The sequence below is a fragment of the Castor canadensis genome, chromosome 10, assembly GCF_047511655.1.
Source record: "Castor canadensis chromosome 10, mCasCan1.hap1v2, whole genome shotgun sequence".
NCBI lineage: Eukaryota > Metazoa > Chordata > Mammalia > Rodentia > Castoridae > Castor > Castor canadensis.
Window position 1 is genome coordinate 121,274,541 of NC_133395.1, and position 510,325 is coordinate 121,784,865.

At 38.6% G+C, this 510,325-nt stretch overlaps 2 protein-coding genes, 1 long non-coding RNA gene and 1 pseudogene across 6 annotated transcripts; 3 read left to right on the top strand and 1 right to left on the bottom strand.

Annotated features, from left to right (window-relative positions):
- Positions 1-19,968: 19,968 nt before the first annotated feature.
- On the top strand, positions 19,969-20,450 carry LOC141411343 (HIG1 domain family member 1A, mitochondrial pseudogene; annotated as a pseudogene).
- A 73,078-nt stretch (positions 20,451-93,528) lies between these two features.
- On the bottom strand, positions 93,529-215,984 carry LOC141411518 (uncharacterized). The gene is made up of 3 exons (XR_012436331.1): positions 215,312-215,984; positions 130,046-130,175; positions 93,529-94,081 (listed from the first exon to the last, which is right to left on the bottom strand). It is a non-coding gene; the product is annotated as an uncharacterized lncRNA (long non-coding RNA).
- Synpr (synaptoporin) lies at positions 99,187-399,883 on the top strand. 4 transcript variants are annotated; one of them, XM_074044116.1, is made up of 6 exons: positions 99,187-99,450; positions 99,573-99,638; positions 277,314-277,438; positions 344,455-344,653; positions 391,957-392,148; positions 398,191-399,883. In XM_074044116.1, the coding sequence occupies exons 1-6, from the start codon at positions 99,442-99,444 to the stop codon at positions 398,446-398,448; spliced, it is 849 nt and encodes a 282-aa protein (XP_073900217.1). In that variant the 5' UTR covers positions 99,187-99,441; the 3' UTR covers positions 398,449-399,883. The 4 variants fall into 4 exon arrangements, with proteins under 4 accessions (XP_073900217.1, XP_073900220.1, XP_073900218.1 ...); XM_074044119.1 differs by having other exon boundaries at positions 99,193-99,459; XM_074044117.1 differs by lacking the exons at positions 99,187-99,450; positions 99,573-99,638 and adding an exon at positions 134,848-134,894.
- A 23,687-nt stretch (positions 399,884-423,570) lies between these two features.
- On the top strand, positions 423,571-446,412 carry Sntn (sentan, cilia apical structure protein). Its single transcript, XM_074042837.1, has 4 exons — positions 423,571-423,780; positions 426,050-426,084; positions 440,216-440,355; positions 445,450-446,412. Exons 1-4 carry the CDS (start codon positions 423,671-423,673, stop codon positions 445,606-445,608), a joined length of 444 nt encoding a protein of 147 aa, XP_073898938.1. The 5' UTR covers positions 423,571-423,670; the 3' UTR covers positions 445,609-446,412.
- The last annotated feature ends 63,913 nt before the right edge of the window (positions 446,413-510,325 follow it).

Sequence of the window (510,325 nt, forward strand, 5' to 3'; positions counted from 1 at the left end):
GTGTACTATCCACCTGAGCCAAATTCTCCAGGGCAAACTCTCCTCAAACAGACACTGACTCGTAATCACCTTGCCTTGCATATGGGCACCTCTGCACAGCATGTTCCATGGTAAGACGGGACAATGAGGACAAACATTCACTGAGCATTTTCTGTGCTTCTGACACTGTACTAAGCACTTTACATGCAATATCTCGCTTACTGTTCACCCACAAAGTGATTTCTGCCATTACTATTCATCCTTTGCAGAGAAGGAAGCAGCATCAGGGACTTGGTTCTTTCACCCTTGGGAGAATACGTAGTAAGTTAAATGAGTCCCTTAGCATGGTTTGTTACACACATTACCTGGCACAGTGCTTGGAGACCATTATTGACTAATGCCACATGGGAAATAGAATGGTAACTCTCTGTACAAAGGGACAAATTAGTCTTTTGGTTTTGTGCAGATCCAGAGAAGTTTATTGAGGAAAGGATACCTGATCTGAGCCCTGAAGAAATCATTAGGATTCTTTTATGCAGACAAGAGGGTAGAGGTCTGTGTAATGTATGGGTGTTAGAGAATAGTGGAATGGATATTCTATTTATTAGGAGCAGTTAGGCTGCAAATTAGAGAACAAATAACAAACAGTAGCTTAAACAAAAAATTATCTTTCTCACATAACAAGAAACCTGGTGTTAGTTCAGAGACTCAGGGATGTTAAGGCCAACATCTCGACATTCTTGGGTTAGGGGGTGCATTGCCCTGCCTAGTACATGACTTTTGGCACAAACTAATTGGAGACCAATCTAGAAATTCTACTTTTAGGAATTATGTAAGGAATTAATTAGTGTGTATGTATTAGAATTTATTATACTGATAATTATAAAGCAGAAATTTTAAAGGAGAGCAATATCCATCAAAAAAATGGGTGGTCAAGCAACCAGTTAACTGGTTATCAAGCAATGAATTGATAGGGATGGAGTCAATTTATAACATCAAGTGAGAAACACAGATTGTAGAGTACTTACATACTAAATCTGTGTCCATGCATAGTGTATAAATGCATACATCCAAGGATTGCTATTGGTTATTTTTGAGAGTAGTGCATTTGAGATATGAGAGATTTTCACTAGATTTTGCCACTTTTCAGAAAAATCATGTATTTTCATAGAAAAAAATTAAAACATGTCCTTTTAAGAACAACTTCAGTGTTGTAAGGAATTCCTTTATCACACCTGAATTATTCACTGGTAGATACTTCTACTCCCAGAGGTCTTACTTTCCACTTAAGATCTAAACAATGAGGTCTAAAAGAAAGACAGGGCACACCTTTTGGGAGACATTGTGTGTGTGTGAATTAAAAAATCACATCAAAACCTTTGTTTGTTTGCTACCTGAATTATCTGATTCTTCTGGGATTTTCATATTCTTCCAAACGTGGTTACCATTTATTAACTTAATGCATCTGAGTTCATTCCACTCAGTCTTGCTCTTCTCTCACCTGTAAGACAAAGTGTAAGTCTGAAATCTTAGACAACTTGATGTTTTGAACTCTAGATGTCTACAGATAGATATTTTCACAGCCTCAATAACCACCACCATTCAAAGGCCTGCTGTGTTAGTTGTAATGCACGCTGGCTCTGTATTGGCAAGTGACTTTTTGAAAGAGACATGAAATAAGCAAGTTGCTAAATGTCAAGGAAGACAGATTAGAAATCATCACACAGGGCGAGATAACAGTTAGGCTGATGAAATCTGTCATTTCAGTTCATGTGAACTGTTTTTGTCTCTTTTCCTTAAACCTCTTTGTTGCATGAGTTAGTTTGAATATATTTCTCCTTATGGTAGTATCCCAGTCCTAATTAAGATGATGGGCATTTCCCAAATTTCATTTCTCATTGCTAGTGCTCTCTGTAGTGTTTCTAGGTGTTCTACACAGAGATAACAGTATGAGAAATTTTAATAAAGATCACGAGTTAGTCATGCCACACTGAGAAGCTTAATAGTGCTCAGTGTGACCTCAGATCTTGCCCTGAGACCCCATTGCAGTAAACTTTGGCAAAGAGCATGGCCTAGGCTTAAGTGGTATTCAACCCAGCCTCAGATCTTATGCCAGTGGCCCATGTAGGCTGAGACATGACCTCAATTGTGCATTCCCACCAAGTAACCAACTTGAGTCCTCCATCCCAATCCGCAATTCTATTCAACTTCAGAAATCCTCACGCAAACCTATCCAACTACTGAACTCAAATAACAATACCACCTAGCCAGGGAATCTATTCTTCAAGCTGGTGTGGTCTATCCCAGGTGATTGGAAACCCGTTCTGTGGCTCAGCCTGATGCAACTTTTGGCCAGTGATTTCATTGGGCACCAGAGCCTAGCCAGCTGCTCCACCTAAACTTGAACAAAAGCAGTAGCCCAGCCCTCTAGAGATCTCAAAAGCAAGTTTGTCTATCCTAGATCAATATCAGCTGGTCTATCTGGAATCACAGGCTAGATTAAACAGTGAAAGTCTACCCTGGCCAAAAAACACCTAGAAAAAAAAAAAAAAGGTAGTTGTTTCCTCAACTGAGACATCAGTGCAAGGACATAAGAATTACAGAGCTGAGAAAATCATGACACTTTTACAAGAAACTAACCAAGCTCTAAAAATGGAGCCTAAAGAAGGAGATATATGAACTGGCAAAAAAAAAAAAAAAAAAAAAAAAGCCAGAATAATCCTCCCAAAGAAGTTTCATGAACTCTAAGAATATACATATAGAAAATTACATAAAATTTGAAAAATACAATTAAAAATGACAAGTTTGACAAAGAAATAGAAACAATTAAAAAAAAAAAAAACCCAGACAATCCTAGAGTAAAAAAAAAAAACTGCCCAATATGATGAGAAAGAGGTAAAAATTTTCCCAGAAAAATGAGAGCTAAAAAAATTGTCACTATTAGAACTGCACTCAGAAATTGCTAAAGGATGTTTTCTATGCTGAAAACAAAGCCACAAAATAATAACAAAAGTTGTCATGGTTCAAAACTCAATGGTATAAGTAACACAGAGCAATATTCAGAATACTCTAGGGCAGTCATAGTGGTGCGTAAAGCTATTTTATCCTTAGCACAAGGGTTAAAAGAATTATTAATAATAACTATGGCTAAAATAAATTTTCAAGAGGATACATATTAATTATAAAATAATCTAAATTCTAACATTAAAAACATAAAATGGGAGGGGAATAAAAATGCAGAGTTGTATGCAAAGTTAAGTTGTTATCAGTTTGAAAGAGATTATTATAAGTAAATGAAGTTCTGTGTAAGCCTCATGGTAATAAAGCAACAATCAATAATTGGTACACAAAACAAAAAAAGACAGGATTCAAAGTATACTATACCACTACAGAAAAATCATCAAACCACAAAGCAAGACAGAAACACAGTATCTATAAAACTGCTAGCAAATTATTAACAAATGGAAGTAGTAAGTCCTTACTTGAATGTAAATGGATTAAATTCTCCAACAAAAAGACAGAGTACCTGGGTGCCTATAGCTCACATCTGTAATCCTAGCTACTCAGAAAACAGAGATCAGGAGCATCATAGTTTAAATCCAGCCTGGGCAAAGAGTTTATGAGACCATGTCTGGAGAAAATTCATCACAAAAAAGGTCTGGTGGAGTGGTTCAAGGTGTAGGCCCTGAGTTTAAACCCCAATGCTGAAAAAAAAAAAAAGAAAAGACATAGAGTGACTGAATGAATAGAAAAAAACAAGATCAAGTATGTGTTGCCTCCAGGAGACTCACCTCACTTTCAAGTTCTCACCTCTACTGAATGTGAAGAAATAGAAAATAATATTCCACACAAAAAGAAACCAAAAGACTTAAGTTTAAAACTATAAAAAGAGACCAAGAATGAAATATGGAATGGTAAAAAGGTCAATTCATCAAGAGGATATAATACTTTAAATGTATATATTTATGCACATCCAACATTGAAGCAACTAAATATATAAATTGAAGGGAGATATGGATTGCAATATAATAATAGAAGATTTTAATAACCCATTTTTGATAATAGATAGATTTTTCCAGATAGAAAATTAAAAAGGAAACATTGGACTTGAACATTAGACAAAATGTCCTTAACAGAGATATATAAAACATTCCATCGAATAGCAATAGATTACAAATTCTACCCAAATGCAAACAGAAAACATTCTTCAGGATAGATCATATAAGCCATAAGACAAAGCCTAGAAAATTAAAGAAGATTAAAATAGATCCTGTAGCTTTCATGACCAAAATGGTATGAAACTAGAAATCTGTAACAGGAGCAATTTCCGAAATGTACAAATATGAGGAAATTAAGCAACATGATCCTAAACAATCAATCATCAATGATGAAATCAAAAGAGAAATTTTCTTGAGACAAATGAAAATGGAAACCCAGCATACCAAAACTTATGGGATACAAAAAAAGTAGCTCTAATTGGAAAATTTGTAGCAATAAATGCTTACATCAAAGAATAGGAAAGATCTCAAATAACTTATTATTATGCCTCAAGGAAATAGAAAAAAAGTGCAAACAAATCCTATGTCCACAAAAAAACAATAGTAAAAACCCGCAGAAATAAATAAATAGAAACTGAAAAAATAAAGAAAAAACTAAAATGAAACTAAGAGTTGACTTGTTAAAAAATAAACTAACAAACCTTTAGGTAGGCCAAAAAAATTAAAAATAAAAGACTCAAATTAGAAATAAAAGAGGAGATATTACTACTAACATTACAGAAATACAAAGGATAGTAAGACAATTATGAATGATTATCAGCAACAAATTACACAGTCTAGATGATATGGATGAATTCCTAGACATATACAACTTACTAAGACTGAATCATGAGGAAACAAAAAAATCTGAACAAATCAATAATGAGTAAGGTAATTTATTCAGTAATAAAGAATCTTACATCAAAGAAAAGTACAGGCTCTGATGGCATCACTGAAAATTATACCAAACATTCAAAGAACACCAATCCTTCATAAACTCCTCCAAAATATCAAACAGCACAGAATACTTCCAAACACTTTTTATGAGGCCAGTATTACCCTGACATCAAAATCAGACAAAAACTACAAGCCAACATCCCTGATGAACACTGATGTAAAAACTCACCTCCACAAAATACTAGCGAGCATATTAAAAGGATCATCTATCATAGTGAGATTTATTATCCCTGGGATACAGGGATGGGTCAGCATATGCAAATAACAACATGAAGGACAAAAAAAGTCTATAATCATTTCATTAGATGCAGAAAAACACATTTGAGTGAACTACCCCACGTAACAAAACGCTCAAGACATTAGGTGTAGAAGGAATGTATTAACACAATTAAGACCATCTATGAGACGTCCACAGCTAACATTAATACTAATACTAAATGGTGAAAATCCAAAACCCATCCTCTAAGATCTGGAACAAGACAAGGATGCCCACTCTTGCCACTTTCATTCAACATAGATTTAGAAATCCTTGCCAGAGGAATTAGGAAAGAGAAAGAAATACTAGGCATCAAAATAGGAAAGGAAGAACTGAAACTGTCATTGTTTGCTGACAACTCAATCTTGTATACAGAAAACCCGAAACATTACACAAAAATACTACTAGGACTAATGAGCAAACACAGTAAAGTTGCAGGATACAAAAATCAACATACTAAAATCAGTAGAGTTCCTATACACTAATGATGAGTTGTCTGAAAAAGAAGTTAAGAGAACGCTCCATTTATAATAGCTATAAAAATAAAATACTTAGAAATAAATGTAACCAAAAGAGTGGGACAGGTATAACTGAAGGCTATGAAATATTGATGGAAGAAACTGGATAAGACACAAATAAATGGAAAGATGTCCCATGTTCAGAGACTGGAGGAATGAGCATATCAAAATGTGTACATTACCCACCTATATCTATAATTCAGTGCAATCCCTATTAAAATTCCAATGAAATTTTTCATAGAAATAGAACAAAAAATCCTAAAATTCATTTGAAACTACAAAAGACCCAAATAGTTATCATGAGCAAGAACGAATAAAGCTGGAGGCATCACACTACCTGATTTCAAACTATATTACAAAGCGATAGTAATTTCCAATGTATATACTAACATAAAAACACAGTCATTGACCAATGGAATAAAAGAGAGCCCAGAAATTAAGCCATACATGGACAGTCAAATAATTTTTAACAGAAGTACCAAGAGTACACAATGAAAAGGACAGTCTCTTCAATAAACAGCATAAGAAAAGCTGGCTATCCATAGGTAGAAGAATGACTTTGGACCCTATGTCATAACATATACAAAAATCAACTCAACACAGATTGAAGACTTAAATATAGGGCCTGAAATTGTAAAACTACTAGAAAAACAAAAGTTGGGGATATAATTTTTCTTTTTTAGATTTTTTTAGATTTAACCTCAAAATCTCAGGCAATAAAAGCAAATGAAATTACATTGAAATAAAAAGCTTCCGTACAGCAAAGGAAACAAGTCATACAATGAAGACACAACCTACAGTCTGGGAGTATTGGCAGGCCACATACTTACGAAGAGATTAATATTAAAAATTAATAAGGAACTCAAACAACCCCATAGAAAGAAAATAGTATGATGAAAAACTGGGCAAGATAGCATAAAAATGGCCAACAGATACATGAAAAATGCTCAGTTATTGTAATCATTAGGGAAATGCAAATTAAAACTCAAAGAGACATTACATCACACTTGCAAAGAATGGTTATTATCAAAAAGATTAACAAGTGCTGAAAAGGATGTGGAGAAAAGGGTACTTTTGCACACATTGTGGGTGGTGAGGTAAATTAGTTTAACCATTGTGGAAAACTATATGGAGGTCCTCAAAAAACTAAAAATAGAATAGTCATATGAAATAGCAATCCCACTTCCGGATATTTGCCCAAAGAATTTGAAATCAGTGTGCTATAGAGATGTGTACACTGCCATTTTCATGACGGCACTATTCACAATAGTCAGGTTATGGAATCAAAGTGCTTTGATTTGCAATAACATGGATCTAACTGTGGGATATCATGCTAAATGAAATAAGGCAGGGAGAAGAGACAAATACTGTATGTTTTCACTTAATTATGGAACCTAAACCGTCTAACTCAAAGAAGCAGAACATAGAACTGCAGTTACCAGAGGGTGAAGAGGGTGTAGGGGGAATGGACAGGTGACAGTCACAGGCACAGAGCCTAAATTAGACAGGAAGAATAGGATTATTTCTTTGGCATACATTGCACAGTATGATTAATATAGTAAAATATAATGCATTGTACATTCCAAATTGCTAGGAGAAGAAATTCCAAGTGTTCTCACCACAAAAAAGTATTTGAGGAGATGGATATGTCTATTAGCTTGATTTGATTAGTCTTCATTATATTCATAAATCATAGCATCATTTTGTATCCCATAAACATGCATCTATAATTTATTTACAATTAAAAATAAAAACTAAAAATGATGTCAACATTGTTTTTCTTCAAAGTTTTCTAAATATACATGTCTACACACATATATGCACATGTGTATCATAATAAGCAGATAACTAGTGAAATAGTGTGCTGTTCCAAAGAACAAAAGAAACACAAGAGACTGCAGCTGATTCACCCAGGCACAATGTTAATCTGTGGATTGAGACGTCTTTGCCAGATCCTTTTGGAGTGGTATGGCATCCTATGGATGACATCTGTTATGTGTCTTATGCCTTATACCTCAACCTAGTTGTGCTCTTACTGAATATTTATTGTATGTTAAACCCAATAATAAAATGTTAATAGCTTGCTGCCATAGTTATTTCATCTGTGAGAATATTTTGCTTTAATCCTATTACAAATTCTAATTCATAAGCATTTGATGTGTCATCAATCCAGTTTTAGACAGAGCTCTACAGTCAATTCTTGAATTGTTGATTATAAATAAGAGGTATAAAGTTTAAGAAGAGCAGTGATATGTATGTTTGTGAGAGTCATAAAACATTCTTTTACTAATATATTATAGTTTGGCTGTTGACCACAGACTGGCATTGCCCAGGCAGCCTCTTGTGAAATACAGACTCCACAGACTCTAGATAAAATCCCATAAACAGGAGTCTTCTATGGAAGGAATCCAGAGAGTTATGTAGCTTAGATGAGTCTTCTACAGTAAATTCACAGACTGATATGGTTTATAATCCACAAGCATGTTCTTTTTATTATATTTATAAAGGAAATTAGTTACAGTGAAAATAAATTAAGGCCTTCACTGATTTGAAAGACAGCATAAACTAATAAAATGCAGCTCTCTCTAGAATATATGTTATTTTTGTAACATTTTAATACTTGTTATTGAAAAGTACAGCCTGCAACATTGGCTTATGCCAGACAATTGAAATGCACCCATCAAAACTGGAATGCGTCAGCAACAACAACTAAGAATACTTTGGTACAGAACATCAGACTTGTTAATTTTGCAAATCAATAGGCTTCTTTGATAAATGGTTTCACCATGTACACCAAGGGCCATAGCAATGTTTACCTTTGCACCAATAGTTTTCACTGCTAAGAAGTTTCCCTAAGCAAATAATCAGAGAAGTGGACAAATGTTAATGTTTAAATGCAGCGATTTCATTTACTATTCAACAGTTTCACAAAATGGGAAATTACCAAAATGCCTAACTGCAGTTTTAATAAGTGATCATGTGTACAAATAGTATCTTGTGCAGACATTACAATTACATTTGTGACAAATATTTAGTGACTAGGGAGAAAATGTTGAACAATCTAACTTTGAGATAAAACCTTTAATACTCAGGGGGTACGTGAGGCTACCAGAGAGGAAGTTAGATTTGGTTTATTTATAGAAGCTTAGGGGGACATACACTGGAGAAAAAATGCAAAGGGATTAAAGAAAATACAGTAGAGAACGAGAAAGGAAGGAATTAGGTCATAGGTGCAGCATTCACAGAGACCTCCCTGCCACCTCTTATCCTACCTTTTATACATATTTTAAGGTCTTAGCCTGTAGCTCTCAACCTTGAATCTTAAAAATTCTAATGCCTGGGCTCTGTCAATTCCATTAAATCAGAACCTTTGTGGAGGTAGGATGCAGACATCAGTTTTGTTTGATTTTTTATTAACCTCCCTAGGTGATACCACAGTGCAGCCAAGTTTGAGAGCCTGATTAAAAAGACAGTACCAGGGGCTCACCCTTCCACAGTGTAAGGAAGGGGAGTAATTAAGGCCCAGAGCACATTATTTCTTTTCTTCCTCCTTCCTCAAGTCCTCTAAGCACAGCTTTAACATAGTGCTCTGAGCCCTTTAAGTAAGGACTGCTTAAATTTTCACCAAACTAGTTCTGTAGAGGCAGGAGTACAGATCTCTTGTGTCCCTCCCACTTAAGGGGAGGCTAGATGAGAACCTAGGCTTACCGTCTTTACAGTTCCCTCCCCAAAGGCAGCTAGAGACATGCTCTGGGGGGTGTTCAACCAAGGTTCAAGCTTCAGCTTGCCAGTGGGATTATAGCAGCATTGATCAACAGTCCACAAAATCCCTATTTCATTAGATTTACAAGAACTTGTTTATAGTCCCAAAGCTGGTCCCAAGTGTTCACACAAGATTGCAGCTCAACACTAAAAACTCAAGGATAATGTATCCGTTTTCTTCTTTGCTTTAACAGAAAAAACTAAATCTTTGTTATAAGGAAAAATGGCTCTAATATCATTACAGAGAAATATCAGGAAGATGCCTCAGCAGCAAAATAAATGAACTAAAAATAATTTTAAGGACTCATTATTGTCATAAATTAGGATTCACAAATTGGTATCCCTAGACCCCATTAAGTTCAAAATTGTATTGTGGTAAGTACATTCAGTGTTTATAAAAAGAAGTCAATGTGCATCCCTTTAAAGGATTTATGTGACATACTTTTGACATACTTCATCCTCACTACTACACTGAGACCACTTTAAGCATTTGGGTCACATGCTTAGTTTAAATAGTCATTACATATTTGATTCATGACCACCGAGCCTTCTATTCCTTAGTATTTTTAATTCTGGTTTCTCTACAAAGAGTGAAATGTAATGAACGCTAAGTGTTGCAGAAATTCCAGCAAGAGCCAACTTTTCAACCTTTCCTTGAAAGAGATTGGACACAAGCTAGGGCCAATTTGTAAATTAGTAGCCAATGTAGCTCTGAGAAACAGCCTTCCAATTCTGAAGAAACTAACACAAACAAACTATAGGATGCACCAGGGACAGGGCCTATAGCTCCATATGATCCCACTCCATCAGAATACCAGCTGTCAGATTCCCTTTTTGGCCACATGGATGCTGGGCTGCAGATCTTAAACAACCATGAAGCAAAACAAGAAGGAGGTAAAGACAGCCATGTAGCATGCTGGTCCCCTGCAAAGATGAGCCACCATCCCCTATGTGAAACTTATTCCTATTTAATAGAGATCTACAGTGAAAAATAATAAATCTCTCCTTATTAAGTAGTTTATAACTATTACTTTCACTTTTTGAAGTCTCACAGAAAGAAAATTAAGTATTTTCCTCTTTGCTCAATAAATAGAATTCAATTTAGATATGGTTTACAGAAGCAACACTGTCTTCACATGGATCTCAGAGCCCTGATTCATACACATAAGAACTCAACAAATATTAGCTAAGTGAATGAATGAGAAATATATAGAACCTGCCCTCAGTCTAATCTACCTACTCAAGCATCTCTACTTCAAGGAAGCATCTGAAATGTCCCATGCTTGCTATAAACAAAATCTGCTGAGTGTTTTGAGGAGAAATATTCCTTTTCACTGGAGGAGAATTTTTAGAGGAAATGGTATTTGAAATGCATCTGGACGGATAGGAGAGTCACAACAGGAAGTTGTGCAAATCAGCAGGAATAGAAAAGTACAGAATATTTTGAGATATGGGCAAGGACGAAAGGAAATTGCTGTCTCATTAAAGGGAATCCACTAAAAGTAGCAACAAAAATTTCATAGCAACTAATCTGGGGAAATTTGATTGGAAATTTATCTCAGAAAACTACAAAAATAAGTTTAAAAGATATTTTAGAACTTGTCAATTATAAACATAGTTACATGCTAAATCTTCAAATAAACAGTAAATGAAAGGGTGTATGTGACATACTTTTGACGTAACTGTAGGGTAACATGAGAGGATCACTTTATCCTTGACCTTCACAGATTGACTATGAAGAGGTCATACTTGCAAAAATATTTTGAGAGCTTCATTAATTTCTTTTATATTATCTTATCTTCATAAATGTTGCATCTTTTATGATGTAGAAAATTCTATTTGCAATCAGTTCACATATCAGAGTGTACCTTGTAATGACAGAAGCTGAAGTATCTGACAACCAGAAAGATACGAAGAGATTGACTCAAACAGCAGAGATGTTGGAGTAGGACCTAGGTTGTTAAATATTTTCTTTGTTGATAAATCTTTTTTCCTACAGATACAGCTTTGACTTCCTTTTGAAACATCATAACTTTTACTAGGAGAATTTAGAGAAGACTCATTATCAGAGATACATCATCATTTTCAAAGGAGACTCTGATAATAAATACTCAGGCATGCCTGAGTACATGCCTGTAATGCTAGCACTCAGGAGGCTGAGACAGGAGGATCCTGAGTTTAGGTCCTGCCTGCACTAGGTAGTGAGTTTGAGGCCAAATGAGTTCGTAGAGAGCCTTTGTCTCAAAAAACAGGCCAAAGATAATAAAAATAAATAAATATTTAGGTAATAGAGAGCCCTGTACATGGCTTTGGCTAGAATATAAGACATATGTTCAGTAGCTGTGCCAATAAATAACTAAGGATGGTAAGGTTGATTGGAGCTTTGAACTCCAGAAGAAAAAGGTAGAGCTTTGTCATTACTTAATGGGAAGTCATTGAAGGTATTTGATCATGACATGAGCTATCCTGCAGGAAGATTTGCCTGAAAGGTTGGGGATGACTGCAGTGGAGGCTACAGGTGTGCATTTCAGTCAGGCAGCTATTGTAATCCATCAACTCTTGCGTTTCTGTACACACTGTTTACCTATGGGGAAAGGCAAAGTTTCCTCATTTATCAACACTTCTGACTTCCATTGCAATTGATGATGATATGCACCTTCATTTATCTTGGTAGGATGAAAGACATTTTTCAGAGCCATTTGCATGTTTTAAGCAGCCCACACAGAGACTAATGTGATTGGCAATTTAGAACATATTGTCTTTATTCAGTTCCCACATCACGCCTTAGGGAAGAAGGGTTAAGTAAGAAGGAAAACAGATTCCCTCCCCTCCCCTTTTCCCACCTCTATGAAAACTTGAAATTAATTTTTCCATCTTGTGATGTTTACTTTAGAAGTTAAAATAAATGAAAAAGCTAGACATTTTCTTAGGCTATAGATTCAATGAAGTCCTGAGCTGAGGTTATTTTTTAAAACATCTTTGTAAGGCAATTTATGTAATATAAGTTCTCCTTTCAGAGTCTCAGGTGAAGTGGAATAAATGGTGCACTTTCCCCAGAATGTTACAGGAAAATACTTTTAAACTGTGGTGTGTGGTGTTTTTTAAAAGTGTTAATACATACATATTTCCCTTTGTTCTTCCTTCTATAACTCCTCAAGCCGTGGACACACATACACATACACACACACACACACACACACACATATGCTGGGTCAGTAGAAGAAAATTAATGCCACCCCAATAAGAATTTCAAGAAGTTAGGCTCTCATTTTCTCAGTTGAAGGTTTTGAAAATTTATAATTAGCCACCCACAAGCCAATAATGGGCCTCTCTACTTCCTAGACACATATTAACAGTGTCAGAAGGAACAAGGTAATTTTCCTCTTGGAACATGACTATTCCCAAAAGTGTTGCTAGTAGACAGAAGGGACTCAAGTCCCTTTGGTCCATTTCTTACTTTTTGAAGCTTCTTGGGCCAGAAATTATAACTTTGCATTGCATTGACTTCTATCCAGAGCCCTTTTAACTATAACCAATCCTGAATACCATGAAAACCAGAAAAATCCTAAATTGAATATAAAGATGATTTCTTATTTTTAATCACTTATTTTACCTGAAAGGTTCATTGACTCTTCCTTGGTGAAGATGAAAAAGGCATCCAATGTGCTATATCTGAAAGTTTGTGCCTCCTACCCCCAAATCATCAGTTAAAATCCTATCCTCCTGGGTGATGGTTTTAGGAGGTGAGAGCTTTTGGAGGGTACAGTAAGGTTATGAGGGCAGAGGCCTCACAATTAGTATTAGTCCCCCTATAAAAAAAAGTTTCCAGAGTGTTTTCTCATCCCTTTTGCCTTGTGAGGACACAGCAAGAACAGAGCCATGAGCCAAGAAGTAGGTCCCTTGCCAGCCCCCCAAATCTGGTAGTACCTTGACCTTGGATTTCCTGGACTCTAGAATTGTGAGAAAAAAGGTTGTTGCTTATAAGCTACTAAATATATAGTTTTTTGTAACAGCAACCTAAGAGACAAAGACACTACCCCTTGTCAGGCATGCAATAAATGTATTGAGCTCTAAATGCATCTTGGTGATGTTCTAGCAATGAATAAGGCAGAGTAGTCTCTGCCCTCAAAAATTTTAATTTTCTCAAGAGAAGAAGAAGAAAAACAAATTAATACAATAAATTCCATTACTGATAAGTGCAATGAAAAGAGTAAAACAAGAATGGATGGAGGTGAGTCAAACTGTTTCTACCTAGTTGGGCCTAGGTAGACCAAGAGAGGTCATGTTTGAGTAAGACTTACACATAAATATTAGGACTTGAATTATACTTGAACACAATGTCAGGTGAGCACATTGATTTAGTTTAGTCTTCCCAATGCTAATCCCATTTATAAGCCTGGTATTTAAGTACTTCAACCTCACAAAGGTCTTCCCTTCCACCTTCATGAAGTAAAGCAAAGAGAAAGTTAGGTTCGGCACTCACAAACCACTTCATAGAGTAAGAAGCACTCTTACAAGTTTTACAGCAGAGATGAAATAAATGAACCATATTGTGGAGTGTGGGTCTAATATCCTCATTATGAATGAAGAAATGGAAATCATAAAGGTTAAATGAGCTCATATGCATGATGGGTAGAGGAACCTTGGTGACTCAGTGTGCTGTTTCTCAAAAGTACTCTAAGAAATTGTGTTGATGTGTTAGTATCTACCAGTGTATAACAAATTATTCCAAAATGTAGCAGCTTAAATCAAAAAACATTTATTACCTCATAATTTCTGTGAAGCATGGCCTCTGACTCCCTATCTTTCACAAGGGTGTAGTCATGACATCAGTGGGGCTGCAGTTACCTCAAGTCATGACTGAAGCAGGATTCACTTGTACAATCATGGCTCATTGTTGGCAACCTCCAGTCCTCATGGACTTCTGTCCACATATACTGGTGCCTTGCTGTGTGAACCTCTCCACAGGACTACTAAAGACTTGTTAACTTACTTCTCTCACAGCAAGAGCCCACAGATAATAATGGTGAGGGGGAGTATACAAGGTGGAAACTAGAGTTTTCTGGAAACATAATCAAAGTGAAATCTTAGCCAGGCACCATGGCTCACACCTGTAATCTTAGATACTGGGGAGGGTGAGAACAGGAAGATGTAGACTGAGGCCAGCCTAGGCAAAAAGTTTGCTAGATCCCATCTCAACCAATAGCTGGTCACCACTGTGATATCTGTCATCCCAGCTAGGGTAGGAAGTGGAAATAGGATTGCAATCCAGGCCAGTGTGGGCAAAAAGTGAGACCCTATCTTGAAAATAATCAGAATAAAAAGGGGTGGATGTATGGCTCAAGTGGTAGAGAACTTCCTTAGTAAGTGCAAAGCCCTGAGTTCAAACCTTAGTACTACCAAAAAAAAAAAAAAAGAGGAAGAAGAAGAGGAGGATGAATAAATACGGAAATACAGTCTATACATATATGTAAATGGTATGCAAATAGTTTCTGTTGCAACTACTTCAGGAATGGGGGGATAAAGGTGAATGGTAGAGGGGGAATTCAAGTAAAACATATTGGATATATTGTAAGAGCTTTTGTAAATACCATACTGTACCCCCAACCAGCACAGCAATAAAAAAAATTAAGAAACAAGAAAAGAAAAAGAAAAAATGTGACATCTCATCACTTTTTTCCATTTTCTCTTCATTAGATGTAAGTTACTGTGTCTAACCCACACCCAAGGCAGTTACACAAAGGTATGGACATAATGAAATATAATTAGAAAAAATTTTAGACCCTAGAAAAAAAAAGAATTTTTAAGGAGCATATGTCAAAATAAAATTTTCATTAGATAGTCATTTGAAAATTCAATATTATATTTTGGGGTACATGATTCAAACAATGCCTACATCTCAAAGGGTCCAAAAATATATGATGAAAAGACAGCCTCTTCAACAAATGCTGCTGGGAAAAGTGGTTATCCATCTGCAAGAAACTAAAACTAGATCCATGTCTATCACCCTGTAGTAGTATCAACTCAAAATGGATCAAGGACCTTAATATCAGATCTGAAGTTAGTATAGGAAGGAGCAGGAAACACTCTGGAACTAATAGGTATAGACAAGGACTTCCTCGATAGAAACCCAGCAGCCCAGCAACTAAGAGAAAGAATGGACAAATGGGACTTCATAAAATTGAAAGGCTTCTGCACAACAAAAGAAATGGTAAGCTAAAGAGACCACTCACAGAGTGGGAGAAAATATTTGCTAGCTATACATCAGACAAAGGACTGATAACAAGAATATACAGGGAACTTAAGAAACTAAACTTTCCCAAAATCAATGAACCAATTAAAAAATGGGCAACTGAATTAAATAGAACTTTCTCAAAAGAAGAAATTCAAATGGCCAAAAAACACATGAAAAAATGCTCACCATCACTAGCCATGAAGGAAATGCAAATCAAAACCGCACTAAGATTCCAACTCACCCCTGTTAGAATATCCATTATCAAAAACACCACCACCAACAGGTGTTGGCGAGAATGTGGGGAAAAAGGAACCCTCATACATTGTTGGTAGGAATGCAACCACTCTGGAAAAAAATTTGGAGGCTTCTTAAAAATCTAAACATTGATCTGCAATTAATGATTTTTAATACAATTAAAAATCCAAACATTGATCCAGCAATCCCACTCCTGGGGATATACCCAAAGGGATGCAACACAGGTTACTCCAGAGGAACCTGCACACCCATGTTTATTGCAGTGCTATTCAAAATAGCCAAGTTATGGAAACAACCAAGATGCCCCACTACTGACAAATGGATTAAGAAAATGTGGTATTTATATACAATGGAATTTATTCAGCCATGAGGAAGAATGAAATCTTATCATTCACAAGTAAATGGATGGAACTGGAGAACATCATTCTGAGCGAGGTTAGCCAGGCTCAGAAGACCAAAAATCATATGTTCTCCCTCATATGTGGACTTTAGATCTAGGGCAAATACAGCAATGTTGTAGCACTTGGGTTACATAACAAGGGGAGAAAATATATGGGAGCTATGGGCTTAGATAGAAAACCCAAAACATGAAAGCATTTGATGTCCCCACTCCAGAAGAATTAATACAGAAACCTTAAAGCGACAGAGGTCAATATAAGAAGGGGATCAGGAACCAGTGTAAAGATCAGTTAGAGATTAATCAACTTGGGTTGTAACACATTTGTACATGAAAGCAATGCTACGAATCTCTCTGTATAACTGTTCTTATCTCAACTAGCAAAAATGCTATGTCTTTCTTATTTTTTGCTTATTTCTACTCTTCAACGGAACTGGAGAAAAGCACAGAACATGTTCTGCCTGGAAGGGAGGGGAGGAGAGGAGGAGAGGGTGAGGGCAGGGGCAGGAGGGAGAAATGACCCAAACAATGTATGCGCATGTGAATAAATGAATTTTAAAAAAAACCTATAGGTACATCTCAAGGAATCAGAAAAATAAAAACAAAACAAATCTAAATTAGTAGAAGAAAAAAATAACAAAGACCAAAGCACGAATGAAGTAGAAACAAACAAAAAGATCAGCAAAGCAATGAAAGAGGCGGTTCTAAGGAAAAGAGAAGGAATACTCAAAACCAGAGATGAAAAATAAGACATTACAACTGATTCACATAAATACAAAGGATTTAGAGCTTATTCTGAACAATTATATATAAAAATATTTTGATAACCTACAAGAATTGGACACATCTACCTTACCATTGAATCACCAATAAGTTGAAAATCTGAACAGTTCAATAAGAAGTAACAAGACTGAATCAGTAATAACAACAAAAATTCTCCCATCAAAGAAAAACACAGGACTATACAGCCTTCACTGTTCAGTTCTACCAAACATTTCATGAATAACTAAGGATACTCCTTAAGTTAATTAAGCATTATCCTAACACCAAAACCACACAAGAACACAATAACAATAAAACTACAGGCCACTATCCTTAGTGAACATAGATGCAAAACTCCTCACTAAAATATAATAAATTGAATCCAACAGCACATAAAAATTACTTACCATGATCAAGTGGGATTCATCCCAGGGATGCAAAGATGGTTTAACATATGCAAATCAGTAAGTGTGATAAACCATACCAATATAATGAAGCACAACCACAGGACTATCTTAGAAGACCCAGAAAAGGCATGTGATAAAATTCAACATTCCTTCATGATGAAATCAATAAACAAATTAGGCATAGAAGGAAAGTACCTCAATATAACAACAGTAATAATTTTTAAATGAGCAAACAGTTAGCAGTGTACTAAATAGAGAAAAGCTAAAAGTTTTCTAAGATCTGGAACAAGGCAAGGATGCCAACTTTCACCATTTTTACTCAACATAGTTCTGGAAGTCCTAGCCAGAGCTGTCAACCAAGAGAAAGAAATAAAGGATATCCAAAAGCAATCCTTAGCAAAGGGAGCAATGCTGGAGGCATCACAATTTTGGATTTCAAATTATACTATAGAACCATAGTAACAGAAACAGCCTGCTTCTGGCACAAAAACAGACATGTAGAACAACAGAAGGAACAGAATACAGGCTCCGGAAATAAACTCATGCAACTATACTCACCTGAATTTTGACAAAGGTGGAAAAAAACATGAGTTGTAGAAAAGACAGACTCTTTAACAAATGGTGCTGGAGAAACTGGATATCCACATGTCAAAGACTGAAACTAGATCCCTATCTCTGCCTTTGTTTTAAAAAAAATTCAATTAAAAATGGAGAAAAAAAGACTTTAATGTAAGACTTGAAACTACTAGAGTAAAACATAGGAAATTACTTCAAGATATAGTCTGAAGCAATGCTTTTCTGAAAAACAACTGTAGTGGCTCAGGAAATAATAGCAAAAAATAACAAGTAAGATTGCATCAAATTAAAAAGCTTCTGCAGAGCAAAGAAAACAATTATCCAAGTGAACAGACAACCTAAGAATGGGAGAAAATCTTTGCTAGTTATCCATCTGACAGGGGATTAATATCCAGAATACACAAAGAACTCAAAAAATTGAACACCCAGCCAGGCATGGTAGGACAGTTCTGTAATTCCAGCTACTTGAGAGATGAAAGCAGGAGGATCTCTAGTATGAGGCCATCCCAGGCAAAGTTATCAAGACTCTATCTCAAAAACAAAATACCAAACAAAAGATCAGAGAGCATGGCTCAAGTGGTAAAGCACTTGCCTAACACAAATAAAGCCCTTTCAATCCCCAGTACTTCAAAAAATAAGAAAAAATAAAAAATCAACACCAAAATAATAAATAATCTTATCAATAAATGGGCAAATGAATTACATGGACAGTTCTCAAAAGAAGAAAAATGCCAATAAATACATTTAAAATTGTTCAACATCTTTAGCAATCAGGGAAATGTAAATCAAAACTACACTGTTTCAATCTCACCTGAGACAGAATGGGTATCATCAAGAAACAAACAACAAATGCTGGCAAGGATGTGGGAGGAAAGGAACAGTTAATTGTAAATTAGTTTACCCACTGTAGACATCCACAGAAAATTCCTCAAAAAACTATATAACTACCATGTGATCCTGCTACACTATTCCTAGGTATATACCAAAAGGAATTTAAGTCAGCGTACAATAGAGATACCTGCACATCAATGTTTACTACAGCACTATTCACAATAGCCAAGTTATATACAGGACAATAAAATTCTTTCATTTGCAGGAAAATGGATGGAACTATAGATCATCACATTAAGTGAAATAAGCCAAACACAAAAATACAAATATTGCATGTTTTCTCATATATGCAGAAACTAGAGTAAGAAAGAAAGGACATGAAAGTAGAAGGGGGGCTATTTGGGAAGAGGAAAGGACCAATAAAAAAAGAGAACAGGGGACCAGAGACTGTAACAGGGGTAAATATGATCAAGGTACATTAAACACATGCATGAAAATGTCATGATGAAACCCATTTAAAATGTACAAAAAATAAAATAAAAAGAAATAAAAGCCATCCAAATTGGAAAAGAAGCCAAATTTTCACTGTCTCTAGATGATATTATTAAAAATAAAGTCAGTGGTGGTCCATTTTCAAGACATTTAACCTCAGCTGCTTACTTGCAAGATAAGCTTGTGGATGTTGGGGGAGGGGGAACTGATAAGGGAACTTAAACTGGGTGGGGTAAATCACAATAGAGTAAGGGAATGGATTATGTGCCAGAAAGCACATATCATGGAGACTTTCCTGCCACAAAGGCAGATAACCACCTAAAGCCTACCTCTAAAATTTGAGCAATCTCAAGAGGCATATTTTAAATAACCTAATAGTAATTAGGTGATGTCCCATGAAAAGAATGTAAACCCCATAGTACTCAGCCAATAAGGAACCAGAAGAGAAGCCAGTTGGGTTGTAAGGGGTCCTGTTATCTTTGGAAGATTCTGCAAGCAGTCATAATGTCAATCAATACAGATGTTTCTCTTTCTTCATATGATAAAGATCAAGGATCTAAGTTTATCCAAAAAGCTAAAGAGGTACAATTTGTCCCTATTGGAATGGCAGGTTTTGCAGCAATTGTTGCATATGGATTATACAAATTGAAGACTAGAGGAAATACAAAAATGTCCATTCATCGGATACACATACGTGTGGCAGCCCAAGGCTTCGTTGTGGGAGCAATGACTCTTGGTATGGGCTATTCCATGTATTGGGAATTCTGGCAAAACCTAAACCTTAGAAGAAGAAATGCTGTCCTGGTCTTGTTGGAAGTCCTTACTTTAGTTATACATCTCATATTGAGGTTATGTGTTTGTGTCAGAAATACATAATTTGAGTGGATTCAGACAATAACACCATATTTTGAATAATGACTTCTTTTCTTGTAGGCTTAACTTGCTTGGTGACCAAATTATTAGTGACTAATTTGCTAACCTGGTCACTCAGGGGAATCAAGTTAACACAGAAACATGTCACCTAAATGTACTTAATAGTATGAAAATGTCCTCCTTTGTAAACACTTATAACAAAATTAGTTCCAAAGAAAAGAGCAGGCCAGCCCTGAAGTGCGTCCCATGTGTTGCAGGATGTCATGAGCTTTGTATATTATGTAGGAATCCCATTTGCTTCAATTAATTTAGCTTTTTGCTGCCTACCTTGTGAACTGGTTTGAGAAATTCAGTCTAGAGTTTACTGCCTCCTGAAAAACTTTCATGTAAGTGCATGAACTACAATTTATACATCTTCTCACAACTGAAAGTGTATGCGTGTGTGTATGTGTGTTTAAAACAAATCTGAAAAGCTTATAACAAAGCTGTATAGAGACAGTATTTTAGAATCCCACTTGTAAACATGAGAATAACTTAATTATGGTTCTAATTTAGCTCTTTTATAATTGCAGAAATATATTTTTGCTGCTGTTATATTAGAATAATTTTAAACGTCATATTGATATAATAGAGATATTTTTTGTTTTGTTTTGTGGTACTGGGGATCAAACCCAAAGGCAAAGACAGAACAGTTTTTAAATGTGGGTGGTATGTTTCTTCTAGAAGAATCGTAAATTTTAAATAGACTACCTAAAATGGCAGTGATTAATGAATTATGAATAAGCTGGTTTGGTCAAACATTCTATACAAACTTTGAAATACTACAGAATGCTTTGGTGCACTTGTAAAAATTCTTTTGTCTAACCTGAATTTACATTCCATGATGGTAACGTGGTATGTGTACTGTTATTAAAGTAGGTGAACAAAAAAAAAAAAAAAGGAACCAAGAGAGGAACTTGCACACAATATGATGCTTATTGTAATGGCTTCCAGAGTCTCTACTTGTCAGGCACCCAACCTTGCAAGATTGCCATTAAAGTCTCACTCTCACTGTGCTCCACATGTGTAAGTCTATTCTTTCAGCTTGATCATGTGAATGTATTTTGCATAATATGATTTATAGGACATGAATAATCGTCACCAAAGAAATATTAGAACAAAAAAATTAATTTAGCAAAGCACAGAATTCAAAATCAATGTACAAAAATCATACCAAAATAAGATAATAGCAAATTATCTGAAATAAATATCAAGAACAGCAATTCTATTTACAATAGCTCCAAAAATAACTAGGAATAAATTTAACCAAAGAAGTAAAAGATCTCTATAATTAAAATTATAAAATATTGGTGAAAGAAATTGAAAATAACACAAAAAAGTGGAAAGAACATTCCATGTTCATGGATTGGAAGAATAAATATTGTTACAATGTTCATAATTATCAAAATCAACCTATCTTCAAACTCAAAGTAATCCCTATTAAATAACAATAGTGTTCTACACAGAACTACAAAAAGCAATCCTAAAATTCATATGAAATAAAAAAAAAACTCCCAAATAGTCAAAGACACCATGAGCAAAAAATAATCACTACTACACTATCTGATTTCAAAGCCTCAGTAATCAAAATAGCAGATACTGGCATAAAAACAGACACACAGACCAATGGAACAGAATAGAGAGCTTAGAAGTAAACGCACACACATCCACAGTGGATTGATTCTCAACAAAGGTGATAGAAACACTCATTGGAGAAAAGACCACCTTTTCAATAAATGTTAGGAAAAATGGATATCCACATGCAGAAAAATGAAAGTATAGCCCCTATCTCTCTTTGTTATAAAAATCAACTCAAAAATATTAAAAGACTTAAATATAAGATGTGAAACTACTAAGCAAAGATATTTTTGGAGAAGACCCTGAAAGCACAGGAAACAAAAGTAGACAAATGGGATTACATCAAACTAAAGGGTGAAGGAAACCACAGAATAAAGAAATATCTTGAAGAATGGGGGAAAATATTTGCAATGCATGCATCTGACAAGGTTGATATCAAGAATTTTTAATGAACTCCTAAAACTCAATAGCAAAAAACTGATATGCTTAAAAATGGACAATAGGCACCCAAAGGAAGAAATATAAATGGCCAATAAGCATATGAAAAATGTTCAATATCATTACTTACCTGGGAAATCAAAATCACAATGAGCCAACCCAATAAGGATGGCTAATATCAGAAAGACTGAAAATAACAAGTGCTGGAAAGGATGTGGAGAAAAGGGGTCCCTCACACATTATGTTAGTCAATTTTCTGTCACTGTGAAAAACACCTGAGAAAATCAAGTTAAAGGAGGAAAGATTTATTTTGGCTCATGATGTCAGAGGTTTCAGTCCATGCTCACTTGGCTCCATTGTTTCTGCACCTGTGAAGAGGAAAAGCATCATGGCTGAAGTATGTGGGAGAACAAGCTACTCACCTACCTTTTTGTGACCAGCAAGCAAAGACAGCTTGTTTTTTCACAATAAAGCCCGTTCCCCACTAATCTATTAATCCATAAATGGATTAATTCATTCATAATGTCAGAGCCCCAATCACTTCCCAAAGGCCCCACCTCTCATACTGCTGCTTTGGGGGCCATGCCTTCAATACATAAGCTTTTGGGGGGACATTTAAGATCCAAACCGTAACTGAATGTAAGTGGGAATGGAAATCAGTCCATCAAAAAAAAATTATCAAAAACATTATGGAGGCTCCTCAAAAACTTAAAAACAGTGCTGCCAAGTGATCTAGCAATCCCACTCCTAGGCATCTATTCAAAGGAAATGACATGGGGGGATTCCAAGATGGTGGCTAGAGGGAGGAAGCAGAAAGCAAGCCTCCTATAGTGAAATCTTGGAGAGACACCGGAGACACACTTTGCAGGCATAATCACTGAGAAGAGGCATAACTTTGACCCTCCACACCTCCAGCCAGCACAGAGAATCTCCACTTCACGTTAAATGGAGAAACGAGGAGGGCCCCCGGGCCGCCAGTCGCCGGCGCCCAGTCGGCTTGGGAAGACATGGACAAGGTGAGCTTTGCGGTATGGCAGGACTCCCACAGACAAGCCTGGACCAGAGCAACGTAGCCCCCTGGACAGACTGACTTCCACCCGGGGAAAAAAGAGAAACTGAGCAATAAGCAATAAGAGCAATAAAGACACACCGGAAAGAGGGTGGGACGCACTGAGCGCCAAAGATTGGGGGAAGGGAATCCTTCCCGGGACTGTAAGTAAAGGAGCCAGACGTGCGGAGAGCTTCCGGAGGGAGCGGGGGCAGGGCCTGCACCCAACAACCAGGAGCGGGACAGCTGGTGAGAGTGGCAGAGGGAGGAAAACTCCACAGGAGAGGAGGGAAGACCCACTTCCAACGTAAACTGTAAACAAACATGGCGGCTGGCAGGAGCAGCACTGCCCAGTAATCAGGAGCAGGAAAGCTTGTGAAAGTGGCGGTGGGAGGAAAACTCCACAGGAGAGGGGGGAAGACCCATCTCCCACATAAACTATAAATAAACATGCAGGCCTGACAATGCGGGTGCAGTGTCACCTTTCCCAGTGCTTGGAAAGGGGAAAGCTTGTAGCAGAGGCTCACACACAGGAGAAATCTGAGCAAACAAAGCCTGCAGGGCCAGATGAGTGCTAAGCTCACCCCAGAGCATAAATAACACCTCCAGCAACAGCAGGTTGACAGCAGCAGGCAGGCAAGCCACAGCTGCAGACACCATTCTCAGAACTGTCTCCAGACTCTTTTTTTTTCTTTTACTCCCTACCTTTGATGAGAGAACCGAATTACACCTGCAAGTGGAAAAACTTACTGAAACGGTATTGCATTTGAACTTGGGACACTTAGTGGGGTGTTTTTTGTGTGTGTGTGTGTGTAGTTTTGTTCTACTTTATGCGTCCCCTTTGATGAGACAACTACAGAACAACATCTGAGGCACCATCTCCAGGATTGGAGACTGAGATGGACACCCAAATTATTAAGACTGAAACTTCATTGCATTTGAACTTGGAGGTTTTTTGGTGTTTTTTTTTAATTTTCTATTTTCCATTTTATTTTAATTCATTTTTATATATAGATATTTCCTTCATTTACATATTTTTTATTTTTATTCTAATCTACTTTTTTATTTTTGATTTTCAATCCTCTGTCTAATGTCTGTTCAGCTTACTGTCAATTAGTACATTAATGCTCCCTGTTTATACCTTTGAAACTAACTTGTCTGAAACCTTGTTCTGCTTTCGTCCTCTTGTCTGTGTATTTGTTTTCCCCTTTTCTTTAACTTCTTGCTTTCCATCTCCTCTCACCCTTCCATTCTAAATATTACCATTGTTATTATTACAAGCTAGGAAATACTTAATTGCACACAGTACAGGGACAGTAACAACACCAAAGACAATGACGGGAAGACAGAAAAAACAGGGAAACCAGTTTCCCCACAGCAAAAAATTAGTACAGGAACCAGAGGGGAATGAAGAAAACAGAAACTCAGATCCAGACTCCAACAAAATGAAGATAAACTATGCTAAAGGACCCAATGAAGCCCACAAGAATAATTTAAAAGAAGACATACTACAAGTACTCAATGAGAATTTTATAGAGATGATACTGAATAGGGTCAACCAAAATGTACAGGAGACACTCAAGAAATTCCAAGACAACAAAAATAGAGAATTTGAAAAAGCAAAAGAAGAAATAAAGGAAACCATAGAAGCACTGTATAAACACCAAAGTGAAAGAGAGAACACGATGAATAAATGGATAAATGAACTCAGGACAAAAATAGACAACATTAAAGAGGAAACCAGCCAGGATATGGAAAACCTCAGAAAAAAGAATGAAACAGAACTGCAAAACAAAACGGAAGGCCAATCCAGCAGAATAGAACAAACAGAAGACAGAATCTCAGAACTTGAAGATGAAATGGTAATGAAAGGAAAAACCAAAGAACTATTAATTAAACAACTCAAGACCTGTGAAAAGAAAATGCAAGAACTCACCGACTCCATCAAAAGACCAAACTTGAGAATCATGGGCATCGAAGGAGAAGAGTTGCAAGCGAAGGGAATGCGTAACATATTCAACAAAATAAAAATGGAAAATTTCCCAAATCGAGAGAAAGATATTCCCATACAGATGCAAGAGGCCGCCAGGACACCAAACAGACCAGATCAAAATAGAACTACCCCACGACATATCATCATTAAAACAACAAGTTCAGAAACTAAGGAAAGAATATTGAAGGCTGTAAGAGAGAAAAAACAAGTAACATACAAAGGTAAACCCATCAAAATCACAGCAGACTTCTCAACATAAACATTAAAAGCAAGAAGAGCGTGCGGTGAGATCTTCCGGGCACTGAATGAAAATAACTTCAACCCCAGGATAATCTACCCAGCAAAACTATCATTCAAAATAGATGGAGCAATACAAGTCTTCCATGATAAGCAGAAACTAAAACAATATGTGACCACAGGCCACCACTACAAAAGATTCTGCAAGGGATTCTGCACACAAAAAGTGAAACCCAACTTAATCATGAAAAGACAGGCAGCACCAAACCACAGGAAAAGAAAAAGCAAGACAGTAGAGAGTAACCTCAACTTAGGTACACACAATCAAACCTTCAAACAACTAAATGACAGGAATCACCACATACCTATCATTACTAACACTTAATGTTAACGGACTTAATTCACCCATCAAAAGGAACTGCTTGACGAAATGGATTAAAAAGGAAGATCCAACAATTTGTTGCTTACAGGAGACCCATCTCACTGACAGAAATAGCATAGGCTTAGGATGAAAGGCTGGAAGAAGATTTACCAAGCCAATGGCCCCCGAAAACAGGCAGGAGTAGCAATACTTATCTCTGACAAAGTAGACTTCAAACCTACATTGATCAAACGAGATAAAGAAGGACATTCTATACTAATAAAAGGGAAATCTGAAATCATCAGAGACTACTTTGAGAACCTATATTCAAATAAATTTGAAAATCTTAAAGAAATGGACATATTTCTAGATACATATGATCATCCAAAACTGAACCAAGAGGAAATTAATCACCTATATAGACCTATAACACAAAATGAAATTGAAGCAGCAATCAAGAGTCTCCCCAAAAAGAAAAGTCCAGGACCTGATGGATTCTCTGCTGAACTCTATCAGACCTTTAAAGAAGAACTGATACCAACCCTCCTTAAACTGTTCCACAAAATAGAAAGGGAAGGAAAACTGCCTAATACATTTTATGAAGCCAGTATTACACTTATCCCAAAACCAGGCAAAGATACCTCCAAAAAGGAGAACTATAGGCCAATCTCCTTTATGAACATTGATGCAAAAATCCTCAACAAAATAATGGCAAACTGAATTCAGCAACACATCAAAAACATTATTCACCATGACCAAAGAGGCTTCATCCCAGGGATGCAGGGGTGGTTCAACATAGGAAAATCAATAAACGTACTAAACCACATTAACAGAAGCAAAGACAAAAACCACTTGATCATCTCAATAGATGCAGAAAAAGCCTTTGATAAGATCCAACATCATTTCATGATAAAAGCTCTAAGAAAACTAGGAATAGAAGGAAAGTACCTCAACATTATAAAAGCTATGCATGACAAACCTACAGCCAGCATTATTCTTAACAGAGAAAAACTGAAACCATTCCCTCTAAAATCAGGAACCAGACAAGGATGCCCACTATCTCCACTCTATTCAACATAGTACTGGAATTCCTAGCCAGAGCAATTAGGCAAGAAGAAGGAATAAAAGGAATACAAATAGGTAAAGAAACTGTCAAAATATCCCTGTTTGCAGATGACATGATCCTATACCTTAAAGACACAAAAAACTCTACTCAGAAGCTTCTAGACATCATCAATAGCTATAGCAAGGTAGCAGGATATAAAATCAACATAGAAAAATCATTAGCATTTCTATACACTAACAATGAGCAAAGTGAAAAAGAATGTATGAAAACAATTCCATTTACAATAGCCTCAAAAAAAAAATCAAATACCTAGGTGTAAACCTAACAAAGGATGTGAAAGACCTCTACAAGGAAAACTATACACTTCTGAAGAAAGAGATTGAGGAAGACTATAGAAAGTGGAGAGATCTCCCATGCTCATGGATTGGTAGAATCAACATAGTAAAAATGTCGATACTCCCAAAAGTAATCTACATGTTTAATGCAATTCCCATCAAAATTCCAATGACATTCATTAAAGAGATTGAAAAATCTACTGTTAAATTTATATGGAAGCACAAGAGGCCACGAATAGCCAAGGCAATACTCAGTCAAAAGAACAATGCAGGAGGTATCACAATACCTGACTTCAAACTATATTACAAAGCAGTAGCAATAAAAACAGCATGGTACTGGCACAAAAACAGACATGAAGACCAGTGGAACAGAATAGAGGACCCAGATATGAAGCCACACAACTATAACCAACTTGTCTTTGACAAAGGAGCTAAAAATATATGATGGAGAAATAGCAGCCTCTTCCACAAAAACTGCTGGGAAAACTGGTTAGCAGTCTGCAAAAAACTGAAACTAGATCCATGTATATCACCCTATACCAAGATTAACTCAAAATGGATCAAGGATCTTAATATCAAACCACAAACTCTAAAGTTGATACAGGAAAGAGTAGGAAATACTCTGGAGTTAGTAGGTATAGGTAAGAACTTTCTCAACGAAACCCCAGCAACACAGCAACTAAGAGATAGCATAGATAAATGGGACCTCATAAAGCTAAAAAGCTTCTGTTCATCAAAAGAAATGGTCTCTAAACTGAAGAGAACACCCACAGAGTGGGAGAAAATATTTGCCAACTATACATCGGACAAAGGACTGATAACCAGAATATATAGGAAACTTAAAAAACTAAATTCTCCCAAAACTAATGAACCAATAAAGAAATGGGCAAGTGAACTAAACAGAACTTTCTCAAAAGATGAAATTCAAATGGCCAAAAGACACATGAAAAAATGCTCACCATCTCTAGCAATAAAGGAAATGCAAATTAAAACCACATTAAGATTCCACCTCACCCCTGTTAGAATAGCCATCATCAGCAGCACCACCAACAACAGGTGTTGGCGAGGATGCGGGGGAAAAAGGAACCCTCTTACACTGTTGGTGGGAATGTAGACTAGTACATCCACTCTGGAAAAAAATTTGGAGGCTACTTAAAAAGCTAGACATTGATCTGCCATTTGATCCAGCAATACCACTCTTGGGGATATACCCAAAAGACTGTGACTCAGGTTACTCCAGAGGCACCTGCACAGCCATGTTTATTGCAGCACTATTCACTTTAGCCAAGTTACGGAAACAGCCAAGATGCCCCAGCACTGACGAATGGATTAAGAAAATGTGGTATCTATACACAATGGAATTTTATGCAGCCATGAAGAAGAACAAAATGTTATCATTTGCTGGTAAATGGATGGAATTGGAGAACATTCTGAGTGAGGTTAGCCTGGCCCAAAAGACCAAAAATTGTATGTTCTCCCTCATATGTGGACATTAGATCAAGGGTAAACACAACAATGGGATTGAACTTTGAGCACATGATAAAAGCAAGAGCACACAAGGGTGGTGTGAGGATAGGTAAGACACCTAAAAAACTAGGTAGCATTTGTTGCCCTCAACACAGAGAAACTAAAGCAGATACCTTAAAATCAACTGAGGCCAATAGGAAAAGAGGACCAGGAACTAGAGAAAAGGTTAAATCAAAAAGAATTAACCTAGAAGGTAACACACACGCACAGGAAATTAATGTGAGTCAACTCACTGTATAGCTATCCTTATCTCAACCAGCAAAAACCCTTGTTCCTTCCTATTATTGCTTATACTCTCTCTACAACAAAATTAGAAATAAGGGCAAAATAGTTTCTGCTGGGTATTGAGGGGGTCGGGGGGAGAGGGAGGGGTGGAGTGAGTGGTAAGGGAGGGGTTAGGGGCAGGGGGGAGAAATGACCCAAGCCTTGTATGCACATATGAATAATAAAAGAAAAAAAAAAAGGAAATGACACTATGTTGAGGAGACATCTCTGTCCTGTGTTCATTCCCACACTATTCACCATAGCCAAGAAATGGAAACAATCCAAGTATCCATCAATTCATTATGATAAACACAGAAAGAATGTGTTACATAGACAGAATGACATACTGTTCAGCCTCTTTAAAAATGAAGTGACATTAATGGAACTGGAGATCATTATGTTAAATGAAGTAGGCACAGAAAGATACCACAGGATCTCATACATGAAATCTGAAAATGTCAATCACATGGAAGTTGAGAGTAGAATGGTGGTCCAGAGGCAGGGAGAATGGAAGGACAAGAAAAGTTGATCGATGCATACTAAATTCTAATTAGATACATGTAAGAATTTCTAGTGTGTCATTTGTGCTAGCATAGTAGTGTGGACTATAGGTAACAAGGTATGTTTTTAAAAGCTAAAAGAAAGAACTTTGGAAGTTTCCACCATAAGGAAATGATAAACGTTTGAGGAGATAAGTATGTTTAACATGATTTAAACATTACACAGTGTATACATGTATTGAAATCATGTTATTCCATTAACATGTACAGGTTGTATGTTTCTATATACCATTAAAATAAATTTAAGGTAAAAAACAAATAGTCAATAACATTTTGGAGTAAATGATTCAATTGAACAGTTCATCAAAAATATTGATTAGAATGTAGAAAAACTTTGTTAAAATGGAAAAACATGAGAGAATTGATAATAATGCTAAACTAAAATGGAAATATTCAAACTGACAAGTGAAATTTAAAACACATTATATACTCAACAATTTTATTTATACTCAACAATTTTATTGAGTATTATACTCAACAATTTTAATTACAACAAAGTCATCCATTGAGAATGCCAACTTGGATTTTATTGGTCAATTGTTTTGATTTCCTCTATATGTAAACCTCACAACAACCATTCAGAGCAGGCTCTTAGTTCTCATTCTACAGTGGAGGGAACTAAGGCACAGACAGGTAAAGCAACTTGCCCAAGGACAACAGCAAATAAATGGAAGAGTTGAAACTTTAACATGGAAAATATCAGTCTAGAGAACGTCCTACTAACAATTTTTCTGAGACCTTAAGATCATAAGATAAATAAATATTTTGACTAATGGTGGTCTGCCAGCTCATCTCTAATGGTGTGGCCATTGAGGTGCATTGATTGACCACCAGAAAGACTCACTGTCACTTCCATTTTCCTTCAGACTAACAACACCCACTTTGCAGTAGCAAATAATCAAGCCAACCACATATATTTCATGGCCTCTCCTGATACACTTAACCATCCAATTGTCCAACCATCCATGTAGCTAATCATTCATCCATCCACTTGTGAAACTGAATGGTTATGCCTGAAGATTTCTCTGTGCATACAGTGAACTGCAACTTAACTTGATGTGTAAACAGACTCACCTATTCTTTTAACAAGTCGCTGAGTCTCAGCCAGATACAGCCAACTGTTCAATCCATATTCAACACTGACATGAGCTGCAACCAGTCACACTCTCTTTAGACCTCACTTCTGTATTCTATGCACCTCTCCTTGTCTCTGGCTATAAATATCACCTACCCATGTGGTCTTGGCACTCTGAACCATTTTTGGTTGTGACTGCTACTTGATTCTGGAATCACAAAGCCTGTTGCAATCTATAAAGTGAGATTTTTAAAATTTTAACACACTCACACAATTTTCCAGTACATCCTGTTTTATCCACCACCCACTCAACCAATTGTTAACTTACCATCTTCCCATATTCTTACCAAGAACTGTTTCTAATTTAAACCCTGCTATGCCCTGAATGTTTCTGAAACCTGTGCCATTTCTACACCAGCCTCAACATTTATAGTTATATCTACATACTACTTGTACTATTATAGTATTTTAAAATTATCTACTTTAAAATATAAATGCTTTCTTTGATTTTATTCCACTATGTATGATATGTTGGGTCTTACATGCAAGTTTATTTTTTCATCAAGTATTCTATAAAGTAAATTTATAAGTTAATTAAAAATATTTTACCTACCATAGTTGCCAAAGAAAGCTTGAGTCTCAATTTATCCTTGCCCTAATGGTTTAGAAACACAGAAGGAACAGATGTGTCTCCTTTGTCTTTATTTCAGGACCTGCTCTATCAAGCAGGAAAAAGAGCCCAGATCCACAGATCCACCTTAGCCTGAGGCTCTGGAGAGAGGTGGAGGCAGGCTAAAGGACTGTCTCCCCTCTCCACCCACCTTCCTCCTGGCTCTGTGCTATTGACACAGGTTTGAAATGAGATTGTTTTTAGACCTTTGGGGACACCCTTGAGTCAATATTTCATATTCATTAACTAATGAACAGATGGGGAGGCAAAATCCTTTCACGGGAGGCAGCTTCAGGGCTTGCTCAGTCAATATCCCTCCTTTGATCTGAAAGCTGCACTTGACTTGAACTGAAGGTTCCCTCCTCAATGAGGACATTGAGAATGTCCTGTCATTGTCTTATGCCACAGCATGAGTTTTGGAAATGTGTATATTGGGCTGTGGGTGTGCATGAACTTAAAGGAAAGGTTTATCACCCAAATCCATGACCATTGTTTAGAAGGCTCAGAAGTTCCTTTTCAATCTTCCTTCCTCTTTTTCTCTTTGTTGCTGTGTTGTTTTCTCACTTTTTTCTCCATTCCTCCCTTCTTCCCTCCTTCCCCTGTACCCTCTATCCTTTCACCTACCCCTCCTTCCTCTCCTTATCTTCATCTCTTCTTTCTTCTGCTTAATTCAATAAGTGTTTCATGAATATTCTACCATTCCATTTATTTATTAAAGGTTTGTCTTTTTTTTCTCTTTTTTTGGCAATACTGAGGTTTGAACTCAGTGCTTCAAGCTTGCTAGGCAGGTGCTCTACCACTTGAGCCATGCCCCGGCCCTTTTTGCTTTTAGTTATTTTTCAGACCAGGGTCTTATTTTTTTGCCCAGGGTGTCCTCAGACCAAGATCCTTGTACCTATGGCTGTCATGTGGCTGCGATAAAGGATGCATGTCACCATGCCAGGTGCATTGGTTGAGATGAGATCTCGCTAACTTTTTGCCTGGGATGGTTTTAAGCTGCAATTCTCCAGATCTCTGCCTCTTTGAGCGGCTGAGATGACAGATGTGAGCCACTGTACCCAGCCCTTGATCTATCATTTTTGAGAAGACAATTTGGATCAGTCACAAAAAAGTGCTAGTTAAAAATGACTAGAATAGAAATTAGCTTTGTTACTGGACATTTAGGGAAAAAAACCAGAGTACCTATTTCTTAGGGTTGTTATAGAACATTAAGTAATGTTCGCGAATATATATGTGGCATATAAATATTGCCCCTTAATTTTATTAAAAAGTTAATTTTATTATTTCCTTCTCCTAACCTCTTTCCATAATAATTAAACAAAAATGATTATTGCTGACCACCTGTTTCCCTAAACCATTGACAATCAACTTATTTTTTTCAGGGAAACTATCACAGTGTTTGACAAATATTGTTTTATTTTAGTATTTGCCTCTTTCTTAGAGATTGACTTGGGTACTCTAGATCTTCATTCCCTTGTCATGTGACTCCCTAGAGTAATTTTAATTGTAAAATTATCCATGTGTTTCTTTCCTATGCTGGAGAGAAGGCAGTTATTGTAGTACATAAAGGTGTGTTAGAGTGGCTATTTGGCACTACTGAAAATATTCTTAGGGTGCCCCCCTCTGTTTCCTGATAGTAATGCTGCAGACTATTTTTATTTTAAATTTATTATTAGATTTATTTTAAATCTAATTATTCTTTGTATGAGCTGTATAAAAATAGAGTAGCATTAGCATCAACCCTAGCTGGACAGGGAGACCCAGGAGACCTGAGGTGGCCTGGACTGCGTTCACAAGCTTATCACAACATAGTGATTATCATACTGCTTCTTCAGTTTCTCTAGCAAATATCTTCAACTTGGTCATTTTATAAATTCATAATGCTGGCAGGGACAATAAGTATTATGATCGCCTAATTACAAATAAGAAAGATAAGTCTAATTTTGCCAAAGATTTATAGCCCTTCCCAAGTGAGAAGACTTTCTTGATAGTTTACGGTGTGGGTAGGTAGACATTTTACCTACATTCCTCGGAACCTTTTGATGGTTAAGCAATGAAACCAACTAGACTTGAGCAAAAGGAGGGAAATTATTACAAGGTGCAGGGGTTTTTCACACAACCCAAAAAAACATGGTGACTTGGACGAACACTATAATTTAGCACAGCTGAGCCATAAGGACTAACATTCTCACTGCTCAGCTTCCCTCTGCTCCTGTGACTTTTCCCTGCTTTCAGGTTTTCTCTGGTGCCTCCAAGTTCTCAGTCAGCTTGTCTGACATCACTGCACCAACACATTATTCCTTTCAGTTACAGGCTCCTGGTTGACACATTTAGATTGCTCTCCTTTGAGTTAGGTGTGTGACTCTGAACCAATATTGTGGGAGCAGGGTGACACAGCAAAAACATGAACTTACTGCAGTGGGGATTCCTGGAAAGAGTTTCTGGGCAGATGACAACAATTCACACCTGAACTGCCTGAACAGGCTGTACTGACTGCACCTGGCTGGCACTGACTGCCAGGGCTGGGCTCAAATGCACTTATCTTTCCTTGGGAAGCTGAGGAGCCAGCTATAGACTAGCCTGGAAACGCACTCCTGAATCTCTCAAGGGAATAACAAACAGGCCCTTGTCTATGTCTGGAAAGTCCTTGAAACATTGCTGAAAATTTAGTTTTTTCTATGAGCTTATCCTTTTTTTCCCCTGTGGTAATGTATTATTATTATTAAAGCAATGCATATCTCTCACTGTCCTCAGATGCTATATAAAAAAAAGGATTTGAAAAAGATTGCATGAAAACTACTGTCGTATAACAGTAATTGTTAAACCTAATTTCTACCCCATCATGAGAGACAACAAACAATAACACTTGAAGGTATAACATTCCAGAACATTATCTTTTCCCATGAGTTTATGCAATTACAAACATGAATCCACCATGAATTTATAATACAGGAGCTTGAGGTACAAGAAATACCGTACTGTTTTTTTAACCCAATTCATTCACTTGCCACAACATTCATTCTTGTGCATCTTAATGTCATTTGTGGAGAAGTAGGGGAGACTTTCTTTTCCACCTAGAAGTCCTACAGAAATGTTTGGATATATTTAGTCCAGAAGTGGGGATAGGTCCATAAGGGTGTGAGCTAGACCTCCACCCCTTCCATACCAGTTATGAGGATGAGGACGCCAAGGGCTCTCAGCACCAGGCTTAAGGCTCAGGTTGGCACAAGGACATAGGTTTCAGCAACTTTCTCCTTTTAGAATTCTGTGAACTGTAAGTGGTTCAAAGAACTGCAGGTCCGTACCATTTCTAGACACTCAACACTTCAATTCCCCAAAGCTGTAGAGTACTTTCTTTCTTAGAGCCATCTGATATTTCCATATCATACCACCACAACCAATACTCCCTTTGTTTGGATGGCAGCTCCAACTTAGTCACAAGACCTTCTGAAAGGTAATATACCTTTGAATGAACTAGAAAGCCAGGTAATTTAACTCTATGCTCTGTCTCTCCTCTACCAAAACTTATTTCTCCATATTATAATCATTTAATAATTTGGCATTTTTGAATGCCCTATGCAGTATATAATTACTTAAATCTCTAATTTCACTTTAATTATAACAGCCATGTTTGAAAGCCCCCAACAATCCAGACTCTATGCCAAGTTCTTAAACTTCCTTAACTTTGATCCTTACAACAATGCACAGAAAAGACTAAACTTCATTTATTTGCCAAGGTTATAGAGTTGCACTATCCAATGAAAATATAGTGCAAGTCACATAGGAAATTTAAAATTAAAGAGCATAAAAAGAAACAGGTGACATTTTTAAAAGTTAAACTCAAAATATCCAAAAGATTACCATTTCAACATGAAAATTGTGTAAAAAAATTAGATATTTAATGTTTTTTGTGCCAAGTCCTCAAAATATGGTTTGCATTTTTTTCACTTACAGCACTTGACATGTAGTCAAATATTTCTACCTTATGTGTAGACCAACTGATATTCTTTGTTTTTGCTTCTGTATGAACTAGGAGAAGGACGACAGCTGTGGCATTCTAGAGGGGAAGGGAATGAATAGAAAGCACAGACTAGTACGTTGAGATATCATAGCGCCACACTGCCTCCAGGTGATATGTGACTTAACACCGAGTCCTAATTAATACACTTTCATCCGAGGCCTTGGGGATTGATCTTTCTCATACACTTGATCTCTAGTTCTGGTCTTGTTTTATTCCTCTGATTTATTCTGGAAGAGTTCCAACAAAGAGACTGACCTTTGGCCACAGTTTTTCAGCCAATCAAGCACTGCAGAGCCAAAACCTGGTGGGATCCTAGAAGTGCAGGCATTTGTGAAACACTGGTTTCTTTTGCCAATACTTTTGAGACAAGAACACAAAGAGAAGTCATTAGGAAGAAAATACCCAGAGCAGCATCTGAATTATGTCACTTACCAGAAGAAGCCATACCACGGACACAAGGTGTAATTGGCAGGGCCTAGGACAGGGGCTTAAAAGGGAAGCTGGAGAAAGTTGGCTTCTCAGGTGGGAGGTGTTAGGTTTTGCTGGGCCGTGGCTGTGCATCCAGACAAGTGGAAGTGATTAAGGCCTGATCAGCCAGCAGTTAACTGCAATTCAATGAGGCCCCATTCGGCCAATGAGGGGGCCTCAGCTATTTAAAGCTATGTTTGAGATGCTGCAATCCTTCATAGAATTTTGTTGAACCTGGAGACATTGTTTTCTTTTACTTTTATTGAGATACAATTTGCATAATAAAATTCACCCTTTTTAGTGTTCCATGAGTTTTGGTAACTACCATCACAATCAAGATATACAACCTCTCCTTAAATTTGCATGTCACTTTGTAAACATGTGTGAGGAGTGCAGAGCAGGGACTCCAAGTTACTGTGTATTTCCTGACAGCTAGAAATAGTTCTCCAGATTCATCCCACCCTACTGGTACCCACCATATTGTTTCCTGACTACTTAATGGAAGAGGAGGATTCATCAGCGATGAAGATTTGCTTCATCTTTTATTTGTTTCTGTACCCATGCATGGAGTTCCTGTCATATATCTTGGAACATTTGGAAGGCTGAAACTCTGTGATTAGGAGTGAATCAGACTTGACCTTAGTGTCTAGAATATCCTTTAAAAAGAAGTAAGAGTTAATAGTGTTTATTGAACACTTACTACTTGGCTGATGTTGTGTACAACACTTTGTATGTATTTATTACAGGATTTATTGCTCACAACAGCAACCCCATGAAATAGACACTATTATATTACCCCCTTTATAGAGATGAGAAGATTGAGGTTAAATAGCTTGCTTAAAATGGAACAGTTAGAATGGTAGAGCTGGGAATGGACTATAATTTTATTTGGCTCCAAACTCACACTGTCAACCATCACATTTAATTGCCTCCCAGATTTATTCAATATCCCCATGATTCCTATCTGTGGGCAACTGGAATTGATATGGCCTATGTGGTGGAATGAACATTTTGTTTTTATCTTAAGCTTGTACCCATTGACAGACTCCCCACTATGCTGTCTTTGGGTTCATTTGTTGTCTATTCTGTAAACCCCACCACCACCATTCTTTCCTCTGTAGTGTTTTATTCAACCTTTGATATCACACAGATTCTGGTAGGTTAAACTTTCACAAGAACTTTCTTTTAGACACACAGCTGGCATTTGATTTCTGAAGCTATCTAAGATTGAATGGTGAAATTCAAAGGCAGCCAGAGAAGGGAAGGTAAGTATACAGGCGGAAGCTCTGACATGCCAGTAAGAATGGAAGGTACTTTGCTTTTTCCAGCAACATTTCCAGTACATATTGTCACTGTTGATTTACAGATAAGGAAACTGAAGCTTAGAAAGATATAGAAATAAGTCGTGGGATCATGATGCAGATTTTGTTTCTTTTTTGAATTTTTCAGTATTTTCCCATGTTGAGAGAGAATATTGACTCAATTCTTTGTGGTATTGTTTGTTATCGGGGGAATGGCTGCATTGGGAGGCAGCTCCCTTAGCGTTCTGAGTTATTGGGTTCTCAGCTGAGAAAACACTGGAAACTGAATGTGCTTTGACTTTGGCCACATGGGGTGATTGTTTATCTGTCCCAACAGAGAAAGCAAAGTAGGTTGGTAAGAGCAGAGTGATGGTAAGTAAATCTCGATGTGTTCAGGCAATTTCATTCCTGTTTAATTTTGTTAAAATTATATCTGGAAAAGTATATATTTATAGATTAGGGTCTAAAATTAACTAGTAAGGAGAATATTGTGCAGAACCACAATTATCCTTAAAAAACCCTTAGGAAAAATGGGGACTGCACAGTTGTCTCAAGAGTGACCTTAGCCTGTTTATTCCCCAATATTGTAATTGATTGCTCTTCCTGCAATTGAGTACAAGGTAAGGGAGTTGGCTTGGGTCAAGGGTTCATGCTGCATGCACAACTGCTTTTCTTTCAGTGTCTGTGAAATGTGCACCCAGGAGAAACCTCACACTTAGGTCTTCCAGCTCAAGCTTACTCAGGGAAGTCACCATTGCTATTGCCATCATTCTTCTGCTTTGTCCTTATTACCTTACCTGAAGGGTTGCTTAGATGCAGAATTGTGTCTGCAGAAGCATGTAACTCTGTGGGCAGGGATACTTCCATAGATGTGTGTGTATATATATATGTATATATATATATACAAAGAGAGAGAGAGAGAGTGCAGAGATAGCAAAACACTGCTACTGTTTGGTAGCTATCTTTCCACTTACAACCAGAGATACTCAATGAAAGGAAAACTGAATAACAAAGACAAGAAGGAAGAGCCAAGCAGATATTTTTCAGAAGTTTTTTTCTGGACCTTTCATTATTTAAAAGGTAAGTTCCTCCACAAAGAATGGTAAACTTATAATAAATATATAAAAGTGTCAAAAGAGATTCTTTTTTGGTAGCTTCGAGGACATTGTTTATATGTTACATGGATAACTATAATATAAAACTCAAATTATAGGGTATTATTTTTACTGTTTAAAAATTTTCCTCCCAGTTTTTTTTAAAGTTGTATCAGTCAGTTTCACTCACAGGAAAGTATATGCTGTTGAGATGCTGGAGTTTGATTGCCATTTTAGTGATCTTCTTTATAGTAACTATAAATGTCTGGATTTAAATGTTATAAGAAGTTTACTACATTTTAGAGATGCCCCAGAAGATATATTTCAAAGGAAAGTGGGCCTGGGGGGGGAACACCTCTGTGTGCTCACTGCATAATCTAATTGGCAGTGTGGCTTTGATACAGTCTCTTTGGTTATTTGGGCTTAGTTTATCTATGGTCAAAATGAGTGTTCTGTGCCAAAGGACTCCTGGATTCCCTGGATTGGTGATAATGACCAAAAATTTGAAGTTTGGAGCTATGTCTTTAAATCACATTTGATCACGTTATGGTTTTTAAAATGGTTCATAAATATTTTTTCCATAGCCCGCTTGTAGAATTGCTTGAGGGCATCTCTCAAATGAGAATTGGATGTGAGGAAAAAAAGGGAAGGGATTTTTGAGCTTCAAAATAATGATCACTTCACAGATTGTAAGCAGCTAGTCCCCAGTGGGCCAGGAATGCAGGAAAGAGAAAATTGCACAGCAAGACTTTAAGAATTTTGGGCTGCATTCCCTAGTTCCAAAAGTCGACTAAGGATATGAAAAAAATTATTTTTTAAAACACCACTGCTCTTTATTTCCAAAAGTGAATTCTTTAGAATGTTAACAGATATCCCCACTTATTTGCATTTGACACAAGGATATTTCATAATCAAGCATATTTGAAAATGGGGTTAAATGCTCTCTTTAATGCAGGACTTCCCAGAGACTTTAATGTGTTAGTACACATTAGGATTTCCCAAGGAAGCAGAACATCTCAAGGAACTTAGAACTTCTAAAGCTTATTTTGACCATAGAACATTCCAACATGTTCCTTAGAATACTGTTTTGAAAAGTCATTTCAGCTGTCCAGTATTGATTAAAAAAAAATAGAAAGTATGATTTGTGTAGTGCAGGGTAGTTGGAAAGAAAAATGTGGTCTAACTGGGTGGCTCGATTTTGAAACACTAATGATATGGAATGGTGGCTGTCCATCATTCTTACCTCTTTCCCATGCATTTGCTAACAAGGTCCAGGTGTTTGAAAGCAAATCTGGTCCTCTACCAGCCTCCCCAGCCAAATTGACTCATTGCTGAAAGAAAAAAGTTATTCGTCTTGCCATTGCTCTTAGGAAGAAGGGCTTTAATAAGATCTTCCAAGCCTGTTGGACCTTTGCTCTGTAGTCTGATTTAACACAATCTTTTTGATACCTGTGTTCATTTCTTCATGCTGGTGTAACACTCACAAACTGAGTGGTGTAAAACAACAAAATTTATACTTTCACAATTCTAAAGAATAGCTGTCCAAAATCATGAGGTTACCAGGGTCACACTCTCTCCGAAGGCTCTGGGGAAAGAGTTCATCTTTGCCTCTCCCAGCCTTTCCAGGCATTCCTGGGCTGGTGGAAGCCTAACTCCAATCTCTCCTTTTGTCTTCACATGGCTATCCTCCCTCTCTGTGCATCTCCTCATATAGGATGGAGCACCCTCAGTGTGATGAACCTACATCCAAAGAAGATCATGATCTGAGGTACTGAGGGCTAGACCCTCAACATTTCTTTGGGGAGTGGGCGGTTCAACCCATAACAATACCTACGCTCTCTCCTGTTGGTCAGGGATGGTCATCAATTTTTTGAATAGCATTGATCTTTTCTCCCCTAACCCCAGTCCTGAGTCCTTTGCAAACACTCCATCCTCCCCAAGTTACCTCACTTCTGTTTCACCACCTTTTCTGATTTCTCTGACAGGGCCATCCTCCCACTTTATACATTTTCTAGCATCCCAAAATTTATTCCATAGCATTCGTAATTGTATATTGCATATGCGATTGTAATTTTGCAGCTGTCTTTCTCACACTCAGGGGTTGTCAGTGTTTGCATTCTGTTATATCCCTACCATTTAGCAGCGTTTCTGAGATACACATAATGAAGACAGTTCCTTAATATTTTTTCAGTAATATTTTAAATATACAAACAAATCAATAGATTCAAGAATCTTTCCAGGCAGTTTCAAAAAAATTAAAAAGTCTCTTTTACTTTTTACCTGACATCAGTTCTACCTTTACATGTAATACTTGGCCTTGTGCCTAAATTGATGGAAACAAAAGCTCCCATTGTGTGGTTCAGTCCTCACTCACAGGGAGATATTTGCTCAGAAATTTTGAAAGTTTCTGTTAAACTCCTGTAGCTGTTAAAATTGGTTCCTACTAAACAGAATGAAATCATCATTGCCAAGATCTGTTGCTGAGCACAAACTGATTTATGTACCCTTTTGTGGAATGTCTATATTCTTCCTTTGGCAGGTGCTTAAAAAAGAGAATCTATCATTTAGCTGATCTCTGTAGACAACTGGGCTCTGTCTGGGGAGCTGGCTTTATATTCATAACCTGTATAAGCAATAGCTACCCATATTTGTTACCTGCCTGGCAGGTATGCACTGTGTTACCCAGGTTAGAAAATGCTCTTGTCTGCATGGTGAGGTTGCCTATCCTTTTAGTTATAACTGGGCATTTCTAGCCACAGATGTTAAATACTATAGTAAAAATCCACTAAAGAAGTTTGGTTTGGGAACAAGGGTGTGTTAGTCACTTGTGATTGCTGTGACCAAATACCCAAGACAAACAACTTAAAGGAAGAAGGATTTATTTTCGCTCACTGTTTCAGAGAGTTCAGTTAGTGGTTGTCTGGTTCCATTGCTCTTAGGCCTGCGGCAAGACAGAAACATCGTGGCAGAAAGGCATGACAGAGGAAGGCTGCTTACCTCATAGTGACCAGGAAGCAGAAGGAGACAGGTAGGGACTGGGGACAAGATATACCTTTCAAGGGCATTCCCGAGTCACCCACTTCTCCAAATAGGCCCCACCTTGTAGTTGCTACCACTTCCCAATATTATTATCAAATTATGAATCTATCCATAGGTTAATTCATTGATTAAAGTCCCAACTCTGAGCATTACACTGGGGACCAGGCCTTCAATTCATATGTTTTGAGTGACATTTCATGTCCATATTCATAACAGAGAGTTATGAATATGAAAGTTTCCCCTTATTGTTGAGAAAGTTTATAGCAAGGATGATTCCCAAGAAACAATAAATGACTGAATTTTTTCTGTTCTTTCTTCTACAGAAGACCCTTCTCTCAAATTCTCAGCCCTTGCTTCTTTTTGTCCTTGTATTTAATCTACTCTTGTGTTTCTCAAACTGTGACCTACTTACAACCAAGTTACCTGAAGAGTATGCAAAATATCTCTTTTCCTAATGTTTTCCCCAGACTTACTGAGACTTTCTGAGACAGGGAAGAAGAATTCTCATTTTTATAAGATCTATTATGTGTCTACAATTTAAGAACCACTTATTTAGAATTTCCAATTTACCAAAAAGGGTGGGGTAAGATTTCTCCAATGGACATTTATAAAAATCTCCTGATTTAAAAAAAATCACACAACATCTGGGTTTTATGTGATTTTATGCATTTAAATTCTGCATTGTTGGAGATAACAGTCTTTGAATGTGACATGAAGATGGAATTCATTTAGATGTAAAAAGGCCTGAAAAGGGCAGTGGACATTCAGTCACTTTGCATACCTTATTTCTCCTTGTGTGAACACAGAACAAATGGGGCATTGGTCCTGGCCATAACTATTGGTACTACAAGGAGGCACTTAAATGGGTCCAACCAGATTCTGTGTTCCAGAAGAGGGAAGTTAGGTTGAGAACAGGAATTAAAGGCCTTGCAATTATAGACCTGTGTCTGGAGTTCTGGTCAGGCTATCATCCTGCTCTAACTGCATGGAAAAATAGGGAAAACTCTTCTGCAGAAAAGAACAGGATGAAGTTAATATGCATGCCAGAGAAACACCAGTTCTCAGAGAGAACAGAGCGAGTCTGCCTCCTGATATGTCAGATCTAAGTTCCAGGTCCCACTGGCAACACTCAGTATTTTTTGGTAAAGGAATGAATTTTACTCATCATTCTTGCAACCAAGATGATTAATAAGAGAGCAGAATTTGCTGGGCAATCAGTGAGGTAGGAAGGTTAGAAGATCAACAAATTTCATTGAGGGAACTGAGTATGTACATGCTTAATGAATGTCAGAACCCATATCGGCTTGACATGTATGTAAACGTGCTCACTCTGTATTAGTTGTCCTATTTTGTGTGTTCTGATCTGATTTGTCCTGTTGGTGAAATTGCAATCAGGAACCTGAGTAGGTGGATTTACTCTTTGACTTGACTAGCTCATGAAGGCATTGTCTCCAAAGGGAAAATGACTCATAGGAAACATTCATCACTAACAAGATTAAACAACTTAGTGTGCATTCCAGAGTACCTTTTATGTACCAAGACAGCTTCTTTCTGTGCATTTATCTGAAATAAGACATCTATTGTATCCCTCCAAGTAAAAATCACAACACAATACTTTACCTTAATATAGTGTGAATCATGAGGAATTACATGAAGTAATTTATCAGGAGGGAAAACTCTGAGAAACTAGAGAAAGACAAGTGATCTTCTGGCTCTGCTTATTCCAATGTCACCAAATCTGACTAATTACTGTCTGCAGCATTTTAGAAAAAAAATGAAAGAAAACCTTTCTATTCAAATCCTAGCATCAAGCACCATGAAATTTAATGAAGCTAAAATAATGTGAAACCCAAGAGGTTTTTTCCACTGGTCTGTCCCAGCAAGGTACCCATTGTCCTCAGTTATTTCAGCAATGCTAAGTTCGTATTTATTCTCCTGGATGAGCCCTTCACAGAATTTGATTTAGAGATGGCCAGAGAATAAAAAAAATGCTTTCATTAGTTTTATACAGACAGACAGACACACACACACACACACACACACACACACACACACGAGTCCACAATTTTGAGAATATACATTTGTTTTTAGAGGGAAGAGATGGTTGTCTTAATTAGTCTCACACCTACAGCGACCCCTTCTTTGAATTAAAATTGCATGAAAATAAGCACTACCATAAGACCCAATTATTGCGTAATTGGCCTGAGGTTCAAACTATTTGGGAAAGATTAACTGGACTGTCTCTAGAGTTGCTATAAGGAGAGATGAGATGCTGCTGTCAAACCCAGCACAGAATGAGCTAGCATTGCTCACTCTGGGGGGCATATGGTATTCTAATATTGCTGTTTTTTCATTTGTTTTAAAAGGCTGTCCTACCATATGTCATCTGGCTTGTCCTCTAGGAAACAGGCCTTGGCTGGCGCTTTAAAAAGTATTTTTCTATATAATTCAGCCAAAGTATGTTTGGATACCTAGTATTGATTCTTCTAGACAGGAATGCCAAGTCTTTACCAAATATTCTTCTGTAAGATGCTCTACTGAAGCAAAATTCTGTACTCAAATAAGTTTGGAGAAGACTGCAAAACCTGTTTCCCTCTTAGAAGCATCACACGCAGGTTTTATAAACTATAAGCTCCACTATAAACTTATAGTGTATACGTTTAGGAACTATAAGCTCTCAGGAACCATGACTTCCATAGTCATTCCTTATTCCTGAGCTCAGGATAAGATTGGTGGCATAGTCGGTAGGAAAAATTGACTCAATAGAATAGTAAAGCCACTGAGAAATCTCTCAATAAGAAAACATATTAACCTATACTGACTTTACTATTTTCCCCCAAAAGTCTGGCCATAGTTCTCTTTTTTTTTAAGGTAATTCTGAATTACATTTACAGGGCACAATTCTTAGATTATTGTCACTCCATTCTCCTATGAGATTTACTTTATTAATTTAGTAAAAGAATGAAATCACTTTTAAACTCAGCCATCATTTAAAAATATATGTGTGGTTGGGAAATATAAGCATCATTTTATGTTTAAGAGGTCAGGAAATAGTAAATGATGATTGAAAGAATTTAGAAAGGATCAGACATGATACATATTTAGGACTTAGACAATTTTCATGTATAGTCCAGATCTTGCTAAAGGAAGTTTTTTCTGCAGAGGGATGGTTTGGATGTGGGAACCAGCATGAAGGGGGAGGGTGAAAGAAGAGGGTGGGGAGCACAAGTATGATCAAAGTATTTCACACATATGTATGAAAAGAATGATGAAATCCATTAAGATGGTTTTATAAGTGGGTAGGGAGGAAAGGAAAAATAATGGGTAGTGAATTTTATCAAAGTACACTATATACATGTATTGAAATATCACAATAAAATCCTTTGTACAATTAATATTCACTAATAATTTTTTTAAAGAGGCTTTTTGGATAATTTGGGGGTCTAGTTGAAAACACTAAGTACAGCTCTTCACAGTCCTATGAGCCTCTATCCTCCTCTTGGAAAGTCCTCTGCTGTGTCTCCCCTGCTGTTGGAGTACAGCCACACTGCTTTCCCTTGGTTCTGTAACCATCTTTTGCTCCTTCTCACTTGAAACAAGCTGCCTGAAAACCATCTCCTTCACCCAATTACACAGTTAATTTATCCTTGACCTCCAGATGTAGGTCCAAGCATAATTTCTTTCTCAGGGAAGAATTTCCAGGTCTCTAGTCTGTATACCCTCACAGAATCCCAAACTTCATCACAGTAGCATTTTTTTAGTCCCTTTCTGTTGCTAATCACTGAATGCCACAGTCTAGGTAACTTTTTTTTAAAAAGGAGGCTTGTTTTGATTTGTGGTTCTGGAGGTTCAAGGTTGAAGGGCCCCCATCTGGGGATGGCCTTCTTGTTGGCAGAGTTTAAGACAGTACAGGACACCACATGGCAAGAGATAGGGAGCACAGGAGTGACTGTCACTTCTGGTCTCTCCTCCTCTTACAAACCCACAAATATTCACTCATGGGGACAAGATCCCATTCACCTCCCAATAGCCCCACCTCTAAATATCATACTCTTATTAAGTTTCTTCCTTCTTAATACTTCATGATGGAGATTAAATTTCAATGCATTGAACCCTTGGAGGACACACTCAAACCATATCCAAACCATAGCAAGCATTCATCACACTTTTAATGAAATGATTAATTAGGTGATTAGCTGCTTAACATCTGTCTCCTCTGTAGATTAGAGGTTCTGTGAGACATGGATTGTGCTGCCTAAAAGTGTATGTTTGATGGGGGCTTGGTAAATGTTGGATAAATTTAGACTTTATCTTATAATTAAGTAGGGTTCAGAAAATCTCATATAGCCCATATTAACTTTTTTTCTTAACAGGACACTGTTGCTACTAAGAAAACTGACCGTTCTCTTAACCGTGTAAACCATTTGAATATTTAACTAAATTAAGAATATTGATTTTGTGTAATTAAAATAGAGAGATTCAGTTCACTGTGTGTCTCTTACTTGTTAATAAAAAATTCTTTTTTATATATATCTTGGCCAATATTAGTTATTAACTATATTTAATTCAGATGTAAGGCCTACTATGTGCTAAGTGCTGAAAATCATGGAAAGACTGAGTTTAGTGCTTTATAATCTGGTAGAAAACTGACAGAATCCTCATGAAAATTAGGACAGATCAGGGCCTAGAAGATATTGGATTCTATCTAACTGAAATAAATTGTGGGAAAAAGTGATTTTTAGATAAGGCCTTTCCTTTTAACTCCTTTTTCCTCAGGATCATCTGGCATTTGCTGTAAATCATATTTACTGTGAGCAAAGCTGACTTGGTTGGTGTGTTTTCCTATAAACATACTAATTTCCCATTTTCTTTCCTTTCCCTGCTAGTCATTTTCATAAATCACCACTCCTGCCTTTTGATGTTCCTGTGTACAAAAACTGAGCAGCAAGAGAGTGGCTGAAGGATGGTGTAGAGAGGAAGGCAAAACAACCTATAGTTGTTAATAAGAAAAATTGTGCCAGGCATGTTGGTTTCTGTATGCTGTGTCCCCTCCCTTTCCTCCTGTCCTTTCTCCATCCTTTCTTCCCCCACTTTATTCCTTCTTTCTTTTCCTTCTCATTCTCTCTCTCTCACTTCCTCCCTGCCTTCCTGCCCTCCCATTTTCTTTTTCTTTTTTATCTTGTTTCTCCTTTCTATCTTCCCATAAATCCTTCCTTTTGACATTCTTAGTAGATACTGAATGTGTAATTTAGTTGATACTTTTTTCTAGTTGATACTTTTTTAACAAACAAAATGAATATCATTTTGTAGATTCTCTAGTGCCTATATAACCAGCATAAATTCCTACCAAAAACTGAATGTTAAAAACAAATTATTAGTAAACAACTTACACTTTATATTTTGTCAAGTTGCTTGCAAAATTTTCTCTCTCCGTTAATACCATCTTTTTAGCATTAAAAAAACCCTCTGCCTTTCCAATATTAAAAGCTATAATCAAGTCAATAGGCTATTGTTAAACTAAAAGCAATGAGGAAAATTCCACCTCTCAGAAAAAGAAACCTAGTCCAGATGTTAACGATCTTTGGGGGAACATTAGGCATGAATTATTTTGCTGTGGGACCTCTCCCAGTTTTCACAAATTCCCACTTAAAACTGGAAAGCTCCTCAGAAATCGAGTGCTATGACTTTTAGTCTTTTTTAAGCAGTGGAACTCATTTTTCCAAAGCAATACTGAAATGACAAGTTTTGCTGTTTGGGCTGACTGAAGGGTAAGAATATATGATTTGCTGATTCTCTGCCTCCAACGTCCTCTCAAAAAATTATGAAGATCAACACAACCCATTTTTAAAACCACTGATTTAATTGTATTTGAGTGTCACCTCTGTAATCTACCTTCCTTTCCTATTGGACATCTTTCTGCATGCTTCCCTGGTACCTCAAACTCAATATGAAGTAAGTAAATTCTTCTTGCTACTGTTCTCCAGATTCTGCTAAACTGACTAGATTTGTTTTCAAAATTTAGTCTTGTGGAAAAGGCACCAAAATGCCTTCTTTGACCTCAGGTCTTTCTCCATCATTTAGAATTATGCCACTGTGCTAGAGCAAGGACACTCAAGGTCACCGTGTTGCAGAAATAGTGTTTTGTTGAATCCCTTCAAGCCCTCACTATCTCTCCATGGGTTAATCCTGCTGTTATTTTGTTAGAAGTTTGTTCTCTTCTTTTATTTCCATCTGCCTTGGTAGATGACAAGGATTTTAGAGAGCTCAAGCTGTTTTCAATTTTGGGGAAGAAGAAAAATTAGCCTGCCATTTGAGCTTCCCAGGGTCTGTAATGAAGCACTCTACTGAGAAGTCAGGTTTTTGAAAGAAGCTTAGATCTTTCTTTCGTTGGGATTTATGGGGACAGACTCCTTAAAATGTTCTGTGGCCTTAGAAGGGCAAATTGTTAAATCAGAATTTCATTTAATTTTGGGTGGATTTTTGAAACTCCACCCAAAAGCATTTGTTAAACTGCTCAGTGTTTGAGGCTGCCTGAGTATGTACATGCCTATGCTTCCTGATCTCCTTTATAAAGGAAACCTGCTACTTCACTCCTTAAACTTCCTTTATTAAAAACCCTTACTGCCTATCAATACTGTTTTTCTCTAGTTAGTCCCTTTGGGTTGATTGTTTTTCCACAAATAGAATTGAAGATTCCCATGGGCAGGACCATCTCAAATACTTAATGGAGGCTGAGCAAATTGTAGACATGAAAAATAATAAATGAAGCAGTAATTGATAACTCTGTTCATTAGTAGTTAATAGAATCCGTGCCAGGGTAATGCTGTCTGTTTCTCCTTCTCTGAAGATTGTTAGTAATTTCCTTCTCCAATAAATGGGCAAAAGAGAGTAGAGGAGCTGATGTTTATTAAAAACCTACTCTGCACATTGTACCAGGTGCTCAGCATGTCTTAATTCATTATATCCTCTCAACAATCCTGAAATGTCAGAGTTATAATTTCAGTTTACAGAGAGAGTTAGAATTGGAATCCAATCTCTTAATAAGTCTACCTTTGCCACTGTGCTAGGATGCCTCCTGGGGTCTAATAAACCATATCTTGATATTCATTGTTCTTTGTCTTTTGGAAAAGTACAGCTTGGGTCTATGAACCTTCTGCTTGGAAGGCTTTTTTCCTGGAGTGATACAAGGGACAGAGAAGGTCTCAACTGAAAGTCTGTGTTCTCCAATATATTAGAGAACACGTGTATTAAGAGAACATGAGTTAGGTTGCTAGTTTGTTCGCTTGTTTTTGAGACAGGATCTGACTATGTAGCTGCGATCCTCCTGCCCCAGCCTCCCAAGTACTGGGATTATAAATCTCAGTTCTTTAGAAGAGCTGAGATATGAGGATAAGTGGAGTGATTCTGTGACCAAATAAGTATGAGAACTGCTCAGTTAAGCAATGTTAAACCGACTTCTTGGAGCTTTTAATTGATTCATTTATTCTATAAACATTTATGGAGAATTAGGCACTGTACTATATGTAGGAATACATTCACAATTCTTGCTCTTGCCAAATTTATTTCTAGTGGGGGAAACATCTATTTAATAACCAGCTCAACTAAATAACCAGTTCACCAAAATTATATATTTCTATAAATTCTATGAAGGAACAGAAAGGAAGAAGTGACATAAAACTAATGAGGAAGGGCTTCTTAGACATTATACATTTTTGCAGTTGTCTTCCCCTCTCTATAGTTTTCTCCAGTTTCAGTTATCCATGACCAATTGCAATCTGAAAATATTAAATGGAAAATAATAGAAATAAGCAATTCACAAGTTTTAAATTCTGTGCCATTTTCAGCAGTGTGATAAAATTTTGTGCTGTCCTACTGTTCCATCCAGCAAAGGACAAGAATCATCCTTTGTCCACGATATTCACTCTACATAGACTACCCACCTGTCTCAGGTAGCTGTCTCAGTTGTCAGATTGACTGCTGTAATATGGCAGTGCTTGTGTTCAAGTAACCACTATTTTATCAATAGTGGCCCCAGAGCAGAAGAGTAGTGATGCAGGAAAGGCAGCAGAGTAAAAAACATGGAGGGACAGGTTAACTCTGGTTGTATACATGGCAACACTATAGGCATAAAGGAAAAAAATAAATGGTGACATAGTATTCAGTTATCTGTGGCTGCAGGCATTACTGTAAATAGTAGTCAGAAATAAAAATTGAGGTTTCAGCAGACCTGTAGTGGAATGCAGACCTGCCAAGAGCAAGTTGAACATTTTTCTAGCCAGAAAAAAAATGTAGGAAGGCTCTTAGTAGAAAATGACTATAGTGTGTCCAAGAAAATGAAAGGGTGCCAATGTGTACACATATAGAAGAGTAGAGGCACAGTGGGTGTGGAGAGGCCAGCAGGCTTCAGGTCACATGTCATAGCGAACTTGTCTTTTGTTCTATTTGGAATTGGGAGCTTTGAAGAGTTTAAAGTGTATGCAATTTAAAATACATTATTTTTAAAAAGAGACACCTTGTGGTATTGTGTCAAGCATAGCACTTTGTTGTTACCTGCATGCCTGGATTGGTGCCTGTCACATACCATGTGTTCAATGTATGACGTTCGATATATGTTTAACTTGGAAGAGAAAGAGACTGAAATTACGAAAAGCAGTAAGACAGATATTTTTACAGTTCAGATTAAAATTGACAGGGCTTTGAACTCAAGTTTATGTGGGAAAGAAGAAAAAAAAAATTTTTTTTTTAAAAACTAAGACTTATTTAGAAGAAAGAAAATATTAGGACTTTCTTATGGATTTGATTCAGGAATTAAGAAATAATACTCAGAGATAATTCAGTTATAAGTGGTTAATAACTGATAGGCTGGTTATTGTCTCTGGATTTGAAGTTCACTCTTCTATCTCCATTGTGTGGTGGGATTCTGCAAACACTTCTAGGTTTTGCCAGTAGGCGGTACACCAGGGCCTGAAAGGAGACAGGACTAATTCCCTCTTGTTTACTACCATAAAAAATACCCTAGCCTCTCTCTTATTTATATCAGTTAATCCACACTCACAGAACCTTCCTTATTGCATTCCTCTCAGAGCCGCCAGTGCTGCTGCCTAGCGCTCTATCCTCAGCATTTTCAGCTCTGATGGCCTCATTCCTTTAAGCTTTTAATTTTAACAAATCTCAACCCTTTGATCTTTGCTCTCCAGAAAAGAAGGCTGTTCCTTAAACTGCTACTTCTATAACATTGTTCTTTGATTGTCTCAGTTACCTAGTTAACAAATTGGTACCCAATTGTGTTAACTATGTTCAAATACCTATTATGATTTCTCTGTCCTAACTGGACCCTGATGGTTCTGCTCTGACTGATGGAGTATAGGACACACAGATCAAGTGCAGGGGGAAGAAGTGAAGAATTTGGGTTTGAATATCAAGATTGAGATGTCTATGGTAATTACACATGGACAGGTACTTAGGTAAATAACTTTTGTTCTCTAAGGACAGTGTTAAACTTGAAATGTAATTTAGGAATTCAAGCATTTGGATGGTATCTGAAGTCACAAGCTTAGATGATTTCTTCTATGGGGAGACTGTGAAGAGATTAAAAAGTATTTCATCTAGAGAGAGAAGAAAAAGGGACCTTAGGATTGAGTAGCTACTCACTCATGTTCAGTGTTTGTCAAAATTTATTACAGAGAAGAATCTAATACATGCTAGGAAACCCAGTCTAATCTTTAAGAACAAAGAGCAAAAGGAAGCAACAGAGCTGAATGTAGCTCAGAGGCAGAGTATTTGCCTAGCATGCCCAAGGTCCTGGGTTCTATCTCCAGGACTGAGGGGAAAAGAAGTGGGCCACATAGCCTACTAGTATAGAAAGAGGACTGGGATAGATTCCCTGGCAAACAATAGGAAGCATTTATTTGGCCCAGTTACCTCCTATGTTGTACCTTCTCTGACCCTAAGCAAAATAGTAAGCAGCCAGGAGATAAGCAGTTCTGACTGAGAAAGAATATTTCAGCACTATGTTTGTAACTGTCCTAGTTTCCTTAATTGAAAGTGAGTAGAGTTCTGTGGGTAAATGCATGGACTCTTCAAAGACAGCAAAGCCAGGTTTCAGTCCTGGCCTTAACACTGGATAGCTGTATAATTTTAGGAAAGATTAGTTTTTGGTGCTTCAGTTTCCTTGCTTGTAAATAGGTATAACAATTTGTACTTCAAAGAGATATAGGGATAACTAAATTAAATACCTTTAAAGGGTTTAGCAATAGGGTCCCATAGATGGTTGACAATCAGTAAATGGTAGGTGATGGCAATATAGTTATAAAACAGTATCAGAAGAGTATCATCTTGTTTTTCTAAGAGTATCTTAAATGCTTCCATGAAAGGGATTGTGCCCAATGATTTCTTGCAAAGTGCTGAGCAGAGGGTGGCTCCTTAATATGAAGTTCATGTTTAATGGCAGGTCATATGTCAGGACCCTGCCATTTTAGAGAAGCCTTAAAGCAACTTGTTATTCCTGAAAGAGAATAGCAATGAGCAGCTATGAGCATGGCCTTAGATGAAAGAGGTAAACACATGATACACTGTGCTGCAAAGTGTCCAAATGATTCATGGCTGAGCTAAACCCAGGTAGAAAGGTGATAAATGACAGGACCTAAGAATAGAATAATAGCATGAGAATTTAGAATGACTGATCCGGAGGAAGATTAGAATTACTGTTATGCCTTGAGTTTGGGTAGAATGGTCTATTTTGATTTTTCAGAATGATTTTTATCTTTTAAAAAAATGCCTCCTGCCTTGAGTTTTAACTCAAAGTATAATAGGGAGAATACAAGTGGCTTCAAAGGAATCAGTCACATTGCTTTTGTCTTGATGAGCTGAAGCATTGCAAAGAAGTGCCAGAAAGTCCTTGTTGAAGTAGTACAGTCAGAACTCTGTGAGGGCACGGTAGGCTAGGTCTAGGCTTGGGTACCAACCTCCACACATCAGTGGTTTAACATATAGGCATGTATATTTTGATTACTCAAAGTCTGCTATAGATCAGGCACTTTCCTCTGCTGCTACTCCATGCAGTGACTCAGTAATTCTGTGGCTTGACCATTTTAACACAAGTGCTCTATTCCTCATAGAAGGGAAAGAGAGACTCAAAAATTAAGATTTACTGCATAAACCTGAAAGGGACAAAAGGCCTTCCACTCCATAAGTGAGCCAGAATTGGTCACATTGCTCTACTATGCTCCCTGGTGATCAGAGACTATACTCCACCATACCCCAAAAAGACAAGAGTCTTAAAGACACAAGTAAGTTCTAGTAACATCTGCCAGAGACCCTGAGGTGATTTTGATGAGTTTTCAGTATATAAAGACGAGTCATGACTGATGATTTAGCATTTGTGGTAAAGCTACTCTGTGTTGTGTCCTGATAGTAGTGCCATTTTGTTTGCTTAGCCTCTTGGACTCATTCCTATATTTTGGAGTTTCTATCTGATGAGTGGTGATGGGAGGTAGGTGTGATATTCATGTAACGTGGTGACCACAGCACTGTTCTCTCACCAGACAACTGCCTGCCGTGATGTTGGCTGAGGCTCTGACCTCCATTTGTTTCTGCCTATTTTCTTTTTTTTTAAATTATTGTTTTATTATACATATGTGCATACAAGGCTTGGGTCATTTCTCCCCCCTGCCCCCACCCCCTCCCTTACCACCCCCTCCGCCCCCTCCCTCTCCCCCCCCCTCAATACCCAGCAGAAACTATTTTGCCCTTATTTCTAATTTTGTTGTAGAGAGAGTATAAGCAATAATAGGAAGGAACAAGTGTTTTTGCTGGTTGAGATAAGGATAGCCAAACAGGGAGTTGGCTCACATTAATTTCCTCTGTGTGTGGGTTACCTTCTAGGTTAATTCTTTTTAATCTCATCTTTTCTCTAGTTCCTGGTCCCCTTCTCCTACTGGCCTCTTATTTTTAAGGTATCTGCTTTAGTTTCTCTGTGTTGAGTCTGCCTATTTTCTAATCCTTGTTTTCTAGTCTTCTTGACCATTATGTCACCCAGCCAATATCCCCTCAAAACATTCTGTTATAAAATTTGTATCACTTAGAACTGGTTTCTGATGATGGACAGGCTAGCATAGTCACCTTACAGGGACTATGTAGTCAAGAGGAATAATCTATATTCCTAGAAAATATTATTTTCTCTAACTTTTTTGTTTAGCTTTATCTACTTTCTATTGTGATATTTACATACACAAGTACCCTCCTCTGTTAGACTGTATATTGAGAGCAGAATTCATGTCTGAATTTGTTCAGTTTTGCAAGATTTTGGATACTCATCACAGTGCCTTGCCTATGTGGTAGGTACTCAACATATTGGTTAGGTAAATGAATTTTATTTCCTTTGATAAATAAGTAAGACATAGTCCTTGCCTGAATCAAAGACTTTACAGTCTGTGAGAGAAACCAGACATGGGAATTAATTATAGTTCAAAACTAAAACATATGAGTGTCCTCTATTATAAAAATATGATAGAAGATGTAACTAATTTTTATCAGAAGAAAGAAGTTGGAGAGGGGGTTCAATGTAGTAGAGTTGAATCAAGTCATATTTTCTTAGGCAAAAAATAAGTGGAATAAATGAAGAGCTGTATTTCTAGAGGGAGCCATGGAACCTGGTGGAAAGTTTAAGAGACTTTAGGTGGTCCAGAGTACTCAGAGCACAGAGTCTGAGAACATGGAGGCAGAGCATGTGGCCTGGAAGTAAAATCAGGGACAAGACTGTGGGGTTTCTTGAAGACCAAATTAAGGAGCTTGGACTTCATTGTCTAAGCAGCATAAATCACTGAAGAAATTGAAGAAGGAAGAATACAGTGTGACATGAGCCAGCAGTCTGAGCCCCTGAACCTCATTGCTCTTCTAGGCCATGTCTGCTCCACTTGTCCTTAAGACCAGATTAAGCAGTGAAGTGCCAAGAGGATGCCATACATATCCCTCCTTGTCTCCACTGTGTAACAGCCCTACCTCTTCCTGATGAGCAAAGTAGACGGCCCTGCTGGGATAATGATGTTTGTTCTTGCCATTGGTTCTTTGACATGAGAATTCTGACAATCTCACACAGTAACTTTTGCTTAAGGAGATTCTTGCTATGTCCTTTAGTGGAGAGTTCCAACTTTGGGAGCCAGGACTTCCAAACCTCAAAAACCCATACTTGTGGGAATGTGAAGTATATTTCCCCAAGTGTGTCATGGGCTATGACAGAAGCAGGGGACCCATATGTTCTGTGTGCCATACATAGCATTAATAAGTGTCATTGATTCAGGGTGTACTATGACATCAGGAGGACAGTGCCAATTATTGCACAGATGATCTCTGAGCTGCTGTCTGCGCTGTGCTTCCTGAAGGCCATCCTGCTTGGTATAGGTAACACCTCTGTGCGGCATACCATGGGATATGACCAATGTGCTCTGTCTTCTAGTCACCAACAGAGATAGGATTCTCCCTGCCACATGGTAGCCAGGTGATCCTACTCCAGAATCCCATCTCAGCACTTATTCTTCAAACCACCCTGGCACCAACTCTTGAACTCTGACCCCTCTCAGAAGACCCTGTGATGGAGATGTGCATGCAGGAAGCATTTGAGATTGGTATCTTTGTAAGGAAATGGAATGGAAGGGAAGGAAAGGGCAGGGGAAGAAGCAGGTCTGGGAAGAGAGAGTAGCATTCACTCTTAACAAAGGCCTCACTCATTCATCCTTTCAGGGAACTTTGAAATTGAGTTAGTCCTTTGTGTTATCCCCTTTGGTGAGGAAATAAGGATGAAGACATATTTCCCAGCATCTCTTAGTAATTATGTGTGGGTTGCCCTGGAAATGAGGCATTACTTTAAACAAGATGGCTTTGGTCTCTCTCCATTGAGACAATGCCTCAAGAAATCTAAGAGCTAGGGACTGTCAGTAAGTGACCTTCCCAGAAACTGGAAAAATAGACTTTTCAGTTTTAAAGGAAGGGTCTGGAATACCCAGCACAGCCTGTCTAATACATGGAATGAGTAGGGGGAAAATGTAGATGATAAAATCAGAGAGATGGTATATTATATGAGATCTCCTTTGGGAGCTTGAAACAAAAACCAGTCTGAAGTCACTTAATCAATCAGAGATGTATTTTTTATCACATTAGAAAAAAAACCTAGATCCAGGCAGTCCAAGCTGGCATCACATTCCAAACTATAGGGGTCTCAAGGTGTTTTTATTTTTCTGTTCTCTATATTTAGCATGCAAGCTTTTTCCTCATTGTCATGAAATAACTGCTCTATCTGAAGCTATTGCATTCCTATTCAAAGCAGGGAAAAGAAAAGTGAAAGGTAAAGATCCATGCATGCTGTGTCTGTCCTTTTCTAAAATAATAGGAAGAAGGAAAAAAAAAAGCTTTCTTAGGAGTACCCCCACCAGTCTTCTTCCACTTATATTTTATTGCTAGAAATGGGTCATATGGCTTCTCCCACCTCCAAAAAGTTCTAGATCGTGAGAGTCTGCAGTTGAGCTCATTCAGTCATACACACAATGGAGTTCTGTTTATAAGGAAAAATTTATAGAATTTATATCCTATAGTCAATCAGCAGTGTATGCCACAAGCAGGCAGAGGTCAGATCATGCAGGGCCTTGTAATCCATAGGAATTGGATTTGGATTTTATTCTAAATGTAATGAATGGTTGCTGAAGATTTTAAGGAGAATGACATGATTTAATTTATTCAGGCAGTTGGATGAAAATGAGGTATAGGGAGGAAGGGAGGCCAGCTATCCTGGATAAATAAACCCATTGTGCTTAAGAATCCTCCTGCTTTGTAGGCAGGAGGAGAAGAGTAAAAGAAGGAAGTAAAGAAGGTGAATATGGTTGATGAACTTTCTGTACAAGAATGAATATAGGATATTTAAGCCTGTTGAAATCACCATAAGAAGGGGACTAAGGTAGAAAAGAGAAAAATGGAGGGGATAAAGCAATTTTGGATATAATACATTTGTTCCATAATGACATTTCATTATAGAAATGTCATAATGAAATCCCCTGTAAAATAGCTACCATAAATATACAAAAAATTCCTTTTTCAAAAATGAAGGACAAAATGATAAAATAGATCTTGTCTGGGGGTTCATACTAGTGGAGGGGGAGGACATAAGGAAAGGGTGTAGGAGGTGAATATGGTGGAAATACTATGTATTCATGTATGAAAATGGAACAATGAGACCTGTTGAAGTTATTCTAAGAATGGAGGGGGGGGGGGAATAAAGAAGAATGACTGAGATGAACCTAACTAAGATATATTGAAAATACTTTTGCAAATGTCATGGTGTACCCCAAATACAACGATAATATGCTATTAAAAATAAAATTAAAAAAATATCCATTAGATTAGTCCTTTTCTGGACTCTGAGTCTCAGCGCCTTTGGGGCAGAAAGCTGGCCTAAGTCATCAAGACCTTCTTACCTTCAAGCAGGTAAGGAGTTATCATCTTCACTTTATATATGAAAGAGTCAAAGAGGCAAGCCACTAAACCACCTCTTTAATATATGATTAAAGACAATTAGTTGAATTTGTTTGTGAATCTTATCACAATACAGTTTCCCATTTGTGAAAACATTGCTGGTTATTTTTATTTTCTTCCTCAAACCAGGTAGTCTCTACCTTTCCCTTTAACTTCATTTCTGCTTTCTTGTCTCCTCGGTTTACAGCACTCTCAAGAGTTCTAGACTCCCCCTCCTGATAACTTTTCATGAGTTAAACTCAGGCTGGAAATGCTTATAAATAATAAAGATGAAAGAATTCCATGGCAGCCTGATGTAGGAAACATACTTATTTCTGGAACTTTTTTTTTTCCACATGTAAACAAAAATAGAATTTACCATCTGGCACCATCAAGTGGCTATTCTAGAAATTGCATAGGAAAAGAGTCAAACTTTTAGTTTTGCTTCTTAGCCGCCTGAGACCCTGGCAGAACACCAGGTAATAACTTGATTTCTGCCATCTTGAAGCTATGCGGTTTCATAAACTTCTTTAACTCTGAGATCCTTCATGTAGATATGGTGGGGGGAAAGCAGCGGGAGAGATCATTGTTTGGGACTTTTATTGTGATTTGATATATTCCTGTTCCCATTTTCAATTAGGGACATTGTGTCCCAGATAGTTTCCATGACTTATTCAACATACAACAACTGGTAAGCAGGAAAACTGGGACTTAAATACTCCTTCCATAAAGTCAGTCTTTATGATGGGTAATAGATAATGTCTAGATTGTTATTTGGCACTGCTCTAATCGTGATTATTCAGCCATTAGTAATTTCTACATGATAGGAACTTTTCAAATGCTTTTAGAATGAATAGACAAGTGAGTTTCCTTTTGTTTCCTTGTGTAATAGTGGGACTGAAAAGAAATCATGTCCTAGGTCATTCCTTCTAAAGAGCATCATCTCCCATACTCTTGTCCACTGGTCTTGTTTTATAGGCATTTCTTTGATGTAGGTGAGCAACTATGGAAATAATTTGATGTGATAACTATAATGTTTGAATCAAGCCATCATTCATAGCTTTCTGATACAAATTGTTAGATCAGAGTTGATTAATGCTGCATAAAATATTAAGTATGAACACTTCTACAGTAATCCTGTGATTAACTTAGTAGCTTACCTTTTGAGAAAAGAAACTTTTCAGTTATTGGCAGAAGAGACAGTTATTGGCCTTAGCTGCGGTAATTCAATACCCAGTCACAATCCTAATTCAAACAGTCCCCAACCCTGGGTCTTATATTTATTGCATCACAGTTTCTCTTACCCTCACAGCCATTATCTCTGTAAACTCTGTACAACTGGCAACTACAACTCTTTCTCCTTTGCCTATGTCTCTTTGGAGTTTTCCACTTAATCAGAAAGCCAAAATAACTGGCATTTTAGCACCAAGAAGTTCTGGATTTAAATTCTGATATTACAACTTGTAAATCTGTGGCCTTGGGGGAAAGATGTCAGCCTCCTTGACCTTCAGTTTCATCAACTATAAATTAGTTAAATATACTTAATTTTCAGCATCTGATGTACATGTACAATCAAGTATTAAATGAGTGGGAACAATTAACATAATTATTACCATTGTTATTGTTAATATAATTTCTAGCTAAAACAGTTATCTTCAAATCTACTTTTTTTTTAAATCAGCATGGGGATATGAGACAATTGGGATTAGTGTGGTTCTTCTGTGTACAGATATTCTAGGTCAGAAAAAAGTTCAAAGGAGGGTATCTTCCCCCTCAGCACAATCATGTAACAGGGGAACTAATTACTTTCTATTCATGGTCCCTTAGGATATCTTCTGTGACATTCATGTTGTAGTTTTCCATATTCTAGAACTTTAAACTGTGTTAATAGCGGAAGTCTTCATGAGTATCAATAGTACAACTCCTAATCGCAATTGTACTTTTATTGTCTGTTTTGGGGGACTATATTGACTGTAAGTGCCTCTGCACTTGTAGAGTTTTTCTGTGAATTAGCTCAAATTCTAGCTCATAATTAATCATGACAGCATCTCCATGCCTTTGTAAAATAGTCATATATCTATGGGTAAGACATATTAATTCAAGTGTGTGGATTCTTGGATCCTCTGTAATAACTCCAAAGCCTTCTAGGGGCCCACAGTCCCTGAAAGCTCCCTCCCTCCTTGATTTGGTCTAAACCTTTGAATTTATAGTCAAGGCTAATTGGATTAGAGATGTGAAATGACTTACCCAAGGTTAAATGGCTAGTCCACTTCAGAACTAGAAACAAGACTCAAGAGTCTAGAGTTGTTTTCATATGTTAATTCTTCCATTTGGGAAGAATCAGTAAATGATAAATATATGTGAATAGTACATGACTCATTCATTTGGTATTAAAGAGTCCCAAACACCAATCTGTTGTGCATAACATCTTCAAAATTTTGTCCACATCTGTGTACCACTGTTAATATTAGTCACTTGATGCTTTTATTCAGATCAGATTTAAATTTGCTGGCTTCTTAAAAATCAGCCTTATCCTATGACATAATATGTTATAATGTCTATGAAATCACTGATTTTAAAAGCTACATTTTTTCCTGTAATAATGCTTATTAAGTTAATACACAACTATTAAAGTTTCCTGATAAAAATGTGTTCATGTGCCACTTGGAATCATCTCAGATGTTACCATGAACCACTTGAGCACAATGCAGACCTGTACCTTGCTTCCTCTCTGGAGTAGGAATTCTAGTGTTCCTCTCTTTCCAGTCATCTTGTTTCCACTCTTTGCATTTCAGTGGGTACTCACGATAATCTTGTAAAGATGGCAGTTTCAGCTACTGTGAGTTGAGGCCCATGCCTGGATGTTCAAAAAATGTAATTTAAAATAATATTGTCTCTAATGTGAATAGGCACAGCATATCTACATGTCTAGGTTTTGGATCTTTCAAGACATTTGCTTTTTATTCTTCCTTTTTACAGAAATTCCAGAGGAAGAATTCTGATCTGTTACAGTAAGATAGAGCATGAAAACTTGGTCTGGTTTCAACTTTATCCCAGCCATTAACCCTACATGAGTTTTTTCAGGCTTAGTTTCACTAGCTAACCTCTTTCCCCCTCTCTCAGAACATCTTAAGCTTAAAGAGAAAATAGATACAGACTGTATGAATATTAAGACTAAATGGAGCAATCTGTAAGAATTCACTGGATATATTTCTCTACATATAATTTAATCATGGTACAACAGAATGGTTGAGAGCAGGCACTCGAACTTTGACTGACTGGCTTTGAGCAAAGACTTTTCCACTTCTACTCTCTGGTATTGACTTCTTACTTCACCTGAGTCTCAGTTTCATCATCTGTAAAACAAGGATAATAATAGCAACTACTTCATAGAGTTGTTATAAGAATAATATTTTATGCCTAAACCCCTTGTCCTGATACCTGACACTTATTATAAGCTTGGCAAATTTATTATTACTTTAACAGTAAGACTGTTATAACTTGGAAATGTGGAATTTCATGACGCATGTTAATATATAAGCAGGATGCTCAGGAGATATCATTTTAAAGGTCACGGAATGACTCAGAGGTTCCCATTAAAAAAGAGAAAATGTTAGATTACTGCTTAGTGACTCCTTGTCACAGTCCAATTAAATTCTTAAGTCTTTCTCCTCAGGAAATCACTTCTATCAAGGTAAGTGACACCATTGTTTCTTCTCATAGAGAAGTCTGGACCTGCCAAACTCTAGGATCCATATCACAAGTGGTCAGCATCCTTTTAAGGTGCAGTTCTTGAGGAAAAGAACCATACCTTAAAGCTTAAAGTATATGCCTTAAGCAGATGCAAAGCCTTTGTGGAAACAAATGCTGCTTGTCAGAAAGAGGGAGAGAAGGAAAAAAGAGAAGAGGAAAAGACAGAGTGAGAGAGAGAGGAAGAGAAAGAGAGAGAGAGAGATTCTTTTGCACAGATTTCCTTATTGAAACCAAGACCACTTAAAATGCAAACTGGCTGATTTACAGGAGCATTTACACCAATGTTTCCCTTATTTTGACAAGAAGAACAAACTAATTTTAATCCTGATTTCTTTCGTGTTTACCTGGTATGATGGTTAATCTTGGTTGGCAACTTGACAATATTGAGAGATGCCTAGAAAACTGGTAAAGCCCACTTTCTGGTGTTTCCAGGAAAGATTGGCATGAGAGGGGAGGATCCACCTTGAATATTGTTGGCATGATCCAATCAGCTAAGGGCTCAGATGGAACAAAAAGTGGAGGGGGAGTTATTCCCACACAGGTGAACCTCACTCTTCATAAACTCTAAGGGTTTTTTTTTTTACCGCCATGGCCCCTGGACATCAGAGTGGAGATTGTTCAGCCTGTGAACATTAACTGGCTCCAGCAACTCTACATGGAGCTCAGCCTCCCACTGGGACTGCATCCCTGGTCCCTCTTGTTCTGAGGATTTCAGCTTGTTGGCCTAAGCAATTAACTGCTTTTCCTGGCCCTTCCTTTTTCCTCTCTTTTGCTATGCTGCTGCTATGCAGGTGACCAACTTCAGTCTCATGCTATCTTCCCTGATGCTCTGCCTTGCCACAAACCCAAAGTAACAGGGCAAGGACCTATATAGACTGACACTGTGAGCCAAAGTAAACTTTACCTCCTATAAGTTGATTTTGTTAGGTATTTTGACAGAAAGATGACTAATATACTTAGGAAGCAATATTTCCACCACGAAGATAAAAAATGAAAACAAATGTATACAAGATGAAAAGGCAGAAATCAAAGATTCCTTAGAGCTGGTCTAGTACAATGGAAAAAAGTAGATATGAGGTACGTCATCTGCAGAAGGGTATAGCAGATTTATAAAATCATCAAATACCACCTCACCCCTGTTAGAATAGCCATCATCAGCAACACCACCAACAACAGGTGTTGGCGAGGATGCGGGGAAAAAGGAACCCTCTTACACTGTTGGTGGGAATGTAAACTAGTACAACCACTCTGGAAAAAAATTTGGAGGCTACTTAAAAAGCTGGACATCGATCTACCATTTGATCCAGCAATACCAGTCTTGGGGATATACCCAAAAGACTGTTACTCCAGAGGCACCTGCACATCCATGTTTATTGCGGCACTATTCACAATAGCCAAGTTATGGAAACAGCCAAGATGCCCCAGCACTGACGAATGGATTAAGAAAATGTGGTATCTATACACAATGGAATTCTATGCAGCCATGAAGAACGAAATGTTATCATTCGCCGGTAAATGGATGGAATTGGAGAACATCATTCTGAGTGAGGTTAGCCTGGCTCAAAAAACCGAAAATCGTATGTTCTCCCTCATATGTGGACATTAGATCAAGGGCAAACACAACAAGGGGATTGGACTATGAGCACATGATAAAAGCGAGAGCACACAAGGGAGGGGTGAGGATAGGAAAGACACCTAAAAAACTAGCTAGCATTTGTTGCCCTTAACGCAGAGAAACTAAAGCAGATACCTTAAAGCAACTGAGGCCAATAGGAAAAGGGAACAGGTACTAGAGAAAAGGTTAGATCAAAAAGAATTAACCTAGAAGGTAACACCCACGCCCAGGAAATCAATGTGAGTCAATGCCCTGTATAGCTATCCTTATCTCAACCAGCAAAACCCCTTGTTCCTTCCTATTATTGCTTATACTCTCTCTACAACAAAATTAGAGATAAGGGCAAAATAGTTTCTGCTGGGTATTGGGGCAGGGGAGAGGGAGGGGGCGGAGTGGGTGGTAAGGGAGGGGGTGGGGGCAGGGGGGAGAAATGACCCAAGCATTGTATGCACATATGAATAATAAAAGAAAAATGAAAAAAATAAAATAAAATAATCAAATAGAGTTGCTTCACATAGTTCTCAAGGGCTATTTCAAATGAAAATTTTAGATTCTGGTTTTTATTGGAACCATAGCTAAAAGAACAAAATTGCAATTGTGCAGTATTTTTTGCTCCATCCCAGACACCTCCAAAATTATCTAACCTTTTTCAAATGACAAATAGGATATGATATTGAATTCATAGTCAAACTGGTTGGGACTTGGTCCCAACTATGCTGCTAAATTTAGAGGCCCTGGGTAAGTTACCTTCTGGGGCCTATGTTTCTCATCAATAAAATAGAGAAAGTCAGTTTTGTTGTCTAATAGCATATCATTGCTGTCGTCATCCATAATCACAATGGGTTAGCAACTGAGGAATTATTTCCATTTGGGATACTATTTGATTATACTAGAAAGAAACAGAGGAGAAAAAGTCATTTTTCCAAAGAATATTTTGTTTTAAGATTTTTGATGTTAAAAAAAAAAAAAGAAAAACAAATGCTACTATCCAGGCATGGTGGCAGACAGCTACAATCCCATCACTTGGGAAGCTTATGTAGGAGGATCTCAAATTTGAGCCCAGCCTGGGCTATATAGTGAGACCCTGTCTCAAAACAAACAAAGTCCCAAATAAAAAATGTTAAGCCCTCTATTTTTTTTTCAAATCATGCAAAATAAATTGTGTTCGAAACTCAAAATTTTGATATGCTTCCCTCTAGTGGTGACTAGACCTACTTTTCAATTCCATCTGAAAGCACAGTCGGATTTTTGGTTCAGGGGACAGGGGTAAGAGGGTTTTGCTTTAAATTTCAGTTACCAGCAGTCCATCTCATAAGGTGGTCCACAGAACAGAGGTCTCACAATTCAGTTGTTAAACACACAGCTTCCCAGAGCCTATTCAAGACCAACTAAGTCAGGCTCTTTGAGAGTGAGGCCTAAGAATCTGCATGGTTAAGAGAGAATCCAGCAAAATCTTAGTCCCAATGCATTCTTTTTTTTTTTTTTACTTTTATTTATTTATTTATTATTGTGCTGGGGGTACATTGTGACATTTACAAAAGTTCTTACAATATATCATAGTTAAATACAACCCCTCCATCATTCTCTTTTATTCCCCCTCTTCCCATTTCTGGAATAGTTTCTACAGGTCTCATTTTTCCATTTACATACATATGCATACAATATTTGTATGATATTCACCCTCCTACACCCTCTCCCCACATCTTTCTGCCTCCAACTTGTGCCAATTCCCCAAACAGGACCTGTTTTGCCCTCCTATTCTGTTTTTGTAAAAAAAAAAAAAATGACATTTTTGTTTGTTTAAGACAGCTATATAGGGAGTTTCCTTGTGACATGTATATATGTATATATGTATGTATAACCCAAATTAGTTTATCCCCTCTATTTTTTTCCTTTCTACTTTAGTCCATTTCAACAGGTTTAAAAATTCTGTATTCAAATATTGTTGACATACTTCCTGACCCAATGGAATTTGAAGAACTACTTTCCTTATTTCAGTGGCTGTTTCCTCTGGAAGGTATGGCTTGGATGTAGACATTGTTATAAATCTAGTGTGTAGCTGGGAAGGAAATCTCTAAATATTGGGGAGAGATAAAAATTCAAATTCTCATTTCTTCATGCTAAGGTTTAAAACAGGGGGCCGGTGTTAAACCACTGAGATCTGGAATCTGACCCATTTTATCTATCTATATATTTATGCCTTTGTCAAATCTATAGTGTTCTGATTACTGTAGCTATAATTTTAATGTTGGGAAGCATAATTTCTCTCACTTCATTTTGTTAGTCAAGACTGAGCCATTTTGGGTCCTGTTAGAAAAAGTTTTTGTTTGCAAACCACTAGATGAGATTTTAGCAGGAATTGCTTTAAGCCTATAGAACACTTTGGGGAGAACTTGAATATTTACCATGTCCAATCTTTTAATAAATGAGTATGGCATCTCTCTCCAGGGAATTAGGTTTCCTTGGATTTCTTTCATTAACATTTTATGATCTTCAACATATAGATCCTATACTCATTTTGTTAGGGATACACCCAAGTATTTCATTTTACTTGGAGTGATTTTAGTGATATTGTGCTTTAAATTTTGTTTCCCTATGTTCATTGTTAGGATATAGAAGTGTAATTGACTTTTATGTGCTAATCTTATATCCTGAAAGCTTGTCAAACTCACCAGTCTTAGAAGTATTTTTGTAGGTTATTTGGGAGTTTTTATGTAGGCTGTTCAGTCATCTGCCTATGAGAACATTTTAATTCTTCCTTTTCAATCTGTATACCTTTTATTTCTTTGTCTTGCCTTATTTCAACGGTTAGAATTTCTTGTACTATATAAGAGTGATGAAAGTGGACCTCCTTGCTTTTTTCCCAAATACAAAGTTAAAAACATTCAATCTTTCACCATTAAATATGATTTTATTATAGACTTTTAAAAGAACCTTTGATCAATTGCTCTGTACTCCTAACTTGGTGAGAATATGTACTATAAGTGGGTGTAGGATTTTGTCAAATGCTTCTTCTGTGTCAACTGATGCAATCATGGTTTCTTTAATGTGTTAATGTGGTGATGTCATGTGTACTGGGATTTTTGTTACTGTCTCACAGATCCCTCATGTTCTCTCCATGCTTTTTTTTAGTCTATTTTCTCTCTTATTCAATTTAGTGAATCCTATTCTTGTGTCTTCAAGTTTACTAATTCCATCCTTTGTCCTATCTACTCTACTACTGGGTCCCATATTAGTGTTACTGTATTTTTGAGTATGGTAATTTCCACTTAGTTCTTTACAATAACAAATTTTATTTCTTTGCCTATTTTTTTCATTTGTCATAAGAGAGGTTATAATTGGTTTTTATGATGGCTGTTTAGGAATCCTTGTCAGATAATTCCAACATCTGATTTATGTTGGTGAATGCTGGCATTAGCTGATGTCTTCTCTCAAGTTATGATGCTCTTGGTTCTTATATGATGAATGACTTTCAATTGTATAGTCTATACCAATATGTTAGGAGACTCAGGGTCCTATCTGAATTTTCCATTTAGCAAGCAGTTACCAGTTGATGTTTAGCACACAGCTCTACTTTTCTGAGCTATGATTTCAATGACAGTTTAACTGTGTGGTTATTTTGCTCTGTTTGGTTTTTCTAGTGCCCCTGAACTCCATTGGTTCCTGTTGATGCTGTCTGAGGACCCAGTGGATTTTCCCCAGGCCTGGCCTCAGGAACTGCCAGGCAGTTTGGAAATTTTCAATCCCAGAAAGAAAAGTGCTGTCCCTGGAAGCTATTTTGGTGGTGTTTTAATTGCTCCTCCTTGCCAGTAGTATGGGCTTGCCTAATGTTGCCAGCAGGACCCCTTTTTTATATAGCATAAGAATAAGCCAACTTGGGCTGTTTTCTCTTATAAGATCAGGGGTTGAGGAACTGTGTCTAGGTCACTTTCCTCTATCAGGTGAGAGGACATGGCACCCTGCCACTATGGGATTCCCAAAAGTCTTGAAGTTTGGAAATATATCACTTTCTTCTCATCACTTTTCAGTATCCTCCTTCAGTGATCTCTTCATCATTTCCAGGGCTTATCATTGTACCTAACAGGGATGAGTTTGTCTGTATCATTTTGTCCTGATTAGAAATTAAACTATTTTGTCTTAATAAAAGAAAGAACCTCACTTTAAGCAAATAATTCCATTTTTTTTCTGTGATTCAATTTCCTCTTGTCATAGAGTCTGGGCCTTATTCCACTCTTCTTAGCTTCTTTCCCCCCCACCCCTCCCATCTGCTGAGATATAATTTTGGAGTGTTTTCTGGATTATTAAAAACTAGCAACAGGAAATGCAGAAACACAAAACAGGGCAACCTTCCTGTTAGCTTGAAAAAAAAGGGGAGCTACAAATTTTCAGGGTTTTCTTAGTGCTGTGATATGTTGTATAATATGTGCCATTCATCCATTTAATTTTAATGACTAATAGAACTTATATGTTTCAACACTCTTAAGGGTCATTTTTATTTAATGTGGATCAAAGTGAAACAAAATAGAGCCCTGAAGGCAAAATTTCAGATAGCTAGCAAGTGAGGAGTTATTTCATAGCAGTGGTTTTTGAAGTGAGGTTGTTGGTAGTGATTCAATATATTTGTATTTTAAAAGAGGCTGAGTTATCTCTAAAGGATGGATTCTATAGCTATCACTGTTTTGTTATGCTTCTGATAATAGTATTTCAATATTCTTATCTTTCTAAAATAATAAAGAAGTTAGTAAGATTTTTGGGTTTGATCAAAACCAAGATTGAAGAATATCAGTTTGGAGAATAAAATGATACAAACTCCATATCTTTATGGGGCTGACTTATTAATTAGGCTGTAAGTACAGAGTTTTGTCCATTGAGTTTGTAATATGAAATAGTTTTGAAAGCATGTCACACAAATATATATATATATGTGTACATATATATATATCATACCACTGTATGAGGTATGATATATACTGTGTATGATGTGGACTCAACACATGTCCATAGTAAGATTCTCATCCAACACTCTGACACTGTTTCTTCAAATCCAAACTCACTGGCATTTATCTGTTATAGTGTGACAGGTGTCATACACTTATCCTCCCACATGAAGTGTGTCATGCACACATCCTTCCATTGTCAAACATATCACACAGCCATTATACCACTGTGAAGGAACTATTTCATATTTAAGGGATTTATGAGATGGAAAAAGCTTCTCAAATGGAGCTATGTCTTCAATAATCTTATTTATTCCTTTGTATTTTATTTACTTCATAACTTATTTACTTCTTTTTTTGGTGTCTTTTTTTTATTCATATGTGCATACAATGTTTGGGTCATTTCTCCCCCCTTCCCCCCACTCTCTCTCTTAACCCCCCCATCCCTTCCCTCTCCCCCCTTCCCTCTTGTTCTAGGCAGAAGCTATTTTGCCCTTATCTCTAATTTTGTTGAAGAGAGAGTATAAGCAATAATAGGAAGGACAAAGGGTTTTTGCTAGTTGAGATAAGGATAGCTATATAGGGAGGTGACTCACATTGCTTTCCTGTACATGTGTGTTACATTCTCAATTAATTCTTCTTGATCTAACCTTTTCTCTAGTTCGTGGTCCCCTTCTCCTATTGGCCTCAGTTGCTTTAAAGTACCTGTATTAGTTTCTCTGCGTTGAAGGCAACAAATGCTATCTACTTTTTTAGGTGTCTTACTTATCCTCATACCTCCCTTGTGTGCTCTCGCTTTTATCTTGTGATCAAAGTCCAATCCCATTGTTGTGTTTGCCCTTGATCTAATGTCCAAATATGAGGGAGAACATACGATTTTTGGTCTTTTGGGCCAGGCTAGCCTCACTCAGAATAATGTTTTCCAGTTCCACCCATTTACCTGCAAATGATAACATTTCATTCTTCTTCATGGCTGCATAAAATTCCATTGTGTATAAATACCACATTTTCTTAATCCATTTGTCAGTAGTGGGGCATCTTAGCTGTTTCCATAACTTGGCTATTGTGAATAGTGTCGTAATAAACATGGGTGTGCAGGTGCCTCTGGAGTAACCTGTGTCACATTCTTTTGGGTATATCCCCAAGAGTGATATGGCTGGATCATCTGGTAGATCAATGTTTAGATTTTTTTTCTTTTATTATTCATATGTGCATACAAGGCTTGGGTCATTTCTCCCCCCATGTTTAGATTTTTAAGAAGCCTCCAAATTTTTTCCAGAGTGGTTGTACTAGTTTACATTCCCACCAGCAGTGTAAGAGGGTTCCTTTCTCCCTGCATCCTCACCAACACCTGTTGTTGGTGGTGTTGCTAATGATGGATATTCTAACAGGGGTGAGGTGGAATCTTAATGTGGTTTTAATTTGCATTTCCTTTATTGCTAGGGATGGTTAGCATTTTTTCATGTGTTTTTTGGCCATTTGAATTTCTTCTTTTGAGAAAGTTCTGTTTAGTTCACTTGCCCGTTTCTTTATTGGTTCATTAATTTTGGGAGAATTTAGTTTTTTGAGTTCCCTATATAATTCTGGTTATCAGTCCTTTGTCTGATGTGTAGCTGGCAAATATTTTCTCCCACTCTGTGGATGGTCTCTTCAGTTTAGAGACCATTTCTTTTATTGAGCAGAAGCTTTTTAGTTTTATGAAGTCCCATTTATCGATGCTATCTCTTAGTTGCTGTGCTGCTGGGGTTCCATTGAGAAAGTTCTTGCCTATACCTATTAGTTCCAAAGTATTTCCTACTCTTTCCTGTACCAACTTTAGAGTTTGTGGTCTGATATTAAGATCCTTGATCCATTTTGAGTTAATCTTGGTATAGGGTGATAAACATGGATCTAGTTTCAGTTTTTTGCAGACTGCTGACCCATTTTCCCAGCAGTTTTTGTTGAAGAGGCTGTCTTTTCTCCATCGTATATTTTTAGCGCCTTTGTCAAAGATAAGTTGGTTATAGTTGTGTACTTTCATATCCGGGTCCTTTATTCTGTTCCACTGGTCTTCATGTCTATTTTTGTGCCAGTACCATGCTGTTCTTATTGCTATTGCTTTGTAATACAGTTTGAAGTTGGGAATTGTAATACCTCCAGCATGTTCTTTTGACTGAGTATTGCCTTGGCTATTCGTGGCCTCTTGTGTTTCCATATAAATTTAACGGTAGATTTTTCAATCTCTTTGGTGAATGTCATTGGAATTTTGATGGGAATTGCATTAAACATGTAGATTACTTTAGGGAGGATAGACATTTTTACTATGTTGATTCTACCAATCCATGAGCATGGGAGATCTCTCCACTTTCTATAGTCTTCCTCAATCTCTTTCTTCAAAGGTTTATAGTTTTCCTTGTAGAGGTCGTTCACATCCTTTGTTAAGTTTACACCTAGGTATTTGATTTTTTTTGAGGCTATTGTAAATGGAATTGTTTTCATACATTCTTTTTCAGTTTGCTCATTGTTGGTGTATAGAAATGCTAATGATTTTTCTATGTTGATTTTATATCCTGCTACCTTGCTATAGCTATTGATGATGTCTAGAAGCTTCTGAGTAGAGTTTTTTGGGTCTTTAAGGTATAGGATCATGTCATCTGCAAATAGGGATATTTTGACAGTTTCTTTACCTATTTGTATTCCTTTTATTCCTTCTTCTTGCCTAATTGCTCTGGCTAGGAATTCCAGTACTATGTTGAATAGCAGTAGAGATAGTGTGCATCCTTGTCTCATTCCTGATTTTAGAGGAAATGGTTTCATTTTTTCACTGTTAAGTATGCTGGCTGTAGGTTTGTCATATATAGCTTTCATAATGTTGAGGTAGTTTCCTTCTATTCCTAGTTTTCTTAGAGTTTTTATCATGAAATGGTGTTGGATCATATCCAAGGCTTTTTCTGCATCTATTGAGATGATCAAGTGGTTTTTGTCTTTGCTTCTGTTAATGTGGTTTATTACGTTTATTGATTTTCGTATGTTGAACCACCCCTGCATTCCTGGGATGAAGCCTACTTGGTTGTGAATGATCTTTTTGATGTGTTGTTGAATTCGGTTTGCCGTTATTTTGTTGAGGATTTTTGCATCAATGTTCATTAAGGAGATTGGCCTATAGTTCTCCTTTTTGGAGGTGTCTTTGCCTGGTTTTGGGATACGTGTAATACTAGCTTCATAAAATGTGTTAGGCAGTTTTCCTTCCCTTTCTATTTCATGGAACAGTTTAAGGAGGGTTGGTATCAGTTCTTCTTTAAGGGTCTGATAGAATTCAGCAGAGACCTGAACTTTTCTTTTTAGGGAGACTCTTGATTGCTGCTTCAGTTTCATTTTGTGTTATAGATCTATTCAGGTAATTAATGTCCTCTTGGTTCAGTTTTAGATGATCATAAGTATCTAGAAATCTGTCCATTTCTTTAAGATTCTCGAATTTATTTGAATATAGGTTCTCAAAGTAGTGTCTGATGATTTCCTGGACTTCCATGGTGTTTGTTGTTATCTCCCCTTTTGCATTCCTGATTTTACTAATTTGGGTTTTTTCTCTCCTCCTTTTAGTCAGGTTTTCCAGGGGGTCTATCGATCTTGTTTATTTTTTCAATGAACCAACTTTTTGTTTCATTAATTCTTTGTATGGTTTTTTTGGTTTCTATTTCATTGATTTCAGCTCTTATTTTCATTATTTCTCTCCTTCTATTTCTTTAGGAATTTGCTTGTTCTTGTTTATCTAGGAATTGAGATGTATCATTAGGTCATTGATTTGAGATCTTTCAGTCTTTTTAATATATGCACTCATGGCTATAAACTTTCCTCTCAAGACCAGCTTTGCTGTATCCCATAGGTTCCAGTAGGTTGTGTTTTCATTTTCATTAACTTCCAGGAACTTTTTAATTTCCTCTTTTATTTCATCAATGACCCATTGTTTATTAAGCAATGAGTTATTCAGTTTCCAACTCTTTGCATGTTTTCTGTCTTTATTTTTGTTGTTGAGTTCTAGTTTTTTTGCATTGTGATCAGATAGAATGCATGGTATAATTTCTATTTTCTTATATTTGCTGAGGCTTGCTTTGTGCCCTAAGATATGATCTATTTTGGAGAAGGTTCCTTGGGTTGCTGAGAAGAATGTATATTGTGTAGAAGTTGGATGAAATGTTCTGTAGACATCAACTAGGTCCAGTTGATCTATTGCATATTTTAGATCTTGGATTTCTTTATTGATTTTTTGTTTGGATGACCTATCTATTGATGATAGTGGTGTTTTAAAGTCTCCCATAACAACTGTGTTGGAGTTAATATATGCTTTTAGGTCCTTCAGGGTATGTTTGATGAAATTGGGTGCATTGACATCAGGCGCATATAGGTTGCTAATTGTTATTTCCTTTTGGTCTATTTTCCCTTTTATTAGTATGGAATGTCCTTCTTTATCTTGTTTGATGAATGTAGGTTTGAAGTCTACTTTGTCAGAGATAAGTATTGTTACTCCTGCCTGTTTTCAGGGGCCATTGTTTTGGTAAATCTTCTTCCAGCTTTTCATCCTAAGCCTATTCTTATTTCTGTCAGTGAGATGGGTCTCCTGTAAGCAACAAATTGTTGGATCTTCCTTTTTAATCCATTTCATCAAACGGTGCCTTTTTATGGGGGAATTAAGTCCATTAATATTAAGTGTTAGGACTGATAGGTATGTGGTGATTCCTGTCATTTAGTTTTCTTAGTTGTTTGAAGGTTTGATTGTGTGTACCTAAGTTGAGGTTACTCTCTACTTTCTTGCTTTTTCTTTTCCTGTAGTTTGGTATAGCTTGCCCTTTCATGGTTATGTTGGGTTTCACTTTCTGTGTACAGAATCCCTTGAAGAATCTTTTGTAGTAGTAGCTTTGTGGTCATATATTGTTTAATTTCTGCTTATCATGGAAGACTTTTATTGCTCCATCTATTTTGAATGATAGTTTTGCTGGGTAGAGTATCCTAGGTTTGAAGTTATTTTATTCAATTCATGGAAGACCTCACCCCAAGCTCTTCTTGCTTTTAATGTTTCTGTTGAGAAGTCTGCTGTGATTTTGATGGGTTTACCTTTGTATGTGATTTGTTTTTTCTCTCTTACAGCCAAGATTTTACTTTAGGAAGCACACTTTCTCCTACCTCCCTCTAGTTGCCATCTTGGAATCTCTCCTTATTTACTTCTTAAGTGCATGTTTTCTCTCACCTGTGGGAGATAGGCACAATACAAATACAAGCAATATTATGAAAAAGAGGTCACTAACAGGAGATAGAAGGTAAAAGAAAGAAGTTAAGAAGGTGAATGTGGTTGATATACTTTCTGTACAAGAATGAATACAGAATTTTTAAACCTGTGGAAATCACCATAAAAAGGGAACTAAGATAAAAAGGAGAAAAATAGAGGGTATGAATCAATTCAGATTATAACACATATACATATGGAGATATCACAATGAGGCTCCCCATTTAGCTATCTTAAACAAAAATGCCTTTTTTCAAAAACAGAGAGCAAAGTCCTGTCTGAGAGTTGGCACCAATGGGAGGAAGGAGGAGATAAGGATGGTGAGTGTGGTGCAAATACTATGTACTCATGTATGAAAATGGAAAATGGGACCTGTTGAAACTACTCTGAGAATGGAGGGTGGGCAAAGTAGAAGTAAGAACTTTTGTAAATATCACAATGTAGCCCCAGTACAGCAATAATATGATAATAAAAATAAAATCAAAACAAGGAGAAAAAAAAGACATTCATTTTAATTAGGATGCAGTCATCTAAGGGATGACATGGGGTGTCTGATATTCTGCATCCCTTTCATCCTTCCAAGCCTTATTTCTTCACTCCTAATGAGTTTTTGTAAATGTAAAACACATTAAAGACACAACATTCAATCAATAGTTGCAAAGAATTTAGTTATTTAATAGGATAAAAATGTTCTATTTATTTTTATCTGAGACTTAACTTCTTATAGTACTCATTCTTTTCCTACATTAGGAGCTCTCATCCCATTTTAACAAGGCATTCACCCCAAAACCTGCACTCTATGAAAAAGAGTAAGAGTTTCTTCCTCACCATTTGGAAAACATTAAAGGTATTCATGGAAAGGGAAATAACTTTTCCTGCAGCTTATGCTTGTGCTCTTGATATATGGGCCTCTGAAGTCTAGAAGATAAAAGAAGAGGCAGGTCTTTTGTGAGGAGGGATAACAAAGATGTGGAGATATGTCTAGGGGTAGGCAAATAAGTGCAACAATTTATAAATGACAATGACCTCACCCCAAGGAACTTTTCTAAAAAGATATTATCCTATAACATATGGCATGGTCACTGAGTAAAGCAAGAGAAAGACCATCTGCAAAGACATCATTAAAACCTGTGATCCATGTCTTGGACTCATTGCGAGTTACCCACATAAGTCTTCCTATGGGTTAAAATTGTCCATCATGTATGTAGCTTGTGCCAAAGAGCACTCCAGTCTGTAACCTGTTGCATTCGTTGCCAGCACATAATCAGTAGCTACCTGGCTGTTACAGCATCCCATTACCCCATGAGACTTTGTGCTCTCCCCATTCAATGACATCCATGCACAGACCTCTCAACAATGCCATAGGACTTCTGAAAAACCAAGTTTCCAAAGCAAGACACTGATGAGTATGGTCCATATTTATCTTGTAGCTTTGTACAGTCTAAAGATACTAAAATATCTAGGTTTTATGCAGGTTATAAGGCGATACCAACCATCAGGATCCACCTTCACTCTTATAGAAAAGAGACAGAAACAATGGAGGACTTCAAGATTGCTTGAGTGATTTAGCAGGAGCTGGTGTTAAAAAAAGACAGAAGAAAAAAGAAGAATGGAAAATAAAGGGGGAAATGTGTCCAAAGAATGTATCTCTGTGCTCACCCCAGTGCTGCTTCTAGGTGACCTGAAACATTGTTGTTTCCTTAGCCAATAGGGTAACAGATTCCTGATACTGTTCAGTCATTGGTCAGCATCATACTTTAAGAGTTGCCTGGGCTTTCTACCAACCCCAGTGTAAGTCTAATTTGAACTTTGCTGTTTGAAGTAATTCTATTTCCCTTGTCAGTGATTGATTTGAGAAGAGGCATATAGGATATTTCTAATCAAGGAGATACTCAGGTAAGAGTACCAGAAATTTCAAAAAGTCTTCCTTGCTGTTAAAAAAAACCCAAAGAGGCCTAAGGAAGAAATAAATTATCCTTTCCTACATCTTGATATATACTGGAGCTGTCATGCCTGAACTACAACAGCCATCTCACAACTGGGAGAAGTCAGCTTAGAGGTTCATGATGAATTTCAACTCAAGCAATAATGAGCCACTCTGTTATCAGACTCTGAAATGCCCTATTTTTAGCTTTTGGAAAGAGAAGAAAAATAGATCTTTCTTATTTTTTTCAAGCCAATTTTATCTTGGTTTTCTGTTACTTTCAGCCAAAAGCATATCAAACAAATCACTAATCTGGTAGAAAAATTAAGGAAATATTTTTGCATCATTTTGAGGCAGGTTAAATAGCATAGGAAGTCAATGGCAAGGTGGCCAAAGGTTGAAGCAACAGCAGAGGTGTTATGGCAGGATGTCCTGTGACTGCTCAAACACTGAAAAACAAGACCTTCCCAGAAACAGCTGGAACCAACATGGCTGACCCAGATGACCACTTTCCTTTGTTTCATTGTAATGGCATCTCCATATCATTAGCCTTGCAGAATTGGCTATTCCCATCACATATCTGACACCATGACATATGAGAAAATCATATAAGACAAAGGCAGTAAACTCTATTTCAGGAAAACTCCCCTACTTGCTTATTTTGGGAATTCCTCACTTTTCCCACCTTAGTTCACTAATAAACTTCCCCATCATTAAGATTCATCATAAAATGGGTTGTCCAAAAAGCCAGCTGGGTGTGGCTCTACTTTTGTTTTGTAATAAAACTATCTCCCAATTTATTACTTTGTCCAGTCTCTAATTCTTTCTCTCATGATGACAAGAACCTGGAAACACTGGGTAGAGGATGCTCTATCTGGTCTCTTTATCTCTCCCTAAGACCCCCCACCCCAGCCTTCACCATCAGCAACACTTTCATAGACTTCTTGTGGATTCATGATCAGCTTAGACTAATATTTTCTGTTTGATAATGGATTATGCTTCTTTCTCCTTCCATTTATTTATGAGATTGTAGAGTCTTCACATTATAAAAAAAATCTTTCCATAATTATCAAACATGTTTTTTCTTCCAACACGGTCAATCTAGGGAATAAAACAGAGAAAAGAACCCCCCCATCAGAACCTAAATTCATAAAATATTGTGTAAGAAAATGAGAGATATGGGAATTCACATCCAAAACCAAAACATGGAAATATCCATTTGCAGAAATGGAAAGCAAACTCACAAGCAGTGGGGTAGCCTGGAGCACAGCTGAAGCAAGGAAGCCATGACCATCTAAAGCTGGAGTAAGAAAAGCACAGGGGGTCACATCAGAGCTCAGAAAATGGAGATTGCCTGATGGGCTGTAGGGAGGGAAACTAGACCACAGAGGTAGGTGCTACCCTCCAGGATCTTTAGCCACACAGAATCGCAGCTCCTGCTGAAGATACCACCTGGAAAATTAGGAGTAGGACTGGGGGAGATTTCCTGGCTTTTCCCTTTGCTTGCTCCCCAGGCTTCCTTTAGAGCCTTCCCTTAGCTAAAATCAGAGCAGAAGGCAAGGAAGCCTGGGAAATGTAGTTTCCTGCGATGCATAGTCAGGTAGAAAAGGGCAGAGAACAGAACTGAGAGCAGTCACGTGATAGACATAATTCACACCAGGCTGATAAACTTAAGAGTCACTGCAATGGCTGTTAGAATGAGGACAGCCATTTTCAGCATCTGAGATCTGTTCAGTGTCTGCTCTGTTCTCTTCCAACTGCCCAAGCTCCCCTCTAGCTTGGTAGCAGTTGATATTATATGCGTTTTGTGAGTGAGGCACTAAACTGCTCCTCTTGTCATGCAAAAACATCACCTTTTCCCAGTGAGAGCCCTATTCTGCATGCACTGCAGATGAGAACTTCATTTAAGACCATCCCTGTATTGAGCTTTCTTGAATACAGATGTCCTCTCAAATCTGCTATGCCTAGAAGCTAATAGTGGAATGTAAAAATAGCTTTCACTGTCTGCCTGGCTTCTCTTATTTGTATTCTAAGTAAAATCACTTAGGCAGACACAGAAAGCTCTTATTTGCATTTATTTGCCCACAGAAAATGTACACTTCATATGACTTCTGTGCTTCAAAGAAATAATCAAAATACCAATGGCTTGAACTGTAAAGATAGGAACTCAGAAAACTGAGGATAAGGAAAAGAAATTAGAGCACATTTTAAACATAAAAGAAAGATTTGGCTTTTTTTTTCTACCCCATGTCTATCTTCAACTGATCTCTCCAAAGCCCAAGTAGAAAAGAATTTCAGAAATTATGTAGTTCATAGAAAGTTTATCCTTTCCAACATTTTGGTTTTGGCCATGTGAACCAGAAAAGATGTTCAATGTCAAAGCTCTGTCTTCATTGTGGGTATATAGCCAGAATCTAGAATGTGATTATTCCTGAATTAACATTAAGCAGAATTAAGATGAGTATCTTAATTTACCCTCAAAAGAAAAGCCTTTGAATAAAGCATACTCTCTTAATCAAATGAGAGGAATATTAATTTTCATTTAAAATCTATCATTGGCTATAAATTTTCACCAAAATATTTACCTTTTGTTTATCTTCTCTTAGCTCTACAGAAGCTCATTGTTTAATGAAGTATCATAGTATTAACTCTGATGAGCATTTCTGATATCAGAAAATATGTGATTTTTTGGTGGCAGGATCGTTATTTGTGAACTAGTCTGTCCAGAATGGAGGTAGATTTTATCAGAGAACTTTATCACTATGGCTGGCTTTTTTAGCTCTCACATTTATATTTTCTTCTTATGCTTGTAGCATATAGCTACCCTCCACTGGTCAGCTGCAAAAGCTTTCCTGCTCTTTGTATGTGTGTGTGTGTGTGTGTGTGTGTGTGTGTGTGTGTGTGTGTGTGTGTGTGTGTATTATTCACAAAGAACATTAGCACTCTTTTCTGAATGACTTTTGAGACTATAATGAAAATATTCTGACAATCTTTTCTCATTTCCTAACAATGAGCTGTCTGAATATTCATTAAATTGGCTCCTGATTAAAGCACTACCTTTGAGTTATTTTATTATACTGTATATTTCAGAAACACTGATAAGTGCTGGAGTCAAAAACATTTCACTGCTAAATGTTACCCACTGGGGATACGTGGTAGGTTTATGGAAAGGAAGAAAGATGCTTCTTCCACATTTCTTACAATGACACTTAAACATGCAGAGCTAGGCAAGGAGGAAGGGAACACAGGGGCAGACAAGGAGAGCAGACTTGCCCAATCTTCTCTCAGCTGTTGGTGGTGAAGAAAAAAATGTATCCCCTCATTTGCTTCCACTAAATTAGATTTCTTTGCAAAACCAGAGAGCTTTTAAACCAGACTCCCTGGAGTACCCCACCTACTACTGTGATAGAGAGATTATGAGGCTGATGATGGAGACGTGATTGCAGTTGTTTGTGTGCTAGATTGATTGATTCCTTTATTCTTTCTAAAAATATTTAGTGAGTACCTCTGTGTGCCAAACTCTTTTCTAGGTTCTGAAGGTTCAGGGAACAGATTCAAGTTCCTGACCTCATAGAAATAACACTTCTAGTGAGAGGAGGTAGATACAACACAGAAGTAAATATATGACATGCTAGGTGACAATAAGTTCTATGTAGGGAAAATGAGACAGAGTGAAGGAGATAAGAAGTCAGGATGCAGAGCAGTGGTAGGCATTTTATACGAAGTGGTCAGAAAAATCTATTGATAAAGTGACAGAGAAATGAGTGTTTCAACTTTGTGGCTATTTAGAGAAAGACCCTTCTAGGTGGAAAGAACAGTATGCACAAGCCCTCTGAGGCAGGGCCCTGGATTTGCTGTAAATACTTCCAATAGTGTGAAGGGGCTCAATATGTTACAGCAGTTAAGAGCTTGCTTTTGAATTTACAAATTCAAATACAACTCTATATCCAGTCACAGGCCACAAAACATTTCCCTCAACAACAGACTGCATATATGATGATGGTCCTATGAGATTATACTGGAACTGAAAAATTCCTATGGCCTAGTGATGTCATAGCCATTGCAATATCAGACTGTAACACACTACTCATGTGTTTGTGGTAATGCTGGTGTAAAACAGACCTACAATGCTGCCAGTCAGACAAAAATGCAGCAATATAATTAGGTATAATACGTAATTCTTGATAATGATGATTAACAAGTAGGCTACCTGTCTGTGACTCTACTACACTAATTTTTAAAGTGTATTCCTTCTACTTATTGAAAAGTTTACTGCAAAAACTGTTTATGTAGTACAGCAGCAGTCTTATATTTGTGTAAGTATTCTCTGTTGTTTGCCCAACAAACAACCCCCAACCCCCAACAATGCATTTCTGAGAACTTAGTCCCATCATTAAGTGATACATGAATATATTAGAAATTACTAAATGATTTAAATTCTCTGAGCCTTTATTTGCTCATCTACAAAATAGGGATTTGTACAATTTTTTCCTTCTCAGCATTATTGTAAAGATAAGTGACAGTACAGTCAAAGAGTCTGGTCTTGTGCTAAATTTAAGAAATATTAGCTATTATAAAGGAAAATACACTTGTCAGGAAAACTTAAATTTTCTGCAATATTTATATATGAACTAGATCATAAGTATCAAACTGGAATAGTCTTCTAAATACCACTTGAGAATTATAACGTGAACCCAAGTGTTTCTTTTTTCTGTATGATTCTGGATAAGTGGCTTTCCCTCTATGAACCTTAAGTTTTGCAAAATGAAGAAATTAGGTTAAATTAGAGGTTTTCAACCTAAATTCTCCAGGTAGAATGAGAACTTCTCTGTCTGTCTTAAACTTTTTGGAAGAATTTTTATGGTAAAGATAATGAGAGATTTGACTTCAAGGAAGGTTTGAATTTTGAAGCTCTGGTGTTCAGTGGTTAAAGTCTCTTTCTGAAGACTGTGCCCATCTGGCCACAATGCTACCCTGAATGGTTGCCCAAGTTACATGTACCATAAGAGCATTGTTTTCCCCAAATCCTGTCATCTTAGGACACTGTCAAAGGGCCCCATCACCCATATCTAACTACACACTTCAACTACCACTAGTCCCCTTCCATGGAATTAAAATATCTTCCCAACCCTTCCTCACCAAATCCCATTTCCACTCTTCCTGCTCATGAGGGAAAGGCATTTTCCACACTCTCTCAGTGAGTCACTCAAAGTACGATGAGAGGTCAGAAGACTGTAGAGCAGAAGCTTCTGATTAAGAAGGAGCAGGGAGCAGAGAAAGGGGGTCCATTTAGGGCCATGTCTATCATAGAGAGAATGTAGCTAAAAGATGGACAAGGAATCAGGAATCCAGTCTATGCCTAATATGGTCTCTTTCTTCATGTTGGATTTATACAACATGCTGCCTCATCCAACCTTATAATACTTAAGCAGGCTTAAACAGAACTCTCAGAGTATTGAAGGGACAGCTAACTGCCCAGAGGGAAAATTATATGCAGGGCAACCTTGGCATTGGGAACTATTAAGTGATAATTCCAGCAAAGTCTGTTCTGAGAACTGCCACAGCTTGTATTAAAAATCTCCCTCATTTCCCTTGCAAAATTTATGAGATTCCCAGAACCTGTCCTGAAACTCACCAGATGCTGACTTTGGACAAGTATTTTAATTCTGTGAGTGTTGGACTCCATCTGTAAAAATGGGTGATGATAATTATTCTGCAGGGTTGCCTGGCACCTAGTGGGATTGTAGGACATGGTAGCAATTATAATCAAGATAAAGGTGAAGGGTGGTGGTTGCAAGCAGCCTAGGAGTTACTCAGATTTCACAGTATTTTCTAGCTGTAAGAAAGTATGCAAATTTGGGTGGGATATAGCTAAGTATGAAATAGAAAATATAATATCTGAACACGGAAAGGATTTACAGAGTGAGAAGTATTTTAGATGTTACATATTTAAAGTGATGCAAAAAACTAATCACACAGTTGGTAGTCAGTTCCTCATTGTTAAAGTTGTTTTAGGACTTCTTTAGCTTCTCTTTGTAGAATTCTTACTGGGAACAAATCTACTGTAGTGGAAATTCTTTGAGGCAGTGACAGCATAGGACATATAAAATGGATGCTGTGCAACATTTGAATTGAGACCAAAATCCATTGTGCTAATTAGTTATTGGAATCTTTGCATAATTGCACATGCTCAAGGGACACTCACTGATTGTGTTTGCTGTCTCCCATGGCTGCTATCATGTGAGCATGGGAACAAATGCCATTTTGATGAGAGCTAGGTCTGTGTTTGCAGTCTGGAGATATGGTGACATTGTCAAAGCATAGTTATTAACTCTGTGTTAGCGGCTCAATTTTTTCATCCTCTGTTAATTTTGTTCCTATCCCTGGAGAATAGTTATCTAGGGATAACTGTCAGTTATCCAGGAATGCTATCATTGAAATAGCCTGGAAGGTAAGTTGCCTTAAACACTACATAACCTGTGTCCTCAAACAGAATATGCATAAATCTTTTTTTAAATCCTATTTAGGGTTATTTTACACTATATTTTGCATGTCAGGAAGTAATTTGGGGAAAACAAGGTCTAAAAGGCCAGAGCATCTATGAAAGTGTATTCAAGAATGCTTGTCACTGAAGACATGCAAAACCAGAAAACAAGAGATACTATTTTCAGCTGCCAGACAGAAAAAAATGCAGTGATAAACCATAGGAGGTGGACCTATGGAGAAACAGGCACTCATATACCGTGTAACCGTTTTAGAGGGGAAAGCGATGCTATTCATCAGTCTTTGAAAAACGTCTTTTGTCTAGGGATTTTTATTGTTACTATTCTAACATAAACTCTCAAGTTCCGTGTCCAAGGATATTTATTGTAGGCTGTAACAACAACAGAAACATAAATAAAGGTAACATAAATGAATACCTATAAGGAACCATAAATAGGACATAAACACATGTGATGAGATAGCACTTGTGATGTCAGCTTTTTTTCGAGGTGGGGACTTGAGTTTCATTTTCATCTGGTGTACTGCATGCCTTGCTTCAGGGAACACGTGGTGCATGCAGCGGAACGCAAATACGAACTGAATAGAGAATATTTGGTTTTTGAATTTCAAAGGCCTAGACCTTGAAATAAAACATCTGGAAACTTGTGAAGTGATTAAGAGAAATGCAACTACCTGACCCTGTAGATAAAAATTTCCTGGGTTTGGAGGGCAGGGAAGAGTTAGAGGGAAAGTATGTGTGTGCTCCCTCTGTTTATTTTGCTGAGTCTGAGAGAAAAGAAAATTTCTACTTAGTTCTAGAAAATTACAAGACCCCTAGCTTTGCCAGGATTCTGACATAGTGCTGAAGGGTCTAGTAGGAATAGCTCTGCGGTAACTAAAAGATAGATCTGAGAGTACTTGCAAGATTTTCCCCAATTCCAGCATGGCTCAGAAATTCCGTATGTCTGAGAGTGACATAGACGTATTAAGAACATCCAAAGGGCCTGGAGTGGAAGCCAGGGATGATTGTCAGAGATCTACATCAATGACTGAGGACCAGCTGGGACAACGTACATCTCCTCATCTGCCCACATGGAACTACAACTACCAAGGACAAAAGGCCATCCCCTCGCCCATGCCCTCTCTGTTCTACATAAGCCTCAAGGAACTCAGACAAATGTCAAACAGGAAAACCCTGAATTGACAGAGATTAAGTTTTGGCCAATCAGGAGAATAGAATCCTAGATAAAATGAAGTTGAGTAAAGGCAATTAAATGTCTTTCCTACTTGTTCGTTAATGAGATAATCTCTCACTTCACATAGCATGAAGTAATAGGTACTTATTAGAATAATGGGACAAGCAAAAATGCTTTGACATAAAAGATCTGCAGGATAAATTTTTAATTAAGAAAGGCAAGGCAAGGAGCAATTTGAATACCATGCATTGCCTTTGCACAAAAATGTTATGTGCTCAAAATGTTCCCAGGATATTGATGACACAGTTAACTGTGATCGCCTCTAGAAAATCAGACTTTTCATTTTTTACCACTTTGTTAAGATTTCTTTTTCATCAAAAGCATATACTACTTTTACAATCCATAGTAAAATATCCTTTTGGTCCTTATGCCATGATTTATGATCCATTACATTAAAATAGAATTGTATTTATGTAACATTTATTTTGATAATTTCAGAACAAAGAATGAAAACATGTATTTTAACTATCTTTTGAGTGTAGCATAAAGTACTAAAGAGAGTTCATTTGGTTTCCAGTGTCTAGGAGCATTAGAATATGCCTTCATGGAAAATGTCTCTCCATCATTGCTGTAAAGGTGGACATGTAAATTTTTCTCACCACAAAGCTACACAAACTTTCTTTAAAATGTACTGATGATCAGAAAAAGGAACTATACACAGTCGTGTGTTCCCGTATTCCCTAGCCTACGTTCTTGCATGCACTGAGAAAATCACTAGCACTTACTATGCAGATAGGAATAACTCCCTTCAAATTCCTCTTATAGTTAATTTAACCCCCTGAAAATATTAGACAAGTCCTTTTAGGGAATTGCTTCTCAAGTTTATGGCACATTCTTTTGACTGTACTAACAGGGGTCATACAGTCAGTCACCTTTTGAGGTGAATTTAAGTATCAATAGCAACCAAAGGGCATTCAGAATCAAGCATGATAAATAAGAAAGTCACTCAGTAAAGACAAATTCAGAATAAAAAGGGGCTGGAACAGTGAAAGGCCCTGAGATCAAATTCAACTATTACCAAAATTAATTAAATAAATTAATAAACATCATGATTGTTCTCTAAGTTTGAAGGAAATAATGTGTGATCTCCCCAAAGAAACTCCTGAGTGACTTAGTGAACTATAGCATCATTTGAACAACCTTCATTGCCTTCCTAGCAGACTGCCTTAAAATAATTTTAATGAATAAAATCTAGTCTCTCTGCTAAAAATGCACTTGAACTGACTTGTCATAGCACTCTATATGTCATATTTGTTTTTAAATATGGAACTATGGGATTTTTAAGTACTTATAAATTTTGAGTCAAAATCTATTAGCTGATCATGAAATCAATTTACTGGTTGCAAATAACATTAAAAAAATTGAAGCGAGTCAAGTAAGGTAGCATGGTGCCTGTAATCCCAACTATTTAGGAGGTAAAAATAGAAGGATCACCACCATCCAAGTCCCATTCAGCCAAAAATCATAAGATCCTGTCACAAAAGCAAGTGGAAGTGGTAGCAAGTGCCTGTGGTTGCAGCTACATGGGAAGTGGAGGAAGGAGGCTCATGGTTACAGGCCAGACTGGGCAGGTGGCACGAGACCCAGTCCGAAAAACAAACTAAAAAAAGGCAAAAGGACTGGAGGCCTGCCTCAAGTGCTAGAGCATTTGCCTAGCAAGCAAGAGGCCTTAGGTTCAATCGTTAGTACCACAAGGAATCAATCAATGAGTAAATAAAAATAAGACTATTGAAGAGAAAATTTCAGAATGTATCATGTGTAGTCAGGATAAATATTATTTTTTTGTCAGGCTTTTGTTTCAGTTATGTATTTTAGTCATGCAGTCAATTATTTAGTAAAAAATTATTGAGTATCTCCTGGGTTCTAGACACAAGTCATGCCATTGTTGAAAATTTGGGCCAGATAATCTTTTGTGATGTGTATGTTTGAAGAGTAGGGGGCACCCATCCTATACCCTGTAGAATGTTTAGAAGCATCCTTGCTATTATTGACTGATTAGTGTCACCCAAAATTGTATATATTGAAGTCCTAACTTCCAGTACCTCAGAATTTGGCCATAGAGTACTTAAAGACAAAATTAGGTTAGAATTAGGTTAGAACTAGTGTGGATCCTAATCTAATATGACTGATGTCCTCATAAGAAAAGGAGATTAGGAATGCAGACAGGGACAGAGCCAGGACCATAAGAAGACATAGGGAGAAGATAGTAATTTCCAAATCAAGGAGCGAGGGCTCAGGAAAAACTCACCCTTGTCAACCCCTTGATCTTGGATGTCCAGCCTCCAGAACTGTGAGAAAACAAATTTCTGTGGTTCAAGCCACCTAGTCAATGGCATTATGTTACAATAGCTCTAACTAGTTTTTATCCACAAATAATGGTAACAACCTCTCCCCAGACATGACAACAAAAGTGTCTCTGGACATTGGCAAAAAGTTCTCCTGGGAGCAAAATCACCCTTGGTCGGGAACCTCAGCTTAGAGGCATATGTTTATACTGATGATAAGGAAAATGTGATTATCTTAGGTATTGCTGTAAAAACATTGAAAATCGTTACCTTTGAACGCCACCGTAGCACTCATCATAGCTCAGTGGTGTCTGTGACAGTGTGGGTAGACCAGATACATAATCTTTTTTTTTTTAGGAGATAAGCTAAAATCTGGATTTTCATGTGTGCATATTTATAAAAAGTGCTTGTTCAGTTGTTCTTAAAACACAAAATATACCAAATAAAATAAACCTATTAGCCATTTGAACCATCAAGTGGTCATTTCTCACCCAGATGGTCTCTAAGAGTCTTTACTCCTAATATTCTTTGGAATATGGGGGGGAGTATGAAAGTTTAATATCCTTTTCAATTTTTAACCCACAATAAGATATTTTTTAGGATGTCCTGGATGTCCTTTTCATGTCCCGGAGCTATATGAGCACATTTGAAAATATATTATCTCATTTAATTTTTCTTCTGATTAAAATTGTTACATCATAAACCATTCAAAAAATTAGTAACTTGAAACAACTATAATCACTTATGGATTCCGAACAGTAATTAACAGAGGAGGCTCACATCTATTTCACATGGCGTTGGTTGGGGCAGCCTGACCAGAGCTGGAGGATACTCTTCTGACAGATGTGGCTGGCATGTTGGTGTTGGCTGCCATCTGGGCTCAGCCATGGCCCAGGGCAAGGAGCTCCAGTTCCTTTCCATATGAGTCTCCCTATGAGCTTCTATGACTTCTCGTCATAGTTGTATAGCTGGATCCCAGAACAAGAACTAGAGTAAGGGGGCTGGCTCAAGCCGTAAGAGTACCTGCCTAGCAAGCATGAGGCCCTGAGTTCAAACCCCAGTGCTGCCAAAAAAAAAAAAAAGAACTAGAGCAAGAACCCCAAGAGATAGCAAGTAGCCAGAAACTGGTCCAGTGTATTCTACTGGTCAAACAGTCAGTGACACAGTCTAAATTAACTAGACGGGGACAATCAACCCTGCTCCTTATGGGAGAAGTGTCAGAGTTTGGGGGGCATCTTTTAAAGCTGCCACATCTTCAAACAACCACATGAGGATTACTTGCTATCATTACACCCCAATCTTCTATACTGAAGCAGAGAATAAGTAATTTAGTGAAAGTCACACAGTTCTCCCATGTCATCTAAAACCTGAGATGAGGTCTTTCTGTCTTGAAATCTCAGGCTACCTTGACTTGCTGCTTTATTCTGTCTTTTCTTATGATTAGTGTACATGAAAGTCTATCTAGTTCACAATCTGTAGCATGGATTTACTGCCTGAGCATAATAAACTCAGGATTCCATAAATTGAAAAAATATGGTGGCTAATTTATGTGATATGGGTAGATGAAAAGGTGAAGAACTAAGTAATCTGTAGAAGAAATATAGAGACAAGACAAGTGAGCAATATGGTATTTAAATTTAATCAAATTAATATTACATCACAAAGTCACTCTTGACTTACAAAGCCTTTTTGAAAAAAACTCATTTCAGATAGAGATTCACATATTATTGAGTATGCAATGAAACTCAGAGTTGAAGAGGAAAAATGATCTAAGTGAAGAGTAATTTTATTAAAAGATGGAGCAACCCTTGTCGGCACATATCAGGAATATGTATTTTTATTGTCTCTCCAGAACTAAATGTTAAACAGGGGCTTGCATTATTTTGGCTGTGATGTAAATGGAACTTGCATACTCAACATGAAACCTGGTTCTACCCTGTGAGAGCAGCCCTTGTCCTCTAACAGAAAATATGAAAACATATAAAATTCAGTACAGTACAGGCATATTATGGGCTTGTTGACCCAACAAATTCCCCTACAAGGAAGACAAAGGAGTCACTGAAAACTTAAGCATGGTTTTAAGCACACAGTGTGGAGGTGGCCTGGTTTCCAATGACATTCTTGGGAAATTTTTCCATGATGTTCGGTACACTGATGTGTGATGAGGAGGGCAATGCATTCAATTCCTAAACTTTCATAATCCCTATGTGCTGGCAGCCTTCCTAATGTGACTCCAATACCTAGTGCACTGTTTGTATTAAGTAGACATCAGTAAGTAATTATTGAATATTTCATTTGTTAGAAGAAATAATAGATAGATAGCCCCTGTCTACTTAACAGGTTTAAATTGGATTCATCAATTTTTAACAATGTTTAACTCACTTACCTTAATCATTTTAGAGTGGCAAGAATATTAGAGACCATCTCTCTTAAAATTTTTTTGAGGGGTCAGGATATTGCTAGGAAGCCTAGGCCTCCTGTCTCAGCCTCCCAAGTGCTGGGATTACAGGTGTATACCACCACACCCAGCCCTTCTAAACCTTTTTACAAGTGAAGAAACCGAGTCTAGAAACAGACTAGAAAACCTGATGGAAGTACACAGGTGCTACATAGATCCATCCATACCAGGTAGCTCCTGATCCAAGTAGGCAGCAGTATTCCTTATGAATATGAAGGGTAAATGTTGCCACTGTTACCAAACCAAAGTGTGTCCGTGTTCTCTAAATGGGGTTTGTCCCAGAAAAGACAAAACTTATAACATAATCCATTCCAATCATTTGTGATTTCTTTTCTTTTTTTTAGCACTATATTCCTGTTATTATTTCTATCACCATTCATCACCTATTTGATTTAATATATTCAAATGTTGGAAACCTCAGATGTCTGTTGTGCATAGCATCCAGAAGTAGCTTAATAGATTGTTAATTAGAGGAAAACAATAATAAAGCTGTATTCTTAGAGCACCCCATGAGTCTCACTTGTTCAACATACTAGGCCCACATGGGGTTGACTGCTCCATGACCCAGGAGGTGTCAGGGGTCTTGTGCACGTCTTTGGGAGTTTACTAAGAAATTTTAATTTCTTTTAAAATCAGGAGAAGAAAAATCAATCCAGTTTGATTATATTCATCTTTATTCCCCAAAATCATAAAATATAATTGTCAACATTATTTTGTGGAAATAGGGGCAGAAAAGTTTTATGAGGCCCTGGGCTCTACTGGAGGGCTTTAAGAACGGCTGAGTAAAGCCTTAGAAGTACATTGAACTAATTGAAAACCTATAGATATGAACTGGGGGTCAGTGTGCTCTCCAACAGTTAGAAAAAGTGAACTCTTACCTGTTCTCCTTTTGAGAAGTGTACCAGGCTTGCTAAGTAAGGGTGGACAAGCCAAAGAGAGGTGGAAAATTTGGTGACCTGTTCTCTTACAGTTGTTGGGGAAAAGGAATCAGGAGTCTTTGCTGTGGGTCACATGTAAGGGAGCTGTCATTGTCTCTCTTAGGTTCTACTGTAAAAAGACTTTCCTGGAGTGATAATAGAGCCTCAAGAGAAGAGAGTCTGAGGGACTGCAGTTCCTAGGCAGCCACAGAAGGAGCAAGTTACCAGTTGAGACAGAGGCACATTTGCTGATACCAAGGAGAGGCAGTGAGTGTTCCCTAGCACAGAGGGAGTCGGGAGAGTTTGAAGAAGAGAAAAATCTCGCAGGCTGAAAACAGTTTCTAACAGTGTCAATCAGTTATGAACTTTCCTGCTCATGGGACCCTATTCATTGCTGTGAGAAAGCTGTTAACAAGGGGAAAGGAGGAGCAAGGAAAGAAAGAAGCAGTAAGCCACACCATCTTCCACCATCGTAAACTTCTCGCCTGCATGAGCTCCTGGAGATTTAACTTTTAATCCAGTTTCCAATGTGATTATTGTATGGGACTGGAAGTTACAAATTTCAAGTACCAAGGCAATTTTAAATGATCATACAATTTTTAATTAAGAGAGTAATCTAAAGTTATGACTGAGCTTTCTTTCAAGGACCTTAAAATGTTTTTACCCCACTAAATAAATATAAGAGAAACCATGAGGGCCCCTCCAAAAAAAAAAAAAAAAAAAACCAATTTGACCAGAATTATCACTTTCAGCAAAAAAAGTTCTGAAATAGTTAATAACTTTAGGAATGGATTTGCATACTTAGATTTTCCTTCACTCAAATATTCATTGCCTTACCCTAAGGAATAATTGCTCTTAGTATAAGCAAGCAAATAAAAAGCCCAGAATTTAACTTCTGTTTCTGCATGCCAAGTCAAAATGGAAACAGCCCTCACAACAGTTTTACAAGAGAGACATTGATAACATGACATTCAGACAGCAAATGGAAAGGCCTTGGTGACACTGAGAAAGTCACCATGTCAAGTTGTGGATCAATGATCAATCAGTCCATTTATTTTTAGGAGTCAAAAAAGCTTCATTTTCTTTTAAATTTAGTTATCTGACTCTGTGCTTATGCCTTCAACACTTTCACCACAATTTTCTGCTCCTCCATAAGGAAACAGGCTTGGTCCTGTCATGGTGTGTGCAGCACGGTGGAACCACCATAGGCCCTACTGCTATGTTTTTTGTCTTTTGGTTTTTTTTCATTTTAGACAATCTCATAAGAACTTAAGGTCTCACAACAGGAACTCATCCAAGTCTTCCTGAGCACACACCACATACAGGTTTTGGTGCTTTCTCAATCTTCTCTGTGGGACAGCCTACTTTTGTGAGAGGTTGTATTCTAGAAAAGCCTAAGTTAGCATGTCAAAAGCTGGGCCATCTTGGGTGCCCTTTGTCAACTTAAGGAACTGTTCCTGAGGGCTCCCAGGCCCTCCATCTCTTCAGATGGCAGCTGAGGATAGAGACAAGAAAAAGAAACAAGCTTTCCTACTTCTAGACCAATCAATCATTTTTGATACAAACAAGAAATGTTTGATTATGATATTTATAAATTTATTTATAAAGGCTAAAGTAATGTTTTCAATGTACAAAGAGTATGGGATAAAAGTACCGAGTTCTGATTGACAGAAGGCCACATGAGGTGGAAATGTGGATGACTTCCCAATGTATACGCCATTTGGATTGAGCACTGAGGACTCTGTATTGGGGTACAGTTTAAAATACCTAAAACTACCAAATAATTCCCCAGTTTTTAATGGCATAAGCAAAGCACTACCTTGTAACAGATCATACAACAGAGGACTATATTATCCTGCAATGACTGTCATCTTCAGCTCCAAGGAGCTGCTGATTTTCATGCCGTCATCCATGGATCCCAGCTGGTGGAAGGAGAGAAAGGCAGGAGGAATACAGGCCCATTTCTTTGACAATAACTCAGGGGACACACATCACTGTTTCCCACATCCCATGGGTCATAATTTACCTATTCAAGAACACCTAACTACAATCAGGAAGTGTGGTCTTTATCTATATAGCCACATGTCCAGATAAAACTTAGGAGTTCTACTCTTTAAAATTTTTAATTGACACATAATTGCACATACATACAGAGTTGAAATATGACGTTCCAAATATGTAGGCATTGTATTAAGAACAAATAAGGATAATTAGCACATCCATCAGCTCAAACATCCATCATTTTTTTGTGGTGAAACATTCAAAACCTTCTTTTCTAGTGTTTTTTGACAAGTATGTTATTGTTAACTAAAGTTACTCTACTGATAGAACACCAGAACTTATTCCTCCTAATTGAAACTTTGCACCGATTGAGTTCTATTTTTAAACAAGGAAGAGAGTCACTACGAGTAGACAAGTAATATTTTGATTCAAGATCCTTAAAGAATCATATACCAAAAAAATGGCCTTTCTTCATGAAAAACATGACGTTGAATGGATACCCTTTCTGCACCCAGTAGTTGCTTATGAAAATTTCTGGCAATAAAGGTAGGTAGTAGAGGGAGAGGGCGATCTATCAAATTGTTGTTTTTTATCTGATCAGCTAATTCTATTTCTGGGACACTAACATCAAAACCTCATAAAAACATGAATATATCAATATTTACAAGTTGCTATATTTGCAACATAAAATATAGGTACCATATCAAAGTTCAACAACACAGGATTTGTTAAATAAATTATATTACATCTAAATTTAAAAATGCAATACAATATTTGAAAATAATGAAGCATATCTTCATGTAATGATAAGGAAATTAACTGAGATAAAATGCAATGAAATGAACAGGTTTCAGAATAATTTATATAAATATATATAAATTATGTTTACAATTTAACCTCATTGCTACAAAAAGTATATATATGCTTTTGACATATATAATATATGTACATGTAATAATATGTATATAATATATGAGATAATTATATATCAAATATATGCATGATATACATATATGCATTCACATAAATATCATAAATATATATACAAATTATATATTATATATATGAAATTTTTTACTCCTGGACAATACAAGTAGGAGGTAAGGAAACAGGGACTTTTACTTTATATAGTTCTTTATTACTTAAAAATTTATATGTATTACTCCTGTAAATATTAAGTAAAACAAATAGAGTACAAAAAGTACTCATGTTAATGTGTTTATATTTCCTATTTATAAGCTCTCCATGAATACAAATAAATGTCACACATACATTAAACCAAAAACATTACTTTTGTCTTTTTCTAATGTTTTTATTAATATATGTTACTTGTTCAGGGGCTTTGTTGTGACATTTTCATATATGCTACTATGTACCCCTGTTTGGTTTGTCCCTTTCATTAATCCCTTAAGAGATCTTTATATAGAGATAAAAGCCATTCAGAAGAAAATTATATTTTTCTCTTGGTTAATTTATAGACCACACCAAGGAAAAAGCAATCCAACCTTCATTTCACCAGATGAAGAATTTCATAAAGATGGTTTACCATCTTTGAGCATAATGAACCTATGGCTGTGGAAATAATAGAGCTAAGTAGTGATTAACTTAAAGGTTTTATCTGTCACTTCATTAATACTTAACATCCTACAGAAATAAGGTAAAAGAAGAAATTCTTCAGATATTCTGAAAACAAGATGGGAACATTACGTGTTTTAAGAGTACATGATGTTGCATCATCAGTAACAAGACCGAAAGTAAAGGGCATGTAAGAATTGAGAATGTGTGCAAACCATTTCCCTAACAATGGGGCTGGTGACTAAGGAACAGTCTCAGCAATATCTCAGCTTCCAAACTGGACAGCATCATCTTAAGCAAAGCTAGCAGGCTCAGAAAGCCCAAAGCTGCATGTTTTCTCTCATATGTAGAATATAGATCTAACACAAATACAAGCAATATTATTATTATGAAAAATAGGTCACATACAAGAGACAGAGTTTGGTAAAAGAAGGAAGTTAAGAAGATGAATATGGTTGATGTATTCTAGACACAGACAGAACTTTTAAATCTATTAAAATCACCATTAGAAGGGGGCTAAGGTAGAAAGAAGAAAAATAGAGATGAACCAATTCAGGTTAAAATACAGGTATATATGGAAATGTCACAAGGAAACTCCCTGTATATAGCTGTCTTAAATAAAGAAAACTGTCATTTCTTCTTTTTTCAAAGTCAGAGAACAGGAGGGCAGAATAGGTACTGTCTTGCACCAGTGGGAGCAGGGAGGATGTGGGGAAAGGGTGTAGGAGGGTGAATACATTGCAAATATTGTGTACACATGTATGTAAATGGAAAAATGAGACCTGTTGAAACTATTCCAGGAATGGGGGGAGGAGGAAGGGAGAATGATGAAGGGGATGAATTCAATGTGATATATTTGATACATTGTAAGGACTTTTGTAAATGCCACAGTGCACCCACAGCACAATTTTTAAAAAATACAGAAAGAAAAAAAAAAACAGCAAAAAAGAATCTCCAGATTCCAGCTGTGATCTAAGAGATGTATATTGTTTTAGAAGGTATAAAATTAGTTCAAATTCTTGAGAATTATTGGCTTCAAAAGTAATTTGGTATCCAGTTACTTGAATGAAGTTCGGTGAGTAATTTAACTTACCCATGCTTCAGTTGCATTATTTATAAAATGTGGACAATGATAATTAATTCACAGCATTCTGAGCAACTTACCATGGAACCAGGCACACAGTAAATTTGGAATAAAAGTAATCTATGATGATGTTGATGATATCTGCTGACAGTGATTTGAGGAAAAGCGTCTTTCATGTATTCTCTCTCTTTCTCTCTCTGTGTCTCTCTCACTCTCTCTCCCTCCCTTCCTTTCATCTTTTCTCTCATTTCAAGTGTTTATTATTTTTAACTCGTCTTCTATTTCTGGCAAAGAACCTATGTAATTGTACCTTTCTTCTAGGTATTATTTGCCAAGCAGGTGTAAAAGTGCAGCATGGTATAATTTAGTAAAACCCTAATTTTAGGTATTGGGTTTGTGCTTCTCTCTGTGTGACTGGGTGCGGCAGTGTCCCCACAGGATCCTCAAGCTGTGGGACATGACCACGGAGTGCCACGGGAGTTAAATTCCAATGTCTTGGAGTTGAAATGATTCAAATTTGTTTTTTATTTAATGGTTTAGATTAGGAAAGAATAAGTAAATGGGCTTTATAATTGCTGAGCAATATAAAGCTTTTTTTTTTTCTTGAACTTCATTCAGTGCAGATGCAAAAGGCATTTTGTTCTATTGAAGGACAAAGTCTAAAGACGATCTGGAGAGTTTCTACATGCAGCACAATGTAGATTACACTCTTTTATTAAATGTGGTAGAATCAATCTGATCTTTCCAATCTTTATAATCTGTAAGGTTTTATATATATAAATAATTTCCTAAAATAAGAATAAAATAATTAAGAAACTACAAGTATTGGCAAGTAAAACTATTTTTAAGAGAATCATGAGAATCTCTGCCAAACTTCTACTTATCATCATCAGTGAAAAAAAAACCTATTGTATTATATAATCTTAGGAAGTATATGTGTATCTGGGAGCTTCCCAAAAAGAATGTTTTGAATGAACCAATGTTACTAACCTCCAAAGAAAATTCCCAGATCCACTGACAGGTTAGGGGTTTAAGAAAAGAAAAAAAAAGAGAGAGAGAGAGAGAATTGGTGGGTGGGTGGGGAGAAGTGAAAGAAATGATAATTTTAAAAGGAAGTAGGAGAAAATACATGATTTCTTAAGAGTGTTTATTAAAAGTAGTGCATGGTAATATGATAACCACTCAGAAACTAACATCATAGACTGATCAGCTCTACCATTGCTCTTGGTCATAATTGCTTGGTCTTTTAGTAAAAGCCTATATTGACTTATGTGATGCCAGATATTCTTCTAGGTACTTTACTTATTTTAACTCATTTGTTCATTTTTACAAAGTGATGGGTGTGATAAAACTATTGTGTCCATTTTATGGATAAAGAAACTGAATGACAAGAGTGTGACTTACCCAAGGTCATACAACTAAGAAGTAGTCCAGCCAGGATGTGATGAACTCAGCCAATCAGATTCCATCATCTCTTCTGCCAGTCTCTTTCCCAAGGCAAGATGCCTCCATTCTGCATTTTATTTACCTCATTCAAAAATTGCAGTGGTTGTTATGAGGAAGCCAAAGCTATTATGCACCATGAGTCTGGGAAAACATGGAAATAATCCAAGTAGAATGTGAAAAACAATGAACACTTTGGTAAACACATCTAATAATGAAAGAAAAAATAATTAGAATGATTGAGACTTTGAAAAAGGGGAGGAGTTTTATCTAATTGAGCTAAAGTATGTTCACACATTTTAACAGCCATTCCAGCAGAATATGCAGCCCATCCTCCCTTCATTTCTCCAGAGAAATTTTGCTTATGTTTCAACAAGAAAAAATACTTTTGCCTCAAGCTTCTGACATATTCAAATTTACAATGAGAACTGTACATCATCTTTTTCTTGGTAAGTTATGAGAGTAGGAGTAAAATCCTGACTTTGCTGTTTATTCTCCATAAAACCTTAGCTGAGACTTTTAATTTCCTTGAGTCTATGTGGGTTTTTTTTTTTTTTTACCTACGTGGTGAGAGTAACAGTAGTACATACTTCTATGAGGTATGATGAGGAAATTAAATGAATTATGTGCATAACAGGCTCTTAGCATTCTGTTCAGCATCTAGTTAAACTTAACGCATTGCAAGAGTCATTATTATGATTATAGTTGCTACTATTATTCCTTGGGGCCAATGGTGAATGGTTTGATATTAGTCTTGGTTCTCTAATTTGCATATATTCAAACCTATCCAAATTTACACAGTTACCTTTTGTTTAAAAGACATAAATAGTAAAAGCATTTTATGATGCGAGTTTACATAGGCCATTCATATATGAAATTTATGACATTTCTGATAGTAAACTAAGAATTATCCCATTGCATTGCTAGGAATTCCAATAGGAAGGCTGTGGAATTGTATTTTGTGATGGAATTTTAAATATATCCTGGTATGATTTATTGAATGCACTTAAGATAGAGACATTAGAAAATAAAGGTGTTTTGTTTGATCTTTGGTTTGAGAGATAATGCTATATTTGTTTAAAATTAGACACACATCATCCCTTGTCCTGTGTATCAGTGTCCCCTTTGCAAACCAAACACCCCAAAAATACACAGACCTGAAATTGGCCTTTGCTTTCCATTTGCCCATGGAAAGATTTAGAAAGTTCAGGTTAGCAGCATAAGCAGATATATATAACATTTTCACAAATTTCTACTCATTATTTATTTCCAGTATTTTAGATTTCCTAGCATGTGATTACTGTTTCCTTCTGTATTAAATTGTTAAAGAAAGAAATTTAAATTACTTTTTCCTCTTTCTCACAAGAGATAGGAAAATGAAACCCAGGTTTATACCCCCCCCCCACACACAGAACAAGATTTAATTTGCCTAAATACTGCAGTGTGGTAGTTTGGTTTTTGTAGTTTTGATCCAAGGTAAACCCTCTTTAAGATCAAAAATGGTTGCTTTTGTAAATTGTTTTTTATTTACTTGCTTATTTAGCAAATACTGAGCTTCAAAAAATTTGGGCTTAAATATATAATGCAAGCTTTGTGAAGGTGGGAATCTTGGCAAGTTGTTTCAGAACTTAGAACAGTCTTAGTACCTAACAGGGACTCGGTCCTTGCTAAATGAGCAAGTAAAGGTTTCTCAACCCTGGCGCTCTTGACATTTTCCATATAATCCTTTGCTCTGAAAAGCATAGATGCCAAGAGCCCTCCCCACCATCAGTTGTGACAATTAAAAATATCTTCAAACAGTATCAAACATCTCTTGAGAAAAGGAAAGGCCCAAATCACCCTCTATAGAGAAGAAGATGGCCTGCAGTAAATGGATGAATTACCTTAGAATATCAAAGGAAGTCTTCATACTAAAGAGTCCCTGGTCTAAAACAGAAGAGATTTGGAAATTACTTAATTTACATAGTCAATATAGGTCACCAAAATGGGTCATTGATGGAATCTCCCCTGCCTTTGGTGGTACTAGGGTTTAAATTCAGGGACTCAAGCTTCACCTGTCAGGCAGGCATTCTACCACTTGAGTCATGCTTCAGTTCCTAAAATTTTAGGATCATTTATGTCCCCAACAAAGTTAACATGAATGTGGGACCATTACAATAGATTTGTTATAATGAAAGGGAAATTATCTTTCATCATCTTGGGGCAAAAGAGGAGTCACCCGCAGCCACTTGTATTGTGGCAGTGTTTATATCAGCTCTCTTACCCTTCCCAGCCTCGTTCTTTAGGGAACTCAGGTCTGAATACAGAGGTTCTAACCTCAGAGTCTACATACTATTTAACATTGCCCATGTGATATGGAACTCTGGGTTATTTTGGTGATGCAGCTGTTGGAAGCTTATCCATTTCTGGAATGTGAAAAGCATCCTCTGACAATGTGCAATTGTTGTCTAAGCTGTTACATTGTCCTTCATCACAATTCTGGCATCCTTCTCATGGTGTTTAGAGAACTGGAGAAAAATGCTACCATATTAGCAAAGAGGAATATTGGGTGTGAAAAGAGACTTGGGGGAATAGGCACAGAAGTCACACTTCATCTGTGCCAAATTCTCAACTCAAATGAAGTGCAAGTAGGCAATCCTTTACATAAATCTCTCTCCCTATCTAAAGTGATGCAAATGTATAGACGATCTCATGCAAGTTATTTAGTCTTTCTAAGCCTGGGTATACACTCCACAAAGAGGAGATTTCAATGAGGTATAAGTGAAATATGTAAAGCATTCAGAACAATGCCTAGCATGTGGCAGGAACTCAAGTGACATTAGCTATTACAATAATTATCTTCATTATTAAACATATGCAAGTGTTATTTTACTCTGTAAGCTAGTTGATTGTGATGCATACAAGGACAAATGAGGTCATATAGACCTAGGGTGGAATTTTGGCTCAATCACTTTTCTAGCTATATGAAATCTTGTTATCATCAGCTTAGGTTGTGCAGTAGTAAGAAAAGACTTAAGTGCCTCAGTTGCTTTCATGCCCAAATTTGCATTTCTTGCTCAGCTCAGCATCCATCAAGGTCCACGTGCAGCTCTACTCTTCATCATCCTTGTGCGAGAACCTAGACTGTCAGAGTATCCTCCATGTAGAAATTATAATTCATCAAAGTAGAAGGAAATAAGCAAGATGGCAGATCATGGACTGATTCCCAAAACTTCTCCCCAGAAATGCATACATTACTGAGTCCAAGAGGGCAGGGGTCTGTATAGAGGAGCAGTACTAGCGAGAGTGGCAAGGCAATGCTAGACTCTACCATGCCTCTGATGTGTACCTCTGCATCTCCATCTTTGCTTCTGTAAAAGTGCAAGGATTGAAGTATGTAAGAAGTCCATTTTGATGGATTACAAACTACCAACCTCTGCCATACATACACATGCTATCTACAAAATCTCACTGAGTCCTCACAACAATTAGCTATGGTCATCAGCTAATTTGGTTCCATTTTACAGCCTAAAACCAACAAACTGAGGTCTTGAAGAAGCTAAGTAACTTCACCCATAAGATTTTAGACATAAATCAAGCACTAAGTACTTGATTCTGTTAGCCCCTTCCCCCCAAAACATACACCTTGTTGTTACATATGGCTTCTTTTTGAGACAAGTGTTTTCAATCATTTTTAGTCTCTCTTTCATGTAGGAAGAGCAACAGGAACAAAACTGCTCACTACAGATGGTGCCACTGGCCTGTTGGAGTGCCTACTCACTACATTTCTAGTTTTTCTCTAACATCTATGGGCAGGGGGCACCTACCCTGGAAGCTCTCATTCTTACCCAATTTGGCCTGCTGCATCCCCTCCCAGACTGCAAACTATTCCTCTCCATATTTCCCCCTCCTAAATATTAAATACACACACACACACACCCAGCCTTTTTGGCAAATCTTTGTAGTAAACAGATGGACTATCTGTGTTGCTGGGAGACAACTTCATATGGAATCCAATCCAAAGGAAAGGAGAAGGAAGGGGACATATCAGCTGTTTAGGGTGATGGATAAGAGCACTTATCCTCCTTTCCTCCTCCACCTCCCCCACCTCCTCTTTTCTTTTTCTGACTCCTTTTTGAATTTGATTCTAGCTTCATTACCTGTTGGCTGTACAATCTTGAGCAGGCCTTTTCCTTCAGTAAGCCTCAATTTCTTCATCTCTAGAATGAGAAAAATAGGACTACCAACCCACTGGTATTTTGTGAATATTTAATGAAGTAATGTTTATAAACCTCTTAAGCACAGCTTCTGGTTCATAGAAAGAACTTGCTTGGTTGTTGTTTGTTATATTTGGAAAGGTTAGCTCACTGAGAGAGGAACAAAATATCAACCACTTTCCACTAAGTTCCATGACAATTATTTGAACCACTTTGGAGGGGAGACTCAGAGTCCTATTTATGATTATTTGAGGTGGAGTTTCACTTGGGGATTGGAATTTAGGCAAAGGATGGTAGTAGACACTGTGAGTTTTGAAAGGTCCTTGAATGTCAACACCTGTTTGGCCCTTTGTGAGCTGTTTCACTTTGGCTAACTCAGCCTCATTAATCTGTTTTGTACATTTAAAACAGCCATAATAATTTGCTCCTAACCTCGCACATGACCATGAGGGTTACCTGCCTGGCGCATGGTCCCATATTCAGATTAATTGGTTTCTGCCTCTCCTCTAGCATGGTTTCTCCATGGACAAGGTAGATACACCTGCTGTGCCCATCGCACCTGTACTCAGTGTGCGTCTCTGACCAGGCCAGGTTGCAACTTCCTTTCCACCTGCCCCCCTGCTTCCTTCGCAGGGAAAAAGCAGTGCTCCTCCTGTTTTCTGATGTACCCCAACACCTGGCACTGCCTGACCACTTGGGAGACGTTCCATGAAGGCCTGGGGGGAATGAATGAAGTAACCAAATGAGAAATTTCTACAAAATGAATAATTCCTTTGGTGTTCAGAAGTCACCAGAACCCACACACATTGCTCCACGTAACGTATTTTTGTCTGATCGGGAAGCCCCGTGTTGAAGCTGACGACACCAGCCCTCTCTTCCCCCTCCAACAGCCCCAAAGTTTCCCCGAGCTACAGGGCAGCAGACGCGCGCGGCTGAGCCCGAACCAATGTCTGTGGGTTCTGGGTGCCCACCGCCTCGCCCTCCCCTCCCGAGCGCGCAGCTGGCCAATGACAGCCTCCCTTCGGTGGCTTGGGCTTCCCCCCTCCCCTGTTGCCGCTCCACTCGCCCAGCTCTTCCCTGCCCGCCCCTCGGCTGGCTCCGCTAGCCTCCCGGGCGCACGGGTTCGCGGAGCGCACAGCCAAGCGCAGCCGACCATTAACGAGCTGGAGCCCCGTAGCCTGCGCTCCCGGCTCTGCCCTCCTCGCCTGGCGGCTTCCCAAGCGGCTTCTGACCCTGAGGACTGTGGAGTCAGGTGAACTTCATTATCCAGGCGAAGCGGTGGTCAAGAAGACCCAGCAAGAGCAAGCTATGGACCCTGTAAGTCAGGTAGGACGGCATTGGGCACGGTGGGGGGCGTAGGGGACCCCGCGGCTCCGAAGGAGCGCCTCCAGCTCCCTTGCTCACGCTTTTGCTTTCTCTCTTGTCTCGTCCATCCAAAGCTGGCCTCAGCAGGCACCTTCCGGGCGCTGAAGGAGCCCCTCGCCTTCCTGCGATCCCTGGAATTGGTGAGTAGCTGTGTGTGGCATGGGGAGGGGGACCGAGGCAGAAAGCCATCAGGTGAGGCGAGGTCAAGGTGGGCGCATTCTGCTCGTTCTACTCAAAGCCTGGTATTCAGCCTTCCTCGCTTCAATCCTGCCCATTTCCCAGGTGCCATTCCGGGATCGTGGGGCGGGCTCCAGGGACTGCACTTGGAAGCGGTCAAATGGATGAATTTTCTCAGGAGTGTCATCTCACCTGGTCGCGAACCAGCGCGCAGGGGCTGTCCAAGGAAGCCTCCTGGAGAGATGGGGCGGGAGCCGGAGGAGTGCCGCGGGGCTCAGGCTTCTCACCTGTGCGCGCTGAGCAGGAGGGCAGGGACACGGATTTAGCAGGGTAGTTGGGAGCATTTGGCCAGGCTGGAAAAGTTGGTCAGCACTGGGACAGCTCCCTGACGGCCGGGGACGACGGAAGCGCTGTGGGCAGCTGCTAGAGGGAGAGGCTAGCAGGCTGCTAAAGATGTTGGTGTAGACAAGATAAAGAAGTCTTTTTCATTCCCTAGTATTTCTCTGCCCCTCCAGGGCTCTTCTGATTCTTCCAGAATGCACCAGCTTTCTCCAACGACCGGGCTGTAGGAAGTCGCATTCCTCTTCTATTTTGTTCCCTCCCCCAAAACAAACAAACAAACAAAAAAGCCTGATTGTCCTATGGCAACTTGTCCATGGACAGAAAAGCAAGGCATAGAAACAGCAATGTCAGTGTTGTTGGCTGGGGTGATGGTTATAGGGAGTGAAATCTGCAGGTCACACATTCCCTCTTGTTAGGAGCTCTGAAAGGCTTGCGAACCTATCTGAACTGAAAGTTCAAAGCCCGTCATATAGCATTAATCACAGGCCCGGACCACTGACTAGCTGGGAAATTATGTAAGAGCCTGCTCTGCGCTCCCAGATCTTAGCTCTGAGGGCTTCTGTGTGGCTTAGGCTACAGAAGCATGGTACATGTTTACACGCATGACCTACAAGATAAATACATTTGCCTTGTTTATGGACCTAAATAAAAAAATGCCTAGATACGGTAATTGGACATCCAGTAAGATGACATCAAGCTTTTGGAAGGCTTGAACTACAGGTTCTAAACTGGTGATTCTGGTAGGGTTTTTTGTTTGTTTGTTTGTTTTGTACAGCTAAGCAATGCTCACAGTCCAAGACATCAGAATTCCACTCACATTCATTCATGCAACATTTCCTGTGAAAGAGTGACTTACCTTGGATCAAAATAACTCCACTGATCTCTCAAAACAAAGTTCAAGAAGCTGGCATCTTTTCCCACATAACCTTCTATTGTCTCACAATTGTCACTTACTTGAATCTGTGGCAACATGATTTTTGCACTACTCACCACACAGCCTATACTGGTGTATTACAAAGTGTGGTCACGTGGATAAACTTGTTTAAATCACAGATTTCTGGGGTTTGTTGTTGATGTTGGTTTTTGTTTTGAGACAGGGTCTTGCTGTATAGCCCAGACTGGTCTTGAACTCTCAATCCTCCTGTCTCAGTGTCAAGTGCTGGGATTACAGGAAGGTACCACCACCACATCAGGCTAAATCACAGATTTCTGGATGCCAGACCAAAATATTGGGAAGATGGGTACTCATAGTCTGCACCTTAAGCAAGCTCCCAGGATAATTGTTATGCACATTAATGCTGAAGAAACACCAAGCTGACCTACAACACGTCCCTCAAAACTCAAAAGCACTTTGAACTTTGCTATTTCTCTTCACACTGCTTGGACACAAAGCCTAGGAAAGGTGTTTGCCTTTTATCTTTGCTTAAATGTTAGCTATTCAGTGAAGATTCCTCTTTTATTAACTCTCCCTTCCCTCTATCCCAGAATGAATGATTCTTTGGGATTTGGTTAAATTAAATTTATTTATGTATTTATTCCATTCATTCATGAGAATTTATCACAATGTATTTTACTATTTTACTGCCTTACAGTATTTTTCCTTGCAGGGTGTGTGTGTGTGTGTGTGTGTGTGTGTGTGTGTGTGTGTGTGTGTGTCTGAGACAGAGTGAGAGAGAGAGAGAGAATGAGAGAGAGAGAGAGAGAGAAAGAGAAGGGACTCAGGGCTAAGAAAGTATAAAATGGTGGAGAGAAGGAAAATATTTATGTGTATATGGTGGCATGAAGAGCCCCTGTAAGTTGTTTTTCCCTCAGAAGACACTGACAGTGAGAGGGAGTGTGACTTCATAATGTGATAGAATTTGTCCTCTTTGTCTCAGTGCCCCTCACTGGTTCCTTTCATAGTGTTTGGTAAACATTAAATGATGAGCAAAACTTGTTAATTGGTAATGACAGAGCACTTCAAATACCCTGGTTTCTCTGTTTCCATGGAAGTTTTATAAAGCAATGGGGAGAGGCTGTGAAGTTGATAGTCCCAGGCGTCTGTAAGCTACATTCCCTTTCCCTTCAGCATTGATGCTATACAACTAAAAGTGCATATCTTAGTACACCTGGGTTGCTGTAACAAATAGCCATAGGCCAAGCAGCTGATAAAACATAGAAATTTATTCCCCACAGTTCAAGGCTGGAAATCTGAGATCAAGGTGCTGCCAAATTCAGTGTCTGGTGAGGGCCCACTTCCTGGTTCATAGATGGCACCTTCCCACTGTCCTCACATGGAGGAGGTGCAGGACTCTGGTCTCTTCAGCCTCTTATAAGGATACTGATCCCATTCAGGAGGGCTCTATCCTTATTAGCAAATCATCTCCCAAAGGCTCCACTACCTAATATCATCACTTTGGAGATTAGGTTTCAAACATTCTAACCATAGAAATATATATAGGGACAATTACTGCAACACCATCTATAGTGGAAAGAATTGGAAACAACTAGTAAATCCACTACAGAAAAATAAAAGTATAATTCATATACATTATGAAATATTATACTGTCCTTAAAAAGAATGGATTAGGCTGGGCATGAAGGCATACCCCTGTAATTCCAGATACTCAGGAGGCAGAGATTGGGAGGGTAGTAGTTTGAAGCCAGCCTGAGCAAAAAACTAGGACCCCACCCATCTCAACAAACAAACTAGGTGTGGTGGAACATGCCTGGAATCACTATTTTGAAGGAGGCATAGGTAGGAGGATCACAGTCCAAGGCTGGCCCTGGGCAAAAAACTGCAAGACCCTATCCAAAAAATAAACAGGAAAAAAGGGCTGGATGCATGGTTCACGTGACAGTGCACCTGCCTAGAAAGTGCACCTAAGTTCAAACCTGAGTACCATCAAAAAAAAAAAAAAAAAGAAAGAAAGTAAAGATTAAATTACTATGCATTGACCTGGTGGTTAATCCAGGCAATTGTGTTAGATAAAATCATTAAGTAAGAAAAATGAGTTTTACTTTTTTTATTTGATAAAATTATTAAGTGGAAAAAAGCAATATAAAATCTTTTCATCAACATATGAATGATTTATTCAATCAAATGTCCAAGAATTGCACAGAGTACAAGATGACTTTTTGCAAAAAGAAAAATGCAGTTTTGTGAGTGTATATGTGTCATTTTTACGAGAATAGGAGAAAGCAGAAAAGTATACCACCGAACTAAGACAAGTGATTTTTTTTTTCACAATAGTGTAATTTGGTGCACAGAGGAAGAGACTGAAGGAAGAGCTTGAGGGACAGTTGGAACCACAGGCCTAACTCTTGTCTACATTTGTGCACACGAGTGACTCTTAAAAATAACTCATACTTTAAATTACTTCGTATGGATGGACCATATAAACTGCTATTATCTCCAAAGGAAGCCTCTACTTTTGGATTTATAGCCTTAGGGGGAAAATGTACTTTACTTCTGTGTCCTTTCCTTAGGAGGGACTCATGGACACAGTAGGTTTAAAGTCTTAATAACATATAAAAGTCATACCTTGAGGGGAAGCTTGAGCCGATTTCAAAGACTTTCAAGCAAAACTTCCACATTCTTAATCTCTCCTTAAAGCAGGTCAGGGGACTGTTCACTATCTTTTGGGTCAAAACAGAAATTCAGGACACAATAATAACTCTGGTGGTCTGTTTCATTTATTCCCTGATATTAAAAATAGGTCCTGCAAATTTCTTACACCATCATTTGGAAATGGTACAAAAAATCAGATTTATCCTGTTCTCAGACTTACTCTGAAAAACTATCTAAGTATAGTCCTGTCTTGTACTGATCATTCTTATTTTTGCTACTTCAATGTTTTGCAAGTAGGCCTGGGGGGTCTCAGTCTCTCTCTCTCTCTCTCTCTCTCTCTCTCTCTCTCTCTCTCTCTCTTTCTCACACACACACACACACACACACACTTTAAAAATACATTAGTACTTTCTTTCCTTCCTCTAGTCTGTATAAGGCTCTAGATTTGTACCTGTAAACTTCTGAGACACTGTAGGTGGTGGAGCACTCAATACATAAACACTTTTCAGGGCCACATTGGTGTAGTTGGAAGAGCATGGAAAGGCCTTAACCTCCCCCGGGGATGCTATTTGGTCGGCTTACGTAGTCCTCCAACACAGTGCTGAGCTCCAGACTCTGCCCTCATGTAATCAACTGCTCAGTCAACTTGCCTGATTCCTCCAATCCTTTCCTGGCATCCAAACCTAATTTTTCTATACCATTTCTTCTGTAATCATAGGACCATTCGACCTTTCCTTTCTGCTTCTCTGCTTTCCTAAAGAGGCCAATCCAGAGACGCAGTGTGTCTAATATACAGGAAAGAGAGTGCTTGGGTTAAGTAGAGGCACTAGCATTTATGTAATCCCCATCACTCACCTGATTTGTCACCTGTGTTTTCCAAGCAAACATCCTACTGCTTTCTTGATATTAATAGGTAGCATTTATAATTCATGTTGATGATAAAGTAAAGCATTTCAACATATAATAATATATTAATAGCCACTCTTAACTCCTAAGAGGACTGTGTATATCCACCTTCCTCATGACTGCTTCATATAAGGCACTATATTACCATGTTTTCGTACATTATCATGTTGGATATGACTTTACCATTTCACCACAAGGCTTAGGGATGTTAACCAACTCATCAAGAACAAAACTGTAGGAAACCTCAAAGCCAAGATCTGAGCATTCTCACTCCAAATGCTCTTCCCTTAAATGCCACACCCTTCTGCTTCCTTCCATGAGGCAGGTACTTGCTGTATCTTATCCAATTCCTACTCCTCGAGGGAACTTTAAAAGGGGGATATTACTTTATTTTGTGGTGTTTATCTCATCTATTAAGATATATATATGTACATATATTTATATTTATATACTTGAGACCTTTTCCTGAAAATACCAAGGTGTGTCTGGATTCAAAGACAACTTAAGCAGACATTGTCTTTTATATTTGGCTTCCTTTTTCTATTTATTATTAATTAACCAAGGTAGAGTAAGGTTCAACTAAAAATCTGTATCTTTTCATTTAAAATGTGTATAACTTAAAGACTATTATAAAGCCAATATTTTAATTTCACTTTACAGTCATGATTTCTTTTTCTATTAAAAAATATATGTACATGATATGACTTCTTTTTTTCCCTAAGTATAGACAAGACAGGGAATTCTAACATAAAACATTGAACTCATGAGCAGCAGTCTGCCATTAGGGCTATATTAATGTGTGTTTAATTATAACTTTCTAGCCTCTCGATTACTGACAAGCATCATGTGCAGTTGGAATATGAATCAACACGTGCACAATGAAAAAACAACTTCCCAGCATCCTACTGGAGTCAGTACCTAATGCGTTTCTGAGTTTATTAAGACAACTGGTGTTCAGCCCCACAAGGGAGGCGGGAGGGGGGAGGGGGGAGAAGGGGACAAGGGGTCAGTAACATTTCTTATGGATTTGAAAATAAATTTCATTCTTTATTAGCTTGGTTACCTTGGGAAAGTTATTTAGCTTACTAAGTAAATGACAGCTTACTAGCTTTCCTTGTTCTGTTCTGTAAGATAGAGGTAGTAAATTTGTTCCTACTTTAGAGGGTTATTCTAGTGAATACATGACTTAATGTAAGTACAGTTGCTCGCACAGTTCCTAGGCTATAAGAAGTGATCAATAAATGATTACAAAGATGATGATGATTATGATAATGATTTCAGTGACCCTGATGATGAGAGGAAGGTGAAGGGAGAAATCCATCAGAGTGTAATTTAGAGCATTAAGACTAACTTCTTACAGTTCAGTCTTGGAAAGACTCTCCAGTAGGAACTTTGTATTCATAGTTGTTCATCTCTTTTGAATCTCTCTGTATATTTGCTAGATGAAGGGCTCTTACACCAGACTTATTTTTACCATAGCACTGAATGATTTTCAAGGGACCCGATCCTTGGAATATTTACATTTCAGAGAAAATCCCACAGAGGCCAGTGTTGAACCTAAAAGGGAAAAATCTAATGGAAAAACAGCAGGCACTTGGCCCTTAGGAATGGTTTTGTGAGGTACAGAAAGAGAATTTTCCAGCTTTTTCTCAAGTCCTAGTCCACAGACAATGAACTACACTTGGTAGGATTACAGTGTGTTCAATTAAATTATCCAGGATGTAGATAAAGGTTCTCATAGGGTTGCCTATGGGTGCTTACTAACCAGGTACTCCTGGCCCTTGGGAGTCTCCCAGATAGGAACAAGGGAAGAATGTAGGCTCATACTCAAATAGAAGCATCACCTTCAGTTCTCTGTTCTCAAAAGGATTCACATCTCTCCCTGACATGGAAGACCAGAAGAAAAGTAGTCATGTGTTAGAAAAAATCCTGAAAGAACTTGTCTCCTCCCCTGAAAATTGGAGACAGTACCCCTCTCTACCTCCCTATAGTGTTAGGATTTTTTTAAGTGATTAAGAATGGAAATGCACATAGTAAACTGTTAAATGCCCTCCAAAAATAAAAAGATACTTGTGATAATGATGGTGATAATGAAGAAATATTATTTTTTCTATCCTAAGTGACTGTGGACAGCATAAGGTAAAATTGCTGGACAGAGAAGAGGTGAGGCCTGATGTGTGGACCTGGTATCAGCTCTCTGCAGAGATCATGGCTGACTCTCCCTTCTCTAGTGTCTGATCCAGTCCTTTTTGGACTATTTGGAATCTGTGAGAATGAACAGAATGGGCTACCAGTAAAACTCATCAGTTGGCCAAATGTACAGAATGGAACGAAGTCTATGTCAGCCCTTTAACTCTCCTATCAAAAGCCAATCTCTGGTCTATGCATATTTCACATTTCCTGGATGTTTAGGGGTTCTAGTGATGGTTTCTTTCTGGTCAGACTAGACTTTTTCACATGGCACTTCCTTTGCTTAGAACATTCTCCATCTCCCTTCTTACCCAACCATGTTTAGCTAGTAAATTCCTCTTTTCCCTTCAGGTTCAATGTGGTTGTTACTGGATAGGAAGTTCTTGCTAGGTGAGGTGGGCCTCCTGATGGATCCCAAAGCACACTTAATGATGACATGTTTGCATTCTAGTTCCTCATCCAGACCACATGTTCTGTGAGGGCAGGGATCGCATCTGTCTCATTCATCTGCACATTCTGAGTCTCTAACACAGTGCCTGACACAGAGAAGGGCCAACTCCAGGAGCATCTGCAAATCCTATCAAAACACCCCAGTGGTAGGTGCTCAATAAGTACTAGTTGAAGGAAATAAGAGAAGGGGGGCAGAATTAAGAATGAATAAATGAATTCCAGAGGACCCATCAGATGTGGTATACATTCCCATTCATGGAATCCACCAAGAAGAGAAATTGTGAGGACTCTAGTGGCAATTGTTTAGCTGTTAGTCTTGGTTGCAGGGGCTATTCACTCACACAGCCTCTCAGGAACAGGCTATTGTAGAGGTACCCAGAGCATACTCATAGAGGAGCATTATCACAGAAATAAAAGGCAAGGACTGAAGTAGGCCCAGGCTTCAAAACTCGGAGTTCAAGGTAGGAAGAAGCAAGAGTGCTTTACCAAGGTACTGCCATTACTGTTTTTCATCACTCTTCTCCCCGCCCTCAGTGTTTTTCCCTTCTGCTTCCAGTTTGTTCTTTCTATAATTCTCATCTGATTCCCAAAGAGAAGGAATGTGAGTGCTTCAGCTAATTTTTTTTTCAGTTTAGACATAACTATAGCCCCAGACCATATCATTCAAAAAGTCAGTCGATGGATTGGTTATCCATGGGTCAAGGCCTCACTGTTATCCTGTCACTTGGGGCCTGAATAAAAAGGGTTATGATATTTGAAACATTCCCCTGTAGACTTTCTTTCCGCTGTTACAGTGGAGGAACAATCCTTTGAGTTCTGGACATGGCAGGCCAGTGAGAGGTCTACATATCTAAGGTAAGAATAGATATTTTCCCACTCGTACTTCTTTCATCAAAGTTGCATTGGAAATCTTCTCAAGGAGTTGTTATACCCCTGAGATTTGAGGAAAAGCATTCCTGAAATTGTGTTTGATTAAGGAATCATTTTGTGAATTCACACTGGTAATATTATTTGAATGGATGTATTTTTGGCTCCATTAACTTGCCTCACCTTGTTCATCAGTTGAAAAGCCTCCTCCTAAAGGAATGATGGGTTTGACCTAGTGTTGATACAGGCCATTTGTGAAAAAACATATTCTCTCAAGCCCACATTTACCTTATCTTTACTCATATATTGCTAGGTTAATTCAGCTCTCCCTTTATGTTAGAAGAGTGCACTAATTACAACATTCATTTTTGTGTGTGTGCATTAATATGGTAGAAAGCAGATTACTCATGGAAGAGTCATTGGCTGGCTTCATGTGATAGTCACTGTTTGAGGAAGGGGGAAGGAGGAATTGGTTGATGAACAAAACCCACTTTTCAAAATGTGGAAGGGGTAATGGAGCTTGAAGGAGCATGGGTTTGGGAATCAGTCACATGCTGGAATTCTGCCTCTTCTTTCTAGCCATGGATACTGAGAAGATTGTACAATTATTATAATCCTCAGGGTTCATGAGGACCATAAGAGTTACAGCTCGTGGTTGGTTATGAGATTTAAGTAAGATGATGTCGGTTAGACCACTTGAAGTATCTGGTCCACATGACAGCTCCCTAACTGCAACGGAGGAAGAAATTGTTAGTGATGATGACATATTTACAAATACAATTAATAATCCTCATTTTTAGCTCTGTATAAGCTTTAAGTTTGCTCCATATTGTACTGTTATATCGCTTTTTGTTTCTATCATCTTCCCATTGGGAAGTTGTGCCCTTCCACTCCCCAGATATATAAATATACAAGGTTGCTTTTTTCTAAGGCCTGGCTTTGTATACTGCATTCCCTTTTGGTAATAGAAAAAATATTTGGGTTGATTGTCAGTTCCATTGCTAACAAGTCATATAACCTTGAACACCCTAGTATCTCTGGGCCTTTCATGTTTATAAGAATATAAACAGTGATAATTAGCAGGCAGAATAGCTGTTTGTTAAATGAAATAACATTTTCAAAGAGTGATAGCACATAGGAAATATTCAAAACATGCTAATTTTCCTTCTTTCCCCCAATATGTCTTTTATTGCAAAAATGCTAGAAAATTCCCAAGTCTTTCATTTCTCTAGATGTTCCCTCATGTGTATACATGCACATATGCATACAAGCATTCTTTGTACTAAAGGTCTTCAAGAGAAGGTCTATATAACTGGAATGAATTCTAGTTGGACAATAAAATTTGGCAGGTGTGGCTGGCAAAGAAAAAATTATTAGACTGCAGGTCAGGTCCTAGATCAGTGTTCTAAGCACATGAGAGCCTGTGCTATCTGCAGGCTTTGGCAAGGTGACCATGAATTTGTGAAGTTGTTTTCGGAAAGGAATAACATACTTCTTTATTTTAGAAAAGAACAAAGTCTCACAAATAGTAGGAGCTCACTATAAATTAGTAAGCTCTTAATAAATACCAAGCTATATTATGTCAGTGCTAAGTTACATTATGTACTTTCACTCAGACCTTAAAAACGATCTTATAAGGTACATGTACCTAAAGTTACACAGGTGGTAAGAGACCAAGGCAGGATTACCAGCCAACTCTGTTTGACCTCCTACCTCTCCCATGGCTGCCATGTTGTGAAACATACCAAGAATATTTGTAGTTGTGTTTTGAGAGTAGGTGGTGGTAGTGGTTTTTAACAAAGTATTTAGAATCATTTTTATGTATAAGTGATATGTTCCTTAATTAAAATCACAAAATAAGCAAAACTTAGTAAATAACAATTATCCAGTGTTCTACTGAGAGACAAATGAGCTTAATATTTTGAAATACATACATTCAGACATTTTTGTGCAGTGTGTCTTTTTTTCCTGCAGAAATAAAATACATTATTTGCCAGGAATGTACTACAACAGCCAGTCACGTACCACATCAGAACGTTTGGGTCAATGAACAGCTGCGTGAGAGACGACAGTAATGTTGGTCCCTTAAGACTATGTCACAGTTGAGAAATAGATGTCTTGGTTTGTATAAGTAAACACTATCACGTTCCCACAGTGATGAAACCATTTAACAACACATTCCTCAAAACATGTCCCCATCATTAAGTGATGCATGACTGTATCACAAGCTGAGTAACTCAACAACAGAAATGTATTGTCTCATAGTTTTTGGAGGCTTCACGTCTGAGGGTAAGGGGTGGACAATGTTAATTCTTTCTGAGGGTCATGAGGAAGTATCTGTTTTGTACCTTTCCCTAGTTTCTGAGAGTTTGCTAACAATCTTTAGTGTTTCTTGGCTTATAGATGATGTACCACTCCAATCTCTGCCTTCTTTTTTCACATGGAATTCTTTGTATGTGTGCACACACATGTGTGTATGTGTGTATCTATCCAAATGACATTAGTCATATATTGACCCAACCAACACCAGTATGTCTTCCTCTTAATTAATTACATCTGCACAATCCTGTTTCCAAATAAGGTCACATTCTGAAATACCAGGAGTTAGGACTTCAACATATGAATCTTTGGGGGAGGGAGAGGCACAATTCAGCCCATAATAAATGGGTCCTTAGAATAGGCACTATTTTTTTTTCACATACTTTCTCCTTCTTAATGTATGGTATATTGTATTTCCATGCTCCCAGATAAAATACCTTTGTCCACAATTTTGATGGCTGCATATTATTATTCTGTATACCCATTCTAGAGACTATCTAACACATTCCTAATGTTGTTTTCAAATTTATATGATAATATTTTTTAAACCTACAAGGAACTCCTCCTTAAAGAGTGCCCCTATTTTACAAACTTAGTTTCTAGATGTAGAATTGCTGGCTCATGTTTTAGACATTTTTAAGGTATTTTAAAAAATTTCCAAGTTGTCCTCCAATGTTATGGTACTGGGGTAGACATTACCAGTTAAATGCTTTTCCAATTTGCTAGGTAGAAATGGCTTTGATTGGATTCGTATTTAATTAATTTGGCAATGATATTGCACATTTTTCATAAAGATTATTTGTATTCTTATTTTCACTTGTAAATACATTAATAATGCCTGCCAAACTTATGAAGCTGTACCTTTATACTGCCTTAAACTTTCTAAGTCATTGTACTACTCCAAAAGGAGGATCTCTTTGTTACTGTTGTTTAGAAGATTTTTGTTTGTTTCTTTTCTTGTGGTGCTGATGACGGAACCCAGGGCCTTGCACATGCTAGGCAAGTGCTCTACCACTGAGCTACACCCCTAACCGTATACTACTCTACCATTTGGAAATGATTTAGATACCTCTTCTCTGGGTTAGATCAAGAGACAGGAAATAGAATTTCTATCTTTTATATAGAAATAGATATAATCTATGATCTCTATCACTATATAGGAATAGATGTCATTTTTAGAATATCTAAGGTAATTGCTACTGTTACAAATCTTTTAAAATACAAATTATTTTAATACAAATTTACCATTGCATTTGTATTCTTTCAGTGATACTTTCAAAGGTCCATATTAAGTATCTTTCTGAAACCGCACCTCATGTGCATATGTGGTTGAAACAGATGTACATAAATCTGTGTAGAGATCTGAAGCCCTTGCATTTTAACAATGCCCTTGAGGGAAAGGTAGAATGGATGGAGTATTACTATACCATTAGAGAAATCTAAGGCATCTCTGGCTTTTGATTGTGAACACCCTGTTGATAAATTCAGCAGCTCGCTGATGCTGAGGGTATCACAGTCCTGACCCTACCTGCAATTGAATGAGATAAAACTATGGATGTACCCTGCCTCTAACTCAGAACTGCTATTTTGGGCCACGTTGACCTCTCTGAGTTAAAATAAGAGTTGTTAACATTTTTTGTATACTTATTGTGCTCCTGGTCCTGTGCTAACTATTTTCTACATGTTATGCCATTTAATTTTAACAATTCAATTAAAATATGTCAACCAAAATAACAATCAGAGAGAGACTCTCCAAATTAGTGATGTTTATTTGGGAAGTGCAGAACACTGCAAAGGGAATGCATAGGCCATAGCCAATTGTGACCACTTCAAGGAGGCTGAGGCAAAGGGAAGTTTTTTAAGGCAAAATTAGGAGGATTACATTAGGCCTTCTGAAATAACAACCTTGGTTGCAAGGATTAATAATAAGGGTGGTGGGTAGTGCTAGTCTAAAGTTGAACAGACAGTTACTAGGCAGATGTCTTTGAAGAAGTATTTTTCTGTGTAAGACCGAGGTGGCTTTTGTGCAAACTTGTGGTTCTGGCAGAGGGCTTTGTGTTTTGTTTTTCCATCTTTTTCATTTTTATTAGCATATATTCATTGTGTAGGGGGATTATGATTACCAATAGCCTTACATTGTACATTGGTTGCATTGTCCCCACCATTTCCCCCTCACATCACCCCCCTCACTTCAGTTAAAGCAATTGAAAGAGGTTTCATCACCCTACTTCATGTAAGTATATGAAGCCCATCAACCATATTCCTTCCTCTGGCAGACTGCTTTGTGATAGTAACTATCAGGTGGCAGTCACTCATGAGAACTCTGCCTTTACATCTTCCCTGCTTGATTTATTTATTTATCTTTGTAGGATTGATTCTATGAGACCTTTTACAATGTATGCGACATTATTTTCCTCCTTTCTAGGAAAGGAATTGGAGATTTTAAAAAACAAGCAATGGTTAAGTATATAACAGTTGAAAATAGCAGAGCTAATATTTAATCCCAAGGCTTCTGGGCTTCAGAAAGACCTTATGTGCTTAATCTAGCAGCAGTTTTGATTTTTTTTTTTTTCTCCTGGAGATCCAATCCCTGCTTAAAGGGCCAGTATCTGTCAGGGAAAAATCAACCAATATGATGGTTTGACAGAACATACTTAGTGTTCTTCTCAGGTAGGGATGAATGCCATTGTGGACAGACAATGCAAAATTCTTAATTTCTCTTTGCAGTTCCAAGTACTTTTTTTCACAAGTTTTTTACCTTATGAATATATACTTGATAAAAACAACAAAGAGAGAGTTTTGATTTTATTTGACTTGGTCTTATTCGTATAAAGTAGAACCGCCGTTGCCTAGGCAAATAATGAAAAATATTTAGAAAAAGTTTAGATGCTTCCTGACTTTTCTTTGTGCTAATAATAATTTCTCTGGCATGCTCTACCCCCATCTATCTATAAAAATATAGGATCCTGGAGCCTGAAAATCTTCTGTTTTATTGATTCATTTGGGGAGACATTCAGCTTCCTCCCCATGTTGGTTAGTCTGCCTTTGAAAGGCCAGAGTTGCATTTGCCAAAGGCCATCTGGCCAGTACATGTCGGGGCCAAGCTGCAGACTAAATCTGCTGGAGACCAGGCAGAAGATGCGTAAAGAAGCAGGAAGCAGTCTGTTGTCTGAGGCAGCACTGGTGATAAGAAGTGTGGCCCAATGAACATGGGTTTTTGCCTGTAGGAGCAGTTGCTTCTATTCCAGACAGTTGTTGCTTATTAGTAACATAGATCCACTGTATGGAAATAGTTCCACTCGTCCTTTTTTTTCTTTTCCTCTTTTCTTTTTGGCAGTATCATGAGTTGAACTCAGGGTCTCACGCTTGCTTGGCAGGCATTCTACCACCTGAGTCACTCCACTAGCCCTCCACTTTTCTTGAGAGAACAAAATAAAGATTTTAGTGCTAATATTACAATATATTTTTTGTCATTTTGTTTTTATTTGTTTGTTTGTTTGCAGTGCTGGGGACCAAACCCAGGGCTTTGCACATGATAGGCAAGCACTCTTCCACTGAGCTATATTCTTAGCCCCCACAAGGTTATAACATCAGAAACATTTTCCATTTTTTAAATATCATGAGGTCCATCCTTTGCAGAATAAACAAACCATGCTGGATTCTGGACATGGCCCACAGCCTCCAGCTTATTTCTGTAGCACCACACTGTCTTGGCCCCGGAGGCATTGTCTCTGTCTCCCTGAGGACCTGGCCCAGTTCTTTCACAGAGAGTTCTCAGGAGCCATTTGTCTGATGGAGGACTGTGAAATCTGGTGTTCAGAAATTAACCCTAGCTTGGTTTTTGAGATGATGGAATTAGTGAGTCTAAAGGTCTCCTTTGCCCTCTGTCAAATAAAATACAAGCTTTTCCCATAAAAATATAGAGATTATGTCTTAAGATCAAACCTTCTTGTGAATGGAAGCAGCTTTTCTTATTAGTAATGTAGAGTAGTAAGTACTATAGCTCTTCATACTCTGACTGTAGGGAAGAATTGAATTTCTCAGTCAAGAAATGTAGTCTCAAAGAATAATTCTGTGCCATTCAGTTGTTTGTGGTTTAAAGAGTCAACAAATAAACAGATCCTAATGCTAGATGACTGGATATTTATCTATAGAATATGGCTGTCCAATGGAACATATGCAATAAAGGAAATATTATCTGTCTTCACCGTGCCCTACAGTACATTGTGTGGCAGAAAATGCTCATTGCCAAGTAGTTCTCTTCTTTATAACATTCATTTTTACCTTTATAGTTTAACACTCAGTTAAACTATATAAACTTTATAGTTTATCATGCAGTGTTGGTACCAGTGAGTTTTTGAGTGAACTTCTAGAAATTTATTAGACCCTGAATTTGCCAAACTTTACCAGTTATTTAGTTTATATGCTTTTTGTGCTTTTCCATATATTTATGGATTTTATACATTTATACAGTCATGTATTGCTTAATGCTGGGGATGTGTTCTGAGAAATGCATCATTAGGTGATTTCATCATTGTACTAACAGGTTCCATCCGTACTGAAGATAAGCTTTTTCAAGTAATTTTCCTCCACAATCAGCTTCTGTAGAGTTTCCAAAAATTCTTCAGCTGCCTTCACATCAGCACTCACAGACTCACCACTCACTTTCACATTATATAATGAATAACACGTTTTGAATCACTTAAACCACTCAGAGCTAGCAAAATCCTTTTTTGCTTTTGGCTGTGATCATCATGATGCTAAGAAAGATATACTGCTGTGTCTTCAATCCAAATCATTGAAAGTTCCCCTATGTCTAATATGGGCTCTTCTTCAGCTTTTGTAGTCTTGTTGCTTTCAATGAAGCAGATCTTTTCATGGTTTCCATCACTTCCTTCTTGCTCTTGAAAATCGCAGCTATTGTCAAATGAGGCATTTTTGACTGGCAAGCAATAGCCACTACTAATTTTTCAGCTTTGTGGTCCTCAATCACTTTTAATTTCATTTCCAAGTCAGTCATTCAGTGTGGGCTCTTATTGGTGACATTATTAGTGAATTTTGTGTGTTTAGGGACCATGAGGAACAAAGCAATGTGAAATTAATCAAGCAAATGGAAAGTGATGCAATTGAGAGACACAAAAGGCATATAAGCTATATGAGGCTGCTGCCATTGTAACATGGCATGCTGTCTTACAGTAAGCATTTTTTCTAAATGGAAAGAGTAAATGCAGAATCCAGTAATATAGTCATTTATGATTTTATCAGGTATTATGTACCATAATAACTGTATTGCTATACCTTATATAACTGGGAGGGTGGAAAGTCTGCTTACATCAGCACTTCCACACACACTGAGTAATATGACACACCATGATGCTACTGGGTTATGGGGGGAATTTTCAGCTCTTTTATAGCCTTATGGGAGTCTGTCAGTAACTGAAACACCATTGTGAAGCACCTGACCATACATCTATTTTAAATATTGAAATAAAAACATAAAACAATCTAATAACCTTTCCTACTAGCCCCTAACATGCAGCAAGATAACCATTGGCAAAATCTGCACTCATTTCTTAGCAGAGGAATATTTCATAAAAATAGCTGTTTTTTTTTAAATGATGACAGGCATTTTTTTTTTTTTTTTTTTTGGTGCTGGGGACTGAACTCAGGGCCTTGCACTTGCCAGGCAAATGCTCTTCCACTGAGCTAAATCCCCAACCCCAATGACAGGCATTTTATTTGAGAAGCAGGCTAAAGACTACCAAGAATATGCAATATATGTGATAAATAAATTAAAATTTTCATTCAGATTTACTTATGATTAGCAAGGTAGTTGGATAATATTTGAACAGAGGCCAATATGAGTAGTACCATTGGTGTGTAAATGCATATTTAAAAGGAGTAAGGGAAATACAGTGACACAGGTGCACCATGATTTTGTGTCGTCTGTATGAATAAGACTTGGGATGGTGCGATTCCATGCATATCACCATGGAATTCTAGAGATGGACAAGTGCCCTACTTATAGGTCATTTTACTCTGGGTTCCCCTGAGAGCAAAACCTACATCAAAGAAATCTCTGAGGGTAATGTATTAAGAAGTGATCCCATGGAGCATGAATGATGGATCACAGAAGTGCGAGGGGAAAGGAGACAAAACCAGTATGATGGTACATGATGGAGTCTGTCATCCCCATGGGGAACTGGTGCCCAAACTCTGGGACCTCCTAAGCAGCCTTAGGCAATGTCTCTCAGAACTCTGGCTTGGGGACAAGTGGTAAAAGAGAAATCTTTCCATTCCCATTCCCCATTCACATGTGGCCTTGTTGGAGTTCACTTTTGTTTTAGTTGGGTCCCCAAAAAGCAGACTGAAATAAAATTTAAAACAATCTATTTGGGAGGAAAGCTCAGGAAATACTTGGGAGTGGAGAAGTGGGAAGGACAGGGAATGAAGCCATGGTGAGAATGTTCTCTAAAATGTTTACACTATGAGCAGCTGGAGCTTAATCCCACTGCAAGACTTCAGGACCAGTACAGAGCACATAATGGGTGCAAGCATGTCACCTGGCTGCCCCTGTCTGCAAAAGAAACACAGAAATATAGTTTTTTAGCTTAGCATGGTGACACTTCCAACAAAACTTGAGGGAGATGGAGGGAATGGATGTTGGGGAGAGAGTTATTAATCACTAATACAGACACACAACAGCTATCTTCAAATAGTTGCTGCATCCTCCACTTTGCTTTGTCTGAGCTTATATTTAAAAATAAATGAAATCCCTTCTGATCCTTTAGCATAACAGTGGTCATTTGTTTACAAGGAAAAGCAACCCATTCAAACTGTCCCAGAGGAAAAAAAAAGGGAGGGTGTAGTGGAAAGGCTTCATGAGGGGGAGAAAAAGGAAAAGGAAATCTATGAGCTGGAAAATCAGTTTTCAGCATCATCTTGCTGGGTCCTTATTACAGTATCTCTTTGCTTCTTTGTGTCTTGGTTCCATTTCTCTGATTTTTAGTTTAACTGTCTTGCTCTGTTTCTTTGCGTTCAGGGAAGGCAATACTTGCCCTAATCATGATTCTGACCTCCAGGTCAAGTAGCTAACATTATTTCTGTTGGCTCAGATTCTCAAGAGAGAGGAAAGTAGCAGCCAGATATGGTCCTCCTGTGGGCCCATAGCTGGATTTGGGGAAAGAGGCAGGATGACATAGTACACAGAGACTAGTCAACATTGGGGGGAAGAGAGATACTTTAAGGATGGGCAATGAGTGGGGAGAAAACCATCCTTGCTTATCTCTACCTACTGATACTAACGTTTTTATGTGTGTACAAATGAAAACTTTATACCAGTGGGATCTCAAGTGGTTGGTAATCAGTGCTGAATGGCAAACTCACAGAAGAGTGATGGCAGTGGTTTCACAATCACTGAGAAACTCTAACAGATAAGGTCTTTGTGGGTGATGACAGTCATTTAGGGATTGGGATACTGATCTTCAGACAATCTCCTGTGCAGCAAGATGGATCACTTACATGTTTTGAATGTAGCATTGTTTAATTCATTAATCATTAGAGGTGCTTGGCATTAAAGTTAGCAGCAAATGTTGAGTGTCTTTGATTGAGGAACGGTGTGTTTTTTCTGTTGTGATGCTCAAGATATGTTTTTGATAATGGTTCCATGTTTCCTTGCCAGATGCAGAAAGACTCTTCACAGAAGAGATGGTGGGGGTAGGAAGATGAGGAAGGGGAGAAGGAGGGAATATGACCCACCTCCAAATGATGCCTTGCAAATTACACTTTGGCAATTCAGAATTTATAAATTTGCTATCCAAAGCCCCTTTTTCAAATGTTGCTTGTGTTTTGAGTTATGAGTGTGATTTCTGTGTGTCTATCTATCTGTCTATCATCTTCATTCTAAGGTAGTGCCTGCACGGAAGTACTGGCATTTACTGAGTAAATGCCATGGCACTGGTATTCACCAGCTTCATGCCAGGCTTAAGTGTGCTTTAAGGATAAAGGAACTCTGGTGGACACTGCCTCCCTGCTCATGTCCTCTTACCAGGGTTGTGCATAGCCCTCTCTCCCTCCCCCAGCTGTCTGAATGCTAAATGCCAACAAGTCATAGTTGCCTCTTCCCTAGAGAATTGCCTTTGGCTGAATGAACATCATCTCACCAGAGCTTACCTCTTACCCCAGAGTACCCCAAAACCAGTTCCAGTCTAACCCTGGCATACAAAAGACTAGCTCCCTGGCCTCAGTGTGGAACCAAATCTGGTAAATTCGTACTTCAGAGCACTCATGGGTCACAATGAGTCTGGCCTGTAGCTGAAACCATATCCTTTCCTTTTTTGTTGTTTTGTTTCATTTTTTGGTGGCACTATGGTTTGAACTCAGGGCCTCACACTTGCTAGGCAGTTGGTCTTACCACCTAACCCATTCTACCAGCCCTGAAACCATATCCTTGCTTAGCTCCTTCCCTTGCTCTATCCTGCTTGCCTGTCTGTCATTTCCCAAACACATATCAAGAGCACTAGAATTCCTGTTTTAGGTGCTGCTGCCAGAGAACCCGATCGAGGAGAAGTGTTACTGTATTTTTGAAAAATAGACCCTATTTTCTACATAGCATATAGGCAAAGGAAGATGTGGAGGGCTGAAAGTAATTCAATTAAATGTGTGAAATATGCCTTAGTGAAAAAGAACTAATTTCAAATCAAAAGGTTGTAATCCTTTGACTTTTAAGTCATGTGACCTTAAACAAGTCACTTAACAAATCTCAGTTGTGGAAAATGGGGACACTAATTTTTCATCATTGTTTACTAGTCTGATGTTTAATAGAAATAACCTTTATTTTCAGTAGTATTACTGAGATAAATTGGAAAAATAAGCCCAGATAATTAGAAAAAGTGTTGGATGACTTTGGGGATAAAATGTGCTTCACAACCATACCCTAACATAGGATATGCTCTCAGTAAATGTAAATTTTGAGTAGCTATTTTTTTAACTATTTATGCTTTAAATGATGAAGATTTGTACCTATTGGCCAGCTCAAGAGATGGTTGAAGGCATAGAACAAAATCTAGAAATGGCTCCATTACAAAGATTGAATTATTTTGTAAAGTTGAATTGGTATGGAGGGAGTGGATGGAAGGCATTGTTAATAATCTCTTATTGAGTTTGATGCATATACCACAATTCACTATTTTAAGAAATCTATTTTGTACCAGAGTGTACGAGCAGTTAAAATTTCCTACAGTATTGCTTCACCAAAGTAAAAGATGTTCTATCCTAAGGCTGTGATATGAATCTTCTGAAAATGTCATGTTGTAATTTATACAATTCTTCCAAGTCTTTTGCAGCAAGCTTGTTCTTAAATACATATGATTTAATGAGCAGAATTAAACTGTTTTTAGAAGATTCTCTGTAGAAGCTTGGCAATGACTAGCAGGTGGATGCTTATGCCACTAGTTTGTATCACTTCTCGACACCTGTGTATTTTGTGAAGTTCCTATCTTGTCATCTTCTGCCCAGGAAGATTCAAGGTCCCACCTGTTGTCTAAAGAATTAATTTCACTCTTGCTATTAAATGGTACCCCAAGTCTCCTTGGAACAAGTGCTGCATGATGAAGAGTCTCGTCTATTAACTTCATCTCTGCAACTCTACCACTTAAAACTATGGCTGCTTCATGGTAGCCACCAAATACTTCCTACATGAACAGATGTGTGAATAGATGAGAGTGGTTTTCTCACTTGGGATGCCATTCCTTGTCGATGTCTCTTGTTTCATCATTTTCTACCCATCCTTCTAGGACCATCTTAAATTCCCAAATTTCTCTACTTAGTTGAACTTTCATAAAATAAATTTCTTTCTGTTTTGGAAGTCATGATTTTCCCATTTGCCCTAGTGAGTTGGGCTGGTATTTCCTAACAAATGAGGTTTTGCAGCAGGAATCCATGCCCTTATCACTCAAGCCAGAGAAGTAAGAAGAACACTAAACTTTTAAGAGCATTTCATTCATGCCAAGCAATACATGAAGGGCCTTATTTCTTCTAGTCACCCTGTGAAGATGCTATTATTTTATAGATCAGAAAGTATCATTAAGTCCAAAGCCACATGGCAAATAAGTTATAGAAACAGTATTTAAATCTTATTGGACCTGTCTCTAACTTCAATACGTTTGCTTCTTTACCAGTTTATTTCAATAACTTCCAAATTACCCAGACATGGTGTATTTCATTCTTTAGTAAATTTTAAGAATTTGTATGTATTTATTACCATAATTGAAAATAAGAACCAATAATATTTATTGACCATAAATATATAAAATTTATCATATTTTCCTTAATGTTTGTTTCTTCAAATAACCTTTTAAAATCTAAATACAAATTTAATAGATGATAATTATAATGAATAAATTAATAGTGAGTATAATAAAGAATTCACTTTTGTTTTTTCAGTGCTGAGGATTAAAACCAGGGTCCTGTACATGCTAGACAAGCACTCTACACTGACGTAAGCCTACAGCAATAAGAATTCTCTGTTAGACCCATGTATTTGAAAAGGTGAATTTAATTCACCTCTTAAAATTCACAAAGCATTCATGTAGACATATTAGTTTTGGAAACATTTTACTATGTAATTCTGAACTAAAAAAAAGGTAATAAAATACTCCCATGTTACCTTCTCAATTGTAAGCATCACTGCCATTCTCACAGTGCCCTGTTTATAAATTTCCCTTTTGAGCAGGGTGGAGTGGAGGAAGGAAGGGGGCCTGAGTTGGTTCATCAAAAGTCCTTGATGTGGATTCTGACTATGCCACTTACTAACTGTTGAGATCCTGGGCAACTCACTTCTGCATCTGAACTCAGCATACTCCTCTGAGAAAATAATACATTATATCTGCTCAGCCCCCTGCCCAGGTTTGGCAAATAGTATGTGAGCATTCCTGCAAAACAATAGCTCATTCTATGTACAGATGGTGTTTTATCCTGTCGGGTCATCAGACTCACTTCCACGTTTGAGCTCAACTACGTCCAGGTGTGGACAAGTTATATTAGCATCATCTGTAAAATTGCACAGAAGTGATTCCTCATGGTTTAATTGTGGCTATGATATTTTAATATGCATATTAAATACTTAGGAGAAGGTAGACTGTCAGTAACACTTAGCAAAGGACAGCTATTGTAAAAGTTAGGAAAAGCACTGTATGTGGGCTTCAGTTTCTCCTATTCACCTTTCAAAAAGTATTGTTATCACTTTATAAACAGGATCTTTTGGACTCTGCCAGCAATTTTTGGTGAGATTTAAAAAAATATTTGTTAAACATAAATTAATTGTATGAAGGAGTTCCATTGCATGCATTATTCTTTCTTACCTACTCTCTCTCCTCCCTGCTCCTTGTTACAGGTTCTGGTCGAGTTTCAGATAGATAGATAGATAGATAGATAGATAGATGTAGATATAGATATAGATAGATAGAGTATTTCTATGATATCAGTGAGGTTTTTTTTAAAAAGCTACCTCATTGTTTCGAGTTACCTGATCTTCTCCCATAAAGCAGAATGGTTCCTTCAAGTTTTACCAAGCAAATGTAGTTAAGCAAACCCTACCAAGGGGTAATTCTGGGCAGATGAAGACTAAAACCATACTGTTGCCACAAGATGTAGAAATATCCACTTTAGCCAGACATAGGGGCTCATATCTGAAATCCCAGGTACTTGGGAGGCAGAGATAGTAGTGTTGTAGTTTGAGGCCAGCCCAGGCAAGAAAAGGTAGTGAGAGTCTGTCTCAAAGAACAAGCCAGGCAGGGTGGTCCACAGATGTAACCCCAGCTATGCAAGAGGCAGAAGTAGGAGGACTGAAGTGTGAGGGTAGCCCTAGTACCACCAAAAAGCAACAGCAAAATACAAACAAACAAAAACCTGGTGCATTATAAAACATCTCCAATTTTACCTCAGAGCTATCACATGAATTCTCTAGTGTGTGCTTTTGCCTTTCTATTGCTCCTTTCCTTACTCTGGGACTGTTTTTAAAAACTGTTTATTCCACAGTTAGTGATAACATTTAAAAAGCGAATTTTCTTGGAAAGAATAACAGCTGGGTTGATTTTATATTGTGTTGTAAATGGCTGCTAGCAGGTTCTTCTGGCAAGTGGGGTTCCTTACCATCATCCACAGTTTGATTGGTCTATGTCAGTGTAAGTCCCACCCAACTAGAGGCAAGAGTGCTTGTCCACAAATAGGAGACTTCATTTGGAAAAAGCACTGGAGAAGTGAGGGGAGAGAGAAAGACATCATTGGTTCTAGTACAGCTACCCAAGCAGTGAGAGCTTCAGTCATCCTGAAAATCAGGGAAGGAAAAAAAGAAAGGGAGAGAGAGTGTGTGTGTATGTGTATGAGAGAGATAGGGAGAGAGAGAAAAGGAGGGAGGAAGGAGAGGAGAGAAGAGAGAGAACAGAAAAATTTTAAATTACTGGTCTTTGGTTATAGTTTTCATCTTTTAACAATGTCTGAATTACTATGAGCAAAATAAAAACCAGGCCAGAGAAATCTACCATCAACTGATCCTCTAAATTTCAGGACATACTACAACTTTCATTTCTTGTGAAAGGATTTACTTTCAGAGCCTCTGCATTGGAATCTGTGTTTTACAAATATCACAAGTGAGAATCATTCACACAAAACACTCAAAATTTTCTTACTCATGGTATAGTATCAAGACATTTTGAAAAGGAGAGGATTTGTTATGAAGGTTAGCCTTTCTAGAAGTTAAATTTATGTTATTGAATTTTACTAATTGATTTATTAATGTTAAATTTAATATTGAATACATAATTTTATCATTTAGTTATGAGACAAATCAGTATCTTAGAAAGAAATGTGATTTTAATAATAATTATAATTAAATAATTTTCGTGAAGAAGGCTAGTATAATAGTTAAAAGATTTTGTACAAGTTGAGGATCTGACAGACTTCCTCTTTCAATGGAGAAAATTATTTAACTGTGAGCCTCAGTTTCCAGATCTGCATAGTGGGCATAGTTTGGAAATGACATCATATACTACCTGCTTCCAAAATGATTACAGTGGGTGACCTCTTGCTATTCACATCTTTATGTAGTTTGCTCCCCCCCACCACTGGTTTGCACCAAGTTGGTCTTGCCCAGGGGGGAGGCAGGGGACTGAAGACTCCAAGCAACAGCTATGGAGGAGATGAGGTCTAGAAACAATCACACTAATGGCTTGGACAATGAGCCTGGGGCTGACCACAGCCCTAGCTTGACTGCATCCCACCAGAACCATCCAGCTCCCTATTCCTGAGTTTCTGACCTTCAGAAATCATGTATGATAGTAAATATTTGTTATTTAAAGTGACTAATTTGGTGGCTAATTTGTTATGCTGCATTGATAACCAATAAACATGCGGTGGGGAAAAACATCTTATTCCTTGTACTCTAAATAATTGAAGGCTTGTAAGTGTGAGATTTGTTTTAAATGTGTTTCATAGCGATTAATAGTCATCTGGAGAACTTGTCTAAAACACACTCCCTCATGCCCTGCCATCAGAAACTCTGATGTAGCAGATCAGAGGTAAGGTCCAGGCATCTTAACTTTTACTTAGCACTTGGGTAATACTTGGGCATTTGAGATATAGGTGACCGACACATACACACACCACCTCTACAAACTCTTCCCTTACCAAGCTGAGCTGTTAGATGCTCTCGGAACCTGTTCCAGCCAGTCTTGTATATCCTGGGACCACAGCTCACCTGGCTTGCCATGATCTTTCCCAGCTCTGACACTAGAAGGCTGAGTCCTGGGAAATCCCTCAGTCCTGGGCAACTGGAGTCCCCCATTCACTCTAACTCTGCACTCCTACCTGCTAACACCTGACACAACATTCAAGGCCCAATTTAGATGCCATGTGTCCATCGCCACCCTCAAGAGCCTTTGGATTTTTCAAGCATCTTTTCTTTTACCGCATTTTGTAAGAGTAACATTTGTACCTTCTTTACCCTTTGTAAATCCCTGTAGGCAAGGACTGTTCTCTTATTCATCACATGAATGAATGTCAGGCTCTTTGATTTGAGGTGTTGATTCAAGTTCAGGTGCAATCCTGAAGAGCAAGCCTTTGCAGAAAGGAAAAAAGTCTCTCTTTTGTGAGGTTTCTCAATTTGCTCCCTTTCAATATGTTTGAATTTACAATGATCACTCCGAAGGATTAAAGAGCTAAGATGGCTGTACCCAAGCAGGTGACTCCTTTTCTGACAGCTGACAGTCCTTCACCACAAAAGCTCACTGACAGGTTTCTGGGGACTTTCACTGATACATACCCTACTCTGTCTGTCAGATTTACCAGTAACAACAATATATAATTAGTTTTTAGATGGCCCATTAAAATTTGCTAAGGAGTTCATTATAATGACAAAAGATCAAAGTAGCAGGAAACTCAATGTGCTTAATTATGACTTTACACTACAAAGAAATCAATCAATGCTCTCCCTCATCCCTGAAAAGGATTAAGTTTTCTTTGCCTAATTCTAGATTATCCATTTGAATAAAAGGCTTTGCACTTGGGACGCAAGTGATTTTAATCATGGTTTTGGCATCAACTTGGTTTATACTTAAGGGAGGCAAATTCTTGATCTAGGAAAGGAAGGGAAATTTTTGTTTTTAACTCATGGCCTTATGATTGCTAGGCAGGAGCTCTACCACTTGAGTCATACACCCAGCCCTTTTTGCTTTAGCTGTTTTTCAAATAGGGTCTCACGTTTATGCCTGGGCTGGCCTGCACCAAATACCCTCTTATTTACACCTCCAGCCTAGCTGTGATTACAGGCATACACCACCATGCCCAGCTTTTATTGGTTAAGATGTGGCTTCTCTCGCTTTTTTGTCCTGGCTGTGATCCTCCCCATCTTCACCTCCCAAGTAGCTAGGATTAGAGGTGTGAGCCACCATACCCAACCTCATCTGTCATCGTTTTTATTGTGCTTCTCCTAAATTATAAAATTTATACTCTCCCCCAGTGAAGGAAGAATAACTAGAAGTTCCTGAGACAATAATAATAGTAGTTGTCATACATTGAGTATTTCGCCATGTCAAAGGAATGCATTTCTTCTTAGTTTTCTCAATATGCCCCCTTTCAGTATATTTGAAAATAATCTTATTTTTTATCTGGTGCTAAATATTGCATTGTTCAGATTAGTTTTCACAATAATCCACAGGAGAAGAAATAACTACTGTCTACATTTTACAGGTGAGCAAACAGAGAACCAGGCATTCAGTGATTTATCTGGATTACACACAGATTACATGGGTGGGTCAACACTCAAATCAATCTGATTTCTACACATGGGTGGGTCAACACTCAAATCAATCTGATTTCTAATTCCAGGTTCTTCACTCCTGTCTTAGGGTCTCTTCCACCCTTACCACCTTCAGAAATAAGACGTATCTATTGAAACCCATTTTCTTCTTAGAATATCACTTTAAAACTGGTCACTAATACATTATCAAAGTGCAAGTTTACTGTCATTTCTTTCTTCTTTAATATGTTCCCCAGCATCTGTGTTCTAATGCATCCATATTTTAGCTCTAATATCAGAAGTTCAGAAATATTTCAGCCTCCTCCTCTTTGCCAGCTTCTCTGGCCTCTACCACACAGGTTTATGGTCTCTTCCTTTCTCTTCTTTCCTTCACCTCTGCCTTTCTGTCAAATATTCTTTTTTTTTTCTCTGAAACTGAAGGAAGTCTGCATGAAAACCTTTTTTAATGCAGATAATCAGCCTTCAATTTACAAGTTCTGCAAATTTCGTTCTCATATATTAAGCTTTGCTAAAAAGAGGTCACACATTGAGATGAAGTGAGAAATCCTGCATTGATAAGGTTCCTAGGAGGAAGCTTATTTTGCAAGTTCACCTTAGAGAAAGAAAACATTGACTCTGGTCTAATTACAGTTGGTACTAAGGCTGTAACAGAAATCTGATAGCAGGCTGGAGAAGGTCATAGTTTATGGCTTTTAATCTTGCTCACATTATGGGAAAGTAATGAATGAGAATTTTTACCCAAATAAAGGACTTTGAAGGGCAAAGAGGAAAGGAAGATTATCTTCAATAATATTAAAAATTATGAAAGTCAAAAAGAAAGTATCTGGATATGTATTAAATACAAGAAATACTAAAATCGCTCATTTTGGCATTTCAGTTGAGAACTAAGAGAACCTTGACTATTTTTTTTCATTTGCTTTATAATTATTGGAACTTTTCATTGTGGTTTTAGTCATTGTAGGTGGTCCATAAAACATTCTAGGACAAAAGATATTTCTAATTAATGTTAGTATCCTCAGCATAGAAAATGTCAAACATATAGCAGATATTCAGTGAATGTTTCTTTAAGCAAATTTTATTTACCTACACATATTTTATTTTTAAGCAACTGTATTGAGGTGTCATTGACTTATAATAAATTATGTAATTGCCATTTTCAGTACATTTCATTCTTGTGTTTATATTTACATTGCATCTTGTATAATGAGGCATTCCGAAAATGTTTGTAGTGTCTTTCTTTTTTGATGGTAAGCATTTTCAGCTTTCTTATGTCAGAAAAATGCCATCTTTGCTTTTGGAAGACATTTTTTACTGGGTATGAAATTCTAGGTTGTGAAAGTTTTTTGCTTTCAGTGTTTTAAAGATTTTTGTTCACTATCTTTATACTTGCATTGCTGATGACAAGAAATTTTCTGTAGTTCTTAGGATTGTCCCTCTGTACATAAGGTGGCTTTTTTTCTCTGACTGCATTTAAGACCATTTTTAATAAGATATTTTGAACAATTTAACTATGATGTATTTTGGTGTAGTGCCTTCATGTTTATGTGCTTGGGGACCTCTTGGATCTTTTCATTTATAATGTTACAAGTTTCATCAAACCATACATTTTTAGGAAATTAAATTTTTTATAGTTTTCATCAAATTTTAACCATCAGTCTTCAGTTTTCTTATTTGTCTTCCACTTCCCACCCTGGAGATGCCAATGTCTCAGGACCTCTTGAATTCTTCTCACAGGTCCCTATATGCTATATTGTTCTATATGCTTTTAAATTCTTTATCTGTGTTTCACTTTGGAAAGTATTTGTTGCTTCATCTTCAAGTTCATTAATTTTTTTGTACAATTCTAATCTGACATTAATATTATTAAATATATTGTTGTTTTAGATATTGTAGTTTTCATTCCTACAAGTTCAATTTAGATTTTTTGTTTGTTGGTTTGTTTTCATTTTCAAACACCTCTACTCAGCTTCTTGAATATTGGTAATGTAGTTAGAGCTGTCTTAATGTTCTAGTCATTCAGTCTAACATCTGTGTTGTTTCCAGTTCAGTTTCAATTCATTGTTTTTCTCCTCATTATGGATTGTATTTTCCTGTCTGCTTACACGTGTGTCCATCTTTGATTAGATACCAGATTTTGTGAATTTTACCTTGTTGCAGGCTCAGTTTTGTTTCCATAAATATCATTAGGCTTTATTCTGGGAGTCAGTTTAGTAATTTGAAATAGTTTCATCCTCCAGGTCTTGCCTTTAAGAGCTGCCCTGTTCCATGGTCTCAGCTAAAGATTAATGCTGTCCCTTTGTCTCTGATGGACTCACATGCCCAACATGGAGCCAATCCTGAGGCCACTGTGGGGCACTGGCTGGCTTTCAGCTTTAGAACAGAAATGGCCCCTGACTGAACCACATGGGGTGAAAGTCAAGAGACTGGTTTTTAGAAGGCACAGGCTCTGAGCAGAAGAGCATCTTGCTTTGGATGTTTAGGTGGAAACATTTATTCTAGCATATTAGAAAGGATACAGTTAGCTGCTTCCTACATTCTCATTTCTCCTAGCTACTTATGGCTATCTCAAATGGACATAGATACTGTGTGATACAGGCTCTTCCCACATTCTTCTGAAAATCAGATGTGCAAGTGAATACAAGCCAAGAGAAGGCAATGGATTTTGTTGTTGTTTTGTTTAAAAATCTCTTTACTTTCATTGCACTTTTAAGTAGCTTTCAGATTCCCCTTTGACATTTCAAGATAAAAATAGATGTGATTATATTTTATGAACTTCAAATTGTTGGTTGGGGAAATTTTATTTGTGCCTCTAACAATCACTGGCTGATATTGAGGATAACAGTGAAAAAGAATCAACTGGTCGACTTCTGGTTGGAGATTCTCAGTGTGGTGTGTGTAGAAACTTGTAGTCTACTTTTAGTTATAAAAGTAGGTAATGTAGCTAGTGGAATTGGGATTTAAAGTTGTAAGTGTAGGAACTTGTGAAAAGGGCAGTAAGAGATGAATTAACTTGGGATATAACATATTGGTACATGGAAGCAAAGCTAGGAATCTCTCTATATAGCTATCCTTACCTCAACTAGCAAAAATGATTTGTCTTTCTTATTATTGCTTTTGTTTTCTCTCCAACAGAATTAGAGATAAGGGCAGAACAGATTCTGCTTGGAAATGAGGGGGGTGGGGGGAGAGGGAGGGGGCGGGAGGTAGGGGAAGCAATGACCCAAACAATGTATGCACTTGTGAATAAATGAATATAAAAAAATAAAGTTGTAAGTGTATACCTATGTTTGTACATTAGTATAGATGTATAGATGAATACTTTTGAAGCATTGTCATCAGAGTATGTCATTATCTAAACATAACAGAAGAAAGCATAACACAGAAGAAAGAGCCTTGTGTAGGAATAAAGAGACCTAAAACATACCTATCTTTGTGGTTAATTTCTTAAAAGACTTTCAAAAAAGGAATTGCCTCCTTCTGGGCTCTGTGTTTCTCGTCTTTAAAAGGAAAAGGTAGAAAGGACAAGATGTCCCCTTTCAGAGCTAGAATTGTTTGATTTTCTAAATCCCCCCACCTGACAACATGGTAAGTTCTAATGTGCAAATATGTAATATGGCTAGCCATGAAATGAGTTGTAATAAATAATTCTAACAATATAGAATAAAATCAAAAAAATTCAATTCATCAGTAGTACTGTTTGACACACTGATGAAATTTTTTCTAAACATTTTTCTTGCCCATATGCCAAAGACATATGCATTCAATTTTACATAAATAAGATTGACCATACTTGCAGTTCTGAAACCTGCTGGCCAAAGACTTAATTTACTACTATTAAAACTATAAATTCACAGCCTCCACCAGCTGGGACTTAGGTGCTACCTAGAAATCTCTGCTTCATTAGTCAATTCTCTCTCTCTCTTCTCTCTCTCTCTCTGTCTCTCTCTCTCTCTCTTTCTCTCTCTCAATCCTTCTCTTGCTAATAGATTTATATTATCAATATATTCTCATTTTCTCTCTTTCGTTCTCTCTGTCTCTTCTTCCACACACACCCCTCCCCCACCTTCAGAGGGGCTATTTCAAACTTTGTCACATCTTCTTCTTTTAATCTTTGGCTACATCCATCTCCCTCTTGCTTGTCAATACATTCATTTCCTACTTCCAGAGAAAAGAGAATTCATTTCCTTCAACTTTCTATGGCCAAGCCTATTACATCACCTGTGTTCACAAATGTCCTTTATTTCTTCCTTTCTGATATGATAAGAGATACTCCTTATTCTGCTCCTGACTGATCTGTACACCTGTATTCTTGGATTCCTGCCTCTTCCTCCATAGCCTGGACTCATCCTCTTCTTTTGTACTGAGCTCCCCAAGTGTGTCCCACTCTAGGGCACTGACCTCCACTTGGTTATTCAGTCAGACTAACCTCTTACCTGTATTGGGACTCTTGTTCTTGTCTCTGTTCCTGGAATGTCCTTTCTTCTACTCTTCCTGGGGCTGGCTGCTTCTGTTCTTCTGGATCTCCATTTAGGCAGCCTTCCATGGCAAGCACTCCTTGGCCATCTGAGAGACGCAGTAGTTCCTCTTCAACTTGATGGATATCATCACTAACACTTGTGTTTCTTTCACAGCACTGACCACATAGAAATTATTGGATTCTTAGTTTGTTCCTTTGTTTATTGTCTGCTTCCATCACAAACTTAGAAATATCATACGGTAGAAATTCTGTTTTAATCACTAATAGATACTCAGAGCCTCACAGAGTAGCAATAATTACCATTCATTGAGCGAATGACACTTCACTTGCAGGAAAGTTGATCTAATGTTTTGTCTGGGCCACCTTAGTAAACATGTATAGATTCAACTTTGTGATATGGGCTCAAGGACTTCATAATCCTAATCCATGTCTTCAGTCAACTGAATCACAAAATTAACACATAACTAGAGATGTCAGTAGGTTTCATGAAGTTACTCCTTTCCCTTATTTATGCTAGTAAGAAATGAATATAAAAGGATAAGACCATGTTCTTCCTGTTAGTGTAAGAGTTATTTCTAATTTATTGAGGTGAGAAAAGAAAAATGTACTTGGAAAACACTATTTTTCCCTACAAATATCCACATAAACGCTGGCCCACGATCACTAAATAAGAAGACATTTCCTTGTCATTTACACTGTGCAACTCTCCCACTAGCATGCACTGTAATGCATCTGGAAGTTTCCTGTGGGGTGTTGGCTATCATTTAGTTGCATAAACACAAAAAGTTAAATTATTAGAAACCAGAATTCTTTAGATGAGTGTTATTTTTTATGATCAACAAAATGATACATTTTTGTTAAAATTTAGAAAATATAGAAAAAAGCATAAAACAAACATTACCCATAATTGTAGCGTTCAACAATAATGCTTGTTCTAGAACATAGTTTATATAGACAGAATTAGAATTGTGTTGAACTAGAATAATGTTGTAAATGTTGTGCAATAGCCTTCCTTTTTTTATATAGCCCCCAGTCCTTTTTGTTTAATTATTTTTGAGATATGGTCTCATGTTTTTCATTTTTTACATTTTTTTCCCAGGGCTGACCTCAGATGTTGCTCCTCCTACCTACTCCTCTTGAGTATCTAGGGTTGCAGGTATGACCACCACTGCCAAGATTGCTTGTTGAGATGGGGTCTTACTAGTCTTTCACTGGAACTGGACTTTAATACCATACTTCTAGTCTCTGCTTCTTGAGTAGTTAGGATTACAGGTACCACCACACTTGGCTGGCATTTTTTTTGGAGGGGGGAAGGGGAGGGTCTTGCTAAGGACTTAGACTTCCTGTGTAGCCCAGACTTGAATGCATGATGCTACCACTTACCATCCTATCACCACACCCAGCTAAAATATCACTTTTACTAATTAAACAGTACTCTGTGATATCTGTATCAGTTTATTTAATCAGTTTCTAATTATGAAAAAACTAAGTATTTTTGCTTTTTTCATCTTATAAAGCAATGTTAAACACCTTTAGGTCTTCATCTTTGTACATGTTTCATTATTTTCTGATTGTCAATTCTTAAAATGGAGTTCAGAGGACAAAGGGAAGTCAGCACTGTTAGGCTTGGTTTTTGTCACAATAAAATAGGAGGAAAACAATCAGAATTTCCACCATGTCTCTTGAGAATATTTCTATTCCTTCTAATGGAAATTTGCAGACAATGTGAGGAAAGCTGTATCCACGTTCCCAGTGGAGCATCTACTAAAGTCATACCTTATTAAAGTAAACTCACTCTGGAAAGAGATCTTTGAAATCCAAGAGCTGATTCTGTGGTGTACTCCTGGACCAGGAAGGCAGGACCTGGGTCTAGCTCCCCTCCTCTTGTGTCTACAAAACTTAGAGAATTGCCAGGCACATGGCAACAAGGTAGGGGATATTTTGTGAATTAGAGAATGAAGGAGCCATTATTAATTAATTGGTATAACAGAATGTGTAGACTCTGATAGCCATTATATATTCCAGTAACAATTCCTATTTAATTTTCTGACTTTTGCATGGAACAGGCACCATCTTGATAGGCAGAGAATTTTAATTTTACTTTTATGCTTTACTGCATGACATCCTTGTTCTCAGATGACTCCTCTGTAAAATGAGGCTGCAGTGCTCAGTTCTCTGAAATTTCTGCAATTTCAAAGAAATTATCATCCAATAATGATATTTTTTCCTTTCCTCTTCCTTTGATTAACTCAATCTATTAACATGGAGAGCCAGAAGCATTGACAGTGCTAGGAAATACATATTCCAGAAAAGTCAGGGAGAAAAAGAGTGTTAGCTTGGGGAGTCATGCTAGGTGTGGGTTAGATTCTTAACACAGAATAACCTAGTTATTTAAATTGCTATTTTAAAGTTTATTCCCTCAAGATCTTTCTTTCAAATATAGAAAAGACCATACATGTTTTGGAACTCATTTTTAGAAAATATCAATATTTTATTTTATCATTTTCATTTTGTCAGAATCTAACTTAAAGGGACTTAGTCTATTTCTGCCCTTAAAATACAATAGCACTTTTTATTTGTCATCTTAGTATAAAAGTAAATAATTCTTTGTGTGTGTGTGTGTGTGTGTGTGTGTGTGTGTGTGTGTGTGAGTGGTACTGGGGCTTGAACTCGAGGCCTACACCTTGAGCCACTCCACCAGCCCTTTTTTGCAAAGGGTTTTATCGAGGTAGGGTCTTGTGGAACTATTTGCCCTGGCTGGCTTCAAACCAGGATTCTTCTGCTCTCTGCCTCCAGAGTAGCTAGGATTACAGGCATGAGCCACCAGTGCCGGCATACATAATTCTTTATTGTACAATATAGGGATACTGGAGAAAAGTCCCAGGAGGAAAGTTTTTTATTCTCTCCCTACCCTTACTCTGCTGAGAATTGTTGGGGTCATATATTTCTATGAGGATCCATAGAAATATTTTCCTCAAAGATGTTAATTGATTACTGGTATTTAAATGAAGAAAATTAAGTTGCATGTGGACACAGAGAAAAGATGAGTGGTATGTGTACCAGTATCATCTGCAAGTGTGCTGGTTCTTAAAAAATGAGGACTGTGCCTTATTTTCTTTGTAGTCTTAACACCCAACTCACTGTTTAGCTAACTGCAGGTGCTTATTCTTCAATATCGTACAGAGAAAGAGAAAACTCTAATCCTCCTTGAGGCAGAAGAGAGCCAATTTCTAGCACCATGTGTAGGTACAGAAGTTTTCCATGTGTTTACATATACTCCTACACATGGGTGACCAGAGTAAACACAAAGAAAGTTCCCCTTGAATAAAATCAGCTAAGGCTTCTTTGCTTCCTGAATTAACAAGCTCCCCATAGGCTCTCTGAATAGTCCCTTAAGAGGTCAGCGAAAAGACAGCCCTATCAGGTTAACTGGCAGGGAATTAGCAGTTCTCAGCTCTGAGAAGACTGAAATTTTGACTGTCCTTGGGTGTTTACAGCTGGCCTGTCACCATGGGTGTCCACTGTTGTTACCAGCCCAATTAGGTCTGTTACAACAGCCAATGAAGAGAGACAGCCCCTTGCAATGTCTTTACTTGGCCAGAATGTTAGGGAAGGTTTCCTAATATAGGAAAGGGGATGAGACCTGATCCTATATTGGAGAAGGACGCAGTGATGAACATAGTCAATGTTTAAAAGAATATGGAGTTTCACCTGGAAATGTCTATCAGAGATGTAACACTAGATGGTGGATATTTAAACACACAGAGGAAGTGAACAATCATTTTTGAGTGCCAATTATGGACAGGGTTCTGTGCTAGCATTTCACTTTCTTGAACTCATGAATTTCTCATGGGTTTTCACAGAGCGATGTTATTTCCACTTTCTAGACCAGGAAACTGGCTCAGAGAGGCAAAGTCTTCTCTTGAGTCACAGTTTGAAGTGTATATGACAGGGCTTGAATCCAGGTCTGCTTGGTACCCAAACTCTGTGCATTTGAACACTAATCTATACTGTCTGTACAAATGAAAACTTATATAAAAGTACTAGTGGTTGTATGGAGACTTTTACAAAATGGTTTTTAAGTTTCTAATGCCCACAATGATTCTGTGAGTTAGGCGGTTCTGTCTTTCACAAGTGAAAACATAAAGTGCCAAAACACAAGTCCTTTCCCATATACACATGGCCCTGAAGTGTTAAAGCACTTTTTGTGGTGGATCCTACAGCCAAGACATTTACTTTCAATCCCCATGACTCCCCAGGCTTGAAAAAATGTATCATTGACATGAATGTAAACAGATGCAAAGAAATTTATAGATCAATCTCTAAGACTTGTTCATTAAGAATAAATGTTTATGGAAGAGACCACAAAATCAAAGAAAGCAACCTCTAAGGTTATCAGTGCCATAGGGCATTTCTCTTTCCTAAGAAGCCCTTTAAGGGACAGGGGAGGCTTTGGTGGATTGTCTAGTGAGAGCTCCATCCAGGATGCATACAAAGATAGTAGTATACCTGTCTAGCAAGCTCAATTCCCCGAGTTCAAACTTCAGTACTGCAAAATAAAGAAAGAAGGAAAGATAGGAGTAGAAGGTAAGACTTAACTTGAGCCCCTAAGAGGCCTCTTTTCCAAGGTCCTAGAAAGGCTCATAGCAGAAGGACCAGCTTAAGAGCATGAATAGAAGTCAGAGTATCAGGGTTCTAGCTCTTAAGTGACTGGCATTTGTCACATTGTTGACTCATCAACAATCCTTTCTCTTTAAGGTATAATGCTCAAAACTGGCCCCAGAGGAGATGAGAAAAGTTCAAAGGTAATGCTGTAAACTGATATGTACCTTAATTAGTCTCACATTCCAGTGGACACTCACTTTCCTTCACTTCATAACTTCAATTCCTAAACTTCTGGGTCTTTTGAGGAAAGAACTGGGCACTAGATGAAACTGAATCCAGTCCATTCCATAGCATTTATTGAACTCCTACTCTGGAGATGATATGAAGATTAAATCCTTGAACTTGATCATGTAGTTGATGAGATAAAACAAAAAAAAACCAGAATGTCTTAGTTCTATTGGAAAGGTACTCCTTTATGTTCCCCAAGTGACTTATCTCTGACAGGTGACACACGAAGGCTTCCCCAAGGAGGAAACATCTGAGTATTTGATCTGAGTTTAAAACTGTAGAAGCCGAAGAGTTACAAATAAGACAGTAAGGTATGTAGGGAGGGTCTAGAACAGAAGGGGGAAAGCAAAAGATTCAGATGAAAGAAAATACATTCAAAGAATAATATTGAAATATACCACATTTGTGTAGGAGCATGACACAACCAAATGTACTGAAACTGTTGAACAATACAGGGTAGGGGAAAAGGGTAAGAAAGAGTAATAGATGGGGTTAGCTAATTATAGTACAATATATTTATAGGTAAAATACTAAGGTAAAACCCCACCAAACAGTGAACAGACACTAAAACAATGAAGGGCAGGAACAGAAAACAGGTCAAGGTAAGGGAAGAGTACCAGTAAAAGAGGGATGGTAAATGAGGAGGGTCAAGGAGGGTAAATATGGTTGATGAATTTTCTACACATGTATGAACATGGAACACTGAAACCTATAAAGCCATTTTAAGAAGGGGGGCAAGAGGGAGAATAATGGAAGGGATGAGCCAAACACATATATGGAAATGTCACAATGAAATTCCCTACACAGCTATTATGTACTAATTAAATAAAGTTATACATACAAAAATAGAAAGAATATGCATTCAAAGAGAATACATTAAAGCAAGTTCAAAATAGGACAGGAAGTAATGCTTGCTTTTCCTGAATTCTTTCTTTCAAGAATTGTGTGTTTTTCTCATTTAATACTCACAACATCCCTACAAGTCAGGTAATTCATCACTACTGAGAAAAGTGATGGCCTGAGAGGTTAAGTAACTTCCCAAATCATCCAGAAAGTAGCAGAGTCGGCATTTAAATCCAGCCTCATTGAAAAATCTTAATGTTTAACTGATTACACTATTCTGTCTCAACAGGTAATTGTAGTGGGAATACTGGCCAATAGTGGAAAATAATGCTGAAAAAGTAATTGTAATTATTGCAGCTATCTCCTGCCTCCAATTAGTATTTTCAATGCAAAGGTACTAGACAAAGTGTCTTGATCCAACTTAATTCCTACTGTGGGGTGCTTTATTAGTCTCACTTTAGGATGCGTAAACTTAGAAAATAAGGAAGGAAAATAAGGAAGTAGTGGACTAGTATCAGTGGCCTCCACCTGAATTCTCCTTCCTATGACTAGGACCAAATGATCAAGAGCCTTCATTGCAGCAAGTCCAGGAACTTTGCTTATATCTTGCAGCTGACCCAAAAATATTAAAAGTTTGTGAGCTAGGGGTGGCTTGATTGGGGCTTTTGAAGATTAATTTGGAATCAGCACTGGGGAGATTATGGGACAGAAAATCAGAACAGAAGAATGGAGTATGGGACTACTGCAACAGTCCATGTAAGAAGATGTAGCCAGATGGATGTGACCCAGATGAGTGGTCATGAGAGCCTAATATTAAAAGGAGAGAAAGGAAACACATGTATTGGGCTTATAAATTATATGGGTTCTCTGTGGCAATTGTAAATCTGGATCTTACTAGAAAGTGAGACTGCTTGTGGTGGTATATGCTACAACTGGCAGCAACTTGAGCTAGCTATTTAGTATGGAGAGAACCTGGAGCTGTGATTATCAGACACTGGTTGCAGCTGCAGCCACCCAGAATTAGCCTGACCAGATGGTAATGGGTGACTGGCTGTTCTCCATGGACCTCAGGAGGAAGCACAACAAATATACAAGCAAGAAGCACATGGTTTCCCATGAACACATCAGAAAATTTTGTGATTTTCTGATTCTCTCAGGGCATTTTCCTCTCAAATTACCTGTTAATTTACTCAGGTTGACAATAGTGAAGAATGTCTTATAAAAATTTGATTTTTATATGAGGCCATCTGGTGAGTGTTCTACATGTAATATCCTCATAGTAAAAAAAAATCAGGTTAGAGGCTGAAAAATCTTTGCTAGTACAGTCTTGGTATAGATTATTTATAGCATGGCAGAGCAGCCACTGCCATTACAACTTAATTCTTGGGTAACAAGAGACAGGGTGTTAATTAGATCTTCCAGATAATAGTAATGACCATTTACATGTACCAGGCATTTCCCCACATGTAATAGGTATGAATTCTCAGCATCATTCACTTGGGGTACTCAAGAAACAAAAATTTAATTAGTGCCTTTACTAAAATAATTTGAACCACAGTCTATCTAGTGGTCAAACAATACCTACACCTAGGACAAGTCTGACGAAGAAATGTGTTAGCTGCTCCAGGGATAGAATGCAATCAAGTTCACCCCTTCAATTTATTTTCCTTTCCACCATACAAGATACCAGGTCCAGGTGGTCTTACTCAGGCACCACCTGGTGAAGGTAGAGATTGGCCCCACTTCTTTGTCTGGACTTGGTGAGATCCTACTAGCCTCATACATCAGAGTAAATTCAGTTAGTCAAAACAACTCACTTCCAAGTGGAGGATGTTTAATCTGCTAGTTTAGATTTGTCCCCATTTGATTCTGGTTCAGGTAACCAGGGAAAGTGAAGTCTGTCATGTCAATTATTCCCAGTGGAAACATTCCACACAGCTGTGATCTGACATTGAGTTCTTTGCCCCCACAACAAGACCAGGTAGCCCACACATCTTTCTTTTTCAGCCAACTTCCACTTCTTACTCAAGACCCATTCCTATAGCACTCTGGGACTTGTGGGTTATAAAAGGGGTTTTGTTTTGTTTCCACACTTCTGTATGTCCAAGATAGAACTATAAGCTTAAAAAAAGTGTTATTTTTATCATTAGTTCATTTCCTAGGAATCTGAGTCCAGGACAAAATGTGGCCCCATATATCTACCTGAATAGGGATGGAGTGGGATGAAGAAATGAGAAGAAATTAGACAGACAAACAGACACACACACACACACACACACTCTCATTTGATCTCCACAGCACCTCTTGGTGGTAGGAACATTGACTTTATCAATGAGAAAAATGAGTCTTATAAAAGTTAAGGAACATTTTTAAAGGTCCACTGGGACCAATAGTGTACATGTAAGAGTGTTAGCACATCTGTGTTGACTGCAGAGGGCAAGCTCTTCACCTTACTCTATAGATTACACAGACTAAAGTCAGCTCAGAGGACCTTACTTAGAATTCAGCTCTCAGGGTACATATTTGGAGCTGTGTGTGAATCAAAATATCTTACAATAGGTCTACTTTAGTCTTCTATTACTAGCGATTACTGACAATAGTCAACCCATGTCTGAAGTTTCTGAAGGTCTCCCTCGTAACAAATAGGACTATGCTAGGAGTCCAAGGTTTTTGCCATTACTTATGGATTAAAAGGAACTCCCGTGGGTTTCTGGTTGGAACTATACTTTGTTTGTCCCTGATCACGAGGTGGCTAGTCTTGTCCAGAAGACTGGAGGCCTAGATTCTGGTCCTTTGTCTTCAGCCTTGTCACAGTGATATCCTGAAGCCAGTGTCGTCTCCATCATCTGTTGGTTCCCTCTCTATATTAAATAACACCAGGAAAGGGACTTAAGATTGTTACTAGTTTTGACATCCTCAGAAGGCAGTGAAGTTTGTGGTAAGAATCAGACTCAATAACTCGTGGAGGCAATTGTACTCTTTCTAAATGAGTTTACATTGGGCCAGTTTTACAAGGTGTAATATAGAAACAGCTCAGATTTCAATGGCTACCAGGTTCACTTCCCTGCTTTTCAATTTTTCCAAAACCAATGGTAATATTTTCTCTATCCATTAGAAAACTATAGAAATAAAGAAATAAAGTGAACCACTGACACTTTATCTTTTGATTTGTCTTGCAATAGCTAGATATAAGGTAATTGCTTGCTATGTTAAAGTTGCAACCATTGATACAAATTAGGGAAAAATAACCCCTGACTGAAGAAAGTGTAGTTAAAAATTAGGATTAATATATATACACTATAAAGGAAATGTGTCTCTACCAAAATGACTAAAAAGGAAAAGATAATACCAAATGATGGCAAGAATGTAGAACAACTAAAACTTTCTTACAGTACTTGTGGGAGTATAATTGGTATAATTTGGAGAAACTACTGATGTTAGCATATATGTGTGTTTATATGTAGTAAATATAGGTTTTATCTATATGAGATACATGCAATATGTAACTACTCGTGTATCTATATAAGTACATTTTGTCCAGGCAGTTCTACTCTTAAGTATATGTTTTCCAAAAAAAATACTCTTAAGTATTTGCTTCCCACAAATAAGTATATTCATGATAGACTATTTAAACCATAAATGTCCCATTAGACTGGTGAACCAATACATTGTGGTATGTTTATGTAGTGGACTACTTGCACCAATCAGAATGAACACATGATAAGTTTGTACCACACAGTTATTAAGCAAAATAAACCACATGCAAAAACACATTAAGCAAAATAAACCAGATACAAGAGAGCATATAGTTCTATAATTTAATTAAAAAAAATACATTGCAAAAATAACCCCTGGTCTTAGTAGGGAGCTTTTCGTGGGAAGAAGATGAAAAAAGGCTTCTGGCCCCTGATAATGCTGTGTCCTGATCTAGGGACTGAGCAGATAGCTGTGTTCTCTCTGCGGAATTGCACTGGGCTGTGTGCATGGACTGAATATACCACATCATTCACTTTAAGAGGCAGGAGGGCACAGAAGGGAAAGGCAGGACAAACTAAATATTGTTAGCAAATTAACTGTGCTTAAGTTGTAAAATGTCATTCCAATGAGGAGTACCACGTAGGCTGAATCTGAAATAGATTTCTGTGGCCCCATCACTAGGTTTTAATGATACTTTTAAGATATTCTGCAAATCTCTGTCACAGGACCAGTTATATCATTCAAAATACTTAATACTGAGCTGTTTTTTAAAAATGCTGCACACAGTCAGGAAAATGGGGCTATTCACAGTGTGGGAGTTCTTTCTCAGTTCTTCTTTATCCCTGAGTTCTGGAAGCTCAGAGCCCCATCTCGCTCTTTGGGGCTCTCCAAAATCTTTTATTCAGGCTGCATATTTCACTGCAATTAGGTGACCTGTTCAGTATGACAGGCCTGAGTCACCCATCTCATATCATATGCAACTGGTCTATATTTAAAAGAAAGAAATCATAATGTACCAGCGTGACCTAGGAGTTTAATCACAGGTTTGAGTCTTCCAGGCTCCAATTCTCCTAACATGCCTCTTCTCCCTGGCATTGACTCACAATCATGTGTTTTTAAAATGGACAAGGGAATGAACATTAAAACAAAATTGCTGGTGACTAAGAATAGTAGCCAGCCATGCTGGGAAGAACACAGTGCTTCAGGGCTGAGCAGCAAAGCTGGAGAGACCATGTACTGTGGTCATGCCAGCTAAGCCTTGGTTTGGAGGGCAGCTCTGACTTCCCCAGAGCTGATGCCTGGATCCACTGTTGTTGAACAAACTTGCCACATTTGCTAGTGGCTTCTGTTTCAACATGGGTAGCATATGACTGAACAGTATGGTGGCTTCATTTTTTTCTGTCTTTTATTTATTATCTTATTCATGAGAAGCCAGGACCTGTTTTCTCAAATTTACTACCATACCTCCAGCATGGGGAAAAGAGGCTGTTCTTCAGTAACTGCACAATATATTTGTTATTTGAATGATTTAAATATAATCTTAGGTCAAATCCAACCTGGAGGCTATCCCAGCTATAGCAGCTCTGTAGCTTAGTGTAAAATAATAACTATTATCAACCAGCCTGGTAAAATACAGTCTAGAAGGGCCCTGGGGCTTGAATATAAGCCCATGAAAATATTTTTACTTGGGAAGCTTGAAAACATTTCTTTACACAATCTGAACCTGCTCCAAGTAGTGTTAAGAATATACCCTCCCACTCTCTTGAGGAAATTGAAGTCAGGGAGACTTTTCTAAAGTGACATAGCTAAGAAGTAATAGAATTGGTCAAACCCCAGGCATCTTCCAACAAATCAAAAAATATCTTCTGATCTTTTTATGTTCCAGGATATGTAGCAGAAGCTAGAGGTTTGGAAGAGGCATAAGTCAGTGTACCTATCTTGGTACTTACTTTCTGGTAAATAAAAAACAAAAACAGCAGCTCTGTGAACCTGTAAGTTACCTTCAGCTTGTGGGTAGCTCTTGAAGGCCACGCTTCCATCTTTTCTTGGGTGTATCCCCTTCAAAACATGCCTAGCATATCTAGAAGAGACAGTTCCAAAACAGGATCTAGAGCCTGACAGGAAGCAAGAGTTTTCCCATTGGACTTCATGAAGTTTCTTGCTTCTTTCTGAAGTTTCTTAGACTTACAACTTATGATTCCCTGGCTTAGCTTTCTCTTCTTCACCCCTCTTTCTTCACTATCTGACTCATCCTTCACATTCAGGTCCTCTCCTGCCCCTGCCCTCAGGTTTGGTCCTCTGACGCTTACACAACTTTATATAGCTTACCTGCATTACCCTCCTGGAGTAACAGGGCCACTTAATAAGTGTCTTTCACAATGGAATGTTAGCTCCCCAAAAGCCAGAATATACCTGTCCTTTCTCTTGTTGTATCACAACCTTTCATTTAGGACTTTGCTCAGAGTACCCACTCAATGTTTTTATTGGAAGGAAAAAAGGAAGAGCAATGAGATAGAATGGATTTTATACTTAACAATAATTTTGAAAATAATACTGGTGTTCATTAAACTTTTAGGATGTTCCAGGTTAATTCTCTCATTTAGTCTTAACCACAACCCTGGGATGTAGGTTTCAACATCCCTGTTTTATTTATTTATCTTTATTGGCATATATTAAATTGTACATACTGGGATTTCATCATGACACTCCATGCATGCCTATAATATACTTTCATTATGTTCACCCCCTCTATTAACATTCCTGTTTTATAAATGAGAGACTAAAGCCCAAATCACATAGCTATTAGGCTAGACATCAAGGATCTAAACCAGTCTGATTTCAAGGTCTCCTTGAGTTCATATTATCCAGCAGCAGAGTCTATCTGTATTGGCATGATTGACATTTTGGGTCAACTAATCCTTTGTTGTGAAGCTGCCCTGCACATTGTTGGGTGTTAGCATCATTCCAGACCTTTACTCACAGATGCTCGTAGTACCTCCCCCTGCACCCACGATCCCCTCCAGTTGTAATAACCAAAAATGTCTCCAGATATTGTCAGATGCTCCCTTGGGGACTAACTCATGCCTGGCTGAGAATCACTGCTTTCCAGTAATATGCTACATCCAAAAAAGAAAAATATCATTAAAACTCAAGCTTAAATACTTTCTCAACACCAGGTTCCCCCCACCCCTCCAATCCTTGAGTTTATCTTAGCTTTCCTTGCTGAATTCCAACCAAAGAAAGTTTCAAATCAGGTGAAGTCTCTATTGGTTACCCTCTATCACTGGGTAGATTTTTCAGGGACTTGATAAATAGGGATATCTTTCTGCCCAATGCCTTCTATACCCTTCTCCTACCCACACCTCTCACCCTTCCTTTGTGTCATCTCCAGATGACCCATTCACTCAAACTATGTCTGAAAAGCAGAGAAGAGCTTCCTCAATTTCAAAAGCATGAAAGTAAAGACTCAGATGGAAAGGAAAAATTTCTCATGTGCTTTTCATCAGAGCAGTCACCAGTCTGAAGATAGTTATAGAATGAAATCTGTAGCTGGGCATGGTAGTTCATACCTGTAATCCCAGCACTCAGGAGGCTAAGGCAAAAGGATGGCAAATTTGAGTCCTGTTTGGGCTACAGTGAGAGTGTCTTCAAAAAAAATTAAATTTGGAACTAAATTTTTAACCTTTCTATTGATCTCGGTTTTTTTTTCCATTTGCATTAAGATAGGAAGCAACTTCTATGTTTATTCTCATTCAATGCAAGCAGAATTTATTAAAAGCTGAAATATTTTACTAAGAGATTTTATAAACTGAAGAATGTGGTCTCTAGTAACAGAGAAATTAGTGACACCTGGTGGAGGACCAAGTAATGGTATTTAGATTTAAAACAAGGTTATTATTATTTTAGAATAATCTGTGCTATTTTGGCCAAGTACCATAAACTATTTTTGGCTCACAGCTGTTTTAATGAGCAGGGCAGGAATATGTAATTACAAATGGTTTAGTCCTAGAATTCAGAATAGTGAATACATTTTTTTTCCAGTACATAAAAGTCTCATGTAAGCAGGAACAGGGAACAGAGGCAAATCCATTTGTTTTTAAGATTCCCATCAGAAAGATAACCTGGGGTGGTTATAGAATCTGACACATCTAAAGAGGATGTGGCTCGGGTGTGGGTGTTACGAGGGAGTCCAGTGAGGTGGGAGGTAAGTGTTACTTACCTGGTGTAGAAGGGTTCTATCAAGAGAGATCAGATACACGTAATAATAGCCTTGTCAAAGCTACCTTCTATTAGCCCCTCTGCTGAAATTCAACTTGAGATTTCCAGAAAGTTGTCTTAATGGAGTATGTGTGTCCGTGTGTGTGTGTGTGTGTGTGTGTGTACAGGCAGATGAAAGTGAGAAGAGACCACTTCACTAGACACAGGGCCAGAATGCAAGCTGGCCACCTCGAAGGGAGAAGCTTTTCTTACATTTATAAACCCATCACAATGCATTTTGAATCTTGGGCAGATTGACAATTGATATTTCCCTGCAGTCACTCCTGACCTGGCCTTTTTCTGATGAGCACTTCCTTTGATATCTTGCAGCAGCTGACATTAGTTCCACTAGCAGATGCTTGTAAAACCTGCTACTGAAAGACGGTATCAGTCCAGAGTGGGGAATGAGCTCTGTTCTGCATGCTGCACTGCCTAACCTCTTGGGTACAACGGTGACTCTATACACAATACAAAACCCTGTTCTCTGTAGCACAAAGTCCAGGGGAGAGACAGTGGTTCTGTAATTGTTGGGGCTGGTACTATGGACACAGAGCACAATTTGCAAGGGAGAATGAAGAAGGGGAGGGACAAGAGAACCCACACTGCTTAGAAGGCCAGGAGATTTCCATTTTCCTTGAGCTTGGTGTAAGCAGTGTCCTAAGAATGGCCATCCCTTTGAGAAACTGTTAATCTGAGGGCTTTCTCTGACCTCAATAGCCTGAACCAAGGTGCTCTCTAAATACACAAAACTTCCTTACTGCTTCTGACCCTGTAGCTCTGTCTGAGCCATTGTTCTCTGCCCATAATCTCCCTTTTGCTTGCCTGTTGTCTAGTCTTCTTTAAAGACCACTTTTCTGACCCACACAAGTCCACAGTAGCTTTATCCACTATATCCCATTTAGCAACATATAGAAATATTAGAAACAAGCTAAATGTCTGATCACTTAAATTTAGCTAAATATATCATACTATAATATGTAGAGAGAAAAAAGATGAAATAAAAAATTACTTGGAAAGTGTTTATAATGTTTGGTTGAGCAAAAACAGATTATAAAAAAGTTTGGATAACATTTCCCAGATGCCACAAGTATGAATTTATGCTTTAGGATGAAACCAGAAATTATACCAGGGTAGTACTGAAAGGAGGGTACTCATGCATTATAGGATCACAAATATACAGTAGACAACCCCCACACACACACCACACACACACACACACACACACACACACACACACCCCACATACACATAAGCTATGGCAGATGGTAAATGAGCATATCACAAGATGCTTAACAGCACATCATTAGAGAATCGCCCAATTAAAACAATATGAATTACGTACCCATTAGAATGATTAAAATGCAAAAACACTGACAATGCTGAATGCTGGTGAGAATGTGAGAAACAGGAACTCTCATTCCATCGATGGTGGGAATGCAAAATGGAAGACAAGTCTGTCAATTTCCTACAAAACTAAACCTGGTCTATATAGGATCCAGCAATTATAAGCATACATATTTATCCAAAAGAGTTGTCTACAAACTTTTTACCAATATTTACAGCAGCTTTATTCATTATTGCTCAAAGTATTCCGTATGATAGTATAATGGATTCAGGGCATTATGCATTTTTTAAAAACCAGTACCACTGCGTAACACAAAGAGTGTTAATCCTAATGGAGACAAAGCACTTTAGTCAGTAACTATGTATTGATATCGGTTATAAGTTGTAACAAACATACTACACTAAGGGAAGCTGTTAACAGGGAAAACTGTACATTTGGGGTGGGAACCTGCTTTCTGTTCTGTTCAGGAGGGCAGAGGCCACAGAGTTCTGTGCCTTTGGGTCACTGGAAAGTGCTTGGATATGACTGTAGAGAAGGTGGTACATCCTTTGATGGTGTAAAGCAGGAAAAAAATCATTCTTGGATTTATACTTATGAAACATCACTGTGGAAGAGCCAAGAATCAGGCAGAGAAGCTATGAAGCTTTGTAGTCCTCCCTGCAAGAAGATGGCAGCTTGTATCTCATCGCTGCAACACTGATGGACAGGAGAGAGTAGGGACTTGGATTGGAAGTATCACTCCTATGCCTGTTTGCCCTGCTGGACTAAATGGTTAAGACTAAAAACAACCATCCTTCTCTGTTGAGCTTTCAGCACGGTTCTTTGTTTATGGGCCGCCTTAGTCCAAAAAGTTTAACTGCAGTACAGACTACCAAAATCCATCTCAGCTATACTTTGGCTTTTCTTCCACAGTGTAAATTACCCTAGAAGTTGTTCTATGCAGGCCCATGATTCGTTGCCTAACTTTAGGTTTCTTTAGAAGGCTCTGGCCATTTGTTTTGTCAGAGATTTAGGCCATTGTTCAGGGTGTGGAGAGACAACAACGGTACAGTTTAATGTGCTACAGATGTCTAGGACAGTGACTCAGACTCCTGGCAGCAGTCCAACACAGGAAACCTGCTGTTGCAATTCGTATTCGCTGTATCTACGCCGGAAACAGCTCGAGCTGTAATTGCAGAGTTTATAGTGATGTAAATGCAGCAAGCCCAGTGAAGCCACACAGATGTACATCATTAGGATCCTCTCCGCCTCAGAGGCGATTCATTTGCAATCAATTTCAAGGCCTTTGTAGATGGGAAGAACGTTCTTTCATAGTCTACCTCATTCTAAAATCTGCCCTCCTGACACTTTGATAACAGGTGATAACCAAACCTCTTGTGTTCAACAGAATGTGCCTATAATAACAAGCCTGGCATTAAAAAGAGAGAGAGAGGAGAGAGAGAGAGAGAGAGAGAGAGACAAAAGGTCTAAAGTATCACCAGTCCTCTTTGCGAACAGAATGCACTCTCCATTTGACCCAATTGTCCACAGCACTTCCTCTCTCCTTACCTATCTTGTGATTAATAAGGGGACAAGGACTTAAACTCAGAAAAGTCAGAAGAGCTCTGGATACAGTTTCAGAAGAACTGCTTTCTTTCCTTTGTGAGATCCAAAATATAAATAAGTGAATAAATGGTTTTGGTCTACTGAAATATATAGAGAAAATAGTTAATTGTGTACTTAAAATGCTTAGTTCCTTATTTACTGTGTTAGGATCCCAATTGGAGTAAATGTATGCTAGACAATATGGTTTCTTATACAGGGAGTATTAATAAAAGCCTAGCTTGGGTAAAGGGAAACTTGAAGGGGTAGTGCAGTAACTGGGGTTGGTGTTAACAGAGCTGTTCTTCCCTTTGGGCCCATAGGTATGCCGGGAGGAGTCCTTACGGGAGGGAAGGAGTGAAGGGAAGGGAACTGTCGTGAGAAGAGTGGTGACTTCCATTGAGGGACGTAGCTTGGTTGAAATGACTTTGTAGGGAAAGAACCTGGGGAGTACTGCCCTCACCCGACTCTGTTCTTCATCTGAATCAAAGTCAGAGCCCAAGGGAAACCGTTGGTGTGGTCCATCCAAGTGGCCTCTTATTTCCCCAGGAGATCAGAGGTAGAGGAATGAAAGATGGAAAGTGAATCTGAAGGGACAAATTGAAAGATATATTTAAAGATGCATATCCTAAAATAATATGCTAACTTTGAATGTTGTCTTTGTCTGCCATTAGCATTTTCTGAAACTATTTTATTTAAACTCTTTATACATCAATTTTGTCTTCACCACTACAGCCACTTTTGAGTCATCTCACAGTTTGTGTTTTTCACTTTAACAAAATACATGTACAAAACTTCTACAGCTGTAATGCTGTTGCTGGAGCTTTTTGCCCAAGTCACAAATACTCATATATTATGACATTTTTGCTCTTTTTGTTTTTATGCACACTTAAAACTATTGTTTCACTTTCCAAAAATGATTTTGAAAGGTTATTTATAATTGTCCCTTACTATTGAGAGGTCATGAATGAAATGCAGTCTAAATTTCTTTGGGCCTCTTTTTACCAACTCTCTCAGCTTACCTAAGCATCTAAAATAAGACTAATTGAGATCACTTCAGATATGTTATGTCCTCCCAAATGGTGATGGAGTGCTCTATGATTTGAGAGTTCTAATGATATGAATATAATAATATTCCTTTTTATTTCAGGAATAATTTTGTGAAGGAAAACATTATTTTGGATAGTGAGATGCTATGCTAAAACTATTTAGGCTTCGGTTTCTGTAACCATGGAATATTAATAATACTAGTGCTTGCCTCACAGAACTAAGAAAAATTGAGAGAATATCATGGATGCTAAGGACGTAGCAGTGCTCAACTTCATTTAGTTTGTGGTGGTGTTTTTAAGGCAGGGTCTCACTTGTTTCAAGGCTGTCCTTAAACTCATGGGCTTAAACAGTCCTCCTGCCTCGGTTCCTGAAGAGCTGGGAATACAAATGTGGCCACTGCACACCCATTATGTGTTGATCACTTACAAGGTTTTTATACTTGATCTTAGCCAAAAGGCAGAGAAGCAATTATAAGGTTTCTAAATGGCCATAAATAATCCACTTACTTATCTTCTTAATGATGACCACTCTTTTCTTATTCCAACTCAGAGGTAATACATTAATGGTGCGATTTGGCAGTAATGAAATGCAAGTGTAGTTGAAAAGCCCGTGCATGGATAACTACTTCCTTTGTGAATTTGGTAGGAGGCAGGTACTTCCATATGGTTTTTGAAGTCCTGTTTATCCTTTGCCTAAAGCCTTCTCCCTACCCCCTTTTCCTTTAAGTGCACTATTGCTAAAATCTTTCATCTTTTGGTAGCTGGAGAACTGCAGGAGCTGCTGCCTCATTTTAGCCCAGTAGGTGGCAAAAAGCACAGAATTTTCTCTGTACCTGTCCTGAGCATTAATTAGACTGATGTTCTGATTTATTTTGATTTTTTGACTTTTGGCTTCATTTTGCTTTCTTTTTGTCTTTCTCATAAAGGCCAAATACAAAAAGTTAAGATAATCCATCAAGTTTGTCCAAATTCATTTAAGTTAAAAAGCTTAAAAATAAACTGTTCTTAATACTGTGGCATTATATTTGTAAAACACAGGCCATTTCTGGCCGCTTTATACTGAAACTGCTAAGAACAGTGAACATATCACAATTTTACATTTTAGTGTTCTGTCTACTGCATTTTAGGAAGAAAATCTTAGCTACAGGACAAAAATCTTTGCATTTATAATTTTACTTAGTACTTACAAATATTGAGGGAAATACATAGATCACTCCTTTTCTATACACACACATGCACACACATGTACACACACTTGCACACACCCCCCCCCAATGATTAACATCTGAGTAAAGGGGGAGTCTTTTTATTACATATGCAGCATATGTAGAAAAAGATGACTCACAGAGACCCTAGCAGTACCACAGCCCAGCATGTCACATTCAATTGTCCCCCTACAAGTGCTGTGACAGGGATGGGAGTTAAGGAACAGTAGAACCCTGTCTTGTTCATGTTTTTTGGTAAATAAAGACTTCAGGGCATATCATGATGGAGGGAAAAAGAAAAGCTCCAGTGCTAAAGCTCTGTGTGTGTGTTGAGGAGAAGAGGAGAGAGATGATGCATGATTACATAAAATCATCCAGAAGGGACTAAGCAAGAATCTAAAGTTAATGCCTGCAGGCACCAAGCCAGCAAAATGAAAGCATGGAGCAGGCTGCCTGTTGGAGAATCAGCAGTGTGCTAAATGGAAATGACACTTGTAGTCAGAACTGAGACCACAATGCAAAGAGTGCATGCATGTGTGTGAAAGACAGACAGACAGGCAGGCTGTGGCAAACTGGAGAGCCCTTTCCCTCAGATGAATGTTTAAACAGCAATGTGTGGGTTATCAGCTAGTAACCTTGTGACCTCTGGTTAAGGTACATCTACTTTGCAATCAATTATTCTAAGTCCCTCCCTTGTTTCCCAGTGAAGAACTTGACTCTACTTGGGTTCCATACAGGACATATCCTCTATCTGTTGACTGTGTGCCCCTTACAAGATGTCGCTCTTCCTTCTTGTTCATTATTTCCTCTACTTAATCCTATTCGTTTCTTAGACTATTCTGAAGGACTCCGTTATCCCTGATCAGTGTTGGTCTTCCAAGAAAAAAAAATGCTCAGTTTGTCAAAGGCCAGAATTTGGAGTGATCTGCCCAGTGGATTTTGGTGTATTTAGCCCTCTGCTCATTTATTTGTTGTGTCTCTTGCTCTTTTCATCTTCTTACTTTATGTGCCTAATGGGTTTGACAGTTTGAGTTCAAGTTGCAATACTGCATATTCCCAATAGAGGACAGGAGTGCTTTTCAAATTAAGCATGGCTGTGTGGGAGGAATTCTTTTAGCTTGCTTCTCTTTCTTCTGTTTCCAAGAAACAAGAAAATGTTTGGTTCTTTGTTGAGGAATTTAGGCCAGGTTTTCCTTACAGGCAGAATTTAAAGTTGAAATAGCAGTTCTTTTTACTCTTTCAGACAATATAGATCAACTTTGAGGATAGTGGGGTGATGACGTTGAGGAATATTATCTAAGATGACAAATTCCTAATGGTAAATGTGACATGTGGCTTCATGAATTTCAGACTGTTTTCTGAGTAACAGCATGTGTAGAATAATGTTTAAAGAATATCTGATATTCATGAATTCCACTTATTCAGTAACATTTGCTAAGAACCTGCTATATGGAAGGTAAAGTTCTAGAAGCCGTGAACAGGGAAGGAACAAGACAAAGCCCACCTGTGCAGTCATGCACTTATCTCCTACGTGGTAGGGAAGACATTTAACAAGCAGCCAACCAATGCAGGTGACTCAGGTAGTGTTGCCTGCTAAAATGCTAGTACAGGCAGAATGGGCATTGTGGGGCAGGAATATGAAACATACTCTCTGCTGAAGTCAACCTGAAAGAATGAAGAAGCAGAAAGCCATGTGAAGACCTTGCAGGGAGTCCCAGGATGAGGGGCAGCAAGTCCAAAGGTCCTGGGGCAGAAACAGAAAGCATGCCAGTGAAGCTGGAGTTTGATGAGCACTGCCGGCAGAAGGACAGAAAATGTGTTCAAAGAAACGAACAGAGTCTGATCATCAGGCTCGTATGCTTTGGCGAGGAGCTGGTACTTCTCTTGTCCCATGTGACTCGAGAATTGTAGTGTTGGAACAGATTTTGGAAATCCCTCCTTCAGTTACTCTCAAGAAATGTGAAAGAATCTCCTGAGGAATCTGGTTAGAAGGCCAAGGATGAGGTGTGGATTCACGTCTGTAAGCTTGATGATTCCGACGCCAGTCGTCCTTGGCCACATTTTGCGAAAATGCTGATAAATTTGTTAGGGCTGTGTGGCTGCAAGCCACAGAATTAAGCTCAAGGTAACACCAGCAGGGAATTCATTATTTGGGAGCTAAAGGAGCAAAGCAAACAGTAACAGTAAGACCCAAAGGTGTCCTGGCATCCAGGCTTGCAGACACTGGAGACTCTTCTCTCTTTTAACTTTACCATTAATGATGAATAATTACTGGATATATTTTTGATGGACAGTCTCTTCAAGGCATTGCAGTTTAGTGGTCAAGTCCAGCCCAGGTTCTCTGCTTCTCAGTGCGGGCTAATTACTTGCTCACGACCTTACAGTTATTAAACGTGTCAAATGTCAGGCAGTGTGCTAGGCACTGGTGACCCGATCACGAACCAGAGAGGCCTGTCTCACTGTCTCTGCCTTACCGTGTGGCCTCCTTTCTCTGAATTTGTTTATTGAGCAAAAACTTATTAAGTACCTATACAAAATGATGTGGATGAAACAGAGTCACAAAATAATCTTCACCTTTAGGACACTTATAATCAGTTTAGAAAAGTATAAAAAATTCAGCATAATGAGAATCCAGAAGAGTAAGAGGCTGCTTTCAACCCGTAGGAATTGAAGTGTCTTCTAGGAAGGGGATAGATCATCCTTATTCATCTTGCATAAAGACTGAGACCTAGTGAGGCTGCCTAGAATTAAGGGTGCCATGCACCATTTCCTAAATTGGAGCCCCCAACGTTGGCTTTGCTCCTAAAACACCCACTGTGCTTTAAGCGGCACACTCTGGACTTCTTCAACATTCATGATGGATTACAAACGATTTTCCCATACAGCCCCAAGCAGAAATTTGGGGATTGGCCAGTGGTTGGATAACAATGTTGACAGAGTAACTGGATGATTCAGATCCATGACAGTCACACTCTTGCCTGACTCACTGATGGCTCCCATCCTCCTCATCTGAACTCCACTTTATAAACTTAAGTTTTACTCCACTCTGAGCTGTTAGCATACCTGGCCAGGTGAGTGAGACAGGCTTTTTGATATAAGGGGGTATGAGAGAATTCTATGCACCAGCATTTACTTAGCATGAAGACATCCGTTTTAGACTTTTCATTCCTATGAGAAAACACTTGACAAAACAACTTAAAAGGAGAAAAGATTTATTTTGGCTCACAGTTTCTGAGACTTCAGTCCATCATGGTGGCCAGGAAGCAGAGAGAGAGAGAAAGAGAGAGAGAGAGAGAGAGGGATTGTGTCTGCACTCTGGTGTTCTCTCTTGTCCCTTTATTCCATCCAGGCCCCCAGCCTATAAGATGGTGCCATCCACATTCAGGGTGGATCTTTCTCCTTATAACTCACCTCTGGAAATACCCTCATAGACACACCCAGAGGTGTGCCTTATTAATCTCCTACATGTTTGTAAGTTGACAATCAAGATTAATAATCACAATATCTAATTTTTGTGAATGTTAGTATGCAAAAGTATAGTGTTGTCTGATACTTGTTTTTCATTTATTTGCTGTTCATTTATCTGTGTTACTTTTAGAAAAAACAACTGGTACTTTAAATGGGAAAGATTTGGCTTCTTTAAGGGGCCAAGTGTATGCAAGGTAAGAACACAGATTCTGAAGTCAGTCTGTCTGGATCAAAGCCTGCTGCGGCAAGACCAGGACCAGCATCTCCTGTAGACTCTGGACCCTGCCTCCTAGGTGGTTCGGATTTCCAGTTAGGACAAAGTTGGTAACAATTTCCTCACTGTTTACACCATATCCTCACTGGTCTTATTTTCCACTCCACTCATCAACTAGTGTCATCCTTTAAAAATGCAATTTTGACACACTACTCAGGTACATAAAACCATGAATGATTACCCACTACTTCAGAAATCTTAAGGGTCTGAACCTAAACTTCACACTTTTAATGCACCAGACCTGCTTTCCTTTGATTCCCCATCCTCTCTCACCCTCTCCCTTCTCCAAAGGCTCTGGCCTACCCAGCCATTGCTCATCTCTCTTCTCCACTGGGGCTTTTGCAAGTGCTTTTATTTGAACTTGGGCCTCTCTCCCCCTTTCCCTACTTCTGTGCCTAGTTAACTGACTCAGTGTGCCTAAGTTGGAAACTGCTTCCTCAGAGAAGGCTGTCTGACTCCTGAAGGATACTTCCTCATTGCACATGTTCTCTTAGTGCAGCTCACTTGCCTTAGGAGCATTTGTCATGACTGTGACCCTAACTATGTTGGCTCTGTATGCGTTCGAGTGTCTTGGAAACTAAAGTCTTCTGTTCACTGTCTTAGTAGAGTGTGACATAGCTTCTCTACCTGTCATCTTTTCAACCACTACTCAGCCTCTGGGACTGTATATTCCCTCCTACTCATCCTTGGTCTCGGGTCTATCCCATCTCCTCAGAGAAGAGGACATCATGTTATTAGTCCCATGATGCCATGTCCTTCTCCACTATAGTACTTTAGACACTGTAACACTTGTAATGGTTCTTCACTGCCTGTCTTTTGTGAAAGTATATAAGCTCTGTGGATGCAGCAATGACTCCCAGTACCTAGCACAGTGATTGTTTAGCCAAAAAATACTAGGATCACAAGTATTGATAGTGTGTTAACCAACCTGGTTGAATAACTCCATGATGTTCTCTGGAACTACTGAGGAGGGATAAAACGGATAGACAGATTAAACAGTTTGCTCAAGGGCAGTTGGGAGGCATCTTCCCTGAATCCCAAAGTGAGATCAGTGCCCTCTTCAGGTTCTGTGTTCCCAAAGGACTCATCATAATCTCTACTGTCATTATTGCTCCTTTCCCATGATACTAGGAGAGCCAAATGTTCACTCACCTTTTTGGTTCCTATGTTTGTGTTCCTGGCACATATTAGGTACTCTATTATTTGTTGAATATGAAACATATTTATCCTGACATAGACCCATAATCAGCTTTAGAAATGTCAAAATGGTTTTCCTTATAAATTAAGGTAAAGACAAATAAACAATGAAATCAGAAGATGTGAGCAATGTGAAGTTCAAGTGGTATACTGTAGAAGTGAGGCAATGGTGGTTCTAGAACCAAAATATCTGAGTTTGGATTTTGCCTCTTCCTCCTAAGGAATTGCCAAGATATTAAGCTGCTGTGAGCCTTGGGATCCCCATCTAAAAAATGGGAGTAATAATTTTATACCCTTTTAGAGTTGTGGTGATATTAAAATGAAGTAATGCATGAAAAAATGATTAGAATAGTGCTTTATACATAAGAACTGGGGAATGCTCTTCAAATGGTAACTATCATTGTTACAAGTCTTTGTGACCTGGCCCAAATGTGAAAAACATCAGTGCCCTAGTTTCTCAGATCTCTACAACTGGAGTTGGCTCTCCTGGCTTTGGCGGATCCAGGCCTGTGTCCTAGCTCTGTCCCTTACTGCATCCACTAATGCTCTCACACCATCCCTGCCTAAGATCCACAATCCCTCTCACTTTAGAAGTTCTCTTACCAACCTCACAGGAACCCCATCTTGTGCCCAGAAGTTTGGCCTCTTTCTCTCTGAATCATTTGCTCTTGTGAAGAGTGCCCAGTGTCCTGGCACTGCCTTTGACCATACTGTTTTCTTCCATCTCAGTCAGCCATGATTCTTTATTTTCTCTTTTTGGCTAGAGATATCACCTTTCTATGTAGCTATTTTCCATCCTATCAGATCTTCTAGACAATTAGATAATGCATTTCCCAACTAAGCAACATCCCATTTCAAAAGTCATGATCCCTTTTAATCCATACTGTCTGTCCACTGGCCTCTCATTTGTACAGCATGGGTCTGCAATGGTGGGGTGTGTAGATGTATAAGAGTCAACACTGAGGTGATTTAACTATTGAATGTGTGAATTAATCACCTGGGAATTTTTTAAAATGCGGATTCCTGTGTCTCATTCTTAAGATTCAGATTCACCCTTGGACCCTGGGAATTTGAATTTTAATTAGCATCTAAGGGAATTAAATTAATCAACACATCCCCAAGGTTCAGATATGACTCAATTTATTGGCATCCTAACATCTCCACTCACTTTTTGACCTAACTTGTTCACTTCAATAAATAGCATTCAATTGCACTCTTATAAGAAAAGGTAAAGTTTCACGTAAGGTACAGGAAAATCTTATAGAGTATGCAGAATTAAGGGTTGAGGAGTGATTCATTTACACAAAACCATGCTGTTTCACTTCCACTGGGGTAGAGAGTAGAGCATAGAGATCCTTGAGATTGGGCATTGGTTGTTATTCAGTATACCTCGGAAACAACCAACAAATGATTACTAAATAATGCATTCATTGCCTACTGCTGCTGTAACAAATTACTACACACTCAGTGGCTTAAAACAACATAAATTTACTATTATACAGGGAGAGAGACTAAGTCCTAAAACCAAAGTCATGGCAGGCCTGGCATCCTCTCTCTGGAGGCTTTTCTGAAGAATCCACTATATTGCCTTTTTCAGTTTCTAGAGGCTGCACACATTCCTTGATCCATGGCCTCTTCCTTGCATCGCTGCAATCTCTGCTTTTGAAATCACAGCTCCTTCTCTAGCTCTGACCTCCTGCCTCCCTCTTACAAGGCCTCTTGTGGTAACACATGGCCCATCTGTGTAAGCCAGTATCAACTCCCATCTCAAGATCTTTTACTTAATCACATCTGCAAACTCATTTTGCCAAGTAAGGCAACATGTTCACAGGTTTCAAGGATTAGAAAGTGGGCATGTTTAGGGAGCCACTATTCTGTCTACTTATTATGATAACTGAGAAAGTAACCCTAGGAAGGAAGACATATTTCATGCACATTAATGGATCATGAAGTTAATTAAAACTAAAATTTATTAAGTACTTATTATGTGCTATGCATCATTCTAGACTTTTTATATGATTATCTCATTTAATCCTTTAAACAGAACTCAAGGGTGAATTCTATTAGTATCCTTTTTACAGGTAAGGAAACAGAATTCTGGTTAAGGTAAACTGGCATCGACAGTCTGTGGCTGAGCCAGGACAATAAACTAGGCAGTGTGATATCAGAACCATTGAACACAGCACTTTGCAATCTAGCTCACATTCCCTGTGTCTTCAAAGTAAAATTTCCATAATGCTGTATTCTTCAATTAATTTTTTATACTAAAATTTTTAAACTTTCAATTTTTCTAAGAAATTCAATTAATTTCCATGTATTATATATAACATAATATATATTATTTTTATATGATATGCCTATATATATATTAAAATTCCATTGAGTACCAAGCACTGTGCTAGGCTCTAGCATACAAGTAAGCAAGAGAAGCAGATTGCTCCTTCTAGGTAATGACCTAATGGGAGATTGACCTTAAACACGCAGGGCCATGGTTTTTTGCACCAAGTCAATAGATCTGATCAGATTCTCCAAATTGACAGTTTAACAACCTCTGAGAATTTGGATGTGAATTAAATGTCTATGCCTGGTCACAGAGCAACAGCTTACCTCTCCTTGTCCACCAACCACTCTCCTGTCAGGAGACCCCAATTCAGAGTTGAGTTGTCTGCATGCTGCAACAGAGGCTCTGTGTGAAATCACAGTGTACTACCAAAAAAGAAAAGCAAACTAGCGTTGCTGTGCCTCACCTCCTAAAATTTCAAGTTGGCAACTGCTGGCTCTCCCAGAAAGAGGGACTTTTTAAATTTCAAGTCTGCATCCCTCTCTTACCTTTCTTTGTCACTGTGAGGTCACTTAGCACAGCACCCCGTGGCCACAGGCTTTTGAAGGTATCTGGCTAAGGAGGCAAAGCAAGCAGCAGCTCTTTAATATTCTGACTTTTTGGGAGGGAGTGTATCTTACAAACATATCTGGCTTCAAATCCCAGCTGTGCCCTTTATTATTCTTATGACCTTAGTCATTTCTGAACCTTAATCTCCATACTTGTAGGTTGAGAATAATAATATTCGTTAGTGTCTTTGGTTGCACATCATAGAAACTTACCTTAATAAAGGTAAGGGGGTGCAAGGTGAAGAACCTCTTTGAGGTTTCTGAGTTAATGCATAGATCCCACAAAAATGTAAAGCAGCAGGCTAAAAAACAGTCAGTCGAGCAGCCCTCGGGACTGTGGAGCAGCAAGTAATAACCAGTCTCTAGAATTTTTCAAATGTGCATCACAGCCTCTACTCCTCTGATTTGTAAATCTTAATGCCATGTGCTATCTCCTCCAGAATGTATAGTAGGCATCGCCAAATTAATATCTATAAAATGTAATTCTTAATTATCCCTCTAAACTCCAGCAATCCCTATTTTTGTAAATGTATCTCCTCACCCCAGTTACTCAAGCCAAAAATCTTGGCAGCATCTTTGCTGTCTTTATTTTACTCCTCACATGACATCTGCCAGAAGGTTCTTTCCATTATCCCATCAATCTCTATCTTGGCTCTGACTACTTTTTACCTCTCACATGTGGTCCACAGGCCAAGAAGCCCTCCTAGCTTACCTGGTCCATGGCAATGAATTTGTCTTTCAATTTGAATTCTTACCCTTACTTCAGTACTACTCTACACTTGGCAACTAGGTAAATTATTTGAAAAACACCATCAACACATATATACATCCTCCTTGAGCCCTCTAATGACTTTCTGTTACACTGAAAATAAAATCCAATGTCTTGATCTCAGCTTATAAGACTCAGCATTATCTGTTCACTGGCTACATCTCCAAACTCACTATGCAGCATGACACACTCCTTGCTTGGCACATTGACCTCCTTGATGTTCCTTGCACAAAATTTATCTATCTCTTAGGTTCTTGATACTTGCTTTTTCTCCTTGGCCCAGAACACTGTTCACCTGATATTCATATGGTTGACTCCCTCACTTCAGTCACACCCACCACCACCCTCCCAAGAAGCATTAGTGTTTACCATATTTGACACAGATCCTGCTTCCATTATGTTTTCTATCCCCTTATATTTTTGCTCATAGCACTTACTATTATATAAGATCATACTTGGGGGAGGTGTGTGTATATTTGTCTGTGTGTGTTTATTATCCCTTTATCACTAGAATGTAAACTCCATCAATGGAGGAGGTCCATGTATTTCATATGCTGCTGAAATACCATCAGGCCTCCAGATACATAATGAGCAATCAATAAATATTGGAACAAATTAATGAATCTGTTAGAGGGCCAGTACTAGGTTATACAGATACCCTTTTTTCCATTCCATCTCTTGGATGTTTTCATATCTCCAAGAGACTCAATGGTCTTTTCTGGATCATATGCTTACCCCTTGGTCAGGAAAAAATGAGTATCAATTATAGTCACTTTGCAAGGCTGTGTGCAGTGAGGAATTATGATCTCTGAAGGAAGCTTAGAATGACCTTACCAGGAGGAGAAGGAAAGATACCAGGCCAGACAAGCAGGTATGATGTTCATATTGCTACCTGTAAGATTTAGTGTGACCATGATGTGAGATACTGTATGCAACAATACCACTTAGTACTTATGGATGGCAGCTATGGATTTTAGGGAATGCTAATTCACTTGCAACTTTAGGTATCTCTAATGTGTGCATACACACATATTTTTTGCAAAATAAGAAACTGGTAGTTTTATGGGACAACTCAAGAATTCTAATATGATTAGAATGTTTTTAATAATTGCTTTGGGGTAGGTTAGGCATTATTAGTTCTCACCAAAATGTAACTCTTTCATATTGGATGCTGTCTTCCATTATGTCAGTGAGAGTAACAAGTGCCATTCAGACAGATGCATTTAAGGACTGGTTTGTGATCTCCCTGCCATCCTTCTCCTGCCACCACTAGAGATGTTTCAAGTGGTGGAACCACAATCAGACCATGTCCCTGAGTGAATGTGTGAAGAACCCCATAGCATGTGACAGACATAGGGAGGGTGAGAAATAAACCTTCATCATCTTAAAGCCAATCAGATTTGCCACCTCTTTGCTGCTGTGATATAATCAAACCCATCTTGACTTTAATTTTCTTTTGCTCAATATTGGCAGAGCAACCATTAAAATGGTAAACATCATATTAGGAAGCAAGTTTCCCAGGATACATGATATGTTTTTTTCTTTATTCTAGTTTATGGATGGGTTCATTCAAACAAATTAGGGGACTACCAAGCCTGACACTGTCATTAAGGACCTTACAGTCTGGTGAGACTGGAAAATAAGCAAAAATTACTCCGTAAACACAGTTGTGATACATGTTCTAGAAAGAAATTAGTGGATGTTGAGAGGAGGCAAACCTAGCCTTGTCAAGGGGGAAGGTGTGGAGAATCAGGGAAGGTTTCTGTGAGATGGTGACTTTCATGCTGAGGTCCAACAAATAAGCAGAGATGTCTCAGACTTTAACTAGAGATGCCAATATAATGATACTACTTCTTCAACTCTGTTTCAGTCCCCATATTCTAAAATTGCTTGATAACTTCAGCCTCTTATAGTAGACAAATAATCAGACAAAACTTTGAGGTGAACAAAAGCCATTATCTGAATGATTCCAAGGAAAGAGACTGCCAATACTAATAGAATTCAGTAAGCAATTCTCTAAATATAGAGACTGAATAATAGTGAGTACAACACAAGCGTTTCCATAATAGTCAATGGAAATAATCTGCAAATACAACTTTTTTATATCATTCCAATTAAGTAACACTCTTGGGTACTTAATTATTGGAAGCCAGTATCTTTCCTCATAATTATTACTTGCCTTGTTGTTATCTGGTGCTGCAATTTAAAATGTTTTGCTTTGCACAGCATCTGTGTTTTAATATCAATTATCAGCCCTTTAATGCTTTTAACTATTTTCTGTTGGAGAATAATATTTCCTCATATTTGGCTGCACTGCACATTCTATGTATTTCTCCTGTGAGGGTTAAAGCAAGCTTCCAAGGCACACAAGTCCAACAATATATATTTATTCCTTTTCAATTATAAATTGTGTTTCAGGGAGCTTCTAAGACTTTCTTAAGGTCTACAACCAGTTGGTAGCTGAATACAGAAACAAGCTCAGTTCTCTTGATACCGGGGTTCAGAGATAGATGAAGTACATTCATGATGTAGTCTTTCAGATATGTAGATCTGGGTTGTTACTCTGAGAGTGACTTTTTCTGTAATCTTAGGCAATTTACTCTTATTATCCTCATACTTAAGAAATAATGATACCTAATCATGGGGCTATAGTAGGAATTAAGTGAGGTGGTCTACTCAGAATTCATGTGACTATTTATTTAGTTATCCACTTACTATTATTTGAACCCCACTCAGTGCCAGATACTGTCTGCACTGAGAACACATCACTCCATAAGACAGACATTGCCTTTATGGAAGGTCCGGATTAGCAAAAGTCAGGGAAAGTGTTAAAAAGTCTCATATAATACCATTTCCTTCTATGCAAACCCTTTTTATTACCTTCTACATGGACTCATTGACTTCATCGGTTATAAGAATTCTATTATTAATACTATCCCTGAGGATGCAAGTCTCCTGATTTGGAAAGATGAGAGAATGTTGATAAATAATATTGAATAACAATAATGTTGGAGTTGCCATCTACAGAAGTTTCCCCACCCTAAGCTCATGTTCTCTTCCCCGGTTATCCTGTCAAAGAATGATCATTGATTTACAAATTTAAAACACACCACTGGTAAGGATATGGAAGCTTTACAAAGGTGAGGTGGGAGAAATCGAAAAGAATCATTTTGCCCTATTCTGGATTGTGTTATTGTGTTTAAAGAAAGCTTTAAAATTTTTGAATATTGGTTATGCTTTATAAAGGAAGCAGGGATAAGTAAACAGTATGACTTATCAGGAGCTTCATGTCAATTCAAATTGACATTTAGTGCCAAAATCTAGAATAACAAAATAGATGATCTATGAGCATATAGAGAAGGAAGAAGGCACACTAGAAATACCAGTTTCACAGTCTTTTTTAAAAATTAGGCTTAAATCAGCAAAACATGTCAAACTGATGTATCTGGATATAAGTAAAGTTTCTGGGAAAATCTCTAAGAGAAATTCTTGTTTGCAACATGGATAGAAATTAGAAGAGGATCCAATCCATGAATTCTTTTTATTTTTTATAATTTTGGGGGGGCGCGGTACTGAGGTGGCACACATGCTAGGCAGGCAGCTCTACCACGAACCACTCCTTCAGCCTCCAGTCAAAGAATTCTTAACTGGTTTGTGTATTCAAATCAACATCCAGTCTGGCAGGCTCTGTCCTTGGTCCTGACTCTACCGATGACTTGTGTTAAGACCTACAGTGGTGGTTCTACCTGGGAGAAGGAAAACATCAAAGACTAGAGCTACCTGAGTCTGCCATTGGAAAATGTGGATCAGTGCATGAGATAGGACCTTGGGTGCTCTATTTAAGATCTTACCCTCACTAATCTCCTAAGTGAAATGAGTGTGGAGGATAAACAAATATACTAGATGGTTCAATGATGACCTAAACTGACCTGGATAAACTGAAACAAGTACCATGTTTAATGAAATGACAATTTTAAAATAGGGATAAATGAAAAGATTTATTCTGGAGAATTAAGTGGGAGTGATTGCTTAAAATCAGAAAATATTTAGGGATTAGCTAACTGCAAAGTAAACATCTGCCAGCAGAGGGCTGTGGCTTTCAGCAGAGTTAATATGAGCAAAAGCACAGAATAGCAAAGAGGCAGGAGTTCTACTGTATAAATGATAATTTACCTGACATTGTGGCTTTGAAGGTTTTGTTCAACCATCAGAATGTTATAAAAAAACAGAATTTGAATTTGGAGCAGTCCATAAGGGATTGGAGACTAGAGCTATTTAAACAGGGTTCTGTGACTCCCAGAGTTCCACGGGGGGTCTTCTCGCTGGGGTGAGAGAAGGGCCCTGCTGGGAAGTAGCAGGGAATCCATCTCCCCACCCTACCCATAGGAAGTTTCAACTCCAGCAGCTTGCTATGATATGTTTTATATTTAGGTGTCCATATAGAGGCTCATATGAGAAATGTAATTTTAAATTTGGTTGATTAAATTTTAACATGGGGAAATAAAGCTGAAGAGTTACTGACAAGAATGTCAGTCTTACAATTTGCTGTCAAAAATATCACCAGGATATATTTCCTCAAAAAGATATTGAAAAACAAAAGGAACATATTCAGTGCTATTTTCATGAGTAACACCATTATCCAAGGGCAAAGAGGGCATGTGTTTATTGAAAGGATGTGTGTGTACCTATATGTGTACATATTTACACACATATACATATATAGTCAAAGGATATAAATGCCTGTATGCATGTATGTGTATGTAACTGAATACAAAGAAACATGTTTTATTACATTTTCTATTCAACTGAAAAGCAATGTCAATATTTTGACCTGTGGTACCACATGACCATTAATAGATGATGAGTTTATTAATAGGGACACACCCTCATAATCTGACTATTTCTCACAAACAAGGTGAGCAAATGGTGTGTGGGAAGCTTTCAATGTTCTATTTCTTGATTTCCTTTGTTGCAGCCATAGTTCTTTGTTAACTTAAGTGATCCTGAACATTGTACAATTCACAAATATTTACATGTGGTAATTATATCAATAAAAGACCTGGAAGACTGAATTATGCTAAATCCATTTTATTTTCTGCAAAAGAGGCAGAATCCTAATTAGCTTTACTTCTGGTACTCATTAACCCATATGTAATCTCTGATTATGTATTGAGTTCAAGTAGAATCTAAATCTTTTCAAGACTTTGATACAAAACCAAAGGGTTTTTTTCCTATATAGTTTTTTTCCCCTAAAATGTTAATTTTTCTTCAGAGGAGGGGAGAAAAGGAATATTTATGATCTTACATAAATTTAGAGTTCTTTATCACTATAATTACAGGGCTAGAAATGAATAATAATTCATTATATCATTGAAATGAATAAGGCCACATATGGTATAAACCAAAGAAGAAAGGCCACTCTCAGAACTTTCTGGATCACAATTCCAAGTGAAGACAATCACCTTTGTGCACAATAGTTTACTTGGTAATTCAAATAATGTCATTCATTGAGTAGGAGTTTTCTAAGTGCAGTTTGCTCCTGTGAGGAAAACAAAGCAAATATAAAACAGAATTCCTGCTTCTGGCAGCTCACCATCTAGCTTAGGAAACAGAAGAAGGATCCACTTGTACACACTTGGTTTTATAATCTCTGTGAAAGAATTACAATGCATGAGACGGGTTAAGAGTCACAGCACAATTGTTGAGAAGCTACTCTGTGCTTAGGAGTGATGTATTCTTGTATTACAATATTCACTCCTTATGTCTCTCCATTTGGGCAGTATGGGGTTTTCAACTCAGGGCCACATACTTGCTAGGCAGGTGCTCTACCACTTGAGCCATACCTTCAGCCTATATCATCCCATTTTGGAAAAAACAAAAACAAAACACCCAGGCCATAGAGTGCTTAGGAAACTTGCTCTAGGGACACACAGATAGTACCTAGAGGGAAGATTAAATGATTTACTGAATGGTGAGCAATAATCCCAGAGCGTGGCACATTAAGTTCTTCAAAACACTCTTTGGTAGATTAGACAGGATGGTGGCAACAGTAAAAGTGTATTTAATAACAACTCCATAAGCTAGTTGCCACTTGTGATCTTAATATTTCAATGGAGAAATGTGAGTGAATTTCCTGGGGACATCAAGAATAGGAATTCAAGCCTACACTTTTGTTCCAGTCTCCTCAGCTCTAGAATTTGATATTTAGTTGTGAGAGGCCCAGGACACTCACAGAGATATTTCTGCCAGAGTGACAGTGATAATAACAATAGTTAAAGGCTAATGATATACTGATACTCACCAGTGGTGAAAGTGGAGTAAAGTGGAGATTAGAAGCATAGATCAGCTTGGAGGTTATTATGTTAATCCCAGTATGATAAAATTGATGTAACGAGAAACAAGGTGTTGATTTTGACAGCCAAGAATTTTTAAAAAGAAGAGATGAGCCTGAGCTATGGATTTAAAGAGTTAGTGAAAAGGCATGTGAGGATAGCAAAGAGAGATTCATCTGGACCAAGAACAACTGCAAAGCTAAGAACCATGTCTTTTTCATTCACTAGTATCTGCCTTGCTTAGCTGTACCTGCTTCCCACCAGTGGCTCAACACACACCTGCACAATATATTAATGAGTGACCAGAGGTAATGCCAGGCATTACCTGCACTAAACAACAACAACAAAAAAAAACATAGGAAAAGTTAGCTTGAGGAAAAAGAAATGTGACTTGCAAATGCTGATGGGTTAGTCAGCTTTCCGTGACTGTAACAAAATATCCAAGAAAGCTAACTAAAAGGGGGAAAGGCTTATTTTGGCTCAGTTTCAAATGTTTCAGTCCATGTTTCCTTGACCAAATCACTGTGGATCAAAGACAAGGCCAAACATCATGACAGAGAGGGTGTGGTGGATCAAAGCTGATGACTTTATGGTGGCCAGCAAAGCAGGGGAGGGACAAAAGGGAGGGAGGGGGAGAGAGAGAGAGAAGGAGGAGGAAAAGAAGGATAAAGGTAGGGTCTAGGGACAAGATATACCCTTCAAAGCCACTCCCCCAGTGACCAACTTTGTCTAACCAGGCTCCACCTCCTAATAGTCCATGAGGCTAGAAATTCATCATAGTAGGGTGTCACCCTACTGTGCAAAAGATCTCAAACTTATTCCTCCTGTATCCTTTGAACAACTCCCTAATCCCTTCCTCCCCACTCTTCTGCCAGCCTTAGTAGCCACAAGTCAACTATCTACTATAACTTCAACTTTTTAAAGATTCTACACTCTGAGATTGTACAGTATTTGTTTTTTTTCTTGTTTTTTTCCAGCTTATTTCACTTAGCATAATGTTCTCCAGTCTCATCCCATTTGTCAGAAATGACAAGATTTCCTTCTTTTTAAGGCTAAATAGTATTCCTTGTGCATATATGTTTACATGTATATACACCAAACATTCTTTATTCACTCGTCCCTTTTTGAACACCTAGGTTTCTGCTATTTTTAAGACAAGGAAAAACAAATCATGCATGTTTATGTTCTCTGTTATAAGCTTAATTATTCCTGCTTTCCCCATTCACATGTTGACATCCTAACCCCAGTACCTAACAATGTAAATTCTGAAGAAAGCAAATTCTATAAAGCGGTGGTTAATTTTAAATGAGGTCCTTGGAGTGGGGACCTACCTCAATATGACTGGTGTAGTCCTAAGAAGAGAAAGAGACACCAAGGTGCTTGCATGAAGATGACCAGGTGAGGGGGCAGGTGAGAGAATTCAGGAAGAACTGAATCACTGAACATCCAGCTTCCAGAATGTGAATTTCTGTTGTTGAAGCCGGAAAGAATAGCCAGTGTAGGGAAACAGACCTCAGAAAATATATACACATGCAACACCAGCATAAAGAGATTAAAAATCAAGAGATTAAAACAATTAAATAATTATTGCCAGACAACCTTTGTGATATTTGTGTTATACTTACAAAAACCATTTCAATATTTGTCATTTTTTTCCAGTGAAAAACCAAATCAGTCTTTTGAAATTTGGAACCTGGTGTTCAAACTCCCTAAGATCTCATGTCTTTTCCATCCCACTGCCTTTTGGTTGTTGTTTAATATGTGGTGTGAAGGTGAAGCAGAGCGAGGATATTCTGTCAAAGTTGTCCATGTTGCTTTTTTAAATTTTATCGTAATTGGGATAATCATGAGGCATCTAATTCCATAGGGTACTTATGTTTTCAAAGCATGTTTAGGCTCCTTTCTTGTCTCTTTATTGGTATTATAGAATTCTGAACTTTATTTGAGCCAGCAAAAACTAAAAAGAATTTTTCCCTCATCTATGGAATTCAAAGATTCAGAAACCTAAAGCTTCCACTCCTTTTCTTATTCCATGACTATTTTGCAAAGAGGGACCCATTGAGTTAGCTCATTTGAATCTTACCATCTAAAGCAGAGAATAAAATTTAAAGTTGTGTGAGTGGCTCTGTCCTTGTGGATTATCTATATTCTTTCTGATTTGGGAAAGTCCTAATAATGAGCAAGTGACTGGACAGAGGAGGGAGAAGTGTAAAGAAGTGATAAATTTGTAGATATCTACATGAAGTGGGTGTGTTAATCCTCCTATGTCCCCTAGTAGCTTCCCCAGGGAAGTCAATTCTCTGCCCTGTGGAAGAAGCTTACTCCAAATCTAATCCAAGATGGGAACAATGATATTTTAAAATACTTGGCAAGATTTCATTTAGAAAACCAGGCCCCTGAGAGCATTCTGAAAGGATTGACTCTGCCTCAGTCTGAGATTTCTTTAATCCTTTGATCGTACTTTAGGTGAATTTAAAAAAAAAAACATATTGACAAGCTGTCCAGTGTACCAACAAAGAATCTACTGGATACTTTCTTTTAATAGAACTTCATAATCTACCCTCTGTAGAGTTCTGAAGAATAGGATCTGTGCTTATCCAAAAAATTACTCTGGAATTTAGCTGTGGCAATTGCACACTGTAGCGTTTTAAAAGGACAGATACCATATGCTTCCTCCAATAATTTATGGGCATAGCTGGAAATTTCCTGGCTGGGGAAAAACTTCAGTGTGGACTTCTTAGCACTTTGTTTATTACAAATTTAAGCATAATATCTTCTAATCTCTAGAAATTTTGAGACTGTTTAACTATTATTAGGGACCACTAAGGAAAGTAATTTTATATTTTTTCTGCCCTCAGGTTGAGTTTTGAGTAAGAATCTGCAAAAATTTAGAATATTGAAAGGAAGACTCCTATGTTAATATTGTGAACTCAGAGGCTCAAAAATATTATGTAACTCTCACTGCTGAATTAGAATTTAAGTAATCCCAATTTGATTATATGATAAAAGCACCTTTAGACTCTGAATGTTCAAGTACTTTAGGGTTTCCAGTTACAATGATATATTTTGACTGTAAATGGAAGAACCTAACACCAGTTTTGTTAAGGCCTTGGATTTATAGTTAAATTCTTTTCTACACGATCTCTCTGAAATAATAGTTAACATCAGGACAGGGGTTTAAATCAGTCCTACTTAATAAATACTGTTAGTTGCCAGGGTGTCCAAAATTCTGACCTTCAACCCCGACTTGTCCTTTAAACTCCATGCTTAAGTATGCAGTGATCGACCAGACATTTCCACATGGTGTGTCTCAAGTCATCTGGGAACTATATAGACATGATAACCTCTGCATAGGAGCTCTTAATCTTTATCTTAAAACCTGCTCCTCTGGTATCCTTCTCCTGCCAGCAAATAGCACCACCAACCACTCAACTAAGTCCCAAACCCAGGAGTCAACCTTATTCCTTTTTTGTTCTTCTCTTTCCCTTTCCAATTCATCAGCAATTATTGTCAATGGCACATTTTGGAAACATCTCAAATCCATCTTTTTGTTTCCATCTTGACCCTAGTCTAGGCCATCACCACCTCTGTCAAGATAGCTCTTCCAATGGTTTTTTAATTTGGACCTTCTTTTAAGTTTGCTTCTCTAAAATTTATTCTCCACACAATTACATGAGTAAACTTGACATGATTTTAATGTTACATCACTTTCCTGTCAATTCCTATAATAACTTCCCCTTACACTTGGAGTAAAATACAGTCTTTATTATGGTCTACAAAAGCACTATATGATATGTTCACTCACCCATCTCTCTACATCATATGGACTCTTCTCTCCCTTGCTCGCTATTCTTGCTCCACCTTGAGATTCTAAGGGAGCAAAATTTCCCACCCCATTGTCTTTGCACTTGCCAAGCCCTCAGCCCTGCTCCTGCAGATGATATTATGATGAGGTCTTTCTCCTCATTCAGGCTTTAGCTCATATGCCAACTTATCACTTGGCAACCAACTGCTAGGCAGGCACTCTAACACTTGAGCCATGCCTTTTCCCACAGGCTATTTGGACATAGAGTCTTGCTTTTTGCCCAGGTCATTCTGAACCACCATCCTCCTATTTTATACTTCCCACAATAGCTGAGTTGTCAGGCACATGCCACCTCACCCAGCTTTTTTGTGTTGAGATGGGATCTCGTGAACTTTTTTGCCTAGGTTGGCCTTGAACAGAGATCTTTCTGATCTCAGCCCCCCAAGTAGCTAGGATTACAAAGAAAAGCCTTTATTTATGAGAAATAAATGCTCACCTTACTTAATAGCAGCAGGAAAAATGTTTTCTTCATAAATGTGTCAACAAGATGCATTTTATTAGCAGCTTATCAGCCAGTGGTTCTCTGATCTCCTGAGGCTTAAACAGATGAAGTTTACAATTTTAGGTTTAAAAGGCAATTCACTTCTATGTTAGAAGTCACTTTAAGGTAAGAAAAGAAGCCTTATTTTATGGATATAATTATCAGATTTAAGTGAAACTGACAGCCTGGAAAGGTACAATAAAATAGTTTCAGGACAATAGCAGATTTCAGTAAGGTAGTGGCAAGCCATCATCTTAAATGAAATAATGTACTTTGAGCTAAAGTTTTTGTTTTAGTATACTATAAAACAAAAGGTGAAAAGACTTTTGGAAAGAATCAATCAGCAAGGATAAAGTAAACCAGATGAGACACATTTTAGATGTTAAAAAAAAAAACACTTCACAAACAGACAGTGCGTCAGAAATTTGGAATTTATGTTACTAATCAAAAACATTAATTATGAGTTTTTTATACTTAGCAGGACAATGTAGAGTTATTATACAGAACGTTCTATGTTTCATGATTTTCCCCCTTACTGCCAAGTTGAATCTCTAATAAAACAACTATAATGGAAATTAGAGGACTATACGAATCTTGGAGTATAAGAATAAATGGTCACATTTATTTTTTAAATCACCAGGACATTCAGCATTAAGCAGATCTGCTTCACTAAGAACTTGTATTGAATTATAAAGTAAAGAATAAAAAGTACAATTATTATTTTTTAGAGTTGATCTATGGATCCACAGATCAGTTACTGCAAGAGCACAAAATCAAACATTTTAAAGAAGGAAGATGGTATAAAATAAAATAGTAGGATGTTTCCCATAAAAAATAGCTTCCTGTGCATTTTTGTATATAAATCATAGTGGCTTAGTGTATTAGTGTTTAAAGGGATGGATTCTTAGCATTTTAGTGGAATATTTGATAATGTGGTTTTAAGTGTCCAAGCCATGGCATGAAATAACATAATGCTATATAATCATATTTACTTTCAGATTCCTTCTCTTTGAAAGTCTTAATTATAGGACTTTGCAAGCACACAGTAGGGAATAGCATTATAAATCACCATGTAGCAGTCATCCAATTTAGGTTGAGATCGAAGTTCGTTTGTTTGTTTGTTTGTTTATGGAAGGCCAATTACTCCAGCACCATTTGTCAAAAAAGGGTTATCCTTTCTTTGTTGGATTCTTTTGTAACTTTACTAAAAATCAGTAAACATATTTATTTGAGTCTATTTCTGGTTTCTTTGCTCAATTCCATTTATCTATATGTGTCAACTCCACTGTCAATATTACAGTCTTAGTGACAATAAATAAAAAGTATTAAAATCAGGTAAACTGATTTATCCTCTCTTCTTCTATTCCTCATCCTCTTTGTTCTTCTTTTCAAAATTGTTTGTTTTTCTAGTTCCTTTGCCTCTCCACATAAAATCTTGCTGGGAATTTTTACATGAATTGCATTAAACCTACAGGTCGATTTAGAGATAATGATATCTTTACTATTTTGTATCATCCAATCTACAAGTACATTGTATTTTGCCATTAATTTACATGTTTTTAGATTTCTCTTCTCAGTTTGTTGTAGTTTTCAGTTTACAAGTGCTACACATATGATTTATAAAAATCTAAATCCATCATTTTTCTCAGCAATGGAAAATAGTATTGCATATTTAGTTTTATTTTCATGAATTCATAACCAGTGTAGGAAGATAAAATTGATTTTTGTATACTTATTTTGTATGCTTGACCTTGCTGAACTTACTGTTTCTTGGAGGTTATTTATTTGTGTGTTTTTGTAGATTCCTTGGGATTTCCTACATAGGAAATCATGTCATATATTTGTAGAGATGATTATATTTCTTCCTTTAAAAAAATCTTTCATCTATTTTTCCTTTCTTTTTATGCTAAGGCTGCAACTTCCCATCTATGTTGAATAAAAATGGAGAGTGAATGTCTTTGCTTTGTTCTCAGTATTAGGAGGAAGTCATTCAGTCTTCCATCATTAAGCATAATGCTAGTCGTAGGGGTTTTTTTAAAGTTGATCTTTGTCAAGTTGAGGAAGTAATCCCTCTTCCTGTTTCTCTGACAGTTTTATAATGAGTGAGTGGGTATTAAAATTTGTCACATATTTTAATGCATCAATTTATATTATCATGCGATGATTCTTTTATAACCTGTTAATGTGGCAGATTCTCTTGATGAAATTGAGTGATCTGAAATACTGAATATCTAATTGATAAATAGTATTTCCAAGAAGGCACACACCTTCTTTCCTTTTTTCTCTTGTCAGCCTTTGTATGTTTGTCCATTCTACTTACTTGTTCAAAGTTCTTTTATTTCATAAGGTTTTTTTTTCGTTGATTTCTACTCTTATTTATTTTCTTCCTTTTTGCTTGCTTTAGGCATATTTTGCTCTTTTTCTACGTTGTTGAGGTATAAATGGTTAGCTTACAGATTTTAGATTTTTAAAAAATTTTCTAATTTAAGCATTTTAATGCTCTAAAATTTTGTCTCATCACTACTTTTGCCGTGCATTGCATACTTTGATATGTATTTTCATTTATATTCAATTCAGTGTATTTTCTCTCTTTTTATCAGTGTATGTTAATTGTACAAAGGGGTTTCACTGTGGTATTTCCATACATGCATATAATTTACTTTGACCAAATTCACCCCCTCTAGTACTCTTTCTTATCCCCCTTTACCTTAAACAATTTTAAGGGGTTTCATCATTCTATTTTCATACATGCATACATGTGAAATGCTTTGATCACATTCAGGTCCCCCTTTCACCTCTCTTTTTACCACTTCACAATGATTCTTAGTCCCAGTCTCACCATTTTATACTCATGTCATTCTTTTTTTTTTTTTTTTTTCTTGCTCAGTACTGGGGTTTGAACTCAGGGCCTTCACCTTGAGCCACTCCACCAGCCCTTTTTTGAGAAGGTTTTCTTGAGATAGGGTCTCACAAACTACTTGCTCAGACTGGCATCAATCCATGACCTTCCTGATCTCTGCCTCCTGAGTAGCAAGGATTACAGGCATGAGCCGTCAGTGCCCAGCATTCTTTTTTTAAGCTCTACATGCTATAAATGAGAGAGAACATGTAGGCTTTGTCTTTCTCAGTCTGTTTATTTCGCTTAAAATGGTGATTTACAGGTCCATCCATTTTCCCACAAAGGACATAGTTTCATTCCTTTTTATGGCTTGACATTTCCCTTCTCATCCACATACTGTGTGTGTGTGTGTGGTTTCCTTGTTTTGGAGGAATTTTCCTGTTTTTTATTTCTAGTTTGGTTTCTTTGAGTTCAAAAATATATTCTATATGATTTTTACTTCTTTTAAATATATTTACTTTTGTTTTATGATTCAGAATGTGGCCTGTCTTGGGACATGCTCCACCCGTACTTCAGTGGTACGTGTATTCTGCATTGCTTGATGAAGAGTTCTTCAATGTTGATTAACTCCAGTTTGTTGGTGATGTTTAATTAGTCTATATCCTTGGACATTTTCTTCCTAGTTCTAATCATAATTGTGGATTTGACTTTCTTTTATCAGTCCTACTAGGTTGTGCTTCAAGAAGTTTGTAGCTCTGTTTTTTGGTGCAAATACATTTAGAACAACAATGTCTTCTTTTGGATTGACCCTTTTATCATTTATTCCACTTTTTTCTATGCTCTGAAATCTTTATTTAATATTAATATTTATGCTCCTGCTTTCATGTGATTGATGTCTGTATGATATTATCTTTTTCCATCCTTTTACTTCCTATATGTCTATGATTTATGGCCAAAATGAATTTGTTATAGATAGAACAGTTAGATAATGTTTTTAACTATTCTTCAAACCTCTATGTTTTAATTGTGTCTTTAGATAATTTACATTTAATGTCACTATTGATATGTTAAAGTCTATCATTTTATTTTTTATTTTCTGTTCATTTTGTTTATTGCTTTTCTGTTTTCTTTCTACTACCTACTAATGGATTACTTAAACATCTTTTTCAAATTCCATTTTGGCTTATCTCCAATGTTTTTGAGAGTATATGTCTTTGTAGAGCTTTCTTATAGATTCCTCCTGGTATTATATATTATATATGTGTGTGTGTGTGTGTGTGTGTGTGTGTGTGTGTGTGTGTGTCTGTGTATTTATATATATCTTATATTCATAAAACTCATCAGAGTCTACTAGTATCACTATTTTACCACTTCAAGTAAAGTGTAGAAAACTTATCAACATTTGCCTTTTTCACTTGTCAGTTTATGATATGACAAACTTACATATTTCCTCAAAATATTTTTAGAACTGCATCAGTGTTTTTCTGATATCTCCCTCAATGCAGTGTTAGACTCTATGATTATGAAGAGCTGTGAAACATAATTTAGAAAACTCAAGAGAAAGAAAATGTATCGATTTACCCATAAGTTCATGCTTTCCACCATTTCTTCTTCCTTTCTTTCTGATGTTCCTTTTTATGTTCATTCTCTTAGTTCTCCTAACAATAAATGCTTCTAAGTTTTATAAATTTCCCTTTACATTCCTGAGGTACATGTTCATTAGATGTAAAATTCTGGTCTTCATTTGTCTTCTTTAGCACTTGAGAAATGTTCTTCCACTTCCTTTCAGCTTCCATAGTTTATAGTGAAAAGTCTACAAAAGGTCGAATTATTTTTCAGTAGGTAAAGTATTATTTCCATTTCTCTGCTTTTGGTGTTTCTTCCAACATTTGGGGAAAATCCAGCCATGGTTTTTAAAAATATTTTTCAGCTGTGTCTTTCTCTTCTCTCTCATGGACTACACTAACATCTATATTTTTCTTTTGCTCTGGCCCCACATATTCTTTAGTCTATTTTCTGACTGTGTTCCCATTGAATAATTTCTATTATTGTTTTTATGTTCACTAATGTTTTTCTTTTAGTCCTTCCATTCTGCTATTTTGGAGGTGTCTTTGCCTGGTTTTGGGATAAGTGTATACTGGCTTCATAAAATGTGTTTGGTGGTTTTCCTTCCCTTTCTATTTCGTGGAACAGTTTAAGGAGGGTTGGTATCAGTTCTTCTTTAAAGGTCTGATAAAATTCAGCAGAGAATCCATCAGGTCCTGGACTTTTCTTTTTGGGGAAACTTGATTGTTGCTTCAATTTCATTTTGTGTTATAGATCTATTCAGGTGATTAATTTCCTCTTGGTTCAGTTTGGATGATCATATGTATCTAGAAATCTGTCCATTTCTTTAAGATTTTCAAATTTATTTGAATATAGGTTCTCAAAGTAGTCTCTGATGATTTCCTGGACTTCCATGGTGTTTGTTGTTATCTCCCCTTTTGCATTCCTGATTCTACTAATTTGGGTTTTTTCTATCCTCATTTTAGTCAGGTTTGCCAGGGGTCTATCGATCTTGTTTATTTTTTCAAATAACCAACTTTTTGTTTCATTAATTCTTTGTATGGTTTTTTTGGTTTCTATTTCATTGATTTCAGCTCTTATTTTTATTATTTCTCTCCTTCTATTTATTTTGGGATTTGCTTGTTCTTGTTTTTCTAGGAGTTTGAGATGTATCATTAGGTCATTGATTTGGGATCTTTCAGTCTTTTTAATATTTGCACTCATGGCTATAAACTTTCCTCTCAGGACTGCCTTTGGTGTGTCCTGTAGGTTCCAGTAGGTTGTGTTTTCATTTCATTGACTTCCAGGAACATTTTAATTTCCTCTTTTATTTCATCGATAATCCATTGTTCATTAAGTAATGAGTTATTTAGTTTCCAGCTGTTTGCATGTTTTTTGTCTTTACTTTTGTTGTTGAGTCTAGTTTTACTGCATTGTGATCAGATAGTATGCATGGTATAATTTCTATTTTCTTATATTTGCTGAGGCTTGCTTTGTGCCCTAGGATATGATCTATTTTGGAAAAGGTTCCATGGGCTGCTGAGAAGAATGTATATTGTATAGAAGTTGGATGAAATATTCTTTAGACATCAAGTAGGTCCATTTGATCTACTGTATATTTTAGATCTAGGATTTCTTTATTGATTTTTTGTTTGGATGACCCCTCTATTGATGATAATGGGGTGTTAAAGTCTCCCACAACCACTGTATTGGCATTAATATATGCCTTTAGGTCTTTCACGGTATGTTTGATGAAATTGGGTGCGTTGACATTGGGTGCATACAGGTTGATGATTATTATTTCCTTTTGGTCTATTGCCCTTTTATTAGTATGGAATGTCCTTCTTTATCTCCTTTGATCAATGTAGGTTTGAAGTCTATTTTATCAGAGATAAATATTGTTACTTCTGCCTGTTTTTGGGGGCCATTGGCTTGGTAAATCTTCTTCCAGCCTTTCATCCTAAGCCTATGCTTATTTCTGTTTGTGAGATGGGTCTCCTGTAAGCAACAAATTGTTGGATCTTCCTTTTTAATCCATTTCATCAAGCGGTGCCTTTTGATGGGTGAATTAAGTCCTTTAACATTAAGTGTTAGTACTGATAGGTATGTGGTGATTCTTGTCATTTAGTTGTCTTAGTTGTTTTAAGGTTTCATTGTGTGTACCTAAGTTGAGGTTACTCTCTACTTTCTTGCTTTTTCTTTTCCTGTGATTTGGTGCTGCCTGTCTTTTCATGGTTAAGTTGGGTTTCACTTTCTGTGTGCAGAATCCCTTGAAGAATCTTTTGTAGTGGTGGCTTTGTGGTCACATATTGTTTTAGTTTCTGCTTATCATGGAAGACTTTTATTGCTCCATTTTTTTGAATGATAGTTTTGCTGGGTAGAGTATCCTGGGGTTGAAGTTATTTTTATTCAGTGCCCGGAAGATGTCACCCCACGCTCTTCTTGCTTTTAGCGTTTCTGTTGAGAAGTCTGCTGTGATTTTGATGGGTTTACCTTTGTATGTTTCTTGTTTTTTCTCTCTTACAGCCTTCAATATTCTTTCCCTAGTTTCTGAACTTCTTGTTTTAATGATGATATGTCATGGGGTAGTTCTATTTTGATCTGGTCTGTTTGGTGTCCTGGAGGCCTCTTGCATCTGTATGGGAATATCTTTCTCTCGATTTGGGAAATTTTCCGTTATTATTTTGTTGAATATGTTACACATTCCCTTCGCTTGCAACTCTTCTCCTTCTTCGATGCCCATGATTCTCAAGTTTGGTCTTTTGATGGAGTCGGTGAGTTCTTGCATTTTCTTTTCACAGGTCTTGAGTTGTTTAATTAATAGTTCTTTGGTTTTTCCTTTAATTATCATTTCATCTTCAAGTTCTGAGATTCTGTCTTCTGTTTGTTCTATTCTGCTGGATTGGCCTTCCGTTTTGTTTTGCAGTTCTGTTTCATTCTTTTTTCTGAGGTTTTCCATTTCCTGGATGGTTTCCTCTTTAATATTGTCTATTTTTGTCCTGAGTTCATTTATCTATTTATTTATCGTGTTCTCTGTTTCACTTTGGTTTTTATACAGTGCTTCTATGGTTTCCTTTATTTCTTCTTTTGCTTTTTCAAATTCTCTATTTTTGTTGTCTTGGAATTTCTTGAGTGTCTCCTGTACATTTTGGTTGACCATATCCAGTATCATCTCTATAAAATTCTCATTGAGTACCTGTAGTATGTCTTCTTTTAAATTATTCTTGTGGGCTTCATTGGGTTCTTTGGCATAGTTTATCTTCATTTTGTTGGAGTCTGGATCTGAGTATCTGTTTTCTTCATTCCCCTCTGGTTCCTGTACTAATTTTTTGCTGTGGGGAAACTGGTTTCCCTGTTTTTTCTGTCTTCCCGTCATTGTCTTTGGTGTTGTTACTGTCCCTGTACTGTGTGCAATTAAGTATTTTCTAGCTTGTAATAATAACAATGGTAATATTTAGAATGGAAAGGTAAGAGGATATGGAAAGCAAGAAGTTAAAGAAAAGGGAATAACAAATAAACAGACAAGTAGGAGAAAACAAAACAAGGAATCAAACAAGAAAGTTTCAAAGGTATAAACAGGGAGCGTTAGTGTACTAATCGACAGTAAGCTGAACAGGCATTAGAGAGACAGAGAGAGGATTGAAAATAAAAAATAAAAAGAATACAGACAAGAATAAAAATAAAAAATAAGTAAATGAAGGAAATATATATATATAAATAAAATAAAACAAAATGAAAAATAGAAAAAAGAAACCTCCAAGTTCAAATGCAATGAAGTTTCAGTCTTAATAATTTTGGTGTCTGTCTCAGTCTCTAATCCTGGAGATGGTGCCTCAGATGTTCTTCTGTAGTTGTCTCATCAAAGGGGATGCATAAAGTAGAACAAAACTGCACAAGAAATAAAAACCTACAAAGTGTCCCAAGTTCAAATGCAATACAGTTTCAGTAAGTTTTTCAGCATGCAGGTGTAGTTCAGTTGTTTTCTCATCAAAGGTAGTGAGAGAGAGAAAAAATAAAAGAGTCTGGAGACAGTTCTGTGAATGGTATCTGCGGCTCTGGCTTGCCTGCCCACTGCTGTCAGCCTGCTGTTGCTGGAGGCATTACTTATGCAGATCTCAGGGGTGAGCTTAACACTCACCTGGTCCTGCAGGCTTTGTTTACTCAGAGTTCTCCTGGGCACGAGCCTCTGCTACAAGCTTTCCCCTTTCCAAGCACACTGGGGGAGGTGACACTGCACCTGCTTTCTCAGGCCTTTGTGTTTGTTTACAGCTCATGTGGGAAGTGGGTCTTCCCCCGTCTCCTGTGGAGTTTTCCTCCCACTGCCACATTTACAAGTTTTTCTGCTCCTGATTACTGGGTGGTGCTGCTGCCCCTGCCGGCCACTGTGATTGTTTACAGTTCACGTGGGAGGTTGGTCTTCCCCCCCTCCCCTCTGGAGTTTTCCTCCCTCCGCCACTCTCACAAGCTTTCCCGCTCCTGGTTGCTTGGCACATGTCCCTGCTCCCGCTGGCCTGGCTTGTTTATTTACAGTTCCGGGAAGGATTCCCTTCCCCCAATCTTTGGTGCTCAGTGCCCCCCCCACCCTCTTTCCCACGTGTCTTTATTGTTCTTATTGCTCATTACTCAGTTTCTGTTTTTTCCCTGGGTGAAGGTTGGTCTGTCCAGGGGGCTATGCTGATCTGGCCCAGGGTTGTCTGTGGGAGTACCGCGGTACCACTAAGCTCACCTTGTCTGTGTCTTTCCAAGCTGTTTGGGCGTGGGCAACTGGCCGCCCGGGGGCCCTCCTGGTTTCTCCATTTAACATGACGTGGAGATGCTCTGCGCCATCTGGAGGTGTGGAGGGCTCAAAATTTTGTCTCTTCTCGGTGGTTTTGCCTGCAAGGTGTGTCTCCAGCGTCTCTCCAAGATTTCACTATAGGAGGCTCGCTTTCTGCTTCCTCCCTCTAGCTGCCGTCTTGGAATCTTCATTATGATTCTTATAAAGTACTTGTCAAATAATTCTACCATCTCTCAGTTCACTCTTGAAGTCTAATGATTGTCTTTTCCTAAGTTCAGTTTGAAATTTTCTTCATTCTTGGCATGATGAGTGATTTTCTATTGAAGCTGCACATTTTGGGTATCATGCTAAGAGAACCTGCATGATCTCTAACTGGCTTCCTCTACATTATTGCCATGTGGAAGGAGAAGCACATGTTCCCCACCTACCTCCAGTGACCCCAGAGGAGAGAAAGGTGTATGGCTATAGGAATGAGGGTGGGAAATTCAACTTCTCAGTAGGTCTCTGACGATGCCTCGCTGGTATGGAGGGGTAGGAGCGTCTTGTTATTGCTTTCTTCACTGACGTTATGGGAGTAGGAGATGGACTCATCACTGCTAAACGATGGTCAACATCTTGATTCTCCTCGGCCTCTTCTGCACCACTCTAGAAGGATGGGAGCCTTATTACTGCAGGATGGGGATGGGAATTCAGACTCCATACATGGTTTTCTCTGGCTTTTCCAGGAGCTTTGATACTGTACAGAAGGCACTAAAATCCTGGATCCTAACTCAGACAGTGGCTGGTGACTAGTTAGGGTTCTTCTCTTCATTTGAATTTGGAAAATCTAGGCATTCCAACTGACATTTTCTGGTACAGATGGAAATAGAGCCACAGTTATTCTCAGTGGTGTTTGACTGGTATAGGCTAAACTTTTTCTTTCTTTCAAGGTTGTTCTTTTGTTGTTGTTGTTGGTTTATTTATTCATTTGTTCATATGTGCATACATTGTTTGGGCCATTTCTCCCCACTCCCCCTCACCCCCTTCCTCTCCTTCCACCCTCTCACTTCCAGGCAGCACCTGTTCTGCCATTTTCTCCAATTTTGTTGAAGAGAAGACATAGGCAATAATAAGAAACACATAGCGTTTTTGCTAGTTTGAGATAAGGATAGCTATACAGAGAGATTTCCTAGCACATGCGTATTAAAACCCAAATTGATTCATCTCTCAGACCTCTTCACTACTTCCCAGTCACCTTCCCATAGTGATCTCTGTCATTTTAAAGTTACTATATTTAGCTCCTCTACAGTGGGCACATCAAACACTTTCAAGTTGGGTTTCCTACCTTTCCCTATTCCTCCTGTATGTGCTCGCCCCTTAGTGTGTGACCCATGTCCAATAATATTACTGCATTTGTTTTAGGCTTAAAGTCTGCATATGAGGGAGAACGTATGATTTTTTGCCTTTGAGTCTGACTAACTTTACTTAGGATGATGTTCTCCAGTTCCATCCATTTACTTGCAAATGACAAGATTTCATTCTTCATCATGGCTGAGTAAAATTCCATTGTGTATAAATACCACATTTTTATAATTCAGTCATCAGTTGTGGGGCATCTTGGATGTTTCCATAACTTGGCTATTGTGAATAGTGCAGCAATAAACATGGGTATGTAGATGCCTATGGAGTAACCTGAGTTGCATTCCTTACCAGTAGTATTCCTGGATCATATAGCAGGTCTATGTTTATTTTTTAATTTTTTTAAATTTTTTTATTTTTTATTATTCATATGTGCATACAATGCTTGGGTCATTTCTCCCCCCTGCCCTCACCCCCTCCCTTACCACTCGCCCCATCACCTCCTTCTCCCCCTCACCCCCATGATACCTGGGAGAAACTATTTTGCCCTTATCTCTAATTTCGTTGAAGAGAGAGTATAAACAATAATAGGAAGGAACAAGAGTTTTTGCTGTATCCTTTTGCTAGTTGAGATAAGGATAGCTATACAGGGAGTTGACTCACATTAATTTCCTGTGCGTGTATGTTACTTTCTAGGTTAATTCTTTTTGATCTAACCTGTTCTCTAGTTCCTGGTCCCCTTCTCCTATTGGCCTCAGTTGCTTTTAGGGTATCTGCTTTAGTTTCTCTGCATTAAGGGCAACAAATGCTAGCTAATTTTTTAGGTATCCTACCTATCCTCATATCTCCCTTGTTGCTCTTGCTTTTATCTTGTGATCAAAGTTCAATCCCCTTGTGTTTGCCCTTAATCTAATGTCTGCATATGAGGGAGAACATAGGATTTTTGGTCTTTTGGGCCAGGCTAACCTCAGTCAGTATGATGTTCTTCAATTCCATCCTTTTACCAGTGAATGATAACATTTCGTTCTTCTTCATGGCTGCATAAAATTCCATTGTGTATAGATACCACATTTTCTTAATCCATTCGTTAGTGGTGGGGCATCTTGGCTGTTTCCATAACTTGGCTATTGTGAATAGTGCCGCAATAAACATGGGTGTGCAGGTGCCTCTGGAGTAACCTGTGTCACAGTCTTTTGGGTATGTCCCCAAAAGTGGTATTGCTGGATCAAATGGTAGATCAATGTTTAGCTTTTTAAGTAGCCTCCAAATTTTTTTCCAGAGTGGTTGTACTAGTTTGCATTCCCACCAGCAGTGTAAAAGGGTTCCTTTTTCCCTGCATCTTCGCCAACACCTGTTGTTGTTGGTGTTGCTGATGATGGCTATTCTAACAGGGGTGAGGTGGAATCTTAGTGTGGTTTTAATTTGCATTTCCTTTATTGCTAGAGATGGTGAGCATTTTTTCATGTGTTTTTCAGCCATTTAAATTTCTTCTTTTGAGAAAGTTCTGTTTAGTTCACTTGCCCATTTCTTTATTGGTTCATTAGTTTTGGGAGAATTTAGTTTTTTAAGTTTCCTATATATTCTGGTTATCAGTCCTTTGTCTGACGTGTAGCTGGCAGATATTTTCTCCCACTCTGTGGGTGTTCTCTTCAGTCTAGGGACCATTTCTTTTGATGAGAAGAAGCTTTTTAGTTTTATGAAGTCCCATCTATCACTGCTATCTCTTAGTTGCTGTGCTGCTGGGGTTTCATTGAGAAAGTTCTTACCTATACCTACTAACTCCAGAGTATTTCCTACTCTTTCCTGTATCAACTTTAGAGTTTGTGGTCTGATATTAAGATCCTTGATCCATTTTGAGTTAATCTTGGTATAGGGTGATATACATGGATCTAGTTTCAGTTTTTTGCAGACTGCTAACCAGTTTTCCCAGCAGTTTTTCTTGAAGAGGCTGCTATTTTTCTCCATCGTATATTTTTAGCTCCTTTGTCAAAGATAAGTTGCTTATAGTTGTGTGGCTTCATATCTGGATCCTCTATTCTGTTCCACTGGTCTTCATGTCTGTTTTTGTGCCAGTACCATGCTGTTTTTATCGTTATTGCTTTGTAATATAGTTTGAAGTCAGGTATTGTGATACCTCCAGCATGTTCTTTTGACTGAGTATTGCCTTGGCTATTCGTGGCCTCTTGTGTTTCCATATAAATTTCATGATAGATTTTCAATCTCTTTAATGAATCTCATTGGAATTTTGATAGGAATTGCATTAAACATGTACGTTACTTTTGGGAGTATAGACATTTTTACTATGTTGATTCTACCAATCCTTGCGCATGGGAGATCTCTCCACTTACTATAGTCTTCCCCAATCTCTTTATTCAGAAGTTTATAATTTTCCTTGTAGAGGTCATTCACATCTTTTGTTAGGTTTACACCTAGGTATTTGGGTTTTTTTGAGGCTATTGTAAATGGAATTGTTTTCATACATTCTTTTTCAGTTTGCTCATTGTTAGTGTGTAGAAATGCTAATGATTTTTCTATGTTGATTTTATATCCTGCTACCTTGCTGTAGTTATTGATGGTGTGTAGGAGCTTCTGAATAGTTTTTGGGTCTTTAAGGTATAGGATCATGTCATCTGCAAATAGGGATATTTTGACAGTTTCTTTACCTATTTGTATTCCTTTTATTCCTTCTTCTTGCCTATTTGCTCTGACTAGGAATTCCAGTACTATGTTGAATAGGAGTGGAGATAGTGGGCATCCTTGTCTAGTTCCTGATTTTAGAGGGAATGGTTTCAGTTTTTCTCTGTTAAGTATAATGCTGGCTGTAGGCTTGTCATATATAGCTTTTATAATGTTGAGGTAGTTTCCTTCTATTCCTAGTTTTCTTAGAGCTTTTATCATGAAATTGTGTGGGATCTTATCAAAAGCTTTTTCTGCATGTATTGAGATGATCAAGTGGTTTTTAATGAAAAAACATATATATAAAAAATAAAATTAAATAAAATTAAAAATAAAAAATAAATAAAATAAAAATTAAAAAATCTCCAAGTTCAAATGCAATGAAGTTTCAGTCTTAATAATTTTGGTGTTTGTCCCTCAGCCTCCAATCCTGAGATGGTGCCTCAGATGTTGTTCTGTAGTTGTCTCATCAAAGGGGAAAATAAAATAGACAAAACAAAACAAAACAAAACAAACCCACAAAGTGTCCCAAGTTAAATGCAATACAGTTTCAGTAAGTTTTTCAGCATGCAGGTGTAGTTCAGTTGTTTTCTCATCAAAGGTAGGAAGAGAAAAAAAAGAGTCTGGAGACAGTTCTGCAAATGGCTCTCGGAGTTTGTGGCTCACCTGCCCACTGCTGTCAGCCTACTGTTGCTGGTGGTGTTATTTATGCAGATCTCAGGGGTGAGCTTAGCACTCATCTGGTCCCAGCAGGTTTTGTTTACTCAGAGTTCTCTTGTGCATGAGCCTTTGCTACAAGCTTTCCTCTTTCCAAGCACACTGGGGGAGGTAACACTGCACCTGCTTTCTCAGGCCTGCGTGTTTATTTACAGTTCATGTAGGAAGTGGGTCTTCCCCCGCCTCCTGTGGAGTGTTCCTTCCACCACTGCTTTTATAAGCTTTCCCACTCCTGATTGCTGGGTGTGTTCTGGTGCTCCTGCTGGCTGGCTTGTTTATTTACAGCTAATGTGGGAGGTTGGTCTTCCCCCTCTCCTGTGGAGTTTTCCTCCCTCTGCCACTCTCACAAGCTTTCCCGCTCCTGATTGCTGGGCATGTGCCACCACTCCCACTCTCTCTGGCCAGGCCCGGCTTGTTTATTTATAGTTCCGGGAGGGATTCCCCTCCCCCACCTTCAGTACTTAGGGTTCCCCACCCTCTTTGCCACGTGTCTTTATTGTTCTTATTGCTTATTACTCACTTTCTCTTTTTTCCCTGGGTGGGGGTCAGTCTGTCCAGGGGGCTATGCTGATCTGGCCCAGGGTTGTCTGTGGGAGTACCATGTACCACTTAGTTTACCTTGTGGTCTGTGTTTTCCCAGGCCATCTGGGCATGGGCATCTGGCAGCCTGGGGGCCCTCCTGGTTTCTCCGTTTAACGTGAAGTGGAGATTCTCTGCACAGGTTGGAGGTGTGGAGGGGTCAAAGTTTTGCCTCTTCTCGGTGGCCTTGCCTGCAAGATGTGTCTCCAGCATCTCTCCAAGATTTCACTTTAGAAGACACGCTTTCTGCTTCCTCCCTCTAGCTGCCATCTTGGAATCCCGTTTAGTTTTTAAAGAAGCCTCCATATTGTTTTCCAGAGTGGTTGTACTAGCTTGTATTCCCACCAGCAGTGTATGAGGGTTCCTTTTTTCTCCACATCCTTACCATTTGTAGTTGTTGGTGGTTGGTGTTTTGATGATAGCTGTTCTAACAGGGGTGAGGTGGAATCTTAGTGTGGTTTTGATTTGCATTTCCTTTATGACCAGAGATAGTAAACATTTTTTCATGTGTTTTTGGCCATTTGGATTTCTTTTGAAAAAGTTCTGTTTAGTTCAGTTGCCCATTTCTTTATTGGTTCATTGATTTGGGGGTATTTTTTGAGCTCCCTGTATATTCAGGTTATCAGGACTTTGTCTGATGCATAGCCAGAAAATATTTTCTCCCACTCTGTGGGTGGTCTCTTCAATTTACAGACCATTTCTTTTGTTGTGCAGAAACTTTTTAATTTCATGTAGTCCCATTTGTCCATCCTTTCTCTTAGTTGCTAAGCTGCTGGGGTTCTATTGAGGAAGTCCTTGCCTATACCAATTACTTCCAGAGTATTCCCTGCTCTTTTCTGTACTAGCTTCAGAGTTTTAGGTCTGATATTAAGGCCCTTGATCCGTTTTGAATTGATACTAGTACAGGGTGATAAACATGGATCTAGTTTCAGTTTCTTGCAGGTGGATAATCACTCTTCCCAGCAACATTTGTTGAAGAGGCTGTCTATTTTCCATTGTATGTTTTTGGCACCTTTGTCAAAAATAAGGTGGGCATAGCTGTATAGATTCATATCCGGGTCTTCTACTCTGTTCCACTTGTCTTCATATCTGTTTTTGTGACAGTACCATGCTGTTTTTATTGCTATTGCTTTGTAATACAGTTTGAAGTCAGCTATTGTGATACCTCCAGCATTGCTCTTTTTGCTCAGTATTGCCTAGCTATTTGTGGTCTTTTGTGTTTCCAAATTAATTTTGGGGTAGATTTTTCAATCTGTGATGAAGGTCATTGGGGTTTTGAAAGGAATTGCATTAAACATGTAGATTGCTTTTGATGGTATAGCCATTTTTGCTATGTTTATTCTACCAATCCTTAGCATGGAAGATCTTTCCACCTTCTGTAGTCTTCCTCAAACTCTTTCTTCAGAGTTTTGTAGTTTTCCTTGTAGAGGTCATTCATATCCTTTGTTAAGTTTACTCCTAGATATTTGATTTGGTTTTTTTGAGGGTATTATAAATGGAATCGTTTTCATATATTCTTTACCAATTTGTTCATTTTTGGTGTATAGAAAAGCTAATGATTTTTGTAAGTTGATTTTGTATCCTGCCACATTGTTGAAGCTGTTTATGGTGTCTAGGAGTTTTGGGGTAGAGGTTTTTGGGTCCTTGAGGTATAGGATCATGTCATCTGCATATAGAGATATTTTTAAAGTTTCTTTATCTATTTGTATTCCTTTTATTTCTTCTTCTTGCCTTATTGCTCTGGCTAGGAATTCCAGGACTATGTTGAATAGGAGTGGGGATAGTGGGCACCGTTGTCTCATTCCTGATTTTAGGGGAAATTGTTTCAGTTTTTCACCATTAACTATGATGTTGGCTATAGTTTTGTCACATATAGCGTTTATAATGTTAAGGTACATTCCTTTTCTTCATAGTTTTCTTAGAGCTTTTATCCTGAAGTGGAGTGGAATCTTATCAAAGGCTTTTTCTACATTTATTGAGACGATCAAGTGGTTTTTGTCTTTGCTTCTATTAATGTGCTGTATTACATTTATTGATTTGCATATGTTGAACCACCCCTGCATCCCTGGGATGAACCAACTTGGTTGTGGTGAATGATCTTTCTGATATGTTGTTGGATTCAGTTTGCCATTATATTATTGAGGATTTTTGTGTCAATGTTCATTGAGGAGATTGGTCTATAGTTCTCCTTTTTTGATGTGTCTTTGTGTGGTTTTTGGATGATTGTAATACTGGCTTCATAGAATGAGTTAGGCAGTATTCCTTCCCTTTCTATTTCATGGAAAAGTTTAAGGAAAGTTGGTATTAGTTCTTCTTTAAATGTCTTATATAATTCATCAGAGAATCCATCAGGTCCTGGACTTTTCTTTTTTGGGAGACTCTTTATTGCTGCTTCAATTTCAATTTGTGTTATAGATCTATTTAGGTGTAAATAGACCAAGGTGTATCCTCTTGGTTCAATTTTGGATGGTCATAAGTATCTAGAAATTTGTCCATTTCTTCAAGATGTTCAAATTTATTGGAATATAAGTTTTAAAGTAGTCTCAGGTGATTACCTGGATTTCTGTGGTTTTTGTTGTTATCTGCCCTTTTGTGTTTCTGATTTTACTGATTTGGGTTTTTATCCCTCCTCATTTTAGTCAGATTTTCCAGGGGTCTGTCAATCTTGTTTATTTTTTCAAAGAACCAGCTTTTTATTTCATTGATTCTTTGTATGGTTTTTTTGGTCTCCACTTCATTAATTTCGGCACTTATTTTTATTATTTCTCTCCTTCTGCTTGTTTTGGGATTTCCTTGTCCTTATTTTTCTAGGAGTTTGAGATGTAACATTAGGTCATTTATTTGAGATCTTTCTGTCCTTTTAATATATGCACTCATGGCTACAAACTTTCCTCTTAGAACTGCCTTTGCTGCATCCTATAGGTTCTGGTAGGTCATCTTTTCATTTTCATTAACTTCCAGGAACCTTTTAATTTCCTCTTTCATTTCATCAATGACCTATTGATCAATGTGTTGTTCAGCTTCCAATTGTTTGCATATTTTCTGCTATTATTTTTGTTGTTGAGTTCTAGTTTTAACGCATTGTGATCAGATAGAATGCAGGGGATTATTTCTATTTTCTTATATTTGTTGAGGCTTGTTTTGTGCTCTAAGATATGATCAATTTTGGTGAAAGTGCCATGGGCTTCTGAGAAGAATGTATATTGTGTGTATGTTGGATGAAATATTCTTTAGACATCAGCTAAGTCCATTTGATCTATGGTGTGATTTAGTTCTAGAATTTCTTTATTGATTTTTCTTTTGGATGACCTATCTATTGGTGATAGGGGAGTTATTAAAGTCTCCCACTACCACTATATTGGAGTCTATATGTGCTTTTAAGCCCTTTAAAGTATGTTTGATGAAATTGGGTACATTGAGATTGGGTGTATATCGGTTGATAATTGTTACTTCCTTTTGGTCTATTTCCTCTTTTATTAGTAGTGTCCTTCTTTATCTCATTTAATCAATGTAAGTTTTAAGTCTACTTTGTGTAAGTTTTGCTACTCCTTCCTGTTTTCATGGGCTATTGGCTTGGTAACTCTCCTTCCAGCCTTTCACCCTAAGCCAGTGTTTGTTTCTTTCAATGAGATGGGTCTACTGTAAACAAAAGATTGTTGGAGCTTCCTTTTTAAACAAGTTTGCTAAACAGGGTCTTTTGATGGGGGATTTGAGTCTGTTGACATTCAGTGTTAATATCGATAGGTGTGTGGTGATTCCTGCCATTTAGTTGTTTTTGTTGTTTAAGGGTTTGATTGTGTGAAGCTGAATCAGTGTTATTCTCTCAATTCCTTGTCTTTTCTTCTCCTGTGGTTTCATACTACCTGTCCTCTCATGGTTTTGTTTGCTTTCATTTTCTGTGCACAGAATTCCTTGGAGAATCTTTTGTAGTGGTAGTTGGTGGTCATATATTGTTTTAGTTTCTGCTTATCAAGGAAGATTTTTATTGTTCTATCTATTTTGAATGATAATTTTGCTGGATAGAGTATCCTAAGGTTGAAGTTATTTTCATTCAGTGCCTAAAATTCCTCACTCCATGCCCTTCTTGCTTTTAAAATTTCTGTTGAGAAATCTACTATGATTTTGGTGGGTTTAACTTTATATGTTATTTGTTTTTTCTCTCTTACAGCCTTCAATATTCTTTCTCTAGTCTCTGTACTTGTTGTTTTAATGATAATATGTTGTGGGGTAGTTCTATTTTGGTCATGTCTGTCTGGTGTTTTGGAGGCCTCCTATACCTGTATGGGCATAGTTTTCTTTAGATTTGGGAAATTTTCTGTTATTGTTTTATTGAATATATTATGAATCCTTTTTGCTTGGACCTCTTCTCCTTTTTTAATGCCCATGATTCTCAGGTTTGGTCTTTTAATGGAGTTGATGAGTTCTTGCATATTCCTTTCACAGATCTTGTGTTGTTTAACTAACAGTTCTTCAGTTTTTCCTTTAATTTCTATTTTGTCTTCAAGTTCTGAGATTCTGTCTTCTGTTCTAGTCTGCTGGAGTGGCCTTCCACTGTGTTTTGTGTTTGTTTGTTTCTTTTTTTCTGACATTTTCCATATCATGGGTCACCTCCTCTTTAATATTTTCTATTTTAATCTTTAATTCATTTATCTCTCTATTTATAGTGTTCTCTGTTTCACTTTGGTGTGTATTTAGGGCTCCTATGAGTTCATTTATTTGTTTCTGTCTCTTCTCATATTCATTATTTTTGGTGTCTTGAAATTTCTTGAGTGCATCTTGTACATTTTGGTTAACTGCATCTAGTATCATCTCCATGAAATTCTCAGTGATTAGTTGCAGGATTCTTCTTTGAGGGTGTTTTTGTGGGCATTGCTGGGTTCCTTGGTGTCATTTATTTTTGTTTTGTTGGAGTCCGGAACTGGGTATCCATTTTCTTCATTTCCCTCCAAATCCTGAATTAAATTATTTTGGGTGGGGGGAGAGTGGTTTCCATCACTTTTTTTTCTTCCCATTGCTCCACTTGGTACTGTGCAACTATGTTCTTGACAGGCTAGTTAGTGGTTTTAGTTACCTGTTTTCTTTCCCTTAATTTAATTTTTGTTTTATAGCTGTCTTGGGTTTTTAGCTAGGTTGGTATAATTACACCCTTGTCTGGGTGTAGTTTTGTAATAACTAATTCATGGGTTTAATGCTATATGCTATATAGAAGACCCCTTGGTGGTAATATCTATAAGCAGTGGGAGTTGGGGGGTTAACGTTTGTAAGCCTAGCTATAGAAATATGGGGAGATGGATAGGGTGGCACTAAAGGGGGAGGTAGGAAGTGGGGTGGGTGAGTGGGGGAAGCAGTGTGGGGGCCTCTGGGTTTTGTGGTCTTTGTGTGTGTTTGGGTATATTTCTAATGTAGTAGTAGAGGGTGCTTTTGTTAGCGACCATAGGGGTTTGGGGTTGTGTAAAATTGGTGTGGTAGGTTGCTCAGCAGGTTGTGAGTATGTAGGAAGGAGGGGTAGTCTGCTGACAGGTTGGGGGAGAATGGGAGGGAAAGGTGTAGGCAGGGGAGAGAGTGGATGAGAAGGGGCAAAATGAGTTGTTGGGGAGGGGAGCAATGGATTTTAGCACAGGAGAATGAGGGAGAGTGCAAAGGGTGAGAGTGGGGATGAGAAGATGATGATGGTAAAGTTGACAGTATAGTAAGAAAAAAGATAATAGAAATAAAAATAGGAAACCCACAATAACAAAACAAACAAAAAAACCAAAGGAATCAATGGGAAAAAAATGAAGAAACAAACAGAAATACCAAACAAACAAAAGAAAATTAAAAAAAGAAAAAAAATTTTTTTAAAGAGAAAAATACCAGGTTCAGGAACAATAGAATTTCAGTCTTAGTTTAAGTTCTGGAGATCCTCCTCTGGCATCCAGTTCTGGTATTAGCATATAAGCAGAAGTTCTGACCTGGTCTTGTCAGGTGATTGGCTTGTGAGTAGTATTTTGTTCCTTTGTCTACCAGATAAATTGAAATTGTGAGGTGAGGTAGCTTTGCCAGATCATGCAGGGTGGTCAGAGATATTGATTTCCTCACCTTATTGCTATGTTACTCTTCAGCTGCAGCTGCTTTGTCAGCTCCTCCCCCAGAGAGGTGGGGCAGTTTAAGTTTGAATGCTGTCCTCGGGTTCAGGAGATCAGTCCTGTAGTCCACTAGTTGCCCTGTTTGGGGGGTGGCTTTTTGCTATGCTTGTTTACTGGGATTTCCACACTGGGGGCTTATTTCTTTGCCCAACCCTTTCTCTGGGGCAGGTTCAGTGTTCCATCAGCCCCCTCTTCTGTTAGTGTGTTATGACGGTTTACTGTTTGTTTTTTCAGTTTTGCGGGGCAATTTGACTTTGGGTGCTGCTCACTGGCTCAGGAGATGAGCTCTGTGGTTCACTACCTGCCCTGCTTTGGAGAGTGGCTACTGCCCACCCACTCTTGGCCTTCCTGCCTTTCCAGTATTTGTTCACTGATAGTTCATGCTGAAATTAGCTCCTTGCTCCTCCCCCTTTTTCTGATACGCTTACAGCATTCCCACCCCCTCTGCTGTTGTGCTAGATTACAGTTTGCTGTTTGTTGTTCAGGTTGGTTTTTTTTGGAGGGGAGCAGTCTGCCCAGGGGCTGTGTTGGTTTATCCCAGGGGTGGCTAGGGGAATTCTGCTCGATGGGTGGCACTCATCTGTTTGGTCTGTCAAATGTCTTGCAGGCAGGTTTGGAGCTGGTGGCAGTGTTGGAAGCCCTCAAGTTTTCTCAGTGTAAAGTGTTGTGGGAAAGCTTTCCCCAGTCTAGTGGTTCAGGGTGTCAAAGGTTTGATTCTGGTTGGTGCTTTATTTCTGCTTGATGGAGGAGCAGAAGAGAGGGAAAAGCGAGGTTGTTCTTTTTCTGGCTTTTGTTTAGAGAAAGCAGGGTTTTGTTGGGATGTATTTTGTCTATGTTCAATGATGTTTCCAGCAAATATCAGAAGTGGTAAAGAGTACTCATCTCTACAGTGATATTTAGAAACATGCCTTGGTTTCATATATGTATATCTCCTCCATACTAGTTTAATAGATATCTGGCAATTCTGATTACAATTGATAATACTGTGTTGTTTACTTGAAATTTTCTAAAAGACTAGATCATAAGTATTAGCATCCACACACTAATAAATGTGATGATGGATATGTTGATTAATTTGATTGTGGTAATCACTAAACAATGTCTACCTATATCAAAACTTCTCATTGTATGACCTTGAATACAATTTTTATTTGTCAATTATACTTCAGTAAAGCTGGCCATAGTATTTTACTAAACTTTAATAAAATGTTTCTTATAGATGACTTGTATTATGCAATAAGGGACTAGTTTTTAATTATGTTGGTAATATAGGATTTCTTTGAAAAAATTGAATGTATTGAAATAAAAACACAAATAGTATGGTAAAATATAGATAAAGTAACAATTGTTATATAAGTGCTTGGTATTTGGGAAAGTTTGACCAAACATCTGTTGACATTGTGGACACTCAGAGAAAAATGTCTTCTTTGAAGTGTGAGAACAAGAAGCATTAGATCTCAAATTTGCTACCTAATGCCTACTCATTTGCTCCTTTGTAGCTGTGCTTTTTCCTAAATAAGTAGAGAGAAGACTATATATCTCTGGTTAGAGTTCTAGAACATTTTATTGCAGCACTCTGAAGGCAGAGCTTGGGTCTCTCCTATTTATAGGTCTATACCCAGTGCTTATAGAGAGTATATATAATAGGGTAAGTGCTCAATAAACATTCCCAGAAATTTGTTGTATACTAACACATACACTCTGCATAAATGCCATTTTCTTTTACATCTAAACAGAGCATCCTTTAATGGAATTCAAGAAGACCAATTTCTCAGCTCTTTCCCTTCCACAATATTTAGTTATTTATGACATTATCTTCACTTGACCAAATTTATAATTTCAGGCTTCCTATATCTAAAACAGTCAGCCTCAGGAACAAGCCTTAAAATTCTCTAGCCATGGTTATGGTTTGTCTCAGAAGGGAAATGCACAGTATATCCTCACTAAGATAGACTAGTTCATGGTGACTGAAATGAACTTCACTCATTAAAACACAGGAATGTGTAAGCATTTGACAAAGTTCTTATTTGAAGTCTTTCAATCAATATTTTAAGAAGACATTTATAGAGCCCCTCTATGTTGATTTTGCTTATTGAATCACCATCATGACCCTATGAATATGGTGATATTAACCCTCCTCCCCTTTTTTAAAATTAGAGATGTTAAATAACTCATCTAAAGAAGCATACCTAGGTGTGCTGAAGCTGGGTTCCATTTCAGAGCTTCCTAACTAGAAAGGAGCATGCTTAACCTCTACTCAAACCCATCTCTGAAATTATTTAACAAGTTAGAGGTATTCTTGAGATACAAAGAGGACAAGAGTTGGATTTGAAAGGACCTCTTGGCTTCAATTCTCCTACTTAAAGTTTTATAACCTAACCAAAACTATGAATATAAACTTCAGTTATCTAAAGTCACTTCCTCAATTTTTACATTATATTGATGCCTCTTATACTATTATTACTTGATGTTCTTTTCTTAAATAGATACCATTGAAAGTAAATATGATGAAGAAAGCAATATCCAATGTTATTAAATATTATTTATCATCTAATAACACCTCTCATTCTGTGTGCCCCCCAATTTGAGAATCACTGGCTTGAACTCTGCATGTTTTTGTGAAAATATAATGGAAGAATGTACATGAAGTTATTCAGTAAACTGGAAATTTCTTTTATAACTCTCTCCTTTGGACTAAAGAAACATAAACAAACTCATAAGTTACCTATAACATTAACAGTACCACCAGCTAACCATACCCTGCTACCACTAATTTAAATTTTTCCAAACATCATCTAAAAAATGTTTTCAAGTGATGTAGTAGCCAGGGATTAAGGGTACATGATTAGACTTCATGTGAGAACAAGTAGAGCAAAAGTCCTCTATTACTCCTTTGGGAAAGCAAATGACATGCTGTTTACTCTTTTAGAGATGGAAGCAGTAAACAGCTCTTAATGCAACACATACCACATACTATAGAGAAGAAGAAAATGTGGATCCTATTGTCACGGAGCTAACATCTTGCAAAGCTTCAAAGCCACATGTAAGACCTTATTAGAAGAGTATTGAGTTATATTTTAGAAACTATGTGAACTCGTTTGCTTCTATTTCATCTTGTCCAACATATACTGGGCCTCAGTAATACATCAGGTTCTACCATCAGTACTAATTATTTGATGACACACAGTTAATATACAGGGTTTGTACTACAAATGGAGCTCCATGGTGGGCAGTTTTACACACTACCTGCAATCATGTTCATAATCCTTACTTTATAGGTAGGAAATGAAAGCATAGAGAGTGCATATGCTAAAGAGTCAGGTGGGATTTGAACCAGCTATTCCAGTTGACCTCACATCCTATGCTATAACCACTGAGCCTTATTGTCTTACCCCCAAGATAAAGAAATAAATGTCTCCTGCTCTGTAGGAGTCCATGTGTTCCATTGTTGCCTGCCATCTTAGAAGGCATAGGGCAGTGCCTAGTTCTGGGGTAATGACAAGGTGTCTGCCTTCCTTGTTAACAAGCTTTGTTTAAGTCATTTAGATGGCATCCTTAGTGTTCCTAAAACATGCTTTGTGTTTGTTTAATTATAATATAGTCTGGCACTTTGACATTTAATTTTCTTGTTTGGTTGTAATTATCTTCCATGAGAGTAAAAGCAGAGTTGGATTATATTTACTTCCTTTCTTCTTTTTTTTTCCCCCTTAACATGCAAATCTGACTATGACTCACTGTGTTCTGATCAGACTCAGTTCTGAGTGAATGACCTTGGATCAGCCTTCAGGCTTTAGCTATGCCACCAACTCAGGTCAACCTGGTGGCAGCTGGTGGTAGGACCTCATGGAGGGGACCAAAGCATGGTGCTGATGCTGTAGGTCAGCACATAAGGCTGGTCTGCAAAATGCACTGTTTCCCTCAGTAGACAATGGCATGTCTCAAGTCAGAGGAGAACCTTGACAAGATAGCAGGGTCCCTGCTAAGTGGCTTCTGCTCTTCTTTCTGCATAATTAGAGTTTTTCAAAACAAATGGCAATGGTCCCTCAAGAATCCCATTTCTCTGAGGTCTGATTATGTTTGCCTCAGGAGTCCTCTTATGAAAACTGTCAACTCTTTAAAGCAGGACAATCCTTTAATAAATGAGGCAATCTTTCAAAGAGCAAAGCAAATGTCTTTCACTTACATATGGCAGTTAGGCTTCCAAGATGATCTGACTTGATCCCACAACTCTTACAGAAAGGGTTTCCTATAATTTAGTTATTTCTGTACCACTTTTGCAATTTTCACCATATTCAATGTTGTATTTTTAATCACAGTATCTTGTTTAGATAAATGTAAAGTTTTACTATATAGTTGTAAGAATTCTACTATGTTTAGAAAGGAGGGTAATAATCTGTTTTCTATTGTAAATGGATTTCACATCTCTTAATCTTCAGACTTTTCCACTGGCGTATCCAAATTAATGAACTGTAAACGCTACTAGCTACTGTAGCCCCCACCTCTTGCAATTCCTTCCTTCTATCTAAAGAAAATGTCAGTGTCACTTTGATACAATGTGGTTGGGACAATTTTGAAAGTATCTTCCTAAAGTCTTCTTGTCCTTTTAGCCATCCAAAAAATCCTTTTCCAGAATTTGAAGAATGTGTAGAGCAAGAGTAGGAAAGATGATAGGAACACAGTCATAACCAAAGAGATTGACCTAAACCACTTAATAAAGATCTAGGCCAGAAGGAGGAGTAAGAAAAATGGGACCAAAGTCTGAATGGAGTGGGAGCTACTGAGGTTAAAATATGAGGTTCTGCAACTGTGGGTTGTGGAACTATTGAGAAGGGTGGGTGAAGTTCTTTGGACATACTATTGTGTGCTACAGGTTGGGCTTTCCAGGAAGCATACCCCTAAATCAGAGATTAGATTCAGGAAATTTACCAGAAAGAACCTGGATCATCGGATCAGTAACTGGGGAAAGAAACCAGGTCTGCCAGAAGAAGAGGAGCAGCTACAGTGCAGTCACAACAGAGACTCAACTAGCCCTGTAGGGAGTTCTGCAGACAGGTTGACCTTCAGAACTGCCATCAGTTGGAGCAAGGGACATGGACTTTGGAACCTGAGTCCAGTCATTGAGTATGAGTTGTTCCAAGAAGAGGAACAACTTTACCGTCTTCACCTAGTTGATCCTGGTTGGATTTGACATCTAAGGCCAGCAGTTAGGAGAACATGTCCTTATAGCATGCATCATCTTGTAGGTTATGAAATGAACCTCATTTAATGTTCTTCATAAGCTTAAGTAAAGTTTGGAGTTACTTTTCAAATTATAATTTTAAGTGGTACATTTAAAGTGTGACTGTGCATAGACAAATCACATGTAGTCCCAGGTATTAACAGAGTTAGACTCTCCAAGCCATTAATTGATACCTGCTCACAGAATATCATTTCTCATAAGTAGGAAAAAAGGAGGTAGGAAAATGTGGGTTTTATTATGTTTTAATAAAACAGTCATGCTGACCTCCAAAATTAGATCTTTTTGGTCTTTGCATGAAGAGATTTAGAATTTTGGTTACATCTGGGCTTTTACGTTTATCAACTTGTAATCAGAAAAAGTAAGAGTGGTGGTCTTTTTTTGAATTTCTGTTAAATTAAGAATATAAGAACATGCTTTATGGAGTTCCTGTTGTGCATAATGCATTACGAAATAGTAGATTAAATTGATAGAATGTGAGTTTGGGCTCCATTTACATTAAGTATGAAAAATAGTCTTTATGTGTTAAAAAGAGAGGGAAGAGAGAATTTTTAGGTTCAACATGACAGGGTCATAGTCCAAATGATGTTATACATCAGGCTTCTTTCCAGGCAGGCTTTCCCACAGATAGCACTTGGTAGCTGTGGTCTTTGATCATCCCAGTTGAAATGCTGAGCTGAAAGAATGTCTCTCCTACCAACAGCTATAGCCAACTCTGTGAGAGTGATACTCTTTGGTCCTGATTAGTTTATTTGGGTCATGTGCCCATCCCTGAACCATCACTGTGGTTGACAATAGGTTATCCTCATTGGCTAACTGAGTGTTATGTGCTCATCCTGAAGGAAGATGCCACTTTAGCCCTCCTGGATGCCTGTGGGTTGAGAATCAGTAGGGGTGACTTTCCAAAGGAAAAGCATCATGCTGCAACCTCAAACAGAAAAGTGAATCTCAGACAAAAACTCCTGACATTTATTATCCTTTCAGACCAAAGTAAAAATTCTGCCTCTGTCACTTTAGTTTGGCAAGTTACTTCCATTCCCTCTCCTTCATGGTTCTCATATACATAATGGGCTGGTCAGTCTGCCCTTGTGGGACTGTTATTGAATATAGTTGTTAATGTGTACATAAAAGTTCTTTGGATCACATGGGAGGCTAACTAATTAAGAACTATCCATATAGTTAATATCAATCACATTCCAGGCTCTATGCTGGCTTTTCCACAAGTATTGTCTCGCTCCAATTAGGAACCTATCAAAGCCTTTAAATTAGACCAAGCACTAATGCCTTCCATCTTTTTACAGGATGTTTATAACATTTTCCTAGCACCATGAAGAGAAAACCACATGATAACTCAGCATTTTCAACCCTGTATACAAATGTGGAACAGAAAATCTCTGCCTCTTTAAAGAGCATGACAAACAAATGTGCTTTGCAGTCTAATTGTGAATCTTAAAAGATTGAACAGAAGCACATAGAATTCCAATCGGATCTTTCTCTTGAGGGTACATTTCACAAATCAGAGTGGCAAGAATACAATCTCCAAATGGTACCCAGGTGGCTGTTAAATACATCAAAGGCAGGAAACCAAGGAAAGGATGTATGGCTGTGAAATTCAAGTGTGATGGCTTTTGATGTGAGTAAACTAAAAGGTTAGGGATAAATGAGACCCTGTACCTAAAAGAAAGGAATCAGAGCTGACCTCTGGAAGAGGATATGGTATCATTGTTGATTGCTTCCTGAGGACTCCTGTCTCATTTGCTATTGTGGAAACACAGTGTCAACAGTACCCTGTGAGTGGAAACATGGCCTGTTCTTAGTTTTATGATCAGACAGACTTGAGTCTGTACTCTGTTGTGTGAACTTGGGCAAAATGTGCCAGTGCTCAGACTCCAGGTTCCTTATTCCTTCACCAGTTTCCAGCCAGGCACTGGCTCCATCCTGATTTTTTTTTAAGTCTTAAAAATGTAGCCATCTCCAGGGTCTTCTACCACAGTGCTCCCTGGCACAGATGTTCATCTCTAACTCTTCACAGCTACTCTGCTAAGTCCTTCTCCTCCTTGGAACTGTCTCCACTCTCCTGGGATTCTCTTTATGGTCCTATAGCCCATGGTACTACTCCAGAGACCTCTGCTCTTCTTTTGTGTGCCTCTCCTTAATCTGTAACACCATAAGGCTGAGAATCATACAAGTAGCAAATCCAGTTCCAAAAACAGTGCAAGGACATAGTAAGTCCTCAAAGTTTTTAAAATTATTTCATAAATTATCATTAAAATGAGATATATTGGATTTTTATCACAACCAAACTCTTTCCTAATAATAAGTTTTTGTCCTATTTATAGAGGAAGACACTTTGGAATAGCTCTTTCTAGAATTCTATCTTTATGCAAAGTCTAGCCAGGGTAGAGAATAGTGTAATGGAACTCCTGTCTCTCACCTGTCCTTCCTGTCACTTCCTGGGATCCATTCTCCCTAGGCCACTGCAGCATCTGCTTCACTGTAGCATAGGAAGTCCATTAAACTTGCACCAATGTGTCTTTGTAACACTAAGACTAATTTAGGTATTTATTTTGGCTTCTTGAGGACATTTGAATCAAGTAATGAGCATCCATCAAGAATCAGCTTTGCATCTCTCTGGAGGAAGAATCTGCCTTACTTTTGTCTGAATCTGAAAAAACATCTTTCTGAAAGTCACTTATATTAATTAATACCCACTACTATATACTGTGCATTTGCTATATGCTAAACACCCTGTTAAGGACTTTAATTGCTAACATCTGTTAAGAATTTATGTGCCCTCCACACATTTTATGTATAAATATATAACATCTATTTAAATGTGAATATGCATATTTATACATATAATACATACATATTAACTCATTTATTTCTCACAACAACCCTGTACAGTAGGAACAATGTATGCCTCTCACAGAAAACTGAGGCAAAGAAAAATTAAGTAGCTTGTCCACAATCACATAGGACGTTAGTGGTAAAGCTTAGATGTGAACGCAGATGACTGGAGTCAAATTCTGCTTTCTTAAGTCCTATGCTAATCTCATTTAACAGAAAAAGAAGCTAGAGCTTATGGACGTAATCACATGTAACCAAACTTTCATGACTAGTGAATAGCAGAGGCAAAATAATAACTCAGGTGTGCCTGATGCTCATGCTTTGATTCTTGATGGCTATGTGCATTGCTCTGTCCTAAACTTTGCTGCCTCTTCCTAGAGCCTTCTATAATGAGCTCTTATTATGAATAATCTCCAATTCCATTAAGACCAGAAATTCTACTGCCTAACTTTAATGCATTATCAATCGTTAATAGTTGCATAATGGTAAATTTATTATAGGGAAGAGAAGACATGAGAGTCAGTCTCTGCAATGACCCCACACATCCCTCCTTCTTCAAGGTCTTGCATTAGTATCTTCCAAGTGGAATATTAGATTGCCTGATTTCAGACACTAGGAGTCAGGTTTACCTCTGTGGTTTCAGAGGCAAAAAGCAAATAAATTCTCAGGTTATGCCATTGTTCACAAGTTTCTCCCAACTGTCATTTCCCATCTCACATTAACCCTATTTGAGAAATGATCAAATATAGAAAAGACCCTAAAATAAAGTTGTCCATAACCCATGAAAAAATAGCATCATGTGTATGAGTATGTCTGATTATGGAGTTTTGGAAATCTGTCATCTTTCCTGTCCACTTGAGCAACATCTGGGGAACTGAGCTTTATCTTCAAAGGCTGATGTGAGGATCTAGGAGATAATGTATGGGGAAAAGTACTTTGAAAACTGCACAGTGCTCACAAATAGAAAACTGCATTACCTTTATTATCCCTGGAATTCAGTTTATTCCTGAGCTGTCTATCAGTTCAGCCACCAAATGCAGCCCCAGAGGAAGCAGTAGTCTTTTCTGGAAGGTGGTCATAAACTAGGCCTCTATTTTCTCACTGGGTTATGCTAGAAGTATCATTTTATTTTTTTAACCTTTATTTATACAAGTAATTTATGAATTAATTATTCCTAGAAAAAATGGACTAAAATATCATGGTTACTCTGCAGTTTTTCTTGACTCCTGCCCAATCTCCCACCTGCCTACTTCCCTCAGACACAAGTAGTGGGTTACTATATTGTGATTCTCCTATACACTTTTTATTCTTTTCCATATATGTATGTGATCCTGGAAAAATAATGGGATGGTTGGGAGCCTTGAAAATAAACAATATAATTTCATATGCATTGTTCTGCAACTTGAACTCAACCCTGAATTACTGAAATATATGTACTGAATATTTGTTTACTTGTTACTTGTAGACCTAACCCACTCATTGGAAAAGTCACATGATACCACAAAGGATCAAATACACCAAAATTCATTTCCTCCCTCCCCCAGCTAATATATTATAATTGGTATTCTATTGTTATCTCATGGTTACAGACTTTTCTGTTCATAACCTTTGTTCTTTTGTCTGCTGAATATTTTCTTTTTCTTATTGATTTGTAGGAGTTCTTTACATACTATACCTATCCATTTTTGTCTACTGCATATACAGATTATCAATACTTTCCAAGAAGTTATATTTTATATTTATTTTCCCTATAAGAATAGAATCTCCCCAGGGCCAGAATTGTGTTGATTTTAGCTAATACATTTTCCCCAGATCATAGCACTAAGACATAGTCTATACAAAATAAACATATGCTCAGTGATCAAATGAGTGTTGGAATAAGACAGACCTACATTCAAAGTTTAGCTGTTTAGGTGACCTTGAACAAGTCTTTTAACCTCTCTCAGGCTAAGTCTCCATGCCTTTAAAATATTTTGTAATTTTACTTTCTGCTCACTCTCTTTAAAAAATTTGATATTGGAATCTAGCTTTAGTTTTACTCGTTCTGACCCAGAATTTGATGAAATTAAATTTTGTTTTGATTCTGTCCAATGGCATGTCTTTAGAAAACCAGAAAGTTTCACTCACACGAAAATCTCCTGGTTTGGTCCCTAAGGATAACATTAAATAAAACTCTAAATGTAATTAACTGCTTGCTTTCTCAAAAAGTGAGCAGTTGCATCTGTATTTTTCTTTAAGATGGCAAAATCTCTTACTGTTTCAGCAAATAACTTTTACCCTTTCTGGATCAGGGAAGCATTCAGCTTCCTTCTAAAGAAAACTGTTTCCTGGATTTCCCTAGGCATTTAGTATGCAAAGTTGTTATAGGTCACACTGTCAAGATATAACCAAATAAAGTTGAAACACTGAGTCCCATTCTCTTCCAAATCATCTCTCCAGAATTTTAGCTTGTACAGAATACAAGTATGTTCAAAGAAGCCAGAATGCCTTAAGAATTGTGCTTTAATTTTTTTTACTAATAACAAATACTAACCACTAAAGTAATTCTGAGCATTGGCATCAGATTAAGTTTGCAATTATTTCATATTTATTGAGCACATTTTATCTACTAAAAGAGTTCAGTATATATACATCCAAGGAAGACATGTTTACTAAGCAACTAGTAATCTCTACCAACATATGAAAAGCAATGTATCTTATATACCACACATGGTTTGTATTAGTAGGTTTATGAGCCCTAAAATAGACTTGCTTCAGGATCTGACTGCTGATCACCAGACAACTCTGATATTTGAGAAGACAAAACTTACCAGTTGCTAGTTTCTGGTCCCAGTTGCCATGTTATTCTGAGAGTTATTGGATGTCTATCCTTCTTTACCTAAACATCAAAGATATTGGAGAGAATGCCACTAAATCCCATTTACCCATTGCTTCTTGCCTTCCAAAAATTATTTCCTTATGACAAATGCCAGCAAGTGCAAATAGGTCTCCTTCTAGGCCTCTTTTTGGGATAATGTGAATTTTCCCAGCATTTTTTTTTCAGAAAGTCACATATATTTTCAGTGCTGCTGGCAAAATATATGCAGAAATAACAACAGTAACAAAAATGCTAGCTTCTGTTTATTCAGTGGTTGTTGTGTGCCAGGAGTGCTAAATACTTTATACATATTATTGATTTTCACAACAACCTCATGAGGTAGGTATTGTGAATATGCCTGTTTTCAGATGGAGATGATGAAATTAAGAGAATCAGAGAGACTAGTCAAGTTATATCAGGTTACACAGCTCAGGTGTCCTAGTACTGTCTCCTCATTACCTATAAAGTAATAGTGATAACTAGAAATAATAGCCAACCAGCATTTCATGTTAAATATAGTCCAAGAGTTGTACACATATACATCATATATACTTATTTCTTTCCATGTACATAGCTTTAGCATTATGCCTTTTTCTGCACTGAGTGTTGGACTTTAAATTTTCTATCTTCTTTTTTTGTTATGTAATGAGTACAAACTCATCCATTGGTATTTTAAACTTTTTCTTCTACTTTAAAGCTTCAATTATTAAAATTCTAGAAGTGCAATGGATCTATCTAGAGTTCATCTCTCCATTTTACTTAATCTCCTTTTGCTCAGTTTCCTCCTGTCTGGTGAGGATTGGGTAAGTGAGAACATATTAGGCATCTACAGTGGCTCCTGGCCTCATGGTAAGCTGCCTAATCACATTAGCTGTTACTTCCTAATAACCAGACCCTCCCCACACAAGCCTATGGTTGCACTCTACAGCAGACAGGAGAGCAGAATCACTTGTATTTTTGCCTTCTTGTGGTAATTTTATCTGTATATTGAGTAGTCCTTTGTATGATCAGTTCCATGGTTAATTAATTCTGGAGTTGGTGAGTCTTCTCTCTGAAAAAGACTCAAATTATCATCCATCTCACAAGGCTCCTCTAGATCTTAGTTCTTAGAAAAATGAAACTTCAAGAGCTCCCTTTCTATGAAACAAGTTATAGGGAAGTGAAACCCCAGGAAGAAAATTACAAAATCAACTCATGAGCAAGCCAATACCCTGTATCTAGGGGGAGAAAGGAGGCGAAAAGTTTTCAATCACTCCTTCCCAGGACATCATAAATCAGTATCACTTTCAAAAACATTAGCTCAGTTATTGCCTCCTTTTTAGAACAACATCTTTAGTTCTCAGTTTGACAACATTCTTTTGTTTTGTTTTGTTTTTTTAACATGTCAAAATACTCCTGGGCATGTCTCTGGGCTGCCAGGTCTTTAGTTTGAAAAGATATGTGATGGAGGGTCTAGTTCTCTCTCCAACTCAGGGGCCATCAGTACTCAAAGATCTGACAAAGAGGAAAACAGTGACATTTAAATATTCCATACCTGTGTTGTATCTTGTTTTATTTCCTGTGAGAACCCTCTTCCTATAAGTACAGGCTTCTTGCATATTAGATAGAAAAAGGGGAACAACCTGAAGGATATTGACATTAAAAATATGGTGATGGTGGTGGAGAAATAGTTCTTAGAAGGCTTTAGGGAGGGAGAGATGAGAAAGAACCCACTGGGGACCAAGGTATCTGGTAGTTATCTTGACATTACTATTTACTGAGACCTGGAGTCAACCACCTAACTTTTCTCCTGAGTCATGTATCTAGAAAATGTGAGACTTGATTTAAATCAGTAACTTTTAAAGGAAATGGAACTATTAAAAAATCTTAGAACTCTGCTATAAAGAGTTCTGGTATATAAAACAGATAAAAACTGCTACATAAACTCTGGTAAATAAAACAGAATTTGAGCTACTTTGGTTACACCAAAGCCGAGGCATCCAGAGTTCTGCCTATTATCACTTATTCCTTTGATTCCTTCTCCCTCCCCAATCCCTCTTCCATCTTCCTCTTTCTGGAAGCTTCTGAGGCACCTTTAAGGAAATTTTAGACTCAGAGACTCACAGTTATTAAGCAATTCATAAGATGCTACTATATCTTCAGTCTTGTGGTATCACAAACCAGGTTAATATTAGGACATCTAGCATGGGGTTAGACTTTGGAATTAGGCAGACTTGGGTTTCAATCTATTCTCTGACTAGCGATATAATTTTGAACAAGTCAGTTACCATCTCTGTAAACACTCTCTTTTCATCTGAAAAATGGGGAAAATGATAGCTTCCTCAAAAAAAACCTGTGATAACAGCCCCTAAGAGAACATTCAAGAGATATTACTCTTCTTTTTCTTCTGTGTCCCAAGAACTGTCTTTGATGAAAATAAAAGGTGATGTTGAGACAGGCATTGAAATGGATTCATCAAAGAAATCATTTTGGAGGTATAAAATATATTCATGTCAAAATGGAATCTCCAATTATTCTTGGAAATGGATAGAGGAGGGATAAAATGGTCACTATTCTAAGGTGGGTGTGCAGAAGAGGAAGGGTGAAAGTTTTTTACAGAAAAAGCTGGGATACAGCCTTGCTTTTGGGAACTTGCTTTACCCCAAGTTTGATTGTTTTTATTGGCCTCTGTAAATGAAATCAACTCCCAAATTAAGAAGAACTCTCCAAATCAAAAGATGACAATTGGCTGCATAAGTAGGTCATGAGAGAAGTGTATTAGCAGCAGCAGAGTCTTTTTAAAAGTTCAAGTTTAGAATTATACATTGGTAGTGCAAAGCAAGTGGAACCTTAGGCTCCAATAACAAATGCACCGTATGTAGAAAATAGATGTGTTCTGTTCACTCTCTGCTACTTCAAACACATGGAGAACTATATTTGGATCTGCCACTTTCGAGTTGACTTCTTAGGAATATATTCCGGTGATAGTAACTAAATGATAAGGGAATTAGACCATCTGCCACAAAGAATGCTTGAGGGGACTGCAGATGTTGAACTAGGAAGAGGGCAAGCCTGGCTCATCACTGGCTTCAGATATCTGAAGAGAAGTTACATCGGTTAGGAGTCTCTAAGTGCAAGCTAGAAAACACTCCAACAGATTTAGAAGGACAGCCCACAGCATTGACAGGAAGGATGGTGAAACAGGCTTAGACACTAAGATACTTCTTGGACTAGGAAGCAAGAACACACCACTGCTCTCCTGATAGGAAAAGCTTCATCAGGACTTATGGATACAATAAACATAAAAAGTTGGACTTTGCACCATGTAAGATTCAGATTCCTGGAAAAGACCATCTCTCATTAGAGCAGCGTAAGTCACAGTACTTCCTACATTGAGATGACTTAGTCCATTAGGGCTGATACAATGTATCAGCAATCTATTGCAGTATAACAAATTACCCCACAACTTAAAGATTTAAAACAAATGGCAATCATTTACTATCCTGCACTGTTTCTGCAGGTCAGGAGTCCAAAAGCAGCATGGCAAGGAGGGTCTAACATGAGTTTTTTCATGAAACCACATTCAAGGTGTTAGCTAGGGCTATCACCTGAAGGATGGGCAATCTACTTCCCAGATGGATTCCTCACATGAATCACAAGTTGGGGCTATTAGATGGCAGAATGCTTATTTCCTGACTTCTTGGCCTTCTGTAAAGGGCTACTTATATGGCAGCTGGCATTCCCCATAGCAAGTGATTTTCTGAGAGAAGCCAAGGAAATCTCAATGCCTTCTTTGAGATAATTTGGGGAGTCACATCCATCACTGCAGTGCCATTCTACTCATTGCTGAGTACCAAACCATGGGTCTTGCACAAGTTAAGCAAGCACTCTACCACTGAACTACAGCCCCACCTTAATTAATTAATAATTAATTAAATGGACCTAGGGTTGGTATGTACAAGGGCTATATCAAGACAGAATGGTTTGATATATAGAATGGAAGATACTGTGAGACTGACAAGAAGAAGAAAAATTGTCAGAGGCAAGGCAGGGGGTACAGGAACCAGTCATGATACATAAAAATGATTTAATTATGAGGCTGACAAAGAAGAGGCCTCAGAAGGCAGATGGTTTATAAAACCTACAGTGCTTTGAAGCCTACAGTGTAGGTAGATTAAAGAAGAGCGAGAAACTGATGGAATTTGTGCACTCACAAAGGTATTATAAAGAAATCTGTGAGAAGAGGTACAAGTAAAATGGCAAAGCAAACACTGGAAGAGATAATTGGATTTGCTGATGAGTGGCCTGCAGGTGTGCGTGCACTCAACAGACTGGCCAGGAATCAAATAAATACTTGATGAGAGCCACTCAGTTAAGAGCAGCAATGACCATGGTCAATTAGAAGTAAGAAGAAAAGGATGGGGCTGTTCATCATGTTTACTGCCAACTAGAACAATATCAAGTTGAAGCTAAAAAGTACCTCTCTAATCACAGGCCATCAGTGCTCAGGCTCCATGCTGTGATTGGTGAACCAGCCTAAAGACAAAGAACAAGGAGGTAGAGAACACAATAAAGCATCATTATCTGCACACTGACCTACCCAGGTGGTCTGTGCAGAGTTTTGAATGGTATTAACTGAACTTTTTAGAGATCCATGTATCTAGACCACAGCAGAAAACACTGTGGGACCAGGTTAAAGACAGAATAAAAGACTGAGTTAGCCTGTCTGTCTTAAAGAGGGAATCAGATGCAGAAGTTTGAAAAAGATTACTCTCCAGATAGGGCAATAGTAACATTTGGGCTAGAGAATTCTTTGTGATGGAGGTTGTCCTGTGCACTGTGGGATGTTTAACAGCATGCTACCTGCTAACACCAGGAGCACTCCCTTCCCAAAAGCAAAATCTCCTCCCTTGATGATAAAATCCAGAAGATAGAAATCCAACATGAATTCCACTTCCCATTTAAAAAATGAACAATGAAGGATTCTGGAAACTGTACTCTTGCCATTGTATCTATTGATTCCTCTTTATGCTAAAATCTTAATAAGAAAAAAGTCAGACTATTTGTAACTGAGCATAGCTGGGGAGGTTCCTTCCCATTACAAGGGAGGAGAGAGAGCAGGTGGGACTGTGGATTGTACCACTCACTGAGGGAGAGAGAAGCCTTCTGGAAGAACCACAGGCTTGGGCAGTACCACCTTCAAGCCTTTGCCTTAGCCATTCCCTGTACCTGGAGCTCACTTCCTTCAGATCTAGTTACTTGTAGCCAAACAGGGCTTAGTTTGAAAATCACCCAATCCAAGATAGTGCATCCCCTGAAACACTTCTTATTTGATTATCCTGGTGTATTTTCTTCATGATCTTTAATCTCTGATTGGGTTTCTTCTTTGAATACATACTTATTTTATGTCTCCACACAAAAGGCACTCACTAAAGCATGAATCCAACTACAGCAAGGATCTTATTTTTTTATTCACTGCTATATCCCCAATGCCTGGCATAGAGTGGAAGATCAAGAAATACTTGTACAAATAAAACATGGTGCATTTAACATAGTCATAACAAATGTACCCATAGGCTAAGATAATATGCTCAGGGTCATATTGTTGATGCTATCCAAAGCTGACACATGAAATTGGAGGTTCTAGTATCAGAAGCTATAACCCTAACCATTACAGTAATGGAAGAAGACAGAGAAGTAGCACAGCCAAAGCCCCAGAGGTAAGAGACAATACGATGTTCAAAAGGTTAAAGGAGTGCAAGAGGTATTATGCAGAGAGAACAAATAAGTAAGCCAGCTAGAAAGGATCCTGATCCTTTCAAGGAAGGACCAGTTTAAAGATTATGCACTGGCAAACTCTGGGAGTAATGCCTGATCACACACTGGATATAAATATCAGCACTCCTGTGATCCATAGGATGGATTCATTTTCTTATGACCAGATTCGATTTATCAGTTGATAATATTTAGAAAGGTGTTCATGGTAGCTGTCTTACCTCCAACCACCATTTAGAGAGAACAAAAACAGAGTCCAGGTGTTTAAGATCCTGGTTTGTTTTATTTTTTGAGGAAAAGGCAACAGAGCATTAGTTTTTATCCTGGAATAGATGGTTTGTCCAGCTGTAGATGCTGTAGAAAGGAAACTGAATGTTAATTAGATGTCAACAGTAATTATGGTGATTATGTGTTTTCAATAGCTATTGGGAATAGCTGGATTCACATCTAGCTATGACATTTTAATAGTTTTTAAAAGAAAAAGAGAGCAGCTTGTTACTAAGGAAATTACAGAGAATAGAATTATAGTAAAATAGATTTCTTAACAAAGAACTGTAACAATGATAATATTCTCACATGAAGAATACAGTATATATTGAGGAAAATCATGAAAAAGTCTTTGAGAAAAATACAATCCCTTATTGTAATAAAATCAATTATCTTAAAGCTTCACTTCAAGGTTTCACTAGAATATTTTAGTCTATAAGTATCTTTCTAATTTTTCTTAGGCCTGGATCAGATTGTAGTTTTTACAAATCTATCATTTTATTGATATGCTAATTATGAGATCATTACTATAGTAACCTTTATGATCATTCAAGTCATAAGATATTTTAATTGGTTTCATTTTCAAATAAAAATTCATAGTTTGAAGTATCAACATTTAAGTCAGATATTTATCATATTTTAATATTGAAGGAATGCCTTCTATTAAAAACACTGTCACTTGATTTTTAAGAATAATCTGCTTTTCATGTATTTAACATATTGCACATAAATCTCATTGGTAAAGCAAGATTAACCTGCCTGGTCAAGCTGGAATTGTAAAGTCTATAGGAGGGAGAGGCATTGCACTAATTCTTTGCAGTCAGAAATTACAAGCCAGCAGGGCAGGTGAACTATAATCATTTGTTTCATCATTAATTCAACAGATGTTTGCTGAGTACTATGTGTCGCCATCATGAGAACTGGATGGGTGCAGAATTCCTCCCCATTGTTCAGTGACATTCTTAAGGAACAGCACATATTCCATCAGTATTAGTGGTTCACACCTCAGTCTAGATGATCTCTGCCCCTTATCTTTCCCAGAAGAAAAAAGCAGCCAGCATGCAATGATGAACAAAAGACTGTTTTTCCCTTTAACCATCCATGGAATGAGTCTTCAGCATTCAACAGAAAAATGGTAAACCATGTGAGAAGTGGTATATCCAAAGAAATAAATAAAGCTGTGAAATCACATCTAAAGTATGCAGCACAGGTAATGGGAACATTCTCAGAAAAAATGTTCTACAAACTGCCAGGAGGGTTGTACCAAATGCAGAGAAAGGTAAGGCAAGTTGAGCAGCAGAGGCACAGTCCAGAAGGCAAGCAAGAGCAGCTGCATTGTTTGAAGGAAGTGAAAGTAGATCTGTGTAGTTAGATCACAAAAGAAAGGATGTGATGTTTAGTGGGGAGGCTAGATGCACATATAAGGTCCAGATAGCACAGGCCTGTGGACTGTTGTTAAAGAAGGAATTTTAGGCTGGTGCTGGTGGCTGAGATTGGGAGAATTACAATTCAAGGCTAGCCAAGGCAAATAGTTCATGAGAACACATCTCCAAAAATAAAATGGACTGGAGACATGGCTCAAGTAATAGAGTGACTGCTTTGCAAGCATGAAGCCCTGAGTTCAAACTCCAACAAAAAACAAAGGAATTTTATCTTAAGAGTAATGAAATGTAGATAAAGTATATAGAGGAAGAAGCAAGGGTGGTGGTGCATTTCCTTATCCTGGCTAGTCAGCAGGTTGAGGCAGGAGAATCACAGATTGGAGGTCAGCTGGCAAAAGTTAGTGAGACCTTGTCTCAAAAACGAAATACTAACACAAGGGCTGAGGGATGGCTCAAGTGATAGAGCACTTCTGTGCACAAGGCCCTGATTCAGTCATCCCCTATACACACATGCACACACACACACACACACACACACACACACACAGAGAGAGAGAGACAGAGAGAGAGAGAGAGAGACAGAGAGAGAGAGAGAGAGAGAGAGAGAGAGAGAGAGAGAGGGAGAGAGGGGGAGAGAGAGGAGAGGGAGATGATCAGATTAATCCTTGAGAAAGATCCCCCTCAGGCTGCCATGTGGAGAGTGATTTGGAGAGAACAGGGTGGTAGCAGGGAGAGCAGGTAGGCAACTATGGCAAGATTCAGACTAAGCCACGGGGTGCCCAGTGCTAGGGAACAGAAGAGCACACGTGGATTAGAAAAGCATACTGAGTGATGGAATCCACAAAACTTTGTTTACTGTCTCAGTTTGAAAGCTGTGTTACTGGAGAACATTTTAATTTGTATTGGTTCTATAAACAATAACAAAATAGTAACACCAATCAAAATAGTAGCACTGATTGGGCATTTATTCTCTGATGGACACCTGATCAGCACTTCTCATTTCATCTTCACAACACCTCCCGCCTTACAAAGAAAACTGAAAACAGAGAAGTTGCTTCTTGCCTAGGATCACGTTAGTAGGTGACAGGGCTGGGACATGGGTACTAGCAGTCTGACTCAGAACCCATGTTCTCAATAGAAATGAACGTTAAAGGACATGTTGAGATTACTATAGTATCTGAGTCTGAAGGGAGAAATCAAGTAATTGGCAACATAAGCATGGGCTAGGGACCCAGCACTTTGCCTACACCAGGTGTGTGGTCGATGCAGGTACTGTACTATTTTTAATCTTCCAAGAGCCCTACATAGAAGGTAGTGTGATAACATTTTATGAATTCAGAAGCTGAGATTGAGAGAGGGTTAGCTTTATGTGCAAACACTCAGTTTGGCTCTGATTCTCCTTTCAGAGCATATTGGTGATTGGTGCCTCTCTAAGAGAAAAGGAAGGCAGAGACATGGATGGCAGGTAAACATTTGGGCAGAAAGAAAAAAGGATTTGAAAAGTGGGAAAGAAGAAGCAAACTTTATTGAGTGTAAAATTTGGAACTGGGCAATCCTACAAATAAGACTCATTAGAATGATAGGTGTCTCTTCAAGTCCTTGCTGAGTTCCTTGACAGCAAGAGTGTGTTCTATTAACTTTGGTAGCCCACACTGAACTCCACAACAATTAGAAGTCAGGATCAGAACATAAGTTCCAGTCTAGATATTTTTACTGCTGCTAGAAGTGATTTGGTGCCCTTTGGATTGTCACCAATGGGTCCATGTTGAATACTTGAGACTCGAAGTGATGTTAGCATGCCTCTGAACTTTCTTGGAATATCTGGTACCTTGGCCTCGTGATCCACCTGTGCTATTCCCAGGACCTTATAATTGGAAGACTGAAAATATCTAACATGTCAAAAAGCTCAGGTAGTTTAAATGATTTGTTTACTTCCCAGGGATACATGTGTACCTGTGGTAACACTGGTACAGAGTTGTTTCTACTGCATCTCAACTTTCCATGGAGATATCACACGAACCACTTAGGACTGAGGCAGTAATGAACCATTGCAGCATAGATCAGGAGTGGTTTCACAGGAGTAATGCTGTGTTCAACTGACTTCTTTATCCTAGTGATTAACACAGAGCCTAATGTACAGCAAGCTCTCAAAAAATTACACTTGAATGATGCAAGGAGAGCAAGAGGTATGAGCAACACATGAATGTATAATAGGGGACAAATGTATAGGGGGTCAAACCTAAGAATGCTGAGCTCCAGCTGGGTTCAAATCATCCTAGCTTCATGTTTGATTCTTAGCACTCCTGACTTCAGTTTTCTCCTCCATAGAATGGAGATAATACTGTTGTAAAATATCCCATTCAAAGTGCTTAATAGGGTCTGATATGTGACAAGGATTCAATAAGTCTTAGTTGTTACTTATTTATCAGCATTAATGGCCTACAAGTAAAATGCAGCACTTTTTAATCTTATATAGCTTCCCAAATGATATCTTTGCTCAAGAAAAACTAAAAGGAATATACCATGGAGAAATTGTTCCTTTGAAAGCTGGATCCAGAGGTATAATCCAGACTTGTTGGGTACAAGACAAATGATGGGATTAGTATAAAGGGTACTGAGAAGTCATATTGTAACTCAGAGTGTGTGTCTGTGTTCCTTTCCAACTACAAATGATGGACTTTCTCTTTAACACCACTACCATCTCTTTCTCTCTCTCTCTCTGTTGTGCTTGAAATCAGGTTTTGCACTTTCAAAACAGGTGCTCTACCACTTGGGCCACACCTTCAGTCCACATTTGCTCTGGTTATTTTGGAGATGGGGGTCTCTAAAACTATTTGCCCAGGCTGGCCTCAAACTGGGATCCTCCTGATCTCAGCCTCCCAAGCAGCTAGAATTACAGGCATGAGCTGCCTGCACCTGTTTCACCACGTTGATCTCAATGACCTATCTTTCCAAAGGCCAAAGCATCCATGGAATAAGAATGTCCACTTGAGTTAGGGCTCAGTAAAGACACTAAAGGCATACTAAGGGCATCTCTGTGTTGAATGATTCAGTGGTGGCTTTAGAAAACTAGCTAACACAGCTCCTCAGTATGAAGACACAAAGTGCCACTCAGTGGCAATGGAAATCTGTAAGTTTTGGCTTGGCATTATTCCCCCTATTTTATTGGGGGGGGTGGTGGGCCTGGAAAGGAGGAAGGGAGAGCGGGAGGGAGGAAAGTGATTCATTATGGGAATAAGCTGATACAATCATAGACACTAACATGTCTCATGATAGTCTTTCTGCAATCTGGACAACCAGGGAAGCTAATGGAATAACTCTCATTCCGAGGCCAAAGACCTCAGAACCTGGGGCAGAGGTGTGTCTGGTGCAAGTACTGGAGTCCAAAAACCAGAGAACCTGGAGTTCTGATGTCCAGGGCACAGATTATTGTCTCAGCTCCACAAGAAGCAGAAGGGAGAGAGAGGGAGAAAGAAAGAGGGAATGTATGCAAATTCATCTTTCTTCTGGCTTTTTCTTCTATCTGGGCCCTCACCTGATTGGATGGAGTCCACTAACATTGGGTAATAATGGATTTTCTTTATTCAGTGCAGTAATTCAAATACCAATCTCTTCTGGAAACACTCTCATATACATACCTAGAAATAATGCTTTATCAGTAATCTGCGTACCTCTCAGCCCAGTTCAGTTAATACCTACAATTAATCATCAGTTGCCCACAGAGCATCTCATAGTCTCTATGCTGATTCTTCCCTTCCCACCTCTTTGTGAGATCTCTCCTATTTGATCACACCAACCTCCCTCAGGATCTTGAGCCCCAGCAAGCCAGGTAATCTTTGTCTCACCTCTCTACTTGCTTTCTTCTTGTTTTGATCTAGTCATGACATAAACCATTAGATCCCTCTTTCATTTCTTAAGACTTTCCATTTCCTTCTCAAAACCCTTTCTTCTTTAAAAAAAAAAAAAACTCCTTATATATCAAAAGATATGGTTTTGAAAGCTGCTGCTTCTCATGTGGGTTTCAAGAACATATTTTAGAATTCAGAAAAACTAAACATCAACTTTTTTGTTCTCTTTACATTTCTTCTGTAAGTATACAAGTCCTCCTTGAGGCACGTGGTGCCTTTGTTTGACAGGAAGATGGATCATAATTAAAGATGGGAAAAAAAGGAGAAAGACTGATGCTTCGATTGTGTCCTGCTATATTATGTCCATTCACCCACCTGACTCCCACTTTCAAGTTTCAACAAGTTGGCTCCTATCTCTGACTCATTTCTGACATTGATTCTTGGGCTATCCTGACCTGCCCCCATGGAGATGTAAAGTGAAAACCCTAAAGGTAATGTTCTCCTGAAATTCACAGTCTTCACATCATAATAGTCCCTATTAATTTCCCAAAATTTAAATATGATTCCTTAAATACCTATTAGGTGTTTTTCTTCTCCATAACCCTAAGAGGTAGATGCTACTCATGTCCTTATTTTAAAGATAAGGAAAGTGATTCATAAAGGTTAAAGCCATCATTTCAGCTATTCATTGTGTATTTTAAGCTCTCCTTTTGAGCAATATGCTACTGTCTTTCAGTAGGTGTGCATATATAATTTGCCTTGGTAAATGAAGTGGTATGTGTCACATCTATGTGGACTCTCTGAGACAATGTACAACTTACCATGTTCTCTTTTCCTGTGGCCTATGTTCTAAATACTGAAAACTTCATTTACAAGCATCCCAGAGTGAGGTGATATGGAACAGGACCCCATCCAACCCTTGTGAACATGGGTTGCATACAAGAAAGAAAACTTTATTATTTCAAGCCAGTGATTTTTGCAACCATTTTATTAACACAGCTTAACCTTACTCATTCTGATTAATGCAGAAGCCACTCAATCATGCAATTATTTATCTATTTATTCATTCAACAGGTAATTATTGACTATCTACTGTGTGCCAGATATGGGCTAGGTACTGCAAGAGCAACTCAAGACACTTGTCTGTATAGCCTCTGATAATTTACCCACCAAAGTCACATTCTTAATTAGAGGATAATGTTACATTTCAAGCTCAATTTTTTGGATTCCAGAGTTTGTACTGGAAAAAAAAACTGCTTTGTACCATCTCAAACAGATACCATTAGAATGGTTTACAATCGTTTCTAAAAAGTTTTCAGGCTCTAGGTCTGGTCTATATCAAACAGCATAGCAGTCAAACTTTCTTATGTGCAATCATTTCAAGCATGAGCAAAGCAAATTGGCCAAGCAGCTCATCACCAAAGACAGTCAGAGCAGGATGCTGACATTTTGGCCATGGTTTATGGAGTGATCAATGGTCATGTTTTCTGGACACCTAGTGTCTTTTAAACATCCTACTATGTACACAGGATCTTTACACTTCATGGAGCCTCAAGGTGGCAGCCCATAGGCTCACTTCCAGCTTCCTTTGCAGCTAGGACACATACATGTGAGCATCTCCACCAATGAAATTCATCCCCACTAGGCTTTCATTCAGAAATGGGAAGTTGGAGGAAAGAGACTTAATGTGGAATCCTCCTAGCTGGTGAGGGACTACATAAGCCCCTTGCTTCAGGGAGAATGATGGCAGAGCTGAGTGCCACAGGGGCATGGAGGGCTACAATGAAGTTCACTAGTACCAATGGAGGGGATAACAGCATTTGTATCACTAGACTAACTGTGGAAGATGATTTGGGACATTTTTCCTGGAAATTTGGCACTGATCCCAGTTCTTTGAACCTCTCAGTATCTGTGAGCTACTCGTATCCTGTAATGAACTTCTTTCCTGCTTAATCAGCCAGTCACTTTCTGCTTCTTCAAGTAAGAACCCTAGTTGATGCAGTGAGTCAGAAAAGCTTCAAGTCAGACCCTGGGAAAAGAGAACAGTAAGTAGCCAATGTAAATGCATGTGGGTGGATGGGGTATTCACAGTCTGGGGAAATCTGAGATTGGAGGGGTTAGGCTTGAAAAGGAAGTGAACTTCAGGTCTACCTTGAACAAATTAGTGTGGGCAGCATCCTTTTGCTGGCTTATGTCCTCCTAGAACTGTTCATTCAGTCATTCAACAAATATTTACAGAGCAAATATGGCGTGCCTGGCCCCATACTAGGCAATGGGTGAGACCATGGCAGATAAGTCAGGCATAAGCTCAGATCTTATGCTGCTAATAGTTTTAGGTAATGGGAAGTCTGATCACAATGAAGTGATCACACTATAGACAAATACATAATTACACACTGATAACAGAAAGTTATACTGTAAGTGCATAACACGACCAAATATGGGAAGTCAGGGAAAATTTCCAGAGGAAGCAGTTTTGGAGCTGTGACACGAAGGTTGCAGCAGGGGCTAAAAGAAGCAGAAGAACATTCTAGGAGACGTGAACAGCATATTCAAAGACTTGGGAGACAGGGAATGGGTACATTTGAAGATCCATGAAGCTGAAGAGCCTGAAGTGAGGAGAAAAGGTGAGAATGGAGTGAGGTAAGGCTAGCATGGGGCTATGAAGTCAGGGAAGAGCATGCAGAGTCCCAAAGGCCTATTAAGAATGTTGCTTTTCCTCCTAAAGTCAATAGACAGCTATTGAGGAGTTTTAAGCCATGTGAGGATGCCATTAGATATAAATTCTGAAGTGCCATGCTGACTATTGTGGATGGGGCAGGGGAATGGGAGGAAGCTACTGCAATAGTATAGGCAAGAATAGGTTGCTAGATAAGATGGAGCATTGCAGGAGAGGTAGAGAAGAGTACAGTGATTGGGAAGATATTTAAGAGAAAAGTCAATGCAAGTTCATAATGAGTTAGGGCATGTGGGGGATTCCAACTATTCTGACTTGTACAACTTATGTAATAACCACTGGAAGAACATCAGGCTTGGCAGCAAAAGATTAAGAATAATGTCTTCAGTTTTGCACATGTATCTTTAAGACATTTAAGAGAAGAAAATAAGTAGACAGTTGAATATGAGGGTTTGATGGAGCGTTTATACAGGTGATAGCTCTCCACCGAGAGTAAAAGCAAGATCTACTGAAGCCAGACTCTGACTGATAAACCCAAACTTAGATCATTCTACTGTTTATTCAATGTGTTTTTTTCACATACTGTGCACTGAGCACGGTGGATACAGAGTCAAGAAGGGGACACTGATCTAGAATAGTTTATACTATGGTTGAGATTGTAAACAAAATAGGATGTAAATGATGAAGGTATGCACTGGGTGGATTATTTTTAAAGTCATATTTTTAGGGTAGATTATAGGGTTCAGGTTCAGGAATGAATTGTGTTCTAGGAAAAGGAAATAATAATGAAAAGACTGAGCCTCGTGGGAGAATACGTTGTTCTTAAGGAACCACCAGTATTAAGTGTAGCTGAAGCAAGGAAGTTGGGGGAGGGCAGGGTAGACGACATGGCTAGAGACTTAGTTAGAAGGCTGGTATCTGCAACCCCTGAACATTTTGAACTTCAACCTGAAGACTGTCTGGTGTCCCTGAAGCATATCATACAATGATAAACTGGAATAAGATTTGTATTTTATTAATTTTTATTTTTCTCTGCTAGAGTCATGCTGAATTCCTTTAATAAGAGATCTGAGAAGTGTCACTCAAAATCCAAACTTGCTATCTCCTTGATTTTTGCAGGTTGATTTTATATTTATTAGTTCCTTTAGAGTTCCAAATGTTCATGTGCTTATCTCATTTGAAGAATAACCATTGGAAAAGCTGGCAATTGGCATACTATTGTACTTTATTTTTTCATGGTTAAATTAAACAATAATCACAAAATGATATCTGCTTACTCACTTGTTGGAAGCCGTAAAATAACTTTCCTCATTAAATAATCATTTTTCTATCACAAAGCAAACTTGGACCAAGGCACAGTGTGTTTCACTCTCTCTTCAATTGATACACAGTATCTTCTTTTACCTCCCATGACTCATCATATTTTGACTGTAAGTGATTTGAGCCATAATAGTCTCTTACCTTTTTGTCACAATTTGCCAAAAGTTCAGAGGGCCAATTAAGATGTTGAGGTCAAAGATTGTGTTTGTTTGGAATAAATTTAAATGAGTAAATAATTGAGAAAAAAATTCTACAAAGTCCCTTGTGGCTTATATAATAGCTTACTTGGGCCACATATTAAAAAAAATAGGAAATTAAATTTTGCTGGTTAAACTAAAGCTATTTTATTTTCCTTCATTTAGATGGGCCAAAAAGACAAAAATTATAAAAGGGCCCTTGGACAAATAGAACCAAGGATACCACTTGGAGAACAGTCATGCAATGCCACAGACACTTCGGGTTTACACAATTCAAATCACCGTGAGCTACAGTTCTATTAGCTGTTTTTACCTGTAAGTTGTTGGCAGCAGCTGCTGATGGTGACTGCTGCTTGAGGAAGAGGGAAGAAAGATCAACCACCAGCTGTGTCTTCCATGCTGTCCAGTTGCTAAAGGCTCTGTTGCTCTGCAAAAATAATGGGGGAGTTGAATGTTAGCAAAGGAAATGATATTTTTAACAGCTAGGAGTTGCTCTACCATAAAATAAAGAAGGCTTTCTCCACTTATTTTCTGAGTAACAACTGGAGGTGAGAATACAAAACCCCCCAAAATATATTTATGTTTCATACATATCTAATAAAAAAAAACAAAGACCTTTAGTTGTTTCTTTTTCAGAGAGTGGATTGGGTGTCTTGATTGACAAATTCTATTTTGAAGTCAATATTGCAAATAAAATAATGATTCTTAGGTGGGAAGAAAAGCAAAGAAACCTTACAATGGTTTAATAACAGCTTTCTGCTGGCTAGATATCTGTAAACGTAAAACATAGTTGACAGTACTTAGTTTTGTTTCTTTTTTTCTGAAAAACATAAAACATTATCTTTTATAAAATATCCACACACAATTGAGACTTATCTGATGGATCCCTTACTCTTTGGAGTTTTAACAGCGTATAAATTTGTCTCCTCAGCCTGGGTCTCAAAGTCTACTGAATTTGAAGAAATTAAAAGGGACTTTGCAAAACAAATGATTCAAATGTTTTCTTCACCATGAGAACAAAGGCAGTGAGACTGTCAACAATACTGTGACAAACCTATCCCTGTCTCTTCATTACTGAAATTCAAAAATATTGTGAATATTCAAAAACTTTCAGAATCAACCTTCACTGATGAAAAGATTAGAAAAATTATCTACTAAATATTTTGAATCAATCAAGATCAAATCCACCTCTATTGACTTTATTTTTCTTATAGCTAACAGAAAATTTATTTAGGGGTGGAAAACACCTGAGTCTGATTGCCAACCTTGACTTTTTCAGCTTATATACATCCTAATTACAACCAATATCACTTGCAAATATGTTGAAATTAATTAGCCAATATGTTTATGCTCAAGTCTTCTCCTAAAAGATATATGGACATTTTGAAACTTACTACTTTCTAACTTATAGTATAGCAGTGTGTACTTCCCTCTTCTTTCTAAACAGCGCAAAATGTCCTCAACTAAACGACATGCCGCTGAGCAGACCTGGGCTGGCTCACTAAAGCCAACTATTAAATTTCAAGGATTTCACAAGCCAGTTGTTAATCATGATCACCATTAAAAATTAAACTATGTAAGTTTACAATTGAATAAGTTATATTTGAAGTAAAACTCGCCACTAGTTACTTCACTACTTTTTGTTATCTATGCCTTTTAGGTTAGGTATATGTATTGTATTTGTATAGGGAAAACACTATATAATTACTTGCTATTTAAGTCCCTTCCCAACACTGAGCTCAACAAAGGCATGTTGGTAGCTCCCTATTTGTCATGCTGGGAGCACTTATATCATGGAAACAGGCAAAAGACACAAATCAGGATTTGATTAATTGTTTTGAATGCCTAGAATAAAGATTGGCAAACCTATAGCCCCAAAGTTGAATCCTGTCCCAGGAAACTAAGAATGTTTTTACCATTGTTAAAGGGTTGTTTTAAAAAAAGGGGGAAAAAACCACAAAAATATGTGACAGACCATATGTAGCAGATAATTTTTTCTGTAAATGGCTGGTAATAAATGTGCTTAGGTTTGAAAATGGCTTATCCCCAGTGAAACTCATATTAAAATTTGGTTCCCAAGGTCACAGTGCTAAAAGGTGGTGGGGGCCTTTATGAAGTGAGCAATTTATTTAGAGGAAGTAATTAATGTAGTTCCTGCATGGCTGGATTAGGTACCACAAAAGTGGGTTGTTAGAAAGCCAGGCTGCCCTTGTCTTTGGTCTTTTTCACACTGGTCTTGTTCTTGGATTTTTCTGCTGTTTTGACACAGCATGAGGTCCTTATGAGATTCTGCCACCTGATCTTGGACTTCCAGCCTCCAGAAGTGTGAACCAAATAAGCTCCTTTTCTTTATAAATGATCTAGGGCCAGATGTTCTGTTATAGTAACAGAAAATAAATAAAACAAAAAGTCTTGCATTTTGTGGGCCATAGAGTCACTGTCACAACTCTACAACTCAGCCAGGGTAGTACAAGAGCAGCCACAGAGAACATGTAAGTAAATGGACATAGTTAGGCTCCAATAAGACTTTACCTATACAAACAGCCGGTAGACCTGATTTGTCTCACAAGCCATAGCTTTACAACTAGTAGTATATTTTATAAATAGAAGTAATTAAGTCTATGTTCTTCAAGAGTCTTTCTAATTAATTAAACATCATTGTAATAATAATCTTCATATCTAGGTAATATCCTTAAGGAATTGAAAGTATTGGGAACCTTTCACTGTCACGAACTGCAACACTGCTTATTTGAACTGCTTTGCAGGTCCATTAAGTGGAAAATTCCATCTCTGAAGGCAGTTTGACCAATTGGGTGAAAGTAGTTGTGAAATGAAGCTTTGTCGCTTCAAAGCCCTTTAAAGCTGCCTAACTCATGAAACCACACAGGTAAAACAAAAGAAAGTTACAAACAAGACATATGTACTTATTCAACTGTCTGATCTTTTATGTGACCGAAAACCAAATGGCTGGGTTGGTAGGCACTTAAGTTTCCTGAGAGTCTTTTCTGTGGAATCATTGAACACTGCATTTCAGTTCACGTGGCCATTTGTAAGAAGGCACTGTGTTGTATTTCAGCCTATTTTATGAGTGTGTTTATACATATCCTTATACAGAATGTGTATCAAAAATGCCTAATACACAAATATATCACTGTGCTCAATATTTCTACTTATCTGGAAAGTCAGATGACATCTGCTCATATTCCAGGTCCATAAACCCAAAGAATTAATAAAATACTGAGTTTAATAGAGCCAAACTAGTTTGTGTACATTCTTAGTTTTCTCCTGAAGTGCAACATTATGTACCTATGCATTCTCTCCACTTGGTCTAGAGTTCTTCCACATGTGTCTTTAAGGGAGTTGTAACTCAATAGTGTCTTACTTGTCCAGAACACTTACTTATTTGAAGCATCCTGGGAAGAGCCACAGCTTATTCCTGGAAGACTCGCCAATTTGATCTCACAGTGTAACAAATGGCAAACTGGCTAGATAGGGACCCAGTCCAACCTGAGCTCAAGGCCTGGCCTTGCTTCAGGGTCACTGTGTGAGCTTAGGCTGGTTGCTTGCCTGCCTTAGCCTGAAAAGTGCTATCACCACCAAAACTGAAGGAGGACTAGACAAACAGCACTGCCACTTAGAACTCATACTCTATGATACCAAATTCTTAAAGCTGGAAAATACATCCCTCACCTGGTAGGACTATCCTGTCCACCTTAAAAGGTTGAAGGAATATGGTCTGGGGAAAAAAAAAAAAAGCACAGATGGAAACAGAACTTTACAAAAGGTCAAAAACTGTCTTGCTATCATCTTATATTCCAATCCTATGTAGTTTGGCCCACATAATGTTAAATTTTTAAAAAAGATTTTTGCCAATATCTAAAAGTTATGAAATGTCATATAAAAATGTAGACTGTCAACTTGTCTTGAAAAGTTGGAATATGTAGCAGCCTTGGACCCCCACATTTCCCAGTCAACATGCTGGAAGCTGAGTAGCAGCTGCCCCCAGCTGGTGGATCCGAGAAGGTGTAGACATTCCAGATCTCCACTACAGACTATGGGAGGCAATTTTCCATGAAAGGCATGTGAAGTTCTCTTGTGGAGGGAACTTGATGAGTCTTCTTTCTTAACGCAGAACAGAAAAAATAGCATTTTAGACATCAGCTTCTGAGCAATACTAGAAGTATGTGCATTTTTGGTTGAAAGTAGCCCATTTGATAGGATTTCAGTTTCTTCACATTACAACTTTCAGAGAGAAATAGCTGATGGTTTGCATAAAATTTAAGACCAAATCTATGGAGAAATAAATCTAACGAGGGAAGTGCAAGATCTTTGTGAGGAAAAAATTATAAAAATGTTATTAAAGCATCAAAAAGAAGACAAAATGTTAAGATATAATATGCTCATAGATCAGCAGACTCAATATTATAAAGATGTAAATTTCCCACAATTAACCTATAAATTCAATGTAATTCTTAATGAAAATACACCATTTTCAGGTATTTTGGTAAATTTATTTTTAATTTTATCTAAAGGAGTAAAATCCAGGATAAACTAAGATGATTCTAAAAGAAAAAAGGGAAAATGTCATAAAATGTATGAGGCTTGAGGATATTATGATTAAAACAGCCTGGTATTGGGTCAGCAGTAATCAATATACAAGCTGAGAACACAGAAAGCTGAGAGCTAGGTCTACGTTGGTGTTTTCATGTCTCACAGACCCTGAAAACCCTGGAGAAAGGATGAAGTATTTGATATGTAGAATTAAGAAAACTGGCTTTCTACATAAAATAACGATACTCCTACCTGTCTCCATATAAAAATAAACTCTAAAAGGATTAAAGACTTAAATGTAGAAAGCGAAACTCTGAAACTATGATTTAAAAGCTTAGTAAATTATCTTTATGACTTCAGGTCTAGGTTTCTTGAAATAGGTTAAAAAAAGCAAACATTATTTTTTAATGATTAAAATTAGGCATTCTTAAAATTACAATTTAAAGATACCTTGAGGTAAACAATGATATGAAGGCAGCTGACATAGTCCTCCAGCTGTCCTCTGTCAATAGCAGTCTCAGAGGCACCAGTTTTGCATCCTCACTATATGACAGCACACATCAAGCTTTCTGCAGAAAATATTTTATAATCATTGGGCTTGGGGATCAGCCTGCATAGGTTCAAATTCAGGCTGTATCCCTTATTTCCTGTGTGACCTTGGTCAAATTACTTTACCACTCTGAGCTTCGGTATCCACATCTGAAAATGGGAACAAGAATGATACAGCCATCCATTATGGACTCATTATAAGTATTAAATGAAATCATGGAAATGGACTTCTTGTTTGACAAAAGTCTGCTATAATTATTCCCAATGGATGAAGGTGATAAAGCTTAGGAATGCCTTTCCAAGGTCACATATGAGTGGGGAAGCATCCAAACCCTTGTCTTCTTAAATGTCAATGTTTTAACCATTATTTTCAGGTGTTACTTTTATTGATGATCTGCATGAAGCTTAAGACACTATACATGAATGACTTGGGCTGAAGTTTTGTCTCAATAAATAATTTAAGTTGCTTTGGGCTTGAATTCAACTTCAAATTTAATTTAAAATAATTTCTTAATAACTCTAAAACTATATCAACCCTTCTAGTTCCACCTAAGTAAATATTATTCTCGGCATATCCATCACTACAGCTGCATTTCTTGCTGAAGTCACGTGACAGAACAGTGTCCTCCCAAACTGCAAACATGGAAGACAAAACGTCCATGCTATTTGTTAGAAAGGATGAATTATATAAAGCAGCAAGTGCTTTATCAAAAAGGAAAATGTATTACAAAGCCCCAAGGAGACAATAAAATTTAAAGGAATCTGTTACCTTGACTTTATTTACTGCTGTTTTTTTGAAAGCTAACACTAGTCTGTATATCGATGTACAAGATAAACCATTTCTTGGTGTATTTTAACTTATGTGAAAGTCAGTGACTTTGGTTACAGTCTGGAGGACATGTTCTCTATGAAGAATAAAAGATGTGTTCACATTAATCATTTCCCCAGTGTATAAAGGTTGTATTGACTAGGCTGAGGTGGAGGCTGTCCTTGGGAAGCAGGGAAGTCCTGAGAACAAGGGCCTCAGCAGATTCCTGTCCTTTGATGAACTCAGGATATCTCTCCTGCTTGCAAGTCAAGTTCTTGTCCCAGCTCAGTCACTGATTGATTTCCTCATGGACATTTGAGCTTCTAATTTCACCCTTGTTGGTCTTGGACTCCCACCTGACAAATGATGAGGTGGTGGTTCTTCAAACTAGCTGATCCTTATCCATCTTCTGGGGGAATTCTTAGCATATGTAGACTCAGGCTCAACTCCAGATCTACTGGATCAGAATATGTGACTAGACAATCTTCACATTAAATAAGATCGTTAGTTCATTCTTTGACATCCTTCTGAGTTCTCACCATGCTCTGGTATTTGGTAACCAAGGGTCCTCCACAAAGCAGAACAATGATTCTTTCAGTGCCTCTGCCCTAGAGAAGTGAAAACTGAGGAAATCCGCAATTACCTGGAGGTGCTGGTTCTTTTTCAGATCTATTATTGCCAGCAGCTTATTTAAATTTAACTTCATTCCAAAATTAATTGGTGGCACCTATAGACCACACAGCATACTCTTAGAATGCAAACCAGCAACATTTTTCCTTACCTTTGTGTATGTGGCCTTATTTTCAAAAGAACATATTCATATTTGGGAATTAAGTGAATTGCAGCATTCTTTAAATTATATCTTCTACTTACTAATCAACTATACTGTATTCTGACACTGGGTTATCATATATATTGAGTATTCAAAAAAATCTCAAAGTGCCATTATTCCTGTGTCATAGATGAGGAAATTGAGGTTTACTGAGAGTAAGTTGGCAAAGTCACAGAATTCATCACCAGAAAGTTCAGGATTTGAAAGCATCGTTAGAAGAATGACAATGTGCTCATTGCATTGCACCATTGCTTCTCTTAAGTAACTGTAGATAACTTAAATATATAACAGCTTGGGGAACATGTAAATAAATTATTGTATATTGACTGAATGACACATTAAATAGAGAATAAAAGCATAGTTACAGCGTGATTATGATTAGGTCAACTATATGCATACATATTGTATCAACCATTGTTGCATAGCAAGCTGTGTGAAATGTGGAGCTTAAAACAATAGGCACTTTTTTGGAGCTTATTGGTCATGGATGAGCAAGTGGCTCTGCTGCTCAGCTGGCCTTGCTTCTGTGTGTGTTGTTAGCTGTTGGGTATCCAGATGCTGCCTGGTCTGGGATGGCCTCACTGGCATATCTAGTGGGTGGCTGGATGTTGATTGTTGTGATGAGGGTGACTGAACCAAGTGGCTTTTCAGTGTCCAGGAGGCTAATAGTCACATGGTAGCTTAGAAAAATTCCAGGAAAGAGAGTGGAAACTTCAAGGCAACTTGAGATGCACGTTCAGAATGGGCACAACTTCACTTCTGCCACAATCTAATGGCCAGAGAATGGTATATGGTGACTTCAGATCCAAGGAGTAGGGAAAACAACTGTATTTCTTGCATGAGAAAATCTTCAAAGTCACATTGAATGAGTGTAGAGCAAGGAAAAAGAATCATAGGATCTTTTCCCACTCGGTCTATTACACATATGAACAAGAATGGCAAGGCATAAAAAAAGTGCAGAGAACTGTTGTGCTGGCAAATGAGGGCTACAGGTGGGTTTCCTTTTTTGTTTATATGTTTATTACTTCACGAAGGTAGCTATTTCACTGTTGGTGCAACAAACAACAAATGAGAACAGAAAACAATAAAGAGAGCCATGATGAGAATAAGATCGACGACTTCATTACTCACTCTACTGAAAGGACCATATCAATCATTTGCATGTCATAAACCAATAAAGCCTTCTATTCTGTAGTGATTGCAGGTGGGTAACAAGGGAAAAAAAATCAAATTGCCAAAGGTATGTCGTTCTCTAAGATATATCCAATGGCCTTGAATCTCAAGTGGATTTTAGCTGTGGATAGCCAATTATTCTTAGTTCTGCTGCACACTCTGTACACTGCCAGGGCCAGCATCTTCTGTGAGCTGTAGCACGTTAGCAACCTGGGGGAATGCTAGGGAACAAGTCTTTCTCAATAGCCATGATTTCTGGTAGTCAGTGTTCTGCCTAGTTAAAGACCAAATTTTAGTGGTTATTTTTTAAAGACTATTAACTATTTTGAATAGAAATTATTCTTTATAAGTTGCTCATGACCTTGTGTTTTAAAGGACTTAACAGAAGATATTTTAACAGTTTTCCACACTATTGTTCTTTGCCACAATGCAAGGACATTCTTAGAGCCTGTGGCACAAAGCAGGGCTTCTCTGTTCTTTCATGAATGTTGTGCTCTCTCCTTTCAGTTATACCCTCTTACAGTTTTTATGCTCTCACCTATTCTCATAGGCTCTAAGTGTGCCTGCTTCTGACAGTCTGTTTCATTTTACCTGGCTTCTTGAACATTCTAGCAATTTGGAGAAAACCATCCTCAGGTAGTCTATCTGTAAATAAATCCTTATGAGGATTATTTGTAAAGATTGATGATGCTTGGAGTACAGGCCAGGGCTTCTCAAATCTGTGACCACTAGTGACATGTCCTTTGGCTGATCGTTGCCTAGTCCTCCCTCATAACCAGAGACAGACAAGAGCCAGGTTGATGAGAATCCAAAAAATTTGTCACACTGCTTAGTGTGACAGAGGTATAGATAGGAGAGGCTTGAGATGAATAAGTCAAACACATTCTAGAGGGTAGCTGTGCTCAGGACACTGAATGCTCCCCAACCTTACTTGGTCAAAGGTTAGTTTTTCAAATAAATTGTGGATGTTTTTAAAGCACTGACTTATTTTATATTTTATTTTAGAGCATGGGGTGAATTTGTTCGTTATGTTTTCATTCATTCACCCCTACACTGAAGATGCACACACACACACAATTATAGAAATATTGTCCTTGAGAAAATTGGATTCTTGTTTGAAAGATAGAAACATAAGCACATAAGTGCAAAGTATTAAGACAAATAGTGTAACTGGGAAGACAGAAATGGAGGTAGATAAAGACCTCTTAGACCTCTGTAAAGTGTGGTTCATAATAACCAACTAAAAGATTTTCTGTGAGGATTTAACAAGACATGGGGTGAAGATGTATGTGCTCAAAAAAGTATATTGCTTATGGGGGGGGAGTATGGGCTAATAGAAAGTATGTGTACTTTGCATTGCAACCTGGATCCAAATCTTAATTCCATCACTTATTAGCTAGATTATTGCTTACCCTTAGTTTTCTTTTCTAGAAAATGGGGCTGATTTCTGCCTTGCAGTGTTGCCAGGATAATAAAATAAAATAACATTAGGTGTCATACCAAGGGCCTGGAAAATTAAGTGCTCCACAAACACTAGCTCTTTTCTCCTTTTCCTCTTCACAGAGGTGAGAAGGGTGTGACACATGAACTGAGTTTTAAAGGATCCATAGGAGTTTACAAATCAAATACCAAATTTCCAACAGTTTGGGAAAGCAGCTTTTCAGCAAAGCCAGATCTGGAGATTTAGTTCTGAAAATGGAAGATGATTTGTGAAGCTGCTTCTTCCTGCCTCGTAGAGCCAGCAGCCCTTCTGTATTTCCTTATCTTTCCTTAATAATGTTAGCACACTGGCTTAGTGGACTTGTCAACTGACCTGTGCTATCTCACCAATCAAACCTGTTTGAGAGCTTGCTTCAATCAAATGGGGATGTGGCATTTACCATAATAAGGATGGAGAGGAAGACAGTGGAAATCAATCAGTAGCACTGAGTGAACTAACAGGGTTTAGCAAATGTGCAAGGGGAACACAGTATTCTTTCCACAACTGTGTGCCCAGGGTTTGAAGTTAAATCAGGTAGCACTGATACAAGGCTTAGAACCACTTTGTGTAGAACAGATCTCTACATCCAGTCAAAAGACACTTGATTGAGAGCTTCCCACGTGCAAAATATTGGGTTAAGAGTCGGGAGACAAACATGAGGGTGGCTAACAGAGACACAGAGTGAAATAAGGGCTATACAAGAGAGCAAAGCCAACCTGAAAAGTACACAGTGGCAGGTTACCTGGGGTTCTGAAAAACAAATGCAGTAATGTGTGTGTGAGAAGAGGAGGAGAGGCGTGCTGTGTGGGGAGAACAGGGCAAGCAGAGAGCAGAGGCTTGAAAGCACAGAACTGGGAAGAAAAGCCTGACCTGCTACTTAAGGCACCAGCCCATTAAGAACAGAAACAACAAACACAAAGGAAAAAGTAACTCAGAAGTAGAGCAAAAACCAGCATAATCTGTCCTTGGAGCCCTCATAAAAACAGCCTGTGGTTTCTTTCTCGTTTTCTCCTTCCCTGTTTGTGGCTTAGGACTTTCCAAAGCACCTATAGATGCTATAGCCCTTGCTGTTGACCTTGGCCCTTGCTCTGCAGCTCTTACTGCTACACCAGGCCTTCTGCAGAGAAGGGTCCCTCTACTGAGGGCTTCAGACTCTCAGGCAGACAGGCAGGAAATGCAGGGATTTCATTCTTTTTTTTTTTTTTTTATGTCTTTTATTTTAGTTTTGCACTCCTAAAATTTGTATAGTGTTCTTTTATCCAACAAAGTATTGTTGTATATTATATTGTAACATAAAATATTGTTACAAAAGCTTCTATAAAGTTTGGTCAAAATACAATAGCAGGTCTTCATAAGCAAAATATGCATACATTGTAATATTAGTACTTAAGAACTTATTTATACATTTCCACAAAACAAAGATTAAAAGTTTCATAACTACTTATGTTTTAATAGTAAAGTATAAAGTAGCTAAATGTAAATGAAATGTTATTATAAAATGTCTCACTAAGTCTTCTTTCTCACCTGATCCCTTGCTGCACACATCTTTAGACACTCTACATCAAACTGTATTCTTTTATATACAACTTTTTAGGATTTTTAAAATTGTGCTGGGGGTGCATTTTGACATTTATGGGAGCCAATGAGGGAAAGGAGTTGGAGGACAAATGGTCAGCTTCCTGCTCCTCATGTAGAATCCTTCGAAGTGCTTTACTCCCCCACAGCGTCTCTCAGGGAAATCAAGCCCCAGTTACCTACTGGGGACACCTGCTCATTAATGTCTTCTTTGTTTAGCTTCCTTCATTTTCCTGCCTGAAGTCCCCATTCCCTTTCCTGGAATTGCCTTTTCAACAAATGATTTGCATTTATGTTTGTCTTAGGAGGAAGTTTTGGAAAAGAGCAACTTGGCACAGCTTTGCTTAAGCCTACCATAGTACACAGGGCAGTAGTGCTGGTGAACTAACATGGCAAAAGTGAAGGATGACCAAGGCAAGTCAGCAGAATCCAAGCCGATCCTAGGAAGCGGTTCAAGGAGTATTTACATTGATCTTTAGACTTTGATATTTTATTTAGTTGTATTTTAAGGAGGATTAAATAAGCTGATTCCCATGAAGTGCTTAGAAAAGACCTAGGCACACAGCACATAGGTATAGGAGTACATCCTTATCTGGGGGTGGAGATATATTCAAAGACCCCACTCCCAGTGAATATGTGAAGCTGCAGAATACCAAAAGCTATAGAAACTATGTTTTTTCTTATATGCCCTGCAACATTGCTACACAGTACCAAAGTTAATCTGTCCTGTGTTACACATTTTGGTACTTCCTATGCATCACCACTCTTATGTTTGATGCCAATTATTAAGTAAAATAAGGATTATCTGAACACAAGCACCGTGACATGCTATAGTCAATCTAATACCTGAGATGCCTAACAGGTGTACAATGTGGATAAACTGTGTACATCCCAGTGTAAGATTGCATCACAATACTCAGAAGGGTATACAACTTAAGGGTATACAACTTAAAACTTATAAATTGTTTATTTTTGGAATGTACTATTTGATATTTTCACATTATGGTTGACTATGGTTAACTGAAACAGCAGAAAGGACCCATGGATAAGGAAGACTATTGTATCAGCCATTTACATTAGTTCTACCTCTTGTTTATCCATGTGAAAGCATGCTTCCTGAAAGGAGAAGGCCCCAGTAAGAGATACCAGGAGAAAAAGTGAGTGTGGGGCTCATTGATCATGTTTCTGTCCCATGGCACCAATTCCATCAGCTAGTCTTTCTCTCCATGGATGTGACTCCTCTTCTACTCCTCCTCTCCTATGCTACTTAAAGCCTTTTTTTTGGATATGTAACTCACCTGTGTGACAAGGTATGGCGGTCTTGTGATGATAGTGCTATCACTGTTTTCATCTGTGTGCAGAGGTCCCTGTCAAATTCCCTTTGGGAAGAGGAAATGGGAAAGTTGCTAAATTGCAGATTTCTAGACTCCCCTCCAGACTGGATTGTGGTTTAGGAACTCTAGGCTTGGCACTTGGTAATTCATGTTGTTTTTAGGCCACCTAAGTGATATGCAGCCAGGTTTGAGATTCATACAGATGCCTGGCTTTGGTACTCACAGTCCATATCATAGAGCACTGTGATATCATAACAGGAAGAGTAGATTCTTTTATTTTCTGAACAGAGTCTAAGACTGACTCTACTTATACTGCAGCTAATGTCAGAACAAGTGGTATTACCACCCCTTATAAGGAGTTTTTGTCTTCACACTTTCAAAGAAATGAGAGGAAAAGTGTTGCTCGCAGAGTTGAAATAAGTGACATTCTAGAAATATCTGAATGTCCTGTTCTTTAGACTGACTCTTAATTCGTATCATTTAAAGACTTGGGAATGGTTTCACAAGGAACTAACATTTTAGGGAAGACATTGGTAAAACATTCTATTTTGAAAATAGATGCACAGCTGAAGAAGAAAGCGGGTTTTTCTCTGTGTGAGTACACATGGCTTTTTGAACTGTTCTAAAGAGGCCTGCAGTAATAAATAATCAACAATCAGAGGAGAAACGGCTTTAGCTCATGTTTAGGGAGAGCGGCATGGAGCACAGAAACTAAGAGTAACTAACTACCTTATATTGAAAATTTCTGTTCTCAAAGTGACCTGTGGGTCTCCAGGCATCACAGCTCTGGAAAGGCCAGGGCTGCAGCATTTCTTGTAGTCTGAATCCAAGGGTTTGGGAAAATGTCAATTAGCAATACAGGGAGAATTCTACATACAGGATGGAATTGTTTTGGTTAATAAAATTGTAGAAAAAATCTTTTTTTTGTATGGATTACTCCACACCATAGGAATCCAGAAGCGCCTCTAACATAAGACATACTCAGCAAAAGGGGGAGGTTTTACAGAGGTATCATAATACATCAAGTTAAAATACTGTCCCAGATCCTCTCTGACCAACTCCACTGCCTTGCTGTGCAGCATCGTAACCAGATGCATCCCTAAGAATGGAGGTGGGGGCCAGAGTGGGGAGAATGCTTTCAGATGGCGTCATAATCATGCAGACCAGGACTCCACTCTGGAGCTCCATGAAACACCCAAATGGCATAAAGCCTACACTTCGTAAAACACATGGGGAGAGGCAGGCTGGCGTCCTCTTTCCTACCGACACCCTATTTTATTACAAGCTACAATTTGATCTGGGTTCTGGAGGCATGTTTACTTAACAGAAGGATTATAACAATTTGTTAGCAAGGAAAGGAAAACCAGAAAGCCATTTTGCAGTCTCAAATCTATCTGAAGCATTAGCAGAGAGAGAGACTGCATTTTACTGTGTCATTATAATTGCCTTCAGACTTTTCTGTGTGTGATTTTATAATTCTGCCTCATCAGTCCCATTTCACAGGGGAAGACACTGAAGTTTAGAAAGGCATGGGTGAGCCTGGAAGGTGTTATGTTAAATGAAATAAATAGTCAAGAAAAAGCAAATACTGCATGATCTTGCTTATATGTGGAATCTAAAAATGTTGATCTCACAGTAGAGAGCAGAATGGTGATAGCAGAGGCTGGGAGAATAGAAAGAAGGGAGGGATGAGATGTTGTCAAAGATACATATTTACTGTTATATAAGAGGAATAAGTTTAAATTAAGTTTAGTTTGCCAACATGGTGACTATAGTTAAAGATAATATATTGTACTCTTGAAAAATTCAGGGTGGTGGTTAAGAGTTTTCACCATACAAATGATAACTATATGAAGAAATGCATTTGTTAAGTGAATATACTTCAAAACATCATATATACAATAAATACAATTCTATCTATTAAAAAAGAAAGGCTAAGAGAGTCCCATCAGTATACACAATTGTCTCTGATACTTCCCTTCATGGGGATTTTATCACTGAAAAGTCGCACAGCTCTTGATCTAATTTACTATTCATTTCTCAGTATACTGGCAAGATTATTGAGGATGGTCTCCATGTTTTTCCTCTCATTCTTATTACAGGACTAACAAGATTCTTGTAAAAGCCAGACCTCAGGGATTCTTTCTGATATAAAGTCTTAATCCTTATTCATAACAACAACTATTCATCTTCTGGATCCACATGGGGCTTTAAGAAATATGTGTCAGGAAAAGCCAACTCTAAGCCCTCCATTTGCTGATAGAGCATTCTCTATTATAAAAAGGATAGGAGGAAAACAACGGGATATATTTTTGCTGCTTTCTGATTAGATTTATGAATGTGATCCTAAGAAATGTCATCCATTTTCTCTTCTTTAATAATTTGGCAAGAACTTATTTAGTACCTACTATGTGCACAGTACTATTGCATACTATGCAAGATTGCAGGATGGATGAATCTATTGTTTAGTGGTTTATCATGGGACTTTTATTTCCCTAGACAGAACAATAGATGTAATAATCAGAAGTTATGATGCCAAAGTATGTTGTCACTTTTGATTTCCAGTAAGTATAAATTACAAAAACACAACAAAAGAAATAATGTCCAGTTGACCACCTTGTAAACACCATACTTACACATACTATCAAAGCTCTGTAAATGTAAGCTTTGGAATCAGACAACCCAGGTTAAAACCCTCATTCTACTACTATCTACATAGACTTGAGCAGTTTACCAAACTGCACTAAGCCCTAGCTCATGGTTTATAAAATGACAATAATAATAGATTCTAGTCCGTAGGGTTGAATGATAATCAAATAAAATAGTGTATGAATAGTGCTTTGGCAATGCTCAGAAATGAATATCAGCATCATTATTGGTATCAAAAAGTCCATGCAGCTAATCCCAATTGTCAAATCATTAGCTCAATTGTTTTCCAGTCTTCCCTTTGCAATAGAAAACCTACTGATGAAAACCAATCGTATTTACAAACTCAGGATATAAAATAGACAACAGTGGAGTGGGCCCATTGAACAAGAGAATGGATATGGAGCCCTGGTTTCCTTGCCTGCCCTTGTACCATCTTTCCATCTCCATCCTGTGCCACAAAGCATCTTCATGGAATTCCTGGTATTGAGCTCAAAAGCTATGACACCATTATGCTTATAATAACATGGAAAGTTGATATGATTTGGTCATTTGAATGTGCTGTCTATATCCTCCTACATGCAATAATTTCACTAACTGATTTTTCACATGCTCACCATTGTAGTTAAATACATCATAGTAATTCAACATTACTTATTCAATAATACAGCAAATATGTATTGGACATTATTTACATATCAGTCCTCATTAGGTTCCTGGCTTGTGCAGATAACTCAGAAAGATTCTAAGTTCCTTTTGAAAGGTAACATTTTATCTTGTTCATCCCTGTATACCTAGAATTTAGTATGTGCCTGATGTGTAGCATATATTCTAAAAACAAATAGTTAGAGGAGTGGCTGAAGTGGTAGTGTGAAGCCTTGAGTTCAAACTCCAGTACCACTGAAAAGAAAAAATTGTAGAACTGAAATCTTTAGGCTTTCACTTCTAAGGTTAACAAAGTTCTCAAAGATTTGAAAATTGTTCTTGCCTTTGGGAACATGAATTCCTTATAGGCTTTAGTTGTAATATATAAAATGCATGCCCAATCTCTCCTAGGTCAAAGTCTCTTTAGGTCATTGGAGGAGTTTCTAACAGAACTCAGCCCTCCATTGGCATGAGATTCTTACGGGAATGAAAGCATAAGATTAATCGGCATTTAATAGATCTGGAATAATTATCTGAGGTCTAGACCCCATGAATGGACTTGCAAGAATCCATGAACTGCCTGCCATTAAATGTCTGAAAGAAGCAACTAACCACTATCCTATTACCCAAGCTGAGTAGACTGATCAGTGAACTGTAAATACTCAGAAATGCTAATACTCAAACCATTTTCAACAAATATTTATTTGCCTCAAGCCATATGTCTTCTGCATTCCCATGCTTTTCTACTCCCAAATGTCTCAATGATGCTTCTATACTCCTTGGGAAAATTCTGCTAAATCTTTCTAAATAGGGCATGGGTTTTCCTTTCCTCTCCCAAAACAGGACAGCCTCTTTCCTCTGTAGAAAAAATGAAAGAGCATGTGTGTCATCTTCATGAAACAGGTAGAAGCTAGAAAACAGTATCGCAATGGTCACTATTGTTATGTAGAGAATGCTTGCTGTGCACTTAGCACTTAGTATGGATTAGTTTACAGTAACTGATTTTATAGCTGAGGGCATGTGACAAGACCACATAAGTAAGAGACAGAGCTGGAAATCACATCCACCTGTTTGCATTGCTCTGGTTCCAGGAAGGAAATAGGTGGGATGATGAAACTGAGGGATTAAGAAGAATTTTAAAAAGAGATGATTAAGAAGAGATGGAAAAGGTTTAGGTAAAACAAGAAGGGATGGTGCAATTATAGTACCTATGGGATAGAAACTGAGAGGAGCGGTTACCACCACAGGCTTGAAAGATGAAAGATAGGGGTGAGGAGGAGTTGTATGGAGGATACTTCACAGCCCTTGTATCCTTCATTAGAGGAACACAGCCAACTTACTGACTCCTCAAGAGGGACCAAGGGAATACATGCCCTGATCTCAGTCTCCTCTTACCCTCTACTCTCTCAGCAGCACCTCTCACTGTGATGCCTTCATGAGGTCATGTGGTCCATTCAGGTCATCCTTCTGAGTAAGAGTAGGAAGGAAAGTGGCGAGGGGCAAACAAGAGCTGTCCAACACAATACCACCCAAAGGGGAGTATGGTTCACTGTGATTATTCTGCCTACATGATTCTGTCTGTCCCTAACTCAGCAAATAGTCATTGCTTATCTGATTTCTATTTTTCACTTTGCTCTGGACTGAGAATACAGAGCCAAATAAGATATTACCCTGCCTGTGAAGAACTTAAACTTTTGTTCAGAGAAGGTGTTTTGAACATTTTTGGCTTGCTACTTTAGTATTATTTTGTCTCCTTTGACCTCCCAGGCACAGCTTCATTTTCACAAGTACCCCAATTTTTCTCAGTCATGTTCCATTGTATTTCTTAGCTTCTCTTGCTTGCATGATTTTTTCTCTGTGTTCAGCTTCTGTGTGGTATTCTGTTAGCCTTGAACTCTACCAAGGAAAGCTAATGATCTAAAAAATGTTCAAGTGTTATTGATATTATTTTATTTCATTAGGTATTTCAAAACGAAAAGAGACAAAGATGGAGAGGAACATTCTTCTCTACCAAAGAAATAAGAGATAAGAAGGATATAAAGTTCTGCCTTGACTCTATATACCTAACTCACATCCGAATAAATTGCATTTTATCCATGCTAGTAGCTGTGCTCAGTCAGAGGAAGGAAGGCATCATTAAAGATTTCAAGGTTGTTCCATAAGTGGATCGAATGTAAGTGCTTTCATTGCTCTAGCTTGAAAGAGTTGAAATTGTTCTTAGAGCAAAATGTACGAACCTTAGCTAACCCCCTTGGTCATTTATTAGTATGGCCAGAGCAGTCTTATCTTTGATTCCTTCCCTTCCCCCACTGCAATGGAGAAATCCACATGGCTCTGGAATTTTGCTATTCAGTACGTGCTAAATGCTTAGAAAGCTAGGCCTCCTACTGTCTAACCCTAAACAGACAGGCCTGAAAGGACCCCTTTTGAGAGGCAGATGTTTAGAGTAGAAACTCTAGGGGTAAGGAACTGTTGCATTACCAGGAGGCAGGTCCACCAAAGGGGGGACATTCCATTCAGGGGGAAAAAAATTCTTTTGAAGTTGTCAGAAGGCCTCACTCAGTTGGAAGATAGGAATTGAAGATCTGACCATATTGGAAATTAGCATTGCTAATGAGATTTTCAGAGAATCACAGATTATTTTAATCTACTTAACTTTCTCTATAAATACTCAGAAAACACTGTACATCTATTTTTAATAGTCTAATAATGGACAAATGTTATTTCTAAGCAGTTGCAACAGTGTTAATATCATCTTCAAACAAGAGTCATCAAATAATGGCATTATGCTTTATTTTTGTCAGTTCCAGTTCCATGACAGAGAAGGATAGTCATCTGTCTGAACTGTCTGATCAATTGGAGGTCTAAGCGGCTAGCTGACAAGACTATTTCTTCTCTAATGACTAATGCACAGGCAACTACCTATCCCAATATCAGCCCCTCTATGTGGGCCTAGGAGAACTGAACTCTGGGAACCCAAGTATTTAAGAAATAACCAATTGGAATGATTTACAAAAGGGGCTTCTTTCTTTATTTTTTATTTATTTATTTATTCTTCTTTTATTCATATGTGCATACAATGTTTGGGTCATTTCTCCCCATTCCCCCAACCCCTTCCTTCTCCCCCCTACCCTCTTGCTACCAGGCAGAAACTATTTTGCCCTTATCTCTAATTTTGCTGAAGAGAGAGTATAAACAATAATAGGAAGGACCAAGGGTTTTTGCTGGTTGAGATAAGGATAGCTATACAGGGAGTTGACTCACATTAATTTCCTGTGCATGTGTGTTACCTTCTAAATTAATTCTTCTCAAACTAACCTTTTGTCTAGTTCCTGGTCCCCTTCTCCTATCGGCCTCTGTCATTTTAAAGTATTTGCATTAGTTTCTCTACATTGAGGACAAGAAATGCTATCTAGTTTTTTGGGTGTCTTACCTATCCTCATACCTCCCTTGTGTGCTCTCGCTTTATTATGTGATCAAAGTCCAATCCCCTTGTTGTGTTTACCCTTGAGCTAATGTCCGCATATGAGGGAGAACATACAATTTTTGGTCTTTTGGGTCAGGCTAACCTCACTCAGAATGATGTTTTCCAGTTCCATCCATTTACTTTCGAATGATAAGATTTCATCCTTCTTCATGGCTGCATAAAATTCCATTGTGTATAAATACCACATTTTCTTAATCCATTCATCAGTAATGGGACATCTTGGCTGTTTCCATAACTTGGCTATTGTGAGTAGTGCTGCGATAAACATGGGTGTGCAGGTGCCTCTGGAGTAACCTGTGTCACAGTCTTTTGGGTATATCCCCAAGAGTGGTATTGCTGGATCATATGGTAGATCAATGTTTAGCTTTTTAAGTAGCCTCCAAATTTTTTTCCAGAGTGGTTGTACTAGTTTGCATTCCCACCAGCAGTGTAAAAGGGTTCCTTTTTCCCCGAATCCTTGCCAACACCTGTTGTTAGTGGTGTTGCTAATGATGGCTATTCCTACAGAGGTGAGGTGGAATCTTAGTGTGGTTTTAATTTGCATTTCCTTTATGGCTAGAGATGGTGAGCATTTTTCATGCATTTTTTGGCCATTTGAATTTCTTCTTTTGAGAAAGTTCTGTTTAGTTCACTTGTCCATTTCTTTATTGGTTCATTAATTTTGGGAGAATTTAGTTTTTTGAGTTCCCTATATATTCTGGTTATCAGTCCAAAAGGGGCTTCTATCATCTTTGACATGGCTTTCTCTTAAATAATAGGACACTGAAGTCTGCAGCCATTCCAGAATGTTCCCTGGATGAGAAGGCAAAGATAGTCTATACCACTAATATGAATGAATCAGCTGCATTGTCTATCTGTCCTGCATTTCAAGGCTAAGTCCTTCAATAAACTTAGGTTTCTTTACCACCACCACAAGTGTTACTTGTTCCCATTTGACTCATTGATTAAATCATTCATTTACTTATTATATCTGTTGAATAGCTACTATGTGCCAGGTACTCTCCTATATCCTGAGGAAATGTTCTCCTAAATGCCTCTTGAGTTTGTAGACGTTATCTCTTAGAGAACAGCGATAATAGTTAAATGAGCAAATAAATAAGAGTCTATTAGACAATACAAAGTGCCAGAAAAAAAAAAAAGAAACCATAACCACACCCACCCACATACACACACACACACACACACACACACACACACACACACACACACACAAATATGGGATAATGTAAAAAGCAGAGCTGACTGGAGGTAGGAGAAATTTTTCCAGATTAGGTGGTCAGGGAAAAAGGAGCCTCTCTGTAGCAGAAAATAGAACTAAGACTCGAATGATAAAGAGACAGAAGGAAAAGGTCTGAGGAAAGAATGTTCCAAGCAGAAGCAACAGTAAGTGAAAAGGCATATAATAAGCCAATGTGGTTGAAGGAAAGGGTTGGAACTGGATAAAATCAGATAGGTAAATGGAGACAGATCACAAGGCTTTGAAGGTACAGTAAAGAGTTTAGGGTTTCCTTCATGCCTCCTGGAAAATGATTTCTCTTTTTCCTCAGAGGAGTGAAAGGAGCTGATTCATACCCTAAAATGGTCACTGTGAGTAATATCTGGAGAGTGACTTACAGGAAATAGAGTGGAAGAAGTGAGACCTATTGGGAGTTCATTGTGGTGAGAGGTGATGGGGTGGGGCAGTAGCAGGCAAGACTTTAAGAATGGAATGCTTTAACAGGAACACCCCATAGGGCAGGAGAAGCTAACCCAACCAGATTACCACTCTACCTATCAGCCCTAGAACCTCAGTTAGTGAAGTTGGCCCAGAAAGCCCTTTCAAGATTATTCAGTGATAATCCTTCAATTTAAACATGAGAAAAACTGAAATACAAACCAATTCAGGGACATACCCAAGGCCAGGGAGCACAACCTTAGCAAACTCATGACTGAGCTCACACCTCTTTTCTTCTCACATGATAAAAGCATGCCAAAGTCCACACAAAACAGGGTCTGGGCATGGATCTTGTTGGCCTGGTTAAAGCCTGTGCCTATAACAGGGTTTCCCAATCTCGATGGTTTGAATCCACATGGTGGGAAGAGCTGAGGAGCTATTGGAGTATCCATGTATCATGTATGGATTAGTCACATGCTGTACACTGAATAAATAAAAGCACAAGGGCCACCATGTGTGGTTACAGGATGAAGAGAGCATCAGACTAGGGACTAGGTTTAAATCTTAGCTTTTTGCCAATTATTGACTGTGTGCTTTAAGATAAGCCACTGAACTCTTTGGGTCTTGTTTAACTCACCAGCCAATTTGAATAAAAACAGTAACTTTTTTGTTCTATGAGGTACAAATAAAGTGATTTACCAAGAACAAAATAACTACTTAGCATAGGACCTGGCAGAGTACGTATTCAAGAAGTGCTTATATTATTATGTGGAAGAGTTTCCTTTTTTACTTGAGATGGAACTCTTGCTATTCAAAGCCCACAAGAATTACTCACTGTCCACCCTGAAGAGCTAAAGTATGGTTCTCGTTCTGGGTGCCTTGCTGAGAACAGGAACCTCCTTAATTCTAACACTGTTCCCTGCAGGAGCTGTGGCCTTCAGCACAAAGATGTCATTCCTTCTGTCAATCCTTGATTCAGTTATTCTACAAATGCCTATGGAGTGCTGACTTCAGTGCCTGGTGGTTCTCAGGTTCTCAGTCTTTTTTCTGCCTCACCTCTGTTCACTTGCTTAATTTACTCCCCTGAGTGAGTAGTTTCTCTCATTGAAATGCAGTGACCTTTCCGTAAGCAGGTCAGAGGGGTGATGGGGAGGGGTTCCTCTTAGAATTTTAAAGGAACCACAGAGTACATACAGATGAAGAGTTTTAAGTACCATGAAGGCTTATGCACAAGGAACAAGCAGATCACAGGAGGAAGAGGAAGAAAAGGAGGAGGAGAAAGGAAAGTAAGCTTGAAAGCATTTCCTTGTTTATTTTTCATTTCTTCCCCATATCTCTCCACCAACAGCATTGTCAGGTTAGTGTACCCATTTTACAGAGAGCAAACTAAGGCTTTGAGACCCTAAGGGGCTTTCCAAGTCACATGGCCAGTGAATGGCAGGAATGGAGAACCAGGACTAGACTGGGTTGCCTGACTACTTACCATGGTTTTGTTTGTTTGTTTGGTCCTGCACTCCTCTCCCCATTAACTGAAGAAAGGGAGTAAAGGACAGATGATGGTGATAATTACTGTACGGTGGTGATGTTGGTGGAGGATGGGAGAAAGAGATAGAGATAGGGAGACACAGAGACCCAAACAAGCAACACTCTCCTATAAAAATGGATACATTCTGGACTGATACCTACTTATTAAAAACATGGTAGCCTATGTGAATTTCCACTGAACCATAACCAGCTGCACGAATGAGAAAGCAGAGGGGCCCTGGTCAGCCAGACACTACTCCTATACTGAGTGGGGCCCTCAATTGGGGCAGAGAGGGGATAGCATGCAGGTTTCCCCTCCCTGTGCTGTGGTATAGTCCATGGGGAGAAATCACCCTTAGGACGCCAGTGTGAACAGAGTCTGCCACCTGTGGCAGCTTTTCCACAAATGTGGTGCTTATCCCTCAAACACGTTCCTTGAGGGTGCCATGATTTTAGCTCCTTCAATAAGTGAAACTCAACTCCTTCCTACAGATGAAAAAAGATCTAAGTCAATTTTAAACCTCTGATTTTTGAGATTTTACAGCAGGCTTTAACTAACACTCATGTGATGAATAAGCACCCAAGTTATAATTTGTCCCTTCCTCAGTCACCAGAGCCTGAAAATCCTGTCTTCAGTACCATCACCTTAATGATTATTTATGGACAGAGTATGAATTTCCCAAACGGAGATCATGCATAATACCCATGCATTTCAATAAAAACGAGGGCAATTAAAAAAAAAACATACTAACATTTACCTAATCTATGCAAATCTATTCATAAGGATTTTATGAAACCACTGCTTCCCCCTGTCCCTCCACACTCAAAATCTTGGCTGCCTTTCATCTCCCAGTTTGTTTTTTAGCGCTGTGGTTGAGAGAGGAGGGGGCTCTCGGAGTACAAGGGGATTGGTGCCTCTGCTCACAATGCAGCATGCTGGTGCAAGGCAGTCCTGCACTTCCAGTTGTGAGCACAGCCAAGTGTAGGAGCTTACCATGATGGTAACCACCTCCCCACAAAGCAGGCAGCATTTCACCAGAGGGAAGTATCAGGTTCCTGGACTCGGCTGTGGGTTGTCACTGTCTAGTAATATGACCGTTTTGCCATCTCTCTGCAAATAAGACAGAAGCTGCTACCTGATTGGTATAACATCTCACTTTCCCTCTGCATTGATTTTCTTGTTCTCCTCCTTTGCTTCATAAGAAGAGGGACAACTGGCTGGTGCTGTGGACAGAGAAGCTTTATTTTTAGTATGAGACAATCTCTGTTTTCTTTCAGGAGAGGAAAGTTGGATTATCAATTCTTTTGTAAATGTGTATGGTGATATTTGCTCCGGTAAGTTTCTATCTCTCTTGATTTACAGCTGGCTGTGTGTTTATGTATTTGTGTGTGTATTTGCATAAGTACATATGGGCTCTACACTTTTCTTTCTAAATATGATTTTTGAAATCTTTACTGATAATTTTCTTTTTACTTTGCTTTCTTTTACTCATACGCTTAAGCAAAGGAGACTGGGTTTTGTGAGTATGATGCTTACATTAGCTGTCGAAGTATATGCTGGTTTTTTTTTTTTTTTAAATATAGTAAGGAAACTATTTAAGCAAACTTACATTGGGCTTTATAAAAAGCATAATGTCATTCTACTCCAGCCTTCCTTTGAAGTATTTAATGTCCTAATGTACATTCATTGTGCAACAAACTGCTTGCCATTTTAATTAAAGTTTCTTCTTCAGTATTACAGTGGGACTGTATTGAACTCCATAAATAGCTACCAAATATTGTGTGCTAATTTTATAAGATCTTTTACCAACATAAAATGAATGAGATGAGATTTCCCCTACAAACTGTGACACACACCTTGAAGAGAACTGAATTTCTATATAAAAAGTATTCAGAAATTAAAATAAATGTCTCACATTCCATGAAAAGCTTGACCCAAGTGGCTGTTGCTTCTCTTCTGTCTTTCTTTGCACTGTATTTGTGCCACCATCTGTCAAATGCCCAGCCCTGGCTCTGGTGCTTCCTTCCCTATCTGAACGTAATCAGGAGAAAAGTTGCTGTTATTAAATTCAAACTAATTCAGAATACCTGTCTGGTCACCTCTGCTAATAATGGCTTCTAAATGTATTAACTGGTTAACTGCTTTCTTTCTTTTTTTTTTTTTTAGAGAGTAAAAGATGGTCTGAATTCTTTCTTGTTAATTCAAAAGTCTAGGAGAGAATCTATTAATACAATTATACAAGACAGCTGATAAGGTGATTAACTAATTTTGCTAATGGAAACAAACTGATGCTTTAATCTTCCCTTTTTGTTATACAATCAACAAATCTGCATACCCTTTTTCATGTTTATAGTGAAAGTGAAAGGCACCATTGATTGTGAAGTGAGAAAGGCTGACAATGTTTCAGAGATTTTTAAAGTAAAGTTGGGAATTTTGCACATGTCTACAGTTCTGAGGCATAAATTCTTTTCAGGCATAAATTATGAAAAATAACAATTTGGCAGAGGCTGATACTGTTCTCAGGGCATCGCTATGGATATAGTAAGGTGTGTTTGGGAAAGTCAGTACTGTCCCCTGCTCTCCACTGCCTTAGGACATCCTGCAACTCACACACTCTTTCAACACTGAAATGAAACTACACATTCTGACAAATAGATTTTGATTAATCTAGCTCAGTCTCAAAAGTAGATCAATCTCCCAAACCTACCTAAAATTTTATACTGCCTTGTTATTTGTCCCTGTTGGAACCAAGTATCCCTAGGTAGAACCAAGTGTTCTTTAGAGGTATTATATTAGAAAAAATAAGCATTAACTTTTATCCTTGAGCTATACCAGTTACTGCTAAGTGAACTCACCAGCATTGAACAGCCCTGTCCCCTCACAACACATGCATTGGACTTCCCAACCTCCCTTAATATTTTTGGTTATCATTCTCCTTTCAAGGCTAGTTGCAACGGGGTGTATGTTAAGTCATTAACTGTAAGTGCAATTACCATCAGATAATATAAATTAATGAAGATAATATAAATTAATGAAGTTTGACTGGACGGCATCCTGCATGTATTTGTCATTTCCTCCAGTCTGCTAGCTTAGAGATGAACTAGGGTTTCAGTGCTGTCAGACCCCCTGACATAGAAAGGACAGTATATCTGTCTCTTAAAGAAATCAGGTCCCTTAATTTGAGTTAGGGCAATGTGCACAGTCTTTAAATGTATCACTTCTGAGAAGTCCAGAAAGCCCTTCCAGAAAATAGTGGTAATGTATTCTGAGAAATAAAACTCTCTGCCATTTGAGGGAAAATAATGAAGGGATTTAAATTTATTTTCTCAATGAGATCATCTATTCTTTTTTAGCAAAACAAAAAAGAATGGTTGTTTCCACAATATGCCTGGCACTGTGCTGATTATTCTACGTGGCTTATCTCCTTTAATCTTCACAATCACTCTCAGAGAGAGATAACTGTCTCCCCATTTCACAGATGAGAAAATTAGGATGGGCAAGGATGCTATTTGCTTGAGAAAATGCAGTGATCCAGACAAGATTCAGAACCAGTGGCAGGTTCACCTCAGAGTTAGGCTCTTTGTTGATCCCTGCTGTCAAAGATTCACTTTGTCAGTATAACCTGTAACAGACTTCTAGATGGGAATGATTTGCAGGGACTTCAGAGAACACACCATATTTTCTTTAGTATCTTCCCCTCTTCTAACACCGCAGAAGCTCCTTGTTCTCACACTGTGCCTTTGTAACTCCAAGCTAATTATGTGTTTCAAGCTGAAGAATGTATGCTTTATTGCCACTCAATTTGTGCAGCTATCAAGATGTGGCTATAACAAGTGAGCCAGCCTAAGATGACAGAGTATGCAGAAGTGGCAATATTAAGGTAGCATTTAAATTGATCAAAAGAAATCTCTCTCTGACTTTCAATTTTTTTTAACATAAAGTCAAAATAAAGATTCCACAATAGTTTAAAATTATCAATATCTCAAGGAATCTGGATTTTCATAAATGCAAAATACAAAAAGCAATTCCAGGTGAATTGACATACACATGCAGAACTTTATGGAATTTTCACCTTCCTTTTCTTCACCTCCATGATTTTTTCTTCACCTCCATGATTTTTTCTTCCTATTCATTAGATCGCTGGAAAGAGCTGAGGTGGCACTTCAGGTAGAATATTGCAAAGCATCACTACCACCCAGGTAATTAAAAAATGAACACAGCTGCCGATAAGGAAGCTGAGAAGCATGACAGAGTCAAAATCCCAAGTGCTCAAATGCATTTCTTTGCACCTGAGCACTGAGCTATCCATTTGAAATCCATTTGAACCAATAAAATTCAAATGAATCTTCTAGGGTAAAAATGCAACTAACGTGGAATCAATACGTTAGAAATTTCTCAAGCGGCTGGTTTTGGACAAGAGGTAGGGCTCACCAGTCATGGTAAATTTAGGAAATGCTGCATTTTCTTCTCATGAGAGAGAAATTATGAGAGGATTATGGTGATGAAAATGTGACTGGAAGATTAAACCTAGCTCAGGATATCTTTGTTATATTTTGCCAAAACCCAGAAGGATCTAAGAAAACAAACACACAAAAAATACCCAGCACAAATTGGGAGCAACAAGAGTCAAGCTTTGAAGTAGTTATCACAATACTGACTGTGATTTGCTGTGTCTAATAAGCAATAGTTTTGAGCCACTGCTTATGTAGACACCTAGTTGACTAAAAAGTTCAGAGTGCAGTACACAGTAAAATATGTTTCCAAATTGATAGTCATTTGTGTCAGAGGCAAGCTGGGTAACTTATTGATTCTGCATTACCTCTTTTCCTTTTCTTGAAAAATAAATCATAATTGGATGGTTTAATCAGAAAGTGTGGTATTATAGCCAGTACTGATAAAGAAATTTAAATCAATTTGCTGTTCCCAAGAGTATTTGTGAGGGTTCTAAATACACTGAGAGACACCAAATGAGACCTTTTGCCTTAATGAACTATGTTGTGCTCAGCCACAGTGCTCATCAAATACCAGCTATCTCTTACAACTAATCTTAGAGATCAGTTTTCAGTCTACCTTCTGCAGATAGGTAACCAAATACCAATAAATAACAATAGAAAGTGTATCCCATCTGACCTATGCTTCCTTCTGTCCTTCCTTTGGCTATGGTATATGTACTTAAACATATTGATTATTAAATGCTTAAAACCAATCTATTAAATATGGAGAAAGGAGCTAGTATAAAGATTTAATGATGTTGGATTAGTCTTGAATACATCATCAAACAAGCTTTAGACTAGGTGCAAATAGAGCTGGTGGTCTTGTTACATATTCACATAAGAAAATAGAGTTAGTGACGATTTTGAGCCTGAAAATAGCACAGGAAGTACTAACTCCTCTAGGAGAGGCTCTTAGTTAATAATGTATCTTTGGATGTTTGAAGAAAAGGAATGAGTTCAAAGTGGAAACACCTCATGTCTCCACTCTGCAGACATGAGGATGTCTAATGGATGTGCATAATTAATACAGTGATCATTTTTAACACAGATTCTAGCCAAAAGTACTAACGGAAAATTGTTCAGAGGCAACTCTAAATACATTCCACTATAGTTTCTGGAAAGCTTATTCCCAGCGCAGGGCAATCATTTGCTGGGGAGCTTTAGGTTGGCCAGTGTAAGTGACTCATCATGGCATATGGCTCTTTGGGGGAATAATGTGTTGGATGTAAAAAGTTTCTATTGATAGTCCCCATGTGTCTTACTCAGTCCTGCTTATAGAATCCTTAAATCTTCCCAATTACCACACACTGTTGTAGATTTCTCTCTCTCTCTCTCTCTGGCAAAGATACACAAATATTTTAGGCCTGGTTATATTTCTGGTAAAACATGACCTTCAAAACATTTGTGTCTAGTATCAACTGTTACTGTTAGGAATTTTTAAGTTGTGATATTGATATCCACTTCGCAATGATGACCCACATACCATAGGCTTTGGATCTCCACAGGGGTAAAGTGCACACATTTTTTTTCAAAACTAGTAGCATTTGAACTACCTTTATATCAAACTGAATGGTAAAGGCAAAACAATTTTTTTTAACTGGAGGCAGATTTGAGGGAAGGGTTGGAGTGCTGACTTCACTAGGTTTTTCTTTCATTTAACAAATATTTGAGGATGGCTACCATGTGCCAGGCATTGTGAGAGGTGGGGTGATGGACAAACAGTTGTACTATCTGCACTCACAAAACCAAGTGCCTTCATTTTCCATTTTCTCACCTAAGCTTAATTTCTATTTCATGGCCCAGAATGTGTCTTCTTAAAGGCATAATTGAGCTGTTCTAGTAAGACATTTGCAGGAAATATGTGCTTTTGGTCTCATCTGTTCATGCTCAGTGGAGGAACAAGAGTGATTCCATTTATTTACTGATGTGATTACTGTCTGCTGAAATGGAGTGGTTTGAAGGGGGAGCTGAAAGAGGTTTTGTAAGTGCTTGGGTCTTGTACGCATTGTTTATTGCTCCCAGACATTTTCAGATTGGATGCATGATGCTCATTCTTGCCCAGTGTTGGGAGAAGAAAAAAAGGGGAGAAGCTTAGAAAGGACAGAAAAATAAAGAAGATAGTACAGTCAACTGAGAAGGTGCCTTGACTTTCTCTGGAAATCTGAATTAGATCTAACTTGTATTATCTAGCTTCCTGTTGATGCTCATTCACTCATCCACTTATTCAACAAACACATTTATATACTGGGAGTCATCTTTATACCAAGCACAATGCTAGATGCTAGGGCACAAGAATAAACAAGGTGTACTTGTCTCTACTTTTCGAATGCATGGGACCTGTAATAGACCAAGATTTTTAACATTGCTGTGGGGGGCTGCTTTATGCTCTGTGGGAAGTTTAAAAGCATTCTTGGCCTCTACCCACTAGATGTCAGTAGCAACCTCCACCCCAAGTTGTGACAACCATAATTACTGCCAGACATTGCCAAATTGCCCCCATATGAGCAGAAAACCACTGCAAAAACTTGATAATTACTATCAGCTTTGAGCAAATCTTCCCATCATATTTTTACTCTTCATCTTTTCAGATACTGTACTGCACAGTTTACAGCAGGATTTTTTTCCTCCAAATATGCTGGTACAGCTTGCCTAATAAAGGCAAGTAAGACATCTTTAAGTATTCTTACTATTATTAGCCCTCACCACTGTGTAGTACTTTGCCACTTCAAGTGGCTTACATTATCTTATTTGATTCTAGCAATCAACAAATGAGGCAATACTAAAATATTAACACTTTTAGCAAATGAGAAATGATGAACATTTAGAATGGCTATCAAATTCTTACAGCTAATCATGGATTCATACTCCAGTGTCTGAACTAAAATTCCAGTGTTTTTGTACAAAATAACAACATTTCATGAGGTTGTTGAAAGCACTTTTTTTTCTTTAAGTCTATTTTGGACAATAAAAGCAGTCCAGCAGTGAACAGAGGCAGGGGCAATGGAGTTCTACAGGCATGGCTTTCTTACTCAGCACTTACTAACTGGGTGGTTTGGGATTGTCTGCTTATGCTTTCAGAGTTTCCTCAGTAGCTCAGGAGATGTAAGTGTTGCAGATGAAGCTCAGTGAAAGAGCACTTGTCTAGCATGGGCAAGGCACTAGGTTCAATCCCCAGCAGTGCCAGAAAACAAAGAGTTCAGGGATGTAGAAGTGATATGTTGCAAAACCCACAAGAAGCCCTAGAGATCAGTCCAGCTCAGACCTGCTGTATGAGTCAATAACCCAGCAGAAAACAGATGACACTGTCAAACTATCTGACTTCTTACTGGTGACCCCAAAACACTGAAACTTAATTTTTTTAAGCCAGGAATCAGAAGCCCAAAGAGATGAATTGACTTTTCCCAAGACCCTAAAGTGAGTTTGCTTCAAAAGAAAAGCAAAAGCAGAACTCAATGTTCTTCCAGCCCAATAAACTAAAGAACCATTTCAAATGAAGGAAGGTGAATTTATGGATCTGGCACTACCAGAAATGCACGTTTCAGAGTCTAAGCAGATGTCTAGGTGCCTGAGATAGGTCCCTAGTTTCTTAATTGGGTACACCCACTCATCTTTGGGGGTTTGTTTAGCCAAATCTCAGCTTCATGAATAGCTACTGAGACTCAGTGCTCTCAGCAGCACAGTCTACATGAAAAGCACGGGCAAAGGAAGGTGTGGTTTGCAACAGTGCTCGCCACAGCTGCTCCCAAACGTGGACAGATGTAGGGCTTTTCCAGGGTGAGACCCACCCTGTATGTACATGGGCCCATATTCTTGGTTTTCTGATGGGATCTTAAAGGGTATCAGTAATTGCAGTGAGAGTAAATAGGTCCAAATCCTGGTTCTATGACTTAAGAGTATGCATGGCCATAGATGATGTGTCTACTCTCTCTGGACCTTCTCTTTTCATCTGTAAAATGGAAGTAATGAGTTCCCTCCCACAGTTATGGAGAAGATTGCTGCACAAATGAGATGGGAAAGTCCTTTTGAGACTGTGTGTGCCTTGACAATAGTGTCATTATGTCCTCCTCTGTGTAGTCAAAGTCCATTTTGCTATCAGTTTTCATTGCATGCCCTAAGTGAGTGTGTGAGGTTATGGGAAATTGTTTCCCAAGTCTACCAGGAAAGGGCAATAGTTATGGATAGCTCTAAAGTAGTCTGGAAATGCTTTGATGGGTCATTCTATCTCAATGGAAGATTTATGCTACATTATAAATTGGAAAGACAAAGTATCAACACTCAAGAATAACGAATAAAACCAAGTACAATATGAATAAAGCCATTCCCTAAGATCAGCATAAGGAATGCTCCTGAATTTTCCTTTCTCCTTCCTTAAAACCCTTCTGTCCCATCAGTCCTGGTGTAACCCATTTGTCGTATAATCAGTGGAAGGGAATGGCATGACCTCAGACCTCAGCCCATCACCTGAGGCTTTGTGACTTCAATCCTCCCCTCTCACCACATGATCCCAGAAGCTTCTTGGGGGAATTGACAAATCATGACTCTCTCCTCCCCAAGGACAAAAAGCTCAGGGAAAACCTCACTGCCTGCCCCAGGTTCCTCATTAGCCCCTACTTCAGGAAATTCAAAGGTTGCTCATTTCTCATGTTTTATTTACCAAAGCATCTCCTGACACATTTGATCAGAAAATTCAGTTAGCTCATATTTTTTTTTTCTCAAAGACCATACCTCTTCCAAGCTCCTTCCCCTTAGTTCACCTCTTCCCTCTGACTGGTATTTTTAAACTCTGCATCCTCTGAGCTTAAAAGATGCCCTTATTGACCTCCCCAGACCAGTTCTCTGATATAATTTTTTCTCTTTTTCCCATTGCCTTTACACTCACAGAAAGTGTTTCTGACACTTTCCTTCCTGTGAGTCTTTTCAGGAGGGCAAGAATGTTTTCTTATTTATTTGATCTTTCATTCAATTACACTCATTCATTTGTTCATTCTTCATTCATGTATGGATTCTATTATGTTTGTTGAGAGGCAACTGCATGTCAGGCACCATGTTAGGTTTGAGATATCAAGGTAACTAAAACTCACACAATCCCCAGTCTGACAAGATTTATAGTCTACTGAAGGGAGAGTCCATTTAAAAATCTCTCAAAAGCTGACCAAAGCAAAGTATACTCCCAGTGAAGATGCAGTGGGAAACCCCTTTGAACACTGACTTAGGAATTAATAATGAAAGACAGGACTGTAAAATAGGTACAGTGTGGGAGGGACACTTGTGGGAGGGGAGAGAGTGAATGGAGGAGATGAAAGTGAAGGGTATATGGTTAATGGGCTTCATATACATATATGAAATAGAACAATGAAACCTCTTGCTTTAAGTGAGGTGGTGAGAGGGTGGAGGAGGGGAGATGGTGGGGATGGTCTAACCAATGTACAAAGCCTATTCAGAATTGTCACAATGAATCCCCCCATACAACAAACATAGTCTAATAAAAGTTTTAAAAATCACTCAAAAGTGATTTAATTACCATTGTAGTAAGTGCTAAATGTAAAAGCTAAGCCATCTTGGGTACTAATTACATGACAGACATGGCTCCAAATGGTTTATGCATATTAATTTATTTAATCCTCATAACAGCATTTTGAGGGAGTTAAAAGAGGAAAGGATTAGAGCCCATAAAATCTGAAGGGCATCAACTTCTTTAGAAAGTCCAGAACTACTCAAATGAGGAAAAAATGCTAAGAGCTCCTATAGCTACCAGCCTTACTATTTGTGTGGCACTGGGCTCTATTCCTCACAAGCTTGCACCATCTCAACATCACTGAGAGGAATCACAGTAATTATTTTAAGGATGTAGAGATTCTGAGCCACTTGTCCAAAGTCACACAATTTGTAAGCAGTGACTCTTAGATGTATTTGACCACAGGTCTAGGTTCTTTCCCACTATGCTAGCCTGCAAAAAGCTGATAAGAAACATTGTCCGTAGTGGAGGGGGAGGGGACAAGAGAATGACTGAACATGTATCTGAGTATGAATGATTCCTGGAGGTAATGTGGAATTTTCTAGAGACTAAGAGTACTGAACTCTCAACCTGCAAGCATCTTTAAGCATCAAAGTCAGTGCCTACAGCTTCCCATTTAAAACACTAGCAGAAGACAGGTAGCATTGTTAACAAGCATTGGAAGCTTGTTAGAAATGCAGACCCTCAGGTTCTGCCCCAGACCTGCTGAGTCTCAGACTCTACCTTTCCATAATCCTCAGGTGATTCTCAAACCTAGAAGTGGTTAAAACATTAAATTTCCAGGCCTGAGGGTGATGCTAACTAGTCAGTTGTTTGACCAGCCAGATTAATTTTTGTTTTGCCACTTCAGTGAGGATGACCTCACCGACAGTTCAGGAGCTCCCCACCTCCCACCCCCACAGAAGATCCTGGAAGTATTGGGAGAAAGATTCTGTAGAAGCTCTGAGTCTCTCATGTACCTCTGGAATCAGTTTTTTGTAGTGTGGTCCATGGACCACCTACGGGAATCATCTGGAGAGTTTATTTGAAATGATGTTTAGATTAAAAGCAGACTTCTCAGATTGGCAATAAATGCCAAAATATGGTGCAATAATGTCTTCACACACCAAGAAAAGAGGCTATCAGATAAGAGTTGAATATCTCTCCTGAGGTATTTATCTAAAACAAGGATGCAATAAAGACAATGCCAACCTAAATAACAATCAGAAAGAAGAGTGATATTTTGGAGGGAGTAACAAAACGCTGCAATAGGGTTATGTGAGCCATTAGCAGCCTGTGAACATATTCAAAGGTTGAGGCACAGGGATATTTTCAAAAGCAAAAAGAGGAGGGTTATTTAAGATTGAAACAATGATCCTTGCTACAAAGATTAATAGCAAGGGTGGTGCCAGTCTGAAGCTGAATAGTTACTGGGCAGACATCTTCACAGAAGTGTTTTTGTGTAAGGCTGTGGTGGCCATCATGCAAGATGGTGGTCTTGGGAGAGTATTTTGTGAGCAGGTCTTGTTGTCAAGTGTGCATGCATGAGACCCATGCTTTCAAAGCCTCCTGACATTATTCATTTTTTGGTTAGCACTTGACAGAAGGGACAGTTTTTTTTAAGTGATGCTATTTTGATTCTGAATGATTTTTATTATCATTATCAGACACACTAAATTTAATTTAAACATTGGATTAATTTCTTTTGGGGAGGAACCATCACTGAGGAATGTGTACTTTGGACTCAGCCAAACTTGGGGATCAAATGATTGCTTCCATTGAAAGGAAAGAATTCTCACCATTGAAAGGAGGGAAGAACTTAAGTGGCTTTCAATAGTGTATGAAAGAATGTGGAACACAGTATCTTAAATAAATCATAATCATTATTGTTCATTATTAAGCAGGATGGAATTTCACAAAGTCATGACTCTCAAATTATCTAGATTATCACAACTATAATAAAACTGCATATTAATTGTTATATGTAAACTCCTACTTTGAATACTTTTTTGAAGTAGTATTTAATTTAGCATATAGATCTTGTCACATTTTTCAACAAGTATTTATTAATATTCTACTTAGTGCCAGGAACTTCCCAAGCACTGGGAATGCAATAGGGTTACATGTGATTCAGAGGAGTAGGGAAGAGGGGAAATAAATGCAAAATGTTCAATCGTGGTAGGAGCTATGGAGAAATATAAATCAGGTAGAAGTGATGGGCCATTCTTTCAAGTCTAAATTCTGATAAATTGAATTAAATAATAAATATATCAGGGAAAATGTACAGAAAAATGAAAATATAAATAGCTATTTTCACCTTTGTGAGTTGGATTTGTCTCTCTAGGTTTTCTTCATTCTAAAATGAAGAGGGACCCTACTTGAAAGTTTTGAATTGATTCAAAGCTTGTTGACCAACTGGTCTTTTCTCTGTCATCTTCCCACAGAATTTGTGAGTATTGCCGGATAGTGGCACTTAATATTTGACAAAGCCACATATTATTCTGTGGGATACTAATAAGAACCCCATGAAAAACTTAATTATATATTGAGTTTTTCACTGAGTGAGGGAGACTATAGCTGAGAAAGGCCATTGTCCGTTGACCAGTTTTATCTCTCATAAGCAGAGATGCGGATACTCAGGTCCTCTTTCTCCAAAGTCAACATGGACTCCAGAACTCTACTCATTTGACTATACCTGAAAAACCTCCCATAAAAGAATGGTGAGGCCTCCGAGGTGGTGAAGCTGTCCATGTGATGTACTGCTCTGTATTGTGGGAACTTGTTCATTGTTTTTGGATTTTTCTCTATTACCATTGTCTAGTGATGGTAGTGTTGAGAGTGGACACAGAACAAGTAAATAAAGGCACATAGGATTTATGAAGCATTGAGCACCAGTTTCAGAACAATTTTATACATATAAGCATAAACCTTATTAGATTGTTTTTGTATTTCTGAAAACAACTTTATTAAACTTTAAGAGTGGCCTTTTAAAGCAATTACCCCAAATAAGCTCTTTTAACACTTTTTTTTTAAGATTTAGGAACAATTTTGTTCGTACTGTCTCAGAATGGAAATTGTATCTCAGTGAATTCTACCAGCTAAGTGTTTAGTATATAACTTTAAAATTAACATCACCCTTTATTTTTTCACTAGTCTACTAACAGTACTGTGCTATCATAATTGAAATATTAAAGCCAATATGCTAAAAGAGAAAAAATATTATATCTAATTATGCTAGTACCTCTTCCCGCACAATCACAACACAATTGGGCTCCAATCAAGGCATGTACATCCTGGCCTCATTAATTTTCTAGTCTTATTAGATTGAGTTTTAAATTCACATTACACTGTCCAAAGTCCACTTGGAATCATTTATGTAATGAAATAGTGACACTTCTATACTGTCATAATTGGTCAGGCCTTTGTTCTTTCATACATGGCTATATTCTCCCCCTCACACACACAAATAAATTAGGAATATGAGATTCAAGAAACAAAAGGACCCAACCTAAGAAGTTCAGCCATCCTCCATGGCAGAACAAACAGCTAAAAAGGTAGTACAAATGAATTCTAATGCCAGAAGCCTCAAAGTTCTCACAAGGCGCATTTTCATCCAGTGATGTATCCACTTACATGTACTTTGTAACTGTTAGTTAAAAAGAAATTAGTTCATAAATAGCACAGCATGGTTGAAGGCAGTTTTCTCTGCAATCATAACTTTTAGGATGGCAATGTTCTGCGAACCGAACCTTTCTCTAGCCTCGTTCCTCCAGGTTTTCAAAGCTAAGCTGAGCTATGTTTACTCATGGGCTAGCCCTGATACCTGCCATGTGCAGACAATTAGACCTAGAAAAAAGAACACATAACAGTAGAGAATCTGGAACTACAAAACAATAATATTTTGGACTGGGAGTGAAGGTGTATAGCTATAATAACAGCTACTTAGGAGACAGAGATAGGAGGATCGGGGTCAAAGGCCAGTGGGGTCAAAAGTACAAGACTCTATCTGAGAAAGAAACTAAGAGCAAAAGAGACTGGGGCATGGCTCAAGTGGTAGAGTGCTTGCGTAGCAAGTGTAAGGCCCCGATTCAATTGCCAGCACCACCACCAAAAGAACAAAGAAAGAAAGAAAAGGGAGAAGAAATTAACATTGTGTAATTTATAAGCACAAAAGAAGCTCTGCAAAAAAAATCCTACTTACTGCACTTGTTAATTAATTACTGTTTTTAGTACCTCTCTTTAAACAAAAAAAATTTGCTTATATCCCTAACATGCTGAATACTTGTGGAAAGTAGCCAAACCCTACAGACTCTACCTGTCCAGGTGTGTTTACTCATGCAATAAGTTGTACTAAAAGCAGAAAAAAATATGTCTACATTCTTCTCTTATTTTGCCTTTGTAATGGTTCTGTATGGTATCTGTGTGTGTATGTCGTCTTCAAATGTTGACTGTGTTATCCTGTTCCCATTAAAATGTTTGTTCTGAAATAAACCTCAAATGCCAAGGCCCTTCTGTCACTTCTGTCACTCCTCAGTGTCTAAAACATGGAGTTTGGCTAAATTAGGCTCTCAATAAATGTTTGTTGAATAAATAAATGACAACCATTCAGGATTCACACTTCTAGCAATAGAATTTTGTTGCATCAGTACCTTGAAGCCTCCGCAAGCTGACCTGCCAGGTGAACTGTAAATAGTTTAATGAAATTGGTCAGAAGGATTTAGGAATGGGATGGGAAGGGAAGAATCATAGCTCCTAATTTTTTGAGCCACGTATGAGGCAGAATATGTTAAATAAATTTAATCACTGAGTTCCACAGAAACCGTGAGTTTAGAAACTTGTTCAAGGACAGAACCAGGAAGTGATAGTATAAGCTTTACTCCTGGGAGTAAACTCTGTAGTTTACCCTAACTCCAAAACCCATGCTCTTAATCACAGCACAAACTATCTGTAATGAAGCAGATCTGATTTGTGATTTCTTTCCTTCCCTCCCTCCCTCCCTCCTCCCTCCCTCCCTTCTTTCCTTCCTTCCTCCCTCTCTCCCTTCCTCTTTTCCTCCCTTCCTTCTTCCCTCCCTCCTTCCCTTCTTCTCTCTTTTCCTCCTTTCCTTCCTTCCTTCCTCCCTCCCTCTCTCCTTCCTTCCCTCCTTCCCTCTTTCCTTCCTTCCTTCCTTTCTCCCTCCCTCTTTTCCTCCTTCCTTCCTTTATTCTCCTCACAAACCCACACTGGACCCTGGCCAGTTTGTTTTTGTTTGGTGGTTGGTTTGGTTTGGTTTGGGTTTCCCTGCTTTGAAGTCCTTGTCCTCAAATACATCTTGGAATGGTGAAAGTATTCCATCTCAAATGAGGACCAAATTAAAAAATGCCAACAAAAACTGCCTTATATATATTTTTTGTCAGAGTTGGCAGACTCAGGGAAACACAAGAGTCTTCTGAGAGTCCCTCTTTCATACACCATCCTAAAAGGCAAACTGATGATAGCCATGGCTGTTTTCTTGGTTTTCCCTGATTGGGACCATTATCCTCCTGAAAGTCATGATACATATTCAGAGCTCTCTTGTTTTATCTTTCTCTGAAGAACTCACCATCGCCTGTCCTCTGAGTAGTCTGACTTCCCAAAGACAGTTTGCAATTCCAATCAGTTAAGTTTTTTCCTCTAGTAAGGTCAGCCATTCTACTGAATTCAGATTTTCAAATTTGAGTCAGAGTCTTGCTGTACAACCCAGGCTGGCCCGGATCTAATGATCTTCCTATCCTCAGCCTCCTGAGTACGGGTCAATTATTTTATTCTTTCAATTAAATATATTTTTGTTCTTTCTCTTTTCATTTTTAAGGTCTTAACAGGCCATCACTTTTCCCCCAGAACTTTCTGGGACGTCTGTGTCTCACTGATAGGCACAAGCTCTAAGAAGCACAGAAGGTTTCATTTTAATGAGCTTACTGGTGATGTTTCTTGCAACTGCTAAAATAAATTAGGCCAAAATAATATTGAAGAGATCTTTAAGTGCTTCAGTATCTAAAAAGCTAACTTTTTAATCTAGAAAACAGGAAATAGTACAATAACCTGCAGATAAAGAAAGTAATTAAACGCCTGAGCTCAGGTCAGAAGTCTCAGGTGAACAAATGCTAACTTGAATTACCTCTGAACGAGAGTTAAGACCCCTGAAGAACTACACAGACCATAGAGCTCAAGTCATATATGGACACAGTGAATGTTTCACAAGCTTAGATCCAGAAAAGGAAAGCACATCCTGCCTTTCTGAGATTCCACCTTACCAAGGATAAGGGTACAGAGTCACCTTCCTATTGGATGAAACTTTGGGTATGACTGATAGCATGAGACATATTTGATATGGACTTGCTTCTCTTGCTTTCGTTCACGCAAAATGGTGGAATCATCCAACTTACACTCTAAACTTACATTCTCTCCTTTCAAGATTCTCTGCTTTCTTCTTCCCTTGTTTCCTCCCAATCGTAGTTATGCATGTACCTTTTCTGAAAATGCAGGCATTTGAGGCACTAAGTTCTGCTTGCTTTTGATGTGATAAGGTAATTGGGTTGTTGCATTTAGTACAGTCTCATAAAATCTAAGAGAATTTATTCCTCCTTGAATTTGTGTGGTTTGCTTTGATACCACTGCCCTCAACTTCTCTTTCTTGATAGTCTATCTCAAACATTATCTATCAGTTAGTTTTCTGCTGCATAACAAATCAATGACTTGAAACCATACTGTTCAAGTAACCCATCATTCTGTGGGTTGGCAATCTGACTTGAACTTGGCTGGGTTATAAGTCTGCTGATGTTGAGTAAGCTCACTCATGTATTTATGGCCATTTTCCAATCCATAAAGTAGCTTTATTTCTACAGGTTAGCTATTTGTCCTCTAGATAAGTGGGTAACCAGGCAACTTATCTCTCATCATCAGTGGACTAGCATATTCTCATAGCAATCTCAAGGTTTCATGCTGCAAGACCACTTAATCCTTAGGCTTCAAACTCACAAAATATCACTTTGGTCACATTCTATTGGTCAAAGAAAGTCACAAGGCCATCTGAGACTTAAGGATTTGAATTTTAACACCTCAGAGAAATGAGCCACTTCTCTTGCCCCAAATACTACACAATATTTTCTGTTCTTTTACTCATGGTAAATTTTTCTTTATCCCTTTTGAATTTTAAACTAAACCCATCTCCAGGACTCAGACCTAGTTCTGCTTCCTCACACAATAATCACAATGATTTCTTGCCTTCCTTATTCCATTATGTCTTCAGGCAGCACTCCATAGTTAGTCATGGAATTGATTATCCTAAATTATCTCAATGATCATGTGAATTAGTATTTTTTTTCTCTCGCAAAGTTTGATGTCCATCAGAGTAAAGGAACATGTCACATTTTCCCCTTGAATTCTCCAGAACTCATTGGACTGGATAAAGGAAAAAGAGATATTCAATAAAACTTATTACCTTAAATTAAGTCATAATTTCATCTAATCACCCCCTTTGTAAAGGTAATCATTCCTGTTTTTTTAAGAAACAGGATTTATGTGGTTTATTGAGGTCACTCAGTTAAATACTTACAGGGTCAGGATAGAAATATAGCCCCTTAAACTCTGAACGGATCCACAATTTTTTATAGAGACTACATAGTTCCTAATCCTGCCAAATGATTTCTTTTATGTCAAGTTAAAGGCACGTGCTGCATTTCCTCATCCAACAAAGTCATCCTTGACACCTCTCTCACTCACTATCATCCAACTCAGCATAAAATCTCATTGATTTGCCTCCAAAATATCCTTCAATCTATCCACTTCTCTCCATCTCCACCCTTATTCCTGGCTCCCCTGCAACCTCCCATAAAAATCTTACTATATTTACTCTTTTCCCACCCACATCTTCCTCCAAGCCATTCTTCATGTAGCAACAACAGTGATCATTTCTACATTCAAGTCCACTCATCTAGCTCCCCTGCTTAATATGTTCCAGTAAATTCCCTTTGCTTTTAAGTTAAGGTCAATAAGACCCTGTAGCATCTAGCCCCTACCTGTCTCTCTAGACCAGCTCTCCCTATAATGTCCCTTAAGTCACTGCTTCCTACAAGGCAGTATCTCAGATATACCATGTTCCACCCCCACAGAACCTTTACACATAACATTCTCTGTGCCAAAATATTCTTCTTGCTCTGACCTCCCTTCATCTACTTTGATACATCTTTCAGTCAACTCAAACCATCTTCATGGCCATTTAATCAATCATCTCCACCATTGAATTATAAGCTGTTTGGAGCCAGAAAGCCTCTTTTTGCTCTTCAATACAGTAATGGACATAGCAGTGTCTAGTGCATATTAAGCACTCAATAAATATTTGAATGAGTGAATAAATGAGTACATGTGTGAATGAAAGACTGAATGTGTCACAGTCCTGTGCTCATGCATAAACATGTATGAGACATGGCACATGCCTTCAGGAGCTTATATTATCATTGAGAGAGGCAGATGTGTTAGTTATTTAGTGTACCTCTACTGTCGAAGTTTAAAACCAAAGAAACAAATTTTACCTTATGAAGGGAGAAAAGAACAGAGAATATGTATTGGTTTCATATTGTTGATAAAACAATTTACTGCAAACACAGTGTCTTAAAACAATACAAATTTATCTTATACTTCTGAAGGTTAAAAGTCCTAAAATCAAGGTATCAGCAAAGCTGCATTCCTTCTGGAAGCCCTAGGATAGAATCTTTTTCCTTGCCTTTTCCAGCTTCTACAGGCTGCCTACATTCCTTGGCTCATGGCCTCTTCCTCTATCTTTAAAACACATAACCTGGTCTGGCCATCTTTAAATTTCATTATCTCTCTCTCTCCCCCTAACCTCTGCTTATGTCATCACATCTCCTCCTCTGACTGCCCAATCTCCCTCCCACTTATAAGGACCCACTGAGTAACTTATTGGATCCAACCAGATAAGTCAAGATTATCTACCCATCTCAGGGTCTTTAACTTAATTTCATTTGTAAAGATCCTTTTATCATGTAAGGAAATTATACTGCCGATTAGTACATGGACATATCTGGGGGTTTAGCATTCTGTCTACCATAGAAAGGTAAAGAACTAATATAAGAAGAGCTCTATAAAGAAAACAGCATTTAAACTTAGCCAGGAAACACAAAGATGGGGAAAGATAACTTCAAGCAAAAACAGCATAGGTGAGGGCTTACAGGCAAGGAGCACCTACAATTGTTTAGGGAGAGGAGTTGTAAGTAATTTGCTGTACACTGGAAACAATAAGAGATGAGGCTAGAGATGGAGGCAAGGACCTGTGACAGAAGGTCACAGGAAAGCAATAGAGGGTCTTTGATAAATTGTGAGAAAGGGGGACAAAATGGCTGGGCTTAAACTTTGGAAAGACACCCTTGCATTAATGTGGAGCCAGGATAACTAGGGCAAAGCAGGAGGCAGGTACAGCTCATGGGAAATCACAAGAGAACTCTGGGCAAGTAATGATAGTGGCCCAGGCCAAGGCGCTAGCAAAATGCATTGAGAAGGGCACACAGCTATGATCAATATCAAGAATGCAGAGCCAACAAAGTTAGGTGACTATTTAAATGTGGAAAGAAGAATGCAGACAAATTTTACTTTTGCTTTTTACTTTGGTGATGGGACAGGAGTTATCATGGATAGAAACAAGTGTATAGCTTGAATGAAGCTCTCCTTGTAACTTATGGAAGACATTCTGGAAGGGAATACAGCCTTTAGGTGGTCATTAAACCCAGTGGCCTAATGCCATTGCAGAAATTCTCTGTACTTAGCAGATGGGTTTGTGATTTCATTTTCAGTATTTTCCTAGACTGGCAACATTAAGAAGTGAAACATTATAATAATTATTTAAAAAATCTGCTACTTAGGCAAGCTCCACCCTACCCAGTTCTTTGTACTTCCCTCTGGAATTTCCCAGGGAACATAAACACATCAACTGATAAAAGTCAAATGCAGCAACTTCCTTCTTTCACTTGAGCAAGTCTGACACCTTCTTACATCTTTGTTCTGGCCTTTTTCTGGACTTGTGTCAAAACATCTTTTCTAATCCTTTTCCCACAAACCACTGGTTTTGTTAGGTGTTTGGATCCCTTCCCAGCATCTGTCAAATTCAATGCTGAGACTAAGTGGGATCAAAAGGAGCCCAGGTCCCTGGACGATCTCATCCTAAGGCAAGCTCTGCTAGTGTGTGAATGCTTCAAAGTATGAATGAGCTTCAAGAGAAGGAGAGAGTCTCCAGATATGGTTAAGAACTCAAGTCAGATGGTCCAGGATTCAACTCATACCTTTACCACTTACTCGGTGTGATTTATAGAAATTGGCGTATTATGAACCTCAGTTTCTCCAACTATGGAATAAGGATAGTACCTGTCTTCTAGGTATGCTGGGAAGACCATTTGAGATAATGGATATAAAGCACTGTATGTAGGACCTGGCACATAGGAAATGTTCTCTAAACATCAGGTGTTCTTTTAAGTATTTACTATTGATAATGACTGTAGAGTGATTCCTAAATAAATAACAGATTTTGTGTGATACATCCAGGCTCCTTATGAGGACCCACCTGGTCTTGCCTTGACTCTCATCTCACAGAATCCTTCTCCTTGCCCTCGGAAGCTGCAATAACTTCCTTTTAGTTCCTCACTCATGCTCAGTTCTTGCCCTTCTCCAAATTGTCTGCTTGGGATCCTCCCTTTGTTCATCTCTAACTCTTCCCAGAGCTGACTCCACCTCAGTCTCTTAGGCCTGAATGTTCTCCCCTCAAAGAAATCTCTCATAGTCACCTTCTCTGAGAAGAACCCATTGTTACCAAAATTCTCTGTTAAATGTCTCCTACGAACTATGCATTGCTTGTACCTTCATTTCCTTTCACATTCTTGTTTTTTGTTTATTTATACATTGCTTGTCACTCCCACCAGACTTTAAGCTCATGCAGAGCAGCAGCCAGCTATACACACACACACACTCACCATCGACACATTGTCTGGCACTTAGTATATACAGTCAATAAATATTGACATTTAGAATATAATCATTTTATATCTTAAGAAAAAAGTCCATATACCTCTGAAAAAATTCACTGGAAAAAGACTATTCCAGGAAGAGCCATATATCAAACAAAACCTTGAATTCAGTAGTGTGAGTTTATATTCATTAACCTATAATTTAGGTCACTGAGTTATACTTTGTTTCCAGAACACAGGGCACAAGCTTCCTAATCACTGTTTACAGAGGTCATGGAAAAGCACCCTTCTTAAATTGTACTTTGGTAAAAAACAAATGAGCCAACACTTGTCTTTTTTGACTGACGATATCCTCTTACATCTGTTATGATGAAGGACAGATGAAAATATTAGACTGCGAAATTATTCTCTGCATATTTCAGTGTGAATCCATTAAAATACGCATTCTCAACCAATCTCTGAGAAGAAAGCAAAACACCATAAGGTTTTGGTGCTTTCGATGGGCCTCTTGGGCATCTTGTATGCACTTCCAGATTCAGGACAGGCAAGGAAATCCGTGGAGTTGGGCTCCACTCATCCTGTTGGGCATCTCTGCTGTGCAGACACAATTCGGCTGCCACAGAAAGTCCGGGCCTTGCCCACTGCTAACCACATTCCTTGGTTATTCTGGTAGAGATCGATGTTATCCCACCCATAGTTCTGAATAGGTTTCCCAGAATTCTGCCACTTTCTTCTGCAGTTCAGGGAAAGACATGCAGACAAAGTAATTTCACTGTGGAACATTTTGTAATTTGCCTTTTCAGTGACATGGTTGTCCTTCAGATTTGCTCCCTTCTAAGAAGCAGACTGGCTCAAAAAAAAAAAATCCAAGTTCTGGATTTTGTTAATACATGGACTATGGGTGCAATGGAAAAATTAAAAAAGCAACTAGTTAGTAACATAATTCTAAAACAAATGACTTATTATAAACATTGGAGAAAAATGGAAAGTTGGGAATCAGAACCCTAAGCAGGATGAGATCTCTGAAGTATTCATGGAAATAGTTGTTGCCCAAATTAGCATTCATTCATGTGAATGAATATGAGGGATGAATCTGAAAAGGGGGCATTAATAGGCTGTCCCCAGCTGTGGCAGCTGGCAAGCTATGTTTCTCTGTAAGGGTGGTGGTTCTTAGCAAGAAGACTTTGGACCTGTGGGTTGGTCTGTTAGCCCTGAGGAGGTCTCTGAATTCACCAAGTCTGTATGACAATGTTTTATTGGCATATATTGATTTGTACATAGTAAAGAGTTTCATCATGACACTTGTACACATGTATATAATGTTCTTTGGTCATATTCATCCCTCTATTACTCATTCTTATCCCCATATGATAATTTTTAATATATGTGCAAAGGAAATTTTTTCCATGGATAGGTCCATAGCTTGCAATAGTTTCTCAAAGGGTAAACTGAGGTAAAACATTAGCCTATAGTTATTCTTCATGTCATCTCATTGGGGCTTTTAAGGTAACCATTATCAAATTTCCCTCAAGCAAGTTCACTGTTTTCCAACTTCAGAGATGAACTCACACTGTGAAATGTTGTTGTTGAATTATTATAACTCTTATTTATCTATTTTTCACACTGTTCCTGCCTCCTTTCCATTTTATGTCTTATGTAGATGCCTTTTTTTGTATGTATGTGGTGCTGGGGATCAAACTTCTACCACAGAGCTCTACTTCTACCCAATGAATGCCTTTTTATCTAGCATCCAGCTCCACTTATTTCTTTCTACACTCTTACTTGAACCACATTTGTTGGCCCACTCTATCTACTCTGACCTAAACATATGAGTTTCATTCTGTTTCAAACAAGAGAAGGATGTATTTTCATTAATTTAACCAATTCCTATTAAAGTCTACTGTGAGCTACACATTGTACTTACCCTGACAGCACTTCTTTCACATCCATCTTTATTTACCTTCATCAAAGGACTTTTCCTCTGGCCTTTTTTCCCATTTTTCAGCTTACTTCTGCTACCTGTCTGACCAGAGGTTTGCTCTGGATTTACTTGCCCTTACAGAGGAGACTAATTTACACACATTCAGTTTAGACACTCTCACAGTACGGGGGATGCAGAGACAGGAGATGGCTTCCAAGCAAGAAAGGAAAGTAATGTAATAGCAGTGTGCCTTGTTGTAATTCTTAATTGTTCAATTTTTACTTAATGAAGTACATGTTCCAGCTTTTCCCTTAGTTCCTCACATTCCCAATGTCCTCCTTCACCTGTATTCATTATTTGTCCTCACTTCTTCATTTATTTTGAAGGTTAAGACCTTTCCCTTTAATTCTCTTCCTTTCCAATACAATATAACACCCTGAAGCCCCATTTAATTCTTCCTTCTTGTCTTTTAGAGGAAGAATTCTCCCCCATATTCATTAAACACACATTTTTGAGTAACTACTACTTGCAAGGCACTTTCCGCTTATGTTCCTTTTCTCACGTCTTCAATTTTCTCCAATCTATGCAAATCCGTTCTTTAGAATTATGTCTCTGTTTTTGCATAATTGTCTTTGGTTCCCATGAAGAAAAAGGATGACTCTGATAGCATTTTAACCTTGCTAGATGTGTTAACAAGTGGTGTAAGTTTAGTTTGGAAGCCAGGAGCTGAAATTTTGAGAAAAGGCCATTCTGTCATTATTACAGAATCATTAAATGGCCCCATACTTGCTGTCCTTTCTGGAGTGCTGGAGTTGATGGGATATTATTTATGTCTCTGCTTATTATTATAGTCTGTATGAATTCCATTAATCATAAGTACTCAGAAACTGAAACCTATATATAAAACATCTTAAGTAATTTGATGTATTTTATTGCCTCTTAGATGCAATCAATAGAAAGACATTATTGAAAGATGGTGGGGATTTTCCTCTTATTGCCTAGGAAATAATGTCCTTTTCATGGAATGTATAGCCCCTTAGGCTATGGTGATTTTTCAGCTCATTAAAATATAATGAGAAAAAGCTGCTGTCTCATAATGAGGAAGAACTAAATGAGTCCATTGAACAATCAATAAAAGATTATTAAGAAAGAAAAATTTCATTAAAGAGGCGAATATATTCTCTTCTAAGTTGCTGCAGTATTGTAACAATACGAAGGTTTGGGCATCATTACTTTGAAAAGTGCTCTACTCATGTATTTTGATTTAGATTATCTTTTAATATTCTTTTTAAAATATGAAGTTTCCATTTATGTGAGAAAAAACTATATTGAATTTTGCCTATGTATATAGGCAACTCACATATAGATTGCTTTATAATATCTTGATTTTCAAAAACTTTGAGTGATGGAAAACTTCAAACATATTTTAAAAAACCCAGAATAAAATAAGACCCTGGTTCCACACTACTGAGTGCCAACAATTACCAACTCGCCGCAGATGTTTGATTTACACTCGCATCACGTATGAGATGCACACTCTCATACGTAAAGTGGTGTGCATCTCTCAAAAGTATTTAAGACAAAAATATACCTATCTTGTATGACATAAAAATTCGCAATAATTTAATGTCATCCAATATCTACACATTTCTCATTGCCTCACTTCCCATCTGATTTTTCTTGAGTCTAGATTTTTTTAAAAATCCACTCATTATGACTGGTTGATATGCTTGCCTCTTAAGACTTTTTAATCAATAAGCTCTTTTCTCTCTCTCTCTTCCCTATTTCTGTCTTTCTTTCTTCTTCCCTACTTTTGTTTATTTCTGTACATCTTTGTACTATGATACTTGAATAAACAAGGTGTTTTCCTCTGGAAGGTTTTTCAAGACCTGAGTTTTGCTGATTTCATTTGTGTGCTATTATTTTGCATCTTCTCTCTCCTATGTTTTTGTAAATTGGTACTGTACCTAATGAATTGTTCAAATTCAAGGTTTTATTTTTTTTGCCATGAACATTTCAAAATTGGTGTACTCTACTCTTCTTTCATTAGTGATATATACATCTAGTTCTCTCTTTTAACTCTTAGTTTCTGGGTTTTTTTTAGCTTCTTGACTTATTTCTTTTTTTTAAATTTTATTTTATCATTTTTACATTGACTCACATGTGTATACATTATTTGGGCCACCTCCTCCTTTCCCCATTTTCTGGCAGAACCTGCTCTGCCCTCTTGTTCTCTGATTTTGTTGGAGAGAAAACATAAGAGATAACAAGAATGACATAGCATTTTTGCCAGTTTGAGATAAAGATAGCTATACAGAGAGTTTCCCAGCATTGCTTCCATGCACTTGTGTCTTGCAACCTACATTGGTTCATCTCTACCAGACCTCTTCACTACTTCCTGGTCCCCTTCCCATAATGGCCTCTGCCATTCAAGTTTTAGGTTTCCTTCCATTTCCCTATTCCTCCCATGCATGTTCTCCCCTTAGTGTGTGACCCATGTCCAATAATATTACTGCATTTGTTTTAGGTCTCTAATCTGCTTAGGAGGACATACGATTTTTGGCCTTCTGAGCCTGGCTAACTTTGCTTAAGATGATGTTTTCTAGTTCTATCCATTTATTTACAAATGGCAAAATTTCATTCTTCTTTGTGGCTGAGTAAAATTCCATTGTGTATAAATACCACATTTTCTTAATCCATTCATCGATAGTGGGGCATCTTAGCTGTTTGCATAACTTGGCTATTGTGAATAGTGCCGCAATAAACATGGGTGTACAGGTGCCTTTGTAATAACCCAAGTCTCATTCCTTCAGACATTTCCCTGGGAGTAGTATTTCTGGATCATATGACAGATCTATGTTTAGTTTTTTAAGAAGCCTTCATATTGTTTTCCAGAGTGGTTGCACTAGTTTGCATTCCCACCAGCAGTGTACGAGGGCTCCTTTTTCCCAACATCCTCACCAACATTTGTTGTTGTTGGTGTTTTTGATAATGGCTATTCTAACAGGGGTGAGGTGGAATCTTAGTGTGGTTTTTGATTTGCATTTCCTTTATGGCCAGGGATGGTGAGCATTTTTTCATGTGTTTTTTGGCCATTTGGGTTTCTTCCTTTGAAAAAGTTCTGTTTAGTTCAGTTGCCCACTTCTTTATTGGTTCATTGATTTTTGGGGAGTTTAGTTTTTTGAGCTCCTTGTATATTCTGGTTATAAGGCCCTTGTCTGATGTATAGCTAGCAAATATTTTCTCCCACTCTGTGGGTAGTCTCTTCAATTTAGAGACCATTTCTTTTGTTGTGCAGAAGTTTTTTAATTTCATGTAGTCCCATTTGTCAGTCCTTTCTCTTAGTTGCTGGGCCACTTGAGTTCTGCTGAGGAAGTCCTTGCCTATACCCATTGCTTCCAGTGCATTCCCTGCTCTTTCCTGTACTGACCTCAAGGTTTTGGATCTGATATTTAGGTCCTTAATCCACTTTAAGTTGATACTCGTATAGGGTGACAGGCATGGACTGTTTCAGTTTTTGCAGGCAGATAACCACTTTTCCCAGCAACAGGTGTTGAAAAGGCAGTCTTTTCTCCATCATATGTTTTTGGAGTTTTTGTCAAAAATAAGGTGGGCATAGCTGCTTGGATTCATATCCAGGTCCTCTGTTCCATTTCACTGATCTTCATATCTGTTTTTGTGCCAGTACCATGCTGTCTTTTATCGCTATGGCTCTGTAGTATAGTTTGAAGTCAGGTATTGTGATACCTCCAGCATTGCTCTTTTTGCTCAGTATTGCATTGGCTATTCATGGTCTTTTGTGTTTCCAAATGTAGTTTTCTCTCTTTTTGGATATCAGTCATCACTACTAGTTATTAATTCATGTCTTAGTCAGCTAGGGCTGCAACAACAAAATACCATAGCCTGAATGATTTAAGCAACAGAAATGTATATCTTACAGTTTTGGGCAATAGGAAGTCCAAGTTCAAGGTGTTGGCAGGATAGTTTTCATTCTGAGGACTCCCTCTGCCTTGTGACTGGATGTTCAGTGGAGATCAAGAGTGAGTGAGCTCTCTGGCGTCTCTTCTCATAAGGACACTATTAATCCTGTTAAATCAGGGCTCCACCTGTGTTATCTCATTTAACCTTAATTACCTCATTAGGGGCTCCACCTCCAGATGCAGACACATTGGGGGTTAGGGTTTCAACATGTGAATTTTGGTGAGGAAAGCACAAATATTTAGTCTCTAAGAAGTTGTACAATGTTGATATTCTAATTCTATCATTTTATTTCATTCTTAGTTTAATAGTCTTATAAGGAGAATATCTTCTCTTTGATCACCTACTGGTAGCACTCTTAAAGAAAATAAAAGATAAATGATATGCAGCCAATTGATTGTGGATCAATTTTTTTTTCCAAAATAAGCCTGCCTATGGCAATTCTAAATTGCTTTATGGGTATAAATACAACTCTAGATGGTAAAATATTTAAATATTAAAGAATATGCCAGATACTCTTGGCTCCAACCAGAACTGAATACCAACTGGAATTTTCTTTTCCAAGAATACCACACATAGTAATCAGAACCTACTATAAACAATAAAGGGAGTGGGAAGTTGAAGGTTGTAACTTATCAGTTTAAAAAAAAATCCACATTACCATGAAATCATGGCTTCTGGTAAGAAATTCTTCATGTTAGCACATTCAAATGCACATTTTCGAGGTGCAGAATGGTGGCTGTGTGTCATGAGTTTATCTTGATCATTTCTTATCAAACAGAAGTGTGAACTTAAGATATGTATCATCAATTATTTTCTCACTGTGCTAAGACATAGCTATGGGAAGCATATCAATCTCTTTTCTGTTGCTATAACATAATAACTAAGCCTAGGAACTTTATAAAGAAAAGAGGTTTAGGGCTGGGGGCAGGACTCAACTAGTAGAGCACTTACCTCAGAGGCATGAGGCCCCAAATTCAATTCCCAATACCACCGCAAAAGAGGTTTATTTACCTCACAGCTTGAGGCTAAAAGGGCAAATACACTCCATGGAATGGTATCATGGCAGGGATGTATGCAAGAGGGAGAGATCCCAGGGCAAGACAGAGAGTAGAGAGTCAGGAAGTGTCTCTCTCTCTCTCTCTCTCTCTCTCTCTCTCTCTCTCTCTCTCCCCCTCTCCCCCTCTCTCAGGGTTACTAGCATTTGAACTCAGGGCTTTGCATTTGCTAGGCTTGCTCCACCCCTTTTTTGCTCTGATTATTTTCAAAACAGGTTTCGCTTTTAGCCCAGGGTGGCCTGGACCACATCCTCCCCTATATTAGCCCTCCATATAGCTTCAGATGACAGGTTCACGCCTCTGGACTCAGCTATTGGTTGAGATGGGGTTTGAGGCTGGCCTCAAACCACAATTCTCCTGATCTCAGCCCTCCAAGTAGTTTGGATTGCAGATGTGAGCCACCAGCACCCGTCTAGTCTTTGTACCATCCCCCCGTGAGAACTAACCGGGGTCCCACTACCTTACTCCTTCCATGGGCTGTTCCCCCAATGACCAAATTACCTTCTACTAGGCTCCACCTCTTCAACTTTCCAGCACGGCCCAGCTTGACTACACTGAGGACCAACCTTCCAAACACGGGTCCTGGGGGCCATGCTGAAACCATACCCAACACATAGCAGTGTGTAACAAAAGTCAAGAAGTCTGTGTCACAAATTTACATGGGAAAATTCCAAGTTCCAAAACTCTACTAAAGGCAGGACATTACTTCACAAGACTCTGTCTAAACAGGTGTCAGAGGAATATTGTCAGCTCTAAGGGAAAAACTGTTAATTTTTAATCTTCTTATTCCGTATCTTTTATATATTAAAATATATCCATATTTCATCTTATGATAGATAGAATTGGAGATGATTCCTTTAAAAGTAATCATCCTATTTAATCTGATTAAAGATAAGTCACATTTTTTACTCAACTAATCATTGATGCTATATTTGAGCCCTATGGTCTCATGGTCCATTTTGATTAGGTTACCTTGATTCCAAAGAATCACTTTGCCAAAATATTTTATTATATAAGAAGATTAAAAATGTTCTTCTACTGATAGCATCTATAAATATAAATATTTTGAAAATTATTAAAGGTAATTCCAAGAGTGCATGGGTTTCTTTGACTTTTCAGCTTTTTATGTTAATGAAAGTTAAGCTAGCATAGCCACCTCATGACGTCTGAATTTAATTATTTATTTATTCAAGTGACCTAGAGGTTGTCTAAATTTGCAATCTTAAGAAAATCATTTTTGAGTTATAAAAGGTGCTTACTGGAAGAAATTAAAATAATACAAAAATAATTCAAAAACTGTGATTCTGCTGGGCACCAGTGACTCATGCCTGTAATCCCAGCTTCTCAGGAGGTGGAGAGCAGGAGGATCGCAGTTTGAAGCCAGCCCAGGCAAACAGTTGGCTGGTGGAATGGCTCAAGGTGAAGGCCCTGAGTTCAAGCCCCAGTACCACACATACACACACAAAAAAAAACCTGAGTTGCTGCCTCCAAACTCTATTTCTCAGTGGTACCAACTTCAGTGCGACCACTGGGTCTCTTCAATGCCTATAAAAATGTAAATATGCAGATGTGTAAATATTTTCCTTTACAAAAATGCCATACATTTATGTTAGACTTGGCAATTTCCTTTTATCTTTCATAAGATTACAAACAATTTTTAACTCTCTGTTCTTCTATTCTTTATAACCATTGCATAATATTCCATTGATTGAGTGCCTCATTTGTTTAATTACTCTGTTTTATGGGCATTAAGATTATTTGCAAATTATTTCTACTATTTCAGTCATGTGTCTTAAAGAGTGTATCAGATTTTATGTGGGAAAATAAAATTCAAGCACAAATTTAAATTTCAGTCCACAGGCTGAGTTAAATTTAGTTTATTGCACATAAGGCTTAGGATCCCATTGGTGCTATCTAGAGAAAAGGAAATGACCAGATGATCAATGGCCTTCACCATGCCAATTCGCCTTTGTAAATTGCCTTGGATATCTGTTCTGCTTCTGCTACCTTTCTCCCAGCGGTTCCTATGGCACAGTGGAGAACGACCGACTCAACAATCATTCCCTCACTTAGCCCCTTGTCTACCTCCCTATAAAGCATATTCACTTTACAGGCACCAGCTAAAGTTGTCTACAAACACAACAGCATTTTGTGACCATGAGGCAAAAACTATTCCTGCCAAAGAGATGTGGGGCCTATCAACTCCCACAATGCCCTTGCACCAGACTTCTTGATGTATGTGAAAAACAAGCCCTCGTTTGTTTCAGCCACTGTGGATCAGGCTTTCTGTCACCTACAACAAGATACTTGGTTAACTGATCCAGTCCCCAGACTGCAGGTTTAAGGAAATGAAAATGGAAGCTTCTTTTGTCAAGCAAGTGACTGGGAATTCCCTTCTGGAGGGCCCGATCAGAATGTGCCAGGTGATGGTATTAAGTACCAATTCTGCAAATCTGCTTTGTCTGGGAAGATCACACAAATCCCAAGCTAGCCATCAGGCCACGTTACCCACTTTTGTCAGCTTGAAATGGAATACAGTGTGGAAGATATTGGAGCCATTTAAGAATACATAGTTACAAACAACAGAGAAGAAAAAAACACATAACTCAATGGGGGCAGCTTTTTAACAGTAGTTTTTGGTGTTCTTAAATTGAATACAATTCTACTCTCTACCAGGGACAACTTGCAGTTTTTATTTTCACACAGTTGCCATTTGAGATTTTACAGAGTTATTCACAAAAGCCTTCTGAGTCAAAATAGTTTACACCCAGGCTGTAAATACAAACTGATGGTTGGAAAGGGGCTTGGTCAGTTTCCTTAGACAGATCCAGTGATCAGTAGGAGAACACAGAAAAATTAGGCAAAGTTCAGTAGAAATGGAGTGTTCGGTTTAGAGGTGCTCTTTTGTCTTCTGGGCGCCTGTGTGCAGCAGGTGGGGTGTGGGAGAAGCCATGGTTAGCCAAAAGCTTTTTCTGCATTGGAAACTATCCTGACAGTATGTCTTTCTCACTTTTGCAGGGGTAGTATTGAGGTAATGAGGTTCTATAAGCAGCTGTGTTCCCAGACATGCTCTTCAAATGGCTCATCAGCCCATAACAAATCACAAAAGAAGGAGGGACAAGAGGTTCTCTGCTAAGAGGGTGGAGCAATAGGGTTTGGGCCTCTTGAACCTGTACACTGCTGAAGGATGAAGCTGCATGAAAGTAAGAAAGCCAACGCCCCCAGCTGTGGGAAGCTGGCAATTAGGAGGAGGGACTTGTCAAATATAATTGGCATAGTCTACTCACAGCAGGCTTTTCAAATATTCCTATCACGCCAGACGCCAACTTACCCCCTCCCTAGGGCCTGTGATGCTGCGGAATGAAGGCTCTGGTTGCTGAGGCAAAAGACAGGCCCTGCCACTGCATTAATTTAGATGATCGGGCGTTGTGTTCCAAAAGCATCTTTTAGTCCTCACTTGGCTTTCTGAACATCCATGTGTCAGAGAAAGTCTTCTTAGGAGGCCCATATTGATATTTCCACATTACTCTTTCCATAGAGTGCTCCAGCTGAGAGAGACTCCCTCACACCCTTGGGAGAGTTGAGAAGAAGGAACACAGACTAGAAAAAGGCAGATCTGAGTTTAAGCCATGACTGCACCACTTACCAATAAACCATGTGTCTTTGCTCAAGCTATTTGACCTCCGATCCCTCATCTGTAAAATAAGGAGCTAGGTTCCTCTTCCCTGGGTGTTGAGAGGATTAAATAAGCCAATGCAAATAAGGTACTTACTGAAGAGACTATCTCAGAGAACCACATGTGCTTATTTTATTATTGCCATCATTCATTACCATCATCAACTTCATATAATTGATGTACCCCCTACAATATTTTGGCACAACGAGGGACACAAAGATGCCTGAGGCACCGTCCTATTAGTAGAGGGTTTTTCACATTGTCTGGGAAAGTAAGATGCATTCTCATCTTCTACCCTCTCATCCCATCCTCTTCCAATCCCACACTCTACACAGCAGCCAGAGTGGCCTTGCAGACTGCTGTCATTTGATCATACTCCTCCCCCACTGAAAACTAGTCCCTGGTAAGACCCAGGTTTCCTCACATTACCAAACTCTTTCTTTTCTTGGAGCTTGTTCTGTGTTGCAAGTGCTCAACTTTGTGGTCATAGAAAGAAAGCAGCTACAGACTGTATATAAATGTAGTTTTTGGATCCCAGCTAGACCACACCAAACATGTTCTGCCTGCCTTCAGAACTGAGTTTCCCTTCCTCCCATCTTATGATGTTGTCCCAACAGGCCAGCCCAAATGTGCCTCCCTTGCTCACTGCTGTGTCTTTTCACTTGCTGCTCTGTCTAAAACACCCTTCTTCTCACTCTTACCTGGATCAGTCAGGCAAGGTTTCCTGGTTTCTTCTTAGCCATCCATTTCTCCACACAGCTCTGCCCTCTCCTTTCTCCGACAAGTATGCTGCAATTACTGTCTCCACAGTAAATTGCTCTCACAGTGCCTGTCTGTTCACTTATCTGTGTCCCCAAATACCTCACAAGTTCCATGGAGGTGGGGGAAGGGGTGTGCTTTTATTTTATTTATTTATTTCATTTCTTTAGTCAACAAATATTGAGGGAGTACCTGCTTCATTCCAAGCACTGGGCAAGATAGTAGAGCTTCAGCAATAAACAAAAACAAATGTACTATCTTTCCTCAGGTAACTGATAAAACAAAACACAAACAAGTGAATAACATTATACAAATACAGATTTTTTAAATGCCTGCTCGTGTTAAAAAATGAAAATAAAATGGGCTAGTGGGACAGGTGAGTATGAGTTGGGGTGAGGAAGCCTACTTTAGATGTTTAGACTTCCTATCTAAAAAAAACAAAAAAGAAAGAAAGGATGAGGAGGAACCCTCCATGCAGAGGAAATAGGCAAGGAGGTTCCAGACAAAGAAGACAGAAAACTCGGAGGTCCTGCAGGCTGGGAGAGCTCAGCTTGTTTGGTGAGAACTGGGGAGGTAAGTGCTAACTGCAGAAAGACGTGAGAGAGTGGTCAGGGAAACAGGGTTCCTTTATAAAAATAGTCCTCAGTTCCATTACAGTGTCTGGACAGTAAGAGGGGCCAGATTCATCAGTGTCTGGAAACTGTCTTGTTGCCTTTACAAAAAGCAGATCCTGACATAAGAATTTTGGTTTGAGAAGTTTGGGAGGTGATGGCAGGAAGCGCAACGGCAGTGAGTTGTAGAGTGGGAAGGGAGGAAAGCCAACCAATGGGGTTTGAATAGCAGGCTGTTGTTGAGCAACTGGCCTAATTCTCAAGGGCACCTCAAAGGGATGGTGTCAGACACATCTCAAGATCGTCGTGCAGAGAAGTAAGAACATTTAAGTTTTCACCCACCAGTTTGCAACATTAGGTGGAAATGAACTGGATGAGGGAGGCTTCTATTGTTCATCTTCCTTGTGTAGGCAAACACATCCCTGCTGTGTGAGAAAGTTCTTAGCAGACAGACTCAGTGTGACAGGGAGGGCATCTTTGCTGAGTGTGAGGACTATCCTGTAGCTGCACATGGCCTCGAGGTGGGAGGTAGAAGAGGATTCAACAGCCTCTGCTACAACAAATTACTTAAATAAACAAGTTCTTGAGTGGAAAAATGAAAGAAAGACTAAACAATTGTACCTGGTGGAAATAAACCCCAAGTGAGGGAAGATTCTTGCCCCAGGGGACCCTTGGTGGCCTTGGTGTATTGGAGCATTGCTGATTGTGCAGATCTCTTCCCAATCCAGGTTTAGGGGGATTATGTTGGTAGCCTGGAATTGGTCATGGTGGAAAGAATTACACTATGGATGTTGGCAAATGCTGTCAATCACAGCTTTCTCCCCAGGAGATCTGGTTGTTGGCATACACAGCTCATTGGCGATATGACTATCACTCCTGAATCCCAGTTTCCCAATCACTTTTCTATGATTCCCCTTACTCTCATTTGTTTCTTCCAAAGTATGCTTCATGCCTGGGTTTATGTATCAGAGCTTGGGAGATGTCCTCTCCCTGACTTCATTGCAGACCAATAACAGCCATTAATCAGCTTATTTCCTATCCTCCTCCTAAGTATTGCTTTCAACTATGACTTGCAAATTAACCAGAAGGATTAATAGCATCCTTCATTGATATTCCAGTATTTGGTTCAAATACTGGAACCAAAGAAGGAGTTAGTTCCAAAGAAGGAGCTGCCTACCTTCTTTCCAGGGGAAAACCTCTGGTGTAGTTAACTGTGCAACTATTCCTGCTATGGGTGATTATGGTTTACAGATTATTTATTAAACCAGAAAATGCAGACCAACTCTTCTATTCTCTTTCTCCTAATCAGATTATTAGGAGAAGGGACTCTGTTGGCTAATTTTGTGCATTTTTGAGAATAATTTTTTATTGTTAGGAACAGAGCCATAGATCATCCAAGACAGTAGTGAAATGAGAGTTCATTGCAGATTTATTTCAGTCTCCTGAACTCAAGTGAGGTGAATAACTGGACCAGTGGTTATGACACCGATTAGGTTTCTGCTTTGTTTGAAGAGAAATGGAAGCCTGAGGAAAGGCGGGGATGTGATGGCTTTATAACGAGGACTTTTGTCCTGGGGTACAGAGTCTAGAAAGGTGAATTAGTGCACTCCATCACTAAAGAGAAGCCACTGTGTAGTCTGAGGACAAATGCACAAAGCATAGAACTTGGAGGAAATAAACACCCATGTACATGTGTGTACACACACACGCCAACAGTGTCTCATACTTCTTATCAAGTTTCATGTAGTCATTGCAGAATCAGCTTCAGCTGGAGATCTTTTACTCTGTTTCTCTCTCATCTCTTTCTGCCTTCACCCCATCCCCTCAGGTTGTTTTTTCATGCTTAGCCTTCCAGGACCCACCCCCAGCTTTCATTCCCTCCTGACTGCACAACAGAAAGTTATCCTATCTTTCTTATCTCCCAGAAGGAGATACTGTCTGTCTTATGAACTGTCATTAGCTTTGTGAAATTGAGTATCTGCCTCCTACTTTTCTACCCAAACCTCCTTCTTGCTAATATCAGTAGCTTCTCAGATCATCAGTTGCAAAGCTAAGGGAAGGGTCTGTCTCTTTTAAAGAGACATTTTAATGTCTCTCAAAGTCCTTCTAAATTTCTCCACCCCATCAAGGACAAAAAAGAGGTAGAGAGAAAGGGAGGAAGGAAGAAAGAAAAGAGAGAGAAAGGGAGTACAAAGCACCTACTCTGCTTTGGTAAGTGAGCTTGCAGGTATGTGTTTGTGAGACACTCAGAAGAAATATTGAGAACCTCAGATCATATTTCTGAGTAAAGAAGACTGGACCAGGCAGGGAATGTAGCTCAGCGGTAGAGCTCTTGCCTAGAATGTGCAAGGCCCTGGTTTCCATCTCCAGCATGACCAGAAAACAAAACAAAAAAGAAGACTAGACTATTTGACAGTCAACTCTACTCATTTGGAAAAAATAAAAATTCTTCCTGCAATTCTAGAAATTCAAGAAATCTAGACACCAAGATTCTCATCCCAACTCTGCTGTTGGCTGAGCTGAGGCAAGTAAATTGTTCTCGCTAGTCTCAGCTCCTTCAGTAGTGTAGTGTGAATAGCTGGAGCAATCGTAGTTGTTATAAGAAGATGGGAAAGCAGATGAAGATGAAGAAAATATTTTGATGTTTATAGAGGGCTGTGAGCCTCATACTTTACATAGTTCTCTCAGTTAATGTGGGCAACATTCACGTAAGATAAATACTATTATTTTCAACCTCTTTCCCTTCTGTCACACTGGCTTCTTAAACTTGTCAAGCTTTATTTTTTTTCCTGAGGATTGTTTTATAAGCTTTGGCCAGAACACTTTTCTCTCGCTTTTTGCCTGGCTTCCTCCCATTCATCTTCCCAATCTTAGCTTCAACGTACTATCCTCAGGCATAACTTCCTGGCTAAAACAGCTTTCCTCCCAAACACTTGACACAACTGGAAGTATTTGTAGTATTTTTTGTTTGTTTGTTTCTGTCTTCCCCATCCAGTGATAAGCTCCATGGTGGGCAGTGAACTTCTTTGTGTTTGTCTTTTCTGTAACATTCCTACCTTTCCGTACCCCAACAGATGGTACATGATAAGTACATTGTAGGAAATCAATGTGTGAATCTTGACTTAAGCAGATAACTGGATGAAGTTTGAAGAAGTGGAATAATTTAGCTAGTGTTATGTAGCTAGAAACTGAGTTCAAACTCAGATCAGCCTGACTCTGGAACTGCTCTGCTCCACCACCTAGGGTGAAGTGCTTGGGTGCAGAGCACTGGAAGGGGAATTGGTGGGAGGATTTCCCAGATTCCTCTTCCTCTACATTCCTCTGCAACAGCAAAAAGAATCACCATCCCCACCAAGAGCCTCCACTCCCTCCCCTCTCTGTGTCCTGATGTATTCTAATTACAGGACCAGGCTCCTAGCTGATGTACTCTGAAGGAGTTGCTTTCAGTCCTCCAAATATGGAACCAACCCCTCCCTGTAATAAGTTATTCACTCAGCAGGATCTAACTCTTCCGGTGCTATACAGACATTGTCAGTTTAATCCTCACCAAACCCATGTGAATTTGATATCGGTCACACAGTTTGATTTTCCTGTAATCAGTGAGGACCATGGGGAAGAAGAAAGGTAACCAGAAATCTATAGGTATATATTTAACTGGAGCACGATGTCTTGTGTTTGCAGAACTCAATAAAGGCAAAAAGGAAAAATAATGATGTACGTAGTTTGAATAGTCTGATGCCTCTTTCCCACGCATCTAACATTTTGAACTAGTTAAAATCTAATTGTCTTTCCATCTTAAGTTTACTACATGGTGGTATTAATAACACCTTACTGTATTTAAAATACTTTAATATAAGATGAAAAGCCAAGGTCATTTCTTTTTTTTATCTATTCATTAATTCATTTTATTTTATTTTATTTTTTATTCATATGTACATACAATGTTTGGGTCATTTCTCCCCCCTTACCCCCGCCCCCTCCCTCACTCCCCCAACCCTCGCTTCCAGGCAGAAACTATTTTGCCCTTATCTCTAATTTTGTTGAAGAGAGAGTATAAGCAATAATAGGAAGGACCAAGGGTTTTTGCTAGTTGAGATAAGGATAGCTATACAGGGAGTTGACTCGCATTGATTTCCTGTGCATGTGTGTTACCTTCTAGGTTAATTCTTCTCAAACTAACCTTTTCTCTAGTTCCTGGTCCCCTTCTCCTATTGGCCTCAGTTGCTTTAAAGTACCTGCTTTAGTTTCTCTGCATTGAGGGCAACAAATGCTATCTAGTTTTTTGGGTGTCTTACCTATCCTCACCCCTCCCTTGTGTGCTCTTGCTTTATCATGTGATCAAAGTCCAGTCCCCTTGTTGTGTTTGCCCTTGATCTAATGTCCACATATGAGAGAGAACATACGATTTTTGGTCTTTTGGGCCAGGCTAACCTCACTCTGAATAATGTTTTCCAGTTCCATCCATTTACCTGCGAATGATAAGATTTTATTCTTCTTCATGGCTGCATAAAATTCCATTGTGTATAGATACCACATTTTCTTAATCCATTCGTCAGTAGTGGGGCATCTTGGCTGTTTCCATAACTTGGCTATTGTGAATAGTTCTGCGATAAACATGGGTGTACAGGTGCCTCTGGAGTAACCTGTGTCACAGTCTTTTGGGTGTATCCCCAAGAGTGGGGTTGTTGATCATATGGTAGATCTATGTTTAGATTTTTAAGGAGCCTCCAAGTTTTTTTCCAGAGGGGTTGTACTAGTTTACATCCAAGGTCATTTCTTTATAGCTATCAAACACTGAAATTTAACAAGATTTGTGTTTATGCCCTTTAATTTTTACTTGCTACATTTTAATGTCCCTAGGAATTTTTAAAGTGCAACTTTTGAAGTGATTATACTACCCTGCTATATTAACATAGGAATATTAACTTTATCCACACACACTTTTCACAACACTGCTGTCATGGAGACATATTGTTATATATGTTAAGTGTTTTACAGATGAGGAAACCTGAAGAAAGAAGGGGTTTCTCCATGGGGGTTTGGACTCCATCACTCCATTCTTTGATCTGGTAGAAGTGTTAGCAAAAAACCTCATTTTGACATGGCACAAAGAGCTGGGGTATTCAGTACTATGTGATGAAATCTAGATTTCATCACTGAACAGTTGAAACCACTTCTTCCTTAGTCCTATTAGTAACTAAGAGCTGACAGAAAAAGACCATTTAGCTACGAGAAGTAAGCAAACCTGGCCACAGAAAGATTGGGTCCCCTTCAACCCTGAGTTCTGTGCATTAGTGCCAAATGTGGAGTGGGCTGGAATAGCTTCACAGTGCCAGGCAGTCCTATCAGTTAGGCAAACACGGAAGAAAAGCAAAGTCAATATACATATATGTATATATATATATATATCAGGGGTTTTTTTTTGATTGCTTAGATGTTGGTTCACTGGAGTTGAGAGTTGTGTAGATTTAACTAGGGACTAAATCTAAATTTCCTATTTTATGGCCTAGAACAGCTTACCAAAGAGCACCCACTATTATAATAATAATATTTGTCAACATTTATTGACTGTTTACACTGTGCCAGGAGGATTTGTTCTAAATGCTTCACACTTGTTAGCAAATATAAATATGCTTTGCTCTTACTGCATCTCATATACCACTTGGTCAAGTTGTTTCCATTTTTAAAACCACCGGTTTTAAAACTAGCAAAACTGCCACACATATACACAACTGGTACACAAAAATTGCTTACCCTGTGAAGATTTTACAGTGCATTGTTATCATTTGTCTTCTCCTATTGAAGTTTACTAGCCAACTGAGGAAAACAATTCTCATGGTGTTTTTACACCACTGATTAAGGTAGCAGGTGTTACAGATAATATTCATTTCACCTTCTGAACTGTTTGGACAGGTGATCTTGCCAGTGCCAGCAGCCTTCTTCCCCCACAGCTATGCTCTGTCTCATCTCATAAATAGCAAAACAGACTAGAAGAATTATTATCAATGCTATTTTATTGATGAGGAAACCAAGGAATGGAGAAATTAAGCAACTTTTCCAAGGTCATGTACCAGAACCCTTGCACTTGACCCCTGCATAATAACTCCTCTCACCATGCAAAGACAGCAAGTGTTCCTGATAGGGGACCCCAAGTTACTGCACAAAGCAGAATGCCAAAATTGTAATAAATTGGAATATTACAGTATGTGTTAGTGGTAAGTGCATTTAATCTACTTTCTTGGATATGAGCAAAAATTCTTTTGAATTTACTCAAATTATGAAATAGATAAAGTTTGTCACTTATTCCCATCTTAGGCCATCTCACCTTTCTGACATTTATTCTTCTAGAAAACTTCTCTGAGTTCCTGCTCCTAATTTTTGCTGCCTAATTCCCCAGAAATTCATGTTTTCTACCAGGATAAAGTATGACTGTAAGTGGTAACAACCGAAGCTTTTAATAGTTGACTTAGAAATAGCAACGAACACAGAGATGTAACCACTTAAGGGAGCCTGAGATTTAAATATAATGAGATTTTGTATTCTGCAATAGAACTTCTTTGATACCTACTCTTCATCAACGCTTTAGCTGAGGAATTCCCTGGCTATGACTTTTTTTTTTTAAAGCCATCTATATGGTTTCAAAAGATAAATCATATTTCTTGCAAAAAAATAGCCATGCAAAAAGGAAAAAAGCAAGAGGCACCACAAATTCGTTCTAGTTGGAGACATCCATGAGTAACCCGTTGGTGCACTGATTTCCAGGCTTTTATGGAAAATTTTGAGATTATGTCTCTACCCCCTGAGGTATGATAGCGCTTGCTACACTCAAGCTCAGTCATCTTGTCCTTATCTTGACTGATTCTGCAAGAAACATTTCTCAAGCTCACTACCCTATTCTTTAGACACCCCCTCCACAGCCCCCACCATAATTCTAGCTTTCATCATCCAGCCTGAATAAATATGATACTATCCTTCAGAAAGACCACAACCTCCCTCAACCCAGGCATTAAGCTCTGTTATCTCATTAGGTCAGCATCATTCTAACGGCTGCCTTCTCTTTTCTGTCTGTTCTCCACAGCTTTTTGCAATCTTTGCATTTGCAACATGTGGTGGCTATTCCGGAGGCCTGCGGCTGAGTGTGGATTGTGTCAACAAGACAGAAAGTAACCTCAGCATTGACATAGCGTTTGCCTACCCATTCAGGTAGGGAATGGTAGTCCGTGCTCTCTAGCCCCACAGAGCTCTCTCTTCTGTGGCTTCTACTGAGAAAGAAAAATTGTCTATGAAAAATGTATCTCTCAGGGGCTTCTGGGTAAGAAAAGATTCTGCCAAAACAGTGTCCACCTACCACCCCACACCGGGAGGACACACCAGTTAGTTATACTTTCAAGGAAGAACTGATTCTCCTTAAAAAAGAAAAGATTTCAAAATGTGGTCCAGGGCTGGGGGCTATCAACACAGATACCAGTAATTTGATATTAACTATGTTATTTTGGCTGATAATGTATTTAATAATATTGAATATCTAATACTGTCTCCATGTGCCACATATGCTTAGCTGTTTACCTATTCAATCTCATTAAGTCAACACAATGACCCTTTGAGGGGAGTACTATTACTATCACATTTAAAAATGAGGAAACTGAGACACATTTTTTCCCCCACATCAGCCAGTAAGAGGAAGACTCAGGGTTTGAGTCCACCAGGATTGAAAAAAAGCTCATGTCTCTGCTGCTGTACTTTAATTGTTAGAAATAACTATTTCAACCTCTTTATAAATCCAGTGTGAAAGATCACACCTTACCTGTGCCCTATGTATAAAATAATGCTAGATGTCCTTCAAGACTTGTCTTAAACTTTGCATGTACCCAACATGGATTAATGGAATTCAATTTTAAAATAGTTTATTTCCATAAAACTCCCAAATATTTGGCATCAAATATCTAGTGTGATTTTAAAAACTCAACACAACGTTTCGTAGCTTATTAATATGCTCTCCACTTCATTTTAACACATATTTATTGAGTATACCAGGCATGGTTCTGGCTATATGATTACAGAGAAAGTAAAAATCAGCCCCTGAAAATGTTTCAAATAAATTCAAGAAATACTTCCTAGCTCCTTAATTTTCTAATGTACATTTTGAATTACCAAGAGAGACACAGAATTTCCCAAATACATTTGACCACAGAAACTCAGACGAGACTCTTCTATCTCAGAAGATTTACACATCATGGAAAGTAGCTTCATCACATTGATCTAGTGAACCTTTCCTAGTCTAAAACAAAAGTACTTCAATTCATATGTGATGACTCATGGGGAAGTAGCATTTTACCAACATTCTAGTTTTTAGGAGTAGATCTGACAAAATTTACAGACAACTCTGCTCAAGTAGTCTCCTAATTAAAAGTAGAGGACAAAGCTCAGAGAAACGAAGCATGAAATCCCTGGGAATATGGTAATAGTAGTTGTGCTGTGCTGGTGGAAATACAAGTGGAAGTTGCTTCACACTTCTGAACGCTCTGAATGAACCCCTTAGCTTCTGGAGGAACAAGGCCAAGCCAATGCCTGCTCATTGATCAAATCTGTGATCTAGAATGGACAGTAAGAATTGCCAATGGCCAGGCTGCAGGGCTAAGATGCTTAGTAACATTATTTATTAAATCATAAGGTTTGCACCTCACCAAGAGATGTAGTAGGAGCAGATAACCCAAAGATCAACCATTTAAAATTCGAAGAGCAACAAGCCACTGAACATTGCATGACTGGAGCACAGGACTACAAGTCTTTCCCTCAAAGTGAAGGAGAATAATCAAGAGAACTATCTGAATCAGAGATCAGTGCCTGAGGCAAAATGGGCTGAGAAGACTCTTCGTGCAGTTTCCACCATTGTCATTGAGTTTCTCCATTTTATTCCCAAGATTGCTCAAGCAATGAAGGGCAACTGGAGAAATTAGGTAAAAATTTTTGTTGCCATAATGAACACAGAAGCCCGCTCGTTTGAAAGATTTTTACTTAGGTACTGAAACAAAAATGCTTAACCACTGTTTCTTTTTTAATAGCAGAGCTTTTCTTTCAAACATTGTCTTGCTCAGAAGCTCCAGATATAAAACAGATATTAGTCACTGAGAATGTTGAAAATGGGGAGGAAGGGATCTTAACACATTCAGCTGGTCTTCCTTGGCTCTCTTCCTGTCACACACCTGGCCCACCCCAACTGGTAAGAATAGCCTCTGCAATATCTCCTGGGAACCCCAGCTTTCCTTGGAGCAATTTAAAATGCAGTGTTCTAGATGAAAGACAGAAACCATTGCCACTCTTCTTACTACTTCTATAGAGCATTTACTGTCTAGACTTAAGGAATCAGGATTAGCCTACCTCATGCCACAGAACACCTTGCACTTTCGTCCCAGTAATGTCCATCAAGGATCTATAACATGCCATTTCAAAGAGGCTCCCTTTAATAGAGTTGCAATTTCAGTTTTATGTTTGGATACTTTAAAATATTTTGCCCTTATCCTGTCAATAACAAGGAAGATGTCAGTAATAAGCTAGAATTTATACAGGTTGTTACAAAGGCATATGTTTCAGGAGAACTTGAATTAGCAAGATGCTGATAATGTAACTCATTAAAAGGTTATTTTCTCAAAACTCCATGAGCCAATGCCAGGGATTTGACCATAATCCTAGAAATAAAATAAGAACACTCAGCAGCTTCTGACTATTCAGTTTACTGCAAACACAAGGAAGACAATAAACTCAAATGCCAAGTCATTCAAACAAAACGTTATTTTGTAGATAACAGTCAAAGGAAGACCCTTAATTGGTTATCAGACAAACATTTCAAGACCTAAGATAATGTCAGTTAGAAAATTCTAGATAACTTACAAAATGCTCAAGTGGTACTTCTAATAAATATACCCAAATGCATATCCCCTTTGTATCACCACACCTGGATATCTTTTACCCATACTTAGAACTGCCATTCAGCAATACATCATTTAAGTATAGAAATAAAACATTTACTACTTGACTTTCCTTTTCATTTGTGATTGAAATGAACAAGCAGTGTTTAATGTGCTATCTTGGTATGAAACTTGCTTGGTAGTTGGGAAGATGGTAGGTCTGGACTTAGTACTTTTAACACTTCCTTTGTATACTGATATGTGAGGTACGGGTTCTCATTTTAAGGTACTTATATTTTAGAAAGCCCACTTGAGGAATGTCAGTATTTGGCACTAATGCATAAGAGGAATGACAGAGGAGGTCACAGTTGAATATTTAGAGGACTGTGGGAAAAATTAGAAACAGAGACTCAGTTAATAAATTTTGGTACATCCATGAAGTGAAATACTAAATAGCCATTTGAAATCACTTTCTCAAATAATTTTTAAATATATGTGAAATGCTTCCTGCAGAGAACACTATCTATCCATCCATCCCTACAGCCATCTATCTCCATACTATCCCTTTACCATTCATGCCTGAACTTCTCAGTGCAAGCCCCTATGACCAATAAATTATTTTCTTTAGCACAGAAACTTGCCTGGTTAGTAGGCAAGGCAGGCAAGAAATACTGGAAAGTTAATGTCCCCTTGAGAAGCACCCATTCAACAACAAATTTCCAGATTTTCTACAATAAGCTTTTATAACTTTTTACACTGCTAATCTATTGAAGCAACCTAGTCTAGTTTGAACTCCAGAAACAAACTTCCTGGGTTCAAATTACCATTTTAATTCTTATTAACTGTATGAGTTCACTTGTTTATCATTTCTATTTGTTATTAGTGAGACAGAGACAATTTTAACTTTTTCATATTATTATTGTATTAAAGGAGAACATATATACAAAAATACTTAAAACAAGACCTAGTATTCAGTAAGTTTTCTTTTTGTATATTATTTTCTCTTTTACAATCAAGTAAGGAGAATTAAAAATAAACTAGAGTCTGGGCACAATGGCCCAGGCCTATAATCCTAGCTACTTGGGAGGCACAGATTGGGAGAATTGTGGTTCAAGATCAGCCTAGGCAAAAATTCACAAGACCCCATCTCAATGAATGGCTGGGTACAGTGGCACACATCCTAGCTACACAGGGAAGCACAAATAAAAAGATCCTATTTATGCCAAGCCTGCCTAGGCATAAAACAAGACCCTACCTAAAAAATAACTAACATAAAAAGAGGTGACAGAGTTGCTCGAATTGTAGAGTACCTGCCTACCAAGCATGAGGCCCTGAGTTCAGCCCCCAGTACTTCTAAACAAATAAAAGCTAAAAAAATAAACTAGAGAAAGGTAATTATTCTAGTTAATTAGAAAAATTATCATTGAGGCAACAGATGACTCCTTTATTATGTTGTATTTTACCCAGAATCAGAGCTTCCTCAACTTTCTCTCTGCCTACATGCAAACATTAAAAGGGGTGCCTATTTTACTGTCTCACATTGGTTAACTTGCTTTTAATTCTACCACGTTTATTTGGGTTGCCCTAAAAGGTATTATTATCAGTCCTATTTTTTCTTTTCACTAACATTAGAGGAGAATGAAACCCTCCCAGATGACAGAATGGTAGTAGTGGAATCGTTGAGATGCTGTTTGGCATTACTGGGGTGGGAGAATGAGACTTAACAATCCTTCAAACCAAGACTTCAAGAAGAGGTCATCCATATTGAGGGAACGGCAAGCTGGGGCTGCCCAGTTGGGCACTGGCCGAATAGGCACCATTCTTCTCCTCAAACCACTTGCTCTGTGGTTCACCCACCCCTCCTCACTGAAACATTGGGAAATACGCAAGTAAATGCAGGAAAGCTATAGAATTTGGGCTGTTATTCAGTGATGCTAGCTCTGTCAGGGCAAGGGCAGGAGAATAATTTTCCCCTAAGCTTCATACCCAAGAGCAATGATGCTAAACACTTTTGTTTTTAACCATAAGAGCCAATTTGGGAAAAATAAAAGTGTTAAGGGCTGCAATTTTTTATATTTTATGTTCAGGAAATGCTGTGTTTGTAATTACATTCAAGCATTCCTTTATTGTTTCTCATTACCAAAAATTTTCACTCTTTTTGGCCAAAATTTCAGAAACTTTGTAACTGTAGGATCTCATTTTAATTTGGTGCCTTAAACTAAATGGTGGGTAAGATGTAACCTGGGAGCTCTATTGTATAGGCAGTTTAAGAGATTTGGAAGTGGTATAGCCAAAAGGACAAGAGCAAATCACTAGCTAAATCCTTGGTTTCAAATCCAAGCCCTGCCATATAGAGTTTGGGCAAATTATAACCCCTTAGTCTGGGTCTGAAAGAGACCAGCAGTGAAGCATGCTGGACTCATAATCTCCCTGGATCTTAGCTCTTTTGTGAAAAATGAAATAATAATAGTAGGATATTTTTCACAGCCTTGTAGTGACCATCCAATTAGAAAATACAAGTAAATTGTATAGGATAGTTTGACTCTAAACAAGTGGTCCTTGAATTGTATCATTATTATTATTAATGGAGTCTAGTGCAAGGAATTGGCACTAGAGTTCAGGTGGAGACCAAGGACAAGAAGGACAGCCCTATTTTACAATGAAGAGAAGAACTGTCATTTGTAGAGAATGTTCATAGGGTTCAAAAAAATGATACAAATGTGCACAGTGGTTCTTGACATGTAAAGGATGAAATAAAAACAATGAATAACAAACTAATCTATATCCCCACTCCATTGATCTCCTCCTAACTTGTATGATTTCTAGATTAGAATTCTATTGTTTGAATGCTTAGAAGAGTAGTAGTGTAGAATTGCATAAAATAGATGTCTTAGTTTGAGTTTTCCCCAAAACATACCTTGAGAAAGGGTTTGAGTTACAAGTAGTTTTTTTGGGAAGTGATCCCTGGAAGCATCGGTGAAAAATGAGGACATGAGATAGAAAAGGAAGAAAGAGTGCACTAATGGGCCAGTTACCACCAGGGACAAGTGGGACATCTGAGACTCTGGGAAACTGTTGACAACATGTCTCAATAGCCATTGCATCAGGCAGGTGATGAAGCTTGGGTAATTGCCCATCCATTCCTACTGGCTATTGGTCAAAAGCTGGTTCTGCAGGTCTGAACTCCCTGGTACTGCCTGCCAACCAAGAAGATCTGTTAGGCAGAGATTGTGGAAGATAGCATTAGAAAGCCACCATGTTGTACAAAAATGTTGAGAATCCGAGAGATACAGGCAGGTAGAAAACAGCCTCTAATGTTATGGGGAGATGGTTCAATCATTTTGCCTGCATCTGTTAATGACCCCATTCTGTATCACTTATTCATTCTCTCAATAACTATTGAGCACCTATGGTGTAAAAGGTCCTGAAGTACATAGGCACTCCATATATAAAGTAGACATGGCCCTTCTCCTCATAAAATGTACAATCATTTGGGGATGGAAGACAACAAAGAAGTAAGAAATATAAAGAAATTTGTGTACATACATGCAACTTTTTTTTACAGTTGTAATTTCTATGAAGAAAATGAACTTTATGCAGAGATGTAAAGTAAGTGTTGGCTGGGATGGAGAGTGTCAAGTGATACGTACTAAGATAGAATAGTCCAGAAGGGCCTCCCTATGGAGGACACACTCAAGCCAGCAGAGATAAAAGAGGAAAGAATGCATCAGGCAGAGGGAACATCATGGACAAGTCCTTGAAAAGAGTGAATGGAACAGAAATTAGACAAGGGACTAAATCCCAGGTGTTTGTAAAAACCTTGAGAGGAAATTACACATGCTGAGGGATAAAGAGAGAGAATGTGTGATTTTAGGTTAGCTTGTCCAGGAAATCTTACTGACATCTGAAAGAACTGAGAGAGACCACCTCAAAGACATCTGAGGGGTGTAGTGCAGAGGGAGTGAAGCTCAAGGCCTGATGCCTGAGCTTGAGGTGTGCGGAGAACCAGCAAATATTTGCTGGGTTGGAAAAGGAAGGGGAGTGGCAGGAGATAAAGCTGACTGAAGAAGGAGCCAGAGGCTGGATGAGGTAAAGTCTTGCAGGCTAATATGAGAAATTTAGATTCTGTACTGGTTGAAATAGAAAGTTACTGGAGGTTCTGAGCAGAGGATCCATGCAAGTTTATGTTTGGATCTGGTTGTAAAGGTAGATAGGCATAGAGGACAGAGTCAAGGAAGATGGGAAGGAGGTAGTTGCAGTCAGCCAGAGAAGAGGCAATGGAGAGGGTAAGGCCTGGTAGGTAACATGTCATCAGTGCATGGTTTTTCATGCATCACCTCTGGTAGAAACTTGCATGTACAATCCACTCTTATTTGTCAGCTTTTCCCATCACTTTTGATGGGGTTGGGTAGTATTTGTCTAGATGGGGAATAACTTCAATATATTTTTAAGTTTCTTATTCCTGATACTGATTTGTGGGCAATCCTTGGGGACACCAGTTTTTTAATACTGCATGATGACATAAACATAGACAGTCAAATCAATGACCTGGCATGGTGGTGCACCTCTGTAATCCCAGCTACTAAAGAGGCAGATTGTGGTTTGAGTTCAGCTCCAGAAAAATTACCATGATACCCTGTCTGGAAAAAGATCTAGAAGCCAAAGGACTGGGGGCATGGCTTATGTGATAGAGCACTTGTCTAGTAAGTGTGAGGCCCTAAGATCAATGCTTGGTACCACCAGAAAACCAAAAACACATGTACAAACACACACAAGTAGACAGCTAACTGGCTTGTCTGGAATGGTGAATATACAGAATTTCGTAAGACATTTTTGCAAAAGCATTTCTGAAGACCAGAAATGACTGAGAAATTTATAAAGTGGATAATGATCTCATTTCATGAATTATAGTTTTAAAGAAGTCATTGCCTGTATCAGTCAGGTCCATTCAAGAAAAGAGAATGCATGCCAGATGGCTCAATTGTTTTAAAAGTTAATACAGAATACTAAGTTCATGGGGCTTGGATAATCAATGTATTAGTTACTGTTCTATAGTTATGATCAAAATACCTAAGAGAACCACTTAAAGAGAGGTCTTATTTATTTTGGCTCATGGTTTCAGTCTGTGGTCAGTTGGCTCCATTACTCTGGGCCTGTGGCAAGACTAAACATCAAGGTGGCAGAAACACATGTAGAAGCGGAGGCCGTTCACTTCATGGTGGACAGGAAGCACAGCAGACAGGAAAGGACAAGGGGCCAAGTGTAACCTTCAAATCATGCCCCCAGGGACCTACTTCCTCCAGCTAGACCCCACTTCCTAAAGTTTCTACCACCTTCAAAAATAGCACTACCACCTGGGGACCAAGCATTCAACAAACAAGCTTTGGGGACATTTCACTTTCAAACACTAACAATCAGGAAAGGGAGTGTAAGGCATCCAGAGGCTAGCAACTGTGGAAAGTCACTGCCACCTCCATTGCTAGAGAAGGAACTGGCAAAGTAAGTTCCTTGTGCCAAATCCAGATAGTCCACCATCTCTTTTCATATGGCCCATGAGCTAAGAATATTTTTTTACATTTTTAATGATTGTATTTTAAGTACTATATAAGTATCTATCAAATATCCTCAGTTTTGCCTCTTAGCTTATGAAGACTAAGGTATTTGATATTTGGCCTTAATAAGAAAATGTTTACTGACCCTTGAACAAGAGGCATAAAAAATGAGACAGTCATCTTCTTTGTTCAGAATAGGATGGGGCCTTTCTGGCAGAAGTTGGAACCATGGCAAAAGGAGGGACCCAGCAGGAGAAAAGGCCAGGGGAGAGATGCTTTGGGTATGCTCCCCAAAGCAGCAAGAGAAAGGGGGGAAAGTACCCCAGCTTCTGCCTTGCTCCTACCCTCTAGCCTCCCACCGAGGTTCCTACTGGTTGGCATAACTAGAAGCCAATCAGATAAGAGCAGACTCCAAGATGTAGGGTAGAGCAGAAGAGGAACAGGGCCAATGATAGAGAACAAACAGGCAATGATCAGCACAGAGCCCCTGTATAAACCTCATTTTCCTCATCTACAGAATGAGAAAACTAGATTGAAGTCTTCTTAAGAAAGAATTAAGGGGCTGGGGCATAGTGGTACATGCTTGTAATCTCAGCAGCTTAGGGTGCAGCAATGGAAAGGATTGCCATTTTAGTCCAGCTCAGCCATAGTTAGTGAGACCCTAATTCAAAACACAGCCTGGACATGGTGGTTCATATCTGTAATCTCAGCTCAGGAGGCAGAGGTACGAGGATAGCAGTCTGAGGTAGGCTCAGGCATAAGTGAGAGACCCTACCTGAAAAAGCAATTAAATAAGCAAAAGGACTGGGAAGGTGGTTCAAGTAGTAGAGTGCTTACCTAGCAAGCTGTAGCTCCTGAATTCAATCCCCAGTACTGCAGAAAGAGTGAGAGAGAGAGAGAGAATTAATTAATTAGAATTAATTAGACCTCTAATTCTGGGGAAGAGTAGAAGTTGAACTTGGTCAGGAAACCTAGTGATGCTCTAGTTATCACCACCACTTCAAAAACAACAGAAGGAAATGTAAAAATTCAGTAAAATGTCAGTTGCATCTTTCTTTCTTCTTGGAAGTTTCTTTCTTCCAGCCTCATAGGGTTTCCTCTGATGCTTGCCCTATTTAGGTAAAATCTGAACAGACTTTTAGAGATCAGGATTGGAGCACGTACTGAAAATAATTGTAGGTTTTATAATCAAAGCTGCTGTTTCTGTTGAGCTCCCATAGGGAGGTGACAAGCGCCAGAGATTAAATCAGTGTGTGCTGAGTGGGCCCTTTATGTTGCTCTAAGCCTCACTGTGTGTAATTTTGCAGGACAGGATTGGGGGATGTGCTGGACAGAACCTCATTACCTGGGTGAAGTTTTATATATCCTGGAAGAACACAAACATGAATTTTTTTCAAGGTTGTAAAAATAAATTCTAGTTTTCCTTATACATTTTTCCTTTCCTGAAAAAGAAGAGGGACAGAGAGAGAGAGAGAGGGAAAGGGGGGGTAGAGAAAGAGAGAGAGAGAGAGAGAGGCTGACTTTGAGTTGCCTACAAAAAGGACAAAGATACAGTGACAGCCCAGGAATGTCAGGGGAATCATCACATTCACATCTGTATGCTGTGTCATGTTCCTTGAAAATGTTAGGTGCCTACTCCATGGTCCCATTAACCTCAATCTCTGCTTTCTTCTAATCTAAAGAGAGAGAGAGATGTTAGCATTTTGTTTATGTCCCCTCGAGCAAGTGGCTGGAAGTCATGCAAGGAAATGTATGAGGTCAAGATGGTGTCAGCTGAATGGTGGAGATTTGTGTTCTCCCTTCTTTGACATCAGCCCATCCCTGACAGATTGGCATTTTGTGAGCCAGGAGATGAGTTGGGTCCTCCAGAGGTCACAGGGTTAAAGGAAGAGGAGAAAAGTGCTCAAGCCGATTGCTCGCCATGCTTGCCAGGTGTTCAATAGCCAGATCTGAGATGCAGAAGCCTCAGGGCTGGGGCACCTCCAACAACCAGAGGGCTGTGATTCACATTCCCAATTCCCCTTCCAGGCCCCCACTGTGGGAATTCAGAGGGCCTGTAATTTAGTTCATCTTCAATATGAGGCTCCCTACTGCATCATAGCAGTAGGCTATGTCTTGGCGGGTCCAAGATTCTACAAAGACCTACCTCATCAGCATCACTGCTGGTGAGGCCCAGGAGTGGCGTGTTAATGGCACTAAAGGGATTCTAAGTGGAAAGTGGACGATTGCCAACCTAAGAGAATTAGATAGAGCCTCAGCTTGCGATATTCAAATATTTTGTGTGTTCAAATTTACAGATTTTTTAAAATTAGGATTATACTCTATGCAATCACTTTTCTTGTCTGTTATACTTAACATGACAAAATAGAAATAGAAAAGTACCACGAAGAAGCAAATAAATGTTTCTATTTTTACTCCCAAAATTTCTATCATGGTATATATTACTCTTAGAAAGAAAAATGCTGAACTTGACAAGCAAATGGTAATTTAAATGTAGTAATGAGCAAACTATAACAATTTCATCCTCCTCCCCCACCTCCAGTATGCTTTTGAGCATGTCCCCTTAAGAAAGACCGAAGTGCTAGTTGGTTGTTTTATCCCCTTGGCCAACTACAAATGAGAGTAAAAATCAGAGAGTCGATATGTTAATCCTTTTATTTTATGCATCTGTATATATATGCACATATATTCCCTCATATATGTGTAATTATTGACAAATCATTATTTCCTTGACTATTCCTTGACTGTCACAAGAACACTATAACAGAATCAGAGCCAGTTTATTTTAATTTCCCCTTTTCATAGATCAGCATACAGAGACCTAAACTTTTTCATGTGGAGTCACACAGCTAGTAAGTACTAAACATGGAAACCTATCACAAATGTTTTGCCTTCCATAGTTGTCTCAATGGAGTTGTTTACCACCACGCCAAATACTTTTCTAAGAGCATGGAGTAACATTGAAGATGAAGATGACAATGAAAGGGAGGGGGCAGGGGGAAGAGGGGAGAAATGAGCCAAACATTGTATGCACATATGAATAAATGAAAAAAAGAAAGTAATTATCATTATCATCAAGTAAAAGACATTGTTGGTAGTTTTACCACATACCAGGAACTGTTCAAAGGAATTATGTATGTTGTATACCCTTTAGGACTAACAACCTCCCTGTGAGGTGGCTACTCTGAGCTCCACTTGTCAAGTGAAGAACCTGAGCTTCACTGAGGTCAAATGACTTGCCCATAGTCACAAAGCTAATAAGTACAAGACCAGACATTGAATACATAGGTCTAGCTTGCTCCAAAGACCATACTGCCATGCTATAAAGAATAGCATAGACGTCCTTCAGTTGAAAATTCCCCACAATTGTAGAGACTCCTTACTAACTCCTACATTTATAGCCTACTCCCCATAGCAGTCAAGTGAGGCAGGCCAAGATGGACTTAGAGAGTGGTTTTCAGGGACACTGTGTTCCTTGGGTCTCACAACTACTGGCATCATTTTCCAGTTGACTTCCTGAGCCCAGGAATAAACTTTGAAGGAAAAACAATTTCAGAATGGAGCAGAAATGATTACCCTTTTTCCTTTTGCAGCTGGCTAGAATTTGAATAAATGAGCTGTTGTTGATACAGTTTGTAGAACTTCATCTGTTTCATTTTGAAAGATTCTAAACCAAAGTGGCAACTGTCACTTGAGCCTGGGTATTCAGGGGTTACACATAGGATAGTGTTTTCTGACAATAAAGTTATTTCAAAGGGTTCAGCGCTATAGGAGATTCTTATGTCCCTGACAAAGGGGTGGATTGTGGAGGGAAGCAGGAGTTGAGTTGAGAGTTCTCAGACACTAATCAGGGAACCTGAGTATCTTTGATTGCAATGAATAATCTTTGTTTACAATGCCCCTTAAGTTTACCACCGAGATATCAGAAATAAATGGAAAGTGCACACAGCTACTTTTCCAAGTATAAAGTTCAGGCTTCTTCTGTGGCATACTTGATTAGCTTTTGGCATCTTTAGAAATTAACTGTGAATTATGCTCAACAATCTCTCATACATGTTTCATTTTAGTATATCTACCACAGGACTCATTTTCTACCGATTTCTTCTGCCATCTTGTACTCCATCATTCAAAAACAGTTACATTTTCCATTGTTTATTGCCACATTTTTAAATATCTTTTTTTATTAGAAAAAATAGCACATCTTTTCTGTTCTAAAAATCCTAATAGCCAAACTATGGAGATAGGAAGGAGATCAGTGGTTGGCAGTGATTGGGAAAAAGCAGAAAACAAAATGATTTTTTAAGGCAGAAAACATATTCTGTGTGGTATTATAATGGTAGATCAATGTCATTATACATTTGTCCAAGCCTATATAATGTACAACATGAAGAGTGACCCCAATGTCCACTATGGACTCTGGGTGATGATATGTCAATGTAGGTTCAAACTGTAACAGATGAAACACTTTGGTGGGGGATGTTGATAATGGGGGAGGCTTGACCATGTGTGGTGGTAGGGAAGAAACAGGAAATCTCCATCTATTCCTCTCAATTTTGTTGTAGACCTAAACTGCTCTAAAATACTTTTTAAAATCTCACTATACAGAAATGCAATAGGACATGAGAGTTCCCCTCCATGTCGCTTCTTCAGAGATTATCATTGTGAACAGTTGCAATGGAGATCACTTCAGACTTTCTCTTCATGTACTCACTGTTATAAAGACTGATTCAGGTGTAAATACTATTTTGAAAAATAATTTTTATTTTTTAAAAAGCTGCAAATACCTTTTCACATCAGCTCTAGGGATCTACTAATGGTTTTTGTCTTGTTTTGTTTTTGCCTCATAGCTATACCATAACATTGCATAGCTGTGCCATAATTTATAAAGCCAGTCACCTATTGGTACACATATAGGTTGTTTTAATTTTTTCACTATAACGATGATACTACTGACATAGTTTTGTAATTTCATTTGTACGATAAGTTCCTGAACTAAAAGGTATGCATACCTTTATTTTTATAGATTTTGCTACGTTCCTTTTTAGAAAGCAGTAGGCATGCCTACCAGGAGGATATGAAAGTACCTGTCTCTCCATCTGCCCAAGAGGGAACACTATAAATGCATTTATCTAATTATTAGTGTGGATGAACACACTCTGGTATATTGTTATTATTAGACACTTACATTTCTGGCACAAAAAAATGTTGAAAAGGGTATGCTTATGTTTCATTATATCTAACCACTGGCCTATCTACCTTATCACTTACTCACCTGCTTCAGTTCTTTCATTAAGTCTGTGTTCCTCTATGCAATTCTGTGAGATTTTCTAATCTATGTAGTCTACTTTCAGTATGGTGCCAGGCACTGCACTTGCACTTGACTTAAAAATGAAAAGGGGCTGGGGGAGTGGCTCAAATGGTTAAGAGCCTGCCTAGCAAGCACAAGGCTCTGAGTTCATACCCTAGTACCAGCAAAAAAAAATAGAAGGTCCAAAAATGAAAAAGGAATAAGCTTTCTTTTTATGGGGTTTCATTTATTTTAAGAATAGCTCAACTTTAATGAAATTGAGACACAAGAGAGGTTACATTGCCCATCTAGGCCTCACAGCAGGACCTCCATTAAATAGAAATTTGCATTAATGCTCCTGAAATTTTTACCCAATATGACCATCACACAGAGTTACACTGCAGATAATTAGAATTAAGGCCTTGTTAATCTTTACTAATGACAAGGAGGTCTATAACAAATTGCCTAAATTAACAAATTAATATTTACACAGTGTGATAGAACTCTGAAAATTCATATATCAAATTAATTTACATCCTGGTGTTCATCTTAACAACACTCATTAAATGCTGGCATTGAAAAGACTTCATCCAGTAGTGGTTACAACACAGATATGCCAATCTCCGTTCCTCCCTCTCCTCCCCTCCCCTGTCCTTGCTTCTCCTCCCCTTTCCTCTCCCCTCCACTCCTCTCCTCTCCTCTCCTTTGTTCTCCTCTCCTCTCCTCCTCTCTCCTCCTCATAAAACAAAAGTATTATGAAAGAGTGTCTTCTGGGTTAATTTCCAAGATTTAGTTTATTGCTTGCCAAAATGACAAGGGGCTGGCTTCTTCAATTTTTGACTTATTCTTGAAAGTCATCACAGCAGTTGTCAAGAGAGAGCGAATGCCACAGATAATACACCATTAAAGATGACTTTTTGTCAGTGTAAGACACTGTTTTAGACTGACATGAACTTTACCACTTCCAAATCTAAAATTGATGCTTGATTACCATGGTCTTTAGAGATGGAATTCAGACCTTCTGCAGAGTAAAAGTTCAGAAAAGAATGATAAAATTTAATGTTTGCTTTATGCAGATAAAAAAGAAAAGCATAAATATTCCATATTGGAACAAAGAGTGCCATAGAAGAAAATGAATGTAAATGCCTTATGTTGTGTAAGACTAAATGAAAATGTAATGTGAATTCCTTCTTAACTCAAGATTCATCACTGGTGCCAGATGACTGTGTTTCTATAGTTTTAAAAAATCACTTCAATTTTCAACCAAATGCTGCTAGCCAGATAAACAGTGTATCTCTGCCACTTTTCATAATGCTTTCTGGAAAAGAAATATAGGCAGTAAGAAAAACATAACACATTCAGCTCTCCTTTCAAAGTCTCTCCGTATATCAGCAAGTGTCCTCAGAGACACATTGAATTTTGAGCCCTCATCCATTCATTCATTTGGTCAGGAAATGCTTGCCAAGTGTGTAAGCAGACAGGGAAGGAGTGCTTGCTCTGTGCTACAGATCCAGCCTGCTCAGCCATGTTTGGGTCCTAGGGGCCCATCTAGTCTGGCTAATTAGATAATAGGTAAACACCAAATTATCAGCCAGTCTATGAATAGTTGCTGGTACAAAGAGAGACTCATTCATTCCTTTAGCACATGTTCCAGGAGCTGTTCTTGGAGCTGGAGATCCAATGGAGAACATAGATTGGGTCCTTCCCATAAGCTTCACTTAGGAGTGAGGGCAAGAACAGAGAAAGTAAGCAAAAGGACAAGATTTTAGCACATGTAGTAGGTTCAGTGACAAAAACTGACAGAGTGATATGATGGAGAATAACTGGGGAGAAGAGAGGAATTGGGTGCTTTTAAGATCTAAATGACAAGAAGGATGAACCTTGCAAAATCTGGAGGAAGGATTCCTAAGGACATTACAGCAGGAGTAAAGGTGGGAAGGGGCTGGTGTGGTAAAGGAACAGAAGAAGAACATAGCAGGAACACAGCACATAAGAGCAGAAGGGGCTTCAGTGAGGGGGAAGGGCCAATAGCCCAGGGCCTCATGAGCCCTGGAAGTTACCTGAATTTTATTCTCCATAAAATGAGCATCCTTTATTTAAAACTAAGGGAGTGACATGATTTGATTTAAATATTTTAAGAATTATTCAGCTGTTGTATAAAAATGTATTTTTCAGTGGGACAAGGAGACTACTTAAATGGTATCACAGTTAACCTAAGAAGGAATGATAGTAGCTTAATTCATGTTTTAGTGGTTCAAAGAGAAAAAAATTAGAATTATTTATGATATATCTAGAGCTGCCAGACAGAAAGGATGTATAGGGAAGAAGGTAAAGCAAAGAAAGAAGCTAAATTTGGGGTCCACAACCTGGAAGAATGGTGCTGGGAAATTGGTAGAACATGACCAGTTGTTTTACTTTGGACACATAAAATTGAGATGTTATTAGATGCAATAGTTCTTTTTTTAAAAAAGGAAGTGAATGAATGCCCTGATGTAGGAAGCTACACTGTACCAACAGATTACTATTTGAGGAATTTACATTGAGAAGCTAGACTTAAAGGGGAAAGGAGGAAGGGAGTTGCACACTACTAAGTCAAGGCCAAAGAGGTTGTGAAGAGCTGCACATAAGCCAAAATTATAAAGGAGAGGAAACTCTAAGTCAAAAGGAAGGAGAGTATCAGGCAGAGAAGCAAAGACATCTGGAGAAACCAGCAGGGTGAGAGAGATGGGAAGTGACTTGTTGATCTCTAGAGCAGCCTCTGTCTTTCTTACTTTCTAGCTCTGCCCATGTGTCCTTCCAGAAGTGTGCTCTTTCCTTGATGTAACTTAAATGCATCCCTGTTTCTTTTTAAAAAAAACTAAATTGAGGTATATAAGTAGATAGGTATACTGAGTACAAAAAAAGATGAGGAAGACAAAGGCAGTGTCTATAAGTACCAAGAGTAGTTATGCAAAGCCAAAATGGAATGGTAAGGGCATTAAAACACTATTCATTTGTCAGTGGGATTTAATGTTCTTTTGTAATCAAACAAAAAATAAAATATACTACTTGCCATTGGAATCTGGATTAAATAATAGAAACTGGAAGTGTCAGTTTCTATTAGGAAATACATAGCATTATAGAAGGTAAATTTTGGTCATGTTTTTTACCAAATCTACGAACCACCTGGACTCCATTTACTTAATATTTTCATTTGATTAAACTCACTTGTATAACTTAAATACATACTTTAGCCCCATTCTAAGCAATAATGTCCTTGAAATAATGTTAAAATAAAGAGCTGCCCATGCATTTAAAATGGTCTCACCACCACTCGAGCTACATGTACCAATCCTGGAAAACACTGACTCAAAGTTACAAGATCAGACTTTGGACGTGGTTCTTTCACCTAGAAATTGTGAATTCTAGGCAAGTTGATCTCTTTTGCCCTCAGCAATAAAATGAGTATAACACCTGCCCTACCCACCTTACTTGGTGATTCAAGGATCAAATGAGCCAAAAGATGTCAAATTGTTTTTCAAAAGAAAGAGTGCTCAACAAATGACAGTTCTGTTATGATGTGAACAGTGATGATCATGGACTGGTTTCGCTTCCTAATATGAATGCTGGCAGGGGAAATAGTGATATTTAAAAACCAAAAAGAATTTCTCCTTTGCACAGTGTTCCCAGAATGTTCTGCTCTGTATCACCTTCTCTAAACTTCTCTTTACTTACTGTTGTCTTCAGAACCACACAGTTTGGACTGAGCTTATTTATTGCTTCTGTGGCATTTCCAATTATTTCTAGCAAGCAAGATCCATCTTCTCAAGTGTTCTAAGTCCCTAGAAAATGAGTTAAATAAAAAAACAGACTATGCATTTTAGTGCATGGTGTGGTGTGAACAAGGATTTAGTGCCATTAATGGGCCAGACTCTTTGTACAAGAAAATTAATCTCTCTGAATCTATTTCCTAATTAGGAAAATGGAATTCTTGTATTTATTTTGCAAGATTTTTCTGAAAATTAATGAAATAATGGTAGTTAATTGCTCAACCATGCCTGACCCATAGAAAGCTCTAATTAAACATTAGCTACTATTATTGCAAGGGAGATGAGATTTAATCTTCACATTGGTGCTTTATCTGAATTAGGGATTTAAGATTCTAAATATCATTGTATCTACCTCATAGGGTTATTGTGGGAATTAAATGAAAATTATGTAAACACTGTCTGGCACAGGGTAACTGTTTAATAAATATGAGTATCTGAAATTATTATCAGCTTTTGTTATCTCAGTGTCTATTATGGTAAGTCATGCATTGGATAAAATGTGGTGGCATTAAGAATTGTTAGTTGTAGAGAATTCAATCAGCATTGATTGTGATATTATCTATTGTTTTAAATACTATAAGAATTTAGCACATGTTAGAAAATAATAGATGCTCAAAAGATACTACATGATGAATGAGACAGATTAACATCTAGTGTGATTGGAATAAGTAATGCTCCTCATTGGTGGAGATCCAGAACTGTGCTATGCGTATACAGTCGCTATGTATGGCAACTGAGCACTGCAAATGTGACTGATCTGAACACCCAATAGATTTCAAAGACTTAGTATGAAAAAAGAAACTATAAGTATTCTCATTATGAGGTCAATGTGCAATCAAAAGATATAAAATATTACTATGTATTGACTGAATAGTGACACAGTAATATTTTTGATGTTGCAGATTAAATAGATATGTTATTAAAATTAATTTCACTCATTTTAAAATTATTTTAATGTCTACCAGAAAATTTAAAACTGTACCTGTGCTTTCTATTAGTGGCTTCCATTCTATTTGTATCGGAAGTGCTAATCTAGGACTCTAAAAGACTTTTCTTAGAGAAGTTTTAAATTCATAGCAAAATTGAGAGAAAGGTTGAGTTATTTCCCACTTCTCACTTACTCCCACAGATGCACAGCCTCCTCCGTTATCAACATCCTCCACCAGAGTGGTACATTTGTTACAACTGATGAACTACATTAACACATCATTAGCACCTGAAGTCCATACCTTACATTAAAGATCACTCTTGATCTCATACACACTATAGGTTTTGGCAAATGTATGATGATATCTACCTACAATTATAATATCAGATAGGGTATTTTCACTACCATAAACATCTGCTGTGCTCCTCCTATTCACCCGTACTTCCCTTCTCCCACTCCTAGAAACCACAGATTTTTTTCTTTATTGTCATAGTTTTTCCTTTTCCAGAATAGTTGGAATCACACAGTCAGTAGCTTTCTTCAGAATGGCTTCTTTCACTTAGTAACCTCCATGTCTGTTCATGGCTTGTTAGCTCATTTCTTTTTCTCATGAAAAATATTTCATTACTAGGGGAGATATCAGGTGCTTCCAAAACTCTTGAGATTTATGAATAAAGTTACTATAAACATCCGTGCAAGGTTTTTGTGTAGACATGTTTTCAAGTCCTTTGGGTAGATACCAAGGATGCAGTAACTGGATGACATGGATAAGAATATCTTTAGTTTTGAAAGATACCACAGAACTGTATTCTAAAGTGGCTGAACCATTCTCTGTTCCCACCAGTAATGAATGAGAGCTCTGTTGCTCCACAACCTACCACCATTTGGTATTGACTAGCATAGTGTGTGTGCAGTGGTAGCCCATTGTTCATCCATCCTTCCTTCCTTCCTTCCTTCCTTCCTTCCTTCCTTCCTGTCTTCTTTTTCTGTCATTTTCGTAGTACTGGAGTTTGAACTCAGAGCCTACACCTTGAACCATTCCACCATTCATTTTTTGTGATGGTTTCTTTTTGAGATAGGGTCTCTCGAACTGTTTGCCTGGGCTGGCTTCGAACATTGATTCTCCTGATCTCTGCCTCCTGAGTAGCTTCACCGTTCTTTTAAGTTTCTTTCTCTTGATGATGTATGGTGTAGCCCATTATCTGTTATGCTTATTTCCCATCGTATATCTTCCTCAGCAAGGTGTCTACTAAGATATTTATCTAATTTTTAATTGGGTTGCTAGTCTTCTTACTCTGAGAATTTAAGAGATCTTTGTATATATAATAGTTCTTTATCACGTGTCTTTTGTAAATATTTTCTTCCAGTCTGAGGTTTGTCTTACTATCTTAAGAATCTAGGCCATTTCATGGTTTAAATGTTGACAAAACATTGTGGCTTGGTGTATATTGGTACAATATTAAAATGGCCTTTTTGAACTGAAAATAGTAGCAAAGTTCTTTTCGGGATTTTAATAACTGTTTTAAACCAATTTTGTTTGTTGAACTTTTTCACAATTTTGTTTGTTTACTCTTTTGTAGTGTAAACCACAACTTTAAGAAGATAGAGTTTGATCATTTGTTCTAGTTTTGTTATTTGTTTATATCTTACTTTACTAAAAGCCTATTATTTTATAACATAAGACATTTAAGAAGCTGTTTCTACTGGATTAAAAAGTATAGAAGAATCCAGGCATGGTGGTTTATGACTATAATTCCAGCACTAGGAAGGCTGAAGCAAGAGGATCAGAACTTGAGGCTAGCCTGAGCTACATAGCAAGACTGTGTCTTTAAAAACCAAAATTAAAAAAATAAATAAATAAAGTATAGAAGAGTGACAATATCTTCCAAAACTTCCAAAATAACAAACATACAAACAGTGATATAATCTTAAGAGACCATCAGTGGCTACTACAAGATGAGTCTGAAAATAGACATGGATTTATTTGGATATCAACAGTACTTTGATTAATTTATAAAAATATAATGTTTTTATTAACATCATCATACTCAACAATAATTTAGGTTGTAGATTACCACGTTGCATATAATATTCCATATTAATCTGTGGATTTTCATTAAAAAATAACCTTATATAAACATGCATATTTCTAAATCTCTACTGAGTAGACAGTACATATATATAATAGGATTACTTTTAAATTAGTTGTTTTGTATTCATTGTTGAAATGAAAACATTTAGAAAATAATGTGTTGGTAATGTTTTCAGTTCTCATATGAATGCATATATATCCACATGTAGGTCTGGTATTCAGGCTTTTGGGAATATTATAAAATGAAGAGCCTTGATCAGCTAAGAGTAGATAACACTGCTTTGCTTCCTAGAAATCTTGCCCACAACAGTACAAAAACTTTCTGAAGTGCCCAAAACAACTTTAGGTGCAGAGAAATTAAGCAACTTGTTTAAATTTACAAACTAGGACAAATAAGATTGCTTTTTCCATTATCTACTTGCCTCTGTTTCTCCTCCCACTCAACACCCTATCCTCCTCCAAATTTATAAACGATTTGCTTTTCAAATTTTTCTACAAATCAGTCACTTGCCTCTAGGAATGCGATGTGTATTAGGTTCCAAGGCTAGCCTATAAAGCTTCATGTACTGCTAACGTGATACACATTTACAATGAACATTTACAAGCAGGCCTACAGATGCAACACAATAAACAAAAGATTTCTACAAAAGTTAATGTTATTTTAAAAATGTGTCTTGATTCATGCTTGAAAAAAGACAGTTTTTAATTAGCAAATAAGAAGAGGATAAGAGAAACTTCTATGGATATTCTGAAAGGTATTTTGGGAAATTTCATGGTATGTAGAGACTAATAGCAAATGTTCTGTAAAGCATCTAACAAAACACTTCCAAATGTCAGAATGTCTTATTGCATGAGGGCGTGTGTTACTCTTAGCCTTGGTGAGATTCCTGTGTGACTCACAAGGACAGTGAGGAGTAGGGTAAGTGACAGGACGAGAGGAGGAGAGAGGAGAGATATTTCTGAGATGATTAAGAAGGAGAACAAAAACAGAAAGAGAGTCCTGTTATGAAAAAGAATGAGCATCTGAAAGTAAAAGAAACTGATCCAGGAATAGGAGTGGGGCATATTCTAGGTGAGCAAGGATAACACCTTCCATTTATTGACTTTCACTCTGTGTCAGGGCTGTGCCAAATGCTTTAGACATGACATTTTCAAAATTAACGGTAATATTAACCTTATTTGTAAAAGAAAAAACTGAGGCCCTGAAGGTTAGGTATTAGAGTGAACCAAATGAAATTGCCAGATTTGTAGATCAAAACCAGGTGAATATTGACAATTTCCTATGTTTCAATCTTACCTAATCTTGCCAAAGGACATAGACCTAGTAAATTTTGGAATGAAATTTCAAATGCCTCAAATTCTTGACTTCAAAATACTAATTTGTTCTTCTACTTTCCAGACTTACACAATGTTTGCATCACACAGGACCAAGTTCGGGCATAATGTGACCACCCCAAAGTAGTAATGACTGATAGCTTTTCAGAGCAAAGTCAAACTTGGGGTACAGGGGAAAACAATCATTCAAATGCATGGGTTATTTGTGGGTCTGCTGCTTGTTTACATCAAATACTTTACAAGATAAAATAACTAATTTGATATAGCAAAGGTCATTTCCACAGTAGTGTGCTTACACTGTAATATGCTTATGTACAAGGGAGACATTTTAATCTCTCACCCTAAGAAAGCATGGCTTTATTGGTTATGAACAGCTAGGTAATTTACACAAAATATTCCATTCCAATTAGCTATAAGTTTTAGTCAACAACTTTTAACAGCTGGGCGAGTTCAGTCCATGATATTATGTCTTATGAAAGACCTTCTTTACAGACCCTTTTATTGAGCTTTGCATTTTCATGTCCCCTAAGATTTCACCTCTGAGTCAAAATCTCCTCCCATCAGTAAGCATGTTTCCATCTGTTGTTCTGAGCTTGCTTGCCATTCTTTCTGGGTATGAAGGAAGCACAGAGATTATGTCTGTACATTTTGTTGTCATTCATACTTAGGCCCTCCTCCCTTCTCCCCTCCCTTCCTGTTTACTTTGTTCCTCCATCTCTCCTTCTCTCCCTCTTTTCTTTCTTCCCTCTCACCTTTGTTTCCTTCTCCCTCCCTCCTTCTCTCCTTCTTTCCTTCCCTTCTTCTTTCCTTCCTTCCTTCCGTCCCCACCTCTTCCTGATTCAGCCTTGTAGAGCAAACCTGTGAGAGGAACTGTTGACTAGACGTGGACCATAATACTCTGAACAGGCTATGGAAAGACCTGAGGTTGCTGATGGAGAGCATGTCCTTCTTCCCATGTGTGCAATTCCTATTTCTCAGCAGTGCACCAAAAAGCTAATATTTATCAACTGTATTACAAGATTTACCTAATGTCCTTTTTCAAATATTTGGAGAAAAGTTGTTTGGTCCCCACCAGGTGGGTGAAGTGGTTTTTGAGAATTATTAATCTTGTGAAATGTTCTTCAAAGAAAAAAAGTCAAACGTAGATATGAAACACTGTTCAAAAACCCGTATGCTGCCTCAGCATATAAGAGCAACCCTGAGCACTGTGCCATGAGGAACTTGGCTTTATACACGATAACCAGTTCCAGGGAGACTGTAAACTCAAGACACCACAGTGCCATGTAAGTAACATAAACGAAGAAGACAATATATAAAAACACATGATACAAAGGAATGAATAGATAAAACCACTGTCATTCAGAAATGACAGCCTCCTCACCAACAAGGCACAAAAGGTTAAGGACGAGCTGAATGTTCACATAATTTCAAGTATCTCATCCAAAGTAGGAATTACAAAGGGAAAAATAATGTATAATTGATATGATACACTGAGATCACAAAATTGTTTCTGTGATCTTCTTGCAACAAATGAAAATCCTCAATCTAATAATAATAAAAAATAAGACAAACAGAGAGACAGACACAGTCTATGAGGTCGCTGACTAGTGTTCATGAGAAGTACCACAGCCTTAAATACCAGGAAAAACTAGGAGCTGTCGTAGACTGATAGAAGCTAAGGAGGCATAACAACTAAATGCAAGGTGGAATCCTGGGTCAGGTTCTAATACAGATAAAGAACATTAATAGGAAAAGTGGCAAAATTTGAGTAGAGTAGTGGTTCAAATAGAAGTATGTTGAGAGCTGGGCGCTGGTGGCTCACACTTATAATCCTAGCTACTTAAGAGGCAGAGATCAGGGTTATCGAGATTTGAAGCCACCCAGGCAAGCAGAGTGCATGATCCTATCTCAAAAATACCCAACACAAATAAGGGCTGGTGGAGTTGCTCAAGTGGTAGAAAGCCTGCCTGGCAAATGTGAGGCCCTGAATTCAAACCTCAGTACTACCCCCTCCCAAAAAAAGTATGGTAAAATATTAACATTAGAGGAAGCTGGGGGAAAACTATGCATAGCTATTATTTTTGTAAATCTTTTCATAACTTAAATAACAATAAAGAAAGGAAAATGTGATAGGATTCAGAGACTTCAACACAGCATGAACCTGTAGAAATATAGTATAAGCCATGCATATGAGTCATATATGTAATTTTAAATGATCTACTGGCCAAATTAAAGGAAGTAAAAAGAAATGGGTGAAATTAATTTTAGTAATATTTAATCTAATATATCCAATATATTAACAATTTAATATATGATCAATATAAAAAGTTGTCATGAGACCTTTAGCATTCTTCTTTATGGTGTCTTCAAAACACAGCTTCAGTTCAGACGAGCTACTTTTTAAATGCTCTATAGCAACATATGGCTAGTGGCTGCCAAATTAGACAGCCCAGCTCCACCACCATCAAGACACATTCTCTATTTGTCTTTATCTCTGCTTCTTTTTATGAGGGGTTTATTCTTTCCCTAGTATAGACTCCTCTCCCTTTCTTTCTTCATTCGATATTTACTTGTTCCGCATATTGTCCTATGTACAAAACTGACAAAAAACTCCTAACTTCCTGGAGCTCCCAGTCTTAAGAGGGAGAAACTGACACAATAGTAGCTTTTAAAGAGGGAGAAATTTACCTAAATAGAAGTTATAGGGAAAAAAGCAAATTATATAGTAAGGATTGGTACGTGCTATGGGGCTAAAACAGAGCAGCATAAGGTGACTTAGATATGCTGGACTGGACAATAATCTCAAATGATGTGATTTCGTTGAGAAGTTGACATTTGAGCAAAGACATGAAGATTAAGAGATATAACTTTGTAACACAGCCATCAGAGAATGAAATAGTTTCCTCCTTCCTAGCTTTAATTTGAAAAATCCTGGACAAAGAATATCACTGACCTGGTTGGAGTCATGTAACTTTTTCCAGACCAATCGCCCATGACCAAAAGAATCCTGGAGTTTTACCCTTCGGTTTGATCTAATTTGGACCACTCATCAGCTACTCAAAAGCAAAAACGTGGCAGCTACCACTTGTAGCAAGGAGAAATAGAAACGATCCCACTTACCAAATTTGTCCTTCACACAGGGAGATGGTGGGAGCAATCTAACCAATGTACAATATCAGGCTGGTGGGAGTTGGCACAATGAATACCCCCCGCCCTGTACAATGAAAATGTTAGTGAAAATGAAAAAATAGACAAAGGGAAATGCTTTTTTTAAAAGAAAGTGCTAAGCCAAATAAAATAGTGAAATAATAATATTACTATTAATTTTAAGAATTTTCAAAAGGAGTCTAGTCTCTAGTTTTCTGTAACTTTCTGGATCAAGTCTGTGTTTATCCTGTTAGTTCGCCTCGTAAATGTATAGGCACTAACAAGTGGGGAAGCAAGAACTCCTGATAGGTAGTTCTGGATTGGAATCCCAGTTCTTCTAAGGTAAGCTGTATGGCCTTTAATACGGAGTGTGCCTTTCATCCTCAGCTGTTTGCATATATATAACTAAAAGAATATACCTAGTCTTTTAAGCTGCAAAAATATCTCATATCCAAATATAAGTGTTCCCTGTGGAAGTTCCCTATTCTCTTAGTAAATGTGGCTGAACTTCCTTGGTCATTTTCCCCAATTTCTCTGCATTCTCATCTTTTCTCATAAAAAGCATACCCATTGACTTGGAGATACTAGCTATAGCTTTTTTCTTCAGGGGAGGGGATAGTTTAAGAACAGAACATACTCACCCTCTTTACAATACTAGAGAAAAATTGTCAGTTCATAAGAAATGCTAATAAAGTTAATATTCAATATTAAGTTCCTACTGAATTAATATTCCCAAGAAAAATATTTGGCAGACAGTAAGAAGACTACACTATACAATATAATGTGAAACAAAAAACTTACCATAGTATCTGTGAAATCATCTTTTCTTGAAAGTTTTTCTTGAAAAAGTTTGGAGGACAACTACATTTGAAGCAGTGTTCACATGAAATATCTTATTTAATTTTTGTTATATGTGATATCCAATTTCTTTTTTCCCTCTTTACCCTTTCTTTGCAACTTTTCTCTATCCCTTCCTTTATACCTTCCTTCCTTCCTGTTTCTTTCTTCCTCCCTCCTTCCCTCCCTCCCTCTCTCCCTCTCTTCCTTTTTTCCTTCTATCAATTACCTGGAAAATAAATTTATGCACTGAAGACACAGCAGTAAATAAAGCTGCTGTTCTTTGAGGCCTTACATTAGTGGGATTGATGGTGTGTAACCGTGGGTGGGGAGGAGGAACAAAAATAAATGAGGGGGAAACAAAAACTAAATTATTTGAAAGCCTTTTGTGACACAAGGCTTGGGTGGGAGGGCCCCAACTACCCAAGTCAATTTTTGGAAAGTAAGGTGCTGAAAGAGGCAGGACATAAATACAAACCCAGGTCACCTACTGCATGATGTTCCTTCCTATTCGTTAGTTTCAACAGACACTTTTAATTGGAAAGAACAATGGAGATTTTGAACCTATTGCTCTTATTTATTTGATACCCAATAAGGTCAAGTTCAGTTCACCCATAGGTAAATACACTTGACTGCCTACTCAACACCTGATTTAAAGGAAGTGATAGCATTCTGAACCACCAGTCCTCCAGCTAAAAAATCCAGGTATAAATGGGCTACTTTGTGAGGACAAGGGTATCTCAGCAGAAAATAGAAGGTTTCTAAACTATGCAGTCCATTGCATTTTTTTAACATGAGCCCTGAAAGGTTTGATCAATAAAGTTTAATTCTTTTTTCCTTGAAATTTGAATAATTATCTATAGCCTAGTGAATGTAACATATTAAAAATTGATTACTTCTCTAAAGGATTGTGAATTTTGTTTACTTTCCTTAGAACAAACTATGAAGTTCTGTGTGTTTTTTAAACCTCTGACAACAATAGTTCCTCATTTAAATACTTCCCCATCTCAATTCTTTGTGCTGGGATACAAGAGAAGACAGGAGGTAGAAAATATGCAAGTAATCCCATACTTCTGCTTTCAGAGTCTGAGATAGTTTAAGTAGGTTCTCAGGCCAAAGGTGCAACAGGAAGTGAGTGAGTGAGTGAGTTAAGTTGTTCTGCCCATACAATCTCCTACATTTGATTACAAGGAATTCTTGCTCTTGGAGATTCTTGGACTAAGTCCTAAATCTCTTGATTCTGAATCTTTGGGAGGTGAAGGCTGAGAATTTGGGTGGTAACTAAAGTTCTTGAGTGTTGGTCCTGATGCCTGTGAATACTGGCAGTCATGGACCCCGGCATGACTCATTATGAGGCATGGCAGAACGGCCTCCTTATTAATCCTTCAGTTCTTGTCCAAAGGCTGGGTGCCCAGAGGTACCTTCAAAGGCAGCGCACTGAGATGCCCCCTGTGTCTGTCCATCAGACCTTGTAAGAAAGCGAAGAGGGAATTCAGATCCAGCATATTACACTTCATTGTGCTGAGTCCACTGGGAGAATTCTTCTGAGCTCTTAATTGTGACATTTGAACAAATGTCTCCCTTCCCATGTTTTAATGCAGTTGGAGTCTAGGCTGCTTTTGTGTCTTTGTTTTGCCAAGGAAACACAGGAATTTGTTTTTGCTTCTTTTAACTTGAATGCCTATAATGTGCATATTTATAGTCCAAGGAGGAAAGAAAGAGAACTAGGACAAACTTGTTCTTTCAGGGCTGCCTTGTAGACCTGGACAGGGAGATGTCAGACCTACAAAGATGAGCCAGCAGGTCCTTTGTTTGTCTCGCTAAGCATGGGCCTTTCATCATCTGTGGCCCCATCTAAATAGCTTCTTAAAGGATAAAGTGTGTTATCAGGGCCTAAGAAGCAACTTGTAATTACTGGCTCTCTAGTGGACTCATGTATTATTAAAAGCATCAAATAAAAGAGAAACTTTTCAGGTTTCTGCTGCTTAAGCTAGACCTTGAAGCCCTTGGGAAACTTATATTTTGTTGTAGTCTCTTATTTTTTCATCTTTAAAGTTATGAAAGCAATGCATGCCCATTGTGCAATATTCAAGCAATACAAATATATTAACTAAAAAATAAAAGCTATCTTATACCTGCCATCTCAATCCTATTCCCTACTCTTCTTCCTAGATTTTTCTAGGCATATGTGAACCTACATGATTACATACATACAGATGTACTCATGGAATTAGGGCTCTCTGAACCATAAATGAAAGAATCCCAATGCAGGATATTTTTTAACAAATAGGAGGAATTTCCCAGCTTATAAAATTATACTAATGTGAAGTATATTTGCTTCAGGAATGGTTGGATTCAGGCATTCCAACAAGAAAAGTTCTCTTTCATCTTTAGGCAATATCTCTTTCTCATTCTTCCCAGGTCAGTGGATTCTCAATGTGTTAGGGAAGATTGCTATCCTGCAGCTCTGGATTTACCCTAGATTTGGAACTCTCAACATAACAATAAAAAGAGAAGTCTACATTCTAATCCCCAGAATTTGTAAACTGTACTCTGACATGACAAAAGAGAACTTAGATTACCAGTGGAATTAAGGTTGTTGATGGAGTAGTGACCTTAAACGAAGGACAGTATGCTGCACTATCTGGGTTGGCCCAAAGTGATCACAAGAGTCCTTCAGAGTAAAAGAGGGAGGCAGAGCATCAGAGTCCGAGGAAACTGTGATTCTGGAAGCAAGGTCAGGAAGCTGTGATGTGAGAAGTACTCAGCCAATTGTTGCTGAACTTGAAGATAAGAGGAAGGGGCCAAGAGTCATGAAGTGTGGGTAGCCTCTAGAAGCAGGAAAAGCCAAGGAATTGCATTCTGTATTTGTTTTTGTTTTGGCTCAACATTCATAATGTTAAGGAAAACAGAGCAAACACTGGTATAGTTGGTAGAGTATTAGCCCCATAAATATACACTCAGTTCTTAATCCTTAGTACATGTGAATGTGACCTTATTTGGAAATAGGGTCTTTGCAGATGCAATTAAATTAAGGTTTTCAAGTGAGATCCTCATGGATTTACAGTGGGTTCTGAATCAAAGGATGATTATCTTTATAACATGGAGAAAAGGAAAATACATAGAGACACAGGGAAAGGCAATGGTGAAGACAGAGGCAGAGATGGCAGAGATACATCTACAAGGCAAGAAATGTGAGAAATTGCTGGCAGCCTCCCAAAGCTAGGGGATAGACATGAAGCAGATTCTCTCTTGCGGTTTCTAGAAGGAACCAACCCTAATGGCACTTTATTTTCTGATTCCTGGTCTCCCAGTTGTGACAGAATACATTGCTGTTGCTTGAAGCCATCCATTTTATGGCAATTTTGTACGGCAGCCCTAGGAAACTAAAACAACAGGCTTTGAAAGCAACTGGTTCTCAGCTGGGCACTGGTGGCTCATGCCTGTAATACCAGCTACTCAAGGAGACAGAGATCAGGAATGATCATGATTCAAAGGCAGCCAGGCAAATAATTTGCCAGATCCTATATTGAAAAAACCCATCACAAAAAAAAGGCTAGTGGAATGAGTCAAGGTGTAGGCCCTGAGTTCAAGCCTCAGTACAAAAAAAATAAAAATAAGAAGAAAAAATGAAAAAGAAAGAAACTGGTTCTCTTGCACCATTTCATTTGGCTATAGCCAACTCCCAGTCACCTGAGGAGTCTGACATGGTAGATCAAGTCATATAAAGCCATCCAATCTGCAGAAGTCATTTCCAATTGGCTTCTGAATGTGATTTGTGCTTTTTATTTTGGAATATTTTGTTAAAATAAACGACAAAGTTAGCTTGTACTTCAGAGTCATCATACATCCACTTCACATGGATGCATGGAAGAGAGACAAAGTACGTATGACCTGAGGGGAAAGTAAAAGGAAGGCCAGGATGGATTTTCCTATCCAAAGACCCACAGTGTCAAAGAATGTCAGTGGACGCATGTAAGAAAAATGAATAATAACCAAGTGAAGGAAGAAATGAAGAACAGAAGGGAGGGGTGAGAGAGGAAGGAGAAATATAAGAAAAAAGAAAGGGAAAGGGGGCTAGAAAAAGGCAGATAAACTATGATTATAAAAAGTGAGGAGTCCTTGAAGGCACTGGGCCATCTTGCTAAAATTAAGCCCTTTATATTTAATTCATAAATGCTGCTGAAAATGCTTATAATGTGCCTGGGGCCTGGTGTTGACTACAAGCTAGTCATTTCACTATTCTCACCTCCTCCACCACTGCTGTTTGAAGCCAAATATCAGAAATGTAGGGGGCAATATCCCAAGCAGTGAGCTCAAAATCTGATTTTTTAATTTATTTTTTTAATCAACAGAGCACTAAAATACACAATAAGGCATGCAGATATGCAGGCGCAGTCCAAGCACACAGGTGTGTTTACTGCGTTGGACTGCTTCTCATCTGGCTTCTTACATGTGTGAGTCACCCTGGCCCAGAAAGCTCGTATTTGATAATTGGTAGCTATATTTTCATTGCAGGCTTGAGTGTATTTGTCAGGGGGTGAGGGAGAAGAGCAGGTGTTGAATGTCCATTTTCAGGATGGGTCACATATCACTGCACAGCCTTAAACCTGCTCAGGGAGACAGAGGAAATCATGGGAGGTCATGAAAAACAGAACAACTCTATGGAATCTCTGTCTATGACACCCACTGGAGCAGAACAGAAACCCTGCTTTGGCTTTTGGAACTCTGGCACTTGGCTACTGCTACTTTCTCTTCAGGAATTTCCTTCCCTCACCTAGACAGAGACAGATGGTTCTCTTCATCTTTCAAGGTCCATTGCAAATGTCACATCTCCTTTTTATACCCTGGGAAGAATTTCAAGGGAACATAATGACTGATCTTACTAAATTGAAGTGATTAATATATATTGTAGAACGGGGCCATTTAGAGCAAGTAATGAAGTGGTAAAGTAGACCAATATTAGTAAAAATTATCTCTTGAGAACTGCAGGTTCTGAGATTTGCATTATTTATTTTAGGCTTGTTTTTCTCTGAACTCCTAATAAATAGCCATCTACTCCTGAACTTGCTGTTTGGGTAGCCTCAGATGCACTTATGTTCTCAGAGCATTTAAATTGGATGACAGGACAGGAGCTTGGCAGTTCTTTAAGGCTTCCCCCAAGAACATCTGTGATGCATGTTTAATGCTTCCTCTTGGTTACAGAGATAACTGTTGCCAGTAATTCTGGGGGCAGGTCCAATGTTTGTGACTGTTGGTATTATGTGAGTCCCATGTCACAGAAATTATTGTACATTCTAATACTTTCAAAGCGCTGTTGAATGGTTTAATGATGTAGAGTTCTAGAAACATGATTTTCTACATTTTTCCAGCAATGTCTATAGTCCCATCATTCTTTTTCCCCATCCTCTGTATTTTCAATTTATGACTTTTTCTTTTATCCCTCTAAGCCTCTATGAAATTATAATATATCAGATTTAACACTGAATTTCTCATTTGGCCACTCTTGTTCCTGCCCCTCTGTTGTTTTCATCTCCTATTATCTAAAGCTCCCTTCATGCTTCTTAGATTAAATCTCTCAGTCTTGTCATTGTCCCCCTCACTTTCCTTAATTAGATAATGTACAAGACAGCTTTGAAGACACTAGGTGCTGTCCAAGTGTTAAGTGGGATTGTTATAATTATTATCTTGAAGCCTGGCATCACCCTAATCAGCTTCTTCTCTTATTCTTTTATCTCTCCTAGTCATCTGGGTATGAATAATGAAAACAGTCTTTCCTTAAATGGAAAAATAAAAGTGTAGCTAAGTTCTTACCCCTAAGTTGCTCATTAATGGAAATTGAGGCATATTCAGATGTTAGGAACTGGAAAAAGAAGGAAGGTTGACATAATTATATGTGTTTTGAATTAGCAGGGTCTTTGAGATTTTTTTAATCATTCTATTTTTAATACCAAACCAACATAAAATCCTTGTAGAGATTTTGGATAATTCTGAAAAGCACATAGATAGAAACTCTTTCCACCTTCCAATTTTTGTGTGTATATGTATATATGTACTGTATTCATATTAATCCTTTTCCTATACTAAAAAGGTCAACTTGAACATAATGTTTTCTAGCCTAGATCTTAAATTTAATGCATTATTAACATTTAAAGTAAATTTTCTTTGCATTGTTATGACCTCAGGGCTCCCTCTTATACGGTAATGAGTATAACATAACCAGCTGAAAAATTAGTTGGTTTCCAATCAACAATTAATTATACTAATATAAATAGTGCTACAATCAACATCTTTTATGCATAGCCAGGACAGTTTAAAAAAAAAACTATGTTTTCAAGAATTCCTAAAGTTAGGTTTACCGATTCAAAAGTATGAGCACTGGATGTTTAGGACACCCAGAAGATGCCCATCCTGGTTTTCATTAGAAAAGGACATCCCACACTGCGGAGTCCCTTTCCCAGCCTTTGCTTATCTTGGGCAACTAGCACTGGATTGGTCTTCCTTCTGGCTTCATATGTTTTGGAATGCAAAAGTTTGATTCTTCAAGGAATTCTAAAGAATATTCAGGGCTTCTTGTGACTCATCAGAGAAGTCCTTTAGCCTTGGGACATTAGAAAAATCGGATCCAGATCTCCATCTTCAAAGAATGGGCTTCTGGAAATAGTATTTGGTGTTATGATAGGTTATAAGGGGAATTCTAAAGAAAGGAAGAAAGAAGGTTGATCATCATTGACCAACCAAAGAGTGCTAACATTTTATCCTCTTGACAACCTTGTAAGATACGAGATGTCTCACCCTTATTTTATAGCTAAGCAAATTAAATTATCAAGTAATTAAGGCATAGAAGAGCCTAGACTCAAACCTGTCCCCTTGATGCCAAGAAAACATGCCTTTTCTCCCCTCTATAATTCAGTTATACAGTTTAACTTCTCAGAAGTAAGTTCCCAAAGCAGTGACGAATCTGAATCTAACTTAGTCCTACTTATCTTCTGTCAGTTTTTTTCTTTCTAAATGTCAATTTGGTAAGCATTTGGCTTTCCAAGTGCTAGAAAGCGACTTTTCTCTTGTTTTACATGTGGTTCATGTTGCCATTAGAATCCTTGATGTATTAAAGTGTCATTCTCTCTCTTTACCTAAAAATTTAATATATATTCATGAAGCCTTTGAATAGTGTTTTACATGGGATGTCATCTAACCTGTCTTGTAAAATCTGTTTATAAAAGCAAACCTGCTTTGGAGGGAATTTTATATTGTGACTCAAAGGAAAAATAATCTGTAGACTTCAGAATGATCTATTTCTACATGATATAGAATGAATTCTTAAAATTATAGAATCTCTAAATCTAGATGCTATGCAAACCAAACAGGAGACTCAAGAGCTTATATTCACAAACTATTGAGTCTAGCAAAGACAAGGGGGTTTTAGGAACAGGCAGACAGCCTCAGAACCAATCTCAACTCCAAATCTTAGTTTTCTCCTATGTGTGATGGGGAGATACTAACGCTTACTTGGAGAATCATTGTGAAGTCAAAAAAGCTAATGTGATTTCAAGTGCTCAGTACAGTGACTGGCACATGAGCTTAAGCCCAGTTGATAATCATGAAGGAAAAGATATGTTAAGAAGTGGAGAAAACCATCCATTAATTTCTATTAGAAAACATAAAAAGGATATACAAACTGACTCTTTTAGCATAGGAATCAAGGGAATTATATAGATTCTTTTTTTTATTCTTACAGTTATATCAGGCAGAACTCATAATAACTTTATAAACTGAATTGTAACAGATTAGGGCAAAGGATTCTTTACTCTTTAAGAACCATGCCCTTCTCCCATTTAAGAACCTGATAAAAGCTTAGAAAATTGCACACTCATATCACACTTTGCAATTTCAGGGAAAACCAGCTGTTCCAGATTAAGACTTCCCTAAAACACAGAGGTCAGAAGAGGGAGATTATGGCCAACTCAGGGCTTCAGTTGGGTATACCTGACCCCAAAGCCAGAACCCTAATCATTGCCATTCACTAGACATATTCTCTGCCCTTGAGAACTTATGCTATGGATAGGAAGAACAATAGAAAATAATGGCCAGGATGACAATAAGTGCACGTCCTGGAAGGAACTGTTTCATGGTGCAGGTTGGTGGTGGTAGGGAGCTGTACTCATCGTGAGAACAACTCTTACTTAGGCTGACCTCACAAACATAGAAGTGGTGCTAGGGAATGTCAGAATTTGGGGAGATTTCTTCAGACACCACTAAACAAACAAAGTCCAGATAAGAGGTAAGTCAAAGAATCACTCACATCCTTTCTCGCAAAATCGATCCCCGATCTCTGAGTGACCAGGGGTGCAAGAAGTGGTGAAGGGAGACTTATCAGGAGAATATCTTCACCCGTTGTGTGACAAGTCTAATCTCATCTGTAATGTTCTCTAAAGACCACGCCAAGTCTTGAGATTTCCAAATTCTCAATTCCAAATATCCTGAGGAGGGAGCAGCACACTTTGATGCTCGCACCCACAGACTTGCTTGGGATTGCTCTGTGTTCCAGACTTAGAAGTCTGCTTGTTTGACAAAGGATGCTAACTCAGGGAAGCAAGAAAGGAAAGGTACTTAAGAAATAGCTTGTCCCTTCAATTCACTGTAAAATTAGAGCAATGTCTCTCATTTCAGGCATATTGCCAGCTCCGTTAGAAACTCTTCAGTACACCAAAATTCAAACCGTAGCCCTATCACCTGCCACTTAGGGAAGTTACCTAGGCCTCCGAATATTCAGCGAACGTGTACTGACCACTGTTGACTGCTGATTGTGTCTTTGACACTGTTCTAAGTCTCCCACGTGTGTGACCTCAGCTCACCTTCACATATCCCTCTGAAGAGGGAATTAGTATCATCACCATGGATATCAAGGCTCAGAAGGAAAAGCAACCTGCTCAGCGTCATTCAACCAGTGGGTGGAGTCAGAACAGAGCCCAGGCTGACCATCCCCACAGCCCATAACCTTGCTTGCAATGCCTTGTTGCCTCCAGAAAGGCAACATCTTACCAATGAGACAATGCTATCCATTCTTCAGTACAGTGTTTGGGTTAAATAAAGAGTGTTTTTATTAGAGTCCCTGTCTGTGAGAGACTTCTTTTGGAAGAATCCACAGGTGGGGGAGAAGTCAGGTTAGTCACACAGAGTATATCATCACCCAATGCAGACACAAAGCTAGTAGATTCACTCTCTAACAGACCATTTTATCTGTCCTTTTTCTCATCCTCCCACCTTTTGTTCTGTTCTTCCTCTCTGCTTCCAAGTGACTGCCCAAATGAGTTAAAATGATGGTATTTTATTACCTGGTAGTCTTCATTACTGGATGTGCTGATCATTCTTTGTCAGCAAATGATGGCTTTCCCCACACTATCTGGGTTGATATGTTTTATTTCAATTGCAATATGTTCTTTCAAAGGTGAGCAATCAGAAACCATTATGGGAAAGTCAAAAATATACTCAGAGGCAGAAAGCTGATTTGGTTTTGTTCATTGCTTTAATTATGGTGTATGTGTGCTTATACTTTTTTTTAAAAAAAACTGTTCTTATTGAAATGAATCAAATGCACATAACTACTTCTTCAATAAATAATGTTGGAGACCTCAGTTTGTGCAGACTGAATACCTTGCACTAAGCTATAGAAAAAGGGACTTCTAGATAAATCTGGCATGGAGCCAGTCTTCAGAATGGAACAGGAGTGGGGTGGGAATGACAGACTAAGAAAGAGACACAAGATAAAGAAAGCTAGCCTCCACTAGAAAAGAAGAAGTCATGGCTGGAGTGTTTCAGAGAGAAGAGAGAGTTCTTCCACCTGGGATGATGACAGACAGCATCCTGAAGGCGATAATGAAATACGTCTTGAAGGACATGCAGAATCTGGACTAAATATAGTTAAGCAGAGAGGGTAAAAGGGTGAAAGACAACCCACCTATGCAGAACCTATCTGGAAAATGGCATATGATCAAAGGGAGTTGACGAAGATTTGTCTCAATCACTGAGAATGGGGAATAAATCACCTTAACATCTCTGATCTCATTTCTTACCACTCTGTCCTCCTTTGCAAATTCCTCCTATACATCTAACTCTCAGGGCCTTTGCATTTGCTTTTGCCTCGGATTGAACTGTCCCCAAATCTTTGCTTGATGAGTTGTTTTGTTTTCCACATTTCAGTTCAAATAACCCCTCTTCTAGAATCCTTCTTTGACATTCCTAATGAGGTTACCCCTCCATCACCACCCTACTTCTGCACCCACTACACAAACTCATGCACCTCCTCAGCCGTTTCTTACTATGGTGACATCATTATTTGTGCATTTCATAGCACTTTCCCCACTGTCTTGTTTAATACTCTATACCTGATACAAAAGGCTCAATGAATGTTTGTTGAATGACTCAATTAGCTAGGTAGATGCTCTGAAATCAGATCCTGGCTTCAATTCTCTTATGACCAACCATCTCATGGCAAAACCATAAAAGAGTCACTCACCCTTCCCTAAGTTCATCTCTGAATAGGATATAATAATAATGTTTACCTTATAGAACTGCTGAAAGTTTTCAAGGAGAGAAAACATTCTAAAGTTGGTAAGTGTTCAATGAATGTGGATGCTTCTGGTATTCCCTGCATCCTTTGTAGTCACAGGAGAACCTGCTCAATGCTATACCAGTTGTTCCCTCAGCTTACCTAACCCACAGCCAGCTGTGAGCCTTCCTTGTCCCGGAACCAAGCATCAATGTCTGCCCTTCTCTGACCTCCTCAAGGTCAGTACGGTTCCTTTTGCCACCGAATCACGCATTAGATTGTTGCCCAACTGCCTCATGGGACATTGCTAGGACAGTACTTTGCTTCTACTCCCCAGTATCATATTTATCCTAATATGTAGTGGGTGCTCCTTAATCACATCTTTAATGACAAAGAGGAGAAGGCAGACTTATGCGAAATATGGCCTGCTGTATGCCACAAATAAGCCATGAATTTTTTAAGCCCTTTCCCCCATTATTAACCATTAGGTACCTTTTGTATTTAGCAGTATAAGAAATGTGATAATTTTATATATCAGAAAACAGGCTAAACTGTGGTCTTGGAAATGGAATTCTTAGGTGCCAGATGTTTTCAATCAGACTGTCCAGTAGTCCCAGGACAACTGTATAACTTACATCCCACCAGCCCATGTGTCCTCAATGCACAGCATCATCAAGACTGTCATTGTAACTATCATCAGAATTTATCATCAGAATTTGAATCCAAGTCATGTCTGATGGCAAAACCATGATTTGGCCCCATTTTCTCTGCTGGGCCTACCTGTCCAAGACTTTGCTAATGTGTGAAGTCCACAGGGAATGAGAGCTGGACTGAATATCAGTTCAGCCTTTCAGAGCCCAATTTTTTGGTGGGAAAAGACCAAATGTTTTCATATTCACGTTAATTTCTGTGGCAGTCTCTAAACATTATCAGTTAAAGGAAAAAGAACCAAGCAAATGCAGGGCCAGAAAGGTGGGGATGTGTATACAGTTCTGCCTGGGAAAGGCATGATACATAGCAGAACTTCCAAATTCCTGCTGGATGGGCCCCTCTCTATCCCCATTTCCTAGGGATGTGGGATCCATTAAGGCAATGGTTCTTCCAGTGAACTTGGGTGCCAATTATTTCAGAATCAGTGTGGGAGGGGGGTTCCCCCAGCTTAAAAAATGCAGGTTCTTAGCACCCCTGTATCACTATGATTTGGGATATGTGCTTATGATTTGGGATGTGTGCTTAGAATATATAAGTGACCTCAGCAAATAATCACAAAATCTGAGAACCACCATTTTTTTTTAAAATCTTATCCCCAGGAAATTGACTACTGCTTTTTCTGGAACCCAACTCTATACTCAATATTATAAGTATATTATTAGGAACCTGATTGAGTGTGTGCTGTGTGCCAGGCACTGTTCCAACAGTGTTACAAATATTAAATCATTGAATATGCATGACAATCCAGTGACATAGGTGCTGATATTATCTCCCCTTTACAGATAAGGAAATCAAGGCACAAGTACACAAGTAGTGAGGGGTAGGGCTAGGTGTGAAACCACATAGCCTCATTCTTAGTCACTGTGCTATAGCACTTTCTGGAACCCTGATGAAGTACTCCTGCAGCCAAAATGCTGGTGACAACAAGCAAAATGCTTCAGGAAACTCCCCTTGACCAGGCAAGTGTGGATCTGAGTTCCTAACCTGAGATGGGATTAGTCAGGGCCCCTGCAGGAGACACATGGCACACTCATACTGGGTAATTTAAAGATAATGAGGAGACTCCACAAATGTAAGCATGGTGTAGGGAAATCTCAAAAGGTATTCCTCAGGGCTAGTGTCAGCCACAGCGCCTTAACCACCTTTAAGGCCTCTTACCAGTGCCTTCAGTTGGCCAAAGCACCAGAATCCAGAGGACAAGAGAGTCCTTAGATAATCCAAGGCCAGCAGCATCCCCACAACCTCCCCAGAGATAGCACAGAGTGGAGAAGGTAGTGAGTAGCTCCAGAGGGACATAGGACATGCTTTTTCACCTCTTTAAGTTTCAATATTCTTGTATTTGAGAATAGCAATTACATCACACACATGGCTTTGCTAAGTAAATAGATGATGCTGTAAAGTACTTAGCACAAAACAGAGCTCACAGTGACCATGCTAGAAATGTCCACTGTGCCAGCACTTCCCTTTTAGAATACAATTCAGAGTCAGAGCCTAGTCCCCAGCCTGAATTGCTCTCATTTTTCCTCTGTCTGCTTCCTCATTTCCCAGTGCTCTTCTCCTCACTAAGCAACTCCAGCACACTAGCCTCCTTATAGGTCCTGAAGTGCTTCAAGTGAGATGTCCTTCTCAGGACCTTGATACCTGCTATTCTCCAGGCCTCTCAGCCTCTGCCTCCACATGGTTGCAAAATTTGGTTTTTGTGGCCTCTGCTCAAATATAATCTCTCTTGGAGAGTCCTGTCCTGACCTCTTTATCTAAGTAGCACCCTAATTATTCTCCATCATCTTCATTTTTCCCTGCTTCAATTTATAGTATTTTATTTTGTCTTTATTGTTTATTTTTTTCTGATTTCTCCAATAGAATATAAGCCCCAAAAGAACTGGGTTCATTATCATTCTTCTTTACTGTATTCCTAGCACCTCACACAGTACCTGGTACATAGTAGATGTTCCATAAATATTTGCTCAAGGAATTATCTCAATAATGTTTTATTATCATTGTATTAAGGAATATGTTTAAATTCTATTGAAGGTAAATGACATAGATTTATTTTATAATAGAGATATATGGTCTGTGTTTAAAATAAGTTAGTGCAAAAAAAGGCAAATGCATTGAAAGACATTAGATGAACAGAAGCAGAAGAGGTGCACAGCTGTGCCATCACTCATGACAGCAATAAGAGAATGTTCAATGCTTGGAAAACACTGGTCAAGGAAGCGAGTGAGAGAAATGACACCCAGTCATTGAAATCACAATGCTGAATGGTCACTTTGCTACCCTCCAATGGCAGTCTTTTGGAAATGTTAAGGTGCAATTGAACTGGTATTACTAAACATCAGCTATGCACTCAGAACTGGAAGAGAGGGATGTCAGCATAATTTAGAGTCCAGTCTCATCTTTAAAGGCCTCACAGTGTGAACCTGAAGACAGCCATGAGCACCGTGGGTAAAAAATCAAAATGTGAAAAATGCTGTAAGAAAGATCCAAACAGGCCAGAGAAGAGCAATGGTTGTTCACCTGGAGGTAATTGGAAAAGTCTTCTTAGGAGAAGTCTGCACAGGGCCTTGAAGAATGAGTACAATTTCAAAAAGGCAGAAATGGGGACCAAGCCAATTCAGACTGAAGGGACAACTGGAGAATAGTAGCAGAGGTTAATTTGGGAGAAATGAGCTCACAGGATACTCTGAACAAAAAGGAATATATGGACTTTATGGCAGTACTCCCATATGCAGCACTTCTTTGCTGCTTTCCTAACCATCATTCCAATGCATTTGTGGTGATCCTATCCATGTCCTCATGGAGAGGAATTTCAGGGAGGCATCTCTACTTCAAAATTACCCACCTCAAATCTTCCCTTTTCTTTCCATAAGGAATGTATCCAAAAAGCCCTCTCCTGTCATCCCTATGGACAGCAATCAGTAACTGCCCTAGATTTGCATTAAAGGGATGCCTATCCTTCAGAAAAACCTAAAGACTGGTGGCATTGTTCTGCCAGAGCCCTGAGCAACTCTGTAGACAGAGAGCTGCTCTCCATCAGCATCAGAGATCCAAATAAATCCACCCTCAGAATACAAGGCATCTAGTCCTGAGCAAAAAGGGTCTTCTCCCTTTTATCTCAAGGTAGAAAAGTATCCTAGACAGGTGAATTCCTGCTAGCCAAGTGCATAAATCTCCCTGCTGCTGGAGCCCAGCAACCCCCTGATGGGTAATGAATGTCCTTTGTGTGGCTTTATCCCTCTTCTTTCCCATATGGTGTCCCCATGTGTCAAATGCATGTCTTCAGTGTCCAGTTTTTAAAAAGTGATATAATTTAATGTGGGACTTTATCTTCCCAGTATACTTCAGAGTTAATAACCTATGTAATTTTTATCAAGGGTTTTTGTCTTAAGTTGAAGCATGGAACAGAAAATTCCAGGGAGGACTTTGTGATATTAAATAATGCATAGAGAAATGAATCTCTCTTCTCAGCAGGTCAGAAGTTCCTACTGGTCCCTCACTCCTTTCCCACATGCTAATATCTGATTTCAAGAAAACTCCCACTTGGAAGATGACTACAGGAAAGAAATGATCTCTCTCTTTCTCTCTCTCTCTCTCTCTTCATCATTAACATCTCGCCTTAAACAAAAATGTGTTTTGCTGAATGTTAATGGCTGTTATGCAACCTTAATTTGGAGTCAAATAAACTTCAGGGAATATGAAATTAAACAAAGTTAAATAGGCGTATTTACTGAGGTTACATTCAAGCCTTTAGTCAATGATTCTGCAGAGTTAGTATTTAAAAGGCATATATTAAGCAGCAATCTCCAAATTCAGTTTCTCCCTGGAAACTTCCTTTTGAGGCATCATGTTAAAGACAGGCATCTATCCTGAAGTGTTATGCTAGCAGAAAAGGTGGGTCTGTACTGTGCATGCTCCAACTCCCTCTAATAATTGAAGAAGTAGCTGATATATAGAATTAACACCTAAATAGAAACCAAACTGTCAACTTAGTTCATAGTAAAGCTAGATAGAAGAGCCCCTGGGCTTCCTGACCAGCTATCTACACTCAGACTGACCTGCCCACAAAGGTCAATGAGAGCTTTGTCCACAGGCTTACCAGACTGCAGGGCCTGTGTATTTCATCATGACATTATCCTGCTCCTCCATATACACTCAAACATGCACAAAAGACGGAATCATAAAATGTATGTTGAACTCAATGATATTCACAGAGTATCTGTGTTTTCTCCAGGCTCCATACTACAGAAACCAAATGATCCTAAAATGTGATAGTCAAACCTGAAAAGTCAGGACAGATATGCAAATTCCAGGTGGACTCTACCTGCAATCCAGAGCAGTTGACACTTTGCCAGATAGGAAGAATAGAACAGAAAATTCAAAACAGAATAGATCAATAGGTGGATTTGTTAAAATGTTAATTACAAAAGAATTAAGTGAGGATTTAAACTAGGGAATTGGGTTTTAGTAGTCAACTTTCCTTCTGGGATATAAATTAAGAGGCCTCTATTGACACAGATTTTTTTTTAAGCTTTGCCTGACATGGGGCCTAAGACAAGTGGGTCTTATATCTGTAAGCCCTGATGCAGACACCCAACAATTTGTGCAAGGAGGATGAAGTACCTTCAGAGGTCACCTATAGATTGGGGGTGCCTGGTATGGCACAGGAAGATGCTTCACTTAACTTCTCGCCACAGCAGAGTGCATTGTTGTTGCTCCAGCAGCTAGTGGGAGGGGTACTTTAGCAAAAGCTCAGGACCCCTGCACCCCTGCAGGCCAGTGAGTATTCCTATGCCCCTGGGAAGGTGACATTAAGTAGCATGTAAAAATACCATAAGAAACATGGAGGTGGGGGAAGAGACAGAAATGAGCCACCTTTGTCCTTGCTTTTTGAACAAGGATTCACAACATTTTCATTTTTCACTGGACCTCATAAATTATGTAGCCCATTCTGCCACAGAGTAGGATAAGAAACTCACCTAATCTAGCAATCAAGGGCAGAAACTGCTACTAGGGGCCCTTTCTCCTGCAGCAGTCTGCTTCCCAGTCTTTGGTGGGGGGGGACCGTTTGATTGAGAGAGAGGTCAGAGAGTCCCCAAAGTCTCCAAACTAACTTCTAAGTTTGTCTTCTGCTTACTGGGCCATAACAATAGCTATTTCCCAGGATTGTTAATAGAATTGCTGCAATGACTAATTTTGAATAATGTAAGTAAAAATGCTCATCAGAGTTGCAGAGGAGAAGCATGCACTCAATTATTAGTAGCCAGGATTTCAAGGTCCTCTCGTGTTGCTTCTCAAATTTTCCTACCTATACAGGTCTCACGGGAACCTGTTTCAATGCACATTCAGGCTCAAAATATTGGGGTGGAAATGAGACTGTGATTTTTATGTTTCTTAGGACCATACTTTGAGAAACAAGCCTGTCAGGGACACAAAGGGAACCCAGTTTCCTCTTTTCCAGGGTTATGGTATTGTGGAGAGAAACCAGACATGTAGTCAGCTAGCTGAATGGCAAAGCAGACACACTGCTTTGCCGGAGGTTATTCTCACTCACCCAGGCTCTATGGGGAAGTTTTCTCTTTGAGCTGTCTTTGAATGATGAGGAGAGACTTTTGGTGGGCTCAGACCTTCAGTTCTGATTCTGGTTATGTCAGGAAGGAAGTACTGATAGAGATAGGAAAGCATGTAATGAATTAGAGATACTAAAAGTCCTAGGGAGACCAAAGTTTAAAGTGTAGGATAAAGGTGTATGCAGATAGATAATTATCCATGAACCTGGAAGACTTTGTCACAAGCATTAACAAAGCATAATTTAGGATGGTCTTAAGCAAATGTATTAATTTCCAGGGTCTGCTCTAACAAAGTGCCAATGCCTTATAATAACTGAAACTGATTGTCTCACTGTTCTGAAAGCTGCAAGTCTGGGCCCAACTACGCAACTTAGAATGTTCTGGGGTACTGTGCTGCTATACGTTTAGGAAACTAATGTTGGGGCAATAAAAAGTAGTGTTAGAATTTCCACTAATACCCTCTCTCTACTTCCTTTCTATCTACTTCTATAGGAAGATTCTGTCATTTCCAAGAAGCTTCTAGACATGTGAGTTCACAGGCCCCTCAAAATGTTCACACCAAGGCTTCGATAACAAAATGACCACAAATGACTTTCTCCCCAGCCTCTACAAGAAGCAGTGGCCTTCAATTCTTTCCCTGTGCTCTTGTCCAGTGAAAGACTAATACAAAACACTGTCCATAATGTGAATTTTGTGGGCAGGTGGAACGGGCACGGGGCAAATTACTTTAGCAAATTAAACCATCCTCTTTGAAAAACTGCAACTTTAAAAAATGTGGTTTTCCATCTTTCAATTATCTGCTCTCTGGCTAGATAAATAAATTCATTGTCACCAGGGTACACAACATTTTGTGTCTGAAAATAGCACTCCTTCCTAATGTCTTAGAGTTTACTAGCATGAAAGGAACATTTCATACAAAACTACTGCAAGTATAGCTAGGCACAATAATAAGGTTTTCAAGCGCAGCCTGTCAGACTGATTGTCCATCCAAGATTAATTCAGAGCATCCTTTCTCTGCTAAATTGAAGAAGAAAGTTTGCTGTATGTGTGGGCAGAAGATGGGAAGGTGTGGAAATAAAAGAACACGAAATGAGTATCTGTTTTCAAGGCAGCTGAGAACATTCGTAGGCTTCCGTCCTTATTGTCTCTGTTTGGGGATAATAAGCCCAAGCAGCTAGTTGGAGCTGGTAGTTAAATTGTAAACCAGCTTTAATGACTGCTAAGAAATAGGTTGTCCTAAATTCAGGCCATGGTCAGTTGTTGCTAAGTCCCACTGACATTCAAAAAATGCACATATAAGGCCCCAGACATGTTAGGCACAAACTACCAAGTTTTGACATCCTTATATCCTCAGGCCTGTCCTAAGCAATTTAGTCCACTGTCCAGGAAGGTATAAACCTTGGAAAGTATAATACATCATGCTAAGAAAAAATAAAACTATCCTCTATAGGTTAGGCTTAATTTTGCAAACTCCATTTCCTAGAGATAATTGGTCACAGGGCACTTACAGGAGGATTAGTCTGCTTGAAGTTTCATCTTCTCCCCTGAAATCTTCCCCAATCCTTCCAGCATTGAATTAATCTCCTCTCCTTTGTACTCCCATTGCATTTGACCTGTACTGCAGTTACAGCACTTACCACAGTCTTTCTGGCATCACAGATATTTCTGTGTATCTTATTTCCCCTGCCAGACTCCAAGATCTCTCAGGAACAACACTTTGTCCTAGTCATTTTTTCCTAGCATCTAGATTAGAACATGGTATGCTCACAAAAGAAATTTATTCAAGAACTGAAGGATGGAAATCAACAACATATTTTATAGCTTTCTTTATCTTTACCAAATGTCACCATCTCTTACTATATAAGGTCTCAATCAAATTATTTGAAAGTGAATTCTGGAATATTTAAGAGATTCTGGAACTTTAAAAGAATAAGAGAACTTCAAAGCAATTTAGGGATGAGTCTTTGGGGAAATTAAAGAATTGAACAAACAAATCATATGAAAACCCATGCTAAGTAATTGTTTTTAGAGGGTCTGGGAATGGGTATGGATAAAAACAGACTTTGTATCACTAAGTCTTTGAGGTTACAACTAACAGAATTGCCTTTGGGTAATAAAAGTGGAGAATGCTCTTATAGGAAAGATACAAAGAAGTTCACATAATGAAAAGGAAAGCTAAAAACCTTGGCTTCAAAAAATACAGGAAATGGGGTAGCTCAAGGCACACATATGGCAGGAACTAAGGAATGGCTTCTGATCAAATCCATGTATTGTCAAAGGCATGATTTGGTTCAACCACTTATCCCATACATATAGAATCTGCTCAACCCTTACAGAATCTACTAAAGGTTAAGAATCCAGTTAGCCTAAGCCGGGCCATACACTCTTCTCTTGATTAGGAAATGGTCCCTTCCATTTCCACTGAACATGCAGTCCCTCAAGAGATTCGACGCCCCAAAAGGAAATCAGGTGCTATTAATAAAAAGGGAAAGTGTGTGCCTAAGAGTGAAAACACAGCTACTATTTACCATAGTCTTACCTTGGAAATATCCACACTGGAAAACTACTTTAAGGGATAAGAGTCTCTTATTGCTGATGGGAAATGTAAGATCCTAGAAAACTTTTACTTAAGGAGATTGGACTTGAAGTTCAAATACAACACACTTGGACAAGGAGTATCAAATAGTTTGGGTAACATTCATTGTTATTCATATATTCAGGGCTCTTTATCACCCTGTTAAATTGCTTAGTAAGCCCTCTTTTTATAGAAAATGAAAGGCCAAGTAACCTCTGGAAGAAGTCATCAAATAATGACTAAATCTGAAACCGGAGTTGAGAAGAATACAAAGTTAACTGAATATATGTCAAAACTGTTACCCTTTCTCATGTGGGTATACAGAGGGAATGATGAACAAACTGAGTTTGTTTAGTGAAATAGAATTCTAGAGATTGTATTGTTGTACATCTCCAGTCTCTAACTTAACTGACATGTGAAATTTGCCAACAGATACTTGTTGTGTATTTCCTACTAATACTAAAAGTCTAGGCTCTTCAAGTACTTCTGTGAACCAGATACTCTGCTAAGATCTTTATATACATTTCTCATTTTATATTTCTGAGAAACCAGTAAGTATTCTCAGTATTATGAAACTAGAGATCAGAGAAATTAAGCAACTTGACTAAGGCTGCACAGCTAGTAAATAATATAACTAAAGTAAATAAAATAAACAGAAAATAAATACATTACATGTGTGGTCATATACTATAATTCCTATTAGTAATTATTTTTCTGAAGTAGATTACTTACTCTTACAATGAGTACGTTTTTAATAAATGTATGTTAGGTACAGGAGTTGATAATGCAATTCTAAAAACATGACTTCCAAGAAATTTTTTGTGGGTAGGAAAAAAGATCCATCAGCCAAAAAGAGCTTTTTAGATAGACCACAATGACCTGTTGTTCTTTCTACAGACTCTGAAATGATTTTTAGTTGCTTTATTAGGACTAAATTCAGAAAAAAAAAGGCAGAATCAATTTTTTTACTCTTGTATCTATCTGTCCCTAGAACAGCTTATTAATAGAGGTGATGGAATGTATTTCTCCAATATTAAAAAAAGCAAGGTAATCAAGACAGTGTGGTATTACAATAAGAACAGAACAATGGAATCGAATTGGGAGTCCAGAAATAAATCTTTACTTTTATGATTAATTGATTCTCCACTAGAGTGCAATGCATATTAATAGAAAAAGAATTGTCTTTTCAACAAATAGTGCTCAGACACTGAATATCTACATGTAAACAAATGGAGTTGGACCCACTACCTCATACCAAATACAAAAATTTACTCAAAATGGATCACAGACAATTGCAAAAGATAGAACTATAAATCTCTTAAAACACAGGAGTAAATCTTTATGACTTTGGGTTAAGCAATTGTTTTATATGTGCTAATATAATAATATAAGGGATAATAGAAAAAAAACAGATAAACTGAATTTCATCAAAAATTTTCAAATGGTTGTGCTTCAAATAACACTATCAAGAAATTGAAAAAGACAACCCAAAGGTTGGGAGAAGCATTTTGCAAGTCATAGATCTAAAAAGGAACGTGCATCTGGAATATTTGAAGAATTTCTACAACCTAACAATAAAAAAAAATCCAATTTTAAAATTGGTGAAGAATTTGAATAAGCATTCATCTAAAGAAGATATACAAATGACCAAAATCAATTAAAAGGTGTTCAACCTCATTCATCACTGGATAAATGCAAATCAAAGCTACAAGTAGTTTAATGTTACTAAGTCAACTAAGATCATAAATAAATAACAAATACAGACAATAACAAGTGTTGACAAGGATGTGGAAAGTTTGGTTTCTCTTACATGGCTAGTGGGACTGTGAAGTGGTACAGACACTTTGGAAAATAATTTGACAGTTCCTCCAAATGTTAAACATGTCATTATGTTCATGTTAACCACAATACCTAACAATTCCACTCCTTGCACATATCTTCATTCTAGCACAAATCCTACTCCACACTCATTTTCTGTTATTTATATATCTGTCTTTTCTAGTATCCAAATTTCTTGAGTCATTTGTTTTTGTGTTACAAGGTCCAGCAAGGAGCCTGATGTGTTTCTGAGGGTGAATGAATGAATATTTAAAGATAGAACATTGAACAAAAGAATATCTCTTTGAAAGATTCTATGATGTCAGGGTATTTCCTGATCACAGAAAGTATCTTATATTTAATTAAACCTTAAATACTTTCATATGTTGAATTCAAATTGCCTATGGAAATCAATGCAACAATGAATAAATATCCTCTAAATGTGCGATGCTAACCCAGAACTCATGGGTTCCAGGATAAGCTGAATTTCTTTTTTTAATTTTAATTTTTAATTTTTAACTTTTAATTCTTATTATTAATTCTTAATTATTCTTCAACTCAACTTATTATTAATTCTTATTATTATTCTTAAATTCTTAATTATTGTTGTACTGGGGCTACCTTGTGACATTTACAAAGTGTTTACAATATACCTTCATCAAATTAACCTCCTCCATCATTCTCCTTTATTCCCCTCCCCCAGTCTTAGAATGGTTTCGACAGGTCTCATTTTTCCAGTTTCATACAAGAGTACATAGTATTTCCACCTTATTTTCCCTTCTTCACCTTTTCCTTTTGTCCGTCACAGGTACCAACCACCAGACAGAACCTGTTTTACTTTCCTGTCCTCTGTTTGGAAAAAGGACAATTTTTTTTGTTTAAGATATCTATGCAGGAGTCACATCATAACATTTCCATATATGAATTATATCCTGAATTACTTTCCTAAGACTAAGAAATTCCCTTTGCTGTGTGAAATACTCTTGCAAAATTATCAACTAAATTGCAGGATCTAAAACATTCCTTTGGAATACCTAGCCTTGGTTGTTAGTAAAGCCAAGACATACATACATATATATATAATATTTATATATACATTTTTATTGGAATCATGGGTCTAATGCAGTGGGAATTAGAACCTCTGGTGAATAAATCTAACCTAGACTATTGTTCTTCCAAAACACTATTTCTATGCCCTACAACTTAAGCATACTGTGGTTTGAAACACATAGGCAAGATTATCACATAGACAAAAAGATTAATTATTTATAATGAATTTTGGTAAGACTCTTTTGATGCCAAAGTCAAATTAGCCAATGTAATCCTAACGACAAGGAACTACTATCAGTATCAAAACAGACCCCCAAAATTGCCTTCATGAACATTATAGACGGAGAAGAGACATAAGGGAAAATAATTCCAAGCAGAGAAAATAACTAATGTAAGATCAGAATATGTTTGGTGAGTTGAAGGAGGCCAGTGTGGATGGGGCACAAAAACCATGACTCAGTAGCTACTGATAACTAATATTATTCCTTGAGGTAGACAGAACTATTGGTCATGATTCTTTATCCCTTTCCCCTAGCTAGTATTTTGCAAAGCCACCTTTGTCACCATCTTATACAGACAATATATTTCCTTGTCCTATTGATATTGGGCTTGGCAGTCATTGAAAGTAGACGGAAGTGACAGGTGTCATTTTACAGATGAGGCCTTCACAGGGATTGTGTGTTTCTGCTTATCATCTTCCTATACCCTCACCATCAGCAAAAGAAGGCTTCCTCCACATAGATAGAGCCCTAGAATGAAATTGCAGGAAGCATAGCCATTCTAGCCAATCTACAGACACAAGCAAAAAGAGACAGTGGTTGGTTTAAACCATTGAGTTTAGAAGTGGTTAATTATACAACATTATCATGGCAATAGTTAACTAATATGATTTTTAATACTAATCTTAGAAAACACTAGTTTATTTTCTATTTTCCATTTTTTAAAACACTATTTTATCGTTCATATAATCAATAGTTGCCCATCATCTCTGGCAATGAATGGCAGGTTGTTTGTACAAGAACCTGTCTATATTTGGTAAAACCAAACCTCATCTAACCAGATTCCAGATTTGTTCTAGCCATTTGTTAAGTTGGAGGAAAGCAAAGCCACCTTCTGTCTTTCCCTACTTCTGTTTCTACCTCTGTATCAGGACATCTGTTGTTTCAGTTTCAGTCTGAAGTTTTTGCATCATTGAAAAAAATACACAACACTGTAGCTTGTGGTTCATATTTGGGTATCATAGCACATTGGCGCTAGTCATTCGATGGATGGGTGATTCCCCAACAAAGCAAAATCTACCAGGGGAAGTGTGAAGATATTTTTTCTTTTTACAAATAAACACAGTTTATGGGTCATTTTCACAAGTTATGGTTCCTAAGCTAAATTTTCTAAAAGAAGTTGAGGCTTTTATGCCTGTGCATCCCAAACTTAAACCTAATAAGAATGCAAGCAGAAAGTCTCATCAGCTGTGGTGAGAAAAGCATAGAACTTCCTTTTCTGGAGTCTTAAATACTAAAAATCCTCAAGATCCTCAAGATAAATAATTTATTCTGCAAATGATTATTGAGTGTAAGTCCACAAAACATGACAGAAATAAAGAGGTAGAAAAGAAGAATACGATCCTTGCCCCAAAGTGAATGTATCCTAAGGAATGACTTTAAGGGACCTGTCTTAATTTGGGTTTCCCCAAGACAGACCTTTAAACAAAGACCTGGGCAGGGGGGCATTTTATAGAAGATGATCCCTAGAAGGCACGAACAAAGAAATAGGAGAAGTGAGGCAGAGAAAGGAAGATCATATGATTTGCATTAATGACTAAAGCAGTTTGCATTGGCATTACTGTGGACAACCAGGACTCAATCCTGCTAAGATTCTCTGAGACTGTGTAGAGCAACACAAAATTCTAAGCCCAGAGGGCAGAGACGCTGGGGCAATTTCTCTCTGACTTTCATCCTCTAGTGCTTGAGGGCTACATCCAAAAATATTAATGCCTTCACACTTCCAGTCTTCAGTACTTGCAGCAGAGAAAGCCTCCTTGGACAGAGGAAGTCCCATGGATGTAGAGAAGAAATTAAGGTAGGGAGGCTTATCAACATCTTCAGGGGTTGCCTGAACTCATGGAGACCAAGAAATATAGTGCAAGACATCACATGTCTGCTACAGGAACACAGTTATGTATTTTATCAGTTACAACAGTAACAAATACTTACTGAACACTCAACTGGTTTAACTGTGCCAGGTGCCAGTACTGCTAAACTTCTTACAGACATACTGGCATTTAATTCTTCAACGACTATATTATCATCCTCTAAAGGTAATGAAATTAAGAAATTTGCGAAAGTGACACAGCAAGTAAATGGTGGAATTAAAATGTGAGTTGTTGACTATGGAACCCTAATCTAAATGGTACTGTGCTAATGAAGTGAAAGGTGCAGAAAACTAGGGTGCTGATAACTCAAAGATGGAGAAAATAATGAAGCATGTAATCTTCAGGGAAAGCTTCACAGAGGAAATATACTCGAGTAGTAATTTAAGACTGAGTAAGTGGAACAGTGAACAAAAAGAAATGATCCGACATGGGAAAATAAGTCTAAGGGGAGGAGCTGTAACATGGTGCACATGCACCAACAAAGTGTCCATATTGGAGAGTGCACAGAATTGCTCTTGTTATGGAATAAGACATGTATGATATTACAGGTAAATCTTCTCATTTAATAAATATGTATTGTACAATACATAATAAATATGTATAACATGAAAGGTATAGTAATCTACATATGATTTTCTGGGGAAGAGAATGCAGATTTAACAAATTCTTTATGTTTTCTATACCAGAACCCCTTATTTCCATGAAGAACCCATTTGGTGAGGGTCATGTGGAGTTCCACCTTCCTAAACACACTCACACTGGGTACCAGTCCTTTCTACTGACCTGAGTCATCATAGGCCATCAGTTCTACTGAATCTTATGCAGATGGGATTCTAGAATAGTTGTGTGGATTTCAGATGGGAATCTTAACTTTGGGTTAATTCTTCCTTAAGTGAAGAAGCCAACTCTTCTGAGTACTAAATCCTGCTAATTATAATCCTCTTTTTATAAAATTCTTCCTCTTCCTACTCACTTGCCTAATCCACTTTGGCTCATGTTGTTTGGCTCGAGATCCAGACTATGAATGTTGGCATAGCTTGTCCACATGTGAAATTTCTTTCACAAGATTTAAGAGCCCAGACAAGATAAATATAGAAATTCAGAATTAAAGATAATTTCAGAAAAGGATGCTTTTGAATCCAGCAACATATTCAGTGTCCTTCTATGAACAACTACCTTCTCAAGGGGGCACTTAGAATGAAAACTTAAAAAGCTGAAGAAGTTTTACAAGGTAGCAGCAAAGAGACAGGAAAGAAAAAAAAAACAGAAGAAATGAATTTTATCAAACTGTTATATCCCAATGAGTATTGCTGTGGCTGATACCTGTTCAAAGTAAAGGATTATATGGACTTCTATTTTTATGTGAGATGCTCCAGTCGCTTGTAAAGAAGTTGGGTCAAAGTTATATGAGTCGATAAATATTTTTGAGCAACTGTTCTGTATACGCCAGGCACTATGCCAGGTGCTAGGGACACAATATGGAATTAGAATGTCTGTTTTTTACCACATGTTTTGTTCCTCATTGCCTCATTATCCTGTAGTAGAATCTAATGTGCCTGTTTTAGATCCTTAAATCCAAAGGATAAAACAATTTATCTGATCACATCTAGATCTTATGTTAAAACCTGAAAATCAAGGAATTCAGTTCTTCCTGGGGGTGGTGATATCAGTGGGAGGAGGGAGAAGGTGGAGAAATGGTGAACAAGAGTGAATATGGTGCAAATTCCGTGTACATATGTATGTGAGTGGAAAAATGCTATTTGTTGAAACTATTCCAGGAATGGGAGGCTGGAGGATAAAGGAGAATGGTGGAGGCGTGAATTCAAGTATATTATATTCAATATGTTGTAAGAAGTTTTGTAAATGTCACAATGAACCCCCACCTTGCACAATAATAAAAAAAAAGGGAGAGAGAAAAAGTGCTAAGAAAAACATAAGATGCCCACTTCATGGGTACACAATGATAAATAACACTTGCTTTCATGTTGCAAATTTCCCACCTTTAGGCCTCAGTCTGTTATTTCCCTTCAGAAATTAGATAAAATATGGAGAGGTATTGATTACATTATATAATCATCACAATGGAATGTCTAATTCTGACCTTTCTGTTCCTGCCTATGGCCTGAGAGGCCAGGGAACATTCTGAGTCAAGCACAGACAATGTGCTGGATAGACTAACTAGAGCTCTCTCCAATGTGGACATAAAACCCATTTATTCAGTCTCTGCTGAGTGGAAGGAAAGTCTGTATAAAATGGTGATTTGGGCCATATATATAATATGAATTACCAATAATGGGCATGAGAAAAATGAAATGATTTAAAGGAAATTAAAATTATCAATAGAGCAGTAGTTCTCAACATTAAGTCTTAAGACCTCGCTACATTCTTAAAAAAATGATTGAGGACCTCAAAGAGCTTTTAATTCATATTGACTATGTCTATAGATAGTTACCACATTAGAAATCAAAGCTGAAAGTTACAAAATATAAGAATATTCAAGTACACATTCCATTAGCCATCAGAAAACAGCTGTATCACATTTCATGAGTTTCTGTAAAATGCTACTATACACTTCAGAATAAGAACTAACAAGGCAAATGTCATCTTAGTGATATTATGAAAATAGTTTTCATGGGTCCCCTGAAAGGGACATCCCCAGGAGCTTCTGAACCACCACCACAGGATCTCTGATCTGGAGTTTTTGGAAAAATTAAGTATTTCTAGGAAACTACACAAAATTATTGAATATTAAATTACTTATAAGATTTATTCGTAACATATGTTCACATGGGTTTGAACTTGATTTTTAATTCCCCAAAGGAAGATGCTATATTCAGTTTTTACTTTCCATTTAAATATTCTGTGAATGAAGAGAAAAAATACTAGAGATGATAAATCTTCTCGTACAATGAAAGGAGGTTGCTTATTGTTTCATTGTTTTAGGTGTTGTTTGAGGCCTTTCCAAAATGACTAAATGCCATTTTCCTTTTCTAAAGACTTTTTGACCTTCTGTGAATAAGTTGATATCACTGGCCTCATAAAAACTCCAGTCCTTCTAATCAAATCCTTACGAGATATTGAATTAAACTGCCTTTTATTAAAGAAAGATCCAGATTGAAGTGATTGATTTAGAGACAGAATCTCAAGGCAAGCAGGAAGTGATTAAACCAGATGACATGGAAGATTACCAGAGATCAACGACAGACATGTAGACCTTAGAGTGGGTGAGTGAAGGAAGCAGTGTCGTTCCTTTCCTGGGCCCCTTGAAGGACAAAGCAAGACCTCTTCTCAATACCAGCTTCCTTTCTATAGCCATGATAAAGATGACCCTGGCTTCAACAGTGTCAAGTCATTCCTTAAAAATTCTTTTCTAGGGGCAACATGAGATGGCCCTAAGTATCTCCAGGTTAATTCCAACTAAAACTAAGTAAGCAGGAAAGTTATTTCCTTCCTAGTAAATTTTCCAAATAATTATATTGTTGAATGATACATTTTCCTCTTCTAAAATATTTCTGATGTATTCGTATCACTGGGCCAACCCCTCTACCACACACTAACACACACACCTTACTGGCCTTCCAGTTGAGGAGCAACTTTTGCCTCAGACACTGTGGTAGAACAGCCATGGTAAACTCTCCTTGACAGTTCCAGGTCAACTCACTATTTGACAACTGATTTTTTTTAACCAATGGATTTTTTAATGAACTAGTTTATCAAGTGCACTCATTCTGAAATTCTGCATAGCTTCTCACCTGACGATGTGTAGGAAACTGAATCAGATGAACCTCTGAGAACAGCTGGAAAAGCATTCAGCCTGAGACAGCATAAATATGCACAGAGGACATAAAAGGAAAAACACCCTGCTGTGCAATAAGAATCTCTCTAGACAGAAGCCATGCATTGTGGCCATAACTAATCATAGCACTTGAGAGGCTGAGATAGGACTATTGAGAGTTGAAGGTCAGCCAGGGCTAAAGAGCAAGACCCAGTTGAAAGAAAGAAAGAAGCAAAGAAAGGAAGGAAGGAAGGGAAGGAGGGAATCTAGATAGACCAGTGGTATTTGACTGGCTTCCTTTGTGCTCAGCTTCAGTTTCCCAATCTGTAGAAGAAGGATAATAATGATTTAGCTCTCAGGGCTGTGGTGGAGACTAAGGATAGCACAGTGTCTGGCACAAAGGCAGGAATCAATATCTCCTTGGTATCTGTATTACTCAGATTTTTGCATTGCTATGATGAAATATATGACTTAAATAACTTCAAGGAGGAAAGACACTTTGTTCATGGTTTCAGAGGTGTGAGACCCTCATGTCTGGGAGGCAGAGTGTGGCAGAGCAGAAATATTCACATCATTATGGCCAGAAAGCAGAGAAAAGGGAAGATATTGGCCCCAAGGTCATGCTCCCAGTGACCTACTTCCTCTAACTAGGTCGCACCTCCTACCTTTCACCACCTCCCAATAATGCCATCTTATTGTGAGTCATCAAGGGATAAATATATTAAGTCAGAGCTCTCATGTTCTAATAGTCTCTGGAAATTTCTTTACAGACATACCCAGAGGTGTGCTTAACTAATCTCCTAAGCATTTCTCAATCCAATCAAGTTGAAAATCAAGACGAGTCATCACACTATCACCATTACTATTACCATCAACAATAACAAAATTTACTATGGCAATCCTGTTTCCCCTTCCTAAAAGAAAACAGTTCCTCAAGTTGCACACACCTCACCTCTGGGCCTGGAGCCCTCCTCCCTGTAGCTTCTCCCAACTTCCTAGCCTCTCGTACTCGACTAATTCCTCTTTGTACCGCAAACTTCACTGAAGCATCACCTCCTCAGAAGCCATTAGTTTCATAGATTGGCAGGTCCCCTGTACATTGTCTATACCTCAACGCCATTCATCTAAACAGATTGCTCTGGTACCTCCTTTTCTTAGAGCAAAGACTCTGAGAGGAAAAGATACCTGCATATTGCTTACTGTGGCAGCCATGAATCCTAGCACAGTGCCTAGCATGTAATGAACAGATGAATGGTAATGAATGAAGCCTGGACTTGGAGCATAGATTGGCCCAGATTGACATGCTCTGACACTGGAGCAAAGCCAGCACTGAGCTGCACAGGTTAGTCTATGAAAACTCTAGATGAGAAGACTTGCAGAGAGGACTCCTCTTGAATTTTTTCAGCAGTGCCCAGAGCCAAAGGGATAACTTCCACTTTTTACTTCTTGTCCCTATTATTTTTCCAGCATGGTCACTCTAGCCCACTAAGGAGTTTGTTCCTCACAGGAATTTCAGACTGGTGGAAAATCCCCCAATCTAGAAGCAGGAAGTTGTATTTCTTTAATTACATGACTTTGATCAAGTACCTTTTCCTCTTTGTGTCTTGTTTTCCTCTGGAAGAGCAGGTGAGGCATCTCTTCTACAATTCTAGAAGGTAAGAGCAGAGTCAGCTTCCAGACAAATCATTCTTCTAAGGATTTAATGAGATCTATCCTTTCTTCCTTCCTTCCTTCCTTCCTTCCTTCTTTCCTTCCTTCCTTGTCATTTAACAAACATTTAAGTATTTACCATAAACCAAATATGACTATGTGCTAAAAAATAAAGAAGCAAATAAACAGGGCCTTTGCCTTCATTCTGCTTTCAGTCTAGAGGGAGAGACAGGCTTTCCAATAAACAGGGTAGCTTCAGACAGGGATAAGACAATAAAACATATTAATGAGGTAGAGAATGATGAGAGTTGGGATGTGTCCTTTAGATCATTGGTCAAGGGGATAGGGGAGTCTCTCAGAGGAGAAGACATTTGAGCTGAGACCTGAATGAAGACATGAAGCTGACCATAGACAATTTGGAGGCTAGTTCAAAGGCCCAGAGAGGTGGGATGGGAGTAAACTCTATTCCAGGAAGAGAAAGAAGCAATTGGGTGTGATAACAAACAAATGGGCAAGATCCGGGTGATATTTTCCTTGTTGGCCATGTCGAAGGGCTTAAATACTGGATGTGGCCCTGCATGAGGAAAGTTTTACACAGAAAGTGACATGCTCTGATTTATGTTTTAAAAGATTTCTACTTGCTGTGCAGAAAGTGAATTCTTACATGTCATGTTCCAAATGCAACTCAGAAATGCATGATAAATCCCCTAGTCACTGGCAATGCACTGGAAACATGAATGACATTATATTTGCTGATAATAAAAAGGCACTTTTTCTATCCCAAGCTGATAAATATATTTAACAAACTGCTGCTAGTTAACAAAAAAGAACAGTGTTTCCTTGTTGCTTTGATATTTTTTTCCAAAGAGGATTTGTGCATTTGTGGTAATATGAATAACTGAAGAATTTGCTATTTACAATTCCAAAGACTCTTGATAAGGCAATAGCTTTTTGGTGGTTTAAAGATTACATTTTGTTCTATAGGCATAAGTGACAACTATGAAATAATTTGTCATATATGTTGACTATCCCATCTAGCAGGAATTCTGTTAGAGTCCCTATCCTGAGCTTTCAACAAGTCCATTTATTATAGGAACAATGAAATAACAGCAAGAAACAACAGAATATGACCAAACAATTGTTGTTTCGCTGAATTTTTTAGAGCGTCTTATAGCACTAAAATAAGTCTGTTTGTAGGTCTTTGAAATTTACTTTTTAAAGCATTTGGATTTTTAAAATTCACTTTTGTAATTAAATAGCATTTAATTTAGAGTTTGAAAACTCTTTTCAGCCTGCATATTAATAACACCTGTGATTATCAATGACATTCAAGCACCATAAGTACGGTGTATTCAAAACTCACCAAAAATGCTATGAAGGTGGTGCTTTTCTTTCTTTCACCTTGCAGATGAGAAAGGTCAGGCTCAAAAGGACATGAAACTCATCCAAGCTCATATAGCTAGTGATTGGTGGAGCTGCTTTCTATTTCCTTTCAATTAGGAAAAAAAAGATGTATAACCGTAGTGATCCAATGGACAGAAACAGAAGGTATGCTAGGGCTGGGAGTGTGTTGGAAGTATCTCACAGGCTGGATGAAGGCTTGAATATTCTTCTCCATGTTGTCCGAGGGATGAGAGTAGATGAGGTAAGTGATGGGTGGAGTGTAGGACTGTCACATTGAAAATGTGGGACCATGAAATAGCCCAAATGTGGACATTTTTAAATCCAATTTTCATTTCCATTTTCAATGCTAGATCACCAAAATGATTAAGTTTAGTAATCTTAATTTGGGGGGAGTTAAGAAACCTATTGAGAATCTGATAGTTATAGAACTATGATCCAGAGAAATGAATATGAGTAGGAAATATTCAAAATGTCCAACAAAGAGTGCTGTGTAGAAAATTATTGGGTAACCTTTGCTATGTATCTGTGTAGAACAGCCTGTATAACATGCCAATACATATATTATGTGACTGTTAAAAAAGCAAACAATAGATATTTCTAGTCATATCACTAGGCAATAAGAGTAGATCAATGGCCCTATTTTACTTTAATTGTTTAAGGTTGTTGATGGTTGGAAAAGAATTGTTTTTTTTTTCCTTCAAACATTTCTGTATTGACTGATTTTTTTCACTGAGTTAATGAATTAAATTCATTTAACCTACCTTTTAAACAAAGGGTCAACTCAGATGGATTCTGAAGACTCCCCCATATAACCTGTGTGCTTCTGAATATTGCAAATGTCTTTTAATCAAATCTTTTAAAGTGTTTTATTCATGAAACATTTCTATATTAGCCAAATAGTATGAACAGATATGCAATTGTCAGCTGGACACTCAAAAATTTTTTTAAACCCACTCTGGGACTGTTTTTGTTTCATGACTCACTTGGGTACCACAGTTGAGGGAAGAAAACAAGAGAGGAATTTGCCTGAAATATACAGATAATGACCTCATTATCTATTGTAATTTGGCAATAGAGAGACAGTCTGAGTTCTCTATTATTCAAATTCTATTTGAAGAAACCAAAATTAATAAATCATGGCTTGTGGGCACAATAATGCCTCTTTGCAACTCATTATGAGGTTTTTATAGTCTTAATTCTCTAAGTTCAACTGCAGGCCATGCCCTGGCCTCTGCCAAACCATTCCTTTTTAATCACCTTGGAGTCTACACTTTCATTTTGAAACATCTATCTATACAAACACAAATGTATGTGTATGGATGGTAAAAATTGGAAAGATTTTTCTTAACACGGTGTATGTTCAGTAAGTTGGATAAATTTCTTTCTGGCTTATAGAGATGGGAGCTAGTGCTGTGGGAAGAAGAGACGGATGGTAGTTTTCTAGACTCATATGTATGAGTACAGTTAGTAAATTGTGTAAAAAAGAGTATTGTTTGAAGTCATCTTGATTACATTTTACAATATCTAGCTTGATTCCCTATGGGGGAATTTCATCTTCACTAACAATAAAATGACGAGGACAAAAAGTAATTGAAAGCTCCTTTTATGGTGACAATAGACCTCAATACACTTAATACATAAACAAATCAGGGGCAAACGTCCCTATTGTGTTGAGGAGCAGAGGTTCAGCATTTTGTCTTTCACTTAATTTTTCTTCTTTTCAAAGAAAGTATTTATAGTGAATATGTATGCTGTTGAGGCAAACCTTGGAGATGAGACTGCCTTTGATTTACCCAAGGTTAGAATTGAAATGTGGGGGTGGAGGGAAATGATTCTGGCTGCTTAAACAATGCTGTTTACCTGAAGATAAGGAAGCTGAAAGTCATCCTTTAGGTCTATCAGATGTTACTATAGGTGCAATCATCAGAGTCCACTGGCCTTTCTGGCCTTTCACCCAGAGGCTCACCCAGGCAGATTTTTGTGTATTTGATGTGGAACAGAGCCTAGTATTGACTCTTTTTCATTTTTTTATTATTCATATGTGCATACAAGGCTTGGGTCATTTCTCCCCCCTGCCCCCACCCCCTCCCTTACCACCCACTCCACCCCCTCCCTCTCCCCCCACCCCCTCGATACCCAGCAGAAACTATTTTGCCCTTATCTCTAATTTTGTTAAAGAGAGAGTGTAAGCAATAATAGGAAGGAACAAGGGTTTTTGCTAGTTGAGATAAGACTAGTTATACATACAGGGAGCTGACTCACATTAATTTCCTGTGCATGTGTGTTACCTTCTAGGTTAATTCTTCTTGATCTAACCTTTTCTCTAGTTCCTGGTCCCCTTCTCCTATTGGCCTCAGTTGCTTTTAAGGTATCTGCTTTAGTTTCTCTGCATTAAGGGCAACAAATGCTAGCTAATGTTTTAGGTGTCTTACCTATCCTCACCCCTCCCTTGTGTGCTCTCGCTTTTATCTTGTGCTCAAAGTCCAATCCCCCTGTTGTGTTTGCCCTTGATCTAATGTCCACATATGAGGGAGAACATACGATTTTCGGTCTTTTGGGCCAGGCTAACCTCACTCAGAATAATGTTCTCCAATTCCATCCACTTACCAGTGAATGATAACATTTCGTTCTTCTTCATGGCTGCATAAAATTCCATTGTGTATACATACCACATTTTCTTGATCCATTCATCAGCAGTGGGGCATCTTGGCTGTTTCCATAACTTGGCTATTGTGAATAGTGCCGCAATAAACATGGGTGTGCAGGTGCCTCTGGAGTAACCTGTGTCACAGTCTTTTGGGTATATCCCCAAGAGTGGTATTGCTGGATCAAATGGTAGATCGATGTTTAGCTTTTTAAGTAGCCTCCAAATTTTTTTCCAGAGTGGTTGTACTAGTTTACATTCCCACCAGCAGTGTAAGAGGGTTCCTTTTTTCCCGCATCCTCGCCAACACCTGTTGTTGGTGGTGTTGCTGATGATGGCTATTCTAACAAGGGTGAGGTGGAATCTTAGCGTGGTTTTAATTTGCATTTCCTTTATTGCTATAGATGATGAGCACTTTTTCATGTGTTTTTTGGCCATTTGAATTTCTTCTTTTGAGAAAGTTCTGTTTAGTTCACTTGCCCATTTCTTTGTTGGTTCATTAGTTTTGGGAGAATTTAGTTTTTTAAGTTCCCTATATATTCTGGTTATCAGGCAATACTCAGTCAAAAGAACAATGCTGGAGGTATCACGATACCTGACTTCAAACTATATTACAAAGAAATAACTATAAAAATAGCATGGTACTGGCACAAAAACAGACATGAAGACCAGTGGAACAGAATAGAGGACCCAGATATGAAGCCACACAACTATAACCAACTTGTCTTTGACAAAGGAGCTAAAAATATACAATGGAGAAAAAGCAGCCTCTTCAACAAAAACTGCTGGGAAAACTGGTTAGCAGTCTGCAAAAAACTGAAACTAGATCCATGTATATCACCCTATACCAATATTAACTCAAAATGGATCAAGGATCTTAATATCACACCACAAACTCTAAAGTTGATACAGGAAAGAGTAGGAAATACTCTGGAGTTAGTAGGTATAGGTAAGAACTTTCTCAACAAAACCCCAGCAGCACAGCAACTAAGAGATAGCATAGATAAATGGGACTTCATAAAACTAAAAAGCTTCTGCTCAACAAAAGAAGTGGTCTCTAAACTGAAGAGAACACCCACAGAGTGGGAGAAAGGATTTGCCAGCCACACATCAGACACCGGACTGACTCTTTTTCTAACAGAGACATTCTATGTATAATGGCCTCATTAGCATCCAGTGAGTGAGTCTTACATCTCAGATAAACTCTCTTCATTCCTCCCCACCCCTGCTCTTTTTTTTGGCAGCAGCACTGGAGTTTGAACTCAGGGCCTCACACTTGCTAGGCAGGCGTATCTCTTGAGCCACTCCACCAGCCCTCTCTATCCCCCTTTGCAAACTGAAGACTTCAAACTTGTTTTTGTATTAAGCAACCTGAGTCCAGTTGCTGGAGCCTTCTCTCAGTTCTCATCACAGTGGGCATATTTCCCAGGCTTTGTTCAAATCCTGCCTTGAATTCTTTTCCATTTCTACCCCCAAATAGATCCTAAACCTAAGGCTCTCTGAAACAGGTTCTCTCCCAGATTCTGTCTTGTGAAGTGCTGGTAGCATATAGGAAAACCTTGCTTCAATCAATTGAGTCTTTAAAACCAGCTTGAAATCTAGAATCCAGGAGAGTCATGGCTCCCACACTCATCCTGTGACCACTCTCCTGTTGAGATATGACTGAAAGTGTCAAGCAAGAGAGTTAGATTCTAGAAGGCCATTAGAAAAGCCAGCAGTGATATAAGTCAGCAAATAGGTGATTTATAAAAGACAATGCCATTATATTTTGCTCATATTAGAAATTAAGAGCAAGAGCTTTGGGGTCAAGTAGATTCCTATAATAAGGGCATATTAAGACATAATAATCACTTTATCAAGTATGTAGGTTTAGGTGAGATAATATCCAGTGACAGCAGACTATCAATTTCCTAAATAGTAATTCCAAGTACCATGCTTCATGTACCGTAAGAAACCAGAAAAGTGACAGAGACAGATTTGTTCTTTTCAACCTTCTAGATCATCTCCATTTCCACTCCCCACAAGTCATTGTTTTCCTATCTTAGAGTATCTAATGACTGACACATGGGGTTCAATAAATTCCCACTGAATGAGTGAAGGAAGGACTTGTGGAGAGGATAATGGTTTGGAAAACTTAGAAGTAGAATCTGAGGCATAAGTAAAACGACTTAGAGCTAGGTAGCAGAAAGCCTGAGTTCTAGGTTTTCCTCTTTTCTGTGACACTGGGTGATCTTTGATGATTCTTTCAGGATGACTTTTTCCATATTGTAAAATATGGGAGAACCAGTAGGGAGAAAAACCTGAGCTATTGTGTGTGAAAATGCTATGTAACATCTCAGGATTGTGCAATGATTTAGGCTACTAATCAAATAAGCTAAATAAGTAAGGGTGTATGTGTGTGTATGCACCCGAATCTATTCATTGCACACATGCACATATGGCTAGCAAAAACAAAGTTGATCTAAAACTAGATGATTGCCAATATTTTATATTGGGAAAAGAAAGAACAAAATGACGAAAAAGTCCTGATCAACTGGTAAGTGACATTGAAACAGAGCCTATAGAAAATGACCAGTTAAAGAGAAAATGTGCCCAGCACCATGATTTGCCAGTTGCCCTCTGATCTCCCTTGGCCACTTTCATTCTGGCTGTCAGAAATTCAGAGAGAGCAGCATGTTCCTCAGTACTTGTAATACTTCACACTTTGTTCTTGGGCTGGATCACCACTATTGGGATTTGCCATACTGACTTTCCTTGAGCCACTTCCATATGTACCGTTTTCTCCCAACCTGGTGAAAGATACTGCCAATAATTTCAAAAGTCTTATAACAAGATGACCATAATGGTGCTGCCTACAGATAAATTTGTGCCATAGTTTACAGATTGCCTCACTTTCTATAAATAATCATACTGTCATGATCACCATTTCAGTTCATTTTCCCTGTGTGGTTCTGAGACAAATGCCGGAACATCCCAGGGTAAGATTTGGAAAGTAGGAATTTCTTAGTAATTTTCCATTGGTCAGTATAGAGATTCAACTCTATTATTGCTGGATACCTAATGCCTATTTTATATACTTCAATGTAGTAGCAGCAGAATGAATATCGGTTCAGAATCCTATTCGGTATAAACTCTCAGTCTGTCATTAGATGGCTGTCGTGGGGAAGCTTGCTTGCTCATTTCTATACAAGCATTCAGCTGGAAATTTAAGGACACTGTACTTGCAAGTACACAGGCAGAAATGTACAACAGTTACTAATACAGGCTCCTCCTAATCTACTTGCATTTGAGACAAAGCTATGCTATCCAGAAGGCGGTTTCATTGCTCACTTCGAGCTTCAGTCTCCTCATCTATGAGTTAGCAGTAGTAGAACTTATCTAAGAGAGTTATTGTCATTAAGTGAGATACAAGTAGCTATAGAACCTAGGACACTGCCTGGAGGTAGGAAAATGTCAATGGTTGTTATTATAAATATCATTATGAATAAAGTCATACCAACTTGCCCTTCTGCAGTCCCCTGAAGAGATGGTTACCTTTAATATTTTCCAGGCCAGCAAACAACTAAAAACTGTGGGCATGCAGTGGTTCCTTTAGTTTAATTGGAGTATCAGTGAAATATTTTAAATAGTCACATTTAAACACTGATAAAAAAATTTAAAGAGGGAGAAACTACTCTAAAATGGGGGCCTTTGGGTGCGAGACAAAAATGCAGTAAACCCCAGAGAAATTCAATTACCTCTTCATTGAGCCAGGCCAGCTAAGAAGAGGATTATACATTTGAAATCAACAAATTGGATTTGGTACCTTTTGCAGCCTCAGCAATTGCTCCCTGACTAGTTCGTCACAAGATCAGAGATGCCCTGTCAGCTTCCAGACTCTGCCAACTGACATGTCCTGTCTCTATAGAACAGTTTTCTTTTCCTTGTTTAGCTTCTAAATTAATGATATTTGCTTCTAAAGTTATTGCAGCTTCAGAATACATGCTGACTGTCAACTTTCCCCATCCAAAATATGATATATGCAGACATACAGTTATGAGTTATATAAATTTACATATGAACTTTTATATAAAACTTTATATACATAGTCATATATATGTATATATCTGTTGTGTGTGTTTAGTGATGTATGCCATCACACAGCATCAAATGCTTAGTGATATGAATTATTAAACTGGCTATTCTGAGCCTCCATGCTCTTACTTTACAAATTACCCTCCATCCTTCTCCTTAGCTTAGGTACTAGTTTAGAACTTCACTTCCATTTCTCCTTTTTCTCCTGATTTCACCCCAGGGTGGCTGATGAGTTAAAGCTTCAGCTATAGATCACTGATATTAGTAAGCACAGTATATTTATCAGTATTTTGAGTTTTTTTGGTTTTTTGTTTTTTGCTTTGTACAGATAAACCCAATTAACAATTCTGGTAAGTCAATACAATAAATCAGCAACATGGGAAAATGTTGTTTTTCAGCTGGTGGCACAGAGTAAAGAAAACTATTTCATTCCTTCCCTCCTGCTGCCCTACTGCACCCTGGGACTGCAGGCCCAGTCTGTGCATGTTAGTTGAAGGAACTAGCATTTGGAGACATGCAGATCTGGACTACATCCTGGCACCTGCAGAGTGAGTGTGTATATCTCCAGATATTTGCAGTGGGTGACATGGTGTTTGTATTGCATTATATTTGCCCTAAGAAAATCATTTCCATCTCACCTTAAAAATAAGACCAACATCTGTAACATGACCCAAGAGGCACCCCAGTGGGGGCCCTGGCTACTTCTCTTTCTGCACCACTCACACTATTGCCTGCCATCTGCCAGTTGCCCCAGCCACATTGTGTTCCCCCATGTGCTGGGCTCCTTGCCTATGCAGAAAGCTGATACATGTTCTGCCCTATTTTCTAATAGTTTTACTGAGATGTAATTCACATACCACATAATTCATCATTTAAAATGTACAATTTAAGCTGGGTGTGATGGTGCATACCTGTAATCCAGTACGTGGGAGGCTAAGGCAAGAGGGCTACAAGTTCAAGACCAGTGTGGCTAAATAGCCAGACCTTGTCTCAATAAAACAAAAAATAAAATACACGATTTGATGGCTTTTAGTATCTTCACAGATGGGTGGTATGCATCCATCACAATTAATTCTACAACACTCTCATTATCCCCCAAAGATATCCTACACCACTTAGTCATCACCCTCCATTCTCCCATTTCCAGTCATAGCTAAACATTAGCCTGCTTGTTGGCTCCATAGATTTGCTTATTATGAACATTTCAAATAAATAGAATCACACAATCTGTGGTGCTTTGTGTCTGGCTTCTTTCACTTAACATAATGCCATGTTGTAGCACATATCAGTACTTCCTTCTTATCGACAAATAATACTCCACCCTATGGATACCCCACATTTTATTTATCTATTCATCAGTTGGCAACATTTAGATTTTTCTACTTTGGGGCTATTAGGAGTAATGTTGCATGGACACTCGGGTCCAATTTTTTGCCTAAACAAATATTTCCGTTTCTCTTGGGTGTGTATGTAGGAGTGGAATTGCTGGATCATAGGATAATTTTATGTTTAGCCATTTGAAGAATTACCACTCTGCTTTCCAAAGTGGCCATTTTTACATGCTCACCAGCAATGTATAAAAGTTCCAGTTTCTGTACATCCTTGCCAATTCTTGTTATTCCAATCTTACCTTCTTTTTTAGTATAGCCATGCTAGTGTGCTTACATTCTTAACATCTGATGTGGGTAATTTGTACTCATTTTTAAAGCTGCAGCTTAAATATCCATTCCATATGGAAGCTTATCTTGACCACCACACCCAGACTAGACTAGGGCTCTTCTCAGTAAACTTACCTTTTCTCTCTAAACCTAAAGCTCAGCCTGAGCAGGGACAGTCCCATTTCTTATTTGTTCCCCACTCTATCTCTAGAACCTACCATTGTGTGAATAATAAAGTTGCTTGCCAAATGAATGACATATTAGATAATGAAAAAAAGTGTACATTGTCTGAAATCCAGAATTGAGTTTCAGAATTGACGTGATTACCTCTTCAATCTATTTCACTTTTAATATTCCCACAGATGAAATGCTTGGGGAATATTTTACTGTCTCTGGAAATGGCAGGAAAGAGGCTCTACAATATAACCATAATCAATGCTTCCACTTTCCTAAGTTTTATTGTGGCTGTACACCTTTATTTTGTTAAGGGAAAGGCTCTTTGTAAGCAAGCTCAAAATCAACAAGCAAAATCCAGTGGACTATGTAAACAGCTCTTCTTTCCATCAAGCCATAAATAAAAAATATATTTTTAAGAAACAGACCTTAGCAGCTGGGCATGATGGCTCTTGCTGAGATTATATCTCACCTACTTAGGAAGCTTAAGTAGGAGGATCACAGTCCAGGCTGACCTGGACAAAAGATGCAAGATGATACCTGAAAAATAACTACAGCAAAAAGGGCTGGGGGCATAGCTCAAATGGTAGAGTGTCAGCCTAGCAAGTGCAAAACCCTTAGTACAAAACCCCAGTACTGCAAAAAAGAAAGCCACATTACCCAGACAACTTTACCTGGTAGTTCTGCAAATAACATTACACAGACCAGGTGTGGTGATGCACATCTGTAATCCCAACTACTGCAAAGGTGGAGACAAGAGCATTGAGGTCTGAGGCCAGCCTCGGCAAACAGCAAAAAGACCCTATCTAAAAACAAACTAAAGCAAACAGTGATGGGAGTATGGTTAAGTGGTAGAGCTATAGCCTAACAAGCCCGAAGGCCTGAGTTCAAACACCAGTACTACCAAAAGTGTTTTTAATTGCACAGTATGATGTGGTAAGAAATGTCTAAAGGAAAGGAACTACTTTTGATCAATGGTCAGCAAAAGGCTCTCCCAGGAAGAGTTTGAGTTGGTACCTGATCACCAAGGAGTCAGCCATGGGAAGTGACATGGGCAGCGTGCTTTAGGAAAAAGGAACATTCCATGACAAGAGCTCAGACAGGACCATGCTTGGCATAAATGAAAAACAGAAAGCAGGATACCATGGTTGGAGCAAGAAAAACGGAGTTCAAGTAGCAGGGAAAGAGGCTGGAGACAGAGGCTGGAGCCTCATGGTGTGCCACGTGAAGGAGAGAAAGCACTGGAGAACCAAGGTCAGGGGATGCCACCATTTCAGTTCCTTTTTCCTGTACCACTTTCCCCCCTTCTCTAGGGCGACTCACTATTGTGACATGTAGTCTACTGATGTCCACTCAATGATTATTTCTGTATTTCTAGCTAGAATCTCTGCCAACTCTTTCATGAATTCTTCCCTGGTATGCCATAAACCTACAAAGTAACATTCCATTTGCCTTAGAAAATGCACACGTGGCATCTGGTTTTCTGTCCTTGGCATTTAAAGAATATCTTCTTAACTCTGCCCATTTAGGTTACACCAGGTGACCTTCGAGGTACCTACCTGCGAGGGAAGGGAACGGCAGAAGCTGGCGTTGATTGGTGACTCCTCGTCCTCAGCAGAGTTCTTCGTCACTGTCGCTGTCTTTGCCTTCCTCTACTCCTTGGCCGCCACTGTCGTGTACATTTTCTTTCAGAACAAGTACCGAGAAAACAACCGAGGCCCGCTCATTGTAAGTGGTTTTCTTTTTGAATAACTTTTTCTGTCCCTTTAACTTTCCTTTACTAATGTTTGAAGAGCTTTGGAGTTACCTGAGCTCTCAAGGCAGGTATTTGAAAGGAAATCATATTCTTTTTCATCCAAATCTCTTGGATCTACAACGAAAACATGATGTCTACCAGTCTCTTGTGTCCCTGCATTAGGAAAATATCACAAGACTTGGTAGACAACTCTGTGAAATAAATGATTAGAAATCTTGTGAGATCCAGGAAAGAACACAGAAAGCGCTAAGGAGTTAGCCATTTTTCTCATTGGTTATTTAGTATGATTTGTGCTTATTTGAAATGTACTCTTCAGTTTAAGTGCGCTCTCTCTCTCTCTCTCTCTCTCTCTCTCTCTCTCTCACTCTCCCTCCCTTCCTCACTCCCCACTCCCATCAACCACCCCATTGACCACCACTTTCTGTGGTTGCCTTCTATAGTGGTCTAAGAATTCCCACAGGTGAAATCAATACAGTCCAGCATATCCAAACATGGACACCCATATGTCTAGGGCAACACAAAAACTCTCAGAGGGATACATGGACATGGATCATTTTAAGTAAATAAATTTTAAAGTTCCCAACCTTTACATGTACATTTGCCTAAAATCAATCTTCCTGAGAATGCCTTGCATCTGAAAATAACTTGCTATCTAGTTTCTTAATTGCTGTGCTAGTCAGTTTTGCACCACTATGACAAAATGCCTGAGATAATTAACTTACAAAGAGAAAAGGATTGATTTGGTTCACAGTTTTAGAGGTTCTAGTCTATGATTGGTCAGAGTCATTGCTTTTAGACCTCTAGTGATGCCAGATGGCAACAGTGGAGAGTGTATGGTGGAGAAAACTACTCAGTGTATGGCCAGGAAACAAGAAGGAAGGAAGGGACCAAAACCCCATGGTCCTCTTAAAGGACACATTCCCAATGACCTAAGGACCTCCCACAATGCCCTACTTCCAAATATTTCACTACCTCCAAATAATGCCACCCTGGGGACCAACCCTTTAACACATGGGCCTTTTCACAACATTCAACATCCATATGATAGCAATCATCTACTCCCAAATTATGAAGAAAGGCATCCTTCCTTACCATCCCAAATCTCTTTACATTGTACATTTACATGGTGCAAAACATCTGAGGCACTTCAAAAAGGCACCATTCCAAACACTGGTGTTGACAAACACCTGCTAATATAGTCTTTTGGATATAAGAAGATTTCTAATTTTCACTTTTAATAAAATTAAAACCCCTAATCTGTTTTTCAGGTGGTGGATCATTAAAAAATATTTTTTAATGACAGGTTACTATGTGATACGAAGCATATAAGTCAGAATTAAAGAAGTTAATTGATAAATGGCTATAGCAAATCCCTATCTGCTACCATCTATTCATTTATGCAAGCAGGCTTTCCCAATATGTGCATCTATAAAATTAAAAATGGAAATAAAAGTCATGCTAAATCATGTCTCGTTCTAGAAATAAGTATTTGTCCACAAAATAAACTAATTGAAGAAGAAATAGCCATTTACCTAAGAAACATAAATTTTCAGTAACATTTTTCTTCCTAAATTTAATAATTACTTATGAAGTAGTTATTGAATTTATAATATAAATTATAATATATTTTTGGTGATTTGGACAATTGTGTATTAGTAGTACTTGTAATGATTGCCCAACCCAAAAGAAATTTGTAATTTGGGTCATGAGTAATTAAAAAGTAATTTTAAATTGTGTACATGTTTTTGAGGCAAAGAAATATAATAGGGTAATCAATAAAATGTTTTTAAAAATATGATATTAGACTATAATTCTATGAGGAAAGTGGAATGGAAACACAAGTTCAAAGAAAACAAAATAAGTAAAATTTCCAACTGTTAAAGAATTTGCCAACTAACTTTTTAATGGATAAGAAAATGTCAAATAAATATTAATTATATCATTTAAAACTTGACACAATAAATATACCTTTATAAATATCAATACTTAGAACATGCCAGAAATTACATTTTTTTCTTTTTTTTTTGACAGTGCTAGGGTTTGAACTCAGGATTTTTTGTTTGCTTGGCAGGCATTCTACCGTTTGAACCACACCTCTAGTCCATTTTATTATGATTATTTTTGAGATAGGATCTTGCTTTTTGCCCAGGTTGGCCTGGACTATGATCCTACATTTTAGGCTTCCCACTATCATTGAGGTAACAGTTGCACACCACCACACCCATCTATTGGTTGTGAAATTTTTGCCTGGACTAGCCTTGAACCAAAATCCTCCCTATCTCAGCCTCCCAAGTAGTTAGGATTACAGGTGTGAGCCACAGACATCCGGCAGAGTTTACATTCTTTGCAACTACTCAAACTTTTACTGGAAACAAAATTAGATGTCAACTTTTCACAAGTAGGAAAACAGGTTTCAGAATTCTTTTAGGGAACAAGTAAAATAAAGTTTACATACATTCAATCTTACAGTAACCCAAACCATGAACAAATTTTGAAGGATATCTGGGAGAAATGCCTATTTTCAGAACTTTGTGATTAAATTGGAAGGAACTGGCAAAAGTTGAGATTTGCAGCAGCTTATTACATTGACTTGGAAAAAGGGAAGTAATGAAGTAGAACTTGAATCTTGGGTCAGGTGTGTCTTGTTTTTTGGTTTGTTTGTTGTTTTTTTACTCATCTCAAATTGGAGCTAATGGTCTTAATGGTTTTAAAAATAGCTTTAACAGAGTCACCTAACTTGTACTTACCCTCCTGAGAAGGGTACACAACAGAGATTGCTATGCAACTACCATGAAACCAATATGCATCTGTGAATTCCTGGATGCACGGAGACACTTCCACAGAGGTCGAAAGTCCAAGGATAGAGCCTGACTTCTGGAAGGAAGAAGATGGTACCGCTAGTTTCTCCATAAGGTGCAACAATATCTATTTTTCTATAAAACCACCTTCTACTCATATGAAATCATCTTGTAAAGGCATGCTGTTTTGTCCCTGTGTAAATAGTCTTTCCCATCAAGCAGAATCTAATGAAATCCTGAGTTATGTAATATACCAGGCAGGTTTTGTTTTATTACATTCTTGGAGGGGGGGTGGGTAGGGGAGAGATAATTCTAGTAATAAAAAAGGAAAGGCACCAAGATGAAACTTCTATGATATTAAAAACTGATGTGCTCATTACTTAGCAGATAAAAGTTAATTTAAAAAGGAGCCTGAGTCCTACAGTCACAAAGGCGGACTGTGTATAGATTGGTAGGATGCCACTGGAGCCATGAAGAGAACACCTATCAATTCCAATCCCACCATGACCAGGCTGTGATTGGGGAAGTAAAAGTAAGCTATTACACCATTTGTGAAGAGCAGACTTCAGCAAATTCACAGCGTGAACAAGATCTCATGAGGGTGGCTCACAGTTAAAACTTAGTACTAGAGAAGCATTTGTTCAGATGCTAACAATATACCAGTTGAGCTCAATCCTATTTATTCAGAAAGATAGCTACTGGTCATTACTCGAGTAGCTTTGTCTTCGTTACCATCTGTTCTGGTTTTTGTTTTTGACATTACACATCATGCACAAATCAGATCAATATGTATGGAAGTGACAAGGATGATGATGGTGACCATAATAACAGATATAATAGTATCAACTAATAGTGGTGCGGTTTCAGGTATGTGGCGAGCAGATTTACTACACACAAAACCCTCATTTATATTATTATTCACATTTATAGATGAGGAAAGGGAGGCTTGGAAAAATTATCAATTTCCCTGGGTCACAAAACTAGTAGGCAGAGGGTATAGAGTTTGGGCCCAAGTCCAAGGATCAAAAATCCTTAATGTAAGAGGGCCCAAGATTCTAGCAGACAATGTGCTACAGAAGTTAAAGGGGTGGAGGTAGGTAAGACAAATAGGTTTATACTCCTGGACACTCCTATATTTTCGTACTCTGGAAGTAGATAAACCAAACCCTATAACCCTTAGGTTTTTCTGCTCATTGAAAATCCATTTAGAGTTACAGAGAGACTACCATGGATCTATGATGCTATAACAATGGAGGGTTCTACTTGTATTGCAATTTATCTTTCTTGCACATAGAAGATGCTAGTGAGAAAAAACAGGCTTTTGAATGGCCAAGGTCAATGTGTATTATAAATCGGAGGTAACCATTCTTGTATGTTTGCAAGCAGTTGTGAGCAATTTCAGAAAGACTAGAGCCAGGCTTACCAATGGTTAGTTTAGAAAGCATTTTATCTAGAAAGTATTTTATCTACTCAAAGCATGGGATAAAATTATTCATCTTCAAGTTAAAAATGAGAGAGAATCTAAATGTCTTCAGAAGTAACATAACCACTAATGATGCTCAATGACACAGTAGTAAGAAAATCAAGCCACAGGAATCAGCCAGCTACTGCATGTTTCTGTAGGTAGTGCCTTCTTGTACAAATGAATACATACGAGTTCTCAGAGAGCACAGCTGGCCACCTGAATAGTACATGGCTATGGAACTGAAATGTCACATGCAGTTATTTCATTCTATCATGTTTCTTAGAGTATAGTTTTACACCCAATCTCCTACGCAGACTTCTGTGACGGGATGTTCTGAGCTGTTTTCAGATCTCATGTCAAATACTTGAGGCTTTAGATTTTTTCATATTAATGTAAAGTCAGCTTAAAAGAGTAACTTATCTTAGAAGGCTGACGGAATGGTCTAAGACCCATTTCAGTGAATCCTGGTTGTAAGAGGTTTGGTTTAAAGTAACTTTTCTAAGAAACAGGTTGATTCTCAGTTTCTGCCTTAAGATTTTATGGAAAAGAAAAGAAACTGTGTTATTCACATCCTCTTATCCCTAAAAGGGAGACCAGGTTGACCACAGGTGGCTTAGTCCACTGCAGGCCCACAGTGCTATCGTGACTCATGTTTGTTCCATGCCCAGTGCATCCCAAATATTTTCATATTTCCCCACTTAGCATCAAAACAATCCTGAGAGAAATGGAACAATAATAATTGGCCCCATTCTACAGATTCAATTTAATTTCTCTTTACTGAGCACCAGCCATTCTAAAGTGAATCCCTGGGTGATTAGAAACCATGGAACCCTGGATGTGACCTATTATTTAACAGCTGGTCCCCTGTTATTTCATCTGTACAATGAGCATTAATGCACACATCACACAGGTGCTGTAGGATAGAAGAGTTAATGCACGCCAAGTATTTTGCACAGGGAAAGGCACACAGTAAGTGATAAATCAATGTTCCCTGACTGCAACACTGTTATTACCATTAAATTTAATTATTCTTCTTCCCATTACTAGGCAGTACCTTACTCCTACAAAGGGCAACTGCAAGCACTTTCCTTCAACTGACTGCAAACCTCACAATTCTTCTTTTCTCAGTCCCTCTACCCTCAGCACCTTCTTCCTCCCCAAGGATGAACTTGACTGAAGTCTGCTTCGAAGATCACAAATGCTAGAGTGAACCACGAGAGTCACTTTCTGCCTCTTCAACACCACTCTCTTACATGACTAAAAGGTAGATCCTTAACTTCCCCAATACAAAATCAGGCTTCTTCCTTTCAAGTACAGGCTAAGTGAGAAAACAGGAGGCAGGCACAGATCTGGATGCTCGGAGCTATTCCCTTTCACTTTGATTTGAGTGTAATTCTGCATGGAAATCAGATTTTTCAGTCTCTGAGCTATTTAGAAGTTTCTGGAAACACCTTCTCTCCTCTCCTCCTCATTCCCTCCATTCCTCTTCACTCCTTTCTTTCCCCTTTCTGTTCTTTCTCTTCTCTCTCTCATGCCAGTTCTACTTTATGTCTAATTCCTTATTGAGAATAAGCATCTTCAATGAATGAATCAACATGCATATATGAACAAATTAAAGGCATCCAACACAATAAGGAAAGTTATTTAGTCATTGGCTGTCCTGCAAATAGCCTGCTAGAGCTTTAAATGGGCTTTAGTGACCTAGAGAAGGAAGCACCTCTGCCTGAGAGTGGACTTGCCTTAAAGATAATTTCAGAGTATGTACACGTTGGTGAGTAGAATGATGGAAGAGATGTTCTTGAAGTGTTGCCCCAGGCACATTGTATTTAGTGCTACAAATTGCATTATTTGAAGCCCCAACAGTGTGTATCTTTTTAATCACTGGTGTGCTTGTCAGAATCTGACACTCTTTCTTGTGGGGTGTGAATATGTTCCACTAGCTCAGTCTTTGAAAAAGAGAAGTGTTGACAATACAAAAGGGTCTGGACTTAACCTTAAATTAAACTCTTAATCTAAACTACTATAAATTTTGCACAAATACATTTTCCCAGCAGAAACAGCACCACAGATCAAGACAAATACATTAATCCATTTTCAATTTTCCTAGTACACCATCAATGCGTTTTATCAAAGTTGACATCTAACAGCTCTTTCTCGGCTTTTTTGTATTCGAGAATTCTTAATTACAAACTTCAATGAAGGTGAATTCCCATCGTGTTTGGTACCATGTTTCTCTAATTAGCTAGTTAAACACAGAATGAGCTTTCATCCAACAGCCTTAATAAAGGGTGAACTGAGATCCTCTGTTGGCATCAGCATCTGCAGAGGTCTAGTGGAAAATGTCTGTCTATCCATTTGTGTCAGATTTCTTCTCCTTCCAGGAAACTCATGAAAATCAGAACCTTGTGGAAACTTGGCCAAGCACCAATTGTATTTTTCTTGTGTGTTTCCTGTTTTCATTTCAAATAAAATGAAATGTGAAATGTGCCCTGGCCCAGCACACAAGAAGAAAATTTTCCCTCTCTCAAATTGACCAGCAGTGCTTGACTCATGGGGAAGAGGGAAGTGGTGATTTTGTTTCTGACATTCCTACCCCATCTTAGTCCATTTGTGATACTAAAACAAAGCACCTGAGACAGAAAATTTATGAAGCAGAAATATGTTTCTCACAGTTCTGGAGACTTTGGAAGTCCAAGATCAAGGTGTCAGCACATTTTGTTGCCTAGTGAGAGCTGCTCTCCGCTTCAAAGATGACACCTTGTTGATGCATTCTTTGGAGTGGATAAACACTGTTCTCACATCAGAGAACTCAGAAGGATCGGCAAGCCAAACACTGCATGAGGCCTTTTTTTTATAGGAGTTTATCTTACTGATAAGGGAGGAATCTTCCTGGTCTCTTCTATCACTTTGGTATTTCATGCATTTTGGAGAGAATAAATTCAAACCATAGCCTTGTGCCCCTTCTTTCGGCTGCCTCAATTCACATGTTGTCAAAGTGGTAGTTTTAAGAGATGGGACATTTAAGAGGTGACTGGACCATTCGGCCTCCTTCCTTATCAATGGAATTCAAGCCCTTATCAAAGAGGCTTCCCTTAGTGTTGGCTTCCTAGCCCTCTGGCTTCCACCACCTGAGGACACAGCCTTACTCCCTCTGGGGATGCAGGGACATAACACCACCTTGGACTTAGACAGCAACCCTTCTTAGCAACAACACATGCTGGCACCTTTGGCTTGGACTGCCTAGCCTCCAGAACTGTGGGAAAATAAATTTTTCATCTTTATAAGTTACCTGGTCTCAAGTGTTTTGTGATAGCAGCCAAATAAAGTATGATACACCCCTTGACACTGAGCAATATGTGGAGCTATTTCTTACCGTCACGACAAGGGTATATTGCTGGCGTCTAGCAGGTAGAGGCCAGGGATGTTGCTAAATATCCTAGGCACCATCTAATTTTTGACAAAGGTGACAAGAGCATATGCTGAAGAAAAGACAGCCTCTTCCATAAATGGTGTGGGAAACTGTATATCCACATATAGGAGACTGAAACTAGATCCCTCTCATCCTGCACAAAAATCAATTCAAAATGGATCAAAGACCTAATGTAAGACCTGAAACTTTGAAACTGTTACAGGAAAGCAGGAAAAATACTTGAAATGCATGCATAGGCAATGACTTTCAGAACAGAATGACAATACCTCAGGGAATCCAAACAAGAATTGAGAGATGGGATCAATGACAAGAATGAAGAGATAGCCTAAAGAATAGGAGACTATACGTAGGATCTGTCCATCAGATAAGGGATTAATATCCAGCATATATAAAGAGCTCAAAAACTTAAACACCAAGAGGACAAATAATCCAATTAATAAATGGACAAGTGAATTGAATAGACAGTTCTCAAAAGAAATGCAAATGGCTAATAAATACATGAAGAAATATTCAACATACTTAGCAGGTAAAGGCAAACCAAAACAACACTGAGATTCTACTTCACTCCTATTAGAATGGCTATCATCAAGAGCACAAATAACAAAAATGCTGGTGAGAATGTGAGGAAAAGGGTACCCTCGTACACAATTGGTGGGAATGTAAGGTGGTGCAGCCACTATAGAAATCAGTATGGAGGTTATCAAAAAACTAAAAATAGAGCTGTCATATGATCCTGCGTGTATAAATCAGCACACAATAGAAATAGCTGCATGCCCATGTTTATTGCAGGACTATTCATAGTAGTCAAGCTATGGAATCAGCATAGGTGCCCATCAACCAATGAATGGATAAAGAAAATGTGATACATAATACATGTCATACATAGTACATACACAGTCATACAGACAAATGAAATTATGCCATTTGCAGGAAAAAGGATAGAAATGGAGATCATGTTAAGTGAAATAAGCCAGGTTCAGAAAGATAAATGTTGAAATTTTTTCTCATATGTGGAATCTGGACCTAAAAAAACAGAAAAAATTACTTAAATGTTAAAGGGGGACTGGACTGTGTGGGGAGAGGAAGGCAACAGAAAAGAGAGACAGGGGGGTCGGTATGATCCAAGCACATTATATGCATGTGTGGAAGTATCACAATGAAGTCCTTTGTACAATTAATATGCACTAATAAAAATGTTAATGAAAGTTAAGAGAAAAATGCACAAATATCTTGTGGTGCCCAGGACAACTCACAATAGAGAATTATCCAGCACAAAATGTCTGTAGTGCTTGGGTTGAGAAACCCTGATTTACAGCAAAAAACAGCAGCTATAACCTTTAAGTTTATTTTGTTTGGGTTTTGGAGAATTTTGAGGTCGGGGGCAGTGCTGGGGTTTGAACTCAGAGCCTCATGCTTGGCAGGCACTCTACCAGTTGATTCATACCTCAGCCCTTTTTGCTTCAGTTATGTTCTCAGTCTTGCATTTCCTCCCTCCTGGGCTGGACTTGGACCATGATCCTTCCATTTACCACCTCCTATATGGCTGGGATTACAGGCACATGCCATCATGCCCGGTTTACCAAGTTATTTGTTGAGATGGAGGGGGGAGGTCTCACTAACTTACTCCTCCTGGTCCAGCCTTGGACCGCAATCTTTCTGCTCTCTGCCTCCAAGTAACTGGGATTACAGGTGTGCACCACCAAGGCCAGTCCCTGGGCTTGGTATTTTAAATCCTGTTATTGAGATGTAGAAACTGTATCTGAGGAAGTTTAAGAGCTTTGCACGAGAGGCAATTCAGTCTCTGACCTCAGCCCACAAGTTGCTTCCTTTTCCTCAAAATAATTACACACACACACACACACACACACACACTTCCTCCTAGCTCAGCTTTTTAGCCTCTTTCTCCAAAGCTCCACTTTCTGATCCAATTGACATGCTGGAGAGGAAGATTGTACCCTATCCTTTAGGGTACCATCCTTTAGGTAATAAATCAAAGAACTCTCTTGTTCTCCCAGAAGGCTGTGGAAGCTGTTACACTGCTTCTGCCTCCATGTCTAGTTATGAAACTTGAGGCAACTGAGTACTTCCAAGCAACTTAGGGCACTGGTTTAACCTCACAGCTACCAGAAGTAGTTTTTGGGCGACTCCCAAAATGGTATAGAGTTGAGAACAGGCCAAAAATATTACCCTATTTAATTAATAGTTACCCATAAATGTTTAGATTATTTGTCTTATAGTGGTTTTTCTTGTAGTACCCCCTGACACTGTTGGTTTTTAGTTTTTGCTTTGCAGTCAAACAAAAGCCCATGTGGGGCTTTCTTTCTGATAATAAGACAAATCTCCTTATTGGAGTCAAGAGCATAGATCATGAATATTTAGTCCGCACTAGGCCCCAGGCCTGTGGAAAGAAATGAGGACATATGGCTGAGTAAAACCCAGTTCCTTGCCTCAGACTACCCACTTTATTACCATTTGTTTTGAGAGCAAACTTGTCATGAGGAGACAGTGGGAGAGAATTGATTAGGAATCCAGGATCCAAACCCCAACTTCCCAGTCCCAAATCCCAGTACCATCATCTACCATCTGTGTGACTTTAAGCAGGTTTTAAAACCACTCTGTACTTGCATTTCTTCACCTGTGAAATGGAGATGACTTATGAAGCTGGTGGTCAGATTAAATGAGTTAGAAAACAAACAGCCATTACAATGCCAGGCACCCAGCAGGTTCTTATTAGAGTAAGCCATTATTTTTATCAGCCTCACTATCAGCTACCCTGGTGTCCATACTGTGCTTTCTATGTAGCTGGTATTTATTAAATCTCAACAGACAGACTGGCTGAAAAACAGGAGAATGAGTGCAAACTCTATTGACTTCATCTTGGGAAATGCTGCAGGAGACTTATTATTACACTGTCAACATCAAATGTTCTTTAATATTATTATTGTTGTTATTTGCAGTACTGGGTATTGAACCCAGGGCCTTGTGCTTGCTAGGCAAGCACTTCACCACTTGAGACATGCCCCCAGCCCTTTTGCTTTTATTTTTCTTTTGAGACAGGGTCTCAATAACTTTGCCTAGGCTGACCTTGAACTTTCCATCCTCTTGCCTCCATCTCCCAAATAGCCAGGCACCACCATGCCTGACTTTAATTTCTTTCTTTTTGAGACAGGATCTCACTTTGAAAGCCAGGTTGGCCTGGCTCAGCCTCCTAAGTGCTGGGATTACAGGTGTGATTCTTTGAGCCTCCAAATTCAACATAAGTTGCATCATTACATACAAATGCAATCAGCCCTAACATGGAGCTTCACTCCATTCCATTATCCTTATTTGGCTATCCCCCTCGCACTCAGATCTCATGCTTTAAGGAGAAGGGACAGAGCACAACTCCATTAAACTAACCAGGATCCAGAAAACAGGAGCCTAAATCTTATGTCTGCTGGCAAGTCTAGAAAGAGCAGAGAAGTGTGAAGAGTACAGCACTGTAGTAGGAAGTGACTTGGAAAATTTCACTGGGGCATCAAATTCCCAGACTTTGACCCTCTCCTATCATATATTTTTAAGCAATAAGATCTTTCCCACCTCATGCCTCTAAGATGGCCAGTTACCTTACTCTGCTAAATTTGTTTCTTTGAATCCAGCACAAGCACATATTCACAAACCCAGCTGTAGTTTCACTGGGGTTCCCAGCAAGTTAAGAATGCCTTGCTCTGCTACTCATGGTTCATTAGACTTTGAAATAATTGGCACAAAGTCCAGAGTTTGGACTTTTTTGCAGCCCTCTTAGCACTTTCTCTCAGCTGGGCATCTTCATTTCCATTGCTTATTAACAGAACCCTAATCAAAGCCATATATGAAAGTACTTTGAAATTTGGCCCTGGGAACTCATAGGAAGTGACTCAAGGTAAAATAGACCAAGATCCTTTAAGAATGACATAGTTATTGAAAATACATGAGAGACTGGCCAGGGTGAGATTTCATCTTTACTCTGCCACCTAGCTGAGATCTGCAAGTATGAATCCTCCTCCATGCTGTTCTGAAATGTCTAAGAAACATAAAGTCAACTCATATATCCCTCCAAATAGTTCAGCCTGGACTGCAATGGGTTTTTTTAAATTGTGGCTTAATGGTCACTAGGCAATTGAGTAGCTATACCTATAAGCTGAAAAGTATATCGATTATTGACAATTTAGAAAATACAAAACAAAAAATACAAAATAGAATTATTACAGTAGGAAAGCAACATAGAAAACACTGCAGTTGAGGCTAAAGAAAAGCAAGGTTCAATGCCATTGTTCTTTATCTTGAGTTCTTTACATAGGCAAGGGAACTAGAGAAAAGGTTAGATCAAAAAGAATTAACCTAGAAGGTAACACCCACGCACAGGAAATCAATGTGAGTCAATGCCCTGTATAGCTATCCTTATCTCAACCAGCAAAAACCCTTGTTCCTTCCTATTATTGCTTATACTCTCTCTTCAACAAAATTAGAGATAAGGGCAAAATAGTTTCTGCTGGGTATTGAGGGGGTGGGGGGGAGAGGGAGGGGGCAGAGTGGGTGTAAGGGAGGGGGTGGGGGCAGGGGGGAGAAATGATCCAAGCCTTGTATGCACATATGAATAATAAAAGAAAAAAAAAATAAGATGGAAGTTACCTTGTTTAATTCTCCAAGTAACTTCTAAGGCAGTTACTAGTATCCCCATCTTGCAGATGTTGAATTAGATTTACAGAGGCTAAGCAACATGTATGATGCTGCATACAAAGTGACATCTAGTAACATGCTCTTCACCATGCTCTACTGCTACCCATTTTCACCTGGAGGCAGGCAAATGAAAAGCCAGGAATGTCTCTTAGCTTTTTGAGCACCTGCTGTGTGCAATATATGTGGAGAATGCTGTGGCATGAAATACAGAAGTCCTCACCCTGCCAGAGCTGGCAGTCAAGTCAGTAAGACCACACAAAGACATCAGAGGACAGCAGTGTTGGACTATTATATTACCAGTGATGGGGCTAACAGGTAGGAATCAGTAGGAAAGAGCACTTTCTGCTGGTTTGGGTGGTCGAAGAAAGAGAATACAATCCAGGAGCCTTGACAAAGCACAGGAACCAGCTAAATGGAAAGGAGAGACTGTGACTAGGGTGATGGCATGAGCAAGAACGTGGGGGATAATCTAATAGGAGCCACTTTTTTGGCCAACTTCCTTCTTTGGAGCATCTGGCCTTTTCCCATTCCGATAATCCTGCTGGATTTTCTGTCATCATGACTCATTGGACCTCATAGATGGTCAAGTGACTCAAGCCAAAGTGAATCAACCGAAGTCTCCTTTTGGATTTATCTATGAAGTGAACATCTGCATCCTCTTGAGTTGCTAAGCTAGGAAGATGTGGGTATAGTTGGTGGTGACCACATGGCCTGTGATATAAATGGTAGAAAGGGGGATAAAGGAGAATGATGGAGGGGGTGAATTCAATTATGATTATTTTTGATATATTGTAAGAAGTTTTGTAATGCCACAGTGTACTCCCAGCACAATAATACATAAATAAGTAAATAAAAAGAATGAAGCTAGGAGAGCATGGTGGTTTATGCCTGTAATTCCAGCACTCAGGAAGCAGAGGCAGAAAGATCACTGAGTCAGAAGCCAGACTGAACTTTATAGCAAGACTCCTAAGAAGGAAGGAAGGAAGGAGGGAGGGAGGAAGGGAGGGAGGGAGGAGAGCTGAGCAGAGATAAACAGACCCTAGAGAGAAGAGGAAGACAGAGATAATCAGAAAGAGATGTAACCAAGAAAACGAAAAGAAAAAAGAAAGAGCTCTTGAATTCTGCCACACCTGAAGCCAGGACACTCTACCCCTTCTGATTGCATGAGCTACTGAGTTTCCTTCTGTGATTGCTACTTTGATTTGGGCTTCCAATGCTTGCCAAATGAAATAATCTTCAACAATGCAATTTCTATCTCTTTTGTTAAAAAGTTGTAAGAATCCCTACATCAAAAGGTTATCATAAAGATTAAATTAAATTTTTCTAGTGTAGTGGTTAGGTGCTAAACACAGTAGATATTTATTCAAAGAATCAAGAAAAGTGAGGTGGAATAGCATTAGTTATTATTTATAGTTATTTTCCTATGTAATAGCTATATAATGTTCCAGTTTAATGAAATAAATTGAATTATTTAGTGCTCTCTAACATTAGGCTTTTAATTTTACACATCTTTGAATTTTTCCATCTCAAAACTAGTGTCTTACATGTAAATCTTTACACACATTTAAAATCACTTATTTGGGATTAAAAACTCAGAAGTGGATTATCTTCCTAATTTTGAAGGCAAAGATTCTATTTTTAAGTCCATATTTTAAAACCTCTTATAAATTACCTTTGGCCTGAGTGAAAATTTTGAATTCCAACTTTGTACTCTTCCCTAGACCCTGAGATCTCATGCTATCATAGAAGGGACCTCCCAAAAAGATCCAGAAAGGGAATTTTCTTCCAAAAGAGGGGAATAAAAAGACTTGTTCTAAGGAGGCTGCTACTGAAACATTTACTTTGAACCTTGTGATAGTAAGGAAATATCAAAAATTCAATTCACACCATGATTAAATATGCAGAAGTTAGGCTTTAGTTACCAGAGAGAAGTCCCCAAAGTGGGCATTAATCTGCATAGCAGCCTGAGTTTAGAACCGGCCCTGGGCTCAATATGCCCTTAGCTTTGGCAGGATCCTTTCTCACTGAGGCCCAGTAAGTGAAATTCAAGACCATTAATAGCTCCTCTGGCCAAAAAATGCAAAATAGAACAAATACATACAACTGCACATGCTATTTGTTAAAGTAATGGAATACTTTCCACACTTCATCCTGGGGAGTCCCCAGTGCCAGCAACTCTGGATGTGGCAGCCCAGCAGATGGTCAGGGAACAGCAACATCAGTAGGAGTGCTGCAGTCAGCCTCAGGGAGCCTCTGCATAAACCAGGTGGCTCCTTTCAAACCCCCAATTAAGCCATCCCCCACAGCCTTCCTTGGCTTCTTATTTTCCACTCGTATAAATTGTTGATTCAGGATTGAAGAAACCAAGACCAAACTACATGGAATTTGTGTTCTTGATTAGAAGAGACAGGCAGTGGGGAGAGAACTCATTCTGGAATTCGTGAAACTCACATTTTTAGAATTCTTACAGTTATGGGCAACTGGGGCAGGATTAGGGGCTGTGGAAAGTGGAGATTTGATCATATTGAGTCATATTTCTGGGGACACCATGCAATGGCCTTCTTCCTAACTTCCATTCTTTCAGTCCATCACTACAACTACAGCTGGTCCTCTCTGACAGACAAAAGCAACAACTCATTCCTCACACCAACATTCAAAGCCTTCCTAAACCATGACCTATCACCTACTCTTCAGAGCCATCTCCTACCACTTCCTAAATTCCATATCTTAGCCAAAGTGCACTACATTCCTGAAGTCCTACAGTTTAAGTTCCTATTTCTGCATGGTCATTGAGCCTCTACCTGCCTGGAAGGTCCTCCTCCTTGCCCCATCCCAGCCAATCAAAATTGGATTTATCTTCAAAGACCCATCTCAAACACTATCTGTTCTATGAAGTATCCCTTCACTGTACACGGCCTTACTCCCAAAGAATTCTCCTTCCTCAAAACGTCTACACCTCTTCCTCAAAACGTCTACACCTCTATGTGAAAATCTTGTGTGAAAACCATTGCTGTCTTGTACTTTTGTCTGCTTCGGTTTTGTTTGATCCTCCTAGTAGATATGAAACAGCTGAAGGACCAGGGCTATTTCTAACACACCTACAGCTCCCCAAACACAGTATAAAAAATGAAAATAAGGAACTTCCAAGTTAAACATCAAAGACAGGCTCCAGTCCAAGTTGAATGAGCATCCATCCATTCCACACACATTTGCTGAGTTCCTACTGTGTTCCAGGAGCTGTGGTTAGTACTGGCAGCACACAGCAAGCACACATTCCAAGAGAAACACAGGAAAGGCCTCCCAAATTATAAAATATGCACTGTCCAAAATGTGAGACTATGGATATTACAAGTACTCACTGGGGCTACTGCACTATAAACATCAGGATTTTACAGATTAAATTAAGCATCAATGTTATTAAGCTAATGCCTCATCTCAGAAGAGACTGAACTGGAACTGGCTATTTCAAAAACGTTGGCTATAATTCTCAAATACTCCCAGCCCAACCATAGGATCTTTCCTTTCCTTTCTTGAGGTTTTGCCAAGGATTTTGTTTTTTTACAAAGAAGAGAGAAATGGGGAGGTGTGGAGAGACATTTCCTTCTTCCCATACAGACAATGGGAATAAAGACTCAAAATGGCAGCTCTTGTTTGCAGTCTTTGTACTTTCTGAGCTGGGTGAATACACACATCCAACTATAGGATCTTCAGGTTTTTCTGTGCTGTACTTTGTTCTGATTAATCATTTTTTAAGAAGGAAATTATATCAGTAGATAGTATACTAGGTAGCCCTGTAGTCTTTGTTCCCCTCTGAAAAATGCTAAATTTGGCTTTAAATTATAGATGACAATTAAAAGAGTTGTTTAAAATTATGCATCATTATGACAAATTCAAATTTATAAATTTCTGAAGAATCCCTTCAATCACTAGTTACAGACATCAATTTGTTTTCCAGAGTGAAAGGTCAGTTGGTGACTAATCAGAAAACTAAAGATTTGCTCTTAAATAAGAGCCATCCTTTTAAAGATTCAGATATAAATTTCCTCCCAAAGAGAAATAAAGAATGGATAATATTCCATATTTGAAATTCACATAATTCCAAATGCTTGCAAAAGGAGAGAAACCTCTTGTCTACCATGTCAAACAAACACAGCTAAAGATTTTATACTTTTGCTTATAAAACATAATTTGATGATAGACTACAAACTGAATTTATTTCCTTAAAACAAAAGCAAGTCTGGTGAAAGAAAAAAATTTTCCTGGCTGGACAAGGTGACTCCTGCATGACTATGGTCCTAGGACAATGCCATACTTCTTGGTCTCTGCTGATATGCCTGTTTCCTAACCTGGAAAATGAGCGTCTTGAAGGCAGGAGTGGTTTTGCCATCCCTGAAGTAGCACTAACTCTGACAGAGTTCAGCATAGGACAGGCATCAGCAAATTCACACCCCGACCCCCACTTGATCTTCTAAAACAACCATACATCTATCTGAGTGTTCTATAAGCTACCATATGGTCTTGGAATAGCTGAAAACAAGTGGCACCTCCAGGATTCAGCTGAAAATCTTTCCAGCTGATTCCTTCTGTCTATTGAACCAAATTGCTCTAACAGGCCTTTACTTTCACCACAATTTCACTCTTAACTATGCTTTTTTTGTATGCTCCCTTAAGTACCTCTTTTGGTATGAGATTATTCTAAGTCTTCTCTTCTGTCTTAAGCATTTTCTTGCAACAAATGCGGATGCCTGCTGACTTTAAGTCAGGCATTATGCCGGGCATAGTCACCTAAGTCCAAGTCTCTCCATCCTCTTCTGCCCTCACTGAACAGTTTATCTCTCCAAAACAGAAATACTTTTCTTCCCCAAAGCTCTTGAGTTGGGGGGAAAGAGGTCAGAAATTAAGTGCTATCTCATCACTCTTGTCTAAAAGTATAGAATCTTTATTGGCTAGAGAAAGTGGGAAATAGGAACCCATTTTTTCTATGTAAAATTGAACAACAGCTAAGTAGGAGTGAAGGGATAGATTTAAATTAGAAAAGCTATATTAAATCAGCCAAAGTCAAAGCCGATTTCACTCCAGGAACTGTATGCATGAAAAGGTATAATTATGAAAACTTGATATTCTGCTGCATTTATGCATATTCACTTTATGAACTTAGACCTCCAGAAGTCTCCTAGAACAGTTTTTCCATTTTAATAAGTACTGAGGATGAAGCACTTCCTGAAGGAATTAAAGGAGGGAGGAGATTTTTCATGCATGTAATTCTTCCCCTTAAGTTTAGCAGCAACATTAAAACAAAGAAGCAGCTATTCAGGAGAAAGTGTTGTACTTTAAGACTGCTGCATGAAAAATGAGCTCTGGGAGTCAGCAAAGAAGGTATGGTTGGTTTGGCAATTGGGGGACAACACATCCATAAGGGGGGAAAATCTTATTAATTGCAGCTTCTAGGCAACATCAGCAGGTCTCTCTTCAGTCACCGGGAATATTTATCTTGGGGAAAGGAAAGAATTTCAGAGAATTCCCACAAGATTCAGTAATCCAAAACCCAATGCTACAAGTTGGGTCAGTTTCAGGCACTTCTGTGAACAATGCAAACCCAGTCAGGTGCGGGCAGAGTGTGGAATCAGGTCAGACTAGGCAGGTAACTCCCCCTAGTGATTCTATGTGTTGCAACCTCAGCGCTCTGCTCTGTGAGAACTGATTTTTGTCTATTACTTTTTCCCACTCCCCCAAATAAAAATTAATCTCATGAACTCTTCAATTCCATGAATCTTTAAGGTTATAAAACCACAGATGAAGGAATCAGAATAAATACTTGACCAACTTTGAAACTGTTTCTTTTCATGTTTTACTAATGAAGCCCCAGAGAAGTTATCCCTTTTCAAGGATCACACACCTTGTTCACAGAAAACTTCCATTACAGCTCAAAATGTTCAAGCCCATCAAGAAAGGCCAACATGTGGTTCAGTCAGCAATGCTGCCCACTATTTTATGTCACTCTGGTTCAGAGATGTGTGAGAGAAATATGTGAGCTCTGCTGTGAATTTCCTTGCCATCATTTACATGAAAACAATAGCTGACTTGGGGACAGATATAATGATCCTCTACAAAGAACATTTACTTCTTTTTTTCTTTTATTATTCATATGTGCATACAAGGCTTGGTTCATTTCTCCCCCCTGCCCCCACCCCCTCCCTTACCACCCACTCCACCCCCTCCTGCTCCCCCACCTCAATACCCAGCAGAAACTATTTTGCCCTTATTTCTAATTTTGTTGTAGAGAGAGTATAAGCAATAATAGGAAGGAACAAGGGTTTTTGCTGGTTGAGATAAGGATAGCTATACAGGGCATTGACTCACATTGATTTCCTGTGCGTGGGTGTTACCTTCTAGGTTAATTCTTTTTGATCTCACCTTTAGAACATTTACTTCTAATAGGCACTAGGTTTCAAGCTGCCAGTTGGGGCCACTGGTGGGTAAAGTCATTGAATGTCAGGGCTTTTTTCCCCCCTCCTTCTTCTTCTTTTTGAAATCTGGACTCTTTTCTTTCCCTGCTGTGGATGATGGAATCTGAAATATTTATGTGGCTTTATTATGACGATTTAACATTTACAGGCACCTGATATTTGCTAAAGTGCTTGACAGTCAGTGTTTATTAACAGAAAAATAACTGCTAAGAAATGCTCCCTGTGATATCTGGGGAGCAAGTCCCCATTCTGGGAGCAATGTTGGGTCAGTGATTCAGAGTGAAGCTCATTTGTTAAATTTTGCCTCACACTTAAACTTCCCTCAAGTTTTCCAGACTTCATTCCAAGTACCTGAAAGATGACACGATTATTATGCATTTCTTTCACTCAGCAAGCACTTACTAAGGGCAAACTGGTGTTAAGGATGAAAAATTAATAAAAGGCCACCCATGTATGGGTGAGCTATTCTTCCCATGATGCCTTGGATCTAGTCTGAAAAAATTAGTGGTTCTTAATGTGGGACAAGGGGACACAAACTGGGGAAGGGTGGAATCTGGCAATGTCTGCAAACATTTTGGTCTTCACTGCATCTAGAGGTTGAGGTCAGGGATGCCACTAAAACATCCTATGATGAACAGGATGCCGTAACACAAGGAATCACCAAGTCCAAAACATCAAAAGTGTCACAGGTTGAGGAACCCTAATGAAAACCTATCTCTCTGGCTTATGCTTTGTTTGGTTACATGTTACCCCCTCTACCATGTGGTAAGATCTTTGAGTAGAGAGACCATTTCTCAATTCTTCATTATAACCAACTTCTAATGCATATACAGAATTCAATATGTAGTACAGAACGAATTAATGAAGATGGTATGGTATCCCCCAGGAACTTCACAATCCCAGGTACATAGGCAATTTAAGGATAAAATTTGTTTGGTCTTCAAAGAACAGTCAAATAATGCTATTTTGTGTGGCTTTATACTTTATCATCCTAAACAAATACACTTTTGAAAGTGAATACTTTACAAATAATTAAGGCAGAACAACAAGTGCATTCATGCAAAGGGATTATCCCACACAGAACAGGGCACATATATGGTCAACCCTGAATATACAGCCCACGTGTCATTACTGAGAACCCACCATAAAGAAAGTGCTGATGCTTCACAGAATCCATCCCCACGAACATGAGCTGGTATTACATGTATTAAAGATTTCATGGGAGCTGGAGAAGTTTCCACTGCATCACACAGCAAAAAAGTTAATTTATTCATCCACAAAAAAGGATGAAATCCTGTCATTTGTGATAACATGAATGGTCCTGGAAGATATAATATTAAGTGAAAAAAGCCAGGCAAAGAAAAACAAGTAGAGCATGACCTCACTCATATATGGAATCTTAAAAGGTTGATCCTATAGAAGTTGAGAGTAGGATAATGGTTACCAGAGGCTGGGAGGTGTAGGGGAGAGGAAGAAAGAGAGAGGCTGGCTGCCAAGTACGTGTTATAGTTAGATAGGAGAAAGAAATTCTGTAGTTCTATGGCACTGGAGGATGGAAATCGTAACAATAATGCATTATATGTTTCAAAATATCTAGATGAGAGGATTTTGAATATATTCACTGTAAAGAAATGATAAAAGTTTATGATGATGAATATGCTAATTAACCCGATTTGATCACTACACAATGTTTACATCAAACATTGCACCTTACCCCATAAGTATGTACATTATTATGTGTCATCTGAAAAATAAAGAATTCTCCCACCCTCCAAAATCACAACAGTAGATAAGATTCTTGGATAACTGGGACTCCAATTAAGATGAAATATTCACAAGGAATTCAAAAAATGAATAAATGAACAAATAATGAAAACCTTTTAAGATGTCTTGATCTTTATTCCATATCTCCATCTCAGACCATTCCTTTCCAGCCTTCTAGATTTTCCTTCCTCCCTGATCCCCTGATCGTCTTTCTTATCATAAAACTTACTACTACACAACTACTCACCCTATTCAGTCACCAAGGAACCCTTCCTACTTAGGAACCAATTTGAGATTGTAAAGAAAAATTACTTTTCCCAGACATGGTTCTCAAGAATCGAAGTGGTAGCTGTAGTTTCTCTAATGTCATGGGTATAGACTGAAGAACTGTGGGGAAAAGCCTCGCAGAAGAAATAATACCCAGACAGATGAGTTTAATCATATAAGATGTGAGCCTTATGTGCTCTAGGAGAGTACAAAGAATTACATTCACCAGCAATCATACTTTGTTAAGGATAAGAACAAAGACTTCACATGAAAACTTACCAAAGAGTGAAGTAAATAAGAGAGTGGTACATGTCTTCTCCAAGACCAGGCTTCGGAAGAAAGACACTGAGGCTTCAATTTCATTTATATTTTCAGTAAAAACCAATTGTTTGTATCCTTAAATGCACTGATTGTGAAAATAAATGCCTATTTCTTCATGATCTACATTGTCATTGTTTTATCATGAGTAAGTATTAGGAATAATAAAGTTACTGTCTCTAACTTTAGGTAGACTAACTTTCATTTTATAGTCCCTTCTGATAGTATGGCTACAAATAAATCCCCTACCCAGACTGTAACATCTTGTCTCTTCCCGGACTAGATTTAAGAAAATCCTCCTGAACCCAACATCAACAGCATCCTCAACCCTTGTACAGACTTTGAGAATTCACAACTTTATATGTGAGTTTGATATCAAGTAGACCTTTCAGAACAAAATGTTACTGGTATTTAATATATTCTCTTCCAGTTGGCTTTCTGCAAGTACATGAAACAAACACCAGCTGGTAATTTGTATAAAGATAAGGGAATTGGTGCTAATTTTAGAAAGTTCTTGGCCACTGATCTTACCCAAAGTTAGGAAGGGAAATCTCAGTTGGAATGACTTTCCAACTTTTAAGAAGCAGCTGTCTAATTTTTCTTAAAACTGTGCCATCATTCTAGTTAACACTATGTCAAGCCAGTCCACAATATTCCATGCATGGAAAGCAGGTTAGCAAATCTTCTTCCCAAGCATTGGTAAAGATACTGTCTAGGACAAAGGTGGGCCTCAGACACTGGACACCTGTGACCCTTGGCAATCCATTTGAATGCAGGTCCTCATGCCTGCTAGGCAGGTACTCTTACCACTTGAGCCACTCCACCAGCCCTTCCTGTGATGGGTTCTTTTGAGATGGGGGAGCTCGCAAACTATTTGCCTGGGGCTGGCTTTGAACCGTAATCCTCCTGATCTCTGCCTCCTAAATAGCTAGGATTACAGGTGTAAGCCATGTCCACATCTATTCCATTACTAAATACCACCATTTTTAGCTAGTCTAACTGGCTGAACCAGTTTTTAATACCTGGTCTACAATGTCAGGTGGTAAATTTCATTGAAAAGTCTCATCGGTGAGAACTAAACGTAAGGTGTAGTGATGCAAAGACTGGGCAATGGCAGGCCTGCTGACAATTTGTAAAACAGACGGCTATGCAAATATAATTCTCACACTCAGTTGTAAGGTAAACTGCAAACCAGGGAGCAGCAGGTGGCTGAGTAAATGCAATGCATGTTTATATTTAGGTCTTGGAGACAGAAATCTTTCTAATTGAATTCAACAGACAGTTGAATTGAGAAATCAATCAATCTTTATGTACAAAATATTGCACTAGGCTCTGAGGCCCAGAGAAAGTTGAATTATAGAGAACCCCAACTTTAGGTATCTTTGGTTTACCATGCCAAGGGCCATATTGAGAGGAAAGCAATTGGCTGTATAAGGAAGAAAGAACAAGGAATTGAATAGATTCCAACCAATGAACCTTGGGAATTGTGGGGGTGGAGCGGGTAATCAAATGTAAGAACAAAGGTTTGACCCCTATGGACAAATACAGTGGGAGGCTTCTTCTATGAATGGAAATGAACTGGAGCACTGTATCCTAACTAAGAAGGTGAAAGGAGTATGCATGTCTGTGAACATGAGTGTATGTGAGTGAGGGTATATGAGTGCTTGTGAAAGTGAGTATTTTTAAAGTCCAAAGAAAGGCAGAATGAGCCCAATTATGGAGCTCGATTTACATTCTATAAAGAATGTTTACATCTATGCCATTCTACATTCTATAAAGAATGTAAATTCTCTAATGCCCTCCCCCCAACAAAAAAAATTCACAAGGCAGGATGAACCCTAAGGCACTAATCTTTGCAGTTGGAAGTTTTTAGTAGGAAAAAGGTAAAAGGTATTAACAAATCTGTGTGCTAAAAAGCTTATAATAACATTTAAATAATATACAGGTGAGGTAGGATTGGGGACTGGTTAAGAGGCAATTGCAGGGCACCTACCTAGCAAGCACAAGGCCCTGAGTTCAAATCCCAGTACTGCCAAAAAAAATGAGGTGCAATTATACAGAGCAGGTTAATCGAATCAAAGTATAATAAGTACAATATATGCACATATGGCAATACCATAGTGAAACCTCTGTATAATTAATACACACAAATTAAAGTAAATAAATAAAAAGAAGCTATTGCCATAGTCTAAAGAGAGCATTCAGAGACTAATCATGGTGCCAGCCCTTTCTTGAATGCTTGCTACATGTCAGGCACAGAACTAAGTGTTCAAATATATTATCCCATCTAAAGCTTAGAGGAATCTCATGAGGTAAATGTTTTTATTCTCATTTCAAGTGAAACCCAGGGTAGGTAATGCAGCTGGCAAATGGCTGAGATATGAGTGAAGCAGTATCTATCTGATCCAGGACCTGGACTGATAAACACCACCCTACACTATCCCAAAGGAAGGTAGGAGGAGAGCGGGTGGGAGCCAGAGTTTAAGAAAGCTCCTAGCATTTTGCCATGGAGCCGAGCTGATATAAGCAGATGAAGGAGTAGGTGTAGGGAGAGAGACATGGAGTTATTTTCAGATGAGTTAAATTGGGGGAGCACAGGACATCCATGTATGCATAGTAGCAAAGAGTTGGGGTGTAAAGCTGAAATTCAGATGAGGTCATGGGAGTGGGTGAGAATGTGAAAAGAGGGGAAGTGTGAGAAAAGAAGCTGTGACTTCCAGACCCCCATATTTCAGAGATAAACAGGAAAGGGGCTTTCAAAAAATGGCACTTAAAAACTTAAGGTTGGGATGCTACAGAAGATCTTCCATCTAAAAGATTTTGAAATGAATAAATGAGAGGTTACCCTTACCTACTCCTATCCAAAGAAAAGATTTAGAAGTACAGTGGTAGTTTACCTTCCATGTATAATTTTTAAGAGGCAGATAGAGCCTTGGACCTATATCTCAATGAAATGACTATCCACACCCTGACTGCTTGTACCCCCAGAATAGCCACAGTTGGCAAGGCAGGTCTACCAAGCCCACATGCTTACCTGATAGCGTTTGCTCCTGTTAGGAATCCTGGAATCACAGATTCTCAGAGTTGGGCCCCCAATAAGTGGATCTACCATCTGACAAGCCAGAAACCTGGGTGTTTCCTTGATCTCACCTCTGAAGCAAATCCTTCACCAAACCACATTAAACATTAAATCCATCTTCTTGCTATCTCTTCTTGAGTACAACTGTCATTTCTTTAATCCAGACTATTATCACCTCGTGTTTAAAGTGCAACCACAATCCTTTACTGTTATCTTCCTCTTCTCTCAAATCCACTTTCCCCAAGACATTAAACACACACACATATACATATATACTTGTTATCATGTCCTATGAGGGTTTCCAAAATATGAAGAGCTACCATTCAAGTCATCTGAAGCAAGTAAGTTAAAGCTTTCATTTTTCTAGATCGATTACTCCACCAAGCTCACTCCAATCTCAGACCCCTTGAGTTTCCTCTTCCTGCTTCTAAGAAAACTCCTCCCCAGATATCCAAGCAGCTGGCTCCCTTATTTTCTTCAGATCTTTATCAAAGCCCCCTTCTTTTATAAGGTTCCCTGACTACCCTATCTAGAAATTCAGTGTCCACTTCCCCACCATACTCAGTTCATATCCTTCTTCCCTAAATTATTTTTCTCTATAACACTTACCAGTATGTCAACCACTGAATACTTCCCTTCTTTATCTCCTCCATTGTCCATCTTTTCCACAGGAAAAGTACTCTTGAAAGCAAGGATTTTTTTAATCTACAATGTTTCTAGTGTTTAGACCATAATTGACACTCCATGAAAATGTTGTACTAATGGTTTCTTTGGTTGCTTTTTAGTGTTCCAGATAATCTGGCTAATTTTCCCAGTTTTTACTTGAAGTGCTTAAGTAATTTCAAATTGTTTTGGGGACTGGTTCCTCCTATCTAGCTACAAAAAAATCCCTCTCTATAACCTATCTGTTATGTTGAGGAAGAATATTCTAGAATATTCTGTTATTTCTCCTTAGCTTAAGTGCCAAGCATTGGGGGAAAGGATTGTTCCATTTTTAAAAGTATTAAAAATGAATTAAGAATTTTCATCCGAAAGGTCTTCTCACTCATGCTTATAAATAGCTACTACATGACCTAGTTGAGCGAAGGTGAAATCAATCTTCACAGCCTTTCATACTGAAAAACAAAGAAGTTGGTGAATATTAGAGAAAAAACCTATTTCATTACTTTAGGAGCAAAGTTCATCAAAACCTCTTTAGAATGGAACTTACAGTTTTGGAAAGTCCCACTTGCCTTGTGGGAAATATCTGTGCAATGATAAAGCGCAGGTGATTTGGCAAACATAACAGTGTCTGTGGGAATCATCAGAATGATTGCCTTTCTATGTCAAAATGCATGGAATTAAGTGCCCTGGAACACTTACTGTGACTCAGAAAAATACTTTAATAGCCATTCCTGGTAGCAATCCAAACCCAAAGTCAGGCACAGCTGATGGGCTGAAAATGGCAGTGCAGACTTCACAACACAGCGGGAAGAAATACCAATCAATCAAAGCCAGGAACCCGAGTACAGGCTAAGTGTCTCCCAGAAAGAGACTCAGCCCAGCCAGCTGCTGCTTAGCCTCCAAGAAGCTAAAGCAGTAGCCAGTACATGCACTAACATTGATGAACATGTTGAAGAATTAGACTTAGTCACTACGCAGGTAGTCCCTGTCCTGAGAGTGCATGGGTTGATCTACTATAGTTGAGTGGGTTGGCATGCCTCACCCCCAGAAAGGCTGTACCTCTACCACCAGTGATCTGCTTCAGGAGTCACTCTTGACAAATCCCATTAAACAGTTCTGGCTTGTGTTTAGTACATATAGAAATAACAATACTAACAATATTTATTAAGTATTTAGTGCATGTCAGCAAGTAATGAATATTTTATATCTTATATCTCAATCCTCACAACAGTTTTGTTAAATAAGTATTATCCCACTTGACAGATGAGGAAACTGAGGATGAAAGGGTGTAGAGATCTTAGCTAAAGTCAAGTTAGTGATGATGAATCCAGAAATTACTTCACAACTATAGCAATCAACCTCCATGCTCTGCTGCCCTTCCAAAGTGAAAACCAAAGAGATAGGGAAATAGAAAAGAATGATCCACCCCTAAGGGGTATTTTCTACTAAGGTCCTGAGTAGCAACAGAAAGGCTACATAGGGAACCAGAAAAACAGACTCAACCAACCTCTGTTCCACATTAACATTCCATAAACTGCTTCAAGAAGCACAAGGTTGAGAGCCATTATTCTGAAACCTTTGGGGAGTGCAGAAGGAGGTGGGTGTTGCCACAAAAACAAAACCACGGGAAAATCCCAGGGCCATCATTGGAAACCAGTGACACAGTGGAATCCATTGTATGTTCATTTGACATATGATCATTCAAAAGTATGCATTTACCCCCAAAAAGCAAAAATAACAGAAGAAATTGTAGAGAAAGAAAAACAAAAGCATTTATATCCTGCATGAACACAGAAGTATGTATCTATTTTCAGTTCCCTCAAGATTCTCACAGTGAGAGGATTTCCCTGAACTGAAGGAATCTCAGTGTTCAAAGATAGATGTTTTTCGTATGACATAAACCCAAACATAAGCTAAGAACTTTATGCATGCACAACCACAAGGGCTCCACTAACTACAGGAAACTTGAAAGTTTTGTCAAAGATTATTTTGATTCTTGGTGATTTTCTCATTACAAGAAGATTAAAAAAAAAAAAGCCATCCCTACTCAGGTATGATTGAATTCTCCCATGTTTCCAACACATTATAAAATGTTCTTGGTATTACAAGTGTGGATTTTGTTTTTATTTACCCTACACAGCTATCTTTAACAGGCACCATAATTTGGGCTTCATATTCTCAAAAGCATCAAAACAAAATCCTTGTAAAATGTTTGTTACCCCAGTTCTTTCTGGTAGGTTCCATACTGTTTGCCATGGTGCATAACTGAGCATGATTCCTGAAATATGGAGTTCCAATCTTGCACACCTACCTCTGATACAGGATACAGATTTCTTTGTATTCTGGAGAACACTTTCTATTTGTCTTCATTATAAGAAATGTAGTGAAAAGGACTTTTTTTAAGTAATGATATTATGAGTACCACTTACTGGGCAGCTCTGCAAACTGCACAAGATTATTACATCTTTGCTAATTTCTGCAAATTTGTGTGCACTCAAGGTCCTGTTTGTGACTAAGAATATCTTACATAGAACCTCCACTTTTTTTAGTAGCTAATTTCTTCTTCTCGTCAACAGGACACAATATGGCATATAATGAGATCTCATTATCACAGATTTTAATATACCATAGGTCAAATGATGCCCCCAAAGCATAACTACTCCTGATGAGATTCTAATAATATGCAGTTTGGCTAAGTACATATCATTGGGCTTTTGTTGGATAATGTTAGTCCTACTCCCCTGATTTTCAGCTTCACTGGTTTTGTTGAGCAGCCAACTAGGGTGGGGAAAGAAGATTAAAAAAAACAGTATATGTAAATATAGATATATCTTCTTTATTTTATAAAAGTTTTACTCTATCTGCGCATATCAATTAGATGTAACAGTAGAATAGGTGCTGGAGAAATTTATAAAAATACATCTGACACAGCCCCAGAAAGGCATAATCTTAGCAAATCCTTAATAGCTGGAATCCAGGCTTTGGAATCAGGATGTGTTTATGTCCTGGTTTTACCACTTGCTAGCTGGGCAATTCATTTAACCTCTCTATCTTCACCTGCTAATTGATGAGCACAGTAGTACTACCCACTCATTGAGAATTAGGTGAAGTTAATTCATGCAAGTACTTACCACAGTTCCTGCTATATAGCAATCACCCAATAAATGTTAAGGAGACAAACAGTAAGAAGAGCAGAATGAGACCTACCTATGTGAAAATGGAACAGAATGGCAACTTATGTGAAATGGTGTAGGTAAGCTTTTTCACAGTGGGACATAGACAGCAGTGGATGCTGGAGAAGACTGGCAAGTTTATGAAAACTTGCCTATGAGGAAACTCTCACAGGCTATGACTTGCTTCTCAAAGTGTGTGGGTGGACCAGCAACACAGGCATCACGTGGAAGCTTGCTAGAAATACCTCTCCAGCCAGGTATTACTGGCTCACACCTGTAATCCAAGCTACTTGGGAGGATGAGATCAGGAGGATCATGCATAGTTAGAGACAGCCTAGGGGATAAAGTTTACAAGTCCTTATCTTAACCACCAGCTGGGTGCAGTGACACATGCCTGTCATCCCACCTATGTGGGAGGCTGAGATCAGGAGGATTATGGTAACAGGCCAGCCCTGGCAAACAAAAAAGTTCATGAGGCCCCATCTCAAAGAAAAACACTGGGTGTGGTGGCATGCACCTGTCAATCCAGCTACAGCCAAAAGCTCAAAATAAGAGGATGACAGGCTTGTCTGGGGAAAAGGAGACATTTTGCTTCTCAAAACTTTCAGGCCTTCTATTATCTCCAAGCACACACAGCAACACTTACAAATGAATCACACTGGAGAGAGGGAATCTGTACTCCCCAAAATTCCTACTGCAAAAAAACTATAAATGTGAAATTCTCACAGTTGTATATTGGAAGTATGAAAGAACTGACAAAATAAGTAGAACCAGCTAAATAAAGCATGAAACATAAGCTATGATTCAATTAATATTTATGCCTAGACAGGATAAAACTACCAAATATTTATTTCATCCTGAATGAAGTGAAAACCAAGAAAATATACAATTGCTCTCTTTGGGAGGGTATGGGCAGAAGTCCCTGGTACTCTCAGGTTTACAGAAAGCATGCGTGCCCTAGAATGCAATGTCACTCCAGGAGCAAGTCCTGCTGTTTACTCCCTCGTGCACACACCCATCAGTGAACAACACTACATTTTGGTGGGTTACACTATGTACACCACACACTGCAAAAAGTTACACACACAGTTTCACCCACACCTTTCCATTTTTTCCATGTTTACCTCATCTTCTCTCCTTAGCACCTGGCTCAAATCTCTCCTGCCAGAGACACAGAATCTTTGGGTACTGACTTACAGAAAATAAGGAATAAGAACAGAAGAGGAGAAACGATGGTGAAAATAATAGTAGCATCAATTATTTTTTCACATATCTACTTGTCAAGACATTTTCTTCACAAAATTATTCATTCATGTCTAAGTCTTACAACAACCCTTTAAGACAAGCTATTATTTTTCTATTATTCCACTGAAGAAATAAAAGCCTACCAGGTCAATAATTTCCAAAGGCTATATGCTTAAGAAGCAGCATAACTAAGACTTGAACTTAAGTCTAATATCTGCTTCCCTTCTAGCAGAGTAAAGATGTCTCTGAAGTCAACAGTCATCTTGCCGAGGAATGACTTCTAATCTATGGTGTAATTGCAGTGTTTTCCCACACCTTCACTCCACATGATCAGTGGGAAAGTGGCTGAGGAATATTCTGAAGTCAGAATGAATTTAAGCTGTGGATGGTGAAGCACAGGATAATTTCCTCCTTGGTATTTTAGAAGTTCTTCATTTTAACCATCTGTTGCAGGCTGACAGATGGGTTGATATATGACAGAATAATGGGTCTTCAATTCTAGAAAGGCATAAGGAGTGCTGGAAAAATAGCAGCTCTTTTCATGAACTTAACTGTATGTTAATGCCACTTGCTCATTTGAAAAAAAAAAAAAGACAAAGTTGGTGGGAGGGAAGTGTAAGACATAATCATAACCATTGCCCTAAACAGAAAGTTTCTTATAAAATGCCAAAGGTCAAATTCAGTAAAATCTACTGATTCTAAAGTCATGCCAAAATTTTCAAATATAGTCACTTAAAAGGGTATACAGGGGAGGGGGGAGTATACATAAAGAAAAATACTAAAAACAAAAATTGTCAAAACCTTCTTCCATCTCCATATCCCAGCATTAAATCCTCTTTTTGTACAGTCCATCAGACTTGTGAATTTCTTATATCTTTGAGGCAATTTAGAAATCTCGTAGATTTTTGAGGCACAAATTATTTTTCCTTCAAGTGTGAAGTCTCTGTCCATTCTTCTTATATTTTGTGAATATGTCTGGAAGCAGTAGACACTTGGCTAGGTACTAGGGACACAGGAGTAGGACAATCCTTCTGCAGTGGGGCAATGTGACCAAGGCGTTCGTTCATCTCATCAGTGGCTCACTCTCCCAGGAGAACTTTTCCAAACGGCCTTCTCTCTTTCACAATTACCCAAGTTCCTTTCCAACCATATATTGCAACCTGATGAAACAGTCACATGCATACCCCACATGCACACTTCCATAGCTACAAAGAACTTGACATATTAGACTGAGCTGACAATATTTAGGCCATATTTCTTTAAGCAGAGTCATTCTATTTTCAAAAGAATGACAGAATTCAAATTGGAAAAAGAAAGAATCATTTCAGCTAAATTCTTATCAAGTATCATTGACCATAATCAAATCGGGCTATGTCTTCTGAAAATTACATTATTTCACCACCACCATCATCATACTTATGCAACAATTAAAACATTCCACTCTCCATGCTCAACGTTTTTATTTAATTTTAATCCTCACAATAACGCACATTGCAGATGTGAACATTGAAGCCCAGAGAATTTTGGCACCATGGATAGGTGGGTTTACTGCATTGTTTCTGACTTTCTGCAACCTATTTCAGTGACACCAGTATCGTAGAATAGTAAGTTAATACTAGGATTATGTTTTCAAGCAGTATTTGACAGCCTGAATTTATCTCTGCAGCTCCTTCCCACTCTACCATTATGTAATTCTGGGGGAGGAAGATGTGCGCTTTTTTGCTGGTTTGGGGGAAGGAGGATAAAAAAAAAAAAAACATAAGGCAGAGTTCAGAGAGGAGCTGACTTGATTGGGAAGGGGGCAACCAAGAGACCTGCCAACATTTGCTTGGTCAAAAATCTCAGTGTTTGCTTACATGAAATAATTTCTCATAGAACATAACCATTTTCCATACAGGTTAATGGCGAGGCTATTTAAAAATACTTAGACAAATTAAGAAATTATTTGGAGGCTAAGTGTGGTAGATCACACTTGTAATCATAGCTACTTGGGAGACGGAGATAGAAGGTTAGTGGTTTGAGGCACATATCTATAATCCCAGCTATACAGGAAGCAAAAGTAATAGAATCTAGTCTGAGACTAGCCTAGCAAAAAGTGGGAGATCCTATCTGAAAAATAACTAAAGCCTAATGGGCTAGGGACATCACTTAGTTGGTAGAGCTGCTTGCCTACCAAGCACAAGGCCCTGAGTTCAAACCCCAGAACCAACAAAAAAAAATGACCTTGGATTATATGACATTTTAATTAATGTCTGTCATTGTATGAAGACCAAAAAGGTAGTTGTATCATTTTTTTATAAAAAAGGAAAGTGTTTGTGTGTGTGATATTACATAAATATAGGACTTCCAAGGAGGTGTGTGTGTGTGTGTGTGTGTGTGTGTGTGTGTGTGTGAACTTTGATGGAGTAATTTATTCACATGATGAGAACACACTATAGTCCAGAGCACCTGTGAGAGATAAAGCTCAAATTGTAGCTCTGACTCCAACCTGTCTCCTGAGTGCTACACCTCCCCCCAAGATGTTCCATCTGTGTGCTGCCTGACATCTGGCATTTTCCAGATATGTTTATAATGCCCAGACACTTTGTGTCGAGTAGACAAGGCTGCTGGCTTATTACCTAGATCTTAGCATTTTCTTCTAGCTGGTTCAATGCCAGTCTCCAAAATATTTTGGAAGTGCAAAAATATAAAAATGGAAAGAATGATATGTTTTCAATAAGCTTCCCCAAATTTGCAGATTCATCCTTCACTAACTCTGCTAGCCAAATTATTTTTAAGACATCTAAACTGGTTTCAATAGTTTACTCATTTCTCATCTAAGATCTTGGGCTTGTTGCTTATTTATATCTTTATTGATAAATATGTCAAAAGCAATAACCAGTTACTTGGAAAGAGTGCCATTTCCTGTATTAGCAAATCACTTAGAAACACTTAACAATGCCAGTTGCTGCCCTAGGTTTGCAAACTGCTAGGGCACTAGGATCTAGAAAGGCATAAATACTCTTCTGCTAAAATTCGGATGTATGGACATGTTTACACTAGACCTCTTGACCCCTGGACTCACTCTGCTTATCGTCTAGCTTTCTAAAAGGGAAAAGGTTGCAGGTTGATAAGCACAGAATGCTGATAGCCTCAGCAGGCAGGTGGGTCACCAAAATTCCCCATAAACACTCAGTCTTCTCGTCCTCACGTTATTGCTTACCTCTCCTACCAGCACAGTCCAAGAAATTTCCTTTATCCTTGCATAACCTATACCCACAGGCATCCTTCTTAGACACAAAGCAGGCAGCAGAGAGGAACCCAGTGCCCCCTCTAGAGGCCAACGTGTTGGCCTTCCAGATAAGACTTTTCATGGTGTATTTATTACTCAACATGGGTCTACTTTTTAGGTCAAACCTAAAACAATTCTGAGTATAACTGGATCTGTGTAGTTTTGCCTATCCCTCTTTGCACTTTCTTTCCTTCTTTTTTTATTTTCAAAACACCAAGATTTTTTTTGCAAAGTTATCACTACAAGTAATTATACATTCTTCTGTGATTATTTGACTAAGGTCTCTCTTGTCTACTACAGTGAGTGTTTTTATTAACTACTATGTGCCCCAGACCTGGCATCTAGAAATTTCTCAATAGATATTTGCTGAATAAATGAATGAACCCATCAAAACTCCCTAATTCTATACTATTGCATTTTTAGCTTCTATATGTCAAGACTAATTAAAGTGAATTTTCAGACACTGTGCTAAACATTTTATCACATTTATTTTTTATCCTTGGCAAAGCCCTATGAAATTTTATGTCATTAATGTCCCCATTTTATTGATAGGGAAACTGAAGCTAACTAGCATCCCAGGGCTAGTTAGTAAAAGCTGAGATTTGATCCACAGGGCTGCCTGGTTTCAAAGACTATAGACTTAGCCACTATGTGTTACTTCGTGTTCTATAAGCCTAGAAAAACAGGACAAGGTCTCACATTCTCAATGAAGGTTAAGTAGAATATACAGTTATGTAAAATATGCCTGGCTTATAGCAAGCACTGATTAATAGTAATAACACTACCAATAACTGTTTATATAACTTCTAAGTTGTCCTAAAAGGATTATGCTATTTGTAATCAAAAGGTTAGGCAGGATCAACTGGAAATCAAATCTGGGTTTCAGGAGTATTTTTAACATAAGATTTATAGTAGCATTATAAAAGCTGTAGACTGCATCATTTCTAAGTTCCCCAAACAACCCCAAATGCCTCCCTCTTACACCAAGATTATGAAATCAACTGTCTATGACTGGACTAAAGGGAGAGATAGAAAGGCTCTCTTTCAAAATCTCACTTTCACAAGAAAACTTGAAAACACGAATTAGGAGTTCTCAGTTCTACAGCTGAGCAACCACAAATCAATTGATGAAGTTCTCTGGGAACAGTTTAGAAAAGAAAAAGTGCTGTATGTCAATCACAATCAAATTTAACTTAAGGATAAAAGAAATGAAATCCTGCAGCGATTCTGAAGCAGAAGCCAGAACCTTCATGCATGAGACAGATGACTGATTGATGCTGAGCCCTTGTAACAAAAGAACACCAGCATCGACTACACCTCTGTTTTTGCAAAATCCTGATTGACAGGGTGACAATACTGTGTCCTACTGTCCTAGCTTAAAGCAACCCAGGAATTGTATAGAATGAAAGGGTATAACCACTTGAGGGCGGAGAGCACCTGTGGCTGGTGTCCTCCTTCATCCCACACCACCCTTCAACAACACCCAGCCTAGAGTGGGAAGAAGGGAAACACTGGACAGAAAAAGGGACAGACCCAACAATAACAATGAGCAAATCAATGGGATGTGGAATCAAACAGATCTGAGTTTGGTACTTAACCTCTCTATTTACTTAACTACTCTAGGTCTCCCTTTCTCATTTGTAAAACCAAACTATCAGCTACTTTATAGGTGAAATGAAGTAGGTAAAGCACTTTTTTTTTTCATTTTTCTTTTATTATTCATATGTGCATACAAGGCTTGGTTCATTTCTCCCCCCTGCCCCCACCCCCTCCCTTACCACCCACTCCACCCCCTCCATCTCCCCCCGCCTCAATACCCAGCAGAAACTATTTTGCCCTTATTTCTAATTTTGTTGTAGAGAGAGTATAAGCAATAATAGGAAGGAACAAGGGTTTTTGCTAGTTGAGATAAGGATAGCTATACAGGGCATTGACTCACATTGATTTCCTGTGCGTGGGTGTTACCTTCTAGGTTAATTCTTTTTGATCTAACCTTTTCTCTAGTACCTGTTCCCCTTTTCCTATTGGCCTCAGTTGCTTTAAGGTATCTGCTTTAGTTTCTCTGCGTTAAGGGCAACAAATGCTAGCTAATTTTTTAGGTGTCTTACCTATCCTCACCCCTCCCTTGTGTGCTCTCGCTTTTATCATGTGCTCAAAGTCCAATCCCCTTGTTGTGTTTGCCCTTGATCTAATGTCCACATATGAGGGAGAACATACGATTTTTGGTTTTTTGAGCCAGGCCAACCTCACTCAGAATGATGTTCTCCAGTTCCATCCATTTACCTGCGAATGATAAGATTTTATTCTTCTTCATGGCTGCATAAAATTCCATTGTGTATAGATACCACATTTTCTTAATCCATTCGTCAGTGCTGGGGCATCTTGGCTGTTTCCATAACTTGGCTATTGTGAATAGTGCCGCAATAAACATGGATGTGCAGGTGCCTCTGGAGTAACAGTCTTTTGGGTATATCCCCAAGAGTGGTATTGCTGCATCAAATGGTAGATCCACGTCTAGCTTTTTAAGTAGCCTCCAAATTTTTTTCCAGAGTGGTTGTACTAGTTTACATTCCCACCAACAGTGTAAGAGGGTTCCATTTTCCCCGCATCCTCGCCAACACCTGTTGTTGGTGGTGTTGCTGATGATGGCTATTCTAACAGGGGTGAGCTGGAATCTTAGTGTGGTTTTAATTTGCATTTCCTTTATTGCTAGAGATGGTGAGCATTTTTTCATGTGTTTTCTGGCCATTTGAATTTCTTCTTTTGAGAAAGTTCTGTTTAGTTCACATGCCCATTTCTTTATTGGTTCATTAGTTTTGGGAGAATTTAGTTTTTTAAGTTCCCTATATATTCTGGTTATCAGTCCTTTGTCTGATGTATAGTTGGCAAATATTTTCTCCCACTCTGTGGGTGTTCTCTTCAGTTTAGAGACCATTTCTTTTGATGAACAGAAGCTTTTTAGTTTTATGAGGTCCCATTTATCTATGCTATCTCTTAGTTGCTGAGCTGCTGGGGTTTCATTGAGAAAGTTCTTTCCTATACCTACTAACTCCAGAGTATTTCCTACTCTTTCCTGTATCAACTTAAGAGTTTGGGGTCTGATATTAAGATCCTTGATCCATTTTGAGTTAATCTTGGTATAGGGTGATATACATGGATCTAGTTTCAGTTTTTTGCAGACTGCTAACCAGTTTTCCCAGCAGTTTTTGTGGAAGAGGCTGCTATTTCTCCATCGTATATTTTTAGCTCCTTTGTCAAAGATAAGTTGCTTATAATTGTGTGGCTTCATATCTGGGTCCTCTATTCTGTTCCACTGGTCTTCATGTCTGTTTTTGTGCCAGTACCATGCTGTTTTTATTATTATTGCTTTGTAATACAGTTTGAAGTCAGGTATTGTGATACCTCCTGCATTGTTCTTTTGACTGAGTATTGCCTTGGCTATTCGTGGCCTCTTGTGTTTCCATATAAATTTAACAGTAGATTTTTCAATCTCTTTAATGAACGTCATTGGAATTTTGATGGGAATTGCATTAAACATGTAGATTACTTTTGGGAGTATCGACATTTTTACTATGTTGATTCTACCAATCCATGAGCATGGGAGATCTCTCCACTTTCTATAGTCTTCCTCAATCTCTTTCTTCAGAAGTGTACAGTTTTCCTTGCAGAGGTCTTTCACATCTTTTGTTAGGTTTACACCTAGGTATTTGATTTCTTTTGAGGCTATTGTAAATGGAATTGTTTTCATACATTCTTTTTCAGTTTGCTCATTGTTAGTGCACTTTAACATTAAACTCACTCATGTTGCAAGTTATGTTAAAGCTGTCACAACCAACTCCTTGGAAACTGCTTACCTCTCACATTAAAAGTATAACAACAATAACAATAGTAGTAACAACAGAGAGCACTTGGAAAGTTTATTCCAGCTACAGTAATAGAGGTTTTTCTGTCCCTTACCACTTTGGCAGGCCTCTTGCCTGCAGTGAGCATTGACTGAGCTCAGAGCTCAGAGCCCTCCACTGACGGATAAATGTGGAGTTTCTCACTCATGGGTGTTGCAAGGAAGAACTGAAGTAGGAAGTAAAACAGAGGCATTTGAGATGGGCTCTTCCAAGAAAGTGCTTAGCAAGTGAAACTGCTGGTACCCACAGTCTGTGGCCTATTGACTACAAGGGAATCGTCAAATAAACAGTGAGAAGTTCTCTCCCAAAACCCAAGGACTGTGACTCACATCCCAAGTCCTATGGAGCTATGATTATAGAGACTTTCTGACTTCATGTTTCTCCTGTTTGATGAAGATTAACAAGCTTGATGCTTTGACCTCTCTTACAAACCCAAATTTTTTTCCTCTGCACATTGTGAAACAGCAGGCTCCATTTCCAAGTCCTGGCTTGCTATGGAGATGATAACTACCCCAGAAGGCTTAAACCACTTCACCAGGGGATTTGTCATTAAAGATTCTAAAGTCTGGGGGATTAATGGGATTTGTCAAAACACACTCAATGTCAGAAAGAGGGGAGACTGGTCTCCTGGGACAGAAAACTCCAAAAGTGTTCTAAAGTCACTTGATTTACTTCTGGAAACTGGGTTTCAGTTTTCCAATTCACAATATAAAAACAAATGTGATGCCTGCTTCACAGCTGTTGTAAAGTTAAAATTAAATGGGGCATACAAGCACTTAACACAGTACCTAGCATGTGATGAGTGCTGGATGGTGGTGGGACCTCTGAATCTGCTGTTCCTCTCCTTCCTCTTCTTTCTTCCTCTCTTCCTCCCCTATTCCCCTATGACACTGACTCCTCCCCCTCGTCCAATTTCTCCTCCTCCCTTTCTCTGCTATTTCTTCATCCTCCTCTTCTCATCCACCTGTTCTGCTTCCTATTCGTCCCCTCTGTTCCTCCTCCCCTCTCCTCTTTCCCTTAATTCTCTCCCCCCTCTACTTTTTCTTCCACATACTCTTCATCCCCCTCCTCTCTTTTCTTCTCTCCCATCTCAGCTCCCCACTTCTTCTGCTCCTCCCCTTTGTCTTCCTCTTTATTTCAGCATTCTATCCATCTCCATAAACCAGGATGCCACATTCACCTGCCACTGTCCTGAGAACAGAGCAGTTACTAAAATGGAGCTCTGTTTGACAGATCTATCCCCTTCCTTGAGTTGCCAATACAAGGGGACCAAGCTGTCCTTTGGTCACACTGAGGTAATGAACTAGGTGACTATGTCAACCTACCTATGGGACCCTACAGGACAGAAGGGATTTGAGAGGCTGCCAACCTTGTCGAAGTTGAGCCAAGGGATAGATATCAGGACCATTTCAGACCAGGACACCAAAAGAAAACGTGGCATCAATGACCCCAAAACAGGACAAGGGGCTCTCACTTGACCATGGATATAAATGTGCTTCCATTTGTCAGTTAATAGATTCAAGCTGTGCTGAACAATAGGGTAGCACTAGCAACACGTGGCTATTGAGTATCTGAAATATGGCCAATATTAATGAAGATGGACTGTAAGTTAAAAATTTCTGTACCACGGTGTACTGAATTTCAAAAACTTAAAAAACTTTCACATACTTAAAAAAGGTGAAATCACTTATTAATAATTTTAAATTGATTCATATGAAATGACAATATGTTTGACATATTGGATTTATTATATTAATATGTAATTAATATAAAAAGTTGCTCCAGTTTTCTTTTTGCTTTTTTATGTGCCTACTATAAAACTTTAAATTGTATGTGTGGCTTATATCTGTGGCTCTGGTAGGTGGCTGGGTTAGGGTCTTAAAAATCCCACCCTTGGTGGGTGCCAGGCTGTCCTCTCCAAACTTCAGGCCTTCTCATTCCCTATTCCTACCACCTGGTCCACAAATTATTTACTATTGTTTAAATTGAATCATTGTTTTAAACTTAAATAAATTTTATTTTCAATAAGACACTATGTTACTTCTGAATATAGAAATCCAGCATTATGTGACATAAATAAAAGATAAAGATAGAAAAAGAATCCCAGAAAACAAACAGTGCTATATTCTAGCTAAGTACCATTGCTAGCCTGAAGGCTCTGATGCCGGGGCCAGTTTTCCTTGATAAAAAAAGAACTCCCTAACTAGGTGTGAGAGACAGATTAGCACCCCTCTGAGCCAAAAACCATGAAGGAGAATGCCTTTGTCCCTGTGTAGCTCAATGTGATTTATTGCTATGTCTGTGTTCCCACCATGGTAGGCAACCTAATCTTCAGAAAACCCAGACATAATGAAAAAAACCATACACTAAACCAAACGGGAACCCCAAAGTACTAGATTCAAGTCTACTTACTTTTGACAATTTGGACGACATCATCTTCCAAAATGGATGCTACAGCTTTACCCTCTCACAGCTGCTGTGAAGATTAAACAGTCTTTTGCTACGGAAGTCTGATGTTATTATTAGTAATACTTCAAATGAAATAATAAAACAAACCTATAATTTCACAGAACAGAAAGTTGTTTCATTTAAGTCCCCACTTAGCATTTCTCTCTTCCAAAACACAACCAAAGCTTTCCTTTCAAATGAGTCACCATCTTGCTGGTTTCTGTTTCCAGGCCCACAGCCTTGTTCTGAGAGTCCTGGGAACAGAATTAGCACCATGAATCCTCTTGCACTGAGCATGAGGGCATGTCAGGACTGCTCTGTTTCTAGAAAAGGCTCTGAATGTGAGCATCAACGACATAAAAAAACAGCAAGGCCAGCAAGGAGGCAAAACAGATAAGAAAGTCACTGACTTGAAATATTGCTAATAGGTAGAAATGGAATGACTATGTTTACCCATAGCCTTTAGAGCTGTGGTGGACCACTATCAATCAGACAGAGATGGAGACAAGTTAACACAGTTCAAAATAGTTTTTTGTCACCGAAGATGACTCCCTTTGTAAGAACACGACCAGCAGCACTATTACATTAAAATATACCCTCACAAAACAATTCTGTTAACAGCCATTTATGACAGCAACATAACATTCTCCAAAATATAAATGGAACCAAACCACCCAGAATTAAGCTGGGCTGTTTCCTCTGTCAAGGAAACTTTCTTGGTTCGCTGAACAGACACTCCAAACATATTGCAGAAACACATCCAGATTGCATGTCAAAGTCCTTTAGATACAGAATGAGACCAATGCTCAAAGTCCACTTATAAACTGCTTAATGAACCATGGGCAAATACATCACTTAACCCTCTTGGTTGCAATTTCTGTAGGGTTAATGACTTCACTGACTACTTCTTGGGGACCACACAGATTCCAAACAGGAAAGCTTCCGAATGTACCTTCCGAATGGCAAGCTGTCTATTCTATGGGGACAAATAACATAAGCAAAGCTAGCAGAAGACACCTTTAAAGGGTTAATACATGCACCAAGATAACCTGACAGTAATGTTACAAATTTACCCTCCAGGCAGCACTGTCCCTGTTAGGTAGACAGGAGTAGCATCTGTAAACATGTACATTCTCAACTGCATCATCAGAAGGAAGTAGCCACTTACCTTTCCTGGTGCAGAAAATGGTTTTAGGCACATCCATTAACCTGGCAGTCAATAACATAAATGAGAAAGCCATTTCCTATTCAATTTAATTTCAAGCCTTTTGATTAGGCTTTGCTAGTAAATGTCATTACCACCTCTTTAACAGGTGTTAATCTCCTGGTTTTATAAAGATCCGAGGCTCCAGTGCCTTGGACAAACATCTCTAGCTAAAATTTAAGATGTTTTATTTTTATTGTATAACATTTATGTTTGCAATCTTCTCTGATTTATGGGAAGCTATAGGTTTAACATTTACAGTACATGTAAAATTTCTTTCTAAGTTAACCTTATTTGTGTAGAAAGCATATTTGCCTTAAATGAAATATTAAACAATAACACAGGAGGTATGTTGATAAAATCAAAACTGGTTAGGTTGTACTAAACTGACCAGAATTAACAGAACATCAATTAAAGTAACTATCCACATAAAATACATCAAAGAGCATATGTTCTTCCACATTTTCAGAAAGCTCATGATATGCTATGAGTCAAGCCAAGTATTAATTATGAATGAGGCATTTAATCTGTCTGTGCTTCAATTTCCCCATAAGTAAAACAGGGCAAATATAAATAGCTAAATTATAAGGTTAATGATGTCTGTAGAGGCCGAGCCAAAGGCCTAGGATATAGGAAGCTAGGAAGTACTTGGGAAATGTGAAAAATCATTCAGGATCCCTCTGATCTCCTCTGGGCCCAGGAGGTGACCTGTATAGGTCTCTTCTGAGAGCTTCCTGCCTCCTGCCTTCCAGCTAGTTTGGGCCAGTGGGGAGGATCAGCAGGAATTTGGAGAATGAGAGAAAAGTAGGGTCAAATATTTACTCCCATGTCTTACTCTCTGCAAGTGAGCCTCAAACTAATGTTTATGCTTGAAGCCAAAAGAAAAAAAAAATTCAAGCTAATATACTGTTTAGCTGGTATTTTTGATATGGTCTCCCCATCTTCATGCTCTTTTGGGTAATAGAAAGCCTGGCTTGAGTTTACTTTTTAAAACCCTTAGTTACAAATATTCTCAGTTCTAATGATATCTATTATTTAATCTAACTATAAATCCTGATGCTGCTGTAAGGACAAATAGGGCCATGTGAAGTTCTATTTGGGACAGCCATTCATTTAATGAATGGTTAGTGCCTTGATCACATTGACATACTATTTTTATTAGGCCTAATTATAAAATATGCTTTAATATATACAAGCAAACTGGGCAGACTGGTGCATACCTGTAATCCCAGCAGTCAGGAGAGTGAAGCAGAAGGATTGCAAGTTGAAGCCAACCTTGGCTACATGGCAAGTACACAAACTTATGTAATACAAAGTAAAAATCATCTATAACCCTAAATTCTTAGACAATGTTAAACACATAAAAATAAAATGTTTTACAAGATTGGGACTGAGACCAGGGTGCCAGTGGCTCATGCCTGGGAATCCTACCTACTTGGAGAGGCCATGGTTCAAGGCCTGCCTGGGCAAATAGTGCATGCAACCCCACCTCCAAAATAACCAGAACAAACTGGACTGGAGGTGTGGCACATGCTTTGCAAGTGTGAAGCTCTAAAATCAAACTCCAGTCCCACCAAAAAAAAAAAATGGGATTGCAACTATTTTGTTTTTTCATATTCATTCATTGATTCTCTCACTCAACAAACATTAATGGCACTATTTCTGCCAGTCTCAACAATGAGCAAGGTGGACAAAGTCCCTGCCCTGGAGCTGGCATGGGAGAAAGACAAACAAGGAAACATATTTTCAAACTGTGAACAGTGCTAAACAAAGAAAAAAAATCAGGAAATAGAGATAAAGGGAGTGTTGGGGGTATGGCTCAAGTGGTAGAGTGCCTGCCTATAAAGTGCAAGACCCTGAGTTCAAACCCAGTACCAAAAAAAGGGAGAGAGACAAACACACAGAAAAAGGGAAGGTGACCAGTAATGAGGACCTGTTAAGGTGAAAAAGTAAGTCATGCATCTCTGAGGGATAAGGAAGGAATTCTGTACCGAGGAATATCAAGTGCAAAGGCCCTCAGGTAGGAATGTGTCTGGCCCCACATGTGCAGGTTTCAACCCTGCTACTTCTGAGGTAGCTTAGAATTAGGGAAAGTTTGGGACTCATAAAAAATATATGACTTGATATTGTGTGTGTGTAGGTTGCCCATGCCTTGCCCAGGGATGGCTCAGACTGCCTTCACCTAGCCGGAGGGCTGCCCATGCTCTTCCCACTCATTGATTATTGGATGGGAATCACCTGGTTCCTCCCGTCCCATGGGTCAGCATAAGTTTTAAAAGCTCCTGCAGAAAGGAAGCATGCTCTTGCTTCCAGACTCCACCTGGGCCCCACCATGCTCCGTTTTGTATTTCCCTTCCCTAACTTTTAATAAATTCCATTTACACCAGCATGTCCTGCCGTAGATTCTGCCCCACAGGACATGAAGAATTTGGAAGTCTTCTGATCACAGACTACTAACTCTTCCACTTTAGTCTATCAGAAACATTTTCCCTTGTGTTCATTCGTTTAATGACTATTTACTGAGCACCTGCTATGTGTCATCGTGAATAAAACTCTTCCCATGAGATACTTACCTTTTGGATGGAGAAGATAGAGATGATGAAAAAAGCAAGTAAAAAATATACCACTTGGTAAAGGGAAACTGAGAAAATTAAAACTAGAAAAGGAGGATAGGAGACTGGTTTGGGGAGTGCTATGGATGTGTGGTTAGAAAGAAAGCATCTGGGCCCGGTGACATCTAAGCAGAGACTTAGGAAGAGAGTGAGCCATGTGCATAGATGGGGAGGGGAATGTCCCAGTTAAAACCTCTGAGTTGCCAGTGTTCTTGGTGGGTTCAAGCAACGGCCAGAAAGCCTATGAGGCTGCAGGGCAGGAATGGAAGTCAGACAGGTAGTAAGAGCAGGCCAGCTCATGGTCCCTCATGAGCCTCTGTATGGCCTTTGGTTTTTATTCTCAGGAAGGTGGGAGTGATTGGCAGTCTTTGAGCAGTGAATAATTTACATTAAATAGAATTACTCTACCCACTGTGCTGGGAGTAGATGGATGTCAACAAATAATGTTCTACAGCATTATTTTTAATGGTTGCACATTCATTGTCCTGTCATCAGATATATAGCTGGCTTCCAATTTTTAAATCATTTATAAATGTTGACGTTTACAACCTTGTTCAAAATCTGCGTCTTGCCACTTCTATAGACATAAATGACTTAAGACAGATGTCTGAATGTGTAAGTTCCTGCTCCAAATCATCATGGTATTTATATTGTTGTTGATGATCTTATTATTGCATTTATTGGTGATTATTAAAGTTTATATTCGCTATTTCCCAGGCAGTGATAAGCATTTTACTTATAATCTTATAAAAAAATCTTATTTGATCTTCACAACCATCCCATGAAACAGATACCATTATCTCAATTTACAGAGAGGCAAACTGAGGCTTCAAGTGGTCTAGAAAACTGACTAAGGACACAAAGTTAATATGTATGAAATCAAGGATTCAAACCCAGATCTGTCTGATGACAGAGTCTGAGCTTTTAACTCACTTAAGGGATAATTTATACAGGTCCTGCTTTACAAGATGGTACTAGGAGACAAAAGGTTGGATCAGCCTTCTAAAAACACCATATTTAATCCAATGACATAGATCCTTGAAATCAATCATGAAGTTTCTTTACAGAAAATGCTTCACTACTATTTTTCATATATAAATTTAGCAGTGTACTTGTTTAAAATAGGAAGATCATCATTCCTTAAAGAAGGCATGAAAAGCATTATAGAGTAGTCAAGCACACAGGCCGGGAGGCAGATGGCGGGGCTTAGACTCCTGGCTCCTCCACCTACTAGTTCATGACTTTGGGCACATCTGTTTCCACAAACACAAAATGAGAACAGAATTAGCATGCATTTCACAGTGGTATTTGTCAGGATTAAATGACCTAATACAATTGAACTTAGAATAATGCTTAGTGCTAAATAAATGTTAGGTATTATTATTTGAACAAATAAATCTAAAAATTTTGATATAATTTTCTCCAGTTTCCAACTGAGAGGTCTTCATAGAATTTTATTCCTATTCCACTATCTACTGGCCTTTTAACAACTCTGTTTCTAATTACAATGAGTATAAATAATGATAGATACTGTTGCATAGTTGGAATTGTATGGTTAACTATGAGCCCTAACAAATATGTAATAGCAAAATACAGAATCTTGTTTTGCATGTTTTTTATCTTCCATAAGACTTTGCTCAAAACTTTGGCATATTACTCAAACTTACTATTTGAATGTGTGAGTGAATGAATGAAATAAGGTACCTTATGTTCATGAATTGGAAGATATAACATTGTGAAAATGTCAATTTTCCTCCAACTAATCCTCAGATTCAAAACATTTCCAACAATGTAGGTGGAATAATGGCTCTGCAAAGAAGCCCTCATCCTAATTCTTGAAACGTTGCATGGAAAGGAGGGACTAAAATTACAGACAGAACTAAGGTTGTTGATGAGGTAATGTTAAAATAGTGATGCCCTGAATTATTTGGATGAACCCAATATAATCACAAGGACCCTTAAAGAAGAATAAAGGGAAGTAGAAGAGTGAGTTAGTGTCAGACTGACACAATGTGAGAAGGAACAGACTGGCCTTCAAACAGACTGTTTTGAATATGGAGGAAGGCCAGGGTCCCATGAAAGTGAGCAACCTCTAAAAACTAGGAAAAGTAGGAAAATGGATTTTCCCCTAGAGACCACAGAAAGGCCTACCAATACCTTTATTTTAGCTTCGTGACACATACTTTGGACTTCCGATATCCAGAAACATAAGATAATCAATTTGTGTGGCTTAAAAAATAAAGAATGAAATAAGGCAGCAATTGGACATGAATAGAACATTGTGATTTGACATAGTCAATATGGTTTGTTTGTTTGTAACAATTCCCCCATTTCAAATTCAAAACAATCACTAGAGTTTCTTTATTCCAAATGATCATATTAATTTTGAGACAGCTATAGCTATTGTATTTGTTTTGCTTCTTTGTTTACTCCTCTTCCTTATTCCAAAAAGGACTTAACTTATAAGTATGTATAAAACTCAAGATGGAATGGAACTAATTAAAAATGAGAAGGCAAGAATGAGCCAGAAGGATAGGGACAGAAAACAAAGCAAGGAAACTACTTGCTAGGTGGGCAGCAGAAAGGAGCTCCTTTGTCCTTATCAAACAAAACCTGTACGGCAGAAAGGGATGACCATTTTAGAAAAACGTCTCCAAACTACTCATGTCCTAAAAGCTCTGAGAATAAGTCATGAATTGGCCCTAAATATTCTAGAGCCAACATGGAAAGGTAAACTAATGAGTTACACAATTTACAACCACCACTGGATAAAAAGGGGCTGGTTCCTCAGAAAATGTAGCCATTGTAACTTGTGAAACCCTCCAGAACATTCACCACAAAGTTCACACCTAAAGAACTCCAGGTACAAACAGCATCACTGGAGTATAAGAGGTCCCCCAGTGCAGGTCATTCAGTCTCGATGAAAAGTCACTCAGTCCCACCATGAGGACATGACAACATAGGCAAGGCAGAAACTCCATGATCTTGGGTAGGAAAGAAACACAGACCAAGAAAACTTAGTACATGGGGGACTCATTGTTTAAAATAAAAAAATAGCCTTTTTCTGAATATGCATCAAACTTACTAATTGCTTTTCCAGATTGATGTGTTTATTATTTTAGGTAAGCAACACATAACATTTTTGCAGTAGTCAAATATAAATACAGTAAATCTGAAAATTTGTCCTACTACATTTGAACCTGGTATGCTTAAGTCTTGCATGGTGTTTCCTAACTGCCACCCCTCTTTGAACCACCAAAGAGGATATGAGAAGTAGCCCCTACCAGAAATTTGGAGATGTTTCTTTAAAATGGTCATCCACTTATATCATAGAGATTCTATTTGATAACAATGAACACATAGCATGAAGTTTTCAGAGTCAGACAGACCTGGATTTGGATTCTGGTTCTGTTATTTTCTGTTGCCTTATACCTAAGCTTCCCAGGGTCTCAGTTCTCTCACCTTTAAAATGGGAATTAAAAATACTAACATGATTATTGTAAAGTTAATTTTATATAAAACTTCTTACTCAGAGTAGGCACAAAACATTATAGCTATTGTCTTCTACATAACACAGGTCCAGGCATAAAATAGCTATTACATAGGTTTGTTAAATTAACAAGCAGGGTCCTGACCAATAGCAAAAAAAAAAAAAGAAAAAGAAATTTTTTTAAAAAAATTAACAAGTGGGTGAAGAAATGAATATTGCCACCATCCAAGAGTCTTTTTATATTCTGGGTGATACTGGGGTTTGAACTCAGGGCCTCCACTTGCTAGTCAGGTAATCTGCCACTTAAGCCATGCCTCTAGCTCTTTTTGCTTTAATTATTTTTCAGATAGGTTCTCATGAATTTTGCCTGGGGCTGTACTGGACTACAATCCTTCTACCTAGGCTTCCTGTGTAACTGGGATCACAGGTACATGCTAACACATGAGCTTATAATCTGAGATGGAGTCTCACTAACTTTTTGCCTGGGCTTGCTTTGAACTGTGACCCTCCTGATCTCTACCTTCTGTGTAGATGGATTCAGGTGTGAGTCACCATTCCCAACCCCAAGAGTCTTTACCAATTGGCAAATATCTCTAAATTCTTGAACTCATCACAGCATAGTAGTTAAGAGCTTGGACTCAGGAGCTATCACTGTCTGTGGCATCTCAACTATTCCCTCAGCTTTCCATGTGCAACTCCTCTCACAGAGATGTTCTAGGAATCATTACATGAGGATTATGAAGTCTTTGGCATCATTCCTGAGACATAGGAAGCATTCAATACATGTATTATTATTTATGTCATTATAAACACAATTTCATACAACTTTCTTTTATTTGTTTTTCAGCTTGTTTTTCCTGGTCCTGATGCTAGGGATCTTGGGATTTTTGCAAAAGCCAAACCAAGAGGTTGTATAAACGAATTGATTTGTGTCTGGAACTCACCCCATTTTCCTTTCCTGTTTTATCTTTGTTCCTGCAGGACTTCATTGTCACCGTAGTCTTTTCATTCTTGTGGTTGGTGGGTTCATCTGCTTGGGCGAAAGGACTGTCTGATGTCAAAGTTGCAACAGATCCCAAGGAAGTTTTGTTACTGATGTCAGCTTGCAAACAGCCATCCAACAAATGTATGGCTGTCCATAGCCCCGTCATGTCCAGCTTGAATACGTCTGTGGTAAGTAAATTTTTATCTATGTTCGGCCTCCCAAATCTTTGTTTGCCAGTCAATGAATAAGAAAACATCTACAAAGCCATCTTGGAAATTTCTACCTCTAAATCTAGGGCAATCTAAAAAAGGTAATATTTCACTCCAAGGGCAGCATGATCTTTTGGCCTTTGAGTTTTCATTGTCCATATACTTCAATGCCACCAATTACAGAGTTCTTGGTAAAAACCCAGCAGACATTAGCAGCATCAGCTTAGATGACAGTCAAGTCAAAACTCTAAGCCAGAGCAGATATAAAACCTAAATGTTAAGTCTGAAGTCTGCCAGAAGTTAAAAGGAATATTTGACGGCACAAAAGTTTCCTGGGAGCAAAACATTTAAACAGCACCTAGTTAGAATACACACAATTGATTGCATATAAATATGCAGACTTAGTAGGGTACAAAAGGAAATATATGACATGAAAAAGTACTTGCAATAGTTAATGGTAATTTTTTTTATCTTCTCCAAACTCCTGGTTTAGTTACTTGATGGTTCCAGAAAACATGCACTATATTAGTTGAACAAAGTCAAATATTGTCATCAAGTGTATGGTTCTTACAGAAAAGGAGGAAAACTGACAGTAGCGATGCTAAATTGAATTCTTAAATTTATAAGTGGGCGAACTTGTGTTACTCCAAAGAAAGAAGCTGTGCCTGAAAGAGACATAAACTATAATGGCAACAAAAGGCAGCATTTATCGAAGTGTTTGCTAAAGGAACAACATTCTTTAGCAAACCCTAAAAAATATTTATCTTTGCTTCAAGGTTAACCTGTGTTTCTACAGCTTTCTGAAATTCAATCTGGGAAGGCACTTACAAAGGTGGAAAGGGCTGCTACTCTGCTCCTGATGGTTCCACTGTGCACCCTGGCTTGGTGAGACAGTAACCATGGAAATACACTAAGCATTAGGGGCTCACAATAATTTTTATTTATTGTTGAACACACCTTCTGGTGACTACTTGAAGGAGTACACTGGTTTACATAGATGCCTCTATAACTTGTTCATAGACATAATTTAATGAAAGTAATTGTAACTTTGATCTCAAAATCTAAGAGAGCAAAGATTAAATTGCTTGATATCTTTATTAGTTTAATAACCAGTCTCCCAATAAACTATGTCATTTGGCATGATCCTTTGAATTCTACTTCTGATGTTGCTAATAAATTTTAGACTAAAAGATGGGAATTATGAATGATGAATAGTGTGTTTTGTCTCCTGAAACCAAAACGAGGTATAGATTGAAACCAAATCATGTGATATATATTAGGAGCAGATCTAGTGGTGATATAATCTTGTATCCATATCAGTTAAGAGTCTTTTAGTTCCCCGTAACAGCAAAGTCAATTCAAACTGGCTTAGGCAAAACGATCCTCCCATCCCTAAAGTCTGTTCTCTGGACTTCACTTCTGGTATCAATGTCTGCAGTCTTTCAAATGTTTGATTGCAAATAAGAGAAACTGACTCTAATTTCATCAAGAAAAAAAAGTTGTCCTTGGAAAAATATCAAGTAGCTCATGAACCTGATGAGACTTGAAGAAATAAGAAATGGCAAAATCTAGAGTAAAAACAAGGTTCTAGGTGCCAGATACCAAAGAATGGTCTGAGGTGCCAATGCTGGGAAGGTTTACCTAACCTTGCATTTCTCTGCTCAGGTTGCAAAGTTCCAAGAGAGCGCTCAAGCCAACTGACTAAAACTTTGGCTCTGCAAAGGAAACCAGATTTGTATTACCAAAATCAGGGGAAAGTATACTAATTAGCCAAAAACATAATTTTTTAAATTATAAACTTGCCTTCCTTCAAGTAATATTGAGCTAGCTTATACAAAACTGAAAATAATTGGAAAAACATCAGAAATATGCCTTCCCAGGGTGGATGACAGGGCCAGGGACTGGAAAGCAGTCAAGAAACTAGGCAGTTCCTATCTTCTATCTCTTATCTTTGCCTCTTTTTCTGTCTTTCACTATCTCTGTGTTTTTCTGTTGAAAGATAATGTCTATTACACTATTCTCTCTTAGAATTTAATTTTTTTCTTTTACACAGAGCAGAAAATAACCACTTTACTATTTCTAAGTTTATATGTCCTTTTAAAGAAACATAGCTTACACATGCCAAAATGACACAAGTCTAATTCCAAATGTCTGGTAGACAGAATCTCAATTAGCCCACCTTCACTCAGGTGTCCACTTTAGTCTCATCAGCGGTAGCTGGAAGTAGGGAAAATGTGTAGTGAAAACATGGCTCACTCTACCAGGCCAATTGCAAGCTTTAGAGAAGGTGTTAGATATACCCCACAATAGGTGACCTCTACACGCAAATGGGTCAGGAAATAATAATCATATTTTCTGCCCTGGTAACAAATTTACTTTTGTCAAAACACTTTGGCATCTGTAATTTGACATTAACCCTGAAAGACAGGTGATCTATATGCAGATGTTACAAAGTCTCTGAGGCTCAGAGACATTGGTAATGTTTCCTGATTTAGTTATAGCAGTGGCCTAGCTGAAGTAGAGCCAAGCTCTTCTAATGCTGTTCCCAGTCAAAATGGTTAAAGGCACAGTACAGGAGTGAGTCTTCCAGAGTTTGAATCCTGCCACCACTATGTGATAATCAACTCCCATAGACAAATTATTTCAGCTCTCTAAAACTTAGCTTCATCATTTGTAAAATGGAGATAATTACAGAAGTTATAGTCTTTCAACAAGATTGTTGAAAGAATTCAGTAAGATAATCCATGGAAAATATTCAACAAGGTGCCCAGAATGTGGCAAAGACTCAAGAAAGGCCAACTGAAAGCTGCTACAAAAAATGAACTCATAGCCAAGCACTGGTGGCTCAAGCCTGTAATACTACATTCTTAGGAGGCTGAGATTGGGAGAATAAAGGTTCAATGTCTGCCTGTGCAAAAATGTTCATAGGACCCCCAAGCCAATTGGGGAGAAGGCCAGGCATGGTGGCATGTGCCTGTCATCCCAACTATGGTAGGAAACTTAAAATAGAAAGATCACAATCCAGGCCAGCCTGGGCAAAAAGCAAGACCCTATCTCAAAAATAACCAGAGTAAAAAGTGTGGGAGTTATAGCTCAAGTGGTAAAGTACCTCCCTAAGCCAGTGAGAAGCCCTGAGTTCAAACCCCTGGACCATCACCAAAAAAAATGCATTTAAGTTTTAAATGTCATATAGCCCAAAGTGGGGAAAGAGAGTAAAGAATGTTTTTAATCTCCTAACTTTGATGAAAGGTTCACTGAGCATAACTGCCTCATCCATAATGTCTGCTGCTGCTTCTGCAGCTTCACTCCAGGAAAACTTGATCAATCTTTTTGTATATTCTACATTCCATCTGCTGGATGGAATCCTTTCCTATGCTATGCACAGACTCTATCTTTCTGTCATTCCCATGTCTGAGCTTCAATCAAAATTCTTCCCTCAATTCTTCCCAGATAAAATGGCAAGAAAAGACTCAAGGACTCATATACTCCTAAACTGTGTCAGCCAAGGGAACTGTGATGCCTCTGTGATGACAGGGACATAAGAAACTAGTGCACCTGAAATACGCCCATTGAGATGCCCTGTTTATGTTCTTACTTTTAAGTTACATTTTCCTGATGTCTAGTTTTCTTGAGTATCCCTTTTAAAAACCTGACTAGCAGCAAGGGGAAAGGAGAGGTCAAGAGGTAGGAAACAGATAAAATTACAGCCTTGGACAGTCATCTCTTCATATCAAAGATTCTTTGATAATTTTTGTACCCATCTATTGATATATACTTACAAAGGCACAATTCAATCAAGATCTCCCCTTGAGAGTACATCCTAGTTACTGAGCACATGGTTAAAATGTCTTATGTATAAATTAGAAAAATGTTAGTAATTGCCTAATTCATTTTGATTGAGCAACTATTACACCTTATTTAAGCTTTGTATCTCTTGTAACAAGTAGCCCAGTGGCACAAGATTGTCAACTAATGTTGAAGGAAGAAAAGAGATTGGAACAGGAAAAAGGAAGAAAGGTAGGGAGGAAAAGAGAGAGCTGGGAAGGTCTCCCTAAACCAATCTTCAATTAGATCAGTTGGGGGCCTACTTAACACCATTTTGGCAATTGTCATCTCTCAAGAATGTAACCTCACTGTCAAAGCCCACTTCAATTTATGCAGCAGCAAAAAAATCAGTAGCATATAATTCATGGAAATATTCTAGAAAATTAGCTAGGTGTGGTTGCTCACGCAGGTAATCCCAGCTACCTGGGAGACAGAGATTGAGGGGATCACGATTCAAGGCCAGCATGGGCAAAAGAGTTTGTGAGGCCCCATCTCAACCAGTGGCTGGGTGCCATGATATGCACCTGTTATCCCAGCTGTGCAGGGAAGCACAAGTAGGAGAATCATGATCTAGGCCTGCCAAGGCATAAAGTGAGATCCTATCTCAAAAATAACTAACGTAAACAGGGCTGATGGAATGGCTTAAGTGATAGAGTGTCTGCCCAACAAGCATAAGGCTTTGACTTCAAACCCCAGTACTGCCCCCCAAAAAGAAAATGATTCCAAGATTCAGTGCATACTTTACTAGTGTTTACTAAATGTGCCCAGTACCATCTACTTTGTACACATCCACTTTAATCCTCCCAATGGAAAGAAATATTATCTTCATTCCATATAAAAAAACAAGCTCTGAGGTGTAGGGGCAAAATGCCTTGTCCAAGGTCATATAGAGAAAGTACAGTGCACAGGTTACTCTAATTAAAGCTCTATATTACCCCAAGACTAACATTCTGTTAGCACATGGTGCTATGATCCACCTGCTGCTGAAATACTGACATACTTTAGTCAGTGTCCCAGTTCCAAACCCTCAAGGCCCATTGTCTTGATTATACCAGAATCCCTACACACACGCACTCCAGACTACCCAACCATCCAGAACCCAAGGGATAAATTTTGACCCAGCAAGGGACTCCCAGCACCCTACTCCAGAATTCTGGCCATTGCCTAAGTTAATTTTAATTGGCCAGTGTATGCTAGAGTTATGACTAAATATATTTTAATGTTATCACAGCTTTATGTCATACTATTGTTATCTGTCTCCTATGGATTGTAAAACCAGACTCCCTGTGGCTAATTCCCAAGTCAGCCAAGCAGCCTTGGAAAGGGCTGCAGGGCAAGCCATGTAATAGGGACTTGGTTTGGGTCTCTTCCAGTAACAAACTGCTTCCATCAAGCAGTTGGGCCTTGGGAAGCAAACTCCCAATCCTCTGCCTCACTGACACCCTTCTGGAGAGTAGAAGAATTTTAAGAAAGCCTTACATCTAGTTCTTGAGAAAGCCTTTCATACCTCTTGGAAACCTGCAGTTCATTCACAGTCTGGCTTTAACCTTCACTTCTGAATGTGAGAGATCCAGAAAGTATAGCTATTGAGAAACTCCATAGCTGCTATCATGTTTGTGCTATCTGTGTATTATTTTAAATCAACTAATTATCTCTATATCATTACAAAAAATGGATAAGAAATATCTCTAGCCATAAAGAGATGGTAACCTTACAAGTTAATGCACCATTATTAAAGTGAAAATATTCAACCCTATATTACCTGAAGACAATCTTATATACGATGAGTACCTCATTTGGGAGATACTGATGGCTTGAGGGCTAAGGCTATGAAGTCAGACAGAAAAAAGTTTGAATCACAGCTCTACTACTTACTGAGTCATGCAACCTTAGACCAGATTTGTATTCTTGTTGAACTTCAGTTTATACATCTTTACTATGAACATATAATGGTGCTGTCCTCATAGACTTGGAGAATCAGCACATATAAAGCCATTCTTAAAGTGCCTGAGATGGAACAAGCATTCAATAGAGACCAGATATTCTAAATCAAATAGTGCTTGCAAGTGAAAAACTGAAATAAGCCTCAATATTGAAGTGAAAAGTGACTTTTTGTACTGTGAAGGATTTTTCTGAACCTGAGTTTGTCTAAGGTTTCTGTCTAGACTCAACTTTTTTGCTCTGATTCTCCTTCAGGTCTTTGGGTTCTTGAACTTTATCCTCTGGGCTGGAAACATATGGTTTGTTTTCAAGGAGACTGGCTGGCATTCCTCAGGACAGAGGTATCTTTCGGACCCAATGGAGAAGCACTCAAGCAGCTATAATCAAGGCGGGTACAACCAAGATAGCTATGGATCAAGTGGTGGGTATAGCCAGCAGGCAAGTTTGGAGCCATCCTCTGATGAGTTTGGCCAACAGCCTACTGGCCCCACTTCCTTTACGAATCAGATTTAATACAATAGCATTTGCAGTCTTCTGGTTATTGCCTTGCCACTTTCCATTCCAGTGGTAGAAGAATTTTTAAGAGTTTCAATCAATTATTAATGCAGAGAATGTTGAATATAAATCAGAGGTCTATAGTCCTCATTAAAGCAGAAAGGCCTGGGTCGTGATAAATGGTACTTAGAGATGAGATGACATGTGGAGATGTATTATTTATCACAGATGGCTAATTGGAGAGTACCTTGCTATATACATAGATACTTTTATGGTCATTTTGTATGTGTATTGAGATAGTAGAAGCATTTTGTAGCTTAAAGTCTCTAGTATGTAATATGCATAAAGTAAGTTGGAAAGCATTGAGTTTTCCTATGCATTTTGATGCAAAAGACATTTTAATGATTCCTAGAAGACAATTTGGTGTATCACAGCATGCATGTATTATTTTTTAGTTTTAGATTCTGTAGAACTGCAAGTCTCTATTTGCTTTAGATAATTACTCTGTATTTTTTTTACTTGATGAATCAATGTTCATATGAGTTAGTGCATGAGTAAGCATTTTCTCACACAATAAACATTTTAGTATACTTACAAAGAGTTTCCAGTTTGCACCATGAATTTGTTAATTGGATGTTTAAAGAAATATATTCACTACTTTGTATACCTTGCAAATTTGTCTCTTTGGCTTTAGCCAAGTTCCTAATGCATTATAACTAAGGTTTGAGGGGTTTTTTCCCTATTAGTAGACAGTGTTGTGTATGGTAATTGCCCAATATTTATCCTATTTACTTAGCTAAATATTTACATTTGTGTAACTTTCTATGGTGTTTTGTGGCTCTTTTCCTGTGGACCATTGATTAACAAGGCCCAATAATTCTGTGCTTGTAGAATGGTGTTTTCTTAGAATACTGGAGATGCAGACTTAAATATAACATTTAAGATGCTGCTGTGTTGAAGTATTTATCTAGAAAGGATATTCTGTAGACTGCATGGCCAGCCAAACATTTAAATCCTATTTATTTATAGAGCCAATGTGTTCCTCAATCCGATTATTAAAAATTTTCAAGTCACAGTTCAACAGAATTACTATTCTGATTTGAGTGTAACACATAAAGTAAAAAATGGCTTCCATGAGCCACTCTCTAGCCCAAAAAGGATCTCATGAACTTATTCCCCAGAATGTATTCATTATCAAGAAAATGCCAATCTTTGCTTCTTTGTTGTAACTCAATTGGAACACCAGGGACCAATGGGAAGGACACACTAAGCTTCTGCATTTCCAGATAAAAGTTATCAATGTACAAACTCTTTGTGTAATCTGTGATGTTGGAAGCATTTTAACACAAAACAGCCTTGTGTCTTAGATGATATCTGTAACCAGTTTCTTGATCCTGTTGGATAAATCTGTATTGTGATACCTATTTGACCTTAATAAAGTTATTGCATATAATGCTGGTTGAGCAATGAAAAATTATGATGAGGGAACCTGGCTGGCTGCAGAAATGAAAGAACAAGTGTTAAATATAGTGCCATCAATCTCTTCCCTTTCCTTATTGTCTGAGCCCAGTGTTGTTCATTCAGTCCTTCCACCATTCTAGCACCTCCTATGCATCCATCACTGTTCAAGTCACTGGGGATTCAATGGTGAGCAAAAGCAGAAACATACTCTACATCAAGAAGCTTACATTCTGTTAGGACAGACCTACCTTAAAATGATCATGCCCTAATTACACTGTATGCAACAGAGGCCCAGGATTCCATGAGAACATCTTCTAGAGAGATTTGAGCTAATGAGGGAGAAGTCAAGGAACTTCAGACCTGAATATTATACAAGACTTAACAAGGACAGAGGGAGAAGGAAGCATGTCCCAGGCAGAGCAAAGCCTGGAAAAGTGCTCTCGTGGTTGGTAGGGGGCATGAGGGATCAGTTTCTGGCACATAATGAGCAAAGGGTACTATGCAGGACATGTGTCTGCTGACAGGTGCATGGGTGAAAGCTTCCTGGAGGCCGTAATTAGGAATTCTATCTTTAGTCTAAGGAAACTAAGGGAAGGCACTGAAGGATCTGTAAGCAGAGGAGGATCACAATGAGATTAGCATTTTGAAAGTTCTCAGGGGCTGCAGTTTAGAGGGTGAGATGGAAGAGGTCAAAAGAAAACGACATCCTGAGGGGCCACTTTCAACAATGGGGGAAGTGAGAGGGTGGTGTGGGTAGGTCAACAAATGCCTTTGGCAAGATACTTCTCAGTCATTTGGTTACTCCATCTCTACATGGGGACAATGGTACTGTTTCAAAGGATTGATATCAGGATGAAAAAGTTAAGCTCTATAAATGAATTAGAGTAGCTTCTAGCACACAGGAGGGACTGTCTGGGTGTGACTTCCTCTGAAAGAAGAGCCTGAGACAAGGACTTGAGTGCAAGCAGTTTGTTTGGTAGGTGATTTCAAGAGACATGAGTGAGGAACTGGGGAGAATGAGTCAGGAAGGGAGGAGGGAAAACAGCATGTTTCTGTTGCTGGTGACAGCAGGAGGAGCTCAGTTCCATCAGGATCTCTGAGTAATGTTCAGAATGGTTCTGGGATTTTCCATCAACAAATAGGAAGTGTTTGTAATGAGAGATCATGTGAAGGAAAGAGCAGCCAGAAGACATCAAGACCAGAACTCTTTTCAAGATAATTGTGGCAACTGCCACCAGTGATACGTAATTAAAGAGTATGATGTGAAAGTCAAAAAAAAAAAAACAAAAAAACAAATAGGAAGTGGAGCTTTCCTCTACCTACCTGTAACTCTCATTAATGGGGTTTCCCTATACAGGTGGCAACTTTTCCCCATTTCCAGGTGTCACTTGCCAGTATACCAAACACATTTCTAGAGTTTCAGAGAAATAACCTTGAACCCTAACATCTACCATGCACTGGACTAGGAGACAGGGATTGGCATGAGTCCTATCACAACAGCCCTGTCCCTCATTCCTGGGGACAGTGAATTTGAGGAAGCCCTGGAATGTGCATGTATGAGGGAGGTCATTCCAGCATGAGCTGAAAATATCCTTCAAGCTGAAGTTCAAATTAGTCTTACCAAGGAAAGGCAACATAAGGTTTCAAACCACCTACTGTAGTGGTCAAGGTACAATATCGCAGGACTACAGATAATCCCACCTTATAGGGTAGTGACAAGAAATGACCTGGTTATACATGGACAGGGTTAATGAACTGTATAGCTGTCAATTCAGTGATCTGTCCGTACAGGGTTGAACTAAATGTTGAAATAGAAATCTACTCCAAACCTATTAAGCCTGAATTTTTATGTCAAACCTGTAACTATACTGAAATAAGAAAATACACACCCTGGCATCTTTGGAGCTGACATTCAAGATTGGAAGAGTCAAACTACAGACAAATAAACAAACCAAATGTATCAGAATTAATCTTGATTGAATCTATGAAGGAAATAGACAAGGGACAAGGACAGGAAAGAGTGGAATGCAGAGGTCAGTGACAGCCTGTCTGGGAAGGTGACTTTTAAGCTGAGACATGAAGAAGAGGGAGTAGTCAGTCCTGGAGAGAACAATTCAGGCTGAGGAGAGTCTGTATCTGAGATCCTAAGGTGGGAGACTAGCCAATTTCTTTGAATGACTGCTAAGAAAAAAATATTGGGGCTGGGACATGCAAGGGGAGTCAGGAGTTGAGGCTGCAGAGTTTGGAAGAGCCAGATTATAGGAAGTCTTGAAGGACACAAGAAACGTATTATTCTAAGTAAAGTGGGTAGTCATGGGACTGCAATAGGACAAGGACATGATTCAATTTTCACTTTGAAAAGATCCATCGTCAATTGTCTGGATTTGATAACGTACTACAGTTATGTTCGTTGTCACATTGGAGAAAGCTGGGTGAAGGGTTCATGGGAATCTATGTACTATCATATTTTTGCAACTTCCTATACAAAGGAATGCTGAAAATAGATTATTTTATCAATTTATTCAACAGTTATTTACGGAGCTCCTTCCATGTAAAAAGCTCTGTTCTAGGAGTTAGGGATATAAATCCTGACAGATTAGATTTGAAGAATCTAATGCTCATTGGTTTTACAGCCCAGTGCTTGGCAAACAGGACATATGTAGATAAAGAAATAAGATAAATTCAAATAGTGGTAGATGTGGAGGAGGAAATAAAATAGGACAAAATGAAAGGGAACAAGATGGTTGGAGGAGGATGGGCACAGCCTGAGATGCCAGAGGCCCCAGAATAAGAAAATGGTGACCTGCGCTAGTTGTTAGCATTCTGCAATAACTTAGACTGGCTCATGGGTCTTAATACTGGCAGAAGAATAAGTCTTCATTTAAATGGAGCCCTCTGTGCTGTTCTAAAGTCCTAACAACCTTCATTTCATTTGATCCTCTCAACAGCCCAGCATAAGGTAGAAGCGACTATCCCTACTTGAAACTGAATATCCAAGTTGAGTTCCTCCAGAAGCTGACCTTGAGACAAGAATTTAAACACAAATACGGGGCTGGGAAAGTACAAAAGAAAGTAGGGAAGGTAATAAATCCTGCATTCTGGAGAAGTTACAGTTGTGGCCAATGGGTTTCATACCACCAGAAAACATGAAACACAGGGCAGAACACTACTCCACTATTTCCTAACAAGGGGCAAAGGACCTGTGGCATTTACTCACCCACTGAGGATGGCTAACTAGGGAAGAGAGACAATTCTCCAGCACATTTGGACCATCATGTACCTGTCTATGGTGGATGGAGAAAGCTTCAGGGAGCATCAGGGGTGCTAGCAGCAGGAAATCAGCAGGTCAGCCTGTGTACAATGGTCAGTCCAAAGGGACCACTCATAGTGTTTGCTACACTGAGATTCCATGATGTTAAATAGCTCAATCAACTTAATGCCAGGAAAACAACTTAAATGCAAATCCCTTTCCTTTAGGTCCTAAGAAATTATTTGCATTAACTGCCTAGTCTACACAGCATATAAACATGACTTCAAACCCCATCATGTCATGTGACTTTGCCTTAATGTCCAAGGATGCAATTTTAAATAACATCTATAAGATAATAGCTAACATTTATTGAGAATGTCCATGTGGCAGTCAGTAAGTCAAATAAGCACTTTGCATTTAACTACAACAGCACTGTACTAGAGTAAATAGTATTACTCCTACATGACGGTTTAGGAAACCAAACTTCAGAGAAGTTAGATAATGACAAAATCCTTGTGAGTGCTTTCACCAATAAAGGTAGTTCTCCCCCTCCTCCTCCTCCTCTTCCTTCTCTTTCTTCTTCCTTTTTTAAGAATTACTAGGCTTGAACTCAGGGTCTTGTACTTGCTAAGCCACACCCCCAACTCCTTTTTGCTTTAGTTTATTTTTCAGATAGGGTCTCACACTTTTGCTCAGGCAGGCCTTGTACTGTGACCCTCCTACTTTTGCGGCCCAAGTACATGGGATTATAGGTGTATTCCACCATACCCAGCTCCAAAACAGCTCTTAATTGCTACTATCTACTGAGTAGCTGTTCTGCATAGAGAACTCTACATCTACTTGCCTATTTAATGTTCACAGGAAATGCAAAATAAAATGCTATTTTTATACCAATGAAGCAAATGAAATAATTGAGATTCACAGAGATTAGATAATCTTTTCAAGATCATAGAGATGGCAGTGGGTAGAGCCCACCGGATACAGAAATCCGTATCTTTTTGCATCCCAAACTACTTGCTCTAAACCACCATTCTAGACCCCAACAGTGCTACCTCACCATTCTGCTACATTATAAGCCAGGCATGTTTTGCCTGTTCAACAAGGGTGCAATCAACAAAGACCCAGACTAAGTGCCTCACCAGCCCTTCCATAGGGATGCTGGCTCCAAATAGTTGAAAGGAAAGCTTTGTCAGAAGCATTCACCAGCATGAAGTCAGGCTCCATTCACCAAATAGGTTAATTAGGGTCACTAAGACTGCCAAATGTCCAGTTGAACTAAGAATGGTGCTTGAATGGAGTATGAGACTTTGATAGATTTTAGAGCTTCACTGAATTCTCTTCAGAACCTGTTGGCAGCAGGTATTTCCAAGGTTGGCCATGGATCCAGCATCCCAAATGACAACTCACCTCTGTGAATAATACAAATTGGATACAAAGGCTAAGATGGTAATAGAGTGAAGTTCACGATTTTCCTGAAAGTCTTATGTTTTTCTGAAAGTATTTTAAGTCTAGTTTAAGTAGTTCCTTTAAATGGACAGGTCCCCATTTTCTGTGCCCTCGTTTATTGAAAGAAACCCTTGAAAGTGGTTGTAGTAAGTATAAGAGGATTCCTGGTGGCAGAGAAAGTGTTTGCCTTTGAGACTGCTCTTTTATTCATGTATTGATTGCTTGACTTCTTACAGTTTAAGAAGTCTAATTGTGTGTGCTGTGAACTATACTCACTGGCTCTTATGAACTTAGTCATCTCTGTTTCCTAGGAACAATCTCATCTGACCTTTCATGACCATTTGGTGAGTGAGCACCAGAAAAGCAAAAAATTGAATAGTTTTCATATTTTAAATATTTTTCACTTCTTTCCTCTGAACTGACATTTCTCCTTGATATTTTCTCTGATTTCTTCAACAATCAAGTCTATTCCATTTGACCTCCATAGTCATTCATATTACTTACAGAATTTGAGGCATTCCATAGCTGGCAAGATGCACTGAGTATTACTGCTCTTTCTATACATCCTTTTTAAATTCTTAACTCTCAAAGCTTCTATATCTTCTGTTAAATTTTCACAATTGTAATGATACATATTTTCACAGAGCTTAGCTACATGCACTCACTAGGAACACATTTTTCACACAGTTGGTTACCCAGATGAGACTTGTGGTCAGATCTTTGTCTTGGGAGCTGAGAGCTACATCTTACACCAAATCTTTAGGCACTGGCAGATATTCTCATTATCTTTACAATATAAATTTATCATATAAATTCCTAGCTGCAGGGCATAAGCATCAGCTTGAAGTCAGACAGATATGTATTCTAATCTTGGTTCACCACAGACACCAGGCTGTCTGATCCTGGGAAAGTTCTTCTATATCCCCAAGCCTCTAAATCCTCACCTATCTAACTGGAAACAATGGTCTTTGCCTGTAATATTAGTTTTCTTTGACTGCTGAACAAATTACTACAAGTTTAGTGGCTTAACACAAATAGTTTGTAGTCTTCAAAAGTTCAGCATAGGTCTCACTGTACTGGAGGCTTTAGGGGAGAAACCATTTCTTGTTATTTCCAGCTTTTAAGAGCTGCCTATATTCCTTGGCTTGTAGCCCTCCTTCTCCATTTTCAAAGCCAGCAAGAGCAGGTTAAGTTCTTCTTGCATGGCATCACCATAACCTCCTTCCTGCCTCCCTCTTCTGCTTTTAAGGGTCTTTAGTATTACATTGGGCCCGTCTGTGTCTGTCTAATTCAAAGCAATTTCACCATTTTAAGGTCAACTGATGGGCTACTCCACTTCCATTAGCAACTTTAATTCTCCTTTGTCACTGAAACTAACATTCTTATGTTCTGAGATTTATGAGATGGATACCTTTGGCCATCATACTGCTGATCACATTGTTCTACAAGTAAAACATAAAATTATATAATGTAAGCAAATTTCTTAGAAGATTTGCTTAAAGGGCTCAAGAGCTGCCGATTAAAACTGGTAGCTGTTCTAGTCATTAGTACTAAGCTTTTTGTTAGGAATTGACCAAGGTTTATCTATTCCCTGCTGAAGTTCTATAGTAAATAAAAACACATCACTTACAGGTAGGATCACTAAGGTGCAACATATCCACTCAGTCCGGCAAGATAAACATAACACAGTTCTTGCATCAATGTTTTTATAGACCAATAAGAGTGATAACATGTCTCACATTCAAATATAAATTCCCTGAAGGACTGGACCTTACTGGATTGTGCACGCCTGCAACCCCTGTACCTGGAACAGTGCCTGGATTCTACAAGGATCTCAAATGCTTGTTAAATAAATGCAGTGACAGATTATTCAAGCTACTCTGAGTTGCTCTTAAAATATGCAAAGTAGTATAATGTAAGTGATATACTGACTCACTAGGAAGGAAAACAAGTCTTAAATCTTCTTTGGAAAGTTTCTAGCATGCTTACCAGTAGCTCTCTGTGTACCCAGACAAAAAGGGCTTCCTGGACAAGGGGACCTGGAAATCTAGCTCCTCATTGGCTCATCTCCAGTATACTGTTTCTTGCTGTCCTGTACTGGGGCTCAGAAAATAATATGCCCAAATGCTGCTTTAAACTTCAAACTGAGAACATCTGGGAGGCAGCAAATGCAGGAAAGGGCTTTCCCTGACATTCTTGTATCTACCTAAGACCCAGATCTGCCAAAGGCAACACAAGCACCCTGAAATCTTCTTATTAACATTTCAACCAAGAAAAGTTAAACTCATATCACAAAGTAAAAAACTTAAAATCAAACACCACACTTCTACCCAGGCCACTGTGCTCTCCAGGCTTTCTCTCTTCTACAAATCATTCAGTAGCACTCTAAAGCTGCCTACAGTGTGCCCACTTCCCTCTCCCTTATGAAGGGGTCTTTAAGCCCCAGCTATCTGGCCCCTCTTTAAGTTTTACATTTTGTGTGGCTGTGTTGCACATAGACAGGCTAATAAGTTTGTATGCTTTTACTCCTATTAATCTGTTGTCAACTTGTTTCAACAGACTCAAACACTGTTGAACTTTCTGAGGGAAAGTTAACTTTTCTATATCTATAGAATCTTCTATAGAGGATGCCTGGAAGGGTAAGAATTTACAGAAGCTACAGGCCATCACACAAGGCTCAACCAAACTGCCTGGGTAATCTCTTCATAAGAGAGGCATACTTAACAACATGCACTCCAGCATAGACAAAAAACTAAACACAGAGTTTCATAAAGCAATTATCTTTACCACATGGACACACACTCTGTTTTCTACTTTATCCAATTTTGCTTAGGTCCACTGTGATTTATATTGTTTTTAATGCTGGTCTCCACTTTCTCAATTGATTCAGATACATGAAGGGTCACTAGTGACTTAGTGGATAAGGGTAAAGCATAGAACCTAGAAAAAAGCTCTGATTTGGACCTCTTCAATTTTCTCTGCCATCACTCCCTTTTCCACTAAATGCACTGCTGAATCCAACAGTCTTCATTCAGTAAGAAACAAGGAATAAATACACATGTGTTTCACTGTAATAACTTCAGAGAGGATTTCCAGATTCCAGGAGAAATGAAGGCAGCATAGGTATAATTCTAGCAAAGGGTTAAAGGGCTCACTAAATTCTTTCTGTCTTCCAATTTTGAGTTATTTGTGGAGAACAGAGAATCCTAAAGTTCTCTTAAATGCTTTTCCATTTAAGAAGAAGCTGCTGGCTGAAACATTAAAGCCAGGCTAACAAACCTGTCCTCAGGTGTGAGAAATGGCTGCCTTCCTCTGATGAATGGCCTCCTGGAGACTCAGGGCCCCATTAGTGCTCCTTCACCACAGCCGGCTGGGACAAGAGGACACTCAGCAGGCACTCCCTTGCAAGGCTTTGCGCCTCCTTTCCAAGACAGTTATTTGTGTTGACAACTCAGCTTGGAGGCCTTTCTTTATTTTCTCTTCATTTCTTTGTAGACAGTAATATGATATGAGCTCTCCCACTTCTGACACTCCCAGACTATGCCTTTACATGCAGCAGTTGTTCTCAGTTTCTTATAGATCCTTCCAGAAATGGACATATAATATCCATGAGTTCTTGATTGAGGGTGAAAATTGGCTCAAAGAGGAAGAGGACAGAAAAATCTTACTCTATGTGTAAAGCAGTATATAAATATGTATGCTCTATCTCTGTGATACTAAAATGTCCTTGGGAGACCATGAGAAAAAAGATGTCTAAAATGTTCCCTTCAAGCTGGTGTTAATGAAAGTTGAGAAGCACGAATATAGTCCCAGTTCTTATGTATATGTAAAGGTTAAGTCACTGTCCTGGAGCATAACCAGAGGCAGCATGAGTAGGCTGAGAACTCGACCTTGGGTTTTCTCAACTACAAAATAAGGGTATTAATAAGGAGCTACCTCATAGGGAAATTGTGATTATTAAATTAATGCATGTAAAGCACTTAGAGTCTTGCTACATTGTGATTTTCCACTTAATTATATACTCACAAATTATTTACCATAGAGATATTCCATTTAATGGTTGTATAGTATTCCCTTATTCCTTGATAGTACCATGATTCATTTAGACCAAGGATCACAAATTATGGTCCACAAGCCAAATCCAGCCAACCACCTGTCTTTATAAACAAACTTCTATTGAAGCACAACAAATGACCATTTGTTCACATGTTGACAATGGCTGCTTTTGCATATAATAGCAAAAACTACATAGCCCACAAAACCTGAAATATTTGCTATTTGTCCCTTTTTATAAAAGTTTGCTGATCCCTCATTTAGTTAATTCTTTGTTAAGGACAGATAGACTATTAGATCAATCTTGTGCTGTAGCAGATCCACAGCAATGAATGTTCTTCAATGCACACTTTGAGCACATTTCTGAAAAATACACCTAAAAATTAAGTTCCAGCCAGGCACAATGGCTCAGCCTGTAATCTTAGCTGTTCAGGAGGCAGAAATCAGGAGGGTTGCAGTGTGAAGACAGCCCAGGCAAATAGTTCACAAGACCCTATCTTAAAAATACCCAACACAAAAAAGGGCTGGCAGAGTGGCTCAAGCAGTGAGAGTACCTGCCTGGCAAGCATGAGGACCTGAGCTCAAACCCCTGTATAAACAAAAGAGTTCCTAGGAATGACTTTCTTGGGCTGAAAAAAATGTGCATTCTTAACTTGGTAGATATTACTAATTCCTTCTGCTGGGGACTGGCTGTATTCCCTCAAAATTCATATGTTGAGGTCCTAACCCATCAATGTAAATATTTAATATCTACACTATCCGCTATGGTAGCCACTAGCCATGTATCACTACAAAACACCTAAAATGCAGCCATTAGGACTAAGGAACAGAAATTTTAACATTTTAGTTTGTTTGAGTTGAAGTTCAAGTAGACACAACTGGCTATTGGCTATCACTTTGGGCAGTGCAGCTCTCATGGGTCAGCCTAGATTATGTGCCCATTTTCAAGAGTTGAGAGTGAACACAATTAACTGCACAGTAGATATTCAACACCGGGGAAATGAACTGCCCTAGAGTTAGCTGATCTGGTAGCTTAGTTTATTGGCTTTAACCATGATAGTTATAAGTAACCCTTCACTGCCCAGCTGAGGAAGTGCAGACTGGCTTCGAACTAGTTTTTTATCCATAGTGCAGAGACCACCGATCATCAGCTTCACCTGTTCTCAAATGCGTTTTGTGTGGCTCACAGTATTTAAACATTATTTTGAAATAAAGGTCAATATTTAAAATCCAAGTGATTTTATAATTCTGATTTCCTTGGAAAATTCACAAGCCCTGACAACATTTCCTGCTGGCAGTAGCTAACTGGAGCTGTGACACTTCTGGTCCTGTTAGAGGGGACCTGCACCTCCAGGCTGCCAAAGTTGCCACCATCCCCTATCATCCCTCCAGCCATCTTGACTCATTCATCCAATGCCTGCCTGGTCCCAGGAGCCACGTGTGCTTGTAATAGCTACTCTAGGGCTTTGGCTCATGACCAGCCATTCCCCTGGGAAGTTCCCAGATGCATATGCACGTGCACACTCACATCCACACCAATCACATCTTGTACTTCGTCTCTGAGCCGTGACAAATGCTGTTCCTCTTACTCGAAATGCCTTTCTCTGTCTAACCCCCCCTCCTCTTTTGCCATCCAGCTGAAGAAGTCCTCTTCCACAAAGCCACCTGAACCTCCTCCAGCTGAGGGAACTGCTTGTCCCTCTGAATGCCCTTTGTACCTTACACACACCACTGTCACCACTGACTTCCCTCACTCCTTCCTGGGCTCCATACAATGACTTCCAGAAGGCAAGACCTAGGTCCTATTCACCTTCACATCCTCAAACCCTGGAGTGGACCTAGAGAATGACCTCAGAGCGAATGAATGTTGAAATCTCAGTCTCTGGTTTCTCAGTCAGGAGAAACTGTGCAGGGTTCTGTTGCCTCCTGGGTTGTCTCCATTACGGTCCCCGAGGCCCGGAGTCTCCAGCCTCCACTTACCTGCCCTCCTCCTCCCCTTCACCTCCTCAGCACTTAGCAAGACTATTAACCGTCTTGCTGTCTCTGCCTCTAGGAATCATGAAGAACTGTTCACAATTCCACAGTAAGTTATCAAAGTCGGTTATCTAGGTCAACAACCTAAGTTGTGTTCTTTTCCCACACCCCATTTCATAGGGACAAATTTGTCCCTTTATTTTCTATCACTCTCTCACTATTCCTGGCACAAATCCCTTATTTCTGATCCTCATCAGAAGTCAGCTATTTCAACAGTATTCAACCTAACTCCCTACTTGTTCTCATTCTACCTGACCCATCCTTTACTGCACTCTATTCTGTACTTCCTCACACCTCTGTAACATTTCCACAACCACCCACTGCCCTAAGAGAGGCAAATATGGCTAGTCTTCCAAACATGGCAGAGAATGTCACCCCCAGCTTCCCAGCTACTCTGCTACAGCTCCAACAACCTCCTATCCATGCCTCAAAGCTTGCTCCTGCTGGTTCTTCATGGAATGCCCTTAACCTCAGCATTTACGGCTGACTCTTTTCATGTTCAAGACTCCACTCAAATACTATCAGAGAAGCCTTCCCTGATCCCCCGCCTAAAGTTGTTCTTCATTTAAACTTGTCACCCATGCTATCCCATAATGATGTGTCAGATTCCCTTATCAAAATCAGTATTTGTTTATTATGAGCGTTGCTCAAGTGAACATTTCTTTGTTAGAACTAATGACTCATTCCCACTAAAACATAAGCATCATGAAGGTAGGGACCCTAACAGTAGTCCCAAGCCTTTGACAGAACACCCAACACACGGTCCATACTCAATCTGTGCTGATTAATGAATGCCAAATGATGACTGACTCTGAAGGAAGGATGGAAGGACTGAATGGCCAGATGGATGATAAACATATATAAAAAACATATTCTAACTCATGCAACTTGGAAGAAATGTCTCCAAAACGTTTTCCAGTGTGTTCTTCCCAAAGTAATACTCATTCTAAAATAGACATTTGAGAAGAAGAAATATCAGATTATATGAAGAGGTGGGAATTCTTGCTGATCAATAGCATTGATGATAGTCAGGGGGAGGTAACTTAGCCATCCATTAATCTTTATCTGGGTGTTCTTTTTAGGTACTTTATGTTCCTAGAAACCTACAAAGGGGTTGGTGACTTAAAATTGGTAGTGGGATTTGCTCAGGCAGACAAGGCATGTAACAATTTATCATCATGACAGGTGCTGAAGAGTTCAAGGAAATTTGCTGATGCCCTGCTTTCCCAAGTCACATCCCAGAAGGACATATATTTTGTTAGGGAAATTAGAATCCCCCAAATAGATTCTTGAGCACATTAATATCTCTGTTGAGCTCAAGATTGGATATTTCTGTTTACAACTTGGTTATCTTTATTCCTATCTGTCCAATTTCAAATGTGCCAAGGACGAAGACATATTGCCAGCTGCTTTTGAGATTTTGAGGAAAATTTCATCAACAAAATATTTTTTACCATGTATGCACACAATGGTGAGATTGTGGTTCAAAGTAGAATAAAATAAAATCTATTAAAAATAGAACTTGTTGATATTCTAGGAATCCAAATCTCTTCAGGGTAAATCACATTCTCTTCAACACAGAAGCACCAATAGAAATTTATGGCAAACTGTATCTTACTTCTTCGGCACAGATTAGTCTCAGACTTTGACATCAGCATAGTGAAATCTTCCATTGAGTTTGAAAAGTCATTTTCTGTAGACATAAAATGAGAAAAATAAAGGTCTTAGTGAAAGCAGGGCACTCCAATTCCTGGGGAAGGCAGCAGTGTATGGAAATAGACATGTCATAGAGCAGCAAGGAAAAGACTAATCACTGAGTCAGCGGAGGGGACAGCCCAGAACTCCGCCCTGGCTCTAGTGAGGGCTCAAGACTCTCCCAATTATGAAGTGGGAAGACTTCGCCAGCTCTCAGAAACACAGAAAGCGACTCATTAGGAAGCAGGCAGCACACACACAGCCTCTGAAAGATCCCTAGTGGAAAGGAGGACAGGGACTAATCAGTCTATCATGTCACCATTGGATGCCTGGTTGTACAGTTATAGATTTCTGTCTGCATTTATTCCATGCCTTAGCCCCAAAGGGAACATAAACATGATTCTTTATGGAAACCATGCATAGAATTTTCTTGAGAAAAAAATTCAGGCTTTTAAGTAATTCAGACTAAGGTGATTATAACTAGAAAAAGTATAGAACTGGACAGATGGGCACAGAAATCAGAAGGAAATTTTTTTCTATCCAACTCTTTATGTGCTTGGTTTTTAAAGCATGTGTGTCATTTAGTAAGTTAAAAGTTTGAATGTACATAGATAAACTCTTTCTCCTGTAAGCTACCATTTCAGGAAAATGCAAGTGAGCATTTCCTTGTCAGGGTGAACAGTTCCTTCAGTCTTTCAGTCAAGCCTCTCTAAGCCCAGTTGAGCATTCTTGCCTGATTTCTTCACTCTGTGGGTATTAAAATCCTAAATTAAGAACCCATGGATTAACCAAAGAGATTCGAAACCCTCTTCGTAAATGGTGGATTACTAACCAGAACAAAGCCTAAAATTTTGTTCAATTTTCTGTGTTAATTGACAGGATAACAAGCATTAACTGTACATATATGGGGGTGTTGGCTGTGACACTGTAATTACCTGGCATGTTTTATTCATGAGAGAGGCCCAGACTGCTCAAGTGATCATCAGACCCAGTTTCTGCCTCTCACAAGCACCAGAAAGTTCTACATCATAACAGCCACCAATAGAAAATAAAAGGGTTTTGCCTTGTCCTCTATTGCATTGTAAGATAATTAAAGCCCAGATCAATAAAAAGTTGAACATCCTTATTCAGAAATTTAATTTCCACTACATCACACAGGCATTTAAATGGTTTAGGCCATCTGCTGGCACTGGCACTGTGTGGGCTGAAGGCCACACCATAGTCTCACCAAGTAGTTTTGCCATGCCCAGCCAAAGAGAAGAAATGGGCCAGGCAAGTAGACTGATGTTATTAACACACGTGAGTACATGTGACAGCTTGTACTCTCTGGGTGACAAATCCAATAGTACTGCTTCATTAAAAATAGACAAACTACCCAAAACTATGTAACACAAGAGGCTATGTACTATTTTTATAAGCTTCAGTCTCTACTCATCTGTGGGGTGTGCTAGCTATCGGTTCAGGAGTTTAACAGCAAGGCCCCATAGTAAACCTCCGAGTAGCAACCAGTATGAGGTTGCCAGAGTGGAGAAACAGAGTCAGCAGAATGTGGAGGGAGAGACAGAGGGAGACAGAGAGAGAAATAGATAGATAGAAGTAAATAGACAGAGATATAAACAGATACTTAAGTATCTGACTGTACAGTGTGTGAACGTAACTGGGATAGTTAGGGGGTGCACTGGAATTCCATAAATATGGGTACTACTGTTGGTGAAGAGCTTGTATCAGCTACGTGGTGTCAGTCAGCAAGTTACTTTACTCTTGAGCAGGTTACTTTAACCAATCTGAGTATGTGCACACGATATGCTGACTATTTAAGTAAGCTAGTGTTTCTGAAATTATATGGAGATTTCTGCATCCAGATGTAAAATATTTAGCAGAAAAAAATTTTCCTGCTAAATACAGTTAACACCTCCTAGGCATTGTACAAAACAAACCTAAGTCTAAAAGGAAGAGAAAAGGAGATGGATTGCTAGGGCCCTCAGGACTCAAACAGCTTCATGGTAGTGAGTGCCCTGGGGTTTCTTTTTCCTCACGTACCTCAGACTGGGCATGAGGAAAGCAGCCATGAAAAATACCCGTGGAGCTCTTAACCAAGGAACAGGAAATGAACAGTCAAGCAAGACAGAACTGTCTAGAAAGCCACTGCAGGCGAACACCATTACAAACAACTGTGCCGCACCCCCACCACATCAACAAAGAGCCAGTGCTAAGCCACGGCTTCTGTTCTCTCCAAGCTGTAACAAGAGCCCACAGCCACCAAAGCAGAGCACTGTCAAAGAAGGGTCTGAAGGAGACCAAGATTTCCATCCTTTAACTGCCAAAAATAAGCCCTCCTACTCATCCTGATGTCAGCAGACCCATGTGGGGACCCTGAGTGCAGTTTCCCTCCCTGCTGATGTGATGTGGGAGAGGTGGAATCTCCCCCACCCCCACACCTGCAGTGATGAGACCAGCTCCACCAGTGAGGTCAGTGGTGCCACAGGGGGACCCGTAACAAGACTCTCTTGTATCTCCCAGCCAGGGAAATGTCAGGGGAGACATGTAGGGAGCCAGAACTCTCACTCCATGCAGAAGTCATAAGAACCCTCTTCTAGCGTTGATGGAACTGAGGAGCCTGGACTTTAAGCCATACCAGTCAGGAAAGAGCAGCCCCTTCCCCATTCCGTGTTGAGGAAGTACAGAGGAAGCTGTCTAAAATAGAAGGTTTAACTACACATTCACGTTTATAGCAACACTATTCACAATAGCCAAGCTATAGGATCAGCTTAGGTGCCCAAGAACAATGGTGGGATAAAGAAAATGTGACACACTTAGACAATGGAGTATTATTCAGCAATAAAGAATGAAATTATGTCATTTGACAAAAGACAAATATCATGTTTTCACTCACATATAGAATCTAGGTCTAAAAAATAGTAAAGCTATAACGAGATTGTAAAAGGGGGAACCAGCAGGAGGATGAAGAGGAAGGGGAAAGGAGAGGGTGAATGTGTTAGAAGTCATTAAATGTGCATGAAAACAACATAGTGAAACCCACTAAAAACTGTTTAAAAGGAGGGTGGAGGAGAAAGAGGAGTAAGGAAGTAATATAAATGGGGTGAAATTGATGAAGGTACACTATATGCAGGTGCATAAATGTTACAATGAAACCCCTTTGTACTATTGATTTATGCTAATAAAAATTTTAAAAAATAAAACAGAAGGTTTAAATAAAATCAAGAGTCTTGGCCAGGCATGGTTGTGTATGTCATTAATCCCAGCTACATGGAAGGCAGAGACTGGAAGGACTGCAGTGTGAAGCCAGCCCCAGAAAAAAAGTTAGTAAGTCCCACCTGAACACACAAGCCAAGCACGTTGGTTCACACCTGTAATCCCAGCTATGCAAGAGATGTAGGTAAGAGGATCACAGACCAAAGCCTGCCTGGGCAAAAAAGCACAGACCCTATCTTAAAATTAAATAAACTAAAGCAAACAAGGGCTGAAGGCATGGCTTAAATGGTAGAGTACTTGTCCAGCAAGTGCAAGGTCCTGAATTTAAACCTCATTACTGCCAAAAAATAAAAGACCATAAAATCAAAACCAGATTTTAATTATTAAAAAGTCACCCATCAAATCAAGGACCAGAAAGATCTCAAACTGTGTGACAAAAGACATTCAGAGATACCAATACCAAGATGACACGGATGTGGGAATTAACTGACAAACATTTTAAAGGATTCATCACAAAAAAATATTTGCACAAGTAATTGTAAACATATTCAAAGTGAATTTTAAAAACAGGCACTCTTACAAGGAGACAGAAGATATACAGAAGGACCAAATGGAACTTTTAGAACTAAAAAATACTGGAAATTGTCCTCAACAGCAGAATGAGGGGGAAGAGAGGACAGAAGCAGTGAACTTGAAACTACACCATAAAAAGGATATAATCTGAGCACCACAGAGAAGAGACTTTAAAAAAAATTAGCAGAACCCTGGATACCTGTGGGTCTACAACAAAACATCTACATTTATGTCAGAGGGTTGCTGAAAAGTATAAAAATAATGACTAAGAATATCCCAAATTTGATAAAAGACATCAATCTATAGATTCAAGAAACTGAGTGAACTTCGAATAGGAAAAACATCCATACCAGGCACACTGTACTCCACACTCAAAATGAAGGGACACTACAGTGACTTTAAAGGCAAGGATAAAATGAAACGTCAGTGCATTTCCTCATCAGAAACCATGGGGGCCGGAAGGAAATAGGACACTTTTCAAGTAATGCGGGAAAAAAACCTGTCAACCCCCAATCATACAATCAGTGAAAATATCCTTCAAGAATGAAAGGGGCTGGCACCGGTGACTCACACCTGTAATCCTAGCTACTCAGGAGGTAGAGATCAGGGCCATGGCGGTTTGAAGCCAGCCCAGGCAAACTGTTCATGAGACCCTATCTTGAAAAAACCCATCACAAAAATAAGAATGGTAGAGTGGCTCAAGGTGTAGGCCTTGAGTTTAAACCCCAGTAGTGCAAAAAAAAATTTTTTTAAAAGAATGAAAGGCAAGGACAGGCACAGTAGTTCATACCTGTAATCCCATCTACTCAAGAGGCAGCAGCTGTCATTCCAGCTACATGGGAAGTATAAATAGAAGGATCATGATCTAGGCCAATCCCCTTGCAAAAATACAAGACCCTATTTGAAAAATAACTAAAAGCAAAACAAGCCAGGGGAGTGGCTCAAGGGGTAGAACACTTGCCTAGCAAATGCAAGGCCCTGAATTCAAACCCCAGAACTACCAAAAAAAAAAAAAAATGAAGGGGAAATCAGACATTCTCAGATAAATGAAGACTAAGAATTTTATTTTAGAAAAATAGTTCTGCTTTCTTACCTTAAAAGAAGGGTTACAGGGTTTTCTCTAAACATAAAAAGAAACTGCGAAAGAAAGGATTTTGAATATCAAGGCGGAAGAAATCAATGTGAAAAGTGAAACTGTGGGTGAATACAAAAGACTTCCCTTCTCCATAGACAGTGTAATGCAATTCCTATCAAAACCCAGCAGTGTTTTTTTCATTGATATTTACAAGATTATTCTAAAGTTTATATGGAAAAGCAAAAGAACTAGAATAAATGACTTTGAAAAAACAAAAGTAATAAGGTGGGAGGAATCAGCCTAGTTTATGATGTATTGTACAGCATCAGTTATGAAGACTGGGTGGTATTTACAGAGGGATAGACATTAAAAACAATGGAATAGAATACAGAAACCCAAAATAGACCCAAACAAAGTCAAACTGACTTTTGACAAAGGTACAAAACTGAATGGAAGAAGGGAAACAAATGGTCTTCCAAAGAGTAACAACTGGACATCCCTAGAGGAGAAAGAAGAATAGTTCCTAGTTGAGTCTCACACTTTGTAAACAGGAAAGTTTGAGGGGCAGGTGCAGTGGCTCATGCCTTTACACCAGCTGCTTGGGACACAGAGAGCAGAAGGATCACAGTTCAAGGCCAGCCTGGGAGTTGGGGAAATTAGTGAAAGTCTATCTCAACAACAACAGCAAAATTAGGTGTGGTGGCACATGCCTGTCTTCCCAGCTATGCAGGAGGCATCTGTAGGACGATCTGTGGCCAAAAATGTGAAACCCAAACTGAAAATAATTAAAGCCAAAGCAAAGCAGGGCTGGGGGCATGGTTCAACAGCAAGCATGGCTTTACCTGCAAGCATGAGGTCCTGAGTTCAAACCCAAGTGCTGCCAGAAAAAGGGTTTTCTGAAATAGGTAACCTATTTTAGTGTGAAATGTAAAACCTTAGAAATCAGAGAACTCTTCAAGGCCTAGAGATGCACAAACAATTCTTAGACTTGACACCAAAAAAGGGTGGTCCATAAAAGGAAAATTTTTTAAATTGGACCTCATTAAATTTAAAAATTTGATTTATGACAGATCCCCTAAGAGGCTGAAAAAGACAAGCTATACCATGGGAGAAATATTTATAATATAAGCCACCTATCTGGCAAATAAGTAGCTAGAATATATAAAGAACTTTGAAGACTCAACAATTAAATCCAATTAGAAAAGGTTAAAAATGTGAAGAAGTCCTGTCACTGAGAGGATCTAGTAATGGATCTAGTAACAAATAGCCATTTGTTATGAAGAGAACCTCACCTATCATTAGGGGAAATACATATTAAAGCCAACAGATACCAGTCAAAATTGCTGAAAAAGTAATTGCCAAATACAGGCAAGGATGCAGGATAAGCAGATCACTCATGCTGCTGCAATGATGTAAAGCGGTACAGCCCACCTGGAAAAGTTTAAGACAGGTTCTTCCAAAACTAAACATATGACCACTGTACAGCCCAGGAACTGCACTCAGGCCGTCTGTCCAGAGAAATGAAAACTAAAGTTCACACAGATTGTTGATCGTGAACCTTGAGGACCTTGTGCTATGTGAAGTAAACCAGTTGTAAAAATTCACATACTGTATGATTTCATTGTGCAAAGTATCTTCAGTAGTCAAAGGCACAAGGAGAGGAGGAGATGGGGAAAGAAGAAACAGGAATTGGTGTTAAATAGGCAGAGAATTTTAGTTTGCAAGATGACAAGAGTTCTGGAGATGGATGATCTTGATGATAGCACAGCAATGTGAGTACACTTCATGCACTGGACTGCACACTTCAAAAACAGTTTTGCTGGTAAAGTTTATGCATGTTTTACAATTTTAAAAAATTTTAAAAAAACATACACACAGCTTGCACTATACCAGTTATCAACAATTTGGTAGACACTCAGTAAATGGAAGATTACAGGAGGGAATATAACATTTCCGGACAACCTGTCTTGGGTTTCTTGAACATAAATTTGGGTAGTTACATAAAAAGTTCTCACTCTCCTTTTGCACCAACTTCATTCCCTTGGCAAGACCAATCGAGTCAGTGGGGAATGGCAGGAAGTGCCAGTGTCAATGGTTGCAGTAACACTACAATCTAAAAGTTAGAGTCATTGCTAAGATGTTGTCTAAGTTTCTATCTTTCTTATATTGCAGAAAAAGAAAAGAGCTGGCTGTAGGACAGCAGAATTAGATTAGACCTTGAAAAAGAATTGATACAGATCTCCGGGATGCCCTGAGCCCAACTTTGTAGTTTATTCAATGGAGTTTGTGGCAACGAAATTGAAGAACTCTACAAACTAAATTATTGCCCTCACATTCCCATTGGAAAGGAAAGGGGCATCATTACTAATAGGATTGAGGATGTATTTATTGGAGAAGTAAGTTCCTGAGACTAAAGACTATTTCTGCATTATGGAAGAGAGGGAAATGGTCAAAGCCAAGGTCAGGGCATTTGTGGGCAAAGTAGAGCAGTATTCTCCCCTTAAATGTGAGGAGAATATTACTAATATTTCCTTTGACAGTGGTCTCAAACTGGAGTGACCCAGATTTCCTTATCTTCATTCTTCAAGTGAATTCACTTACCAAAATTTGAATAAACTTTATTCAAGTAAAATTTGTTTATGTATGGATACACCCATGTGACCACCTCCCAGATCAAGACATAAAACATTTTCATTATTCCAGAAAGTCCCTTATACTATCTTACCCAATGTCCATTTCACAGATAACTACTACTTTAACATCAATTACTATAGATTAGTGTTGCTTATTTTGGAAACTGCATATAAATGGAGTAATACGGTGTGAGTTTTTTGTGTGTCTGAATTCTTTTTTCAACTTAACGGCTTTCTAGCTAATTCATGCTGTTGTGTATATTTATAGTGTATTCTTTTTTATTGCTGAGTTGTGTTCCAAAGATAATCAAATAGTAAGAAGGTATTCAACATCATTAGTCTTAAAGGAAATACAAATTAAAACTATTTTATGATCCCAGAATGAATAAAATTAAAAAGACTGGCAAATGCCAAGATTTTAGGAGGAAGTAGAGCTCTCTTATATCATCAATAAAATTACAAAATGGAACAATCCCTTTGAAAATCTATTTGGCAATTTCTGAGAAAGTAAACACAATCTACCTTATGATACCACATAAGGTATCATATAAATAAATATATATATATATATAAATGTATATATAAGTATGTGTGTATATATATATATATATATATATCCAGGAGAAATGAATGCATATGTACACAAAATTACTTCTAGAACAATGTTCCTGGCAGCTTTATTTATTTATTATTAAACTGGGAACAACCCAAATATCCACCAACAGGAGAATGGATCTATAAACACAGAAGAGAGCAATACACACTGTGTGTGTCCTGGGACCAACATAACCCAGCTTCCCCAATGGCTTTCACACTCTAGATTCTGGGTCACTCTGTATACAACATTCACTTTCTTAAGTATTTCTGAAGTATGATGTTAAACCTCGAACAGAAGATTTAATGATTAATACATGGCCCCCAATGAGTAGATAGTGGTTAAGAAATTGATTCTTACAGTCAGAAAGACCCGTACATGAATCCCAAGTCTTCTGAGCTTTGTGCGCCTGCACAAACCCTTTGTGTCCTGATCTCTGTAAGGCATCTGTACAATGTAAATAACAAGAGTGCTCACTAAAAGAGCATTATAAGAACTGAATGAAAGAATGCACATGAAGTGCCTAGGGCAATGTCTGGCATTTAGATTTTAAATCGATGTTATTTATTATTATTATTATTGCTATTATTATTTTAATTCTCAATTTAGTAAAAAGAGAAAGTGCCTAGATATAAACATAAAGCAGATGACCAAAGTGCAAAATAGAAGTGAAATATGTTTGGGGGATATTAAGAGGGAGAAGAGGCTAATTTGGCAAGAAAATCCAGTCAGATTTCTCATAAGATTTACAGAACTGTGATTTGTCAGCTTAGGAAACTTGATCAAATAGTGCGGTAAGAGACAGCATAATGTAATAAAAAAAGAACATCGAGTTTGAAACCCTAGAGCCTTAGCTTTAAATCTGGGCTCATCTGCTTATTAGCCATAGCATTTTAGACAAGAAATATAACCTCTAAGCTTGATTTTATCATCTGTAAATGGTGACAATTCTTATTTTGAATGATTGAAGAGAATTTAAAAAGTATTTATCAAACACCAAGCATAAAACCAGTTACCCAATTAATAAATCTTAATAATCATACTAACTAAAAAGAAGCCAAGTGTCCACATACTCTTGGGATTTCCCTTGGGGTGGGGCTGGAAGCAGTCTTTTCAAACGGAAAGCATCATAAAAAGCCTGGTGACATTTACATCCAAGAATGTCTCTTAAGTGGCAACAGGCCCTTCAAGCATCTATCTAGTAGTCCTTTCAGCCAGAAGAATGAGCACCCATGTGGAATTTTTGCATATTTCTAGAAGTTTTCAAGTTCTTAAAACACAATTTTTGAAGTTACTGTTTCCGGATTCCTCAGTAAAGCACTTAGCACCAGAAAATAGCACAAAGCAAACTGTGAAAGGAAAGTGTCTTAGACTCTCACCTCTGTTATTTGCTAAGTACATTTTGCTGAATAGGATGCAGGGCAAGGAACCCAAGGGTGAGAAAGAACCTGGTAAAACACTTTTCTCTATGACAGCATTTGTCCTCAAATAGTTTACAAAAGCTCCAAGTACCATTAATACTGTGCTAATCTTATATGGCCTGCAGTCAGCATATAAAGAAGCCAACTGTTCCGACCTTCAAGCAGGTGGTCTTGTGTGCTTGTCAGTAAACCCACAGGAAGTATTGTCAGTCCCCTGTCTACCATCTACACATTTCCTTTCCCTACACTGACACCTACCCAGTACACTCCACACTGGCCCACATTGACCAAGGCCCAGGTTGACTGAAGGAAGTTTTTTGTTGGTTCTGTTTTACTTTTCCTTTCTTTTCTTTTGCCCAGATGGTTCCACACTGTATGTAAACAGCCTAAATGTTCTGTGATATTATGAGATTCTGGCATGGGAAAAATAGCTCTTTATCACCTGTAGAAGCTACTATATCTTTTGGAGAATGCCAGTTTTATTTTAATCCTGATGAGAAGATTATCATTAAGCCTCAGATTCTAGTAGTTTGCTTCCACCACCACCACTATCATCACTATCATCGTCTTCATCACGGTACTTCCTGCCTATCTGTTTGTCTCCCTGTCCATTGGCCACACTTCTCTATGCCCCACCCCAAGAGGATGACTCCTGCAGACTCCATCTCCCAGATTCCCTGGTCACTGGACTCTGGGTTGACTTAGGTAGTAGGAAGCATACACTGGAGTTCAGAGCTCAGGGCATTTCTTTCCCACTCTGCCACCCACTCTGCTTTACTTGCACTTCAGTAGTGGCTGCCTCCCTCCAACCACAGATCCTGTCAACTGGCCTGCACTCCAGGAACCAGCTCTCACTGGATTCTGTGGTACTATTTCCTTGCCTCGTTTGTTCAGGGCTAAGGGTGACAGCAGCTTCTCATTACTGCTCATCTCTGGGTGCCTCCCAGCTCTATTTAGTGTCCTAACCCTGCTCTCTGAGTCATCCTTTCATGCATGTCTCCAATACCATCTGAGTTGGATTCTGTGTAGTGCCAGAGATACAGTCATCTTCTACATTACCTTCTCTTCATCCAGCCTTGACAATAATTCCATGAGGAAAGTAGTAACTTACAGATGAGAATGCAGACTTCACAGTTTTAAAGATCTTATCAAAGGGAATGCAACTAGAAAGTGACAAAGTCAGAATGCAAACCCAGCTCCTTCTACTTCAAAGTCTATTTTTAACCACTATCAATAGATCCCCCAATATAGTCCTCTTCAGATTTACCTGGAGTGTTTGTTTAAAATCCTGATTCTGAGAATCCTACCCAAAACACCCTTCTGAGAAAGTCAACTCCAGGGTTTTTTGTTTTCTGAGACAGGGTCTCACTATGTAGCCCAGACTAGCCTTGAACTTGGGATCCACCAGCCTCAGTCTCCAAAGTGTTGGGATTGTAGACACTGGCCACCATGCCTGGTACAACTCTTAAGTTTTATTTTGAGCACTGAGCTTAGCTCAATGTAATTCACAACATGCAATAAATACTTGTGTGGAGTAACTGACACATATCAGTGTGAATCTGTGTCTGATCCTGCTCACTGTTGTGTTCCCAATACCTTGTACAGAGCCTGGTTCACAGTAGGCACTCAAACATTCATTGAACATGGGTGATTTTAATACCTACATACAATAACACCGAGAAAAAGTTCTTCCAAAAGTGCCACTATGTAGTTGTCACCATATGAATGACAATAGTAACAGTAGACTAGAGACTGTTGCTTAGGAAGGGCCAACACAAAACAGACTGGAGTATGGGAGGCTGTATGCACAGTGCCCAGGACCGCACAATCCACTCGGAAGAGGAGCCTGGTCCTTGTGCTGCACCAACGTCTACTTTAGCATGTAGGAAAATGCCCAAAAGGTCAGTGGCACTTGGCTTTCCTTTACTTATCTTCATTTAAGCTTGTAGGTGTATTTTCAACAACCTTGTACCCAAGATATTGAAAGTTTGGTGCCTATTAACACACAAATTCAACTTTAAATTGAATTGGAAAAACAGTAAACTTGCAGCTTTGACTAGAAACTAAAAAGATGATGCAATCAACACAGATATCTTTGCCTTTTAAGAAACATTTGTCAAACTCAGTGAGGATTTTAACAGTTTAGCATATCCTTCCAAATTATACATACCAGAAATAAATGGTTCATATTATTCAAATATGTAAAAGTAGTTCTAATAAATGAAAAATGTTCTTTATCATGAAATTCTATTTTGGAGATCGACTTTGTTTTAAAAACTTTTTTTGCACACCTAACAAGTGCCAGGTACTCTTCTGGGCAAGAGGTGGGAAGTGTGGAGATAAACTGCCTAGCTCTGGCTTCTCTAGGGCCTCACACACTAATGGAGGAGACAGAAAATCAATCAGGCAGAAAATAACACATGCCACATTGTGAGTGCACCCTGTGAAATGTAAAAAGATGGCACATTCTTCACTCTGTGAAGGAGACAATAATCATGAAAGGGCTTTAGAAAAAAAATCAAGAGGGGTTCACCACAAAGAATACATCAGAGTCCACCTTCCTACTTCTGCAACTGTGAAAAATGGAGTTCCCAAAGGCAATAATGCCTCAACTGATTAACGCCAAACCCAGATTTTAAACCCAAAATTTCCTTTTAAGAAGAAATCAAAGGTATGACCTTATAAGCCTTCGAACAACTACCCCAGTCATTAGGAGCTGAAAAATCATGCAAACTTTGGAAAATGGGTCCAACTGGAGATCATCATGTTAGCCAAGAAAAGTCAAGCTCAGAAAGACAAATATTGCATATTTTCACTTGTGGAGAAATTAGACCTAAAAGTCTACCAATAATATGACATGCTTATTTGGGGAAAAACCAATAGGAGAGGGGGAAATAGTGATAGGGCGAATATAATCAATTTATATTAGACGTATGTATGGAAAAAGCACAATGCAACCCTGAAAACTGTTTAAAAGGAGGGCTGGAAGGGGGTTAAGAGGGAAGCATATGGGCAGGTGAATTTGATCAAAGTACATTATATGCATGTATGTAAATATCACCATGAAACCCCTTTGCAAATTTATGCTAATAATTTTGATTTGCTATTTGTAAATGAAGAAATACATTGGGAGGAGTCTCAGTCTGACCCCTTTCCAATCCACTTCTGATTAGCAAGTGAAATAATTTCCCTAATGCAAACCTGATCATGTAATTCCCATTGCCTTTGGGATGACAACTGTGATCCTTCACAAGGTTTTCAGGCTCAGCCCTCTCTTGCCCTGGCCCTCGACTTCAGGCTCATCTTCTACCACTGTCTCCTTTCTCTTGGTTCCAGTCACACTGTACTCCTTTTGGTTCTTTTCCATCAAACCATGCTTTCTTCCACTTCAGAACCTCTTTCTTCCTCCTTCTTCTCCTGACTCATTGGGCTCATTCCATTACCCTGACTGACTGTAGTCAAAATCAGTTCTTCTCTGCTCTCTGCATGTATTCTTCCATTACTCTTTACTACAACACCTCTTTAATAAAGGACTTCTGCACAGGACTCTAAGCCTCAAGGGAACATATAACTGCCATTCACTGATGCATCCCCACTCCCCAGGAGAGTGCTTAGATGCTTAGATGGTATGCAAAGCAGCTAGAACAAATAAACTTCAAAGTCTCCTGATTTTACAGAACAAAAAGTTGGGTTTTTTTTCTTTTTAATGTAACAGCTAAGAGTGAGAGTTGCAAACCTGTGGTAGCTTTACTCCATACAGCTATATAGGGACACAGGAGGACAGGCTACACCATCTTCTACAAGTGGGTTCCAAAGTCTTCCTGATAACTTCTATCTTATCCTGCTGGAAAAGTAAGGAGAAGCTTACATGTAAGGTGTTCTATTCTCTTCTGCTCCTTTTCCAGCTGAAGGAACTAAGTCACACAGACACATAACTGCAAGGAAGACAGGGATGTGTGGGAAGGCGTCAGCCATGATCAGATACTTATATACTATGTGGCAAAAAAAAAAAGGGGGGGATTTTGGTGGACTGATGGCTGCTCTGCTAGGATGTCCAGTGAATATCTATTGAAAAATAATAATTTTAAATCATTTTATTGCTTTGCTTTAAATGCTAATATCATTTCCCAAACTCCCATGATCATTACCTTTCTTTTATTTTGTTGGCAGCATTTCAATACCCAAGCAACTGGCTTCAATAAAAGGTAAGGCATGGGATGACTGAGATTTATGTGTGTCTCCTCTACCATGATAGCATGCCAAGGGTTAAAAATGATAGGACATCAAAGAATGCCTGAAATGTAAGGAACTTGGGGATAAATCATCAAACACTCATGGAGTTCCTTTAAAAATTTGAAACAGAAGTCCAGTGATAGATACCCCATTAAAAGCAGAGCTAAAATGAGACTATAGATCCCCTGACTCTTAATCCAGTGTTCTTCCCTACCGTTCAGTTGCTTCTCCACGGGAAGCATCCTCAGGATATCCGGAACAGGACTATGAGCATCTGACTCATGCACGTTCAGAGGAAATCAGGATGTGATCAACCCCCACTGCTCCTGCTGATCGAGTGAAAACACTGTGTAGCCACCTCCCAAAGTGTAACTATTTGCCCTTGGAATTCAATTGGATAGGGAAAATATCTTTAGAACTAACAATGCAAGAAAAGACACTTGCATACTTGGATCATTCTTATTCCAAAATGGGTAGCCTAAAAACATGTTAAAAAAAAAAAAAAGTAACAAGCACAGCAGGACATTACTAAGTTGCAGGTGTTTTTCCTCCTAGACAGCCAGACAATCACTACAAGAAATTCCTGCTATTTTTTATTTAAATAAATCTCCATCTTGATGAAAGTATTATTTTTTACACTATCACAACACATCCTATGATTTCTGTTTCAAAAACTTACACAATTTCAGGTACTCTTAAGAATTGCTTCAGCGGATTACTAAACACAACTTCTCCCCCTGGGAGACTGAGGGAGGAATTTAATCATGTCACTCCACCGCCCCCTCCCCACATACTTAATTCCTAGCACCAAACTCCTTAAACTGGATTACAAATCCATATTTATTCCCATGCCTTAAGAAACCACAGGATAAATATGGTTTATCTTCCTAGGATGTGTTTTATTCAGTGGCAAATAATTTTAACTGAAATCAAACACAGATAGTTCATAGAATGGACTCCACGTTTTCTCTACAGGCTACTTGAGTTTATGCACTTCAATGTTTGGAGAATAGAGCTGTAGGTGAGTATATATAAAACTTCAATGCCTGGGGGAGATTTGTAATGTAAAGTTTGAGACATACTGGAGCACTGGGAAACACTACTGGCCTAAAGCAGAGAGCAGGAGCCTTACCAGTTGTTAGTTCTGCCTTATGTTACTTATATGAGCTTAGGAAAATACTTCTGTCCTATAGTCTTCCCCTTTTTCATTTTTAAAAATACCTGATGTTAGGAATAATCCCCAAATCAGATGATTCTAACAGTTTGCTATACTAAGAGTGGTGCTTCTATGATACTAAATAGGGACTCACTAGATCAAATACTTATTGTTTAGTGTTCTGTGTTCCCGAGCAAGGAAGAAGGAAGCAGAGACTTGTGCTGAAGTTCAAGCCAGCTCAGTTTAACACATATATACTGAGCCTGCAATACATCAGGGGCCTGGAACAAATGCAAAGATAATAAAACAGTGGTAACTGCCCTCTGGGATACACAGACTAGACCTGCACTACCCAATATGGTAGCCACTGGCCACATGGAACTACTGATCCCGTGATTAGTTTGAATTGTGATGTGTAAGATTTAAAAGAATTAATAGGAAAGGGTACAACAATCTCTTACTAGCTTGTTTATATTGATTACCAGCTGAAATAACAATACGTTAGATATTGAGTCAACTAACACAGATTATTAAAATAAATTTATCTGTTTCTAGGCAGGCGCTCTACCACTTGAGCCACTCCACCAGCTTATCTGTTTCTTTTTAGCCTTTTTAATGTGGTTATCAGAAAATTTTAAGTTATGATTGTGGCTTGTATTATATTGCTTTTGGACAGCATTGATCTAGAAGATAATTAAGACACATAAATAGAGTGTTTCAGTGTGAGGCTTATGGAAAGGTTATGTTTAGGGAGGGAAATAAACTCAAAAGAGGGGCATGTCACCCCATTTGGGGGTTTGGGAAAGAGCCCTGCAGAATACATTGCCTGAAAAACAATACCCAGAGGTAGTATGCATTGGAGTGAGGAACCAGATTGGTTGTGTGACTTTGGCAAACTACTTAACCCCTCTGTGTCTCAGTTTCCTCATCTATAGAGTGGACCTATATCATAGACATAAGAATTAAATGAGTTGAATCATGTACATCCCTTCCAGGGAGAAGTAGATGGCACGTAGAGTATGAGTTCCAAAATTGTACATTCCTATTGTCTACCAGAATGCAACCTCCAAAACATCAGGGATTATTCTTTTGCTGTTTCTCACTGTTCTATACCCAAAACTGTCACAGAGCCTGGCAGTAAATGCTTGCTGATAAATACTTGTTGAATGTATAACGTGTGTGCATGGAACTGCACATAGTTCAATATTCACTTCAGTGGGCGAGGGAATGGCAGAAGAAAACAACACCAAGTGGCCTGGCTGAACTGCCTCTCACTACCCCCATTCCACTGCCAAGATCATCAGTAAAAGATGCAAAAAGAGAAACAGCAATCCCTTTCATTTCTAATCACACTTAGCCCTTTACAATATGCTTCTTATGCTAGTTCACAAGTCTACAAGGAAGACGGTGAAAATGTTAGGAGGCAACCTGCTGGGTTTATTAAGGGAAGCACCAAACCATAAAAACAGGAAACTAAAAAGTCTTACAAAATATCATCAGGGTTGGCAGGGTAAACAGAGCTGTTTGTTATCTTTTATTTTAAATGTTTTCTAGGTCCATTTTTACCATGAGCATATGCTATTTTGTAGTTGGGGGTAGATGGGAATGCATTCTGGGCTTTTTTGTTTTTTGGTTTTTTTTAAAGAAATGTGAGAGGAGGATGAAAAGTAGTTGGCTAGTCCAGATGGAGTGCCGATTCAGAGTTCAGCCAGACTTGGACTTAACAGAGGGTTGGAAAATATCTGGCTTCCACAACCACCATGAAGATGACCTTACAAAGACATATTCCAAAGTAGCTGGTCTTTCCGTTGGGCTTTGCAGTCACACAGACCTTCTGAAGTCCTTCATTTCTCATTCCTTAGCAATGTGACTTTAAGATTACTAATCTCTCCACAAACAGGTTTCTAATATGTAAAATTGAGGCAAATAGTACCCACCTCTGTGGATTTTATGAAGTATTAAATATGATTATGGCACACACATAGGAAGAAAGAAAGGTGTCGATCATCATTTGTAAACTCACTCAGTGCCAAAAAATGCACTCCTTGCTCACCAGGAGGGTACACTAAGCAGTCAGTGAGTGACTACAGTCCTCCAAGAAAAGTCTCAGACCTAGAGTGACTTAGTAATTCTTGATTATCAATTAATAAATCAACTGGTCAAAATTATAGGAGTATTTACTTCCTCAAGAAACCATGTGTTTCCTCCAAACAATTTGGTTCTTAAAAACAAGGCTATATTTAAACAGAATTCATTCTTCAGCCTCTTAAATACAAGGCTCCCATCTTTAAAAAATAAAACAGACTAAAACAAAGTATCCCAACACACACAGAGACACATAGCCCTCTCCTAGTGTGTTTTTTGATGAGTAGAAAACCATTAAGATAACTGAGGAGATTCCAGTTCTAAATGTGGGTTTCCTGGATATGGCAAAGGTGGGAAGACAAGGTAGCTAAGGATGGGGGAAGAAAGAGTTAAGAACAGAAGCCAAGGAAGGAGGGGGTTTTCTGAGGCTGGAGTTGTAGAGAAGATAAATTGTCAGCCACTGGGAAACATGCAAAAGTCAGAACTGTAAAGCAGAAGTCAGAACCGTGTAAAGTTGAAAATATGAAACCAAGGTGGAAGAAGTTGAAGACACATGGATTTTATAGCCACTTATTCAACAAATTTGTAAAGCACTGCTTTGTGCTACGCATTGTCCAAAGTGTTGCAGAATCAAAACAGAACAAGACAAACAAAAAAATTCCTGCTTTCATGGGGTTTAGTTTTCCACATTTCAAATTCAAGCTCTGCCATTCACAAGTAGCCTTTTATCAACAAGATCATACACATCCTTCCTTCATCTATGAAATGATGCAGTGAGGGAGAAACGCTGTGTTCATGGATCAGAAAAGTCAACACAGTAAAGGGGCCAATTGGTCCCAAATTGCTCTATAGCTTTAATGTAATTTCCATTAAAATCCCAGTGAAGCTTTTTTGTAGAAAATTTTATTCTCGAGAATTCCAAGATGGCGGCTAGAGGGAGGAAGCAGAAAGCGAGCCTCCTATAGTGAAATCTTGGAGAGACGCTGGAGACACACTTAGCAGGCATAATCACCGAGAAAAGGCATAACTTTGACTCCTCCACATCTCCGGCCGGCGCAGAGAATCTCCACTTCACGTTAAACGGAGAACCGAGGAGGCCCCCGGGCCGCCAGTGGCCGGCGCCCATACGGCTTGGGAAGACGCGGACCAGGTGAGCTTCGCGGTACCGCGGTTCCCCCACAGACAAGCCTGGCCAGAGCAGCATAGCCCCCTGGACAGACTGACCTCCACCCGGGGAAAAAAAGAGAAACTGAGTAATAAGCAATAAGAACAGTTAAGACACGCCGGAAAGAGGGTGGGGCGCCCTGAGCGCTGAAGATTGGGGGAAGGGACTCCTTCCCGGGACTGTAAATAAACGAGCCGGGCGGGCCGGAGAGGCTCTGGCGGAGCGGGGCGCGCCCAGCAACCAGGAGCGGGGACGCTTGTGACAGGAGGGAAGACCCACTTCCCACGTGAACTGTAAATAAACACGCAGGCCTGACAACGCGGGGCAGTGGCACCTTTCCCAGTGCTTGGAAAGGGGAAAGCCTGTAGCTTTGCACAGGAGAACTCTGAGCAAACAAAGCCTGTGGGACCAGGTGAGTGCTAGCTCACTCCAGAGATCTGCATAAATAACGCCGCCAGCTACAGGCTGAGAGCAGCAGGCAGGCAAGCCACAGTTGCAGATACCACTCTCAGAACTGTCTCCAGACGCTTTTTTTTCTTTTTCTCCCTACCTTTGATGAGAGAACAACTGAATTATACCTGCAAGCCAAAAAGCTTACTGAAACTGTATTGCATTTGAACTGGGGACACTTGGTGGGGCTTTTTTTTTTTTTTTTTTTTTTCTTCTGTGTGTGTGTGAGTGTAGTTTTGTTCTACTTTATGCATCCCCTTTGATGAGACAACTACAGAACAACATCTGAGGCACCAACTCCAGGACTGGAGATTGAGACGGACATCCAAATTATTAAGACTGAAATTGCATTGCATATAAACTTGGAAGTTTTTTGGTTTTTTTTTTTTAATTTTCTATTTTCCATTTTATTTTAATTCATTTTTATAAATAGATATTACTTTCATATACTTATTTTTTATTTTTTTTATCTTTGATTTTCAATCCTCTCTCTGTCTCTCTATTGTCTGTTCAGCTTACTGTCGATTAGTACATTAACACTCCCTATTTACACCTTTGAAACTCTCTTGTCAGAAACCTTGTTCTGCTTTCTCCCTCTTGTCTGTATATTTGTTTTCCCCTTTTCTTTAACTTCTTGCTTTCCATCTCAGCTCACTCTTCCATTCTCAATATTACCATTGTTATTATTACAAGCTAGAAAATACTTAATTACACACAGTACAGGGACAGTAACAACACCAAGGACAATGACAGGAAGACAGAAAAAACAAGGAAACCAGTTTCCCCACAGCAAAAAATTAGTACAGGAACCAGAGGGGAATGAAGAGAACAGAAACTCAGATCCAGACTCCAACAAAATGAAGATAAACTATGCCAAAGGACCCAATGAAGCCCACAAGAATAATTTAAAAGAAGACATACTACAAGTACTCAATGAGAATTTTATAGAGATGATACTGGATAGGGTCAACCAAAATGTACAGGAGACACTCAAGAAATTCCAAGACAATAAAAATAGAGAATTTGAAAAAGCAAAAGAAGAAATAAAGGAAACCATAGAAGCACTCTATAAACACCAAAGTGAAAGAGAGAACACAATGAATAAATGGATAAATGAACTCAGGACAAAAATAGACAACAATAAAGAAGAAAACAGCCAGGATATGGAAAACCTCAGAAAAAAGAACGAAACAGAACTGCAAAACAAAACGGAAGGCCAATCCAGCAGAATAGAACAAACAGAAGACAGAATCTCAGAACTTGAAGATGAAATGGTAATTAAAGGAAAAACTGAAGAACTATTAATTAAACAACTCAAGAGCTGTGAAAAGAAAATGCAAGAACTCACTGACTCCATCAAAAGACCAAACTTGAGAATCATGGGCATCGAAGAAGGAGAAGAGGTGCAAGCAAAGGGAATGCGTAATATATTCAACAAAATAATAACGGAAAATTTCCCAAATCTAGAGAAAGAGATTCCCATACAAATGCAAGAGGCCTCCAGGACACCAAACAGACCAGATCAAAATAGAACTACTCCACGACATATCATCATTAAAACAACAAGTTCAGAAACTAAGGAAAGAATATTGAAGGCTGCAAGAGAGAAAAAACAAGTAACATACAAAGGTAAACCCATCAAAATCACAGCAGACTTCTCAACAGAAACATTAAAAGCAAGAAGAGCGTGGGGTGAGATCTTCCGGGCACTGAATGAAAATAACTTCAACCCCAGGATACTCTACCCAGCAAAGCTATCATTCAAAATAGATGGAGCAATAAAAGTCTTCCATGATAAGCAGAAACTAAAACAATATGTGACCACAAAGCCACCATTACAAAAGATTCTGCAAGGGATCCTGCACACAGAAAGTGACACCCAACTTAACCATGAAAAGGCAGGCAGCACCAAACCACAGGATAAGAAAAAGCAAGACAGTAGAGAGTAACATCAACTTAGGTACACACAATCAAACCTTCAAACAACTAAGATAACTAAATGGCAGGAATCACCACATACCTATCAGTACTAACACTTAATGTTAATGGACTTAATTCACCCATCAAAAGACACCGTTTGACAAAATGGATTAAAAAAGAAGATCCAACAATTTGTTGCTTACAGGAGACTCATCTCACCGACAGAAATAAGCATATGCTTAGGATGAAAGGCTGGAAGAAGATTTACCAAGCCAACGGCCCCCGAAAACAAGCAGGAGTAGCAATACTTATCTCTGACAAAGTAGACTTCAAACCTACATTGATCAAACGAGATAAAGAAGGACATTCCATACTAATAAAAGGGGAAATAGACCAAAAGGAAATAATAATCATCAATCTGTACGCACCCAATGTCAACGCACCCAATTTCATCAAACATACCCTGAAAGACCTAAAAGCATATATAAACGCCAACACAGTGGTTGTGGGAGACTTTAACACTCCATTATCATCAATAGATAGGTCATCCAAACAAAAACTCAATAAAGAAATCCAAGATCTAAAATATGCAATAGATCAAGTGGACCTAGTAGATGTCTACAGAACATTTCATCCAACCTCTACACAATATACATTCTTCTCAGCAGCCCATGGAACCTTCTCCAAAATAGATCATATCCTAGGGCACAAAGCAAGCCTCAGCAAATATAAGAAAATAGAAATAATACCATGCATACTATCTGACCACAATGCAGTAAAAGTAGAACTCAACAACAAAAGTAAAGACAAAAAACATGCAAACAGCTGGAAACTAAATAACTCATTACTTAATGAAGAATGGATCATCGATGCAATAAAAGAGGAAATTAAAAAGTTCCTAGAAGTCAATGAAAATGAAAACACAGCCTACTGGAACCTATGGGACACAGCTAAGGCAGTCTTGAGAGGAAAGTTTATAGCCATGAGTGCATATATTAAAAAGATTGAAAGATCCCAAATCAATGACCTAATGATACATCTCAAACTCCTAGAAAAACAAGAACAAGCAAATCCCAAAACAAATAGAAGGAGAGAAATAATAAAAATAAGAGCTGAAATCAATGAAATAGAAACCAAAAAAACCATACAAAGAATTAATGAAACAAAAAGTTGGTTCTTTGAAAAAATAAACAAGATCGATAGACCCCTGGCAAACCTGACTAAAATGAGGAGAGAAAAAACCCAAATTAGTAGAATCAGGAATGCAAAAGGGGAGATAACAACAAACACCATGGAAGTCCAGGAAATCATCAGAGACTACTTTGAGAACCTATATTCAAATAAATTTGAAAATCTAAAAGAAATGGACAGATTTCTAGATACATATGATCATCCAAAACTGAGCCAAGAGGAAATTAATCACCTGAATAGACCTATAACACAAAATGAAATTGAAGCAGCAATCAAGAGTCTCCCCAAAAAGAAAAGTCCAGGACCTGATGGATTCTCTGCTGAATTCTATCAGACCTTTAAAGAAGAACTGATACCAACCCTCCTTAAACTGTTCCATGAAATAGAAAGGGAAGGAAAACTGCCAAACACATTTTATGAAGCCAGTATTACACTTATCCCAAAACCAGGCAAAGACACCTCCAAAAAGGAGAACTATAGGCCAATCTCCTTAATGAACATTGATGCAAAAATCCTCAACAAAATAATGGCAAATCGAATTCAGCAACACATCAAAAAGATTATTCACCACGACCAGGTAGGCTTCATCCCAGGGATGCAGGGGTGGTTCAACATACGAAAATCAATAAACGTAATAAACCACATTAACAGAAGCAAAGACAAAAACCACTTAATCATCTCAATAGATGCAGAAAAAGCCTTTGATAAGATCCAACATCATTTCATGATAAAAGCTCTAAGAAAACTAGGAATAGAAGGAAAGTTCCTCAACATTATAAAAGCTATATATGACAAACCTACAGCCAGCATTATACTTAACGGAGAAAAATTAAAACCATTCCCTCTAAAATCAGGAACCAGACAAGGATGCCCACTATCTCCACTCCTATTCAACATAGTACTGGAATTCCTAGCCAGAGCAATTAGGCAAGAAGAAGGAATAAAAGGAATACAAATAGGTAAAGAAACTGTCAAAATATCCCTATTTGCAGACGACATGATCCTATACCTTAAAGACCCAAAAAACTCTACTCAGAAGCTTCTAGACATCATCAATAGCTACAGCAAGGTAGCGGGATATAAAATCAACATAGAAAAATCATTAACATTTCTATACACTAACAATGAGCAAACGGAAAAAGAATGTATGAAAACAATTCCATTTACAATAGCCTCAAAAAAAATCAAATACCTAGGTGTAAACCTAACAAAAGATGTGAAAGACCTCTACAAGGAAAACTATACACTTCTGAAGAAAGAGATTGAGGAAGAATATAGAAAGTGGAGAGATCTCCCATGCTCATGGATTGGTAGAATCAACATAGTAAAAATGTCGATACTCCCAAAAGTAATCTACATGTTTAATGCAATTCCCATCAAAATTCCAATGACATTCATTAAAGAGATTGAAAAATCTACTGTGAAATTTATATGGAAACACAAGAGGCCACGAATAGCCAAGGCAATACTCAGTCAAAAGAACAATGCAGGAGGTATCACAATACCTGACTTCAAACTATATTACAAAGCAATAACAATAAAAACAGCATGGTACTGGCACAAAAACAGACATGAAGACCAGTGGAACAGAATAGAGGATCCAGATATGAAGCCACACAACTATGAGCAACTTATCTTTGACAAAGGAGCTAAAAATATACGATGGAGAAATAGCAGCCTCTTCAACAAAAACTGCTGGGAAAACTGGTTAGCAGTCTGCAAAAAACTGAAACTAGATCCATGTATATCACCCTATACCAAGATTAACTCAAAATGGATCAAGGATCTTAATATCAGACCCCAAACACTTAAGTTGATACAAGAAAGAGTAGGAAATACTCTGGAGTTAGTAGGTATAGGAAAGAACTTTCTCAATGAAACCCCAGCAGCACAGCAACTAAGAGATAGCATAGATAAATGGGACCTCATAAAACTAAAAAGCTTCTGTTCATCAAAAGAAATGGTCTCTAAACTGAAGAGAACACCCACAGAGTGGGAGAAAATATTTGCCAATTATACATCAGACAAAGGACTGATAACCAGAATATACAGGGAACTTAAAAAACTAAATTCTCCCAAAACTAATGAACCAATAAAGAGATGGGCATGTGAACTAAACAGAACTTTCTCAAAAGAAGAAATTCAAATGGCCAGAAAACACATGAAAAAATGTTCACCATCTCTAGCAATAAAGGAAATGCAAATTAAAACCACACTAAGATTCCACCTCACCCCTGTTAGAATAGCCATCATCAGCAACACCACCAACAAGAGGTGTTGGCGAGGATGCGGGGAAAAAGGAACCCTCTTACACTGTTGGTGGGAATGTAGACTAGTACAACCACTCTGGAAAAAAATTTGGAGGCTACTTAAAAAGCTGGACATCGATCTACCATTTGATCCAGCAATACCACTCTTGGGGATATACCCAAAAGACTGTTACTCCAGAGGCACCTGCACATCCATGTTTATTGCGGCACTATTCACAATAGCCAAGTTATGGAAACAGCCAAGATGCCCCAGCACTGACGAATGGATTAAGAAAATGTGGTATCTATACACAATGGAATTTTATGCAGCCATGAAGAAGAACGAAATGTTATCATTCGCTGGTAAATGGATGGAATTGGAGAACATCATTCTGAGTGAGGTTAGCTTGGCTCAAAAGACCAAAAAATCGTATGTTCTCCCTCATATGTGGACATTAGATCAAGGGCAAACACAACAAGGGGATTGGACTATGAGCACATGATAAAAGCGAGAGCACACAAGGGAGGGGTGAGGATAGGTAAGACACCTAAAAAACTAGCTAGCATTCGTTGCCCTTAATGCAGAGAAACTAAAGCAGGTACCTTAAAGCAACTGAGGCCAATAGGAAAAGGGGACCAGGAACTAGAGAAAAGGTTAGATCAAAAAGAATTAACCTAGAAGGTAACACCCATGCACAGGAAATCAATGTGAGTCAATGCCCTGTATAGCTATCCTTATCTCAACCAGCAAAACCCCTTGTTCCTTCCTATTAATGCTTATACTCTTTCTACAACAAAATTAGAGATAAGGGCAAAATAGTTTCTGCTGGGTATTGAGGGGAGGGGAGCAGGAGGGGGTGGAGTGGGTGGTAAGGGAGGGGGTGGGGGCAGGGGGGAGAAATGAACCAAGCCTTGTATGCACATATGACTAATAAAAGAAAAATGAAAAAAAGAAAAAAAAAAAAGAAAATTTTATTCTAAACTTTATTTGGAAAGGGAAAGGCCATAGAATAATTGAATTGAAAAAGAATAAAGTAGCAAAAATCACTCTTGGTGATAAGAAGACTTTGTTTATAGCTACGGTAATCAAGACAGTTATGGTATCAGCAGAGAAGCAGACACATAGATCGATGAAATATTACAGAGCACCAGATATAGTCCCACACAAATATGTCAAACTGATTCATGACACAGGTAAAAAAAACAAAAGCAAAAGCAGTCCAGTGAAGGAAGAGTTGTGTTTTCAACTACTGGTACAGGAACAATTGGTCACCCTCAAATTAAACAAAAGAATTTAATCTCAACCTAAGCCTCACACAACTTAACATGGATTATGGAATTAAATGCAAAACATAAAACTTTAATACTTTTTAGGAAAAACATAGTACAAAATCTTCCCTAAGAAAAAATATTGATGAATTGGTGTTTACCAAAATTAAAAACTTTTCCTCTGCAAAAGATCTCATTAAGAAGATAGTAAGATAATTTACAGACTGGGTGAAAATACTTGCAAATCTTACATGCTATGTAGAACTTGTATCTTAAGTAGACACAGAACTCTCAAACCCAAAGTTTAAAATTTTTCAATTATAAAATGAGCAAAACCCTTGTATAGACCTGAACAGACATCTCCTGAAGGAAGACATACATGTGTATGTGAAACTAAGCACATAGAAAGAGTTTTAGCATCATTAGCCATTAGGAATACAAACTAAAGCCACAGTGAAATATTACTACACACCCATCAAAATGCTAAAATAAAAAATGGTAATGATACAAAATGGTGGAAAGAGTGGGGGAAAACTGGATCGCTCCCACGTTATCAATAAATAAAACAATTTATGTATAAACATTATATATATAAAACAAATTATAAACATTATATATAAAACAAATGCATATGGAATTCATACATAATCTCTTGGTTATTATTTACTTCTCTACTAGATTGTAAGATATATGTGAGAAGAGATCACACCTGGTTTTGTCTTCTCTGTGTGCTGAGCATGTAGTAAATGCTCAATACAAAAGTCACTTTATTCTGAATGAACCCCATTCTTTGAACCCATGAGTGTTGTATGTTTCCTTAGTTGAAAGCTGCTGTGTTTCTTTTCCTCTTTTCATTCATTCATTTATTAACACCCACTGTGTAGAAGATGTTTGTGCTGGCCATTGGAAATACAGGTATACACAAGAAAGATATGACCATTGACCTCACGGGGATTGCTTTCTAGTTAGGGAAAAAGTTAAACATGTAATAGCTGTAAAGTGTGGCAAGTTCTATACCATCAGGAGTATTGGTGACTAAGAGAACTCAGAGTATAGAATTGTTCTCATGGTTCTTTGGGTATCTCTCTGTTTTACTGGGTGCTGTTCACTGGAAAGGAATGAGTAAGTGTTTCACTGTGATGGAACCTAAACCACAGAAACCAGCTGGGAGACAATGGTGTTTGAGAACAAAACATCTTATCCATCACTATATCAAAGAGCTTGTCCTGAGCTGAGTGTGGTGGCACATTTCTGTAATCACATCTACTCAGGAGACAGGAGGATCATGAGTTCAAGGCCAGTCCAGGAAAAAGTTAGCAAGACCCCATCTGAAAAAACTGAAAACAAGAGGGCCGAGAGTGTGAGTTGAGTGGTAAAGTGCTTGCCTAGCACATGTGAGGCCTTGGATTCAATCCCCAGTACTGCAAAAAAGAAAAAAATGTTTGTCCTGGATGTCCCTTTTCCTTATCATACTCACATGAAGTGATGCTCTGTCTGACCCCAAATATAAATCCTATAAGGTAGAACTTTATTTTATTACATGAGGTATCTTAATATTAAAGGTTCAGCCCAATATTTATGGAGACAGTGCTCCATAAATATTAGTTGAATAACTAATGAAACTATAGATCAGAAAACCAACGTTTGGAGGGGTGGGGTGTTTCCCCAAAGTCACATGACAAGCAGATGGTAATTCTCATCGTAATTCACTAATTTGAATTTCCACTTAAAGAAGTTTTGTTCTTGATTTTTTTCCTTTTGATTTTGAAATATCTGATACTAATTTGGAATAAGGTAAGGTTCTGTTAAAACACATTTGAGGACCCTTTAAAAACTAGTGGATCTGGAACAGTTTTCACACCATTGCTGGTTGAAACATGTACCTCCATAGGTATTTAAAGGTGTTTACTATTAACTAAATTTAGAGAGAGTTTTTAGGATCACATTAAGCTCAGCAAACATTACAAGCAATGGATTCAGTGGGGTTTTCTGTAGACTTTACTTGCGGAGGGGAGTAAGGTAATTTGCAGTTGTCAGTGTACTGCTCAAATGCGAATCCAAAACAGCACAGCTTTTAAATTCTAAAGCATTTGATAAACTATCTCCTGAGTTTCTTCTATTGCCAATAACAAACTGCTTTTCCATTAATGGAGAATTCATGCCTTTCAAGAATTTTAAATATGACAATATTTATAAATGTGTGGTTTGGAGGAATTATTTAAATTCTTTTTCCTAATTTCCTCTCTTCAGGATAGATTCTTTCAACAAGTAATTTGTAGTAATGACTGTGTTGACTTCAATTTTGGAGTGGGGAGGCTATGTTAAAGATTAACTATTTGGTCTTATTGAAGCCAACACAGAACTTCCTGCTGTGTTTTTCTTCAGTGATAAATAAAATACTTACAGAAAAAAAAAAAAACAAGTTTTGTTCTCTATTGTTTTATCTCCATTGTGTCCCGCTCCTGGGTTGGGCAGGGAGAGAAGAACCAAGGACTGGGACTCAGAGGTATACATCTTCCAGACCTGCTCCCCATGGCTCCCTTGGAAGACACAGCACCATTTCTGGGGAAAGGGTTATTCCATTCCAGCATATTTCAGTGCTCTTTCTTCTCTCATAGCTTTGCAGGAGGGCTCAGATCTGGAGAAGGCCATTGCCACAGTTGCTCTGATTTTCAGAAACTCCTCTGACCCTGATGGAAAACTTGAAAAAGCTACTGCCAAAAATCTGCTGCAAACCCAATTTAGGAATTTCACAGCGGTAAGAGAATTAACATAGCAAAGAGCCAAAACTGCAATCATGTTGTTTAGTTCATACCTACTGTATGCCAAGTAGTGAGATGGACACTGGAGTTAGCGCAATGAACAAGCTAACAATCCAACAGAGAAAAAAAATAAAGTGAAAAAGTCATTAGAAATATTCAAAAGATATGAAAGAGTACAGCACACAGTGAAAGGGTAAAACAGAGGGACCATCTTAAGACAAATGGTCAAAGAAGGTCTCTAGGAAAGTTAAGTTATAGCTAAAATCTGAAGAATGATCAGAAATTAGCTAGGCAACACTATTCCAATAGCCAAGTTATGGAAACAGCCAAGATGCCCCACTACTGACGAATGGATTAAGAAAATGTGGTATTTATACACAATGGAATTTTATGCAGCCATGAAGAAGAACGAAATGTTATCATTCGCTGGTAAATGGATGGAATTGGAGAACATCATTCTGAGTGAGGTTAGCCTGGCCCAAAAGACCAAAAATAGTATGTTCTCCCTCATATGTGGACATTAGATCAAGGGCAAACACAACAATGGGATTGGACTTTAAGCACATGATAAATGCTTTAGCACACAAGGGAGGTGTGAAGATAGGTAAGACACCTAAAAAACTAGATAGCATTTGTTGCCCTCAATGCAGAGAAACTAAAGCAGATACCTTAAAAGCAACTGAGGCCAATAGGAAAAGGGGACCAGGAACTAGAGAAAAGGTTAGATCAAAAAGAATTAACCTAGAAGGTAACACCCACGCACAGGAAATCAATGTGAGTCAATGCCCTGTATAGCTATCCTTATCTCAACCAGCAAAAACCCTTGTTCCTTCCTATTATTGCTTATACTCTCTCTTCAACAAAATTAGAAATAAGGGCAAAATAGTTTCTGCTGGGTATCAAGGGGGTGGGGGGAGAGGGAGGGGGCAGAGTGGGTAGTGAGGGAGGGGGTGGGGGCAGGAGGGAGAAATGACCCAAGCCTTGTATGCACATATGAATAATAAAAAATAAAAATAATAATAATAAAAAAGAAATTAACTAGGCAAGGAGTGAGAATAAGCACATTCTAAACTGAGGGAATATATTTACAAAACCCAGAGACAGGTCAATGACCTGGAAGTCACATGAGTTTGTAAGAAAGAGAAGGGAAGTAGAAGTGGTGAGATACAAGGCTGAAAAAGTCTGGAGAAGTTGATTCTCACAGAGACATAACCTGAGAGGAGGAGGAAGCCAGAAATGGTGACCAAGTCCAAGTCCAAGTCCAAGAAATTACACCAAGTGTGATAAAGAGAATGCACTGGGGTGCAGGTAAGGGGTGGGGCAGGAAAGGAGTTGCCGTGGAGATGCAATCCAAATAAAAAATGGTAATGGCTTAGACTAGAGTGGTGAAGGTGAAGGGAAACACACAAATACGAGGGACAGCTAGAAAACAGAATAAACAGAATTTGAAAGTTGATTGGCTATGAGAGTTGAAAGATGGGGGAGCAAATAATGGCACTCCCAGTTTTTCATTTAGGGAAAAACTAAATGAGTGGTGGTCCCATTCTCAGAAAAGAGAGACAGGAGAATAAACAAAGTTGAGTAGGACAAATGGTGAGGAGGTTATGACTTCCATTAGGATTTGGCAATTTTAAGATTGCCACAGGGACTGGTGGAATGGCCCAAGTGGTAGGCACCTGCCTAGCAAGCACTGGACTCTGAGTTCAAACCCCAATAGCATGGGGAAAAAAAAAGATTGCCAGAGAACTTAGAAACAGGAAACTCAGACAACAGGATATATAAGTTGAGAGGTCAAGTAGAGATCTCTACTTGTAATGTAGAAATAAGAGTTGGCAGGACATAAACAGTCCCTGATCTAAAACAAGTGACCTTAAGTCACCAGCAGGTATACTTCTTAAACTCCAGTCATCTAAATATAAATACCATCCTCAATATTTTCTCCACATCTGCCTACAGCCGTATTATCATTTACTTTCATCTTCTTCTTTATGCTTTCTCTATACCTAAATAAATTTATTTTATAAGATACTTTATCATATTCTAAACATGAATTCAGTGAGTAAAAGTAGATTATAGCTAAAAAGTGGCCATTAATTCTTATTTAATATTCAATATTCTTATATTATCTAAAATTGCATTACCTTACACAATTAGCATCAATATGTATTCATGCTCTGGGAAATACTGCCTAAAGACAACATGTAAATGGAATTCTATGCAGCCATGAAGAAGAACGAAATGTTATCATTCACTGGTAAATGGATGGAATTGGAGAACATCATTCTGAGTGAGGTTAGCCTGGCCCAAAAGACCAAAAATAGTATGTTCTCCCTCATATGTGGACATTAGATCAAGGGCAAACACAACAATGGGATTGGACTTTGAGCACATGATAAAAGCGAGAGCACACAAGGGAGGGGTGAGGATAGGAAAGACACCTAAAAAATTAGCTAGCATTTGTTGCCCTTAACGCAGAGAAACTAAAGCAGATACCTTAAAAGCAACTGAGGCCAATAGGAAAAGGGGACCAGGAACTAGAGAAAAGGTTAGATCAAAAAGAATTAACCTAGAAGGTAACACACACGCACAGGAAATCAATGTGAGTCAATGCCCTGTATAGCTATCCTTATCTCAACCAGCAAAAACCCTTGTTCCTTCCTATTATTGCTTATGCTCTCTCTACAACAAAATTAGAAATAAAGGCAAAATAGTTTCTGCTGGGTATCAAGGGGGTGGGGAGGAGAGGGAGGGGGCGGAGTGGGTGGTAAGGGAGGGGGTGGGGTCAGGGGGGAGAAATGACCCAAGCCTTGTATGCACATATGAATAATAAAAGAAAAAAAAAAGATTAAAAAAAAAGACAACATGTAAGAAGAAAAGAAGGCTTCATGTGAACCTAAGCCACCAATATTTATTACTAGGTAGAGCAATAAAAAATTCAGAAGCTGTCTCTAAGTTTCTATTCGTATTTTGAGACATTAAAAAGATAGCTATTTTCTCTATGCACACAAAGGTATATACATATACATACCTATGACTTGAGTGTAATAAATCACATAAAAAGTCACTCACTGGGAGGAGCTGGATCAAGGGTACAATTTCCTGTGAACCTCTCATAGTTTCAAAAGTGTGCACATATAGTATGATATACATAAAAAGGACTGGAAAGAAATGTTAATAAGGGTTAATTGTCTTTAGGTAATGGGATAAAGGTTATGTTTACATTCATTTTTAAAATATTTTTGTAAATATATATATATTATTTTAAGAAAAAGCTATTTTTATACGATCTGAAGAGAAACCAGAGTATAGAAAAAGCTATTTTTAGACAGAAATATTAAACAGAATTTGACAAGAGATAAAAAGTTTTAGAAGGTCTTTAAAGAAAGGAAGTGTGAATAAATATTGACACATTTGCTGACATCCATGGTCAAAGTAAATGGGATATCTCAAAGGGAAAAAGGGCCCCTTACCTGGTGGCTCAGTAAATTTTCAGAGGGCAAAAAACAAGCATGAGATGAGGACTAGTGGCAATGTCATCTCAATGTAACTTATCACCCCTCTGCAAACATTAAAACCAGTCATTAGAAAAGCTACTTTGGGCCTCATATGCCCAAGAAAGAGGGCCAATTTCTGCAGCAGATACCCTGAGGCTTAAGTGTAATCCTGCCCTCTGAGTGAGATGAAAGGCACCAGAAAGCAAAACAATACTTCAGGGGACCTGAAGGGACCCCTGGGGCATTCCAGGATCAATGGTGACAATTTAATTTTTCTTGGTTTACATGTGGAGTAATGTCAGAATGCTGCTTTGGCCCAATAGCCCAGCTCTGTGAGATTCTCTGAGGCTGGTGCATGCATAAGGAGTCAATGGCAAAAGGCAGAAGAAATCTACTTCATTCCTAACTGGGCTTTCTCCTAAACCCCCTCGCAGACTTCTCTCATAAACTGCACTGGACCTTTGGGCTGAGGCCTGGGTCCCAGAGGGAACAGCCTAAACATAATTTGGAGGATCTTAACATCCATCACCAGTACATATTATAAAACTAGAACTTAAATGCATTGCTAAGAAGATACGCAAACAAGATGACTGGTCATACCCCTAAGGGGACTAGTCCTTGATCAGTTCACTCATCTATGACCTTGCAGCAAATTGTTCCAGTCCACTAGTAAAGTCCTATCTTTGTCTTCAAATCAGATCCTTCCCAAATAGCATTCAGCTCTCTTGAAGAGAGAAGGCAGAGAGCTGCCTTGGTCCACACTGATGGGAGTGACCTCTGGAGGCAAGCCAGCCTACAGAAACAAGACTGGATCTCATCCTGTAAAAGGAATGCACCATCATTCCAAAAGTGCCTAAGTAACTGTGTAATGGGTTTGTAGAGCTAGCACATGAGTGAGCATTTGGGGGTTGAACTAAGTGCAAACACAACTCAGTATTAAAGTGAATCAAATGATCTTTGTGCTTTTAATGTCATAGTTCCAGGCTGGTATTCAAAATGAAAAGCCTCCCCGTGTAGGTAGTATTCAGATGGTTGCTTCCATCTGTTTATGATGACCATGAAGTTGGATTTGATTTATAATCAAACTGAGTGCTGGACAATCTTCCAAAGTAATGTGCTTTCAGCACATTTTACTCTATATTTCTGGATAATCTTATAGCTCAGAGGAACATATAAAGGATACCTCTCATAACAAAGATACAATATTTTGAAAATCTGAAAACATAACAATATTTGTATTCCAAGAAAAGTACTATAGCTTAGTTGTTAAGAGCATGGGCTCTGGAACTAGATGGATAAAGTTTCAAATCTTGCCTCCATACCAAAAGATGCTTAGCTTGAAGCAAGTTACATCTCACTGGTCTTTGATACCACATCTGTAGAATGGGTATAATGACAGTACATATTTAATAAGGTCATTGTGAAGATTCAAGGAGATAACCCATGAAAACATTTCTACAGTACTTGATGGTAGCACTAGCAGCAATTCTCCATGATTTTATTATTAATAATGGGTTTATTATCCATTATTCTCTAAAAAGCCATGGCTTACACAATGAATTAGGTTTTTTTTCTTATTCTTCTTTATTCTCACAGGAACAAGAAACTAAGCCAAACTACCAAGAAATCCTTTCTGAACTTGATGAACACACAGAAAATAAGCTGGATTTTGAGGACTTCATGATCTTACTCCTAAGCATCACAGTCATGTCAGATCTACTACAGAATATATGGAGTATAAATATTATGAAATAAACAGCTTTAAATACATGCTTAGATCAAACAATGGCAAAAGACAGTGTTACATAATTAGGTATTTTTTCCACTTTACTTGTAATTAATTGAGTATATTGCTCACGCACCTGGATGGTTCCTCTAACTGATACTCAGAACTAATATAATTCCAAAAGTTTACACACGTGCTTCAGAAATGCTTGGATAATATGGTGGGAATGCTTTACACCATGATAAGTTGGATGCCTCTGAGTATCCAATGGCCTTTGCTAAGTTAACAGTGACTTAAGCATTTTTCTTAGAGACATTGAGTCACACATCTATGCATTAATTAATTTGATGACATTTGTTGAGCATCTACTTGATAACACTGCTGAGGATATAATGACGAGTGGTCAGGTAATCCTTTCCTCAGACATGCTTACAGAATTCCAGCAGAAGAGATGGACATTGAACACTTTTTAAATCAATAGCAACTACAGTACAATTCTAATCATGATAAAAGAATTTATTAACTAACCTGGATTCAAAAGTCAGAGAAGCTTTACTGACATTCTGCAAAATGTAAAAATTAGATGATTAGGAGTTGCCAGGGACATGGGTAGGAAATGAGACTGTCCACAAATAAGCCCAAAGGGAGCTTTTAAAGGGGATGGTAATGTTCTCTATCTTGGTTGTGGTGGTGGTTACAAAACTGCATGCATTTATCAAACTCTTAGACCTGCTCACTAAAAAGGGTGAGTTTTATTATATGTGAATTATGAATTATACCTAAATAAACCTGACTTAAAAAATAAATCCAGATATCCATGTAATCTGTGTTTTATCATACATGCTTTAGCCAACCTTAAGATTATGATCTAAAAGTGGTCATATTCCAAAGACCCACCCCTGCCATGGTCACTTCCTGTGTTGCTGCATTTGAAAATCATACAGACACCCACACAATCAATGTCTAAACCTGGAAGATAGACTCTCGCAAAGGTTTTTATTTACATTGGGTCTTGCCTATGTAAGAGGACTGCAGGCCTCCATGGGGCAGCTTGGCAGATGGTGATAGGCCACCAAGGACCCCCAGAGAGGGCCAGTCAGAGTCATATGCCTTCCCTGACCATGTGCCTTCAGACATGCCTTCCTCATCCATCTTTACAAAGGACAACAAAACTGCCATTTTCCAACTGCAGGAACTGAGGTTTAGAGTAGCTGAATGATGGGCTAGGATCAGTTCCAGAGTTAGAATCCTGCCACAGGGAAGAAGTGCCAAAAGGCAAGGTGAAGGAAAGGACCAGGTGTTCTGGACCTTATTCCCATTTTGTTCCAGCCACATACTAAGCTCTACAATGAGTCCATCATCTCACATCTATCATGCTTCCACTGTAGGCCGGTGCTTGGAGAAAGACAAAGAGGAAGGAGCCACATCGTTCCCTTCCATGATTTTATGGCTGGTAAGACACGTGTAGAAGTGTTATGCTAGTCAACAGACATCCATGCTGTCAAACACATGGTAGGACTATACTTCTCTGATTCCTTACAGCTGAGTATGGCCAGGCTTTAACCAGTGACATTTGAGCTGAAGTGCTGCATGCCACCACCCAGGTGGAGGTTTTGAGAGTGTGGCCCAATCCACTGCTCTGTGTCTCTGGGCCATGACAACTGGCAACAGGCCCCATAGCTGCTGCTTCATCAGTCTGGGTCCTGAGACAAACCAATTTGGAGAAGGACCCTGGATAAACACATAGATAAATCAATTAAGAAGAAAAACTTGTTTCGTGGAGGAAAAAAAGACCTTTATTCATTTTTGAAGATATTATAACTTCCCATGTCCTCCTCTCCTTTTCCATTTTCTTCCCATCCCAACACCATAGGGCACACACACACACACACACACACACACACACACACACACAGAAAAAAAAGCCTTTAATAACCTTGGTTCTGGTGAGGTTCTCATTTTGTCATGTTCCAAACCCTCTAAACCCAACTCCTTGGCTCTCTCCTTTCCAAATCTCAGACCTGAATCCAAGAACTTAGTCCAGAGAAGGAAGAGCCCCAGACTCCTCTGTATCACCACTTCACCAAGAGGTAAGTATGTATTTAACAAAAGCATTTAAACTCAATTATCTAACAAAAGAAGAAAACCAGATAAAGACGAGGAAACTGAAGAAACTGAGTTTATGATTTTCCCAAAGTCACACAACTAACAGGTTTGAGAGTTCTTATCCTGAGGGCAAAGTTAATTTTGTTTTAATATTAGATTTCATTGTGAGAATTAATAGCTGTGCACATTTCAGGCACTGTGCAGGAGATAGCAGTACCAGCTGGGCCCTGGAGGACCATTTGGCATTCCTCAAATAGAACTCTGTGGGCAGTCCTCCCTCAAAGCCCTTTGTGTCTCAATCACAAATAGCTGAATATGGCAATCTCAGTGACCAATGAAAAGGTCAAATTCACACCTTTCAGAGAAGCAAAAATGAGAGCCTGGCCAATGGTGTGGTGAAGAATCTTGGAATCAGTCCAACCCTCTGGGCTTCTAGTAAGAAGTTTCAAATATCTGTCACAGATGGAAAGTCACGCTCCTCTGAGGGGATATCAATTATAGAATCTATTTTAGCCTGATGCAAAGATTGGAAACAGAGCAAAAGCATGTGTATGCATTGAAGCAACAGTGACAGATAAATCAAGGCATGTGAAGATAAGATACTAGATCACAGAAATTCTACTTCCTAGATTTAGTCCCAGGTGAGTTCTACCCTGTTTTAAAAGGTGTCATATTGAAATTTTTACTGACCATCACACATGAGACTCTAATGCAAATCTGTCTTGGGATCCCTTGGTTGAAATGAGCAAAATTTACTCCAATTACACACTCATATACACACACACAAAGGATAAAGAGAATGGTTGGCCAGGTATGGTGGTATACACATATAATCCCAGCTACTCAGGAGGCAGAAGTGGGAAGATCATGAGTTGAGTTCAAGGCTAGTCCAGGCAAGGTTAATGAGACCCTTTCTCAAAAACAAAAAGGGCTGGGGCTCAAGTGGTAGAGTGTTCACTTAGCAAGCACAAGCCCTAGGTTCGATCCTCAGTACCTCAAGAAAAAGAGGAGAGAGAGAGAAAGGACAGAGAGAGAGAGAGAGAGAGAGAGAGAGAGAATGCAGAATAATGATCACATGCAAAGAGAAACAGAGACAAGAAACCAACTCTTTGAAGAGAAGCTAAAACAGAAACCTCAGCTCTGCTTTCTCTCTCTCTCTCTAGTGCTTAGCACTCAGTAGCATCTTACATTCCTCCTCAGGAGGAACATACTGGCTGGTTGAGTGTGAATAAGGACTATTCCTGATCCAGTTGTCTCAGGTCAAGGAGATGGGTCGCGTACCCATTTAGTAGGAATCCATCACAGGAGGCAACTCTTTGAGGAGGATGTGAACAGGTCCTCAAAAAAGGAAGAGAATAGCTGGGGAAGATATGGCTGATTGAAGAAATTATAATAATCTCTAGAACAGAATCCATAACCTAGACTGGAAGGACAATGTCATTTACTTCTCAGATATGAGGTCAGCAAAAGTGTCTAAATAGAACAATTTCCTTTGTTACTCCAAGTGAAACCTTTTGAACATTGTCACTGTATAAAAGAAACTAACCTGAGTCTCCCTGAGAAGTTTTCCTGTGGTTAATTATAGCCAAGATATTCCTATACAAGAACTGTGGCACCCTTGCAATTTGCTAAGCATGACAGAAACATACCCAGTCCAAGAACCCCTAATTTTCTTTATTTTAGCATCTAAAAATGGGTCCATGTATGAGATCAGGATTTGTGCTTTAAATAGTCCTTTGTAAGAAAGGGGAAGAAGGCTGGAAGAGAACCAATAGGAGTCTTGTCACCAGATAACCTTTGGCCCAAGTGGAGTTAACTACAGCCCCTGGGGAGACCAGTCCACTGAATGCAGCAAAGGTTGCTCCAGCCCATTGACAGGGAAGCCAGTGACCCAAGGAACTCAGACCTAAGACATTTGTTGTGCCACTCCTCTTTTCTGCAACCTCAAACCAGGACACGTACACCCAGATTTCACTTTAATCCATTGTAGGGTAAATGTTTTTAAATTATCACATTTAGGAGGTATTGTGGCACAAAGTGGAGTTTTGAATGTTTTCTGGAGTTTGAGTGTGTTATTTTGTTATTGCATTAAAAAAAAAAAGAACTTTTCTTGAGGAACACCATGCTACAAGTTCTCCATAATTCACCCACAATTCTGAATCTAAAGGGCAGTAGCTATGGAAAATTTTTCACATTTGGTGACAAAACATGAAGTATAACCAGCTAAAGGCATTTGCGATCTTTATTTCTCCCACTTGGTGTGAGTCTTCAGAATTTGTAGTGGGAGATCCACATCTCCCGCTGGCCTAGAGCTGTGAGCAGGCAGAAGACATGGATTCTGGTCCCAGATCTGCCATCAGGGCAGTGCAGCTCTGACAAAGTCTTCCTCTTCTCTGTGTGAGTCTCATATTTTTCAAATACAAACCTGGGATCAGAAATGAGCCTCTTTTCTTTTAAAAGTTGCTGTGAAGGACAAGAAGTCAAAATAGGTTCTTTCAGGGGGGGTGTTACCAATGGGAGGGACAAGACATAAGGAAAGGGTATAGGAGGTGAATATTGTAGAAATATTATGTACATATGTATGAAAATGGAAAAATGAGACCTGCTGAAACTACCCCAGGAATGAGAAGGGGATAAAGGAAAATGATGGAGGGGTTGAATTCAACTGATATATTAGAAGAACCCTGGTAAATGTCACAATGTATCCCCAGTACAACAATAATAAAAAGAATTTTTTTAAGTTGCCATAAACTTTAAGAGGCATTTTGTCTAATTCAAGACAAATTGTTTATTGTAATTAATAGCTGCCCTTTATAGAACATCTACCATACTCCAGTACTGCTGTGTGCTCTTTTCCCTCATTCCCTGCACATCTTCAGAAATTGGTATAAACATCTGAAGAGAATGAAATGTAGGGAAGATTGAGTGGTTTACCAAGAGTCACAGGAAAATAAGTGGCTGATCAAACCCAGGACTGTAACCCAGGCTTGTTGCACACCACAGTCTAGATTCTTCTACAATCTAGAAGAATTGTGAGTGCATATGAGCATACATAAAGAGAACCTATGTATTACTTAAAGTTTGTGGCTAATTACCACAAATTATTCTTTAAATCCAGGAAGAGGAGAAAGAAGAAGTATTTTACATGGCCAGAACCAAAAGGTTTTTTTTAATGCAGTAACAATGTAACTTGTTTTCCTTGCTTCTCTGTGTCATTTAATTCAGCTTCTCAGGGGAGAGGCAATGGAATTTTAAAATCTGTGTGGTCCATTGCCCACAGAACTTACAGAAAATACAAGTGGTGGGAAAGTGGCCATGGAAGAAGGGAAGAAAGAGCAGCAGACCCATTGGGAGGGAGACAGCACTTACACGAAGTTGGCACAGGCCAGTGGCGAGGTGGAGACCCTGATGTGGAGATCAGAAAAGGGTTTTATTCCAGCTTCACTCCCCCTTCCTCCTCAACTCTCAGACTCTTTGTTACTTAGTAAAAGGAGACTCTGGGACCAGATGTCTCCTAACCTCCTTTCCTGTTCTGATATCCATTCATACAAGCCAAGATTTGTTTATTAGCATATAACAGTTGTACAGGGGATACCTTGTGATGTTTACACGTGTGCTTATAATATATCTTAAGTAGATTCACCCCTCCATCTTTCTCCCTCATCCCCTCCCCCCTTCTTAGAACTATTTCAGCAGGTTTTATTATTCTATTCTATTTTCATACATGAATACAAAATACATTCACCTTATTTGCCCTCATTCACCTTTTCCTTATGCCCATCCACCTCCCACTGGTACCCAGTCCCGGAAAAGACCTGTTCTACCCTCATGACCTTCATTCTCTTAATGTGTATACTGAAAGTCCAGGAGGATTTCACCTTGGCCTTTCAGACATGTACATATCGTGCTTTAATCAGATTAACCATCCCATTACTTACTCTTTCTTCATCACCCTGTTCCCCTATTATTCAACAGGTTACAGTGCATTACATTGTATTGTCTTCATATGTAGATGGAATGCTTCAATATTTTTCATTAATATTCTCTTTCTCTCTCCCACTTCCTGTAGTACCCTTAGACTGACCCCTAATATACACAATGGTTTATTATTTAGCCATAAAGAAGAATAAAATTATGTTATTTTGCAGGTAAATGTATGAAACTAGAGAACATCATGTTAAGTGAAGTAAGCCAGACTCAAAAAGTCAAGTCACATTTTCCCTCATAAGTGGAAACTAAGCCTTTAAATGTGCACATAAATACATACATGATCTTATGTGCATATGCATGCATGTATATATAGTGAGAGAGAGAACAAGATTTTTCTAATTATATAACAAGATGCCAATGTGCATATGGATAAATTCTAATCCCTTAAAAATTCTGTTTCTTCTACTCCTTTTCACTACCATTTGACCTTGGCAGTCTGTGCCATAAGCCCATGGAGGACTCAACATCCCTAAGAAGTGGAGAAGGAGGGTGGGTTGGGGAGAAGCTGGCACATTCTCAATGCTTCTTAGATTAGGAACATAAAGATATGCTTTACATGTGTTTCAAAGTGGAACCTCTCACCCTCAGAAGCAGGATGAGAGGCATCTTGAATGCCTTATAAACAATTGGAATGAGCTGCTTTCTCCGAATCTCTCTCTTTGAAGGAAAAAGAAAAAAAACCCTGTAGCTATGCTGGGAGGATCTCTGGAGGACATAACAAAGATCAATAATGATATTAAAGGGGGGGAAGGAGAATCACAATGTTTCTAATGAATCTTCGATTTCTCTGACACTTTGTTCTGTAAGGAAAGAGTTTGATGCCCCCTGAAAAGCATGTGTGGAATAGTAAAGACACTAAATTACACATTCATGAGCTCATCACTCAGGAGCTGTCCTTTCCAGATTTTTCTCCACTCAGCTCCTCTCTGGAGTCAGGGTGGGAGGAGAGATAAAGTGTGATAATCTCTGAGGTCACCGTCTGGGAGTGAACTGGGGTTTCTTTGCTCCTGGAACCCTTTTGGCTCCTGGAGATAGGTGATGAGTAAGAGAAGTAGGAAGCATTTGCCTCTGTCCTCAGGCTGCACACAAAACCAACCTGGTGATAGTGTCTCTGATCCTTATTTTAACTGCTCCCAGCTGACTAGGATATGATTCAAAAGCTTGGAAATATACATCATCCTAGAAATCATATTGTTCCCAGAGAATCCCAGCCTAGTAGCTGAGATCTTTATTCATCTCTGTATCCTTAGCAGGGCTGACTGTCAGCATATATTCATTGCCATGTCCACAACAGAAGTTCACAGCTAGCATCTACTCTGATTGGTCTGTGCCTATGCCATAAAAGTTGTTAGATATTTTTGAATGTCGCTTCTGTAGGAAGTGATGCAGATGCCCTGCTCATGTCTTCTCAGCACACCTGAGGTCATCCACAACCACAGCACACTATTTTCAGCATATCAACAATTTCTTATCTCATGTGTAGGTATCATCTTCTTACAGTTTGCAAACTCCAAAGAGTTAGAGCAAACTCCCAGGTTTGGGTATCCAGGAGAGTTAAAATTTTCAGGGGCCACCTTCCATCAAGGAAGGGAGTCAATGGGTAGATCCTCCAGTCTTATAATTATGGGGCAACTCCCTCATAGTTTCTCAGAAGGTTCCCAATGAGAATGAACCCCAGTTGTCCATAGTGGCAACCTAAGTTGATATACCTATATTGCTTTTTCTCTTTTCCTTGATTCAGTTTCTCAACTTTCCCATTTTTGCTCCCTAAAACTGTCTTCCAATATACTTTGTGCACCTAAGTCCTTGTCCAGGACCTGCTTTGAGAAGGAACTCAACCTCTCTCCCCTGATACTTAACACCAAAAACAATCAGAAGTCCTATAAGAAACGTGTAGATCCCCTTTCAGTGACCCTAAAGGCCTTTTCTGATCTGGCCTCTATTCTATCTCCCAGCCTAATATCTCACATTTCCCCCATCTCTCTGCCTTATGATGCATTTGGGTCCGATCAAACCATTTTTTCATTTTGTTCATTTTTCATAATGTTATTCTCTTTCCTTATTCCATTATAAACTCTTACTCATCTGTCAGGCCATAGATAAAATGTCATATCATCTAGAGAGTCACTAACAAAACAAAACCAAACCCAAAACCCCAAAGCAGAGTTGGGTGTTCACCTCATAAACATTCAAAAAGAACTCATGATGTCTTAGGAAATCTTCCTAGTGATAATTTCAGGTATTCCTTGGAATCCCTTGGGAGATAATTCACAATTGGAGATCGTGAAACAAAGAAAATGGAGTGATCTTTTTCTTCCAAGATCTCTTTCTTACCCTCTATGGTAAGGCAGTGACAGGTGTGGAAAGAGCAGGAAAAGGATGTAGTTCTGTGTGCTGGGGTCTCAGGTGCGTTAAAAGACAAACAGCTGGGAATGAGGGCAGGAATTGCCATTTATCAACTCTCCCTCCCTTGACTCACTGTAAGTAAGAGTGCCTACAAGAAAGGAGTCTGAGGATGCAGCTCCAGGCTGCTCAAGAATCTCCATTGCTGAAATGGTGGAGTGATTCAAGCAGTAAGAGCACCTGTCTAGCTAGCATGAGGCCCTGAGTTCAAACTCCAGTGCCACCAAAAAAAACAAACAAAAAAATTCCATTCCTGCCTGGCATGTTGGCTCACGCCTGTAATCCCATCTTCTCAAGAAGCAGAGATTGGGAGGACTGCCCAGCCCAGGCAAAAACTAAGAGATCAATAAGCAGGTATGGCCAACCGCTGGTGGCTCATGCCTGTAATCTTAGCTACTCAGGAGGTATCACAGTTCGAAGTTAGCCTGGGCAAGTAATTCATGAGACCCTATTTCAAAAATACCCTACACAAAACAAGGCTGGTGAAGTGGCTCAAGAGGTACAGCACCTGCCTAGCAAGCATGAGGCCATGAGTTCAAACCCCAGTACTACAAAAAATAGATAAACAAAATAAGCAGGCATGGTGGTAAGCACCTGTGATCTTAGCTATGTGGGAGATCAGCCCCAGACAAAAATGCAATGCTCTACCTGAAAAACAACTAAATCAAAAACAGCTAGAGGTAATGGCTCAAATGGTAAAGCTCCTGCCCAGCATGCATGAGGCCCTGAGTTCAAACCCCAATTCCACCAAAAATTTTTTTTAAAATATACATTTCCCATGGGCCTGTTGAGACTCAAGCATAAAGGAGTAATTTTCAAACACTGGTTAAAATAGGCAAGACAGGTTTTTGTTTGAGTTACTATAGTAAAGGCCAGAGATTTCAGTATGGAACTGGGCTCAACTCCAAGTTAAACAGGCAAAGGATATTTTATTCAAGATTACTGAAACAGAGAATAAAGACTAAACTCAGCTCTGAATAGGTCAGAGACCAGGAGGGATTTATAGTCAATAGACAGTGAGAAAGCAGATGTAAAATTACTCAGAGGAACTTAGTTATAAAAATTACAAAGAGGAAAAGAGGGAACAAGGAGCTTGATTGGATTCCAAGAGTGAGAGATTGGTGTTAATCTGGGTTTGACAGTCCATAGAAGAGGGCCAAAGCAGACTCACTAAGGTTTGGCCAAGAAACTGGTCCAGGAGCTATGTGTTACCTCTACTCCAACACAAAAGCATTTGACCTTCCACATGCGTAGCCAATGGATATTTATGAAGCATCTGCTGGTTTCTGAGATACAATGAGGAACTTCTCTTGGAGCTAGATGGTTTAGAGAGGAATAGGCAGTCACAAACTAGAAATTCTGTAATTCAGTAAGTGCTATGAGAGGGAAAGCCCAGAAATGTCCAATGTGAACACCCAACGCTGCTTTGGACTTTTATTTTTGTTTTGTTTTTTTAATGACTGTCTTGATGATATGACATTTTATCTGTGGCCTGAAAGATGAGTAGGACTCTGCAAGGAAACAAGGAAAGAGAATAGCATCATCAAAAGTATGGCAGTTTCAATAAATTGAAAAAAAAATAGTTTGATAGGACCCAAATGGATCATAAGGCAAAGACATGGGGCAAGTATGAGAAATTAAGATATAGAATAGAGGCCAGATTAGAAAAGGCCTTTGGGGCCACTGAAAGGGGATACATATGTTTCTTATGGGCTTCTCAGACCCTTTAATTAGTATCTAACTTAGGTTTCCTCAGAAGCATATTCTAAGGTACGAATTATAATAGAATTAGTTTATTTGAACAGTGATTTCTGGCAACTCCTCCAGGGCAAGTAAAGTCGGTCAATACGGGATCTGTGAAGGAGCAGGCTCACCACTGTGAGCACTAGGAGCTCAACCTCACCCTCCTTCACCCCACCGTGGCCTGTGAGCTTTAAGAAACAGTGTGAAACATGCCTTAGCATTTCCACGGACAAGAGAGCTGAAGAATTACTCCGAACTATCATCCATCAGTGATTGAAGTCTGTTTTGAAAGGCATTGACTCTCAGGTACTTTCAACTTTCCTTGAGGCCACCACAGGGACTTCCCAGCCAGAAGGAAAGCGAGACAAAAAACAGGATAGGGTATGGTGGTATACATCTGTAATCCCAGCTACTCAGGAGGCAGAGATTGAGAGGATCACCATTTGAGGCCAGTATGGGCAAAAAATTTTAACAAGACCCCATCTCAATCAATAAGCAAGACACATTGCTATAATTCCAGCTACATGAGAGTCATAGGTAGGAGGATAACAGCCCAGGCTGGCCCAGGAAAAAAAAAATGAGACCATACATAAAAAATAAAAAAAGAAAAAAAATGGAAGTATTGCTCAAGAGGTAGAGCACCTGCTTAACAAGCTAGAGACCCTGAGTTCAAATCCCAGAACTGCCCAAGAAAGGGGGAAAAAAGAAAGGAAAAGAAAACAAATAACAGAAGAAGAACCTAGGGCAAGAGCCAGAAGTACTTACAGTATGCAGAATGTACAGCGAATACAGGTAGAACACAGAAATACAGTGACTCCTACCATAGTTTATGAAGCTCCAAGATGGTAAAATTGTGCATTTTCCAAACGCATATGATTAAATAATCTTCTTTACAAGAGCATCCTTAAGAACTAGTAATGTTTCATAAAAAACTGCGAGGGTTCGTTCTAGGAAAGTGGTCAACAAACTTTACAAAGGACTAGACAGCAAGTATTTTTGGCTTTACATACCATGTGGTCTCTGTCACAATCACTCAACTCTGTTGTTATATTCCAAATCAACTATAGACAATATGCAAACAAATGACAAGACTGTGTCCCAATAAAACTTTATTTATAAAATCATGGTGAGCTTCATTTGGCTCACAAGGTACAGTTTGGTCTAGGTCAATCCTATACCTTCATCCAGCTCTAGGATTCTAAGACATGTCTGTGATTGCCCAACACACCAGAAAGATCAGTATGATTGGTCTTAACAAGGCCTTCACTGCCTCCTCCCCAAGTGGATCTGGGACAAACGTGTTTGCAACCCACATCCTGATCTCTCTGCAACCCCACCCCTGCCAGACCTCAGTGGCAGCCTGTTCATCTCATTTTCCCCACAGCCTATCTGTTGAAGAAAAGCAGCAGAGCCTAAATTTAATTATTCTGCTGGGGAAATAAAAATAGTACTGTCTGGTGCCAAGAATATTCTGTGTCACAGGAGGAGAAAAATAAATAGTGGCTCAAAATAAGCAAATCCTACCCACTCCTTTTAAGGGCCCTGGAGAGATGTGCAGATTGAGGTAGGGAGAGATAGAGAGTAGGTCAGATAGCAAGACCCACCTCCAGCTTCCTTATTTTCAAGCTTGAAGTCATAAACCCATTTATTCTGTACTCACTAGCTACCTAGTAGATGCCAGGCATTCATTTCTTTAATCAATAAAAATATATTAGATGCCTACTTTGTGCCAGACACTGTGCTAGACAAGACTGGCTATGTAATATGTGGAGCCCACTGCAAAACAAAATCTCCGGGCTCTTTGTTGAATACTTATTAAGAAAAATTAAAATGGTGACAGCAGATCATTAAACCAAGGATAGGGCTCTTCTGATTGCTGTGTAACAGCAAGGCTCACACACCCACAAAGCCAGCCCTGGTGTTAAGGTTACAAACATATGTAAGGGTTTGTAACCAAACATATGTTAAGGTTACAAACATATGTAAGGGGTTACAAAGAGGACTCCAGTCTCCTCCCTAGAGAAGCTAGTGTCCAGGAAGAAGAGATATGTGTAATAAATGATCTACCAGTAACGCATGCCATTCTTTTCAGTCCATGCACTACTCTTGTCCACATCAAATAACAGTGAGCATCTACACTCAACAGGATACACCTGCATTGCTTTGTGGTAATCTAACCACAGTCCATCTACCAGAACATCTTTGCCTAGGAGCTCAGAGAAATGAAAGTCCCTCACTAGGGACTTGCACAGGAGTTCATCTTGTCTTCCCCTTGCCCCTGGGTGGTTCAACTCTGAAACCAGATACACACTGTTCTCCCCCTCACACTGAGTTACATCCCAGTGTGGCTCCCTTTCCCTCTATTTCCCCACTTCTCCACAAGTTCTTCTTGGGGAAACTTCCAAATAGCTTACCTCCCCAAACAAATCTTCAATTCATGGTCTGCCTCTGGGGAACTCAAACTAAGTACCCATATATAAATTATAGGAAAATGTTATGGACTGAGTATTTATGTCCCTTCAAATCCATATGTTGAAGACTTAGAGCCCAAGATGATGGTATTAGAAGGTGAGGCCTTTGGGTGGTGATTAGGTCATGAGGATGGAACCCTCATGAATGGAATTCATGCCCTTACCAGAAGCAACAGGAGAGAGATTACTTCGCTCTCAAACATGTGAAGATACAATGACAAGGGAGCCATACGAACACTAGAAAGAGGGTCCTTACTAGATACAACATCTGCCAGCACATTAACCTTGAAGTCTTCAGCCTCCAAAATATGAAAAATAAATGTGAAGTCACCCACTCTGTAGTACTGTTACAGGAGCCTAAACTGACTATGCCAAAGAATAAGACCTCAAGGAGATCTTGAAAGATTCAGATAGGAAAAGTGAGTCCAGATGAGGGTGATGAATGGCACAGGGTTGCAGAACCCTAAATGAGTTGACTTTTATATTAAGTCTTTACTAATAAATATTATTCCAGAAGGTTGAAGTGAATAGTTCTGGAGGCAGCACTGTGTTTATTCTGTTTATCCCTCCAGAGCTCCTCACTCTTTTCTACATTGCTCCGTGTCTTGCAAGGCTGATCTGCATAGACTGCATCAACAAGTAACTTTGTCTTCTTGCATCTGGTTGGACTAAGCTAATGACCTTGTAGATAACAGGAGGAAGGAAGGAGCATAAATGTACAATGAACAAATGGACAAAAGGAAAGGTGGATGGATGGAATCGGTGGCCTCTGAATGTTGCTACCCGGTGGCTTGACCTTGACTTTCTAGTATACACATACACTCATGCTTTGCTTAACTATGGGGATATATTCTAAGAAATGCCTCATTAGGTAATCTTATCATTTGCAAAATCATAGAATATATGTACCTATATGATATCGCCTACGATACACTTAGGCTGCATGGTTTTCACTGTCATTTATGGATTCTGTCATTGACCAAACAATGGTTATTCAGAGAAGAGTCATTTGTTCACCCTCCTGTGATATTTCTCAAGTTCCTTATCTAGTTCTACAGCTGAATTTCAGAAATCCCATTTCAGAGGATAATTAATAGTGTCATATTTCTTCTAACAAAGTTAGTATCTCTGTACTGTTCGTACTCTTGGCACAAAAGATGATGCTGACAAGAGGATGCATTAGCAAAGAAAGGAAATTGTGAGAAGCTTTTTGCAAAGTAAACATCATTAGAAGAAGGGAATGATGAAGCTAAAATAAATGTTTCCTGTTGAAGCCTGCTTTGTATTACAAATCATGAAGAGGCTTGATTGGATAACCTGTTGGTGACAAATAGCCTACAATTCATTTCCTTCTCCTACTGACTTTGGCCAACATGCTGAAAGATTCATATAATTATTAATTGACAGTCATCTTCTGCATGCTACAGGAAGATGAGGGAGGGCTTGCTCCAAGAAATACCTGGTTTTGAGGGACCAATTTCACTGCGCATCGCCCCCATCTGTATATGCTATTGAACCAGCCACACGACGCAACTCTCTAACAGGTTAACTGAGGAAACACAACAAAGGAACCATCTACAAAGTGCTGACAGTGTAAGAGAACCAGTGAAGGTTGGAAGGAAGGGTGAACACCCTGCATCTAGCAGCAGTTAGGAGCTATTTGTATCACATCTAGAGAAGACATGAATGTCTACATTAGGCAGGTGAGAAAACTAGAGTTGCTTCTTCTACCCAGATGGTCCAAGGGAGGCTCAGAATAAAATACAAATAAAAGCACTTAAGGAAATAAAGTTGACTGAAATTATTACTATGCCTTTCATTTGCATCTCCTTGCCTCTGTACCTCTTCCAGTTCATACTGCCTTTTGCTTTCTACTTGTTATTCTTCCAACAAAGCACACTTCATGTATCTTTAGGGGTTTTTTTTAACAGTAGTGCCCTCATTCTAGAAGCTTTTCACTCAACTCTTCCACCATTCCCTAGGAGTATATATACATCTGTTGTTTGACTTACCTAGTATTCATTCCCTATTCTCATGGCCATACCTCGGTTTGCCTTTGAAAATGAATTAAGCAGCCCATCAGTACTGGGTGGGCTTACCATGCCCCCTGAGTATGAGCTGGGTCCACAGTCATAGTCATTGGCTCAGGGGTGGACAGGCATCTAACTCATACCAGAGCTAGTACTGAATATGTTGCTGTTACTAAAAAGCTTCTCTTTTAACAGGAGTTTTTACCAGTGGAAAATTCCCTTGGAGAGAGCTACCTAAGAATGAGAGAAAAAGAAATGGGAGCTGAGAAATGCAAAGAAAGAGACTTATAGATGCTGTACAAGTAGCTAGTCTTCCTGAAGGAAAGCAATTCATGAAACCAGATTCCCCCTGTACCTCTAAGTCAGTCACTTTTTTGGCTTGAACCAATTGAAGCCACCTTTCCTCACTTGTCATGTTGCTCTTCTATGCTTCCACAGCCCCTGAGTCTATCAATACAGTGATAGCTATCACTTTGCATAATCTGATTTTTAGTGGTGGTGGTAGCAGTGGTTTTTCTTACTAGACTCCCAAGTTCCTCCTTTTCCTCTTTGCCTAGGGCCTGATATAAATTATTAAGTGCTTTATAAACATGGAAAACAAGCAAAACAAAGAGAGTTACAAGATAAGGCAGTTCCATGTTCACAGTTTCTTAATAACAGTAATAAAAAGAATGATGATGAAGAAGATGGTGGTGGTGCTGGTAGTGGTGATAACTACCATTTTTGAGCAGTGTGCTTTTAAGGGATTTATAAGCATTTTCTCCTTAGAACATCAGAACCCACCACCTCAGTTATGTTAAACCATACTTGTCATCAGGAAGCAGAGGATCAGAGATTTCAAGTAACTTAACCAAAGTCATATAGCTAGAAGTGGCAGACCCAAGAGATACGCTCCAAAGTCCATGCTTTTTCCCATCACACAGACAACTTCTAGGACTTTACTTCTTCATTTTTCCAAACAAAACCCCCTATCCTGACTGACTCTGCTTTGCTTTAACTCTAACAGACAAAGCAAATAGGACTACACATTTACCTGTCCCCCTCCCAAAGTAACTGCCCCATGATGAGCCATGTGGCTTCATGGCAGGTTGACCAGCTGAGAAATACGGTGGCACCTGGATCACGGAGTTCAGATCTAAAAGTTCAGGAGACACACAGCTTGATGGTATAGTCCCCCAAATATCCAGGACTTCATTTGGATTCAGAAGCAAGCTTGAGCATCATTTCAGCTTCAAAGTCAAACATAGCTGGGTCTGAATTCTGACTCTGTCACAACCTGGGTGACTTTGGGCAAATCACATCAACTCCTTCAGCTTCACTTTCTCTATCTGTAAAATAAGAATGCCTGCTTCAGAGAAATGTTGAGCAGAAGGAGAAAATTAACACTGATTGTGGCAAATTAATGTTAACTGGAACATAGCAAATATGATTATCATTTAAATTTCAACTTTTTCAGCTGACTAGGAGACAAAAAACTTTCAGAGGGCTTGTGAGAAGTGGAAAGAAGGGGTAAAATAAAGTACCTTAGACCTTCCACACCCCTGCTACTAGTGTCACTGTACACATAGTGCATCTCTTTATCCAGGAAGACTTTTGACGCTCTTCCCCAGTGGTGTTAAGTGCTCCCTTACTTGACAAATAAAAATATAAATTACTAATGAAATTTGAATTTCTAGTAAATAGAAATTCGGTCTTTTTTAGTTCAAACATGTCCCAGGCCATATTTGAGACTTCATGCCAGAAGAAAATTGTTCTTTAAGGGTGGAGGTATAGTTCAAATGGTAGTAGAGTGCCCTGAATTCAAACCCCAGTACCATAAGGAAAAAAATTGTTTTTCTGGAAATTGAATTTAATGAGGCATCCTGTATTTTATTTAACAATTCTACTTATTCACCCTCTAGAATATGCTGCAACTCTCCTGTGCAGTGTTTTCCATGTTGAAATTGTCCTGTGCCAAAAGCTATTACCCTTCACACCTGAGTTAACAGGTGACTCTAAGACCTTCTGATACAAAAGGACTAATGTTAATTTTATAAGGAGGAATAATGGTATTGTGGTGAAATTTTAAGAGCTTTTGTCTTTTAGGATGCACACGGAAATATGTACATCCCTAAAGACAGGACAGTTATTGGAATGAGCAGCACACGTGGATCAGGCAATCCATGCTTGATCTAATTTGATCATTAATTAACTTTGGGACATTATACAAATTACTTCCCCTCTCTGGACCTCAGTTTCCTTATCTGGTTAAAATGAAGAAAATAAAAAAACAGATTAAAGGGTTTCTACAAAACTCTCTGAACCTCAGATTACTGCATAAGGGACATTTCTTACTGCACATTGCCTCAACTTCTCCCTGCCCATCAGCCATAACATAAGACTACACTTTGCCTCTGCCCCACACTTCAACCGAAAGGGACATGATTAGCTTGTGTGCCCTTCCCTGACAGACTTCAGTGGGAGAGTGACCCAAAACCCTCACTCACCAGAAGCTGACCTTTCCTTCTGTACCTGCTGAAAGCCACTTCTGTACTGCCTCGCTCGAGAAGGCCTTCAGATCCCATTCACTTCCTAGGACAGATAAAACCTTCCTCTCATTCATGTTTGCAGGGTGTCAACTCACACTTTCCCTTCAATGTTCCCTGACATTCCTAACTTTAAAGTCCCTTGTGAGCCAAAAAAAATGGTTTCTCTGTGTCCTTCAAAGTACAACTGATGGGAAAGAAGGTTAGAAGAGGAATTAAAAAAAAGAGAAAGAAAAAGAAAGAAAAGTGCCACTTGGAAACCCCATCTAGGCAGCAATCTGGCTGGTAGCAGTCATTGGCTTTTTCCTAATATCTTGTGGCTTTGCAATTTAAAAAAAAAGAAAAAGATAGGTGCTCTTCATTAAAAAAAAAAATTCAAGCAAAACAGAAAAGCAAGGAAAGTACATGATCATCCCAAAGTCCACTCTTCAGAAGTAGCCATTATTACCATTTGGAGCTGAAGAATCTAGGAGAACTACAAAGAAGCAGAGCTCCGTTAGGAGAAATAGCTGATTTCAGATTGGCCGGGGAGTACAAGACAAGCCTAGAACTCCTTGAGCAGAAGGAAAGAAAATGCTCAAGAAAATAATAGACCATTTCATTAGGACACGGGAGAAGCTAGCTAGACGGGGTTATGGATTGCCAAATCTGAGGGAATTTAGGAGTCAAAATAATTAAGGATAGTAACAAATTATAAATAAATGAAAATACGTATTTATATAAACATACATGTATTTGTATAAACATATTTATGTATTATTCAAAGCACATATATTATATATGTTTTCTCTGCATATAGACACACACATTCTTTTTTTGTTTTGTTTTGGTGGGATGGGATTTGAACTCAGGGCTTCCCACTGCAAAGAAAGTGCTCTATCACTTAAGCCACACCTCCAGTCCATTTTGCTCTGGTTATTTTGGAGATTAGATCTTGTGAACTATTTATCTGGGCTGACCTTGAACCATGATCCTCCCAATCTCAGCCTCCCAGGAAGCTAGGATTAAAGGTATGAACCACTGTGCCCAGTACACATATACATTCTTAATCAAATGTTTGAAATGAGAGCAATGTTCAAGAAAAGTTACCCCAATTAATTTAAGACTATTTCTAATATATCTTGTAGTACAAATATTCAGCACATTGTTGGATGTTCTCATATTATTCCATTCTTAACAATGACTTCTTCAAATACTTGGTGTCTTAATCCATTTTCTGTTACTGTAACTGAATACTTGTGACTAGGTAATTTATAAGTAATAGAGGTTTATTTGTCTCACAGTTCTGGGAGCTAGGAAGTCCAAGAGCATGGCACCAGCACCTGCTTGGCATCTGGTGAGGGCCTCATGCTGGGTCATCTCGCTTTTATCAAAACGTCCTCGATTTTTTACCTTTTCTTTTTTTTGAAATAGGGTCTCACTGCAGCCCAGGCTAACCTGGAACTTGAGATTCTTCTGCCTGAGCCTCCCGTGGGCTGAGATTACAGGAATGCATGCTTAGGCTACAATTTTAAAATTTTGCTTTTTGAAAAGCAACATTTAGAAGGACGGTGCAGCCATGAAGAAGAACGAAATGTTATCATTCGCTGGTAAATGGAAGGAACTGGAGAACATCATTCTGAGTGAGGTTAGCCTGGCTCAAAAGACCAAAAATCGTATGTTCTCCCTCATATGTGGACATTAGATCAAGGGAAAACACAACAAGGGGATTGGACTATGAGCACATGATAAAAGTGAGAGCACACAAGGGAGGGGTGAGGATAGGTAAGACACCTAAAAAATTAGCTAGCATTTGTTGCCCTTAACGCAGAGAAACTAAAGCAGATACCTTAAAGCAACTGAGGCCAATAGGAAAAGGGGACCAGGAACTAGAGAAAAGGTTAGATCAAAAAGAATTAACCTAGAAGGTAACACCCACGCACAGGAAATCAATGTGAGTCAATGCCCTGTATAGCTATCCTTACCTCAACCAGCAAAACCCCTTGTTCCTTCCTATTATTGCTTATACTCTCTCTACAACAAAATTAGAGATAAGGGCAAAATAGTTTCTGCTGGGTATTGAGGGGGGGAGCGGGAGGGGGCGGAGTGGGTGGTAAGGGAGGGGGTGGGGGCAGGGGGGAGAAATGAACCAAGCCTTGTATGCACATATGAATAATAAAAGAAAAAAAAAAAAGAATTAACCTAGAAGGTAACATACACGCACAGGAAATCAATGTGAGTAAAAAAAAAAAATAGAAGGACGGTAGGTTGCACACAGTATTCACAACACAGTGCATATGTCTAATAGAAGTTGCATTCAGAATGTACGAAGAACTCATAGAACTGGATAATAAGAAAACAAGGTATTCAACTGAAAAAATGCACAAAAGATTTGAACAGACATTTCTCCGCAGAAGATATTCATATAGAAAATAAGCATATGAAGAGACACTGCCATTGTTAGTTGTCTCAAAGGTGCTCTTTAACTCTGGCATACTGTGCTTCAGGTCACTGGAATAGTCAATCTAGAATTTCTTGGAAGTGCACTGTTTCATTAATCTCCCACACATTGTGGCATGCTTTCTGATTAAATGCTGTTGTCTGACTTATTCAGATTTGAACAGCTGAGCATACAGCAGGGTTTAAAAGCAGATTTGCAATCAAAAGTATCAAGCAAATTTAAAATGTTTAAGTGTCAATATCTTCATTTTGAATCTCAAACAACTCTAGTTTCGTTTGGGTGCATGGTTTGGGCTACATCTACCCCGGGACTCTGAAATAGGATTTTCCCACCGCTTCTGCTTAGCAATTCTGCCAGCTTTTTTTTTTTTTTTCCCTTGGAGATTGGAAACCACTTATGGAAATCAGATTTTTGCCTCCTCTAAATATGCAGACTCATACTCCAAACCTCTCACTTGTGACTGAAGTAAAAAGAAAAAAATAAGCTGAGCATAAGACAACATTCTCTTTTCTGAACTTAATTTATAGCTGGCTTAATTCACCCTGAGCCAAGTATAAGAATAAAAGCAATTAGAATAAACCTCCTTTCTAACAATGAGTTGGAAGTTGAAGGCATCAGCATATTTAAATAGGATGGGTTAGAGTCGGTCTTTGGTCTTAGATGTGCTGCTAATTTCCTAAAACTTTGGACAGACTTTTATCTATTCCTACATATGGTAACAATATCTAACTTTTGCTGAGAGCTTACCATATGCCAGGCACAGTACTAATACCAGGCACTTTTTATTCAATCTTTCAATGATCCTCTGCCTTAGAAATATTCTCATTTCCATTTTACAGAGGCTCAGAGAGGTCAAGTAATTTGACTTGTAAGTAATTAGACTGGGATAAAAACTCAGGTAAGCTGATTCATTTATATTTTCTTAATATTTTTAAAATTTTTAAAAACCTTCACCTTGTCTGGAATTTGGTTTTGGAGCATGATATGAAGTGAGACACCAAATATTTTGTTTTCTAAAAATGCAACCAATGGAGCTGTCACAAATTAAGATGATGTTATTGCTTGATAATTCAACAACAAAGAAATAATTGTGCATGAAATACATTAAGCAAAACAAAGATGAACACTAAACTGTGTGCACAGTATTGGTGACTATGTTAAATATAAAATATACAAGCATCAACATACCAGCCATAGCACACTGTCATGGAGATACGAGGTCAGATGATGTTGAGGAGCCTGAGATGAGAAATTTAGCCTCATATGGTTAGGTATGTCTGAATTTCACATCTCTATATTAGTCTCTCTGGGTAGCCTTGGGCAAATTACTTAACTTCTCTGTTCCAGTCTCTAGCTACAAGATGTATATAATAATATGATTTATCTCCTGAGGTGGCAGAAAAGCTTAAATAAATCAGTCTGAGTAAAACAACACAACGCACAGCACTTTAAAAAATACTGCATATGTAAGTACGCCAAACATAGTAAAGGTGGTAATGACTGAATGATGTAATTATATACATTTAATTTTTGCATTTAAATAACAAAATTTACAAACTTCAAATTTATCCACAGTTGTTTGTTTTGGTTGTTTGTTTTTTATACTCGGGAGAGAAGATAGTTATTAAAATTGTAACTGTTCTATTAAGGTCCACATCTTCTAAAACCAAAAAGTAAGCCCCTTACATTCCCCCTTTTGGGCTGGGATAACCTCTCCATCTCCCCCTTTGGAAACAAGCTCTTCATTTCCATAAACCGATAACACAGGGAGCAGTAGAGCAAGGATTGTGTAAAAAACAGAATCCTTAAATAACAAATTGGAAGTATTTGGCACTATGAAAACAAGCAGCAATAAATGTAAATAACTTCTAGGTAAAATATCTCTTCAAGTCCCTGAGGTGCTCTGAGAATTGGGAATATGTTCTATTGCATTATAATTTATAATTGGATTTTAAGTCTGTTTGGTAATAGGTCTCAGAACAGGGCTGGGAATTAATCCTCAATTCACACCTCCTTACATTGCTGGGAATACTGCCAATCTGGACTCCACAGGAGACACACTTTCATGTATATAAATGAGGAGGCCAGCCAGGCAGCCAGGCCTTTAATCCAGGTATTTTCATGTGGGGAAAAGCTGGGCTAAAAAGTGGATTGTTCAAAATAACGCAGTTCTCTTGCTAAACTTCCCCAGACTTCAGATGAACCTAATGAAGCAGAGATTTTTATCTGCATTACTTCTGAGATGACTAATGAAAAATGCAGCTGCATATAAATAGGAAAACAATGGGAAGAAAAGCTTAGTATGTTTCCACAGGCGAGAGTCTGTTGCAGCCATGTAAAGGCTGATGCTCAGAAATGCAACTTGTGGAAGAAAAGACAAAGACACTAGGTATAAGGATGGGTAGAACAGTGGTAGGACATTTTCTTCCAGGCACCTGATTTCCAGTAGGTACTTAGAAGGCTTAGAATTATATGAGTCACTTCTTGACCTCTCTGCACTTCACGTTCTGTATCTGTCCAGGAAGAATACCTACTTTTGTAGCATTTCTGTAAGGACTTCAGATAATTCATAGTGTAGTTACCCTGGAATCTGACACTGGCTGCTCAGTAGCTGTTAAACATTTTTATTGGGGTGCTTATTTTAAAAACCTTGGTATAGCCTGGGTCACAGGCTAATTTGCTAATGTTTGAATCCCTTTAGTTGAAGAATATGTTTTCATTCTACTATTATAGCCAAGGCTTAGTTGCAAACATCTGGGAGTGACAGCCTGCAAATGATCCAGGTCAGATTATAACAGGCTTTGAAGGCCATGAAAGGAGAAAGAAAGCATTTGCCTACTCACTCATAAGCATTTATTTAGCACCAATTATGCACCAGGTTTTCAGTAGTTCCTGAGGGTGGAGCAGAGACAAGCCTACAGACTCTGAAAACACTCCTCTCTTGGTCTGAAATAAATCACCTGGCTCATGTTCTCATCCTTCAGAAGTTGGCTCAGCCACACTTCTTAGGTTACATGTGTTCTCTGATTCTGCACTGGGACAACACTGCAGCTATGACTACAGAATTTGTTGTGATCAGATGCATAAGAAATTGCTCTTTGTTTTCATTTCATTCTGCTTATCAGTTTCCAAGCCTATCCCCACCAGGCTTACTGGTTACTAGTTACCAGACTTACTTACACTTGTGCAGCTACCTCACTGACTCTCTTTAGAATCCAGGGACTTCTATGGTACCCAGAAGACAGGGAAAGGGACCTGACTCCTCATCCCCAGGGTCATTGCCATCCTCCCTGCATAGCTGGCAGTGGCCCCTCCCTGTTCAGGTAGGTGCAGAAACATTGCTGAAACAGAGAGACCTGTGTCATGAAAGCAGTCACCATCTAATCTTGCCGCTTGAGAAGGAACTGCCACTGTGTGCACTGTGAGGATTCCTGCCATCTTTCACCCTCTAACTCTGATATCTTGGAGTCCACACAGCTCCTTCTTTGCCAGAAGTCTGCAGACTTTTTCTGCAAAGGGCTCAAGAGCACATATTTTAGGCTCTCCAGGCCATGCTGTGTGTGTCATAACTACTCCATTCTGTTGCCATAGTGCTGAAGTGGCCACAGACAATACATAAATGAATGAGTGTGGCTGTGTTCCAATATACACTATATTTATGGATCAGAAAAAATTCCATTTTCATATGTCACTAAATATTATTCTTTGAATTTTTTTAAATCCACTCTAGTGTTCAGGCCATAAGAAGAGGAGGCAGTGTGGCAAATTTGGCAGATATCTAGAAGCTGGGCCACCTCTGCTCTTTGTCTTGACCACAAAGAAACAGCATGATCTCTTCAATGAGTACAAACTTTTGTAAAATTAAAGCCATCTGTTCATTCATTTGCTTAACACATCTTTGCAGGAAGACCGTTTACTATCCCTGGGCCTTAGAAGGGTCCCAGGGTGTGGGATTCTTAGTACCAAAGCTGGGAATGTTCCGGCACACTGGGACAGCTGATCACCCACTAGGTACCAGGCAATGAAAGCTCAGGAAGAAGAGACAGTCTTTGTCTTTATGAAACTGGCATGTTTTTCAGGAAAGCAATGTCTTTCCTTACAACTCCTGTTCTTGGCTTGGAACACATACCTCTCTCTCCTCCCCAACCCAAGGCAGAGAATGATGGGGAAATATTTATAGGAAAATGCCCAAATGATCATCTTAACCCATTGTCCTACTACACTGGGAAATACATGGTACTGGTTCCAATATTCAAAGGCAGAAAGTAGTCAATATGTAGGTGTTCCCTCAACACAAGCGGACAGAACGAATGCCTAACCACACCCACCTAGTGGGACCCCCCACCGCCCCAGAACAGAACCAGGCCAGGACATTCAGAACTGAGGAGCACAACAGGAACTTCCACCTTGGTCCAAACCTCTTTCACATCCAGAGATTCCTATTATACTACAAAATGAAAACATCCCAAACCACATATTATAAAAACTCGTGGGCTATTTTACTTATTCAATCCTGTTGGTTCGGTTGTGTAATTGCATTTATAAACTCAGTTGGACTTTATGAGAAAAGTCTACATGTGAAGACTTTTAGAAATACAAAATTCAGGCAAAAAGCACTTTGGTCTTCCCACACCTCGGCTCTGCTTCCTCCACCCAAACCCTTACCAATAGACTTTAATAAAGTCAAGGGAGAGTCCCTGAGATCCGAATTAGGGTCTTTAATTAGGACAAAGTATCCCATTGATATCAGACAAGAGCACATCCAGGGTGGTAAGTCATAAACTGGATCTCAGCCCTTTTGGAACTCCTCTGTCAGGCAGCTTTGTGCAGTACACAGCCTGCAACAAAAGCTATAGTCTGAGTGTTAAACGTCCCCTCCTGGCCACCACCACCCCCAGAGGTCCAGTGTGCTAAAGGCGTGGTCCTCAGGGTGGCTGCCTTTATTGGGAGGTGCTGTGGACCTTTTAGAGGTGAGGCCTTGTGGAAAGTTCTTAAGTCAAGAGGGGCACACTTTTGAAGCTGATTGTGAGACCCCAGCCTCCTCTTCTTTCTCTCCCTCTGCCTCCTGGCTGTGAAGTGAGCAGTTTTCCTCTACTACACACTCCTGCCATAATGTGCCAAAGCAAGTGGGCCAGTCATGGGCAGGAACCTTCAAAACTGTATGCCAAAATAAATCTTTTCTCTTTGTAAGTCCTCCTGGGTATTTCATTATAACTAACACAACAACCACACAGAATCACCCTGAGACAACTCTCTGTTCAGTCCTTCAGGAGAGAAACCCAACTCTTTTTATAAAGTTGTAGGAATAAAAGAAGAGGAGAATCTAATTACTTCAGATAGCTAGACCCCGTCCCATCCTGTGTTTTAGGATGACTGATAGCCAAGCTGCCTCTCTCTGACTCCAGACAGTAATTTTCTCCCTAGGAAGTAATTTCTGTCTCCCAAAACTAGCTGGTTTTTGCCTGTGTCTTCCTGTACTTTGCTTACAAAATGCCCCTGCAAAGGATGGGCTGAAGCATAGGTCAAAAAATCTGTTGAAAGCCAGCCAGGCAGAAACTGAAAGACAAAAGCTCTTCATGCTGGAATTTTTACAGCCCTGACTTAAGCAGCTGCTGGGGTTGGGGGCAGGGGTTAATAAAAAATGTGCACCCTATACCGAGCTTCAAAGAGGGCCCTGCCCTGTATAGTTTGACTGAGGGCAGGAGGGACAGTTGAAGAAGCCCCTAGAAAGAGTGCTTTCCTACATCCGTCACCACCCTCCCCCAGCTGAGAATTGTTAATCAGGTATAGGTGGTAAAAGTCCCCTCAATGCACAGCCTGACAGCTCTGCCTGACAGCTGGTAGTCAGGTTGCCATGTCAACAAGAAGAGACTCTATTGAGGTTTTGTTTACCCATCATCAAGTTCTCTAAGCAGTTCTTAGCTATAGGAGAAGTTAAGAAACTTGATCCTTACTCCCAGGGATCTCTCTGAGCACCGGAACCTGTAAAGACATCTGGAGTCTAGGAGGAGAGGTGGGAGAGTAAAGAGGCTGGGGCCTTTAGATGACTCCTGCTATTTCTTTGTGGAGTGTCTATCATGTGTCTAGAATTCTGCTAGAAACTATATATGTTTTATTTTATTCTTACAGCTGTCCTGTAGAATTGATATGAGTATATCCATTTATAGATGAGCAAAGAGAAACTAAGGGCCAAATAGCAAGGCAACAATTAACTCAGGATACGTACCTAAGATGGATTTTTATGCAGCCATTTAAAACCATGTGTGAAAGACATTTCATTATACATTTGCCTTAGCGTATTGCTGGGAGAGAGAACAGAAAGCAGTACTACACAGTGCAGCACCTTCAAATGATAAAATACATAAGATGAACAAAAACCCAGTTATTTAGGGAGTCTCACATTCTCAAGGATGCACCAAGACCCATACCACCCTAAACAAGAGTCTGTCCCACTAGTACACAGGTCTCCGCCTAGTTCCTGGGCACTTCTTCAAGTCCATTCTGCAAGCACTGGCCTAGCAAAAGCTGTGCTGCCCAAGTTTGGGAGATGAGTGGCGAGGACAGTCCCTTGACCATCAAAACCAGTGCTAAACTGGTTGACTCCCAAGCCTCCCAGCTCTTGCACAGTCTAAGGAAGAGGGCAGGTGTGCCAGGGCCCACTCCAAGACTGGAAATGATGTGCCAAATCTTGCGTCTGTCCATCAGCCCACACATCTCTGCTGATGCCAGGGCAGGCTAGAGGCTCTGCATTTGAGCTCCAGGGAGTTCCCATGGGGTGCTGGGCCTCACTCTGGGGGATGAGGGGGGCACTTGGACTCAAAGACAAAGCACTTTGCTAGCTTTTGTCTGTACAACAGGCAGAGTTTTGCTCCCCCTCCTCAGCTCACAGCTGAGGGTGGGGTTGTGGCTTCAGTCAGCTCCCTGGCCTAAGGCAGTTCTCATACCTCAGTCTGCCTGGGGATGATGGTGATGCGAAGACATGCAGCTTGGACTGGGTTTCGTCCAGCTGGACCTGATCCTGGGCTTCAAGTCAAAGACCTAGACTGACTTCTCTCTGCTTCCCAGAAGTGAGGCACCTCTCTCTAAATGGTGGGGGAGAGACAGTGCAGCAGCTCTCTCCTTCCCACCTTCTTCAATAGTTATGTCATTTTCTTATACTAAAAGAGGCACTGTGGCCTCTCACCTGATTGTCTTAGCTCTTCCTAAGTTAGCTGGTACATGAATAGCTGTTCAACTTGGTGTGTCTGTGGAGAGACAATCACTAGAGAATCTGACCCAGCCGCCATCTTGCTCCCTCTGCTCAACTTCAAGCAATGATAAGGATTGAGCCAGTCCTTGCACATGAGAGGCAAGCACTCTACCACTAAGCTACATCCTCATCACCTTGAAAATGTTAAGATGATAAATTATATTTTACATTTATATATATGCACATATATTTTACATAATTTTAAATAAATTGTGGGGAGTAAGCTCCATGGTAGAGCACTTGCCTGGTACAGTGCAAGACCCTGGGTTCCTACCCCAGCACCACAAAATAAATAGACAGACAAATAAATTTTTAGAAAGATACTTGAATAGTCAAGCATGGTGGCTCATGCCTGCAGTTCCAGCTACCTAGGAGCCTGAGGTGGGAGGAACACTTGAGCTTACAAGTTTAAGATCAGCTTGGGCAACTTACCAAGACATTGTCTCAAAAAAAGAAGAAAGAAAGAAAGAAAGAAAGGAAAAAAAAAAAAAGAAAACACTCTGTTGTGTGGGAGGATTGTATTTGCTCAGGGGTTCAAGACCAGCCTGGGCAACGCAGTGAGAGCCCATTGAAAAAATAAAACAGTCACTTGGGATAAACAAATATTTTAAAAGATGTTGATTGTCTGTATTGGCCTCTTTTGCTTGTCAGGACTTCACATACTTTTATTAACATCCCACTAAGGAGTTAGGTGTCATTAGCCCTGTTTTACTGATATAGTTATCAAAGCATAATTAAGATTTTAGTAATAAACATAAGTGCTTACATTTATTGAGCATATACCTAGTCCATGCTGAGTTCTTTAAATACCTTTAGAAAGAAAGAAAAATCTGATGGACTAAATATTACAACTAGAAAGCAGAGGTTATCAGAACAGATAAAAACTAAGACCCAACTATATGCTATCTGCAAAAGATTTGCTTTAAATATAAAGACACATAGAAATTAAAATTATATGAGTTGAAAAATATGGATATTTCTAATGAAAACATAAGAAGGTAAGGGTATCAATATCGTATAAAACAGACTTCAAGATAAAGGGTATTATCAAAGATAAAAAGGTATACTTCATAATGATAAAAGGATCAATGAATTAGGAAGACATAACAATCCCAATATGTTAACATATGTGAATATGTGAAATATATCACATTTGTGTATGAACAAGACATAATGAAATGTACTGAAAACCGTTGAACAGTACGGAGTAAGGGGGAAAGGGTGAGGAAGAATAATAGAGGTAGTTAGACTAATTAAAGTACAATATATTTATAGGTAAAATGCCAAGGCAAAACCCTACTGAACAATGAACAGACACTTGAACAATGAAAGACAGGAATATAAAACAGGTCATGTTAAGAGGAGGTAACTAGTGGAAGGGGGAGGATAAAATGAAAAGAGGAAAGGAGGGGGTCAATATGGTTGATGTATTTTCTACACATATAAAAATATAGAACATTGAAACCTATCAAGTCATTTTAAGAAGGGGGAAGAGGGAGATTAATGGAGAGAATGAACCAAATCGGTATACCTTGTATACATGCGTGGAAATGTCACAAGGAAATGCCCTGTACAATTACATACTAAAAAAAGCATTAAAAATATATTAACAACAGAGCTTCAAAACAAATGAAAGGAACAAAGTACAAAGAAGAAATAATAGAGCCCCTGCATGCACACTTTCTGTGGCCTGGTTTGAGATGGGTATATTTTCCCAAATCTTGAATATGGCCATCTGACTTGCTTAGGCCAATGACATGGAAGTAAGGGAGACAGTGTGCCAAGTCCAGTCCTAGGTTTTAAGAGTCACAGCTCTACCTGCTTTCTTGTGCCTCTGCCTTTTCCATGAGAAAAGCATGGCCTGGCTCACTCTCTGGTCCAAATGCAGTGAGAAACACAGAAACAACTATCTGGCTGATCAGCAGATTTGTAGCTTAAAGTAGAGCCACCCAGCCAAGCCAAGATAAGCTGCATGTAGATCAGCCAATCACTAGACCACGCACAGGTACTAAAACAAGTCCAACTGAGATCAGTAAGCTATTCTTGCCAATTACAGATGCATGAAGTAAATGCTTATGATGAAAAAAATGATAAGGCAAAGAAGAGGAATCAACTGTTCTGTAATTATAACAGATGTTAACATTTCTCTCTCAAAAACTGATGAACAATTGAGCAAAAGATCAGTAAATACATAGATGATCCATATAGCATTATCAACCACCTGGCCTAATTGCTATGTACAGCCTCCATCTCAAGAAAACATAATGCACATTCTTTGCAAGAGTACATCATACATTTACCAAAATAGAATGTATTCTGAACCAGAAAAGTTTCAATAAATTTAAAATTACTCAATTTCTACAAATGTGTTCTCTCACTACAACAGAATTAAACTAGACAGCAATACAAATATTTGGAAATTTGATAGCATACTTCTAAATAAAGTAAGAATAAAAGAAATCATAAGAGAAATTAGAAAATACTTCAAACTAAATAGAAATGAAAACATATCAGAATTTGTTGGGTGAAGTTAAATGGTGATTATAAAGAAATTTATTGCTTTAAATACTTTTATTGGAAAAAAAGAAATGTTATAAAATCAATGACCTAAGCCTCAACCTTAAGAAGCTAGAAAAAGAGCAAAGAAATGCAAAGTAAATAAAAAGAAGGAAGTGAAAAAGAAATAGACGTAAGAGGAGAAAACAGTGAAAAAGAAAACTGACAACAGAGAAAACAAATAAGCCTAATTGTTCTTCAAAAAATACCAACAAAACTGATAAACTCTTAGTCAATCGAATCAAGGGCTATAAGAGAATACACAAATCACTAGTATCAGGAATAAGCAGGATTCTAAATATAAATATTAAAACAATAACTAGAGAATATTATGAATAACTTTATGCCAACAAATTTGACAAGCTATCGTAGGGACTCCCCTCTCAGAAAAGAGAGAAACTTCTTATTGTCTAGGACAGCAAAACAGCTACTGCAAAGAGGCTTGTTAATGGAGGTTCTAAGGGACATCACCAAAATTTCACAGAACAATGTATAAATGAGTGAACCCCACTTCAGCACATTCTTCAAATTGACCACATAGTGCTAAAGACCAGCCTTCCGGTTAGGGAGGATGGCTCAGAAAAAAAAAAGAAACAAAAAATGGGAAAAAAGGATGGAATATAAGTAGGCTTCCAAGTGATAAAGGGGCTTCTTTCTTTTCCTTCTTTTTAAAATTTTTGTTAGCATATATTCATTGTACAGGGGGATTCATTGTGCCAATTCCCAATAACCTTACATTGTATATTGGTTAGATCACCCTCATCATCTACCCCCACAACCCCATTCCTACCCCACTTAAAGCAATTGCAAGAGGTTTTATTGTTCTATTTCATGTATGTATATGATACCATCCGTCATATTATCTCACTTTTTCTTAATGAAAATTAAATACAACTATGAGTCCCTTTACTCTGAGTGGGGTGGCCAATGGTGATCCATCCATAAAGCGAAAGCAGCAAACCTCCAGATAGTGCATCCCTATACAAGGTGCTAGCAAAAAGGTCTGAATGCCATGGAACTTGCAAATATTTCAATATTTTTTATTTGTTGTGTTTATTTTGCAACTATAAAAATAGAGCCTGTTTATTGAGTCCCTACTCCAAGGAACGTGAAACACTAAACATTTTACAGACATGTACCTACTCATAACATTGACATTATGAACTCCATTTTCAAAAGCCAAGTAACAGGTGATAGGTCCAAAGTCACAACAATGAGTCAGGATGGGTCTGCACAGTGTCAGCCCATGTGATAGCCCAATGGTTAAGAACATGGAGTCTGAAGCCAAACTGACCAACACTTCAATTCCAACCCCACTTAGTAGCATGGTGACCCTGGGCAAGTTATTTAGACTGTCTAGGTCTGATTTTCTTTGCCTGTAAGTAGAAATAAGAACCCCTTCTCTTTAGATTCAAAAGAGAATTTAGACAAAAGAGATATGCTAATGAAATGTAGTAACTCTTAGTTTCCTTTGGGTTTGTGTTCCCCCAGAAACAGGCCCTGAGGCTTCAATTGTAATTGTTTACTTGGGGAGTAGTCCCAGAAATGTGGCTGGGGCAGTAGGAAAGTGAGATAGGAAAGGGAACCAAGCCAATAAAAGGTGTGTTACCAAGCAAGTTATCACAATGGGCCACTGGGGAACACAAGATATAGTGTAAAATATACCTCAAAAGCTATCACAGCTCAGGGGTGAGGAGGCTGGAATATATATCCACCAGCCTCTATGTCCATCACGTTTGAAGATAGCTTCTGGTAGCAAGAGCTCAGTGGTACTACTGACCTGTTCTGGGCATGTTCTCACAACCAGGGAAAAAGCCCTCAGACAGAGATTTGCAGATGTTCACGGATCCTTCTGTGTACAGAGGTGAGAGTGGAGAAGTTACAGCAGAGTACCAACACATTTGCTGCCACTTCAAGACAAGAGTGGGATTCTGAGACTCAGAAAGAAGCCAAGAAAAGTGACTGGTTTTTACCAAAACTAGAAAATTTACTTGGGAGCTCAGACTGTCTAGACAAACCCCAACTCTAATTTAATTTGAACCAGCATGTTTCCTATTGGATATTTCCAAGTTTGGTTGTTTTTCCTGGACCCCAGAGTGGAATGCTCTGGTAAAAGAAAGGCTATCTATTACTTCCAGGTCACCCTTAGGTGACCTTGAGGTAGAGTCAGGCAATCTGTATTCAAATCCCCAGAATACCCAAACACTAGCCATGGCATAGTTAACACATGCTTATAAGACTCAGTTTCCTTGACTGTGGAATGAGTATCATGGCTATAAACCATCTCCCTCTTTGTGAACATATAGATTTTCCTAAGTCCCCACTATGCTTAGCACCTTGTGATACCAACTAAGAATTGAAAAAAAGAAAAATGAGATCCTTGTTTTAAAAGATCTGTATAATAGAAGACATGCTAATATTACAATACAAAAGGCATGCAGGTAATTAATGTTAAGGGAGCAATAAAAGAGGATTGGAGGAGGGGGAAGAGCACACCCAAAGGAAGTGATACAAACTGGTCTTGTGGCCTCTGGGACCTCACAGACCTGCTGCTGCTCTGACCTCCATTCCAGCTTTCATATCAAGGCCACATCCACACCTTCTGGTGACCTAGTAAGCCCATTCCTGGGACTCTGGTTGGATCAGGGACTCCCTGCTTTTTCTGGAACTTTCTTAGATTGCAAGGAAAACAGTGCTCTCAACTACTCAGCTTTCTTTTTCTACTGCATTGCAGTCTAATGGTTTTGCAAGACTTATCCAGATCTTTCCCAATTTCTTTTCATATAGCCATTTCCCCTTGGGAAATCTTTGAAAGTTTAGTTCTGCCTTGTTGTCAACTTCTTGAAGGACCCAGACAGTCTTGAAGGATAAGTAGCAGTTACATAGGCAGACCAACAGGGTAAGGGGAAATGGGATGCACAAGGAAGTGGGAGAGCGTACCTGTTCGTTGAAAGCCAGAAGAAGAGATGGCTAGAGTTCACCATTCCTGCCAGAGTTGGGGGGAAAAGGATGTGAGAATGGTAAATTAGTTCCCAAGCCAAATTATATTTTAGGAGAGAATAGTGCCAGGGTCATATCACTGAAAACCTCTTAGGAAACTTGAGCCTTTTCCAGATGATTATGGAGAGACTTTGGACAGTTTTAGGGAAAACAGCAGCAAAATTAGGTCTGCATGGTCTAAGCAACAGGGGCTGGTTGACTGGTGAGGGAGAACCAGGGACTGGGAGGTCAAACAGAAGACACCGCAGTAATTCTGGTGAGCTATCCCAAAGACTTGACCTAGGAATGATAAGGGTGATGGAGAAGAGAGTAAAGAGCCAAGTGCTATGTACAAGGTGAAATTGTTAGAACTCAGACACTGTAGAATAGAAACAATGCATGAAAGTAAGGAGTTGAGGAACATACTAGGTTTCTGTTACATGGAATAGACCAGTGCACTAGAAATGAAGTAGTAGAGAGAAAGCCACCTTGCTATTCACTAAGTTCCATTACATTCACAGCTCACAGTCTATCAAAACAATTTTTAAACACAAATAAATTGTCATTCTGCAAAAGCACACCTCCCAACCCTGCAAAAGCCATTAAACCATTTAGGCCACTCTTGTTGCTAGAAGTATAACCTGTAAAATAAACAATTTGACCAACCAGTCATGTAATAGAGAATTCATGTGGCATCTGAGGTATCTAGGGGACTTGGATGTGGAGCACCCAGCTGGAGCTATGACTCCGTCATGAGAAAAGTCAAACTAGAGGTGGAAGCTAAGAAATCATCAGAGTACAGGGAGAAATCTCTTAGAGCACTGAGGTTCTAAGAGAAGAGCAGAAGGCCAGTGTGTTTGTTTCCTGTCTTGGCTGTAACAAATCACCATAATCTTGGTGGCTTAAAGAAACACAAATTTATTATCATAACTTATAGCTCTTGAGGTCAGAAGTCAGAAATGGGTCTTACAGGGCTAAAATCGAGCTGTCAACAGGGCTACATTGCTTCTGAAGGCTGTAAGGGAGAATCTGTCTGTAGCCTTTTCCAGCTTCTAAAGATTGCCTGTTGTTAACTCTAAGTCCACTCCCAACAAAAGCCTCTGGTAGTCATTTTTCATCACTGTTATGGTTTAGGTCTGAGGTATCCTCGTCAAAGGGCTCATGTGTTGAAAGCTTGGTCTCCAGCTGGTGATATTATTGAGAGGTGATTGGATAATGAGGATACTAACCTATTAATTGGATTAATCCATTGATGAATTTATAGCTGAATGGACTCTCGGGAGGTGGGGTGTGGTTAGAGGAAGTGGGTGACTTGAGGGCATGGTTTTAAAGAATCTCTCTCTCTCTCTCTCTCTCTCTCTCTGTCTCTCTCTCTCTCTCTCTCTCTCTCTCTCTCTCTCTCTCTCGCCTTCTTGGAAGCCATGAAGTAAACAAGTTCACTCTATCACATGCCATGTCACCATGATATTTTACCCCACGACAAGCCCATAGCAACAAAGCCAAATGACCACAGACTGAAACCTCTGAATCCTTCCTCCTTTTAAGCTCTTCCCAGGTATTTGTCAGAGCAACAAATAACTGACTAACATAGCCATAATTCCTTCTCTGACTCTGACCATCCTACCTCCCTCTTAGTACCTAAGGGCTCCTTGGGGATATATCTGGCCTAGCCAGACAATCCTAGAATATCTCCCCATCTCAAGGCCTTTAGTTCAATCATGTCTACACAGACACTTTCATCATGTAACATAATGTATTCACAGACTCAGAAATTAGGACCTGGACATCCTTGGTTGATCACTATTCTGCCTCCTGTAGCCAAGGACTAAGCTCTGGAGAAAATGACTTTTATCTATGAAACAGACAAGTCTTGGAACAAGATGAAGAACTGAAGACAGAAATAACTTCCAAACAGTCAGTTACCAGTGGCATTTTCAATTTCAAAAGTGCTTTAGCTCCAGTTAGAATTGCTGCATTGAGAAGTGAGGTTTGGTTTTTTTTCCTCCCTTCTTGTCTGTGATCTCTTTCACCAACTCAAGAGTAAGAAGCTATTTTGAGTGGACTAAAAAGCCCTTAAGGAAGCAGAGGGATATGCATAAAGCAGCACTGCAAAGCCCAGAATAATAATGCAATTATCATCTTGAAATTACTCCTACTCGGGGGAAAATAAGTCTGTTCTGAAGGACTCAGCTCCTTCACCTAAAGGACTGGTGGTCCCATGAGGCCATTCTGACCATAGGATAAGCCTAGGTTCTATGTGAACTCCTCCCACAAGTCCTTGCAACCCCTAGTTCAGCTCTACCCACCTTTGAAAGGTCATTGTTCCATCTCTACCTGATGATGTTAGAGCCTAATGGCTGTTAGTCAGTTTTTCATCATTGTGACAAATACTGAGTGAAATAATTTGAAAGGAGGAAAGATTTATTTTGGCTCATGATTTCAGAGGTCCATGGCTAGCTCCATTGCTTCTGAGCTATGGTAAGGCAGTACATCAAGGTAAAAGTGCAGAGTTGCTCATCTCATAGTGGTAAGGAAACAGAAAGCAAGAGAAGAAGAAATCAGAGCAAAATAGACCCTTCAAAGACCTGCTTCCTCCAACCAGACCCCAGTTGCTAATCGCTCATTCAGCTATGAACTCATGAATGGATTAATCCATCAATGATGTTAGCAGTATCACTTTCCTCTCAATATCTCCACCAACTAAGGGTCAAGCTTTCACACATGAGCCTTTTAGGGAGACACTTCTTATCCATATTATAATAATGACCAACCCAGAAAAGTGGAGATGTCATGATCTTCTACTTATCCAATGGAAAACAGACAGCCTCTCCCAGATAATTTGCTTAGAATATGCTTCCTTTGGAAGTTTGTGATGGACTGCATAATTCATTGTTTTTTCATTTTTGTCTGCCCCTGGAATTCCCTTGCCTCAAAAATTTTCCATCATTTGCGACCTCATAAACAAGTATCAAGATGAAGAATGAGGTCACAGGGTGTGTCTTAGGTGAAATTCTCCTCAAGTCAATCCTGACACAAGGATTCAATTGCAAGTTATTTACTAAGGAAGAGCTTCAGAAGAAACTAGTAAGGGAATAGGCACCCAAGAATGGGAAGGGGAGCGTCCAAGTAAGATGCAATATATATAAAGCTGCAGTTTTAGACTGATCCCATAGGGAACTCTAAAGGGTAAATTAAACTTCAAGTTTGTCCAGCTGAAAGTGAAATTGGCTGGTATTGAAAAATCTTCCAGGAAGTAGACTCCCAGCCACTCCTAGTTCTCTGTACATTTGAACTGAGCAAAAAAAAAAACAGTGACTGGCACAGAGGAGGTACCCAGTAAATATTTGAGAATAAAGTGATTAATATTATGGTTATTTGCTATTGGCATGCAACATTACCTAAGACAGATACTATGCAGAGCACCTAATACACTGCCTGGACCACCCAGGCCACCTGAGAAGGTGGGTGCCCTTTCTCTATGTGTGAATGTGAACATGTGCATTGTGTGTGTGCCCAAGACACTATCTTGAATAAATAGACTGTTGTTATTAAAGCATGAAGCAGGTGCTGTCACTCCAAAACCACCACCAGTATTTTTACTGTCATTTCTCTGCAACTAAATACCTTTTAACAGTGAAGGGAGATGATACAAAACTGGTCATCCTACATTGGAATTTGCCTAACAAAAGAAAAGGGGAAGAGGACTTAAAGAACCTGAAAATAAGTGTGGTTTTTCTACACCTGATGCTCAGTCATTGTTTTGAAAAACAGAATCCAGCCCTGAAATCAGACCAACTTCAATTCCAAAGATGCTCAAACAAAGAGCTGGGGGTGTAGTTCAGTGGTAGAGCGCTTGCCTACCATGAAGGGCAAGGCTTGGGTTTGGTCCCCAGCACTGCAAGAAAACAAAAGATGCTCCAGCAATGATTGGTTGGCCTAATAGTAACCCTCTCCTGGGGTTATTCTGAGGAATGATTGAATTAGGAAATGACCAAATGCTTTACTGAGCTTCACATAGAGAACTCAGTTACTATTATTATTGCTGTTGTTTGGCTGTTAGTCCCTTTGGGTCTTTCCCTCTGTCTAACTCATTTATTCACTCTCTCAATCAATAACTGAATGCATGCCATGTACCAAAGTAGATTTAGGAAATGCAGTAGAAAATAAAACAAGTATTTAATGGACTAACACAGTTAACATTGGTAAAAATAAGACATGTATTGATCATTATTACAGACAGCTTCTATTTCAAATGCTTTAGATACACTCAAAAATATTACCTTAGCACCTCTGTGAAGTTGGTCCTTTTTCATTTTTACTAGACAACCCAGAACGAGAGAGGTGAAACGGCTTGCACAAGGTCACACAGTCATGAGGTACAAGTGTCTCTGTTTAATCACAAGGGGATAGAATGCCCCTATCCTTGTCCCAGGGCTCTGCCAGGGTAAATTGGTCTCCATTTTGTGACTGGAAGCTGCCAGTCCGTCTCTCATCCTGAGCTTGAAGACTATCACTCAGCACTCGACAAACCGAGGAAATAATGCATTCTACTAGACCAAAGCAGTGGTAGGCCTAATGGAACGCTGGAAGCACCATGATTACTTGTGAATTGCCCAGATGAATGACTCTGCTTGCCTTCATTTCAAAACACGTGGTTTCCCGCCTAAGACATGGTCCCCAAGAATGCATATTCCTCTCCTAGAACATCAGTAAAAACTAATTTCCAAAATACTTCTAACAGTCCTCCAACCCACGAGCCCAGCCAAATGAAATTAATTTCCACCTTTTTCAAAGGTGAGTCTGCTTTCTATCTGTGAGCTGTAGACTGATGTTTAATTTCAGATCCCCAAACATTGAGCCATTGATCTTGGTGAGTGTACAGATTAATATTTCTGAAGGGTCTAGATGGAGGCAAATATCCAGGCAATTGCAAGTAACATCCAATAAAGAAACATAATAAATATTTAATAAGTTGAAGAAACTAGTAATACAGGAGAAACTGAGAAGAGTTTGAAAGATCAGGATGTGTGTGTTCTGTGTGTGTGTTGTGTGTGTTATGTGTGTGTGTGTTGTGTGTGTGTGTGTGTGTGCTCATGCATGAGTGGCAGTAAAGAGAAAGAAGAAACAGACAGAGAGAAAGAACTGAAAATTTACCATTTAGAAAAAAATCGACTATTATTAGATCAGAGGGCCAGTTCAGTCCACTCCCCAGAGTTCTCGCCTCTCTTCTGAGCCCCTTCTGTTAAAAGGAAATTAGAATTGCAGGCATGTAATGAGAAGTAAAGATGCAACATCTTGGATGTTCAGTGAGAAGTGTGGCATCAGGGACTGGTAATATGTTGTGAAGAAGGAGGGATTTGCCAGGCATGGTGGGTGCTACCCAGGAGGTGGACTTCAAGAAGATTGTTGTCTGAGGCCAGTCCAGGCAAAAATTAGTGAGACCCTCTCTCACTATTAAAAAACTAGGAATAATAGTGTTTGTCTATAATCCCAACTACATGGGAACTATAGATAAGAGGATTATAGATTATAGCCCAGGCCAGCCCAGGCATAAACACAAAAGATCCTGTATGAAAAACAACTACAAGAAAAAGGGCTAGGGGTATGGCTCATGTGGAAGAGTGCCTGCCTACTAAAGAAAAGATCACAAGTTCAGCCCCTATACCCCCATAACAAACAAACAAACAAAAAAGAAGGAGGAATTCCATTCTTTTTCTTTTATAATTCATATGTGCATACAAGGCTTGGGTCATTTCTCCCCCGTGCCCCCACCCCCTCCCTTACCCCCCACTCCACCCCCTCCCTCTCGCTCCACCCCCTCAATACCCAGCAGAAACTATTTTGCCCTTATTTCTAATTTTGTTGTAGAGAGAGTATAAGCAATAATAGGAAGGAACAAGGGTTTTTGCTGGTTGAGATAAGGATAGCTATACAGGGCATTGACTCACATTGATTTCCTGTGCGTGGGTGTTACCTTCTAGGTTAATTCTTTTTGAACTCACCTTTTCTCTAGTTCCTGGTCCCCTTTTCCTATTGGCCTCAGTTGCTTTTAAGGTATCTGCTTTAGTTTCTCTGCGTTAAGGGCAACAATGCTAGCTAATTTTTTAGGTGTCTTACCTATCCTCACACCTCCCTTGTGTGCTCTCGCTTTTATCATGTGCTCAAAATCCAATCCCATTGTTGTGTTTGCCCTTGATCTAATGTCCACATATGAGGGAGAACATATGATTTTTGGTATTTTGGGCCAGGCTAACCTCACTCAGAATGATGTTCTCCAATTCCATCCATTTACCAGCGAATGATAACATTTCGTTCTTCTTCATGGCTGCATAAAATTCCATTGTGTATAGATACCACATTTTCTTAATCCATTCATCAGTGCTGGGGCATCTTGGCTGTTTCCATAACTTGGCTATTGTGAATAGTGCCACAATAAACATGGGTGTGCAGGTGCCTCTGGAGTAACCTATGTCACAGTCTTTTGGGCATATCCCCAAGAGTGGTATTGCTGGATCAAATGGTAGATCAATGTTTAGCTTTTTAAGTAGCCTCCAAATATTTTTCCAGAGTGGTTGTACTAGTTTACATTCCCACCAACAGTGTAACAAGGTTCCTTTTTCCCCGCATCCTTGCCAACATCTGTTGGTGGTGGTGTAGCTGATGATGGCTATTCTAACAGGGGTGAGGTGGAATCTTAGTGTGGTTTTAATTTGCATTTCCTTTATTACTAGAGATGGTGATCATTTTTTCATGTGTTTTTTGGCCATTTGAATTTCTTCTTTTGAGAAAGTTCTGTTTAGTTCACTTGCCCATTTCTTTATTGGTTCATTAGTTTTGGGAGAATTTAGTTTTTTAAGTTCCCTATATATTCTGGTTATCAGTCCTTTGATGTGTAGCTGGCAAATCTTTTCTCCCACTCTGTGGGTTTTCTATTCAGTTTAGAGACCATTTCTTTTGATGAACAGAAGCTTTTTAGTTTTATGAGGTCCCATTTATCTATGCTATCTCTTAGTTGCTGTGCTGCTGGGGTTTCGTTGAGGAAGTTCTTACTTATACCTTCTAACTCCAGAGTATTTCCTACTCTTTCCTGTATCAACTTAAGAGTTTGGGGTCTGATATTAAGATCCTTGATGCACTTTGAGTTAATCTTGGTGTAGGGTGATATACATGGATCTAGTTTCAGTGTTTTGCAGACTGCTAACCAGTTTTCCCAGCAGTTTTTGTTGAAGAGGCTGCTTTTTCTCCATTGTATATTTTTAGCTCCTTTGTCAAAGACAAGTTGGTTATAGTTGTGTGGCTTCATATCTGGGTCCTCTATTCTGTTCCACTGGTCTTCATGTCTGTTTTTGTGCCAGTACCATGCTGTTTTTATTGTTATTACTTTGTAATATAGTTTGAAGTCAGGTATTGTGATACCTCCAGCATTGTTCTTTTGACTGAGTATTGCCTTGGCTATTCGTGGCCTCTTGTGTTTCCATATAAATTTCACAGTAGATTTTTCAATCTCTTTAATGATTGTCATTGGAATTTTGATGGTAATTGCATTAAACATGTAGATTACTTTTGGGAGTATCAACATTTTTTACTTGGTTGATTCTACTAATCCATGAGCATGAGAGGTCTCTCCACTTTCTATGGACTTCCTCAATCTCTTTCTTCAGAAGTGTATAGTTTTCCTTGTAGAGGTCTTTCACATCTTTTGTTAGGTTTACACCTAGGTATTTGATTTTTTTTGAGGCTACTGTAAATGGAATTGCTTTCCTAAGCCGATGCTTATTTCTGTTGGTGAGATGGGTCTCCTGTAAGCAACAAATTGTTGAATCTTGCCTTTAAATCCATTTCGTCAAGTGGTGCCTTTTGATGGGTGAATTAAGTCCGTTAACATTAATTGTTAGTACTGATAGGTATGTGGTGATTCCTGTCATTTAGTTGTCTTAGTTATTTGAAGGTTTGATTGTGTGTACCTAAGTTGAGGTTACTCTCTACTGTCTTGCTTTTTCTTTTCCTGTGGTTTGGTGCTGCCTGTGTTTTCATGATTAAGTTGGGTTTCACTTTCTGTGCGCAGAATCCCTTGCAGATTCTTTTGTAGTGGTGGCTTTGTGGTCACATATTGTTTTAGTTTCTGCTTATCATGGAAGACTTTTATTGCTCCATCTATTTTGAATGATAGTTTTGCTGGGTAGAGTATCCTGGGGTTGAAGTTATTTTCATTCAGTGCCCGGAAGATCTCACCCCAAGCTCTTCTTGCTTTTAATGTTTCTGTTGAGAAGTCTGCTGTGATTTTGATGGGTTTACCTTTGTATGTTACTTGTTTTTTCTCTCTTACAGCCTTCAATTTTCTTTCCCTAGATTCTGAACTTGTTGTTTTAATGATGATATGTCATAGGGTAGTTCTATTTTCTATTTTGATCTGGTCTGTTTGGTGTCCTGGAGGCCTCTTGCATTGATATGGGACTATCTTTCTCTAGATTTGGGAAATTTTCCATTATTATTTTGTTGAATATATTATGCATTTCCTTCGCTTGCACCTCTTCTCCTTCTTTGATGCCCATGATTCTCAAGTTTGTCTTTTGATGGAGTTGGTGAGTTCTTGCATTTTCTTTTCACAGGTCTTGAGTTGTTTAATTAATAGTTCTTTGGTTTTTCCTTTAATTACTGTTTCATCTTCAAGTTCTGAGATTCTGTCTTCTGTTTGTTCAATTCTGTTGGATTGGCCTTCCATTTTGTTTTGCAGTTCTGTTTTGTTCTTTTTTTTTTTGAGGTTTTCCATATCCTGGGTGTTTTCCTCTTTAATGTTGTCTACTTTTGTCCTGGGTTCATTTATCTGTTTATTCATCATGTTCTCTGTTTCACTTTGGTGTTTATACAGTGCTTCTATGGTTTCCTTTATTTCTTGTTTTGATTTTTCAAATTCTCTATTTTTGTTGTCTTGGAATTTCTTGAGTGTCTCCTGTACATTTTGGTTGACCCTATCCAGTATCATCTCTATAAAATTCTCATTGAGTACTTGTAGTATGTCTTCTTTTAAATTATTTTTGTGGGCTTCATTGGGTTCTTTGGCATAGTTTATCTTCATTTTGTTGGAGTCTGGATCTGAGTATCTGTTTTCTTCATTCCCCTCTGGTTCCTGTACTAATTTTTTGCTGTGGGGAAACTGGTTTCCCTGTTTTTTCTGTCTTCCCATCATTGTCTTTGGTGTTGTTACTGACCCTGTACTGTGTGCAATTAAGTATTTTCTAGCTTGTAATAATAACAATGGTAATATTTAGAATGGAAGTGTGAGCTGAGATGGAAAGCAAGAAGTTAAAGAAAAGGGAAAAACAGACAGACAAGAAGGAGAAAACAGAACAAGGAATCAGACAAGAAAGTTTCAAAGGTATAAACAGGGAGTGTTAGTGTACTAATTGACAGTAAGCTGAACAGGCATTAGAGAGACAGAGAGAGGATTGAAAATCAAAAATAAAAAAAATAAAGATAAGAATAAAAATAAAAAATAAGGAAATGAAAGAAATATATATTATGTATAAATAAGATAAAATAATATGAAAAATAGAAAATTAAAAAAAAAAACAAAAAACCTCCAAGTTCAAATGCAATGAAGTTTCAGTCTTAATAATTTGGGTGTCCGTCTCAGTCTCCAATCCTGGAGATGGTGCCTCAGATGTTGTTCTGTAGCTGTCTCATCAAAGGGGACGCATAAAGTAGAACAAAACTGCACACACACACAAAAAAAAAGCCCACCAAGTGTCCCAAGTTCAAATGCAATACAATTTCAGGAAGTTTTTCAGCATGCAGGTATAATTCGGTAGTTCTCTCATCAAAGTTAGGGTGAACAAGAGAAAAAAAAAAAAAGAGTCTGGAGACAGTTCTGAGAATGGTATCTGCGGCTGTGGCTTGCCTGCCCACTGCTGTCAGCCTGCTGTTGCTGGTGGCATTATTTATGCAGATCTCTGGGGTGAGCTTAGCACTCACCTGGCCCTGCAGGCTTTGTTTACTCTGAGTTCTCCTGTGCATGAGCCTCTGCTACAAGCTTTCCCCTTTCCAAGCACACTGGAGAATGTGACACTGCACTTGCTTTCTCAGGCCTGCGTGTTTATTTACAGTTCATCTGGGAAGTGGGTCTTCCCCCTCTCCTGTGCAGTTTTCCTCCCACCACCACATTTACAAGTTTTCCTGCTCCTGATTACTGGGCAGTGCTGCTGCTCCTGCCGGCCGCCATGTTTGTTTACAGCTCACGTGGGAAGTGGTCTTTCCCCCTCTTCTGTGGAGTTTTCCTCCCTGTGCCACTCTCACAAGCTTTCCTGCTCCTGGTGGCTGGGCGCGTGCCCCCATTCCCGCCAGCGCCTCTCCGGCCAGGCCCAGCTTGTTTATTTACAGTTCGGGAAGGATTCCCTTCCCCCAATCTTCGGCGCTCAGTGAATCCCACTGTCTTTCCCACTTGTCTTTATTGTTCTTATTGCTTATTACTCAGTTTCTCTTTTTTTCCCCGGGTGGAGGTCGGTCTGTCCAGGGGGCTATGCTGCTCTGGCCCAGGGTTGTCTGTGGGAGTTCTGCAGTACCGCGAAGCTCACCTTGTCTGCGTCTCCCCAAGCCATCTAGGCGCAACTAAACGGCCTGGGGGCCCTCCTTGTTTGTTCATTTAACGTGAAGTGGAGATGCTCTGCGCCGGCTGGAGGTGTGGAGGGGTCAAAGTTTTGCCTCTTCTCAGTGATTTTGCCTGCAAAGTGTGTCTCCAGTGTCTCTCCAAGATTTCACTATAGGAGGCTCGCTTTCTGCTTCCTCCCTCTAGCCGCCATCTTGGAATCTCCTCGAGGAATTCCATTCTATAATATCTATGGATCAACAGACAATGATTTTGTCAATGAGCAATATCGGGTTAAATTTGATGTTTATACACAACAAAACTTAACTGGAGGTAGGCCTCCAAGTAAGTTAAAATTCTTTTTCTTTTATTTGTTTTTGTTTTTGTTTTTGCTAGGCTTGGCACAGCACATTTGTAATTCCAGCTACTTGGTAGGCAGAGGTGGGAGGATCACAGTGCAAGGCCAGTTAAGGCAAATATGTAAGAACCTACTGAAAAATTAACTAAAGGCAAAAGGGCTCAAGCAGAGAACGCTTGCCGAGCAAGCGTTGTACCCTAAGTTCAATCCCCAGGTACTGCCAAAAAAAATTCTTTCTGTTTCTTTATTAAGAGACAAACATTTCCTGCTACAAATTCTGCCTAGGATATGGCAATTCCAAACCTGAATTCTTAGAAATGAGATGTGTATGGATGTAATGTCTAAGATCCACAAGGTGTCTGATACCTACTAAGTACAATATAACATTTAGGGCTTATTTGGGGATTTTTACAAGAGAATTACACATAAATATCTACATTTTAATAAGATAACTGTATATAGCGTGATGGAGGATAGATGGGAGGGACGATACTGAAGATACAAGTATCTACAAGGGAAGTGTTACACAAATCCAGAAGAAAGACAATGGTGGCCTGGCTGTACAAAGGGCCTATGCCTTGAGGCCTCTGGTTTATCACTGAGCTATGCCTCCAGCACCAAGTGCTATTTTGAAGCCCTGGGTTTGATTGCCATCACCAAAACAAAACCCCAAAACCTATTAGGACATCTCCTCCAGTTGTGAGCAACATTTTCTAAGCTTGTCTAGCCTTCCATCAAGATCTGTTTGTGTTAGTATTTGTGATTGGTTGCCTGTAACTGGAGGCAAGCAGCCTCAGGACATCCTCTGTGTGATCCAGGATCTCTATCTGATTCTGTTACATCACCCTCCCACACTCACACTCATATCTGGATTTATTCTTCATCTTATGTTTCATTCCCAACACCTAATTTCACTTCTGGCCTCCTGTCGTGTTCCAGTAAGGCTGCTGAGTAAAGAAAGGGAGGTGTATAGCACTGGAGGAGTGACTCAAGTGGTAGAGTGCCTGCTTTGCAAGCAGGAAGCCCTGCATTCAAACCCCAGTCCCACCAAAGGAAAAAAGAAAGGGAGATGTACAAAAGAAATATGTGAAAATACTAGAAAATGTATTCAACCTTCTAAATACAAATACATGCAGGATGATTCCAAATTGTTCTTGATTTCCAGTGACATAGAACCTAATTCCAACCCTCCAGAAAGTGATGTCTTTGCACACCAAGAAGCAAATGCTTTCTTCCCTACTGAATATAGTCCAAGCATTGTTTTATGTTAGCTAATATATATTGATCAATAAATAGCAATCCTGGGTTACAGGCTCCATATTTATCTTCTCTTTATAGAAGTAGATACCAAGTCTACAAGACAATGCAGTCCTGTGTGATAGCCCTAGCCCTATGACTCTATTTCTGATTTAAATGTTCAGTTTCTCAATCCCCTTAGCCCCGTTTTAATTCCTCAGTAAAAACATGTGGATGATGACTTCCACATTGCACAATACATATGAATACAGGATTTTCACCACTGCAAAATGTACCACTGGGCAGGGGTGTTCTAATTGGTGAAGGAGTTTACCCAGGATTCTATGATTAATAAGAATTGGGGCTTATCCCAGTTCTGCCTCATAGGATAACACAAGTTCCCCTTGGGATAGTGTATTCCTTTCCTATTACCATTGCAACAAATTACCCTAAGTATAATACCTTGCAAAACACAAATTTATTATCTTAGAGGTCTGGAGGTCAGACATCTAAAACAGGTCACACTGGGCAAAAATCACATTGTCGGCAGCACTGTGTCCTTCTGGAGGCTCAAGGGAGAATCTGTAACCTTTTTCAGCTTCTAGAAGCCTTCTTGTTTCTTGCCTAGTAGCCCAGGCTGAATTTTTTTCATCTTCAAATTCTGCAACCTTAGGCTGAATCTTCCTCAGGCTGATATCTGTTTTGTTCTCCCTCTTTTGCTTCTGTCTTCTGCTAATAAGAATATGTGATTACACTGGACCAAGTCATGTAATCCAGAAAATAGGAGAGAATATGTCCAACTCAAGGTCAGTTAATTAGCAATCTTAATTCCATCTGCAACCTTAATTTCCTTTGTCATGTCACTTAACATACTTACAAGTTCCAGGGATTAGTATATGGACATCTTTGGGAGATATTTTTTGCATTCCATAGCATTCAAGCCTCTGTGACCTCACCCCTTCCCCTGCTTTTCAACCTGCTTTCCTTTCAATCCTTGTTGTATTCCTTGTGCTCCAGCCAAACAAAAATGCTCACTGTCCTCCAGAAATACCATTCATTCCAACAGATATGATGAAGGCACTTTCTATGTTCTGCAGTCCTGAAAAAAACAAAAAATGACTTAGAGCAGGTCCCTCACTGGAGGGCCTCATCTCTAGCTCTTGTTTTCAGATGTTTCCTTTTTCAGAGATAACATTTTGAACTTCCAAAATCCTATTTCTGAAATTTAAGCCGTCTAAAAATTCTATTCAGTTATGACCTCACCCACAAGATAATGCCTGAGATTTTTGCAGTGCCAGATGGTGGCAATAGGTCAATGGTAAAGAATATTTGTCTGCAACTCCAAAGGCTATTCCTGCCTCATGTAGGTGCCTCCTTTGGTGGAATGTGGATCTAAGCATGCACTCTGGAGTCTTGCAAGATATGACTTTACCTTCTAAAAATAGCATAGCTTTCTCCTCCTCTCTATCTGTGCATTTGTGTGGGGAAAATGGAGGGAGGCAAGGGTCTGTAAGAATATGAGGATATTTGTTTCACCTTGTTTAATTCATTCTTTTCACTCTTCTGAGTGAATGGACCTCACCACTATTCCTTGTTCTTGATGCGTTCCCATGTCCTCCTCAAGGTCTTTGTTAAGTGGCTAGATAAAGCAACGGCAAGGGTATATGAAAGCATAGTGTCACAGCAATGCCAAAGACCTTAAGATAGTGAAAAATGAAGTTGAATGGAAAGAAATCTGGGACCCTACCAGGGAGGACAGGTATAAAATAAAATCATATTGTCCAATGTGATTTACCACAGTCACTTAAGACATTTCAGGACAAAACATCAGAACAGCCCATCTCTCAGGGTAATTCAACCACATGGGAGGAAAATATCGTTCTTATACAGCAAGGCCCCCTAAATGCAAGCCAACTACTTCATCTGCTGCTAAACTGAAAACCAGGGGATTCATCCAATGCTTAGAGGGAAATGACTTCTTAGCTTTCAGCTTTACTGAGAAACGACAGAGTATACACAAAGTCGTGTGTTTTAAGACTTTAAAGGTAACTTAAAGGACTTTTCAAGGGTTGTTTTGACTACACAATTTTTGTCTATGTGCTAACTTTAAACACTAACTCTAATCTAAGAAATGTCTCTACTAAGTTCTTTAGCACTTCAGACCTCAAGGATGGCTCATAGGATATGAGCTTTGTGAAAGGCTCTCTGATTCTGTTAGAAACAGGTCCAGTAAATCACGTTTGCTTTTAGATAACTCACACCTTCGTGTAATGCGTAGGCACCCTTCCTGCTCACATCTCAGCAGCATTCAGCACTGTGGGCCCTGGCTCCAAAGAGCTTTGGATCAGCTAGGCTTTGAAGTTTAATTATTAAAGCAGCAATTACACGTCTGAGAAGAGTGGAACTGAAAATGAATCCAGCAGCTGATAGTGGGGTGAGTCTTTATTGTCCCCAAGACTAATAAAGACGGAAAGCCACAGACACAACCAGGCAATTCAACCAGGGGCTTACATAACCAAGTGAGAAGTAATGCTGTGTGCTTCACAAAATGGATCTCTCTCTTTATGATTTCTACCTTCTTATTAGAAAACAAAACAAAACACATGGATGCCACTCTGAAACATTGCCTGGTCTGTGATTGTTTTGTCTGGTTGGTTTGGTTATTTTGGTGGTACTGGGGTTTGAACTCAGGACCCCACGCTTGTTAGACAGGCACTCTACCACCTGAACCACTCTCCCAGCTGAGAATGAACCTTCTGGAAGGAGGGCGACCCTGATTCAGAACTAATCCTTGGCAGCTGGGTGACTTGGCAAGTGACTTCACTTTCCAGGTGAAAAGAAAAGGGAGTTTTCTCGCAGTGTGCTCCCTGACATCAGTTGTTGAAAGTGTCATGTAGTCACACAAATTTGGCCTTGCAAATTTGCCCTTTCTGGAAATACACAATGTACATGAGTACGTTAAAGGCTCTGAGAAGTCCTGCAGTAAACAAACTTTACTCAAACCAATATTTTCCCCAAAATTGTGAGCAAACCTTTTTTGGGGAACCCGGAACAACTTCATGAAAACTCTGTGAGAGTAAAGGCTGTGGCCACTGTGAGCACTTGGTGCAGAGTAAACTTGGGTCTGGCAAACTATGCTCAGAATACCACATTTGGCCTATGAGCTATGTAAGGTTTTTTAAATTTTTAATAGTTAGAAAAAAATCAGAAGAAAAATATTATTTCGTAACATATGAAAATAATATGAAATTCAACTTCCAGTATCCACAAATAATTTTTTGGAATATAGCCACACCTATTTGTTTATATACCTTCCATGACATTTTTCAGACTATAATAGCAGAGTCACCAAGTGCCACAAAAGTAATAATGATCAGTAAAACCCAAAATATTTACTATCTGGACCATGACAGAACAGTTCACCGAGTCCTAGAGTAGACACCCAATTAAATTGTGCAAATGAACAAAATCTTTACAATTCACAGTCGTATCGCTCTTCATACCAAGCTGTTCCATTTTCTGAGAGAGAATGAAGTTTACAACCGCTTCTGGAGTGAGGTCCCCTTTCTTTAATTGTTCCTTTTTTTTTTTTTTCTGAACTTGAGCAAACAAATGTTTGAATTCCAAATCTTCCTTCTAACTTCAAATGTTCCTTACTTTGCTTCACGACTCTTTCCTCATTAACAGTCAGACTTGCTTAGCAATGTCAGCAAAGAAAGAGGAAAAGGAGCTGGCAGAAGGTTTGAGTAGCTTTGAGTAAGGGGATCAGGGTTTGCCAGTCCTCCCACACCACTCTTGTTGAGAGATAAGAAATGAACATGGGCAAGAAGAGAAAAGATGGAAGGTGTAGTTAGACTTATTTGCAAAAATTTTGACATAAATCAACCCACTGAGAAAGGATCAGGAACACAGATTCTCATTGTTCCAACCCAAACCAAACAAGCACCACAGGACACTATAGTCAGGAAGTGATTTGAACTCCTGGCCCTGTTAGTTGATCCCCACATAACCTTAGGCAACAAACTTAATGCACTTGAAAAATGGGCAAAATTGGATCAAGGTGAAAATTAAATAAGATTGTTTTCATTTAACAACCACTATTACAAGAATTAACTCAATCCTTACCACAACCCTGTTGAAGAAACTATGATTGTTATTCCCAATGTATAGATGGGAAGACTGAGACACGACAGCTCAAGTGTCAGAGCCTACACTTGGCCCCAGGAAGTCTGGCTCCAGCATCTATATTCATAATTACAGAACACGCTGCTTGCACTTCAGGCAAGGACCTGGGTGCCAGGACTGTCATATGTTCAACATTTGATGTCACTTCTAAGATGCATCTTGAAATGGGAAAACACTCCTCTCCCTTCAAAAAAAAACCTACCCATGCTTTTACTCTTCTTGCCCAATAATATTCTAGAGTTAGAAGAACCTAGACTTGAATTATTTGTCCAACTTTTACTAACAGGATTCTGTGGATAATTATGTGAAGATCAACCCAAACTTCAACGAGTGCTGGAAAACAAAGATGATAGCACCTAACGCTTCAAGATTGGCTGAGATAAAGTCTGTGGAGCACTTACAGGTCTAGACTAGCACAGCATCATCCATCACGGTAGCTGTTTATTAGTGTTATTATTTAGAATATCCTGTTTGCTTTCTCTGCTCAGGAAATCCTTTTCATTTTCCGAGGCCAGTTCAAATCCATCTTCTCAGAAAAGATTTCCCCTGGCTCCCTGTTTAAATTTCCATCTCCCTGGAGTATAGAGGGAGCTTTGCATGGGTCTGTCTCCCGCACTAGATTGTGAGTTCCTGAGGTTAGGGAAGAGGCCTCCTTCACTTTGCTAGGAGCCCTTATAAGAGCCCCCCTAAAAACACAGAAAGCAGCCACCCGGGAGCTCAAGCATAGGACTCCCTGAATATTCCTTTCCCTTTTAGCCCCCATCTTACACTAGTCACCACGTTCTAGCTTCTGGGCCTCTAAAGTAGCTCTCTGATGTCAACCTGTCCTTCTATCATCCTAGTTCCACAGGAAGACAACTGGGCCTCTCCCTCCCATAAAGACCCTGCTCAAATCAATTCTGCAGCCAGAACAATTTGAATTTCGTTGACACATAGATAAGGTCATTCTTCTCTTTGCTCTTCCCAATCATTCCTCAGAATGTGCTAGTTCTCAACATGCCTTCAAGGGGCCTCCTCCATCTCTCTCCACTATGTGGCCCTAACCCCTTGTGTACCCATCACCCCTTCCCCCGTCCTCCTCATACATGCCAGCTCACATTTGCTATTGTTTTTGCCAGGAAAGTTCTTCCCCTCCAGCACTCAGCTCCCTCTTCACCTGTCTCACTCTTCTTCCTCCTTAGGGAACCCCTCAGACAAGGTCCGGCTCCCCTGTTGGCTGCCTTCACAGCCCCTTGCACTTCTGCCCAACCTGGAACACTGTGGTAAGTACACACTTGTGTGTCTACACTGCACTTACGGCATGGATCCCTTTAACCAGCACTTCCCACTAGACTTATAATGCAAGTCACAGGTGGTATGATTTTTAAAACATACAAATGAAGTTCGTTTTAATAATATTTTTTGTTTAACCCAATACCCAGAATATTGCCATTTCAACATATTATCAATAGTTTACCTTTTTCATACTAAGTCTTTAAAATCCAGTGTGTTTTAGACTTAGAGCACAACTCAGTTTGGACCAGCCCCATTGCAAGAGCACAGTAGGCTCACGTGACTTGGTATGGTCACAGTGTATAACTCAGTTGTAGACCTTAAACTGCCTGAAAACACAGAGCACATCACTCTTATGCTGGGTTCATAGCACCAGACTATGCTTGGCTCAGAGTAGGAGCAAAATAAACATTTGGTTTTTATTTTTAAGTAGTATTTGAGCGGGGTGTGGTGAGACACACCTCTGTTGCCAGTATTTGGGGAGCAGAGACAGGAGAACCATGAGTTTGACACAGGTCTAGGCCACATGGTGAGTTTGAGGCCAGCCCAGTCTACATAGTGAAACCCTGCCTCAAAAAAAATAAAAATAAAAATAAAAATAAAATAGCCTTGCATGGTGGCTCCACCTGTGATACTATCCACATGGGAGACAGAGATCAGGAGGATCATTGTTGGGGGCCAGCCCAGGAAAAAAGTTCACAATCTCAACCAATAAAAGCTGAGCTCCTATTATCCCAGCTACATGGAAAGCATAAATATGGAGATTGAGGTCCAGGCTGACCCAGGCATAAAAAGGAGACCCTATTCAAAAAGTAACTAAAAGGACTAGGGTTGTGGCTCAAGTGGCCACCTACCTAGCAAGCACAAGGCCCTGAGTTCAAACCCTGTTACTGCCAGAATAAGTAAATAAATAATAAAGCAATATTTGTACTGAAGGAGAAATTAAAGTATGGAGAAGTGATTGTCAAGGTCAGAGGGATAATGATAAGCCACTTCTAGCCCCCAACTGCCACCTCCCAAATGCAGCCATATTGCCCCAGAATCTTCTGGAAACTCTTTGTAAGCATTTCTTGGGTCAATCTGCCACTCTAGAAGCAAATGCGCTTTCAAAGGTCAGCATTTTTATTAAACTCGAAAGATAGAGAAGATTTGGCTTTATGGGAAAAGTTTTCTTTCTATTACCTTGTAAATCCTACAAACTGATGAGTGCTGTGCAAGCATCATTGCAAGTTATATGCCAGCTTCTGCAGAAGTTATTTTGAAGCTATTACATGATCAGCAGAGATTTCCTTCAGAATGCAGCCTTCAATTTCCCCGGGAGAAGCACTGGAGTCACAGTTAGCTCTCCATCCCCAGGTTTGTGGGGGTGTAACTGCGGATGTGGGTGTATGGCAAGTTTAAGCCAGCAAGGACTAAGGTCAGCACCTCTCCCCATTCCTGCCTTTCTGTACTTCCTTCGAAACAGACTGAGATTAGTCACAGGTAAAACCGCTGTCCCTCAGATGGTTCCATTGTAAGTGAGGGAACACCGATCACAGGGTGAGGGGAGTAGATATTCGAAAAATATAGATTCAGCCTAAATGTACAAGTGGAACAAAGAAAGCTGCAAAACCATAACTCAACATGACCTGTTGCTGTTACAAAATCCCCATTTTGAATGTATGTTGCAGTGAAGAGCTTCAGGGGATTACTTTTCAAATGTTAATTGTATTTATCACTAGGCAGGAAGATTATAAATCATTTTTAACTTCACTTTTGGTTAATCTACAGTTTTTTTCTTTTTCTTGTGGGGTCGGGGAAGTGATGCTAGGGATCAAATCCTGGGCCTGGTGAGTGCTAGCTAATTGTTCTACCACTGAGCTACACCACTAACCCTTGTTTTTGTTTTGTCTACTGCTTGAACCTCACCTGCAGTCCATTTTGCTCTGGTTATTTTGGAGATGGAGTCTCATGAACTATTTTTCCAGGCTGGCCTCAAACTACAATCCTGATCTCAGCCTCCCAAGTAGCTAGGATTATTGGTGTGAGCCATCAGCATCCAGCTGCCCTTGCTTTTTTGACACAGAGTTTTACTATATAACTCAAACTGCTTTACACTCACTATGCAGTGTACGTTGGTCTCAAACTCACATCCTCCTGCTTCTGTCTCCCCAAGGCTGGGATTACAGGCATGTACCATCACACTCAGCTAATCTAAAATTTTGAATGCTCTTCAATGGATATGTATTACTTGTACAAGTGAATATGTGAAGTAATTAGATCAGTGTATGCATTCATTGACTCACACATGATCACAAACATTCCAACAAGTTTTAAGTGCTAATTATTTTGGAAGTTCCTATTAAACCCATTGTTTCTTTAGCTTTTAAGTAAAGGACTTTGACTCCTCCAAGCTTAATTTAGTCTGGGGGACAGAAAACCAGCCCCCAGTGCTCTCACCAGCTTAAGGAATGCAGCCTCCCCAGTGTGTAAACAGAAGCCACTGCCCACCTACAGGTTGCCTGGGAGTGAAAGGCCCTTCCCAAGGATGGGGGTGTGGGAGTCTGAGGCTGGCTCTGAGATTTGGCACGGCTGTCAGCAGGCTTGTTAGGAATTCAACCTTGTTAACTAGGAGACAGGGGAATAGGGTTGCCTTGCCAAAGAAGGTGTTAAAAAGGCAATCAATGTTTTTTCTTTCTGCATGATAAAAAAGAATTGCCCCATTTTCTGGGAGAAAGATTTAGATCAGGATCTTGGCCCATAAAAAAGAAGTGTCAGAACATGCTAAGAATTTAGTTTCACTCACCTGGAAGCCCTCTGTAAAACTCTTAGATAAATGGTTCTCAGTCAGATGGATTTTGCCCCCCAGAAGTTTGGCAAGATCTGGAGACACTTTTGATCACAACTGTTGAGGGTAGAGTACCACTGGCCTCTAATGTGCAGAGTCCAGGGGTGCTGCTCAACACTGTGAAGCACACAGGACAGCCTACTATGACAAAGTATTCCACCCAATTCAACAGTGTCAAGCTTGAGAAGCCCTGTCTGGATGAAGGGAATTATTTGAATGCTTTGAAGAAAGGCATGCATTGGTTCAGAAATGAGCCAAATCAAACTGATGCTTGGTTTTGTTCTCCATGGCCAATAGGCCAAAAGGAATTCTTTGAATGTTTTATGAATCTTGATTCTACCACCTATCATTGAGCTTGGGAAAGTGAGCTAACTCAGTATGCCATCTCCCATGTATTGGTAGTGATTTCTAGTTTGGGCTCTCTGAAAGCAACTGGAGATGGAGTTTGAGGCATGAGGTGTTTATGAGGGATCAACACCTGTGAAGAGAAGGCAGAAGAAGCAGAACTGGACAAAGGAAGAAAACATAGTGCCAATCTGACAGAGCCTCCACCTATGTGGAAGGGAGCTCTGGAGCCAGTATTTCCCATTTGTGTTCAATAGTGACCTGAACCATCTGAGTATTTATAATTTTCCTCTCTTAGTCTCCCACCTGCTACTCCAGGAAGGACATGACTTTCAGTCAAGGGGTGCAATACGGCTGAGACAGACCTCCCATGTGCTAACAACTGGACTATCTGCTAATTATGCTCCCTACAGCTGGAGAGCAAGTCTTTCCTTGAAAGGGAATCTGGATTGTCCATTTCCATAAGTACCACAGGTGCATCCCAATTCAGCCAAAAGACGAGCTACAATACATTAGCAATGTCTTCCATGGACCATATGCAGAGCACCAGAATCTGTGCAATATTTGGCAACTGTATATTAGAAACAGGGGCTGATGGGTAAGGCCTATAATTACAATAACATGGTGATACCTGAAAATCAATTGGATGTGGAAGTAAACCAAAAAAAGCATGTAAGCCAGTGAAGAATGGTATCTGTTTGCCATCAGCTCACTGTCTTTTGGGCTGGATTGAAAGTGAAAACATTCCTTTGGTTCCTGATAAGAAACTGCTTTGTTTATTCCACACACACTTATTTAGCACTCTCTAGATGCCAAGCATGGAGCTTGATGTTGGAACATGACAGAGAAAGATGAGCCATAAATAATGGATGAGTTCAGCCCTGGAGATGTCAGGTCAGGCTGACATTTCTTACATGGTGGGGTTAGATTTCACCCAGTTAATGACATTCATGCCATCAGTCAGGATTCAGCCTCTGCAGCCCTAGCTAGAAAAGCCCAGTGTTGCAATGGTGAATCTTTGGAATTCTACCTAGCCCTCTCCTTTAACCTTCCCCTAGCTTTGACTTTGGAATCCAGGGGAAAAAAGAGATTGCTACATTAACAATATTTCTATGGGTGTAATTAAAACCATCAAATCTGTCTATGAAGGGGAGAATGAATATGACAGATGGGAAGAATATGAGGATTCAGTGTACTGTATGAGGAGTTAGAAAGCTCACACAGCTAGTTTTAGTAATAGTACTAGTGAGTGTGGTTATTGTGATGATAAATATAATTAATTTTTTCAAACACTATGGGTTAGGTATTTTGCTCATCATTTTATATAAATTGATTAAGGAATTCCATACTTACTTTTTAAAATTAAAAGGATGAGAGAAATAAAGAGCCCAATTAATGGTTCTTTATTTCTCAATAAAGAGAAATCCTCAAGCCTCACCTATGATCAGATAGGTTAGTGTCTTTTAAGATGCTGCATAATGTTAAGTAAAAAACTCTTTCAGCTAATGTTATTGTTTACTGCAATGAACACAAACTAAATTTGTTTTATGTCCAATGGGGTATCTGGGCTGGCCCTATAGTTGTGTACTAATGGTAATGTTTGCAATATATCAAGAACACAATAAAACTGCCAATGTTTCCTATTTAAAGCCATCCACAGAGAACTTAGTTGATGAGCTAACAAAGTGAGATGCTGTTAATTACATTCTTAGGTAACTTTAACCCAAAAGGGATCATTTTGCTTTTTCCTGTTGAAAGTAAGTCATTTTATTACACATGAAGGAGTGCAATGCTGGAGCTGGATCAAAAATTCAGTAACGATTCTGAATGGAAGCTCCCATACCTATGTCTTGGTCAACGGTAGCATTGCTATTAGATCATGAGCCTGTGTGCTCCAAGGAGGCTTCTTAGTGAGGGAAAACATCATGGTTGATAATCTTTAGCTCATGTCTCACCACATCAGATTTCTGCTTTGCTTCATGAAATAATCATAGCTGTCCCCCAAAGCAAAGAGCTGCCTGGTAGGTAGTTAGTTCCCCATCCAGAAGACCTTTAAGGAGACCCAGGATCGACATAGGAGTGCTGTGTGGGAAATTCATCTCAATCAATCTATCTGATAGGGTTTTGACTAGGAATATTTTGAACATAGTTTATTTATTAAATATTTGTTGGTCCCTTCTCTTGGGTCAGGCACTGTAGGATGGAAATGTTGCTGGATCATAGCTTCTATTTTATCTTCGAACAAAATACTAGGAACCCATTCAACCTATAGTCTACAACTTCATCTTAATGAAATTTATATTCAACCTCTTTCTCACTTTTAAAATATTTTCTTTGGGCTCAAATTTTTAATCACCCCTCTTTGTGTGTATATTATTGAAACATAGAAATAGGAGATTTCACCTTACCTTCTCCTTTGACTTCATTATTGCTGAATAAGAAACCAGTGGGTATGCCCAATAATTATTTATTGTTATACTTCACAACCCTAAAGGCAAATTGAAGGTGGGCTAATCTAGGCTGCTCTCCAGTGGGCTCATTCTGGGAAGACTCATGCACCTGAAGATTGGTTGAGATTATGCTCTAGGCTGGGCTTGGCTGGGCTAGATCCAGGTGATATATAGGTAAAGACTAGAGGGAGTAATTGAAAAGCTACCAAGATGGTCTTCCCTCTGAATGTGAGACCCAGCACAGTGTGCCTTACTGCGTAGATGTGAAGGGGAGCTCTCACTACGGAAGACTAAGCTCACAGAGCCTCTACTTCATGACAGAGAGAGCAGGATGTGGACCAGAAAAGGGACTCAAGGTCTCCCTGACCCCCAAAGACTGTGGAAGCCTTGACAGAGTATTACTGAAACTATAGACAGTCAAGTTCAGTGTCATGACATAGCTGATGGCCTACCTCACTCTACTGTCAAACCCCATGGGGGAGATGATAGTACACAGCCCCTGCCTCAAAAAGTCCAGAGCAACAAAACATCAGCTCCAAAACAGAGAAAAATGACAAGAAGTCCAAAGGTCCCAAGAGGTTAAGTGTGCCCAAAAAAACCCTGTAGAAGAACAAATAAAATATTCAGAATAAACCTCTACTGAAATGGAACTTCAATAAGCACAGGCACAAGATAGCTTAGATTCATGTGCCATGTGCTCCTGTGCACATCTTCTGTACCCCTCTACACCTTCTCAAACAGCAGGGTCAAAAATGTTATGGGTTGGAAAGCATGAAAGAAAAGATAAGTTTTCTTTGGCTATTAAATTCTGGAGACCTATGACTCAGTTTCACCAAAAGAAAAAATACTGAAGAAAGACCAAAAATAATTATACAAAATGAGGAAGAAAATACTCCAAACAGTAGAGACACTTGAACCCATGTTCAAGTTGGTTTGAAAAAAGACCCCCGGACCTCCTAAGACTTCAGAATTCTAGGAATCAAGTATTTTTTGAAAAGTAAATGATGCCCTAAATTATCACCCTAATTACTTTATTAAGAAATAAAAATATGTGTACAAGGTTAGAAAATTCAATGTTCATGAGTCCATGAAAGGAAGAGTCTCCCTTCATCTTCTGCAGCTCCTCTCTCCCAGATTTCTCTAAACAGATAATCACTACCAACAGCTCCTGGATTTCTCACTTCCCTCTAAAGTGTATGCCTATGCATAAATGTATAAATGTTATATTATTTATATTAGTAAAATTTATCTAGCTTACCACCTTTACCGCTTATCTTTCATCTCAAGGCATAACTAATTCATTTGCCACATCATACATTCCATAACATGGGCACAATGTGATTTTCCAACTAACTTCTTATTAACAAATACTTTGATTTTATCAAGTTGTTTTTCTTTTGCAAACAATGCTACCAAGAGCAACCATCTAAATAAATCCTGTAGCTCTTTTATAATTTTATCTGTATGGCAATTCCAAGAAGAAAAATTGCCAAGTCAGAGACATTTGCATTTTCATTGATTGAAACACTTCAAAAGTTCCTGGCACAGATAGGTAAGCACTTGATGAAGCTAAAATGGTCATATTGTCTATCAGAAAGATTGCACTGATTTATCACACATACCGAAGTCTCTTAAGATCACTGTAGTGGATTGAATAGTGACCTTGAAAAAGATATGTTCCTGTCCTAATTCCCAGAACCTGACCATGACCTCACTTTGAAAAAGAGTCTTTGCAGAAGTAATTAATTAAGGACCTGGAAGAGATCCTCCTGGTTATCCAAGTGGACCCTAAACCCAAAGACAAGTGTCCTTTTAAGAGTGAAGCAACAGACCAAATAAAAACTAAACAAGCAGCATCAACAAAAGAGTAGGACAGAAGGAAGTTTGACAGACACAAGGAGAAAGCACTGTGCAGGTGGAGACAGAGATTTTAGGGACACTACCATGAACTCAGAACTGCTGCAGGGACCTGAGCCAGGAAGAGGCAGGGACATATCCTCCCCTAGAGTCTCTAGAGAGAATCCAGCCTGTTAGCACCCCTTCTCAGCATTTTAGCTTCCAGAGCATGAGAGAAAACACTTCTGTGGTTTTAAGACACTAAGTTTGTGTAACTCTCATGGCAGACTTAAGAAACAAATACAATCGTTATTGTTAAATCACAGCATATTAACAGGATAGAAATGAGCTCCCAGGGTTTAGAGGCAAATCGATGGATACCCAAACCGAGGTTCAATTCCAGATCCATCCCTTGAGTGCTGTGCTCTTTCTTTCTCTTCAAATAACTCCCCCAGGGTTGTCTCCAGTCCAGAAGTTGTTTCTTGGCAGGTCTGAAACTGCAATCCAAAACAACTAAACAAGTTGAAACAGACCCTATCTGTGTTGAAAACAAACACTAACGTACCCCTTTTTTTCCTTTCTTTTTTTATTTTATTTTTTTTTGTTGGTTCTGTCACAGGCATATCCACTACAAATTGATCCAATCCAGACTTTGAAAACAAAGTTTGTAAGTGCTTTCTTTTTCTCCTAAAAGCCCAAGTGGTGGCAGATGGAGATTCACACATCTATCCATCAAATCATAATTGATCCAGAGAGAGTCTTGCTGGAGAGAAGAGAGCACTTTCCCAGACAATCTTTGGTCTTTTTCCCTGGTGGAGAATTATCCTACCATCTGGAAAAAGGCAAGATGCTCCTTTTACAGATGTTTTCAAGCTAATTACCAGACAATCTCAACTTAAATTGGCCTAGAACCATGAAGTGACCCTCTGTGTACTCCTGTGTCCCAAGCCACAGCTCTTTTGGCCACCAATTTTGACCTAATGAAACTAATCCTATTTTACACCTAAATCGGGCTTACAGGTCAGAAAGCACTGCCAAGTGTAGAATCTCAACTGTGTTATGTTGCTTTTCCCAAAAAAACTGAAGTGGAAATAGGGCAGGGATTACTCTAGACATTTATTAGAAGAAACACTGAACTTCAGAAAAAATGTATTACTTGTTCAAAACCAAGACTTCACATCCATTGATACCCTCCACACAATAATGGCTCCTGAGGATGGACCTCACTTGAGACAGACCTAAATAAAAAATTAACCTGTTTATTTTCAGGTGCTTGTTCTTGTTGGGAAATCAGGTGTCCCCAGGCTGAAAAGGATTTGTTTGTGTGGACCTGTGCAAAGAAGATGAATAGCAATGCATTTCTAATACCTTGTGATTGAAAGACTAGTTCATTGCCTGTGGTATATTTGACCTTGAATAAGATTCATTATAAATAAAAATCACCCTGAGCTAGACACCATTTTGGACTAAATGTGGATTCAGCTTCTCCCATCAACAGCATTTCTAATTTGTTGCTGTCGTGTGTCTTCATAAATCCAAGAAGGGAGATCATCAGACAGCCCAGAGATATTTAAAAACTTACTTATCTAAGGGCATAGCTCTCAAAAGACTTGATTCCTTGGCAAATTATTAATAAGTAAGGTTTTCAGGTGGTCATTCTCCATAGAGTTATAAGAAGAAAATTAAAAGCAAGATCAATTGTGCTTTTGAAAAATTCTGCATTTTTTATGACTACCAGAAACCAAGAAATTTTCACTTGCATTCGGTGGATCACAGTGGAATAAACACTCTAATTAAAGTCGACTGATCTAAATTCATAAATTCAAATTCATTTATTTACCAAATAGGTCACGATTTCCCACTCTGTGCCAAGCATGTGTAGGCCTACACAGTGAACAAAACAAAATCTCTAAGCTAAAGAAGCATACATTGCACCGACAAAGTAAGACAAAGAACTTGAGAACTAGTCTCTACTTTTCAACAAAACACACCAGAGACTCAAAGTTGTCAACTCTTGCTGTCTTCTTTCAGACCCTCTGAACTGGAAGATTACAGAAAGCTATAAACACAGACAAAGCAGCTGACCTCAAGTCTACAATTCAATTTTAGATAGCCAAGTAAAAACTACCCTGACAGTCACACATGCAAAAGTGCAATCATTCAGAGACCCTAGACAACGCTATCCTTGCATAGGAGTTTTTGAGGATGTAGACTCTTCAAGAGGGAGGGAGTAGATGTTTGCCAGGGACTCATCCTGGTGCCTGGGGTGCTTCTTCCACTTTCTTGCACCTGTTCTGCTATTATAGTCATATACATTCCCAGAGACTGTGAGAAGGAAAACACAAAACACAGAGAAAATGAATTACAATGAGCTTGCAAAGGGTTTATTCAGCACACAAAATGTTTGCTGAGCAATTGCTATGTACCCAGCACAGAGGCACATTTAACTTTTCAGGTCTTGCTCTCTTTACCAAGGGAAAAATCTAGAAGCAAAATGAAGCAACATACGATTTTGCATGCACTGAAAATTGTCCCTCTAGGGAACTCTCTTGGTGGAAGGAACAGTTCTGTATCTTGACTGTGATTCAGTTATGTGAATCTCTATAGATGATTAAATGTCACAGAACTATTTTTTAAAAAAGCATATTTCTAAAAAGTATGTGAAGTCTGAGTAAAGCCTGTGATCTAGTTCACTTACTTCTTACCAATGTCAATTTCCTGGTTTGGACCATTTACTGTAGTTATGAAAGATACTACCTTTAGGACAAGATTGATATAAATAAGGACACAGTAACCCCTGGCCTATTTTTGTCATATTTTTTGTGAATCCGTAATAATTTTTAAAGAAAAGTTTAAAGAAACATGTCAAACTAGTTCCTTCTCCACCCCAAAAAAAATTTCTACTCAATGATCTGAGGTTTTATCAACCAACCTTCACAGAAACATTAATGAAATAAGAGTGAAAATGCAGGAGAAAAAGAAACAGGGAAGATTCCTGATATAGCAGGAAGTCAAGCAATTGTTTATTAGGTGATTAAGATGTAATTAAAAGGTTAATTCCTATAGTACTTAATAGATGCCAAACCTACCCAAAATCCTCAAGAGGGGTATTTACATATTGTTAGCTACATTGTAGAAGTGAGGAAACTGAGATGTTACATAACTTGTCAATGCCACTGCATCTGTAAGTGACAGACCTAGATTTGAACCCAGAAAGTCCAGCTACTGAGCTCTAAATGCTAACAACCTATGGTAGGGGACTGTGTCCTATTTTACTTTGGGCTCCATAAATAAAACAGTACCTTATGTCACATTCTGGGACCCTCAGAATATTTGATAAGTGACCCAACCTTATAAAATAGCTAAACCTGTTTTTATTCTATAATATTGCTGTTCTTTAAGTGCCATGTGAAGCTTTCCTGTGCTGAACTAACTTCCCAAAATACATTAAGTTATTGGCAGGTGATTCTTCTTTTAGAAGTACTAGTCTGGACAACATACTTCACTGAGAAGCCTCCTTCCTCCACCAAAAATAATCTATACCATTATTCCATAGTTTATATTGGAACTTGGAAACTAATCGCTGAGTTACACAGCAAACATCCAGATGCAAAATAAGCCAAATGCCTTGGTCCAAACACTCAGTAACTACATCCCAGCTAATAAGAAGACCAAACATGAGTATTGGACAAGCACTGAATCGGCATAAAGTGACAGCAATCACTTAATGCTTTTTTTGAATCATGTACACTTTTTTTTAATGGAAAACCCAAGACCCGTCTTCAGTGATGCACTGTTTTTTACCAGTCATTCACGGGCAAGAGAGGCCATGAATAGTGTTAAGGATGAGAGAGAGTTCCTCTGTGAGACTGCTGGGATTCTAATCCTGACTGTTTGCTCTTACCGAACTGTGATTCCGGGGAAAATGCCTTGTCTCTCAGTCCTCTCACTTATAAAATAAGGGTAATAATAATGTCTGCCTCATGGATAGTTCTGAGAAGGAACAATCCATACTAATAATTCAGTAAATGTTTGCTATGATTTGATATTAGAAATAACCTTAATAGCTGGAGTTGTGACTCAAGTGGTACAGCACCTTCCTAGCAAGTGCAAAGCCCTGAGTTCAAACCCCAGTACCACCAAAAAAAAGAACTTTAAAATATCTTGTGGTAAGCATGTAGTTATGCAGTTATATTTAAACTCTTTCAATGTGCAAAGAATAATAATGTTAAAATTAAATAGGGTAAGTAGCAGCATGATTCATAACAGTCAAAAGTGGGGAGCCACACAAGGGTTCACTGATGGATGAGTGGGTAAACAAAATGTGGTCTATACATAAAATGGAATATTGTCCAGCCTTAAAGTGGAAGGAAATTCTGACACTTGCTTTTACATGGATGAACCTTGATGACATGTGCTAAGTGAAATAGCCAGTCACAAAAGGGCAGATGCTACATTATTCTACTTATAGGAAGTACCTAGCAAGTCAAATTCATACTGACAAGAAGTAGAATGGCAGTGGCTAGAGGCTGAGGGGGAGAGAGGAATAGGGAGTTATCGTTTAATTGATATAGTTTCAGTGGGGAGGATGAAAAAGTTCTGGAGATGCAGTAGTAATGGTTACACAGCAATGTGAATGCAATTCTTCCACAAAACTTAACAGTCGATGGTAAAAAGCATAATCTTATGTATAATATCATGAAAAAGTAGGTTGATAATTCCAAAGTATTTATAGCAAGCCACCTGGTACAGGGCACGTAGTACTAAATAAGTGTTTATTAATACATCTTTCTAATTTTAGAGGAAAATAAGAAATGGCATAAAATAATTTTGATTACTTCCAATAATAATAGTAAAATGTAGGCTGCTGGTATAACTCACTAGTAGAGTACTTGCCTAATCTGTGAGAGGCTCAGGTCCAATTCCTAGCACCACAAAAATAATAGTAACATTGAAAAAGAAGCAGGAGAAGGACTTGTTGCAGGCTGCTCTGCCATTCTTCCACCATGGAGTCTGATACAAAACACTCCACCCTTTGCAGGTACATAACAGTCATCCTGATGCTTTTGTGTCAATGACCTCACAACCTCCTCCTCATCTACCCTCTGTCCTACTACTGTTCCGAGTCAGTGTCTGTTCTCAAGAGTTCCACCAACTCTTTTTCCTTCCTTTCTTTGAAAGTAAAGACAGCCTTGTGACTCTAGATACAGTCTCTGAGCCTTTGCCTCAATGCCCTTAAAACAGAGACAGTAAGGGCACCCTCTCTTGGGAACCCCCCAAACTCTGGGGGCTCTGCTCCCCCCACTACACTTTTCTATCTCAATAAACTCTCCTGCTTTACACTTATGGAAAAAATAAAACAGGAACAGTAAGGGAACTCCATCATAGGACTGCAGAAACAGAATGCAATACTCATTGTTGTGAATTCAGTAGAATTCAGCATGTTTGCCATAGGTGAGCACCCAGTAAATGTATATATACACACTTTTAATGAATTCCTGGAACTTGAAACTCATAGGAGCCTATTTGGCACAGAACAGATTAGGATCTAAGTAGTGTGTTTCTAATTTAACAACATCTTTTTAAAGGGGTTACTTTCTTCAGGGAAGACCTGAAAGTCAGTAATAAAGCATCAAGAATTTCATGCCAAGACATGCAGAGCTGTCAGGAGTTAAGTTATAGTAAAGTATCACAAGCTGTTACTGTGCCAATGAGCCTTTTGTGACCAATGCCTCACGTTCCATAACATCTTACAAAGTGGTTCTTACGGTTATTATATATAGTCATGTCTAAGCTTCACAACCACCACCCCTCCTCTGAAACAGAAAAAGCCCACAGCATCATGTTCACTTTTCAGCAGGGAAAATGGAAACTCCAGAAAGTTAAATGCTTTCCTCAAGTTCACACAGAGCATTATGGAGCAACCCTCAACTCTTTATCTTCTAACTCCACATCCAAGGCTTTTCCAAAACCTCTGACAACTTCCTATTCCTCCCCTTTCCATTAGGGAAGAAATGCATGGAAAAAAGAAAAGCTTCTGAAGCTTTTATAAATTGAAGGTCTGATCTGCTTTGCAATTTCAGGGTTCATAACAGATAAATTTTAGAATAAGGGTTGCAAATCCACAACCCATCAGCCCTATAGATGTTGAGGTTGGTCAAAGATGGCCACAAATTCTTTGGGCTTGGTCTTTTGAGAGACGAGCTGCATGCTTCTATTTGGAATCTAGGTATATTCTGATGGTGTTAATCAATAGAATATGGCAGAAGTGATGCCAGGCAGTTTCCGGGCCCACGCTTCCAAAAGCTGCAACTTCTCCCTTCCTATCTCTTGGAACTCTAAGAGACCCAAATTGCTATGCACAGTCTCCAACCGGCCCTGTAGAGAAATGCATAAAAGGCCACATAAAGAGAAAGAGGGAACCAGCTGAGCCCAACCTGCAACCGTCCTCCTATAACACCAGACTTACAAGTGCAGCCACTTTGGACCCACCAGACCAGATCGGCTACCAGGTGAATGTCAATGAAGTGACTATATTGATACCACATAAAGCAAAAGAATTGCCCAGGCAACACCTGTTCACATTTCTGACACACAAAAATGTAGGCTATATGCCTGGTGCTGGGGCTCATGCCTGTAATCCTAGCAACTCAGGAGGCAGAGATCAGGAGGATCACGGTTCAAAGCCAGCCTGGGCAAATAACTCCACGAGACCCTATCTTGAAAAACCCTTCACAAAAATAGAGCTGGTGAAGTGGCTCAAGGTGAAGGCCCTGAGTTTAAGCCCTAGTACTGAAAAAAAAAAAGTGTAAGCTATAGGAGAAAAAAAAAGTGCAAGTCATAACAAGATGGTTATTATTCTAAGCTAGTAAATCTTAGGGTAGTCTGGCACACACCAATATAAACTAGGGAAAAAACCTGTGTTTTATTTGGCCTGAAAAATTGAGTTCAGCCGGGTACCAGTGGCTCACGTCTGTATCATAGCTACTCAGGAGGCAGAGATCAGGAGGATTGTGGTTCAAAGCCAGCTCTAGAAAAAGAGTTCGAGAGACCCTATCTCAAAAAAAATCCCTTCACAAAAAAAGGGCTGGTGGAGTGGCTCAAGGTGTAGGCCCTGAGTTCAAACCCTAGTACCACACCCACAAAACAAAATCAAGTTTAAT

Bases quoted from the DNA above. Each gene is read 5' to 3' on its own strand.
- Synpr (XM_074044119.1), top strand. The intron at 344,654-391,956 runs GTAAGTGGTTTT...TTGTTCCTGCAG, and splicing joins ACAACCGAGGCCCGCTCATT to GACTTCATTGTCACCGTAGT. The intron at 392,149-398,190 runs GTAAGTAAATTT...ATTCTCCTTCAG, and splicing joins CCAGCTTGAATACGTCTGTG to GTCTTTGGGTTCTTGAACTT.
- Sntn (XM_074042837.1), top strand. From the start codon at position 423,671: ATGGGAGGCTGTATGCACAGTGCCCAGGACCGCACAATCCACTCGGAA. The intron at 423,781-426,049 runs GTCAGTGGCACT...TTTTGTTGGCAG, and splicing joins TGTAGGAAAATGCCCAAAAG to CATTTCAATACCCAAGCAAC. The intron at 426,085-440,215 runs GTAAGGCATGGG...CTTCTCTCATAG, and splicing joins GCAACTGGCTTCAATAAAAG to CTTTGCAGGAGGGCTCAGAT.